At 43.8% G+C, this 576,716-nt stretch overlaps 4 protein-coding genes and 7 long non-coding RNA genes across 36 annotated transcripts in view; 5 read left to right on the top strand and 6 right to left on the bottom strand.

The window, feature by feature from the left end:
• The window catches only part of PDE1A (phosphodiesterase 1A), a 217,129-nt gene extending 575 nt beyond the window's left edge, over positions 1–216,554 (top strand). The window contains exons 1-18 of one of the 8 annotated variants that reach the window (XM_053270037.1): positions 9,555–9,570; positions 10,786–10,925; positions 11,355–11,595; positions 173,473–173,586; positions 181,503–181,685; positions 182,487–182,553; positions 183,710–183,826; positions 186,864–187,004; positions 188,481–188,581; positions 192,737–192,862; positions 194,439–194,540; positions 194,703–194,823; positions 195,800–195,881; positions 199,283–199,406; positions 200,712–200,899; positions 203,525–203,809; positions 209,083–209,202; positions 211,507–216,554. In XM_053270037.1, coding sequence (XP_053126012.1) covers positions 11,492–11,595; positions 173,473–173,586; positions 181,503–181,685; positions 182,487–182,553; positions 183,710–183,826; positions 186,864–187,004; positions 188,481–188,581; positions 192,737–192,862; positions 194,439–194,540; positions 194,703–194,823; positions 195,800–195,881; positions 199,283–199,406; positions 200,712–200,899; positions 203,525–203,809; positions 209,083–209,159 — 1,932 coding nt within the window. In that variant the 5' untranslated portion in view covers positions 9,555–9,570; positions 10,786–10,925; positions 11,355–11,491 and the 3' untranslated portion in view covers positions 209,160–209,202; positions 211,507–216,554. Of the gene's footprint in view, positions 1–9,554; positions 9,571–10,583; positions 10,926–11,354; positions 11,596–160,817; positions 160,952–170,239; positions 170,349–173,472; positions 173,587–181,502; positions 181,686–182,486; positions 182,554–183,709; positions 183,827–186,863; positions 187,005–188,480; positions 188,582–192,736; positions 192,863–194,438; positions 194,541–194,702; positions 194,824–195,799; positions 195,882–199,282; positions 199,407–200,711; positions 200,900–203,524; positions 203,810–209,082; positions 209,203–210,849; positions 210,907–211,506 lie in introns of those variants that run through there. The other 7 variants (XR_008311124.1, XM_053270027.1, XM_053270046.1 and 4 more) reach the window with 7 other exon arrangements.
• LOC128333955 (uncharacterized) lies at positions 32,044–60,943 on the bottom strand. Its single transcript, XR_008311128.1, has 5 exons — positions 60,856–60,943; positions 52,329–52,459; positions 45,502–45,573; positions 35,346–35,472; positions 32,044–32,105 (listed from the first exon to the last, which is right to left on the bottom strand). It is a non-coding gene; the product is annotated as an uncharacterized LOC128333955 (long non-coding RNA).
• Positions 63,106–70,495, bottom strand: LOC128333951 (uncharacterized). The gene is made up of 2 exons (XR_008311127.1): positions 70,445–70,495; positions 63,106–63,545 (listed from the first exon to the last, which is right to left on the bottom strand). It is a non-coding gene; the product is annotated as an uncharacterized LOC128333951 (long non-coding RNA).
• Positions 167,192–168,544, bottom strand: LOC128333958 (uncharacterized). The gene is made up of 3 exons (XR_008311129.1): positions 168,515–168,544; positions 168,316–168,341; positions 167,192–167,284 (listed from the first exon to the last, which is right to left on the bottom strand). It is a non-coding gene; the product is annotated as an uncharacterized LOC128333958 (long non-coding RNA).
• Positions 216,555–247,619: 31,065 nt separating the features above from the next.
• Positions 247,620–323,277, bottom strand: PPP1R1C (protein phosphatase 1 regulatory inhibitor subunit 1C). 9 transcript variants are annotated; one of them, XM_053269958.1, is made up of 6 exons: positions 323,166–323,270; positions 305,383–305,702; positions 303,140–303,197; positions 273,785–273,825; positions 269,320–269,391; positions 247,620–248,094 (listed from the first exon to the last, which is right to left on the bottom strand). In XM_053269958.1, exons 2-6 carry the CDS (start codon positions 305,461–305,463, stop codon positions 248,080–248,082), a joined length of 267 nt encoding a protein of 88 aa, XP_053125933.1. In that variant the 5' UTR covers positions 305,464–305,702; positions 323,166–323,270; the 3' UTR covers positions 247,620–248,079. The 9 variants fall into 9 exon arrangements, 7 of the variants coding, with proteins under 7 accessions (XP_053125933.1, XP_053125900.1, XP_053125914.1 ...); XR_008311112.1 differs by lacking the exons at positions 247,620–248,094; positions 305,383–305,702; positions 323,166–323,270 and adding exons at positions 250,076–252,060; positions 303,290–303,507; positions 303,598–303,849 and having other exon boundaries at positions 269,331–269,391; XM_053269939.1 differs by lacking the exon at positions 247,620–248,094 and adding an exon at positions 250,076–252,033 and having other exon boundaries at positions 323,166–323,277.
• On the top strand, positions 288,288–342,229 carry LOC128333907 (uncharacterized). The gene is made up of 4 exons (XR_008311114.1): positions 288,288–288,346; positions 340,173–340,319; positions 341,485–341,618; positions 341,946–342,229. It is a non-coding gene; the product is annotated as an uncharacterized LOC128333907 (long non-coding RNA).
• On the bottom strand, positions 323,347–504,592 carry ITPRID2 (ITPR interacting domain containing 2). Of its 9 annotated transcripts, none has more exons than XM_053269863.1 (19): positions 504,403–504,592; positions 500,482–500,543; positions 414,380–414,425; positions 386,821–386,870; positions 385,881–385,937; positions 380,605–380,644; positions 379,597–379,695; positions 378,988–379,196; positions 377,039–377,724; positions 358,810–358,882; positions 349,798–349,889; positions 341,476–342,654; positions 337,770–337,847; positions 336,816–336,943; positions 334,591–334,741; positions 333,636–333,701; positions 331,668–332,081; positions 327,374–327,497; positions 323,347–324,560 (listed from the first exon to the last, which is right to left on the bottom strand). In XM_053269863.1, the coding sequence occupies exons 5-18, from the start codon at positions 385,933–385,935 to the stop codon at positions 327,387–327,389; spliced, it is 3,381 nt and encodes a 1,126-aa protein (XP_053125838.1). In that variant the 5' UTR covers positions 385,936–385,937; positions 386,821–386,870; positions 414,380–414,425; positions 500,482–500,543; positions 504,403–504,592; the 3' UTR covers positions 323,347–324,560; positions 327,374–327,386. The 9 variants fall into 9 exon arrangements, with proteins under 9 accessions (XP_053125838.1, XP_053125809.1, XP_053125803.1 ...); XM_053269834.1 differs by lacking the exons at positions 500,482–500,543; positions 504,403–504,592 and adding exons at positions 415,610–415,887; positions 417,025–417,129; XM_053269828.1 differs by lacking the exons at positions 500,482–500,543; positions 504,403–504,592 and adding exons at positions 415,610–415,887; positions 416,879–417,004.
• LOC128333911 (uncharacterized) lies at positions 447,198–456,000 on the top strand. The gene is made up of 2 exons (XR_008311115.1): positions 447,198–447,433; positions 455,769–456,000. It is a non-coding gene; the product is annotated as an uncharacterized LOC128333911 (long non-coding RNA).
• A 617-nt stretch (positions 504,593–505,209) lies between the features above and the next one.
• LOC128333920 (uncharacterized) lies at positions 505,210–519,065 on the top strand. Its single transcript, XR_008311119.1, has 2 exons — positions 505,210–506,441; positions 516,224–519,065. It is a non-coding gene; the product is annotated as an uncharacterized LOC128333920 (long non-coding RNA).
• A 19,019-nt stretch (positions 519,066–538,084) lies between these two features.
• Positions 538,085–542,517, top strand: NEUROD1 (neuronal differentiation 1). 2 transcript variants are annotated; one of them, XM_053269893.1, is made up of 2 exons: positions 538,085–538,241; positions 539,897–542,517. In XM_053269893.1, the coding sequence occupies exon 2, from the start codon at positions 539,907–539,909 to the stop codon at positions 540,999–541,001; it is 1,095 nt and encodes a 364-aa protein (XP_053125868.1). In that variant the 5' UTR covers positions 538,085–538,241; positions 539,897–539,906; the 3' UTR covers positions 541,002–542,517. The 2 variants fall into 2 exon arrangements, with proteins under 2 accessions (XP_053125868.1, XP_053125874.1); XM_053269899.1 differs by lacking the exon at positions 538,085–538,241 and adding an exon at positions 538,619–538,777.
• A 4,932-nt stretch (positions 542,518–547,449) lies between these two features.
• LOC128333915 (uncharacterized) lies at positions 547,450–563,324 on the bottom strand. Of its 2 annotated transcripts, XR_008311118.1 has the most exons (4): positions 563,143–563,324; positions 562,580–562,705; positions 549,551–549,837; positions 547,450–548,252 (listed from the first exon to the last, which is right to left on the bottom strand). It is a non-coding gene; the product is annotated as an uncharacterized LOC128333915 (long non-coding RNA). The 2 variants fall into 2 exon arrangements; XR_008311117.1 differs by having other exon boundaries at positions 562,580–563,324.
• Positions 563,325–576,716: the final 13,392 nt, after the last annotated feature.

Below are 576,716 nucleotides of genomic sequence, written 5' to 3'. Positions count from 1 at the left end.
CCTTTCCCTGCTGGTTGTTTGCCATTTCAAAATCATTCAGCCATGATACTAGCTGGGTGACTCTGGGCCAGTCACTTCTCTCTCAGCCTAACCTACTTCACAGGGTTGTTGTGAGGAGAAACCTAAGTATGTAGTACACCGCTCTGGGCTCCTTGGAGGAAGAGCGGGATATAAAATGTAAAATAATAATAATAATAATAAATTCTCCAAACTGCTTTTTCACTCACAAGGGGAAAAGATACCATGTGACATTTTACCTAAAAGAAGAATAGGATTGGGGGTGGGGGTGGGGGTGGAAAATGAGAGGAAAAACCATCTCTAAGGAAATAATTAAGAAACATCTCCTGCTCGTAGGAGAAAGTTACATAGATCTCTGTCTTGTAGGTAGTTTGGTTCTGATAATCTCATTTTTCACTGACAAAGAGCACAAGTTTATAGCTCTTGTGGCTGTGGACAAGCCTCTGAAAACTGGTGGACAGTTTCAACTGAAGGCTTACTATTCTATCTACTATGTAAATGAAAAATGAAGGAAAATTAAAAGAGCATGATCTATTCCTGGCGATTACCTTTTATTTAATTCATTGGGTTAGTGTCATTTTGAGCTGACAGCCAGTATCAGCTAATAGAATCATTGTCAATCTAAAGAAGGATCTGTCTGTTTTAAATGACTGCCTTTGCTAAACTTGAATCATGCCAGCATGGTTGAGCAGTATGACAGAATTCCAGGATATGGTAACTTGGTTATACCTGCTCTATTTTATTCTCCTCCATTAGTAATTCCCATAGGCCATGACCTCCTCAAGGTAAGACCAATAGCTCTCATCTGAAAATCAACCTTTTCATCCAACTGCAAGAGTGTATGGATGACAATGGAAAATTGTGGCAAAGCCAGAACTTATTATTAGGTTGTATTTAAACAAAAAGAAAGAAAGAAAGAAAGCAGAAAACTCAAAGCACATAAGAACCTAACATGGATGATAACCCAAGATGTCAAAACCTACTGTTTGACGTTTCTCTTAAAGGAACTGTTTCATTTATTTATTGTATTCCTTTATTTGAGGTATATAGCACCTCCCTAAAGTGGCTCATGGTGGTTTACATTAATATAAAGGAAGTTGATTGTTTCCATTAAGGAAGTTGATTGTTGCTCCATATCCACATAGCCTGTACTTGAAGCCTCTGATGGTTCTGCTTTCAGGCTGCGGAGATATATAAAAGTGATAGAGACGCTTTCAAGTTGCTGAAAGCCTTGATAGCACTGCATAGAATTATTGTTATTAGCATCTTCCATGTATATGGCAATTTACAACAGATAAGAGGAGAAATCCTGCCCCAAAAGACAGGGGTGGCATTCACACAACCTACCGGGCAGGTGGGCAGAAGGCTTCACAAACCTTGCCTTTCCCCCAGACAATCCTTTGCTGCTTGGTGGGAGCGTGCTCCATGCCCCCACATGATCAGCTGTGCTCCATGCAGCGCGAAGCAGAGCGGATCACTCTGGGGCTGGGACTTGTCCCGGCCTCCGAGAATCCCACAGTGCAATGTGCGCCAAGTGCAGTGCACTGGGGGATTCCCCCAGGGAACGGGCACTCTAGGCACCCATCTCTGTGTCAGCGTGAGCTGCAAGCAACAGATAAGAGAAAGGAAGATTCCTGGCCTCTGAGAATCCCAAAGTACACTGCATGCCGAGTGAGGTGCGCTGGGGGATTCCCCCAGGCGATGGGCACGCTAGGCACCTGTCTCCGTGTCAGAGACAGGTGCCAGGTTAAGGGCGCATTTGTGCCTTAAGCTTAGCTACAAGCCGGGCTGCAGCACTGCGTTTAGTGCTGTAGCACTGCCGGGACCCACACAGATCCTGGAGGTTCTGATGGGCACCCAAGCCCAGGATTGGCACTTAAGCCTGGGCTTGGCTACTAGTGAGAACAGCCTCAGGGAGAAATAGCTCACTGGTAGAGCACCTGCTTTGCAGGCGGAAAATTCCAAGTGCAACCCCTGACATCTCCAGGTATAGACGGGGAAGTCCCTTGTCTGAAACTCTGGAAAGCTGCTGCCAGTCTGTGTAGGCAATGTAGATCTGGAGGGACCAAGGGTCCACTTTAGTTCATAAGGCAACTTGATATATTCATGAAAAATGCCCATTGGAGTGAGTTTATGTATGTATTTAACATATTTATATATTTGTACTTTTATTATATTGAGCTCTGCATTCATAGAATGTCTTCTGTAACAGGAGGACTAAAGAATAAAGAGAGTTTCCTTTTCATGCAGTCGAAGGGAGAGAAATTTCAAATAAGATCTTGGTTATAATAGTACTTTGCACAGATGCCTAGACTTTGATATATTTCTCTGTAATTTTAGTGGATTAATTGATGCAGCCTTGACGTGATCAATATAGGTTTCATTTCATTGATTAGCTTCATTCTCACCAGTAGGATCCCATTGCTTACCAATCACTCTCCAACTTGCTTCTATCTGCTTTGTAACCTTGTGTTGTAAACACAATGAGCTATTTTATGAGAGGATCAGCTACCCATTTCTCAATGTGACTTGAGGATATATCTGGAGTAGAGAAGGAGCATCATCATCATCATCATCATCATCATCATTTATTCGATTTCTATACTGCCCTTCCAAAAATGGCTCAGGGCAGTTTACACAGAGAAATAATAAATAAGATGGCTGAAATAGTAATAATAATGAAAAGGAGAATCATTGTTTGCGCCATACATCTTAATCTCAGAGGAGGAGGATGTTTCCCCTGCTAACTGATCAAAGAGGCACCTTTTAAAAGTGGCGATTCTCTTTATTGAGTAAGGGGAGAGCAATTGGCCCTATTCAGCTCCAGCACAGCATGCTTCCAGTGGCTGTTGCTGGTATCTACCTTATGTTTCTTTTTAGATTGTGAGCCCTTTGGGGACAGGGATCCATCTTTGTTTTTATTTCTCTATGTAAACCACTTTGGGAACTCTTGTTGAAAAAAGGTATATAAATATTTGTTATCATTAGCAAGGAAGGGGAAGGGTGTGTGTTATTCTGAGGAAGAATGGTTTGGTAGTACAAACTAAAGAAGAGGGGAAAGAGGTGGTGATGCAAGAAAAACAGAAGGGCAGAAATGTTTGGGGGTTCCAATAATTGAGGGGAGATGGTAACCTTTGTTTATTTGCAGAGCTTGCCACACCAGATAAAGGAATTGCTACTAAATTGCTTTGTACTATTAAACAGGCTGGGAGTGACATTGTCTGAATAATGAGGTTCAAAAATGAGATCAGATCGGTCATGCTGCATGCTAATTTCTTGGTGATGCAGGCAACAGGTAACCTTCTCCTTTAGATCATGCTTCTTCAATTGCCTGTGGTTTAGCCTCAATTCTAGGTTTTACCGGGGCACAAAATCCAAATTCATCTGGAATTCCCCTTGTATTTTTAATACTTCCCACTGTGAAGAAGGTTGCAAATGTCAAGGCAGGTTACCATCTCTGTCTGAATTAGAATGCTTCCATTTACAATACCAGTGAAGAGCAGTCTTGGGCCTGGTTTGCATGTGATCTGGAGGCATGTTATGGCAGACTCATGTCAGAATTGTCTTAGGAGAGTGAACTCATTTTTGGAACAAATGGAACTCTCAGCGAATGAGATCAGTTTATTTTGGCTTCCATTTGTATCATACAAACTGGAGACTGGATGGAACAGATGAATATGAATTGGGTCCAGTTTTGGGAACCCATTCATTTATGGGCTTTTAAATTTAAAATATCCTTATGTGGTGCAAGGGGAAAGGGTCAAATGCTCACTTCCCACATGCCACAGTCCTGATTGATCCTTATTGACTCCCACCTGGGACTGATATGTTAATTAAGAACAAAAAATGGAAGCACAAATGATGTTTTTAGCTTCTATCTGGTTGGATAGTTTCATGACTCTGAATGGGTGCAGCCACTTCAAGACTTTCCCATTTTCTAGGCTTCCAGAGTGGTTCAGCATAGAATTGTGAAATTTAGGATTAGGAGGGTGTTTGGATATTGGTATTGAATGTTGTAGGTTATTATGGTGTTCTTTAGTTTATGAAGCCAGAAGGTAATTGTACAGTGTATAAAGTTGTTGTTGTTGTTTATTTATTTGCTATATTTATAGCTTGTTTGATACAGGATACTGTGAGCAAAGTGCCTTACATCGGTTTGCTTTTGAATATCCTGACCCTGAGGCCTGACACACCCCAAACCCAAGCCGCCAAGGCTCTGAGCCAGTGAGTCATGCCACCCCCCCTGAGTGAGGGCCATTCCCAGCCCTCCAGGCCACCTAAACCCTGAAGGGCAGTTCCTTGACCCCCCCTCACCCAAACTGGTCCTCCAGCCAAACATCGATCCTTAATCTACCTACCCAACACCCACACTCTCCTGCCACAGAAGTGGGACAAACCTCTGTTTAGCCCCACTTCCTTCACCCAGCTAGCATTTCCTGAAGACCATGTTGCAAGTACTGGAGGAACACTTCATTCCCCCAGTCAGAGAGATGCACTCCGTCCCCTCTGTCTAGGGCTGCGTCCTGCACCTGTCTGTCAGGATGCTGTATAACTACCCTGCCTAAGGCGGTGATCGCTCTCCCAGCCTCCCTATTTACTTTCTTATGTGCCCTATTGAAGCACAGCCCCCCCCACCCCGGCCCTGCCAACTCATCCTTGGGAACAGGTTGGACTAAACCAACCGCATCTCCAGCCATCGGCCCTGCTTACTGGGCAAAGAGGCACCTTTTTAACGTGGTGATTCTCTTTATTTAGCAGGGGAAGAGTAACTGGCCCTATCCAGCCCCAGCACAGGACCTCCAGTGACTGTTGCTAGTGTCTATCTTGTTTTTGGTTTTTTAGAATGTGAGCCCTTTGGGGACAGGAAGCCATCTTATTTGTTTGTTATTTCTCCGTGTAAACTGCCCTGAACCATTTTTGGAAGGGCGGTATAGAAATCGAATGAATGAATGAATGAATAATAGGCCCAAAAAATTCTTGATTGCCTGCAGAATCAGGGGCTTGCCCTGTAGCAGACCCAGGTCATTGCCTCCGAGGTGAATGACCAAGACATGAGGTGTACCTTTTGTGACCACATATTCATCTAGAAGTGGAAGGAAAAGGTTCCACAGCATCCCTTGGTACCCCATCTAGTTCACTTCCGCCGCTTCCGCCAGGCCCAACTGGATACCTATGCTGGTTTGCTGAGCTCGTTGACTGGCCCAAAATACATAGCTGTGCCCATAGATGAGTATTCGCAAAGGGAAAGGGCGCCGTGGACTGTCTGCAAGATAAAATAGTGTGTTACTTCTGCCAACTCTCACTGCCTGCTCTCACTGCTGCAGCGGGCGTATGTAGCAGCAGCAGGCGGATGAACGCCACCTCCCCAATTCCCGGATACGGCTCTCAGGCAGCCCCCCACCACCACCAAAGATGCCGCCCCAATCCAGAAGGAGTGGGTGCCATACACTCTCAGGTCGAGGACCACCCTCCTCAAAGCCTCCTTTACCAGAGCCCAGAATGGGAAGCGTGTCAGGTGCATAGTGTCTGCATGTCGGAACAGCTGGCTGTCCCCCTCCCAACGCATGGCTAGGTAAGCTTGCATGGCCCGCACTGGGCAAAGGCCCTCGTTATACCCCTCAGCCAGGGTGATGGTGGCGCCCCTGCCCTTCTGGTCGTTCTTAGCCTAACTCAGGCGCAACACCACCCTGCCCCTTTCCAACCGGGCATCCTCGTACTGCAGGACCTGAGCCGACACATCAAACCTGGAAGCGGTGACCAGCTCACTGATTCACAATGCACCGAAGAAGGCCACTAGGCAGGAGGCCTTAAGCAGCTGAACCTCAAAGTTGGAAAAACAAATATCATTAAAATGTGGCAGCATCTGTTGCAGAGTTGTTGGAGCCAGAGGGACCCTTGGATCTGGGAGAGAGGGGTATGCCCATGCCCATCCTTCCAGCATTCTGTGCACCCAGAAGTTGGCAGTGGAGTCCATGTACCCCCCCCCCATTTTGCCTGGAAGGCAAGGGCTGCCAGCTTGCCCCCGATGGGCCCTGAAGCCAAGCCCTGTCCATGTAGGTGGATGCTATAGTGCATTACATGCTCAACTGGGATAGGCCATACGTCCTCCTGACCTGTAGCTGCCTTGAACGCATGGAACTCACGGACCACTGCTGTATAGTGCGCTCTTGTGCTAGGTGCCAAGGATAGGCGAATGGCCACCTCAGCCTCTAGAATCCAAAGCTCCATAGGTGGGTGGGAAATACTTCAGAGAGCTCCCTGGCTGCTGGGGCAAGGGTTCGAAAGTGCTCCTCCTGCATCCGAGACAGCGCGTCCACGATGCTGTTATCCAGCCTGGGCACGTGTTGTGCAGCAAAAAGAATGTTGTGGTGCAGGCATTGCAGTGTGAAGCAATGCACCAGGCGCATCACCCGGGGACTCCTAGAGGTCCCTGAGTTGATCACCTGCACTGTGGCCATGTTATCACACCAGTGGGAAGAACTCAAGGAACATCATATCCCAGGTCACTCACATTGTATCCCAATCCGGAGGCCACCTGGCAGCACACCAGCTCCCCCGGAAGAAGAGACTAAAACCATTCTCACCCACTGCGTTAGACTGAACCTGCAGCTCAGCCTCCAGCAAGAATTTGGAGTGCCATAGGGAATTGCCATTGAAGTCCTTTAGGAATTCCATCCACATCATGGCGTCCTCCCTAAGTTTGTGGGTCACCCACACCTGGTGATGAGGGGCTCTAAGCCCACTAGTGGCATCACAGAGACTCATAAGGAAGGTGCAGCCAGGAGCAATCACCCTGCACGCCAAGTTCAAGTGTCCCACTATGACCTGCAATTCCCTCAAGGTGACTTTCCTGGCATCCAGCAGCTGCCCCAGGTGTTGCTCCAGGCTAAGTACCTTCTATGCTGGAAACCGGCAGCACTGGGCCACTGTACTTATTTCAGTCCCGAGGAAGGCCAGCCAAGTGGTTGGGCCCTCTGTTTTTTCCGGCGCCAATGGCACGCCCAGTTCCTGTGCCAGATCATGGAATGTGCACATAAGGTATTCACAGGTCGATGATGACCCCGGGCTGGGGAAAAGGAAGTCATCTAGTAATGCACCACTGAGGCCAATCCCGACCTATCCCGTACTGCCCATTCTAAAAGGAACTGAAGTACTCAAAGGCAGAACAGGAGATGGATCACACCATGGGTAGGACCCTAGCCTTGTAGTAGCCACCTCCAAAGGCAAAACCCAGGAGGTCAAAATCTTCTGGGTGAACTGGCAGGAGCCTGAAGGCTGACTTGATATCACACTTTCCCATCAATGCGCCCCTCCCCTGCGCCTGGATCATCTCCTCTGCTGTTTCAAAAGTCGTGTACTTCACAGAACACAGCTGGTAGGGTATACCATCATTTACTGATCTGCCCGCAGAGAAGGAGAGGCAATGTATCAAGTAGCATTCCCCTTTTGCCTTCTTAGGCACCACCCCCAGGGGGGAAACCCTAAAACTAGGTAAGGGCAGCTCGGGAAAGGGGCCCAGCACCCGCCCTTCCTGTACTTATTTTTTCAATTTTGGCCCTAAAAATTTGCTCCAACCTCTTCTAGGGATGTACAAACCAGCTCAACGTTGAATAGGTTTGACATTGAGCCAGTTTGATGCAATGGCTCGGTGTCGAACCGAACCACCCCCTGTTTGGACTGAACCCCGGGGGTTTCACAATTTAAAAAAAGGTTTTTTTAAACCTTATTGTTCCTCAAGGCAGCAGGGGGGTTATCCATGGAGGTTCCCCCTCCCCCCATTGGCCTGTTCGGCCTGTTCTTTGGCCCATTTGGGCCTGCAGAGCTCAGTGCGATGGCCATTTTGGATGCCACCATGCATGCACAAATGGCCTCTTTGAGGCCTGGCCATTGAGAGGCCAGAGGCCATATGCGCGTGCATGGCGGTGTCTGAAATGGCTGCCGTGCCAAGCTCTGCAGGCCTGAACGGGCCAAAGAACTGGCCAAACTGGCCAGAGGGGAGTGATTACGGAGGCTGGTGGGAGGAGGGGGAACCTCGGTGGACACCCCCCCCGCTTCCTTGAGGAACAATACGGTAAAAATAAATAAAAAAATGTTTTTTAAAAATTCGCAACCCCCCCCCCGAACGAACCAAACTGAACTGGGGGTGTGTGTTCGAGGGGATGCTGGACCAAAATGGTCTGGTCAGGTTCGAGTCTGGTCTGGACTCAAACTGAATTGGGCCAGCCAGTGTTGTGGACATCCCTAACCCCTTCACCGATTGCAAATTCTCTGCCCAACAACCTACCCTAGGACCCTGATAAGGGATCTGGAAACCCCACTGGAACCCCCCCTCCAGGTAACCCCTGTCTTGCACTACCGGGTAGTGTTGCAGTAGCTGCAGCAGGGGGTCCAACCTTATGGGACTAGGTCCCCTTTGCTGGAGCAGGGCTTCCCCCTTTCCTAGCAGCAGGCCCATCTTTTGGGCCAGTATGGGGCCAGTGTCCTCTCGTACAGGAGTTGAAGGGCTGGGGGCCTCCACAAATGGTGCAGGCATGCCGAAAATGACACGGACAGTGTGAACACGCACCCGAAGATGCAAATTCCCAGCAAAGCTGCCGTAACTGGCTTGCCAATCCGGGGCATCTGGCCCTTAGCGGGTGCAGCAGTAAATTTTACTATTAAGTGTCCGCCGTCCAAGAACTCCCCACTCACAGGCCAGTTGGGGCCCACGGCCCTCAACCAGAGTTGTTGCTAGTGACAATCCCAAGGGAGCTCTGGGTTCATGGCCGAATGCCTTCTAAATGCCTCGTCGTAACGGGCCCAAGCGGGCCTAGTGTACTCCGAGAAGGCATGATACATGATGTCTAGATACTTCACCATCAATGCTCCCCATGCTGGCTGTTCCTGTAATACCACCCCCATGTTCACCATGTACCCAACCAGCGACCAGTTATGGTCAACCATCTTATACCTAAGTGTTTCTGTTTCCTTCAGGTCCCCCTTTCCCCCTTCCCTGGGTTCCGTTTCCTGGAACAACAGTGAGAACATATCAACATATTTGTTCCTCCATATTTTTTCTTTGGTGGCTAGTAGCAAGTGATCACCCAGGGGCATAGACACCTCCCCCTGGCGGGTAGTGCTCAATCTTATCATTCGTAGCTACTGATCCCTTGCCTTCGACCGCCTGCCCTAGGTCTGCGGTAGCTGCCTTATTGCTCCCCCACTTCAGCTCCCAAGGTGTAAGCTGCTGCTGTGCAGCCGGTTCTACCTTCTTATCTGTTGCCCCAGTAGCCCCTATAACGCTGGGGTCCGAGTAACCTGGTCCTGCCGGCCATGCCATTGAAAAATGGTTAATTCATAACATGTCCTAAATCTGTATGCAGGAACAGCTGTAAAGAGGAACTACTTACTACAGGGGTTCCAAACCTTGGCTCCCCAGATGTGGCTGAAATGCTGAGAGTTGTAGTCCGATGGTGACGACTGAAGGGGGAGGAATAAGAAAGAAGACCATTGAGACTGGGAATGCTGGGAGTTGTAGTCAACCACAACTGGAGACACAAGATTGGAAACCTAGTAAGTTCATGGCTAAGGTACGATTGAGAGGGTTAGCTATGAATCAAATTTCATAGCTTCTCACTCACTAGGTAGCCTCTGATCTCATAGTCTCTCTTCTCTCCCAGCCGTAGCATGATGTTGTGAGGATTACTGAAATAATATAAGTAAAGCACTTGAAATGTGTTATATAAATGATTGCCATTGTTGTTAATATTATTCCATCACAAATCCATACTGTTTGTGGAGAAGAAAATATTAAAATATAGTGATTCTCCAGAATAGCCCTACTAAAGGGAGAATTTTCATTTTGGCAAATTGGTTAGCTTTCCAGAATCCACTGCTTAAGATGACATAAGTTCTGTTCAGACATTAGGTTGTACAGATGTCTGTACACATGTTCATGTTTTTGTGCGAATGATTGTACGTGTGTACAATCATTCACACAAAAATTGTACATGTGTACAATCATTCTAAAAATGAACAAGGGTACAGGCCCCTTCAAAATGCAGGATACGAATAAGAAGTGTACTATTGTACGTGCATTGAGCATATTTTGTGAATCTGTGTATGTGCATGAAGATCTGCCTATGTATACACTGTACACAGATTGTTCATGTGTTGAAAAGAATGTCTGCATAAGGCTGTTCTAATGGATTTGGACTGTCTATGAATGTTCTGATCTAACGTAGCATAGTGAAACCAAGCTGGGTATCATATTCATACTGTAGGTTTAGGTCTGAGCATCCAGCATTGCTCAGGATGAGGCAAATCTATAATCTTTCCTCTTCCAGCAAATTCAGCTATGGGGGGGGGGGCGGGGGGAGAGAGAGAGAGAGAGAGAGAGAGTGAGAGCTGGCACTCTGCTAGAGGCCTGGCAGAGCAATTAGTTCTCATTCAGTTTGCTTTTCATTTGCACTTAATATTCCCACCCACCTCTGGCAAGCCTTTAGTGAATGCTGAATATATATATTCAGACTGAATATATATTCAGCATTCACACACACACACACACACACACACACACACACACACACACACACAACACACACAACACATATATAAGCCACACATGCTGCTGTCCCAAAAGAGTCACTGAACAAGCTGCTGCATTAGCGACTGGTTAATTTGACAGTTTATCTATCTGCTGTGCAGAGTTGCTAGGAGAAGGTGAATAGTCGCAATTAGAGCACACTCCTTCAATGGCAACCTGTAGAGCTCTCTCATTTCCTTTAGGCAGGGGGATCTGCACATGCCTGCAATGTTTGCTCCGCTTATTCATCCTGCACGGCGGTTTTATTCATTAAGAAGCAATCCAGGATCAACTTGAAGAGGCAGAAGAGGTGACGTTTAGGCAGCTGATTCCCCTTCATAAGGTGGGTGCACTTGAGACTGGCTTCTCCCCGCTTTCTGATTGCATCCTATCTCCTGAACTGCAGAGAACAGAAATCAGTCTCCCTCCTGGACCACTCTGGTCACTCCCACTGATGCCGGCATGGCCAGGGATGCCTGTACCTTTTGAGACGGCAGCTGTGCTTCAGTGCACATCACTCCAGCAATTGAACTGCTGTACTGGGGAGAAGTGGTGGAGGGTGAGAGGGGAGGGGAGGGGGAAGAGCATCATTGGCCAGTGGCACATTTGCTGGCTCACTTGTATGGATTAATCTTTTCTGAGGTCAGGAGAGCTGTGTGCTTAAGGGGTGGGGGTGGAGGAGGGGGGCAGCGACAGGCAGAGTCTGGATTTGGCCACTCAAGTGAATAAGCAATTGAGGCAGAAGCTTTCCTTTGCTCTGTAATCCTGATAGGGTTGGAGAGAGAGAGATGAGAGCAGCTGCTGTCTAACATGTGTGGATCTTCTGGCATTTGTGGTGGGCTGGAGAAGGCTCCTCTTCCTTGCTGCTGAGCTGGACTTTCATTCGATTGCCATACAGGACCATTAACCATGGGCTCCACAGGTACCGAGGCAACTCAGGGAATGGACAGCGCTCCTTTAAAGTACCCGATAGGAGGACACACTGAGAAAATGTGGCAGCGGCTCAAAGGAATGTAAGTACACACTTCCTTGTGTCGTTCTTCTCTTGGAAAACAGCTGCTGTTTCTGAACAGAACTGACAAATACAGGCAAGCAATTTACTGGCAAGCCATTTGACATTTCAAAGTGCGATTCACATGTCCTTTGCTGTACAGGGTAGGCAGGGGTGAATGCTGCCTAAACGCTTGAATAATTTGCTTTGCAGAAGGCATAGGGTGGCAAGGAAGCTACCAGCAGCATCTTTTCGTACTTGTGCCTCTTGAATAGTCACTTTGGTGTACTATTATTTCCAGGAGCTGCCATGATGATGATGATGATGATGTTGGCTGAATAGCAGCAATGCTACTAGAAACTGAGTTTTCTGTAATGAAGGCTCTCTGTGCATGGTGGAAAGTGTACTCAAAGTACACTGAAACAGGATAACATTTAAAGTAGTGTCATCATATTGAAATATCTACTCAGGGGAAATTATCTCAGAAGTCGGTTCATGAATTATTTTCAAATTGCATTTGCCAAAGTGGAAAACCTGACCCTGGGAGGCTATTCACACGATGGAGGAAAGCCTGGCTAAGGGAGCCCAGCCCGGTATCTCTCCATCGTGAGGAGCCTGGTGGTTTAACGGTGGCTAGCCCACCAAAGTAGCCCTCCCCTTAAATGAGGTTAGCCGAACGAGTGCTCCGCTAACCCCGTTTTTTTACCATGAGTCGCCATGGTGTGGTGACTCATGAGGAGGTTGACTGGGAGGCTACAACAAGTCTCCTGGCATCAGTGGGGGGGCTCCCCAGAACTTCCGGGGGGGGCAGCCCTTGATCCCTGCCACCCCAACCGGCTCTATGATGGAGCTGGAATCATGTGGGCGGCCGATCTGACCACTCAGGGACGGCTCAGTAATCATCTGCGGGGAGGGGAAAGTTAACCCACTCTCCCCACAGACCCACCCGAAGTTCTTCTCACTGATCATAAGAAGAGCTTCTGGGTGGGAGCTGGATGGGGGAAGGGGCCACAGGAAGAATAGGGGCACGGAAACTTTATTTCCTGACCCCCTACTACAGCCCTACAGCTATGGGCAAAATGCATGGAAAGAACAGAATGGATCAACATAGAGATGTGATCGAAGGGACCAAGTTGAACTTTTTGGGTTGAACCATATTTAGTGGTGGAGTAAAAGGGAGAATGGAGGGTTGAATCTCTGAATTGGGAATAACAAATAGGATGTCTCATTTTGCAGGATAACTTTTTGTAAAAGAGATGCACCTATGTCTGTTTTACCTGCCACATGGCAGTCTGTTTACAAATGGAAGACAGAGGGCAGGTTCATAAATGCAAGCTCATAATCTGATAACTGCAACATCAAGTGATAACATGCATTGTGGATATAAACCTGTGGATATTAATAACTCTTTGTGAGAGCTTGAAAATGATGCTTTCCAATGGAGCAAACTCATCTGTCCAGCCACCAAGCTCAGATAAATCAAGTGATGTACCTAAAAACATACTATAAAATGGATTTGTTTCAGGCTTTTGAGTAGTAACAAAAATGTTTTTAAAATGCCCTAGAGCTGACTTTTGTATGATTTAATGGGGAAAGAATGACTAAGTTACAGACAAGACCTGGATATTGTAATTGATACTTGTTCTAATGATGAGACGGAAGTCCTTTTTTCTCTTCCCCCCCCTCCTGTATGTATGTGTGTGTGTGTGTGTGTGTGTGTGTGTGTGTGTCTTACGTTGTGGAAAAATTGAATAAAAAGTTATTGATAAAAAGATAAATCAAGTGATGTGCACTCATGTGAACTGGGCCAGTCACCCTGTAAGTTGTAAGGGACCCTGTAAGTTTAGAGTCCCTAAACTTACAGACTTTAATAGCTCATTAAACTGCATTCTTACAAAGGTTTAAGTCAAGTTAAGTTGCCATCTTGTACATGCTTTGTTTTACATTAACTGCAGCATGGGGAAATTTTTGAATGCTGACTACCAAAGGCTCATATATCACCTATACTTAAAATAGAATTTAGATCCAGTGCTATTGTCCCATTAAAAAGGCAATTATGTCCTCCTTTGTGCCTGTTGTCTTGTCTTTCTAAGGAAAAATACCCCTTTATTTCTTTCACACTGCTCTTCATACATCAGGTCCCAGTGAAGTCCATGGAAGCTGTACTGTTTATCTAAAAAAGGTCTTATCCAATGTTGCAGGATCAAGCAAATCATGATAAACTGGGGAAAGATGATCTGTCCAAGCTAGTGTTTAATGAAAGATTAGAGATCAAAGGACTTGGTAGTCTGAAATGTGATGCTAAAGGCTGGTGAATGGTAAAAGCTGCACTGTGTCAAAATATATTTTACCTAGATTAAAGAGGTTTGTTGCATAGATAGGGATATACCCTATTTTAATTTTAATTTTTTCAGGGAGGATGAGAGACCAGGCTATCATGAGAAATTAACTGCTGGGCACTGGCCTTAAAGGGAAGGTACAGATAAATATTGATCCCTATAACTACAAGTCAGCTTTCTCCAATCTTTGCCCAGGTCCACACACACAGTGGAATGAGGGGGAGGACTTCTGAAGTGATTCAATGGACTGTGCCACTTCATGCTGCCATTTCTGAATGCTGCCCTACATTAAAAGCAAACTCAGTGCAAGTAAAAACTAGCACCACAAGGACTGGGCTGATACCATTGTCCCTGATGTGCTAGTTTTCTACATCAAGGGAGATTTTAAAAAATAAATAAATAAGGGGGATATTCAAAAATGGTGTCTCCCTCTATTCTGCCTCCTCAGGATTCTACCTACCCTACATGTAGCCTAGGTCTTAGTCTCCAACAGATTTCCAGCCCTGCCATGAGCAACAGGGTCATTCTGGCTCCCCCCTGCTCTTTGCCACTGTATCTTCTCACTGGGTTTAAAAAGCAGCAGTTTTTCCAGGCTCCACAGTTTCGCTGGCTTCCTCCTGTTATTTTATAGTATTTTGAGCTTGCATTCTGAAAGAAAGACTTATAAGATCGCTATGTCAGTGTGTGTGGCTGTGTATTCCCCTCTAATAACTTGTGCATCTACAGTCCAATACAAATGAATTTCACAGCACATGGGAGGGGGTCCAAGGAGATCACAAGAGGTCTGTTTTCTTTTTGTTTTGCCAATTTGCCGTATTGCAAGATGGTGGCCACTCCAAGTATAGGTAACACCCTTTGTAACCAGTGTGCTGATAATCTGAAACCAAATTGACAGTACATGGGTGTGCAGCTTAGGGGAGAGTCGCCATGTTCAAAGAAGTAAGAGGTAGGCTCCATTTGTACTACTTAGAAGTACTTCTTGCTACCGGCATACACCTTTACTCATTAGTGTTTGGGTTGCTGGTGGCTCAAAAGTGGCTAGCCCGCCTAATTACCCCTCCCCTTAAACCAAAGGTTAATGGAGCGAGTGTTCCGTTAACCTGGTTTTTTTGGGTCATGAGACACTGTGGTGCATCTCCATGCCATGGCGACTCACAAGGAGACCCCTGACCAGGAGGCTAACACAAGCCTCCCAGCCTTGGAGGCATCCGGAGACTTCCGGGGGCTGGGCGGGTCCCGATCCCCGCTGCCTTTACTGGCTCTGTGACAGAACCAGTAGTTGTGTGGGCAGCTGATATGGCTGCCCAGGGCGAGCTCGCTACTCATTTGCGTCGCTCTCCCCGCAGATGATCAGGGAGCCATCCCTGGACAGCCGGATCGGCCACCCACATGATTACCGGCATTGTGAAGGAGCTGGTAGGGGCAGTGGGGATTGGGGGCCACCTGGCCCTAGAAGTCTCAGGATGCCCCGCACGAGTGAACAGGGCATTCTGCAGAGGCCCCCGAGACCGGGAGGCTTGTTGGAGCCTCCCGGTCAGGGGGTCTCCTCATGAGTCACCGTGGTGCGGAGCTGTGCCTTGGTGACTCATGATCGCCAAAACAGGGTAGCGGAGCACTCACTCCATTAACCTCATTTAAGGGGGAGTATTAAGTGGGCTAACTGCCGGGATCCACGCCGCTCCCGGCAGTTCTCATGACTGCTCGAAAGCGGGCTGGGCTCCCTTAGCCTGCTTTCAAGCGATCACGTGAATAGCCCCTCTGTGTTTCTTGATATATTGTGTTCCACCCCAAACAGCCACTTAAAGTTTGAATTATTTGTACGTCAGAGCTTCCAATGGACTCATTTTGATGCTGTGACTATTAGATGTGAATGTTTTAATGCATTTTTTTTTAAAGTGCAGATTTTCAAAACATGTGAAAGGAATGTTTACTGATGATAGATAAAACCAAGGGACTGTTATAGATGGTTTTATGAGATAGAAGCAAGATGGTCTCCAAACAGGAAAAGGTGATAATTGGGTATATTATGGCACATGAACATTTCCATGTGGCTGGTGTACAATGGGACTGAACAGGACTTCAAAGGATGCATACAGACATTTGTTTGAACAGGACTTGCTGTGTTTTTCTTTCCCATGAAGTAAACCCAGATTTTCCCATCCCAACTCAATCAACACAAGTACTTACCGGTGATTCAAACACTTATCTCAGCCATCTGTTTTTTCTCTTCCACAAAATCTTTATATCATTCATTCATTCATTCAATTTCTATACTGCCCTTCCAAAAATGGCTCAGGGCAGTTTACACAGAGAAATAACAAACAAATAAACAGGGGCGTAACTCCCATTAGGCAAGGGGAGGCGGCTGCCTGGGGGGCCCCACGCCTCGAGGGGCCCCCCAGAGGCAAGTCACATGTGAAGTGAGTGTGTGTCTATCAGCGAGGGGCCCATTTTACAATTTTGTCTCTGGGCCCACTCTGGCCTCCTTACGCCCCTGCAAATAAGATGGAACCCTGTCCCCGAAGGGCTCACAATCTAAAAAGAAATATAAGATAGACACCAGCAACTGTCACTGGAGGTACTGTGCTGGGGGTGGATAGGGCCAGTTACTCTCCCCCTGATAAATAAAGAGAATCACCACTTTAAAAGATGCCTCTTTGCCAAATTAGCAGGGGTAGAATGTGCTGTTCATTAAAAAATAAACAGCTTGAACATTTATTTGCTTAAAAATCTATTTTAAAAGAGCTGCAAAATTGCTCTGGGGTCAGAAGGAGGTGAGTTTGTGACATCACAGTTACTAGCTGATCAATGCTATGCATAACAAGATTTTGCTCCAAAGTGGCAGAATTGGTTTTCCCTGGGCGTTTTTCACACAGCAGCCTTTGCCACGAGTTTACTGCAAGTTTAAAGTTGCCCAAAAAAGCCAATGCAAAAAGGGGATTTTTTTTTAACCCTGTATATAAATCAAGCTACATACTAATGCACAATGAAAAACCCGCATTGTGTGTGAAGTGCTCCTCGATAGCTCGCAGGGACTTCGGGGTAAATCTGGCTGATATGTGAATACACAAACTCCATTGCAGAAGAAATGTGAGCTAAAAGCCCTGTGTGAAAAACACCCTGGTGTTGTTTTGACACTCCAGCTTTAAGCATGTTGCATTTAGGCTTACATTGATTGATTGATTGATCATTAATTACATTGATTGATCATTGATTGATCAAGTCAGTGTCAACTTTTAGTGACCACATAGATAGATTCTCTCCAGGATGATCTGTCTTCAACTTGGCCTTTAAGGTCTCTCAGTGGTGCATTCATTGCTGTTGTAATCAAGTCTATCCACCTTTCTGCTGGTTGTCCTCTTCTTCTCTTTCCTTCAACTTTTCCAAGCATTATGGACTTCTCAAGGGAGCTGGGTGTTCGCATCATGGGTCCAAAGTATGATAGTTTGAGCCTGGTCATTTGTGCCTCGAGTGAAAATTCAGGATTGATTTGTTCTATGATTCCTTTGTTTGTTTTCCTGGCTGTCCATGGTATCCTCAAAAGTCTTCTCCAGCACCAAAAGTGTCAATACTTTTTCTATCTTGTTTCTTCAAAGTCCAGCTTTCACATCCATAGAATGTCACAGGAAAAACCATTGTATGAACGATTCTAATCTTTGTATGTATAGATACGTCACAACATCTAAATATCCTTTCCAAGGACTTCTTTGCAACCGCAACAAGTGCTAGGCTTACATATTATTCCAAAATAGATGGCATGAGGTTCTTTTCCTATGGAAAAACAGGAAACTGCCCTGTCAGCACGGGACATATTCAGGAGAGATGTTTACATACAGCAGATTCACATGACCACTGACACAGTGAAGTAAGCTGGTAGCATCTTGGTAAAATGTTTGGACATGAGAGTGTGCTAACCTGGAAGGTGTGACATCAGAATTCCGTTTCCTGCGCTCACATTTTACTGACTTCAAGCTGACTCCTGTAACCAGGAACTGAAGTAGGCTCAACTAAGTTGGTAAAATATTGGTTACATGGTGCAGAATATGATCTGGTCTTGGGCAGGTTTGGATATCACACCCACTGGGAGCATTCTCTCTCGCATCCTAACATTTTACCAAGATGTTACCAGCTTACGGCTGTGCTGGTGGTCATGTGAACCCACCCACAGTGAAATGAAAAGTCAATTCTTTAACTTCCTACCAGATTAGGCCTTTTCCAGATATATATACAGCTGTTCCTTGGTGGTCATAACAGAATTGTATTGGGGAAATCACATAAATCTTGTGTATTGGGGAAATCACAGCACTCAAACTGTGATATTTAACTCTATTTTTGGTAAAACTGGATTCCCTGTGCCTTGCAACTAGTGCTTTCATTGCAGACTGTGGCTGCATTTACTGTATGCTACAGGCACATATTGGATTCAGTGATGAGTGACAAAACCTCTGCTTATGTGATTCTGTGCACCTTTATATTCATTCTTTTTGTTTTTTAAATACAAGCTTTATAAACTGAGTTCTTCCTCACTATGGCAAAAGTGGCCATCATCTGCAAAAGCTATTACTTCGCTCCTTTCATGTCACTGAATGCTGCCTTTTCCCTTTCCCTTTGTGAGTGTCAAGAAACTTGTCAATTTCACTTTACACTTTAGAAGGCACAACTAAAATCAACAAATCTTCACAGTAACAAGTTCCCCTTCTTCCTTTGTATCATGTCCTGTCTTGCTGTCCTGAGAGAGAGAGCAGAAGGAAAGTGAAAAGGCAAAAGATACACATGGGGCCAATGTGTTTTGCATGGTTATTTAGATAAGACTTAAGCCGGTCTCCAGGTTAGCCAGAGGCACAATGTACGAAATAAATCTTATTCTAAAATCAGTTTATGAGTTGGTTGAAATGAACATGGAAAGTGTGGATGTAAACAACCCCCCCACCCCGATATACACACACATCGTGGAGTTGCTTCTGCATGGTTCAGGCATAAAAGTAATTTGGATCTCTGGGTTTTTGTGCTCTCCTTTTTTCTGTTTGTGATGCTGAGAGAAGTCAGAGAGAACTTCAGGTAGCATATTGTGGGTCAATTCTTGGAGGCACCTCCCACCTCTCATGGATGCCCTGCAATGGAAGAGAAGGGAAGGCAGGCAAAATGACATTGCAATTCTTTTCTCCTTCCCTTCCCAATAGAAAGTGGAAGAGTTCGGAAGGAAGGAAGAAATTGGGGTATGGTTTTAATAAAAAGAAAGAAAAAGGGAAGGGAGGGAGCACCATTTGATGCTCTGCTGCAGGCAGCAAAATCTTATGAGCCAGTACTGTTTGTAAATGCTTGATGAAAGAAAAGTATACACTTGGTTAAATAGCCATGATCATCTGCTTGTGAATACAACCTCCAATTGGCTTTTTAAATCTTGGGGTTATCTTTGCAAGCATACATATAATATGTACAAATATGGCGCTTGTTTAAAAAAGATGGCCCTCTTGGGAAAAAAAGAACCCAACGCCAATACTGAGTTTATATCTTTGAGTATCAAGAGGCTAATTCCATAGCAAATGTCTGTCTAGAATAACTGGGAGTGAGCTGGTGAAGGGGAAATTCCTCTATCCCAAGCACATATTGATGAATCGGAGACTGTCTGTCATGAAGCTTGCAGAGGTCTTGCACTCTCCACTTGACCCCTTCGATGCCTCTTGTTGAGTTTCTGCAGTGAAATTGCAGTCATTTTCCTGCCAAGGAGTGGCTCTCGCTTGCTGTTATAGCTAAATGCTTTAGTGATCTAATTGCTACAGCATTTGGTCACTGCAGTGCACGTCCCAGACATCAGGGCAGTTCTTCAAGACGTGAGCAGCCATCTGCTGGGTCCCTGTGCCTGTACAAGAACTGGTGGCAGCTATCTCAAGAACAGTGCATCAAATGGCAGACTGCCCATAACACTCACTCCTACTGTCCCTTTTCACCAGGGACAGACTTTTCTGAGACTGTAGATTGCTGTCCCAGTTTCTGTCCCTGTTTTCGCCTTCTGGGGATGCCTTCTGAAAATGTTGTTAGTGTGGGTTTCTAGTGTTGCTCAGGGGTCAGGGCTCTAGAACTGAAAACTCTGAGTTGGAGGTGGATATATCTTGTCACTAGTGCCCAAAGACAGAAATGCAGTAAGTAGACGAGGACTGGGACAAACAAGTGCTACATTAAATTTGTGCTCTTTCCAGTCCACCCCCAAATTTCACCATACCTGTGGAAGGGGGTGGGTGGGAATCAGGATTGGGACACAGTGCAAGGAGAGTGATGTTCAACCTTCCCCCCTCATGCTGGGGCCCTGACAACAATGGACCTCTCCAAAGCAGCTGTTAGCAACGGAATATTCCCATTCAACAGAATAGTCCAGTATGTCCTCAGCCTTTTCATCCTCAGCACATTTACTTTTTAAAAAGAAATTGAGGCACCCTGCCCCCACCAACACACATGTCTTGGGGTGTGTGTGTGTGTGTGTGTGCGCGCAAAACTGCCTTCCTCTTCTTTATTCTAATTTTCTATCTATCAATCAATACTTTTTTACAGTCACAGACCAGTACGGTTTACAAACAGAAGCCTAGCAAAATAAACTGACACGGTTATAATACAGTGGTTAAACACATAGAGCAGCTAGAAATGATGATTTTTTATTCTTATTTGTGGCCAATGGGCCTCTGCATGGCCTGAGTCATGACCTAGCCATGCAGAGGTCCATTGGGCATGTGCTGTGGCCTCCAAAATGGCCCCCACGACAGGCGTGAAGCCTGGAATGGGTTGAAGACCACCTGAATGGGGAGATTTGCAGCATAACAGAGGACAGCAGAGGGAGGGGGGAACCTCTGCAGACCCCACCCTGGCCTTGGAGAAGCCCCCTGGAGGGGGTAAGTACTAAAAAAATAATTTTAAAAAATTAGTTTTTGACCCAAACCAGGGGGTGTTCGGTGGGTGCCCGGTTTGGGTTCAGTTCTGACTAAAACTGAACTGGTGCACACCCTTAACTCCCAGTACAAAAGGGAGCAAGCCAGCTCCACAAGTTTGGAGCTTAAATTTGCTGCTTTATGCCCTGGGAAGGACTTACTACACAATGAAGCATTAGGAGGCAAGTTTGTTTCCAAAGCAATGAGTTTAAACTCCCCTCTTTTTGAGCTCACTCTGAGCAAATCAGTCACGGCACACCAGCCTGTGCCCCGAGGCACACTGGCTGGGAAACACTAAGACAGGCCCCATAAAACAAAATGGTCCATTGGTGTTTGAAGTTTTGAACTGGGAACCTTATTAGAGAGGCAAAAGCAACAACAATACAAATGACATGGAATGAAAGCTTTGGTGCTACATATCCCTCCTGTGTGGTGTCTGTCTTTGTCCCCCAAACACCACCACCTTCTACCTATATATAGAAACTGTGATATATCTTAGTCACAGACATCCATCTCCCATGACAGTTTCTGACCTCAAGGCCGCTATATTTAACCACTCCTTAAATGTCTCTTGTTTAAGTGTAAAGCTGCTGAGATGGAGTTCATCAACAGACCAGACACTTGCCTTGCCTTACAGAGACTGGGAGTGGTAAAGTCGCTACAAATGTAGTAATCCCCTCTGCAGTGGTGTTCTACGAAATGAACAGGGTTAAAAGTGTTGGATGTAGTTGAGCCTGCTTACATCTATGGAGTGTATTTATTTCTAGTGACTGAATATTATTAACTGGAATTGCTTGATTCATATACAGTAGCTCTGTTCTCAGAATGAGTTCCTGTATTATAAAATCTCTATTAGTAAAGCAAACTCCACTCTGCACCCTTATGTACATAGTATGTAACTTCTTTACTGTTCACTACATGCATCTGAAGGAAGTAGGCTCTTGTCTATGAACTCTCTTTCTCTTTCTCTTTCTCTCTCACACACATACATTAGATTTTTAAGGTGCCACAGGATTCTTTGTTGTATTTGATCAGAGCATGTCACAAGGTCTAGCCCTGCTGAGTCCCCGGAGCAAAAATGATAAACCATGGAGTCTCATTTCATGGTGGAAGTTGCACTGCCATATCTCCACCGAATGTCACTCAGTTATCTGTTGGTGCTACAGTTTCCCTCTAAGACCAACCATAAATACATTAAGTATCTGTGGACTGGAAGGAACTGCCACCCCCACCCCCCAGCAAAAGAATAGATGCGTGCTTATCCTGAGCCAGGGACTGGAACAGAAAAGTTGCAGATGAGTTAGGGATCTGCAAGGGGCACAGTACAAGGAAAGGAGGTCATCCCCACTGCCAGGCAAAAAACTCCAACACACTACATTTTTGACCTGGCAGTTATGAGCTATAATAAACATTGCCTTATTATTTCACTGCATCCACAAGCAGAGGAGGGAAGATGAACAATGAGCTTCAGGAGCCCCAGGTGTAACAGTCAGGGTGTTATCAATATGCTGCTGACACCCAGATCTACTTCTCCATATTGACTTCACCAGGAAATGGCACATCTTCCCTAAACACCGGCCTGGAATCAGTAATGGGCTGGATGAGGGATAACAAATTGAAGTTGAACCCAAATAAGATGGAGGTGCTGACTGGGGGTCGGGGGGTTAGGACCCGAGAGATGGTTTAGAGCTGCCTGTTCTGCATGGGGTTAGACTCCCCTTGAAAGATCAGATATGTAGCTTGGGAGTACTCCTCTATCCAAAACTCTCCCTTGTTCCTCTGGTTGAGGCGGTGACCAAGTGTGCTTTTTATCAGCTTTGGCTGATACATTGGCTATGTCCATTTCTGGAGGTAAATGACCTTAAAACAGTGGTACATATGCTGGTAACTTCCAGGCGTGTCTGCTGTAATGCACTCTGTGTGAGGCTGCCTTTGTATGTAATCCAGAAACTGCAATTGGTACAGTATGTGGCAGCCAGGTTGGTTCTGTGGGACAACCCGAAGGGACACATAACAGAGATTTTAAAAGGTTGCCAATACATTTCTGGGTGAAATACAAAGTGCTGGTTATTACCTATAAAGCCCTTAACAGCTTGTGCCCAGGTTATCTAAGAGAATGCCACCTTTGTCATGAACCCTGCTGCCTATTATGATCTTCTGGAGAGGTCCGGTTATGGTTGCTGCCAGCCCGTTTGGTGGTGACTTGGCACTGGGCTTTCTCTGCGGCTGCCCCAGGGCTTTTGAATATGCTCCCTGTCGAAATAGGAGCATCTCCATCTCTGTTTTCAGGAAGACTTCAAGGCGCACCTGTTCTCGAAGGCTTTTAACTGGAATTAATTTAAATAATTTGTTTTGTTTTATGAGGCTGTTTTTATTGTGTTTTGTGGAATTTCTATCTGTTTTTAGCCTACTTTTCAGTAGGCTTATGAGATCACTCAGAATTTTGTGTGTGTGTCTGTGTGTCCGTCCATATGTCCCCCGCCCCCATCAACTTTGCAACACCTGGACCAATATGAACCAAACTGGGTACAGTTGTAGGGACACACCTCAACGGCATAGTGTATGATGATGTCATCCACCCTGATCCAAGATTGTGGGTGCTTAAACCTTGGAGGCGCAAGGGGGCTAACTTGTGAACCACCTAACCGATTTGAAAAAAATTTGCTACAGCTGTAGAGACACATAGGGATGCTCAAATGGTGTGGTGTGTGATGATGCCATCCATTCCAATTCAAGATGGCAGCTATGTGAACCTCTGAGATGCAAGCAAGCTCATTTGTGGACTGTCTAACCAATTTAAATCAAATTAGGTACAGCTGCAGTGAGTGACACATAGGGACACCTCAATGATGTAGTTTGTGCTGATGTCATCCACCCCAATCCAAGATGGCAGACGTGTAAACTTTTGAGGCACAAGTGGGCTAACTTGTGAACCGCCTAACCGATATGAACCAAATTTGCTACAGCTGAATGGACACATAGGGATGTCCCAATGGTTTAGTTTGTGATGATGTCACCCACCCCAATCCAAGATGACGGATGCATACACTTTTGAGGCACAAGTGCACTAACTTGAGAATTGTCTAACCAATTTGAACCTAATTTGGAACAGCTGTAGTGAGTGACACAGAGGGACACCATTTGTAATGATGACATCCATCCCAATCCAAGATAGTGGGCACATGAACATTTGAGGCACAAGAAATCTATCTTGTGGACCCCGATTTGCACCAAATTTAGTCCAGATGTAGAGACAGTGAAAGTAAAGTAGGCTGATTAGTTCTTACTAGAACAACTTGTTACTTTTTTATACTGTTAAATTTTGTCTAGAGATGTATATATCAGGTGGTATAAAAACATGATAGATAGATATAGAGTCTTCCCTATTCAAAAGAAGAGACCTGATTACTACACAGTTACCCATAGCATTAATAAAAATGACTCATTGTGCAGTTTCTTCTGCATATGTTATCTCATTAGTTTTTATGGAGGAAATTTTCCTAAAGCCCACCAAGTATTTTCAAAGGAACTCTCTTTAGTAGCATTTAACTATAATATATGGGTAAGGTTAATGATACTATTTGTCAAGCATGACTTATTTAGAATAATTAAGATAGAAAATGTGAGAAATAAAATACTTTGAAATAACATAAATGGATGAGCATGGTGCATATTGATATTGTGGGAGACTAGTGATTTTCATTGAATGATCTGTAAATATGCAGAATCTTGGTTGCCTGATAAGCAAGTCATTTTATATTAGCCTTTCCCTTATTTTATAGGTTTAATAAGCCACATTTCACTTTCAGTGTGTTGTTTATTTCCTTTGCACTTCCCTTCTGTTATGGTCTAACAATCTGCCATTCTGGTGGTAATCGATAAGAAACTGCATCAGAAATGCTAGTGGAAAGAGAGCATTTAAACAATAACCAGCTTTTAGTCTGACATGTTGTGTGTCTACTCAGCAGTCCTACTGAGTTCCGGTTCAGTTGGACATATCCCAATGGTAAGGCTGCACAGAATTGCAACTTTTCTTTCAGCAGGCCTTCTGTGCCTTTAAAAACTGCATTGATGGGCAGAAAATCAGCAGATGAAGCTTTCAACAACCATCACTGTAGTTCCACACTAGGCAAAAGTCCAGCTTTTGAATTTTTTGCTTGTCATGCAATTGGAAAAGGACAGGAATTCTGCCAGGAAAAAGTTGGCCACCTTTGACACAACTGCTCCTCTTCCCACTTTGTCAGTATTTTGTTAGTAGCTCAAATGGGCTATACTACTTGGTGTCATTTTTGAGATTTGTTTTTTTTTTAGTTCTGCACTCCTCCTCTTCCCCATCCCATTTTCCTAACACAATCACAGTTCTTTGTTTTTATTTTGCTCTTAATATTGGGTTGTGTGTCACATTCTTGTGTGTTTTGAGCATTCAAGTGCGTAGCTTGGTATGTGGTCATGTCCATGTTCAAATGTCCCCCAAACCCATTTATTCTCCCCCCCATCCCACTCCCTTGTAACCTTAAACATTTTATACAAGGCTGTGTGCTTGTGATCCAGAGCACTCAGACACACTCCATCTATATTTTTGTACTGTGTATTAAGTGGAAGTATTTAGCTACTAACAAAGTAATGCAGCTAGAATACATAGCATACAGTAACCTTGCTTGCATGATATTAAATAGTGCTGAAGGAGTGCCCCGCCAGGGGAGAAGAGCTGGGTGCGCTCCCGATCAGTGGTCATGTACATGATGGTCAAACATTAAAATAGGAGGAGAAGAGAGTGATCATGTGGGAGCTGGATAGGACGGCTATGCCCAACCCACATTCTGTCCCATCATTTTATTGAGGGTGGTCAGACAGGCTGCCTGCCTCATCCTTCAGTTGTGGTGGTGGTGGGTGGGGGGAGGTTCCTGAATCCAGGGTCATGACAAGTGGTCTGCTGTTATTATAGGCTAGAAAAGCATCAGGTACGTGCATGCCCTGACTCTCCTTAAGCCTTTACCAGCTAACAAGGTCAAAGCCAACAACTGGTTGGAGAGGTGGTGTGATAAGCAGGAAAAGGCCACTGCCACTGAGTAGTGATCAGGAATCGGGGGATCCTCATGATTCCTCATCAGCAAGAGGCACAAGGCAGTAATGGCTGAAGCCAGTGCTACGCAGGCGGAAGGCTGCTGACTAGCTACCAGCACTTGACATGCGGCGCCCCTTGGCAGGCCATGCCTCTCTTAGGTATGCTAGCCTTTTCCTTCCTCTTCCTATCAATCACCACCCACCATGGTCCAAAGCAAATGAACGGGCTCTTTTCTGATGCTTCAGATTGGGATTTAAACATGAACTTTGATGGTTAATCATGGTTGTTTTTCAGTTCCGAAGTCAGGTATGATTAGAATGGAACTGGCAACATAACAAACATTTCACCCATTTTAATAATGGAGATTTGACCGTGAAGCAAATTTGAACACTAACCCTGTCAGAAACCTATCCTTATTTAATCTGCTGGAGGGAGAAAAAGTCGCAGCTAATCATAGTGCCCCCCCTCCCCATAAATTCCTTTAAATATCTTGCAGCAACTAAATTATATAGTAAGCATTTATAATAAGCACTTTTAAAGGAATGTATGGTGTACGTATGTTAGTCTTCCTGCCTACCAGCTTGGCATGCAGATTGCTTCCCACTGTTGGATTTGATTCTCTGCCACCATGAAATACTCAGGACAATGGCATGACAATCTAAAGACAAACTGTGCAATGGAGACCAAATTCTATTATAGACAGGTATAAATAAAACAGCTTTAAGCAGCTTCCTTGTAGCAGACATATTATGAGACCATATCAGATTGGTTTCATATTATCATGGTACAGAAGCAGCATTAAGATGCAGTGAACTTTCGTAGAGTTGCGCCACTCCTTTGCAAACCAGCAGCAAAGTTATGTATATGAAATTCTTATACCAGAAGAACATAACATAAGAACAGACCTGCAGGATCAGGCCCAAGGCCCATCTAATCTAGCATCCTACTTCACACAATGGCCCACCAGAGGCCTCTGGGAAGCCCATAGACAGGAGCTGAGGGAATGCCCTCTCTCTTGCTTTTACTCCCCTGCAACTGGTATTTAGTAGGGATGTGCAAACAGTTCAAAAATGAACCAGTTCGGTTCAAAGGTTCGGGGTTTGAACCCCCAGTTTGGCTCAACCCTGGACTGAACCCACCTACCCCAGCCTGCTTGGGGGGTTAGGACATAAGAACAACCTTTCTGGATCAGGCCCAAGGCCCATCTAGTCCAGCATCCTGTTTCACACAGTGGCTCACCAGATGCTGCTGGAAGCCTACAGGCAGGAGTTGAGGGCATGCCCTCCCTCCTGCTGTTACTCCCCTGCAACTGGTACTCAGGGGCATCCTGCCTTTGAGGCCTATAGCCCTCCGACTAGTACCCATTGATAGACCTCTCTTTCATGAAGTTATCCAAACCCCTCTTAATGCCGTCCAGGTTGTGGGCTGTCACCACATCTCGTGGCAGAGAATTCCACAAGTTGATTATGCGTTGTGTGACAATTTCAGTTTGTAGGTCCTAAATTTCCCAGCAATCAATTTCATGGGATGACCCCTGGTTCTATGTGAGAGGGAGAAGAATTTCTCTTTATCCCCTTTCTCTACACCATGCATGCTTTTATAGACCTCTATCATGTCTCCCTGCAGTCATCTTTTTTTCTAAACTAAATAGCCCCAGGTGTTGTAGTCTTGCCTCATAAGAAAGCTGCTCTAGGTCCCTAATCATCTTGGTTGCCATCTTCTGCACCTTTTCCAGTTCTACAATGTCCTTTTTTAGATGTGGTGACCAGAATTGTACACAGTACTCCAGGTGTGGCCATACCATATTTTTGTATAATGGCATTATAATATTAGCCGTTTCAATTACAATCCCCTTCCTAATGATCCATAATGTGGAATTGACCTTTTTCACAGCTGCCACACATTGAGTTGACACTTTCAATGAGCTGTCCACCATGACCCCAAGATCCCTCTCCTGGTCAGACACCAACAGCTAATATCCCATCAGCATATTCTTGAAGTTGGGGTTTCATCCCAATGTGCATCACTTTACACTTGCCAACATTGAACTGCATTTGCCACTTTGCCGCCCACTCCCCCAGTTTGGAGAGATCCTTTTGGAGATCCTCACAATCCATTTTGGATTTCACTACCCAAAAGAGTTTGGTATCATCTGCAAATCTGGCCACCTTGCTGCTTGCCCCCGCTTCTAGATCATTTATGAATAAATTAAAAAGCACCGGTCCCAGTACAGATCCCTGGGGGACCCCACTTCTTACTTCCCTCCATTGTGAAAACTCTCCATTTATCCCTATCCTCTGTTTCCTGTCTTTCAACCAGTTAGCAATCCACACACGTACTTGTCCCCTTATCCCATGACTGCTACGTTTCCTCAGGAGTCTTCGATGAGGAACTTTGTTGAAAGCTTTTTGGAAGTCCAGGTAGACTATGTCAACTGGATCACCTTTATCCACACATTTGTTGACACTCTCAAAGAACTCCAAAAGGTTTGTGAGGCAGGATTTACCTTTGCAAAAGCCATGTTAGTTCTCTCCCAGCAGGGCCTGTTCTATGTGCTTTACAATTTTATCCTTGAGGATGCTTTCCATCAACTTGCCTGGCTGGAATGGATGTTAAGCTAACCGGCCTGTAATTTCCCGGATCGCTCCTGGATCCCTTTTTGAAAATTGGTGTTACATTGGCTACTTTCCAGTCCTCCGGGACAGATCCTGATTGCAGGGATAAGTTATATATTTTAGCAAGGAGGCCAGCAATTTCACATTTGAGTTCTTTGAGGACTTTTGCTATCCGGACCTGGCGATTTGCTAGTTTTCAGTTTTCGCAGACAGTTTAGAACATCATCTCTTGTCACTTCTATCTGTCTCAGTTGTTTAGCCTCCATCCTCAAAAAGCCTGTTTCAGGAACAGGTATATGCTCAGTATCCTCTGGCATGAAGACGGATGCAAAGAATTCATTTAGCTTCTCTGCAACCTCCATCTCCTCCTTAATAATCCCTTTCACTCCCTCATTGTCTAATGGTCCAGCCGCCTCCCTGTCAGGTTTTTTGCTTCTGATGTGTTTAAAGAAGTTTTTGTTATTCCCTATGATGCTCAAACTCTCTTTTTGCCTCCATTATTATCACCTTGCATTTATTTTGCCAGAGTTTGTGTTCCTTTCTGTTCTCTTCATTTGGACAGGCCTTCCAATTTCAGAAGGAAGTCTTCTTCCCTTTTATGGCTTCATTGACATTACCTGTTAGCCATGCTGGCATCCTCCTGGACTTAGTGGTATACAGTCTAACTGGGGTATACAGTCTAACTGGGGTTCTAGTACTGTGGTTTTGAGTAAACTCCATTCATTCTGGAGCGAAGTGACTCTCCTGATTTTCCCTTTCAGCTTTCTTTTCACCATACTCCTCATTTTGGAGAAGTTTCCCCTTCTGAAATTCAAAATGTCTGTGTTAGACATCCTTCTCCCCACATGTATGTTGACTTTGATCACACTATGGTCACTGTTCCCTAAAAGGTCGATGACACTGACATCAAGCACCAGGTCTTGGGTGCCACTCAGGATTAAGTCCAAAATCATCTTCTCCCTGGTTGGTTCCAAGACTAACTGTTCTAGGGCAGAGTCGTATCTAGAAATTTGACCTCTGTCAGTACCTGACTGTGAATTTCATGAAGGAAAATATTTTTAATTTCCCCCCTTAAACTTATCCCCTCTGGCTGGGGTGGTTCTCTGAGGTGGTAGGGCATGTGTGTGTCCGTGGAGGTTCACCCTTCCCCTGCCGGCCTTCTTGCCTTCAAAAATGGCCCCATTCGGATGTTTTTTGGCCTGTTCAGGCCTTTCCTCAACCGGTGCAGTGGCCATTTTGGAGGCCCCCCACACCTGCTCAATGGGCCTCTGTGTGATTCCAGTTCTGTGCACACCCCTAGTATTTAGAGGCATCTTGCCTCTAAGGCTGGATGTGGCCAATAGCCCTCAGACCAGTAGTCACTGATAGACCTGTCCTCCATGAATTTATCTAAACATCTCTTAAAGTCATCCAGACTGTTGGCTGTCACCATATGGCCTTTCATTGATAAATTTATAAAGAAATGATAATAAATTACTTCTTCCTTCCCAAATCTAAATGGTAAAAAAGAAGAAAAGCAAATTGTGATAATTGCTGTGATTCTTAAGCCTTCTAGTCTATGACAATCCTGTGTTTTCTGTAATCATTTTGCTTCTTTAAAACCACATTTCCTTCTTATAAAACATAGCTTAGCTTTCTTCTTAATGAACACCAGAAATGTTTCAATAGTTTCCAGGCCTTATTATGCCATCATACATAAGGAATTAATTCCAGTAGTTATCTTGCATTCAATATTGCTCATCACAGCAGGCCTTGACAACTTTACTGTGGTTCTACTGCTACTGCTACTAGGAATATTTATATACCACCTTTCAACAAAACCTATCAAAGCTATTTGCCTAGAAAATAAATAAATAAGATGGTTCCCTGTTCCCAAAGAGCTCACCATCTAAAAAAGAAACATAGGGCAGACACCAGCAACAACCACTGGAGGGATGCTGTGCTGGGACTGGATAAGAACAGTTGCTCTCCTCCTGTTAAATATAAAAGAATCTTAGTGGACTTAGTGATGGACATTGTGGTGGTGGACTTTATCCCTTTTACAAATAACTTTCTGAGAACAGAAACAAGGCTGTTTGGAGCAAATAGAGATTTTATTAAATTAATCAACCTATGAATATTCTAGCTGAACAGGTGCCACTGTTCAGTTTCTATGTGCTATGGCTCCCTGGCACCTGGGATTTGTCAAGCCATACATTACAGCATCCTAGAACAGTGGTTACCAACCTGGGGGGCTCCAGATATTGATGAACTACAACTCCCATCAGCCCCAGCTTCAATTTATTGTGGCTAGGGGGTAATGGGAGTTGTAGTTCAGCAACATCTGGAGGCCCCCAGGCTGGGAACCACTGTTCTAGAACAAAACCATCTTGCTAGATGAATAAGCACTGAATGTAAAAGAAAGTTGGCTGCACTTTGGAAATGTTTTAAAATCTTGAAAGACTTGAACTACTACCCATGTTTCAGCATCTAATCGATCACATCACCATGATGCATCTGTTGGGATTTTTTTTTAAAAAAATTAAAAATCCCTGCTTATGCACACATACACAAAAACATTTCTAAAAATCACAGTCATTGAAAGAGCAGGGAGATGAGCTTAGATGGAAAACATCTGATAATTTTCTCCACTGCATTTGAGAACAACGGCCCACTGATGCATCCACTCTTGTCTGCTACATATGCTTGGCACCACAGTATGCTAACTTAAGCAATGCCTTACTCTACAATTCTTTCCCTCTCATGTAAGCAGAACAAGAAGACAATCTGGGCCCACTCCCAGGAGATGAGTCACAAATCGAGAGCAATGGAGGAACATTTTTTTTCCTGCTGCTGCTTTCTGCTTCCACAAAAACATGCTTTCCACTGAAACCTTGTGCACAATAATGTTCTGGAATAATTTCATTTAAAATAAAAAGTGTGCATTTTTTAAAACAAAGAAATGTTTGAAATGAAAAGCCATTTCTCTAGCATAATACGAGAGACTTCCTTTTCTTTGTCTTTTTAGGTATGTTGTTTAGCGAGTTTTATATACTGCAGAATATTGAATCATTTAAAGCTGATGGAAAGAAAATTACTAATGAAAATACCTAGCCTACCCTGTATTTTTCACATTCTGTGATTTCCTTGAAATTAGTTAGAGCCTTCTTGTCATTACCTACTTCTGCCTTCACAACCCATAAGTTGATGTACATTATACTTACACAAGTTGGGAATCTGTGAGGAATGGGGACAGGGAGAAAGATTGATTTTTTAAAAAAAAATCTGCTGTCAATAGTGCCATAGCATGAAATTGTTGCATGCTGGAGTTTTGGAGCTAGGTGAGCAAGAAACTGCTTATCTAGTCCCAAATCTGAACAGTTTGGGTGGTGGAATATTTAATTTTACCTTTCACACCCCATAATGTATGGTAGAGTTTGGGGAGAACTGGAGTCAGGAGATGCATCCTTCATGCTGACATCCCCAATCCTAACCTGTCTCTTCCTTCCAGAATACTTTAAAGGATACTTTTTGAGACCAAAAAACAGTATCAAAGCAGTTTATTGCAGAAAAAGTCTACAAATAAGATGGTTCCCTGTTCCTGAAGGGCTCGCAATCTGAAAAAGAAACACAAGGGAAATACCAGCAACCACCACTGGGAGGGGTGCTCTGATGCAGTTGAATAGGGACAGCTGATCTCCTCCTGCTAAATAGAAAGGTAAAAAGGTAAAGTGTGCCGTCAAGTTGATTTTGACTCTTGGCGCCCACAGAGCTCTGTGGTTGTCTTTGGTAGAATACAGGAGGGATTTACCATTGCCTCCTTCAGCGCAGTATGAGATTATGCCTTTCAGCATCTTCCCATATTGCTGCTGCCCGACATAGTACCAGCAGGGATTTGAACCAGCAACCTTCTGCTTCAACCTTCAAGCATTTCCCTGCTGTACTACCACTTTAAAAAGTGCTTAGCAAGATCTTCTGGGGGACCTCTGCTCTGCATGTTGATGCCTGTTGAGGCACAATCATTGTGCATGTGGGACAGGGCCTTCTAGTTGGTTGTACCCAGATTATGGAACTCTCCCCAATGAGACCTACTATCTCACCTCCCTCATAGCATTTCATAAATGCACGACAGCTGTCTTCATCCAGGCCATGAGGAAATCTTTCTGGAGTTTTAGTTGCTGTAGCCTTCTGCTCTGTGTTTTGTGTGTAATTTAATCTATTGATTTTTGTTGGTTAATCTGTTTTTATATAGAGTTGGTTGACAAATGATGACTATATCTCTATCTCTGTTTCCGTCTCCGTCTCTATCCCTATCCCTATCCCGTATCTCTATCCCGTATCTCTATCTCGGTCTCTGTCTCTGTCTCTCTTTCATTCATTCATAAATAAATGACTTGCTTATCTTCGCCAAGTAAATCCTGTGTCAACGTCCAATTTTCATTCATTCTGCCCCACCCAACCAATTATTATTCACTGCTACCCAGGAGGGACTTTAACAAAATGATGAATTAACAAAGTAAATGCTGGACTGCCATCAAGCTGATATTTATGACTAAGAATAAAACATGTTTACAACTCATCAGGGCAACATTACAGATCTAATTTTGAAACACACAATAAGATTGAAATGTCTCATTTACAGTCTCATATCCCCCCCCCCACCAAATCAGATTTTCTTTGGGCAAATATAGCACAAAACATTTCCAAATTAGACTGTAATGGGCCCAACAATATCACTCCTTAACAGATCAATAAACAGCCTTCTCTCAGCTGGTGTACAAACACAGATGATTTTACTGTTATGAAAACGATAACCCCCCATCTATCAGCTATTTTACAATGCCGTAAAGCAGTGAGGCTGTTCTCACGGGCAGCCAAGCCCAGGCTTAAGCAGCCAAGACTGTGCAGATCCCAGCAGTGCTGTGGTGCTAAACCCAGCCACAAAGTCCGGCTATTAGCTGAAGTTGAGCTTAGCTTAGCTTTGCTTAGCAGATGCCTGCTACTAAGCCACTGGTCCATCTACCCCACTCTTGCCTATTCTAGCTAGCAGCAGCAGCAACTTTCAGACAGAGGATTTCCCCAGCCTCACCTCCTGAGCTGCTGTCAATTGGAAATGCCAGGATTGAACCTTGGACCTTCTGAAGATGCTCTGTCAGTGAACTATTGCTCCTTCTCATGCTTTGCTTACTTCTTTACCAATTTACAGTTCTACAATTCCAGGGCAGATTGAATATTCCTAAACAAGTGCTCCATTTTTGAGACTTTGGCAATCCTTCAGAAGGAATCCATCAGCAAGACTGATACAGAACCTATTTTTGAAGTCCACAAAAGCAGACAAAATGTATTTTTGCTCATCTATATAAGCACAAACTGTTTAGTGCCCCCTGCCCCCATTTCATACAGGCCTACTACCAGAGAGGCAGTGTGGTATCGTGGGTAATATGATTGGACTTGGACCAGACTGGTCTGGGTTTAACTCCTTTCTGGATCATGAAGCTTATCATCCTCATCCAGTTATTCTGGTCCAACCTAACAAATCTGATAGGGCTGTAGTGAAGATAAAATGGGGGAACCCAGTACACCTGAGCTTTTTGAAGGAAAGGTGGGTTATAAATGTGCTAGATAGATATTGCAGAGTGTAGATCTTGGAGGCTGAAGAAGTATCTTCTTTAAAAGTTACTGTTTTGCTTTGATTTTAATGGGCACAGGGCTGCAGTACATGTCAAGGTGCTGCTCTACACAGCTGGCACCTCTGGAAGGGGCAGGGGTCTTGCACAGGTGAATCCAGGGGTGTATCCAGGGGTAGGGCAGGCAGGGCACGTGCCCCGGGCGCCACTTGAAGGGGGGCGCCATTTTGTAAAATTATTATTTTTAAAAAATGGCTGCCAAAAACAAAATGGCCACCGTGCATGCTCAAATGGCCTCTGTGAGGCTCTAGGTCATGCCAGGCTTTGCAGAGGCCATTTGAGCATGCACGGTGGCCATTTTGTTTTCAGTGGCCTTTTTAAAAATATATATTTTTAAAAACGGCCACTGCACATGCACAAATGGTCCCTGCGAGGCCCTAGAGGCCAGCAGGGTGAGGGGGAATCTTTGCAACCCTCCCCAGCCTTTAGGAAGCCCCCCAAAGGGGCTACGGGTAAAAATAATAATAAAAAAATATAATATAAGACACTGTACACATATTCTGATTGGCACTATGTACAGAGAATCAGGGCTTGTGAATACTGAGCTGACGCTTAGGAGCTAGGATTGTATTCATTTGCTCTTACTTTGCTTCTTGTGATAAGTGAGTTAAATGTGATGTCTTGCTAATATGGCTATTAATGGTAAGTTTGTCTTTGAATCAGTGTGAAACCCTTAATATTAGGGCACACTGGGAGTTTCTTGCTCTCTTAATCTCATTTTAACTGTCTTTCTGAAAGTCTAGAATATATTCCAAGCAGTAACACAGTTTACTCTGCATATCCTCTAATTATTTACAGAGTATCTGGGAAAAGTCAAATTCTCCATTGATTTTAAAAACTTATGTAATAGTGATGCTACAATGCATAGTAGAGAATTAGACAGGCACTTCTGTTTAGTTTTCCAAGTACATCTCCACATAGTATTTGGGTATTTCATGAGCCCCCACATACTGAAATTTGTAGTTTTCCAGCATTTTTTGGCCTGGCTAAGTCCACTGCTAAATAGTTTTTGAAATATGAAAAGCTTAATGAGCTTGACTTGTATTTTTCAGCTGATATTATGGTAAAGTTATCTGAAAGATGGGTGTCAGATGCTTGGACAGGGGGCGCAATTTCAGTGCTTGCCCTAGGCGCTATTTTCCCTAGATACGCCTCTGGGTGAATCAGTACCTGCATGTCACACTCTTGTAGATGAATGAATGTCATTAGATTCAGAACAGGAGGGAGATTAGCGTGCTGAGCTGTTCTACTACAACCACCACTTGTCACGAATCACGATAGGCTTGAAGCAACATCTCTAAGTGGGAGATACAAAACAGAAAAGGGCTTCAGGTAATATAATGGGCTTACATAATATCCATATCATCAGGGCTTTGCATAGGAGTGAACCTTTCAATGTCTCAAAATGGCTACATACTTTATCAGAAGACAGCAAAAGTTATACTGCTGGAGTATGCTCTTGTAGTCTACTAGACTGGCTCTGATTTACATAATAATATGATGGCGTAACAATTAGACTCATAATGATGGCACATGAAAAAATAAAAATAAAGAAGAGGTATGCAGATTAAGCTCTGCTTAATGGCCTTGCTTCAATATGCTTTATGAACTAGTGTAATCATATAAATTTACTAACTGTAAAAGGTAGCATCCCATCTTCGGGATGAACAAAAATATCCCCAAAGATTCTAAAAATGCACCAAAGAGAACTCACAGTGTTGACTATAGCTGACCTGGTTAATAGATTTCTTGACAGTGTTAAGAAAAACTCTGTTTCAGGGCCTGATGGTCATATGTGCATAATACCAGGAAATGGTATATCTTCCCTAAATGCCTTCCTGGAGGCAGTGACAGGCTGGATGAAGGATAACAAACTGAAGTTGAATCCAAATAAGATGGAGGTACTGACTGTGGGGGGCTGGGACCTGAGAGATGGTTTAGATCTGCCTGTTCTGGATGGGGTTACACTCCCCCTGAAAGACCAGGTACATAGCTTGGGAGTGCCCCTGGACCCAAAGCTCCACCTGGTTTCTCAGGTTGAGGCAGTGGCCAGGAGCACTTTTTATCAGCTTTGGCTGATACGTCAGTACGTCCATTTCTAGAGGTGAATGACCTTAAAACAGTGATGCATATGCTGGTAACCTCCAGGTTTGTCTTCAGTAATGCGCTCTATGTGGGGCTGCCTTTGTACATAGTCCGGAAACTACAATTGGTACAGAATGCAGCAGCCAGATTGGTCTCTGGGACAACACGAAGGGACCTTATAACACCAGTGTTAAAAGACCTGCACTGGCTGCTGATATGTTTCCAGATGAAATACAAAGTGCTGGTTATTACCTATATAGCCCTTAATGACTTGGGTCCAGGCTATTTAAGATAGCGCCTCCTTAGTCATAAACCCTGCCTCCTGTTACGGTCTTCTGGAGAGGTCCATTTATGGCTGCCACCAGCTCGTTGGGTGGCGATCGAAGACGGGCTTCCTCTGTGGCTGCTCTAGGGCTTTGGAACATGCTCCCTGCTGGAATAAGAGCACCCCCTTCTCTGTTTGTTTTCAGGAAGACTCTCAAGACTCTCCTGTTCTTGCAGGCTTTTAATTAGAATTAATTTGAATAATTTAAATAATTTGTTTTAATAACTGTTTTTTCTATTTTTATTGTGTTATGTATTTTAATCTATGTTGACTGTTGAATGTTTTAATTATTGTACATCGCCTAGAGATGTGCATATCAGGCAGTATAAAAATATGATAAACAAACAAACAAATAAACTGTGGGAAATTCTGGGCTGGTTCATCCAATGTGTTTGCTGGTCCTCCTATATGTGTGGGGAGGAGAGTGGATGGGGCATGCACATCTCTGCCCCTTATATCCAGCCTGCCAACTTACCTAGGGAGGGAGTACAATAAAGAAGGCCTTGACGTTGGGAGACAGCTACTTAACTTCTGAAGGTATATTTAAGGAATTGTGAGGCAGCAAACAGAATGACACCCTGCTGAGAAGCATACTGCTACACTGGCTCAAGTAAGGTAGGCCTAGGGTCTGAGCAAGGCAGTTGGCACAAAACATGGCCATCTCTGTTGCTCCTTTCCTAGCAATACTGCAGAACAGGGGTGTGGACAAAACCGGCTGGTCCGGTTCGATTTGAGACCAAACTTTGTTTTTGCCCCCCTCAAACCCCCCTGGTTCTGTTTGGCTCAGTGTGGTTCATGATTTTTTTTACAAAATATTATTTTATTTTCATTTTTTTACTTACCCCCTCCAGGGGCCTCCTCCGAGGCCATGGGGGGTTCGCTGATGTTCCCCCTCCTCCCGCTGGCCTTCCTTAAGTATAACATCTCCTTGTTTGGGCAATCTTCAGCCCTTTCTGGGCCTTGCCGCCATTGCGGTGGCCATTTTGGAGGCTGCTGTACATGCAATGGGCCCCTGAGTGCCCTGGGTCATGACCCAGCCACACAGGGCCCATTGTACATGCCCAGCGTCCTCCAAAATGGCCACTGCAATGGGAGCAAACTGGGTACTTTTATACATAAGGGAGGCCGGCGGAGGGAGGGGGAACACCCGTGGACACCCCCCCCCGGTGGCCTTGGAGAAGCCCCTTAGAGGGGGTAAGTACAAAAGATAAAATTTATTTTTTAAAAAATATTCATGTACCCCCCAAAACGGCCGGGGTGGTGGTGGTGTTTCAGTCTTATGTCAAGCAAAACTGAGTGGGTGGGTTTGGGCTCAACATCGAGCCATTGAACTGAACCGGTTTGACTTCTAACAGGTTCAGAATCGAACCTGTTCACACATCCCTACTGCAGAACATTGAACAGCTCAGCTGTGTTCAATAATGCTTAAGGAGGCACCGGAGAGAGATGTGATATTCAGGATTTCCTTTTGCATTTCAGTTATTGTGTACTGAATGAATGAAATGAGTACTTTTCATATGAAGAAACCAGTTGCTTTTCATGTTCGCAATGTTAAATTTGCTTTTGTTATTTAATGTTATTCTGTAGTATTATATAACTTAGAATGCAGCAGAGAACACTTGCTTATTCTAATGACCATCAACCAACGACAATCTTAATGAAGAAAGAGACAACTTTGCAAAACTGTGTGTACAATTTGCAATGGAAAAGGCAATCAGAAGCATTTATTTAATTTTTATTTATTTTCTTGATATGTTTATAGGCTACATTCATACCACAGGGTCGTTAAAGCAGCTTACAACTTATAAAATCCATAAAGCCTAATAAAAATATGCTAAAAACAAATTATGAAATACTTACACTAAAGCAGTAATTCTGTGTCATTTATATAATTCCAGATCTTGGAAGAATGTTAACTATAGTAATTGAGAGATCCTGGTGGATATGGTTTTACATTGGTAAAATAAAGTAAAGTGTGCTGTCAAGTCGGTTTCAACTCCTGGGGACCACAGATCCCTGTGGTTGTCTTTGGTAGGAAGGGTTTACCATTGCCATCTCCTGCGCAGTATGAGATGATGCCTTTCAGCATCTTCCTATAATGCTGCTGCCCGATATAGGTGTACCAGTGGAGATTCGAACTGGCAACATTTCCCCATTGAGCCATTAGGTGGCTGGTTTTACACTGGTACATCAGTTCATACGATGGTAGTCAAAGATCCAGAAATACTTGTCTGGCAAACCTGAATGTGAAAGGAAATATTGCCTAGATTATAATAATAAGCTCTTAAAAACAAATATAAATAGTAGCATCTTTGCCAGCCAGCTAAGAGTTTCACTACATGAACAGCAGGATTGTATGGTGGAGCCCTAGCTGGACTGTACCATTTCAGCCTTCTCCCCCACCAATTAAAGAACCCACCCTGGACGTAGAAAACTAGCTTGCCAGGGAGAAGGTTTTTAACCCAGCTTTTTTCTTGACACCACACTTTTTGTGCAGGGATATATTTCTGTAAAAGGGCATTTGACCATGTAACTTCCACATCTGTCAACTGAAGCAGTCCAGTCCAGTAAAAGCTGGGCCACATTAGTCTTCTGATTGGGTAGCTTAGAATGAATTAATTGCCCTTGGCAATTAATTCATTGATATCCTGAGTCACAGTGCTATCCTGACTCAGTGGAAGTCCTATTGAAAATAAGTAGCCCTTTAGAGTAATTCTTGAGTAGTACTATTGAGTGACATAGTCTGGATGTCAGCCAACACTTGAAGAGTATTGTCCTCCTTTGTGCATACGTGAAAGAACCCTGTAGGCTAACCACTGCATTTCAAGCAAGTGCTCTGATTGTGAAGAAATATGAAGATGGTGGGAGGGGAGATGCTATAGTTTATTTCTTTTGGAGTAGATACCATTGGTCAAAGCCACCTAATGGCACAGTGGGGAAATGGCTTGATTATCAAGCCAGAGGTTGCCGGTTCGAATCCCCGCTGGTATGTTTCTCAGACTATGGAAAACACCTATATCGGGCAGAAGCGATATAGGAAGGTGCTGAAAGGTATAATCTCATACTGCATGGGAGGAGGCAATGGTAAACTCCTCCCGTATTCTACCAAAGACAACCACAGGGCTCTGTGGTCATCAGGAGTCAAAACTGACTCGACAGCACACTTTACCTTTACCTTTTTACCATTGATCAGCTAGGACCACACTATCAATTGCAGTGGTTTTTACGGTGTTACACAGAGTCAAAGGGAGTGAAATTTAATTTCCAAACACCAAAGAGTTTAGTGGGGGAAGAGACTGCGATTGGAGGAGTGCTAATTATCCCCTTGGGAAGTGCTGTAGCTGGTTGTGGGAGGCCGTTGAGAAATAATTTTCCTGCAATCAAGATTTTTCTCTGGAGAGGCTAATAAGAGGGATGAGATTATTTTGGGAGCAATCATCCTTTTGAATATGTAATATAGGTTTTGATTCCACCTCATAAAGCCTCCAACTGTTTTGTGGATTCTGTTAACGAGAAGATTATATTTTTACATAGGTCTTGATTGAAATGCATTTTCTTAGGGTAGTTTGAAAAAGAAGGAAGTTGGGATTAAGGTGGGGGAGAGATTGAGGTAAAATGAGAATGTGAAATTTTGAGAAAGTTCACATGAATAGCTAATGACTCATGTCTCAGTGCCGCTTCAAATGTTCCCTAAAGCACAGTCAAATGCATGAATGAATCCCTTGCACTATGCTTTATACACCTCCACTGTTGCTTTCCCAGAAGACCTCACACTGGGAATATATGTCAGTTTCCAAAACATGCCTATAGCTGGTTAATCTTGTTTGTGTGAGTATTCCTTCAGAAATTGGGTGATGTTCGTGTTAACATTCAAAACGGCTAAACTGGCAAACATATTACAGTGTAATTTGATGGTTTGGCTCTATGGATATTTGTGGGGAAAACAAACCAAGATAAAATAAAGAATCTCTGCCCACAGGTTTTGAGTTTAACGGGATTTGATGCGGGTCCAGGGTAGTCCCCATGAAAGCAACTTAGAATGGGAAGTGACTATGCATTAGAGATGCACTGATGGGAAATATAATGGAGATCCAGTGTGGTGGACAAGGTTTTGGACTTGGATGATTACGAATCAAATCCCCCCACAGTCATGACATTCACAAAGTAACCATGGGCCATTCTCAGTTTAGCCTATCTAACAGGGCCATTGCGGGAATAAAATGGCAGAGTCACACATATGCTGCCCTAACCTGAACTCCTCGGTAGAAGGGATTGTTCAAATTCTATTAATTAATTCATTCATTCATTCATCAATCAAACATATTTATATACCACCTGATATGGATATCTCTAGGTGGAGTATACAATTTAAAACACAACAAATATCAGAGAAAAAACAATTAAAACAATTTCACAGAATAAAAAGTTAAAACATTCATGGGATAAAGAACAATTAAACAGTTTAAAATTACATAGAATGTAATGGCATACAGGTGGCCCTCGTTATTCACAGGGGTTCCATTCCAGCCTAAAACTGTAGATAACAAAACTGCGGATAATGAGACGTTGAGTCTATGGGAATTGGGAGGTTAGGTTCAGGAGCGCCAGAAAATGACTGGAAAATCACACAAAGAAAGGGGGGGAGCAGAAATAAGAATGGAGCACAGCACTGTTCCTTGGCCACCTCAGCTCTCCCACTCTCTCACTCTCCTGGTGTTCCAGCGGTGGCCTCCAGCACCTCCAATAATGTGGAATAGTGAGGTTTCCTCACCCCACAGTTGAAGTCCAACGCTTAGCTGCACAAACCCCTGGCAAGACTGTTTGATAGACTGGCCAAAGAGGGAGCACAGAATTGGTTTCAGTCTATGTAAGTGCACATGGGGGAGTTTCTTCACTCCACTGCTCCACTGCGGGAGTTTGCAGTACTCCATCTCTCTCTCTCTCTCTCCAGACTCTGGTCTGCAGCAGCAAAATTGCAGCATTTTGTATGGCAATTCTAAGCAAAGGTCCTGCATGCCAGGCAGGCAACATGCCAAGGTGTGCATTGCGGGTTGCTCAAGAAATCCAATCAAATGGACAGAGACAGACCCCAGATTTGTGGGGCTCTCTTTAATCAACTGGACCACGGGAAGGTTGCCATGGCCAACATTTTCGCAGGTTTATTCCAGAAGTATCATTGATGTGCACTGCTGCGCACGGGGTTGGCATATTGGTATTTCTGACAAGTGCCATGGTATCACTCCCCCAACGGCCTGGCATGTGTGCCTTTTGTGGGGAAACAACTTTGTTGTTCAGTTTCTGGTGTTACTGGGGCTTCATGTGTTTGTGCACATAACTCTGCACATATCCAGAATTGCTGGAGATCTCTCTTGCTGTCCCTGTCTTGTCATCCCATCCTTTTTGAGTAGAGCAGCGGTTGGGTGATAAAACCACAGCTTCACACATTTGGACAACCACAAACTCAAACCTCTGCCACGTTTAACTCTGGTTTCATGTTATGTCCAAAGGTGGCCACACACTTGATACTAGATTAGGTAATTGTGTGTGTGTGTAGGGCTCATTAGCTACCATTCCTTGATAGTCTCTTGATGTCTGTGAACAGGGATGGGCTTATGTGGTAAACTGTCAAGATTTTCCTCTAGAGACTGTTTGAGTAGGAGTAAATGTCTTGAAAATCATGCTGTTTTCATAGATCTTCAGTAAGTTCTCTTAATTACTGGTGGTTCTTATATAACTCAACTTTACTGTTTTAAATTGGAAGACTTTTGTGTTAAACTCTTCATTTCCCTTTGGGCTCAGCTTATGATCTGAATGGGAAAGGCTTCTGATCTGAAGAGTGTTCTCTCCTTCCTGTTTGCTGAAAAAAATGTTTGCTAAATCCAAGAAATCCAACATATCCTACCCCACTTTCACCACAACACAATCAGATGCTTCTGCATTTAACAAAGTTCTTCAGATGAGTCCACTAATCCTTAGGAGAACCATCCTGTCCAGATAGGTGCTTTCATCTTCTAGAAGTTATAACAACTTTCACCATACTTTCATCCATGCAGTGGGCTAGATAATATACAGTTCTGATTTGTGTGTCTGTGTGTGTTTTTCCTTGTCTAGTGTATTTCTCAGAAGGGGAGTACTCGAACTGACCTTGAGATAGGAAGTACAGAATTAATGTGAGCCTATTTCCCTCATGACTGGAAGGGTTTGGCTCTGCCCCCTCCACCTTTCATTCCTTTGGTTCCACTGGTTCCCCCATCTCCAGAGCCTCCACTTCCTTTGCCTTCTCCTCCTCAACTCCTTGCCCTAACCATTGCCTCTTAACTTCCCCTTCTTCATGCCTCCCCTTTCATGCCTGCCTCGTTGGTCCTTGCATCTATGAATTTGGTCTTACATTGCCTCCCTTTCCACACAGCTTCCAACCCTCAGACTCACTGTGGCATCAGTGACCTCACAGCAACTTAATTGCTGCCAGGGAGTAATAGATCAGTGTTTCTCAACGTTTTTGGAGTCATGGACCGGTACATTCTTTGTGCGCAGTTTCCTGGACCAGCTGCTAGTAAAGGGGTTGGCCCCTCACCCCCACCTCCAGGCACCTCCCCCAACTATTTCGAGCCAGTGGGGGCCGCTGCCGGGAGCTCTCCAGAGCTCGGTTCTAGGCAGGCATCCCTCGCTGCTGGGATAAAGCTCATTTGGCTTCCTTGAAATGAATGTTATGAATGTGTGCCTGATGTCACACACAAAAGGGGAGGGGCCCAAGATCCTCAGAGCTCGGGCAAGCTCCCCAGAGCTCATTTCTAGGCAGGCAGCCCTCGCTGCTGGGATTACATACATTGTGAGGAAGCAAAATGAGCATTCTCCCAGCAGCGAGGGATGCCTGCCTAGAAATGAGCTCTGGAGAGCTCCTAGCAGCAGCCCCCACAGGCTTGAAATTGATTTGGGGGGGGGGCTTAATTCCTCATGGACCAGCACTCAAATCCTCACAGACCAGCACCGGTCTGCGGACCAGTGGTTGAGAAACACCATCATAGATAGTTACCATCCAGTGTTTAGCTGTGGTCTCAAGAACTGCATAGAAGAGACCTGCATGCACACTGTAGACATCTTGCAGAGTTTTCCTTAGCATCAGTTCCCAACTGGCTCTTTTGTATGAAGAGATGATATGAGATTATTATAATTTACATTTCTACCCTGCCCCTCCTTCAAGGAGCTCAGGGCAGCAACAGTTTTCGTCTGTATCCCTCCTGGATTCTTACAGATAATTTTTAATATTTTTTTTGCTGACTGTTCGTGCAGTGGGTTTTGTCTGGCATTCTGTGTGTTGATTCGGTGGTTGACCTCCAGATTAATGATATGCATCCAATAAACCAGGGAGGGTGATTTTCATTGCCCATTGCCCTGTGCCTCCCAAAAATATGTCCTGAAAGTTCAGCAACTCTTAGGGACATATACTGGGGTGGCACATTGGCTACAGAGGGGAGATCAGCAAAATTAACTCCTTCCTTGCTGAGCACACAAAATGGTTTTGGGGGGGCACTTCAAACATCAGTCTGGATGCCAGCCTGTGTATATATTTTCAGGGCAGGATGCCTCAGGAGGCTGGAACACCTCTGGGGACTGGACCTCCCCTGTGCAGTTCTCATCAGGCTGCCCCACCTCAGTGGGGGACAACAATGATGGAACTCCTGCCCAGGGAACTCCCAGCTGGCCCCAGCAGGGATTGGGGGAATCGCACCCAGACTGTGTCATAATCTTGTGAGGCTGGGGGCAGCTCTTGCGAGATTAAGGTCCAAGATCTCATGAGACCTTGAGATCTCGCAAGACTTGCCCCGAGTGTCAGGGGCTATATAAGAGAGGACTGGATGATGATGAGGGGCCAGTACAGGAGGAGAGTTAATGCTGGAAGGAGCCCTGGGATTCTGAAGAGGCCTTGGGGTAGCAACTCCAGCTGGAGGCTTGTGAAAGGAACAAGCCCAGAAACTGTTGAAGTTCCAGTGCATCGACCTTTTGCCCAACTGTCCTAATGACCACTAGGGGCAATGGGAGTAGAGATAGTGAATAAGGGTCTCCCTAGATGTTCTACCTGTTCTACTTGTGTCTACTCTATGACCCCCCCTAAATTTAGACGAGCTCTCACTCTAGCATGATTAAATGTTCGTCCGACAGCAGTATTGAAAGGCAGGTACAAGGGAGTTTGCCCACGTGGTAAAGGGGCTATAGAATCCACCTCGCATGTTATCCTTCCTTGTGATTTTGATAGTGAACCCCGTTCAAGACTTATATCTCCTATGTTAGATAATTTGCCTAGCCGGTCTGATGAATTTTACTTAAATTATCTTTTAACTAATGTGGATAATGACATTATCTCTGGTGTGGCCAGGTTTTGTTATATTATTTGTAAAATGCATACTGTTTTATTGTAAATGTTTGCTGGTCAATATCCGAATAAACTTATCTCTCTCTTGCTATGACCCCTGATATGACTCTTCAGGTATTTCCTGTTGAGAGTCAGAATTCCTTCCTTTCCTCTTAGAGAGCAGATGGAAACATCTCTCTCGCTCTCTCCCCCTACCTATTCATTATGTAGTTCTATAGATTAGGGTTAGGTTTTTCCTATCCAAAGTGTACTTCACCAAAAAATACTTAGTAGTTAGTTCTACAAGAATCTCCATGTGTCTTCTCTAAGTAGCTGCAACAACTGAACTCTGCAAACTACTCTGTAACTGGAGTGGGTAGCTTCTTTAGCACTCTGCTAATTAACTGGGGGTAAAAATTACAACCCCCAACAGAAACAAGGAGTAACTCTCCCCAATGGCCATAGATTCTTCAGCTGTCCTGGCGTCACTGATACCAGAGGATAGAAGGGCCTGACAACAGTTCTATGAACAATACAAATAATCTATTAAAAAGGAAAGAACTTACCAATATCCATGCATTCATAATAGTACTGTGACCTGGTTGAGATGTGGAGTGCAGTAACTTCTCTCAAATGGGCTGGGTTGAGACATAAGGTGAAGCTATGCTTTGGTTAGCTAAACCATTCAAGTGTGCTCACAAACACACATGCCCACACAAACACATCTATCTATCTATCTATCTATCTCAGAGTCTTCCCACCAGTCATGGTTTCTGTGGGGCCAATAACTAGGATCTGAAACAACAGTTTGAAGTTGGTTTGTAGATCAGTTTTTGCTCGCTGGTTTGCCATTATGTCTGTATGCAAATACCATTGAGGAACCATACTAAGAGCCACTGCTCCAATTCCAGAGAGTGCTTAAATTTATTTTATTTATTTTATTTTATTTTTGGATGTGTCTGTGCTGCTTTTCACCTTTGGGCCCTGAAGCAGCTACCAACATAATTAAAACAAAACAACCATAAAACCAATGTGCAGTAGCTGTGGAAAAGGCAAATTCTAGGGATGTGTGAGCTGGCGGCTTGACAAAGAGCCGGCCCGATTCAAGTGGTCTGGGATCTAACTGGCCTAGCCCCTGGTTTGGGGAAAAAAGAAAAAAAAACAGCTTGCAGGCCAACTCAGGGTGGGATATACTTGAAGGGGGAATCCAGCCAGGGGCAGCAAGGATGGTGGAGGTGGTTGCGGCAACTGCTTTGAGAACTTTTGTTTAAAAGTGGTTATATAAATATTGTAGTAGGTGGTGGTGCAGTATCATAGATTGCCAGCAGATGTCACTGGTCAACATGAACACTGTGAAAAGGAGCGCAGGCAGTGATGTGAAACAGACAAGTAAAACTGCCTATTTCTTTCCCAAAGACCTGTCCTTCCACTGAAAACAACAACATTTCTTAAGTATAATTAAAGATAATTAAGCTCATGAAATGACTGTTTTCTGTCATGGGAATGAAGTATTCCTCAGGCCTGAATTTCTTTAAATGTCCTGGAAGATGAAGGGAAATATGGCTTTGAAGCATGAGTAACCAACCCACAACACTCACTTGGAAATTCTTTATTAGATTTCATGAAAGCCAGCCAATCTAAAGGAAAGGCCAGAAGATAAGTCTGTGAATGAATGCACGCCCTCACTCCAGCAAAAACTGATAAACAGTTCTGCTGAAAGAAGCCTGGCCAAATCTATCCTGTTTGTGTTAAATTAACTTCATTAATTTATTATTGACTTTATTAACTTTAATGAAGTTACAGTGTTGCTTTATAGCTACAAACAGCTTAACGTTTTCCTCCACTTGAATCATTTTTTCCTTTAAACAACAACAATCTGTTTGGGATATTAGCACTGTTCCAGCCAAAATATGTATTAATACTTCTATTTTGCATTCCCTCCTACAGTTTTCACACCTCTCCAGAATAAATGCAGAGATTCTCTTTTTGTCCAGAGTGCTTCAACACAAGTGCCTTTGTCTGATCTCAAGGAACAGATTTTCCTTCAAGCAGGCAGACAAAAACTGGTTTTGCTTAATTTAATTCAGGAAGAGTAAACACATTTCTTCGGTGGTTTTGAAGAACTTATTGGAACAGGGGAATTGAAGGTTTTAGAACATTAAGGTGGCAATTCTGTGTACGCTTAAATGGAAGTGCATCCCATTTAACACAATATGGCTTAGCTCTGAAAACAAGGTGAACTCCAGGTTTTAGAGGCTCTCAGCAAATTGCCTTCCGTGTCCCCAGATGACTGGGGGGGGCGGGGTAGGAGGGCTGAGAGTGTTGTTCTTTCTAGAGCAGTTCCCATGAGGCCAAACGAGGTGATGGTGTCAGATGGCAAATGTGGGCACCAAGCCCCTTATCTCATGCATCATCTCCACTGCCTGTCACCTCCACCTCAACTCTTCTCTTGCACCCCAACCACTTGCTGGCCCCACCTCCCCACCACTGGCCTCATCTTCCAGACTGTGTGTCAACCGCTGTTTGCATTGCATAGCTCAAGGCAGAATGGAGTGTGACTCTAACAGTGCAGGCTGGCCTCTCCTCATTTTTATTATTATTTATTATTATTATTATTATTATTATTATTATCATCATCATCATCATCATCATCATCATCTCTCCGGCTTACCCCAGAGACCAATCTGGCTGCCGCATTTTGAACTAACTGAAGTTTCCGAACTACGTACAAAGGCAGCCCCATGTAGAGCGCATTGCAGTAGTCGAGCCTGGAGGTTACCAGCTTATGCACCACTGTTTTGAGATCGTTCTCTTCAAGGAATGGACGCAGCTGTCGAATCAGCCGAAGCTGATAAAAAGCCCTCCTGGCCATAGCCTCCACCTGAGATACCATGGTGAGGTCTGGATCCAAGAGCACACCCAAGCTGCGTACCTGTTCCTTCTGGGGGAATGTAACTCCATCCAGCACAGGAAGATCTAACTCATCCTTTAAATTCTGATCCCCCACAATGAGCACCTCCATCTTGCTTGATTTCAGCTTCAATTTGTTATCCCTCATCCAGCCCATTACTGCCCGTAGGCAGGCATTTAGGGAGTGAATGCCATTTCCTGGTGGTGGTGGTGGTGGTGGTGGTGGTGGTGGTGGTGGTGGTGATGATGATGATAAATAGATTTGGGTGTCATCAGCATACTGATAACACCCTGCACCAAATCTCCTGATGACCTCACCCAGCAGTTTCAAGTAAATATTAAAAAGCATTGGTGACAAAATGGAGCCCCGAGGGACTCCATATAATAGCTCCCATTTTAAAGAGGAACTGTCACCAAGCTCCACCATCTGGAATCTGCCTGAGAGATAGGAGCGGAACCACTGCAAAGCAGTGCCTCCTATCCCCAATTCCCCCAGGCGATCCAGAAGGATACCATGGTCGATGGTATCGAACGCCACTGAGAGATCCAAAAGAACCAACAGAGTCACACTCCCTCTGTCGATTCCCCGGTAAAGGTCATCCATCAGGCCGACCAAGGCAGACTCAACCCCATAGCTCATTCTAAAGCCAGTTTGAAATGGGTCTAGATAATCGGTTTTCTCCAAAACTGCCTGGAGCTGGTTAGCCACTACTCTCTCAGTCACCTTACACAACCATGAGAGATTGGAGACCGGCCTATAAGTATCCATCACTGAGGGATCTAGGGAAGGCTTCTTAAGAAGTGATCTAATAATTGCCTCCTTCAAACAAGGAGGCATCCTACCCTTCCTCAGCAATGAGTTAATGATATTAACTAAATCATCCCCAACAATCTCCCTGCTAGATAAAAGCTGCCAAGTCGGGCAAGGATCCAGAGAACAAGTGGTAGGCTGCACCACCCCAAGCACGTCATCAGGCACCACAGATTGAAACTGATCTACTCTAATACTGCAAGAGGGATTGCTGGACACCACCTTAATAGACTCTGCAGAAACAGTCGAGTCCAAGTCGGTCCTAATACAGGAGGTTTTGTCCACAAAGAACCCATTAAAAGCATCACAGCAGAACAAAGTCCCTGGGGATTGGTCTGAATTGGAAGGAGCCCGAATCAAACTCTTCACAACCCAGGACAGCTCTGCCAGACGCAAACCCGCAGAAGCAATGTGCACAGACTAAAATTGTTTTTTTGCCGCACACACCGCCTCTGCATAAACCTTCAAATGGGCTCTATGCTGTGTCCTGTCACATTCAAGCCGAGTTCTCCTCCACTTGCGCTCCAGTCACCTACTTGCTGCTTCAGACCCCATAACTCCTCTTTATACCAAGGGCCCACGTCTAAAGCAGATCGGAAGGGACACTTAAGAGCAATCATGTCTACTGCCCTGGTGAGTTCCCTATTCCAGGTTCCCACCAGGGCCTCGACAGAGTTGCTGGCAGGACCAGCATCAAAACCCTCCAGGGCTTTTTGGAATCCTACTGGATCCAACAACAGCCTTCTCAGGCGGACCATCTTAATCCTGCAGGGAACAGAAGGGAACATTAACTCTGGCAAAAGAAATGCGAGGAGACAATAAGGGATGCAAAAAGAAAGTTTTTGGAGCATATAGCTAGAAGTGTCAAGGGGAATAACAAAAACTTCTTTAAATATATCAGAAGCAGAAAACCTGCCAGGGAGGCAGCTGGAGCCTTAGAAGATGAGGGTGTGAAAGAGATGATTAAGGAGGATAAGGAGATTGCAGAGAAGCTGAATGGGTTCTTTGCACAGCGGAGGATACTGAACATATACCCGCTCCGGAACTGAGCTTCTCAGGCTTGGAGGCTGAAGAACTGGGACAATTTGAGGTGATGAGAGAGGATCTTCTAAGCTGTTTTGAAAAACTAAAAATTAACAAATTGCAAGGGCCAGATGGCATCCACACAAGAGTTCTGAAGGAACTCAGATTTGAAATTGTTGATCTCCTTGCAAAAATTTGTATCTTGTCCCTACAATCAGACTCTTTGCCAGAGGACTGAAAATAGCTATTGTCATTCAGATTTTCAAAAAGGAATCCAGGCGTGATCCGGGAAACTATAGGCCAGCTAGCTTAACTTCTGTGCTGGGTAAATTGATGGAAAGCATACAAAGGCAAAAAAATTTAAATTATAGAAGAACAAGCTTTACTGAAGGAAAACTAGCATGGCTTCTGTAAGGGCAAGTTTTGCCTCACTAACCTTTTGGAGTTCTTTGAGAGTGTCAGCAGGCATGTGGATAAATATAATCTGGTTGATATGGTGTGCTTGGATTTCCAAAACGCTTTTGGCAGAGTTCCCCACCAAAGGCTCTTGTGTAAACTTAGCAGCCATGAGATAAGGAGAGAGGTTCATGTGTGGATCGGTAACTAGTTGAAGGACAGGAAACAAAGGGTAGGAATAAATGGAGAATTTTCACAAAGAGGTAAATAAGAAGTGGGGTCCCCCAAGGATCTATACAGTGACCAATGCTCTTTAACTTGTTCATAAATGATTGAGGAGTTGGGGTAAGCAGAGAAGTGGAAAATTTGCAGTTGACACCAAACTCTTTCAGGTAGTGAAATCCAAAATAGATTGTGAAGAGCTCCCAAAGGAGTTTTCCAAACTGGGTGAGTGGATAACAAAATGGCAAATGTGGTTCAATGTAGGAAAGTATAAAGTGATGCATACTGAGGCAAAACAAAAACAAAAAACACCCCACCCCAGCTTCACATATACACTGATGGGGTCTGAACTGTCAGTGACTGACCAGGAGAGAGTTCTTCGGGTCATGGTGGCTAGTTCATTGAAAGTGTTGACTTATGCTCATCTGTGAAAAAAAGGCAAATTCCATGCTAGGGATCATTAGGAAGGGGATTGAAAATATAAATGCTAATATTATAATGACCTTACACAAAATCTATGGTGCAGCCACATTTGAAGTATTGCGTATAGTTCTGGTCACCGCATCTTAAGTAGGACATTGTAGAACTGTGAAAGGTGCATAAGAAGGAGACCAAGATGATCAGGGGCCTGGAGCACCTTCCTCGTGAGGCAAGGCAAAAGCATCTGGGGCTTTTTAGTTTGGAAAAGAGGTAACTACAGGGAGACATGATAGAGGTGTATAAAATTATGCATGGAGCAGAGAGAGTGTGGATAGAGGTTTTTTTTCTCCCTCTCCCTCTCTCACAACACTAGAAGTAGGGGTTATCCCATGAAACTGAAGGCTGGGAAATTTAGAACCAACAAAAGGAAGTACTTTTTCACACAGCACATAATCTATGGAATGATTTGCCACTGTATGTGTTGATGGCCACCAGCTTGGATGGATTTTAAAGGGCTTAGACAAATTCATGGAGGACACATCTTTTAGTTAGGGATGTGCAAAACAATTTGAGTACAAAATGATCTGTACCTGAATCTGGCCAATTTGGGTGAATTGTAGACAAAACAAATCACCCCTGTCCTCAATTGCCCAGATTCAGGTACAAAACAAATCACCCCAGATTTGGACCAGAAAAATTCAGAGATTCAGACCTCCAGTTTCTGGCCAAAGTGGAGTAGATGGTAGTGCGCAATGGGTGGAAGCTACCACCCAAATGTCAAAGAAATTGGGCAAAGGGGTGAGTTTTAAAGAATTTTTGAAGTTTACGAGTCTTTAAGCTTTCCCCCATAGGGAATATTGGGGATTTCAGCAGCGCCATAACTCCACTTGGGGTGCTCCAGGGTGGCCCAGAGTGGGGTGGGGTGTAGTGCACATAGGGTGACAACCACCCCCCAAATGACAAGTCCATGGGCACTGGGCTTTGTTGTTTTGGAGGTGTTCTGAGAGTAGATTCTCTGGTAGGAAATTATAGTGGATTCAATGGGGGTCGTTGGCACCTTATGTGCACTACACCCTGCTCTGGGCACCACCCTGGTGCCCCCCAAGTGGAATTTCAATTCCTTTGAAATCTGGGTGGTAGCTTCTTTGCACCCACTGGGCACTACCACCCACCACAGTCCACTCTGGGCCATCCTGATGCCCCCCACATGGAGCTACAAGGCTGCTGAAATCCCCACTATTCCATATGGGAAAAAGCTTAAAAACACGCCAACTTAAAATTCTTTAAAACTCACCCCTTTACCCAATTTCTTTGAAATTTGGGTGGTAGCTTCCACCCAATGGGCACTATGCCCACCCCAATCTTTTCCCCCTAGGACCACTTGTTGATTCAGATTAAGAAAATTCAGGTACAAATCAAATCTGAGGTGATTTCACAGGTTTCAAATCAGGATTGATTTGATTTGGGTATTAATAAAAGCAAAAAAAATGATTCGTGCACATCCCTACTTTCAATGGCTACTAGTCTGGTGACTATAGGACATCTCCTGCCTCAGAGACAAGATGCCTCTAAATACCAAATTGCAGGGGAGCAACAAGGGCATGCCCTCACCTCTTGCCTGTGAGCTTCCCAGGGGCATCTGATGGGCCACTGTATGAAACAGGATGCTGGACTGGATGGGCGCTGGGCCTGATCCAGCAGGACTGTTCTTATGTTCTTATGATGAAATATCTTCAAACATTCTGTGAAAACAGATTCCACAACCCTATGTTACAAACTCAAACTAAGCATGGCATACAATATTTAACATAACATAAATGCCCAGAGAAGTGAGTTTTGGGCAGTATAGAAGTGTGTTAAATAAATAAAATAAATAAACATAACGGCAAATTTAAATTAATATATATATCAAGGTCAAGGTATAACATTATTAAAACATGTCATAAAGTATGAGAAAACTTGTGGGTAATAACTCAAACTCCCCATAACTCGCCCCCGATAAGTTCTTATGCTCAGTTTTTATAAGCACATTTCACAGAACCTGTTGAATTAATAGAAATTAAATACAAACAAAAAACCTGTGAAATTCAAACTTCTCAGACGTTACTGTACTGTTTATGGTTATTTAATCAGTTCCTCAACACATTCATATATCCTTTTCACATTAATTCTTACAGTCAAGGATATAGATAGGGCTGCTGCGAGAAAATGTAGATTAGCAAGGGAAAGTCAACATAAAGAAAATCAGACTCCTCAACAGTTACATTCAAGACAACATAGAACAAACATTCTTAACAACAAACGAATTTGTACCAGAAATGTTTTAAGAACTATTACAAAGAGAAACATTAGATTGTAAAAAACCAAGCCAACACATAACATCTTATACCCTAACGATATCGATGCATTTTGAATGTCAAAACTCTATCAACCTGTTGCTGAAAATTGCTTTTTGCCTTTCATTTTTCAAGGTCACTTCAGTTAGTCTTAATGGTTGATAGGATGTGCAATGCTAAGGGTAATGGGAGGGTATTGTGGTGCTGCCGCTGTAGAAACAGTGACATCACAGGGGAGGATGCTGTTTGCACAACCAGTGTTACTGTATTTGTCACAATGGGAGAAACTGCAGCAGCGATTGCACAACCAGACTTCTTCCCAGCAGCACCACTGCTTCCATGTCCACAGCAGGAGCTCTGCAGTACCCTTGTGTCACTCTGAGCATTGTACATCATGTCAGCCAATTTACTTTTGGTTTAACAATGCAACAGAAATATGACCGTAGCATGTTGTGAACAAGTTGGCCACCTTTTGCCGACGCTTGTTTGCTAATGGTTGAAGTGCTTGCTAATGGTTAAGAATAGTTTCCTGAATATTGAGCCTACCAGGGTTCTAACTGTGGCTAGGGATGATAGAAAAAGAAGCCGTTCGGAATTGGTACTGAGATGTAGGGCAGTAGGGGTGTGCACGAATGGTTCTGTGCGGAAACAGTCTGCGATCGAATCGACCCTGGTTCTGACGGACTGGTAGTCAAAATGTCCTCTTACCCCCAGTCGTGCTGCCCATGCTGCCACTCGCCCCCCATCGCAGCCCATAAAGAAAGTGTGCATGCTCCTGCCTCTTTTACTAAGCTGCTTGGTCAACAGTGGAGAGAAAGATAGTTAAAAGGCCCTCTTGCTGCCAAGCTTGCTGCCCGCCCACCACTCCCCCCCCAAAACACAGCCCATAACGAAAGCATGCATGCTCCTGCCTCTTTTACTAAGCTGCCTGCTCAGCGACAACTTGGCTCTGGCCTCAGCGCATGCGCGGACACATTTGCATGGCATCTCCATGCATGCACAGAGGGCAGAAACAAGCAACCGCCAAGTGGGCAGCTTAGTAAAAGAGGCAAGAGTGAGGAGTGTGGATGCTTTTGTTATGGGCTGTGCTGGCAGAGGGAGTGGCAGTGCAAGCAGCAAGTTGGGCAGTAAAAGGACCTTTTAACTAGCTTTCTTGCTGCCTCCCCACCACCACTGCCCCTTCACAGATCCAGGGTCCCTCACCTCTACACTTGTAAAGGGGAATCCTCACTGGATTCCCCTTTACGAGTATTGCCGCCCAAACAGCTGAACTGGTTTGACTGAGCAGACCAGACCAGCTGGTCAGTTCACTTGAACCAGTTTTGCGCAACACGGTTCGGTTAGAATTGGTTCAAATTTGAAATCAACCATGTTTTTTGGTTCATGCGCATGTACACTTCTATAGGGCAGATAGGTTAGCTGGAGACCGTGACAGCAGGGATGCAGTCTTGATTTTCTTTGGGAAATGGTCTTGAGTTAGCAGTTGTTGTGCCTGTTTTGTGTGGGAGTCTGTTTGTTTCCAAAATTATCTACAAATGTTTATATTTGTAGATAAATAAATCTTACCAAGACATTATAAGTCTGTAAGATTATTTCTCTCATCACAGAGAAATTTATCTGGTAAAGATGACATCTTTTGACCTTCCTGTTGCTCAGGGAATTAGTGTGAGAGATCCTCCTTGTAACAATATTCTGGCGTCTTCATTTTTTATAATGCACTCAGTTATACAATACACATCTAGTTTGGGATGTTACTATCTCCTTACATCAGATCCTATAAATTCCTAACTATGGTCATAGTATAGTGTATGTATTGAGATCAGGTGGGCTCACAGGAAGATCCAACATGATATGGACAAGTGTTCGCAAAGGGGATAATCTCTACACAGTAAATGATATGGAATTAAATGAATATGAAAATGCACCTGAAATTGATTTTTATGGAAGATGCACAGTCAAATTAATTGTTTAAGATAAGTAATGTTTATCTCTGAAATACATTTTGATTGTACTTTATAAAGAGAAGGATGCCTTCCAAATATTAAACCTCTTTTGAAGAAGCTTGCATTGGATCCCTTAGAGTTAAGCAACTATAGGCCTGTCTCCAACCTTCCGGGGTTGGGCAAGGTAATTGAGAGGGTGGTGGCCTCCCAACTCCAGGCAGTCTTGGATGAAACTGATTACCTAGATCCATTTCAGACTGGCTTTCAGGCGGGCTATGGGTTGGAGACTGCCTTGGTCAGCCTGATGGATGATCTCCAATTGACAGTTGACAGAGGAAGTGGGACTCTGTTGGTCCTTTTGGATCTCTCAGTGGCTTTCCATACTATCGACCATAGTATCCTTCTGGAACATCTGAGAGTGTTGGGGGTGGGAGGCACTTTTTTCAGGGGTTTTGCTCCTACCTCTTGGACAGATTCCAGATGGTGTTGATTGGAGATTGTTGCTCTTCGAAATCTGAGCTTAAGTATGGTGTCCCTCAAGGCTCCATACTTTCTCCAATGCTTTTTAACATCTACATGAAACCACTGGGAGAGATCATCAGGGGATTTGGAGCTGGATGTTACCAGTATGCTGATGACACCCAGATCTACTTCTCCATGTTGACCACTTCAGGAGCTGGCATATCCTCCCCAAATGCCTGCCTGGAAGCAGTAATGGGCTGGATGAGGGAGAATAAACTGAAGCTGAATCCAGATAAGACGGAGGTACTTATTGTGCGGGGTCAGAACTCTAGAGATGATTTTGATCTACCTGTTCTCAATGGGGTTGCACTTCCCCAAAAGGAACAGGTTCACATTCTGGGAGTACTTCTGGATCCACACCTCTCCCTGATATCTCAGGTTGAGGCGGTGGCCAGGGGCGCTTTCTATCAGCAATGGCTGATACGCCAGCTGTGCCTGTTTCTCAAGATCAATGACCTCAAAACAGTGGTACATTTGTTGGTAACCTCCAGACTTGACTTCTGTAATGTTCTGTACGTGGGGCTGCCTTTGTACGTAGTCCGGAAACTTCAGTTGGTTCAGAATGCAGCAGCCAGGCTGGTCTCTGGGTCATCTCGGAGAGACCACGTTACTCCTCTGTTGATGGAGCTACACTTGCTTCTAATAGGTTTCCGGGCAAAATACAAAATGCTAGTTATAACTTATAAAGCCCTAAATGGCTTAGGCCCTGGGTATTTAAGAGAACATCTTCTTTGCTATGTGCCCCACCGCCCATTGAGGTCACTTGAGGAGGTCCGTCTCCAGCTGCCGCCAACTCGTTTGGTGGCTACACAGAGACGGGTCTTCTCAGCTGCTGCCCCAAGATTGTGGAATGCGCTCCCTACTAAGACACGAGCCTCCACATCTGTGGCAATTTTTAAGAAACTTCTGAAAACACATCTCTTCAACCAGGCTTCCTCAGCCTTTTAAAACTTGTTTTTAAATTGTTTTGGCTATTTAATTGGTGTTTAATGGTGTTTTAATTGTTAATTATTTTATGCAGTTTTATAATTTTTGTTTTAATTGTTAATTGATTTTAATGGTGTTTTAATGTGAACCGCCCTGAGCCTTTTGGAAGGGCGGTATAAATTTTTTAATAATAAATAAATAAATAATAAAATAATAAATAAATATACTACATACGTTCAGGGTTGTGCTGTTAGGCTGCATCCACGCTATAGACTTCTAGTCATTCATCCTCTCTTTGAGACCTATAGTTCCACGAGGGAGCTAGGGATCTCTAACTGAGACGTCTCAGTGCCTGTGCTAAACTACAATTCCCAAGATTCAAGGCCATTACAGTTAAACTGGAATAAAATCAAAATAGGTTTGTAGCACAAATATAGGGTGGCTTCACATGAAATGAGAAATGGCAAACCACCAGTTCTTGGAGTGCAGGTGTGAGCTTGACTTCTGGTGTCAGAACTGCTATGCTGACAGGTGTGTCATTCGAATGCACCAATGTCAGCACATTGTGCCTGACTTGCCGTTCCAAATCCGTCATCTGCAATCAAATTCACATCTTGGTAACAGATGTTGGTTCAGAGCCACAAGTTGGGCAGAATATGCCAACAATGGACCTGTTGTCTGAACCCACCAATGTTGGAATAGCAGTTCTCCTGACACTGGAAATCGGGCTTGCTGCTTTGCTCTGGGAACCAGAGGTTCACTGTTTCTCATGTCTTGAAGCAGCCAATGAACATAATTGGTTCATGATGCTGTGTCAGTTCTATTGAAACTTCCCAGAGTAACATTTGGATATGATGCCTGTTTGAAAATATGGAAGGCAAATACAGGTACTTGCAATAAACTCACATGGGAGCCCACATGATATGAACTATGCTCAAAGTCCGGAGGGGAAAAGTCTTCAACCAGGAAAACCATCCCCATAAGGGAAAAAACCACAGCATACCTGAATTAATTAAGATACAAGTGGGGGATCTGGCAATAAAAAGTGTCCCAGAACATTTCATTTTCTAAATTCATATTTTTCAAAATTAGCTTTCCTGAGGGCAGCAATAAATTAACATAATGAATGGGTGGCAAGAAAGAAGACAATTATTTTTATTGGGAGAGTAGGATGGAGAGAGAAAAATCTCTACTTGGTTGAAATCATTCAGGGAATGATGCACACCCTGTAGCAAAGTTTAGGGTGGATTGAGATGGTTATTTTTCCCCACAGCTTCTCCTTTGCCATTCCTGTATGGTGAAATGTGCTGTAAAGAAATGGCTTTGCTCATTCAAAACTGGCTCTCACTGAGAAGGCAAGAGTCCTCAAAGCTCTTTCCCTGACTTTCTAGATTTCTAAGAAAATAAGTTGGAAACCCTAGCTCTTTTGGCAAGCAAGCCTTTTGAAGTTGGTTGCTATCTGCTAAAGAGAAGCCAGTTGGTTGTCCCTGTCATGATATAGCTACTGAAACTTTAAATGCTATTAAAAGCCAGTCAGTTTGTGAAATTCAGACATGTTCAAGTACAAATGCAGTCAGTTACAATCAGAATAGATTGCTATCTACTAGACTTACCACAAAGAAGAGTTTAATTACAAGAGCTTGGACAGAGGCGTAACTAGGGAAAATGGTGCCCAGGGCAAGCACTGAAATGGTGCCCCCCCACCGTGCCCCCCGCTGCCCCCCCAACATACTACATTATACTTAGGTTTTTCCTCACAAGCGCCCGCCGCCGCCAAGCCAGGACACTGACTGGTTGCCAGGTGCCAGCAAAGCAATGGGGGGGGGGCGCAGGCGGCACGGAAGGGACTGCTCGTGGGGAAGGGGGCACCGACGCGCTCCCTTGACTGCTGCAGCGCTGCTGCACTGAGCAGGAAACATTTGTATTAACAAAAAATTTTTTTGAAATTTTTAAAAAATTGGTCATGGCGGCGCCCCCCACGTGACCAGAAAAGATGGCGCCCGGGGCACGTGCCCCCCCTGCCCCCCCTATAGTTATGCCTCTGAGCTTGGAATAAAAATCCACCCACACAGAGCACCCAAGAAGTACACACGAGCAGCTCTGAAGACAAGCCAATGGAGTGTTTTTAAGGAAGCGATGAATTTGGTATTAACGTGTGTAAGCTTGTGAAATCTTTTTCTTGACTGCAAACTCATACAGAATAGAACTCCTATTTACTGTTTTTATAAGTATTAGACAGAGCAGTCCTTGTGTCTGTGCAAGATACTTCCATGCAAGATCAGGCGGGCGGGGGGAGAAGGATGGAACTGATGATTATTCATTCTGGCAACAGCCCTTCCTTCCTCATGAGGGATCACTCTAGAAGGGCCCACAAGCTTTGGAGGGCTTTTAAAAGTGCACAGGGACTGCTGGATGTGGGAAGCTGGAAAGAGCCCTGTGAGGGTGTGGAAGCAACCTTGCACTTCTCTGAATCTAGGCCAGCATAAGAATGTGTCCACTGTGTCAGGCAAATGGAAGTCCTGGGCTTATTGTTTCTTTCTTTCTGTGTTCAGAAATATGAGGAAAGTTCTTCTGGGAGCAAAAGACAGGGCATATGGCTAATATGCCATATGAGCCAGCATATCATAGTGCCAGCAGAGCATAGTGGTTAGAGTGTTGGACTAGGACTGGGAAGACTTGAATTCGAATCCCCATTCAACCATAAAACTCACTGGGTGACGCTAGGCCAGTCATGTATCTTTCAGCCTAACCTACCTTACAAGGTAGTTGTGAGGATAAAAATAATCATGTGCACTGCTCTGAGCTCCTTGGAGGAAGAGTGGGATATAATTGTAATAAATAAATAAATAAATAAATAAATAAATAAATAAAATAATACAAGTTGGTTTCTGTAACCTAGCATTATTAGCATAGGCAAGGAAGTTCATTAATTCGTGAATTAACTGGGTGTGATATACAAAAAATGAACTGTGCTGACCAGGAATTAGATAACTCCACTTCTCTCTTTTTTTCAAAGCAAAATCCTTTGTAATTGCAGAGAGATGCTTGAAAGAGCAAAGACCAAGAAAATGAAATGATTTCTTAGAGTGCATATTGAATTAGAGTTCACTCGATTAAGGAACACGAAGTTGATTAATCGTACGAGTTTCAATTAACTGATTGATTAAGCAATTAACCTACATTTGAATAAAACAATGGTTTGAAGGTGGGGTTTGTTTTTTTAATGCTTTGATACTAGAGGATGCATACATGTCATAGCAAGGCAGACATCATCTATGAAAAAGTGCGAGAGAAATGGCAGAATGAAATATGAGGGTTCACTGTTACAATAACAGGGTTTACTTTACAGGACTGTTGGCCTACATTAGATATGATGCACAGCTGTGTATATCTTTGTCATGACTTTTTAAAAATAAAAAGCAGTCTCATGAGACTGGAGCTTTATGCAGAGGGTGGTAGAGAGCAGGGATGCTAACCATCTACTACCACTTTCTCACTAAAAATCACCCCCCATGCTGCTTTTCCACCTGCAGAGGGGAAAGTTACATTGTAAGTTATAATTTACTGTGGTGATCAGGGGCGTAGCAAGGTTGGAGTGGGCCCAGAGACAAGATTTTAAAATGGGCCCCCCCCAAAGTCCAGGGCCTCCGCACACCCCAGGCCCCCAAGGATTTAAGTCTGATATTCCAAAATAAGTATGCTGCCTGCAAATACATTTCACTGACTACACACACACACGTCACAATATATAGTGATATACATTGAGTACTATACATTTGTATTACTTTTAATGCCTAGAACACACTAGAAAGATGAATTATTAAAATGGGCCCCTCGCTGCAGATTAGCAAAGGAGACTTTCAACCATGCAGGGTGAGCCTATGTTTGTTTTCTCAGAATTCTGAACAAATTCAGTCAAGTTTGATTGCAGGAGGTTTTTCACAGGAGGCTTTTAAAGCCCTTTAAGACACATCTCCTCTGGAATGGAGGTGCTGCATTCACATGTTGGCCAGATTGACCCTGAAGTCCCTGCAAGTTATTGGGGAGCAGTTCACACACAAGAAAAATAAAATAAAAGCACCACACATGCTTCACAGTTCTCACTCAGACCTTCTGGGTTGCAAAACAACTTGAACATAAGTGCATTTATAAATGAATGAATGAATAAATAAAATTAATAAAATACTGTTCCAGAAGTTTTTGCAATTTTCTGCCATGAAACAAGCCACTTATAGGACTTTTTAGATAGTTTTTTTAAGTCAGCAAATTTTCCAAGCTGTTTCAAAATAAATTTTCAGAGACTTCTCGGTCCCTCCCCCCCCCATATCCAAGCCCTATGGCAAGCAGATCCCTATATATGGGGGGGGGTGGGGCGGGAAAGGTAACCACAAAAAGGAGTTCACACTCTACCTGGAAAATGCTGGTCTGGGTTAAGCAGGGCAGCAAGAGGTCTTCTGCTGCAGAGAACACTCTGGCTGCCTCCTCCTTCCTGGCTGGCTTGGGCCCTACTCGAGTTCAGGCTTCACTGCGGCCTACACGAGGCCTCCGTGGAAGCCCCGCCCACCCGCCGATCAGCTGAGAGGCGGGAGAAAAGGAGCTCTTTGCAGCTTGTCTGCTGCTTCGATTGCGGGCCAGGAGAACAAGCAGGAGAGACGGCGAAGAGGGCAAGTGGCTGAGGGGCCTTGGGGCTGGGCAGGGGGCAATGGGGAGTCACATGAGGTGCCTCTGGGGTGCTCCTCCAGGCAGTGGGGCCCCCAGACAACTGTCTCCCCTTGCCCTATCATTGTTATGCGCCTGGTGGTGATCTATAAGGTTTTGTTAATTTCTGTTGCACTGATTGCAAATAAGGTCAGTCTGACAGTCAGTTAAGGTAGGAAGTCATTTCACTCCAGTTAGAAGTGTCAAATTATTAGTGGAGGAGGACAGAGATTCAGGACCTTTGCTAATTCCTTGTTTCCAATCATTAATTAAGCAGGATGACTCACTTTCCAGAATTCACCTGGTAATGTCTTTGTTTCCAGTTCTTTCTAACAAATCACTGTACAAACTTGCCTTCACTGAAAAACGTCTTAATTTTTCATTGTTGTCAGTTTTTTCATTTCTTTTCCTGCTTGAGAAATTTTCTGTTAAAAAGCAGTGTATAAATATTTAATAAGAAGAGAAAACCGTGTGAGTTAGGTTAGGCTAAGAAAAGGTTCTTAACCTTCCGTAACTGGCCTGGAGTCTTCAGAAACTGGCACCCATCACCAGGTGGCTGTTAAAAGCAATCCTGGAGATGATAATGGCTTGATATTATGAACAATATTGTGGGGGTGGGAATCTCCAGGAGTAGCTTCACTCAGAGTTGGCAATTGTGATTTTACTGCATCACACCATTAGTCTATCTACTCAGTGGCGCTCTTAACCCTGGACTTTGGAGCTGAAGTGAAGTCCAGGGCCTCCGCACCCCCTGGGGGCCCCCAAATCCTCTTTAGTCTGTCCTGGGTAGTGTTGTCTCTGCTGGCCCACATCCCACTGGCCAGCCGAGTGTGATTGTGACCTGTGCAGGGTGCTTTAAAGATGGCGGGGGTTAGGGGAGAAATCAATATGTGAGATGGGAATATGTTAAAGGCCTTGAGGAGGCATTAAAAGGCCTTTAAGTGGTGACACTTAACTGCAGTGGGGATGGAGAGGACTCTAGCCAGAGAACGGGGCTCTATGTCCAGGCTCCAAAATTACCCAGGTGCACCTTTTGCATCTAGTTTAAAACTGGCAAGCTGATAGCAGCTCTTTAGGGCATCAACATGTACAGGTCACTTTTGGGAAGACTCACACGTTGTGTCTTGATGTCCCAGTGAGACATGGGATTTGTCCCAATGAGACATGAGTTCATACATTTATCAGGCACAGACAGGACTCCAGCTCCAGTGAAAGAAGATGAAGGAATGTGATTCAAGTACTCAATGCAGTGGCCTGTATGTATATTAGCCTGATTCATGCAATAATTCTCAACTCTCCCTCTTCTTTGAGGGAGAGGAATCATGCAGATCTAGCCTCCATACTACACATGACATTAGGTGCACAATAAATATGGTGGAGAGGAGAACACACCTGTTCTTTTGCCACAAAAATTGCATATCTGCCCAGTAAACATTTAGATTGGGCTGGACTTCAAGGCACAAACTAAACAAATCCCGACATCCCGATGAATGAAGCATTGGCAAAAGAGTATTTTCTATTGCACAAGGGAAGAGGGGCATTTTTTGGAAATATCCCTTTCCCTGCAGCCATCTATGCCCTCATAAAATATGTCCCCAAGCCCTTAGGGACATATTTTTGGAAAGGGGGATCACCCCAAATTGCCCTTTCCCCCTTCTGTAATGGAAAACACTCCTCCACCGACTGGATGTTGGCCACATTGCTATCTTTTTGATATAAAAGAGTATGAAGCACATACCTTTAGCCTTAAGAATATTTCGGCCTTAATGCTATTATTTTTGGGATAATAGAGTACCTTTTATCATCTTCTATTTTATTCACCTTCATATAAATGACTCTGTTGTAGCAGGTGGAGTCTAGTATTGCACCAGTTAGGTAGTAAGAATTTCCAAAGCATTATGGAAAGTTAAAAACAAAACCCAGCAACCAAAGCAGAAAGAAACCCACCACAAATATAACATGTCATCTTGAATGAGTGAGTGAGATTTTATTATAACCAGCTCTTAATTTGATCTCACTGTAGAAAGCTTTAATTTCCTTGGTGTTCTTGTTTGCTTCATGTAAACATATTCCCCAATTCTAGGCTGCTGGTGGCACATTCATCCCTGCCTTGAGCCAAGGAATGCATGTTCATGTGGGTATACTCTTGCCTCTTGGGCCCCCAGGCTAGCAGATGCTGGATGGAACAAAGCAGTACAATGTTCAAGCCTGTTTCCCCTCATGGAATGTTCTGCAGATGGACTTTCCCAACAAACTGTTGAATCTTTGGCTCTGCATCGGCCCCAGAGCAGTTTCATCACTTTTTATCTAATGAACTCCAGCATTCAGCTGACTCTCTGGTTTTGGTTGCAGGTTGACAGATGCAGTGACAAGCAGAACATTTCCTGTGGATGTAACCAATGCTGTAAACAGAAGCATGGACAAAATGTTGAGCATTTCCACAGATCTGTTTTTTCTTTTTCTCTTTTAACCCTTAGCCTGAGTTATGGGGTAAATTGCTATCCGCAGCTGCATACATGAAAGGCTCACAAATAAAGTGAGCCCTCTGGGGACAGGGTTCCATCTTTTTTGGTTTTTTGTTTTGTTTTGTTTGTTATTTCTCTGTGTAAACCGCCCTGAGCCATTTTTGGAAGGGCGGTATAGAAATTGAATTAATTAAATAATAATAATAATAATAATAATAATAATAATAATAATAATAAGAAGAAGAAGAAGTGCATAAACAGACAAATCGCTGCACTCCCAGCTATTTCCTTGTGGTGTCCCTGCACTTTGGTCCATAATGAGGCTGTTTATATGAACAACCCTACCCAGGCTTGCACAGTCCTACCCAAATAGGGCTGCCTGTGTGGAGAACAAAATAGAGGGAAAAACCAACTCTTAATTTAATTGGTTCCCATGTGGGAGACTGTAGCCAATTACAGAGTTTGGTTTGTGGTCTTACCGTGATGTCATCTATCCTAGCAACCAGGCCCAGACTCTGTTAAACTTTTGCTCACTACAGAAACACACACCAACTACAAGCTGCCTAGCCAAAATATATAACTACCACCACAGGCTATTACCAAGGTAGAAGGGCATGAGTGGGGCGCAAGTGGGGCTCTTCCACCCTGGTCCCCAGCTGAGTGTCCACTTGGGCTGCCTGCAGCCCAAGCAGACACAGAGCCGGGCAGCTAGTGTGCCTGGCTGTTGGGAAATCTCCCAATGCGCTGTGGTGCTCACATGGTGCACTGAGGGATTTCTGGAGGCTGTGCGGCTTGCCACAGCAGTGATTGTGTGTGTGGTGGTGGCACCTTTAATATGAACCATATAAAAACAATTGCTTGAAAATCTAAAATATACAGTACTAATCAGTGAAACTTAGCAAACACAGAGAAGGTCAGCACTAAGATAACTGCTGAAATATAGTCTGCAGCCACAACCTAATAGGTTACAATAACTTACTCCAAGGAGACTTACAGTTCATAGTAAAAGCAATTGCAGAAGATGATCATTCGTCCAAACGTGTTTGGCTTTATTTTAGGATTTATGAAGAAACTCCTTTTTGAAGTTTTGAAACTCCTTTTTGGAAACCTATTTATTTAAGGTTATTTAAGGTTTGATGACAAAGCCACAAGACCAGAGAGAAGAGTGATTGCCTAGCTGGCACTCATTAGAGCTATTTGGACCTTGTTTGTGCAGCTTCTTGATCTGACCTAACAGTTGAGCAGTTAGGTTTTCGAGGGCATTGTCTCTTCTGGCAACACATGATAAAGAAGTCAAAGAAGTACAGTTTGCAAATATGGGGGCAGAAACATCCTACCCGCTGACAGAAGATGTTGACCCTGGGAAGCAAACAGGAGGATTACTGCAAAGACAAGTAGGCCTGCATGTTGTATGTGTATTACCATGGAACAGCAGTCAAGACTGCTTCAGATGAACACAGCCCTGCATACACTATAACATGGGGGCTGTGGCAAGAACGCATCTGCTTGGCTGCCCCCAATGCATGTGCTCATGTGCTCTCTAGAAGTCCTGTAAGCATGTGAGAGAGGTGTTCATCTCAATCCCTCTCTACATACTCTCCAAAACTCTGTCCAGATTCAGGTGAACATCACTCTCAAACGATTAATGGATGTGAAGAGAGTGCTTTGGCACATCCACTGGTGACAGCAGGATGGGCATGTTCTCGCTGCAGCCCCAGTGTTGTCTGTGCAGGCTTGTGCTCATCTGAAGTGTAGGGGTGTGCACGGAACCGCCTTGGTGCAGTTCAACACCGGGGGGGGCGGTCTTCCTTTAAGGGTGGGGGAGGGTACACCTACCCCTCCTGCCACTTTCTCCCCACTGGCGCTCTGTTTTTAGGAAACTTCTTGGAACGGCAGCATACCTCCCTGCCACCCCTTCCCTTTCCCCCGTTTCTGACGGGAAGTGGACGGAAGCAGCATCTGCGCGTGCGCCCGCCACTCACGTCGCACGTACACATGCATGTCATGTGCACTACACGCGCATGTCACGCACGCCACGCGTGCATGTTACACACATAATGCATGCGTGTCACGCACATGTCATGCGCCGCATGCGTGCGTCTGTGCAACATGAGTGGCAGGCGCACGCGCAGTCACTGCTTCTGGCCACTTCTGGCCAGGAATGGGGGGAAAGGGTGGCAGGGAGGTATGCTGCTGCCCCAAGAAGTTTCCTAAAAATGGAGTGCTGGTGGGCGGAAAGCAGCGGGAGGGGTAAGTGCACCCTCCCCCACCCTTAAAGGAAGACACACACACACCCCGACGTCGAACCATCGAGCTGGTGCCTGTGCGAACTGGTTCGGAGGCCTTTTGAATGGCCTTTGAACCGGTTCACGCACACCACTACTGAAGTGGCCCTCAGAGGATTATGGTGGGTGATATTCTTTCCCCCAGGGTAGAGCTGGTAGAGGCTCTGCTGAGCAAGAAGTTGACTTATGTAGGCACTATGAGACACAACAAGCCAGGCTTGTTACCCCAGAGATGTAACCACATTCACAAAGGGAAGCACTGTTGTCTGTGTTTGGCTTGGATGGCCAGATGATGTTGGCATTGTATGTACCCAAGATAACTGACAGGAAACAAACAAACAAACAACCTGTGACAGTTATGGGAGACCAGCCTGCAGGATGCACTTGACCACCAACCAGACCTATGATGACTGCCTTTAGGTCAGTCACAGTGAGTCCTTCCAGCTGAAATGCTGAGAACTGAGATGTTGATGTTTTGATCCTCATTAGCAAAAGACTTGAGGCACTGTTCATTAGGAGAACATTCCTAAGTCGATTCTCAGCTATTAAGTCGATTCCCCGCCGGGGGGGTGACAAGGAGCTGTAAAGCTATTCCATCTGCCTTGCAGAGACTTACCAATTGGTCCCTCTGCCTCCTGTGGAGTTTCTAGCCCAAATGAGGAGCAGCCTGCTTGTCTGCTGCCAAGTTCTAGCTGGCTGGTTGCCAGTCCCCAGACTGTTGAAGAGAACCACCTGTGGCTTGTTCTGGGAGCTACATGTGAGAGGTGTGGCTTTCAGGGCTTGTTGGCTTAAAAGCAGGGAGGCTCACCAAAAGCATAGCTGTAGGCATAGCTGTCAGGCTGCCTGTAGCCAGCAGCCAAAGGGGGATGGCCTTTGGGGCTGGGCCTTTGAAGGTGGGGTTGGGGGGTTGGGCTGTGCCAGGCCCTTTGCAGATATGTGTTTGGGCTCTCTTGAGGGGGATGGTGCTGGGAGTGTGTCCAGCATTTCTGGGGCAGCTATTACTGTTGTGGTGGAGAATAGAAGAATTGGCACAGGCAGAGCAGCTGGCCATTACAGGGACGGGAAATTAGTAATTTAGTAACTGTTTCCACTTCCAACCGCTATGTCAACTCTCAGGCCTCGGCGAGCAGCCCCAATGACCCACAGAGTCTGGCCTTGCTCCTTTGTAATGTGAGGTCAGTTCAGAATCGTGGATGAGGGAACTGGCCTGGCATGTATAACTGAGACCTGGTTGGGGGAGGCGAGTGGTCCTGTGTGGGCTCAGCTTCTCCCACCAGGTTATTCTATCGTGGAGCAGGCTACAGGATGTGGCGGGGGGGGGGGGGTTCCATTAGAATACCATTTCCCTTACCAGGGTCCCTGTGAGACAGCTGACCTATATTGAGTACATATTTTTGTGGCTGGGAACTAGGGATAGCTTGGGGATTCTGGTGGCATACCGTCCACCCCGCTGCCCAACCGACTCCCTAACTGAGCTGGTTGTGGAGTTGGTGTTGGAGTCTCCTAGACTTTTAGTGCTGAGGGACTTCAATATCCGCTTTGGGGCTGGCTTGTCTGGTGCAGCTCAGGAGTTCATAGCAGCCATGACAACTATGGGCCTATCCCAATTCATTTCTGAACCAACTGACGTTGCCAGCCACACACTTGATCTGGTCTTTTGTTCGGATCAGGGGGGGTGTTCCATGGGTGGGGGATCCTGTCGTTTCCCCATTGTCATGGCTGGACCACTACCTTGTTAAGGTTGGTTTCACAGCTGCAATCGACCCCTGCAGGGGTGGTGGACCTATTAGGATGGTCCGTCCAAAAAGGCTGCTGGACCCAGAAGGATTTCAAAAGGCCTTGGAGGATCTTGATGTTGGTGCGGCTGGTGATTCTGTCGATGCCCTGGTGGGAACCTGGAACAAGGAACTCATCAGGGCAGTAGACATGATTGCTCCTAAGCGTCCCTTCCGACCTGCTTCAAAAATGGCCCCTTGGTATACTGAGGAGTTGTGGGGGCTGAAGCGGTTGGGTAGGCGAGAGGAGCGCAAGTGGAGGAGAACTGGGTTCGAATCTGACAGGATACAGCAAATGTGACCCATTTGAAGAGTTATGTGGTCACGGTGTGTGCGGTGAAAAAGAGTTTTTGGTCTGCGAGCATTGCGGCTGCAGGTTCGTGCTCAGCAGAGCTATCCCGGGTTGTGAGGAGTTTGATTTCTGCTTCTTCTACCTCAAATCAGTCCCCGGGGTTGTTCTACTGTGATGCCTTTAATGGTTTTTTTTGCAAACAGGATCTCCTGTATTCGGGCCGACTTGGACTCCACTGTTTTTGCAGGGTCTATGGAGGAGGTGGCCAGTAATCCCTCTTGAAGTATTGGATCAGTTTCAATCTGTGACTCCTGAGGATGTGGACAAGCTACTTGGGGTGGTGTGGCCTACCACCTGTTCTCTGGATCCTTGCCTGACTTGGCTGCTTCTCTCTAGCAGGGAGATTGTTGGAGATGGCCTAGTTAATATCATAAATACATAGCTGAGGGAGGGTAGAGTGCCCCCTTGTTTAAAGGAGACAATGGTTAGACCACTCCTAAAGAAGCCTTCTCTGGATCCCTTAGCGATGGACAGTTACAGGCCAATTGCCAATCTCCCTTGGCTGGGCAAGGTGATTGAGAGGGTGGTGGCCGACCAGCTCGAGGCAGTCTTGGAGGAAACCAAGGAAACCTGGACCCATTTCAAACTGGCTTTAGGGCTGGCTATGGGATTGAGACAGCCTTAGTCAGCCTGATGGATGACCTTTACTGGGGAATTGACAGAGGGAGTGTGACTCTGCTGGTTATTCTGGATCTCTCGGCGGTGTTCGATACCATCGACCATGGTATCTTTCTGGATCGCCTGGGTGAGTTGGGGATGGGGGCACTGCTTTGCAGTGGTTCCACTCCTATCTCTCTGGTAGATTCCAGATGGTGGAGCTTGGTGACAGTTGCTCCTCAAAACAGGAGCTGTTATATGGAGTCCCTCAGGGCTCCATTCTGTCACCAATGCTTTTTAATATCTACATGAAACCGCTGGGTGAGGTCATCAGGAGATTTGGTGCAGGGTGTTATCAGTATGCTCATGACACCCAAATCTACTTCTCCTTTTCATCTTCAGGAAATGGCACTCATTCTCTAAATGCCTGCCTAGAGGCAGTAATGCACTGGATGAGGGATAACAAATTGAAGCTGAATCCAAGCAAGACGGAGGTGCTCATTGTGGGGGCTCAGAATCTGAGGGGTGTGTTAGATCTTCCTGTGCTGGAGGGGTTACACTCCCACAGAAGGAAGTGCGCAGCTTGGGAGTACTCCTGGACCCAGGCCTCACCCTGGTATCTCAGGTGGAGGCCATGGCCAGGAGTGCTTTCTATCAGCTTTGGCTGATTTGACAGCTGCGCCCATTCCTTGAAGAGGATGACCTCAAAACAGTGGTGCATCAGCTGGTAAACTCCCGGCTTGACTATTGCAATGTGCTCTATGTGGGGCTGCCTTTGTACATAGTCCAGAAACTTTAATTAGTCCAGAATGTGGCAGCCAGATTGGTCTCTGGGGTAACCCAGAGAGACCATATTGTGCCTGTTTTGAAACAGTTACACTGGCTGCCGATATGTTTCTGGGTAAAATACATAGTGCTGGTCATTACCTTTAAAGCCCTGAACGGCTTAGGTTCAAGTTATCTAAGAGAGTGCCTTCTTCTACATGATCCCCACCACACGTTAAGGTCATCTGAGGAGGTCTGTCTCCAGTTGCCACTGGTTCATCTGGAGGCGACTCAGGGCCACCACCTGGCAGGCCTTCTCTGTAGCTGCTCCTGGGCTGTGGAATGCACTCCTGGCAGGAATTCATAATTTGAGATCATTGCTTTCCTTCAGGAGAGCTCTTAAAACCTATCTGTTTGTCCTGGCCTTCCAGGGTTTTAAATGATTAACTGTTTTAAATTGTTTTAAATTGTTGCCCTGATTTCCAGGGGTTTTAGCTGTTTAATTGGTTTTATTGTTTTAATAGTTTGATTTTAATTGTTAACTTGTTTTAATTGTTTTTATCATGCTGTAAACCGCCCTGAGCCATTTTGGAAGGGTGGTATACAAGTCAAGTCAATAAATAAGAATGAATGAAAGAATGATCCCATCTAGGTTAATAGTGGCACACCTGTTTAGCTTCAGCAGTAGAACTAAGCTATGTGCCTCTGGACCACATCAGAAGGTTTTTATTTAGGTAGCTATGTTTGTACAATAATGTGAGGAACACAGATAAAGTGAAACATGCCTTTTATTAAATTCACTGTAGTCAGTGGAGTTTTGGACTCTGCCAGGCTGGCATTGTGGGCACCTAAGGGGCTGTAATGTTATGCCTCTAATAGTCAGAAAGATGACTGAAGCCTAAGCTTATTAATATGTCCACTAGATGTAGTGTCCGGGCATTGTACGAATCTACACCTGCCAAATGAAACCAGCTGTGTACAATATATACACAGATAACTGTCATTCCACTGGGAACCAACATAAAGCAAAGAGCAATCCTATATAATAAAACCCTAAGGTACCTGCGTCCGTGTCTCTTGCGGGTGTTCTGCGCATGTGTGGCGTGCTGGAACTCTCATGAGATTCTGCGAGAATTCCAATATGCTGCCCGGTAACAGCCGGAACGAAGGCAACAACTGAAACAGAGGACGAGGGAAGAGGAGGACGGGGCTCCCAAAAATGGCAGGGAGGGAGCTGAGGAGGAGGACTGAGGAGGACGGGCGGTGGGCGAAGCCCCACTGCCCTTGGGAGGGTCAAAGGAAGAGGAGGACGAGGGAAGGGGAGGACGGGGCTCCCGAAAATGGTGGGAAGGGAGCCGAGGAGGAGAACAGAGGCCTGGGACGGAAAAGGGCAGAGGAGGACAGGTGGTGGGCGAAGCCCCGCAGCACAGCGCCTCCGACACCGCCTCGCCTCCGACAACCCGCTCTTGAGAGCCATCATAAAAGCCACACAGAAGCTGAGCTGCAGCCCACAAAGGAGACAGGTTCTGGGGTCGAGGTTCGGGCCTGAAGGTTTGTACTCCAAGGCCGGTGGGGGTCAGAAGGGGAGAAGCAGGGTGGAGCCCCATATGGCAGGTTGAACCTGGTGGAGACGCGCTCATGGCTCTGGAGACACAGCGCGACTCAGCCCACCCAGTCCCACCTTGCCCTTGAAGAAAGACTGTTCTTGCAAACATTTCTACACAACTCTTCTAGCGCCCATTAATGTAACGGGCTTCATGTCTACTAGTTGGATATAAAACAGAAATTCATAAAAACGCTTAGTAAATAAAAACCTGTGAGTTGGCTTGCTACCATAGATTTAGACTGAGACGTAAAAGAAAATCATGTGTCTTACTGTGTTTGACAAATGCACAGCATTTCTCTGATTATCATTCTTAAAGCCTAAGTTTATACATGTTTACTCAGTTGTAAGTTTTTCTGAGTTCAGTGAGAGTTCCTTCCTAGGAGTGTACATTTGTTTGGTAATGAATGCAAAATGTAAATGAATAGAATCAATTTGTTTCACTCACTTTTAGTAAAGAAACAAATGGCGTAGACACAAATAAGTTCAAAATGGTCAGAACCCTCCAATCACAGAGAGAGGAGGAGGAACTTAGAACTCTATAGAAGAATGAGACAAAGATGCTGTTCTCACAAGTAGACAATAGCAATAGCACTTACATTTATATACCGCTCTATAGCTGGAAGCTCTCTAAGCGGTTTACAATGATTTTAGCATATTGCCCCCAACATTCTGGGTACTCATTTTACCAACCTCGGAAGGATGGAAGGCTGAGTCAACCTTGAGCCCCTGGTCAGGATCGAACTTGTAACCTTCTGGTTACAGGACGGCAGTTTTACCACTGCGCCACCAGGGGCTGGGACAAGACCCAGCTAAGGCAACCAAGTCCAGGCTTGGCTGCCCATGAGATCCCGGTGGTGCTACAGTGGGAAACCTGCCTATGGAGCCGCTGGTTAGCTGAGGTTAGGGGCACAAGCGCGCCTCCAACTCAGGCTAACTGCTCGTCTACAAGCGTCGGCTGCTCCCAGCCAGTGCTGGCACAGGAGTGGGCTCCCAGCCATTGCCCTGGGGATCCACACAATGCACCGTGCTGTGCATTATGGGATTTCTGTGGGGCTAGAATGACACATCCCAAATCCTGCAACTCCACACTCTCTGGAGCAGCAACGGACTATCTGGGTGTGCAGTCTGCATGCAGAGCAATGTCTTGGTAATCGTCTGCGGGGAAGGGAAGGTTATGCAGCCTTGCTCCCTGGCCGCCCTCCCGGTCATGTGAATGGGCCCTTAGTGTGCTTCTCTCTCTCTCTCTCTCTCTCTCTCTCTCTCTCTCTCTCTCTCTCTCTCTCTCTCTCTCTCTCTCTCTCTGTGTGTGTGTGTGTGAGAGAGAGAGAGAGAGAGAGAGAGAACCTCCATCTTCCCCTTTCATTTCAGAGTCTGCTGCTGAAGCCTAGTGCTCAGGTAAACCCATCTAGCTGACCCTCTGCTGTACCTATATCATTCAGAAGGAGCATTTAAATAGTCATTGATCTGATTAGAATCACTTAATCACCCCACCTCCTACCCCTATTCTGTACTTCCTGGGCAGGATCAGAAGAGGCTTTACTTTAATTTTACTCCCAGTGGTGAGGGAGCAATGGTGGTGCAGCTTCAGTTCTAAAAAGACTGGAATGCTCCCCCACCCTTATTCCTGCATTCCTGGAAAAGGAGCAGGGTATGGTGGGAAATGTATTTTTTTCAGAGGCTGCTGTAATGGTAGCGTCCTCTGAAAAAATGACATTTCCTAACCTACCCTGAATCTTTCCCAAAATTACAGAGAGAAGGGTGGGCATATTCCAAAAGTCTTTTTAAAACTGAAGCCACACTGCAGTAACTGCTGCTGCATTACCACTGGGAGCAAAAATTAAGCGAAGCATCTCTTGATCCTGCCTAGTAAGTATCTAAGAGGAGTTCAGGGAGTAGCAGAGGCGTAACTATAGGGGGGGCAGGGGGGGCACGTGCCCCGGGCGCCATCTTTTCTGGTCACATGGGGGGCGCCGTCATGACCAAAAATTTCTTAATTTTTTTAAAAAATTTGTTAATACAAATGTTTCCTGCTCAGTGCAGCAGTGCTGCAGCAGTCAAGGGAGCGCGTCGGTGCCCCCTTCCCCATGAGCGGTCCCTTCCGCGCTGCCTGCGCCCCCCCCCCCCCCGCATTGCTTTGCTGGCACCTGGCGGCCAGTCAGTGGCCTGGCTTGGCAGCGGCGGCAGGCGCTTGTGAGGAAAAACCTAAGTATAATTTAGTATGTTGGGGGGGCGGGGGGGCACGGTGGGGGGGGGGGCGACATTTCAGTGCTTGCCCTGGGCGCCGTTTTCCCTAGTTACGCCTCTGGGGAGTAGCGAGGGGAGATGGCCAAACTGGAGTTGAATCTCATGAACCCTAGTTCAACCATAAATGGACATTGGTTTGAATGGGGTTTGAATCAGGACCATTATATTCAGCCTAATTTCAGTCATTGAAACTTCACACAACCCTAGCTTTTACTTTTATTTGCTGTTAGTTTAAATAGTAAATAGGCATTGTGTCTTTAATTGCCTGTAAAACTCTTTCCTATCTGTCAGAAATTTGGAAGGTTTGATAGAAAATTCATGAAAATTCATGCCAGCTGGATAGAAAACAAGTTACTGGCATGAAGGAAATTACAGGCAGCAGAACAGCTGGGGCCTCCCATCGAAAGCAATGGAAAATGAAAATAAATGGGAATAATGGAAAGGAATGAAGTAATAGCAAAACCACATGATTTTAACAAATGATTATCTGAACAAATAGATTTTTAAATAAAGAGAATCCACAGAATAGCGCAACACAAAATTTTCTTACACACTCCTATAACTTCCAAGTACATGTGCATGGCTGATTGATTTAAAAGTATTTTACGCTTCTTTTCTTGCTATACGACAATGCTTACATAAGCATATACAAAATAACACTGCAATAAGATGTGAAAAACAATACTAATCTAACAATAAAACCAATTAAACACCATTAAAGCAACACCACAGCCGTAGAAGCAACAGTGCCCCCAGAAGCAAATCACAGTTAAGCAAGAAGTAAAATAATGCTGACATTTTGTTTACTGATTCCCACATCACGGCAAACCATAGTCAGTGCAAGCCATGGTGTTTCAAGTGTTCTTCAAATCATGGTTTCTGATGCTAGTTCGCAGCTTCAGTTCCATCATGGAAGAAAGGGAAGGTATGCATGTGATCAGCCAACCAACCAAGCAACCAATCAATTTACACCATCTATAAACCTTACCTGAAAGGGGGTTCCTTTATAAAAGGTTCTACAGCTAACTGTATGTAGGTACAGAAGAACCTCTTTAATTGCAGACTCAGTATCTGCAGTTTTGCGTATCCACAGATGGGTAATTGACACCCAACCGCGGTATATGGGGCCAGGGGGTGGTGGTGGTTTAAAAAGTATCCGTGGATTTAAAAAGTATCCTCACGTATCCGTGGGTCGGGGCTACTGTAAATTACCTCAGAAGTCATTTCAGGCTGCCATTTTCAGATCGGGAGCCTCAAAATGGCTCCTTTCTCCCAAAAAATGGGGGAGCACACAGCAATTTCTGGCTGATTTTCAGCTGATTTTTTAACTGTTCAGAGGCACTGCTGGACTGCTGGGGACCCATGAAGCATGGTAGCCCCCCCCCCCATTTAAAGGGCTCTTTTTTGCCATTTTCCCTACTGGTGGGAACCTAACCATTTGCATTGGCCCAATGCTTCCGTATTCAGTTTCCGTATCTGCGGCAGTAGCGAACAGGACCCACGTGAATACGGAGGTTCTCCTGTATATTTGATTGTAGAATCTTATGTTGTAGAAATACATCCAGAATAGTCACTTTTTCTTTTAGAAAAAAGTTCCCTAGCACCATTAGAGACAGGAAACCATATTAGCTTACATTAAAATGGAAAGATAATTCCCATGCCTAGTTTTTTCCAGATGTTACATGCTGGTATGCTAGCTTTCATAGTAAATGATCCCTTGTAGTTGTTGTTTTATCTTACTGCATCTATGGCAGCTAAAGTATGAATGCGCCATGTAATTTTAACTGTGGATAATTATAATGGTCAGTGCATGATGGCAGTCATAAGATTGATGCACTTATAAAATGCATGCAAAAACAATTAGAATGCAATCCAACAAGGAGCTTAAGTTCCATCCACTCTGGCCAATAATAATATTGCACTGGTTCCAAACCAAGGAATCCCATGTTTTGACTCGTGTGTATCCCAGACCAAATTTAGCATCCTGACTCTCAAGGGGATAAATTTCCCCACTCTGTTTTCTCTCTGTCTTTCCAGTCATTCCCCTGCTCATCTTCACTGAAGATATAAAGCATAAAATGCTGGAAAAAAGTCTTTTAAAAGTCTTCCAAAATCATTTTTACATGAAAAAATGCTATAAGAGGAAAGTGATCGTCTGATTGTAGTATTTATTTAGTTATCATTCTTTCAGAAATAGAGTTAAATGGGATTCAGGTAACGTGTATAAGATTGCAGCCTGAGTTGTGCATGTTGGGGACTGCCGACTGCTTGTCTTTTGCCACATCATTGCAACCAGATAAAAAGTTGTCAGTGTTCTGTCTTTTTAAGGGCTGCAGGCCAACATCTTCAGGCTGTAAGTTGCAAACATGCAGCAATCTGAGGGTGCTTCCAGATGTTGACTTGCTGTGATGATCACAGAGATTTTGCAGGTGTGCAGCATGCTGGATAGCCAAAACCCTAATACCAACTGCACCAGTCCTTATGCTGATCTCTGCTAGTCCAAATGCATGAGTAGGATCAGTATGGGGTGGGGATAGGCAACCCATATACAATTCAAATATAGTCTCAATCCTTCCCCATAATAATGAACACCTCATCTTTTACATCTGGCCTCCACAACCAATGGTCTGCCAAGCTATGTACTATGGATTGACAGGTGCTTGATCACCCTCCTGTTTCTGCATCCCCAGACATAGATGGTTGGCAGGCTGAATTTACCATGGTGGTCACAAGTTATGCAGGCCACTCTGATACAGAAAAGTATAAGCATGCATATGTATTCAGTACTTGGTTTGGGCCCCTTTTGCAGCAATTACTGCCTCAATGCGGCGTGGCATGGATGCTATCAGCCTGTGGCACTGATGAGGTATTATGGAAGACCAGGATGCTTCATTAGCGGCCTTCAGCAATTCTGCATTGTTTGGTCTCATGTCTCTCATCCTTCTCTTGGCAATGCCCCATAGATTCTCTATGGGGTCAGGTCAGGTGAGTTTGCTGGCCAATCAAGCACAGTACACTGTATGCTTTTCAGAGGTCCGATATTGTTCTATTCTTCAATCCTTGTCTTCTTGGTTCCATGTAATATTCTAATTTTCTGAGATTGTGGATTTGGGGTTTTCATGAGCTGTACGCCATGATCATCACAATTATAACAAATTAAGGCTTGACTTATCTCGCTTTGCATGTAATGCGTCTGTCTCATATATCAGTTTCACCTTTTAATTTGCATTACTGAAATTAATGGACTTTTGCACAATATTCTAATTTTCCAAGTTTCACCTGTAGTAGGTGAGGCCCTCGTTGACTGGGCAAAATCATTTTGCTAAGATTACACTTATACCACCCTGAGTCATTTTTGAAGGGGTGATAATAAATAAATAAATACTTAAATAAATAAATAAATAAGAAAGTTTAAGAAATTAAATATAGGTAGTAGAATTTTTTTTAATTAATGTGCTTGCAGAAAGGAAGTAAAGGAAGAGTTTGGAATTTGTAGGATTCATTTTATTGCATGATGATCATATATGGTAAATTTAAATCATAGTACATTTGAATCTGATAAAGATCTTCTGCTTTTCTTGGGCATGATGTCATTTTGGAATTATTGAGTATTAAAAACCTGCTGAGAACAATATATTCAGAATTCCTTCAAAAAATTACGAAAAAACCTATTTAAATCTTCACAGATCACATTCCAGTGTAAAAAGCAGTGCGTTCGGTTAATTTTAGCGGCAGGATTGCATATGCAAAATGTGGTATCTGTGGGTAATCGGGAAGCAAGACTTCATTTTGAACAAGCAGACAAACAAAAAATTCTTCAAAATATTTTAAGATATTATTTATATAAACCTAGCACTTTTGTGAGCTTCTCTCTATTGTAATAAATACAGTTGTATTTTATAAAGCCGTGTCCTGGGATGTTGGGGAAGGAAGTGGTAAAGAAGAGTCCTGTGGCAACAATCACAGCTAGAAGATAGTGGCCACCTTCAGACATCACACCAAACCACAGGCAACCATGCCAGAGGCTGTGGTCGTCCAAATGTGGGACCCCTCGGTTCTGTTCAAAATGTTTTCCGGCCACAAACCTGAATTTGCAGCCTCAGTTGCTCTTTGGTTTTGCAGCTGATAACTCCAGTTAGAAAGGGACATTGTGTCATCCGAAGGTCACCGCTGTTACTAACTGGAGTTGAGGATAGGAAGATTCTCCCTCTCTCCATCTTTGGTTGGCTGCCCTGGCTGTCCTTCATGAGAAGGAGGAAGCCTACACCACCAGTTTCTCCCCACTTTCAGGCTCCCAGACTCCGGATCGGGAGTGCAGTGGGCAGTGATGCAGTTGCAAATTCAGAAGTGCAGGCGCTCTCCATGACAGCCCCCATGGCCATGGCCACCCCAACAGTCAGAGAAGCCAAGAAGTACCTGTGCTCTGTTCCTGTGCTACACCCTTGGTGCCAGCGGGAATGGGGGCAAACCACAGGTCAGTTGGCCTCTGGTTACCTGTTATGTCCAAAGGTGACCTCTGTCTCACACTTGAGGGGATTTCAGGAGAAGCTAAATTTGAACCCAGGTCTACTTGGTCCTAGTTATTTTTCCATTGAGGAGGAAACACAGGTGTCTCCTTCATTTATCTAGTGACCAGTGTGCCACAACTTGGTTAAACACTGTGGTTTGACTGGATCTAAGCTTTCATTGAAGAAAAAGAACAGTAATGTTTCGGGGTAGGGCAAATAGAAGGGGCTGCGAAAAGGCACAAACCCAAGAGGCTGTGCTTCAGCCAGCGCACGCAGGAAAGTCTTAGCAATTAATCTCCTGCATCATGATGTCGTCAGCCTCCTGTGCCTGTTGTGTACACAGCGAAAGAGAGGGAGGGAGATTAGATCAGTTTTACAAATATTCATATTTGCAATAAGTGAAAAGGGAATTTGGAGCTTAAAGTCCTTTACAACTGTTTGCTCACCCCTTTTACCACACAAACTCTTGTAGAACTGCTCAGTAGCCTGCTAGGATTTGTTTCCCCTGCCTTCTGCCCTGCACCTGAATGAGTCATCATGCTTATGTTCAGTACTGCCTAGTTTTGCAAACTCGGAGAAGTCATTAGGTTAAGTTTCAGAATGTCTTTTCCCATCTGCTGACGTCAAGAGAAGGAAATAAATGCGGGGAGCCCTACACATGTGTGTTTGCAGTGTCTGGAGTTAAAAATGCACAGTTGCTGGGGGGTTTGGGTATTTTTTTTAGTTAATGGGAATCTGTGATTTGAGGAATTGTGCTGAGGAAAACCAGTATAGAAAAGGTACATTTAAATGGAAGCACAAAGCCGTTCAGGCGCTCAAAGTTCATCAACATGTCTTAGGCTTTGGCACAGGTGTGTGTGCGTGTGTGTATGCATAGAGATGTGTGTTGGCAATGAGGAACTAAGAAATTGTCAGAAAAGTTTCCAGGAAAGGCTCCATTTGACAAGGGCTGTTTTGAGCTCTCTTCTTAATTACATTTTGCAGCACACCTTATCCCGAGGGCTCAAGGCAAGTAATAAGGTTCTCCCATTAGGTGATCTCCATTTCCACACATGGTGAGATTTTCCAGGTAGGGATGTGCATGGAACCGGTTCGGGCCAGTTCGGTCGAGCACCCCTTAGAACACCCGCCCCCTCGGTCCAGTCCGGGGAGGTTCAAAGTTATTTTTATTTTTATTTTTACCTTTAGCCACTTTGGGAGTCTTCCTCTAGGCTGTGGGGTGGGGGGTCCGTGAGGGTTCCCCCTTCCCCCACCGGCCTTGTTTATCACTGCTGCGGCCTGTGTAATCCTCTTTTTTGGCCCATCGGGCCTCCGTAAGTTGACACGGCAGTCATTTCCCCCACTGCTGCACATGCGTAAATGGCCTCTGCAAGGCCTGGCATGGGCCAGGATCTCGCAGAGGCCATTTGCGCATATGCGGCAGCCATTTAAAAAAAAAATTTAAATGGCCGCCACACATGAGCAGATGGCCTCTTTGAGGCCCTGGACCATGCCAGGCCTCACAGAGGCCATTTGCGCATGCGCAGCAGTGGGGGAAATGGCCACCACGCCAACTTACGGAGGCCCAAATGGGCTGAAAAAGAAGGTTATACAGGCCATGGCAGTGATAAATGAGGCCAGCGGGAGGGGAGGGGGAACCTTCGTGGAACCCACCCCCCACCCCAGCAAACTCCCCCAAAGGGGAGAAGGCAATTAAAAATTTTTAATTTTTTGAAATATTGTGAACCCCCAAACCATTGGCAGGGGGTTGGTCAGAGGTCGGACCAAACTTGGGTGGGTGGGTGGGTTGTGTGGTTCAGTTTGACCCCGGACGGTCCAACCGATCTGGTTCGACCTTGAACAGGTTTGGGGTTGAACCTGTTTGCACATCCCTAGTTCCAGGGGCCATGCTATTGGGTTGTGTTTACTTTGAATGAGAGAGCACTAGAAATGGGATGCATTTGGTGATGTACTATCTAAAAACAAAGCATGAGTGGAGGCAAAGAGGCTCTCCTACAAGGCAGCAGATCTGCTGCCCCATACTAGATCCCCAGCAAAAGAAAATCCTGCATCCTCACGGTGCTTTCAGCTATCTCTCAGCCCTCTTTCTCCTCCTCTGGCTTGAGAGCCAAATTACATGTTAATTTAAACCTGCTATTTAATTAAGGCTCACTGGCTTTTTTTAAAAAATAGTAAAACGTAATCATGCCCCACCTCCAATTTCTATCCAGACATTTGCATGGGGAAAGGGGGGGGCTTTAATCCCTTGCCCCTCCCATGGTCCCCATCTTCATTTTCCTCTGCAGTTGTTTGCCCCAGATGTGCCAATGGCAGCTTCCTTCCTGGGACAAATAGCAATTCTATGGGGACAGGAGGAATCAGCCTAATCCTGACCTGGATCCCCCTCCCACAGTTGATATTTACTGAGTAAAATACAAGCCCATTCACTCTAATAACAGGCTTGATGTAATATGTTGTTTGGCCCTATGTTTTCCCGAAATGCCTACTGCTGTTTTTCTTATACACACACACACGCACACGCACGCACACACACCACTCTGCCCCCCCCCTCAAGTGGAGGTGTGTCACCTTCTCTAAGCTCTGATGGTGATTTCGTTAGAATGCTCCAAGAGATTCCCCATCTATTAGGAAGCCGTCTTCTACCAGGGGAGCGTAGCTCAGCGGTACAGCATCTGCTTTGCATGTAGAAAGTCCCAGGTTCAATCCCTGGCATCTCAAGGTAGGACTAGGAGAGACTCCAGCCTGAAACTGTGGAGAGGTGCTGCCACTCAGGGTATAGAGCTAGATGACCAAGGGGCTTCTTATGTGCCTATGTAGCATAAGCTTGGCATAGTAAATTAATTTAGAGAATGCTCCAGTATGAATCTCTCTCCTAGTTACTGGAATGCAGTTGGGATAGCCAGTGGTGGCCCAAGATCTTGCCATATCTGAAGAAGGTTACAAAATGCTGCCTCCCCGCCCCCACTTGCCTCCTTTTAGTCACCACCATCACTTCCCCTGTAGAGCGCATGGAGAAGTATGCAAACACTCATCTCCTCCACCTCCTAGTCTGGTGTGCACCTCCCTCCTGGCCTAGTAAAGAAAAGAAGGAAGTGGAAAATGAAACAATGAAAGGGCAGTAGAATAAAGGAGACCAATCCATAGAGCAGTCTGGTACAGTCACTGAAATGTAGTTGGGATAGCTTCAATTATTTTCATTTGTCAATATCAGTTGGCATCAAACTGTCAGATTCCCTATATGAAAGGAAGTTAGTCTTTGCTGACTTCTTGTCATATTATTATTATTATTATTGTTGTTGTTGTTGTTGTTATTGTTATTGCTATTGCTATTGTTATTATTATTTTATTTTATTTTATTTTTTTACATTTATATCCCGCTCTTCCTCCAAGGAGCCCAGAGCGGTGTACTACATACTTGAGTTTCTCTTTGACAACAACCCTGTGAAGTAGGTTAGGCTGAGAGAGAAGTGACTGGCCCAGAGTCACCCAGCTAGTTTCATGGCTGAATGGGGATTTGAACTCGGGCCTCTCCGGTCCTAGTCCAGCTCTCTAACCACTACACTATGCTGGCATATAGGGAATGAACGTAGGGTTGCCAGGTCCAGATGGTGGCAAAACCTGATATCCATAACCAAAAAAGTGGAAATAGAGGACGCTTTCATCAAACAAGTCTCCAAAAAAAATCTCCATTTTGCATAAAATTTGCATATGTTTATTGGTATTTTATATGCATATTTTGATTAAAATTGGATAATTTGAGAATAAATACAGCTCACCACTGTGAAGCTGATGACCAGGTGAGCTGTATGTCTGCTCACTGCCCTGTCTAGGTGCAGAGTTCTCAAGGCCCCTGCTTCTTAACCGTAAATGTATTTCCTGGTTAGGTTTACTCTGTCCTCCGCCCCCAAGGGTCACCTAGTCTGCTCTCCCCAGCCAGGCCAGCAACTTCACCTCTTGGTTCAAGGCAAGGCAGCCAGTCTCTGCCAAGCCAGCCTCTTTGCATGTTGGCACCATGGTGCATGCATGGTCTCCCACTCACTCAGTGGCAGATTTAAGCAGAGGCAGTATAGGCACTTGGCTATCGTGGCAAATTTTGCCACTCCTCATATTTTGCCACCGCTCTCTGGGGGCAAGGGGAAAGCCCCCCCCTTAAAAACCGCCACTGTGCACCGTGGGATATGGTCAATGAAGACCGCACAGCGGCGGTTGCGGGGAGGGGGACAAGGGCAAAGCCGCCTTTGACCTTTAAAATGCCACACAGGTGACGGGGTGGCAGTGGCTGCAGTGGGGAGGGTGGTAGTGGGCTGAGGGGAAAGTCCCCCCTTGTAGCAATGCTGCTGTGTGGGCAGTGAGGGGCCAGGCAGCGAAGGAGAGCTCCTTCCATCTCTCCCCCACTCCCAAATGACTGCATACCCCATCTGCAGTCCGTCATGGGCCTTGCAGTTAGGTGCTAACTGCTAACTTCTGCTTTTCCTCATACGCTGTAATGTTCCAGCTGCTTCCCAGAACTTAGAACATCACAGCACATGCATAAAAAGTTGTTTGGTCCCCCAAATAGTCTCCATTTGTCCTAATGCAAAAAAGAAAAGGAAAGTCATTTGTTCCCCCAAATAGTTTCATGTCCTCTCTGCCTTAGAACCACAAATTTTGTTTGCAATTCTTGTGGGAGAAAAACATGTGACCACTTAAGAAATTCAAATGAGGAAAGTGCTGTAAACTTGCATTGAATCCAGTATTTTGGAGAATCAAAGGAGGCATCTCTAACATATTATTAGATCAGATTCTTCAAATTCTGGCTGTGGCCAAAATGACTGCAATCCCTTGAGTTTCAGGCTGTTTCTCTCTTCCCATGTGGCTAAAATAATGGGATATATTTCCAGGCAACTAGCCAATTGCAACGAAGATGCATTTACACACACACACACACACACACACACACACACACACACACACTGTCAATGCCTCTTTGCTTAAAGCATTCTCTTTCCAGGTTTCAGCTAGAAGGGTCTTGCATCCCTGTCCATTGGGAAAGGGAGGAGGCAGGATTGTTCATTTGGACATTGGCCACTCCAATGCTTTCCACATCTGTAACTGGCCAAAAGGACAAGTCACACTTTTCCTCAAAATATCACATTTGTAGCCTGAGGATCATCCAAGCCAGGTACTGCTGGATCCAACACCGCTCCTGGAGTCCCAGGTGGCCAAAGTGGCCTGGAGTTGGCTTCAGCTGACATGCCAACTGTGTCCACTGCTGGAAGACAGAGATCTGGTCACTGTCATTTACTCCCTGGTGACTCATAGATTAGAGTAGCTTGACATGTTCTATGTGGGGCTGCCCTGGAAGATGAGCTGGAAACTTCAATTAGTGCAGAGTGCCTGTGGACAGGTGCAGACCAATGTTCTCAAGTGTCACCTCTGCTGAAGCATCCACACTGGTTGCAGTTCATTTCTGGGCCCATTTCTAAGTGCTGACTTTTGCCCAAATGACATGGCTTCTTGTCCACATCATAGGGGTTCTAATTAGCTCATGGAATGTCTCTTCTAGTACAAGCCCTCTGATACTTGAGATTTTTTGGCACAATTTTACTCCAAATTCCACCTTATTAGAGGGGTAGCTGCCCCCCACCCCATGCCAGGGAGAGTTGGTGAAGGAAACAGGGAGTAAGGTCAGCAAGGGGGGCAGAACATCAAGGAGGGGAAACCCCCCCTGCTAATTGAGAAAATAGGTACCTATTCAAAATCTATTTAGCACAGGGAGAGCAACTGTCCCTGTCCAATCACAGCACGGCATCTATCCAGCAGCTGTTGCTGGTGTCTATTTTGTTACTTCTATTGGGACAGAGAACCATCTTATTTTTTCTCTGCAAATCACTCTGAAAACTTTGCTGGAAAGTAGTATATAAGGAGTTGTACCGGTAGTCGTCATCGTAGTTGCAGCAGAGATGAGGCGGGGGGAGGCAGAAGGCAGGTGACGTGATGCAAGCAGCAGGGATGGAATGGTGTGCACAGACCACTCCATGGTACACTTGCTGCCTGAGGCCATTGCCTCACCTGGCCTCATAGCGGAGCTGCTCTTGTGATATCTTCTGATAGCTCAGCTATTTATTGCTCACAACTCACACAAGAAGTCCAGTTCATAAATACTTTGATTGGTGGGAAAGAGAAATGAGCACAGATGTTATCTATAGTTCTAGTCAATCTGAGCCTAAGCTTGTTTAGACCCTTGGGGAAATCATATAGATCCAACCACTCACTGCTGCAAAACTGAAATGTTCCCCTCAGTTGTCTCATATGGCCTTTCTCATCCTCATTTTTCTGAGCTTACCTCTTAAAGAGGCAGTATACAACAATTATATCAACAATCCTCTTAGCAGTTTGATTTACTCAGACTGTAGAATTCATGAATGAACTGTGACATATAAATAGTTTAAAATAAAAGATGGCACAGTTGCTTAATTTAAAAACACACACACAAGACAATTGGCCAAGGGGCTGGAATGCTGAGTCACCCCCATCCTCAGCTCATTAAATGGAATGGAGATGATTGAGTGGCCATGAGTAAGTCAGTCACTCTCAGGCATGGAGCCAGCTGAGCAGCGGCTTGGGTCCGGCCCCGCCTGGCGGCCCATCTGACAACGTCCAGTGTGCATGGAAGTCATGTCATGCACACAGGGTGGATGTCATGCACACAGGGTGGGCCTGGCCCTGAGAGAAATCCCTTCCCCACCCAAGAGTGAGCGCTTCCCTGTCATTTCAAGCAGCGTTTGCTGCCTGAAAGCATCTATTCCCCTTTCTTTCCCTCCAGAGAGGGAGAGATAGGGAGAATACAGGTGAAACTCGGAAAATTAGAATATCGTGCAAAAGTCCATTAATTTCAGTAATGCAAATTAAAAGGTGAAACTGATATATGAGACAGACGCATTACATGCAAAGCGAGATAAGTCAAGCCTTAATTTGTTATAATTGTGATGATCATGGCGTACAGCTCATGAAAACCCCAAATCCACAATCTCAGAAAATTAGAATATTACATGGAACCAAGAAGACAAGGATTGAAGAATAGAACAATATCGGACCTCTGAAAAGTATAAGCATGCATATGTATTCAGTACTTGGTTTGGGCCCCTTTTGCAGCAATTACTGCCTCAATGCGGCGTGGCATGGATGCTATCAGCCTGTGGCACTGATGAGGTATTATGGAAGACCAGGATGCTTCATTAGCGGCCTTCAGCAATTCTGCATTGTTTGGTCTCATGTCTCTCATCCTTCTCTTGGCAATGCCCCATAGATTCTCTATGGGGTCAGGTCAGGCGAGTTTGCTGGCCAATCAAGCACAGTACACTGTATACTTTTCAGAGGTCCAATATTGTTCTATTCTACAATCCTTGTCTTCTTGGTTCCATGTAATATTCTAATTTTCTGAGATTGTGGATTTGGGGTTTTCATGAGCTGTACGCCATGATCATCACAATTATAACAAATTAAGGCTTGACTTATCTCGCTTTGCATGTAATGCGTCTGTCTCATATATCAGTTTCACCTTTTAATCTGCATTACTGAAATTAATGGACTTTTGCACGATATTCTAATTTTTCGAGTTTCACCTGTAGATGCTTTCATGCAGCAAGCGCTGCTTGAAATGACAGGGAAGCGCTCCCTCGGGCTCTTCAGAGCTTGAGGCCATGCCCTCTTTGCATGTGACGTCATAGCAAAGGGGGCTTGGCCTCGAGTTCCGAAGAGCCTGAGCAGGCGCTTCCCTGTCATTTCAGGCAGCGCTTGCTGCCTGAAAGCATCAATTCTCCCTTTCTCTGGAAGGAGAGAAAGGGGAATAGATGCTTCCAGGCAGCAAACGCTGCCTGAAAAGGATGGGCAAGCGCTGGTTCAGGGCTCTTAGTAGCCCAGGTGTGGGTGGGGGGAGTTCGTTCAGGGCTCTTCTGGAGCCTGAGCCACGCCCACCAGGGGGCTTCAGCAGCCTCTACCATTGGTGGCCTGGGTTCTTTGAACCCGTTTGCACAATAGTGGCTATGCCCCCGGTCTCTCTTATGCTCCAGATAAGATATCAGAGCAATTGATGGCCTCCATAAGGATGTTTCTGCCACTTGCTATCCACACAACTGGAGGTGTGAACAATTTTGACATCTAGATGAGGGAAATATTACATTACCATCCAAAATCAAAGTGCAAATTGCTAAGGGGTCAAGTTGTTCAGCTCTTGTTGACTGTATCTCCAAGGTGTTTTTCACACAGGGCTTTTAAAGCCTTTAGCTCGCATCTCCTCTGGAATGAGGGTTTGTGTTCACATATTGGCCAGATTTACCTCAAAGTCCCTGCAAGCTATCAGGGAGCATTTCACACACAATTCAGGTTTTTCACTGTGCATTAGAATGTAGTCTGATTTATATCCAGGGTGAAAAATATCCACTTTTTTGCATTTGTATTTTTGGACAATTTCGAGTTTGCAGTAAAGCCTTGTAATAAACTCACGGTAAAGCCTGCTGTGTGAAGAACTCCCTGGATTTAAAGTGTTTTGCTGTCATTTTGCTGTCATACTTGTCATTTGTCATAAATATCAAATTTCAATAGCAAGACGAACATACCATTCTATAGAACTGCTTAGACCAGGTTTGATCACGCTTACACTCATTTTTACCACAGTTTAACTAAGAGGCTCTTTTCATGTTATGTTAGTACTAAGGGTGCCACTGTAGTGTTACATTTTCCTGTGTTGCAAAGGTACCCATAAGATACACCATGAGGCTTTACAGACAGGGCTTCTACCCTGAATCTTCTTCAGAAGAGATTCAGCTGGCATTCACACACCAGCCAAACTTACCCCTAAGTCCCTTCGAGATCCTTGGACCCACTCCACACACAAATCGGGCTTTGTCTTGTGTATTCTAGCTTATCTTGAGTTATTTCTGGGTTTTTACAATGCTGGATTTAAGCTACTTTTTCTGAAAGTGCTGGAGCAAATAGAGAGAGGCACTGACTTAGAATCAATAGCATGATAAGAGGGATACTGTCTTTGAAATGCAGATATAGCTCTTTAGTAATCTCTCCCCCCTCCCTTTGGCTAGAAGGAAAACATGGAGGCATGCCATGTAAACTTACAAAAACAAAAACCAAGAGCAGAGGGGAGGGAGTGCTTCTCTCAATGCTGCGAGTATAATCCGAAGTGGCTTCACTCAACATTTACTCCGCAGCATGAAGACATGGGGAATAACTCCGAACATGTGGGAGAAGCCCATTTTATGACTTGTGCCCTCCCCAGGAGCTTTTCCAAATGGTGAGTTATTTCTGCTTCACTACACATAGGTGTGGGGGAGTTTGTATGTGGGAGAGATTTATAGCAACTTCAGTACGGTAACAGCAAGTGTCGTTCATACAACCAACAGCTTTTTTCATGTCAATTGGCCCTTAATACGTAATATAAGCATGTTTTAAAAGCTGCACTTTGGGAAAGAGTTGAAAATGGGATTTTGGCTGCACTGTATGGAGAGACCCTTGAGATCAAGTGTGAAGTGGAAGGCTGGCTACCTGTGTGAGAGTGTCGGCTGGCTCCGCCTGCCACCCCTTAATTCCACTCAGACTTGTTGCCTGCGTAACTTTCTCTCACCATGAGTTGTCGGTCCTTGGAGTCGCCCCTCTCCTTCCTGATCATGACTGGTGGCTCTGAGAAGGGCTAGTTTAGGCAAGGCACAAACGATGCAGCAGTTGCAGCAGCAATCCCCTTCTCTGATCAATTTCACAGGTCTCTTTCTTCCACCCTGGGCAGCTTCAGGCTCAATTAATCCTTTCCAGTAATGTGGGGGCATGCTTTGGAACTGCTATTCAGGAGCATCAGAGCCCTTTGTCCCCTCTGGGATTCCTCCCAGGGCCTGCCCCAGTTCCTCTCATTAACTGCACTCTGACTCCCTAAGATTACACCACCTTCCCTTTTTGGAGAACTCTTGCAAGCAGCTGCCCAGTTTGTTTGACTAGGCATTGCTGCACAGAGCTGCGGCAGCAGCAAAAGAAGCTTCTTCAGGTAGTGAAGAGGTGAAAGACATCTTTTTCCACTTGCGTCCCTGCACTTTGCACTTGCACTTTGCACTTGCCTTTTCTGCCCTCTCCAGCTCAGACTGCCAGTACAATGCAGCAGGGGGTGGGAGGGACTTTGCAATGTGGCCAGGTGGGATGGGGGGCAGTAGTAGAGGAGCGGGGAAGAGGAAGAAGGAGAGGGAACAAAAAGGACACCTCTGGGTTGTGAGGAAGATGGGGGGCAAGGGGTTGATGAGCTGTGGCAGAGATGCAAGGAGGGAGGCAGAGGGAAGAGCTTGGCTGCTTAGGAGGCTTGAGGCCTGTGGGGCAGGGGAAAGCCCAGTGGGGCAAGCGGAGGAGGGTGGAGAGACAGAGAAAGGAATGGGAAGCCTCTATTTGCCAGATATGGGTGGGAAGGATAAGGGGAAGCCTGCCAAGTGAATGAATCAAAGTGAGAAAACCCATACTGATAGGTTGTAGAAGGCAGCAATGTGAACAGCCCCGATTTACTCTGATTCATGCTTATTTATGTGAATACTTGCTTATATGTGCTTGATATACTCTCGTCCTAACCCGTCCTCTCTTAGACCGCTTCCTCCTGCAGTAAAGCCCCCAGACTGGAAACCTCCAGGATTTAGCTCAGTATTATGCCTCACGGTGGAGGAGTTGCAACATGGGCCTGGGTTTCTTACATGACACTTGTGGCGTTGTCTGGTAAGGAACTGCACTGCATTAACTCCCACATTGCGAATGTAGCAGGAGAAGGAAGAGGAGATCATAGACTGAGGGCCAAACGCAACATGGCGAGTTGATGTTGGAGATACATGAATACATCTCCAAATGAATGAATGAATGCAGCTATGGGGAAAGCAATTTGGATTGAGGCTTTGGTGAAGAAGGAGGTGGTTTTTTGGTTTTTAAAAAACACTGTTTACTTGCTGTGCTGTAGCCCCAATCCAAATCACCCATCTTGGCTATTAATTAATTAATTAATTAATTACATCTATACCCCGCTCTTCCTCCAAGGAGCCCAGAGTGGTGTACATGGCTATGTTTATTCTCACAACAACCCCATGAGGTAGATTGGACTGAGAGATAAGGGACTGGCCCGGATTCACCCAGTGAGTTCCATGGCTGAATGGGGATTAAAACTCACGACTCCCCGGTCCTAGTCCAGCACTCTAACCACTGTGAAACACTGGCTCCCTATTAGCCATGGAAAGGAAATGAACAGGCACAATATGGATCCCTATGTATTTTAGCTTTTGCGTGTAGTAGCCACTCTAAGGAAGGGGCAATTAGCACCAGGGAATTGGCACAGGGGAAGTGTTAAACCCAGGACCCTGCACTGGGTTTATCTGTCCATATCAAACCCGCCCCCCAACAAGCCATTGATGCTTCTCCAATATCATGTTACATTTGGCCCTGAAGTGGCAGGATTCTAAACTGAATTTCAGGTGGGGAGATAATGGCTGACACCCAGATTAAATTACTCCTATTGAAATTAAGTAGTCTATTAGAGTAATTCCTGAGTAGTTGTACTAGATTGTCATGCACATGGGACAGGGCCTTCTCTGTTGTTGCCCCCAGAATCTGGAGTACTCTCCCAGTAAACATTCGCTCTGTGACAACTGTGGCTCCTTTAAAAAAAAAAAAAAACGAAGCCCTAAGGACTTCTTTATTTACTTAGGCTTTTACTTCCTAGAGGCTCGAGGTTCCTCAGATTTCTTGCATTTGTTTCTTGGCATTTTATTGTTTTAATCTTTGATTGGTTTTAAGGTTTTAAATGTAACTTTTATGGAATTTTATTTTATTTTAACTTTTGTAAACCACCTTGAGATGCATTATGAAAGGCGGTATAAAAATTGGACAATATTAGTACAGAGTAACTTATTCAGGATATATCAGCCAATATGTTTGATTGCTTCCATGTGTAAATAAATACATCTTTGCATAGAGTAGTCTTGCAGTTCAAGGAGTAGAAATAGTACACCTTTTTCTTTAATGTAGCTGTTTACCCCATGTTGGAAGGGGCTTTTTAAAAAAAAAAGGGAGCAAGCACTTAAAAATGCAACCCCTCCTGCATTTTGAAGTGAGTCCTATCAACTCAGTCTAATGTCTCATTCTGTGGAATGTATAGACAATCTCTTAATTAACTCCAATAGAATTAATTCTGTTTCTTGAAGTTGAGTGTTCCAGAATAATTCTGCCTGAACTTTTGTGCTCAAAGGGTTGCCAGAATGAAATATGAGGTTTAATTCTGCAAGTGGAGAAACCCAGTAATTCTTATTTTCCCCCTCACTGAAATATCACTGCTCTCCTCTGTGTAGTTAAGGTCCCACCAGACATAAATATCACATTGTACTTCAGCCAACTGGGGTTATTTGACTATGTGAGTGCCAAAAATTATGAGCAGTGGTTTAATATGCATAGTTATAGCACACATCAGCCAAAGTGAGTAACAACCAGGCTGTAAAATAATTACAACAATGTCTTGAAGAGAAGCCAGGCACAAAGACCAGAACCATCCGTCTCCGCTAATTTGTATACAGTTCCTTACAACAGCACACAAACTTTTGGAAGGCACACTTACTTGGGATTGCTGAAACAGCTGGACAACTTTTATTTTGAAGAAAGGAGGGAAAAGGCAAAGTCTCTGAGCGCAGCAGGACTGGTTTCACAAAGTAAGGGAGTCTCTGCCTGGAAGACTTTGACCAGCATGTATCAGAAGTGTTCTCATGACTGGATTTTTTCTACCTGAGTGAACAGCTGGCAAAGTTTCACTTTTTCCTCATACAACTGCAAGGATTCTTGGGCACTTCCCTGCTTCAATCAACTTGATCCCAGCACTTCTCTGCAGCCTGCATGGTTTGGTGTTGCACCGACGTTATGTGGCCACTATGGCCCCATTTTGTCCAACTGTCAGAGAGAGGGAGGGAGGGAAGTTTCCCCAGCACCAAATTTTTTGTTGTTGTGCTCTCTTTAGCACAGTAGCTAAGAACAAGTTCCCCGAGTGTTCCTAGGTTTTCTTTGGAACTATTCTCAGGAAGAGGCAATCTCCCCTCACTTAAATGGATGATTGTGTTACAATTAGAAAAAAGCATCTCCAAAGACCTATCTTTAGGTAAGTGCTGTCATCATTCCTCTGGATAAAAGTCTTTCTGAACTTTTCCTCTTCCATCTCTCCTTGCTCCCTTGGGTTTCAGAGATGAGTGCAAACCAAGATTGCTTTTGGCAGCTTTGAGTCTAAAGTTTAACGTGCTCCCTGTGTGTGCCAATAATGTTTTGTGGCCGTTTAGCTGTTTGGGGGCGAGCTGGAATAAACTTTGTCAGACTTCTGTGAATGCTGACAAGGACAAAGTATGCCAGCAACTTTCTATCAGGTGTTGTGGGGGATTTTCATGCTTCCAAAAGATGCATGGAAACATGTATAAAGCTTTGCAATCTCTCGTTCTGGAATGGCAGAGCACTCTAAATGCAGTGCATTGTTCATGTTGGATTTAGCTTATTATGTCTGTGTGCCAGAAATGTAATACCTATAATGACACATTGTTGCAACTTCTCATAGTTTTTTACCAGCAACTTGGAGACTTCATGCAACTATACAGCTTTAAAAAAAATAAAAATTACCCAATCAGCATTGTAATGTGTATATTTCATCAGCAAGTCAAAAGTGATTCAGTGGGACTGACTCCCGAGTAACCTACTTAGGATTCCAGCTCATATACACTCTCTTTGCAAAGAAATGCTGGATAAAGCAGTACAGTACTTTAGAATTTATGATGATTCTGCACATGGTTAAAGCCTCTTGAAGTCAATGAGATTTAAGCAGCATATGTGCAGGATTGCAACCTCTGCAGGCATTAGGGACCGTGGGCTTCTAGCAAAAATGAGGATCAGCTGAAGGACATTCATATGTTATCCAGTTCAAATACTAGTATAAATGTTGAGTATATTGTGATCTGTGAAACTTTCAGAAAAAGTATGAACTGGCCGGTTGCATCTAGTCTGAGGGCACATGAGGAAACCACCTTGCTGAAGCTATGCAGATCTAGGTTTGGTCAGTGCTGGGATGAGTGACCATTTGAGAATGCCATGTATGTCACCCTTAACTCCATGATAGAAGAAAGGCAAATAAACATTTATTTTATGGTAAATGTCTTTACAAGCTTGAAGCATTCCAACCTTTGCCCAAGTAAAACTTTATTTTTCATTGAACAGTTTTTTTTGAAGCTGGAAACCTTTTGTTTAAGGGTTCATGCCTTTTACCATGAGCAGGGAATTATGTGGTTATATGATGATAATCTATCAGAACGATGATGATGATTAATTGGATTGGCCTCTTTAAAATACCTCTGGGAAGATTGTAATGACAACAAGGCAATCTCTTTGCCAAAATGAGACTGCAATGGGCCCCAGAAGGGCAAACTGGGCTGCAGTTTGATAAAGCGTACGTATCCACCCAGAAGGTAAATGCTAAAGATAAATTACTCTAAGCAGACTAAGATGGAGAGTTTTTTCTCATTGTTAGGCAAACATCTGATGTGAGAAATAGGGCTGCAAGCAAAGGTTTCAACCAACTTTTGCTGCAATCTGCAGAGTTCACGCTGGCAGGGGGCTTCCAGTGTGCAGAGGATTTCCCACTCGCAGGGACTTTCCCCATCCCCTCCCGCCAAGGGGATGGCACGTGCTCATTCTGTAGAAGGCAGAATGTGCATGCGCTTTCCACTGGTGTGCATGATGGAGCCCCTTGCACACCATTCCGGTGCTATCATTTCTATCCCAGGCGTTCTCCAAGTTGCTTAAGGTAGTAGGCTTCATTTTATACTTATAGCAAACCAGAGAGGTAGGTTAGTGTGTGTGTGTGTGTGTGTGAGAGAGAGAGAGAGAGAGAGAGAGAGAGAGAGAGAGAGAGAGTGCATTCCTGTGTAATGCGGAACTGCAGGTCCAATGGACCCATGGCTGCGACCCCTGCCCCCACTCTCCTGTCCGAATTCAGATGTAACAGAGAGCTCCCTCTGGCTGTGTGGGCTTCCTTCTTGCTTGAAGGACAGCCCACACAGCCAATAACGCATGGATAAAGGGAGCAAAACCTCTGCCCCATGCAACTCCAGTTCCCTGTTACGTGCAAATGCAGCCAGAGAGAGAGAGAGAGAGAGAGAGAGAGAGAGAGAGAGAGAGGCTGGCAGAAGGTGACCCTGTGAAGCTTTTGACTCCCCACTGCTAGTCCGGCATGCTAACTACTACAGCCCACTAGATCTCAGTACACTGTATGCGCAATGAAGCCCTGGATTATGATTATTCAGTTTGACTGCCTTGGGCTTTGTCCATGTTACATTCTACTGATTTATCTCCAAGGATTTCTTTTTTCAAGTTCTGTTTTGGACGTCAAAGAAAAATACATTCAACTTTCATGCTGTTGTAAAAGCTTTACAGCTCTCTGTCCTCTAAGAACATTTATTGGAAGTAAGTCCCCTTGATTTCAGTGGACCTTTCAGTGGACATTTGTTTGGGACGTAAGCACTACTGTACTTCTAGCAATGACAAAAAAATTTTTAGACTCACTCTGATTATTAAATCAGTGGTGACAAAGCCATTGTCTTTAGAACTACAGGCTGATTACCTTGCTGTGAGGAGCGAGTGATGATTTGACCTATGGCAGTTATGACTGATCTCTCCTGGCAATGATGTGGTAGCCACGTGTTGTAGTCTTTGGCTGCTCTCCTATCATGCAGTTAGGCTACTTAAATCCAATTGACTGTAATTGATTTAAACGCCCTTGATGTAATACAGGATTGTTGTCATCTTGGTGGGCTGTACTTCTCTATCTACTTAAATTACTCTCTCATAATATATTGAAAGAAGGACATGGACAACAGAACACCAAAAGAACCATTAAACCTTAGGAAAAGATAAACAGAGCGAAGCTTCATTATCTGTCAGTTCTGGTCAGCAATCCAGCTCAAAAGGAAGGCCCCTTGCAATGCTCTCCAGAATGGCACAGGACATAAGCTCTGCTGGATCAGGCCGAAGGCCAATCAACATTGTTTCTCACAATGCCTAACCAAATACCTCTGGGTAACCCACAAGCATGGCATGAAGATGATGCCCCCTCCTGCTGTTGCCTTCCCCTGAAACTGGTGTTAGAAGGTATACTGCCTCTGAACATGGAGGTTCCACATAGTCATCGTGACTAACAGCCAAATTGGACCATAAGTAGGTCCAATTTGGCCAAGTCACCAAGGAAAGTGACATTGTTCTGGGAGGTAGCTACTGGTGTTCAGATTCTGAAGCTCTTCTCGTGAGCAGCAGAAACTAGACTAAGGGAGCCGAATCTGGTTTCTGCTGCTTGTGTGCAGCAACAGGAGCCATCAGGCTCCTGGTGGCGGCAAGCCTGCTTATGAAGCCTGCCAGGTTTTGGGCTCGAGTGCACTCAGAAAATGGGTTTATGGATTGTGTGTCTGCTGCAGCTGCTTGCAGCTGTGGTGAGCACACTCAGGGAGAGGGGAGGGGGTATCCCAGGAATGCACCACGCACTTGAGTGGTGCATTACTGGGGCTCTGGGGGCGGGACGCTGCATGATGGCGCTTTTCTTCACCCAACCCCCAGAGCTGCCGGGCGAGCCGCGGCCGGGTGCAGGAGCTCCGGAGGTAGAGCCAAGCCACCGCTTGTCTGTGTGGGCAATCTGCCCACCCAAGCGGGGGCGGGGATGAATGATCGTCTTCGGAGAGAGCGGGTCAAGCCTGCTCTCCCCGCAGAACCCCCTTTGGCTCTGCACACTGATCGTTTTAAGAGCCTTTCTGTGTTCTTTCTCACTGGTTTGGTCTACACATGCAGTAGAATTGAGATGGTAGAATCCCGAGGTTGTTATAAAGTAGACTGTACCACTTCAGGCTGTGGAGATGGGATAGCATGGTTGAATGCTCTCCTACTGTATGTGCAAAACACCCTGCAAGAAGACAGTAAATATGGTCAGAATTTGGATTGGGATGAAATGGGGTTAAAGTGGCTTTCTTCCACTTATAACGACATTCCCATGCAGGGTTCAGGAGGGGGAGTCGGGCAGGCCAAACCCTGGCAATCTGGGGCAGAGGGGGCAGCTACAACATATTTGAAGATTGTCAGGGTTGAGGGGGGTGACTTACCAGGGCAACAGTGGAGGTGTTTTCTTTCTTCTATATAAAATTCTGTGCCGCTATGGGCTGTGAGAAGGCACTATAGCATCATTCTCTAGTACATCCTAGGCAAAAGATGGCAAGTGGCAGGAGCTGGCAGCTGAGAAGCCACTGCCCCCCCCCACAAAGGAACAGTATTTCTGTACATGAAAGGAAACACCCCTCAGTTGCTGCCACTGGTAGCTGCCCCCCTCCCCCTGAAGCCTGATAATCTTTGAAAAAATCATGTTCTGATGAAACTGATGAAAGCCCCTTATTTTTGCCTCCAGTGAAAGGGTTAGGAAAAATGTGGGGGGGGGAGGGCATGTTTGAGTCAGCACGACTTAGAGATGGTTATGCAATGCAACCCTATGCATGTTTACTCAGAAATAAATGCCTCTGTATTTATTGAATATTTTTAATTTTTAAAAATTTATTACATTTGTACACCGCCCCAAACTTTCGTCTCTGGGCGGTTAACAAGGAGTAAATATGGGTGGTTAACAAGGAGTAGCTCTGGGCAGTTAACTCTGGGCGCTTAACAAGGAGTAAATATGATTTACTCCCAGCCAGAGGCATCAAGGTCTGCACAACTCAAGTGCCCTGATGGGCTGGAACCATCCGCAGCTGGGTGTGCAGGCGCCAAGGTCAATTTTTAGAACATTATTATATCAAAATTAAAAATATTATTAGTTACTTGTGGATCTATTCTGCCTATTAGTGGACTCATACTTTTAACCAAGGATAGTGGCCAGAAAATAGGTCCTGTCCCTGCTCAATCATTGGGGCCCCTGGAGTGCCTGCCAGCCCCAAATAAATGCCAAGTCCTCTCCTCTCCCTACATAGTCATTGCTTTTAGGCTGCAATCCTAGGCATGCATACATGGGAGTAAGCCTCGCTGGGTACACCATGGAACATATTTCGGAGAAAACATGCATAGGATGGCGCTATAAAGCAGTTTCCAGCTCCTGTGTTGCTAAAGGATACCTGGGGGCTAGTAAAATAGTCCTTGCAGGCCAAATCTGGCCCCTGGGCCTTATGTAGGGCAGACCTGCTATAACTGAACAAGAAGTCTGAGGTGGGGACCCCTCCAACTGGGTGACAGCTAATTTTTTGCTCTTCACAGTTGATGTATGAATAGGATTGTAGTAGGTATATATGTTAAAAGTTGTTTCTGAGCCAGGGGATGCATGTGCACAAGTTTATGTGTAGAAGGTTTATGTGTAGATGGGTCCTAGGGGCCCATCTTCACTTCGTGTCTCAGGGCACACTCGAAAGTCGCTATGACCCTGTTCCCTTTAAACCTTTTCACAGAGGACTGCACTTGCGGCTTTAGTGTCATATTTGAAAACACCAAGGCAGGCTGCTCCTCTTGATTGACTTAAATTGCTCATTCCAAGGATTAGCTTGTGCTATTGCAGCTGAATTGTGATACGCTTCTCAAGGAGAGAGCAAAGCTGGAAAGGATGTGTCACAGAGGAACTGAAGAGAGGTTTTCGCATTCCAGGAGTTTGGGTTGCTGTTCCACGGTGCTGAGCTGATTTTGATTTCTAACATCTGCATAGTTCCATGTACCGAGTGATGCTGTGGACATCTTTCTCAAGCAATGGACCAGAAATGAGAGATTTGCATCAGTCCATGATAGAAATAAGAGGAAAATGTCCCTATGCGCTGTAGAAGACTAATTTCATTTTCAAAAGTGGTCTAGTCCATGTATTTCTAACTTTACAGTTATTTCCCAGGGTTTTTTTATTTCTTAAAAAACCCAAAAAACTCTTAAGGGAAAAATATCACTTCTAACCGCCATACAGCAGCCCAACTTTTACACTGTGTGACAAATCAGTTTGGAAATAAAGGGGACTTTCAAAAGCAGTTTATGATATAGCAAGGGAGGTCCAATACCAGCAATCCCTAAAGTGTACGCAACAGTGGTGAATCTATAACCAAGTGGAGGTGTTCCATGAACATAAGCTACCCAAGAAGAGGGTTTACTGAGCACTTCTCACTTGCCGCCTATGCCTCACCTTGGGCCACTGCCTCCACGGTGGCTCTACTCACAGTGGTTACTGAGCCTGTAGTAACCAAGGCCAGCTTGCTAAAGCCACGGCATGGTATAATGACTTCACAGCCCAGGGACATATTATATCACACGGCGGTTGGCAAACCTTAGCAAGCCAGCCATGCCTACAGCAGGCTCAGTGGGACCGCCATGGAGGTGGGCAGGTGAGTGGGGGGCATGGGGAGAGGGGTGGCAGGTGAGTGGGGTGTGTGTGACTGCAGCAGCAGCAGCTGTGGTAGCCCACCACAACTTTTTAACATGAGCCAACTTCACTATGCCACTTGTGCCCAAAATTTTGGGAGCAGCTCTTTGGATCCTGGTCTGTGTCTCCGAGCATCTGAACTGAAATGAGGTGAAGGCTGGGTTCAGTTTATTGTGAATGAACTGTGGCCAGCCTTGGGCTCCTGCTCTCATTCTCCCCTTTACGCCTCATTGCTTACAAAGGAAGGAGATAGAAAGCTTCCACTTGTGCTTTTGAATAAACTGATGCTTCCCATGATGTCCTAACTGTGGTTAATTCATACAAACCAGGTTCAAACCAAGGTTTCACATCCACATTTGCTCACTAATCACAGTTCAAGCAAAATACAGTTTCCCAAGTTTAGATGACACAGGAAACCACAGATTCAGAAGCTTTCGCTCTTTTGATTCGAAGCTTTCCATCTTCTCTCCTCATGTGTGAAGAAGTAGAAGGGAAGAGAGCACATGAGTAAGGATGTGCATGGAACCGGGAGGGGGTGGTTCGAAGGGGTTGGGGGGGGTCGGGCTTTAAGGGCGGGGGAGGGTGCACTTATCCCTCCCCCTGCTGGCACTCGGTTCCTGTGAAATCCTTCGGGGCGGCCACGTACCTCCCTCTTCGGCCGGAAGTGGCCGGAAGTACCTGGCGCGCACACGTCACAATCATGCGTGAGCATGTCTGATGTGCGTGAGCTTGTGCCTGTTGTATGCATGTGCACCAGGTACTTCCGGAACTCACTCCGCTAACCTCATTTGGGTGGGGGGACTTAAGCAGGCTAACCACTGGAGCTGTGCAGCTCCTGGCGGTTCTCACGGCCTTTCGAAAGCGGTCTGGGCTCCCTTAGCCTGCTTCCGAGCAGTCGTGTGAATAGCCTCATTCTGTTTTTAAAGCAGTATAGTTCCGTAGAAACAAACGACCAAGCAAGCCTTTCAGCCTTCCCTTTCCTGCCCCACACAGCTGTACTGGTTTTCTTACTATATTCCAAAAAACAACAAACTCAAAAGTTTTTGTTTAACCAGGGGCAGCCAGCTGCTGAAAGAGTTGCATCTTCTGCAGTTAGCCTTTTTAAAGGCACAGTAGCCCTATTCTACTTTGTGTCTATCCAGCCTCCCATATATCCTCTACCATAAAAGCCTTGGACGTGCGGCCGTGCTGCCCGTGTCTTTTTCGCCCGTTCTGGGCATGCGCGGAGTGGAGCGCATGCCCAGATCGGGCGAAAAAGATACGGCTGCCCAGAGACGGGCGGCCATGTTGGACACGGCCGCCGGTGGAGTCCTCGGCCAGAGGTGGAGTCCTCGCCGCCACGGGAGACCGGGAGGAGCAGAAGCGGCGGGCGGAGAGTGCGGCCGAGGCGGCGGCGGAGCCGCGGCCTCGGCCAAAGGAGTGCAGGCCAAGGAGGTGGTGGCCGCGGCGGGGCGAGTGGCCCCGATGGCGGCGGCCGCCGCCATGAGAAACGGCAGGCGGAGAGTGCGGCCAAGATGGCGGCAGAGCCGCCGCCTCGGCCAAAGGTGGCGGCCCAAGGAGTGCGCCCAAGGTGGGTGAGGCGGCAGCGGGAAACCCCCCCCCCCACTAGAGCCCGTTATTACAACGGGCTTACACATACTAGTGCTTCATAGAAGCAAGGTCAAGTTCTAATATATGAGTTTTATTTTAATTTTATAAGCTGGGGTACTTAACATCATAGCAAAGGAATATAAACAAACCATGAATTTCTGAACCTGAGACCATTTTGAATTGGTTCTAAAGGTCAGGTTCAGTTTAAAATGGGCTCGTTTCTGAGTCAGCAGCTTTCCTTCCACCAGATATCATGAGGAGAGGGATGGGGCCCAATTTAGACTGGAGCCAAGTTAAAATGATGCATATCAGTCTACAAAATAAATAACTCAGTCTGGGCTAGAGTAAAATTAGTTGTTTTCAAGGCAGTTTAATGGATGTTCAAAAATAACTCAAGTTAACTTGATTCCCATTTGAATTGAGCCCCATCCCTTTCTTGATGATGTGCAGTGGGAGGTGAAGCAGCCCATTTCAAACTGATCCCAACCATCAGGCCGATTCTGAAGGGATAGAAAATCAGGAGTGGGCTTGTTCTTTTTTGCTCTTAGGGAGGAGCAAAATCAAAGGAAGCCCGATTCAAGTTAGTCACCAGGAGAAATCTTTTAATTGTACATAAGGGCTGTCCAACAACAGAACAGTCTGTCTTGCACAGTGGTGAGCTCCCCTTTGTGGGAAGTTTTCAAAGAGAGGCTGAATTGCCATCTGTCAGGGACATGCATTCCTTTTTCTGTGCAAACTGCTTTGACAACTGGTTTTGAAAAGTGGTACATACATATTCTTAATAATAATATCAATACTGAGGCAGATGCCTAGAGTGAGCAGGGGTTGGACCAGAAGCCCTCAAAGAAACCAACTTTCTTCTCACTCTACATTCTGTTATTTAAAGCAATTAATACACTGCATCCCCATTCCCACCATCCTATTATGCCAGTCTGAGTCAGGGCTGGGCATGATTGCTATTTACATTTGAAAGAAATCAAGCACATTATAGGCCCCAATCACATGACATGCATATTATCGAGTTTGACCTGAGGAATTCCTTGTAGTGCTCTGTCTTTACAAAAAACACTGGTCTGATGCTTAGCGCATTCCAGAGTATAATACAAAAAGCCACCATTTGTGTTTATTTCTCTGTATTCTAATAAAATGATGTCTTGTCTGAGGCATACAGATTTCTGTTATTTATTCTATGTTCTAAAACCAAACAAAACACTATTGACTTTTCAAACCAGAAATATTATATCCTTAAATGGGGTTTTCCCTCTTGGTTTGAAAGGTCAGGTTTAAAAACAAGTAGTATAGACAACTACAGGTTTGCAAACCATTGTAACTGCTATTTGTGTGTTAGGATCATATTTCTCGTAGGCACAAAGCAGCTAAATCTAAGCATTAAGCACTAATAACAGCTTCTCTTCTTTTCTGTGGGGGCCCTGAATTTGGATGAGATTCAGTTTGGTCCATGGGGACACAAATGATTAAAGCTTCTCCCCCCGCCTCCCCCTCCCCCATGCCATGGTGCCAAGGCACAGGCAATCCAATCCATCTGCTAAACAAAACAAGCACATCAGGGTTAAGCACATGCTCAATGTAACATGTAGTTTGACCTTTGCCACTCATCAAAGATACCAGCAGTTTGAAACTTGTAAATATGGGGATATGGCATGCCAGTTCAGTCACTGAGTTGATGTGTCAGAGATTATTTATGTGATAGTGGGAAAGTTGGTGACCATCTGAAAAGTAAGGCCTTTAAAAACAAAATACTTCCCCTTTGTCAATTTCCCCTCATTTTAACCAATAAATCCCTCCTTTGTCAAACCTTTGCTACCTTGTTTCCACCTGATGTGTGACATACTTTATGGATGGTCTATCAGTTGCATCATCTGAGAATACCCCCCACACAACTTGTGTGTGTGTGTGTGAGAGAGAGAGAGAGAGAGAGAGAGAATATCTAGGATTTGTATAGTGGTTTTTGAGAGCACAGAGCACTTCATATGTATTAATCGGATGTAATTATTACAATAATGGGGGTGGGGCCATAGATCTTTGGTAGAACAGCTGCTTTTTATGTAGAAAGCACCAGGTTCAGTCCAGAGCTGGAAAAGACTCCTGCCTGAAACCTTGGAGAGTTGCTGCCAGTAGTGTAGACCAGGGTTTCTTAACCTTGGGCCCCCCAGATGTTGTTTGACTACAACTCCCAGAATCCTCAGCTGCAGTGGCTTTTGCTTTTTGCTTGCGCGCGCGCGCACACACACACAGACAGAAGGGTAAGAAGAATATATGAATAGAGGAGGTGAGAAGCAGCATAAGAACTTGAATGAGACTATGTGCGTTATATTTTGTATATAAGGAGGTTTCGGTGTACACCCGCACTGTAAACATATTGATAAAATATAAGAACAGTTGAGAGCAAAGTGGAAGGGAATTTCCTACATTTGTTTTGGCATCTTAACACTATTCACCTGTCTTTATACAGCTGCCCAGACTTTGCATTCAGTTTCCTAATTGTTCTACTGTAAGGTGAAGGGCAGGATGTTCCCCACAGATATGTTGACGGAAAACAAGTTTGAAATAAACTAGGATTTAAAATGGATTTGCAAGATGGTAAAGCACAACACACTTTCTATACCCCCCCCCTGCATATATTATGAAGGGGTGATATTAATAGCTGTGAAGCAGAAGAATTGCTTTGTGTGGCATTGTGTATGGTTAGGGATTAAACTGTTTGAAAGTGGTAAGTAATATCAAAAAAAATGGTAGTGTACCAATATGATTGATCCATTTTTAGATGGACCCTTATCGCTTGCTAGAGAACCAAATTCAGTCACTTGACTCGAGTAGTGGTTAATCACTGATCAGAGCCAGTAACTGAACTTGGACTAATGTTCTAAGTATAATATTGCCTAAGAATTGGGATACATTGTATTAATTTCTTGAGTTTAAAAAGGTTGACTGTTATCATATATAAGTTCAGCATCAGGAATAGAGCTTGCCAACTCTATAGGTTATATCCCAATAACTTCTGTGAATAGGAGAAGTTCTGCTAATACAAGGCCCCCGTGATTTTTGCCAATACCGCCTCCCGTCCTTCTTATCCCCTTGTGCCCCTGAAAATCTGAACTGATTTTGGGATGATGCAGGGGGCCCAGAGGGGCCCCTTTTAAAGTGCTGATTCTCTTATATTTAGTAGGAGGAGAGCTATTGGCCCCATCCAACCGCAGCACAGCATCCCTCCAGCGGCTGTTGCTGGTATCTGCCTTATGTTTCTTTTTAGATTGTGAGCCCTTTGGGGTCAGGGGCTATCTTATTTATTTATTTATTCTAAGTAAACTGCTTTGAGAACTTTGGTTGAAGAGCAGTATATACATATTCATAGCAGTAGTATAAATGGGGAAAATCACTCCAGACCCTTCCACAAACAGAATTTTGCTTCTTGGAAGAAGTTCTTAGAATACAAGTAGCTTTGGACATGAATAATAGAAATGAATATAGCTCATTTGCATTCCTTGTATCCAAGATGAGACCAAGAGGTTAACAATTCCAACATCAGCAGTGCATCTCGGTGAGGGATGGAGCGTCTGATCTTCTAACATACAAGCGCTTGTAATGTGTGAGTATAGGAAATATGTTTCTCTCCTGTATTCTCTTCCTTAAATTGACCTTCCATTAATACCCAAAGTAATTCTAAATTATAGGTAACTAAAGTCCAACAGACAACCTCTAGCCTTTATATGTGGAGCAAACTTTATATGTGGGCTCCCTGTCCCCAAAGGGCTCACATTCTTAAAAAAAAACATAAGATGGACACCAGCAACAGTCACTGGAGGTACTGTGCTGGGGGTGGATAGGGCCAGTTACTCTCCCCCTGCTAAATAAAGAGAATCACCACGGTAAAAGGTGCCTCTTTGCCAAGTCAGCAGGGGAGCTGCTAGGGAATATACTCTGCATTCCAGGCCAAAGTCTCACAGTGGCTTCCTCAACTCGTCTGCTTTGAATCTCAGAACCCACAGGCAGAACACAACAAATATGTGGTGCCTTTGTAATTCATGAAGTGAAGAAAGAGGCTGAAATCCATCAGGTGTTACCCAACAGAGCCTGTCCTCAGCATCCAGAAAATAGGTTATCCAAGAAAGCAAGACCCCAAAATACATATATATTGAGAGATACGGTCTGTGCAAGCCTCTTCTAGGAACTGTTTTATAGGACGTTATCTCCAAGTGCAGGACAGAATTAAAGTGGATTAAAAGGCAAAGGTAAGAGACGAGCAACATGTGCTCCACTGCAAAATACATCTTAGGAAAGGAAAAGCACACCCTGCAGACCGAGGGGTTTGTTTACACTGAACCCCAAGCAGTGTTCTGTAGAAACCCTTGAGAAATTTATCAGTCTTATCAACATTCATTCTCCTTCATTTAATTTTTTTTGGAAGTTTTAACGAAGCAGGAACCCCCAAATTCACCTTGAAGTTAGGGACATAGGACACAGGAAGTTGCCATATATTGAAGCTCTTTTCACAATTGGTGAGAAGAGCTTCTTCCAGGTCTGTAGAGGCAGCCCTGGGCAGCAGGATCTGCCACCCACATGACTGCCGGCTCCGTCATGGAGCCAGTGGGGGCTGCAGGGATCGGGGGCGCGCAGCCCCCGGAAGTCCCAGGATACTGTGTGTGAGTGTGCGGGGCATCCTGGAGAGACCCCCGGGCCCGGGAGGCTGTTTTCAGCCTCTCAGTCGGAGGTCTACTCATGTGTTGCTGTGCGCCATGGTGACACACACACACACATGAGGTTACTCCATTAATCTCATTTAAGGGGAGGGAGAATTAGACAGGCTAGCTGGTCTGGGAGCACCTGTAAGCCCGGTGGTTCCCACTATCCCTGGAAAGTGAGCTAAGCTCATTTAGCCCGCTTTCCAGTGATCATGGAAATAGCCTCACTGAGTCAGACCGTTGGTCTATCTAGCTCAGTATTGTCTTCACAGACTGGCAGCAGCTTCTCCAAGGTTTCAGGCAGGAATCTCTCTCATTCCTATCTTGGAGAAGCCAGGGAGGGAACTTGAAACCTTCTGCTCTTCCCAGAGCGGCTCCATCCCCTATGGGGGATATCTTACAGTGCTCACACTTCTAGTCTCCCATTCATATGCCACCAAGGCAGACCCTGCTTAGCTAAGGGGACAAGTCATGCTTGCTACCACAAGACCAGCTCAACTTTCCATTGTGCTTTAGTACTTTTCCTATTGCAAAAATAGTTGGTGCCCATAGTTGCCAGTCAGTAAGGAAGTTACAATTCCTTGCCAGTGATCTACACCTCCTAGGAAGAACCCCCTGAGAACGTAACTGGGCCAAGCCCCACCTATTGATCTCCAGTGTTTTGTTCTACATGTCATCCCTTTGACTAAAATTCCATCTCACTGTTTTCTGTCACATTACTGTAATGCACTTTGCACCTGTTGTTGCCCTGATCTAGATGAGCTTTCTCGTGCAGACGCAGACCTCCTCCATTAACAAAGAGTGCATGTGAACTTCATCATAGTTATTATCCATAATGGTTGTGTGGTAGCTACATGTTCAGAAGCCATAGGCTACTGAGTACCACTTGCTGGGAGGTGGCCATGAGGGAGGGTTATTGATGTCCTGCTTCTGAACTTCTGAACCTTCATGACCTGCTTCGGAATTCCCCAGAAGCATCTGATTGGCTCTTGTGGGAAATGGGATGCTCGACTAGAAGGACCTTTGGTCTGATCCTGCAGGGTTCCTCTTATGCCCATCTGAAGGGACAAAGAGCTGTGCATAAGGATCTTACTCTTATAACGAAGCTCTTGTAGGTGGGACATCTCAAGACAAGACTTCCCATCGCATCCTGAATCCTTTGAAGAGAGTGCTGCTAGATGCACCTTTAAAGATACATTAGCCAACCCATGTGGTTTTAGATTAGTCAAGTAGAGGAGCACATCCTTGGTTGTGGCTTGTCTTGGTCCCACCTGCAAGAACTTCTCAAGTCTTGCATTAGAGTACCGCTTGCCCACAAATAATGACTGTTAAAATAATGTTCTGTTGATCCATGTCCTATTCAGGCCATCTGTCATTAAACAGAGTACACAAGAAAACCACACGAGAGCAATAAAAGGAGGCTCCAGGCAGTACTAAATGCAAGGGAGCACATAATAGTGTTTCTAAAATGTTGTATAGTTTTTCCATTAAACTAGCTTGTACTCCAGCATACTTTATTTAATTCTTGAAAGTTTTCTCCTTTTATGTACATTCTAAAAAGTTAATAATGGAAAAAATGACACAAGCTGTCTAGTCACCTAAGAATGATTATGTTAAATTTACTATTTTGAAAGCAAGGAAACCTATAAATAGCATGGGGGCATGAAAAGGAACTGGAAGACTACTAAATTGATGCCTATTGGGGATCTCAACAAGCACAACAACAAAAGTTTTGCAACCAGAAAAGAACCCAGAAAACTCTTTGTAGAGAGAGCGCATATTGTCACAACAGGAACAGAAATGTGTTCCATTTTGGCTCTTCCACAGAATTCCTCTGTGAGCTCTAAATTTAAGTCACATGGCCTGGATAGGATGTTGCATATGCTAAGGCTGACATTTAATAGCAGAGCCCACTGGTATGACCTTTGGAATGCCAGGCTTAATACATATTAAACATGCCTGCTTTATTGTGATTGGAAAGAGATGTGGGACTCTGAATTGGCTGACTTGGTCGACTTGCATTGCTAGTATGCAAAACAGAATTAGCGTATCTTTTAAGTGCTCTAGAAACAATTGAAATAATAACCTTTCCTTTCATTTGTAATGGTGAAAACCTTTTTTATTGAGCATGAGGAAGAAAGGAGAGGTATTAAAACTACTTTGATTGCAATGTATTTTAGAAGAACTGTGGAATTTTTAAGCAAATTGAGGATATGAAATACTTTCCATTAACATAGCTAATTGTGTTGAAATCCTTGGTACAGAATGTGTTGAAAGGAAGAGAAGGAGAAATAATAAGAGAATAATTGAACATCATAGAGAATGGCATAACTCTCACCTTAGGGTTGCCAACATTTCATTGCCAGAATAAGGGACACAAGTTCCAGAAGGAGGGACACAGGTTTGTGGGGGGGGGGGGCTGGGAGGTGTATGCAGTACTAATCAAGAGACTGAGTATCATTGATGTATATGTAATTGAATTATATGCTATTGAATAAATGAGGGACAAATGCCATCCCTATAGGGACCAACATTTCATCCCTGAAATGAGGGACATCCTGAGTAATGAGGGACAGTTGGCAACCCTACCTTGCACCCTTCCCCACCAGTAGTCTTAGATAAGTACATTGAAACGCCATCCAATGAAGTTGAGGTTCTAGGAAAGTGGCAGGGCTGATGGTAAAGAGAATGAGCTGAATAACGGGTCCTTTTTTTAAATCCCTGTTGGGGTTGCACACATTTTGGCAGAATTTGATGATATTTGCACATGGATGATGCTTGATTATGTAGAATTTTCATGGAGAGAGAATGGGATACATGTGGTGAAAACTGGTGTGACTAGATTATTCCAAACGTTGGGACATGCTGCCGTTGGATATTTTCTGTATCTTTTCATAGCAAATCAAAGAGGGTAGCACCACAAACCAAATACTGTAGCAGAATCCAGTGGATGCAGAAGACAAACTTCTTCTGAAGAATTAAATAGTAGTTCCAACACATCTCAATCATATGCCTTCATTAGGGGACAGAAAATATGGACATATGCATTCATAGTTTCTTACAAAGCTAGCTCAAAAAAGATCCGCAACCTCCCAGAAGAATGACTATTGTCTCCTGCATCCACTGGATTGTTAACTTTACACACACACACACACACACACACACACACACACACACACACACACACTCTTAGAAAATTGTGCAGGAGAAAGAAGAAGAGAGAGTAAATCAGGCCTGAGCTATGTGATTGGCTATATAAAACTTCTGGTATTCTGATGAGAATAGAAAGAACCTTGAACATCCTGAAGAACTTTAGAGGCCAGGGACTTCAAAGTATGAATGTGAATTTCAGAAGATTGCTAGCAATAAAATAAGTAACATTCAGTGGTCAGCTTTTGATTTGGTGGAGATTTCTGAATAAATTTGAACTCCTCAGCATTGCAATGAGGATAAGGAAATTCAGCATTGGCTCCTTTTCAGCAGATATTCGCTGAAGTGCCAACAATGTGAAAGATGAATGGTTACACCAGAGCTGTAAAATGCATTAATGAAAAACCCTAGCTTGGTGAGTGTTTTGGTTTTTTAACAGTTTGAAAATGCAGATTTTTCAGTACACACACACCTCCTATCTGCACATATATGAAGCATTTCACCTCTCTTTTATAAAATATTTCTTCCAGACAGTAGCATTCTAGAATTTCACTGTTTCAATATACAATTTCACACTGTTAATGTAGGTATTTACACATATCTGGACCTCTGATACTAAAGATCCACACAACTGCTCTTGTTTTTGCAGCTACAGCAGTAACTTATCAACCGGCAATGGGGCAAACCCATTTGGCTCTACTGCCTGCCACAGAAGAAGTTAGACCCAGGTAGTATCTGTGGCTGCTGGACTGTATAGCCTTTCTAGCAGTTTCATTATTGGAAGCAAACATTTTGGAAACAAACAATATATAAGGTAACATAGCAAGAGCAAGAGGAATAAGGCAAGGAAGTCAATTACCAAGTAGCTATCAGCAGGATCCCCTGCTCAGTTAAATTAGAAAATTTGCTTGTAGAAAATGTGTTAATTGCCACATATTGATATGTTGTCTTAGAGTGTTTTGATAAACAAAGCAAGCATCATACTTCTCCCCTGCAATTTATAGCAAGGGTGTACCATTATTGTGATGTGACAAGACAGTGTGATGAATTCAATGAAGCAAGGGTGATCCACTCCTAGTCTTGGTCTCCTTTCCACTGACCTTTACAGAGCTAGTAAATTATCATATCATATATGAGATTATAACTCTCTTTATTTTACTCTCAAAAATCATACTATTGAGGAAATCTACAGTAGAGAACAACTGTGATTTCCATCAGCCACCAAACACAAACAGCAAAACATCTCCCTTGCTCCACTGAGATTTTATTTCCTAGAATTCATTAGCAACGTAATAAGATTTTTTTTAAAAAAATAAAAATACGTATTTGGTATTTTAAAATATGTGACAAGACAGTGTTCTTGCATTTTCAGTTTTCATAGCTTATTTACAGCCTTTCCCAAAGGAATGCATGTTCTACTGAGCAAGTATATATGTGAGTTAACATCCCCCCCAGCCCCAATTGTGATTCAGGTCTCGCAGTGCCAAAGGTGAACATTGTTGTACTGAGCACTTGCTCATTTCATTATTAATGTCTGTGGATTGCAAAACCTTGCCCAAAGCTCTAAACAGTCAGGAATTACTTGACCTACTAACCTCGCTGCTTTAATGAATCCTGTGTTCTGCCCAGCTTTTGCATGTAAAACTGGTTGTTGCCGCCATCTGTGTAAAGCATAACTAATGGATGCATTAGCTGTAGGGCAGCAAATTCCAGTTACCTCTGCCATAAAAACATAGATCAATAGGCACACTCTGTGAAATATAGTTTGGATTCCGCAAGCATTGACACTTCCTGAGAGCCAAGGGAAATCCTCCTCAGTCCCGTTCAAGTAGCCTACCCAGCGTAGGTCTACAGTATCTGCAGGATTATTTCCTCCTCTGTGTTCACCATATGCTCCATAATTTTTTGCATTTGTTATATATTGCATGTTTATCCCATCCTTCCTCCAAGAAACTCTGGTGGGCATGCAAGTTTTGTCCTCACAGAACCTTGTGAGATAGGTAAGGCTGAGAGATGGCGACTTTCCCAAGGTCACCTAGTGAGTTTCATGACAGGATGCAGGCTGGGATCTGGATCTCTCAAGTCCTAGTCCAACACTCTAACTGTTATGCTGCATTGGCTGTGAGGAGGCCCTGCTCTGAGTGCCCCCAGAGATACAGGAAAAAGGTCCTTCTCAGTGGCCGCCCTTCATTCTGCAACTTCCTCCCCAAGGAGCCCACCAAGTTCATTTTTAATTGAGTGTTAGAGTGTAACTAGATGTTCCCAGATAAACACATATTCCAAACCCACCATAATGTCAGGTGACATTTGAGACAGTAGGGAGGGGCCCTTCACCCTTCCTCTGAATTTCCCCCTGAAAATCTCTCCCCACCACTAGCTATTTTTCACTGATCTGAACTTACTCCTGGTTTTAGAGCCTGGCCATAGGGAAGGGGAATTCAGTTGTAGGGAGGGCAGTATATATAGGGCAGACGGTGGACCAGGGAAGAGTTAAGAATCCCCTACCTGCAAGGGCCGCCTAATCTCAGCATTAAGGTGTTAAGGAAAGCACAGGGCCAAGAAGCTTGTGTTTCCCCCTTCCATCTAGTTCCTTTGGAAGATGGTTAGAGCTGGCCTTTTGGGAACGCATTTGCCGCCTACTTGTGTTGCTGAGGATGTTACGAACTTGTTTTAATGAATTGCTCTTCTATTGGGTAGTTGACAGTCATTCGTTTTATTGTATTATTTGTGGTTTTTACTGCATTGCACAACTGAAGTGTAGCTGCTTTGACAGTGTATTAGCTTTAAAACAGGGTAGGATTTTTTTTTTTAAAATGAATACATGAAGTGTGTGAAGCTTCCCCATTACTGGGTTGCTGTGTTGGTTGCCATTGTGAAGCGGATTCCATGACTCATGTTTAGAGAGATGTGTTATATATTTCCGACTCTTTTTAGAAATAAGAGTGTGTTGGACTATACGCATCTCAAACTGAATGTTCATTTTTATACCCCTTTTATATTTGTGTTTATATGCTGACATTCATTCATATGAATGCCAGTGTGGTGTAGTCATGAGAGTTTTGGCCGAGGCCTGGGGAGATCCAAGTTCAAATCTCCACTCGGTCTCTCGTGGGTTTGGTGTGAAGAGAAGGACGGACCATGGACACCATTTCGAGCCCATTGGAGAAAAGACAAGATTAAAAATGTCAGTAATAATTTATGTACTTTAGATAGATATGCAAGTAGAATCCTGGACCAAAGCTGGGACAATGGATTGACTGGAATGACCATAAAATCCTATATCTTTCTTTATCATTCTGTGGTGTGGAAACTGCCCCATGCTGTCATATAACTCATTGTGGACCCTGGGGGGGGGGGATTCCAGAGAATAGCCTGCAAATTAGTGATGAAAAATTGAAATAGCTTGCGCACACACTAGATCACTCACTCAAAAATGTTCTCCTGTGATAATGGCAATATAATAATCCACACACCTGGAACTTCTCCTGTAAAATAAGATGCCTAATTAGTACCATGTCAACTGCAGAAAGTGCTGGACTGTTTCCAAAAAGATTTTTTTTGTGGGGGGGGGGGAATAATTAAAATGTATCCGAATCTACCAATTAAATAAATGTCTCTCTGCAGACTTCAAAATGAGACTTGAACATTATTCTTTCTCAGATTGTACCTAGATTATATAATTGTATGACTTGGTGAAGAAGCTGATGGGTCCTCTGAATTGAATCCTGGTATTCAACAGTTTTAGGTTGGTAGTGGGGCAAGCAGCACTAGGGAAAATGGACAAAGCAAAAGCAGCTGAGGAAATGAAGCCAAATGGAGGCAGAGATGAGCTAATATGCATCATATTTGAATCCTGGTTCTTTTGTCCACGGAACTCAGCATGGTGTACATGGGGTTAACCTTTTTAAATTTCACAATACCTTTGTGAAGTGAGTTAGACAGGGAGGTAGCAATCAGCTCCAGGTCACCCAGATTCCCTAATCCAAATCCAAATGCTACCACTGTTTCATTCAAGACAACACACTGGACGGGCTTACATGTAACCTACTTGCAATGTCAGTAACGGACTTATCTGTAACTCGCTGAACCCACGCCCAGGCAGGAACCTGAGTTTCACTTGAGGTCTTAAGCCTCAATGTGTAACCAAGATATGCAGTTGACTTGAAAAACCAAGTGCGGTTCAGTATACATTTGCATGCCAGTCAACACTTTTGTCACATCTTCAAATATCATACTTTATATCACCCATTCTGAATTTCTGCAGTACTCCAGTGTGTTCTATGTTATACACCTAGCTCTCTGACCTCCGCTACAGCAGACCCTTCTAGATCCCCAGGTCTGGAGTCTTTGTTTACTATGGCTGACTGTGTGACAAATATTGAAATGCAATTAAAATTCATGAATCATGCTTACTTAGAAGCAAGTTCCAAGGAACACAAAATACCTGGCTTTTAAGGAAGCACTGGGTTAATCTCTCATTTCCTGATGGGAGGAGTTTCTTCCTGGCACAGGCATTAATGTAGGAGATACTGGAAAATCAGGGTGGGAAGTAAATGCCATCTGCAGGCCCCTGTTTGGCCATTTATGTCGTCAGTCTGCTTATCACAGTTGGATTCACCTTCTGTGGATTATGAACATAAGAATAGCCCCACTGGATCAGCTCCAAGAGTTCAGCATCTTGTTTCACATAGTGGCCCACCGGATGCCTCTGAGAAGCCCACAAGGCAGAAGTGAGGGCATGCCCACTCTCTTGCTGTTGCTCCCCTACAACTCAAATCAAATCTTTATTGTTACAGTTATTCGACCAGCAAAACACAAAGTACAAAAGCTTTACATAAAAGTGAACTTGGTCAAATTAAGTAATAAACTGTTAAAACATAAAACAGAACCATAACATCCAAATTCATCCATCATATAAGCCCTACAACTGGTATTTAGTGAGGTGAATTTCACAATCAGGACTTGGCACGGGCTGTGGGGATCGGGGGCCATGTGGCCCCCAGAAGTTTCAGGATGCCCCGTGCAAGTGGGCGAGGCATCCTGGAAAGAACCCCAAGTGGGGGCGGCTGCTTATAGCCTCCTGGTCAGAGGTCTCCTCATGTGTTGCCGCGGCACAATACACGATCAAAACGCCAAGGTTAATGGAACGTTCGCTCCATTAACCTCGGCTAAGGGGAGGGGGAATTACCAAGGTTTGCTGCCTGGAGCTGTGTGGCTCCCATTGGAGCACATGATCGGCAAAAAGCAGGCTAAGCTCCCTTAGCCTGCTTTTTGCCGATCATGAGAATGGCCTCAGTCTCTTGCCTCTGAGGCTGGAGTTGCTTTATAGCCAGCGGACTAGTAGACATTGATAGACTTGTTCTCCGTGAATTTGTTTAAGACCCTTTTAGAACCATCCAAGTTAGTGGCCATTACCACATCTTATGGCAGAGAATTCCATACATTAATTATGCACTGTGTGAAAAAGTACTTCCTCTTGTCAGTCCCAAATGTCATGGCATTCAGTTTCATTGGATGACCGCTGGTTCTAGTTTCTGAGAAAAGGAGAAATCTGTACACTCTGTTTACTCCTTGCATCATTTTAATCACCAATATCATATCTCCCCATAGTCACCTCTTTTCCAAATTAAAAAGCCCCAGATGCTGTAGCCTTGACTCATAAGAAAGGTGCTCCAGGCTCCTAATCATCTTGGTTGCCCTCTTCTGCACCTTCTCCCATTTTACAGTGTCCTCCTTAAGATACAGTGACCAGAACTGTACACACTACTGCAAATGTGGCCACACCATAGATTTGCATAAGGGCATTATAATATTAGCATTTTTATTTTCAATCCCCTTTGATCCCTAGCACAGAATTCACCTTTTTCACTGCTGCCGCACACTGTCGACACTTTCAAGGAGCTGTCCACAATGACCTCATGATCTCGTCAGTCACTGACAGCTCAGTGTTTATGTGAAGTTGGGGTGGGGTTTTTTGCCCCAATATGCATCACTTTACACTTGATTACACTGAACCATATTTGCCATTTTGTCACCCACTCAACCAGTTTGGAGAGATAATTTTGGAGCTCCTTACAATCTGTTTTGGATTTCACTAACCTAAATAGTTTAGTGTCATCTGCAAATTTGACCACTTTTCTGGTTGTCCCAACTTCTAGATCATTTATGAACAAATAATTATTTATAAACATACAATTATTTATGTTCCAGTACTGGGGGACCCCACTCCTTAATTCCCTCCATTGTGAAAAATGCCAATTTATTCCTACCCTCTGTTTCCTGTCCTTCAACCAGTTGCCAATCCACAATTGAACCTCTCCTCTTATCCCATGACTGCTAAGTTTATTCAACAGCCTTTGGTGGGGAACTTTTTCAAAAGTTTTTTGGAAATCCAAGAGCCCTGAGGATACGCAGGGAGGAAGGCTGCTAAAGCTTATCTCCCCTGCAGTCTATCGTTGGGTCTGTGCTGGGTGCACAGACCACCCGCCCAGATGGTCAGAGGCTGCCCCAGGCAGTGTGGAGGGTTCAGTGCCGGCAGGGCCGGATTAAGCTAGTGCGGGGCCTGTAGCATATGTTATGAAGGGGCCCCAAATTTTAAAAAATGAACATAAATATTAAAACAAATTATTTACTTACATAGTAAAGTAATTCATTTTTTTCATTTGCTATACAGCCAGATAATACAGCAAATGTCTTACACTTCAGTAGATAGATAGCTAGATAGATAGATAGATAGATAGATAAATCTTTATTGTCATTGTCCTGTGCAGAACAACGAGATTGAAAAGAATCTACAACCACTACTACAGGACCTAACAAGAATAATCTAAACATATACCCAAACGCCCCCCTCCCATCAACCCACTAAAAACCCACTAAAAAAACTCTAAAAACTAAATACAAAAAACCCCTCAGAAGCTGTGTTTTGCTGCGTTCAAAGCTGAGACCGCTTTTGGGTAGAAACTACTTCTCAAGCGGCTGGTCCTGGTCTTTAAGACCCTATACCTCCTTCTCAAAGGCAGAAGCTGAAAGAGATCATTCCAGGGTGCGTGGGATCCTGCGCTATCTCTACAGCTTTATTATAACACCTAGTGGCATAGATAATAGTAATACTATTATTTACATTTACATGTTGTAGGTATCAATTTCAAATGTGAAAAGTAAGAAAACTACAATTTAGAAGTTACATTTTCTAGATTTAGCATGAGCAAATTTCTTGATATCTGAAATGTCTATTTCATGCAGAAGTTCATGTTCAATGTTCATTAGAGTGAGATTGTTCAATCTGTTTTTACCCAACATTTGGGAATCCCTGTTAGAGGGAACACTGGGGGTGGCTATGTAGTTATAGGTTGTTAATTACAGTATTAGGCCAAGTTTACTGTTTATTGGCAGGCATTTAACCAATTAAGCAATCACAACAACAATTTACAGCAAAAGTTTTTATCCTAACCCACGTCACAGGACTATAGTAAGAATACAAGTAGGAAGAAAGAATCATGCACACTGAGCCTCTTAAAGGAAGGGCAGGATGCAAGTGTCATGACAAAACACATATATGCATGATGTGCATACAACATATTCATATTTATGCTGACGTTTTAGCCACATGTCTCCAATAAATGCATCCCATTCAATGCCATTTATGCCAAACAGAAAGAGAAGTTGCCTACTAGCCTTAGCCAATATATATGCAACCACTAAAGCCATTTCAAACTAGACAACAGGATGGTATATATGGAGTCACCCCAACATCTTACTAGGATTTAATAATATAAACAAAGCAAACATCAGTCACAGCCACCAGCAGAATCACAGACACACAGAGTGATTTTATGCCAGATATCTCCCTATTTCACAAAACATCCCCCATATGCATCCCCCTCCATTTTTGCTCACTTTTTGAAATATGAATGAATGATTGGGAAATGATGCTTAGTTCGCTTTGAAATGAGACTGTTTGCTCAGCAGACTGAGCAGAACAGCAGCATCCACAGCAGACAGAGAGCAGGGAGAAGGGAAGAAACTTGAAAGGGAAGGGAGCCTCCTGCATAAACTCACTGATTTTCAGCTTCTGCAACTGTAGCATTGTTTCAATGCCTGCTCAGGAAGCCCCGCGTCCCCGCCCCCTCCGCTAATGATTAGCTCGATCTATTAGCTCTTGCAGAGCCAGATAACTGAGATAAGATAACAAGCTGTGGGGGGCCCTAGAAAATGCAGGCCTGTAGCATTTGCTACTTTTGCTACTACGTTAATCCGGCCCTGGGTGCCGGGATGCATCATCCCAGCCCCTGGAAATTTACCTGGCACAGAAGTTAAGTAGTTTCCAGCCTGCAGTTTCCCAGATCCCCCTGGATCCCTTTCTGAAAACCAGAGGTACATTAGCGACTTTCCAGTGCTCTGGTACAGAACCTGATTGTAGGGACAAGCTACATATTTTGGGTAGGATATAAGCAATTTCACATTTGAGTTCCTTCTGAACTCTGGGGTGGATGCCATTTAGCCCTGGTGATTTGTTAATCTTTAGTTTCTCAAGACAGTTTAGAACATCCTCTCTTATCACCTCAAATTGGCCGAGTTCTTCAGCCTCCAAGCCTGATAAGCTCAATTCCGGAGAGGGTATATGGTCAATATCCTCCACCGTGAAGACAGATGCAAATAACTTATTCAGCTTCTCTGCAATCTTCTTATCCTCCTTAATAATACCTTTCACACCCTCATCATCTAAGGGGCCAACCGCCACCCTGGTAGGTTTTCTGCTTCTGATATATTTAAAGTCTTTTTTTTTGTTGTTATTCCCCTTGACACTTCTAGCTATATGCTCCTCAGACTCTCTTTTTGCATCCCTTATTGTCACCTTAAGCCACCTAATGGCACAGCAGGGAAATGCTTGACCAACAAGCAGAAGGTTGCTGGTTTGAATCCCCGCTGGTACTATATCGGGCAGCAGCAACATAGGAAGATGCTGAAAGGCATCATCTCATACTGCACGGGAGGAGGCAATGGTAACCCCCTCCTGTATTCTAAAATGAAAACCACAGGGCTCTGTGAGTGCCAGTAGTCGAAATCGACTTGACAGCACACTTTACCTTTACCATTATTGTCACCTTGCATTTCATTTGCCAGAGTTTGTTCATTACTGTTCTCTTCATGTGGGCAGGACTTCAGTTTTCTGAAGGAAGTATTATTCCCTTATATAGCTTCCCTAACTCTATTTTTTTAGCCACGCTGGCAACATCCTTAACTTGGTGCTACCTTTCCTCCTTCTTGGTATACATTCCAACTGAGCTTCTAATATTGTGGTTTTAAATAAGTTTTATGCTTTCTGGAGTGATTTGACTCTCCTGGTACATCGTACATAGACCTTTGCTTTTTAAAAAAACACCAACAAACCCTGTGAGCTTGGTTAGGCAGAGAGGTTTATGCCTTAACCGAGCTGAACAGAACAGGGATTTGAACCCAGACCACCCTGCCCTAAATCCAGTGGGCTCTCCACTGCACCACACTCGCTTTCCTTGCTGAACTCCCTGCAGCAGCATCGGTTAAGTCCTGCTGAGGGTCATGCTATAATTGGATGAGAAAGGGACCTTCAGCTGGGCAACTGGGTTGTTATGTTAAGGGTAGGGCTGATGTGCTATTATACAGAACTGCAAAGTCAGAGCTCCAACCCTCTACCCTTTAAAAATAAGTTACAATATTTGTACTTTTCCTCTTGAAGAAGTCAGATTTAATCTGTCTTTCAATCCAGAATTTTCCAACACAATGTATGTTTGTATTATTCAAAGAACTCAAATCTGCACCCATGATTCAGTATTGTAGCCAAATGAACGCTAATGAATAACGTTTGGTAGTTCAAACAAATGTCATATGTAGATTTTTAGGCTTCATGTGGCTTTCAGATTGAAGTTTTGTTTATGTTATTAGATTTGAAGGCTTTATTGCTTAATTTGGCTGAAGTGTTTCTTCTCTGTGTTGCAAAAACAGATTAGATTGGAATTTCTCAATATTACTATTTTTAAAGGTAAGTAACTAAAGAATAGCATCTGTACATTGCATGAACCTTGTGGTCTGAATTTTGTACATGTGGTACCATTTCTAATCCACCAGATGAAATACTTGGTGAAAATGGAAGATGTTATGAATGCTCCCAGATATTCTAGGAATGACAAGTAATTATGTCATTGAATGCATTCCAAAACATATCAAAACATGTCAGAAAATATTTTTTAAAAACCGGGAGCGGCTTTGCCTTTTATGTGGCTTCTGAACTTTCCATTCTTTAAATGTATTTCTCAAAATCTGGAGGCTCCTGCTGTGCATTGGAGTTCCATTACACAAACCAAGCTTCATCTCCTGCAAGAGTTTCTCCATTCTCCTCATTGTCAGGTGCCATTGTATATGTACTTCCCCAGTGGGTGTGCAGTTGGAATGTAGATGCAGCATTCACATATTATTGCCTTCAGTCACTCCTCTTGCCATTTAGGAAAGGCAAAGTGTATTTCAAGTCATATGTGATTACTCCTCAGGTACATGGATATTTCTGGCCAGTTCACTCGTTCTGACTGCTGCATAATTATCGTTATAAACCACGGGGGTTCCCAATCTTGGATGCCCAGATATCATTGGACTACAACTCCCATCAGTCCCAACCACTGGGTGTTGGGCTCTTGGGAGTTGTAGTCCATCAACATCTGGGCACCCAAGATTGGGTTCCTTGTTATAAACAACTAAATGGGCCTTTGCTCAACGTATACTTTGCAAATACACCAATCCCTTTCGGTTAAAAACCATGTGGTTATTTGACTGGGTTGCTAACATTAATATTGTTATTATGGCCAATGTATGGGTTAGTGTATTAGGCTTAGACCAGGGAGACTGGGCTCACATCTTTGATTGGCTTGAAGCTCACCGTGTTACCTTGGGCCAGTCACTATCTCTCCGCTAATCTCACATCACAGGGTTGTTGTAAGCATAAAATTAAGGCAGATCATGTGGACCATTCTGGGTTCCCTGGAGGAAGGGTGGCACATATAAATGTGAGAAATAAATATTATGAGGTTTACAAAAATAAGCCCAACAAATACCCTTAACATACCCTTAAAATACTTTACTCTTGAATAGATATGCACAGCACATTTTTAAGCCTTGTTATCAATGGCTCACCACACAACCCCACTGAACTTCCTTTGGATGTCCTGCAGTGACATTTGAAGTGGCATGAAGCTGGGAAGCAGTGTCCTATACAACTTGACTAATCCAGAGCAGTACAAATTAAAAAGCAAAATGTGTTTTTCTTCTCTTAAAACTATTCCAGTGCAATAAAAAGAATACTGGAAGCATTTGGCTTCCAGACTATGCCCATTATAACCCTCAAAGGGAGATAAACTAACATTTCATATGGGCAGAGAAGCTGCATTTCTGGTATGTGCACAGTAGACAATCTGTCTCATTATTTATTGCATTGCCAGTTTTGTTCCTACTATTTTTTTATTTGACATGTTAGCCGGAACAACATTTCAGGATAGCTAAAATATGCTTTTTAGATAACTATCAAAGCAAGTACATCACACTTAAAGTGTTTCACAGATAGAAAAAGGAGAAATAATTTATCTTGCGTTTCTTTTTAGATTGTGATCCCTCTGGGGACAGGGAGCCATCTTATTTATTTATTTATACCCTGAGCCATTTTTGGAAGGGTGGTATAGAAATTGAATAAATACATAAATAAAATAAATAAATAAATCTTTTTATTAGTTTCTCCTCTCCTGCCCCTCATTTCTGTTTCAAAAATCCAATGTGTGAGAGACAATTTGCCCACCCAAAAACACACTTTGCCCCACCCAAAAATAAACTTTGCCCCTTCTGTGACCCCCCTCAATTTTTTTTTCTGGTGGTGCCACTATTCTGGGGTTGGCATCATTACCATCATCCAGCTCCTGAGTACATCTGCAGCTCCCTTTGCCACTTCTGGGGAAAGCATCAAACCTTGCCAATTTCAGCAACTAGCAGGCACAGGAGTCTGTGTAAATCTGTTTAGGGGCTGCTTCTATGGATTGGAATCTTCTATATATAAAAAAACACTTTAAGGTTTTTTGGTGACCATTTTATCTATATAACACTTTACCTTTTGTATGAGATGTAATTTAGAACAACATTATACCACTTAACAAATAAAAACAAAGTAAAGGATTTGGAATAATCTGGAATAGGACAAGAAGGTCTGGTAGGAACTAATCCACCTACTTGCTTTTCACTATAATTTTAATTGATAATTACCATGTTCAGTAAATACGCTGTAAGTTTATTAATGTGTACAGGTATCATTGCCCACACTATCTTTGAACTTTAGGTCAGCCTCCCAACTATGAATATATTAGCATATTTTGCCACATGTTTTTTCTAGCAGCGTTTTGTGAATTGTTTGTTCATAAACGAAAGTCTGTGGGTATCAGATGCAATCTTGGTATCAATTTAAATGTGAACTCCTTAATATTCAAGGAGATCGATTTGAAAACTTGAGGAGTCCAAGCGGCAGATTTGACTTCTCTGGCAGCATTTCAGGGGGGCTTTAAAACACATCTTTTCAACCAGATATTTTATGTTCAATTGTTCTTCCCCCTGCCTTTTCTTTTTCATATTTCGTTTTGAATTAAGAATTAATTATTTTATTTTATTTTTGTTTCAATTTTTTAACACCCCCTAGAGGTGGCTATTTGAGGTGGTACAGAAATGTAATTATAAATAAATATTCTATCCCCTACCTCTTGCTCTAATGTCAAGAGGGAGATGGCATTTTTTCCAGCATCAAGCAGCCTGTATATGTGGTTGCTTCTTTCTAGAAGGAAAAGTGATACCTGGATGGTATCACCAATTGTCATACACCAGATTAAGATACAAACTGTGAAATACAAATGTTAATTTTCCACAAGCTGATAATCAAAAAGCCTGTCTCATTAGGGAGAACTCAAGTTCAGAGAGTCTCCATAGCAGCCAATTGCATTAAGCTTCACAAATTATTTCTCCTTTTTCTATCTGTATTTTCACTGGAGGTATGTGCTGCCTGTGGGTGGATAGGGCCAGTTACGCTCCCTCTCCTAAATAAAGAGAATAATCACGTTAAAAGGTGCCTCTTTGCCAAGTTAACAAATACAATACAATATATATTGTATTATAGCAAACTCTGTCAGTGTATGTTGGGGTGGGAGTTTACATGAATCCAAGCAACAGACTCCTTTCTATCTTCTAACTTCCAACAGCCAAACTAGTTGCACTTTAAAATGCTGCCCTCCCCCTAGTTGGCCCACAATACCCTAGGGAGGAAAGCAACATTGCAACAGCAGCTCCTTTCCTTGGTGCATTACTGAGGGAAAAGTTTTGTTCCCTGAACTACAGTTAAAGGGGCACAGGAATGCCCCTTTACTTAAGGTGAGTAGCGCAAAAGGGTGGGGGGAAGGTTCCATGATTATAAGCATTAAAATGTTATTGCTAATAAATAGAACAGCTCGAAACTTCGAATGTGTGATCTAGAAGATGATGAGGTCTACCAATGTGCCAAATTTCAAGGAGATCTGAGTTTTAAAAATGTCACCACTACAGCACGTTAAAAAGTGCTGGAAATTGACACTTCGATCCTTTCCCCACAGACTTTAGGACAGCATATCATAAAATTCTTGCAAATTTTGGGGGGAAAGACTGATGTACTCTGACAGGCTTGTCTAGGAAGGATATCCTTTGTTGTCTGGTAAAGTTTTGACCAGTGATTCAAAAGTTATTAAGGTTTTTCTTCCCCATTAAAGCCTATGAGAAATAAGTGCTGGCAAAGTCGTGCAGAGCACGACTATTTTGATGATTAAGCCAAAGTTTGCCAGTAGTGTGACATCCGCAAATGAAAAAATCGTGTAAAATGAAGAAAAATGCAGTGAAAAACTAATAAAACATATTAAACATGCTCAATTTTTTTTATAGATTCTGAGTCATAATTCATATATACAGTATAGAATATCAATGCAATCAATATAAATATAAGAAAGATAATCATAAACAAAAATATATGAAAATATAAGCAATTATAATACAAAAACTATACTAAAGCTATACATAATTACTGATGAATATTCCCGTGTCCAAAGAGTAAAAGTCCATAATTAGGTAGAAAAATCCATCCAATACTGGAGGAGAGTAGTGTGACATCAACATGGGGAGCTAGCCATTGGATTCTATTGGAAGTGCCATGCAAATTCTGTTAGTAATGGAAAATGAACTTTTGGGGAAGAGGGGGAGGAGAGACATGAAATAGACTGTTGGGAAAAGCCAGAGCAAAGTGGGGGAGCAGAATGGGGGTTTACTTGTGAGTAAGCCTGTCCAGGATTGCCGCATCCTTTTCTTTCCCCTCCCCCTTTCTCTCTTATCTGTCGGCAGAGACTGACTCCCTCATGCCTCAATTACCTCTCAACCCAAATTTACTTCTCCATGTCAGCCTCATCAAGAAATGGCATATCTTCCCTAAATGCCTGCTAGGAGGCCATAATGGGCTAAATGAGGGATAACAAACTGAAGCGGAATCCAAATAAGATGGAGGTACTGACTGTGGGGGGTTGGGAACCGAGAGATGGTTTAGATCTGTTCTGGATGGGGTTACACTCCCCCTAAAAGATCAGGTACGTAGCTTAGGAGTGCTCCTGGACCCAAAACTCTCCCTGGTTTCTCAGGTTGAGGCAGTGGCCAGGAGTGCTTTTTATCAGCTTCAGCTGATCCGTCAGCTACGTCAATTTCTAGAGGTGAATGACCTTAAAACAGTGGTACATATGCTGGTAACCTCCAGACTTAACTACTGTAATGCGCTCTACGTGGGGCTGCCTTTGTACGGGACAGCACAAAGGAACCATATAACACTGGTTTGGAAAGAACTGCACTGGCTGCCCATATGTTTCCAGGTGAAATACAAAGTGCTAGCTATTAGCTATAAAGCCCTTAATGGCTTGTGACCAGGTTATTTAAGAGAGCGCCTCCTTTGTCATGAACCCTCCCGCCTTTTACGATCTTCTGGAGAGGTCCGGTTACGGTTGCCACCAGCTCGTCTGGTGGCTACTCGGGACCGGGCTTTCTCTGTGGCTGCCACGGGGCTTTGGAATATGCTCTCTGCTGAAATAAGAGCATCTCCTTCTCTGTTTGTTTTCAGGAAGACTCTCAAAACTTTCCTGTTCTCTCAAGCTTTTAATTAGAATTTTAATAATTTTAATAACTTGTTTTATATTATTTTTATTGTGTTTTATGTATTTTAACCTGTGATTTTAATGTTGGTATCTGTACACCGCCTAGAGACTGACATATCAGACGGTATAAAAATATGATAGATAGATAAATCGATAGATAAATCGATCGATCGATCGATAGATAGATAGATAGATAGAACAAACTGTGGCAGTCTTCTGCTCCCCCCCGCCCGCCCTGTCAGAATTCTGACAGGAAAACTTCACTAGACCTCTGCAATACGAAGGTCCCTTTGACATCAATTGAGTGAGCCAATTTAATTATACCTATTTAACCCAAAACACTGTGGTAGTCTCGGCGAAATTAGGCCTGCTTACGGCCTATTTATCCCACAGTTTGCAAGTCACTAATGTTGCTAACCCCACATGGTAGCAGTAGTGCTGTATCTGCACTGGAAATCTCCACAAAGTGTGAGTAGACTGTTGGTTGGTTATTATAGGTCCAGAGGCCTTGCCCAGGACTAGGCCAGAGAAGGCCTTTTGCAGACAGGGTACTTCAGCCAGCTTGCTAGATCCTACAGGCAGAGCAGCCACATAAGTCCCCTAGAGGCTTGACACAAGCATACACAACAGCTAATTTCTCTCTCCTATCTCCTAGATCTTGGAGAGGCGGAGAGCTATTTCTCACCTCCATGCAATGCTGTGCGTTTCCCAGCGCTAGGGGAAATGCACGGCACTGAAAAGGAAACGATAGATTACCTTTTCATAAACCATGACAATTAGATAGTAAAAATAAAACCTACTGGTTTAAGACCAGAGTTTTGGCTCAAGCTTCACAAAGCTGGGGAATTGGAACCTAAGGTTGATGCCTTAACAGATGTGCCATGTGATCAGTAATGACGTTGTGCAATGTCAGAAATTCTGCTCGCTTACAACTTGCCTTTGGTTCACCCACATGGACACCATGGGGCATCTTTACTGGTGTCAGGTACTACATTCTCCCCATCTTCAGCTGGGCCTCAAGACCAAGGAAAACTGTGGGTGCCTAAAGGGCAAGTGGTCAGCGAGCAGAATTTGTGACACTGCACAACATCATTACTAATCAAATGGCATATCTGTTAAGGCATCAGCCTCAGGTTCCAATTTCCCAGCTCCGTGGAGTTAGAGCCAAAATCTGATCTTAAGCCAGTAGGTTTTTGACTGTCTATCTGCTAACTGGGCAAAGAGGCACCTTTTACTGTGGTGCTGCTCTTTATTTAGCAGGGGGAGAGTAACTGGCCCTATCCACCCCCAGCACAGGACCTCCAGTGACTGTTGCTAGTGTCTATCTTGTTTTTGGTTTTTTAGAATGTGAGCCCTTTGGGGACAGGAAGCCATCTTCTTTATTTATTATTTCTCTATGTAAGCCGCCCTGAGCCATTTTTGGAAGGGCGTTATAGAAATCGAATTATTATTATCACTAACAACAACAACAACAACAACAACAACAATAATAATAATAATAAATAATATCTAATTTCCGTGGTCGGTGAAAAGGAAATTTATCATTATAGTGCAGGTAACCCAATACCCTCCCCAATGTGACATTTAGCGTTGATTCTCATGAACACTATACAGTACAGTGCAGTGAACTGCCTGGACCAAACTGCCGAAAGGCCTTGTCAGATCTGAAAACCTGGAGAATTGGTGGTGTCCTTTAGATTCTTTTAGTTTTTTAAAAAAGTTTTTTTTACATTTTATATCTCGCTCTTCCTCCAAGGAGCCCAGAGCAGTGTACTACATACTTGAGTTTCTCCTCACAACAACCCTGTGAAGTAGGTTAGGCTGAGAGAGAAGTGACTGGCCCAGAGTCACCCAGCTAGTTTCATGGCTGAATGGGGATTTGAACTCGGGTCTCCCCAGTCCTAGTCCAGCACTCTAACCACTACACCATGCTGGCTGCTCCACCTCCTTATGTTTCTGGCTGCCTGATTTGTGTCCACAGCCACTTCCAAACGTGTTTGAGTGTGTGTGTGATATCTATTTATCTATCTTCAGAGTTGCGGGGGGGGGGGACGACTCTTCAGACATTACAAGAAAAAGAAGGGACACCTTACTCATGTGCCGTATCCCAAGAGCATGCCCACAAGCCCTGCCCCCGTGCTGACATGCTTAGAAGCCTCACCTTGATGCTGAAGAAGCTTACAATATTTGTCCCTGCAGACAAATACTGGTAGCATGTCCAGCAGTGGGGTTGAGGCTTCTGAGCGCAGCAGCCCTGGGGCAGAGCTTGCAGGGACATTCTCAGAATGTTGTATTCAAATGCAGCACTCCCACTTTTAATTAATGTTTGGAGAGGGAGAGGAGCAATGTCCTTTCCAGGCACTAACCCTAGCCCTCTTTCTTTCTTTCTTTCTTTCTTTCTTTCTTTCTTTCTTTCTTTCTTTTATCTATCTATCTATCTATCTATCCGATTTCTATACTGCCCTTCCAAAAATGGCTCAGGGCGGTTTACACAGAGAAATAACAAATAAATAAGATGGATCCCTGTCCCCAAAGGGCTCACAATCTAAAAAGAAACATAAGATTGACACCAGCAACAGTCACTGGAGGGATACTGTGCTGGGGGTGGATAGGGCCAGTTACTCTCCCCCGGCTAAATAATGAGAATCAACACATTAAAAGGTGCCTCTTTGCCAAGTTAGCAGGGGTAACAGGGGTTTTAGTTGTGTAGACCACCAGGCCTAACTGATTATTCACCTTTGAGCTTGTCACTCTGTCCAGCAGAAATGTGCCTTCCACTATTCCTGAGTCAATGTGGTTACATGGTGCTTTATCCCACCCCATTACATCTACAGGCAAAGGATTCTGGACTTGTAGTCCTTGGGAGAGCATGTCACATAGGAAGGCATAAATCCCGCCCCCTTCTCAAACTAAATGTCCTAGAATTAATCCTCACGCTCTCCCTCCCCACCCCCCACCCCCGCACTTCAGAAGGGCCCTGAACTGACCAGCAGCTCACTGTTCAAGATGTTGCTTGTTCTGCTTCTGACTGCTTCCAGCAATTTGCACTGTGGAGATACCATAGCTAGTAAATTACTTGACCTGCATCTCCTCAGGCATGATCTACAAATTGTAGTCCACTCAGCCTGAATTGTATAGATGAGTGCAATTGAGCCTTAGCTCCCCCACCCCTTATGAGAATAGGGCTGAAGCCTGGGCCAGACCTCTGGGCTCCAGTAGAGTTTACCACCACCACCATGCTTGGGCCCTCGCTATACATTTACTTCCTGCTTGGCTTGTTTTAGTCTGAGCTGAGTCGAGCTCTAATAAGTTTTGATTTTCTTGTTAAAATGTGCATTTTTTACTAGGGAGGATCATTAATCAAATAGATACACCACCTGAAAGCCTTTGGGGGTTTTCTACATCTCTTCCTGAGCAGTGCTTAGTGTCCAGGACATGGACAAAAAAAAAAGAGAGAACATTTTGAGGATGCTGGTGGGAACAAATTGACAAAAACAGAGGTGTTTTTTGCAATAGCAAAATGGAAACAGAATAAATTGTTTTAGCTGAGCACTAGTTAAGCTATGAGGTTTCAACACATAAAAACTGATTGATTGAAACATCCAATGTAGCCCAAGATGTTGAAGGAAGCATCAACCTTGTGTGATTCCACAACTTATCCTGAACATACAATAAATAAATTGTAGCAATGAGCATTTTTTTAATGGGGAGGCAGGAAAACTCTCCAACTATAGAAACAAGCTTGTAAGAGAGAATCAGGAATCATTTGTGCTTCTTGGGATACTTCTTTCTGCATATATTTTCTCTCATATAAATCTTTGTTTTCATTCCATTCTCAGCACCCCTATTGAGAACCGGAGAAATCTGTACTCTGTGCCACCATGAGGGGAAATGGCCCATATATAAACAAATGTCATTGCTTGCTCCTCATTACACAAATTGACCTTACCCCCATTTCCTGGTGTACGTTTTGGGAAGTAATGACCCATCTGAGTTTTCTCAGATGAGAAGAAGGTTTATAGAATGCAGGGAACAAGAAGCTCATGGGAAAGTGCCTTCAGTAACCTTTCCCCTGTTCCTTGTCTAACTGCGTAAAACGTGTCTGCCTCAGCCTACAATTATTAATTATTCAGTTACTATCTTGACATGGACATATAGCAGAGTTGCTTCGCAAAGTGACATTAGTCAAGTTTCCAATAAAAATGACAAGAACTTTAAAACAAACATCCCAATAATAGAAGAGGGAGCAAAACATAGCCACTTCTGTCCTGCAATCTGGGAACTTGTTGCAAGCAGACCCGTACCATTTTACACGCTTCACCGATGATCAGCTTAAGGTTTATTTAAGGCCCTGTTGTTAGCACTCATAAAATATTTCTTCCAGCAAAGTAGTCACATGTTAAGCTGTTTCCTGAAAGGTTCAGATACTATAATTTTTAGTGTAACCAGAAACTTGTTTTTGAATAGTTTTAGGACACCATCCAGCAGACTCATGGCCATCTATGTTTCTATGGAACAGCTTGTGAATCTTTGCTTTCTACAACTGACAGTGGGATATAGGACCAGCTACACTGAACCAAGATCACTTCTTCAAGCAGATTACAAGTTCTGTAATTCAGAAACCTTTGATTTAAGATGAGAATTGAGACTTTAAATTTTCACTTGTGCTAAAAAGCATGAAAATTGCAATTTAAGGTGCCTATCTTCATTTCCATGCCATATAAGTTGGGAGCCAGCATTGTGTAGTGGTTGGAGTGCTGAACTAAGAATGGGAAGACCTGAGTTCAGATGCCCGTTTAGCCATAAAGCTCACTGAGTGACTCTGGGCCAGTTATATATATCTCAGCCTAACTTACTGCATAGGGTTGCTGTAAGGATAAACATAACTATGAGGCTCTTCTCACGCTTGGTGAGAAGAGCCTCTAGGGGGTTTGTGAGGAGAGCGGGCTAAGACGAGCAGACAGTCTGCTCTGGGTGGCCGCAGTGGCTGACCACACGACTGCCGGCTCCATGACGGAGCTGGCGGGGGCTGGGAGGATCGGGGCCCGTGTGGCCCCCGGAAGTTCCAGTATGCCCTGCGAAAGCACACAGGGCATACTGGAGAGACCCCCGAGCCGGGAGGCTGCTTTTAAGCCGCACCACAGCTACTCACGATTTTGAAAACTGGGTTTGCGGAGCACTTGCTCTGCAAACCCAGTTTAAGGGGAGGGGTAGTTAGGCAGGTTAACTCGGTGGCTCACATGGTCAGGCGGAATCGGGCTAGGGTCTCCTAGCCCGATTTCACCTGATTGTCAGAGTAGCCTCTATGAATACCACTCTGGGATCATCGGAGGAAGCAGGATAGAAATGTAAAAATAAATTAAATTAGCTGGGGTGGGCACAGAGCACCTGCGCCTCTGGCCAGCCCATCCGTCTGACGCTGCCTCCCCCCTGTGGTTTTCTAGCTGGCTGGCTAGCTGGCTGGCTGCTTCTCTCCCCCCCCCACTACTTTCTGGCTTTTTCTTCCCCCCCCCACTAACTGCCCCCCTGCTTTCCATCCAGCCTGCTTCTTTCCCCCACCCGCTCCTCCCGTGCTTTCTGGTTGGCGGGCCAGCTGGCCCACCCGCTTCTTCTCCCCCACCCCACCCCACCCGGCTAACTGGGCTTTCTGCTTTCCCGCCAGCCTCCCTCCCACTGGCCGCCCTCCCTCCCCTGCCTTCTTCACCTACCAGTGCTGTCGTTTTCCCGGCCGGCCATTGGCCAGCCACCACCATTAACTCCTAGGCCCGTCAGCTACCATCGTTTTCTCCCCCCCCCATCCCCATTGCTACCCAGCAGTTCTCTGAACTCTCGCGAGAGCTGCCACACATGGGATTAGTGACAGGTACGTGTAAGAGAATTAAATATATAGATAAGTTGTAAAGACTTTGTACAGTCTTCTATATTATTCTGACTTCGCAAATGAGGCAAATAGGTGGCATTTTGGGGAAGCTTTTAGAGCTGCACCAGACAGAAATTGATCAGGGTCATTTCTAGCAAGTGATAAGGAAGCTGCACCTGTTGAATTGCTGCCTGGCTGTATCCCTCTCCAGCCCAATCTTGAGCTGAAAGACAAGGCAAAGTCTTGGTACATGCAGCCTCATTTATAAAGCCGGAAAATTCTTATATCTACCATTTATCTACCTCATCATCACACAGATATTAGAAGCAGGGTTGTCCTTTCAGTACCAGCATTTGCAAAACCCGACACTATCTGACAAGATAAAAACATTTTAATAGCATCCAGATTAATAATGAGCTGTTGTCAGCATTCCTGAATAGCTGTGATCCTGCTGAAGAATTAAAAGCCTTTGCTGTCAAACAATTGCAGCACCAGATTGCTGGGGGCTCTGGGACAAAATCCTGCAGTGTCCCATAACACTCTGACCCCCCTACCTCTGAATGAGGGGGAGGAGGAGGATGTGCTGGCAGACAGTTGTGTGGTGACAACCATGTCTTCCCTCCACTTTTGAGGGGAGACATGATAGAGGTCTATAAAATCATGCATGGTGTGGAGAACGCTGATAGAAATTTTTTCTCCCTCTTGAATACTACAGTAGAACCAGGGGTCATCCCATGAAACTGACTGCCAAGAAATTTAGGACCAACAAAAGGAAGTACTTTTCTACACACTGCACAATCAACTTGTTGAATTCTATACCACAAGATGTGCTGTTAGCCAACAACCTGGATGGCTTTAAGAGGGGCTTAGATAAATTCATGGAGGACAGATCTATTAATGGCTACTAGTCAGAGGGCTATAGGCCACCTCCAGCCTCAGAGGCAGGATGCCTCTGAATACCAGTTGCTGGGGAGTAACAGCAGAAGCGCGGGCATGCTTTCAGCTCCTGCCTGTGGGCTCTTCAGACACATCTGGTGGGCCATTGTGTGAAACAGGACGATTGACTAGATGGGCCTTGGGCCTGATCCAGCAGGACTGTTCTTATGTGGGTGAGTGGCAGTGATGGGCTAGTGGGCAGCAGCTCCTTCCCACCCTAACTCTTGGTGCAGGAGGTGGTGGGCAGCTCTTCTCCCTCCTCACTCTCTGTTGCATTCCCCCTGCTGCATCCATGAAGGTCCTGAATCTCCCTTTTGACAAATGGGAGAAGCTGCCACAAAACCTCTTGGCGGTGGCCCAGCTCCTCCTCTTTCCCCATTGATGAATGCGCATTCCTCCCAGTCTTGCAGCACCACTGCCTCCTCCCACCACCTCCCACCACATATAGGCCCTAGGACCTTGGGGATCCATTGTGGGTTCTTGGCCAGGCCTGACCCTTGGCAGCAGTCCTGCTCCCAAACATCTCTAGGGGAATATTACAGGCATAATTCTCTCAGAGAAATGAATGCAATTGTTGGGCGCAGCTTGAAGAAGATCACATGACAGAGAATAACCATTCCAATCCACACAACTATTTAAATTCAAGATTTTCATCACATGTGGTAGTCTTTAGCAGCAAAAATCTGTTTAGCACTGTAGTGGCTAAGGCTGCTTCAGCAGATGCACATGGACTCTGAAAGTGGTAGTAGGTATAGATACACACTGATCCAAATCTCCCTTTGTTACTTTGCATTTCTGATTTAACCAGTACATTCCCACCAGCTCATCAGTTGGCTTGTTCACAAATGTTCATGCTGCAGTTAGCTATTGTTGTGCTGATGTAGCAAGCAGGTGTCCATATGTGTATTCCTTTACGGATTGATCCATGCATGAACAACAGGGAATTGTGCTGGCTCGGACAGCCAACATCCAGGATTACATCTGCAGTAATCCAGTACTAGATTGAGACCATGTAAGCAGAGACAAAACCAGAAGAGATTTTTAAGAGATGATAATACTTTCATGCAATTGTGCTCGCGGAGCTTAAGTGCAGTTTTGTATTCTTACAGTTTATGGAGAAATTGTGGAGAAAAGGAGATAAATGCTTGAGGACCACAGTAATGTCAGCACCTGGACTAAGAAATGCTTGGCATGATGGGAAGCAACAGTCAGTGCCTCATCACAAACAAGGCTCCTGCATTCAAAAAGTGTTTGCCACAATGGAATATCAAGCAAAAACTTCCCATTGCACTGAATATAACTATCAATGCAATTTATCGCACTACTTGTTTAGGCAAAGGATAAAATGGTAGAACAGAATGGAAAGCTCATAATCCAGTGACATTTAGATGTATCCTGGTCTCTTTCATTGCCAATGGTCAGATGCATCTCCATCTAAAATGCCCATTGTGGTGTAGGTTTTGTGATTTATAATAATATTCAGCATTTGTATAGCTTTTACAGGTATTCAAAGTGCTCCATGTGCATTTTCTTCTTATAATCCTTACAAAAACCATACAAGGTAGATTTTGTTATCCCCCGACAAATCTGGGTTGCTGCTGAAGCTTTTTTACATTATCAGAAGACATTATGGCTGTCTTCACAATCAGCATTCGGGTAGGAGAAGCCTCCTACCTTAATTTGGGAGCCATGCACACTCCTGATTGGCCATTGTGAGAATTCTACAAGCAAGGTAAAAGGAGGGGGAATGATTGTCTGAGAGCTGGGTATGGAGGCAGGTGAAAGCAGCGAACCCAGAACTTGTATCGGCTCCAAAGTGAGGATGGGGGGAAGCACTGCCTGCACCTCCCACCTCTGTACCCAGCTTAGAGTAGGAGCTCCTACCCTAATGCTGATTGTGAGAACAGCCCCTTTGCTTGGATTCTTGGAGACCAAGTACTCCAAACCAAGTACTCCAAACAACAATGTGGCTACTAGTCAATTTGGTCTAAAAGTTAAAGGGTAGGATACGGGAGACCCAGTGTATAGCCTTGGGAGAGTTGCAGTGTTACACCCTAAATTCTCACATGTTTTTTTTTTAAAAAGGCGATCTTTGTTAAACAGTTTCACCTAAAGCCCAACCATATTCTCTAACCACCACTTTATTAACTTTGAGATGACAGTGACATTTGCTTTTAAAAGATGGTGTTTACTTTGAAACGAGAGGGTCATGGCACAGTCTAAATAACCTTGTCAAACTGCTTATGGCTGCATCCAGCCTTCCTTAAACAAAACCCTGAGAAAGATTCATGGTATGATCACTGGTGCATGCACGCATGAAATCCAGTCAGGTGAAAAACCTATAAAAGGGAAGTGCCCCCCCGCCCCCCGGCCTCCATTACAGGCTGTCAGCAAAACCTGCCTGAAATAGATCAGCTAGATACATACATTATGGGGAAAACATGTGGGCTCACGCAGAGCATGAGGGATAGGAATGTAGTCCTCAGACTGTTTGCTATTGAATCTTAGGATCTCTGTTTGATAAAGGTGGATTGTATTTTAACCACATGGCACTGAGTTCAATAAAATGAAGTACTTACATTTGGGGGGGGAAAGTTAAGCACATTTTAGCCCCATTGATTTTAATGGGAGAGATGTAAGCATGTGTTTAACTTTCCCATCAACTTCAATGGGACGATGTGGTATTATGGGAAAGTACTGTGCCTTGTATAAATGTGTCAGGCAGAAATTCATCAGGTGCATTCTAGCAAATGATTGGGGAAGTGGCACCTGCTGAATTTCTGCCTGGACACATTCCTCCCCAGCCCAAAAGCTGAAAGACCAAGGAAAAGTATGGGTGCATGTAGACTTATTTGTATACCTAGCATAGTATACGAAACTGTACAAGGCCTTTACTACTTACATGGTATAGAAGGTTACCACCTTAACTTGCAGTTTTCATGTGTTTAGAAACTGTAAGCACCTTAATGCTCATCTTAAATAATCTTAAATCAAATCTTTTAATCAATATTAAAAATTTTAATATGTTTTTCACTGGTTTTCTGAATTGTGTTGGGAGTTAGAAAACTACATTTCTTCCAAAGCTAAGCTCAGACAAAGGCAGCTGCTGGCCAATACAAACCCAAGATGGATCTGAATCAGTCATATTCAAGCAATGCCCAAGCTGATTGCAGAATGATCTCTCAAGATCTCTAGCCTGGCCACTCAGCAACTCTCAACAAAGAAAGAGTGGAGAGAATAATTACTTCCACCCCCCTGATGTGGGAGTAGCTGATTCCACTTCTAAAACAACGAAACATCCAAAGTTTAATTTGTGATACACCAGTCATCAGCTACAAGTAGTTCTTAGATTTCTTAATTAACGAGTATTATCAGTTGATACAGTGGCTTGTTTTGCTATTTCCCCCACTGTCTATAGTGATTTTTGGATCTCAAGTTATTGGGATTCTACAAAAATGTTAACACCTCTGTCTGTTGGGCGTGTGTACTGAGCAAGCAAGTATTTCTTTCAGCTCTTGGGCTAGGTGGGTTGATGGCTCTGTTCCATCCTCCCACTAGGCTAGCAGCCAGGCTGTTGGTCTGCTTGGGAGCGCTGGGGAAAGGGGGAAGAACAAAGTTAATGGGCTATATGTTGATTGCATTTCAGACAATAAAAGTTCATCCATCCCCTGAAATCAGTGGCCCAGTAAATGGAGCATAGGGCATCCCCAAAGCACTGCAATTATCCTGGGTTCTGGGCTTACATGCCCACTGATCAGCACAGCCATGTGCAGGTGTTTGTGGGTCCAAGCACAGTGTGTCCATGGCTCCTTACCAGCATGGACCCCTCCCACCAATTGCTGTTCCCTTAGAAGTCTTCTAACGTGGCTTTGCTTCACATGCATGCAAGATGGGTCCCTGGAGGGAGGGAAGGAGTGAAGCATGGATGAGTCATTGCTTTGCTCCCTCCAAGCATTCCTCCCCATGGGAAATCAGAGCTCGCCTTAGAGGCCCCATGATGAAGTAGGAGTCTCTAGAGCAGGGCTGCTCAACTTCGGCCCTCCTGCAGATGTTGGCCTACAACTCCCATAATCCTTGGCTATTGGCCACTGTGGCTGGGAATTATGGGAGTTGTAGTCCAAAAACAGCTGGGGGCCTAAGTTGAGCAGGCCTGCTCTAGAGCAATCTCCCATTTCCTGAAGGAGCATGAAACAATAGCATGTTATGTCCTGCTGAAGGTGTTCACAAAAATGGGGGGGGGTGCTTGGGAGGAGCAGATCAGCAGCTCTATGGGGCCTCTTAGAGCATGAGAGAATTGCCATTCTGTTTCTCCAGCTGCCTCCCCAGTGCAAAATGGACAGTCACTTCTGAGGCGCCTTTGATGTTTAAGGGTTTCTGGGGCAGCCTCTCATTTCCTGGTAAAGGAGGAATGGAGTGGAGTGTGACTCCCTTAGGCTCCATTTATGCTGCTGCAGGCAGGAATCAAGGCATTTCTCCCACTGAGAAATGCAGGATTGGTCCAGTTTCTTGGGTCGGTGTGTCCTGTGCCAGACGTGGGTCCCAGCATGTGGCCAAGTACGCAGCCCTCCCTGCTGACCAGTGTTCTTGGAAAAGGAAATGATCATTTCAAAATGAAACATAATAGTACTTGCCAATGTTGATGCAGCCCTTTCTATTCATGAGGGCTGGACAATTGCCTGCAGTGCCCCTCCCCAACAGCACTGAATGCAGCCTAATAGCCATGTATTGTGGTTTTCTAGGTACTGGCCTCTGAGGCCTCACACAGTCATTAAAGCCTAGTTTAATGTGGGTTACCAACATTAACGTGATTGAGCTAACTCACGCCAAGGCAGGAATCTCAGATTCATCTTGGGCTACAAACCACCTTGGCATGGGTTCACACAATCATGCTAATGTTGGTAACTCACATTAAACCAAGATTCAAATGACTGTGTGAACCAGGCTGGTTATTGCTGCCTGCCTGGGTTTTGCTCTTTGTGAGGTTCCAGTTCTTGGTATTTATCAGAGAACCCTGGAAGAAGAGAGTTCTGTTAGGAGTGGTGAAAGTCTTTCACTTTCTTAAGAGTAACAGACACCTCAATTGTGCCAGACAAAACCCCGGAAGGAGATCAATCGGAGGATTCTAAACTCGATCAAGCCTCAGTTTTTTTAGGAGGTGTTATAAGACGAAGTGATTTTCTAAGAAATCGGAATCATGGATCAATTAAAATTTTTCAATGTCAATGGACTAAATAACCAATTTAAGAGGATTTTTTTTAAAAAAACTGAAGAAAGAAAAAGCAGATATTATTTGTCTTCAAGAAACCTATATTAAGTTGAGTAACATTAACTTGTTGGAGTGTAAATTTTTGGGTCAAAGCTATGTGGCCTCTGGAGATACAAAACAACAACAACACGGAGTGGTGTTTTATATAAAGAATTTGGCTTGGACTCTAGAAAAGCAAATACAGAACACAGCTGGTAGATACATAATACTGCGATTTCAAACTCAGCAACAATTTAAAATTACAGTAGCTTCAATATATGCCCCAAATGATAACAAGACGCAATTCTACGAGCAGTTTTTTCAATTTCTGCTAGAAATAGTGGAAGGAGAACTGTATGTGCTGGGAGATTGGAACGCAGTTCTCTCTCCAGTTCTTGACAAGTCTGGACAATACAAGAGGAATTCTGGTAAATTGCCAAGAAATGCTTTGGATTATATGACACTTTTATCTCTTGAAGATGTGTGGCGATATAAACATCCTCTGGAGCAGGGCTATACCTTTTTCTTCCAGCCTCATCAATCATATTCCAGAATAGACATGTGTATGATTTCAAAGTCCGCATTATTGAGACTGATTGAGATAGAAGTGGCTTATGCTGATCACAATCTGTTAGTAATCACACTTAATACTGGATACACAGGCTCAAAAAGGTGGAGATTGAATAATCTTCTGTTTTACAAGAGCAAATCAAGTTGAAATGTCAGGATGAATTGAAGAGCTTTTTCCAGAGAAATTTGACACAAGAAGTTTCATTATATCTGTATGGGAATCTATCAAAGCTTTTATGAGAGGAATGTTTATCTCAGAGGCCTCGAAGAAGAAGGACTCACAAAAACAGAAGCCCTTGCTGACAAATGAGCTGAATCATTTAGAAAACACCCATAAGATGAATCCCCAAAAATATATATGACAAAGTATAAAGTATATTTCACATACATATGGACCTTATAGAATCAAAAGAGACGTACAAGAATATGATTTACTCAAAACAAAAATATTTTGAGAAGGACAATAAACCTGATAAGTTACTAGTGTACCAACTGAGAAAAGAGCAAGAGAAGAGAGCTATTACCTCCATATGGAATGGAGTTACAAACACGGATAAAATGACTGACCAGTTCATAGAATATTACACTAAATTATACTGAAAAGAAAGGAGACATCCAGAGGAGATAGTGCAGTTTTTACAGGATTCACAGTTCTCACCGTTTATGGACAAACAGAAAGAATTGCTGAATAAACCAATCTCGGAGGGCGAGACAAAAGAAGCAATAAGGCATTTAAAAAATCACTCCCCTGGCCCAGATGGATTTTCACCGGTTTATTATAAACAATTTCAGGAAATACTGATTAATCCATTAACTCTGGTAATGAATGAAATATTACACTGTCATTCTTTGTCTTCCTCCTGGCAAGAGGCATTCATTTCTCTTATTCACAAAGAAGGGAAGGACCCAACCCAACCCGAATCGTATAGACCAATCTCTTTGTTGAATGTGGACTAAAGATCTTTGCAGCAATTTTGGCAGGAAGGTTGAAGGGCTTTTTGGCTGATATAATTCATCCGGACCAAACAGGATTCATTTTGAAAAAATACATGAAGGATAATTTGAGATTTGCATTAAACGCAATAGATGACATTACAAGGAAGAAGAGTAAAGCTGCAATGATTTTCTTAGAAGCAGAAAAAGCTTTTGATAATTTGGATTGGTCCTTTCTGTTCAGTGTTTTGGAAAGAATGAACTGTGGACCAAACTTTCTCTCCTGGATTCAAAGTATTTATCACGAGCAGTTGGCTAAGATAATAGTAAATGGGTTTTTCTCCCCCCCCCAAAAAAAGTGTTATTAATAGGGGTACTAGACAAGGGTGCCCCCTTTCCCCTTTGTTGTTCATTTTGGCTTTAGAACCTCTGGCAAAGAAGATTTGACAGGAGCAAAGAATCCATGGAATTAAGATGGCAGTTCAAGAACATAAAATAAAATTATACGCTGACGATGTGGTCCTCACTATTACTCGGCCAGAAGGCTCTTTGGACGCAATAATGGAGCAAATCGACCAATACAGCAAGGTTTCAGGACACAAGATTAATAAAAACAAAACACAGATTATTACATGAAATTTGTCAGCTATGGAATCACGTTATTTGCAAGATAAAACCGGGTTTCAGATAACAACAAAACCTATCAAATATCTGGGGATTAACCTAACAGGAAATAATAAATATTTGTTTAAGAACAACTATTTGCCAGCGTGGAAATCTGTTTTAACAGACCTAGACAGGTGGAAAAAAAATAAATCTTTCTTGGTTAGGAAAGATAGCATCAGTTAGAATGAATATTCTACCAAAAATAAACTTTCTATTCCAAATGATTCTGGTTAGGATCGAAGAAAAAATGCTGAATCTATGGCAGAGGAACCTAAACTCTTTTATCTGGGCTTACAAGAAACCAAGAGTTAAGTTCAAGATTACGCAAGATGTTAAGGAACAAGGAGGATTGGCTGTTTCTAACCTGAAATCATACTACTATGCCAGTTGCCTGACATGGATCTTGGATAGGATTACAGTACCATATGGCTCGTTTATGGATGTGGAGGGATCAGATCTATCAGAAGGGTTACATAAATTTTTATGGATAAATACATTAAGGAACAATCCAGAGATAAAATCCCACACAATTAGAAACAGCTTGCTGAATGTTTGGGATAAATACAAGAAAAGGAATAGTCCGGATATATCGCCTCTGGCATCTATTCTGAATATTTTTTTTCATGAAGAAGAAAAATCCAACAAGTATGATCCTTGGAGAGAGAAAGCATATAGCTTGCGAAACTTAACCATTGGAAAACTAAAACCTAAATCATTCCAAATTATTATGCAAGAATGGTCTGAGGAATCTCCATGGTTCCAATATTTACAAATTAGCTCAATCGTGCAGATAGAGATACAAAAACAAGGAGGGAAGCTTAGAGATTTAACAGAATTTGAATAATTAATAACTAAAAGTGTTGACCACTTACTGGGGTTATTGTTGAAATGTGACACGGAAACAGAACAGGTTAAAGACTGTATGATTAAATGGATGCGAAACTTGAATAAAACAATTGATATGCAAAATTGGGAATACCAGTGGAAAGTGAATATTGAATTCACAGCAAACAGTCTTTTAAGAGAAAACTGGTATAAGATATATTTCCGTTGGTATATTACTCCTATGACTATCAGTAAAATGGATAGTAATTATCCAGGGAACTGTTGGAAATGTAAGCAGCATCCGGGGACATTTTATCACGTGGTTGACCTGCACTAAAGCACAACAATTCTTGAAAAAAATCCACCTTAAGATGCAGCAAATTCTAAACATAAATTTCCCCTATTCACCTGAACTCTTTTTGTTAAACATGACTAAGTCCAGTATACCTACTAAATATATGGAGCTATCATTATATATGATTACTGCTGCCAGGATTCTTTATGCTGCTAATTGGCGATTACAGGAAATTCCGACTCTGGATGATTGGGAATATGCTTCGATGGCTAAGGTGACAGCTTATTTGCGGAATAACTCAGAAGAATCATTTACATTAGCTTGGGAACCTTTTATAAACTTTAACATAGCACAAGGTTTGCATCCACACCCAATGTTTGGCTTTTCTTAGCAATGAGGGTCAGCCTATCCATTACTTATATTGGTTTGTAATTTTTGTCACAGGGCGAGGACAAAAGAAGGGTAGGAGTGGGAATTTTGGATTGTTATTTGTAATAAGTCATATAGAATCATTGAACTGGGAAGCTCAAGAGACGATTATGTAATCATTTTGTCTTTTCTTTCTTTTATGTTAAATAAAACTGAATAAACAAAAAAGAAAAAAAGAAAAAATTTCTGTATGTCTTCACTTTTCAAAATGGAAGTAGGCTTCTGTTGATAGTTTCCTATCCCCAGGTGAAAATAGGCACACTCTTCAACCACCCTAATTCTAATACCAAACATCATTGCACACACACCCCACCCTTCCCCACTATTACATATTGCTTTACCTTCTGTACATTCTCTGTTCATTTATCCTTGCAATTGCCTTTCTTCTATCAGTTCAAAGGACAGGAGGGTGTTTGTTCATGTGATGAAACATATACTGGAACAATATAATTGTCCTGCAATAGGTTAGCAACAGTTTGAAGAACACAGTAGCAACTGTAATGTGTGACCTGGTTGGCTGTGTACATTGTGGTGCCTTAGTGTAATTGTGGATGCATGTGCTGACACTAGAGATGATGCATCTGCTCCCCTCTCAGAGACCAAAGAAAGAGAACCTAGGCCTGAAGAATTACAACTCTAGCAATTTACACCAAACTTTTTAAAATGCACCCCCTAAATACAAATTAGGGGAAAACAGATTTAGTGATTTAACAGAGACAAACGCTAGGAAAGAACGGCCCTAAATAGGGACAATTGGAGCATATGGAGATTAATCAGTAGATTTGGGTCTGCATGCAAATCATATGGATCAGATCTGTGTGTGAATCTCCTAAGAAATGATTGGTATAGTGAGAGTTGACAGCATTAAAGTAGATTCATGAATAGTGACTGAAATGTTATAAGAAATCAACACACACACTAGGCAACTGATATGCTCCTGCCAACTCACCCCCTCCAGCTTAAATAATATTCAGTTATTTATGGTGATCCTGTCCCCACCTGCAGCAAGTAACAGAATGTTTTACTGATTAAACCAGAATCTGAAATTTAAACAAGTCACATTTCCATTTTTGAACAATTAGCTAGTAAGTAATACTAACTGTGTCTTCCTGAAGTAAGTACCAGTTACAACTGTGCCCCAGGCAATGTGAATGTGGGTTTTTAAAAACAGCACTTTAACGTTTATTTCCTTGCAAATGAGCCCATGAATAAGTAGGAATCTAATTCTTTAAGAGGGACCTATTGAGCAATTGAATGCTTGTATAATCAGCTGGAACCAGAGTGGTGAAATTAATGTTAGTAATAAAATAATACACATCAGAAATGTATGGTTCATGATTTTTCATTTATGTTTTCCAAAACTACCTTCTTAGCAATCTGAATGCTGACCCTTACTTGCACCTGTAGACTTTCGGTTAAGTTAATGGCATCTGCATGCGTTTTAGCCAAGGGCAGAATTTAGCATTAAACATGCAGTGCACTGTTTGCAGGGTAAACAATATTTGCAAAAAGTAATGCCTACCAAAATGCCCATCAAAGTTTCATATATCCTTTATGCTAAAAACACATTTTCCATATCTGCTCTGCTCCTTAAACAACTTGTTTAAAATTGTGTGTGTGTGTGTGTGTGTGTATTCTCAATCAATCAGTAAGGAATATTTATTTATTTTTATTTAACATACTTCTATACTGCCCAAAACTTGCATCTCTGGGTGGTTTACAATTAAAATCATGTAAACATTAAAATCATTAACATTAAAATCATTTAAAACACAATACAAAAAGTATTAAAACTACAAATCTAATTAAAAGCCTGGGTGAACAAATATGTCTTCAGTGCCTTTTTAAAAGTTGACAGAGATGGCTTATCTCAACAGGGAACACTTCCCAAAGCCATAGGCCAGCAATGGAGAAGGCCCATTCCCGAGTAGCCACCAGACGAGCTGGTGGCAACAGTAGGCGAACTTCTCAAGAAGATCTCAGCGGGCGATGGGGCTCATGGTGAAGAAGATATTCTCTTAAAAACCTATATCTGACATGATGGCAATTACTTAATTGTATATCAGCTTGGAAGGTGCAAGTATGAAATTATGGGTATTTAAGAGAGTGCCTCCTTTGTCATGAACCCTCCCACCTATCAACATCATCTGGGGAGGTGTGGATATGGCTACCGCTGGCTTATTTGGTGACTACTTGGGACCTAGCCTTTCAAGAAGCTCAGAGGGTGAAATATGTGCCCCCCACCCCCGATGCAAATAACACCTCTGTCAGGGCCAGCATTTTTGGCAGCTGCAGAGCCCCCAGAGCCTTTAGTAGTTCTCACTGCTGAACCTATGTATCTACAGCCTTTGCATGGTGTTGGTGATGCTACAACTCTCTTGGAGCCCACCCAAGTAGGAGCGAGCCCATGGAGGTTTGCCAAGGGCCCCTGGCACCTGGAGGTGTTCTTGATCCTGTGAGGTAGGTTTCAGTTATCCTTAGAGAGAGTTACTGGCCCAACGTCAACCAGCAACCTTTGTGAATGATGAGGGATTTGAACTGGAGCCTGCATGGGCCTACTTTAACCACTACATCACACTGGCGCTCTCTCTCTTTCTCTCTCTCTCAATCTCTCTCAGTAGTTTATATTCTCACATTATGTTCTGCAGTAAAGTGCCCCATCTTTGAACTATTCACATGCACACACCAGTAAGGAGTAAATTATTATTTTCCTCCTTTGTGTTACCTCCATACTAAAGTGCCTGGGAATTAATGCCTGATAGAGCATTGTTGGGGTGGTACCTCCCCAACCCTACTACCTTTTGTCCTTTAATGGTGCCCCAGCATTTGCTGCCTCCAGTAAACTGCCTCATGTTGCCCAAAGGTGGTGCCCACCACAGGTCATTCTTTCATGAGGTGAGTGAGGCGGCCTCCTCAGGCAGCAGATTATTGGGATACCAGCAGGGCAGCAAGATCCCCCACCCACCCATCGCTGCCACTGAAGCAGCTCCTCAGGACCAACCTGACTCTTGCAGTCTTTACCAGGAGTGTGGGGGCTTGGGAAGAGGAGAGAAGGCTGCTCTCCTCTCACACTCTCTGCAAAGATTGCAAGAAGCCCAATGAGAGAAGGCTGCTAGCAACTCTTGTTCCTCTCTGCCTTTATGCCACTCTCAGAGATTGCAAGGGTCAGTTCTGAAATGGGGGTGGCCCCTACTAGGCAGCATTTGACATCTTACTTCAGGCATGATAATACCTTGGGCCACCTCTGGTCACTACCCTGCTCAGGTTGGATATCTGATGCAACCTGAAAATGCTTGTTCCTTTAAAAAAAGGTGTGTGTGTGTGTGTGTGTGTGTGTGTGTGTAAATCAAAAGTTAACATGCTGAGAGAAGGAAGCTGGAGAGAGTGTTTCTTGCAATGAAGGTGGAGTTGCTGCCAGCACTTTGCATGTACAGTTTTTAGTACTTACTGAAACATTCAAAAGTAAATTGGCCATCCATTGCTGTCCATTCTGAACCACTCCAGTTTAGTTGAGCATTCTAATTCACTGGAGACTAATCCAAAATGCTTGTAAGAGTACTTCTTATTCTTTCATAATGGCCCTGTGACAGAAGTGCCGGCTGGGTGTTGACTGGTATTTGCACACCACTTCTGGGTCTGCTCATTTGAGAAGCCGGCTGAAAAATTTCAGTCTCAAGACTGTCCTTCAGTTCTGTTTAAATTAAGCCCAGTTAATCATTTATTCAGTCTTTGCTAGAATAACCTAAAACCTCTGTTTGGAAAAGAGTTCTAGAAAATGTTAAGTGCTTGTAATAAACTGAGCAGCACTGTTAGCAAATTGTCTTGGCAACACAATCACATTCAGGAACATATTCTTGCCTCATTCCCATGTAACGTAGAACCGAGGGTCCAGTGGACCTATGGTTCTGCCCTCCACCACTCACCCCAGTGCAGTTACCTGTCCACATTTGGACAAAACTGGCAGGACCCTACTTGCAGTCAGGGAGACTGCAGAGAGGAGGACAAACTGGCAGCGTGGGTTTCCTTCTGGAATGAAGGACAGCTCCAGCAGCCAATTGCAGCTGGAACAAGGGAGGAGCTTCCCCTTCTACTCCAGTTACTCCAGTGTACAACATTCGGATGTAATAATCCTGGAATGGAACCTTAGGTAGGAGTGGCAAAATTCACTACAAACCTAAGGTTCAAATTGGAGTTTGGGGAGGAAAACTTCAGATAGCTTTTGTTCCAAACTGCGGTTGCATGCATCCAGACATTCAGGAAATTCAACCTCAGGCCTCTCCAACTCTTTTTCCCCATTACATGCAAATGGGGCCTTTGTTTTGTGGGGAATGAGGGCTGCTTCCATTTCATTAAGGCTGCCCATTGAGGTCTGTTAGAATTTGGCCATAACCCTAGCATTGCTGAGGAGGCACTCTTTGGGTCCCCTTTTCCAAAAACAGCCATCAAAAAAGTTATTAATAGGGTGAGGACAGACTCACTAACTAACTAACAAAAGAGAATGTGCATTTTCTATAATTTCATGTATGTTGACCAACAAGCAGGGCCGGATTAAGCTAGTGTGGGGCCTGTAGCATATGTTATGAAGGGGCCCCAAATTAAAAAAAAATGCACATAAATATTGAAACATAAGTTATTTACTTGCATAGTAAAGTAATTAATCATTTCATTTGCCTAGTGCGCCCCCACCAACCATCCCATGCCTCCACTCAGCTGAGCCAGCCAGTCAACAAACTTTGCAAAACACACACACACACACACACTTACTTTTGTGACTCCTGACCATGGGTTCTCCTTTGGAGTTATTTTCACAAAGAGAAAGGGGGTGGGGAACAAAACTCTGAATGTTTAAATTAAAAGGTTCTCAGGAATTCTGTACTTTGAGAAATCTGAACCTATTAGCAATTTTGGCACACAACAGTGGATGTTTGATTCCAGTGTGTGCAAAACATATTGGATCCCAGCAGCCATCACATTAAAAGGGCCATTTGACAATATTAAGAATATATGTTTAACCTCTTGTGCAAGCCTGACAGGAAAGCAGATGTATATTTAAAATAGTTGATGCATTGCAAATGACTGTGATTATGATAAGGTGCATTAGCAACTTCCATGAAAACAGAAGTATCCAAAAGACAATCTTTTGGCAGGAGGCACAGCCTCTTTCAATCTAAATTACACTAACATGCTTAATATTAAAAGGAGGAAATGCACAAATCATTCAGTGCAACCCTAAGCATGTTTACTCAGAAGTAAGTCTCACTGAACTCAATGAGCCTTACTCTCTAGTAAGCGTGCTTGGGTTTGCAGCCTCCATGTATCTTTGGACAATTTCAACGGGCATCCCAATGTAAAGCTAATGAAGTTGGCAACGCAGCAGTAGTTATTTCAGTTCTAGAGGAGAGGAAAGGAGCTCACCTTAAATTTGGCAGCCAGTTCCTTGAGAAGCAATGATCACAAATTCCCTCCCAACAGCACTAGATACTAAAGGAGGATATAAGTGACCCTACCCAACGAGACCGTGATATAAGCTCCCCTCAACTGATCCACTAAACTTTGAGACTCTTCTTGCCGCGCATCTGAGTTACTTCCGGCTTTCTTTTTCCTCTTAAAGGTACACATTCTCATTGTTTATCTTTACCCTCTCCCAGTCAGTTGGAAAACGCTGGCAACATTCAACTAGCATTATCTTTAGCTTCCTTTCTTCCGCCCGGCATAAGTTAGTTGTTTTTTAATCTAAACTGCTTTTATTTCTTTTACTCTCTCTGTGTGTATGTTTTTAAAAAACTTTTACAGTTTAAACAAATAAAGACCAACTCCCTGGCAATTAAATTATCTTTGAGACCCCTTTGCAAGCTATCTGTTCCTATTGTTGTTCTTACTGCTCCCTCCACTTAACATAATAGATAACCCAATCAACACCATGGTGCCAGGAAGACCTTGCTTAAATGCCCTCAAGCAAGGCAAGAGAATGGGCAGCAGCATGCAATGAGGAGAGTCAGAGAGCACCAATTAGAGATCAAAAGAAGGGGCAGACGTTCAAGCCAGGCATGCGGGGCCTGAGAAAATGCGGGGCCTGTAGCAAATGCTACATTTGCTACTATGTTAATCCGCCCCTGCCAACAAGTGATCCTATCCATATCTGGTCAGAATAAAGTTCAACTACAGCCCTATTCAGGCATGCCTGCAAAATCCACTGTCCATGCTGATCCTAAAGGGTGGTGCTATAGGGCCTTTAAAGTAAGCCCTCAGGCCCATGCTCCACCTGATTGACACAATCCCTGAAAGTTCCCTTGTGGGGTGGCCACCTTGGATTGTATCCAATAAATGTTTGCACCTTAAAAAAATTAGGGGGTATGCCAAAATGCGATTCAGCTCTCCAGTTTTCAGGCATCTCCTTTTAAATTCGAGGGCTTACATAGCTCCTTTAAAGTGAAGGAGAACAGGTCCGTACCTGCTCCTCCTCCACTTGCTGCCATTGCCGCCATCCTGGTGCTATGTCCGTGTGCCGGTGGGGCGTCTCTCAGCTGCCCCTGCATGGTGCCAGGACACACACGTCCTCTGCGCATGCCTTAGAAAACTTTTAGATAACTTGGGGAGCTACCCTGAATCGTTTTGTCTACATGTCAAGCTGCAAAAGTGGCTAAAACAGTGGAGGGATGTGTAGGAAGTTGGAGCAGAACACAAGGGCACTTTTTGAAAGCAAATGAACCTGAAAGCAGTTGCAGGATAGACACAGAAATGTGCTTCTTCATATATTGCATAGCTTATGGAATTTGCTACCATCTGATAGGGTGATAGCCCCTGCCTTCGATAACTTCAAAAGGGAATTAGACAGATATATGGAAGAAGATAGCTCTGTCCTCCTCAACTAGCCATTATAATTAATCAAAACCTTCATGCCCAGAGTTAACAGACCTCTGCATAATGCCAGTTGCTTAGAGACAAACAGCAGGGCAGGTCAATTGCCTTCATTCCCTGCTTTTTTACTTTCCCAAGAGTATCTGAAATTGCTGGACAAGATGGACCCTTCCTTTATCCATCAGGGCTCATCTCACATAGTTAATGTGCTATCTAGTCCACCTGACAAATGACACAAAGAATTGCCAGTCATTCAAGATGAATGGCTGCCCAGCCGCCTGGAAACATCTGCCCAGGTTCAGTAGACTGTAGAGACATCTGCTGTGCACATTCAACTGCTGTGCACATGACATCTAAGTTAAGAAGTCTCTCTGCAAGTCACTTCTTTTACACTGTCATTACCTCCAAGCAGGACTGCCCAACTTCGGCCCTTCTCCAGACACTGGACTCCCGCTCCAACAAAAACTGCTGACAATATGACAAAGTATTTATGAGCTTAAAAGGAAATAAGGATAGCATCAGAATTAGACATAATTGTATTTGTTGGAGATTGTTGGAACCTATATTGGCGACTTGGTCTCCAGTCAACACACATTGAATTGCATGAAAATGGTGGTCACGGTGAATGGAACTAGAAGAAAATCCGTAAGGCTTTGATTAGAAATTGTGTTTCACTTTCTACTAGCAGAAAGCTGCTTATAGACTGTTTGTGGCTTAGCAGAAGAGTGTTGCGTGAGAAAAGGGACCCCAAATCCAGATACATTCCTCTCTTTGGGAAATCTCTTGCATAAGACTTCATGCAAGTTCTTTTCAAAATACGTTAATGGCCCACTGAAGTTTATACTGCTTATTATAGCCAGTGGGCAGCATCCAGACTAAGTTAATCAAGCCCCATTTAAGTTAATGACTAACTTGTCTCATTGATTTCAATGGTGCTTTAGTCATGACTAACTGCTCTGTATGCTGGCCTGTATCTTCATTTTCCACCATGTTTCTGGTACTGTAATGCACCCCCTTATAAATTATTCTTCTGTGCTATGAGATGTCTTCCATTAGTGCTTGCTCAAGAGTTTATGAATCAGCATTAAGGCATTCCTTTCTTCTTTCTTCTCTGTTCAAGCCTCTGTGTTCATTAGGATCTTTCTCACGGACACTGAGGCTCTTCACAGGATCAGTGTGAAGAGCCTGAACGGGGTTTGCGGGGAGAGCGGACTTAGCCCGCTCTCCCCGCAGACGATCATTCCTGCAGCCCTGGGCTGCTGGATCGGCTGTCCACACGACTGCCAGCCCCATCACGGAGATGGTGGGGGCTGTGGGGATTGGGGGCTGTGTGGCCCGTAGAAGTTCCAGGATGCCCTGCACAAGTGTGCGGGGCATCCTGGAGAGACCCCCGAGCCTGGGGGGCTGCTTGCAGCCTCCCGGTTGGGGGTCTCCTCATGTGTTGCCATGGCACAGAGCCACACCACAGCAATACACAGTCACATAAATTGCTCCCCTAACCTTGTTTAACGGGAGGAGTACTTTAGTGGGTTACCCGCTTTGGAATCACTGGGCTCGCCTGCAAGCCCGGTGGTTCCCACGATGACTGGAAAGTGGGCTAAGCTCCCTTAGCCCCCTTTCCAGTGATTGTGAGAATACTCTCACTGCCTTTCTAAACTGTACTACTCAGGAGTTACTCCTAAAGGACAACTTATTTTCAGTAGGACTACTCAGGAGTAATTTAGACTGGATGTCAGTCTCTGTTATAAATAGACACTATTAATCCACATGCCAGGCCCACAAATGATGGGCATGATGATGGGATCATCTCAGGGAACAAGTTTTCATAGTGATATTTTGACAACATTTCCTCCCCTAGAGATGGAAAATAGGTGATCGTATTGTTGCACTTACAGCTTCTCTGTGTTGTCCCTCCTTCTTTATAACTATCCCCAAATGATTAGGGTAAAATTGCAGTCATTTTTGCACAGAGGAATAGTTCAGGGTCAGGGTTAGGTTAACAATGAACAAATGTTGTAATCTATCCATGGAGTAATCTTTACAGGACATTCCTGCCCATTTTCATTTTCATTCTTCTGACAACATTGATAAAGTTTTCTAGTCATTTTTGTGTTTAGCTTTTAAAACACCATTGCAAATTTGGCTTTGTAGGCCCAATGGTCAGCGTGGTAAATAAAAGCATGATAACATACAGAATGCTGAATGTATTGCAATGCTATCACCTAGTTTCCATCTATAGGTGTGTAGACCTTGTCAAAAATCACCATAAGCATTCATCCTCCCGCCCCTCAATGGAACCAACCACCCCAGCTGGCTCATGTACTAATAGTGGAAGACAATAAGGCTATTCTCACAACCTGCTATACCCAGGTAGGGCTGCCCTACCTAACAGGGTATGAGTAGTCCTGTTAGTAGTGCCTAACAGGATATGGGTAGTACTGTCCTGAGTAGTACTATTCAGAAAGGTGTCTGAGTGTGAGCCAGAAAGATCCTAACGAATGAATAGGCTTGGACAGAGACAATGGAATGAATGCTTTAATGCTTTTCTTCTTCTTTTTCTTTTCCATATAAACTCAATTTTTTACTAGATTGCAAAACAACCTCATTTACCAATCTTTCCAGAAACTAATATAATCAAAAGATGGAGAATGGGCAAAGTTGTCTTGAAACAAAATAAAACCAGACCATGTGGTTAAAAAAAGCATTGAGATTGACTTAACCCAGTCGAGGACGAATAATATGGGTCAGTTTTTTCTGATATAGCCATATGCCACTTGTGCTAGTACCAAGTATCAAGGGTCATAGTTTTATTTCTCCAGTGTTGAGCAATAGACAAGCTAGCGGCTGTTAACATAAATACTATCAAATCCTTAGATAATAGCTCTGAGTTAAACCCCGAAAATATATTTAGTAGTGCTGCTAACTTAGCCTCTGCTCACCTCTGAGAAAACCTCTGTCCAAAGAGAAAGAACACTAGGGCAAGACTGCCATAGATGAAAATATGTTCCCTTTGACCCACAACTATTCTAGCAGAGAGGGGAACTGCTCTTGTTAATATAGGCTAATCTTGAAGGATGAATGCCTTAGTGCTGTTTCATAAACGCCGCAACAGTATAGCTTGGCCCCCCCCCCGGCTAATAGTGGGATAGAAGGGCACAAGCATGCCCTTCTACCCAACTCCCCATCATGTGAACACTTGGGCTGCCTGCATCCCGAGCATTTACAAAGCTGGGTGGCAAGAGTGGCTGGCAGTGGGGGAATCCTCCACTCCAACCCTCCGGCAGTGGGGGGATCCTCCAGTCCTCCAATCACTCCTGGCACAGTGCATTGTGGGGTGCTAGTGGACTTCTTCCAGCTCCCAGCTCTGCTACTTGCCATGGTGCTGCCCATGTGTTGGGTAAGCAACAGAGCTGCTAGGTAAAAGAAAACATCCCCCCCCACACCAGTGAGGTCTTGAGAACAACCTCAGGGTTTGCTTGCAAGCATGTGATGTTTCTTATTTTATTTTATTGCTTTTTATTTATTATTTATTAAAACATTTTTATACCGCCCAAAACTTACGTCTCTGGGCGGTTTACAACAGAATAAAAACAAAGTAAAACATTCGTTAAGACAAAAATGGGGGGGGGGACACACACATTACAACAATTTAAAAATTTTAAAATAATATTTTAAAACAGCATTAAGGGTCTTTTCAAGACCCAATCAAAAATCAGATTGTTTTTTCCTGGATAGATTCATGTTCTTTGTCTTTCCCCATATTAGCTGCAGAACTGTACACCTGAGGAAATTGCAGAGTATGATAAAAGCACTGAAGATCTCCAATGCTCTCTCTTCCAAAGAAAGAGAACGGAAGTCCAGAATTTTCTGTCACCTGGGCCAGCAGGAGCATGAAACAATATAGTTTCTGAGTTTTATTTTAAGACTATAATAATTAGTGCCATATATATAAACATCTATTGTATAGATACCATTATGGTTCTTTACAATTCCCCGTTAATAGAAATAGAAACAATTTTGTAGATAACGATTGTAGGCATGAATGATTCTAGGATAATCTGCAAATGATTTGTTCTCAGACACTTGCAAAGACTCTTTTAGCCAGGTCTTTGAATAAAATGAAGAGCAATAGATTAGGGAAATGTAGATAAACACTGCTATATCCTGTCTATATGCCTGAGTAATTCACAAACCTTTTACCATTGCCAAATGAAGAAAAGGGCATCGTGATTTACAGTGAACTGAGAGTTCACAGTGACTTTAAAAAGAAGCAATAAAGGAAGATATATCTCATCTTTTTCTCTGGCCTAAGATTGATTCTTGGTGTGCTAGAATGACAGTAAGCAAATCCAGTTCTTCCTGCTGAAGTAGCTTTCCGCTTTCAAGCTTTCTGTCTCTAAATGACAAACACTGCTTGGAGGGAAATTTCCATGCACCTGCAGCTTGACCCCAAACCACAAATAACAGGACAGGAAATTATAGTCCCAATGCTTTTGTATATACATTTTATCTATGGTACATGATTTGTATGACTGCATTACTTGTGTGTGCTAACTTCTCAAGAAGCTCATATTTTTTTATTTTTTTAAAAAATCTGGCAGATGTGGAAAATGAATATTTCATTGAACCATTCAACTTCTATCCATTTTAAAATATTCTGATTGGGCTTTCCCAGAAGTCAATAAAGTTCCCAGACCTTTACAGATGCCATAGAGTTTTAGTCTTTGGGCTGGTTTTCATACTCTAAAGCTCTTGAATGTGATGGGAGTTCAAGCCATCTTCAGCCGCACACATGCTCACAATCATTACATTCTGCTGGCTTTATGAAGTATTGAGGTAGGTTGGTATCATAAACAATGCCTAAAGTGATCATCTGCCCAATGGGGTAGCTCACATCTGCATAAACTGCTATTTGAGTGAGGAATCATGCTTCCTCTTCCCATGTTTCTGGATCTCATCCAAAGGGTGGTATCATGAGGGGCTCAGAGGACATGTTTCAGTCTGATGGACACCAGCTTTATTGCCCTGCTGAAACAGAAATGGAACAGCAACAGGGAACTCCTAGCTCTACCTTTGATACAATCAACTCTAGGGCCACCTAGTGACTGAACCATATAATAACATTACCCATACCTACAGAAAGGGAGATCTAAAGGGAGATGCACATTTGCCTCAATGCAAGGACAAACTGGTCCAGTTTGGATGAATCTTCCTCCCCTCCCCAAACTGGCTAACATGGTTAAGAAGTTTTAAAACTATCACTTAGGTCATGTGTAGAGTGGTGGTTTGGATGAACTGCCCCACTCACACACAATGAAGGAAGACACCTGGAGGATGTCATGACATCTGGGAAAGACATCGAGATGGGTGTGCTCATGATGTGTTTTCCATGTTAACTGTGTGGGATAGTTCAAGGGAGAGGAGAATAGAATCTGAATTACTTCCTCTTTCACCACTTCCTGTGTGGTGTTGATTTGCAAACCTTACCGAACCTGTTCTCATGACCGCAGATTCCTGGGTGGGATGGGGTTAACCCAGGAATCCATTGTTGTACGGAGAGCTGGGAGGCCTCCCAACCCAGCTACTCCAAACCTGGGTAGCCCAGATTTGCTACTCAGCTTAAAAATGAGGTAGGAGACAAAGAGAACCATCCTACCTTTCTATTTAGATCATCTACAGTACTAGCATGATTCAAACTGTTAATGGGCTGCCAGCGGCCATGTTTACCATAGAGTTCTGTGGAAAGCAAGGTCAGGCAGAAAGGAAGTGCTGCAATACTGAGAGGAGGCATGAGGTAGGAGTGAAGAGTCCCTTGAGCCCATCCATTCCCGATATAGTTGTGAGAACAAGTCCACTGTTTATTCCTCTCTTTGTTCCACCTCCACAATTGACTAAAATAAACCTAGAACTTTGTAGTAAGAATGAAGCATGAAAACTGTCAGCATGAAAGAACGCTCCTGCCTTCTAAGATTTTCACCATCTATGAAAGCATCATTCCAAAAGAACAAATGAACATGACAAAGGGACTCTAATTTGCGCTTTGCAAGTTCTATCAGTTTTCACCTCCCAGCCCTTCCCAGTATTCATCATCCTACTCTGTTGTATGTTGAAGGCATTGAAGAAATGTAATGGAGTAGATATACTGCTGGGATAAACTGGGCTAGCTCTGTGAACCTGAAACAAATCTGTAGCTAGCTTTTGAAGCATCTAGGGATACAACTCAATATTTTCAATTTTATGTTTTTCTTTAGTGAAACCATACATGAAGGTTGAACCTTTTTTGCTTCTAGGGCAAAGCTAACAATGTACTGCAACCCCTTTCTACGTGAAAAGCTGAATGCTTTCATGGCAAAGTGTATTGAACACTTTTCATTGTAAAGAGAGTTCTTTAGAACGAAATGTGTAACTTTTGCACTCAACACAAGGTTAGGTATTCATCTGAAGTTCACTGGAACAATCCACTCTGATATCCTTAAAGTGGAGTTATTACATAGTTCTGTTTAAAAATGGTTGCATTGCTCTCGCAGGCTAGAGAAAGGAAAAATATATATCAAATATATATGACTGCATATATAGACTGCAGCTGTAATTGGTTAATTAGATTCTTTTTCATTGATGGAAAAGGCATCCTTGATTAATTGGGCAACACATCTTAAAAATGTGATTTATTTTTAATATCAAAAGTGCCGGATGGAAGGCACTACGTTAGAATCTTAGATGGGGCATCTCCATCCTCATTCAAGAAGAAATGGCACCTGTTGTGACACCAACTGTGCACCAACTAAGAACAGCAAAATCATGTCTCTATTGATTAATCAACTCAATTGATTAGATGACTAAGATTTCTTTAATCAAATGACACTTTACTAATTAGAAGGAAAGTAATATGCCAATAGAAGATCCTTTTCTTCATGTTTGGAAGGCAAGATTTTTCCTTGCTGGTTTGATACTAGAGATGTGCACAGAACCGCTGCTGGGCGGTTTGAAGGTGGTGGGGGTGTCTCTTTAAGGGCATGGGAGGGTGCACTTACCCCTCCCGCCGCTTTTTCCCTGCGCTCGTTACTGTTAAAAGTCTTTGGGGCGGAAGGGTACCTCCCTGCCGCCTCATTGCCCTCCTCGGCCAGAAGTAGCTAGAAGTACCAGGCGTGTGTGTGCCTGTTGCGTTACGTGGGCATGCATGCACAATGGCCACTTCCGGCCAAGGAGGGCAACGGGGCGGCAGGGAGGTATGCTGCAGCCCCAAAGACTTTTAACAGTAACGAGTATTAGCGGGGGGAAAGCGGCGGGAGGGGTAAGTGCACCCTCCCCCACCCTTAATGAGGCACCCCCGCCACGTTTGAACTTCGAACCAGGCCCCGTGTTCGAACCTGTTTGGAGGCCTCCAAACAGGTTTGTGCACATCCCTTCTTGATACAGCCCTATTCACATACTGAAGTTGTTCGCAAAACTGGGGGTGGTTGGGTGGAAGGCTGTGCTTCACTCACCTCCCCACCCCCACATGATTGCAGGAATGTTTCTGGGAGTGCAGAATGCACTCCCAGGTGAGTGACCACTGGAAAACCAGGATGACACGACCCAACCTCCATGTATCCCACAATGTACCAAGCACAGTGAGTTGGGGGATTCTGCCAGGAGAAGTGCCCATCTCTGTGACTGTGAAGCCTGCTCACATCCTTAACCCAGGCTAAAAGCTGGGCTACAAAGCTGGGCTAGGTGGCGCTGCCCTGCTGGGATTGCCCCCAATCCCGGAGGTTCTCACGCACAGCCTGTTCTCTTTCCAAGCCTGGGTTAGGCTGCATATGAGAACAGCCTCATTGTGTTCAGTCTGTATGCATGTACAGATTTATACACATGTAGTTATTCGCATGTTATGTTCAACGTGTGAACTTCCTCATTGTACCTTGCATTTAAGAGGGTCTTACCCAGGTTCACTTTTAAAATGAACACAGGTAAAATCATTCACATAAAAACATGTACATATGTACATACAATGTGAAGTCTGACTAGGGCTCTTGTCTCTCTGTCCCTTTCCTATGCCCTTGGCAAAACTGTGCTCCCTATGTACCCTACTTAAGGATGTATGCTCAACTTCTGTTACGTATTGAAGACAACTGAACTGTATTTCTTTTGACCTTATGAATAGTTCAATAGACACATCACAGTTGAAATGCTGCTCCATCCTCTCTTCAAAGAGGTTTTTTTCAGCACACATTGAGTTGTGTGATCTGGATGTACAATGACTTTTTCATACAGCTACCCCCCCTGCTGCCAGGGTATTTCATTTGCAGGTCTTTGTTCACTTGGACATCGGTTACATTTGCCCAAGTTTGTCACCTTGGCTAGGTTAAAAAACAGAAGGTTAAAATAATGAATCCTTGGTAGTGTGCTATAGAAATCTGCCTTGTGAGATACAAACAGGTAGGTTTTTTTGGATCTTTTAACAAGCTCCTTTGAGGTCTGCAGCCACAGCCCTGGCCAGTAGCTCAACCATATAACCCAAATTTAACGAGTCTCTCTCCACTTGGTTGCCTATTGCCCAGAGAATAAAACACAGACTAAAATTTGTAACATTTATTACATCATATTTAGTTTAAAGCAGCAGAATGCAGAAATAGAACAGATTACAGAATAATAATGACAGACAGCATACTTAAAAGCATAGGTCAACCAGGATGGTAGACCCTTATGTCAGATAGCATGATAAAGGAGCACGGAACAACCAACATGGCAGACCTTAATTCTTCATCAAGGTATACTTTTTATAACCCCAACTTGCAGGAATCAAATGCCATATTCAGTAATGCATTTTGTTCTCCGTTATTATTGGCTAATCCCAACCAAGTATTTCTTCCCCATATTCACTCTCCTTCATGTGTTGGTCCACCTCATCCTTGTTGCCTCCTCCCTCATGCCCCTTACTCTGTTTTTCCATGGGGCTCATGTCTGGCTTCCTGTGGTTTTTAGCCAGTGCAGAGCTCACCACCACTACCTCTTTTTCAGGGGAACCCTAACCCTAAATGGGTTAGGCGTTTATTAACTTCTACTTCTGTTGGACACCTCCGCCCAGCCAAGTGGAACCTCCACCCTGTTATGTGGAAAGTGTTCTTCACCAGGTCTAGCACAGTTGAAAGAAGGCCTAGGCGCCTTTGCGCGTTGATTCTTTTCAACCCATCATACTATAGTAACATGCATTGATTAAGCTATGTGCAGATCTCATCCGATTTTCCTGTGGGCATCAACCATAATCATGCACCTTCGTCTGAAAGTGGTTCTCCCTACTTAGCAGTTCTCCCCAAGCAATAGCAACATATTTAAAGCCATTTCTCAGTTCTGATTACACCACCGCTTAATTTCTAAATGTGCCACAAGTCTTACACAAGCATCATCAATATGCTATGGCACATTTTAAAAGTAAAGAATACATCTATTTCAGAGTAGCATCCCATTAGTCAATATAATATTTAAAGCATTTGGTTTCAGCATGTGGCTTTCTTAATGGAAACTGAATATTGTAATAATAATATTATTATTTTCTGTGCCCCACTTTTGTAACTGTAATGAGGTTCCATCTAGTCCTTTTTTTCAGTAAAGCAGGAACCAGCCTACTGGTCAATATTGGAAAAGTCACCCAAGGCTTACAGATCTCTTGCCACCTTGTTGGGCTTGTGTACTGTATAGGTGGACGCACCTTTAATATTGCTGTTGTCTCCTGCCTATGGTTTCTGTCTCATTGAAACAGCATGGCCATATTTAGTAGAGCAGTTCTTTTCTTGCACAATTTCAGCATCTTTCATGTAAACTCAGCCCCCAGGAAATTTATTGCAAGCAAAAAGAAAACTTACAAAGCTTATCTGAGCCTTGTATCATCAAACCCAACATATCCTGGCACAGTTTCCCCTGCTCCCGCCACAACAGAAAAAGGATTCCCACAAGATTTATGTGTCCTGTGTTTACCATGTGCTTTATAATCTGTACAAATAATAATTTTGAGTTCAATTTATTTTATTATGATCCGGGATGCTGCTGTATATCAGGATGATGCCATATTTTTTCTTTCACAATCAATTGTAGAAAAATCTCAATATTTCTCTCTCATTGAAAGCCCAGTGCTTCTCTCATCTGGGTACATTATATTCAGAATGTTTGTTTTATGAGAGTGTCTCATCTCGAATGCTTATCTAGACAAGACAGAAATAACTGGTTTGGCAAATACAATAAATCATAAAGCAAGCAACGTTATCACTTTCCCGAAACCACAGTCATTCTTTTATTTGTATAAACTCAAATTTAAGAGGCAGAAATTTAGCATCTAATTAGACTGTGAGAAAATATTAAGCTTTCAAAAACAAAAGCCCATTTCACCTTCCCCATAGACTTTCTACCCACTCACCCTTCTCAATCTGCTTCTGTCATAGCCACTAATGCAACCACTCCCCTTTTCCCAAGGAAAGTGTGCCACCAAAGATGTTTTAGATCTGAGAGCAAACTGTCATTGACATCACAGTTTGTGTTAATCAGAATTTCTAAAACTCATTATGGATGGTTTGCTGTCGTAAAGCCGCCACAAACAGAAATTTGTGCAAATGTATTTAAAAACTGTCAGATTTTTAAAAAACATTCATTCACAAAGTGTGAGCCAGATTAAATATCACTAAATATCACAGTGTTACCTCTAAGGCATGCACACATGCGCATGCTCATAATTTTTTAATGTCCATTTGGTTAATTTTAGATTCCGCTCAGGTTGAAGGCCCCCACTCTGAAGCACACGTGCTTGATATCACGCCTTGATATTTCCAACCAGAACAAAACTCATTCCATACACAGATTTGAAAAGATTAGAGCGAGGACTGCTTGGTGGTCTTGTGGAACAATGTGTAATCTCACCTATAGATATTGGTGGTTGTTTAACGCAGACCATTCCCCTATTAACACAGCAGATGACATTTGCTTGTTTTCGTTGTTGTCCCCCTCCCCTTCTTTTCCTATTGTGGTAAAGTGACATTTCATCACAGGCAGGTTTTAGTTTGAATATTGGTTCAGAAATGTTGGCAGCACACAAACACTCTTTGGGCCCTTCTGTTTGTTCTGAAAATGTCCATTTACCGCTTCATAGAAAAGCTGTAGAACAGACAGAAAATTCTTCTTCCCCCCACCCCACCCCCCGTCTCAGATTAAAAGAAGATATATTCAGCTTAAAGAGCACAGCTATTACAGAAAGAGAATTTTCAGAAAAGAAAGAGGAAGTGGCTTTTACTTTTCAACACAGATAAGACTTTGAGAAGAGTAAGAGGCATTGTCATTTCATTAAAAACCAGAGAAGAATTTACAAGATATTGATGAAGAGCAAGAAGAAGAAGAAAATACAGCAGCCCATCTAACCAGTTCAGACAAGTGGCAGCAAATGGTCAGGTGCCCTTTAAAGTTAGACTCAGTTCAGCCCTCTATGCTCACCAAGTAACTGGGAGGTAGATAGAACCAAGGACCCACCCTTCTGAGCCCTCCAAGCAACCAGGAGGCAGATAAAATCCCTCTGTGCTCCACCAAATAACCAGGGAGGCAAGCAAAACCCAGAACCAGAGGTGCACCTAGGTAATTTTGGAGCCTGGACCTAAAGGCCTTTGGAAGTCCCCCCCCCCCCCCCGCAGTATTTTAAACATGTTTTTGATGCGACCACACCACCCAGGACCGACTAAAAAGGATTTGGAAGCCCCTAGGGGGTGTGGAGGGTGTCTGGACTTCGGCCCCGAAATCCAGGGGTAAGAACGCCTCTGCTGAGAACCCATCCTCTGCACTCTCCAAGTCATCAGGAAGCTTTACAGACAGGGGTTCTACCCCGAATCTCCTTCAGAAGAGAGTGTGTGTGTTCACACACCAGCCAAACTTACCCCGAAGTCCCTTCGAGATTCTTGGACCCACTCCACACACAAATAGGGCTTTGTGATGTGAATTCTGGCTTATCTCAACGTATTCCCGGATTTTGAAAATGCTGGTTTTAAGCTACTTTTTTCTGAGAGCGCTGGAGCAAATTATTATTATTATTATTATTATTATTATTATTATTATTATTATTAATTTGATTTCTATACCGCCCTTCCAAAAATGGCTCAGGGCGGTTTACAAAGAGAGATAACAAAAAAATAAGATGGCTCCCTGTCCCCAAAGGGCTCACAATCTAAAAAGAAACATGAGATAGACACCAGCAACAGTCACTGGAGCTACTGTGCTGGGGGTGGATAGGGCCAGTTACTCTCCCCCTGCTAAATAAAGAGAATCACCAGGTAAAAGGTGCCTCTTTGCCCAGTTAGCAGGTTCTAGCTTATCTCAACGTATTCCCGGATTTTGAAAATGCTGGTTTTAAGCTATTTTTTTCTGAAAGCGCCGGAGCAAATAGCATGATAAGAGGGATGCTCTCTTTAGAAATGCAGATATCGCTCTTTAGGAAGCTCCCCCCACCATTGGCTAGAAGGAAAACACGGACGCATGCCATGTGAACTTGTTTCAAAACAAAACCCAATAGCAGAGGTGAAGGGCTGCTTCTCTCAGTGCTGTGAGTGTAGTTTGAAGTGACTTCACTCAACATTTACCCCAGAGCATGAAGCCATGTGTGAATAATTCCCAGGAGGCAGATGAATCCCCTCTGCTAACATGCACTTAGTAACATGCATACACCTACACACAGCCAAGCCACTTGATATCAACGCTCAGCCTTTCCACGCTATTCCAAATACTCATCACTCACCCAAGAACCAGATCACACACCATGCAGTACACTCTTTCTCCAAAACAGTCATACTGGGTTGTTCATCACAGCTATGTTCCCAAGTCTGACTCCCAAGGCAAAGCATATCCAAATGGAGAAATATCTTGGTGAAACCTTCAATTGGTTTTTAATAGAATGTTAACTTTTGGGGGAGAAATCATGAGGCGCTCATAAAGGCATATCTCACATATGTGAATTATCATGCAGCGCTATGGTGATACCAGAAGGAAAAGGGAAAGTGAATAAAACAAAAACAGAAAGTGTACACCATCATCACCTTCAGCAAAAGCAATTTCATAATAAGGCTTTTATTTCTCTTTTGCAGACTTGTAATGTCAGAGCTCACTCTAGGGGTTTCAAGTGGAACTTGCCAGTTCAGCCAAGGATAGATTCTGGACAAACATCATTGGTAGCCATATGAAGAAGGTCTCTCTGTACCTTCTATCAACTCCTTACTCCAATATGATATTATTTTACCCTGGTCTAAATAGTGGGGAGTAGACTGCTGATGAATAGGAAGTAAAATCAATCAGATTAGGGCCTGTGATTTGGAGAAACCACTCCTCCCCCTCCATCGCTATTGACATTGATCAAATTATTGATTTTCATTCTCACTTAAGCATTCGGACATTCAAACCAGTCTTTATGGGACAGGATTCTCGCAGAGGAGACAACACTGGAAACTTTGTTGTATAAGAGCACAATAGTATGTGTCCAGATAATATTGGCCTTACAAAATCACCAGTCCACAGAGGCTGCACCACAGAGGAGCAAGGCCCACATGTTGCCCCCCTGAAGGTCTATACAACTGGGACAGATCTATAACAAAATGTAATTCCCAACCTGGCTGCTGGCTAGAACTCAAAGGGGGGGAAAGGTACAAAAGAGGCTATGAGCAATGATAAACTGCCTGACATGTTCTACCAGCCAGTCAAGATGGCTTCCTCCAGACCGTGCCAGGATTCAGGCAGAAGGCCCTAAGTGGTATATCAGCAAAGGGGCCAAGCTGCTTCCTTATAAACCATTTCATACATTCTGCCTGAAGAGAGAGTGTTTAGGTCTGAGCCAGCAACTAAGTAGATGAAATCATCTCAGCTGCTGCCAAGGTAATATCTAAAACTGAGATTTCTGAAACGGTCTCCCTTTTGCAGCAACAGTTCAGAATTACCTCCTTTTGCTTCAGCTTCCTGCCCTAGGAGCCTGTCCGCTAGGCTAGGGGGTTCCCTAACTCTCCAAGACTCTGGAGCCCCTAGCTATCCAGGATGTGGGAGAAGAACATATGCGTTCATGGTACCTGTTTACTCTTATTGCATATGGTTGGTCAGCAAAGTATCATCCGAACTGGCCACTGTCTTGTTTGCTCATGCTCTCTCTGAATATCTTGTGCCAAGGTTTCCATATGTCCTTACTTGTGCTGCTCTGAGGTAATGACTGGCTCACTTACCTGAGCCACCCAGATTGTTTTACCGAACCACTTCTCAAGATATTTCTGATATAACATGGTACCTATTGTTACCTGTTCTGTTATGCAGAAATTCAAGAGGCAAAGATTTCTCACCTGGGAAAGGCTTCTCCTGTTAAATCTCTGCAAAGCAGCTTTTAGGGTATACTGTTTCACCTTCACAAGACCTACTCTACAAGATAGATCAAGACTCAGGGAAAAGAAAGGGCCGCATATTTAGCAGCACCTAAATACTTCAAAGTAATTAAAAATGCAATCTTAGAATTTTAATTAAAAGTGAAATCCTAAACATAATTACTTAGAGTAGCTAACTGAAACTGGTGTTACTTCTGATAGAATACATTTAGTCATAGAGGGTTTTGTGAAATATAGGGAATGTTTCTTCTTGGGAAGCTTATGTGAACCAGGGTTTGCCCCTCATAATCTACTTTGCCCACAAATATTTGTATGTGATGCTGCCACTTCAGCCCCGTTCAGATCCAATCAACTTCCTAAGAAAAAGAAACTAAATAGTTCTTGCAAGGCACTGATACCACCCCAGTGCATGGACCAACATATTACTTCCTATGTGGGGGTAAAAATCTTGGGAAGTTCTATGACTTCTGGGCAGATCCCAGTTGGCTGGATTTTTTTTTTTTTTTTTTTTTTTGCTGAGAAAAAAATTGGCCTACAATGAGTGACAGTCACTGCCATTAACAGGAGAATGACACCCTAGCTAAAGTCTAAGAAGAAGTCACCAGAGCTCTAAATTCCTCCATTAAAATCACTTAGCGAAAATATTATTTTCAACTGAGATCTCATCTCTAACATTACTCTATTAGGTGGCTTAGGAGTGTAGCTGTCATAGAGCAAGGGAGTGCAATTGTCCTGGGACTGCTGATAAAGATGGGGCTATCTCCCACTAGCAATGGGCCCGGACCGGTCCGGAGGCCATTGTAAAGGCCTCCGGACCGGTCCGGACCTGGGTGTTTCGGTTCGGGGGTGGGGGGTAGCTTTAAGAGCAGCGGGAGGGTTTACTTACCCCTCCCGCCGCTTTCCCTCTCTGGCGCCGTAATGTTACAAGTAATTGGGGCGGCAGGATACCTCCCTGCCGCCCCTCCCCCGATGTTGCTCTAAAAAACCTCCCAGTAGTTCTTTGCGCGCGTGCATGTCAGAGATGTGAAGCGCGTGCACAATGTGTGCGCGCGCAAAGGACTACTGTGAGTTTTTTTAGAGCAACATCGGGGGAGTGGCGGCAGGGAGGTATCCTGCCACCCCAATTACTTGTAACATTATGGCGCCAGAGCGGGAAAACGGTGGGAGGGGTAAGTAAACCCCCCCCCCGCCGCTCTTAAAGCTACCCCCCACCCCAGTGCCGGACCGCAGTATGGCGGTTCCGTGCACACCCCTATCTCCCACTTCCCTCATCTCTCTAAATGTGGAGGTTCCTGCACGGCTTCACCAGGGGGTCCTCTTTCACAATTCCTATCTGTTGTCCCAGCAGCCCTTAGCATTCTTCTCATATTGGTTCTGTGCTGGCCCTATTTAGTGGGGGAGAGCAACTGGCCCCTATCCATTCCCATCACAACATCCCTCCAGTGGCTGTTACTGGTGTCTACCTTATGTTTCCCTTTTAGATTGTGAGCCCTTTGGGGACAGGGAGCCATTTTTATTTATTTGTATATATTTAGGTAAACCACTTTGGGTACTTTGGTTGAAAAGCAGTTATATAAATATTAGTTATTATATTCATGTATGTGACTGTACATGCCTGCTTCCACTGCCTGCACCCTCTCCCAGGCTCCCATTCAGTCACCCCATCACTGTTGGGTTGTGTGCTGGCCCTGTTTGTGCATGTGTGTGCCTGCTTGGCTTTCTCTGACCACTCTCTTTGCACAGTCAGCAGAGGGAATAAAAAGGTGCCTCTTTGCATAGTCAGTTGGGGCAGGGCGGAATCAAAAGGCATCTTTCTTATGGAAAAGCTCTGCGACATATGGGCATGGAGACAGCTCTTTCTCTCTCTCTCCGACAACAGCTGTGGGAGAGTACATTGGCCACTATCTCCTAGACTGGCAACAGCATAAAGTCACAGTTATGAGTATGAAGTCATAATGGCCAGTCTTTCTTCTTCAGACAGGCAGCATCAGCATGGGGTCACAATGGCCCGTCTCTCCCATACGGAAGCAGACAGCAGCAGCAACATGTGAGCAACATGTCTCTCCCTCCCAGATACTGGGGCAGGCAGAAGCAGGAGCGTTCAGGCAAAGTCTCCTTCTCATTGAGGTGGGCATGTGCAGGAACATGTGAGCACCATCTCTCTTTTTCTTACAGAGCTGGGCACTGTGAGCATAGTGGCTTGCTGAAAGTGGCAGGAGCAGATGGACAGAGAAGCACAGACAGGAGGAGGGCAAACACCCTCATTATTACAGGGCTTCTGCTTACAGTGATGCCCCCAGGGTGGCCTGGCTCCAAAAGAGGTAGAGATGATGGAGTCGGGCCCAGGGATGCTGGTAGCACTCCAGATGTAGCACGGGGACAATAGATAGAGTCAACCAAAACTGGGCATCGTTTGAGAGAAGAAATAGCCGGCTGAAAGAGTGCAGAAGGTTAGCAAGCACCGACACCCCAATACAGCAGGGTTTCAGCTTTCCATGCATGCCCCGCCATCTGGAACAGATTATGTGACAGGCCAACAGACAGACTGGATGGCAGGCGAAAGCAGCAACAATGGGCAGAAGCAACTATTGTCTGGTATCCCCACTGCAGTAGGGCTTCTTTAGCTTGCAATATGTGCCCAAGGGGAGCAGATAAGAGCACAGCGGATGGCAAGCACCAGCCCTCTGCCACCATAGCCGCCACTACACAGGCCTTCCTGCTGACTGCCACCACCCTTCCTCCCCCTGCTAGAGCGGTTCAGTTCCCCCTCGTCACCCTCGTGGGGTATGCCTCCTCTCCTGCCACCACCACGGCTTTTGGGCGTAATCTGTGTGCTCATGTGCACTACATCGGAAGCTTGGTCTCAGCACCTGCCTTCAGATTGGTGTGTGGGGTGTGTGTGTGTGATACACACACACACACACACACACACACACACACACACACACACACACACGTCCTGGAGTGCCCATTTTCAGTGCCAGTAGGCCAGCAGGGATGCCAGTTGTCATAATCCTTGTTTCCCCGTGGTCTCTTTCTTTCCCTCTCTTCTGGCTTAAACTGTCACATCATTTTGCATTTGAGCCTCATGGCAGGCAGCTGTGAGGCAATACTGGATCTAAAATTAAATGTCATTTGCTTTTGAGTTACCTTAGTTAACACAATAACAAAAATGAAATTGACCAATTTAATTTTAGCTATAGTTTTAATTAAAACTAATGGTATATCCTTAATATGATGCATTTTGAATTTTCTGCAGATTGTTGTTGCCATCTTTTCTGAGCATGTTATCGAGAAAAGAGTTATATAACCTCTGCAAAAGTGTCAGGGGGCTTTAGCAATCAAAGCTGCAAGATAAAAACAAATTCTCTCTAGAACAGGGCTGCTCAACTTTGTCCCTCCTGCAGATGTTGGCTTACAACTCCCATAATCCCTGGCTGTTGGCCACTATGGCTGGGGAATACGGGAGTTCTAGTCCAAAAACAGCTGGGGGGGGGGCCTAGGTTGAGCAGGCCTGCTCTAGAATATCTTAGAAATCCTTTTTATTTGAAGAGACACCATTTATTTTCAAGTAACATCCCTTGTCCCAGAATATTGCAGACATGGGCGTTTGCAGGACTTACATAGAAACATATGGAACATAGGAAGCTGCCATATACTGAATCAGACCATAAATCCATCTAGCTCAGTATTGTCTATCCAGACTGGCAGCAGCTTCTCCAAGGTTGCAGGTAGGAATATCTCTCAGCCCTGTCTTGGAGTTGCTGGGGAGGGAACTTGGAACCTAGAGATGCTCTTCCAAGAGTGGCTCCACCCTCTAGGGGGAATATCTTACAGTGCTCAAGTCTCCCATTCATATGGAACCAGGGCGGACCCTGCTTAGTTAAGGGGACAAGTCATGCTTGCTACCACAAGACCAGCTCTCCTCTCCTTCTTTCAAGGAGAGCACCCAGCATTCTTGGACAGGTGTGTCTTAATCAGGCGGCCGGGCGGGGGGGGGGGGCGGGCCTTGCCATCTCCTAAATGCCCATGATCACAGAATTGATATTTTGTGATATTCTGGAACAAGAAATTGATATCTGTGGTATGTAATAGTTGTCCCTTCAAAACAGAACAGAATACAGCTGCTTTGTTCTTAAATTCTAGTCCCTGAACCCCCATGGATATATACAGATTTCAGCAGATTAAGCAGTTGTTTTTTCCAGCCTGTTTCTTGACATTCTCTTTTAGGAAGAAATTCACACAATAATTTTGAATCACAAGCACACAAGCAGCCCACTGAGAAAAATATGCTTGTAAATTCTGGAAAGAAAGGATGCCAAAGAGATTTTTGACACCCCAAAGAGATTTTCTAGATAGCCATTACACTTAAGATATACATTATTATATGGCCTTAAAAATCTAATCCTGTACCAGAGTGCTGGAATGCAAAGTATAACTCTAATCATAAATTGGATAAACACAACAAACATAAAAAGCGCCTGCATGCATATGTTTTAGCTCTATCATAACACTGCGGATAAATTAAGAGTATCCTGGGTCAATGCAGCAAATATGGGAGGCAAAGGCTCACAGCGACATGCTTGCTTACTGGGTACTCTCCAGTTTTGCATTTCCCTTCCTGCAAATCATGTCTGCCAAAGTCAGATCCTGGATGTCTTCCAGAAACAATACAAGACTTTTTAGAAACGTAAACAGGCATCTAGTTGTTGGAAATAATTATGGAACCATTTTAATAAAGCACTTTCAGGCCGAGGGGCCAATTTAGGCCCCCCCGCCCCCCGGGTTAACAATGCTCAGTGTGTTCACAGAGTTCAGATTGTTCTGTCTTGCTGACAGAACATTTTGCCATGAGTTTAGTGGAACACCATGGAAATCATTTGTCTTTACTGTATGTGGGAACATGCCTTAGGGATAAAAATATCATTTTCTTAGGAAGCTAGTTCTTTTCCTGATTCCCTTCAGATGCTTTAATTTATATAGTTTATTGTATTATGCTTGTGGTCGTGGTGAAGCCTCTGACACTGGTCAGTGGAATGTTCATAAATATCCCAACTGCTTGGAGCACAAAGATGTCTGAATAGTTTCATCCAGTTTCCATGAGAGAAAGAAAAGCTATCAGTTTGACTGTGAAATGTCACACAGGCCCTAAGAACAAAAGTAGCTTTATAGGCGAGACTAAAGACTGGGTGTAGGTGGTAAGGAAGCTAAGGGACATGAAGCCCAGAGATAAGGGGCCTGAAGAAAGGGCAGTAACAACAGTAGGAAAAAATTGAGTTGGGGCACAGAAGGGGCAAAGTGCATTTGTGGGTGGGCAAACTGTGTCCCACATTTTAGATTTCAGAAATTTTCACCCTGAGAAAGTGTGCAGAGTAAACAATGAACTGAGAAACAGCGCAGAAGGGCAGATTGTACTGGCTTAATGGATCTTCCCATGCGGTGCATGGCACATTTAGCTGGGAAGGAGGCCTACAGGTGGAGAAGAACAGCCCACTCAGTCCATTGTAGCTGTAATTCAGGTTACTATATGTAGGTGCTATATGCTGAAAGGGTCATGAACACAGACTCTTATTTAGGGATGTGCAAATCGATTTGTGGCCGAATCAATTCAAATCAAATCTGGGCAATTCAAGTGATTTGACCTTGAATCTAATCACCCTTGAGGATGCTTACCAGATTTGAGGTAAAATTGAATCACTCTCGATTCGAACTTGAATCAATTTGGTGATTTGAATCTCCCTTTTGTCCCCAGCAATCTCCATTTTGTCCCCTCTGAGCTTCTGGCATCACTGCCAGAAGCTCAATATATTTTTAGGAATTTTTATTTGTGGGTTCTCAGTTGTGAAATGACTTCCTTATAGGGAAACCTATGGAGGATCTCTATGAAGAAGTTATTTCATAATTGAAAATCCACAACACATAAAAATTCCTTAAAATCCACCCCTTTGCCCAATTCCTTTGGCAGTTGAATGACAGTTGGTCCCCATGGAGCCCTGCCACCCAACAAATTTTGGTGACCTCTAACCCTTAAACATTCAGCTGAATCTATTTGAATTTGAATCAAATGAAATTCAAATCAGGTCAACCCAGATTTGAGGGCAGCAGATTTTGAGCTCAAATCTAATCAGGATGATTCAATTTTGATTGAACTCAAATCAAAATCACAAAAATACATTCATGCACATGCCTGCTTTTATTCCTTCTGCTAGTTATGTGTTTACTGGAACTGCTGTTATATATCATTTCTTGATTCCATAGTTCATAAGAGGAAAAGCTACAAAGGTCCAAACAAGTGTAAACACTGCAGTCCAAAGAAAGACCAATATTCTTATATTTGCATTTTATAGTATCCTAAAATGTTTGACTTTTCCATCTATCAGTTCTTCCATTTGTATTCTCTCTCTCTCTCTCTCTCTCTCTCTCTCTCTCCTTTCAACAGTGAGTTACTAACTTCTTGAATGCAAGTGGCATTTCTGCCCATTTAATTAGCTTTGCTGATAAGGGGAATCATTATGAAGCCTTAAAAGATGTTCTCGGTGATTCTCAGCAAACATATGCTCCCCATGGACTGGCCTTAACTAGCTCCGTGTGCTGTTCTCACTTATATGTCAGCTAGGTTTATTAACACAGGAAATGAAAAGCACCAGCAATGCCCACTGACTTAACCATACGTTCCTTGCCCTTTTGCATTTTATTGACCTATTCTTAATTACTCAGGGTTCTTTCTCCCCCAGTGTGATACTGTGCATTTAGATTGTATCCAGCTCTACGTTATTATGCCTCATTGGATAAATATGTATTATGGTCATTTGTGCACAAAGAACAGTAATATCACTACACTACAGCATTGCCTCAGAAGTGATCTATACATCCTAGGACTCTACAACTTCATGGAGGAGGAGAATTGCATGATTGAATGTTGTTACATAACTGACTGCTCCCACACATACATCAAAAACACCTTGCCAATCAAAAGCTAGCACTTTCTTCCTATCGCCCCTCTTCCTACTTTCCTCTTTTTTCTTCATGCTCTTGTCTTATTTCTTATCTATACAGGAGAACCTCCATATTCACGGACTTACCATCTGCGGTTTTGCGCACCTGTGGTTGAGTGATTGACACCCAACCTCAGCATAGGTGGAAAAAACTCAGCCCACAAGGGGTTAATTTTGCATATCTGTGGGTCAGAGGCAGCCAGAAATGACAGTGGAGGTCATTTCCAGCCGCCATTTTGTGAAACAGAGCCGTTTTGTGGCTCCTTTACTTTAAAAACTCTGTGAAAAATTGCAAAACATACCAAAGAACGGTTTTCTTTTACTTCTGAGGGGCATTGGTGTACTCAAAGACATCAGCTAAATGACTGTTTGTTTCCAACAGCTTTGTTTTTTAATATCAGCTCTGAACAGCTTACTTAGGAATAAATGCCAAGCTTGAACCCAGCTCATTCAATTGATTGACTGAACACCCTGGGTCTGTTGAAAACATTGGGCTACATCCAAAGGACATTAGTTATGACTAAACCACATTGAAATTAATGGTGTTTAAGTGAGTCATTACTAACTTGTCTGATTTATTGCCATGGTCCTTAGTCATGACTAACTTTCTTTGAAAACAACCCATTGTACAGACTCTCTAAAGGATAACTCAAGAATCAAGATGACATGAACCCGATTCCTCCTCAGGCTCCAACAAATTTTGAACTTTACCTACATTATATTTACATAATAGGAGAAAGGAACATAGGAAGCTGCCTTATACCGAGTCAGATTACTGGTGCATCTAGCTCAGTATTGTCTACACAGATGGCAGCAGCTTCTTCAAGGTTACAGGCAGAGTCTCTCTCAGCCCTATCTGGAGATGCCAGGGAGGGATGGAATTGGAACCTTCTGCATGCAAGCATGCAGATGCTCTTCCCAGAGAGGTCCCATCCCATAAGGGGAATATCTCATGGAGTAAACATATACTTTCCCATTCAAATGTAAACAAGGGCAGACCCTGCTTGGCAAAGGGGAGAATTAATGCTTGCTACCACAAGACCAGCTCTCCTCCCATATAAAATATGAGAGGATCAGTCTTTCACACACACACACACACACACACACACACACACACACACACACACACACACACACACTTGATTGATTGTATATTTTTATGCTGCCCAAATCTTATGTCTCTGGGTGATTGTAATCATCATTAGCAATGGTCTGTTCAGAAAAAAGGTAAAGAAAAAAGGTGTTTTTGTTTTGGATGTGTGGATGAATCTGAACTAAAAAAAGTGAATCTTGAAAATATGACAAAACCCTAAAATCATTAGGTTTACTGCTTAGACCAGGGTTAGTACACAGGTAAAACAGTACTGGAGTGAAGACAGATGTAATACTTGTTTTAGCCTGATGTGATTGGTAGTATTTTAACTTTACCTTTTAAAATTTGCTGTTGGTTTTATTTTCTTCTTCTTTGTTAGTTGCCTTGGAAACCTTTTGGATGAAAGGCATGATAAAAATATTTTTCAATAAAATAACACTTAGAATAAAAGATGGCTCTCAACATGTTCTTCAGCCATACTTTGCTGAAGTATGGCTCAACAGAACCTGCAAATCAAGAATCCTAGTTGAAGATCATCTGCTATGCACCTCCCTACCCTCTCATTCACTACCATGCCTCCTCCCACCTCTGCCACTGGCTGGATGGTGGATTCACTGGTGGATGCTGGATTCAGTCAGTTCAGCTGCTGATTAAAGAAGACTGAAATTGGTGAATGTGTTTCTTGATTACTAATTTTATTGTCAGGGACGCAGACAGAGAGAGAAAGCTTGAGGAGCAACTCCTCAAATTCTCTGGTGGGGAAAGGAAAGACACTTTGGGGGAAGAAAATATGTTTTGGATCTGAAGATATGGGGTATTAGGTTTGGTGAAAATGAGGGGAGAACTCATCAAATGCCTAGGGGGAAATCTGCACCCTGCTTATGATATACATAACAATCATTCAAATTTGAAGTCATACTGCAGATGGGGAGGGCTAAGACTGAGAGATAGTTGCCTGCTTAAGACCCAATAGGTCTTTGATGGCAGAGGATGAACTTCCGGGTTCACAGTTCATTGTCTACAAGGGCCTCCAATAAGGAATCAACATTTATTACAGCTACATACAGGTTTTCAAGATTTAATAGATTTTGTAAGAGATCTTTGCTCAAGAAGTGTCTTTCCCTTTTTATATCTATAGTTCTTAAAATTAAAAAAAATCCGCTCACTCAAACTAATGAAAATGAATGTCAAACAAAAGACATTTTTCCTCTTCTAGCCAGATGTAAGTAAAATGTACAATTTCTTCTAGAACAATGGATTCAGAAATAACTAGCACACAGCTCTTAAAGAACTTAAACTTATCAGGACATCAATTGCATGCAATATTTCTAAAGCTAAAATGATCCTGAAATCTCCCAGAAATCAAAGAAACACTTTTTGGCTTTGTAGATACTTGATCATAAACAGTATTAGCAAAACTTACCTGGATTTTCTGAACAGAAGTTTTAACTAAAAGGAAACAAAACAAAACAAAACAAAATAAGGTGACTTCCCAGGATAAACATTAATAATTGACTGGTTTGACATAGATCTCTAAAGTTACTATCTGATAAAGAGGACATCATTTTAAAAGCTTTCCAAAACATGGCTTTGTCCAGTCTAAAAACAATGGCCAAGTTTACCTGAAGCTAGAAATGGGAGGTGAACCACCTCCCTCCACTACAGCCTTGGAGGTGACACAATAATGGAGTTTAGTATTACATGAGGAGAGGAGAGCTGGTCTTGTGGTAGCAAGCATGACTTGTCCCCATAGCTAAGCAGGGTCCACCCTGGTTGCATATGAATGGGAGACTTGATGTGTGAGCACTGCAAGATATTCCCCTCAGGGGATGAAGCCGCTCTGGGAAGAGCAGAAGGTTTCAAGTTCCCTCCCTGGCTTTTCCAAGATAGGGCTGAGAGAGATTCCTGCCTGCAACCTTGGAGAAGCCACTGCCAGTCTGTGAAGACAATACTGAGCTAGATAGACCAATGGTCTGACTCAGTATATGGCAGTTTCCTATGTTCCTATGTTGTTGTATCTTTCAGGGCATTTTCCTTATAGGTTTGAGGAAGGTTCAAGCAGCAAGCCCTCAGTAAGCACAGGCAGTAGCAGAGAGAGAATAACTCTGTGATTAGCTCCTAATAAAGTCCATCATAGCCAAGACTTCTTGATGCCTCTATCCTGGGGCAAACATGCCCCCCCCACTCCATTCATCTCTGGGGGCAGAAAAGAGTCTGAATTGCAAGGTGCTACATTTCTGCTCACCATTCTCACCACAATGAGTGCTCCATCATCCTCTGGCCAGTATCCTCACCTTCCTTTCCAGCTTGGAGCTGGGGAGGAAATGTAGGTAGTTCTCATGTAGTTCAGCTATGGGGATCTTCCCATCTCCAACGCCAAGCCGGAGAGGAAAGCCAATGCTGGCTGTTTTGGCAGTGGGCCTCTTTGCCACCATGATCAAAATGTGCCCTAGCTTTGCTCACCAGGTCTGGAGGAGAGGCTAGCCATTTTGGTGAGAGGCAGCAGTGATTCCTGAAGCCTCTTTGTCACCACCTCCCCTAAAGGGGACCCAGACATTCCCATTGGCTCAAGAGGTAAAGGTTGGGACTGGCTGTTTTGGTGAGAGGCAGCGGGGGTATTTGGAGTGCCTTCACCACTTGCTGCCAAAACAAGTCTCAGCCTTTCCCTGTAGCTCCAGGTTTGTTGCTGGGAGTATATTCTCTGTAGTTGTCTGGACCAGGGAATTCTCAGTGTTGGGTCCCCAGATGTTCTTGGACTTCAGCTCCCATAATCCCCAACCAAAGGCCTCTGGGGCTGGGGATTATGGGAGTTGAAGTCCAAGAATATCTAGGGACCCAACGTTGAGAATCCCTGGTCTGGACCACAGACCTGACCAGCCCAACTGCTGGAATGATTGCCTGCCCTCCCATCCTAACGAGAAGAACACGAAATGATTGACTAAGGCTGAAATACAATGCACGCTTACTGGGGAGTAAGCCCCATTAAACACAGTGGCTGACATGAAGAAAATTACTCAAAGTAGTCCTATGGAAATTAAAAGTGTCTTTTTAATTTCACTGGAACTACTTTGAGTAATTTTCCTCATCATGTCAGCCAGTGAGACTAACATCCAAGTAAATATGCTTAGAATTGCACAAAAGTAGTAGGCCAAGGTCATGGCAGCCACAAACCTTGACTAGATGCTGACCTTTTTTGGTAGCCGGCTGAACTTTAAAAGCTGCCATTTTCATAAAGAAAATTATAGTAAAATTAATATGATAACAACAGAAGAATAAAGCTAGACTTTTCATCCATTATAGAGTTTACCTCAGGCCCTTGGAACTGGGTTGATGGTACAGTTAACTGGAGATGTGAGACTGCTTCAAATGTGCATGATCATCACTTGGTGAGGAGGATGGCAGTGCCCCGTAGTGATTTGCCTGCATGAATAATGGGCCATCACAGAATAAACACCAGTGAGTCATCAAATGCTGATTAATCAGATGATGAGAAATGAAGCGTGCATGGATGTGTGAACCACTGCAAGGCATCTCTTAAAAATAGGAGCTCTTTGATGCATTCCTGGAGCTTCTCCAAGGACTGCTCAATTGATTTAAATGGAGGGCATGGTTTGTGTGCCACATCCCTTTGCTGCACCCTCCATTGGAATAAACTGAGAGAACTACTTAGTGACAGCTCAAGATTTCTGTGTGCCAAAGGCAGGCTGCCAAATGCTACCCCCTTTGTGTGTACCCTTCTCCCCCACCTTTAAAAGCAAGGGGCAGAAAGAGCATCTTGCCACCATCCTGGTGTCCCAGTAGTTTGCTGCTTGAGGCAACCACCTCACCTTGCCTCATGGAAGGACCGCCCCTGGCACTACTCCTATATAGCAGAATGTTGTTTTGCTGAGATGCTTTCTGAAGGCCTTTCATCTCAAAAACTTCAGTCTTGTACCTTTGTGTTAAAAAGCAAGTAAAAAAACAGCACTAGGTTAGTTCAGTGCTGCAGAGCTTCAGCACTGTACGAGTGCTAAGAGAGTTTTAGGTTTTTAATATTGTGTCTATAAAATTTAATCAAGCTTTATCAAATATTGAACACAGATCTAAAGAAACCCAAGGGGGTGGACCTTGGGGTCTCATTATCTTAAATTAATTAACATTTTATATATGGGTACTGAATTATGCCTAAGGCAGTATGCCAGTGTAGCTTCATTTTTCACACAAGAGGCAGAAATGTAAGACTAATTTTCTGAAAGGAAATTAAATGGCCACTAAAGCTAGATTTTGTTTTAAATGCAGCTCTTTATACCAAAGCATGTATAGTATTAGCATATGCAGATGAACAGAGATATAATCATGCCAGTGTTAACAAGATCATAATAAAAGGGTACTGGCCTCCAAAAAATCATTTTTTCTGATGTGATTTAAAGCAGAAATCCTGGACCACCTTTCTGTGCCAAGAGGATGGGAAATCTAGAGAAATAATCAGAATAGCGCTCTCTCTCTCTCTCTCTCTCTCTCTCTCTCTCTCTCTCTCTCTCTCTCTCTCTCTGAAACATTTTGGGGTAGGGAATCATGTAAGTCTCAGAGGCACATTTAAAGTAAGGGTACATTAATATGACTATTGGGGGGGGGCTTCCCCCCACGCTCTGTGACTTATTATTACAGCAATGTCAATGTCTCCATATAGCCACAAGTGTTTCCTCTAAGGGAACACAATTTTTTTAATGTCTGCTCAATAAATTTTAGGTCCCACTCAGGTTGAATCAGGAAGCCCCCACTCTGAATTCATGTGCGCGCACACTGCCTTGATATTGTCGCCCAGAACAAAACTCATTCCAGACACAGATGAAAAAAAAATTAGAGAGAACACAGGCCATCACATTCTTACCTGTGTTGTTTATATTCCAATATATTTGTGTTTCATTGTCCCCACTGTTTCCCTTCCTTTATTGCTCTTTTAATTCTGCCCTGGACAGAATGGGGTAGTGGGTACAAAATGGGGGTATGTGACTTTGCATGGGGGAATTTAGAGTGAACACAGGGCCAAAGAGGATATCTCGGCCATTCCCTGGAGAAGGGAGTTGTGTGGGGGAAAAGAAGGGTGCTTGCAAACTCCTTTCCTTTGGTCCAAAGCCATGGAATTGTACCAGGTACCACAAATTAAAATTATTTGTTTGTTTGTTTGATTTCTATACCGCCCTTCCAAAAATGGCTCAGGGCAATTTACACAGAGAAATAACAAATAAGATGGATCCCTGTCCCCAAAGGGCTCACAATCTAAAAGAAACATAAGATAGACACCAGCAACAGTCACTGGAGGTACTGTGCTGGGGGTGAATAGGGCCAGTTACTCTCCCCCTGCTAAATAATGAGAATCACTACATTAAAAGGGGCCTCTTTGCCAAGTTAGCAGGTTCTTTTAGGTGGCATGTTTGATCTGGAAATGAGCTTGTGCCTGAGCAGACCCATTTCCAGATCAAACATGCCATCTAAAATAACTAGACAACTGTTTTTGCTGCCTCAGTTTTCTACCACTAAATTTTCCACCACTGTGGTGACTAAAATTGTCACCACAGATGAGACAGAAATCTCCCAAAGTAGTTTTGTGAATATCTTTAGTTTGCTCAAAGGTGTTATGACCCTCAGTGACAACAGGTGAAACTTCAAGGTCAAAAGGCTTAGCAACCCTGCAAATGGCTTACCCAAGAGGAATAATCAGATATATTTCTTCCATACTTTAAAACATTCACAAGGGGAAACTTTGGCTTGCACCTGACCAAAATAAACAAATAGAAGCAGGAGAAATCAGACTATTTATATCGATAACAAAAAATAAATGCTGAAGCAACAGCATGTGTTGTAGCTTTAAATGAATGTCAACACCAAATAATGGAAACACCTGTAAGTGTGGGAAAACCTTCCGCTTTATAGGCAAATAATTTCAGAGGGCAAACAGTGCTGACGTACTGACACCTTGCCAGCAGCCTGGCAATGCAGGTGCTACAGAGTGTGCTGGGATGAGGCCTTGGTGGACCAGGGGGAGGGAGGGGCACCTGTGCCCTGAAACTGGAGGTTGCCCGGTCTGGGTTGGAAGATTATCTGTGGGACGATTCCTGGTTTCAAGACTTAACCTCAGATTTCGTCAACCTGCAGTTTGGCGTTGTGTGCAAAGGTGGCCTATATATCAGTCCTTAATATGAGTTCGCTCCCATTTGGGGGATTTGCAATAATGTACAAAGGTGATACGTACCCAACAATCCCTTCCAGATCAGAGATGGAGCTCTCTCCTGTCGCAAGAGATTTCCTACTCCAATAGAGGGGCCGTCTGTGTGTTCTTCCATTGAAATGGATGGGGATGTCTGCATGCATGTGCTGGAGCTCCACAAGTATCCTGGAGGATACTCATATTTTGCAATGAAGGTTAATATAGCAAAGATCACAAATCACCTTCCATAGAAGTCAATGGCAAATCTCCCAAGTTTTATTTTTTATTTATTTATTATAATGGATTATTTATTATAATGGATTTAATCCTCAAAATATCCTCCAGTTCATTTTCTCTTTATTAATAATCTCTCTTTCTCCCCCTCTCTTATAGATTAAGATGTTTAGTGAAGCAGCTGGAAAAAGGTGATGTTAATGTGGTCGATCTGAAGAAGAATATTGAATATGCAGCATCTGTATTGGAGGCGGTATACATTGATGAAACAAGGTACGTCTTCAGAATAAAAGTCATAGATTGATTTGTCTGGAAAGATCTGTCTATCCATCCATTCATCTTTCTATCAATTCAGACAGATGTTCCTAAACCGCACCAGGCCTGCCCAAGGAGAAATGACACAAACAGTCTAATTGTTGTTTGAACACAACCTAAATATACCTTCATATTCAGAGTCATATTATGCTAATTTATATTAACCTCAAGGGGCAGACATGTGGTAAAATCGGAATTTTTAAGCAGAATTTTTAGGGCAATACTTGTGAGTGACAGCCAGTGTGGTGCAGTGCAGCAGTGTTCAAAACTGGGTCCCCAGATTTTGCTGGACTACAACTCCCATCATCCCCACCCTTATGTAGTACCTCTTCATGCTCCTCATTTTCAGTTCAGGAGAACAGGGTCTTTGTAGGAAGATAATAGCTTTATTTATTTTTTTCATTTATTGAATTTATATACTGCCTAGTATAAAAATCTCTAGGCATTGTACAGAATTGCTTTTCTCTGTATTGTTCACTTACTCTGACTGTTATAAACTGTCTTAGTATATCAATGATGAATTCGCTTTTTGTATTGCTATAGATGCAGAAGTTCATTTTTTATAACCAAACCTAGTACATATTTGAATTTTATTGAAGTGATTTCACAGCTAATTCTATGTTTTTCATTTTTTTACTACTTGTAATAATTTTTTAGGATTGCCAAGTAAATGTGAAACCCTATCTAGTGTAAGACCAATTTTCTGTATGCTTAACCTAAGTTTTAAATTCCGCTGCCTGGAGCTTTTAACATTTTCTCCAGAACTGAATGTGCTCCGAGGTATGAATGCCAAAATGCCTTCAGTATCACTTGATTATGGAGTGTGTGTGCCTAGTTCTATTTCCTTATTCAATTTAAGGTCTAGGCTTTTCATAATTCCAAGAAACCAGCTTTGTTCTACTAGATGTAGATGTGACATATGTACTTGTTGTTTATATTCACATACTGATCATAACACTAGGGAACAAAGGCATAGCTTATCTGTAATTTCCTGTTACCTCTTCTGATAAGTGGAAATAATTTTTTAAATTAGAATATTATCTTTTTAAAAACCAAATTTTTTTATTTTCAAAAGAATTTTTTTTAAAGAACAAGCATTTTCAAATTACTTCAGATATACAGGAACAAAACCCTGAGTATTCTCAAGCATTTCACTTTGCAATCCACTGTCAACTGCACTTACAAGTTAATATGCACATTTTAAAAAAATGAGGATATAATGCTCTAATAATAATGCATTTTGCCCATTGTCTAATTTTAACATGCAACAATTCTGCACAAAATTTTGAATTGTTGAAGTTGTAGCTGCTAGCCAGTACATATACATTTTTAATACCAATAACAACCAGCAGTAGTACTCATAAAGTATGGTATCCCAACATTTTGAGTAAAACATGCATGCTTTTATAGGGTGCGCCATAGCTCACATTGCAAGAGGACTATTAAGTAAGCTCCCTTGCCGCTCAAAAAGATTAACAAAAGGAAGTTAACACGCTCTGGTAAATGACCCTGTCAGCATCCACATCTCAATCAAAAGACCACTAAAGCAACTCACAAAGCCCTAATTTAGTCTTGAAGCAAATGGTGGCTGCCATTCACTAAGTGGCTATGGACACTGAAGCCCTCTTCTCAGGTTCATCTCCACACATTCAGTCAGTCCATGGAGGGAACCAGAATTGTGTTGGGTAGCCCAATCCCCAGCCAGTGCATGGCCACCAATCCTGCCCACCTACATCCACATCTGGGGCAATTCTTATGCTCTATATAGCCCATGTGCGCAATGGAGATGTCTCCTACATCTCATATAGCATTTTTAGTAGTATTAATCCATGAAGCAGCTCACCATCAGGTAGTGTTGCAACTCATCCTGCCACCCTCCCATAAAGTAGCTTGCTTTAAAAACCTGGTTAAAAATTCACATTTCCCTGGCAAAGCAAAAACGCTCTCCCATTGATGGAAGTGTTTATGACATCAGTGCTGCTCAACTTCCTCTTTCCCTATGACTGGAAAGGGTTTATAAAAGGAAATTCGGGAAATCTGCCATTTGTAGATTCCTGCAAGTTTATTTGCTGGCAGTGAAGATTACAATGGAGTGGAGATGAGGGGAGTGAAGACCACATGATTAGTATTAGAGCTGGTCCTATAACTAGAAAAAAATCTCCCCTCCAAAAACATTGCCCACTTGCAAGGAATGTCAGTATACGGGAAATATTTTTGATTTTTCTCCCCCTTTAAAAAAAAGGAAGAGCAACTGCGCTAACTAGGCAAAGAGGCACCTTTTTACCGTGGCGATTCTCTTTATTTAGCAGGGGGAGAGTAACTGGCCCTGTCCACCCCCAGCACAGTACCTCCAGTGACTGTTGCTGGTGTCTATCTTATGTTTCTTTTTAGATTATGAACCCTTTGGGGATAGGGATCCATCTTATTTATTTACTTATTTATTTACTTATTAACTTATTAACTTATTTATTTATTATTTCTCTGTATAAACTGCTTTGGAAATGTTTGTTGAAAAGCAGTATATAAATATTTGTTGATGATTTCAGTTGTATATGAGCAGATTTCAGTGCACATATGCGCGCGCGCACACACACACACACACACACGGTGACCAATAATAACTTTTTGGTGAAAACAAAATAATTTTTCCTTAGGAGACATTGCTATTGAGAAACTTGATACAACTATGTTTCCCAGTTTAGCATTACTGTACATTTTGCACAGTGCACAGACAACAGGACGTGGTAATAAATAACAATACAGATATTCAAATAAATCGCTCTTTTGGAGGAGGGGGGGTAATTTTACCTAAGAGCATGCCTTTAAGCTTTGCTGTGAATCTTGACTTCCCTTCTCTGAAATCTCTTTACCTCCTCTTCGACAGACTTAAATTACTTTTCTGCTTCTTCTGTGGCATGATAGAGATAATCCCTATATGAATGTCTTCTCCTCAATAATAAAAGTGCCCTCCATAGCTATATTGTTCTATGCAGTACATATATTTATAAGAATGTGTGAGCATGGAAGAATGACCAATTCTTCAGCTCATGATAACATTTCCCTTTAATAAATAATTTTGCAAACTCACACTTATGGCTCAGGACACCTTTTCTGGTTGGAACAGGTGCACGGCACTTAGCAGGAGCAGATCCTTTAGGCTGTACTCCTGAGCATTTTACTGGAAATAAATGCCACTGACTTCATTGGGACAATTCATTCCAAATAATTTTATTTAAGCTCAGAATGTACATGCCATCTTCTGTCTTTTTAATATAACCCAAGATCACCATGTATCATTTCCCACTGACTTGGAAAGTTCCCCGTGTCCCTGGATTGTTTTTCTAAAGAGACTAGTTTTATTACCACATACTGGAACTATTAAAATATTTTCAAGAATGCGGGGAAAACATTTGAATGAAAAATTTCTCCCAGTTCTCCCAGCCGATTCTAGGCTGATCAAAATTTATTTTGTTGTGATCTGGCACTTACTGTACATACATGAAAAGAACATTGAAAAGTCTTCCTATGGATTATGTGGTGGTAAGTAGCCGAAGTTTAAATGTTGCTGTTTACTGATAATTCGGCAGATTGTAAGGGGCCCAGGAGGAAATGTTGGGAAATTCTGACGTTACCAATAAATCACAAAGCTAAATGAGTTCTCTCATCCTCATTCCCATCACTGACGGACAGAAGGCATTTATCACACGTGTAAATGTCAAAAATAATCTTGTAACACCAACATTGTTTAATTTCCTTCTGGGCCTAAAGACTACCAGTAAATACCAAAATTTACTAATTTTCTGGCATTTATTGTAACATGTATATGTGAATGATCTTCTAAAATAACAAATGTGGTCACAGCAGAAATGGCAGGAAAATCAGTGATATATAAACACTGAGCAGGTCCATTGTTCCAATATGCTATTTGAAGAGATTGTTAAATTATTATAATCCCCAAAGGACTGCAGTTAAATTTAAGAAAACACCTTGTAATAAAACCAAACCAAACAGTTCCATCTAGCTCAAGATTCAGGTCAATCCAACTGTAGGCTTGCTACGTATTAAAATTCTTCCAAGAACAGCCACTATTTCTGAACTGTCCCTACACCCAAGCCAATGGACAAAACCATCAAATAGAAATGGTAGTATGAATCAGCCTTAGCATTCCTTCTCAGCAGAGAGACTAGAATGCCCCTTTAAAATGTGGGGGGCAGCAACAGTGACCATAGTATAGTTGTCCCATTGCAGAAAGGCTTTCTTGCATGCATTCTGTGTGGACTGCTAGAACATTTTACCTTTGAACTGGGATTTAAAGGACTATCCTCAAAAGGCTAAGAGATACAGTAGGGGAACCCTTTGGACTAAATTGACAGGATAAGTCTGCTCTGTGTCACAAGGGTTAAATGTGCAGGAGTCCCCAGCTAGCAGAGTACAATTAAGTTCCTTGACTAGTCCAGACTCTACGTGTTTAATAAATGAGTTTCCCACTTGTCTAGAGAGTAATAGTTTTTAGGGGGGAAATCAATATGCCCTGATGTATTTTTTCCCCTTCCTGCTGCTGAAGTTTGTAAGGAAATTGAGATATCAAAGTGCATTCAAGTTACACGAGTTCCAAACTGCATTTCCAGTTTCTTTGACAAGGGACTTTAAATTAAGAGTTTGAAACAGCTGTAACCATACTTGTATCTCATTGCTGTGCAAAGAAGAAGGGCTTCTCTCACTACAGTTCCAGCCCTACACAGATTGAGCCCCGTTATGAACCGTGGCCTGGCCTGGCCCTGATTCTCTTGGATATTCCCAGGTCTCCAAGTGTGGGGTTTTAAAACCTCCATCTTAGAAATAGAAAGAGCCTCTTTAAAAACAACCAAAGACTGCTGACAAATAGCCAGACGTGATCATCTTTCGATTTTAATCAACTGCAAGTCTATATGGATTTTCTTTTCATTTTTTTAATTGTAACCCCAATTATATCCTACCCTGTCTCTAAGGTTCACAGAAACTGAGAATTCCAAATTGCAATCATGTACGTTAAAGTGGAGTGGGAAGAGATAATCAGCACACCCTTAGCCTTGTGCTGGGAAAGGCAGCTTTGACCCACCTGGTTAGAGGAGCACAAGGAATGGGTGGGTTAGGGCTAATCCTTGGTGAGGGGAACATGCTGTAGCAGAAGCCTCTTGCACACCTCCCTGCCTAGCACCTTATTCATTGTGATGTGATGATTGCCATCCCTACCATGGGGCAGAATGGGCTTTGGTTGCTTGCCCATTTGGGGCTGGGCAGGAATTGTATGCTTCCCTATAGATTGACCTCTGTCGAAAGGAGTTTTTTCCTGCCCCATGTTGCCTCCTCTTTAGTTAGTTGTTCACAGCTGGCAGGGAACAGCAGTAGGGATGGTATTTAGTGAGCCCTCTCGGGCTTTGCATACTGGAAGTTGGCATTCCCGCTAAAGTTGAGGCAAGTAGTTAAAGTAGTTTCCGTTAAAGTTGAGGCAAGTAGTTAAAGGGCAAGCCAGATTTGTTGCTGTAAGCCAATCTCCATTTCCCAAATTATGAAGGGTATGCACAGATGTCCCAAAACATTGGTGCCTAAGGCAGAAACCCCAAATTGTGCCCTTCATCATATATACTAATATGTACTAACATAAATGGTTGACAATTGGCTGTCCTTTAATTGTACTCCCAAATCTTCTGGGCCACCCTGCCTGACTGTAAGGCTAGCCCTTAGGAGGGATGTGCGAGCTGGCTCAAAATGGAGCCAGCTTGACTTCAAACCAGCTCAACTCAAAGACTCGACCTCGAGCTGAAATACCATCCCTAGGGCTGTTCCCTGCCAACTGTGAGCAACTAAAGAGGAGCACACTCCTGTCAGCATAGCATAGTGGTTAGAGTGTTGGACTAGGACCGGGAAGACCTGAGTTCTAGTCCCCATTCAACCATGAAACTCACTGGGTGACTCTGGGCCAGTCATGTATCTCTCAGCCTAACCTACCTCACAGGGTTGTTGTGAGGATAAAAATAAGCATGTACTCCACTCTGAGGTCCTTGGCGGAAGAGCGGGATATAAATGCAATTAAATATATATATATATATATATAAATAAATAATACCTTGCTTCCACACAACCAAAAACTGGGAGCACACACAGCTCCCAAACCTGGGTAGAGCACCATTGTTGATTGTGTGAATGACCTCTTCAGCTACCAAATGGGGGTGAGATTTGAAGCATTTTAGAAGGATTTCAGTGTTATGATGAAAGGACTTCTGTTTTATGATAATTGAGTGATTTGTTAAAATAGGAAAGATGGTGCAGAGGGTATAATCTTAGGCCTTGGTTAGAAAGAATTCTTAGGAGTGTGAGTGGAAAGAAGCTCGCACAGGCAAACTTACCCATCTCCTCTTCAGTAGAGCAGCTAAGGTTACCAACCCTCCAGAAATTGGCAGCAATTTCCAAGTGGCTTTTGAAAGAGTCACTGGAGATTTTAATGATGATATTGTGAAAAATAATAGTTATTGATTGGATGGTGTGAGTCATGGAGGACTGCAGGGAAAATAGAAGTGCCTTCTGTTTGTGCAAGAGCCTAGAATTTAGTGCAGCTATTATGGATAACCCTGACAAGGCCTTCTCCTCAGGGCTTCGTCTCCAGAATCTAGTATCTCCTAAGCAACCCTCCTTCCGATTTTCTCAGAAATTCCTCTACAGCAACTCCTCAGGCCCTGAGGAGACTCATGACTAACGAAGGGTTGCCATAGGCATCTGATAGGGCTACATTTATGTAAAAGTTCAACGTATTCCCATTTTGAGTAATACTGCTCTTACAGTTAAGAAGTTTCTTCTAATGCTGAACTGATATTTAAATCTCTTTACATGCCCTGCTCTTCAGGGCAAAAGATAACAAGTCTTTGCCTTCTGTGTGACAGCCCTTCAGATATTTGAAGAGTGCTATCAATTACTTCTCTCTGTGACACTAGAGATCATCTTTTTACTAATGTGTAAAAGGCAGAAATGACATCCTTCACAGAAGTATATGAAAGACATTGACAGGAAAATGGGAAAAAAAGTTGTTTTCATTGCATAGAAGACAGTTTTTTGATGTATATAACTGCCAAACTTACTAAAGGATTTCTTTTCCTTCTGAAGAAGAGCAATATGACTTGAAACATGCAGATGACAGACTATTATACAAATAATAAAGCTGAGGAGTTTCTTCAGGGACTTGCCCCTCCTTCGTTCTTGCATTATGATGTGGAATGGCTCTCTTTTTCATCCTGGTATGATTTAGCTAGGAGACCAATTTAAAAAAAATGAATGTGCTAGCTAGGCCAATATTCATCTTCATCATAATCACATGGTGTGGTATGCTATAGCTCCTGAAGTTCTTATTACATAAGGAGCATTTGGTAAGAACATAAGAACAGCCCTGCTGGATCAGGCCCAAGGCCCATCTAGTCCAGCATCCCATTTCGCATAGTGGCCCACCAGATGCCGCTGGAAGCCACAGACAGGAGTTACAGGCATGCCCTCTCTCCTGCTGTTACTCCCCCGCAACTGGTACCCAGAGGCACCCCGCCCCCGAGGCTGGAGGTGGCCTACAGCCCTCTGACTAGTAGCCGTCAATAGACCTCTCCTCCATGAAGTTATCCAAACCCCTCTTAAAGCCATCCAGGGTGTTGGCTGTCACCACATCTTGTGGCAGAGAATTCCACAAGTTGATTATGTGTTGTGTGAAAAAGTACTTCAGTTTGCTGGTCCTAGATTTCCTGGCAATCAATTTCATGGGATGACCCTTGGTTCTAGTGTTATGGTACTTATTGTCCCATTCATACTGCAAAGAGTGCGGTTCTTAATTCATTATTGTGTACTACATGTATTTACAGGAGGCTCTTGGATACAGAGGATGAACTGTCGGATATCCAGTCGGATTCAGTACCACTGGAAGTACGGGATTGGTTGGCTTCTACCTTCACGAGGAAAATTGGGATGACAAAAAGGAGGCCAGAGGAAAAGCCCAAGTTTCGAAGCATCGTGCATGCTGTTCAAGCTGGGATTTTTGTAGAAAGGTGAGTGCTGGCTTCAGAAATATGACAGAGAATGAGGACAGTGTCCACCTCAATGTCCCTAACCAGGTGACCAAAAGAAGTCAATAACTTTGTTGTACTGAATTTCTAATCTCTGACTTGTAATTCAGAAGGTAGTAAACTGCTGACCCACTTGCTAGATTCCATTGGCCTGGGACTTTGAGAATGTCTAGATACAGAATTCAAGACTTATGCTCATTTATATCAAAATATATCTATTCTTTTTAACAACCCATTAATTCTCTTATATACCTCCTTTCATGAATGAAGGCAATGGTATGACAGCCTTTGAAACCAGATAGGAAATGGTATGACAGCCTTTGAAACCAGATAGGAAACTGGTTTTTGATATTTACCTAGACTGGTATTCAAAAGGAATCTAGGTGCTAAGCAAAATGAAAATTATGTGAAGGGGGAAAAAAAGATATATTCAGTGGTAATGACAAACCATGGTAAGATAAAATGATTTGTCAATATGTCTGAATGCAGCCAATGTTAACCTAGACTTCTGGGTTTTTTTCTTGGTTTTTTCTAATGTGTGTTCCTTGGGGTTGTGGTGTGTGTGTGTCACAAATTGTAAATGTCACAAATGCTTATTTGAAAACAGAGTTGAAATGTGTGACATGTGCTGAGAAACCTGAACATTTTGTGTACATTACCATTAGGATCACAAAATGTTGAGTTAATGATTTTGAGTATTTGAAAAGTTTTATTTTCCTTTGGCCAAAAATGTCTCCCTGCTAGTTTTCAGGAGTAATTTCATTTAATGTTCTTCTGTTCTAGAATGTATCGAAGGACCTCTAACATGGTTGGTTTAGCTTATCCAGCAGAAGTCATAACAACCTTTAAGGTGAGATCAGTTCAAGAACTGTATAATGTACAATTCTCTTTCCATCCATCCATTCACATAGAGACAGATACACAGATTTCTTTCAGTGTAGACTTAAGGAGGTGTTGCAGAATCATGAAAGGCTTAGTTCACACAAACCATTGGAGCTCATTTTCTTCACCCAGTTGTGTATGCAGTTAAAGAACCACATGGTGGATTGTTTGTGTGAACCATCCATGCACATGTGACACCCACAACCATTTCTTTGATCACAGTTGCTTTAAAGCTGCCATGACGGAGCATACCAGCTCTGCCAACTTGTACTAACAGCATATGACTAAAGCATTCCCGAAAGGCAGATTTTGAGTCAAAATAGGGACTAGTTTACCAGGGACAGGGACCAGAAAAGAGAGAGTGGCTGACATGATGCCCAGCATTACAGAGACAAAACACTGCATCCTCGGGCTGCTGCCAAGGCCTAAGTTTGCCTTAGGGATCCACAGGAGCTTCGGGGTGCAGTGTTTCATCTTCATAATGCTATTATGTTAAGAATGGGCAGTCGCACTAGCAACATTCTGCATTTCCCCCCATTGTTGCAAATGTGGGAAACTTCGAAAGCACTTCTTGCACAACCGCCCATTCTTAACAGTGTTGGGCCTCCTTAGGACTTTGCAGCAGCCAGGGGGCACAGCATTATGGCTCCGTAATGCTGCACATCACATCAGCTACTTTCCCTGGTAAGTGGGTGCAGGTGGAGCATATGACAACGATAAGTCCAGTACAGTGGGGGAAATGAGGTCCTCAGTGTGAAGCAAACTAAGCAGATAATTAGGTGGATAATATTGGAAATGATCCAGCTGTAGTTCAGTGCTTTTAAATCCTGTTGATTTTGAGGATTGGCTATTTAAAGCACAGGCTGTGAAGCCTTCTTTTGAAATCAATGGAAACCAAATGTGCTTAGTATTGCCTGGATCATCTCTATATTTCTAAAAATATATAATTTAACGAATCCATGATATTAACATTAAATTGGTCGTGTACAATTGCTGAAAAACGCTGTTTTGATTTTTGAACCAAATGTTTACCCATTGTTCAGAAATATCTGAATCCTATTGGTGGCAAAGTCTGAAGTATCTTAATGATCTCCTTCTCCCCCCCACCCCTGCTTTGCCTACAGGATGTTGATAAGTGGTCATTTGATGTGTTTTCCCTAAATGAAGCAAGCGGAGGGCACAGCCTAAAATTTATGATCTATGAATTGTTTACTAGATATGATCTATTGAGCCGTTTCAAGGTAAGAAACATATCATAAAAGTACAAAGACAATGGAACATTCTGTGTCACCCTCTTCCCAAATACTCTCTGTACACACATATTTTAAGGAGTGAAGTTTGCCCAAGTTTCTTTTCTGACTTGAGAATGTAGAATGGGCAGCTGACAGACGTAATATACGAAGAGGTGGTATGAATATAGTGCATTAGGAACCTGTTAAATAACAAATGTTTAAAGGCATCGCAAGTAGAACCTCCTGCCTGGGTCTCAGAGTGGATGAATAACCTGGAGAGGAGGCAGGCAGGCTGAGGGCAGAAGGCTGGAAGCTGAAATTAGGCAGGATCATAGTCTGGTGGCCCAGAGGAAGGACTTCTAGCTTCTCTGCCAACCCTCAGGTCTGGTGTCACATGAAGCGGCCCTGAGTGAAGCTCTGAGAGTTGTATCTCAGCTAATGGCACTGGATTTGCCCTGACTTCTTCGTCCAGGGAGGTCATGGTCTGTTGTCTGAATGTCCTACCTAGAATCACCAACAGAAGCACAGTGGCATAATGGTTAGTGTTGGACTAGGGGCAGGAATACCTGGGTTGAAATATCTACCTGACCATGAGGCTCACTGAGTTACCTTGGCTCGATAACTATCTCTCAGGTTAGCCTCTATCTTACAGGGTTGGAATGCAAGGGAGCAGGGGAGAAGATTTATGCTGCCCTGAAGTCCTTGGAGGAAGAAACAGATTAAAGCCATAACAAATAATTTCAACCCCTGAACAGCTCCTGTGCCACAACGGCCAAGCTGTGAAGAACCTGATACCTCTTCATACATGTATTTGCATTAGGATATTAATAACAGTGGGATCTGTTCACTACCAGAACCTGTGAGAAAATCCCTGCACAGAGATTGCATAGAAGCCCAAATGAATGGAGGCTGCATTACATGGTAGCTCAGGGCTGTGTGAATGCTGTACTTCCGTGGGAGCACAGAAAAAATTGATACTGAATTCACCTTCCTGGGATTCTCAGCTTCCACTTTTAAAAAAAGAGCAAATTTCTAGCCCTCCTGGATGTGAAGATGTGCTTGCAAGTGTATAGGCAATGAGGCTGTTGTCACGAGCAGCCAAGACCGGGCTAAAGCAGCCAAGCCTGGGCTTGGCTGCCTGACAGAACCACCGGGAGCTGACCAGCTCTTGGCAGCAAACCTGCCAAAGAAGCGCACCAGTTAGCCAAGGTTAAGGGTGCGTTTGTGCCCTTAACGCTGTCTAACGGTTTGCATGTCAGTGCCAGCTACTTGCAGCCAGTGCCGAGACACTGTGGGTCTCCTGGCTGGCAGCAGGGGGATCCTCACAATGCACCATGCACTCACTGACAATGCACCATGCACTCACGTGGTGCATGGTAGGATTTCCAGGGGCTGGACCCTGCACCTGCACACAGCCTGGGGCAGCCACGTGTCATCTAGGTGCATGATCCATTCACCCAGGCTCTTCACGTCGCTTGTCTCTGGAGAAGACAAGTGGGCCCACTCCTTCCTAGGGGGCCCTGAGAGAGCCACACCACCACATAAAGGCTATAGCTACAGAATTGGTCTTGGAGATCAATATTGGGCCCATCAATCAATCATCTTTATTACGGTCCAAGACCAGCATAAGATAGAACAGTAAAGCATGATTCAAAACAATAAAAACATATTACAGAACCATTATATTACTTTAAAATTAGTACTCTAATAGTATAAAACTATACAACAGTGGGCCCTTCGGAGCACGCTGGATTCTCGGCAGCTGCCAAAGTATCCTGACCTTGATACTGGCTGTGAGTAGAATACATTGTAAGAAAGAAAGAGAGAGAGAAAGGTACTCAATTTGCTAATTGATACAGGTATCAAAAGTTAGCTTTTGTGGACTCCCTCCCACCACCACTACCACAACAGTGTCAATTGCACACAGTTCCCATTATGCTCCAAATAAATATTGATTTAACCATGGAGCGGGAAAATTATGAACATGTTTTGTGCCTTTGAGTTTCCCCCCTTGTAGCTAGTGGTCTCTCCCCCCCCCCGCCCGCCGCCACAGGGGGTGAGGTCAGGACTGCTGTGAGAAGGGAAAGGCTATGACTGCCCGCCCCCTGTGCTGTGGCCATGGTACAAATAAGGGGGTGCTGCAGCTGCTTTTCTGGTGATCTAATCATTGGACTCCCAGTCACACATCACATCTAGTTGGGTCCTCTGGAACCTCATGATCAGGCTAGTCAGGAATAATTCTCCTCCCCTTGCCATGGAATTTTACACACAGCAGGCTTTACTATGGGTTTATTGGGAGGTTTTATGGCGAACTCGTTGTCCCAAAAAACCAACTCAGGTTGTGAATTTTTTTACCCCAGATTTAAATCGGGCTACACTCTAATGCACAGTGAAAACCCTGAATTGTATGTGAACCTCTCCCCGATAACTTGCAGGGACTTCGGGGTAAATCTGGCCAATATGTGGATGTACCCCCCTCCATTCTGGAGGAGATGCGAGTTAAAGGGCTTTAAAAGCCCTGTGTGAAAACCTTCCATGGGAATGTGTGCTGCATAGAAAGCATTGTATACTGTTTTGACTGAGCATGCCCCACTTTTGGTTGGAGATAAGGAAAATAGGAAGAGTACATGGCAGAAGGTGTGTGTGGAAGGAGGATGGCTAGGCTGCTCCTGCTTGTCCATCCCCTGCAGTGTGCCCACAAAAGCCATTCCATCTTTGCTGGTTTCCCACCTGTCCCTGCCCACCCAGGCCACTGAGCACAAAACAAAGGCAAGCTGTGCATTGCACACCGCAAAAGGCGCTCTGACTGACAAAGCATTGAATTGTTAGTGCTGGAGGTTACTGCCTGAAAGAGCGCTGAAATGATGGCTTCCTTTATCTCTGCAGGTGCAGAAGACAGGTTTCTTTGAATGTCTGTACTGCTTTTCCTTATTCTGTTTTTCTGGTGGCATTTGGAAACTGGAACGGCAGAATCAACAGTGCATATTTTCTTATAGACTGTAGCCCTGAAATCTCCTGTTGCTGTTGTTGTCGCCGTCTCATGCAGATCCCTGTTCCCAGTCTTCTTTCATTTGGGGAAGCTTTGGAAACCGGCTACAGCAAATACAAAAACCCTTACCACAACTTGATCCATGCAGCTGACGTTACCCACACTGTGCACTGCATCATGCTCCTTACTGGTATCATGGTAAGAAATGCTGAGTCAGACTGAGCCAATATGAACTTGAGGTGGTGGCTTAAGACCTGCCCAACACTCATTGCTAAAGACTGATGAGAGAAATACAGTAAATGTGTTTTTGTTTTAGGAAGCCAGAGGCCACGACCCAAAACACAGCTACAGGCATACCCCAAGCAGCTTTGCTTTCAAGCCATCATTACTGGCCCCATCATTCAGTCATGCTTTTGTAACTGCTGAAATAAACTTTTCGGTGCAGCCAACAAACAGGTTGGCTGAAGCATCTCCCTTCCCAAAGACAATCAGAATGACATTATGGAACTTTTTGCCTCAGTCACTTGGGATTATCCTGGAGGCAACAAGTGAAGAAGAAAGAGGAGAAAGAAGCTTCCACTTTCATCCCTTTTTGCCCTTGATCAGCCTGCCAGGAAGTGGATGATGGATTTCGGTTTAAGAAGCTACTATTAGCTTCTGTTAGCTACTGTTATGGGGAGGAGAGCTGGTCTTGTGGGAGCGAGTGTCCTCTTTGCTAAGCAGGGTCCACCTTGGTTTTCATATGGATGGGTGACTACATGGGAGCGCTGTAAGATATTCCCCTTAGCAGATGGTGCCATAGCTCAGTGAAAGAACATCTGGATACTTGCATGCAGCGGATTCCAGGTTTACTCCCTGGCATTTCCAGGCAGGATTGAGAGAGACTCCCACCTGACACCTTGGAGAGTCATTTGTTGCCCAGTTTGGTGCGAATCCAGACCGGATTTGAACTGGACTGGGTCTGTTTTGGCACCCCCCCAAATACCCCCACCCCCATTTCGGTTCGATTCAGGAGAGGTCATATATTTGAAAGGAAGCTTATATAATATATATAAGAAGGGTTCAGTTTGAGTCTGGACTGGACTCGAACCGGATCGAGCCAGTTCAGTCCGGCACTCCCTCGAACCCACTCGGTTCGGTTCAGTCCAGGGGGGATCACGCACACTTCATAAATAAATAAATAAATTTATTTTTGCTTATTCCCTTAGGGGGAATTGTTGGAGGTGGCAGCGGGGGGCGGGGTCTGCAGAGATTCGACATTGAACCTGTTTGCACATGCCTAGTTTCTACTGAGTCAGACTATTGGTCCATCCAGCCCAGTATTCTCCTCTGATAAGCAGCAGCTCTTCAGGGTCTAAGCAGAAGTCTTTCCCATCACCTGCTACCTGATCTTTTAAAAGGAGATGCCGGGGATTGAGCCTAGGACCAAACATACAGCTGTATTACTGAGCTGTACTACTGAGCTGTGGCCCTTTCCATCACTTCCTGAGCCTCTTCCAGAAGTACGATGACCCTGTCAATTATTAGTGCAAGTTCAGACTAAGGGGTACTCCATGATCCACATTAAAGAATTGTGTAAGACATGTTGTCTCTTTTATTGGCCTAAAGTTTAGTCAGAGATGAACTATTTGTACTCCATGAGATTTTTTTTCTTCTTTTTTTCTTTTGTTTCAGCACTGGCTCACAGAACTGGAAATACTAGCAATGATCTTTGCAGCTGCAGTCCATGACTATGAGCATACTGGGACTACAAACAACTTCCACATTCAGACCAGGTCAGCCTGTTGCATAGAAAGTGTGGGTCACAGCCCAGTGCAAGGATATGCAAGCCTAGAAGAACTTCTGTGATGTTTAGGAGTGGATGTCTTGCTTTTCCACAGTATCTCGGGACAGACTCCCATGCCAGTAATGCCAACCACAGAGCATAGAAGTTTCCAAGATCTGTGCCATTGTGTAGGAAAATATTTTAGTGTGCAAATGTTTCTGTGTATGGCTGTGAGTTCTTGGAGCTTCTACCTATGTTTTTCAATGGTTACTTATTTCTCACATTTATATCCCACTCTTCTTCCAAGGATCTCAGGCCACCCTGATTTAATGCTCACAACAATCCTGTGAGGTTGGTTAGGTGGAGGAACTGTGACTAGTCCAAGATCACTCAATGACTTGCTGGATGAGTAATTATTTATATTAGCGATGTGCACAAAATCAGTTTTCCTGGCTGATTTTGAATCCAAACCAGATTAGAATCAGGCTGGACCGGTTCGGTTTTGCCCCCGTCCGATTCAAATGTGACCCAAGCCACACAAATGGCCAGTGTGCACGCAAGGAGTTCAAAGAAATGGCCTCCACACATGAACAGAGGCCTGAAATGGGCCTGAATCAGGCCCAAGTTGGCCCTGGACACTGAGCGGGAGGCTGACAGGAGTTGGGAGAGTTGCCACTGTGTGGCTGCCACCGCTGCTAATGTGCTTAGTGAGTAATTTCTAGTAATTTTTACTGCTCTTTAGAACACTTTTAGAAACTTCTCACTCCCGCTGTCCCTTTACCGGTAATTGGGAATCCTCACTGGATTCCCTTTGCCAGTAGGGCTCCAAACTGGGCCTGAACCAGCCTGAACGGTTAGGACCTGGTTTGGTTTGAGGCTAAGCCACTCAAACCAAACCAGTTCAAGTGCAAACTGGCTCAAATTTGAGCCAGTTCACACATCCCTAATATAAACCCAAACTCTCCCTGATCAAAGGCTTACCCCGACATCACCCTGGCTGTAGTCAACTACTGAGTTGTAGCTCTGGGCTCTTTTCATGGGCATTGCTGGGAAAGCCTGAAAACAGTGTTGTACCATTAGGTTTCAGTCCTGCTCAAGACATGCCACTTGGCAACACTGATAAACCAACCATTGGGAGAGCATTTCTTGCTCTCAGGGCACTATTTATCCTAGGGCAAGCCCTGGGCACGCTGTACCTTCCAGCACAGTGGGACAGGATTCAGCCACTGTGCCTCCCTGTCTGCACCTCTGGAGCATGGCCACCTTCCAACAACCACCTGTAAGTACTTACCAAGTCAAAATGAGAGGAACCAGAGGCTGGGAGGAGCCCACACTCCCATTGGGCATATCACTTGAAACAACAAAATCCAGTTACCAAGATTCTCAGCCTGACATTTTACCAGCTTCCATCCCCACAATCAGGAAGTCAGATGGAGAATCTCAGTAAAATGACGGGTGGAGAATTTCAGGAACTGTATTTGGTGGGTTCAGGTGACACACTTGATGGGAGCATGTGCTCAGTATGCCCTCTGGTTCCTCCTGTTCTGACTTTGTAAGTACTTACAGGCAGTCACTGAAATCCGCTCAGTGCCTTTTATCAACATTTTATCTGTATTCCAGGAAATCAGTCTGGTTTACATTAGCAAAGCTGCTGCTGTGCAATTCCAGTGAAGATCTATTAGCCTCATCATGGGATGTGATCCCTGTACTGCAACATTTATTGAAACAAGGGGGTCTCCCCCCGCCCCGCCGCACCGCCTCTTGCTGTACTTTATTTGTTCAAAAGTGGACTCCACTTTTGTTACTCACCATTCTGCACGCACAGTGTCCCCTTCAGGGCTATGCTCCTACCACTTAGTGTTACTCAAAGAATAAACTTTTAAGTTCTCAGAATGTGTCTGTTAGTTTATTTATCCAATGTTGTATCTGCTCCTATGGTGACTGCATCAGGTCTTTTCCCAAACAAGCATTTGCAGGCTATCGCTAAAAATATCTTTTACCACTTAATCCAGTCGTTCCAAATTTAGACCCCCTTTTCTATTTTGATCTTAAATAGCGTGGCTTTGAGTGCCATTCACGTGGAGGAAAAACCCTGCTCTTCCCATTCAGTGTAATAGCAAAAATGAAACTGAGGAGGTTGTTGTTCTAGAGGTATTTTCTACTCTTCTTATGTACCCTAAAAAGCAACTGACTTAGAGGCATTTCTGCTGCTGTATCTGCCAGCCATCTAGCAACATCCCTGCAGACTTGGCATAACCGCATATCAAAATGAGGGTCTTTGGTCTCTCTCCCTGCTCTGGACTGCATCTCAATTTATAAATACATGGACGGAAATGGAAGCTAGAACAAGAATTCCCCCCTTTGAAATTTGTTGCTTACAGTTCTTGTTTCATGGTAAGGCTGGTCCCAGTTTATGTGGCCTGCCACCATTATCCCCAGGGATAATGCAGCACTCCTAGCTGCTGAAATTCACATGGCACACAGAATGTAAATGTTTCTTCTCTTGTAAATGACCTCAGACAGATATAAATCTTCTTACTGTATTTACCCAAATCTAAGATGACTCTGAATTTAAGATGACTTCAGGTATAAAGAAGGTTATACCTGGATTTATCCAAAAGGAAGAGGATCCTGAATTTTGAGACAACCCTGCCTAAAAAATGAAAATCTTATATTGGACAAAAGGTTTTTTAAAATTACATATATTAACTGTAATCAATATACACAATGAAGATATAAGTCTGCACATAAAGAAATGCCCCCTCTGGATGATTGCCAGTGCTTCTAGAAACACCAGCACTTCTCATGCTGCATTGCACTGTTCTCCTGTCTGAACTGGGTGTGTGCTCCCTAATACTGAGAAGGAGGAAGGGTTTGTTTGCATATTTATTTATTTGTTTATTTTATTCATTCAATCAATCAATATACCGCCTTTCAGAAAGCATCCCAAGGCAGTTTACAAAAGTTAAATACAATAAACTTGCTTGTTGTTGCTAGTGACTGAGCTTTACTTTTGAGTAAGCAGCTGCAGAGCTTGGTGAAAGCATAGGGCAGGGCAAGAGCCCTACATGGGGTTTCCTTTTGAGGCAGCGCAGCCTGTAGATATTGGTGAAGGTGTTTTTTCTCCAAGCTCTGTAGGTGCTTACTCAGAAGTAAAACCCACTTGGAACTTCTTTTCAGTGAAGTGTATCTGTGACTGTAACTTTAAAGATCGGTTTAACCTTTTCTCTGTGGAAATCAATCAATTTGGTTGGATAGCTATTCAGTTTTGATCTGACTAGGGATGTGTGAGCTGGCTCAACCGCAAATGGCCCGCGTGCATATGCGGCAGCCTCAAAAATTGCCACTATTCACTCACAGAGGGCCAAAATGGCCCCAGAATGGCCCAAAATGGCCTGTAGGAGACTGGGGGAGGCCAGCAGTGGAAGGGGGCTGCCAGACCCCCCCCCCCCCCGCTGTGGCCACAGCAGCACCCCCCCAGGCCACCGAAGCTTTCAGCGATGGTAAGTCTGCCTTTAAAAAAATGAATTTTGATGTGGATGGCACCCCCAAATTGGGCCCAAACAGGTTCAACTTCAAACCAAGCTGGGCCCCTCATTTGGGAGTGTCAAAACCGAACATGCCTGGCCATTTTGAGTCCAGTTTGGACTCAAACCAAACCAGGCAAAGCGTTTTTGTGCACATCCCTAGATCTGACCCTTCAAATCCAAGTCCCTCCACATGGCAACCCGATCTTCTCTTTGTTTACAGAGCAGTAAGTCCCACAGAGTGCAATACTTACTCCTAAGTAAGTGTGCCCATGAGCCTCTCCCAATTTCCTCCTCTACCACAGGAGGATAAGGAGGCATAGTCCTTCTCCCGCTGAGGCAGTTAGCAGCGCCTGAGAAGAGCACATGCCCAGACAAGAGGAAGAGGCTTTCAGGCATGCTTGCACACTCTCCAGGACTTGGGGGTGTGGCAGGGAGGAGTGCTGGTTTTGGGAGGCTGCAGCTGCTGCCTCTCAGAGCAACTCATGTCAGGCTCCTATTCTCTTGATCACAGCCAGCTTCCCCAGCACGGATTCTTGATATACCTCATCCTGGATTTGAGTAAATAGGGTACTGCCATTATGGTGCGGCTAACTTTACTCTTTCTACTCTTGACTCTTTCTGCTCTTGACATCTAGGTCAGATGTTGCAACTTTGTATAATGATCGCTCTGTTCTTGAAAACCATCATGTGAGTGCTGCTTATAGGATTATGCAAGAAGAAGAAATGAACATCCTGGTAAACCTAAACAAAGAAGAATGGAGGTAAGATTGATAGGCTTATTAAGAATGGCAATAATGTAATATATCATGTTAATATCTTGGCACCTGCAGAACCATTGACTGGCTACTGTGTCACCAAGGTAATGTGTGGAAACTTCCTTAAGTGTGGGTGGTCTACATCCTGTGAGTCTTCCCCATGACAGTCTTGCCCCCTGGGAGATGTACCACTTGGTTGATGTGGGAGCCTGTCAGTAGGAAGCACTTTTCTCACCAGATTGTGATGGCTGTAGTTGTTCCTTTTCTAGTTTTTTTGGGAGAAGAGAAATATGTGGAAAGCCAATTTGTCTGGGAGAAGGGACTTTAAGTAAGCAAAAGATGGCTGACATACCACAGAATCCTATGTGCATATTCTGAGTTGCCTGGCACAAAATTCATTTACACAAGAGTAATCTTATTATGTCCAATTGGGTTATGTTTGTGTAATTGCATTTTTGCCATGTTCATTGTTGCACAACAGCATTCAGGCATGCTTGCAACCTGCACATAGCATTGTGCAGTATGTCAGCCACTCTAAGTTGGTGACACCCTGTCCTAATAACTGAAACGGTATTGAATTATCCTCCTAGCATGGCAGGTTATTGTAGTGCATAATAAAGAAGGAGAAGGAGAGAGAAATGCATTTTCTGCCCTCTGGCTCTGCATGCTAAGTCCGTTTACACAGCTAGATTTGGTTATGATGTTGTATCTTTTTCCTTCAGCACTTGTGGTAAAATGGTCTCTGAAAGCATCACCACATTCAGAACTGAAGTAACCACATTCTGAGAAATGCTTCTTTTTCAAGATGTGGTAAAATGTCATGTTGTCAAGTGAAGGTGCTTTTGGGCAGTGTGCAGATTGAGACATCAAGTGATGACTTGTGATGACGTCAGGTGATGTCTGGTGATTCCTCTATCATAAAAATGGTTACTTCCAACTACTGCCCACATCCCCTTAGATCAGGCCTGCTCAACTTAGGCCCCCTCAGCTGTTTTTGGACTACAACTCCCATAATCCCCAGCCACAGTGGCTAATAGCAGGGATTATGGGAGTTGTAGGCCAACATCTGCAGAAGGGCCAAAGCTGAACAGCCCTGCCTTAGATTCTCTTTAAAAATCATTTCCTTAAGGGTGCTCTTTGGCAGGAAACTAACTTCCCTTTCTCTAAGAGAATTCTTTAATCTCTTAGGTTCTTCTCTCCCATAGCCAGGAAGGTAGTTTGATGCTAGTAATAGAGTCATAACCTCACATAGTTCTGCCGACTGCCATTGTGGGGAAATAAAGCAAAGCATCCCACCCTATGTGTCAGAAGTGCACATAATTACAGTTTATGATTCAGAAAAAATGGAATAACAAACAGCGGGACTGAAACAATAATGGTAGGGTTGGCTTTTTAAAAGTACACATCTGCCATCGACTTCCATGAGAGATGGAGGTTTGCTGTTGATAACAATTTTAAGTGCTTTTTAATTTTTTAAAATGTTCACTTTTGTGCCAAGAGATAAATTAATCGGTGCTTTGGAATCAAACGGCTTATTACAGAATCAATGCAATTGTAAATTGGTAACTTTGATTGCCTGCAGGGAGCTGCGCAACCTAGTAATTGAGATGGTCTTATCAACCGATATGTCGGGTCATTTCCAGCAAATCAAAACCATGAGGCACACTATTCAGCAGACCGAGGGGTGAGTTGTTTCTTCCCATTCTTGTCTTTACTGGACCAACTCATGTATTGTGAACATTGCTATTAACAATAATATCAATGTGATATAGGGCTGTATAGTGTCCTGTTCTAAAGGCGCTTGCTGTTGCTGTAAGATAATGAGACGATGTCTTTGAATTGACAGGATAGACAAAGCCAGAGCCATGTCTTTGATTCTACATGCAGCGGACATAAGCCATCCAGCAAAGTCCTGGGAACTGCACTACCGGTGGACAATGGCACTGATGGAAGAATTTTTTCGACAGGTGCCATTAAAAGAAAATATGATTTCTCAAACTGTACTAGTGCCATCATTGTAGAACCCTCTGTTCGTATGATTTTATAGCAACTGCAGAAGAATATTGAACATCTATAAAGATGTTCTCATTGAAAAACAGGCAGACTTTGGGAACTGACAGACACTTGGGGTGTTTGGTTTGTCCTAAAGCATCCTGTTTGCTTTGCCCAGAGCAAGGAGGGCAGACAAAAGGGAAAATTGACCAAAATTCCATGCAAATGTTCTCAGACTGACTCATCCAGAGCACAGAGCTTATATATTTACGCCTGAATGTGTGTAGGCTCCTGATGCATGCAGTCTGAGAACTTCCACTCAGATGCACATACAGGAGCCCATGTGCATGATGTGTGAACATTTGAGGCGCAAGTGAACCGCCTAACTGATTTGAACAGTTTTTTCAAACCAATTTGAACAAATTCAGAATACATAGGGACACTTCCACAGCATAGTTTGTGATGATGTCATCCACTCCAATTCAAGATGGAGGATATGTGAACATGTCAAAACAGAGCACCCTCCCACTCCTTAAAGTTATCCACCCCCCGCCTTCGGACCAGCAGGCACCGGTTCCGTGCACATCCCTAGCAGCCACATATGAATTAGCTTTTCAGTGCTGGGGTAACTCATATGTTTTGCAGCCAATAATACATATATAATTAAAGCCAACATTTCAGAGTCTAATGTCTATGATCCAGCACCACCTATGCTAATGGGTTTCTCATTCCCAGCTATGGAGATTCATCTCATAAGTGTGTGTGAATATTTCCCCCTTCAGTTACAAGCAGAGACCACTTGCATAATGCACATGGTGTGTTTTTCCTTTCTTGCTCTGGAATGATATTTACCTGCTGCTTGGCTTAGTTAAACAGATGCATTCAGATGCATCCTGTGAATTCTCATTTGTATCTGTAGACTTATAAAGTTCAATGTTTCTTTTCCCCCAGGGAGACAAAGAGGCAGAATTGGGACTACCATTTTCTCCCCTCTGTGACCGCAAATCCACCATGGTGGCGCAGTCCCAAATAGGTAATGCTTAGCATTTGTTTTTTTAAACATCTTTAATGGAAGGAATCAGTACTGTGATCATTATAAAGAAGGGATACTTTTTAAGGCTGGTGCCAGGACTGCCTTCAGCATCCAGCTGCTTGGGAACTGGTCCATTCACACACTTGGCAATGGAGGACTGGGGTCATTTCCTCTAAGAGGCTGGGACTGGAGAGGTGGAGGGGTAGGCACACTGGCTTGGTGTAAACCCTAGGTGGAAGATAGGTGGGAGATGATTTATTTGTGTTATTATTATTTTTATTTGATTTCTATACCGCCCTTCCAAAAATTGCTCAGGGCGGTTTACACAGAGAAATAATACATAAATAAGATGGATCCCTGTCCCCAAAGGGCTCACAATCTAGAAAGAAACATAGGATAGATACCAGCAACAGTCACTGGAGGTACTGTGCTAGGGGTGGACAGGGCCAGTTACTCTCCCCCTGCTAAATAAAGAGAATCACCATGTTTAAAAAGTGTCTCTTTGCCAAGTTAGCAGGAGCAAATGAAGGCAAAAGCCCAGGTCTAAAACAAGAAGTTCTAAGTAGAACCAATGCAGCCTACATTCTGCTTCTTTCATCATGGTGGTTCTTATAACACAGCATGGAGCTTTGGGCTGTAGTATACACACATGAGTTTTGAAAGAGAAAGTGATATAATTGGAGTGGAATAGAAAGAGCCCCATCCGGATTCCCTAGGACCCTCTTGCATAGACTGTAATTTTAGTCTGTATCACACTGCAAGAATTTGAGTTGTAAAGGGGTGGTGCTAATAATCTGAATGGCTGTCATCTTGTTGTAAGATGGCAGATCAATTAAAAAAAACCAAAACAAAACCCTGTCAGGATCCCCTAGGACCTCCTGCCATGGATGCAAAGTTGGTCTCTGACCAAATTATTGAGGGGATCAATTTGGATCAATTTTCTTTTCTTGTTGGCTAAAGATTGGGGCAGATTGAGGAGGAGGTGCATCTTGCAGCATATAAGACCTATGGTATGTTCTGTAGGCACATGATGCAGCAACCTTGCTGAAGCAAAGCAAGTCTGGGTCTGGTTGGAACCCTTGAGCTCTGTGGGAGTAAGGCAGATAATACATTTGAGTTACTTCTATACCTTTTTTCAGGCTGACACATCTCAATTGGCTTAAAATCCAAAGAAGAAAAATAATCATGTACTTTGACTGCTACTGCTGGTGTTTAAAGCTATGCAAGACCTGAGATCAATAGCCGAAGCACTCTAAACCAGGACAAAAATTATATAATATATTACAGCATTTATTCAAGTGATAAAATAAAATGGAGTAAGATCTCAACAAGTTAACAAGGACAAGAGAACTGGGTGTTGTTGTTTTTTTAAAAATGAAATATCCAATATATAATATACAAAATATGTAAACAAGAGACCTTGACTAATAAATATAAAAGAAAGAAAAAAGTTCTAATCCAAGTGGACAGTTTGTCAGTGGTAAATAACTGGCCATGTGCATTTTGACTTATCCTGGTCGTCATCAGCAGTCCAATCACTGAGTTGAACTGGAGTCTCCAGACTTGCACACCTCCTCTGTTTTGGGGCAGCATCATTTGTCACTCCTTGCCATGAAGATCAAAGTAGCAAAACAGGGCAACTGGTAATAGAATATAAATGGTATTAACCCCACCCAGTATAATATAAACTGCATTAACCCCACAGAACAGCTAAGCTTAATATATAAAAACTAAAAAAAACAAAAAAGATGATCACCAAGTTCTCTCTGCTGTAGTCACTAATTGCTATCTGCAGTGGATATAAAAATGGCGCACTAGGGATTTCCCAGCACTGCTCAGCTGCTGTGTGGCTGCCAGTGGGGGAGTCCCAACAAAGCTCCTCCCTGGCCTCGATGCAATGGTGCCTTGTGTTTAATGAAAGAGGGTACTTAATTTTACAATGTTCCTGCTCCTTGAAGAGGAGCAACATTCTCATTATTGTTCATTTTTTCGGCATGACATTGCTCATATGAGTAGTCCTCTGCCCACGGCAACAGGTCTTTGTAGACTTGGCTGCAGTATCACTGGACAACTACGTGGTGATTCAGCAGGGAGAGAAGCACTCTGCACATGCCCAGATAGATACTTCTCTTGTCAGTTTTCATATCAACCAACATTTTGAGCTAACGCATGATATGAGAGACACAAGTTCTTAGATTTCATACTGCCACATCCCAGCTCAAATGAGGCTCCCGTTCTGAGAATCCCTGTGTTCAATAAGGTAATGGGCGAATGCTTGTCTTTCTTCTGGTGCATTTATTAACATGTGAAAACTTTTGCATTTCTATGTACTATTGAATTTTTGCCTGCAGTTCTCAGCAGGGATAATGCTTTGTTCGCAGTGTAATTTCTTGCCTTGACAAGCATTTTAAAAAGACATTGTTCGGTCTTGACATCTCAGAGCCGTGGGTTTTATTCTGTCTCCCAGGGATATTGCTTGTTCCATTCACTGCTTTGACAGAACACTGTTCACGCACTGTGAAAAAATACTTGCACAGAATAATAAACAGTAATGGGAAATATCAACTCATTCATATGGACACCTTGATCCAGACATCCCTCCAGGCAATAGTGTGCTGCATGCATGCTACTGCATGCAAGGATCTCTCCTGTTGAAAAGGTGGAAGCTCTTAAGCATTGTTTTGTGCACACCAGGTTGCACAAGGGTGCAGGAACCTATTGCCATAAGAACATAAGAATAGCCCTGCTGGATCAGGCCCAAGGCCCATCTAGTCCAGCATCCTGTTTCGCACAGTGGACCACCAATGCTGCTGGAAGCCACAGGCAGGAGTTGAGGGCATGCCCTCTCTCCTGCTGTTGCTCCCATGCAACTGGTACTCAGAGGCATCTTACCTTTGAGGCTGGAGGTGGCCTTTAGCCCTCCGACTAGTAGCCATTGATAGACCTCTCCTCCATGAAGTTATCCAAACCCTTCCTAAAGCCATCCAGGTTGTTGGCTGTCACCACATCTTGTATAACCCGTGCCATGCATGGGTTTCCCCTGTTAAAACAAGGGTGCCATGAAGAGACTGAGTTTGGTGATCTGGATCTGGACAAGGACATTTTGAGGCTTCAATCTACCCAGAAAAGTTACTCTGGCTTTGAGCAAGACACTAACTTTCAGGCAAACCAACCTCATGGGTATTTGTGAGTCTTAAAAACCAGTCTGAGGACCAAACTAAATGCTCAGAGCAGCTTAAATGGGACTGCCAGTGGTCTTCTCTCCAAGCACTACTCAGCCCCACAGTCACCCACAGTTTCAACAGAGTCCTGGACCTTCCAAGTTGAGAATGGGTTCTGCTATTACCTATGGACAATGGGGAAAACTCCACTCTGATCTTCTTCCCCCGCTTGCTCTACAGGTTTCATTGATTTCATAGTAAAGCCAACGTTTTCTCTTCTTACTGACTCCATGGAGAAAATAGTTTTTCCTCTTATAGAGGAAGCTTCAAAATCGGAAAGTCCTACCTTTGTGACATCACCAAGGTTTGAGCATTTTGCTACACTGCTGTTGTTGTTGTTAATCCACAATTGTTGTTAATCCACAATGTTTCTTTCCATCTAAAATTTTAATTACTGAAAATAGAAATTACCCTAGTATAACAGTGCCACCTAGTGGCAATATTTACAAATGTGATGCAGAGACTATTCCTACACAGGGTAAAAATAAGTATGTATAGGGACGGCAAAGATAGGGTAGGAAACATGTTACTCAATTCAGAGTAAGTTAAGTTGAATTACTGGTGTGGATAGAAGTTGCTTGGAGATGCTTACATAAAATGTCAAGGCTAACATGCCAAAGCAAATTCTGATTGTTCTATATAATGGCTGACATTCCGTGGCGTGGTCTGCTGGCAGCAGGGAACTGTCGGGGCTCCTGTACAACGTGAAAAGCAGCCCCAATAGGGCTGCACAACAGGGAAGTTGTTCAACAACTTAAGACAGCATAAGGGCAGTTCTACAGCGCTACTTCCATTGTTTCCAATGGGGCTAGTGCTATACAACTGCCTGGATACTGTTTTATGTAATTCAGCTTCCTTGTCCTGCAACACCATTGGGGCTGAACTGAAGGCTTTAATAAAGGTAAAGTGCGCCATCGAATCGGTGTCGATTCCTGGCGACCACAGAGCCCTGTGGTCATCTTTGGTAGAATACAGGAGGGGTTTACCATTGCCTCCTCCCGTGCAGTATGAGATGATGCCTTTCAGCATCTTCCTCTATCGCTGCTGCCCAATATAGGTGTTTCCATAGTCTGGGAAACATACCAGCAGGGATTTGAACTGGCAACCTCTGGCTTGCTAGTCAAGTCATTTCCCCGCTGCGCCATTAGGTGGCTCGAAGGATTTAATACTGTATGGTATGTAGACATGAATTACAGCTCGGAGACAGACTTCAAAAGTCAATGGGACTCTTAATTCTTTTAATCTAACTGGTGTTCTGTTCTTTATCTGATGTCATGGTAAAATAAAAGGCACAGTCTAGATAACCTTTGCATCCTATCCACCCCCTTCTGTACGTGGGCGTTTCCTGCATCAGTAACTATATATGATTTATTTTACTTAAAAATATCCCACTGCTTATACAATATAGTTTGTTTTGTTTTCGGTACTTCTGTCCCACTCTTTTGGTCCAGAAGGGCCCCCAAACTGATAAAGTTACAAAAGAAACAAAACGATCAAAGCCATGTGAAAACCTAAATATGTTTCTGGGCATGTATCTGTGACTACTGAGCAACGGAGCCTTCTTGCACTGTTTCCAACTGAGTTCCTTATTTACTTTTCCCCTTCCCAGTGAGAATAGCATTGGCGGGAGCGCTGCTGATGTGCACAAAAGGATAGGCATTAAAAGCAGCGCTTCGAGTCTTAGTGGGAGTTGCTCAGAAAACTCATTAGCATCTGTGGACTTGAGAAGTTTCAAGGACAGCTTGGTTCAGATCATACAGCAGAACAAAGACAGGTGGAAAGATTTAGCAGAAAAAGGTACGTTTTCTCTTGGGTTATCTCTCTCACCTCATTATTCAATTCACCTTTGCCTACATTTGTTATGTTAGCTTGAACACGTTAGTTGTGCAGCTCTTACATATGAAGAAGGACATGTAACTGAGGGAAAGACAGTTGCATTAATCCAGCCTGTCTGCACACCAGGAACTTGCCGGATACTGGTGGGCCCTTGCAAGATCCCTCAGACCAGGTGAGAATGGGCAGAAGAACCAAAGACTTGCTCTCCAGTGCCCACTGGCCAATTCTAGGCATTACTGTGCATGCAACTGACCTGGCAGATGGGAAATCAGACCCCCTGAACTGTATGTGTGGCCTTCTGGCCCTGCACATGCGGATGTGGCCAGTGTGCATGCAGCACTGGATACACAAAGTTGCACATTCACCTCCATCTCTCAGTACAGATGAAGATGTGTACCTGCATGTGTGTGTGTGTGTGTGTGTGTGTTTTCTCCATATGTGGCCATGGGGCAAACTCATCCAGTGGTCCCCTGCCCCTGTGGTAATGTGTCCACATGTTAGCGCGCACCAGCCACACCCCTGAGTTTGACATCATACGCAAGGGGGCATGGCCACCGGCAGAAATATGAGAGCGGTGCCCATCTGCCTGCTGTGCTGCACTCGGTGCCTCATTTGTGCTATATTGTGGCCAGGGTGGATGTGCTCTTTCTCTGCCTGGCTGAACTCCAATGGAGCACGAACAAAGCCCAGTGCTGCACACCCAGTGCGGGAGGCAGACAAGCGGGGAGGGATGAGGAACCCTGAAGGTGTGGAGGAAAGTGGGGGTGAGCCTTTGGTGGCCCCTAGAAGTGTTTGGGGGGCTGCAGTGGCCGGGGGACACGTGTCCTCCCATGCTTAATGGTGGCCATGTGTTTGTTACAGCAAATTGTCTTATGGTAAGGAAAGACGGTGAGGTGCTGCCCATTCCGCTTGGCATTTGTGTCCCTAAGAGAAGGTGACATATCTGTGGTGTGTACAATATAGACATCTAGATAAACAGATAACTGAGAAATGCCAGACAGAAAAAACCCCTCATAGAAATGAGATTACTGTTCAGTCCTAATAAAAACAGGCCTTAAGCTACTATTAGGTCCCATAATAAGAGGCGCATCACTCATCAGGTAGGCGGAGTGGCTGAGTTTGAGACTGCCTCGGATCCGAGCCGCCCACCCCCACCCCCCACTTAGCTGAACTTGTTTCCAACTAAACAAAGTTAGGCTCGAGCTGTAAATAAAGAGGTTTTAAGATCCTTATTGAAATATCTCAATTTCGCAGTGTTTTCTACACGACTGGATTAGGAATATTTTAGTGCAGAGTCAGAGACAATCTGTTGTTCTCTTGAAGGATGCCCCTGCTATGCAGGCACATTGGCTCCACTAGATGGTGGAAGAGTGCAGCCTGTGTCTTTCAGAGCACTGCTGGGACCTATACTTTCAGTGCATCATTACACTGAAGAGAAGCTGGATCGGTCCAAAGGTCCATCTAGTCCTGCATCCTGCTTCCAGACAGCCCACCAGCAAAAGCCCTCCTCAGCAATGGGCAAAGAGAGTCAGCTTGAAGCTGGGGCTCCATAGTTGTCATTGCAAATAGTCATTGATAAATTTGTCCTCCATGGATATTGCTAATCTCACTTTAAAGCCATCTAAGCCTGTTGGCTAGTTTGGACTAGGGGTGTCTGAGCTGGCCAATTGGCTGGCTCAGTTTTAATCCAGACTGGGCTCGGGGGATATACTTGTAAAGGGGAATTCCCTAGACTAAGTGGGGAGGGAGGCAGTGAAAGGATAATATTTACCTTTAGTTTCCTGCCAGTGTGGATGGCCGCAGCAGTGGCTGTGGTCACGGCAACATCGGAGGTGGGGTGGGGGCTACAATGTTGCTGCCCCCATGTCCACTGGTCCCACAGTTCCACATTACATGCAAATATGGCCTTATTCTGACTAGAGTTCTGAAATGAACCAGGATATGAACCCTGCTCAGAGGTGTTGCACAAAGCTGGGATTTAATCCTGGCTCTGCATTATATCCAAACTGGCCCTGTGGCCATTATCACATCTTGTGGCAGGGAATTCCATAACTTAATTGTGCCTTGTGTGAAGGAACTATTTATTTTGTCTGTTCTGAATTGATTGTCAGCCGATTTCATTGGGGGATTCTAAATTCTAGCATTACAGGACGTGAAGAAATATTTCTCTCTCTACCCACACTGCACCACTAACTCTAGGACAACTTGTGACCCAAACACAGCCCACCAGCCATGGACTGAGGCCTGCCAAATACTTGAGAACCCCCTCTTTTGCATTCCAGGAGCAGGAAGAAAGAGCAGGAAGCTTAATAGGCCTCTGGTAGGCTGCCACAGACAGCTCTTTGGCTACATTTGGCTTGATGGGTCACAGGCAGTCTTCCCTGTAACAGAAATTCCCAGGTGTTATTGACTACAATCCCCATCATCCACAGCTGTATTGACCTTTGACTGGGAATGATGGGAATTGTAGTCAACAATATCTGTGAATCCCTGCTGCAGGGAACACTGATCGTAAATTGTACATCTTTGCCCAAAGGAAATAAGTAACTAAAAACTCAGTATGTGTGTTTTGTTTCCTTTCTGCAGAAGAACTTGTGCGGAATGTTGGCGGGCAGAAAAAAGAGCAGCATAAAGACCAAAGCAGACATGCCACAGGCACGCAGTTAGAGGAAGGGGCAAGAAAGACACCAAATGAAAAGAATCAGGGAACAGATGGGACATCTTTATCAATAGACTCACCCCGCACTTCTGTGAACTCTCTCAATAACGTTTCTAATGCGCCTGGCTCTGTGACCATGTCTAAGCTTGCTTTGAATGCAAAAGGAATTGTGGATGTGCAGCAAGAAACACAACCGGATGCCCCACTAAATGGTAATACCAGATCACCAAGCATTTGTCAGATAGATTTTTGAAGAGAGATATGTTGCCATATTTGTCCTTTCCCTATTAAGCCACAATGACTACAAATAAGTTGTTCAGACTTGCAGGAAAATCCCATATACAGGCACGCGTAAAGACAATTTTGTCCCTATGTAAAGCAACCTAGTTTAAATTTAGCATCTTCTTATAAGAGCTCTGATGGACAAACAGCTCCTCTGCCTGCAAAACAGCATTCATTTTAGTGGCGGAAACTGATCTTCATAATCGTTATTTGCATACAGATCTGCTTCCTTTTTGAAAAGAATGGACCAGCCCCAAGGATACAAGAGCTGATGTACGTGTGTACATCAGAACATAGACAGGCAGTAGCGGCCGGTGTGGGCACCACTGGGGCTGCAGCGAGAGGCACCTTGAAAAGTAAATCAATTGGTGCTTACCTCCACTCTCCCTGTACCTGAACACTGCTCAGAGCAGCAGCACACTGCTTGGCACCCCCTGCGGCAGGGCTTCGCCTCCGCCGCTCACTTGGCCGCCCGCAGGGGATCACCCGCCGGCAGTGCCCACACCAGCCACTACTGTATATAGGGCTTTGAGTGAAGGTGATATGCTTTTGGCATGCAATCCTATAAAGTCTTACTGCTGACATAATACACAGTGATATGGCGAGCAGTCGCTGGATCAGCACTACTCCCGCTAGCATGAATGGGAGTAACGGCAGTAGAAGTGCTTGCATAACTGCTTGCTCTGTGCAACACCTAGGCTCCCTTATGAGTCTGCAACAGCTGTGACATGGCGCACAGCGCGCTGTGTGTCATGTCTGCTACTGATTTCAGTCAGAGTAAGACAGATGTGCATTCCAGTCTGGGGCCACCAGTTCGTACTGATTGCCAGTGAACAGTACCGAACTGGGACCTTGACTTTTCAATATGTGATTATTTTGATTTAAATAATGTGTTATACCATGCTGAAAATAAATGGGAAGTTCCATTAGTGATAAGCACAGAAGCCATTGTTAGTGAAACGGCTAGGGTTGCAGAAAAGTCATGTTAACTTTTTCTATTAGAAAATTATGATGACTGATTTCTTTCTTTTTTTGATTGTGTAATTCACTTCCAGCGATTACAGTGCCTCCCACTAATTGTAGGCACTTAATATCATCAGAGCCCCATGGGCCAAGTCATTTGTACTAAGAATAAAGCTCAGGTTCCACTGCTAATTTTACATTATTATAAAGAGAGGCATTATGGTATGAGAAGTAGCTGCCAACAATTTCATTTCATTAATATACCATAAGGTTGCATTGCTGGTTAGGGAATGGGAAGGGAATAGCCAAAAGACCCTTAATAATGCACTGTGATCATTAACATCGATTAAAACTAATTAAGCCAATTGGAGCATGCAATTTGGTGAGATATAAACCATGTATATTGTCCATGGGAAAGAGTAAACTCAGTAAAAGAGGTTTGTAACAGGAAATCAGTTCTTTTATAACTGTGTTATGTTAGAGTACATTATAATACATTTATATAAGCTTGGGATTTGAAACTGAAATTGAATTGAGGGGAGCTGTGGGCATAATCTAGGCAGCTTTAAACATATCTAAGTCCCAATGAAATTGGAGGGGGAATCGAGAACACATTATTTATTTATTTGCTTGCCTGATTCCTTGCTTGCTTATATTTGACTTGTATACCAAGTTTCTAAAAGTTTTACACAAAAAAGTGTACAATATTAAAAACCTAAAAGAAGACATCCATCTAAAAGAAAAAGATCACAAACCAAGTAACAGAACAAAACTAGAATAAAAGTACAGTGACATCGACTTGTTATAAAACCAACCAAGTTATTAACTAAAAACCAGCTAAAATTTTAAAGTGGGGAGGGGGGGCATTTAAAAATAGCAAGTGTGGGAGCCTGTCAGAACACTTCAGGTAGGAATTCTACAAAGGCGGCATCACCACAGAGATGGTCCTGTCCCTGACTGCCACAAACTGAAGCTGAGTTCACAACACACCAGAGAGAAGTGTCTGCAAAAATGATATTTTGGTCTGGGCATGCTCATACGTGAGTAGAGAGGCCTTAAGGTAACTTGGTCCTAAGCTGCTCCTCCTTGGCCCGGCGCCGGCCACTCCCCCTCAACCCACTGGTTCTCCTCGGGCCGCCAGCCAACCTGGCAACCCAGGCCCGCTGCTGCCTCCTCTCTCCTGAGGCTAGTGGGGCTTCTCCCCCCCTCCCCGCCAGGCTGCTTCTCTCCCCACCACCACCGCGCTTCCTCCTAAGCCTGCCAGCGGCCTCCTCTGGGCGGCATGGCTTTGCCCACCACCCAGCTCCCTCCTTCCCTGCCTGCCTGCCAGCCAGGCAGCCATTTTTGGGCAGCTGTGCCGCCGCATCACCTCCTAAGCCCGTTGTCTGTCCCGGCGCTGAGCAGCAGCTCCGCCCTCACCTTTTCATTGGTCATGGCTGGGGCAGGGCTTGCCAAACTTCCCCACGCATCCCCACACAGTTCTCTCCTCAGTCGGCTGTAAGAGAGCTTGCCAAACATCCCCACACATCCCCACATCCCCATGCAGTTCTCTCCTCATTGGTTGTGGCTGCAGCAGGGGCGGGGCTTGCCAAACATCCCCACATCCCCACGCAGTTCTCTCCTTAGCCGGCCGTAAGAGAATTAAATATATAGATAGATAAGAAGGTTGGGAGAGGTAATCCAATTTGTATGGACCATTCACTGAAAATGGTGATGACATCCAGTCAAAAATGCTAGACTTTCTGGATTTTGTCATTCTTTGCTACAGAATCTAAATCTAAATTTTGTAATGCTGCTGAATGTCAAATTCTGAAACATGTTATTTGAATCTCACTCCGTCTTTGACTATATACAGATTCATCTATAGAATTAGATGTAATTTCTCTGAAACACGCCTTACCACAACTTCTTTTCCTTCTGAAAGATTCTAGACATGAGTATCTAGCAAGCTCAGATCTGAAACCCTGCATGGGAGGAAAGTGGCTGAGGGCGTGAGGTTCAGGGAAAAGGCAACCCACATGGAGAAGGGTAAAGCACCCACTCCCCACTCAGAACTTCTCCATTGCAAACTACCCCCTCCTGAGGGCACATTGTAAGAGAGAAGAAGCCATAATGCAGACACTGCACTTGGCTGCAGTCAGGGGCATATGTAGGGAAAATAGCGCCTAGGGCAAGCACTGAAATTGCGCCCCTGTCCAAACAGGGATGATGAGACTTGTAGTCAACAATATCTGGAAATCCCTGTTAAAAGGAACACTGTACCATCTAGATTAGAACATGGTGCCATCTAGACATGGTTGTTGATCAAAACCTGAAAACATGAGCCATCTCTGTTAAAGGCTTAGAACAGTCAGGCATTATGTGAGGATTCCAAGAGTCATTTTCTGTCTCATCTCATGCTTTTTAAAAAGCATGACTTTGTCCTAGAGGATCACCTGCCCAAATAGCCACTAGCAAAATAGGGGAAGAAGAAGGTGGGGGGGGGGGAGGGAGCCTATAAACCAGTGAATGATTCCTGCCAGCCTTTGTCTTGTGATGATTGTTGGCTCATGATGGGGTATATGTGCATTCACCACACTAGTGCTTACTTTGGCACCAGGAGGGAGGAGGATACAATAGTTTGCCACACTAGACAGAGGCATTTGCAACAGGAGCAGACAGCCAAGTTCTGCCAGGGCCAAAACCAGCCCCTGCCAGACTAAGAAATCGTTGTAATGTGCCCCTTCCTGTCACAAGCAGTGTGCTGTTCTTTTATTATTGACTGTAACTCTCAGATATCCCAGTCATGGATGGAAAATTCAGGGTCAATTTACAAGAGACACATTTTCTACATGGAAGTTTCTTCTGTGCAGATGTTGTGCAGAAACCCATGTGTAGTGACCGCCAGGGGCATAGCAAGGTTGGAATGGGCCAAGATGAGATTTTAAAATGGGCCCCCAGCCCCTCAAAGTCCAGGGACTCCACACATCCCAGGCCCCCAAGGATTTAAGTCTGATATTTCAAAATAAGTATACTGCCTGGAAATACATTTCACTGAATACACATACGCACACTTCACAATATATAGTGATATACATTGAGTACTATACATTTGTGCTACTTTTAATGCCTAGAACACACTAGAAACACTAATTATTAAAATGGGCCCCTCGCTGCAGATTAGCAAAGGAGACTTTCAACCATGCAGGGTGAGCCTATGTTTGTTTTCTCAGAATTCTGAACAAATTCAGTAAAGTTTGATTTCAGGAGGTTTTTCACAGGAGGCTTCTAAAGCCCTTTAACACACATCTCCTCTGGAATGGAGGTGCTGCATTCACATGTTGGCCAGATTTACCCTGAAGTCCTTGAGAGTTATTGGGGAGCAGTCCACACACAAGAAAAATAAAATAAAAGCACAACACATGCTTCACAGTTCTCACTCAGACCTTCTGGGCTGCAAAACATAAGTGCATTTATAAATGAATGAACTAATATAATATAATATAATATAATATAATATAATATAATATAATATAATATAATATAATATAGTGTTTGTTCCAGAAGTTTTTGTAATTTTCTGCCATGAAACAAGCCACTTTTTAGATTGTTTTTGTTTTTAAAGCCAGCAAATCTTCCAATGTGTTTTAAATTAAATATTCAGAGACTTCTCAGTCTCCACCACCCCCCCGTATCAAAGCCCTATGGCAAGCAGATCTCTATATATGGGGGGGGGGAGGGTAACCACAAAAAGGAATTCACATTCTACCTGGCAAAGGCTGGGCTGGCTGACCTGGGCAAAGGATCTGCAGAGAACTCTGCCTTCCTCCTTCCTTGCTTGTTTGGGGCCTGCCAGCCTACTCAAGTTAAGGCTTCAGGGAGGCCTGCATGGAGGCCTCTCTGGAAGCCTCACCCACCCTCCAATCAGCTGAGAGGCGGGGAGAGAAGGAGCTGTGTCACAGTTTGCAGGCTGCTCTGATTGTAGGCTGGAGGGCAACACAAGCAGGAGGGCAAGTGGCTAAGGGGCCTTGGGGCTGGGCCGGTGGGCAATGGGGTGGGGGTGGCAGGCACTGGCGTGGCGCCTGCCCCTCATTGGTGCCCAGGGCATGTGCCCTGGCTGCTTTCCCCCAGTTACGCCCATGGCTGCAGTGTAATCTGACCCTTCAACTGCTAATGTAAAAAATGACCAGCTAATAAAACCTATGCATAGATTTTTTTAAAACAACAATCTTTTCCAGCTGTTTGTGTTTCTTCTTTCTAGGTGAGCCTAACCTCCATAAAAACTCAGAAGAGTCTCTTAAAACAACAGAAGAAAAACCAGCTGTGCTGCACAATTAGAGGAACCACATCTTAATTCTTTCTGCTGTCTTGACAACGAGAGGTAAAATTTCCTTGCTCTTCTCCAGTGTACCAGTGCTCTGCAAACGGCTTTCTAAAAATGCTGTTTACTCTTGGCTTGTTTCAAGATTTAGCAGTCCAGTCTTTATACAAATGCATGATGTACACGTGGCTCTCACTACCTGCGGCTTCAGGTATCCTCGGATGGGTCTTAGGGACCCAGTTTCTTTATCGATGGCATGAAATATAGCCAACTTCCACCTATATTTCACCTGTTTTCACTCCTGAGTGACCGGTAATGACTTCTGATGTCATTTCCAACCACCACTTTGAAGTGTCTCTTTTTTTGTTAAAAAAAAATTAAAACCAAAAATAGGAGGGATTTGGGGATTTGGGGGGGCACTCCTGGATAAGGTACTATGCTTTTCTACCCTTATTTCTGCTCCCTCCCTGCTTTTTAAAGCATTTTTAAGCTCATGGAACCTAAACACACATACCCCCAATCCCCATAGGGTTAAGGTGTCTTTATTCACAGTTTCATTATGCATGGAAATTGGTGGGAACAGAACCCCCATGAATAACAAGGGCCACCTTTAGTTCCAACCACTGCTTGTGTTGATGAAGCTGGCAAGTCGTTTATCTTGAAATGTCTTAAAGTTATGCTAATTTTTCTTTTCTTCTCAAGGTGTTTATATTATGTCATTCTTAAACACATTCACTACCTATATGAATTTTTTATTAGAATAATTAAAGGACAAGCATCATATGGAAACTCTTTTGAGTGAGAGAGAAATCCACCGTTTCTCTTTTAGAGGAATCCTGAAATTCTCTTCGAATTTCTCTTTGGAGAAATTTCAGTTCCAACCCTAGATATGATGTGGTCATTTACAAGTCATTTGGAAGAAGAAGAAGAGATAACTAGGAAGCTACATATGGCCTTGATATAATTGAAAGACTTGTGTAGAACTTTTACTTTTTCTGTGAATGGCTTTTTTTTTTTTTAATTTATTAGTGGAAAGCCACGTTCTGCACTTGGGGACAAAACTAGGATGAGACTAGAACTTGGCCACTATCTTGTGACAAAGAGTGGCTCAAAGGGGAGCCACTCTTGAAGGCAGCGTAGAAGATGCAATGGGCAACAATAGCTTTCCAGGGCTTCATACCTCACCATCCCCAAAACAGGAATGGAGTTTGGGAGGGAAGAGGTGAAGAAGGAAGCCATTTCTCCACTCTTTTTCTTCAGCCTCCCTCAAGTAGTATGGGATGAGAAAGTATTCCTTAGCTTCTCCTCAAGAGGAATGGGTTTGAGGGAATGGAAAGCAGGGGACAAGTTTGGAAAAGTAGGCCTGGCCCGCCATTGCCTCTGCCTCTGCTCTCAGTGATGCACATGAGGATGGGGAATGGGGGTGGAGAAGCAATGATTTAGGACTGGGGAAAGGATTGAGACTTTCAATTTCTCTTTTTCTTCCTGTTCAGAGTCTGATGGACTTCAATTAGATCATAATGAAATAAATTGATCAAGATGTCAAAGTGATCTTGGCACTGGTTGCCTATTTTACATCCATTGGTAGCACTTTCATATTTGTAAATCTTACTTTGAGCCAAGGATTCTTACTTTGAGCCAAGGATTCTTTTTCCTGAGGTAAACAGGAAATAGACTATTTTGTTTTCCTGTCGTTATTTTCCATAGTATTTGGAAAATCCACATGTAGGACAAGCAGATTCTACTTGGAGATTCCAGGAAAAGGTATACTGACATTTTTTTTCATTAGTATGTATTTTATTCTCCTTTGCATCTTTCTAAAAGCTCACTGTTAATATCCCGTAGTAAGGGTGTGCATAAAACTGGTTTTCCCAGTTCAGCAGTGTCCTCCCTGTCTCAGTTTGAATTTGAACCAATTCAGGTCCGGTTCGAATCCCCTACTGTGCTATAAAATTGCTGAAACATTCGTACTCACAGCGGCCGCAGAGGCTCCCTTGACCCCCGCTGGCCTCCCCACGAGTACCAAGGGCTGGTCCAGGGCTAGTCTGGGCCAAAGAAGGCCCAGACTGGCCCTAGACCGGCCCTCGGTACTCATGGGGAGGCCGGCAGGGGTTGGGGGAGCCACTGCGGCCGCTGTGAGTACAAATTCTAAAGCAATTTTACTGCGGAATAGGGACTGCGAACCAGGCCTGAACCGGCTTGGCCAGCTAGGCTCAACCTAGAACTGAACTGGGTCTGCTTCAGTTCTAGGTCAAGCCTTCGAATTGAGCCAGTTTGCACATCCCTATCCTGTAGTTAAATGCCTGAAGTTTTGTACTACAGAGAATCTCTGTCATATTTTTAATTTCTTTAATTCTATTCCAGGATGAACTGAACAGCGCTAAAGCATCTTCATTTCCCACAATGCTGTTATCCTCTCTTTCGAATCAACCTTGGATCCTCTTATCTATATGCACAACTGCTGGATACAAATATTGACATTAAAAACTATAAAGCCCTGAGCTGGTAACTCATGGCACTTCTAGCAGCACTCAAGATTAGGAGTTAGATTATTCTTTCTTCAGTTCTGCAATCCTTAACTTAGCTGGAACACATTTCCAGCCATTTTTTTTAATTTCAGTCAATGAAACCAGCCACTACTGTATCACTATTTGCAATGTGTGCTACAGAAGACTGATTTGCAGAGACTTCATGTAAGCTACTCTGAGTGAACAGTTTCAGCCCCACTTGTAATGATGGGGAGTCGGGAGGGAGCCACCAAAATGAAGATAATACAGACCATTTCAACCTTTTACTTTGGAGCCATGTTGCTTAATGACATTCAGACATAGAGGCTTTTTGAAAGGTGGGTGGGATCCAAAAGAGCTGTACTGAAAATTCAGGAGTCACCAGAAGCCTCTTGAATAAGCAATGTACGTGTGTCGATACCATGTGTGAAACTTGCATGAAGACAATCTGGCATTTTATTTAACCATTCATTTTTTTAAAAGCGGGGGGGAAACCCATCTTTTTAAAAGCTAGTGAAATAATGGTAAGGCAGAGTGGGCGACAAGGTTAAAATCTTTTCTTTGTGGGGTTGTAGGAGAGGTGCTGTAGCTGTGTGGTAGACCATATATTCTGCATGTGGAAGGTCTCTGCTTCAGTCCCTAGCAGCATCTGCAGCTAAAAAGAGTAGCAAGGCTATGAGAACCCTTAGCTTGCGAAGTTGGAGAGCCGCTTCCAGTCGAAGCAGATACTGCTGGGCTCAGTAGACTCTGTAACAGGCTGCTTCATACGTTCAATACTATCTGAGTAGGTTTGCCCTGGAAATTCAGCATTATTTCCGATAGAGAAAAGCACCACTGCTTATTTGGGCACGTGGGCTTAACTTTCTCAAACCTGTGCCAGTGTTCTGTGGGCAATGCTGAGTAAGCAATCAACCCCTTCACCAGGGCCTCTTTACCACACTGAGGACACTCCTGGGACGGCCATGGTGCCATCGGAACCACAGTGGCTCTCCATAGCTCTGTGGGCTCCTCTGCTTCTTCTAGCCTCCCCCTTTTTGAGCTGGCTATGGTTCACATTATCAGGGATGGTATAAGAGAATACCAAGATATTATGTCCGTTGCCATGAAAGCCATATATGAGCTGTGCATATTATGAATTATTTAAGGTTGGGGTGGGGGTGGGGGGTTGAGTGTGCACAGAGAATGGGAAAAAATACATTTTAAAATATTTGTGTGAATCAAGGCCAGAGCTTGCATTTAGCATGGACTTTGTGTACCGTGCAGTAAACAAATCATTTTAATGAATAAAACTGTATGATATATTGTATAATGCAACGTATAGTTTTGAAAAGATCTCTCTCTCTCTCTCTCTGTATGTATATATAAGTAAATAAGATATATGCATGTGTGTATCTATACACACACACACACACACACACACACACACTGCTACCACCCAGGAAATCTGACCCATTCACTGCGTCGTCATGTTCTCTTACAGAATTGCTTTGCCATTATAAGAAATATTATACTGAATGGTTTGCTTCAGCAGTAATTGCAACAGTAGATGAGACATCCACGTGTTTGTATATTCTGGGGCTAGTCCTAAGAATTACTCAGGAAAACACCCCGGTACAGAGCCCTGTGTGCAAACGTATGTTCCCATTAATCTGCTACCTATGCTGACGTGAATGAAGAAGCCTTTGTGGGTGGGAGAGTTATTCATGCAAAGATTCCCTAGGTGCCCACAGCAAATCCTTAGTTTGGGGTGTTGACCTTAGTGGCAGCTTTGTTTCTGGTATCCTCATTCCATTTTCCCCTAAATATATGGGATGATTCCCTTATATGTTTTAGGAGTGTGCACAGAAACGGCTGGCCCAGTTTGGTTCGAGTCCGGACTGGACTCGAACCAGACCGGCCAAGTTTGGTCTAGCCCCCACCGAACCCTCGCAACTGTTTTGGTCCAGGGGGTGGGTTCACTTTTTTTAAAAAAAATTAAAATTAAAAAAATTACCTCCAGCCCCTTCGGGGGGCTTCCTGTAGGCTGTGGGATGTGTGTGTGTGTGTGTGTGTGTGTACACAAAGGTTTCCCCTCCCCCCGCTGGCCTCTTAAATCACCACTGCGGCCGAGTAAAATGACTCTTTTCAGCCCATTTGGGCTTCTGTAAGTGCACATGGAGGCCATTTTGGCTGCCGCCGTGCATGCATAAATGCGCGGCCTCACAGAGGTGGGAGGGAGAACCTTCACAGACACCCACCCACCCACCCACCCCCCGTGGCCTACAGGAAGCCCCCAAAGGGGCTGGAGGTAATTTTAAAACTATTTTTAAATTCTTTTTTTTAAAAATCCAAAAAAAATTGCGGACTTGGTTCAATTGGACAGGTGAGGTTTGGTTCAATCCCGAACCTCCAGACCAGTCCGCACATCCCTCATATGTTTCAGCAAAGGTATGGCAACTTCATACCTGCAACTGGCTCCCCGATGGAATCGTAATACAGTACAGAGCTTATGGATGAAGCTCTGCAACTTGTGAATCGAATAGGGAGCCAGGAGATTAATCTGAGCCAGGATCTGTGAGGCTTCAGCCCTAGTACCTGCTTTCAGTGCCAGCTCTATGCTCTGGTATATGGAAGGGAGGATAATGCATTTGCATTAGTATTAAGAAGCAGCTTTAGCAGACTGCATGCATCGGAATAGGCCATTGGAAAAGAATGCAGAGCATTGCTTTAAAGAGAACTAAGCATCCATAACAGTTACCCAAGTTGGAAATGACATGAACAGGACCAGTAAGTACACACAGTACTTGTGCTGCTGCAGATGAAAACGGAAACTGGTTGTGATCTTTCAGAGACAGTCGGAGGCGTCGCTATAACTGGACAAGCGGCGGCGGGGACCGCAAATGTTCCAGGGGCCTGACAGCTGAGTGACAGACGGCTCTTCTTTCCCCCCCTCTTGCCTCTCTGAAGAAGAGAGGTGGCAGGGCAGAGGCCGAGCTTCACTTTTTGTCTTCCAGCCTTGCTACAGCCCCGGAGACAGCAATGGCTAAACCAGTTGCTCTGGTACAGTTCTTGTTTATCTTCAGAGGGTCCCAGATGGAAAGAATGTGTTCTCCCAACTCTCCAGCTTAAGTCCAGCTCATAACAGAAAAATGAGTTCATTCTGCCATGGGGTTCTTTTGAGCGTCAGCTTCAGACCCAGTTTGCTGTCTTCTCAAAAACACCTTCTCCAACCCAAGCTGAATTTCACTTTGTAAAAAAGAATTTGTTTTGAAACATGCAAAGCGTGGGTGGTAAAAAGCATCAAAATAAACACATCTCCACACAAGATCTGGCAGTGCCATCCTACGTGTACTTCTTGGAAGTTCAATGGGACTTGCACCCAAGTATGTGAGCTTAGGATCGCAGCTCCTAAGTTGCATTTCCCTGTGGACAGAATTGCCATTCCTGGGGCAGGGAAGACTCATTGGTCTTCAGGACTGGCTGAATGTAAACATGTATTTAATGTAAATGCCTTCCATGTAAACCATGTTCTGACTGGGCTGTTTATGCTGCCATTCTAAGCACTGTGAAAGGCTTCAGTAAACTTGTGTAGACTCTTTTCCCACACATATTCTTCACCTCTGTTGTATGATCTGGGCTTGGGTACACATCAATTGTTTGGGTTTGCATTGCTTACAGGGCATTTATCTTACTTCACCTGGCCTTTCCTGTGCCCCCACATTAAGTCACATGGCCCTGAATGGTAACTAGATTGTCCATTGGGATATGTGTCAGAGTTGCTTCTCTGTCACCACCATAAACTGACTTTTCTTTAGAAGCTTCACAAAACAATGTTTTCTAAGACTTTTTTTAAATGATCAAGGCAACAGGGGCCTACAAGTAATATTTCTGATGTCAGATTCAAGGGACATTTATTTCACAGTAAACGGAAGTAAATGTTCATGCCCATGTTTTGTTTCACAGTAAATGGAAGCAGGAAGGTGTGGCCTCTTTCTAATTGGTACTCTTTTCAATGCAGTGTCGCGGCAACATCAGTGACAAAGAGAGGTCAGTATTGTCCATGCTAAATCAGCACAACTGAAACCTGTAACCCAGATTGGGATCATGTCCACCTCCATGCTGATCATTGCTTGGGAAGTACAGAAAGGGGAATGCAAAAATAATTTTGCTGGCCTCGGCTTTAACCACTGTGCCAGTAGGTGCCTCATCACCGGGCAGAAAAGTCCTGCTCTGCTCTTAGTTGGGTACTGCTGCCATCTAGAACACCAAGCTGTTTTCAGTGGAGATGATGCAGACCAGACATGCATTGCAAAGGCCTCAAATTGGCAGCACTTGCACCACAAAAATGTACAGACAAGTCCTAGGTTAATACTCCTAGCTGATACGTCAACTGCAAAAGAAAAAATGTTAATGCTAAATGACAGAGCAGTGAACTCTGCCCTTACCCATGGGCCAAATCCATATTGCAGCTTTGAACTACCTTCCCAGGGAACCCTGGGAAAAGTAATCATATTGGGGAATCAAGAAACCTTGTAAATACCCTTCTCAAATTACAAGTCCCAGAATTCTTCGGGGAAGCAATGACAGTTTAAAAGGCATAAAACCAATATAACTTTGTAATCTAGATCCAGATCATGGAGGTATTTGTCACTAAAGACCCCACAGAGGCCTTAGGGGAAATATATTCCATATTGTAACAAGGAACTGTTGATGAGGTATAGTTTTCAACATTTATTTTGTATATTTATCTTGAGATATCTGGTGTACTCTGTAATATAATCATGGATCATAATTTTGACATATAAACATTTTAGTTTTCATTGTGGCAGCCATCGTGGGATGTATAAGGTGTTTTCTCTCTCTCTCTGCTGTACCTGTCTGTACTTCCTATGATAAGATGGCTAAATAAATTATATTGGAAGACAATGTCTGTAAAATATTGACATGTTGCTCTCTTGCCTATGGCAACAATAATGCACCATAAACAAAAATTGCCATTGGTTTCTGCAACTTGTGATTGACTGCTTACCCCTTTCCCCCCACTCTTTCCTTCTCCTCCCACTGTGGAAGGTACATCTATTTGTGCTCCCTCTGTGGTTCTTGTTCCTTCCCTTCATCGTAAGACTCTTAACTCAGAAGACAACGGAACTGGTAGTGCAGGCAGCCTTAACCTACCTGTCTATGGTCAGTGAGTCTGAGTGTTTACATTGCTGCACTACCTCCTTGTTGATAACTTGCCTGTTGGGTCTCAGTAAGATCCAGAACTGATTGCATGCCAAACTGAGGACAACCAAAACAAACCTTCATCAGTGGGCTAAAAGACTTTCTCACAGAGTCCCTTGATTCCCTCTAATGTGTGCTCTGGCCCTCCTCTCTTCCTTCAAAACTTGTTTTTCAGCTGCAGACACAAATATCTCTTTTCTGATAGTGATCCAGCTCCAGATGGCATCAACCTTTTGTACCAATAACCCTAATGACCACTAGAGGCATTGGGAATAGAGATAGTCAATTAGGGTCTCCTTCTCTTTCCTGCTTTATCTCTTCCATAACCCTCCTTGATATAATGTACTCAGGAATTTCCTGGGAGTGACTTCCTTCTCCCCAAGACACAAACACACAGACACACTCTGACCACCATGTAGCTATCAGCTAGGTTATAGGTCTTTCCTAACACCATGTACTTCTAAATAAAGTAGATTAGTTTAATCTTAAATCAATCTCCATGCTTATCATTTAAAAGCTGCTGCCCCTAAGAATCCTGTTAGCTTCTTCTGTAATGGGAGTGAGTGAGCTAGCCCCTGAAATATTCTGTGTGTGTGTGTGTGTGTGTGTGTGCGTGTTTGTGTGTGTGTGTGTCCTAACAGATTTGGACACCCCAGGCTCAAATTTTAGATATTTTATTTCTTGTCTAACACTTTCAAGGATTGCATGTGCCAACCATGTATTAATTAGATGATGCAAATGGAGACCTGATCCATTGGATGCGTGCAGACTCGAATCCACAGATCAGTCTACATATGCTCAGTCCCTACTTTCTGCCAGCTGTTCCTGGAAAATGGGTGTCCCTCTTTTTGTCTTTTGGGGATGCCTTACTTCAGTGTTGTCAGTGTGAGTTGCTAGAGTTCTCTTTCTTCCGATGTTGGCCTCCTCCTCTAGGTGGCTGAGATTGGGAGGTGGCGACATCTTGTCATTACTGTACATGACCGTAAAGGCACATGACGAAGCACTAAAGCCCAGTGTCGCTTAGTCTGGCTACAGAGTGTATGCCAATGATGTTTTTCTAGCCTATCTTTAACCCCAAGACTGTAACCCTCTTGGTTTTAGACTAGAGGATGACAGGCTACTGCAGTTGACTTCCAGGCGAGTAGCCATTTTAGTCTGGTGCAGCAAAAACAATAGAGGTTTGTGGCACCTTAAAGACTAACACATTTATTGTGGGATAAGATTTCAGGGGCTACAGCCCATACATCTGATCAGATGAAGTGATCCAATGTTTGTGAAGTAATGGCAGCAAATACAAGAATACATTGAACTTTTGCAGCTGAATCTTGAATATACCCAGGAGCGGGTCTTTGAACTTAATTTATGTATTACATTTACACCCCATCTTTCTCCCCATCATAGAACTCAAGGCAGCTTGTATAGTTCCTCTAGACTCTGACCAGACATGGATCTTCTTAGCTACAGGAGAGGGGCTGGATGATGTGCCCCCAGACCATGCCTTGGGATTCACTTGACTGATTCTCCCCCACATCCATCCCACTTACTGAAACCTGAACTGGCACCCTTGTCGATTCCTAGATCTATAGCAGTTTGTGGCAGATCTCTGGGATCAGCTTAATCTGTAGGGAATCTTTAAAGACTGGATACCAGCTAGAGGCAGGCAGCTGAAAAGAGCTGAAGAGAGCTGAAATGCATTTCCCATCACCTACATCGCACATGTATTCTTTTGCCACACTGTCGTTTCTGCTCAAATGGTTTTTTAAAGCTCTACAAAATGATGCATAAACTATGAACAGAGGTGACTGTGGGGTGTACCTACACATCATGAGCAATGATGATGGCTCTGGCATACTACTTGCTGCTCTCTGAAAAGAAAATTGACTGCCTACCTCCTGTCTCCCTTTGGCTGCATGCAGCGTTGTGTGTGTGTGTGTGTGTGTGTGTGTGTGTGTGTGTGTGTGTGTGTGTGTGTGTATATATATATATATATATATATATATATATATATATATATATATATATTCTTTATTTTTTAAAAAAATTGTTGTGGGCAATCTGTTCTCCCCAGGCTGGTTTAAAAACCTCTTATAGGATGGTACAAAATGTATTCATTTGCAGGGAGGGAACATTTTGTTTCTGACTTGCACAAGAACTTGCATTTATCCTCTGCAAGCTGATGAGGAACTTTTACACCTCCTGACTGCATAGACATTTTGAGAGATGCTACAAAATTAACAACGTTCCCTTTGATGTAATTGGATGACTAAGAAACCACAATTAGATTATTCTGGGGTTCATTTGACTAACAAAACAGTCTGACAAATGATGGCTTTAAAGTCAGATAGATAAGTATAGTCCTTCTTAAGGGGATGTAACTCTAAGTAGGGGTCTTAGATTCTTTCTATAGTAAAGTATAGTAGAGCCAGTGTGGTGTAGTGGTTAGAGTGCTGGACTAGGACCTGGGAAAGTAGAGTAGATTCTTTCTATAGTAAAGTATAGTAGAGCCAGTGTGGTGTAGTGGTTAGAGTGCTGGACTAGGACCTGGGAAAGTAGAGTAGATTCTTTCTATAGTAAAGTATAGTAGAGCCAGTGTGGTGTAGTGGTTAGAGTGCTGGACTAGGACCTGGGAAAGTAGAGTAGATTCTTTCTATAGTAAAGTATAGTAGAGCCAGTGTGGTGTAGTGGTTAGAGTGCTGGACTAGGACCTGGGAAAGTAGAGTAGATTCTTTCTATAGTAAAGTATAGTAGAGCCAGTGTGGTATAGTGGTTAGAGTGCTGGACTAGGACCTGGGAAAGTAGAGTAGATTCTTTCTATAGTAAAGTATAATAGAGCCAGTGTGGTGTAGTGGTTAGTGCGCCGGATTAGGACCTGGGAGACCCGAGTTCAAATCCACATTCAGCCATGAAACTAGCTGGGTGACTCTGGGCCAATCACTTCTCTCTCAGCCTAACCTACTTCACAGGGTTGTTGTGAAAGAGAAACTCAGGTATGTAGTACACCGCTCCGGGCTCCTTGAAGGAAGAGCGGGATATAAATGTAATAATAATAATAATAATAATAATAATAATAATAATAATAATAATAAAGTATAGTTGCATTTGGCTGCCCTAAAGTATAGTTGCATTTGGCAGGTCTGTTCCACTTGCCCAAAGCAAATCTTTCTGTCTGCCTGTCTGTGTCCTCAAATTCCTCCACACTTCCTTTGTCATCTAGTCAGACACTGCTTGGGGACTCCATCGCCATGTGAAGTGACAGTAGTTTCAGCCGGAGTCTGGTCCACCAGGCACCATTTCTGTGGGTTTGGATTTGGATTCCTGGGGTTGCTTGCTGCTCAGTTCATCCTTGTCATTGTGGTGTGCATCCTGTACTTGGGCAGCTGGTGGTGTTGATGGGGGATAGACTCTTCACCCTTGGCATTTGAGCCCACTGTTACTCAAGACTGGGGCCATTACACATGTGCCCTGTTTGCAAACTTCCTGGGGCAGAGTTCTGGATTGGATGGATCCTTGGTCTGATCTAGCGAAGCAGTTCTTCATGTGGTTATGCTTAAGTGGCAGTGGCTGACACTGTGCAACAAGCAGCACATCCAAGAGAGAGGCAGCATGCCTGCAGCTTCCGTAACACTCACCAGCCCATCAGTACTCCTAGCAACGATGGAGGAGGTTCTGCCCAAACAGTGCTGTGTGTCATTACGGCTGCAGCCTAGTCTATTGGGAACATTGAGAATAGATCATAGCAGCAATGCAGCACTGTAGAACTATGCGCACCAGGAAAAGTATGATTTTCCACATCGGAAATACTGTCCCCCACCACCAGGAGTCATCAGATCATGGGAAAAGTGCATTGGTGGTGGGAGCCCTTTAATTGCCTGCCTAGCATCAGCATGGGGGTGGCTGGGTGGTGCAGTGATGTTTGGGAGCTTGGCGGGCAGGGAGTGGTGCTGGGCAGCCTGGGAAGCCCATGCAGCTTCTAGGAGGATGCATGGGCTTCTGGAGATCGTAGTCCCACTCAAAACTTCTCAAATGGGAAACGTTCTGAGCAGGACTACAATTCCCAGAAGCCCACATATCCTGCCAGCAACTGTGCAGACTTCCCAGACTGCTCAGCGGCACTCTGCACCGGGGTCCCAAACATCGCTGCGCTGCCCAACCACTCCCGTGCCAGTGCTGGGCAGGCAGTTAAAGGCCCACCATTACCAGTGTACTACCTGGGGCACTTGCCCCATGATCTGATGCCTCCTGGTGGTGAGGGATGGGATTTCCAATGTCGGAAATCTACTTTTCCTTACGTGCACCATCCTACTGAGCATCATCATATGCGCAGAACCATATCTGCTTTTGCTACAAGTGCCAATGGGCTGATGAGTACCACGGAAGCAGTGAGCACACATCCCTCTTGGATGCACAACTGGCTGCGCAAACTGTGGGCCAAGTTTTTCTAGTTATTACAGTGCAGAATAATTAGGGTTGGCACTGGATTTGGTTTTTTTGGGGGGGGAGGGGGGAGAAACATAAAATGAATTTTCTCAAGGGATTTCTGCACACCCTTTATAATAATTTAATGGCTATTTTATCTGCTGTTTTTAGTCTGCCTTCATGTTGTCTGTGTATGCTTCTTTGGCTTTAAAGCCAGAATGAGGAGGAACAAGCATTGCTCCTCGACATGTAGGTTAAAAAGTGAAGAAAAATCATTGGTAATATAGCAAGTGATGCCAGCTGCAAAGAACACTTACAAACCAAAAACCCGACCTGTACTTTTACAAACAGCAAAGACAGATACCAGCTGTCCCCTTAATCTAGCGTAATTATTTATCTTGTTATGTTTTGTAGCTTCCAAGGAGCATTAGTCACCCATTAGATTGCTACAGAGGTCAAATCAATGCGTGGCTCGGGACATTACCTCATTAGCTAATCTGGCCATCTGCCATGATGGAGGAGCCCACCTTGCTTCTTAAAGTCTTACTGTTGGTTTTAAATGAGAAGCTTTGGAACTGCATCGACTGTCGGATTTAGCTAGTGTGCTAATGAAGTGTGATGATTATGACATCTAGCCTGTGGACAGATGTTGGTATCCCTCACTGGAGATGGCAGTAATAATGGTAAAGGCATGTGGAAAGGGATCAATTACCCAAATATGCATAGTGCTCAATGAGGTCAAAAGCACTGTTTGAGACATCAGGGGATGAGACATAGTCTCACTGGAACAAGGAACAATACTTCTAGCCAAGAGAGTGTTACATTTCTAGGATAGGATTCTAGGAAGAATGTATCACCGAGAACAAAAGAATGTGTTTGTCAAATTGTGTTTCCTCTTTCAGTGTTAAAAATAAGGTCTGAAATGAGACATGGGTAAGGTTTTGGTATTGTGAATGAATTGCTGACACTTACAAAAATGAAAAAGATATGGCTGACATCTAGACCAACAAAGCACCAGTGCAGTTGGGGAAGCACTGGTGTAGCACTGGTGCTTGTGCAGGGGGTACAAATTTTAACTATCTCCCCTTCTCTCAGAAGTGCTCTGTGCTGCCCAGAAATATGTCCCTGAGGAGTGCAAAGCCTTTAGGGACATATTTTTTGAGTGGCACAGAGTGCTTCTAGAAGGGGAGGTTGTCAAAATCCTGCCCGCCTACTGCATGAGTGGTGGAGCTGAGTTTGCTGAGCTCATCTTCTCCCATAGCACTGGTGCTTCATTAGTTTAGATGTCAGCCTATAACAATAAATTGACTATGCATGCATACCTAAGAGTGGAAGTTGTCCTTACCCCGGACACAGGGGTACTACTCTGAAAATGGCATGCTTGGGGCACGTTATCCCCCATCTCCCCATAATATTTAGGCATGCACATATTAAGACATCATCCCATCATGTGTTTTTTTCTGACTTAGTCTACAGCATAGCTGTAGGACAGGGTATATTGACAAAAAAAGGTGGTGGTGGTGGATATCTCAGAATGATAGAGGGGGAGAGGCTGCTGGGTTTTGTGATGTCCCTCCAGCATTTGATCTAGCATCACACTAAAAGATTGCCCCCGACACAACGCAGAGACCTTAAAAACTGATGAGTAATGCCCTCTTATGTTTATCATGTATGCATAAGGGCCCATAGAGAGATGTTCTTAATGGCTGCCATTCATATCAGGAATTTCCTTTCTCTAGAGGTGACAGTTAACTTTGCTGCTGTCCACCAGAGAAATAATGTGGGGAGTTAAACTGTATAATGCCATCCATGTGTTGTTATTTAGTCAAGTGGTGTGAAGCAGATCTACTAGTGGATCTCTGGGTAATTTGCAGGAAATCAGCAAGTGTACCAATTGTTTAGCAATAGCAACAACAAAATGTCCCCCCTCCCTAAATTGTGTGTGTTGTGTTGGTGGTGGGAAACAGGAGTGGAATTTTGTGTGCATGAACTGTGAGCACAAGTCTGGCACTAAAAACAAATTCCTGAGCTCAGCATATGTTCAGAGGTGCCCTGTTTCTTAATTCTGTCCACATACACACCCCTCCCGCTGCCACAAAAGTTGCTGTTTTGTTCCTGGTTCTGGTTGGTGGACTCCAGTTGGTGGACACTAGGGTTATTATTATTGTTGTTGTTATTTTTACATTTTATATCCCGCTCTTCCTCCAAGGAGCCCAGAGCGATGTACTACATACTTAAGTTTCTCCTCACAACAACCCTGTGAAGTAGGTTAGGCTGAGAGAGAAGTGACTGGCCCAGAGTCACCCAGCTAGTATCATGGCTGAATGGGGATTTGAACTCTGGTCTCCCCGGTCCTGGTCCAGCACTCTAACCACTACACCACGCTGGCTCTCATTGTGGTCAGGGGTGTAGCAAGGTTGGAGGAGGCTCTGGGACAAGCTTTGAGGATGCCTCCCCCCACCACAACTTTGCCAGCCAATAGTGGTAGGGAGAGCTTATAGTGTCCTTGGGGCATGACCTCTTCGGGCTCTTCATGAGCTCTTGATGGCCCTGCTCAGCCCCAGCTCTGCACCAGCTGCTCTTTAGTCAAGCTGATAAAGCCTGATAATGTCACGTAGGAGGTAAGGCTGCTGCTACCGCTGCAGCTCAGTGAGGCAGAGTTGCCTCAATTCCAGTGAGAACAGGCCTGACTCAAAGGGATTGTCTGTTATTCTGGGACTGAGGCAGCTGCACCAGCTTGGCAACATCATCAGGCCATGTCAGCTCAACCAGAGAGAAGCTGGCACAGCCATTGAGGTGGCCAGAAGCACTCACATCCTGAAAAGAAGCATTCTGAAAGGGAACATCACCCAGTGCAGGAGTGATCCCTTTCAGACATCTTTGGAGGCAGGTGAGGCAGCAGGCTCCCCGCAACACTCGGGAGTCCCCAGATATTCATTCCCTGCCTCAATTGTGGCTACATCCCTGCTTCTGGTAAAAAGTTCTTGTGACAACCCTGAGATATCCCAAACAGGTGTCAAAGGATGTTTTTTAAACTCTCTCATGAATTTATAACTGGGCTGCATAACATATGACCTGAGGGCCAGATCCAGGCCATGGAGGTATTTTCACTGGCCCATGGTGGAAGCAGACTGCGGCTGCCGCCACCCACCTCTCATGGGTGGGCAGGGGGCTGGAATGGTGAGGAGGCAGCACACTGCTGCAGGTGCAGTGCTGCTTGCCTCCTGCCATCACTCGAGGACTCCACAGCTGTTGGGAGTGCTGCCGTGCTGCCTTGGGACTGGGGCACTGCTCGCCTCCCCCCGGCTCACCTCCACCAAGCTCCTGAGCTATGGTGGGAGAAGCGAGCCGTGCTCCTGCTCACCACCATTCCTGCCACTTGCCCGCCGGGGCTCCCGAACCTCTCTGCTTTGGTCTGAAGCAGGCTGAGAACGAGGGCGCGGATGCACGCTGTGTCTCCATCAGGGCACATGCATGCCCTCATTCTCAGTTCCCGGCCCCAACGGAGGCAGAGGGGCTCTGGAGCTGAGGGGAGGTGAGCGGGGTGGGTGGGGAGGGTGAGCAGCACCCCTCACAACAGTTCAAGAGCCTCTGAGCAGTGGCAGGAGGCAAACAGCACCACATACACAGCAGCTTGTCATCTGGGGGGGGGGCTGTTAAATTACTACGACTGCTACTATGGCTATGACTACGATGGCAGCCCCTGGTGGCGCAGTGGTAAAACTGCCGCCCTGTAACCAGAAGGTTACAAGTTCGATCCTGACCAGGGGCTCAAGGTTGACTCAGCCTTCCATCCTTCCGAGGTCGGTAAAATGAGTACCCAGAATGTTGGGGGGCAATATGCTAAAATCATTGTAAACTGCTTAGAGAGCTTCGGCTATAGAGCGGTATATAAATGTAAGTGCTACGAATATTTATATACCGCTCTTCAACCAACGTTCAAAAAATGGTTTACATAGAAAAATACATAATTAAGGTGGTCCCCTGTTGCCAAAGGGCTCACAACCGAAAAATAAACATAAAGCAGATACCAGCAACAGCCACTGGAGGGATGCTGTGCTGGGATTGGATAGGGCCAGTTGCTCCCCCCCCCTGCTAAATATAAGAGAATCACCACTTGAAAAGGTGTCTCTTTGCTCAGTTAGCACTACCAATGTTCTCAAAGCGGTTTACATAGAGAAATAATAAATAAAATAAGATGGCTCCCTGTCCCCAAAGGGCTCACAATCTAAAAAGAAACACAAGGTAGACACCAGCAACCATCACTTGAGGTACTGTGCTGGGGGTGGGTAGGGCCAGTTACTCTCCCCCTGTTAAATAAAGAGAATCACCACGTTTAAAAGGTGCCTACTTTTAATTAGTTTTGTGCCATAAATTCAAGCATTTTTAATGTGAGCATTGCTTTGCAATTTTGGCCTCTTCATTTATACATTCCACTTTGAATAGGCCACTCTCTTGCAAAGTCCCTTTCATTAGCAGCTCACCTTTATCTGTGATAAAACATTGTTTTCCTTTGTATTTGACATCATAACCATTCTCTGTACTTTATTTAACTGATATCAGGATGGACTCAAGTGTGGGCACAAACAATGAATCCTCAACAATCAGTTTCACAGGCTCTCCTTTTTGCTGTTTGTAGTGTAGCCTTGAGCCACCTAATGACTCAGTGGGGAAATGCTTGACTATCAAGCAAATGGTTGCCTGTTCGAATTCTTGCTGCCTGGTACACCTCTATCAGGCAGCAGCGATATAGGAAGGTGCTGAAAGGCATCATCTCACACTGCACGGGAGATAGCAATGGTAAACCCCTCCTGTAGTCTACCAAAGACAACCACAGGGCTCTGTGGGCACCAGGAGTCTAAACCAACTCGATGGCACACTTTACTTTACTTTAGTGTAGCCTTGCAGAACCTCTACCTTCAGCAAACACCTGCTTCCCATCCACTAGAAAAATGAGAACTTTATAATTTGTGTTCAACTTAGTAAATCCTTTTCTTTCTCTAATCAAATTGCTAGTTGCACCGGAATCGATACAGATCCCAGCATTACAATTTGTAGAACTAGCTCTTAAATTCTCCTCTGTATTAGCAATACATGTTTTATGTTGTCAGACTTATTATTTTCTTGCTTCCATGTATTTTTCCTTGTTTGCTTACGAGACCCACTCCTCTTGAAATGTGGTTTCACCTCCTTTTTAGTAGCAAATTCTTTGTTTTAAGGACATCGAGCCTTCACACTTTTGGAAGGGCAGTATAGAAATCAAATGAACAAATGAATGAATCTTGGACTCCCACAGACAAAATACTTTTTCTTCTTTTGATAAATTTTTGAAGCATTTTCTTCATTTGACTTTAGTCGTTGCCCATTGAGAGGAGAAACATTAAAATCTTCACACAGCAGAGTATGCTCTGGTGGTAAAGACGTTTAGCTCAAGAGATTATCTGGAGACATTAGATTGAGTTCAAAATAAAATAAAGATTTATTAAGAAATTTAACCTCACATACTGACAGAGACATAGAACAAAATACCCAAGCAGGCACTAGCCTTTAGCAACAATTGGACAGCTCTGACTCTTAACTGATGTAGGCTGCGTACAGACATACCACAGAACCACAGGTCCAGTGGACCCACAGTTCTGCACCCCTCCCCCCACTCTCCCATCTGTGTTCGGACACTGGGGAGAGTGGCATCTCAGCTGTCAGTAAGACTGCAGAGAGGTGGGGGAGCTAGCTGTGCAGGCTTCTTTCTTGACAGGACAGCCTGCACAGCCAATTAGGCCAGAGTGAGGGACGAGCTTCCTCCCTCAACTCTGGTCTTGTTGGACCCAAACTGCAGTGCCAGAGTTTGAATGTTGCACTGGCACTTCAGAAAATGAATTTGTTATAGTGAAACTCCACTCTGACTGAAGGTTTGGTGTTTGGTGTGGAAAACCATGAGTCACTTTCCCCCGCAAACTCCATTTCCCCGAATTTGGATATTTGGGTTAGGAAACCGGAGGTGAAGGAACCTCCGGCTTCCTATTTTGTCTGAACTCTGCCCAAGAGAGACCTATTAACATAATTACTTATGCCTCTAGTGGCAAGAAGAGGTTACTATGGTGCTAAGAGCAATGCTTTAGAAGTTTCACTTCTTTCTTTATATTATTTTATTAAGCTACAAGGACAAGGAATTGAGGGTAAAGGCAAGCAGGCAGGTACTAGAAATAAAATGAAACAGTTCTCCAACTCCTAACACTTGTTCTAAGAGCCTAGTAAAGCAACAACAACAACAACAACTTTATTACAGCCAACGGCCTCTCATTGCAACAGAACCACACAGAGAACTATACATCTCGTCACATCAGTAGTATCAAAAGAAACTACAATAGGGACAATACAATAAAAGCTACAGTATCATACATAGGAAAGTTTCAGACAGGAAAAATCTGTTCACCCTCCTAATGTGCTATGCCCACGTCTACCCTCTCAACACATCTTATGCAAAGTTTACTTGCAATGCAAAGAAACTTGGCAACTCTTGCCGAGATGGAATCATCCGAGTCTGCGAGTAAAAGCTCCACTTTCTCCTGGCCTGAGGTCAATCTATGATCTCTTAAAAGGGGATAAATTAATTCTTCTCTTAGATCCTTGTAAAAACAACAATTCAGCAAAATGTCTTCAGTAGATTCAACCTCTCCCGCTTGACACAGGCACAATCTCTGGAGATAGGGGATTTTCCGGAATTGCCCTTCCAGGACGGCAGAATGAAGGGCATTGAGTCTGGCCTCAGTCATTGCTCTACGATGTTCAACCAAAGATAGCTTTATCAGGTATCTAGCCAGAAGCCGTCTATCAATTTGGGCTCCCATAAAAACCCCAGATCTTATTTTGCTAACATCCTCCTGTTTGGCAATGTCCATTATATGTTGGTTTATGGCGTCTGAGGCCTTCTCAAGGCCCATCTGTCTTATTGCCGGAAATGAAAAACCCAACCTGCTTAATTTATTGTCGATATCCCGTTTCCAATGGGTCTTAAAAGAATCTTCCAAGACTAGCGGGGCAAGCCCATCAGGGCAAAAAACCAACTTGAGCCAAAAGCTGAACATGGCCTTCCAAATTCTGGCCTCGTCTGTAGGCCAGCCCACTTCCAGTCTGAGGCATCCATTGGGGACAGACTGGGCGACCCTCAGTATACCCCTGAGGAATTTAGTTTGAACAGTTTGCAACCTCTGGAAGTTAGTATAGGCGCCCATCTGTGCACCCACCATAAGCAGGGCCAAAGCTTTGGCCTTGAAAAGTTCAAGGACTACCTGAACTGATTGTGCATGTTAACTAGTATACAAGGAATGGATCGCCAAGGCAACAATTGGATGTTGAGGCTTATGTAATCCTCCTCCTCCTCCTCCTCCTCCTCCTCCTTCTTCTTCTTCTTATTATTATTATTTCAATTTCTATACCGCCCTTCCAAAAATAGCTCAGGGCGGTTTACAAAGAGAAACAACAAATAAATAAGATGGCTCCGTCCCCAAAGGGCTCACATTCTAAAACAAATCATAAGATAGACACCAGCAACAGTCACTGGAAGTACTGTGCTGGGGGTGGATAGGGCCAGTTACTCTCCCCCTGCTAAAATAAAGAGAATCACCATGGTAAAAGGTGCCTCTTTGCCCAGTTAGCAGGGGTAGTGAAACTCTTATTTGCTTGCAAGACCCATCCTAAATATTTAAATTGCCTCACTTGCTCCAGTTTATGACCATTTAAGGACCAAATACAGTTTCTAGGTCTATTTGAGAAAACCATAATTTTGGTTTTGTCATAATTTATGGATAACTCCAGGATGGTACAATAATCTGCCAGCACCCATAACGCTCTTTTGAGGCCAATTTGAGTTCTTGAGACTAGTGCTGCATCATCCGCATCAAGTAAAACGTTAACATGTCTGTCAGCTAATTTAGGCGGATGGAACTCCAGTTTCTTCATGTATGCGACTAGAGAGTTAATGTAAAAGTTAAAAAGCATAGGAGCCAAAATGCACCCTAGAGCCTAGTAAAGGTACTTACAGGTAAAATTTACTTGCTGCATCTGGTACAGCCTACAGTGGTAAAGTAGCTGACTCATAGGTAAAGGCCTGCAGACTTATATGCATCCCTGGCAGGGGAGAGGGAGAACAGTCTCTCCCTTCAATCATAGCTGAGACATGTGGGTCAGTCTGACAGTGGCTGGTCCAATGAAAAGGTGAGTCCCTGGAGGAGGACAGAGCTTCTGAGTTTACTGCACATGCTGGGTTCAAGGACATTTAAAGTAACACTCCACACATGAAGGAGAATATTATCAATCCAGGTGAGATTCTCCTTTCTCTTGTATCAGCCAGGCATAGATGATTGGAGAAGTGTGATATCCTGAGGAGGATGTGAATTGCTCGCTTCAGCTTCATGGGAGACTCCCATAATACACTCTCTCTTTCTCTACAATATCTATTGGAATTTTGTTTACTAATATGATGCTACCATCATACATGTTTTCGTTTCCTACTACTACTATGACAACGACGACGATGACTACTACAACAACAAATATTTATATACCGCTCTTCAACCAAAGTTCAAAAAGTGGTTTACATAGAAAAATACATAATTAAGGTGGTCCCCTGTTCCCAAAGGGCTCACAACCGAAAAATAAACATAAAGCAGATACCAGCAACAGCCACTGGAGGGATGCTGTGCTGGGATTGGATAGGGCCAGTTGCTCCCCCCCCCGCCCGCTAAATATAAGAGAATCACTACATGAAAAGGTATCTCTGCTCAGTTAGCAGGGGCAACCATTTCTTCCAGGAACATCCTATTTGCTCTGTTCTGAAAAGTGGAATGCATAAATGCTACATTGACCCTTGACTCTACTGTGGAATACAGCAGCCCTTTTCAGAGGTATGAAAGGATAAATTGCATGGGATATTTATTTATTTTATTTATTTTTACATTTATATTCTGCTCTTTCTCTGAGGAGCTCACAACAACCCTGTGAGGTAGGTTAGGCTGAGAGATACGTGACTGGCCCAGAGTCAACCAGTGAGTTTCATGGTTGAATGGGGATGCAAACTTGGCTCTTCCCAGTCCTAGTCCAACACTCTAACCACTATGCTATACTGGCTCTTCCCTATTATTCTTCCCTGCATGGATCCTTGGATGCATGGATTCTTCCCTGCATGGATGCAGTGCCTGCAGCAAGCTGGATTCCCATTGGGCTCAACAGAGTCCTGTTTCTCCCTCATATTAGATATTAAGCGACCTTATATGGGACCAGTCCATCGATCCATGTATCTCAGTACTGGTTTCAGACAGGAGTCTTTCCTAGCCCTACCTGGAGATGCCACAATTACCCTGAGATCCTCTACTTGCAAATCAGGTGCTCTAATACTGAGCTATGCCCCTCCCCTTTGTGGGAGTGTCACAAAACTTGATCCAGCAGAGGATGAAGACCAGACGGAACTATGTGGGAGGTATGCACAGACCAGCTGTGTCAGGGGTGGAGCCAACCTTGGGCAAATGGGTTCAAAGGACCCAGGCCGCACTCAATCAGGGGCCGTGAGCATGGCCCCAGACACGGGCCCCGCATCTGACATCAGATGCAGGGGCATTATTTCAGTCCCAAATGGGGCCAAGTGGCCCCACTTGGAGCTGAAATCGGCCCGCGCTGTGTTGGCAGCACAGCTGGAGCGACTTTCCCTGCCCTAAAGGCAGCATGGCCAGAACAGCGTTCCATCCCGCCGATCTCCTTTCCATCGGGGCCATGCAGCCTGACATCAGACGCGGGGAGTGGGGCAGGGGGCCACGGCGGCAACCACACACAGCCCGCCGCCAGCCTGGCTCCACTCCTGAGCTATGTCCTTGAGCGCATACGCCAAAGGCAGGCATCTACAAATCCACTTCCAACTCATCAGTGACAAGTGCCCCCCCCCCCCGGTGAGCAGGATAACCAGCGCCACACAGATTTCTCCCCAGAGCCCTCATTTCCACTGCCGTTTCTGAGAAGGTAAGAAGAAGCAGGAATCCTTTCTGAGCAGTCGGAGAGGACTCCCACTGTTTCTTGCCATTGCTATATCCCAGTGCAAATGACAGAAGACTCATTTCTCTGCTAAGCCCTCTGTCTGTGTGCCAGAAAATGAGCTGAGGGAAGAGAGGGAACTGGTGGCAACCACTGGCTAGGGAGCAAAGCCTAAATTTGTAGATTCCTGGCCAAAGGGGTGTGTGTGAGAAACAGGGCTTTGCTGAGGATCCTGGAATTCCTCTATGTGCAATCTTTGCATTCAGGGAAGAATTGTACCCATGGTATTTGCCAGCATGCTCTTATCACATAAAATCTTCTCTGCAACTTTTCCAATATAATCCAGATTATAAAGTTGGAAATGAGGGGCTGTGCAGGGGATAGGTTTACACTGCCGTGTGCGACTCCCTTTCCTTGTACCAGTTAAGCCCAAGGACATGAACTGAAGCTGATTTGGTCCTATTAACTGCAATAAGACCAAACTGACTTTCATTCCAAGCATTGCAGCTCGCTGAGATAGTGAGTAGGGCAGCTTCCTCCATCATTATTCCATGTTTTACCTAAATGTTGCCTGTTAAGACTCTCACCAGAAGCTAATGATACTCTCAGTGTCATTTCTCACTTTGATGAGCCCTTTAAAATGTAAAAGACATTGTTCATTACTGACATCTCCAAGCTGTGGGATGAATTCTGTCTCCCAGGGATATTACTTGTTCTGTTCATTGATTTGACAGAACACTCCTACACAATATGAAATAATACTTTGCTTCCACAGAATAATAAACAGTCATTTGGAATATCAGTGCAATGGCGCATATCTCACAAAGCAATAGCACTTCGCCCATTGGCCCAGTAATGGCTTTTCCTTTTATTCAGTAATTAAGTGCAGCATGGAAGTGAACACTTAGTACAGATGATGTTTGGTGTTATATGATAATAAAAAGAATAGTGATGATTTATCACAAATGTACTTGTTGCATGCATTCCAGTGGAAATTGCAATCACACACAAACACTTCTGCTCTGGGCTTGCAGAAAGAAAAGTGGGATATACATGTAATAAATAAACAAATCTAACACAATCCAGTTCCAATTTGGGCATGGTGCCTATATATGGAGAGAGTTAGTGGGATGTAGTGGTTAGAGTGTTGGACTAGGATTGCAGGGACCTGAGTTCAAATCCCCATTTAGCCATGAAAGCTCACTGGTTGACTCTGGGCCAGTCACTTCTCTCTCAGCCTAACCTATCTCAAAGGGTTGTAGTAAGGATAAACATAACCATGCACACTGCTCTGGGCTCCTCGGAGAAAGTGCTGTTCTCCTCTCTTTATATTATTCAAAGGTAGTATAAATATAAGTGATCCATTAGGGTTGATGGCGGATCTGTGCCTGGTGCAACGTAATCCACCATTGTTGTTCACTATCTTATTTACCCATCTGTTTAATGATGTTTGGTGAATTTTACCAGTGTCAAAAAGAATGGAAGACTTTCTTTGGCACCCTACTGATCCCAGATTTCTCTGGGATTTGAGATGACCTACTTTGTGACTGAAATCAGGCAAATGTTTCCGATGCTGAGATGTACTGTGGCAATTTTATGAACTTTTAAAAGCATCGATCCATCTTTCAGTGGAAGCTAACAATATTTTACTTTATCAGAAGCTCAAAATACACTTTAAAGTGGTCACTACTTTTTAGTACATTGGAGTATAGAGAGAGTTAATAAATTGAAATCTAAGGATAACAGAGCCACAAATCATACATTGGCCTCAAAAATAAAGACAGGCGAGCCTTCAAGAAATAGAAGGGCCACAATATGTCCAGCAATTGGCAGAAAACAGCAGGAGCCGCCACTGAGAGACAGGATGTGTTTAAACCCCATCGAATTCCTAACTGTTCCTTGGGGCTGTTCTTACAACCATCCATTTCAAGGTAGAAGGCAGGAAGGCCTTAATGATTTCACTGATTTGGAAGGATTACTTCAAACCAGTTACTGTGCTTCCAAGCAAATGGTTAGCTCCTTTAGAACATTCCATAGCTTTTCCTACAGGAGTGGCAGGTGGTGTTGGCATTACATGCTGGTTGGTAGTGTGCAACAAAGTTGTGGCAATTATGCTTCACCCATTCCTGTGTGGAGCCACGGGAATCCTGCCAACCCAACTTTTCCAATGACCTGTAATCCAGATCCTCTACAATGTTCTAAACCAAGGAAGGAGGACAACAGAGCCCTCTTACATTGATCCTTTGGTCATCTGGGTGCACACAGCATTTTAAGTTGGTCCTAGGACCCAGCAACCATTAAAACAATAGAACACTATTGAACCCAGCTCTACCTATCTTCTAAGTCAGCAGACACCAGGGAGGCAGTGGATGCTCTGAACTGGGGCTTGGAGGCTGTTCTGGACTGGATGAGGGTAAAAAAGCTGAAACTTAATCCAGATAAGACTGAAGTGCTCTGGGTTGGTAGAACTGATCATGAGTAATGCAGTAAATCTGGTCTTGGATGGGGTCACGTTCCCTCTGAAAGACAAAGTCTGCAGCTTGGGGGTGCTTCTGGACCCAATGCTGTCCTTGGTGGTACAGGTGGCAGTGGTGTGCAGAAGCGCGTTTTACCAACTATGGCTGGTATGCCAGGTGCGACCCTACTTGGAGAAGTCCAACCTGACCTCAGTCACTCATGCGTTGGTAACATCCAGCTTGGACTACTGCAATGTGCTCTATGTGGCACTGCCCTTGAAGACTGTTCAGAAGCTTCAGCTTGTTCAAAATGCTGCTGCAAGATTGCTCGTGGGTATGAATTGCTTCATGAGTATTAACACCCATCCTGCGTCAGCTTGATTGGCTACCAGTCTACTTTTGGGCTAGATTCAAGGTGCTGGTATTGGCCTTTAAAGCCCTACACAGCTTGGGGCTGTGGTACCTGTTGGACTGCATTCACTCATATGAATCTGCCAGGGCCCTCCACCCATCATCATCTCAGGCCCTGCTCATGGCCCCGCCACTAACAGAGATCCTGTTGGCGTGGACTAGAGACAGTGCCTTTTTGGTTGTGGCTCCTCAGCTTTGGAACATCCTCCCTGAAGAGCTTCACCATGTTCCCTCCCTCAGTGTTTTTAAAAAACATCTTAAAATACACCTTTTTAAGGAGGCTTTTTAATGCTTCATTTTTTGTTATATCTAGTAGGTTCTTTAGCTTTTTATAATTTTCAGTTTTTAGCTTTTAAATAACCTGCTCTTGCAAGATAAAATTGGCAAACAGGAGGTTGAGGCTCAACCTTCTCTGGCACACTGATTTTTGCCTGCAAATCCCACATAGCCAGGCTTCTTTTATTGGCTCCTTTTATCCCCGCCCCTCCAGATAGTCTTCAAAAGTGAAAGTGAGACTGTCTAAGAGAAAAATGCCCAGGAGGGAGTGAATTCCCTGGAGAAAATCAGCAGGCATAGCAGAGATTTCACCTCTCTTGTTCCCTTTTTTCTTGCTGTCTTTGCTTTCTCACCCAAACGTACCTGAAGATTCACAGTAGGGCCTTCATGAGGCCACTCCATGCTGCTGTGTAGCATCCCCAGGCATTAAAACGACCGATTCCTGCTCAAGCCAGGGGGACGCTCTCATGATTACTTTCCTATTGCATCTTCTACATTTTTTTTCTGGCTTCCACTGACTGTTACTTGGGCAGCTTGATTCTATGCCCTGTGAAGAAGGTGCCTCGGACATGCTGCTGCTGTACCAGAGCTACATTGACATTCTTGCACAATTCAGCTGCAGAAGGGATGCAGGGACCCCATGTCTCTCTGGCGGCCACAAAATGCTGCCTCTTTAATACTGCCACGTTGCTTTCACAAGGCAGGGGCGTAGCTATAATTGAGCGAAAGGGTTCAAAGAACACGGGCTCCCAGCTCCTGGGGGCCCTCTAGCTCCATCCCTCCCTATTTTCTTCATTATCTCCCTCACTCTGGGGGGCCGCCAGAGAGAGGCATGAACATGGGCCCCCTCTCCCCTAGCTATGCCCCTGTCACAAGGGTTAGAGTCAGGGAGCAGCATCCAGACTAAGTTACTCAACAGACCTGTTTAATTTCATGAGGACTACTTAGGAGTAGTGATCTAGTCTGAACACTACCCAGGGTTTTTAAAAGCAAGTGGAACATGGCCTGTCTTCTTTGCCTAATGTAGGATAATCTGACTCATGGGTGCAGATCCACACTAATGCATTTGAGGTGTTCCCCACCTCATTTTACTGAATTCCGCCTGCCATATATCATAACCCATATCGTCAATCCTCAAAACATATTTTTTTCCCCCAGAAGTACCTTTCCTCTCCCTCACAAAATTGAGGAGTTGCTCTTCAAGCTTTCCCTGCTGTGAAGATTTGTGTCACTGCTGCTAAAACAGCAACTGAGGGTCCAGCTACTCAGCAAATGCTTTTTGTGACCACTTGGGAAACAATGATGTTATCTGTTACATGAATAGTGTTGATCAGGAGGAACAGTAATACAGTATTACCACCTAATGGTAAAATGTCCAAATTACAGTGTGATCTCTTTTTCAGACAGAGATCTACCGACATTCACCTGGTATGCCCAACTGTTCAACTGTTGCCTCTGATCAACAGAAAAGTTCTGTTGATCTATTTGTTTAATTTATGAAAGGATTTCTACCCTGCAGCTTCAGGACCAACAAAAGGAAGTACTTATCTGCCACGGGATGTGGTGATGGCCACTAGCTTGAATGGCTTTAAAAGGGGTTTGGACAAATTCATGGAGGATGTGAATTGAAATTCATGGGCTACCCGTCTGTGGCTATAGGCCACCTCCAATACAGAGGCAAGATGCTTCTAAATACCTGTTCAGTGGAGCAATAGTGAGGGCAAACCCTCAGCTTGCCTGTGAGTGGGTTTCTCAGAGGCATATGGTGGGCCACTGCACAAAACAGGGTGCTGGACTAGATAGACCTTCGGACTGATCCTACAGGTTTGTTCTTATAGCAATAGCACTTAGCACTTACATTTATATACCGCTCTATAGCCGAAGCTCTCTAAGCGGTTTACAATGATTTTTAGCATATTGCCCCCCAACATTCTGGGTACTCATTTTACCGACCTCAGAAGGATGGAAGGCTGAGTCAACCTTGAGCCCCTGGTCAGGATCAAACTTGTCCCCTTCTAGTTACAGGGCGGCAGTTTTACCACTGCGCCACCAGGGGCTGTTCATTATAGTCTTATATCCTGATCCCAAACCATTTAGAGCTTTAAACCAGCTCCTTGAATTAGGTCTAAAAACAGATTGGGAGCCAATGGAGTTGGTGTCGTATTGGTGCTGTAGGAGTGAACAACTGGGTTTCTGTCAGCAACCTCACTGTTACATTTTGCACCAATGGAAATTTCCAGGCGTTTTTCAAGGGCACCCCGGGAGGTGTACGCTGCTTTATCTCCCCACTCCCCCAGTGGTACATGAAGTTCACTGCTCTTCCCACCATCACCATGGAACATGGAGAGCACCAATAGCTCCTTTCCCCTCCCACTTTCCCTTATCTATTAATGCCACCTTTGCCTTTTCCTTTTCCTTTTCCTCTTCCTCTTCCTCCTCCTCCTTTCAAAAGGCAGAGAATGGAAGGAAGTACAAAGCAGTAGAGCAGTGAACTAGAGCAGAGTCACTCTAGCCCACCACTCCACACTTCTTTCCATTTTCTGTCCTCTGACTTAAAGTCAGGGAGTGGGAGGAGGGATTGGCATAATATCCATGAGGCTCCTCCTGCTGCCTCTGCAAGTTTGCCACCTAAGCCAGCTGCCTCACCACATCTCATCAGCAGGCTGGCATGATAACTGCTGAAGAGTAGAGATTGCTCCAATAGCACCTGAAACAGAACAACATTATACTGATGCTCACAGAGGTGCACCTAGGTAATTTTGGAGCCTGGGCCTAAAGGCCTTTGGAGGCTCCCCCTCCCCTGCAAATTAAGCATCATCATGCTCAGCTGGGTGATCACACCACCACACACAGTCTAAAGAGGATTTGGCCCCCAGGGGCTGTGGAGGCCCTGGACTTTGGCTCAGAAGTCCAGGGGTAAGAGCGCCTCTGGATGCTAAAGAACAGAAAGCTCTTAAGGCAACTTATGGGGAGACTTAGTGATGCTAAAATGGCTCATAAACAGCTTTTTTATTGATACTCACCTGGGAAATGTCATCTCTATATAGAGCTTAGTGGTCCATTGATAAGTGTAGCAGCAATTCACTATAGATTTTCTGAGAAACGTTAAGGGTCCAAAGGCTTAACTAACATGAAATTTATGTTTTGAAGCTGCTAGGCACACACACACACACACACAGAGATAAAAATATATGCAGTGTGGTGAACGGTGCTGTTCAGCAACGTGTAATCCACTAAACCCCATTATGGGTCAAGCCCCATTATAATACAGAAAGGTTTAGCTCAAGCAATATATGTCTCACTGTGCCTCAAGTCAGGAAATGTGTCCCAGAGGTAGCTTTTACACTGTGCTCCATAAATCTCTGTAGAACCCAAGGAATGTAATGAATGTTGGGCATGTGAAATAATGTAATCATTCTATCATGCACTTAAACAGATTCTCCCCCCTGAATGTTAAAATGCTGTGAACTAAAGCACTACAGACTAGGGATGCACTGGAAATGGATGCTTAAGTGAAGCAAGGAATGGGAGTTCCTGAAAGAATAAACCATTGGGATAGGGAGGAAAGTGCTCATGTCCATGGGCACTTTCTGAATTCCAGTGTAACTCTTTATGTGTATAGCCTCCTGTTGGATGGGGAGTGTGTTTTATTTTTTGACCCTGAGGGGTTGCCATAGGAGTGAGGCTCAGAGGTGGGGAAATTCTGAGGAGAGCCTCTAGCCCTATCTGGACATTCTGAAAAAAGGTGATGACCAAAATAACAACATTGAAAGTAGGTCCAGAAGTCCCACCCTAGAGCATCACTCCCCCCGCCCCACTCCTTCATAGCACTAAAAGCCAAGGGACGGTTATCTTATTAGCTGCTCTGACAGGGTCAAAGAAATAGCTGTGGCTGATGCTGAATTTCTGGACATTTTATGTTCTGATTTCTCAGTAACAACTTTAAAACAGGGCCTTCCAAAAACTGTTGATTCAGACTAAACAAAGTGGTTCATTTTGCAAAGGAGTATAATGTGAGAAAGGAAAGTGTTGACAAAAAGTACATAGCGCGCTGCTCCCCTACTTCTTTTACAGGCGTCTTGCTCAATGACACCGTCGCATGCTGCTAAAAAGGCCATGTCTGATATAACTGATAGGGATGTGCGAACCAGTTCGAATTCGAACCAGTTTGAATTTGAACCAGGGTGGTTCGAAGGTTCAAATTCAAACTGAACCAGCCATCAGGTTCGAGCTGCAGGTTCGAATTCGAACCGAACAAGGGGGTGGTTCGATTCAAACTGGTTTGAACTGGTTCAGACATACAATAATTTGGTAGTATGGAAGCTGGCACCCAGGGGTACCTGCCACCCAAACCCCAAGGCAATTGGACACTCGTACGATTTTTTATGAATTTCTGAAAAATATTTTTATTTTTTTCTCATAGGGTATAATGGGATGCAAACCAGGCCATTATACCTTATTGTGGAGCACCCATGGGTACCAACAACCACCCAAACCCTGAAGCAATTGGACACTCCTACGATTTTTTATGAATATTTGAAATATTTTCAATTATTTTTCTCATAGAGTATAATGGGACGAGAACCAGCCCATATCCCCTATTGTGGAGCACCTAGGGGGACAAACACAGGGTGGGTGGTAGACATACAGGAGTGCCTACCACCCACAAAACCCCAAGGCAATTGGACACTCCTCTAATTATTGGTGAATTTTTATAGTATTTTTGAATTCCTCATAGGGAATAATTAGGATTGCAGGAAATGTATAGCTGCATGCTGGGGGGAAAGGGGTGTCCTAGAGCGGAGTGTGATGGGTGGTAGTTCCTAGGGTGGTCAAGGAAGCTATCAGAATTATTTGAAAGGAATTGGGCAAAGGGATGATTTTTAAGTGATTTTTGAAGTTTATGCGTCTTTAAGGTTTTTCTCCATAAAGAAGCATGGGGGTGTCAGCAAATGTATAGCTTCACGTCGGGGGCAAAGGGGTGGACTAGAGCAGAGTGTGGTGGGTGGTAGTGCCCAAGGTGGGCCAGGAAGCTATCAGAATTATTTGAAAAGAATTGAGCAAAGGGCTGATTTTTAAATGATTTTTGAAGTTTATGTGTCTTTAAGGTTAGCAGATGAGAGTGGATTCATGGTTTGTCATTGAAAATCTTATATGCTACCAAAAAATCTACACTCAGAACACTTCAGAAACAACAAAACCCAGTACCCCATGGGTTAGCAACCCATGGGGGTGGTTGGCACCCTCTTTGCACTAGACCACCACTCACTCTGGGCCACCCCAGCACCCCACAAGTGGCTTTAAGGTTTTTCTCCATAGGGAAGAATGGAGGTTTCAGCAGCCCCATAACTGCACTTGGGGGGTGCTGGGGTGGCCCAAAGCGAGCAAGTCAACCACCTCTATGGGTTGCTAACCCATGGGGTACTGGGTTTTGTTGTTTCTGAAGTGAGCTGAGTGTAGATTCTTTGGTAGCATGTAAGATTTTCAATGACATAGTTATTGTCCGCATAATTCCCAGCCACAGTGGCCAATAGCGAGGGATTATGGGAGCTGTAGGTCAACATCTGCAAGAGGGCCAAAGTCGAACAGCCCTGCTTCTACAGCTTCTACAGCTTGTTATCCACAAAACAGGTTTCCCAACAGGAAATACTCAGAGCCTTCTTGCCTCCCCATGCTGCAGCCACGCTATTTGTTCCCAATCTGAGGATCACTGACTTGAAGCCGACACGTCCTCAGTAATGTATACACTGCAGAAAGGGGTGTGTGTTTGTGGGGGGTGTCCTTGGCCTCTGATTGACTGGTTACATGCTGAAGCTCGGCACACCCCACACCCCTCAGCTTGACTGACAAGCTTTAGAAAATTAGCACTTCTACCAAAGACAACCATAGGGCTCTCTGGTCGCCAGAAGTCAACGCTGACTCGATGGCACACTTTACCTTTACTCTCATTGAAATTAATGGGATAACTTGTCCCATTAATTTCAATAAGACTGCTTATGAGTAACTTAGTGTGGATGTGAACCAGCAGTGACAGTAGTAGTCTGTCTGACTCTTAGGAGTTAACTGTAACATTTAAATTTGTGTTTTTATATATGTGCACACACACACACACACACACACACGTTACAGTTATGAGATGGGCTATTCTAGTCATAAGAACCTAAGAACAGCCCTGCTGGCTCAGGCTCAAGGCACATCTACTCCAGCATCCTGTTTCACACAGTGGCCCACCAGGTGGTGCTGGGAAGCCCACAGGCATGCCCTACCTCTTGTTGTTTCTCCCCTGTACCTGGTTTTGAGAGGCATTTGAGGCTGGAGGTGGCCTCTAGCTCTCAGACTAGTAGGTGTTGATAGACCTCTCTTCCATGAATGTATCCAAACCCCTCTTAGAGCCATCCAGGTTGCTGGCTGTCATCACATCTTGTGGCGGATAATTCCACAAGTTGATTACATGTTGGATGCAGGGGCGCTCCTAGGTAATTTCGGTGCCCGAACCTGAAGGGCTTCGGAGCCCCCACCCCTGTAAGGTAAGATTAAAAGTTATTTCCAGGGGGGCCTCCAAGGTCCAGGGGGCCTCCTGCCTACCCACCCCACTGCTGCCCTACTTCCCCATGAAAATATCAAAAATTAAAGCTGTGCCATGTGTGCAGCTGAGGTGTGGGGGCGAGCCAAGCAGGCCTCGCCCACCCACTTAGACCTAGTGGTGTGGTGTTGGCGGGCGGGCGAGAGAAGCGTGAGGACGCCGTTCTCACAGTTCTCACCAGCAACGGTGTCCTCGTGAGACCTGCGAGGAAGCTCCTTGCAGTTCTCAAGGGTTGCTGGGCCAAGAGGTAGAACCCAGCTGCCGCTCCACGGATACCTGTGGTCCAGTCCTAAGAGCACCTCTGGCAATCAGTTTCATGGGATGACCCCTGGTTCTAGTGCTATGCAAGCGGGAGAAAAATTTCTCTCTCTTCACTTTCTCCACATTATGCATGATTTTATAGACCTCTATCATGTCTTCCCTCAGTCACTGGCTTAAGTTACTCACAAGTAGCCTGGAGGGGAGTAAGAGTGCCCTGTCCCCTCTCCTCCCCTCCCCCCACAATAACTAATTAGTGCCCATTGGTGCTACCAAGGCTGAATATGCCAGCCATATGCTTGATGCTGTGCTCATAATCTGGCAACAGGAACCACACATGTCAGATGTGGGAATCCAGCAAGAGAACTTGCAAGTGCATCACAAATGGGACATGATCCAGCAAGCAGAAGTGCCTGTGGAAAAGCTGTTGCCATCTACAAATTCCCCTTCTTGTCTCAAGGTGCTGGTGGATGCATCCCCATGTGAGTAAGGACTCCAGAGTATAATAAACTTGATATTACCTGCAAATTAGAAGTTTAGTCAAAAACCACCTCCAACCCAAATGTTATTTATATTTATTATTTATTATTGACATCTATGTCAGGTTTTAATAGTCATTCTGCTTAGTGTTTCAAAAAGCAATTAAAAGTCCCATATAATGTTAAAACCCTTGATGAATGTAATAAACAAATGACATATTCAAAGGAGGCAATCAGTGTCCCATTAGAACAGGAAAAGAAATATGAGAATGACATATGGCAGTATAATTAGCATGATTAGAGAGGCACAGGAGAACAGAGTTTATGCTTTAGGGAATGTGTAATAAGAAACCAACATATCTTATTCCCTACTAAGAAAACTACAACATCACATTAGTCTTTTTTCCTTTTTTACGAAAGTGCAGAAAAAGAAAGACAAAAGAGATGATCCAGCCACAGTTAAGCATTTTTAAGTTTGATTGATGTCAATACAAGAGATTAAGGAAATGTATATCCCTCAGGTTTTTTTTATCGCAGCCCTTGCCCGACCCTTGATATGTAGTAAGCCCCACAGTTTCCTTCAAGGGCTCTGTAAGAACTCATGCCTGACTGCTTCAAAGGAATTGGGATTGGCTCAGCTTGGCCCAACAGCTATTTGGCTCTTTCCCTCCCAGAACTGTCTCCCTCAGTGGCTGTTCCATCTAGTCAGTATAACTGAGGCTGGCCTGAAATGTCCTCCAGTTGTGTTGCTCAGTTTCTGGGAAATGAAATGGAAAGGCAGGATGGTGGTTTTTCTGGGGGAGGCCAAATGGGGGCCATAGGAAGGCCTCACTGATGGTGGCATCAGCAGCTGTGTTTCCAGCAGTCACCAACTGAAAGCTGCCATGTGTGTTTTTCCCCAGAAGCCCACTGGTGGGGCAAGGGGGGGCATCTGCCAGTGGGAGTGCTGTCACTGCCACAAAGCAGGCACTGCTAGTAAAGAAATGTGAAAGTGGTGAGGTTGGGTATCACAATTAAGTATCATTCTGTGAGAACTGGTACCTGCGTTTTCTTCTTTCCCTCCTCCCGCCCCATCTTTTCCCCCTTTTGTGTTGTTAATAATGATATTATAAGCCATTACAACTCTCTGATCCACTCTTTGTACTCTGCTTATGTGTATTGTAACCATGGAAGGAAGGAAGGAAGGAAGGCTCTGTCCACTGCACTTGGAGACCGAGGTTCTGGATCATGAATAATATCAGTTTGGAACGAACAGTAACACATACCCACTTGTTAGACATCTTCTTGTCTCTTGTCAGGTATCATTCACTTACCTTTAGTTAGGTTTCTTTCCACAAAATCATAGTACCGCTGAGCTGACGGCTCTTACGATGATTCTTAAAGGGACTTCCTCTAAGTTTTTGTGGACCCCCGACCAAGAAACCTGCAGTGGGTTCCCTCTGTCTTGAGCAATACAGTTGTCCCTCACCCAATGAGCATGCAATGCTCATGCTATTTCCACAACTCTTAGCCCACCCAAATTAACCCTTCCCAAATTCCATAACATCAGAGAAAAACAGAGGTTAGGGACCAAACTGGGCAGATGTTGTCTTAGTGGCTCTTCTAACATCTATGGCCTCAGTCTCTGTGGTGGTCACACTCTCCATTACTTCCTCATTTGTGCTAGCATCAAACATGTGTCTTGTGAGCACAATGGGGTTCTAGAGGACAGAGGTGTGCTAACTGATGCTCCTAATTGAAGCCATGTGTTGGATCGAGTTGTAGAGTTATTGTCAAATCCATTTACAGGGATGTCAATTCCAGATGTATATAGTTCTATTGAAATCACTAGGGCTTAAAGCCCATTCACAGTACTATACTAGCCCTCTTTGGATATCATTGTTTCCAGGGTTCTCCATCACAGTGTTCAGAGGTTGCCTCTGAGAACAAGCCTTGGTTGACCATACTGCACAACCTTAAATGAGTGTTGCAACTTAATATTCACACAGCTGAGCAAGAGTTGTTATGCTACATACAAGAATTGTGCAAATGCAATTGTGCAGTTGATGGCCATGATTCCAATGGCCGTCAACCTGCAGAATTGCATTTGTGCAGTTCTTGTGTGTGGTGCAACAGCAGTCTTATACAACTGTGCTAATGTTATGTTGCAATACACACTTAACATCTAGGCCCATTTTAAACTGGCTTTCAAGCGGGCTATGGGGCTGAGATTTCCTTGGGTGACCTGATGGATGATCTCCAATTAGGTATAGACAGAGGGAGTGTGACTCTGATGATTCTTTTGGATCTCTTGGCAGCTTTCGATACCATCGACCATGGTATCCTTCTGGGTCGCCTGAAGGAGGTGGGATTAGGAGTTCCATAAGGCTTCTGTATGGCGTTCCATAAGGCTCCATACTGTCTCTGATGCTCGTTAACATCTACATGAAACCACTGGGAGAGATTATCAGGAGATTTGGTGCTTGGTGTTATCAATATGCTGATGACACCCAAATCTATTTCTTCTTATCAACTTCATCAGGAAATGGCATAACTTCCCTAATGCCTGCCTGAAGGCAGTAATGGGCTGAATGAGGGATAACAAACTGAGGTTGAAGCAAAATAAGACGGAGGTACTGATTGTGGGGGATCAAGACCCAAGAGATGGTTTAGATCTGTCTGTTCTCAATGGGGTTACACTGCCTCTAAAGTGTAGCCCACTTGAGTGTACCCCATTCTTCACTTGATGGAGTTACACTCCTTGTGAAGTGTACCCCAGGTACATAGCTTGGGGTTGCTCCTGGATCCAAAACTCTCTTTTATTTCCCAAGTTGAGGCAGTGGCCAGGAATGCTTTTTATCAGCTTTGGCCGATAGCTATGCCAATTTCTGGAGGTAAATGACCTTAAAAAAGTAGTACATGTTCTGGAAACCTCCAGGCATGACTACTGTAATGCACTCTACTTAGGGCTGCCTTTGTACGTAGTCCAGAAACTACAACTGGTACAGAATGCAGCAACCAGGTTGGTCTCTGGAACATCCTGGAGAGACCATATAATATTTATTTTTAAAGAATTGCACTGGTGCCAATACATTTCCAAGCGAAATACAAAGTGCTGGTCTTAGGTCCAAGATATTTCAGAAAGCACTTCCTTTGTCATGAACCCTGCTGCCTATTATGATCATCTGGGGAGGTCCAGTTACAGTTGCCGCTAGCTCAATAGCACTCCCTGTTGAAATAAGAGTTTCTCCCTCTCTGTTTGCTTTTAAAAAGACACTTAAGATACACCTGTTTTCTCTCAGGCTTTTAATTAAAACTAATTTAAAACTGTTTAATTGCTTTAATCTCTGAAATTGTTTTGTCTTATTCTGTGTATTGTTGTTAATTGTTTTTATTCTGTGAAAGTGTTTTAATTGTTTTAACTTGGATTATGTACACTGTATATGTGTGTATACACACACATTGCACAGTATGTCAGCCACTGAATGAGGTGCTGTTTGGCCATGTGAGCACAGAGTGCATCGGGGTGTGTGTGAGGAAAGCTAGCTGGTGTGCTCCTGCTCCCTGTCGCCCCATGTTCAGAGAATAAGGGGATGATAAGGTCTGAAGAAGGCTTATGGCATGCACAAATGTGGATTATTACACCTGAAAGCTGAAGTCACAGGGCATAGGCGTAACTATAGGGGGGGCAGGGGGGCACGTGCCCCAGGCGCCACTTAGCAGGGGGTGCCAAAAAGTGCCCCCGCCGATTTGCCGGGGGAAAAAATTATTTATTTATTTATTTATTTATTTATTTATTTATTTATTTGCAGAGCAGTCCCCCTCCCCCGGTCCTGGCGCGCCCCCCCCCCCCATTGGCATTGCTCATCCAGCACTGGGTGCCACGGCGTCTTCGTAGTCCAAGTCTCTGACTCTCACTCCCCGGCGCGCCCCGCCGCCCCGCCACCAGTCGCGCATGCGTCGAGAGGAGGACACGCACCAGAGCAAACTTCCTGAACAACTCCCTCTTCTGAACAACTTCCTGAACGCCCAAACCAGTTCCCCTTTTTGCTCATTCAAGTCCTTCCTCCCCTATAATCTAACCACGTTTTAACTGAAAAGGTTCAGGGAGGGGGAGATGGGGGGATGTGGAACCTTGGGTTCCACATCCCCCCATCTCTCCCTTCCTGGACTTTTTCACTATGTAATGCAAGCTAATTTAATTATATGTCATCATCAAAATGGATTAGCTGTTTCAGCCCATCAGGAAAGTCTAAACCTCCACCGATTTAATTAACCAGACTGAAAATCAGATGAACAGAGAATGTTTTAATGAAAGGTGGTATATAAACTTAACAATAAGTAAAACTATCATTAGGAGCAATTAGCGATTACTTAAACATTGGTGCTGCCAAGCAATTTGTAAATAAAACTTGAAGCCCTTTGAAAATAAGCTGGAATTAATTGTAGGTTGGGCAGGGGGTGAAAGTATATACTTCTAAACATTTATTGTTAAATTTATATACCACCTTTCATTAAAAACAACCTCAAAGTGGTTTGGTTTTAGTCATGGATTTTCATTTTAATTGCACTTTTTGTCAATGTGATGAAGATTAGTTAAATCTGAGTGGTCTTAGGCAACCAATGTTGCATCTGAAATGCCATTTCATTTTTTATTGTCATAAATACTCTCCAACCAATTTAAATAGCAAAGGTGTATATTATCACTTTATTCAATTGCAGGGAATCTCAAAAAAGCAGGATTTGCAACTAAGGCAGTGCATATCTTCTCTAAAATGGCCCTTTTATAGTTTTTCTAACTTTGAAATCGTAACATAAAACAAAGCATAAATGCATAAATGCTTCCCCCTCCATTTGAAACCTTTTCTGGTGTAAATAGCGCTCAGTTTTGGAAAAGGGGAGTCTTTCTTTAACAGCGGGAGAATAAGGAGTCTTTAGCACTATCACCCTAGTCCCTCGAATTACTTTGGAGTCCTTGGTTTTCATTTTGTTAAAATACAGTCACTCACAAGGAAAAGTCAGGAACAGAACCAGGGCGTGAGGGAGGGGCATCATAATCATAATAATCATCATTGCATCATAATCATCATCATAATCATCCCCCCTCAGCAGAATTGCTGAAAGTGGACCTTGTAGTGGCATTTTTTGAGCTGAAATCTAAGTCAGTGTCAGTTTACGGGGGACTGGAGGGACTCTTTCCCCATTAGCTTTTGTAATGACCCTCTTAGCTTCTGTTTTTTGAAGGCTACAAGGGGGCAATAATTTGGCAGAAACTAGGGTGAGTCAGCTTGGGGCTTTTAGATTTCACACACCACCACCCCCAATTCTAACACTGAATGTGATTAAGCAATTGAGTTCTCCACAAATTCATGGTTTATCATAAACCTCATAATCTACATCCTGCTGCACGAAACTCAGTTTAGTATTGAAGGAGCAGAGAGGTTAATCTTTTAAACATGGCCAAGCACAGTGTAACCTTACAAAACTTTAGCTTTGAACTGGTGCTACGTTACAATAGTAATATATCCTCAAAGCAATTTTGAAGAGATGTTTTGGGAGTAACCTACAAGGACATTAAATCAAAAGCTTATCAAGTAAGGGAATAATAAAAGTTGCAATCTACAATATCAGATACTGTACAGGCAAGACTTGGCCATCCTAATATGCTTTAGCGGGACATCTGGCTGGGAAGCATCCTACGAACTCAGCTGTGTGTCCACATTGCTGTTTTCTTGTGCAGACTACAGTGCTGGTAAATTGGTGGAGAATCAGGGCAGATAATGTGTACAACTTGTTGACAGCAGGTCGCAAATAATGCAGAATCGCCATGCTGAAGAAACTTTATTTAAAGGTTCCCTTGCCGGTTAGAAGGACTATCTGAAACATAATCTTGTCTAAATGTATGTTGTCTTTATTTTTGTAGCATTTACATCTATACTATTTACAATTGATCTTAAACTGCAGCTCACATTCAGAATTTAAGCTGTAGCATCAGTAAAGAGAGGACTTAACGTGTTTGCAACTTATGTATTTGAAGTGAAAGAAAGAAAAGAAGGAAGGAAAATGACTATAAAAGAAATGGTTATCTTCAGTTATAGAGCTCAGTTCAGCAAGTTGCTGCAAATTCCACCATGAAATCCTCCTGCTGTTGGGCACGGACAGGCAAAGACTGCTTTGGGTCAGAAACACAAGCAAGAGAGTCCCACTGTAAGTAACAGAGAGTTTAGCAGTTCAGTTATTGACCATAACGATTCTCCCACAAATGCTCAGTTCCAGTTATGGGCTCCATTCCTCATCTCTTTCATTGACTCCTTCGTCCTCCTCTGGGAATGCTGAGTCATTCTGGTTTTTTAGGTGCTTAACCCCTGCAAATATAAAGACCACCTTTAATACCACAGAAACTCAAACCAGAAACTTATCTGCTGCCATGAAGGAAAAAAATGAATCATGGGCAAAGTTCTATCTATCTATCTATCTAGCTAGCTAGCTAGCTAGCTATCATTTTAAAGGATCTCTATGGTGATCTTATGAAAACAACTGATTTACTGACCATTAAAAGTTCTGTTTCCATTACATGGCTATAATAAGATTGCCAAATAGTCAGGGTCAGGGCAAAAAAATCCCCTCTCCAGGCTACCTCTGTGCTTTTAACGGCAGCTCAACTTGCAGAAATCAGCAAGTGAATGGAGATAAGCATTATCTCCCATGAATGTCTGCAAACTAAGTGGCTGTGAAAGGCATGGAAAGAGGAGTCATTAAAAAAACACAGAAGTGGTAACATGAGATTCAGGCCACATCCACACTTAATGTGAAACCAGAGGGTTGGCCTAACCTGCAGCTAATTTTTCAAGCCATGAATTGCATCACAGATGTTAATCCAACCACAGTCCAGCAACCTCTGGTTTCAGGTTAGGGGAGCCCCTCCCTCTACCTGGTGTGCTGCATCCCAGCAAGCTCCATAGTGCTTGCATCACCAGACTGTGGGCAAGGCACCTGAATGTCAGCAGGGCAGCAGCCATTGGCCATGATCTGCACGGGGCATGCCAAGAAGGGAGCCCTAGTTATCTGAGTCCCTAATAGAGTGGGGTCGCCATTCTGGACAAACAAAGATTTACATGTTCAAATGTGCAGACAGGCTTGCAGAGGATATGCTTTGACTGCTTCTCCATGGCAGTCGCCAAGATAGGGAGAGTTGATACCAGATGGCATCTGCTGTCTCCATGGCCTGACATTCTCATGAAAGAGTAGTCCATGGGAGAAGGAATGTTATCACACATTATTAGTGATGCTGCCCAACACCCCTGTCCCCACAGACAGTTCTTCTCGTGAGCTGTGAAGGGGTATCCACATGATCCACACGGCCTAACACTCTCACAAATGAACGGTCCACTCAGGAACAGCATCCATCCTCATCACATGTGAGGAATTGCTCCTTTCAATGGAGACAATGCTGATCCTGCTGCCTGGACTTTCTCATGAGTAAGCCTAGGGGCTGCACACATTCCCCCAAGGAGAAGAGTCGGGAACCCCCTTCCACAACATCACTGTGCCAAAAAATAAATTAAAAAGAGAGAGAGCAGAGCCATTCAAGAATTCCTGTTCAGGGCTGCCCTTTAAACCCCACCTCAGGTGTTGCCTCCCTGCCATATGTTGCTGCCCGAGTGGTCATATTTTAGAATGTGGTCACATTTTAGAATGTGAGCCCTTTGGGGACAGGGAGCCATCTTATTTGTTTTATTTCTCTTTGTAAACCGCCCTGAGCCATTTTTGGAAGGGTGGTATAGAAACTGAATTAATAATAATAATAATAATAATAATAATAATAATAATAATAATATGGGGTTGCCCTGTTTATGTTGCCACCATGACTGCATTTGCTTATGGACATACATCTTGATCACTCCATTTTCTGAGAGCTAAGCACACAGTGCCCGTCTGGCCATCCCATCCCCTTTCTCTCCTGACTGTGAGGAGGGGGTAACAAGGGACAGAGTGGGACGAGGGCATGCCCCCATGTGGCTTTCCTGTTTGACAGGCTTTGAAGCTTGGGGTGGGATGTGGTGGTGTCCCTGTTGCTGGGATACCACTTTACTGGATTGGAGACAGGAGGCAAAGCATGTGCTTGGAGAGGTGGCCAGCGAGAAGCGCTGCAGGCATGGAGCAGGCACAATCCCCGGAGGGACTTGGCCACCCTTTCTATTATTACGGTTCCAGAAACTTCACGAAACTGTGGTTATAGCAGCATCCATGTTCGGATGTAATGATGCTGCTGAAAAACCTCAGGTTGCAGCGGCGAAACTCACTACAAACCAAAGATTCGAATTAGGAGTGAACAGAAAAGAAAAGAAAAGAAAAGAATTTTTTTATTGATTAGTCAAATGACCATATCAAACAACTACAAATTTTAAAACAGAGCAAACATAAAACAATGTAAAACCTTAAAAGAAGCATAGCAAACCACCACAGGTCTAAAAACAGGGTAGAAATACAGCAGATTGAAACTTATTTGAACCATATCAAGAGACAACAGAGCTAAAAATAAGGCAAATGTACAACAGGAAATTTAAACAAAAAAGTAACAATTTCTGAAGATCATGCGTTTAAAACAAGGCAATAAGACAAGAATATTTAAAACAAAGCAAGAATATTTAAAACTAGAAACAAACACAGGTTTAAAGCAAGGAGAAAAGCCAAAGATATCTGAGACAAAACAAGAATATTTAAAAACCAAAAACAATTAAAATGTGATATTAACCGGGAACAGTGGGCAGGAGTGTGTCTATGCATGCATGAGTATAGAAATTCAACTAAACTAGGAGACTTTTGTTATCACGAATTACTGCTGTTGTGATGTGTCATTGTGTTTATCATATGTACAGTTACACTTTTCATAGAGCTGTCACAGGCATTATGCCATTTGGCCCACTATTGAATTTTTCCCTTGTTCTATACTAATGCTAACACTTTATGTAATCAAACATGAAAGTTTATGCTACAATAAATGTGATAATTTTGAAGGTACCACAAGACGATGGAAAGGTTATCAGGCAATGATTGTTGAAGTCAGCTTCATACCTGGTAGAAAACTACTAATATAGCCCAGTGGCTGTTTTTTGTTTTTTTAAAGGTTACTTGGGTTACGTGTTGTCGTCCTGCTCCTAAGTTGCTTCTACGCCCTGCCGTAGATTCCTCTGCTACAAGACCATCTGATCCTCAGGCTGCTTGCTCAGAGGATGTTTGGTTCTGTTTATACTCCTGGCCTGCCTTCAAGTCACTCTGTTCATGCTCTACTACATCTTTTGTACTCTGCTAAACTTGCGTTCCTCATTATTAAGGCAAGGTCTCTGTGCTCTGGCTGCAACCCTGCTCTGAATTTCAGCTTTTGTTTGGTGGGGTTTCACCTCTCTTGCCATCTGTCCTACAGCATTGCTCTTCCGTTCTCCTCACAACGTAGCACTGATTTCCCTAGGTCTGTATTTCCTTTCTACCCCACAACAATCAATTTGTACCCTCAGGTACACCTCCCTCAGAATCACCCCGCTCAACATCCCTGATGCCACAATACAAGAAATAATGCATATTTGAGAGTTATTTGGTCTCACTTCTTAAGTTTGCTGTTTTCTTCTTTCCTTTCCCTCAAAGGTTCAGATTTCACTGCAGGTAATTTAATCCAATTAATGTTGATGAAGAAAGCCTGAATGCCAAGCCATTTTCAGTAAGCATGCACTAATACGCTTTGAACTGGTAATGCATTTTAGATTAAATCACTGCCTCAGAGCTTATTTGCAGATTCAGGATAAATTATCTGTGCAAATGAGGCAACTTTCTGACATTTCCACAGTCACATCATGAAGTCTCCAATGGGCAAATGAAAACTTGACATCTGGTTTAATCCATCCAAACAAAGTACAAGACATTTGAAAGCAAGTAAGTATTCAGCAACATGCCACAAGCTTCTTTAATGCTTTTGGGACTTAACAGAAGCTCAAAACTTTGATACAAATCCAAGTCACAAGATTCAGTGTAACAATTAAAGTTTTGAAGTTGGCTATTTAACATTTAAATAGCATACTTGTTGACATGCTTGTTCACACAACCATTTTGTGATGAGTAGGAGCCCAGCTGAGATGTTACCCTATATGCAACACATGAGTAGCCTTGCCACGTCCTCTCCTGGAATTTTGGGTAGCCCCTGGATTTTGGCTCCTCCACCAGGCTGCTAAATTCCAGCCAGATTTACAAGGATTTCAAATGCGCTGCCCGGATTGCCTGGATTTTACTCTGGATCCGATCACATGGGAGGGCTGAGAAGGAGGGGAAAGGAAACTAATCTGTCAAATAAATAAATAAATAAATAAATAAATTCAAATTAGTTGCTGCATAATTTGCATTACATGCAAATTAGGCTGCCCGGATTTGGAAAACTTGAATATTGCAACTCTACACATGAGTATCACCTCATCTTGGCTCTGCAAACCCAGCAAACACACAAGCATGGCTGCCAAGGGCGCTGTAGCCAATAGCAGCAGCTGCAAACCCTGCCTGTCCATGGCAGATCCTCCAAGAGGGTGCATGCCTCCCCAGCATGCTTTCTGCTGCCTGCAGGCTGGAAACGCTTCATGACATCAGCAGCTGCCCTTCCATTGGCAGGAAGGAGCAGGAGGAGAATGCGGCCTTGCCAAAGCTGCTCCAGCTTCGGGATCATAGAGTGTGCTATGCAGGCTGGCGTGTCCATTGATGGCAGCCACTGTATGCACAGATTTCTATGATTTCTGTGCAGGGGAGGGTTTGCTGGGTGCTGGTGGCTGGCTAGAAGAGGCATGAGGGTTCACACGACCAAGGAGTCAGGGTAGGAGGGCTCTCGGCAGAAATCTGGGGAGCCTTGCCAGGAGCAACCTGAGCTGTAGGGAAATGTGTGAGTTCTGACAATCATGCAAATCTGCATAGCCAACCTCCCACCCTCATTTTAACCGTCATGTGAACCAGCCTAACGTGTTTTTGTTACATATAGATGAACTGAACCAAAAGGTGTTAGAGCACTGAAGGACATATGGTGCAGCCCCAGTTACTGGGGCTTTGGCATTCATTTCAGTGAAGGAAACAGTCTTCCTTGCGTCTTACAACACGACATGTGAATGCCAGAGAAGTACGTCAAACTAGATTTGTGCCCTATAAATGTTTCTTTCTGTGGGTATTCTGGTGGGATGCATTCTTCCTCTGATGCACAAGAGTCTTCTGTCCTTTTGTGCTTGTTTATGGGAACAGTGTACCTAGGTTTCTGCACACAATGGAAAAACATAGCCTAAGCCTCTGGCCCTGATTAATCAAACTGCCTTAGATAGAGCATTTTAACTTGCAAGCTTGCTATACTGAGTTTTGCCATGGAAGAGTTTAAAGGGTCAGGCTGCACTGGGTTAGTAAGTCCGGCAAGAGAGAGGGAAACTCTGAGCTCCCAAGAATCTATTTTTGTCCTTTTACTGGTCCGTTTTTTAAAATAGCCACCCTTGTGTCTCTAGCAAAGGCTTGTGGCGGGGGGGGGGGGGTTACTGAGCTCCGGTAGCTTTATATCCTGCAAGTTTCTACAGCAGGCCAGGTGGTGAATGAGAGATGCTCTCCAAAGAAGAGCCAGAGTGTGTGAGGCCCGTTATAGCTCAGCCACAGGCATGGCAGTCCTGAAAGGTCTGGGGGGCATACTGTGCTATAGTAAAGGCCCCTTTATGACCCCTTCTCAGGTGCAGAAACCAGAGCGCGTTCAGAAGTGCTGTGTAATGGGCAATGCTGTAGACACTCCCAAGTTTTTACTGCTCAGATAGACTGCCCTTGATGGAAGCTCTTGTGCAAAATCTTTGCTCGCTATCATGTCCAGAGTTACAAGCCTCTGATTTTCTTCTCCCCGCACTTTCAGCCATTCAGTGGCTGAAAGTGTTATTGGGTGAGGCTGCTAGTACAGGGCCAATCAGAAGCTGCAATTGTGCCATTCTGCTTACTTTAGTGCCCTCAGTGTGCCTCTGAGAAACTGGCATCCATCTTTCCCTCTCCCGTCTTTAAAACATGCTTAATTATTCCATGCTGAAAATGAAGCATGGTGTAATTTAACATTATTTTTATTGCGTCAATATAGTATCAGATCTTTGTTGCCATTTGTGCCTCTTTCCAATTTGTCCCCATGGAACTAAGCCCCACGGCATGGTCTGAAGACACACAAGGCTGCAACCTTGCTGAAGCTAAGCAGGTCCAGGTCTGGTCTGGGACTGGATGGGAGACTACCCAAGAGCCCTTCAAATGTTGCCTTAGGCTTCAAGGAGGAAAGCCAAGATGTAAATGAAATAAATACACAACAATAAAGCTAGCAATCTGACCATTGCCCTCAGTTCTCCTCCTCCCTTTCCAACGTAGAGCTATAGAGTTACAACCCTGGCCCAGCAAAGTCAATGGGGCTATTGTCTTCACTGCCCCAACTCTTCAAGCAAGGACAATCAAAGGCTGTTTCTCGCTGTATTCATTTGGCATGCACTGCATCAATTCCCTTTCCTTTCTTCACATTTAAAAGTTGCTAACAGCAGCATTGGCTCCTCATGATTAGCACAGAGAGAGGTTTCCTCGACACAATGGTGCTGCTGTCACAAAGCCTTCCCCGACTGAACAAAGCGTGTATTTGAGTCAGAGGCTGGCTTCGCCTGTGGCTGAGCAGTACAAGTCTTTTGTTGACAGTGCCCCAAAGCAGAAGCAGTTAAGGGTTTCATTGCTCCAGGCAAGTCTTGCCAGTATGTAAACACTGGAGATTTGCTGATTCCTTCATTCCCTCACTAGTCCTCAACTGGAATTCATCAGCCAGTCAGAAGACTTCAGATAAAAGAGCAGAAGCCCCACAGGTCAACTCAAGGCCTGCTGTTCTATTTGCTAACAATCTCAGCTAGTCCTTTAATGTTTCATATGCTGAAAGTAAGACAGCAATTCTGAACTGGTGGTTTAAGCCCTATGGCTCTTAGTGGAATAACAATAGCCTTAGGACAAAGGATGAGATTGGGAAAGGGTAGAGAAACCCTGGGATATATGCAATAAAGTTTTCCATGGCTATCACACAGTAACTGTTTGCACACTGGATCCCACCCCCCACCCCCACCACCCCCGTCAGGCTGGTACAGCATAGACAAAGATCAGGCTGCCCAAACAGAAACCAGAGCATATCTACACTGAAAAACTACATTGTTTCCAACCATTCTGGAATCTTAGAAATGGTAATTTTGTGGGTAGTGATCTCCACAGAGGCGTAACTATAATAGAGCAAGGGGAGACAGTTGTCTGGGGGCCCACTGCCTGGGGGGGGCAGAGGCAAGTCACTCTGAAACTGATGTGAGTGTTAAGACCTGGAGCTACCAGAACAGCATGTCTTTCTCTAGTACCATTAAATGACTTGCATCGTCCACAATTTACAAAACCTTTTTAAAAATAATTTGGGATGCTGTTCTATTGTGGCACACACACACACACACACACACACACACACACACACACACACACACATATGCTTTTTGTTACCACTATTCAGCCTCATTTAGTGAGAGGAGGGGCCCATTTTAAAATCTTGTCTCTGGGCCCACTCCAACCTTGCTACGCCCCTGGATCTCTAACTAAATTTTTGGAACCCCCACTGTAGAATCCAAGGGAAAGAGTTGTGGTATGCAAGGACAAGGCATGTGAGTGGAATCAGGAATATTAATAGTTTAACGAAATAGATACGATGTACAGAGAGGCAAGGGCAGACTGCTTTTCCGTGCTCTTGCTGCTGGCTGTTTGTTAGCTCCGCTTCTACTCCAGGACTGGAATACAGTTCGCTAAACCCCATGCAAAAGTTGGCCTGGATCAAGGAATGGATTAACCAAAAATACCACACCCACCAAACTGCAACTTCCAAGATTCTTTAGGGAAAGCCATTAAAGCCATGTAAACACTGCTTTGTATCATGCTATTTCACTGATGTGATTTAGCAGGATCTTATTTGTTATTTCTCTTTGTAAACCACCCTGAGCCACTTTTGGAAGGGCGGTATAGAAATTGAATTATTATTATTATTATTATTATTATTATTATTATTATTATTAAACAAATGAATACAAACTAGTTTGTTATTTTCTGCATATCTCTCTTTCCCAATTAACTCACAGATGACATTTAGTTCTTCCTTACCACCTATATTTTTTCCAGATCTCAGCCAGTTTCTCATACCTTTCTTTGCTGGCCCAGGGCTTGGCCCATTTCCCATGGTATAAAACCACTTTCCATAGTATCAAACCAATGCCCATTGCCATGATATGAAACCAATATACGTTTGTAGCTCAGATTTTCCACTAGAGCAGCTTTGGATGTGAACATTGCACAGAATATGTGGCCAGTTCTGCATTTGGTTGGTAGTGCAGAAGGGAAAATCACAGAGGGAAGTTATACAGGTCCTGGATAGGAACAGCCTGCTCATCTGCCCATCACAACTTTTCTTTGGGCAGCTTCACACAACACAGGAAACAGCAAGCTGCCAGTTCAGGGAGCTCAGCAGCAATCCTGACTTCCAATGCGGGGGTGACATGCCGACACTGATTGTGTTGTCTGAACCTGCCAATGTCAGCATGTTCTGCCCTGTTTGTGGTTCCAAACCTGACATCTGTAGCCAAAATTCGAAGTGGGTTATAGATGTCAGGTTTGGAACCACAAACAGGGCAGAATATACTGACATTGGTGGGTTCAGATGACACAACCAATGTTGGCATATTTCACCCAAGCCCCAGAAATAGGCAGTTCACCATTTCCCCAGTCATGTGAAGCCGCCCTTTGGAAAGTGGCAACTTTGTGCCTCCAACCAAGCAATACAGAAGTAGTTGCACATTCAGTTGGCTACTTCAGATTGCCACATCTGAATCTGCCCTTGACATGGCTGCATTTCAAGATATAGAGAGCATTTGCTTATTTCAGACTGAGTTGCATAAAGGATAGTTTAAGTACTATATCTCATAGAAATGGGCATTATGCCAAGCCCAACGAAGAAAGGTATCAGCAACAGGCTGAGATCTAGAAAAATGTAATGAGTAAAGAAGAACCTAATGAAGTTTGTGTATAGGAAAGCAGAGACATGAAGAAAATAGCAACGTAGTTTTTATGCATTTGTTTAAGATGTACCATTGAAATAACATGAAATAAAGCAATGTTGATAGATCACAGAAATCATCCCATGAGTGTATTAAAACAGCCGTCTGCTTTTGTTACCCGGCTGCCAAAAATAACTTCTACCATTGTTCTCTTTTATTTCTCCCTATAAAGAATCCTTCTAGGAGATATATCTGCAGAGCCACTTGCAATAAACAGCAATGTCAAAAATAAACGTACAGCGTGAACATAAATAAAGTAAGAATAATTCCATTCCCTTGGTGGAAACCCATATTTATCTCATCACATGCTTGTATCTGCCTGGATTTTGGATGAGAATTGTTGGAAACACACACAACCCATGTACATTTATGGAAGATTATTTATTTTATATATAGAACTGGACCCTTGCAAGCAGTAAATTGCACTTAATACAATAAAACAACTGATCATGCCTAGATTAATTCCCTTGAGACCCAGAGGAGAAAATATCATGGAAACATTACCCCAGTGCACTGTGGAATAAGTCAGAGCCTGAATATTTGAATAGGCCTAGACAGCTGCACACTGTACCATTTAGGAAAGCGTAGGCAAGATGCTAGATACTGCACTGACTTGTCTCTTGTAAAGGTAAAGTGTGCCGTCAAGTCGATTCTGACTCCTGGTGTCCACAGAGTCCTGTGGTTTTCTTTGGTAGAATACAGGAGGGGTTTACCATTGCCTCCTCTAGCACAATATTTTATTTATTTATTATTATTAAAACTTTTATACCACCCTTCTAAAAGGCTCAGGGCGGTTTACATTAAAACACCATTAAAATTAGTTAATAATTAAAACAAAAATTATAAAAGCATAGAACAATGATTAACAATTAAAAACATCATAAAACAACAGTTAAATAGTCAGAACAATTTAAAAACAAGTTTTAAAAAGCTGAGAAATCCTGGTGGAAGAGATGTGTTTTCAGAAGTTCTTTAAAAATTGCCAGAGATGGGGAGGCTCGTATCCCAGCAGGGAGCGCATTCCACAATCTCAGGGCAGCAGCTGAGAAGGCCCATCTCTGTGTAGCCACCAAACGAGTTGGCGGCAACTGGAGACAGACCTCCTCAGATGACCTCAGTGGGCGGTGGGGCTTGTAATGAAGAAGACGCTTTCTTAAATATCCAGGGCCTAAGCTGTTTAGGGCTTTGTAAGTTATAACTAGCACTTTGTATTTTGCCTGGAAACCTATTGGCAGCCAGTGTAGCTCCATCAACAGAGGAGTAATGTGGTCTCTCTGAGATGACCCAGAGACCAGCCTGGCTGCTGCATTCTGAACCAACTGAAGTTTCTGGACTATGTACAAAGGCAGCCCCACGTAGAGCGCATTACAGAAGTCAAGTCTGGAGGTTACCTACAGATGTACCACTGTTTTGAGATGATGCCTTTCAGCATTTTCCTATATCGCTGCTGCCTGATATAATAGCAGCAGGGATTCAAACCGGCAACCTTCTGCTTGTAAGTCAAGCATTTTCCCGCTGCACCACTCCATTAGTTGCTGAGATGCCAAGCACATGGCAAAGTGGAGTTCCAAAGTGTATCTTAAGTTCAGTATGAGTTCAGTTGTCAAATATTTATGACCCAAACACAGTCATGTGTCACTTTCAAAGTGGGTCTGAAGAAAGATTCATCTTGCAACCAAAAATTGGGTCCAAGTATTTGGGGGCAAATTGTATTTACTGTGTAATCCTCAGATCAGGAGATAAAACAACTGACATACTGCACAACTTCCCATCTGCCTTGTAATGGAATGTGTGCGCAGTTACACAAGAGTGCTCTTCTGCAAAATGCAAGCATTGCACAAATGCAGTTGCACAATGGACGGTCATTGGAAATAATGGCTGCCCATTGCACAACTGTGTTTGTGCATTTCACATATTTTGTGAAAGCACTCTCTCGGGCAACTGCATACACATTCCGTTGCAAGGCAGACAGAACATTGCACAGTGTCCTTGGAACATTGGAATCTGATATCTGGTAGGTTCTTTACTTTTCATAGTCCTCAATTTTTAGCTATGTAATAATAATAATAACAATAATTTGAATGTTTAAAAATGGCTAAAACTAATTTTTAATTTGAAACTTCTTTTTTAAAAAATAAAATAAAATGCAGTTTTAAATGTGGTTTTAGCCTGGTCTTTTAACTTGCTTAACTTTATTATTTTCTAATTTTACATTGTAGCTATTTTACTAATGTTGTGAGTCGCCCTGAGCAATAGTGTTCTGGAGGGGTGGGGTATCAATATTTTAAATAAATAAATAAATAAATAAAACAAACCAATGTTGGTGGCAGGAAAGGGTGCTTGTCCTTTATTATCACTGGCAGGATTCCCAGATGCACCTGCTTGGCCACTGTGTGGACCAGGATGCTGGGCTAGATGGGCCTTTGGCCTGATCCAGCAGGGCTCTTTCTTATCTCATGTTCTTATGGCCTACACTCTGCACAAGTTCAGCCACTGCTTCCATGTCACTTCCACTTGGGCACACTGCTGCTGTGCTGAGCACACTCCGTGAGGCCGCCATTTCTGTTTACATGAGCCCTCCCTGCATACCTCACATCCCAGCATCCATCAGCCTGCTGTTGCCCAGAATCCCATGTGCAGTTCTGTTTCTGCTTAGGCTGAGTTTAGCCAAGCACTGGTGGCCTTGGGGGTGTATGGACTATTAGAAGACGCTTTGCACTCTGCTCTTTGTCCATGCAGACTGAGTGCAAGATTTTGGCTTTGATGTCAAAGCCATTCAGAGCTGGCATCAGGAGTCAGCCTTGTTGGGCAGCTGCCAACACGGCTGATCCCTCTGTGCCCATACCTTTGCATGTTGGTGTCAGAGTGACTTGGCCCTCCAAGTAGGGGGCCCAGAGGGGGCAGTTCACCAAGGGCCTTGTAAAACCTGGAGCCTGCCCTGGTCCCATTCAAATGAATTAACTGAATCATTAATTTAAAATTTAAATTTGATCTATATCTATCATTTCCAGTCATTCGCACACTGTGCAGAGAAATGCTGATGGGTGAGAGAGGCACCCACACTGCTGTGAGGCTCTCCAAAGAACCTCAGTGCTGCTGCAGAGGCAGGATGCTCTGGGACTACTCAGCATTGTCCAATTGCAGTTAGGAACATAAGAACAGCCCTGCTGGATCAGGACCAAGGCCCATCTAGTCCAGCATCCTGTTTCACACAGTGGCCCACCAGATGCCTCTGGAAGCCCACAGGCAGGGGTTGAGGGCATGTCCTCTCTCCTGCTGTTACTCCCCTGCAACTGGTACTCAGAGGCATCCTGCCTTTGAGGCTAGAGGTGGCCTTTAGCCCTCCAACTAGTAGCTGTTGATAGACCTCTCTTCCCTGAAACCCTTCTTAAAGCCATCCAGGTTGTTGGCTGTCACCACATCTTGTGGCAGAGAATTCCACAAGTTGATTATGCATTGTGTGAAAAGGTACTTCCCTTTATGGATCCTAAATTTCTTGGCAATCAATTTCATGGGATGACCCCTGGTTCTAGGGTTACATGAGAGGGAGAGGGAGAGAAAATATCTCTATCAACTTTCTCCACACCATGCATGATTTTATAGACCTTTATCATGTCCCCCCTGCCATTTTCTTTTTTCTAAATTAAAAAGCCCCAGGTGCTGTAGCTGTTAAGCTAACTGGCCTGTAATTTCTTGGATCGTCCCTGGATTCCTTTTTGAAAATCAGTGTTACATTGGCTAGTAATGTTACAGTGTTACATTTCCAGTCCTCTGGTACAGAGCCTGATAGCAAGGATAAGTTATATATTTTTGCATGTAGGTTCACAATTTCACATTTGCTTTGCAGTGCCTAGGTGCATGTATTACTCTGTTCTGTGTTTGGAATCTGGATTTGTCTCTATAGCCTGTAAAGCCTGGGAATTTACTTTTGCTAGATGGAGTAAACTTTGTTCAGAGATTCAGTAATTTTCTTTATTCAAATATTTATGGGTGGATTCTTATCCTAACCTTTGGGTAACATATGTAAACAACAAAATTATGTAACTGGGCCTTTCTTCTTCAAAACTTCTTACTTGGGTATTCCAATAATAAGTAATAAGTAATAAGGTGAAGGAAACATTATTTCCAGTAATAAGGTGAAGGAAACATTATTTCTCCGGTTGCATTATACTGAACGGCAGGAACTGATGTCTTCGGCCAATAGGACTTGCTCCCCTTTACATTTTGGGATTCTGCCACCTTGGGGAGATAAAGGTGCTAACTATTTAACAACATGGCATTTTTCTAAATTTTGGGTTTCATTTGCTCGGGCCCAGTTAAATGTGTTGCCCTCTTCTCTTTTGGAACAGAGATTTGCTAAAGATCATCCTGTAACGGGTTTTTGCCCTTGTGGCGCTGGCCTCTTGGAAACTGTCACCCATGTTTTGCTATATTGTTCTCTGTATCAGGACGCCAGAGAAGAACTTATTTTCCCACTGTTACTTAAATTTCCTGGAAGGTGTGAGCCTTTTTACACATATTTATTGCCTTGCGGATTTAAGCTCTGAGACTACAAAAATTGTAGCTAAATTTTTTTATATAGCCATTAGGTTAAGGTCTCAATTAAGCACTTAATTGCGGGAGCTGCTTATTGTTTTTAAGTAACTTATTATGAATGATTGTATTTTGTTTTATTTTGTTTTAGCATTGATTATTGATCGTTGTATTGGATGTATTTGCTACCTCTATTCTTGCTGGCCAATGGCTGTAATAAAATTGATGATGATGATGATGATGATGATGATGATGATGATTTCACATTTGAGTTTTTTTAAGGATTCTTGGATGGATCCATCTGGCCCTGATGATTTGCTAGTTTTTAATTTTTCCAGACAGTTTAGAAAGTCATATCTTGTCACCTCTCTCTGACTCCGTTCTTTAGCCTCTGTGTCTGACAAGCCTAGTTCAGGAACAGGTATACTCTCAGTATCCTCTGCCATGAAGACAGATGCAAAGAACACATTTAGCTTCTCTGCAGCCTCCATATCCTCCTTAATAATCCCTTTCACTCCCTCATTGTCTAATGGTCCAACCGCCTCCTTGGCAAGTTTCCTGCTTCTGATGTATTTAAAGAAGTTTTTGTTATTTTCCTTGATGCTTTTTGCTAAATGTTTCACAAACTCTCTTTTTGCCTCCCTTATTGTCACCTTGCATTCCTTTTGCCAGAGTTTGTGTTCTTTTCTGTTCTCCTCATTTGGGCAGGCCTTCCAATTTCGGAAGGCAGTCTTCTTCTCTTTCATGGCTTCCTTGACTTTACCTGTTAGCCATGCTGGCATCCTCCCAGTTTTGGTGATACCTTTCCTCCCTTTTGATATACATTCTAACTGGTCTTCTAGTATTCTGGTTTTAAGTAAACTGCAGGCATTGTGGAGCAAAGTGACTCTCCTGATTTTCCCTTTCAGTTTTCTTTTCACCAAAATCCTCATTTTATAGAAGTTTCCTCTTCTGAAATTCAAAGTGTCTGTGAAGACTTCCTTGGTGATTCTCTCCCTGCAGGTATGCAGAATGTGATCGCACTATGGTCGCTGTTCCCTAAAGGGTCCAAGACATTGACATCACACACCAGGTCGTGTGTGCCACTCTGGATTAACTTCAAGGTCACCCTCTCTCTGGTTGGTTCCAAAACCAACTGTTCTAGGGCACAGTCATTTAGTGTATCTATAAATTTGACCTCTTTGTCATGACCTGACTGTGAATTTAGCCAGTCTATGTGTGGGTAATTGAAGTCACCCATTATTGCTGCCCTGCCTCTCCTTGATGCCTCTCTGATTTCCTTCTGCAACTCCCAGTCACTGTCAGCATTTTGATCTGGAGGGCGACAACATGTCTCTAGTAGCACATTTCCTTTCAGGCCTTGTATTATTACCCACAGTGTTTCTGTGGAGGATGACTCTGGTCTTCCTAGGTTTTCTAGCTTGCAAGATTCTATCCCTTCTTTAACACACAGTGCTACTCCACCTCCAAGGCGCCTCTCCCTGTCCTTTCTATAGAGTTTATACCCAGGGATAACAGTGTCCCACTGGTTCTCACTGTTCCACCATGTTTTTGTTATGCCCACTATATCTATTTCTTCATTAACAACCAAGCACTCCAGCTCACCCATTCTGGCTTGGAGGCTTCTGGCATTGGCATATAAGAACCTATACCTCTCTTACCTGGTATGTACTATCTTTCTTTTGTCTCTTTGATCTCCTTGACCAGCTAGCACAGCCTTCTGTCTGTTCTTTATGTGAAACATAGGAACATAGAAAGCTGCCTTATACTGAGTCAGACAATTGGTTCACCAAGCTCAGTATTATCTACACAGACTGGCAGCGGCTTTTCCGAGGTCTCAGGCAGGAATGTCTCCTAGACCTATCTGGAGATGCCAGGGAGGGAACTTAGAACCTTCTGCATGCAAGAATGCAGGCGCTCTTCCCAGAGTGGCCCCATCTCCTAAGGGGAATATCTTATAGTACTCACAGATGTAGTCTCCCATTCAAATGCAAACCAGGGTGGATCTGTTTAGCAAAGGGGACAACTCATGCTTGCTACCACAAGAACAGACACTACTTCTATTATAACCCCATCCATAATGTACACACCATGAGAAGTGATGCCTCTTTCCAGTCTCTTTCAAATAGTTGTGAACTATGGTTTGCTTCCAACCTGGGTGGCAGACTGGATTATAACACCTTGTTCCTACACACAATTAGGCCAGGGCAATCTAGGGTTGCCATATTTTGGCTCTCCAAATCCGGGTACCCTAATTTGCATATTATGTAAATTGGCCTGCAAATAATTTGCATATTAGGCAAGCTAGTAGTTGCACTTTTCAGTTGACTTGTATTTGTTCTTGATATCTACCAACAATAGTTAGGGAAGATATCTTTGCCTGACCATTTTCCTTGACATATCAACAGCAGCAATAGAACAAAAAAATGCACAGCTTTTCAGTTAAGGCTGCAATTCTGTACACACTTACTTGAGAAAAGATCTCATTGAAACCAATGTGCTTACTTATAAGTAGGCATGTATAGAATGTAAAGCTGATGCTCTTAAACAACAATACACAGCCTGGTAGGCACGCAGTGATTTACATAAAAAGCAAGCTATCCTCTCAAGTGCCTGATAAAGATCCCCTGCTGATAAAAAACAAAGTTAACATTCCTCAGAGGATTACTGTACTTGTGAACCCCTCCCAGCTAGTCTCCTGTGCTTTACCTGCCTTAATCCAAATACAGCATTGAGCAGAATAGTGATCACATGTTTTGCGCCATAATGCCACTTCAACAAGGGCTAGAGCTTAGTCTTAAAAAAAATTAAGAAATCTGAAATCTGGGGGAATCCAGGTGGGCTAAGCAATCTGGGTGACATGCTTAAAATCTGGGTACTACCCGGAAAATCGGAGGAGATGGCAATGCTAGGGCAACCTCACATAATATGTTGTCTATAGGAAACCTCAGTCTTTCTGCAGTGTTTTCCAGAGCAAAGGGGCAAAGCACAGAAGCAAACCTTGCATCCACATATATCATTATGACTACAAAAGTCTTTATATACTGCTTTTCAAAGTGCACAAAGCAGTTTACATAGAAAAATAAATAAATAAGATGGCTCTCTATCCCCAAAGGGCTCATACTCTAAAAAGAAGCATAATAAGCAGACACCAGCAACAGCCACTGGAGGGATGCTGTGCTGGGGATGGATAGGGACAGTTGCTCTCCTCTAAATGCTAAATGTAAGAAAGTCACCACTAAGTCACCATTCAGTTAGGTAACAAATACTAAGTTATTTAGAAGGTGATTCACCCAAATGGACTGGAGTAACAGATTTTGCCCATTTGGAATGTTTTCATCCATATGCATTGCACAAATTAAGATCCCATTTGGATTTCATCTCAAACCTACATACCTGTTCTTTTCAAAGAAAAATAAGTAGCACATTTAACACGGTTTGGCTTACCCTTTCCCTTGCCATATTATTCAGGAAGGCAATTAAAGTTTGGTTTCCAGCAAACATTGGTGCAATTGTCTTTTGTTGCTTTAGACAGAGAATGTATGCTTCCCATGTATGGAGAACATATGCTTTAGACGCTGATGTTAGAAAAATGGTTCATTTTGATGGTCCAGCATTGTAGTGCCCTTGGCAATTGTCTGTTCAAACTATACTGGGATTTCATGCATCCTATCCAGTTCAGATTCTTTCAAGCTAAGGTATTTATATGGATTAGCTGTCAGATGGCATTTTATGAACAGCATCATCTTAAGTGTATAATTTTAGCAAAGGGGGGGAAATAATCCAAACAGCAAGCATGCAGTTATGTTTATGCAGTGAATGATGGATCCATCTGGTATAGATTAAGATGTGCATCCTCATCTGGGATCATTTGTTGCAAAGTGCAGCTAGAACTGGGTTGTGTCCTCCTAGGGCCTTTGAAAACTGAAATCTGAACAATGCAGTTTGCAGTTGCATTTGAACACTGTAGTCCTCATTCGTATCCCACAATGGAATTAACCAAGGACCACATTCGCATGTAATGTGGAACTGTTCTGCTCCCCACACCCATTCTCCTGTCCGCATTTGTGTGTAATGACAGGAGACGAACTGAAGTCAGGGAGACTGCAGAGGAGGGGGAATTGGCTATGTGGGCTTCCTTCTTGACTGAATGACAGCCCCGGCAGCCAATTGCAGCCAGAGAGAGGGAGTAGCTTCCTCCTTCAACTCCAGTTCTAGCAGAGTAGGACTGTGGTACAGTGTTCGGATGTAACGCTGGCACCACCAAACTGGAGGTAGAGGTGGCGAAACCCACTACAAACCTAAGGTACAAATCGGAGTCGCAGAAGAGAAACTGCAGGTACATTTTTGGTCCAAATTGCATTTGCACACATTTAGACATACAAAAATTTCAACCAAAGGCCCTTTCAACTCCAGTTTTGTGTTATAGGTTTGGAATACTGCATATTCTAAGAAAAAAAGCATAGGAAATCACTGCAGACTCTATTTAAGCCCATGTGGTCTTAATTAGAGTCTTCAGAGTCTGTGGATACAATGTTGGATTCACATCTAGTAAACCTGGATTTCAGCCCAATCTCAGCTATGGACTCACTGATTGTTTCTTTGGCAAGTTTAAATTCAAGACTTTTAAGTATGGCCCTATCTCACTGGGCTGCTGCAAACTGAAAGACAGGAATTGGAAATGTAAAAATTCTTCAGAACCACTAGAGGGAGCTTTGTCACTAAATAACAAGTTACTCTGAAACCAAGAATAAGAAGGAATCCATTTCAAGAGTGTTTGGCTGTTGTCATATTGATGACAGTGATGAAAATGAAAGTAATCTTGAAATATTCTGCCTCAACTGCTATATTTATCAAATAAACTGAGCTGAGCAGCATGGGTTCTCTTGCTCAGGGTGCAACCATATAGAGGGTAAAATTGTTTTTAGCAGTTATCTGTATATATATTTAGTACTATAGCTGAGTCTGCTAGATTATTAAATCTCATAAGGGATAATTGGTGGAAGCATTACTTAATAGTGTTGACACATCATGAATCTGACTCTCTGATGCTCATTTTGCACATAATGTATTAGCTCATTACTCATCAGTAAATTCACAGCACACATTCTCAGCATAATCCAGCAAAAGTTAAGCACAAACCAATGCATATTTAGTCAGAAGTGGGTTCCATTAAGTTTGATGAGACTTAGTAAGTGGGTTTAGTTCTATTGCTTTCAATAAGGGATAGTCATGACTAATTCTTGCTGGATTTCTCCCAGTATCAATGGAATGCTGCAAATCAACTGGATCATTTTGGGCACAATTTAGTGAACAACCCTGACTGACACTATGAGGTTCTCCCAAAAATTGCTGGAAACACCCAAGGATCAGCCCATTCAAACTGCCTGAACAACCCTCCCAAAGGAAACATGGTCAGATTGTGTTGGTTGTAGTCTAGTAGAGTCACAAATATTTCTTGTTCCTAATTCTGATATAGGCTAATAGAATAATAATGAAATAATAACGATGATGTAGTGGGATAAAATTGCACTTATTTCCTGCAGCAGGATGTCGTGAGGCTGCACGCATTAATGAGCCCGAGTTATGAAGGATGATCAATAGCAAGCTGAAGAGTGAGTATGTCTCTACCAGCCCCAAAGAGACTCCTATACAAAGCATTTGTTTGTAACTGCACATGATCAGGCATATAGCTATAATTGAGCAGATGGGTTCAAATAACCGGAGGGTGGGGCAGCTCCTGTGGGCCCCCAGATTCCACCCCTCCCTATTTTCTTCATTCTCCCTCACTCCAAGGGGCCACCGGGGAGAGGAGCAAACATGGCCCCCCTCTCCTACTACGCCCCGACACATGATGTTATGGTCCTGTTCTAATGCTTCGACCAAGGTTGAGATCTTGTCTATGCATGAGAGGCTTTGCTAGCTTGTGTACAAAGCCAGTGATCAAAGTGGAGGCTGCTATAATGGCAAATTGTTCATATGAAGCAGCTTGACATGCTGACCAAATACTTTTCTACCAAAAAGGGACTTTCCTGCAGGGGTGTAACTATAATAGGGCAACGGGAGACAGTTGTCTGGGGGCCCACTGCCTTGGGGGCCCTCCCAGAGGCGAATCAAATGACTGACTCCCCCAACCGCGCACCCGCCCGGGCTTCCTTCCGTTGTATTCATCCTCCGAAACTGATGTGAGTGTTAAGACCTGGAGCTACCAGAACAGCATGTCTTTCTCCAGTACCATTAAATGACTTGCATCGGCCACAATTTACAAAACCGTATGAAAAATAATTTAGGATGATGTTCTATTGTGGCACGTTGGTTTTACACACACACACACACACACACACACACACACACACACACACACACTTTACTTCAGTGGGGGGGGGCATTTAAAAATCTTGTCTCTGGGCCCACTCCACTCTTGCTACACCCCTGCTTCCCTGCATTTGTGAAAGTGACCAGATCTGCATGGCAAGCTGCTTCACGTTCATCCATTCAGCTGCATTTCAAATGCCTGGCATGGCACTGGAAAATACAGCTCTGATGGACCTTAGTGAGCATACCCAGACCATCTGAATGTGCTTTAGGAACAAGCTGCAGTTTCTGGTTCTGCAGTAGCACATCTACTGTTTGCTGATGTGAACCAGGCCTGTGTGCGGGGTGTGTGTGTCTGTGTAATGGAGGAGGATGTTTGATAAGTTGCTGAACACAGGAAAAATGATCCCGTGAATCAACAAAAATTAGAATCCTTAATCTGTGACTTGGCTAAGCACACATAGAACGTAAGCATCTAATCCATGCCATCAGAAAGAGAGAGGTTTTGAAGAGCAAAATGGAGAGAGTGTCTCCCAGCATCCATTAAGCACAGAAATACAATCCTCACAAGGATCCTGTACTGAACAGTTATCTAGGCTGCTTGGCTCTAGAGATATCTCTGCAATCAATAGCACTCACATTGATTTTTCCAGCACGCTGCATTCCAGTAAAACGCACACATGCATAGATGAGGAGGCCATTTCCTGCTTAAAGGGCTAATAGATGATGTCTTGCAAAAAGTGCAAAGGAAGCCACAATACACAGGAAGGGAAAAAAAACAGGGGGAAAGACTTGTATGAGAGCATGATACTGGGATCATGAATAAATTGCCTTGTGGTAAATGACATTCCAGATTGATTACAGAGAGAACAAACAGCATACACAGGATGGCTTCACATGACAGTCTAAAAGACAATCCACTGGTTCTCGGAGTTTGGCAGCAAGCCCAACTTCTGGTGGTGGGGTTTGATAAGCCAACATGGGTGGTTTTGTGCGAATCTGCCAATATTGGCATATTCCACCCAACTTCAGCCAGCCCCACACTTTTCCGGAACTGATATCTGTAACTGATTTAAATTCTTGGTTACCGATGTTGGTTCCAAAACCGAAAATTGGGTGGAGCATGCCAACATTGGCAGATCTGCACAACATGACCAATACTGGCATATCCCCCCGCCACCAGAACACTGAACTCTCCACTGAACACTGAACCAGAGGATTGGTTAGCATGTTCTGTGAAGCCACACATAGCATGGGGTGGTTGTAGATCAGTAATAAGGCACATATTTTGCATGGAGAGCCCCAGGTTCAATCCCTGGCATCGCCAGTTAAAAGGGTCTGGGGAAAATGTGGGGCTGACCTTGATTTGAGAATTCAGACCTCTGCATACTTTCCGCTTGCAGCTGTCTTCTCTCAGGGGGATCAGGGAAGCTGCATGATGTGTGGCTGGCAGTGTTTCTTTTTGCACTCCAGTGACACAATGACAACCCAGTGACACAAGAGTCAAAGCCAAGATGGGAGCTGTTATTTCATCATGGGTCTTGGGAGGTCCCATGCACACTGGTCATGAACAAAACAGACATCCAGCATAGTAAGAAACAGTACCTGGACAGTACCTTTCATGGCAGGAGGGGTGTAGACGCTCTGCTTCCTTTGTTTGGGAGTGGCATTCTGTGACTAAGAGTAAAAAGAAAGTTGTTTTAAGAAATCATTTCTGACAATAAACCAGGAAGATTTTTTTTTCATTCTTTTCTCAATGTGTGTGTGTGTGTTTTATTCTTGCTGCTATGTTATTAATATTGTTTTACTGATGCCACATATTAATAGCAGCTGACATACCGTGCAAGTGTATGTCAGTGAGTAACGTGTGCACATAAACGGCACAAATGAAGCTATGCAAGAGTGATCCCACTGGCAATAATGGGCTTTCTCTTGTGTAATATTATTTGCAAACTTTGTGTGTTTGCGCAGCTTGTGTGCATGCAATGTTACTGGGCGGATCCACCCTTGCACGGTATGTATTAGGACTAAGCTGAAATGTGCGGTGGGGGCACTTTTTGCGAAACCATTCAATACTTGCAAAAAGGATCCTTCTTACAGTGATTTTTGGGAGGACTGTTCAGAAATGGGCTGAAAGTGTTTAACTTATCAAAATGAGGGTAATGCTGATCGAAGAAGTATTGCTCTCACTCCTGACTGGTTTTGTGCCAATATAAAATAATCAAGTCTGATTGGTTGCTTAGTGTTGTGATGTCATAATGTTTACTATGTGATCCCTAACTGTCTGGGATCAGTGGCTGACATACTCTGCATTCTTAGGAGGGTGGAGCAAGAGCACTGCCCTGGCAACGAGCAGGTAAACTAGCTGCCCTGAAGGCTTGTCTTGCAAGGAGGGGATGGGGACACAATTTTCACTTCTCTCCCCTCCCTGTAAAAGCCCTGCTTGCTTGTAGAAATATGTCCCCGAGAGCTGCACAGTGGCCCTCCTGAGATCCCCATGCCCTTGACAGATGCCAGACACACAGGCCCAGCTTCTCCTTGTTGTTTTGTATGTCTCTTTGTTTTGTTTTTGCTTTTTCTACTCCTCTGAACCCTGTGTTAGACTAACCTTTATTTATAACACATCCTGCATCTTAAGCAGTAACTACCCTGGAGATCCATTTGGCACCTTCTCTGCAGGGGGTTCTGTTACCAGTTGAGAATGTGGGGGTTTTTTGGCAGGTGTTTGGCCTGACCATTGTTTAAATTTGTTATACCTGCTCTCTCATTATTGTTGATTTCAATTACTGCTTCTGTCTGTGTTTTATTTTAACTTAAAAAAATTTTTTTTGATGTGAGCTGCTTTAGGACACACACACACACACACACACACACACACACACACACACACACACACACTCCCTCTGGAATATATATGCTTTTGATAAGAAATAAATGCACCTTAAAAATCTATCCTGCAGCAGAATGACACTGATAACTTAAGAGATACAAAATAGTTAAATGATGTCAATCTTGCCGCATCTAAAAAGGTCTGTAAGTTCACCTAATTACATTTTTACAATGTAAAATAAGAGAAGTTCATACTATTTTTAGGTCTCCACTTAAAGAGCTTTACTCCATTCCCCTGGAGGCTTAGGTCTGGTACATAAGAAGTATATTTTTAACATACCTGGTCTAATCAATGAAAATCCAGCGGATATATAAGCTGGCCTATGATGCTTAAGTGGTTCATAATATTTTATGGTAATGGATGGAAATTTACTATTTATGAATAAAAGATGGGGTACATTCAGAGAGTGCTAATTATATTTTATTGCATGATGGGATCTGGAGCCTCAACACTGAATGTTTTTAAATGTTTAGAACTAAAAGTGTATCTAAAATCTGTCAAAAGAACTAAAAATGGACACAAAAAATCAATAGGGTACATTGCTATGTGAAATAACACTGGTCTGTCTGAATATTTGATGAAAACGAAAGGGATCTGGAACACTGAAAAAGAGCATATAAAGGTCAGAGAGAAACAAACTAACACTGTTTCGCATATTTAAGATCTCAGGCAATGGTGAGTATATATGAGCCAAATTCGTACATAAAATGAAACCAGAGTTGAAGAGGCCAAAGGCTGCCTAACCTGTACATCCGAATGCAGGACACCCCAGTGAAACTCCTGTCCCACATGGAGAGCGACCTGAAGTTTCGCTCTCCAAACTCTAATCTGAACCCTCAGGTTGTAGTGAGTTTTGCTGCTCCAACCCGAGGTTAACAGCTGCCTATGCAGGGGTATAGCCACCATTGTGCAAATGGGTTCAAAGGACCTGGGCCATCAATTAAAAGGGCCATCAAAGCCCCGTGGCTTGGGCTCCAGAGGAGCCCAGAGAGAACTCCCCCATCCCATGCCTGGGCTGCCGAGAGCCTGGGCAAACTCTCTATTGGTTATTTCAGGCGGCGCTGGCTGCCCAATAGGATGTTTTGCCCTTTCTCTCCCTGGAAAACGTCCAATCAGGCAGCCAGCACTGCCTGGAATGACAAGCTGAGAGCTTGCTCAGGCTCTCGGCAGCCCAGGCCACACCCCTGGGAAAGAGAGCTGGTCTTGTGGTAGCAAGCATGACTTGTCCCCTTAAGCTAAGCAGGATCCACCCTGGTTGCATACGAAAGGGAGACTAGAACTGTGAGCACTGTAAGATATTCCCCTTAGAGGATGGAGCTGCTCTGGGAAAAGCAGAAGGTTTCAAGTTCCCTCTCTGGCTTCTCCAAGATAGGGCTGAGAGAGATTCCTGCCTGCAACCTTGGAGAAGCTGCTGCCAGTATGGATAGACAATACTGAGCTAGATAGACCAATGGTCTGACTTGGTATAAGGCAGCTTCCTATGTTCCCGTTTGCGTGTGACATCATGTGCAAAGTGGGCATGGCCTGGGCTGCCGAGAGCCTGAGAGCGCTCTCAGCTTGTCATTCCAGGCAGTGTTGGCTGCCTGATTGGACGTTTCCCTCTTTCTCTCTCTCTCTCTCTCTGGAGGGAGAGAAAAGGAAAAATGTCCTATTGGGCAGCCAGTGCTGCCTGAAATAAAAAAGAGAGAGTTCACCCGGGCTCTTGACAGCGGTGTGTGTGTGGGGGGAGTTCACTCTGGGCTCCTCTGGAGCCCGAGCCATGTCCCTATGCATGTGACATCACACGCACAGGCGTAACTGGAGGGGGGCACCGAGCGGGGCTGGACCCACGCCATTCAGCTAGCTCCACAGCTGTGCCTATGTTACATGTGAATGCTGAATTGTGGGCTCGGCTGTCTGAAACCAGAGTTGAGGGAGGAAGCTCCTCCCTCTCTCCAGCTGTGATTAGCTGTGCAGGCTGTCCTTCACGGAAGAAGGAAGGCAGCACAGTCAGGCTTCCCTCCTCTCTGCATTCTCCCTGACTGAAGAAAATCTCCTCTCCATTACGACCGGAAGTGGACATGAGAGCAGGGGTGGTAGTGGGGTGTGGAACCATGGGTCCATTGGATCCGCAGTTCTGCATTATGAGCGAATGTGGCCAGTTCAAACTGGAGCCAAGCTGATAGAGCTTGTTGAGACTTTTTTTAAAATTGTAACTTTTTTGTCTTGTCTTGTCTTCTCTCTCTTTTTGCCAGTATGTACAATTAGAATTTCAGCCTTACATGCATAAGTCAGTATTTCTCAAATATCAGATTGCCAGGGCACACATTCTTTCTAATTAAAATGGGAGGCATGTTATATCCAGAAAGGAGTGTAGGAGTAAGAATTGCCTGCTATCAGAAGAGCTGTTCAGAGAGTGCCGCCTGATTAGAAGGAAGCAAGTCCAGAGTCATTACTCCTGCAGAATTACAATGGCCAGTCTCTTGTAAGGGTAGGTAATTCTGCTTTATTTTTGTATCAGAAACTAAGGAATAGATCGATCACATCCAACGGAGAGGCAAGGCCAAATTACCCACCCTCAGAGCAATCTGATTTGGAAAGAGGCAAGGCCAGATCAGTCAATCATGAAGGGGCCCAGTGGACAGTAGCTTCTTTGGGTGGGTGTTTTGACGGCTCCTTTTGCACTGCTTCCATTTATCAGTGGGGCTGACAGGGGAGCCCCAGGTGACCCAGTTCCTGGTCAGCTGTTCTCTGTTATTTCTTTATTTTGAAATAATGAACTCTTATTTGGAATTATTTCATTAATTTATGGGGTGTCCCATCAGCAGTTGTCTCACTACAGATTAATGTACCCTGAGACACAGTCCACAGATTACTCATCTGCTGTATTGCAAAACAAAAAGGGATGAATTAGCATATATCTAAATCATTGTTAGGCGACACTGTAGCATTTTCTTTCAAACATAAAAGCATAATTTTAATCTTTTCATATTAATCCGTTGCAACCAAAGTTTATCTTCCTCCGATGCAAGGCCCTTCCTCCAGGGCAAGGACTTCTTTCTCCAGAGAAGACTCCTTCTGTTGCAGGGAAGGAAGATTTGGATGCAGCCCCTTATCTGTTGTGAGCTGCTTTGGATCTACAGAGAAAAGCATGATAGAAGCTTTTGAAAGTGAAATAAAATAAAAGCATAATTCACTTACTTCCTCTTGGGAGTTGTTGTTCATTCTCTTCTCATCTATTTCTATGGGGTGGAAAAATACAATTAGAGGAAGGGCCACATGACAACAGATCAAATAATGTAGCTAAAGTAAATAATATTCTGATCTAAACTACCATCCAGAAACTGATGACAAAGGAGGAGAGCTGGCCTTGTGGTAGCAAGCATGAATTGTCCCCTTTGCTAAGCAGGATCCACCCTGGTTGTATTTGAAGGGGAGACTACATATTTGAGCACTGTAAGATATTCCCCTCAGGGGGGATGGCAGGGGCGTAATGATAGGGGGGGCAGGCAGGGCATGTGCCCTGGGCGCCCCTTGCTAGGGGGCGCCAAAAAGTACCCCCGCCAATCCCCTGCCTTTTTCGGGGGGGGGAAATTTCTTGTGATTTTTTTTTTTGAGTGTGCACTGACTGCAGCAGTCCGCATTAAGAGCAGTCTCCCTCCCCTCCCCCTCCCCCGTCCTGGCGCCGGTGCCCCCCCTCGATTGCTCAGCTCCTCCGGCGCCACACTGGGTGCCGCGTTTGCTGTTTGCAGTGCCTGCTTTCTTTGCAGCTTCACGGACTTCTTAGTCAATTTACTCGACACTCCGAGAGAGTCCACTGACGTCACGCACGCTCAGTTGCCGCCCCGCCCCCAGTCGCGCATGCGTGTCTGGCCTAGAGCTCGCCGCTTGCACGTGCTGTCTGGACAAGGAGGAGCGGACGGGGAGGACGGTCGGAGGAAGGATTCGGCCAGCCAGCATCAAGGACGGAGGAGGGAGGAGAGTTAACAATAGGTGTGTGTTGTGTGTGATCTGATCTTGTCCTCTAGTCTCTGCCCAGCCTCGCTAAAGGCTGAAGGGGAAAGGGCGGCGGGGGGACGGACCGCGGACGACGAAAAAAAAGCAATTATTTTATAAGCAATCTTTTATTCAATTAATGTACATATATCTAAGATCTTTGTGTTGCTGCAACTTTTACTTGATCCGATCAAGTAAAATCCGCAAACCATCCATGCCCCCCCCTCGCTTTTCCTTTTTCTAGAGAGCCCGCTTCCCTCAGAACTGGAGCTGGCGGGGCGGGGAAGAGCAGGGAGGAAGAAGGGAGAGCGTGTGTGTATATATACACACACACGCTGCTCTCCCTCTCGGCCAAGTTAGTTAGGGTTCCTCTCCAAATGCCTCCCTTCCTCCCTGCTCTTCCCCGCCTCGCGCCAGCCCCAGTTCTGAGGGAAGATGAGGGCTCTCTAAAAAAGGAAAAGGCTGCCCCGCACCTCCTCTTCGGTCTCCAGAGCCTTCGAAGTGACTCTAGCTGGTTTCAAGGGGCGCAGAGTGCACGTGAAGCGCCCCCTCTTTTTTGTGCCCCAGAGTTGAAAACAGGCAGGAGAAAAGTAAAGAAAAACCAATGGGTTGGAATAGGCTGCCAGGAATTAACCCCTTTGAGGGACCCCAGTTCTGTCAGTTGCTGCGGCAGGAGGAGGCAGAGGCCAGAATTCCTTTCGTCCTGGAAAAAAGAATAGAGGAATAAAACAAGGACTCCTAGGCTAATGAGGAAGAGGGCATTAAAAAGACTAAATATGGTGGAATGGAATTTGGGGGCCGTGGTCCTTTGCTTTGCTACCTTAATATGTGTGTGCATGTGTATTATGTGTGTTGGGAGAATTTCGATAAGAACATCAAAGATATGTTCTGTCTGGTGGTGTTTGGTTGCCAGACAGGTGCTTCTTGGACGCTCACAGGCAGGGCATGAAAACCACAGCTCTACTACTATACCTGGTGTTCAGATATACTACCTTTCTACATGGAGGTTCCCCTAAACTACTGTGGTTAAGAACTGCTGTCGCTAGGCCTCTCTGTCTCCCTGAATTCTCCTAACCTCATTTTAAACCCATCTAAAACCAAGTGTCAAATCTTGTGGCAGTGAATTTTGTAAGATAATTGCAGGTTGTAAGAAGCATTACTTTTATACTGGCGGCGTAGAAATATCAACCCCCTTAAGGACTGATTGATCCGGGTGTTTTTAGCATGCAGGGTTTAAAAATCTGTTTGGGCTGGAATCCATCTGCAAAACAGATGTAAAACCTCCATTGCCCAAAATGTACACTCAGTGTATCTTTTGCACTAAGCATATTCATACATGACACACAACGTTCATGAGAGAGGCTCAGCACATTACAGGTGTAAACAGAAGGAGTTGCAGATGTCTTCCAGTCTCACCAATTGCATGCTCTGATCTAGTGCTATTTGCATGGAAAATGTGTATTGCGTGTTTTTACAGCTTTATGTGATTGCTATTGTACTGATGGGGGGGGGCGCAATTTCAGTGCTTGCCCTGGGCGCCGTTTTCCCTAGTTACGCCTCTGGGGGATGGGGCTGCTCTGGGAAGAGCACCTGCCTGCTTGCATGAAGAAGGTTCCAAGTTCCCTCTCTGCATATCCAAGATGGGGCTGCGAAAGACTCCTGCCTACAACCTTGGAGAAACTGCTGGGTAGACAATACTGAGCTAGATGGACCAGTGGTCTGACTTGGTATAAGGCAGCTTCCTATGTTCCTATGAGCTTAAGTGTATATCAAACATTACGATCTTAATATCTACAGCTGGAGTTGGACTGACATCAGGATTCAAGTGAGGAAAAAGTCTTGAATTTTAAACCCCACATTATGAAGAACAGCAAATTCTTGATGTTTAACCTTCCAACACACCTGTGCTGGAGACCTGAGTGTGCTTCAGGGTATACACAGATGCAATGCACGGCATGCAATGTTGATTTCAAATGAAATGAATGTAGTAGCCTTTCCAGGCAGGGAAACTCTTTGCTCTGGCCTTGACAAAAGTTTTCTTTGGATCTAGGAGTAAGCCCAAACATCTAGGAGTCAGACAATGGACACTTGACAAAATCACCAGACTTAGTGACAGACATTTGTGAAGGGAAAGTGCAAGGACTTCTCTTCATTCCCTTTACAAGCAACATTCTTAGAACAGAAACAATGTTCAGTTTCAGTTTCTAGGTGCCATGGCTCCCTGGCACCTGGATTTGTCAAGCCCTGTCCTTGCTTACATAGGAACATCCACACCCAATAAGAAAATGCTGGGCTAGAGGGCTGGCTTTTTATCATTCTTTTAAGCAGTCAAAATCAGCACATGCAGGGGCGTAACTAGAATAGTGCAAGGGGAGACAGTTGTCTGGGGGCCCACTGCCTTGGGGGCCCCCCAGAGGCAAGTCACATGACTGACTCCCCCAGCCACTCACCCGCCTGGGCTTCCTTCAGTTGTATGCATCTTCCCAAATTGATGTGAGTCTTAAGACCTGGAGCTACCAGAACAGCATGTCTTTTCTCTAATACCATTAAATGACTTGTATTGTCCACAATTTATAAAACCTTTAAAAAAATAATTTAGGATGATGTTCTATTGTGGCGCACGCGCACACACACACACACACACACACACACACACACACACCTATGCTTTTTGTTACCACTGTTCAGCCTCATTTAAGATTTCTTTAATTCATGAGCTGGGCTTCAATGAGGTGGGGGGGATTTTAAAATCTTGTCTCTGGGCCCAAGCTTGCTAAGTCCCTGAGCCCATGATTGACAAAACAGTTATTGGCCAATCTAGGGGATCATGGCATTCTGTTTCTCTACCACTGGACAAGTGACTTTTCACTCATGTATCCCATGTTTCTGGACCTCTTCAGGAATGAGGCCTCTTCATGTGGCTTGAAGTTCAAACTCTTTTTCATTTAGTTTCTGTGAAAGCATCTTCCTATATTTCTATCATCTGGCAAAAGTTTTAGTTTTCCACTCAACACATGAGGCATTTCCAGTGCAACCCATTTGTTGGCTTCCCTGATTCACTGGCAAGAATCAAGTCTATTTTAATCCATTGTCTGCAAATACAGCTCTTGACTGTGTACAAGAAGAAGTCAATTCAGAATTAGGAGTTATATTTGCATGTGTCCATAGTCTTTCAAATGCTTTGCATAGAAGAGCTTAATGTTTTGTTTTCTGAAGAACAAACAATAGATTCTGTTGACTCTTGCAGAAATGCTTCACTTTGATTTCAAAATGACCCTTAGACTAGAGTAGTCCTCTGTTTCTGAATAAATTTCTCTGGCAGAAATTTCTTAGTCAATACTGCTGTTTGCACAATAACAGTGCAAATTGACTAGGACTGAATATCTGTCATTAGCAAAACTATTTTTTTTTAAGCAAACAGGGTTTTAAAAGTAAAATGTAGGACTGTCAACAGATAAAAAAGCTTTTAGTTAATCATTCACTTTTTAACCAATGCATCAATCACTTTTAATTAAAACATTTAAAAATGATATAGGGCATACGCACAATTGATTATGTATCTGCAACGGCTTTTGCTCAGGGATTATCGGAGTTGTTATCAACATCTGGGAATCCCTGTTAGAGGAAACACTGGTAGCAAAAGTGTGAGGACATTCCATGCTATGCACAGAGCCTGCCTGCCTTTGCAAGCCACATCAGAGGGGTATAAAGTGCTGCGGAAGCAGTGAGCAAGTCTGTGGCTTAATCAGGCAGTTCCCTGCACAGTGGATGAGCCACTTTGTCCTCCCATTTGCCCGTACTTGGAGCCTTTTCTAGCTTCCAATATCTATCTACCTACCTACCTACCTACCTACCTACCTACCTACCTACCACAATTATATAGGGCCCATCCAAACAGCTCTGGGCAGTATTTAGCGAATACAATTCTAGCAGTTCCTTCTAAAATGCAAGGGCACACATGTTTCTCCCCAACCCAGCATGCCACCTCCCTGCTGCCTAATTATGTAATCTGATCCACCTTCTAAATACACACTTTAAATGCTACTTTCATGTACACACACAAACTGAAAAACTGTAAGGAGCAATAAATAAAAGTCCATGGGCGGAGAAGAATTCCAGCCCATAATAAAAGTTCCCAATGCAGCTTTTACTATGGACTGGAATTAATCTCTCCACCCATGGACTTTTATTTCTTGCTCCTTTCCATTTCTAAATTAGTTAACAGTCATGTTACTACAACAATTACTCTGTCTCTTAACTAAAAGGATATAAGCATATCAATTGCCATACACTTCTACATAGGCAGTAGGGGGGAAATTATAATATAACAATGAGTATTATTTTAATGGGGCTGGGCAGAATGTAGACTGGGATCCAAAGCAATTGTAGACTCTGGCACTGAGGCTAACAGCAGGACTCCAGGGGCAGGCAGAGGGCAGAGTTCATAACTGTGCATTCTGCTCCTCCCAAGCATCCCACAGTTCATTTTAGCCAGAGTATCCTGGCCTTCTGCACATTGCCACCTCTTTCTCAGCCACAGGGATCTAAGAAGTGCCTTCTAGCAGCCACGTTGACCAAATACAGAGTTTACTTGGCTATCTTGTCTCCACATATGCATTCCAACACAACTTTGAATGTCACCTATACCAGTTCCAAGAGGTTTCACTATAGGTCGGGGTGGGCAGATGTGGCCCTCAAGGTGTTACTGAACTACAACTCCCATCATCCCCAGCCATGTGGCTGGAGATAATGGGAGTTGTAGTTCAACAACAGCTGGAGGGCAATTTTTGCCCACTCCTGCAATAGATGCTGAAGGCCATCTATTGAGTAGACAAACTATGGCACTATGCAGATGTTCATCTGGGTACTATGCAGATGTTCATCTAGGGTGAGTGGGGTTACACCCACTCGCAGCTGCTGGTCCTGTCCCTACACCAGATATATGTTCAGCTGAAGGTCTGAAATAACTTATGCTCTATCTGCATGATTGCAGACTGTTGAATAGGGTTCTTCGCATGCGGGGTGGGGGTGGACCCTACTCACATATGTTTTAATGTGCGTCAGCTTTCAGATTTAAGGCGGAATGTATGCATTGAAGGGGGTGGGGTGTTTTTGGTTAATCCATTCCTTGATCCAGGCCAGCTTTTGAATGAAGCTTTAGTTACTTGTATTCCAGTCTGGGAGTAGAGGCGGGGCTAACAAACAGCCAGCAGCAAGAGCACTGAAAAGCAGTCTGCACTACATAATATCTATTTCATTAAACTGTTAATATTCCTGATAATTCCAGTCCACTTGCATAGCACAACTCTTTCCCTTGGATTCTACATGGAGGTGGGACTAGTGGCTGCAAGTAAGTGCAATCCTGCTATTTAAAAAAAAACACCTCCTAAAATATTCTGCAAATATAAGGAAATATGTGGATGCACACTCAGATAAACATCTGAACAGTGCCTAGGACTTTGGCACTGACACAATCAGTTCTCTGCAGTTCATCTGAGCCAAAGACCATGGAAGCAGGTTTCTGTGGATGTGTGTGTTATTCTTAGCTAGACTGGGCTGTTATATATGCATATTTTCCCTAGTCTGATTAGGAACATAGGACGCTGCCATATACTGAGTCAGACCATTGGTCTATCTAGCTCAGTATTGTCTTCACAGACTGGCAGTGGCTTCTCCAAGGTCCCAGGCAGGAATCTCTCTCAGCCCTATCTTGGAGATGCCAGGGAGGGAACTTGGAACCTAGATGCTCTTCCCAGAGCGGTTCCATCCCCTAAGGGGAATATCTTACAGTGCTCACACTTCTGGTCTCCCATTCACATGCAACCAGGGCAGACCCTGCTTAGCTAAGGGGGCAGGTCATGCTTGCTACCACAAGACCAGCTCTCCTGTCAGATTCACCAGTCAGGGGACCATGAGCTTAGCCCGGGACAGAGATTTGGAATACTATTGATTGACTGTTCTGAGGTGAAGAACTGGATTCACATCTACCTTCCCTTTCCTCCCTGTCAAATAGCTGATTGTCAGTATTCAGAATCTCTAATGGGGGCTCTGTGCAAGCAAGTTGCTACAGCATAAAGGCAGCTTGAAGACTGCATTCTTGCCTTGAGCAAAAAAACATCCTAAAATATTCTGCAACTATAAGGAAATGTGTGGATTTAAGCAAACTAATCCCTCTCCTCTTGACAGCATTTCATATTTGTGCAACTCCTGCTGTCATTCTATAGATTTATTGCTCTACCTCTTGATAAGAAGCACTCAGATGACAATAGAAACAGTCTCGGAGCTTATCAGTCCCTGACATGGAGTAATAAAGCAGGGGGACTATTGTAATAGGAAACCATCTGTATTGAAAATGATGTGTAAATAATTCCCTGGAATTGAGGAAGGTTGTTTCTATGGTGCTGCTTTGTAAAGAGTGATGCAATCCAAGAAAGGAGACAAGGTTCAGTTATAAAATTATTGAGTGGATTTCCAGATCGCTCCATTTACAAGTGCACTCTGACACACCCAGAGCCCATTGAAAGCAATCTGTTGGTAAGAAAATACAATACCACAGCCCATATTAGAGACTGATGCCGGAGCTGGAAACATTTGAGATGCAAATATCATCTGCTTGAACTGAGGCAGTCATTTAGCCTGATACAATGGTCTACTTCAAGCCTATGAGGCAACAGGGCAGGAGAGTTGGTCTTGCAGTAGTGAGTATGAATTAGCTCCTTTGCTAAGTGTGGTCTGCCCTGGTTTGCATTTGGGTGCATTTGGGCTACATTAGAGCACTCTCTGTTGTAAGATATTCCCCTTAGACAGGCCTGCTCAAATTTGGCCCCCCAGATTTGGCCCCCCTTTTGGACTACAACTCCCATAATCCGCAGCCACAGTGGCCGATAGCCAGGGAATATGGGGATTGTAGGCCAACATCTGTGGGAGGGCCGAAGCTGAGCAGCCCTGCCTTAGGGGATGGAATTGTAGCTCTGTCATAGAGCATCTGCTTGCATGCAGAAGCAAGGACGGCTCCAGAGGGGATGCAAGGGCCTCCTCAGACAAGAAGTTCACTCCCCGCCCCGCCCCGTCCTTTGCTCCTCATTTCTGCTTAATCTAATTTGTAGGACACAGCTTTCCCACCCTAAATTTACTTTGCCCCTTCTGTGCCCCCCTCAATTTTTTTTCTGGTGCTAAAGTAAAGTGTGCCGTCAAGTCAATGTTAACTCCTGGCGCCCACAGAGCCCTGTGGTTTTCTTTGGTAGAATACAGGAGGGGTTTACCATTGCCTCCTCCCACGCAGTATGAGATGATGCCTTTCAGCATCTTCCGATATTGCTGCTGCCCAATATAGGTGTTTGCCATAGTCTGCCATAGTTTTGCCATAGTTTGCCATAGTTTACCAACCAGTGGGGATTCAAACCGGTAACCTCTGGCTTGCTAATCAAGTCATTTCCCCGCTGCGCCATTAAATAAACAGGAAATGAAGTGACCATCATTTGACCAGATATGTATGAAATAGGTACTTTACGTAGCTTCAAGATTCAGAGCCAAAGGTGGCTTGATAGGAGGCACCATTCCCTGTAGTATTCACACACACTTGTTTGTTTAGAACTTTAGTACCATACACATTTGTCATAACACAATGGTACCTGGAGCTGTTTAAAAGATGCATGCTGTCCGGAGCTGTCCTCAGTTGTAAGGGTGATTCATGTTTTAGAATTAATAAATAATACTTTGTTTTGCATAGATCTACAGAAGTTGTCAATTTGCCCCAATCCTAGGTTGCAAGGTGGGACCATTAAAATGTCCCATTATAATATGGCCCCATGTACGGTAAAGCAAAGTATGCTGTCAAGTCGATTTCAACTCCTGGTGCCCACAGAGCTGTGGTTTTCTTTGGCAGAATACAGGAGGGGTTTACCATTGCCTCCTCCCACACAGTAGGAGATGATGCCTTTCAGCATCTTCTTATATCGCTGCTGCCATCGATATAGTACCAGAGGGGATTCGAACCAGCAGCCTTCTGCTTGTTAGTCAAGCATTTCCCTGCTGTGCCACTTAAGGTGATTGTACTCAGTGTTCATTGTTCAAAAAGAAAATGGTGTAAAATCATCCACATCACCAAATTTGGACTTATTTCTCTCCCCCCTTTCTTTGCCCCTGAGTTACCTGGACAAGCAGAGGTACTGTTAGTTAGAACAAATTCTCCAACATGCCTTGGCAAGAAGCAGGAAACAGGAGGTTTCTTATCTGCAGGATTAGGAACTGCTTCCACTTATTTCCTACATTCCATGGTACAATAAGATGGGGAGGCAGGCAGATCACCCACTGGAATAATTTGAGCTCATTGGCTTGGGGAGAGGAGAGGCAGGAGTCAGAGTCAAAGAAGATGCCTCAGCTTGGTGGGAAGGGGTGAGGAGTAAAGAAAGGAGTGGCTCTGTGAAGCAGGTATTACTTGTCAAGGTTTTTCCTACAACGTATATCTCCATGTATTATCCATATTATGGACAGGTTGGAATTAAAGGGGGGAATCATAATATAATTAGAAAATTATAGTATATATGTATTTGAACTATTTCTACCCCACTTTTTATCAATCCAATGACTATCCAGACATTGTCTCCCCTCCTCCCAATCAATGCATGTCCAGATCATCAGGTGTCACAAACAGAAAGCTGGCATATTACAGTGTGCCTGCAGATCAAGAGTGACACAACCAAGTATGCAAAAGCCACATGTTGACATCATTCATACAATCAAAAACGCTGTTCTACCCAGGTTTGGGAGCTGTATGTGCTCCTGATTTTCATTTGTGTGGAAGCAAGGTAGGAGGAAAACCTGGGTAGAAGTGAATGTGTGGAAGCAAGGAAGGAGGAAAACCTGGATTGCTTTTCCGCCTATTTTGCATCCACACAATCACTTCTACCCAGGTTTTCCTTTTACCTGGAAACATGTTAACTAGTGACTGAAAACTCATGCCATTTCCATGGGGTTTTTTTCAGGTTGGTGGCATCATGGAATAACATGCACAACAGCTGATCTTATCTTCTGTAAAAACTAGTAAAGATGAGGAAATTATATGGTGCATACATTCCAGCTAATGTGCACATTACTTCTGTTTCCACAATCAATAAACTAGCCACTGCCTAATTAAACTGAACAAAAATGAATCAGCTAGGAGAGGAAAGGGAAGAACAAAAAACAAAGAATGAATACTGAGGTGAAGCTTTGACAGGATGTGTGAGAAACAAACCCCACCTTACTCTAAATCAACATTTCCGAACTTCTAGCTACTGTCTGTTTCCAAATTGAAGGCTCCAACACAATACTCTTGACCAATTAACTCTATTCTTACTACAACTTTAAGGAAAATGTTTAAATATTCTTCACTGGTACAGTATCTAATCTAATCCAGTCCAGTCCAATCCATGCTGATACCCCTTCCTGCTGCTCTTGGTAGTTGCAAAAATCTCATGCCAGATTTCCTGTTTTTTCATTCACATGGGGAAGGACAGGGAAAGTTGAGCTGCGCAACCATTTTACTGATTAATGTGGGATGGGCAGCTGTTTGCACTGGGCCAACACTAGTAGTAATGGACCACAGATGTTTATATAAGAAGGTTCCTTTGATTCTCAACAAAGTGTGGTGGGGAGGGCGAAGTCCAATGGGTGGCTTGTGAATTCTGGAGTTTCTAGGGCTGTAGTTGGGGTGCATGTGTGCTATTTTGCACTATGTGTTGTATATTCTTTGCACACATTGCTCACGCTGCTTAAACACATCTGTGCATGTGTTTGTACCTCTGCATGCTTTGGGACGCACCAGTGAATAGGTAGTGCCATCCCCACCTCATTTCATATCTACCAAATTGCTAACGGTATTAGTACTACCTAGTACTCTGCAGGCAAGAAAATGCTTCTGCATATAAGCAGACTGAATTTCTGACTAAACAAGACAAAGACTCACCCATCTCTCTGCAGAGATTGTATCTACCAACATACAGAGTAGCATCCCTAGACTGCTGCTCTAAATGAGTAGAATAATCCCTCCTTTTACCATGCTTTAAAGCAAACCACAGCTCAACTACAAGTTGAAAAGTTGTGAGGTCTTCATGCCAATGGTACTGTGTGTCAGAGCAACTGCTTCTGACTTCCAGCATCCTTCCAGAATAGGAGAGAGGCCTACTCCAATGGTGGTGCCAGCGTGGTGTAGTGGTTAGAGTGCTGGACTAGGACCGGGGAGACCCAAGTTCAAATCCCCATTCAGCCATGTTACTTGCTGGGTGACTCTGGGCCAGTCACTTCTCTCTCACCCTAACCTACTTCACAGGGTGGTTGTGAGGATGAACTTAAATATGTAGTACACTGCTCTAGGCTCCTTGGAGGAAGAGCAGGATATAAATGTTAATAAATAAATATATTTTTTAAAAAAACTCCAAGCCTGGCAGCCAGAGCCTGCTACTATTCACACCCTAGCCCATGTGGAGTACTACACTTCCCTCACGGGGAGGTGGTAAATTCAGAATTCCAAGCACCCCATTGGCTCACCGCACCCCACCCCCACAGAAACCAAGGGTTGCAATCAGATGTAACTGCTAATGGCTAGGGCATACGTGTAGATCACTTCAGCTCGAATCACTTGATATGTAAAAGTATGCAGTGTACACGGTGACAAATTCTACCAGGAAGCTCCACATGTGTGATTTGAAGCCCCGCCCCTGCACTCTGCATGAGGACAGTGTTTGATTTGGAGAGAAATTCTCCTCATGATTCAGAAAGCTGAGGCTTCAGAGTGCCGAATCACAGGGAGAATCTGTGTCCAAGTAAGGTTTGTCTTATCAGAGTGGAGGAAAGGAGCTTCCAAACTGCATCAACATGGGGTGAGGCTTCCCAGTAGCAGCTGACATACCATGCATACTGGTATAGCACAGTAACACTGCCTGCATTGCACAAAAACAAAAAGTGCACAAACGACATAAAAGAGTAAGCCCATTGGAGATCATGGGCTTACCCTTGTGTAACACTGTTCATGCAATGTGTATCACGCACGCAACTTGTGGGCATGCAATGTTACTGGGTTGACATACCCACTTTTTGCAACCATCTGCTTTATGCAGTCCCATAATGTCTGAGTTGGGATTTCATGTTCCATCATTCATTGCTTAATGATTTGTAACTGAGTGTGTTGATCAAATTGATTCAGTTGAAGCGTTGTGTTTGAGATGATGTGGAGTGTTGCAATTGTTCTGTCTGTGGTATTTGATCTGTGGTGGCTCATTTGCACATGCAAGTGAACATTTGATCCTGCTTTCATCAAGTGATGTACATGCACATGTGAGCAACCCTTAGGTCAAAGCTTATTTTATTTATTTATTTAACGTATTTTAATACCACCCAAAACTTATGTCTCTGGGGAGTTTATGATTATTATTTACATTTTATATCCCGCTCTTCCTCCAAGGAGCCCAGAGCAGTATACTACATACTTAAGTTTCTCCTCACAACAACCTTGTGAAGTAGGTTAGGCTGAGAGAGAAGTGACTGGCCCAGAGTCACCCAGCAAGTTTCATGGCTGAATGGGGATTTGAACTCGGGTTTCCCCGGTCCTAGTCCAGCTCTCTAACCACTACACCACGCTGGCTCTCAACAATGATGTCATCCATCTCTCATAAGCCCTATCTCTACAGTCGCTATGCACGTGCAAACTGTGTGTGTGGTCGGGGGGGCTGCAAAACTAGCTTGTCCACATGTTGAGATGGTACCAAGGTCAGGTGAGTGCACATAAATCAGGGCAGGGCTTGCTGCCACGATGCTGCTTCTCCCTTACACGTCTTCATTTCATGTGTGATATTCACATGAACAGGGTGAAAGTGAATCAGAAGAACAAGTCTGCATTTTCAGACACATGCTTTGCTTCAGTGTAAGATCCAGCATCATGTAATGTAATCAAATAGTTTAGCGTTGCTATGATCAATGATAAGCCTTTGGTTTAGCTTCCCTAACTAATTAATAGGATAATACGTATATGTCGTTCATATTATATCTGTGTAACAGAGAAAAGCCAGCTGCATAGTCTTATTTAAAACTATGTACAATCAGTAGTTGTTAATGACTGTTTTTACTGATTTATGGCTTTGTCAGAAGATTTTATAACTAAATCAAAAGCACAACTTTAAACAGAAAGCAGCTGTTCTTGGTTTTGCTAGCTACCAGCGCTCTGAGCCAAGAGAATGATGTAGCATGCCTTACACCAAGCAAGAACTCCCACTGTTGATGTGTCATATAGAAAAGAGAGCGAGGCTACATTTTAATCGGCGCCTGACTGCGGTGTAAAGGATCATTTAGAAAGAGCTATCCTAGTGCATTGTACCAATGTTCTCTATGGCTGTGGCTGACCGTGGTCCATACTGGGACAGGATTTCTTCCTGGATTACTCTAAATTCACCCAGATTATCCACTGTACTCTGGCTTGATGCGACTTCAGTTCCACATACTGTTCCTACAAAGGATCTCAGAAAGTTACATTTACATCTATAATTCCTATATCCTACCATCCATATCTCTCTCTCTCTCTCTCTCTCTCTCTCTCTCTCTCTCACACACACACACACACACACACACACACACCTATCTTAAAACTTCTTGCAGGAAAATCTTCTGAAGCTTGTTTTTAAGATTGCCATATTGTGAGTTGGTTTACTTTAAAAATGTCAGCATGCACAGATTAGTCATAACCCCCTCGTGCCGAATGTGGCAATGCTTCTCCAGCATCTGTTATTGATATAACTTGGTTCAGCCAAGAAACATTCCTATCAATGGAAAGAGCACTGCAGGGAAAACCAAGGGAATATCCAGAAACCACCTGCTGTAATTCAGAAAGTTTAACTGAGGAGTTTCTTGGAATCACCTCAGGTGCTATGATTCCTCTCTATTCCTTTGTGGCCTTTTGACTACTAAGAAATATTTCCTGGTCCTGATGGAGTGGGGGAGGAGGCGCTGCGGCTGCTATTTACAACCAACCAACAAGAGATAACCAACAACAATTGCAAAGCACATATTTAATATCTTCACTAGTTTGGCCCTGATTTTCATTTATTCAAAGGATCATCAAAGCTCTCTTCCAAAGCATGGATAGTGTGTTTGCATTCCAATCTAGAATTGGGCATAACCTACCAAAATGCATGTATTATACTGGCACAGTAGTGCCAATATAGTTAAGATGGAGAGTAGTTTCAACATCTCACCATTATGAGCCCTGAACATTTTATTGCTTATAAAATCAAAACCATTTGTCTAGAGGCGTAACCAGGGTGGGGCAGGCAGGGCACGTGCCCTAGGCACCAGTTGCAGAGGGGCGCCAAATGCCTGCCATGCCCCACCCCAACCCCACCACCACAGTTGATTAAAAAAAAATGTTTTTAATCAGCCTGTCCTCTCTGAGTCCGGGAGGGGGCACCCCCCCCCAGGAGCCTCCAGGGGCACTGACTTTCCCATTAATTTCAGGGAGCGTTTGCTGCCTGAAAACGTCTATTCCTCTTTCTCTCCCTCCCAGAGAGGGCGAGAAAGAGAAAATAGATGCTTCCAGGCAGCAAGCCTGCCCTGAAATGAGACTGAAGAGCTCGCTCTGGCAATTTATAGCTTGAGGCCACACCCCCTTTGCATGTGATGTCATAATGTGACACATGACATGCAAAGGGTGTGTGGCTTAGAGCCCTAAAGAGCCAGAGTGAGCTCTTCAGTTCAGTCTCATTTGGGGGCAGCTGTGTGAAAGCAGCTCTTCAATCCAAGGTGTGTTCTTTAAGTTATTTGGTGAATGGATCATGTTGGCTCACTGTAGCTATTTGATTCTAGTTAGGATAGGTGTGAGTGGGCTGGGAATGTCTTCTGTAAGGAACAGCTCCTTTTGTGAGGATCTAAGATCTCATGCATGATCATAAAACTGCTCAGGATTACCCAGTTAAATTTCAGGCCTTACCTATGGAAATTGGAAATTGCATTAAATTCTATTTAACTTGGTTCTAAGTCAGATTCATTATAAGGAAGGTGTTATGGCACATAACTATTTGATATTCATGCAGTAATGAAGAGTGAAAATAATTGGCTGTATAAGTATGAGTAGCATTTGTCAGGTGCACAACTGACTTGTCCTAAGTCATGAGAATGCAGACTAAGCAGTCCCCTGGCCTGAGATTTTCCAGCATGTGATGGCTACTAGTGAGGGATCATTTTAGATTTAAAGACAGCACCTGTTATGTATTTTTCTGTTCTTCTCATTCTCTTCAACATTTATTCTCAATCCAAGGGAATTAGGCAAAGACCAAACAAAGCCCATAGTAGAAATGTGTTTATTATTAATAAAGTTGCCATCTCTGGCAATTTTTAAAAAACACCTGAAAACCCATCTTTTCACCTAAGCTTTCCCAGCTTTTAAAAATTGTCTGTCTTTAATTTTATGGCTGTTTTTAAATTGTTGCATTGTTTTAACTTTTATATGTGTTTTAATTGTTTTTATGTTAACTGCCCAGATGAAAGTTTGGGCGGTATAGAAGTTAAACAAACAAACAAACAAACAAACAAACCCCTTTCCCCATCCCGCTCAAATCCAATCTTCCTTTCTTGGGTGGGCTTTGCTCTGTGCTCTGTTGTTGGAGGGGGTTAGAGGGGAGGGGAGCAGGCACTTAGCTGTGCTGGCTTGCCCTTCCAACAGCTCATGGGCACATGGATTTGACTGTTGCAGAAGGATAAATGAAATCTCTCTTCCTCTGCTGTTTGCTCTGATTTATTGGAAGGGGAAAGGAGGGGACAGTTTGAATAACATTCCAGAATTGTTCATAAGTGTACCCCTTATGGATTAATTTATTAGTTTCTCTCTCTTCCATGCCCTAACCTTGAGATTCCTCAGCAATAGCCTTGCCTGCTCATTTTGTGTATCTTACTCTTAAGATGGAGTGGGGGTTTTGTTTGTTTTATTGCATGTTGTAGCTGTATGTGCATGTAGGCTGACTTGTGTTTTGGAGGAGGCGCTGAGGCTGTAAGGCCCCACTCTGAATGCAGGTGTGCACACACTGCCTTAATAGTGGTTAGAGTGCTGGACTAGGACCAGGGAGACCCGAGTTCAAATCCCCATTCAGCCATGAGACTTGCTGGGTGACGCTGGGGCAGTGACTTCTCTCTTAGCCTAACCTACTCCACAGGGTAGTTGTGAGGAGAAACTTAAGTATGTACACTGCTCTGGGCTCCTTGGAGGAAGAACGGGATATAAAAAATGTAAATGTTACTGCTTGCTGGCAGATAGCAGCTGGGAGGGGGCAGGGGGTTGCTAATACACAATGCTGGATTTGGAATGCAATGAACATGCTGATCAGCGAGTGTAAGGACTACATCCAGTCTCCAGTACCTCTCTGAATAGCTGATAGGTGTGATTCCTGCTTTCTGATGAAGGCTGTATCTGTGCTGCCTCAGCAATTTGCATCAGTGAAAGCAAGTAAGGTGCAGTTATAATTTTCAGGTAGTGCCATAATTTGTTAATTAAAAGATTAATAAGCTTGACTTTTAGTTTTTGAGCTGATATTATGGTGAAGTTATCTGAAATATGGGTGTCAGATATGGGGGGGGGACAATTTAAGTGCTTACCCTAGGCGCTGTTTTCCCTAGATACGCCTCTGCATTTGTCCAATCTGCCTGACCATTAGCACATATTCACTAGGTAATAATAGACATCTCCCCTGCAAATTTGGTGAAGATCCATTTAAAAGTAGCTTAGATAGAGCAGTTTAAAGTTCTTCTCTTTTGAACAGGGATTTAAAGGGTTGGTGACATTCTTTTGAACTGAAAAAGTGGTATTTAAATGATTTTGTAGTCCATTTGCATAGTTTAAGCCTTTAGACTGCAACCCAGAAAAGTGCCTTTTGTATATCCTTCTGGGACCCAATCGATGGTTATTTCACAATTGGTCCTCAAAGTTGCGTTTTAGGAAGCTGAAAAATGTATCTACTGTTAAAAGAGTCTGTGCAGTAGAACTTTTGAAGCTGCAGTGCCCACAGCATTGCCCACAACCAGTATGGCGGTCAGCTCCCTCCCTATCTGAGCCTTGGGAGCACAGCCCTTGGTTTCCTTCCCTGCCCTCTTCTTTCCTTCCCCCACTGCAACTATCTTTATATATAAAAGCCTTAGGACGCATGTAGCAAATCCCGTGGTACATGGCACATCTTGAGAGAGCTGAGAGAGAATGTTGTCCAGAGGAGAGAGAAAGCATAGAGTAGGGCTGAGCGGCAGACGGAGGAGCAGCTGCTGCCGAGGAAGAGGAGAAGGAGAGTATGCAGTGTGCATCATTTGGCCTTTCTTTCAGGCCAAAGAAAGAAAAAAAGACATTGAGCAGCTGCATCAATCACCCTGCTGAGTCTTCTCGTGAGGAGGGCAGCCTAGCCGGGGCAGAAGAGCACACCAAGGGTCATCCATGCAGGCCAGAAGGGAAGCCCCGGCTCTTCCCATCTCCTTGGAAGGAGACTCGGTGGGCCAATGGAGGCCGGCCTGAGGTGCACTTTCCTGCCCCAGTCCTCATGAGGAGACTGGGCAGGCTGATGCGATGGAGGCTGGTGGTAGTTGCTGACCTAGGCCACAATGCCACTCTGGCTGGGGTGGGGACAACTGACTGGAGGGAGAACTGACTGAGTGTGTGTGTGGGGGGTCTGGCTGAGTGGGGGGAGTGGGGGCGTTTTCGCCGCCTCCGCTGCCATCCCGGATGGCAGGGGGCAGCTTAAAGTGGGGGGGGGGAGGCAGGGCAGGGCACTGGATTTTCTGGGGAGGGGTGAGAGACGGAGAACTAGGGTGCAGATGTTCTGCGCAGGGGCAGCCCGTACCTTTTAATATTGCTCCTTTGACCTAGAAAAGGCGCTGTTCAACTCTGCTCGCCGGTTCCTCCACAGTCGTTGGTTCTTCAAAACCACATGCTTTGTAAGCGGAAGGTGGTGTTGGGGGAGATGCACTCCATTTAGCTAGGCTGCGAAGGGCTCCTCTAGGCTGCAGTGTATATATGTGTGTCGGGGGGGGGGGGGTTACCATCCATTAGGCAATGGGAGACAGTTGTCTCCTGGCCCGCTGCCTCAAAGGGCCCCCCAGAGGCCAGTTACACACACCTATCCCCTGCTACAATGGCACCCGCCCAATTGCAGCCGGCTGCACAATGGCTGGCAGCCTCCTCGGTGCGGTGAGGATGCCGATCGGGGCAGCGGGGGGGGGGGGCTTTCCCTTGCTTTTAAGGCAAGAGCTGAGCTGCTGCACCTGTGTGTCCTCTCTCTTCTGGTTGGGGCAGGTCAGCAGCCACATGCCTGCCTTGTGTGCCTGTAACTGAGCAACAAGGAGGCCCGAGGGAAGCTAGGCAGCAGCAAGGTCAGCCAGCCCAGCCCGGTGGCATTGCAATTCACCCAACAAACAAACAAACTTGAACAAAGGACCTGAGGAGGAGACGAGGAGGAGAGAAGCTCCAGAGCAAGCAGGGTAGGGACTGCTGCTTCAGTGGGCCATTACATCCCCATCTCCACACTCACCGCTTGAGCCGCTCTCCTGCATAGGTCGTTAGTAGCTCTTAGCAAGCAGCTCCAAATTTGCAAGACTCCTCTCCAGAAATGCAGCAGCCTTGGGTGGCAGGAGTGCAGGTTGGGGCCAGGGGTGGAATATGAAGAACCAGAGTGTGGGCTTGCACAGTTCAAGCCTTTGAAATCAGGTTTCCCTCTCCAATTTCTTGCCCCCAGCCGCAGGTGGGCATAATAAGCCGTAATTGACACACACACCCTCAAATTCTCCTTTACACCTCAGCCCTGACCAATCTATTTTCACAGTGCTTCTTCTTGGCTGAAAACAAATGCCTTCTGGATCATGTTACAGCCTTCCACTCAGGCCGCAGAAGAATGCATTAGCTTTTGCATGCTTATTGTTTGTCAGTTAGAGACACAGGAGGCCAGACTGGCAGGGAAGTTCCTTGTTGTCCCAAAGTGAAGACAAGACAACTCTTTCTGTTTGTTTTAAAATCTTATTTAAATTTTGTAGCCATTACTTTTCAGCTCTTTCCAGTATGAAACATACTTTTTTGCTTTAAAAATCCATTCATTGATTGTTCATTGGTGCAGAACGCTGCATGCTTTCGTTATTGAGAAAATGGGAACTTTTTTGGTTGGTGAGTGCCAACATCTGTTGTCCTGTTGTGCATTTGAAAGGTGGGGAAATGCCTTACAAATGCAAAATGGGACAATACATGCTCTGCCTTGAGTGGAAATTCAAGGCAGAGCTGAAAGATTCCTGCAAAAAGGAGTCTTGCCAATTGAAAGCCCAATCCTGCACAGTGTGCGTGCACACAGAAGTAAATCATATTGAATGGGCATAGTTGCAACCAAAGAAGCTTCATATACTGTACTTAAAAGCAGAACCAGTTTTAAGTTCAGCTGTGTTAGCTGTTGTATTAGTAACTTGTACCTGTAGTTGGGCTGGTTAGCAGAGACATGGGGCCAGGAGAAGGAGAGGAAGGCAGTGAGGGGCCCATTTTAAAATCTAGTGTCCGGGCCCATTCCAACCTTGGTATGCCCCTCTGTGTGTTTGTGATTGGCTACTGTGTGTGTGTGTGTGTGTGTGAGAGAGAGAGAGAGAATGACTACAGTGTGTGTGTCTGCATGCGCACGCATGCATGCTAATTCACCAAACCAGATCTTCCTTTTAAGAAAATTTAGTAATAAAAAAACTTCTGATTTAAGATGAGTTGAGATGGGCTTCCATTTTCACTCATGCTCTAAAAACCATGGAAATAACAGGTTAACATTCCCATTTTAACTTCTGCACCATAGAAGCTGTAAACACTTTGTACAGTTTTGTATATCATGCTGGCTTTAGAAATGAGGCTCCATGCACCCATACCTTGCTAGTATTTTGCCTGGTATCAGCCAGGACAAGATTCCAGGACTGAAACAGCCTATTGAACCTATCACAGTTTATTTTAGGACTGCAGGTAAATAGGAGGCCTTTTGGGATAGTACTGTGCCTTGTACAGATACATCAGGCAGAAATTCATCAGGGGCATCTCAAAGGAGTGATTAGGGAAACTGCTCCTGTTAAATGTCTGCCTGGATGCATCCTTCCCCAGCCCAGTGTCTAACTAAAAGACCAAAACAAAGTGTGGGTGCATGGAGCCTCATTTCTAAAGCCATCATCATATTCCAGACTGTACAAAGTCTTTACAGCTTGCTTATTTATTTATTTGATTTCTATACCACCCTTCCAAAAATGGCTCAGGGCAGTTTACACAGAGAAATAATAAATAAATAAGATGGATCGGAATATATGGTGTGGAAGTTAAGATGGGCACCTTAACTTGCAATTTCCATTCTGTTTAGAGCACGAGTGAAAATGTAAAGCATCTTAACTCTCATCTTAAACCAAAGGTTTTTGGATTTAATCTGTTTATATTTAGTGCAAGCTCTGTGATCAAATCTCTGTCTGTCTTAATTGGCTCCAGTAGTTCCAAATCTCTTCTGGGTTATTGTGGCTGAGGTATTTACATGAGCTTGGGGAGCGATCAAGTACAAACATTGTATGAGGAGGGTCCCAGGTTTGATCTTTCCTATCCCCACTTAAAAGGAAATCTCAGGTTGCTGGGCTGAGAAAAACTGTGCCTGACACTTTGGATTTCTGTTCCCAGTCTGAGTAGTTTACACAGGGTTAGATGGAAGACAAGTGCCTTGGTTTTCTGTACGGCAGCTCTATAATGAGCAGGATTCAGTTATAACCAAATTGAGGAAGTCGTCCGGGCAAAGGCATCATTTACAACAGCGTTCCTTGTTGCAAGACTTGGGAGCTATCACCTCCCATCAGCCCTCAGTGCAGCCCCTGACTAATTGCTTATGAGGCCTGTGTGAAGCTTGGGTTGAATACGCCACACATACCTCCTGGCGCTGCATGGAGACAACCATTCCCACAGGGCTGCACTTTGCCCAGTGGCAATGGGGCTCCTTTAAGGGAAAGAAGGCCTTCTCAAGCTCCTGCACCATCTTGGAAGATGCACACTTGCCAGTGCTTTTCCCATAGAGCTCTATGGGAAAGCACTGAGAAGGACTACACTTCCCAGAGCTCTGTGTGTGCCTTCCAAGATGGCAGTGACAGGGCTCCATTCATCTTAATGTTCCACCCTCCAGGGCTCCTCCAGGGAAGAGTCCAGCACTGAGCAGAAGTCTCTCACACTGTGTTATTGTTATTATTTATATACTGCTTTTCAACAACAACAAAAGGTCTCAGGGCATTGGAGGTGGTGGCGGTTCCCTGGCGCCAAAGGGCTTGCAATCTAAAAACAATGTGGCTTTTTTGGAGCCAAAAAGGCCCCTGCTTGGAAAAATAGTGAACATACAAGATCTGATGAGGCAGTGTTACTACCTCAGTCCCTTCTTTAACCCTTCTTCCCCGACAGTCCCTTCTTTAATTCTTCATCTAAGTTTAGAGAATATTTCAGCTAGACAGTGCTGAAACGCCTGAGAACTGAGCGTATATTCCACAGCAAGCTAGTGGCCTCTTCCTGCATTGCTATTTAACCATTTTGAGCATGTGGAGGCAAATCTCCCAGTCAGTGCTTCTCATGCCCACCGAGCATATCTCTCGAAGCCAAATCCACTGCCTGTCTGTTTAATGTGGTCTGATGTTTAATGTCTCCTTGGAAGCAACGGCTGAGAAAGTCAAGCACATTACTCTGATCATTTCTGGGAAACTGCCATTAGATCAACATGATTTAGCTGGGGCAACTGTTCCCTTTTCAATGCAGCCTCAAAAGAGAATGGCTCCTCTTTGCGTCAATAGCAATACATTCTTGTGCTTGCTATTTGGAATTTGCAGTGGCAACAGGAGTCATTCAGAATGAAAGAAATAGCCCTGAACAAATCTCAGAAAAGGAAAAAATTTCAACATATCCCCAGGGATTTATTCTTTCTTACTTACTTAAACCACAGAGCTTATTTATTTATTTATTTATTTATTTATTTATATGACATATCTCGCTTCACTCGAAAAGGATTCGGAGTGACTAAGGATAACATCAACAAAACTAATAAGCGCTCTGGAGGGATGGCAGCATTGGATGTTGCTGTGGAGAGAGGAGAGCGCCAAAGGCAGTATGGCGCCTGGGCACATGTACCCCTGGCCTCCTTTCCAAGGAAGCAGGAGGCAAATTCTCATTCTTGCACCCCTCCTGGGAGAACACCTCCTTTAGACAGCTTTAGACAGTTGTATGGCTTCCCAGCAACTTTCTACATTTCAGAAAGACCATCTGCCACCAAGGGCTCTTGGAAGGCACATGGCAAATGACTGGGAGGTGAGATTGTCTTCTCCCTCTGAGATGTTATAGGGTGGGGTGAGAATTAAGTAGCTCAGGATCTACTGAAGTAGCTGTCCAGGCATTGGGGCTTGCTTCTCCCTGCCTTCCTTTCCAGCCAATACTGGAAATCTGATTGCCTAGCTGAGAGGGGGCATGACCACTCCATACTCTCCCACACACACACCAGGGTTGCCTTTACTTTCTCATCCATTTCTCTTCCATCTCTTCCCCTACAAAGCAGTGCCTCTTGCTCTGTTTTGTTTTTCACCATGTCCTTACCATTCTTCTGCAGCAAGGACCTGGGGGCAGGGTAGAAGATGAGAGGGAATAGAGGGGCCAGGAGACAGGGACACATCTTCACTTCTTGCCCCAGGGTCCACACCGACCTTGTAAACCCCTTCTCTGACTTCATATAAGGCAGCTTCATGTATTATTGTTAAGAATATTTATGTATAGCTTTTCATTAAAAAGGTTTACAAATTGATTTATATAAGATGTACATGTTCAAGTGCTTTTGGAAAGCCCATAAGCAGAGCCTTGATGCACCAGCTCTTTGCTGTGGTTTGTCCACCCAAGAAGTGGTATCAGAGCCTTTGAACACCGCTAGCTCATGGTATGACACTAATCCCAGGGTGCAAAACAGTCTTATTCTTGGGCCATCATTAGCTCCTAGGTTTGATGAGAATCTAGAGCCCTATTTGGGCCACCTAATGGTACAGTGGGGAAATGACTTGACTAGCGAGCAAGAGGTTGCTGGTTCAAATCCCCACTGGCACACCTATATTGGGCAGCAGCGATACAGGAAGGTACTACTGAAAGGCATCATCTCACACTGTGCGGAGGAGGCAATGGTAAACCCCTCCTATGCTACCAAAGAAAACCACATGGCTCTGAGGTCGCCAGGAGTTGGCACTGACTCAACGGCACAACTTTACATTTAGAGCCCTATTTACACATTATTTTCAATGCACACACAATCTGTATACAGTGTCCACACATACAGATCTGTATGCGTAGACAGTTATCCACACATTATGTTCAACGCACGTACACAGTACACATCCTGTCTGTACCCTGCATTGAGAGGGTCTGCATCCAGGTTCACTTTTTAAAGAACCTGCATTCAGGTTCATTTTTAATGCAAAAACATGTACACATGCACACACACACACCTATACGCATGTACAATGTAAGGTCTGAATCCGTTTTATGAAACACATATAAATCCTAATTGCTATGTAGGTGGGAAGAGGGAGTGAGGTCCTGGCCAGATAACCTCTAGAACGGCACCCTCAAGGAAAACTATCAACAACCCTGCAGATGCAGACAGGTTTCAAGAATCTCCAGAGCCCTATTCATAAGCTGTGTTCACTCATGTACAATCTGTGTACAGCTAAAATAACAATCTTAGAAGCACTGAATGACAGAAGTAACAGGTAGTTGACTGACAACCACACTTCCTGTGCTCCACAGAGGGATTTTGGAATTCTCTGTTTGGTTTTGATTTAGTGCTGCTCCAGGAATATATCGGAGGAAAACAAAAGGACTAAGGAGTCACAGAATGCATCCTGTTGCTACTAATGGTTTCTTAATTGCCTAACAGGAAATCTTTGTAGGGTATCATGGATCCCTCAAAGAAAAGACAGATTAGTAATATCAGATAAGATTCCCTGACCTACAAGATGCCAATTGTCCATTGCAATGCTCAGCTTCAGGAGAGTGTTGGGTATGTGCTTGTGCACACACACAGTCCACAAAAGGAAACAATGAAATTCAGTAGGTCTGGACAGCACTGCAGATGAAATGGCCAGAGTTGTGTCCCAGAACCTTTTACAGCACACAGGGTTTCCATAGCAGATGTGGAAGGGTATGTTAGTGGACAGGTCAGTGTGGAAGGGGTTCCCTGGAGACAGAAAGGCTGAAGAAACCTGAAAGTCCCAATGAGTTATGGGCTGGTTTGGATGATATGGCCCTGGGAAGTTGTTCATTCACAAATTATCACCCTCACATGGTCGCATGAGGATATAATGTTCAAATGGTTCCCAATCAATCATGTGGTTGATATAGGGCTGGTTTGGACATTCAATCACTACATGATCATGCAACAACAGAAATGGTGAGTCTGGAGAGGTGGGGAGAAGTGAAACACCCTCACTCCTCTTCCTGTCACAGTTCATATTGACTGAACTGGCTGACAGAGAAGAAAGGTCAAAGAGTTAATAACAGAACAACTGGTGCAGTTCAGTGTCTTGGAGATTATGGAGATCATCCTAGCTTTCGTGCCTATCTTCATTTGAGAAGAAGGAAACTTTTTTCATTCATATGGTTGCCCAAAAGGTTTGGGTTCAGGAGTGGGAGTGGGAGCAATTTTGACTTTCCCCTCCCTCCAGAAGTTCTTTCCACTTGTATAAATAGCCTGGGGGCTGGTCCTAATATTAGGCAGAGTGAGATGACCAGCCTCGGTTTTAATAGGGTACCATCAAAGGACATCAAAGTGTCAGTACATCATTCTGTTTTTACTACCATGAAGGGCATCATGATTTTCTACCTCAGACAGGAAAATTACCTTGGCTGTCTCTGCTTGGCACCCACAAGAGTGCCACCAGGGCGAGGATCTTCCTATAATGACTTACATACAGATATTTGTTCACATTTGAGTAGCAAATACCCCTCAGCTGCCCTGATGGTTCTATGAAACCATGTGGGAGGTAGACATTGAAAATTAAATAATCATCCTCTTTAGAGCCCTAGAGTTTTGTGGCACCTTTTCATTATTATATAGACAATATCCAAGTATCCATTTCACCCATGACTGCTATTGTAGCAGGTTGCTTCAAGAAGAAGAGGAAGAGGATTTTCAAAATCATAAATTCGCCTCATAGAACAGTAACTGAAGTGCCCTGAAGTCAATTTTGAAAAATGGCAATTTGGACAACTAATAGTTCATTGGAAGCAAAGCTTCACTTATGGGTCAAAAGTTATTTTACTTCATCATCAGGCATAATGAAACGTCTCCAATGCTATTACCAGAAATTCAGGACTTGGATGACTGGGTCTCAGAATGGATAATCTAGGCACACTGTGTTCAGTGCACATTACACCTGGCTGCATGGCAAAGCAGTCATCCAATTACTCTGGTACTTGGCCAGGTAAATTTTCAGCCTGAAATGAGGCATGTGTTAAAGGTTTCTCATTCCATCATGTAATGAAAAATTATCCAGCATGGAGAAAGACTCTGCAGTTACCATTTTGCCATATACTGTAGATTCAGTGTGCCACGAGGCCAAGGGAGATGTTTGAATGCCTCTGTCCCTAAAGAAGAATTCTGTAAAGTGAATTAGGCCTCTTGGTTGTTTTCCTGGGAGAGTATGGTGTTGTGAAATATGGAATTCTGCATTCAGATTCATTTGTTGGTGTGTGTGTGTGGCGGGGGGGGGGGGGGAGACTGAGAATTTACCTCATGGGGAAAAAGAGAACAAGTGTCGGGTGGGAAAAGTTAGTTGTCTAGTGGAGAATTGGAAACCCCATTAATATTCATAATAGGTTCTGTGTAGCCAAAGTAGCCATCAAGGTTTTTGTCTTTTTCTTTTTCTGTGCAGATCTGATAGTGCCCCAGCCCACTCGCCCCCACCACCTTAAAAAGGATTCATTGGTGTTCATGGGCGTCCAGGGAGGCATGGGGGAAGTTGCCCCCACCCCTGGACTGAATTCAGTGCGACTTACTCCCAGAAAAGTGGGTATAGAATTGCAGCTTTTGCCCTCAGCCCCAGAAAAGTCCTGCCCATGTTAGTGTTCATGTAGAGACCATAGCTGATTTGCCCAGGCATGACTGACGTTTAAGAGGAAGACACTGCTTTGCATACCATTTGGTCCATCTAGCCTAGTTCCGACTGCCAGCAGCTTTCCCATTTTGAAACCAGAGATGCCGGCTAATGAACTTTCCTGGGCCATCTGCATGCAGAATGTGTGTTCTGCTGTTGCGCTATGATGCCTCCCTTGCAAGTCTCCCTTGCAGCCTCACTTGCCTGATACTGGCAACTGGGGCTGAGAAAATGCTAGAAACTCACTGTCAGTCAGAGTTGGCCCTGATTGGATACCTCAGTCATTGTTCTGACCATGACTTCCTTCTGTTGATACAGTGGTAGCTGATATCTGTGGGGCAGGGTGGGGGGGGGGTCTGCTCAAACAAGAACTAGGAAACTGTGTGTGGTAATTTTTCACTTCACGGAAGAAGACAAGGTTACACTGTTCGTGACTGCACACACAGGGCCAGCTCCAAGGCTTTTAGGGTCCTTGGCAAACTGTCCACCACAGGACTCCTCCTCCCTGGGTGACCCATTCTTACGGTTGGGGTGAGTTCACTTTGGTGGATGGGATGAGAGAGAGGAGGCAACAACAGAGCAGCTCTTTTGGTAGAGAGTGTTATTCCACCATCACCACATGGACAACTATGGGCACAGTGGTGGCTTCTGGGATCAGCAGCAGGCTTTTCTGAAGGCCCTGGACCCTCAGCTGCTGACCCCTGACTCCAGCCCTAAACACACCTCTCTCTCTCCCTCTCCCCCCACCCCCTTTGCAATTAACATATGTGTTCTCCAACTTGGCCTTTGGCCCCTGTGGCTGGGATGATGGAAGATGCAGTCCAACAACTTCTGGGGATCAAAGTTGAAGAAACTCTGATTTTAAGATCATCATCATCATGCCTCTTAAAGCAAAGCATCAGCTTCATTTGTCGAGAAAGTATTTCTTTTAGAACAAAAGCCATTAGTTTGTCCTATTGTTTTATTTCCCCACCTTAAAAAAATCAAAAGCCTTGCTGCTTACTGCCTAAGCAAAAACGTTTTTGAAAGACACAGTCCAACATTGCTTAATGGATATGCTATGCTGTAAGGCTTTTATAGAAAGTGGGAAAGCAACGCCAGTAAGAGAGAAGAGACAGGGCTTTTCAAATGGCTTTTAAATGGACCGTGGTGAAAATTGATTGGGAAACCTGTCCATGGCATTACTTTGAGGGCACATGAACAGAACATAGGACTAAATTTGGATTGTTCATGAGTTGCTGCATGCCAGAGAAGGGAAGTATCATGTTATAGCACATTAAAAACCACTCTGCATTTCAGCCTCAGGCGAAGCTGTTGGGAATTGCAGAAAGAAAGACCAGCTTCCCTTTCATGAGCCTGCCCAAACATTAAAATCATCATCAGAAGCCCTTCTCTGGCTTCCACTTCAGATTCCTTCTCTGGAATCAGATGTCCTTCTGGCACCAGACCTTCGGACGTGTGACCTGAGCTGGAATTCACTGCCACAAGATTGTGATGAGAGTCACTAAGGGGATTAGACACATTACTGGGGGGATTAGATAAATTAATGGAGGACATGTTATTAATGACGTCTAATCTTGATGGGTGTATGCCACCTCCAGGTTCAGAGGCAGCATGACTTTGATCTTGACAAGATCATCAGAGGAGGCTCTGCTCCACATGCCAACAGTGAGAGAGGCTCGGCTGCAGAGCATGCGGGACAGGGCCTTCTCAGTCATTGCCCCTAGGCTTTGGAATGCTCTCCCAGCTGGCATCCACACCTCAGCCTCCAGCACAGTTTTTAGAAAACAAGTAAAAACATGGCTCTTTACCCAGGCTTTTGTATGAGAGTATAGTTTTTACTGCTGCTGCTTTGTGTTTTTTGAGTATTAAACAGAGATATATTATTTCTATATCTATATTTAATATCTGTATTTTTGCATTTAATTGTGCATTGTTTAAATTATATTGTAAAACACTTTGGATAATTTTAATGAAGAGTGGTATAGAAATTCAACAATCAATCAGTCAGTCAATAAATACTTTGTTATTCGGTTTCTGGAAAGCAATAACAGGAGCAGGGTATTTTCTTAATCTCCTTGGAAATACTGAACTAGATAGGCCTTTGGTTGGTCTGAACCAGCAGGGCTTTTCTTATGGGTTTGCTGTTCACTGTGTTTTGTTTATTATAGTTCTGCTGTTTTTTTGTTTTGTTTTAATTTTGATCATTTTATTGTTTTTTATAGTCATTGGTTTTTTTTGTTTGTTTTTTTTGTATTTTTAATTGGTAGACTGTCCTGGAAATTCATTTATTGAAGGGTGGCATCTAAATTGATTCGCTGATTAAAACAAAGAATAACTATCAAACTTTCAAACATCAAGAGCCAGAATTTGCCAAGCTTTGCAAATAATGTTTGTATAATTTTACTCATCCTTACATATTTGATGCCATATGTATATAGCCACTTTAAATGCATCATTTGTATTCCACACCTTAAGAACATAAAAAAATGCAAACAATATTTGTATTCCATACTGTAAGAACATAACTGGTCCCAGTGGAAATTTTTAGACAGATAAACACTGTATAGCAAGGTTATTCTGCCCCAAACTTCTCCATATTATTAGCTACAGCTAAGTTCCATGTACAACTGATTTATAACTAGGGGTTTGCAGATCAGGCTTGTGATCAGGCTTCTCTCCCCCTCTCCCCTGCCCCCCCCCCACCTCTGCTCACTCTCTCCTTCTCTCCCCCACCTCCCACACACAAAGCCTCTGTCCATTTTGTAGGAGCAATAATGCATCCACACTAGCTTGACAAGGTTGCATCCATGTTCCTTCGAGAGATGACTTTAGAAATCATGTGTATGCCATCAGGGTGGATTTGATTTAAATCAAACTGATTTAAATCACGATTTAAATCACGATTTAAATCACTAGCAGGGTGGATAAAAATCAATGATTTTTAAAAAAAAATCAAAAAAATTGGATTTTTAAAAATTTAAATCAGATTTTTTTGATTTTTTTTTAAAAAAATCATTGATTTTTATCCACCCTGCTAGTGATTTAAATCGTGATTTAAATCGTTATTTAAATCAGTTTGATTTAAATCAAATCCACCCTGTATGCCATCCATTCTTTCTCAGACAAACTACTTATATTGTATGCTTCTTGTCACAAAAATGTTCACAGGATCCAAGATTAAATAATTTCCCTCTCATTTCTACAAGCAATGTGGAATGAAAAGCACAAAAGAGGTGCTGACCTCCATGAAACCCTTCTATTTTATGACTTGATCCAGAACCCACAGTAAAGCATAGTGCTAAGACTTACTTCTAATTCTGGTTTTATTTCCCCTGTTCATTTGATATAACTTAATATCATCATTCACTGTTGATACACATGGTTTGTCACTTAAAAGCTACAGAATTGACTTACCAGGAGGTGAATCAGTCATAATTACTAGTGATGCTGGTGTGGGCCTTCTTTTCCTGATCTGTGGAAAATATAGGCCCAAACAGTTTATTAAACAATAGCCACAACCTTAACTCCACAGTAAATGACACTGATAAACTGTCCTTTTAATACCTAATCTGGAGATCCCCAAAGCACCTGCTAACAGCATTCAGACTATTGGATTGCTTTAAAGATGATCAAAAATAGAACACTTCCAAAGTCTAGACATTCCATTTCTACAAAATAATATGCCCAGTTTTGTTAGTATGGACTTAAACTCATGTGGTTTCCGGCAAATTACTTTTTTCTTTATGCCTTTTCAGATTGCTTCATTGCGCTGGATTCAAAATCTGTAAAAAGTACAGAAGAACAAGTTTGGATAATTAGGTCTGCCTCAACTGGTCAGAGCTGTCATGTTAAGGGCACTGAAAGTATCGTACAAGTCTGGACAGTCATGTTGCTTTGGGCACTGCCAGCTGCCTGTACAAACTAACAGTATGTCCCAGAATCCTCAGTAATATCTCAGGAGATTCTGAGGTGCACTTTCAGTTTCCACAGAAACATCTTAAGATGGCAATCATTCTTTAGTCACTCTTCTCCAATACTCCATTGTATCTCAGCCTAGTAATGTCCTCTCCACCAATCTTGATGGTGATACAATAGAAAAGTTCTTTTAGGGCCAAGACTGTTTGAAAGCATTTTACTTCCTGATTGGCCTACTAGCTGTCAAACAACAGGATGTCTTCAGGGCTTATCTCTTAAGACAAATGACAAAAAAGTTCACTTTGGTCATCAGGGGTTTGTGTAACTATTTGGGGGGGGGAGTCTGTAGAGACAGGATGTTGCTAGGGTCAGATTAGCTCCAAAGGTAGCAGCAAACGTGGAAAATGGAGGGAAACATCAGCCAATTGATGGGATGATTCTCTGTCTTTCCCAACAAATTCATTTGGATCTAGGGCATTTTTCATCCATCCATCCTTTAATTACTATGTAATCAATCTTCCATGGAATTTATGGCAATAAGTCCCACTGAATGCAGTGGTAAACATGCATAGGATTGTTCTGCACAATAGGAATATTGCTTGAATGACTGTACTTCCACTCCCACCCACCACCTCACTTAAAGCAATATAGTACTCCATACCATGACATTAGTCTGCATGTCTCTGCCTCACCCTTAAGAAGATATTTGTCTATTTCCTCCTGCACCTTATCTCATCCTTCAGCTGCCATCAACAGCCCATGTCTTTCTGGCAAAAACTGCCTCCTCATAGAGGAAGTTGGAGCTAGAACACTAACACTGCATCATCCTGTGCACTCTTACCTAAGCATAAGTTATACTAAACACAGTGGTTGACATCCAGACTAAGTTACTCAATAATACTACTCAGGAGTTACTCAAAATGGCTTTTAAATTTCAACAGGAACACTCAGGAGTAATTTAGTCTAGATGTCACCCACTGAGACTTGAGTATACATGCATAGGTTTACACTGTAAGTATTTAAAATAACTGATTGTTCCGTTTTGATCATACATTGTTAGTGATGTGGACAGATGATTCCACATCCCCAGACAGATGGACTTCATACAGTCAAATATATCTCTAGTTCTATGTTCTATTTTCATAATTCTTATAGCGAATCAAACAGGGCTGTGAGTTTGCTAAGCAATTGGCTTGTAATAATTTATTTCCCAATATGTTCTGAAATATGGTTAAACCTTGCACATTCATTATTCACTACACATACATACACACAAAGATATTTTAAAAGCTTATAAAATAGTACATTATTCTATTATCTGGTTTGAGAGCACTTGAGTGCTTTTTTTTAAAAGGCTGTTTATCAAATGATAATTACCTTAATATCTATCTACATGACATTTTACCTACCACATTCCACTTTTTATTTTTCCATCGACTAAGGTCCGTTTTTGTACTGAATTGTCTTTAAAAAATTATCCAGGACCGCATTGATAAAAAGCACAGCTATCACAACTGGAAACCATGTTTTCTTAAAACAACAACAAATGCTTAATCATGAAGTTCATTTGGAGCATCCAGAGGACAAATCTCACTTGCCCTCTCAGTAGCAGCAACGTATTATGAGGAATTCCATTGCTTTTGCCTAGTTACACACAATTTTTCAGATCTGGAAACATGACACTATTAGCCCACTTTCTTCTCTCCTGCAGGGGCAGGCAGTGAAGAGAAAAGCCAGCTTACCTGTTCAGCTGCTTCAGGATCTATTTGACTTTGAAATAATGGTACAGCAAACTGTATCTTCTTGGGGCTATTAGGCTCCATGGCGAGAATTAGGACTCACAAAAGAGCCCAGAATGGCCAGAAAGGAGAGACAGAGAGTTGTTTCTGTGATTATCTCCTGGCACACTCCCTGAAGCCACGCCAAGCGCTCCTTATTAACAGCTGTAATTCCTGAGTTGGTGAGCGAAGCCACCTGGACTGAGAAAGTCCCTTATTCCACATCCACAGCTATGCCGCTGGTTGGAGCCCCTATGATTGCTTCTGTGGTCCTTCAGTCCTCTCTGAAAAAGAGGAAGGAACAATAAGCTAATTGTGCACCAGTTCCCTTCTGCATATGCCAAGCGTTCACTCAGAGGCTAATTGAAAATGCAATACTAGCCTGGCTTGGCCTGGTGCCCTGGGATTTGAAATAGAGGATCTCTTCGCTGTACATTACTAGCTGGCTGCTCCAAAGTGCAGGGTAAGCGCCCTTCGGAGTATTGCTGATGGACCATGCATTATTGATAGACTGAGATCAAGATGTTTTCAGATATGAGGTGCGGAGGTGGCACTCGGAGCAGGTGGGAGATAAGTAGTTGCTCCTCTGAGAAAGTATCTGCAGAAGTCCCCTTCTGTATTTGTTATGTGCTAAGTCAAGGCAATAATGACGCTGATCATTCTCCACCTGGTCCAGATCTTGATTGTACTCTTCCAGTGGGCTCCATGCCCATATATAAGGCAGGAACTTGCAAAAAACTCCAGATGGTGAACACCATCTTAAAAGAGGCATTTCCTCTTTCAGATGGGGAGAAATGTCCTTTCAAGCAAATGTTATCAATTCATTCATAAATCTGATAAATCATAAAACTGATAGAATGGCCTGACTAAGGATTCTTTAAGCCAGTGACAGCCTTCCTTGAAAGTGATACTTTAAAAGTATGAGGCAACAGATACCCAATTTTTTTGAACCTGATTTGTCTGTTTGAATAGAGCTTGATGACAACCACCCAGGACCGTGTGTGTGTGTGAGACATTATTGTTCATTCCAAAAACAAGTACAAAGGAGTTTTGCCTTTTGAACCTTCCAATATTCAGATGTAGAGAGGTGAAGGTCTGGTGTGTGGCGGGGGGGGGGGAATCTCTCCCCCCACCCCAGTTTCCCCCTTGTTTTGCCAAAGTTGGAAAAACTGGATTTCCCTGCCCTTCACCCTGGCCTTGGTGGTGGTGGGGTGGTGTTGCTCCCTTCAGGTTTTTTTCAGGGTTTCCCTCCTTGGGTCTTCACATTTCTATTCAGATGCACGCACCAAACACAGATCTTCCAGCTAGCTTTGAAGAATGTATTGACAAGACTGTGGGAAGTGGCTCTTAGAAAAATTCCTTTTTAAAAGGTACATTGGAAAAGGGCGACTAAGAGAGAAAGAGATGTTGTAGATATCACAATACATATACATCCTAGGTTTGAGAGCAAGAGGGAGAGGGATGTTGACTGGTACTTCAAGTTGCCAAATAAGAAGTGGGAGTCATGTGAGTGAAACCTATGCAGTCAATTGCCCATGACACCCTGCCATCAGCTAGGAGGAAGAGAGAAGCAGATGCCAGTGAAAGAGAGCTAGAGAGATGCACAGCACCATGTCAAATGTACTAAGAGCTGGTTCAGACATTACAGCAGCCAGCTAACAGCTGTAAATAACCACTAACGTGAGCAATGTAATTGCATGAGCAGCATAATGCCTGGAATGAGGGCACACGGTATTGTAAGATACACTTTTTCTAATCACAGATGTCATTCCCACAATCATTTGTGTACCCTCACTTAAGCTACTGGTATATAAGGGGGAAAGTGGAAAATGTTTGAAAATGTAACATCTTCACCAGATCTTAGATACCTTTTAAACATTACAGCAGCACAGTGGGAACCGTTTCTCCGTGTTTTTTCTGTTTTATCCCATGGTATGGCTGTGATGTTTCAAGGCCTACAATGGAGCCAATTTTATGGGTCCTTAACATGAAAGGTGAAATCATTTCTCACCTGGATTACTCTATGGAAAACTAACTCACATGGCACAACCATTATCCATAAAGGGTGCCTGTATGCAACCTGGAACTGAATATGCGAGGAAGGTGAAACCATGATATTAAAATATGACATTTGCAATTCACTTTGTTGTGATAAGAAATCAAAGTTGTGTGTCCATTGACCACATTCAGATGTAACGGCTAACCACGGCTTCAGGTTGGCCGAGGTTTGAATTCCAAATTGCACCACAGACATTCAGAAAACTGTGGCCCACCAAATTACAGTTGTAGGAGAGGGGAGTTCTCCCTGCTGTTCAGTCTCCGAGGCTGATCCCAGTCAGCTCTACGGCCAGACTGTGAGCGAACTGTCACTGCGTCAGTGGGTCGGCCGTGATTGGTCACGATTCCGAAGGGGACTTGCTGAGCATGCTCATGCATTTTCAGAGCACTCAGCCCTCCCACAGCACGGAAAGGGCATTTTGAGCCCTTTAAATGCTCTGCAATGTCAGCACTTCTTCTTCTGCCAGTGATGGCACCGCCACCACCCCCAAGCAGCCCCGCACTCTGAGTGCCCCACACAAACATGAATTCTCAGGCAGTTTTGGGACCTGCCCCCGGGGGGGAGGGGATTCTGGGAGGGAGGACTGGGGGGAGGGGTAAATTCACATTTGCTAGTATGGGACATAGAGATGGGTGAGGGCAAAGGATGCTGGGGGATCTGTCCCACCATAACTAGGGAGGATGTTGCGAGGGGTAAGCCCGGCAAAGCAGTCTATACAGAACCATCCAAAATCTGCTATTTGGCAGCTTGCTGCCAAGGGGATGAGCCCTCTCACGAAAGGCCCAGATTACTGGGAATATGGCTGAACTGAGCTGTGCCTACTGAAGGGCAATTCCCACCCCGTGGACTGTGAGCTTACGAGTTGAGCCAGCCCACTGAACCACCAATTTACCAAAGGTGCCCTCGCTTTAATGGGGCCCCCAACTTCTATGGTAAAAATTAGAACTGGTTCTCCACTACCCCCCTTTCCCCAAATCCCTTTGAAGGCTTGCACTTACCCCAGAGGTGATGCTGGCACCCCATGTGCCTGACTGGTCAGGTGTGCACATATGGGACGTACGTATACGCAAATTCAAAGTTCCCAGTTCCACTCTGTCTGTGTACTACTGTATGAAGTCAAACGGCCATGGGAAATAACAGGAGAGGGCACTTTCCTCTTCTTCCCCAACCCCGGGGCAGCAGAGTAGACTGAAAGGTCTGCAGTCAAGGATGCACCTGTGCACAGGTGCAGACAGCCAGGCAGGGGGCTTGTTTCTGCGGCAACCTGGCCATTCTCCCTGGGATCAGGAAAGCAGTCTCTGGGATACCCCTGCCCACCACTTCCCAACACACAGCAGCACAGCACAGCTCTACTTAGAGCACCGGTGTCCTGACACTCTCATGAGCGGGCGTAGTCCACATGGGCTTTGACACCCCTCAGTGCGACATAGGAAGAATTGTTCCAAAAAACTGTATTGATCCTGATCCTGCTTGCCCTGCTTATGAGTAAGCCTGGATTGTAAACACCCCATCTCCCAGGGGAAGTGGCTGGGGCCCTCTTACCCACCCTTTCTTTGTAAAAAAAATAGAACAGACCCCACTAAGCCTCCCCACCTTCTTCCCCTGTGCAGATTTTCATGCACCCAAGGGACATCCAGAAGCTCCATCTGTCATTGCCCAGACACAAGTGCAGAGGGGAGGGGGAGACACTGGGATGGACCTTTCAACCCATTCAGAATCCCCGTGATCCTTGTCCACCGCTGCGCCATATGCAGATCTCCCTGTTTGCATGCGTGCCCATGGCTGACTGTACACACACACCCCTTGTAAAATGTTCCCACCCAGCACTGTGATGTTGTGCCCTGTTTCTGTTGACACCTGTAGTGCTTGTGAACATACATGGCTGTAGCTCTCTTCTCAGGGAGCAAAGAACTTAGTGCCCATCATGTCATTCCGTGAGCTCTCCCAATCGCTTGTAAGGTGGGGGGAGCAAGGGACAGAGTGGAATCAGGGATGCTGCAGCACAACCGTGCTGCTTGACAGGCTGACAAGTCTGGGATGGGGCATGGTGGCATCCCTGTAGCCTGGCAACTCCATAGCTGCATAGCTGACAGGAGGACTGGTTATTCTGAGAGGCTGCCAGTGAGAAGTGCCAAAAACATGGAGCAGCCACTTCCTTGGGTGGGTTTGTGCCGCCACCTCTATGACTGGGACTTGAAAATGGGCACAACACTGTGGCTATAGCTGTGCCAGCGGTTGGACATAATGCTTCAGTGGCAAAACTGCAGTTGGCGGTGAACTTTAGAGATAATGGAAGATTCAAATTGGAGTTTGGCGAGGCAGACCAGAGGTCACTTTTGGCCTGTAACCACAGTTTCACACATTTGGGCGTAATGGAGTTACAACTTTGGCCAACTTTGCTGTTACATCTGAACATGGCCATTGAGTCCTTTCAACATGGCCACTGAGTCCATTCAGCTAATTGCTGTTTGCAAACATTTACAAATCCAAAGCAGAGGCGGCTTACTAATGAGGCAAGGTGAGGTGACAGCCTCAGGGGGTGCCTGCCTACACCTTGGCCAGATGACTCTGGGAATCTCACCTCATCTCAACCACCCGTGGCTATCACCTCATCCACCTGCTGCTCCTTGTGCTGCCCACCATCCAGAACACTGCTGCCTGCCACCACCCACAGCCTCCCCCTTCTCCTGTGACTTACCTTTTGAGTCAATGGGGATGGGTTTTTTAAAGCTCCATCCGCACATGCTCAGAAAGTAAGCTGCAGGAGAAGGGAAAGGCGGTGCTTCATGTGCTGCACACCTTCTGAGTGGAAATTTAAAATCCATTCCCATGTGTTTAGAAGGTAAGCAGTAGGAGGAAGGAGAAGGGGAAAGCAGCACACTAGGAAGGGGCCCAGCCCCTTGACACTGGCATCTGCATTAGGGGGCATGGCTAGCATGGTGTGGTGCTACCTCAGGCAACACCAAAGCTTAATCCAGAATCAAAGACAGATTTTTTACATTTTGCTTTCTGTGAAAATGGCGAGAAGAGCAAAGAGGTTTGTGGGGTGGGTGTATCCTGTCTCATCCCTTGGACTGTCAATCTGTGCTCATGTGCTTGGGAGTAAACCCCATGAGGCTTCTGAATAAAGATTTGGATAGAAACCATCTGTGGTTGGTTACTTGGTGGTATTGGGAAACGTCCAGGGCACAAAAAATGGTGCTAGTCAACTTGAAACATCACAAAGAATGACAGGAGGGCTTTGTGGTCTGGAACTAGGTCCATTATGGAACCAGCCTGATCCTTTCCCCAAAATAATTAAATAAATCTGTCATTACATTGGCTTTGGTAAGTTGTATCTCCTCCTCAAGGGCTAGGACATGTGCCAGAATCTGGGCCACATTTCAGTGGGGTTTTGCTTTTGGTGGGGGACAAGAGTCACACCAGCAGTCATCTTGGATAGATTTAATATTAAATTGCTAAGCCCACCTACTCCATCAAACCAAACTATTTTTTAAAAGCCAAGTGAGGATTTGCTGTGGTTATTTCATATGCAGTCTTCAACCCCAGCAATATTATCAACACAGCTGAAACTGCCAAGCCAGTGGATTTATGGCTTTGGCTTGTGTAATTAGTACACAGACGCACTTATAACAATATCACGAGTCACTCAGTGTGCAGAAGCAGTCAGTAGATCAGAGACAGAGATCATAGGTGCCAATGATCCCTAATTTACCAGGAGCAGAATCTGTCCCTGATAAATCACTGTCCCTATTTTTGCATCTTCAGGATGCCTTATTCAATTTTTTTTCATGTGAGTTGCTAGAGCTGTCATTCTTCAGGATTCAGCTTCCTCCTCAGAGTCTCTAGTAATTAAACCTCCAAGTGGATGCATTGTCTCTCTAGTAGACCTGCATGTACATAGATGCACAGCATTATAGCAAGTGGAATGCAGTCTTCATCTATATGCAAAAGTGGGTGGGAGGCTTGAGCAGTAATCCTGGGAATTACAGATAGTTGATGCCAGTGTTTTCCTAAGTTCATCTGCAAAATGGCTGAGCTCCTCTGTTTTGGTGACCTTGAATCATGTGGTCTACATGCACTTCGTGACCTGCTTTTCATTTGTGGCATGCTTGTAGACAGAATTGTACACCAGACCTCCTGGGCTGCTTGGCCACGCCCACATCACATTCTAGTTAAGCAGTTTTAAAATTGTTTTAAAATGTTCCCATTGCCTTTAATTGTTTTGCTTGTTTTAATTTTTGTCCCTCAAATTTTGTATTGTGTCAACTGCCGAGTGACCAAGGTTTTTGATTATATATAAATATTTTAAATCAATCAAACAATAAAATTCTACACCACGCTTTTCTGGTTGCTTGGTTATACCCTCTACACATTCACATTTTCATCAGCATAATCTGGAGAGTATGAGAGATGTGTCTAAAGAATATTCACATGTGGCCTGAAACATGGGGGAATGGAAGACAACCACCCCTCATCATCCTTGCCCTCTTTAAATGGGACTTGTAGTCAGGGCTCCATGTGGTGTTCCTCAGGGTTCCATTTTGTCTCTAATGCTTTTTAACACCTACATGAAACAGTTGGGAGAGATCATCAGGGGATTTGGTGCAGGGTGCTGTCAGTAAGCTGATGACACCCAGATCTATTTCTCCATGTCAGCTTCATCAGCTTCATCATTTTTTAAGGCATAAATTCCCTAAGCGCCTATCAGGAGGCGGTAATGGGCTAGATGAGGGATAACAAACTGAGGCTGAATCCAAACAAGATGGAGGTGCTCACTGTAGTGAGCTGCAATTCAGGAGATATGATAGATCTGCCAGTTCTAGATGGGTTTACACTCTCCCCGAAGGAACAGGTTCACAGTTTGGGAGTATTTCTGGACTCAACTCTATCTCAGGTGAAGGGAGTGGTCAGGAGTGCTTTTTATCAGCTTCAGCTGATATGCCAGCTACGTCCTTTCCTGGAAGAGTGTGACCTTAAGGCAGTGGTACACAAGGTGGTCACTTTCAGGCTAGATTAATGCAACGCACTCTTATGTGGGGCTGCATTTGTACGTAGTCTGGAAACTGCAGTTGGTGCAGAATGCTGCTACCAGGTTGGTCTCTGGGTTGTCCCAGAGAAACCATATCACTCCTGTTTTGAAAGAGCTACACTGGCTATCAGTAAGTTTCTGGGCAAAATACAAAGTGCTGGTTATTACCTATAAAGCCCTTAACAGCTTACGTCCAAGGTATTTAAGAGAACTTCTTCGTTATGAACCCTGCCGCCTAGTAAGATCATAAGGGGAGGTTCTGCTGAGGGTGTCACCGGTGCCAACTTCTCTGTAGTTGCTCCAAGGCTGTGGAATGCACTTCCTGCTGAGCTTAGAACTGTTAAATTAAATTGTGTTAATCTGTTTTGTTTTGTTGTAAACCACTTAGAGACCTTGGTAGTGGGTGGTATATAAATATGTAAAATAAAATAAAATAAAAATAGGGCTGCACTGTCCCCTTAAGTCTAGCTCTGCCTGCAGCATCCCAAGATGAGGAGGGCCCGTGTGTTTGAAGTCGTGCAAACACCTATCAGGAGCCTGACTCAATGGTGTGGATTCAACAGGCAACACAGAACTGCAGTTCCCTGATCCAACCACAGTTACAACTTTGCCCCCAAACCTAGAAATGAACCCTTGGTGGTTAGCGAGTTACACTCACCCAACCGAGGGTCCGTTCCCTCCAGTGTGTCATCTGGTTTGTGCAGCTTTCACAAACAGGAGTTAAGGAGAGTAAGCTCCTCCCCCTCTCAAACACAATTGGCTGTCGTGGCTGCCCCTTTTGCATTGAAGAAAGCCAGGGCAGCCAGTTACTCTCCCTTTACAGTCTCCCAGACTGCAAAGGACGATCATGTGGGAGCGCCTCAAGGGAATGCAGGCAAACTGCAGATCCGTTGGACTCGTGGTTTGCCATTAAGTCTGAAGGCCACCTATGTTAATGATGTCGTTTGGCCTTGCTTGTTTAGCAGATAAACAGCATATGGAGGTGGGGGCTGACTAGGGTTGGGACCTCAGGAGTGAGTCAGAGGTATGCATAAAGACATATGTAACAATGTATTGACTACTGTTACGGAATTGAGAACTATACTGCTTAGAGGGGGGAAATCTGTAATCATTTAATCAATGCTCCCTATTCTGCAGAGTGATCCTATGCAGGTTTGCCACTGTCTTCAGTGAGGTCAGTGGAAACTCTTTTTCTATGGCTAATAGTGGTGGTGGTGGTGAGAGAGAGAGAGAGAGAGAGAGAGACTAAAATGCACCAAGTTAAACATCCCTCGCCATGCGCCACAGTCTCATTCCACACTGGGCCCCTTGCAGCTGCTATGTAATTTTTTAAAAATCCAATAGGTGGGGCCAAATTATGCATTTAACATAATATATAGTTTGATCCTGAATCCTAGAATTGGTGAAGTAATAATAAAGTATGCTGAGTGCCTTTCCTTCACCAAGAAGTAACCATAGCCTGTTCCTAAACAGGATTTAAAAGCAGACTTTCAGGGCAGGCTTCCCAGAAGGCTGGGGCTCTGGCACCTATCACCAGTTGAACTGTTACAGTCTGCAGTCAACATCTTGAAATTTTGAATTAAAACATTTTACTGAATGAGTTTCTCGATAATAATAACCTTTCTTTATTGGTCACACTATAAAAACTCTTCTCTGGTAGGGATGTGCACAAACTGGTTCGGTGGTCTATTCACAGACCGCCGAACCGGTTCAATATACTGGCGTTTGAGCCAGTTCGGAGGCAGGGAGAGGGTTGCTTTAAGGTGCAGGGAGGGTGTCCTTATCTCCCCTGCCGGAACTGTTGTCAAAATCGCTGGCGTGGGGTGGCTGTATACCCTCTTGCCGCCCCGGTCAGTGTAAAAGCGGAAGTGGCCGCATGTGTCCTTACCTTCCCCGCCAGTGGAGGAAATGTGGTGGGGGAGCTAAGGACACTCTCCCTGCACCTTAAACAAGCCCCTCACCCTCCCGGGACTACTCGGCCGGAACCAGTTCCGTACACATCCCTATTCTCTGGGTGGCTCACAAAGTAAAACAAAAAACCACAGTAGAATAAAAACATATACAATTCTCTTGATACTCCTGAGAAAGTGAAGGGGGTAAAATATATACATTCAGCTTACCGTTAAATGCTTCTTCTTGCAGTTTGTAGAAACTGCAAGGCCAACTTACAGGAAATGAGACCGATTAAAGAGACATAACCTTATTATAAATTGAAGACATTGCCGGCTTCTGTAGGCTATAGTTCAACATCATAGAGATAAATGTTTTGCTAACACCCAGTTTCTAAAGAAATTTATGTGGAAGGAAGCTGGATCGATTTCACTGAACTGAGATGTGGACTGTATTATAGTGTATTTAATCAGGAAATCATCAAGCATTTAGGCCTGTTGCAATGATGATTGGAAATCAATTGAATTTCCAGCAGTCAGCACCCAAGATAAAGACTTAACAGCATTAAAAAGAATAATATTGTGGCTTATAATGGCTTTTTTTGTCCATTTTGTCATCTGTGCTATTAAAAAAATAACTATGCTTGCTATAATGAAGATAGAAAATGGGTCTTCACATTATATTATTGTATAAGGATATTTAAATATGGTATACAATGGAACGAGAAAATAAACTTTCATATTTAGAACTCTCCACTTGGGTGCCTATTTAACAACATTGAGCTAGAAAACTGCCCAAACATGCAAATGTTTGAAAGGTGGTATAAACTGCAGTGCTGTTTTTTTGGTTTTTTGTTTGTTTGTTTTTAAAAAAAACTAACTATGAAGAATATAAGGCTACTTCAGGGTATAATGTGACCCTGAATAATTAGAAGTTTGAGATTATTTCACTCTAGCGAATAAAGTTTATCAGTCCAAAGAGAGAGATTTAACTGAATTAAAAAGTCACAAATATTAAAATAGTAGATAATTCTTCCAAAGATATATGCTGCTTTATTTTTTTGTTTTTATTCTCTCAGATCTGGAGTCATGCATTTCAGGGCTGGGTGCACTGCATGTGAAAAAGAATGGTCAAGATCCAAAGGGCTATTGTATGATTATTAGGAATATTTACAGTGGGTATAGGAAAGAATCACCCCCTTTGATAGACCTTAAATTCTGGTTCCCTTACATCCTGAAATGAAAACACAAAGAAAATTCCCTTCACCAGCTGTACTTATCCAACGCAACCTATAACATCCAACTGAAAAACATCACAATTACAGTCCAGAAAAAGTGTCAGAAATAAAAAACAAGAATTACTGAGATTGAAAAAGGATCACCCCCCCAATGTCAATATTTTGTTGAACCACCTTTTGCTTTAATAACAGCCTTGAGTCTGTTGGGATACTTCTCTATCAACCTTGCACATCTAGATGGAGCAATATTTGCCCACTCCTCCATACAGAACTGTTCAGAAACGATACCATTGCACAAGCACTGTAGCTTCCACGTGAGAGTAATTTCCTATTGTGTTGACCTCCACAGTGCTGGGAGATTAAGAGATGGAGTCCTCTCTTAAGAGCTTTGGCAAGAAAGCACTGGGAAGTGCTAAATTTCCCAGCAGCCTGTGCTTGCCTTACAAGACTGTGCAGGGGCTCAAAAGGGCTCAGTTTCCCTTAAAGGAGCCCCCCACAGACACTGGGGAAAGCTCAGCACTGCACAATGAGAAAGGAACACAGGTACTCACCATGAAGGTTTCTTCTTGCTGGTATAGAAGAGGTCACCCAATGTGGGTTACGTTCCCCCACATGCTCCAGGAGACAGGATGTAGAATTAATTGAAGATATTTTAACCCAACCCCTGTGGGCAGATCCTCTCAGTTACTTGAACAACTCTAAATCCAGAAGATCTTAACACAAAATGCCAAGAACAAAGGCTGCCCTGGCCCAATATAGCATTTATCCAGACAAAATGTATATCGAGAGAAAAAGCAGAGAAATGAAGGAGAACACTTGCCCCCTCCCTAGGGCAACAGATCCAGCCTAAGAAACAACCCCGGGTGGGCCTTGGGTAGCCTCTTCTACACCAGCAAGAAGAAACCTTCACGGTGAGTACCAATGTTCCTTTCTCAGCTGGTGTAGGAGGTCACCCAACATGGAACATACCACAACACACAACCATGGGTGGGAACTAAGCCCAGGCTGGATCTATTGACCAGGAAGGACCCATTTCAGAACCCTCTGGCTGAATGCCACCCTAGATGAAGCATGTTCATCCAGTTTGTAGTGTTTGGAAAACATAAAAGTATACTTCCAAGTGGCTGCCTTACAGATCCCCTCCAATGAAGCCAGAGTTGATAATGCCACAGAATTGGCTGCAGACCTTGTGGAGTGGGCAGTGACATGTCCTGGAACCGGAAGGTGCTGGGAGTAATATGCCAAAGAGATACTAGCCCAAACCCAACCAGCTATCATGGCCGCTGATGTCTTCATCCCCATCTTGGACGATCAAAACATGACGGACAATGCATCGGACTTGTGAAAACTCTCTGTCCTGTCCAAGTAAATCCTAAGCATCCTCCACACATCCAATCTGTGTAACTGCTTTTCAGCAAGCCTGCACAGTTCAGGGCAAAAAGAAGGTAAGTAAATGTCAGCTGACTGATGGAATGGCAAAATGGCTTTGGGCATGAAGGAAGGATCTGGGATGAAGCTCACTGAATCTTTGGAGAAAATACAAGTTTATCTCTCACGGAAAGAGCCTGCAACTCGGACACCCTTCTGGCCAATGTTATTGCTACTAGAAAAGCCACCTTCCAGGTCAGCAGCTTGAGCAAAACAGATCGTAGGGGCTCGAATGGTGGAAAATGCAATCCCTGAAGAACAACATGCATATCTCAAGATGGAAGCCGATAACACAGTGGCGGTGAGAGCTGAGTGGCCCCCCTCAGGAATTTTCGCAGTAGCGGGTGTTTAGCTTGATAAGACTGTCTTTGTGGAAACAACATTTGTTTTTCTTTTTTTCTTTTTCCCCCAAATTCAATTTTTATTGATTTTAACAATGGTAATATAATCATTAACAAATAAACAAAAGTGGACTTCCCGCACACATCTCTTCGTGAATCATCAGCTATAAAATTTATCCTTGCTATAATAATAATTCAAAAACATAAATTTAAACCCTTACAAACACAGTTGTCTACCCAACCTGCAATTTTTACTAAATTTCAAACCCTGCTGTAAAGTCCATGGTAGGAAAATAGTTCTTTAAATACAACAAAAATGGTTTCCTATCTTCTTTGAAACATTCTAAGTTTTGGTCTCTCATCAATGTTGTAAGTTTTGCCATCTCCGCATTGTGGAAACAACATTTGCACTAGGCAAGCCACCTTACATTTAAGAGTGTTAGCTTTCAATCCCAGAGAGAGGCCTTCCTGCAGAAAATCAAGCAGGTGGCACAGCTTGCACTGATCTGGCTGCAGAGAATGTCTAGCTGCCCAGCGTAAGAAATTACACCAGGTAGATTGGCAAATCCGATTCACCGATGCCTTCCTAGAAGCTAAAATGGTATCTATGACCTCCGAAGACAGACACTCCTTTCTCAGGAGGAACCTCTCAGCCTCCACGCAGTCAACTGCAACCAGGCTGGATCTGGATGGAAGACCGGGTCTTGTGAAAGCAGATCTGCCCAACTTGGCAGCCGAATCGGATCTCCTTCTGCCAATGCCACGATCTCCGAGAACCACGGTCTCCTGGGACAGAATGGTGCTACTAGTATCATCAATGCCCGACACATTCAGAGTTTCCGTAGACAGTGAGAAAGCAGCGGTGTGGGTGGAAACGATGGCCACGGAGTCGATAGAGCATCTGTCGCTTCTGCCCCGTGTGTAGGGAACTGTGAGAAGAATCTAGGTAGCTTGGTGTTCTGTGAGGAGGCGAATAGATCTATCAGAGCTTCATCAGCCGCTTCCCCACGTGCTTCATCAGCCACTCAAAAACTTGTGGGTGCAGACTCCACTCAGCTGGATGAATCTCTTGGCGGCTCAGCCAGTCCACCTGTACATTGGATACCCCACTCACGTGATGGGCTAAAATTGATTGCAGATGAATCTCTGCCCACTTCAACAACTCCACTGCCTCTAGATGAGGTGACCTGGACCCCCTTGTTGACTTATGTGTGCCTTTGTGGATGTATTGTCCGTGTGCACAAGGACGTTCTTGCCCTGTATGAGCAGGTGAAGGCACCTCAGGGCCAAGTACACTGCCCAGAGCTCCAGCCAGTTGATGCTGTGACGGAGTTCCACCTCCACCCAACGACCCTGTGCAGTCCAATTCTGGCAGTGGGCCCCCCAAGCTAGCAGGCTGGCATCTGAGGTCAACATAGTCTTTTGTGGTGCCGGCTCGAACCTCTCCCTCCATGTTTGCCCTGATGAGCAAGTTGTCCAGGTAACAATAAAGATGAACCCCCTGCAGCCTTAAGTGAGCTACTTGGGGGTTCCAGGACTTTTGTGAAGACCCGGGGTGCTGAAGAGAGGCCAAATGGCAATGCTTGGTACTGATAGTGTTTTCCTATATAACAGAAGTGAAGTAGTGGATGGCTGTGAATGGGTACATGGAGGTAGACATCCTGAAGGTCTATTGATGCCAGATAATCCCCTGCCTGCAGCACTTCTGTGATAGACCGAAGGGTCTCCATCCTGAACTTTTTCCTGACTTCATACTTGTTGATCGGCTTCAGATTTAAAACGGTCCTTGCCGATATGTCTTTCTTTGGTACTGTGAAAATTATTGAGTAGACTCCCCTGCCCTTTTGGAGATGGGGGACCTTCTCTATAGCTCCTATGTCCACTAATTGTCGGATAGCTAGCAACAGCCCATTGTGTTTTCTTAGGTTTTTTAACAGTGGTGTGAGCAAAAACCTGTCCCTTGGTTGACTGGTAAGTTCTATCCTGTACCCCTGGTGTACAATGGAAAAAAACCATCTGTCTGAAATGGATTCCTTCCAGATGGACCAGAAGTCCAACAGGCTACCCCCACACCTTGTTGCTTTGACTGTCAGAACTGCTGCTTAGGGCCCCTAGCCTTGGTACCAAAAGACTGTTGGTTCTGGGAATTGAACCCCTGTCTGCCCTGGCCTCTGGGCCTGCTCCAATGTGGTCTAAATGATCTCAAAGGTTCCTTCTGGGGTTTTAAGGTCCTGAATGGCTGTGTGGGCTTGTGAGAAGGTCCTGAATGGCTGTGTGGGCTTTGTCTGCTGGGTCTTTGTGTAGAGTCCCCATCCCTTGGGACCACCACTCCACTGAGGAGTGCCCCAAACGGGGAGTCTGTAAGGGGTACTTTAAGCAAATCTAAAGTCTTGTCCTCAAAATTATATAGCCTATTAGCCAGCGCAGAGCCCCGTTTATATGTGGATATAGAGGACCACTCCTCCTTAATTGTGTTAGTGAATCCCTCCAGCACCACTGATTTAGTCTGTGGAGCCTTGAGTTTAGGCAGAACCAAAGATCTCTTAGATGCTGCGGTACACTGTATCAGCTGGAACACATTTTGGACCCAGAGCAACTATAGATTGATTGATAAGAGGCTGGAAGTCCATCAAGGAGAGCCTCTGGTTATACGTATTAGTTTTAGGATCATCTGGTAGCTCCCCTTCCCCTGATGACAACTCTGGGTCCGGGTCACCCTGTTTTGAACAGTCGCTGTCCCCACGAGGGTTATACCGATCCGGGGAGTCCTCTCCCGAATATTCAAAGGATCTGACCTCTCTACTCTTTGAGGGCTGCACATGACTCCTGTCCTTTTATGCTTCTTGTGACAAGAGGGGCAGGCAGCTTGTGCACCTGAGGAAGAGGAGGCATTCCCAGTTTTCTTGAGAGATTGAGATGCATCCTCTGCCTTTAAGGCAGCAGCCAGGGATTATTGTACAGCCTCCTGTCTCCAGCCCTTCCAGACCGCAGAATCAGGCAGGCCCCACCCCCCCAGACCGCCCATGACAAAGTCACCCTGTGGAGGGGTACTATGCTTTTGAGGAACTTGAGTTACAGCTGACTCCTTGTCCCCACCCCCCCAGAAAGGTCATGTCTCACCACTTTTTGCTGTGGTGTACTCCCAACACTCTCTGCCACTGTTTGTTGATGTTGCTGCTCCTGCGTTGCCTCCACGTTGTCCCCCACGAGTGAAACATTGGGGTTATATCCCCATTTCCTGTAGCTCCCTGCCCTCTGAGTCTGTTTGATGATGAGGGACCCAGCCAGCTTGCTGCGCCAGAATCAACAGCCTACCCGCTGGGGACAAAGGTTCCACCAGAGCGTGTTGCGAGGCTGGAGAGAAAAGGGGTGGAGGAGGAGAGAATGCCTCTGCCAGCACCCTCTCGTCAGCCTGGTCTGGCAATTTCTTAGCAGCAACTGGGGAGGCTGGCAAGCACCCCTGATCAAGGAGCCGGTGCTTCTTTTGCTTTTGCCCCAGTGCCGGGGAGGTCTAGTGGTGATGTTCGCACCCGGGATCCCCACGCTGCTCTCTGGGCTGACTTTCAGGGGCTGAGGTGATTCACTGTGGCCCATTGGCGCCATCAGGGCTCCCTCCTTCTGCTGCCATTGGCGCAGAGCATTTTTGGCTCTCCCGTAGTTTCAGTGGGAAGAGCTGTTCATGGGCATGTCACTCCCTAAACGCCAAAATGCCAAGGCTTTTCTTCTTGGACATTGGCCAAGAGGGATAGAAATGGAGAGCAATGGGAGAGGGGCAGGGCCACCGAGGAGAGGTAGAAGCAATAGAGTAAAGATGGAGACGGAACAGGATAACGAAGCAGAGGTGCGGTTTTGCGGGGGTGGTGGTGGTTTAAAAAGGACTGGAGGGAAACGGCAGCAGGGGCAAAGCAGAGGATAAAGAGGTGGAAACACAAGGAAGGAGACTGGAGCAGAGGATCAGAAAGATGAAGAAAGTGAAACCAGACTAGAAGAGCGAGCTGTAGTGAGTGCGACTCTCTGGAGCAGAGGCAGGAAATAAACAGAGGATCTGCCCACAGGGGTTGGGTTAAAGGATCTTCAATTAATTCTACTTCCTGCCTCCTGGAGCATGTGGGGGGACGTAGCCCACGTTGGGTGACCTCCTACACCAGCTGAGAACTGTCATCTCCTCTGTCGTCTGTAGTGGCAATGACAATATAGAATAAGCCATGCCAAACAGTGTAAATGCATTAACCCTACCCAGATATTATGTTGTACAAGTGTAGAAATGCCTGTGCGTGCACACACACACACTCTTTTTTGTGTGAATAACTGTAGCTATGGTCATTTTAAAATGCACCTGGGTGCAGGCCCTCAACTGCATGGTGCAGATAGTAAGTGCACTGCTGTACCTGTGTTCAACATAATGTGTTAATGACTGTACCTGTGTATGGATCTATACTTGTGTACACTCATTGGACAAGTGTTGAACATGATGTGTGAGCAGGGCGATTGTCTTGCTGGTTTTCTGAAATAAATGAAAAAATCTAGGTAAGGAAGATATAAGCCCTGTGATGGTAGTGGTGCTATTGGTTTAGATTTTGCACTGTGGGATCCAAACTGGTACAAATTGCTGTTTTTCTCATGAATGGGGGATTTAAAACTACCCCCTTCAAATTTCAAGCAACTCTGACCCAAGGTTGGGGGCCCTCAAGAGCGACACTTCATAAGCCTCAAGGGACTGCCCTTGGAAAGAGTTGCTGAGGATTTGGATTGTTATGCTTTAGGTTTGCTGATATGTCACAGTTTTATAGGGTGGGTGAGCTGCTGCAACCATGTGTGCTGTATACAGTAAGTCAGTTTATTTATTGTTCAGGTTTCAGCTGGTAAAAGTCACAGGACAGGCCTTTCAAATACTGAGGTTGGCTTTACAAAATGGAGAACAAATAGCTCACATGAAGTAGAGTAATAGTACTGTTGAGTACGAAGTTCGCTTGATACTCAGGGTTTGTTTGTTTTTAAACAAAATAAACCCATAATGATAATCAATTATCTTCATGACTTTATTTTGGACTGCATACGCTCTGAATTTTTTAATATACATCTTGGCCAAAGGGTAGTGGAAGTTGCAGAGTGAAAAAACAGTGTACAGAGCTGGTGTGGGCCAAGGGGGACACTGGCCAAAGGCAAAGGGACATCCAAGAGCCCACGACAAATCCCCGAGGTCTGTCTTGGGCTCCAGATAGCAGGTCGGCCCGATAACTGGGCAAAGAGGCAACATGGTGATTCTCTTTATTGAGCAGGGGGAGAATAACTGGCCTTATACACCCCCAGTACAGTACCTCCGGTGACTGTTGCTGGTGTCTGTCTTATGTCTCTTTTTAGACTGTGAGCCCTCTGGGGACAGGGAGCCATTTTATTTAATTATTATTTCTCTATGTAAACCGCTTTGGAAACTTTTGTTGAAAAGCGGTATGTAAATATTTGTTGTTGTTGAGGTCCTCATGAAAATAACAATGGTGGCCAACAGTGCAGCCACTGAAAAGCATTCTGAGGTACTACTACTACCATTTCCAGCCAGGTAAGCTTCCAAAGCTCTCTGGTGCCGAGCCTGTGCACTCCTCCTCCCCTCTCAAGCAGAAAACTAGCATAGCAAAGAAGAAAATGAGCTAATGTTTTTGTTCCTGATGTGCTAATTTCTACTTGCAGGGAATTGTTTTTTTTAAAAAAACAAAACAACAACAACAAAACATATGGGGACCATTCAAAAATAGCATTCTCTACCTGCTTCTTTAAATGGTACAGTCCTTTCTACACCTCAGGAGTTTGCCATACGTGTAGTCCAGGCAGGCCTCACTTGTGAGTTTGGTACTCCTCACAAATGCCCAATTTGCTTGATTCCTCCCCTCAAGTCTTTTGTCTAATAAGACAAAGCCAGAAAAAATAAAGAACTCAAACAGTTGACTTGTAGGCAAAATAAATATTTTATTGGCATACCAGCCCTTTTTTAAAAGAAATCAGCCCTTGCGTTTATTCCAAACACACTTATAAAAGCTTTGACAGAGACTTCCCCCATACAATATTGTAGTTTTACTAGTAATTGATTATGCCTTCAACACAATCTTAAAATTTGTATTAGCTGAAAGAAAAAAGAAAAAAGGAATCCCAGTGGCATTCAGCCATCATTAAACTTCAACCAACAATCCAGCATCCCCTAGACAAAAAAGCCCCACACATTAAGAACTCCAGCTGTCTCATCAGCTGTGATCAATGCCATTTTTCCTGGGCTACAGTTAAGATTTCAGAGAACAGGGGAAACTGGATTCCCTTTCAATTTCTCTATAATAAAAAAAAGTGATCAATCCACCTCAAGTTATACACCACTTTTTTCAAAAACTAGTGTTTTATAGACTTGTTTTAACAAAAGGAGAAAGAGGCCATCTCCTGATATAACTGTGAAGTAGTCGTTATTACATATATATATTAAGGCATTTTTTTAAATACAAGGCATATACAAGGAAAAAGGAACTATTAAAGAAGCAAGCCATTGTTAAGGAAAGGCACCTACTGCACAAAGATAAGGCTTTCAGTGTAAGCATCTGTAGTAGTTTTAGGTAAGTTCATGTAATTCTCTAAACATACTGCAAACCACAGCTTCTTCCAAGATTTAACAGCAAGTTTTTACAACAGGATATTCTGTTATTTTGAAGTGGCGCTAAGTAACAGCAGTGGAAATTGTTATTGCTTGTTTCAAGCTCTTAGAGTGGATCAGTTATTGCACAGTTCAGTACCTCACAGAGGTCAGTAGGTTTAAAAAATAAAATAAAATAGACTGGCATTCCTAGACGATTTAAAATTAGGATAGGTCCAGAAATCTTCAAGTCTTATGAGGAATACTTCTACAGAGAAATAAAAACTCGGCACAAACCAACAGTAGGAACATACAAATAAATATTAAGGCTTGCAAGATAGCCATCATTCTCTTGATAAGTCATGGGCAGTAGTAAAATGAAGAGTGTCTCGATAATAACAAAGGGACCCAAAGTGGGAAGTTATGCAGCATACAACAAAGGATTGTATACAGTAGCCTTCACTTCTGTCCTCTGTACCAACAGCCCAACACTTCCATCTACACGTTCCAAAGGAGGACTCCACAGTATCCCTGGACCATGTGCCAACCTTGAGAAAGAGAGAGAGAGAAAGAAAGGAAAAGGATCTGACATTATAATCATTTGAATTCAGAAGTAAATTGTGCTTCAGTTATTTAAGCAGCAATGTATATATGTTGGCACTCCAAAAATAATGGATTGGGACCTGCCCATAGACTGGGGAAGACTCCAGGCCAACAGCTGCTAAGCAGAGTTGCTGGACTCCGCTTTCAGAAGTAGCACTAAGGAGTTATGTAATAATAAGAGGCTTCCATTATGCACCATGGCAATGATTTTCAAAATTGTGCTATGGGGAACCCTGGCATTCCTAGCAAGCTTATCAGTGAATTCCCCAGTGGCAAGATAAAACACGGACAAGCCTCCCTGGAAGGGAAAACCAATCTTCTTATGTAATGTGCAGCATCTGAGAGAGTTTTGGGTGTCTTCTAGGATTCACTCTCAGTTTTCATGGGGGGGGGATAGTAAATGCCAGGCCTGGCTGGCACCCCATGAAGCAGAGTGGACATCTTAGAACATGTCCCAGGATCCTCTGCAAGGTGCTAGAATTCTTTGCCTCTCATGCTAGGCTACAGTGCACACACAAGCAAGCACAGGCTCATTGCTGTGCCATTGCTGTTGACAGACTTCTCCCTTTCCTTTCTGCCATGAGGTCATGGAGAAAACAGCCCAACAGAGCCATGCTAGATAAGATAAAAACATGGCTTACACAAGTCAGACCATTAGTCCATCAAGGTGAGTATATTTACTCTGTCTGGCAGTGGCTCTTCAGACCTACATGGAGATGCCAGGGATGGAACATCTTTGAACTTTGGCATGCAACTCATATGCTTTTAATGAATGATGGCCCCTCTCTGCTTTCAGAACAAGCCAGAATCTTTTAGAGCCTCTTCAGGTGCTACGCTCAACCATCAAAAATGTATGAAAAATTTTAAGTGAAGGAGGCTGGTCCACAATGGCTCAATTCTATAATGCTCCCAGTATACAAACAGAAAGTATCTGGGATATGCAGGATCACACTACAGCGTGTAAATTCTTCTCACAGGATCCCACCCCTCCTATAATGCAAGGAAAGGCTTTCAAAGCAACCATCATAGGACGGTGGCAGAGTCAGGATCCAGCTCTCTTCTGATGCACCTGGGAAACAACTAGTTGCACCTTATTTGGCTTGATATCAGCTTCCCCACAGCCCTAGTTAAGTAGCAGCTGGTCAAAAGCTGTCTGAAACACCAGCCTGCTCTGCCAGAGTCAATCTCCTGGCCTGCCTAGACCAGGGATTCTCAAGGTTGGGTCCCCAGATGTTATTGGACTTCAACTCCCATAATCCCAAGCCCCTGTGACCTTTGGTTGGGGATTATGGGAGTTGAAGTCCAGTAACATCTGGGGACCCAACCTTGAGAATCCCTGGCCTAGACCATGACTATCGTAGATAGATAGATAGATCTTTATTGTCATTGTCCTGTGCAGAACAACGAGATTGAAAAGAATCTACAACCACTACTACAGGACCTAACAAGAATAATCTAAACATACCCATACGCCCCCCTCCCACCAACCCACTAAAAACCCACTAAAAAACTCTAAAAACTAAATACAAAAAACCCCTCAGAAGCTGTGTTTTGCTGCGTTCAAAGCTGAGACCGCTTTTGGGTAGAAGCTACTTCTCAAGCGGCTGGTCCTGGTCTTTAAGACCCTATACCTCCTTCTCAAAGGCAGAAGCTGAAAGAGATCATTTCCAGGGTGCGTGGGATCCTGCGCTATCTCTACAGCTTTATTATAACACCTAATGGCATAGATTTGATCTAAGGTAGGAAGAGTACACCCAATTATTTTCTCCGCAGTCTTAACAACCTTGGACAGCAGTGTTCTTTCTCTGGCTGTACAACTCCCAAACCACACACAGATCCCATAAGTCAACACACTCTCTATAGCACAGCGATAAAACACCAACAATAGATTACTTGAGAGATTAGTCCTCCGGAGAACTCTCAAGAAGTATAATCTCTGCTGTGCTCTCTTCACCAGATCTTTGGTGTTTGCTCCCCATTGTCAGGTCATCTCTCAGCTCTATTCCCAGAAATCTAAACACCGAAACCCGTTCCACACAAATCCCTTAAATAATGAGTGGCTGGAAATCCAATTTGCATTTCCTGAAATCCACAATGATCGCCTTTGTTTTCTTTAAATTGAGGAATAAGTTATTCTCCCTACACCACTCTGTCAGCCTCTCCACCTCCTTCCTATAGGCCGACTCCAATGAGTCGCCGATGAGAAATTACAGGAGAACCTTGTTAATCATGGGTCCAGAATCTGCAGTTTCACACATCCACGTCTGGGTAATAGACACCTAAGCTCGGTATATGTGGTGGGGCAGGCAGTGAAAAAAGGGTAACACCCATGTATTCATGGGTTGGGGGTGGCTGCATGTCGGGGGTGGCCACCATTTTATCTTTGGGAGAGATCAGGAGTCATTTTATGCCTCATTTTTAAAAATATGCCCCCCAAAACCATGATTGCTGGCTGATTTTTAATTCTTTCATTGTTAGACTGCTGGGGATCTGCGGAGTGCAGTAGGCCATTTCTCCCCACATTTTAGGGCCATTTAACCCATTTTCTATACATTTTAATGAGCTCTGAGAACCCAACCCCCAGATTTACATTGCCCCAATTACTCAGTGTTTGTGGTCGCAAAAGATTTTTCAAAGTGAGAGAGCAAAGACATCTTAAAAATTATCAACATTTAAAAAACACATTAATTATGGAAGGACCTTTTCTTCAGATAATACAGAGTATAAGTAATGGACACAACAACACTGGAGAAGTTACCTGTAGTAGAAATTCATGGCTGCGTTTCTTGCTTAGCATTAGCCGATCTGCTTGGGGCAGAGACAGCTGCTAACAGTCCACTTACAATTTCCCGTCTGATTTCACCAACTATAGATTCTTTTATCTAAAACAAGAGCACATTTCAGTTTTGATAGACAGAGCAGCACTTCCCAGATATTTATGGAGATAGATGCATAGTCCGCACCACCCTGAAGGCTCTGGGTGGGTAGAAAAGACAAGAAAAGCCAAATCATCAAAATAGAGTAAGGTGTCATTAAAATAATTGAGTGCCCATGCTTTCTCCTTCCCTAGCTTAATCCTGAGCCTCAACTGCACAGTATACCCACAGCACTCATATAATGTGCAGGGCAAGAAGCCTTGCGTGTGGCTATGTGAATTTTAGAGTTTTACTTTACCAGTGCACAGTAAAATATCATTTTCTCTCCAGAACACATACTTCTGAATTTGCTCCATGTCAAGTATGTGATACACACACTGTCACAGGGTTTCATATGTTAAGCAGTCTTGTCTGTTATAGTCTTGGTTATAACCCTCCACCCCCAATATACTCTAAAAAAATAATTCAGGCTCAGAAAATGATTCTTTAAGATAGAAAACCAATGGTGTGCCTTAAAGGACCAATTACCCTTAAGTCAGAAGGGAGGCAGAGAGCTACATATACAGCCAGGCCTGGAAGCCACTGGTCCTGGTTCCTCTCAGTCACTCAGGCTGCTGGCTTAGTGTCCCCCAAGGGTACCATCTACACACATAGCTCGGCTTCTCCCTCCTGTTGCAAGAAGAGCCAGAATGTGCCACACATGGCGTCGTCATGGTCCTGCATTTGGATGCTCATTCAGGGCCCACTGCTGCCCACCCAAGCAAGTTTGGAGGCCTTACAAAGCTGCCAATATACTGGATGGAAATAAATAGCAATAGCAATAGCAATAGCACTTACATTTATATACCGCTCTATAGCCGGAGCTCTCTAAGCGGTTTACAATGATTTAGCATATTGCCCCCAACATTCTGGGTACTCATTTTACCGACCTAGGAAGGATGGAAGGCTGAGTCAACCTTGAGCCCCTGGTCAGGATCGAACTTGTAACCTTCTGGTTACAGGGCGGCAGTTTTACCACTGCGCCACCAGGGGCTCTTATTGTGCTGATTTGGGAAGGCTTCATCCATGTATTTCAGAAGGCAGCTAATGGATGAGCAAACACGAGGAAGGACTCATCGCTGTGGGAAGGGACAAGTCAAGGAACAGTCAACTTGTGTTCTATTTCTGGCTTTACTACAGCCAGACTTCCTGCATGACCTTGGCAGGATGTTGCAAACCCTCTGCATCCAAGCTCCTGGTTGCTGTAATGAGGAAAACTTGTGCACACTTTCCAGAGAGGTGTTGAGAGGAACTGTTAAATACTGTTTGCTGAGGTACACACACTGCGCCCCTCCCGCACTGGTCTCCCAGCTGATCTGCTGTTTTCTGAACATCTTTATATTCCTAAAAGGCCTCTTTAAAAAATAGCAAAGCCAAAAAAAAGACATGTGACTGGGTTCACATATACCAAGACAAAAACACAAAAAGAACCCAAATGTATATATCTAATGTATAAAAATAGATCATTTATTTATATACATTTCTATCCTGCTCTTCCTCCAAGGAGCCCAGAGTTACATGGTTATGTTTATCCTTACAACAACCCTGTGAGGTAGGTTAGGCTGAGAGATAAGTGGCTGGTCCAGAGTCACCCAAGTGAGCTTCATGGCTGAATGGGGATTTGAATTCAGGTCTCCCCAGTCCTAATCCAGCACTCTAACCAGTACACCATGCTGGCTCTCTGCATCTGCATATGTATATATTTATAATTCATAGAATTTCAATACCTATAACATACTCATAATACAATACAGTAAAATTCTTATGCTCTGTGGAATAGCTTTTTAGATGAGCTACTCCACAGAGAATAAGAATTTTACTTCTGCTACAAGGAACTGGTTTATTTGATCAGGTGGGCACAATGAACTTAGTACCAACATAGCCTGTATTTTGAAGCAACACTACTAAAGACGGCTGCATTTTGGCTGAAATGCATCTGACAGTTCATAAAGACAGCAATTACTTTACCATTTGGACTTCTTCAACTCCAGAATGTACAACAGGAAGGCACCGTTGGATTGTTTATGGAATGGACTGATACCAGGATACCTGATTATGCCCTAGGCATGGACTAGCTATTGGCAGAACTGTGGAGTATACATATTTCCACTTGTTACTTTGTGGTGATACTGGTTTTATTTTTGAATTAACATTTTCTTACACACTTTATTATATTACGAGGATGTTATAGGTATTGTAATTCTAAATAATATATTTTTATGCATTAGATATATAAATTTGGATTCTTTTATGTTTTGTCTCAATTTATTTTTGCCCCCTCAAAGGTGGGAAGTATCTTGAAAACGCAACACAGAAACCATTCATAAATATTATCCATATTATTGAAATCATGTAATAGGTTTGCATTATTGTTTTCAATAAACCATCTGGTCAATTTATTCAAGCAAAGAACGTCATTACAATTTTGTTTTTGTATTGTTGTATCCCAAGATAAGATACACTGGAATACTGGCTAGACTGTATGTTCCTCAGACCAAAAGAGTTAAGTATCTTGACATTTCTGCAGTGCCCTTTTGTGGGAGTGTACTCATTTATCTGAAGGGATAGTGGGCCCTTTTTCATTCCAGTAAATAGTTACAGGTCAAAAGCTCAAACACAGTACTGAGTACTGTCTACTCAGGCACGCTCTGAAACACTGCATACTTTTTTTTGCTTTTACAAACAAGATAATTCAAGCATAGAGGAGGAGGGGAATTATTCAAAAAGCCACATTTAGCATTTGTGAAGAAATATTAAGAATGCACACCAATGGATTTCTCTGCAATGAATACATTGTTTTGGAAGTAAACAATGCCAGGCTGGTGCTGTCGGTATTTTACGAGACGCAAAGATGCATATTAAATGATGTGTCTGTAGGCATTAAAACACACTCTGCCTGCAATACACACCAAACAAGTGATTTGGTCAATGTATTCTTGCCAGAGTCTATTCAAGCAAATACTTTAAGCATGACCAAAAACTTGAGTAGTGCGTCTCCCACCTGTCCCTCTTCCAGCCACAGCAAAAGGCCTCCCTCCCCAAGTTATCCGAGCATTACCAAGGACAGAAGAGGTCCCTCATGCCAAGCATAAGAGACTAGTCCTCATCTCTCCAAGTGCTCTGGCATGGACAACATAGTCAGGGGAAGGAGTGGATCTTTCTGTCACTCTGCACTGGGCATCCATACCAGATGCTAAGAGAGGGGCTGTAAGCAGTGTCAGACTCCTGCTGCTGCTGACTTTCTGCAAGGATCCTTCATTGTTCTGCTCAGATTAAATTTAAATACATAATATGCATGTGCGCGCACACACACACACACACTCAAAAATGGGGATGCCCATAACAGAGGGATTTTCAGATGTCAACGGGCAACATTCAGACCAAGTTACTCATGACTACGTCCCATTGAGATGAAATAAATGGTTCTGGTGGTTTTAAAATGAGTTCTACGTTAATATTTGTAAATGGTTTTATTTTAGGTGATGATTCTATTTTTGATTGTGAACCGCCCTGAGCCATTTCTGGATGGGCAGTACAGAAATGGAATGGAATAAAAATGAAAGAGAGAAAGATAGTTAAGTTAGTCACAGCCAACGTATTGGTTTTAAAGGTGCTTAGCCATGACTAACTAGTCTGGATGTTCAATATTTTAATGAAACCGTGTTGCCACAGTCCTCTCTCAGTCCATGTCCAGTCCTTTTGCTCTGTTTTCAGGGCTGAGTTACTGAAAAAACGCTCTTGATCATCTTGCTCCTCTCGAGCCTCCAACAAGGACTGACCAGTGCTGCCTTGCTGCTCATAATGGGGAATGAAACTATGTGAGGCTGTTTGACTACTATAAGAATATGAAATATTCCCCTGTAATGAGCAGCCTTGATGGAGCCTGGATAAGAGCAAGATCTATTGCTCCTGCCAGAGAAGATCTATCCTTTTCTCTGAGGTTTCTCTGTCTCTTTTCACAGAGTTTGTACATTTTCTAGGAGGTATATTTGTACTGCTTAATTTCCTCTTGTCTTCTCTAAATTAGCACCTTTTGTCTCAGGCAAGCTCATTTGATTTAAAGCTTCAGCTAACAGGAGGTTTATATGAAAAGGCAAAATCTTTCTGAGGGAAAATTTACAGGCAGGCTGTTCTCACCTCTCGGATGACTTGCTGCAGTTCATCGTCCTCCACACTTCTGTGCGTTTCCTCAGCTGCAGGTGCAGGTGCAGGTGCAGTCTTTTCAGGCTTTACCTCTGCCTCCAGCTTTTCACACTCTTCAGTGTAATCAGGGGCTTGCCCCATCCCTGCTCTTGTTGGTGGGGAAGGCATCAAGGCAACACACGCCCGGTATATTTTTGTGCTTTGGGGCTTGGACTTCCCTGTCATCTCCGAAGAATGAGCCCCTGTTTTTCTACTGGCCTGACTGGAACACACTGAAGAAGAATCTGAATTTCCATGCTCAAAAGCTGCTTCTGAGCCCTCTGCAGGGCGAGTCTCTATTCCAAGTTCTCCCAGCCCCAGCCCCAACTCTGACTTGAGAAATGACTGCTCTCGAATGAGTTCGGAGACCTGTGGATTCAGAGAGAGGAGGGGAAAGTCAACCATTTTACCCATTACCTTGTGGTAAGTGACAAAAACCAAGCCTACATTTTAACAGGAGCACAAAATGTGTCTCACTCATGGCCTACGACCCATATTTTAATTGCACTGGGGCATGCTGCATCTCCAGAGTAGCTCAGGGCTTAGAACACCCTCTTGCATCCACAGAGATACTGTTGCCTCCATTTCCAACCTCCAGCGACACCAGAAGGAAGTCAAGCTAGCTACAAACAATGGTCGTGCCTTATCATACATAAGAGCCCCTGGTGGCGCAGTGGTAAAACTGCCACCCTGTAACCAGAAGGTTACAAGTTCGATCCTGACCAGGGGCTCAAGGTTGACTCAGCCTTCCATCCTTCCGAGTTCGGTAAAATGAGTACCCAGAATGTTGGGGGGCAATATGCTAAATCATTGTAAACCGCTTAGAGAGCTTCGGCTATAGAGCGGTATATAAATGTAAGTGCTATTGCTATTGCTATATAAGGCATTAGCAAGTTTTTCTGGTATGATCCGCTTGCCCTATATGGTGTGCCCTGCTGCATACGCAACTGAAGAGCAGAGTGGGGAAACAGAGTTCTTTATGGAGCTTTAGGGTTGTCTTTTGTGGCTTTCAAAAATCATTGTGCACTGTTTTGAGTTCCTTATATGTATATATTGAGAAAAGCAAAATCATTATGTTTTATAAGTATTATATATTCACCCATCTAGCCACAACTATGTTGACAATAGTAGAAGACAGGATCAGGGAAGACAGGATCAGGGAAAAGCTCAATATTGCCGGTATATACAGGCAAATGTGTAGGCAGAGCCTGATGAAGCAGAAGGTTCTAGGACAGAACGCATATGACAGGGTGATCAGTTCCTTGCCCCAAACCCTCTGATGTACATCTTCCTCAATGTTCATACTCTACTGAATTCAGGGAGTTGAATTCTGGGCCTAATACCATGCTCTAGACTTTTTCCTGCACTCCCATGTAATTGTGACATATACACTGCCTTGCTTAAAGCAAAGGCTACCAGACTCTTTCAGCTCCACACAGTTTTCTCCCTAAAATATATCAAGGACATCATAAGAGCCCTGGATCAGACAAAGGGTCCATCTCTGCCCAGCAACCTGCACCTATTTCCAGCAGTGGTCAATGGGATGCTTCTAGGAAACCTCTCTGGACATGAAGGCAATAGTGCTCCCCAGTGGTGGCTCGAGACCTCTGTGTGCCCAAGGCAGAGCACCAGATTCTGTCCCCTTCCTCCCCCCCTTTTAAAGCAGGGTGCTGGAGGGCAATTTGCTACCTTGCTTGTGCCCCTGTAATCTGCTGCCTGAGGTGACTGCCTCACCTTGACTCATGGAAAGGCCTCCTTGGTACTCAACTGGTATTCAGGATTCACTAATTCCAGAGAAGAATTAACCTCCTCACCTTGAATGTCCATCTTATTGAAAGCAACAGGACTCCTTGTCTAGGCACCTGCAAAGCTAGCAAATAGCAGCTTTGCACATTCCTGCCGTAGCGATTTAGGGCTGCTTACCGGCTCCATCACATTCAGGGGAGAAGGGCACGACAAGTTATCGGTACTTCTGCTTCCATACATGCTCTGAAACAAACAAAAAGCAGCAAACATTCAGAGCTCTGACATTTTTAGAAGCTGTCAAAGCCTTTTTAATTGCCTGTACTACACAGCACCCTTCTGAGTAAGAGACAATACACAGAGCCAGAAAGCAGCTGGTGGAGTAACACATTTTATTCTACTCTGGCATTTTTCCATGACCACAGTAAAGAAGAAAAATATTTGAAGAGCTAAAAGGCTTTTGTTCCCGATCCTTGTTTTTCCTCTTTACGCTTGGCCGTTCCTCACCAAAAGAGGAAGATGCTGACTCTGCAGAGGGCAATGTTGGATGGCCAGTAGCACCAGCCCTAATGCAACAGACTTTACAATATGCCAAGTATATCTAATATTGAATTATACTAGCCTGTGGGACACAGATCCACATGAAAGAAAATGTAATGCTTAACGCAGCCACTCTCTGTGGTAGCATAACAAAAAGTAGGGATGAAAAATGTATTCTCAATCAGTGTTCAAATTGCAGGGGGCCAGATGCCTGCCAACTTAACCTTTAGTTCCAAGCCTACTTAGTTGCTGTTGTTAGAAGGCTACCAGGGGGTGGAAAACAACTGAAATTGGGGGAGGAAGATTATGAAAATGAATTTCACTCTTCCCCCATAATCCAGTCCCTGTCTCTAATCTAGGCAATGCTCTTACTTGTCTTGCTTAGAAAAGCATCTGTGAAATTACTGTTTGATTAAAAACTAGTTGCATCAACTTTCTGACCAATTTGCACAGGGCTTTCCCTTGAGGTAGCAGACATTCAGTTCCTTGTTCCTGTCGTCGTATTGTGGGAAAGAGATGGGGCCATTAAGATTTTCCTGCTTAGTATTTTCACATCTCTCAACACTTGCGTCAACTGGCAAAACACAGAACCCACCATGAATGTTTGTGGCCTGAAAGGTGAAGATACATGCAAAGTCCTCAGCTGCTCTTCCAGAGTGAGGAGACGTTCCTCTAACTGCATTTCTAATTCCTGAAGCTCCATACGGACAGATTTTCTCAGAGTCTGAAGCTGATCAGCTTCATATCTAAATCAGAAGGAAGTTCAATAGAGAACAGCATTTACAATTGTGCAGAAATAACAATACACAATATGCACATTATCCAAAGCAACTGAGGGACAGTCCAATGTATGTACACATGACATCTATAGCAACAAAAGCCCCATCGACTAGTAATCAGAACCAGAAGACTATTCTGCATCCCAGGAACAGAAAGAGTACAAGTGGCTTTATTTTGTTTTTCAAGGCTGATTGGAACCTCTGTTTTCAGGAGCTGAAATTAGAGAGGAAACTAATCTCTTAGGAACAAGAACCTGACTTCAAGACAGGGGTGTTGCTAGATACTTAAGAGATCCGGGGTCCAGACCCACAGTCCCACCCCCACACCTTCTGATAACTGAACTAAGTCATACTAATCCCCAAGAATAATATGCCTTTATATCAAGAATAATTACATACTAACCCCCAAGAATTAATTACAAATGCAGTTTTCAAAGTCTCTAATATTATAATACAGCACCTATAAATGTGGAGGCAGCAGAGAGCTGGGCGAGGCAAGGAGCTCTCTCCCATGCTCCATGCAGGTGTCTCCACGGCTGCACTTCCTTTCTGGAAGAAGTCATGGAGGTAGCCGATGAGATTCAGGGCTCTGAGCAATTCATTGGGGACCCGTAACTCAAAGGGCACCCCTTAATGATGCCCCTGCTTCCAGAACTTAGCGGGTGTTTAGGAAGTCAGCAAGTTACATGCTAGACAGAGTTGAGTATAAGCTAAATATGAGGAGCAGTATGATAGAAGCAGGAAAAACACGCGTCACACAAGACGGAGCAAGCAGGAAGGGCAGAATGCAAGGAATGGAATCAGTATAGCGATAGATATAGTTTTGGATAATCCTAACAATCACTTTTCCTGTACAAGGGTTATGGTTCAAGCATTATGGTAACCATGTACGCAGTTACAAAGCCATCTGGTAAATCCCGTACCAATGCATTACATAATCCCATGCTCCACCAACCACAAGCACACAATTTATCTGAAGGGGCAAATGTTGATCTTGGGGAAAGATTCTCCCCATGATTTTATGAATGCTGTAGTGTTCCTGATCACAAGGAGGATCTCTCCAAGAGTACAACTTTGTATATGGTCAAAACACCTCAGTAGGACTAGAGTGACTTCTGCAATGAAAAATAAATGGGATTTCAGTGGAACTGGATTGCCTGAATGGTCCCAAGACACAGTAATAAATTGCCTTTATACCAAGTGAGACCAGTGGTCCATCTGGTTCACTATACTGATGGGCAGCAACAGTCCAGGCTTTCAAATGGGTCTTTTCTAGTCCTACTTTGAGATACTTGGGACCTTCTGTATGCAAGTAGTTAAAAGTGTTGGACTAGGTATGGGGAGACCTGGGTTCAAAACCCCACTCAACCATAAAGGTCATGGGATGATCCTGGGTCAGTTATAAACACCTGAGTTATTCCTTTGAGTCACTGCCTCACCTCGCCTCATGAAATGACCACCCCTACACAAAGTGGCTTCAAAAATCAACCATAGGATTTGCAGCGGGGGAAGAAGTCTGAGCATAAGCTTTACCATGTTGGATATGCAGAAGGCCCTAAGGAAAAGGAATGTAGAGTTAATGTGAAAAGTGAAAGGAACTTACCAAGCAAAGGATCATAGCAAAGTGACGAAAAACTGATCTTGACAGAAGAATCCTGAACCAAGTGAAGAGGAGAGAGATGGCAGGATGGAAAGCCAGCATGGAGAAAGTTGCAGTCCTCTATGTGAGTGATGATCGGGAAAAAAGGGGTTTAGTGGCAGAGCGCAAAGGGTCAGTTCTAGCTGTGCAAAAGAGGGGAGGAGGAGAAGGACTTGTTTGGGGATCAGATAAGGAAAATGTTCATGGTTAGTTGAAAGCTGTACACTGAGGAGGAGAGCACACTATCATTTGATAGTAAAAGAAAATGTTGGTGTGGGGAGGGAGAGAAGGTTTCACTGGCATCATAGGGAATTCAACATATGCACAAATATAACTGCAAGTTACTTTTAGTGAGAACATCACCTAGTTTAAATTTTCACAAATTGTCACAAATGCTTTTACCTCTCTTCTTCTGTCATGTGCTGGTAAACGGTTGTCTGCTGGCGCAACATGGCCAATTCCAAATCCATCATTTGTGTTCTAAAGAGATTTAGATTCCTTCTCACTACTTGAAGATCTTGGAAGGTGTTCTAGACAAGTAGAAACAAAAAGGAGAAGAACTTACATTCCAAGTAAAGTTCTGCTACCACTTTATTACTCTCTCTCTCTCTCTCTCTCTCTCTCTCTCTCTCAATCTCTCTTCCTTCCTTTCTTCTTATATACCACCCAGACATTCGTCTCTGGGCGGTTAACAATGACATAAAAACAATTAAAACAAATATAAAAGGTTAAAAGATTTTAAAAATTAAAAACAGCAAATTAAAACTTACAAATTTAAAAATCTGAAAAAGCTTGGGTGAAGAGATGGGTCTTCAGATTTTTTTAAAAAATAGTCAGAGCTTTTCTCATGGCCATAGTCTAGGCCAGGGATTCTCAGACTTGGGTCCTCAGGTGTTATTGGACTTCAACTCCCATAATCCCCAGCCTCAGTGGCCTTTGGTTGGGGATTATGGGAGTTGAAGTCCAATAACACCTGAGGACCCAAGTTTGAGAATCACTGGTCTAGGCTCTTCACTGGGGGTCAGCAACAGGCAGCTTATGGGCTTAATCCATCTTTCCAAGGGAGACTTTCTAGAATCTCAACTACATGGCCCTCTCAGTCTCCCTCTCCTTTGCCCTTCACAAAACAGAGGAAGAGAGCTGAGCATGCAGAAGAAGAAGAGGAAAAACCCTCATCCCTCTGCTCTATGCTAGCCTGTCTTATCTTGCCTTCCCTCTCAAAACAGGAAGAAACCCAAAAGAGATTTTATCTCTAGTAGAGTTATCCTACATATCTATATGCTTGGAATCACCAATAGTCAGTTACAAAAATAGTACTATCAACAAAAGAGAGATGAAGGAGAAAATGTCATTTACTTCATATAGAGGTAAAATGGATGATCTCTGAGAACTATACGAGGCTGGAGTAATTTCATGACCTCTCATCACAGCATTCTAGGAAAGAAAGGAAAAAAAAACATACATTTTAACAAGCTGGTGAATTTTTAAAATACACACACACACACACACACCTGTGTGTGTGTGTATGTATGTATGTATGTATGAAAAAGAGAGAGAGAGAGAGAGAGAGAGAGAGAGAGAGAGAGAGAGAGAGGAGTAAACCACTATACAACATCAGTAACATAGCTCTGAATATTTAAAAATGTAGGCCATTTGTTCTTACACAGGTTGCTCTTCAACAACGTAATGGACAATTAGCTGGCATTTCAAGTGAAGCAAATGAAAATTTTAATCCTCATGCTCTAGTTTGAGCTCATTCTCTTAACTCCAAATGACAAGAACATGCATGCACTATTTCAGGAATGGTACACCTATATCGGGCAGCAGTGATATAGAAAGATGCTGAAAGGCATCATCTGATACTGAGGCAATGGTAGGAGGAGGCAATGGTAAACCCCTCCTGTATTCTACCAAAGAAAACCACAGGGCTCTGTGGTCATCAGAAGTTGACGCCAACTCGATGGCACGTTTTACCTTTACAGTACATATTACTGTTCCCCATTACTCCTAGTGTTACTCCACATCATAGATATGGTAACATCACAGTTCCAACAGCATCTAAAATTGAAGACAAGTCTGATTTGCTCTGCCTCTTTAATGCTGCTACTGAACAAGCTTAAGCGTGCTGCAGAAATGCAAACTTCTGAACCTCTACACATGCTGTACGATTTTGGCATCTGGGCAGCGAGGGATTAAAGCACCCAACCCTTGCAAGCCTTCTGAGGTAGTACAGTCACACAAAGAAATGTATCTTATGCACCAGTGGAATAAACTCTAAGTAGTCCAGTGTGAAGAGTGTGTGCATTCCACTGAGCACACAGATGGATTTGGATTCAAAACCCTCTGGGCTGTGGAGTCTGAGTAGCAAGTAAAAGGTAGGCAAAGTGCAGTTTCCCACCTGCAAAATGGGATTTTAAAAAACAATGTGTGCTTCACCTTTCACTGAGGGAGCTAAAGCTAGCACATTGACAGGGAGGCAACGTGTTAGGGGCCCCAACCGTAAATACAAAATCAATCAACTAAGTGTAAGTGAACATTCAATAAGAATAGCATTATCTGGTTATATTTTGCAATACAAAATGGATTGTGTACAGACACACAGCCCAAGTGACTGAACTATAAAACAAGTTAAACTTGTTTCCACAAACTGGCATATTTTCATCATGCTCAAAACACAAGTACTATGGTGATTTAATGCTCTTTGGGCAGGGAGCAAAAGCCTTCATTGAAGTGGGACCTCCCCACCCCTCTATTTACTATGTTAATCCCCATTCAACCATGAACCTTACTGGGTGACTCTGGGCCAGTCATGTATCTCTCAGCCTAACCTACCTCAAAGGATTGTTGTGAGGATAAAAATAAACATGTACTTCGCTCTGAGCTCCGTGAAGGAAGAGCAGGATAGCAGTGTAGAAATAAAATAAAATAAAACAAAAGTTTACTAGCTGGCCTTGAACAAGTTGCTTTCTCTCAGCTTCACAGGGTTGGTGTGAAGTGTCCAATCACAAACCTTTCTTAAAGTGTCTTTGCTTATAGCATCTAAAAGTTTAGTGTGCAGGTAGACATTCTGGATGGCATTACATTTTCAAATATGCTTGAGTAGACACACACAGAGTGGTGATATCTTTGGCTGGGTAAAGCATGGAAAAATGTGGCAAGTCCGGTACATAAAACTCTAAGAGTTTTATGAACCATGAACACCATGGAAAAGTTTAAAGTTTTGCAAACAGGATGAGTAAAGCTGTATCACATTTATGACCATTGGGATTTCACAATTTCTGGTCAAGTACACTCAGTGTTAGGCTGCATGACAGGCTCCTGGGAAACCCAACCCCCATTGTTTGAGGAACAATCAGGTTAATTCAATTTTTGGGATTTCTATTTGTAAAAATGTTTTCAAAAATGACCCCCACCCAAGAACACAGAGTTCATTGCAGTTTGGAAAGCAGACTGGAATATGAAAGAGCTATTAAGTAGAAGTGGAGAAAAATCTCAGAATAGGCAATTTGGAATGAGGTTGTGAAAAGGAACTTTGGAGGGCAGTGGAGGTAGCTTAGTGAGATTGTATCTATTTTAAAGATAAGCAGTGGTGTAATCCGAGCTTTAAAATTAAAATCAGCTGCTTTTAACCATGAAAGATATAGCCCTAATTCTAGAACTGCCCACTCCACCTTTTTTCCTCTCACATCTCACATTTTATGAACACACTGTAGAAAGGTGCATGGCATTCATATCTAGTACTGTGTTTCTTTCCTCTAGGCAGCAGCAACTACAGAAGCCTCTCCGTCACAGCAAGAACCACTGTGTAAGAAGCCACTCAATCCCATGCACACCACTTATTCTGGAGGCAGTGGTACTCAAGAGGGAGAAAGGTCCTAGATAGTCCTTTTGCTGTGTGAACCTCAGGTAGACATGCATTTCAATGGATATCTCATAGAGCAGTATTTCACAACTGCATCTCCACTCCTGCCCATTTCCAACTTACTACATTACCAGTAACCACTTCCATTATTTACAAATCAATTCTGACCTCTGTGGAATTTCATCTCCTGGTTACAAACAGCCTTGTGGGACACAAAGTTATTGTAGCATAGGATTTTTTGTTTTTAATCAAAAGCATATTTCAGGGGTCTTGAGAATTATTGCTTTCAGGGAATCCTTTCCATATGAATGGTCTCTACTGAAGAATACTGACCATAGAAACTTCCTACTGAGAACTTCATACTGAGAATACTGGCCATAGAAACTTCCTATGCTGCAGAAAATGTGAAGGCATGTTCTAGAGTGCGCTGTTAAGGCCTCATCATCATCTTGTATGAAGTTATTTTGTACAACACACAGCACTTTCTGACAGCTGTATCTTGTATGGAATAATATATAGTGGTGGACAAGCTCTCTTTCTGGGAATTTGATCCACCATTATTGGTGGTCTTCTTAGAGAATTCTATTAAGCTCCTGGAGAACCCCAGCACTCTACAAAACACAGCTAGAAAAGCAAAGCCTACATGTTAAGATGCATTATATACCGGCATAAAATACTGAATTTATTTTACATTGCAAAGCCAAAATTAACACAAAAACCTTCAGAAGTTTCAAATATTTGCATATAAAACTCCTATACAGGATGAATCAAATTTGTGCTTTGCCATTTGTCAGCTTTCCTATTTCAACTTTGTCGTTTTCATTGGTGGGAAAAGCAATGGCCTACGTGATGAGGAAAATTTCTCAGTTAAGTTAGGCATTGCTTAACCCATCCTTTTAATTTCAATGGGACTATTTTCAGTAATTTCCCTCATATCAGCCAACATAATCTAGTGGACAGAGTATCTAACTTGGATATGGAGATTCAAACCCCAATATAGCACTGGACTTATTGCATGGTTTAGAGCAAACTGGTTCAGAATAAATGAAATGTGAACATGTTGCTGAGTATCTTCAATCTTTGGGAATATCTAATTTTAATAAGTAACCATCTTGTTTTTGTACCACTTTTCTTTTGGGTGACAGGCTTAAGCCTTTGAAACACACATTAATCACAGCAATTAACTCAATTCTCTCTTACCCGTGAAAGGTTTTGTAACGAGTTTCTGATATCATGCAAGACTCTACGCAGCTGCATTTCAACAGTGGAGGGTGAACTGATTGAGTGAGGCTGGTGGGTGTGTCCAATGTTCCTCGGTGAGAAAGAACAGCCAAAAGGAGAAGGTAAACCACTGCAAGAGGACCCAGGGGTGCTTGGGATGCTGTGTGTGCTAAATGTTCTCATGTGTGTGCATAAGGGCCGATCTAGACAATCAGAATGGAGAGAATGCAGAGAACACGACGACTGAGACAAATGCGCGGGAAGGTGCAGAGGGCAACTCTGTATTCTGTTCCGATATGGTTCATCCACCACCTTGTTCACTGCAGACTGGGAAGCTTCTTTTCTAACTGATGAAGGAGCAATGAAAAGTGTGGATTTACACCTGGGAGGGCTGCCATTGACCTCGCTGATGGATTTCTCCTCGTTTTCCTTTTTCCCATCCTCTTCAGGTGTGTCGTATTTGTAAGTAAAAGAAGGAGGGCTACACAAAGTCTGCTTGCCTGGACCTAGCTGGACATTCACAGAGGAGACAACTCTCACGGGGTTTAGTAGTGTGGTTGGGAGGGACTGGGAACGTCTCAGGGGGTAACCCAGCTCAGCAATTCGATGTCTCTGCCTGAAAAGAAGGTCTTTGGATTTGAGAAGAGTGCGCCCAGCTCTGGAATCTGATGATCCACTGATCCTCCTCTGGGCCCTTTGCAAGGCGATGTTAACTCGCTCTGCTGAGGAAGGGGATGAATTCCTTTCTATAGATGACATGGATTTAAGGATGTGATGAGTGTTATACTGAGGAAATTCACACTCACTGCTTTTATCCAAATCACTCTCTTCACTGTCTTCCTCTAATACTTCAGACTCTTCCTGCTGTGAGGAAAGTTCATTTTTTCTAATAAAGTCTTCTTGGACAAACTGTTTAGCACCATGAGTTTGCCTGGTTTTCCATTCTAGAATTTTCAGGCCTTCTCCAGTGTTAGCCTCAGAAATCATTTCCCTCTTCTGCTGCTCCGCTTCTGAGAGGAGAAATTTCTCCTCATCAAGCTCATTAAAATAGGACTGTTCAGCTACTGGTGTTTTCTGTTCTTCACTGTAGGATGTCACTGTTGTCTCACTGTCACAGCTATCAGCACTGCTTCCCATGGCCTGTAATGATTCGTGTGCCTGTGAAAAAATAAATTGGGGCCAGGAAAAAGAAAACAAGATGACAATGAATGTCCATAGATTTGACATCTTCACAAATAAAAACTAACAATGAGGATTCATAAGGCTATGTGAAGTTTACTGGAAGAAGCAGGAAAAGTTAGTCATGAAGAACAGGTTAAACTGCAGAGCAGACACAACTGGCAGTTGATGTGCTGGATCCTACTCCTGAAACATTTTTATCTGGCCCTTGGAGTTCTACCAAATGTAAATTCAAGGAATACTGAAATGTTTTCCCACTCTTTAGTTCATGAGGAGAATGGCAATATTTTCAAGCTGCAAGCAACAGGAATATTCCACACTATACTGTTACACCTCACTTCCCCAGGGAAGACCTTATCCCTCCAGAGCATATAAAAAATAATATAGTGTGCTCCAGTCTTGGCTTTACTTACATGGACTCTTATGGCTGTATTCCCAAGGACTCTGGGCTGGTGATTATTGTGCCCATATTCAAAAAGGGAAGAAAGGATGACCTCGCCAAGTATAGGCTCGTCAGTTTGCTCAATACCATCAGCAAGCTCTATGCTAGACATCTAAATGGGAAACTTAAGGATTGGCTAGACCAAGAATATCTGCTTGCAGAGGAGCAAGCTGGCTTTAGGGAGGGTAGATCTACAACCGATCAATGCCTGGTACTTCAGCACCTCATTGAAAAATATGCTTCCAGCAACTTAGCCTCCCTATACACTGCCTTCATTGATCTTAAGGCTGCTTTTGATTCCATCTCCTGAGACAAGCTATGAGAGAAGATGGAAGCCTCCTCGATCAACCAACACCTGCTCTATCTGATCCGCATTCTTCATGCAGACTTGACCCTCAAGGTAAGGCGCAAGCTACAAGGACATCTCACGAACCCTGTCCCGACACAGAAGGCAGTCAAACAAGGTTGCATCCTGGCCCCAGACCTTTTTAACTTTTAAATTAATGACATGGTGAGACATCTTAGTAGCCCAGACTTTCATCCTCCGAAGCTGGTGGATAGAAGCATTTCCTCCCTGCTCTATGCCAACGATGCTGCAATCCTCTCTAGGACCCCTATAGGTCTCAGAAGAGCGCTGACCACTCTAGCCCAGAACTACAACTAGTAATCAACTATAAAAAACCCTAAAAGTTATGCCTTTCACCAGAAGACCCGACATCTCTGGAGTATAAATGGCTTTAAGGTTGAACAGGTCGCTAGTTTCAAATATCTGGGAGTGGTCCTACATGCCTCTGGCTCAAGAAAGGCCCACTGTGAAGATGTCACCCTCACCACTCAGAGAAGTTCCACCGCCATTCTAAAATTCCTATGGTCTAGAGGGGACCAATAGAGGGGAACACCTGCAGTAATAAAATTATTTGAGGCCAAGACGCTGGTGCAACTCCTGTATGATGCCCAATCAGGGGTCCCTACCAATGTTGCCCCTTGGAGTGGGTGCAGTCCGAATTTCTAAAAGCCACCCTCCAAGTGTCTCACTGTGACTCAAATGCCACCCTATGCTTGGAAATGGGCATGATAAAGGTTGAGGCCAGAATGTCGTTATCCATTCTTAACCTCTGGCTTAAATTATCCCTCAACCCTTGGGGCCTGGCCCCTCTGACCCTACAGGACAATTTTCAATCTTCCTGGAAAAGGGCAGCGTGGATTAAATTGTCACTCCTGGGCTCCCCCACCCCCACTTGCTATGGACCGTGACCAAGCAAAACCAGTAATCAAACAGAGGATAATAGACATTGAGCACCAGGCTGACCTAGGCAGGGTTCCAACCTTCCTGTCCTTGGAAAGGCAACAGATACTCTGTCTCCCCTGCCATGTACCTGTCACAGTTAGAAACCCCAAGCCACAGAAGGGCTCTTACCCTCGCCCATTGTCATGTCCTTCCTTCTACTGTATTGGAAAGCAAATACAGAAAGATCCCAATTGCAGAGAAACTTTGTCCCTGTGACATGGGGGAGGTAGAAACTACAGAACATGTACTCCTTTTTTGCCCCTTTTACAGAGACATTTGGGTCAAGCTAATCTTTCTGCTACTTCGCAAGTACCCTGGCCTGGCCGCTCAATCCATGTCTACACCTGGTTGCTGCTCTCAGATGAAGACCCGGCATTCATGTTTAACACTGCCAAGTTCTGTGTGGCAGCATGTCAGATTCGCCAGGTCGTGACTACCAGAACATTCCCTTGTATCAGTTCTGCATAGTTTTAAACTGCTGACTTTTTTAGTGTTCCTATTTAGATGCCTTATTTTATATACAGGTTGAGTATCCCTTATCCGGACATCCAAAATCCGGAATGCTCCAAAATCCAGACACCACGCTGTAACAAAACCAAAAAGCCTCAGCTCACTCACTCGCAGATTCCTAATTTTGCTGCTTTTAAACATGCAGTCAAAACTTACTTATTTCAGAAGGCTGTTAGTGACAGGGGTTTTGTCAATAATTCTCTCTAGTTGCGGCTCTGTTTTTATTGTGAAGCTTTTTAATGTTTTTAATGCAAATATTCCAAAATCTGGAAAAATCCGAAATCTGGAACACTTCTGGTCCTAAGTAGTCTGGATAAGGGATACTCAACTTGTAACCTGTCTTAGCCACTGCTTTTTGCATTTTATATATTTCACATTTTAATATGTTCATAATTTTCTAAATACAGCTGTTTAATAATAGTTATCCTCTTTTCTAAGGATAGTAGCTTTATATTATTAAAATATAGCTTTATAGTATTAGGGTAGTAACTTTAAAGTAATATTTTATGGTTCCATAATTTGTTTTTATTATTTTTAATCATGCTCTACTGTTCTATCTTATGCTGGTCTTGGACTGTGATGAAGATGATTGATTGATATTACACTTCTCCTTTCAATTTTGTACACAACAGGTACATACGGTAATATATATACTTGTATGCAACACTACACCTGAGAAAATGTACTCCATAATATTTAAGGCTATACTGTTAGATAGGACCAACATTATTACAAATCTTGACCACTTGTGAGAGATTCAAGGTGTGGGACAATACGGATTTTTCAGTCCCCACAGAACTGAATATGAGTGCTCCTCTGAGAAGGAGACTAGCTAGTTCTGCTGTAGAGCCCTCTTCATGCCCCAGGACACACACCGTCCCCCCCATCAAGACTACCATTCTTTTAGTCAAAGGGCATCATAGCTCCACCTGCTGACAGTTAAATAAAGGAACACACAATGCACTTGTAACAGTTAGTTTTTAAGATATGGTAGATGAAAACACAACGATCTGGCAGCAGTTCCTATTGCAGTAGCCCTGGAAGACTGCTTCGCTTACATAATCAACCTACCACAACAGAACAGGTACACTGCACAAGCAGACCTCACTTCCATACAAATGTATGCATGATTAAGCTGTGTTATGCTTCAGAGTGCGTATGCATGTGTGTGCTTGCGCGCACACTCGCTTCATATCTCCCTCTAACACAAAGAAAAGAAACTGTACATACAGTGCAGATGACACTGTGAGGCCCAAGAAAAACCATTTCCGCATTCCACAGATTCATGTGGCAGCAGGCACACTCGGTGATTCTCAAGGAGAACAGGAAAAAATGTCATATGTATCTATGACCACACCGTCAGTTCTCCCACACTACTGATATTTACATGAGAGGGAAACATGTTTCCATGGTCTGCTGGGGGTGGTGGTGGTGAAGAGATGCTCTGCAGAACTCATGGCAGATAAGGAAACTCATGAGATCATCATTATCAGTGAAACATTACCAGTCTGACTCCCTTTCACTATCTAAATAGTTCACACACACACACACACACACACTCCATAGCACAAGATAAGCAGAAAGTAGGGAAAGGATCAGATAACTGAGAGCAGTGCTTGGATGATAACCAAATGGACTTTCATCATCCCCTCCCCAATACAGCAGGCAGAGGACCTAGTGGAAGAAGTTAATTCAAAGAGCCATCCATGAATTTTGTACCTTACAAAAATGGTTCTCTTTATTATTAAAAGTTTTGAAATGATTAAATTGATTAAGAGCTAGAAGTTTGGTGTTAGTGTCTGAACCAGAATTGAACTAGTGAAAAAGTACTGATGAACTTGAACTGGACTGAATCCACATTTTTAATGGTTCAGCTTCCTGATACAAACTTTAATTTTTCCCTGTCATGTTTTTTAAAAATGAACAAGTTGTTCTAGTGAGAACTAATCAGCCTACTTTCCTTTCACTGTCTCTACAACTGGGCTATATTTGGTTCAAATCGAGGTCTATAAGTTAGATCTCTTGCACCTCAAATGTCCACGTGTCCACCATCTTGGATTGGGATGGATGACATCATCACAAACTACGCCGTTGAGGTGTCCCTACAACTGTACCAAATTTGGTTCATATTGGTCCAGGTGTTGCAAAGTTGATGGCGGGGGGAACGCACACTGATGGATGGACACACACACACACACACACACACACACACACACACACAGCCGAGTGATCTCATAAGCCTACTGGAAAGTAGGCTAAAAATACTAAACAGTATTCAGCTGTTAAAGAAAAAAAAATCTTTTCCTTTCTTTTTTTGAGGATATGCAAGTTTTTTTAGTGATCTTCAGCCCTTAAAATCAGATGCCTTTTCCCCCCTTCCACCAGACGGGGAACAACTTCTTGTTCAGGCTAGCGGGGTAACTATAATCACACAGGAAAGATCTGGACAAGTAGTCCTTTAAAAACTGGATGGCACAAGCCAAGCCTGCCCTGCTCAAGCCAACATTACATGTTTGCTGGCCTTCAATGAATCCATTCAGACAAGCATAATGTTACCCATAACACCCACAAATGACTGCATTTCTTTTCCCTGATTAACACTGACAACTTGCAGTATACAGGGAGTAAATGTGTCATCAAGGATGGGAAAAAATGAACTTGTTTTTCATTGTGATTTTTATGTTGAAAAGCAGAAGAGCCTTAAAACCTGTAGTCAAGCTAAAACCCAGCACTGACTTCAGCTTATCTTGGGACTGATTTTGCTTCTCAGTACATGCAAAACAAACAAAATACAGATTTACAAGTGATTCTTACAAAGTTCTATGCTCAAGTATTTGATTTCCATGGACAAAACCCAAAAATTATATTAACAATTGGCCTGAAGTCTATGATCCTGTTCTGTAGAGCAATACAGAATAAAAGAAGAAACAAGCCACTGCATATGAATTCTCTATGTTACTTACAAAGAACATTAATAGTAACAGCCTTGCAAAACTAGAACCACCTCATAGCTATTACTCGGACTGGTAGTCTGTCACCAAACCCAGGAAAGGGACTTTAACATACTCAGAGGTTGATATCCTTAACAGGAGGACAAAAAGTGGTTAACAGGTGGCCTTGCTTATCTAATGCTCTCTCTCTGTTGCCTATTGTCTTTTCAGTGCCAGGTAAAGACCTTTTTTAATTTTTCCAGGCTAAATGTTCTTTAGCCACTGATCTTTGAGCCTACTGTTGATTTTAGACTTTATTTTCTAAGTCACCCTCAATTCTTATACCAAAAGGTATGATATGCATGGAAAAAATGAATAAAAATCTCCACAGTGCCAACAACTGGACTCATAGTGAGGCTGTTCTCACAACCATCAAACACAGTGCTAGCACTTTCATTTGAACCAGCATCAAGCCCTCGAGCTGTGCTCTCTCAAAGTAGGGTCACCCAATTCCCAGCCTCAGCTCATAAATGAGGTTTAGCAGTCAGAGGAGCTCGTCTACCATCTCCCAGTGTGTGTGTGTGGAGCCGTGGGGCTGCTGCTTGAGCTCTGACACCAGCACTCCCCTCCTCCTTACAGGGCTTCCACAGAGTGTGGATACCAGAATGCAAAGCCAGCTCCATGCAACTAAGGCGGAAATACACTCGGCAGAAGTCTGCCCAACAACAGATGACAGCACCAGCACTGAGCACGTGCTCCAGCATTCTTAAAGGGGCAGGCACCATGCAAATGGGTTCAAGAGGAAAGGGGAACATAAGAACATAGCAGATGTGGAGGCAAGAACCAGGGTGCATTTGCCTTCTCCCTCCTGGTTCTGGTGTGTGTGTTGGCTCTTACTTAAGGACTAGCTGGCAGCTGCCGATGCTCCCTTCTCCCCTGCCATCCCTTGCAGGGATGGCAGCAGACAACATTCAATGTCTTTGGCAGTGCTGGGGTTGCCAGGAAGGGGTTAACTGCCTGCTTGCTCCTGGGACCCACCAAACAGGAAGCTGCAAAGCAGGGCTGCAGCTTCAGGGGAAACACAGAGCCAGGGATGGTCTGCCCTTTGGGCTCCCTGTTGAGGAGCCCAGGCCTCTGCTCATATGTTTGCTGTAAAGGTGGGTGAGAGGGTTACAGCAGAGCAGCTGGGGTTACTCTGTCTGCTCATGTGAACACCCTCAGTATGTAAGATTAGGACAAAGCCATGGAAGTCAAGTATGACACACAGTAAAAGGAGTGAAATTTAACATGCTGTCTAAAGATCTCTCACCACAACAGTTAAAAATAAAAGCTCTGATTTAAACTCCAAACTTGCCATCATCTCCCTAGAAATTATAAAAAGGAAGCTAAAGCAGTCGTGATTAACAAACAATTAGCAACTCCACACAAAAGAATAACAGCCCTCAGGAAACCAGGAGGCTCTTCGGTGCTTAGATCACATCATTTAGTCACAAAAGGAGTTCATTGTCAGGTCCTAGTTAGTGCCTGGAAGTATGCCACTTCTGCAGACATGCCAGATCTCTCTGTCAGGGATTTCTCACACACATTACAAAATGGAAGTTTTCTATAGCCATTGCGATTAACAGCAACTGAGAGATCTATCCTGGCTATTAGTCATGATAGCCATATGGAACCTGAGTTCGGCATACCACTAGAATACCAGTTGCTGGAGGCCAACAGCAACGGGTGGCTATTACATCCAAGCTCTACTTGTGGGCTTACCAGAGGCATCTGGTTGGCTGGTGTGGGAAACAGGAAGCTGGACCTTGTGTCCAATCCCGCAGGGCTTTAATGTCCTTCAAGTGGTAAGTATCCCTTTCCATAAGCAGATGGACAAGGTTGGGCGATTTGGGGATGGAGAAACACCATTGCAGGAATTGGACAGTGACTCAGCCATTGTGCGAGAAACGTACCTGAAGCTGACTTAGCATAAAGCAGTCTGTGGAAGAATCCTCTGCAAAGCCACTGCTGTCAGAATGCTGACTCGCAGATCGCAACAGCTGGTCTATGGGAGGGAGGAGAAAAAGAAGGGGAAATAAATCCACATGTGTAAAGCAGGTCTTCTGAAACACAAACTCAAACCTATAGTATCAAGGCGATATCTGCATTTATTTAGAGACTTTCAATGTCTAGCCTGTTCCATTCCAAAAGCTTTAGAATTTGAAATGACTACCAAAGGACGGCGGGGGGGGGGGGGGGATAAAAGGTCTGACACCATTCCATCCCTCCACACAACACTGTGTGCACCATAAGTGTGAGACAAAATGGTTTCCTTTTTGCACTGAATCGTGAGACCTAATGCAAAAGAGCACACACCCAAACATATCATACTTGTGAAATGTGCAGTGGTAATGTGGTAGCAGCCATCTTTCATGTATTTCTTTACTGTTTTTATGGGGCAGAGAGACACAGTTTTATGAGAATTCTAAGAGGACATTATGCAATCTAGGCACGCACTACAACTCCCCTGAGTTTTCCTGTAAAGCAGTGGTTCTTAAAAAGGAGTCTATAAGGAGATGCACATGTCACAAAGCCAGCCTAGCTCAGGTCTGTACTGCTTATGATCCATGGAGCGAAACAAAGCCCACCAGTCATGTATTGCAACCCATCAGGAACTTGACAAACCTGGTTTTGCCCATCTGAATTCAGAAACAGGGGTTGTTAGGTTTCATATCCAGTTAAGGATCTGTTTAAATTGGACCAGATCCTTGCCATATACAGAATCCAAGTAAATAAATAAATAAATAAATAAATAAATAAATAAATAAATTCTGGGGCATGTTTATTGACCAAGTCCTACTGTCATGTATAACATGTCTTCTAATTCCAAAATTTTAATTTCAGAGCTAGTTCTTACATTATGGCATGGAAGAACAACAAAAATCATTTATTTCTGCAATGACTCCCACTCTCTCTTTCCTCTCTGCAACCAGTATGCTGCATTCTATTAACCAAGTTCATGGAGGAGTATGGTCAAGGACACTTGACTACCATCTCAAATGCTGGGAACTAGAATTTCATTGGGTGCAGATTCCCAAACTAGATTAGCCTGCCTGAGTTCCAACCCTTTCAGCATACACCGAGATGGATGAATGATTGATGATGGATGGATTTGTAGAGTGGATTGGTTTGTAGCAACACCACCACAAATATGCAGTTACATCTTCTTGTGATGACATGCTACAAGCCAGTCTATGTTGAGCTCAGTGCACTGGCAGAAATCACATGACTTCCTCAGCCCACAGTGGTGGAGCGAAACACCGCAGCGCTGAGTGGTTTTGATGGCAGCCCACACCCAATGTGTGGGTAGGGGAAGGCTGTGAGTTGTAATCTATATAAAATAGATCTCGAAGAGGCATTTTACAACACAAGACTCATATTTTATGGAAATGTAAAAACTGTATGGCTTGAGTCAACACTTTAGGCAGACCCAACTATAAGCCCTCTTCCCCCTCCCCAGTTAAATCATGTCAAGAAACTGTATAATTTATAAGGAATGCCCAAAAATGAATATGTGGAACTTTCTAGAGACTGGTGAATGGCTTTTACTCCATCCACCACACAGATTGAACAATAAGCACAATTCTATAACCTTGCACCTGAAAAAATAATAATGAGAGTCTAAAGTACACAAGAGCAGAGGAAGTGAATTAAATCAGGCTTCAAGCACTCTCATTTGCTACCAGGGTATTTGTTGCCCATGAGATGTACTCATACAATATTGTTTGGAGATTAGCAGCAGCTACTTTTGACAGGAGGCTTTCAAATTCTCTCTCTACAAGGTGAATGTTGTTTCTAAACACATGCTGATATAGACAGTAATTGCACCGTTGGTGTCAGAATAGATACAAACACAGCAAGGTGGCATCTTGTTTTTCACTGAAGGAGGATGCCTGAATACATGAAGTTGCAGAGTAGGGCAATGTCACAGCCACAGCTCTGCAGATTCACAACTACTCCTCTGCTTAAAACTGTTCTTTGACAGCTGCCTCCAAAGACCTTCAGGAACTGCAGTAAATCCTTCCTCACAGTGAGAGTGATAACATAATTTAAGATATTAGAACTTGGCATTTCCTGCCAAACATCCTACTGTTTCCAAGAGTTCATGCTACAATATCTAATTATAAGTATAAAATAAATAATCTGATCCATTCTTAACTTGTCATTCCATTCTTTTGGATAGAATGCATTCAACAAAATGGTTCAGCACTGTGTGTCATGCTCTTCTGTAAGTGGAGGACTGCTACCAATTGAGCACATATCTCATATGCTTACATATATCTAAAATGGTCTACTCTGGCAGTTGGTCTCTCTAAGCATTGCTTCTCAAGAACCTTCTTAAATGGAGATAATCAGGGATTGATGTGAGACCTTGTGTGTGCAAAACATACACTCTACCACTGAACTCAGCCTGGTTCCTCGCCTTTTAGACAACTTCAACCAATATAGTTGGAACTGATACTTTTTCATGCACCTGGTCTTGGTCAACTTTAACTTGCCTGTTCTATGTCTGAAGATTCAGGGAGAATTATGCTTAAAAAACAAATAGCCAAATCATTTAGATGAAAACACAGTTCATGCCCTTACTGGATAATCTAAAGGACAGAAAATTCAAACACACTTGAATTAAACTCTGGACGTTCACATCACCTTTATTCCAATACTTATCATACATTCTTATCCACTAAACAAACTTGTTTGCACCCGCTACTCAATTTTACATTCTGCTGACAACTCCAGCCCCTGAAACCAGAAAAACAGGAGTGAGTCAACAGTATGGTCTCATACAAATTGCTCTAAATGAATTGTTGAAAGTGGTGGTGGTGCGTAGGAGGTCTTTGTTTGCTATTCATGTTATCATCTGCTCTTATTCTAAGACATCTGATAAGTTTTGAGGCATACATTCCTAACTCCGCCCCTCTCCCCCGCAGTGGTCAACTGAAGAGTGCCCCATGAAGTACTTTGAAATGCTTCATTGTACTCGTGTGTTCTGGCCTCTGTATCCTATATTTATCTATATTCCCTAGAAACAAAACATCAAGCAGCCTTTCCTAACAAAGCTCTTAATCAGAGGTCAAACACTACTATTATAGACTGAAAATCATGCAGTTCCATATCAGAGAATCTCAAGGCACAATTTTTAAGACTGTAAATAAACTCACTATGTGGTATTGGCCATCCTTGTGCCCTCCAACCATATCTATTTAAATCAAGAATCTCTCTCTTCTGATCATGTGTACAGGAGAACCTTGTTATCTGCAGATTTGTGTATCCGCAGTAGGGTAAAAGCCACCTGGCCTCAGCATATGCAGGGTGGTGGGGGGAGGGAGAAGGGGGGGGGGAAATCACATTGATCTCACGTATCCACGAGTTGTGGGTGGCCAGAAATGACGGCAGAGATCATTTCCAGCCACCATTTTGTTTGCTGGAGCCACAAAATGGCTCAATTTAAGTAAAAAAAAGAAAGAAATTGGTGATTTTCAGCCAATTTGGGGGCATTCTGGGGGAGCAGCAAAGCATGGTAAGGAGCTCCCCCACAAAACTGGACGATTTCTGGCCAACCAGGAACCTAACCCCCATGATCCCATAGCCACAATATCCACGGTTTCCATATCTGCAGCTGCAGCCAGGAACAGAACCACCACAAATATCGAGGTCCTCCTGTATATTTAACATGGTCCATAATACCGGAGCTTATCTGTCTCAACTCCTATGTAGCTTAGAGATAGCAACTGGCCTTCTAACTTCCATGCTATAGACAGTTTCTCTCTACTTAACATACAGCAGATGTCAGAAGTTGGAGTGCGTGGATCACTGACACACATTCATTTAGCCAGGATCAGTGATGCAGGGTAGCAGACAGAGTGTTGGATTAGGACTGGGTCAATCTAGGATCAAATCCCTGCTTACACATGAAGCTCGTGGGTTGATCTTTAGGAAGCCAATCAACCTCACAGGGTTTCTGCAAGGATGAAATGGTGGGGGGGGGGGTCCCAAATACACTGCTCTTTGGAGGAAAGGTATGCAGAATTTAAATAAATAAAGAACACAACGTGCTATTTCAGTTCAGAAAACTGTGAGGTTGAATTCCACCCTTGCTCAGACCCTGGACTGAGGTTTAAGGAGATGGCCCATGGTTCAGTGGCTGAGCACATGCTTTGCATTTAGAAAGGTCCCACCTTCCATTCTTAGCATCCCCAGTGGCAAGGTGAGGAAAGACTACTCAGCTCGGGACCTTAGAAAGCTGCTGCCCAGTCAGAGCAGACAATACTAGGTGCTTAATGGTCCAAGCCAAGACATAGGGGTCATTGTTTTCACTTAAGTTAGGGTTAGGATTGTTGGGATTATATAGTGGGGACCAGTGGACTAGGCTTCATGGTTGTATAAAATCCACCTTTATGGTGCTTTCCCAAGTCATTAAATGAAGTTACTTTCCTGAAACAGGTTTCTCCCAACTAGCTAGCGTTGTGCATAGTGGACAGTTCAGTAATGCTTCATTTTGTGCAGACTGGACAGTTCAGTAATGCTTCATGTTTACAGCTGATAGCAAGTGAAGTCCCAGTCCTGTCCCTTCAGAATGGGAAACATTGTGAGCCAAACAATCTCCACTGCCGTTATGCAATACCAAATGCCAGGACTGAGCGCACCAGATAAACTTGCTTGGTGGCAGTGAAAATTCATTACCTAAAAAGCACATAACATCATCTGTACTGGAGGATTATGTTCTCTCGGTGTGTTTCAAAAAAACACGAAGGTTATGACAACTGATTTTGAGACAAAAAAATAAACACATACAAAAGCACAATTCTTAAACAAAGAACATAACGAACATTATAAAGCCTGCATTAATGCATGGCACCAGTAGCTGTAAAATCCATCATATATAAAACACACTAAGGCTGTTTTAATGGTCTCTAGCTTTTAAGCAAGGGGGCAAACCAATCAGTGCTGACTTTAAGAACCTGTACTGTTTATTGCAAGCCTATTAAATATCTCTTAGACGGTAATAAAAGTTGCAGAGAGCAACCATGGGCTCTTCTTTTGAGGCACAATGCCCTTGTAAATATATTGCAAGTTCCTAATATTTCATGCTGGATATCTTAACTCTAGTATGAGCAGCGGAACAACCTTGCAAAGTCACAGGCCTACCGACATCCAGAGTGCATCTGAACCAAGCTTTGTCATTAACTGATTCTGGAAACAGGCAGTGGAAAATAGATTGATGAAACTAAGATAATAGGCTGCAATGTAAGACTAGGGCTTTCAGTGTGGGACTGAACCAAGGTTAAAGGATAAGGGCTCGGATGGTAAACAAAACCCAGGTCCGATAAGCTTATTAATTACAATATAGTAGCACAGGCTTGCAAAGGAACAAAATGCACACACGCACCCGTGAATCAATGTTTCCGAAACATACAATTCATGTGACACATTGTTTTTCTAAAGCTGGAGAAACATTTCACTCTATATTCAAAATATCAAGTTTCTATATAATATTAGATGTATGCATTTTCTTGACCAGTTTCCAGAACAATGGGCAGCCTTCACAGTAGTGATAGCCTAGTTAATATCTTTTTAAAGCAGCATCGGCCAGCATGTGAGATGTGCTCAGAATGCCACTGCCGAAACACGCAACTTACTGACAGTAAAACTCCAAGCCTCCCAACACCTATGTGCTAGGGGTGTGCAATTCGGGTTTTCGGTGATTCGGTTTGGGACCTGAACCGAATCACCCCCGTTCTGTTCTGTGCCCGAATATGGGCTTCCCGAATCACCCCTGATTCGGTTCGGATTCGGATTCAATCCAAATCCGAATCAATTCGGGTAAGAAAAATGGGTCCCAGGGGCAAAATAGTGGGGTAGGGTGGTAGTGCCCAATGGGTGGAGGCTACCACCCAAATTTCAGGGGAATTGGGCAAAGGGCTGATTTGGGGGGAATTTTTGAAGTTTTAGTGTCTTTGGGGCAGATCAGGGGCATAGCATGGGATCTGGGCAAAAAGAGTGGGGTGGGGTGGTAGTGCCTAATGGGTGGAGGCTACCACCCCAATTTCAGAGTGATTGGGCAGAGGGCTGATTTTTGGGGAATTGTTGAAGTTTACGCGTCTTTAAGGTTTTTCTCCATAAAGAAGCATTGAGGTGTCAGCAAATGTATAGCTTCACAGGGGGGGGGGGCAAAGGGGTGGCCTAGAGCAGTGTGGAGTTGGTGGTAGTTCCAGGTAGGGGCAAGGAAGCTACCTGAATTTTTTCAAAGGATTTGGGCAGAGGGCTGATTTTTGGTAAATTGTTGAAGATTACGCGTCTTTAAACTTTTTCCTCATAGGGTATACATGGAGCTTTCAGCAGCCCCATAAGTGCACTTGGGGGGTGCTGGGGTGGCCCAGAGTGAGTGGTAGTGTAGTGCACATAGTGTGCCAACCACCCCCATGGGTTTCTAACCCATGGGGTACAGGGTTCTGTTGTTTCTGAGGTATTCTGAGTGTGGATTCTATGATAGCAAATGAGATTTTCAATGAAACACCATGAATCCACTAATTTGCTATCATAGAGTCCACACTCAGAATACCTCAGAAACAACAGAACCCTGTACCCCATGGGTTAGAAACCCATGGGGGTGGTTGGCACCCTATGTGCACTACACTACCACTCGCTCTGGGCCACCCCAGCACCCCCCAAGTGCACTTATGGGGCTGCTGAAAGCTCCATGTACACCCTATGAGGAAAAGACGCGTAATCTTCAACAATTTACCAAAAATCAGCCCTCTGCCCAAATCCTTTGAAAAAATTCAGGTAGCTTCCTTGCCCCTACCTGGCACTACCACCAACTCCACACTGCTCTAGGCCACCCCTTTGCCCCCCCCCACCGTGAAGCTATACATTTGCTGACACCTCAATGGAGTGTCTTCTTTATGGAGAAAAACCTTAAAGACGTGTAAACTTCAACAATTCCCCCAAAATCAGCCCTCTGCCCAATCACTCTGAAATTGGGGTGGTAGCCTCCACCCATTAGGCACTACCACCCCACTCCACTTTTTTTGCCCAGATCCCATGCTATGCCCCTGATCTGCCCTAAAGACACTAAAACTTCAAAAATTCCCCAAAAATCAGCCCTTTGCCCAATTCCCCTGAAATTTGGGTGGTAGCCTCTACCCATTAGGCACTACCACCCCACCCCACTATTTTGCCCCTGGGACCCAAAATTCGAGCAGACATCACACCAGACCTTTTTGCACTGAAATCAATGGAGGCAAAAAGGCGGGAAATTCAAAGAGACGTCATCCCGAATCACCCGAATTTTTCGGGCACGAATCAGGGGTGATTCAGCTCGGGCCCGAAAAATATCGGGGGGCATCAGGGGTGATTTGGTTCGGCCCCGAATCACCCGAAATTGCTCGTTTCGGGCACAGATCGATCTGTGCCTGAAACGTTTTGCACATCCCTACTATGTGCTACTTTCCAGCAGTAGAGTTCAGATGAAATCCCAAACCATGCTTTAGTACTACAGAAGCAAATCCAACAGAGTCATGGGCTTGTTGTGCACTTTTCCCTCTCCTTTCTCGTGCACCAGAGAATGACTGCAAGGGCAAACCACAGCTCTGGTTACATTTGAACTCAGGGAACGTTGTTAACTCCTTAGAGTTAGAACAAACTAGCATATCAAACCATGACCACAGTTTGATCCTGCTTTCACATCCTGACTTGTTTCAACTCTAGTTAGTTAACAAACCACAGCTCCCTGTGCTCATATGCAATGGAGAGCTGGGATTTGTTCTTAAAGTAAAACCAATAGCTTTTACTCTTCTCTCGTGCTCAGGAAAGGAAGGGGCAAGACACCAGGCTCCATTCAGGTAGTGCAAAACCACAGTCACATCTAAATGAGGCCTCTAAGTGGCAGTTGGACATAGGGAATATCCACACCATACTCCCACCGAAAACTGCCAAAATGCCATTGTAGCAAATGGCATTTTAATGGTTAAATAACTGTTACGGAGGGGGATTTTTGGCAGGAAAATGGTGCCGTTAAAGGAGTAAAATACCCCTACCTCCATGTCACTATCCTGACTCAGACTCTGGCCCCAAATGAGTGATACTTGTGAATAAAGACAAGTCTCAGATTACATGGTGATGCACTGAATGTAATATCATGTGTTGTTTAGCTCTGAGATGAAGAACCCGATGCCAACATTTCGCTCTTCCTAAAGTATGGTGCTTGGTTCTTGCAACATTATTTCTGCATCCCTTAGAACAGGCTTGAGTGCCACACGGTCCTTACGCACAGCTAGTCAGACCAGCTAGCATGACCTACCAAGTGCTAAGTAAGCCACGGGATGTGTTTTGTAGGGTCCCGTGTGTTATGCGGCCCAACACTGAATTATTTTGTAGGCTGGCCTTTGAGACCAGATGCCACTGCCTGTGCATTTACCTCTATCATTCCTGAACATAAAGAAAAAAGCAGTTAAACCAGATGTGTCTCATCCTAATCAAATTACAAAACATTCCTGTCTGGAAACTAAGTTTATCTGTGTTACCGATGCACTGGACCTCTCTGCAGTCAACATTCCAAAGAGCCATGAAATGCTATGCACCCACACACAATTCAAGACTCTGTAATTTAAATGTTTAAAATGGTCATTTTAAATGACAGGGCTCCATTATAACACACATGCAGCCTTTCAATTTCTCTGACCAGTTGTCAGAACTCAAGCCATTAATTGAGGTTGCAAGCCTGATTCATCCCGTCATTTGAGAGATGCCACTTCACAAGAAACACACTGCGATCTGAAGCCTAATTGAGAAGCAGACTAAGATCATTTGGGTGGGCCGCTACTTTAAACGCTTCAAGTACTTGAATCAACATGTCAATGGACGCTCTTAGAAACAAATGGACTGTGCCAGAGCTGTCTCCAAGGAGGCAAACATCTACTCACCTTTTTTGGATTTGATTAAGGCCAGCTGACATATATTAGAGGCATGTGGAATCTCTCCTTCTGTGCTTTGAATCTGGAACAGAAGAAAATAAAAGTTATGCCTGGCAGACTGTATGCCTACCAGTCACTTTATGGGAAACTATAAACCCTGCATAACTGGTTGTTTAACTGATTAACAATTCCAGTGCAATCAAATTTGGCAAGCTGAAGTAATTGCTCATTGATGTTTACAATTGCCATATCCCTTTCAGACTTTCGGCACTACCAAATAACTACTAGGAAGAACATACAGCACACTGAAATGCAAGACCATGATGTCATGTCAATAATTCAGGAGTAAAAGCAGAGCATGTTTAAAAGCAATGGTGCGGAGCAGTGATATTTTTCATCATTAAAACCACCCGATCAGAATCTTTTTTCTTTTGTATGTAGGCAGTTATGTTGGACTAATTAGGCGAAAAAATGGCTGACATTCTCTGCAGCATTAGGAGGGCTCGAGATCTTTACACACAAGGAGTGGGTAAACTAGCTGTGCTCAAGGCTTGCCTTATAGTGCATGAGGAGGCAGACATGATTTTGTGCAGTCTTCAGGGACATATTCCTACAAGTCAATGGGTCTTTTGTGGGGAGTGGAAAGATGTTGAATCATACCCCTCCCCATGTGCTGTGCTGTGGGGAGGGCTAGTCTAGCATAGCTAGTCTACCTGCCCCACCCTCCTAAGGCTGTGGAGGATATTCCTTCATTACTTTAACCAATTTAAAACTACAAAGGAATGAGAGCTAAAACTTTCACAAAATTCTTATTTAACATTATCAATGTTAAACAAAAAAGTAGTTCTAAACAGAACTAATAGAGCTTCCACATCTTTATTATTAATTATTATTAATTATTAATTGCTTATTATTATTATTATTATTATTATTATTATTATTAAAAATAATTTATACCACCCTTCCAAAAGGCTCAGAGCGGTTTACATTAAAACACCATTAAAATCAATTAACAAAACAGAAATTGTAAAACTGCATAAAATAATTAACAATTAAATCATCATAAAACACCAATTAAATAGCCAAACAATTTAAAAACTATTTATTCTTAAAAATTTTAAAGGAATGAAATATATCTGATAGTATTTGATCACAGTTCTTGCAAACTGGGCTTGGTTTAACCACAAGTGTTTTCAATACAATGTTAAAAGGGAGGTGTTTATAACGTGCGGGACCATCACCTGTTTTCAAAATGATAGACTAACAAAAAGGCACCCATCAGGATGTGAATTTGGGTTTTTTTTTTTGTATTGTCAACACATGAGTACCACATGCTATAAATTTGGTGTGTACCAGATTGTAAACAGAAGAGTCATTAGTGGGACACATGGACATGGCAATTTCATAAGCTTTCTTCTCTTTGAAAAGTAGGCTAAGGTGGTTGAGAGAGGAAAAGATGTCTATTATAGAAACCCCAACTGCAGTGCAAAGACTAGAGCTTACTGTCTGGAACAAATACTACACCCTCTACAAGAAACACCCTTTCCTTCTCCCTCCTCCAAAAAGAATCACTTTCTTGTTTAACATCATTCCCAAAGAAGTGTTCCGTGAAACTCAAAAGCCGGCTGCCATGGCTTTATGATTTTTACTGATAAAGGTCTTGCAATACTATTCCAGTTTCCATTTCCATTTTTACTGCTTCACAGAGTGAAAATGGGGGGTGAAGGTCCATCATAGAGCAGCTAGAACCCACCACAAATAGGAAGCTCTGATTTTGCATCATCATCTCAAACACAAGGCATTTCAATGGTCAGTTCAACAGGGTTCATCGTCTGCATGCCCTTCTACAGAGTTCTATTTACTTTGGGAGACTATACAGCAGTGTAAGGTAGCCAACTTATGGGGTAGGAGACTGCAGTACAATGTGACCCCTTTGTTTAAACAGCAAATGTGTGTTCTGCGGTCATTGTTCAGTATGCCGTTCTTGTGCAATGCTTTCAAATAATGAAGGGAAACTAGACAGGAAGGCTTTTGTTTGAGAAGACAAACTACTGTACGTTTTCTTGTTGAATGCAACAAAAGTGCTACTTGACAGATGCCAGTCTAGACAATTAAAAGTACGATCACCCCATATGCAGGAACTACATCATGAGCTACAATCAAATTAAGCAAGAATCTGAATACTATTCATTATCCTAAACATGCAATAGGTATTTGCAGCATTTACTCCAAGGTAAAATTAGTTTTGCCCCGAGGCCCTTGTTATTTGTTCCTTCGATATGCGGGAAGAAGGCTACAGTCATCTTTGGGTAGATTCATTTATCTCTACCAAGTGACTTCTAGCCACTGCTTGATGGCCTTGTAACCGGCAACAAGTTACATCACACCTCTTGGTGCAACAATCAAGGGACAGAACAATCAAGGGGCATTGCCTTAGCCTTACCCTGCTCCTGCACCCAGATATTTAATGAGATAGGAAGAAAAGCTCCCACACAATCACTTATCCCTCCTCTACCCGAGGTTTTTACTCGCACTTGATTAAAAACCAGGGGAATGCACAGCTCCTGAAGCTGGGTAGGATGCTTGTCCTACCCAGTTTATGGCCGTATGAACTGCCTTACTGTACATGCATTGAACACAGGAAAGGGGTTCTTGTTAGCATATGAACATAGGAAGCTGCTGCACTGGGTTTAGCCACAGGTTTATCTTGGTCAGCATCTCTACATTGGCTGGTAATGGCACTCCAGGATTTCAGATTGGGGTTTCTCTCAACAGGAAATGCCAGGGATTGAACCTGCAACCTTCAGCATGCAAAGCATGGCTTCCACCACTAAGCTATGGCCCCTCCCCTGATAACATAGCTGTTGTTTAGTTCCAATATGAACAGGATATTTAGAATGTGATTAGAATCTATAGCTGGAGTGTTGACAAGAGCAGTCGGCATGCAAGGCAACTTTAAAAGGACTAGGCACAGGCTTTCTACAGTGCAAGACGCCTTGGTCCATATTTTATATATTTTTTCAAAAGTCATAATTTATGTATTTATTATAGAAATTTTATTTCACCTGTTGTCAGAAGTCATACTGCAAGATGTCATGAAGACCAAACAGCTGGTGTCAAAATATGGTCACTAAGGGGATTGATTCAAGCAACAGGTCTCCATGCAAGAATTCCTACTATTGCCTGGCTTGTAATCATACAGTTAAATACAAGTAAAACAACCATCACAGATGTGGCCAGCAGCAGCTGCCTCTGAACTATTCAATCTGTGCAGCAAGCCTTTATGCAGAGGGCATAAAGAGAGAGGCTTTTCTAAGGCTGATTTATAATTATGAAACTCCCTTTCTCTAGAAATCTGCTGGATTCCTGCCACGTGTCAGAAAAGACTATATACATGTCTTGTGCAGGCTGGCTTTGATGACAAATGCTAACTAAGAATGTTAAGAGCCTCCCTGCTGAATCAGACCAAAGATCCAGCATGATTGACCCCGCTCCCTCCTGTGGCCCACCAGATGCCTCGGGGAAGCCCACAAGCAGGAGTGGAAAGTATGCCCCCTCTTCTGATGTTGTTCCCCTGCAGCTGGGATTCAAATAGTTGTTCCCCTGAACCTGGATGGACATAGGATATAGCCATCAAGATTAGTAGGAACTGACAGATTTCTTCTTCGTGATTCTATCCAATTCCCTTTTAAAGCCAATTAAGCTAGTGGCAAGGAAGGCTTTGTCAATAATAATAATAATAATAATAATAATAATAATACATTAAGTAAATAATAATACATCAATAAAACATCAAGTAAAATGAACCATCTGCTGTACATGGATGATCTGAAGTTGTAAAAGTCCCAGTCAGAAATCAAATCACTGCTAAACACTGTCTGTATATTCAGTAGCGATATAGCAATGGAGTTTGGACTAGACAAGTATGCTGCATTAATAATGAACAGAGGAAAAATAACAAAAACAGAAGGAATAGAAATGTCCAATGGAAGCAAGATCAAGAACCTGGAAGAGAAAGAACATTACAAATACTTGGGCATACTCCAGGCTGATAACATTGCAAGTTAAAAGAAAAATGGGAAGTGAATACATCAAGAGAACACCATATAAGCCATAAACACCTGGGCTATACCTGTTATCAGATACAGTGCAGGAATAATAGATTGGATCCATGCAGAGCTAGAGACGCTAGATCGTAAGACCAGGAAAATCATGAACATCAATCATGCTTTGCACTCCCGCAGTAATGTAGATAGGCTATACCTCCCTCGCAGCTCAGGTGGAAGAGGAATGCTGCAAGTCCATCAAACAGTAGAGGAGGAGAAAAGAGGCCTTGAAGAATATATCAAGGACAGTGAAGAAGATGCACTTCAAATGGTCAAGAACGCGAAACTATTCAACACCAATGAAACAAAGCAGGCCTACAAGAAAGAACAAGTCAAGAACCAAGCAGAAAAATTGAAGAATAAGCCACTGCATGGCCAATATTTGCACAATATAAGTGGAAAATCAAACATCACCAAGACCTGGCAATGGCTTAAGAATGGCAACTTGAAGAAAGAAACAGAGGTTTTAATACTGGCTGCACAAGAACAGGCACTAAGAACAAATGCAATAAGAGCAAAAGTCGAGAAATCAACAACAAACAGCAAGTGCCGCCTTTGTAAAGAAGCAGAAGAAAAAGTGGACCACCTAATCAGCTGTTGTAAAAAGATCGCACAGACTGACTACAAACAAAAGGCATGACAAGGTAGCAGGGATGGTACCCTGGAACATTTGCAAAAAATACCAAAAATTGGTGGGACAATAGAATTGAAAAAGTTGTCGAAAATGAAGACGCAAAAATATTATGGGACTTCCGACTACAAACAGACAAACATCTGCCACACAATACACCAGATATAACTGTAGTTTATAAGAAAGAAAAGAAGTCAAAATAATCGACATAGCAATACCAGGGGATAGCAGAATAGAAGAAAAAGAAATAGAAAAAATCACCAAATACAAAGATCTACAAATTGAAATTGAAAGGCTGTGGCAGAAAAAGACCCAAATAATCCCAGTGGTAATTGGCACCCTAGGTGCAATTCCAAAAGACCTTGAAGAGCACCTCAACACCATAGGGGCCACAGAAATCACCATCAGCCAATTACAAAAAGCAACTTTACTGGGAACAGCCTATATTCTGCAATGATATTCTATATAATAAGATCCCTGGCGTGCGTCCGTGTCTTGGACGAAGGATGGTGCCTGCGTCTGTGTCTCCCTCGGCTGTTCTGGGCATGCGTGGTGCGCATGCGCAGAAGAGCCGAGGGAGAAAAAGACGCAGGTGCCGGCTGCCATGTTGGCCGGTTGTTCGGCCCGGCCGCGGGGAGGCCAGAGGCGGTGGCGGCGGGTCCGGCCCGGCTGCAGGGAGGGCAGAGGCAGTAGCGGCGGGTCCGGCCGATGTCTGGATAAAACAAACCACTCAATAACACCTCTCTGACTGTGTAAACAACAACAATAATCCTCTATAATAAAAGCATTGGGTGTGCGCCCGTGTCTCTGCGCCCGTGTCTTCCTCGGCGCATGCCCAGAACGTCCGAGAAAGATATGGCCGCAGGCACCAGGCGGCCATGTTGGCTCCCGGTCCGGGAGAAGGAGAAGCGGGAACCAGGGAGGGCAGAGGCGGCCGCGGAGAGAGGAGAGGCGGCGGCGGCGGGTCTGGCCCGCCCCCCGAAAAGAGCAGGGAAGGGAAAGACAGCGGGGGCAGGCTGCAGGAAGGCCGGAGGAGGCGGGCACGTGACCAAACAGACTGCAGGCAGAGGCAACAGCGGCGGGACCGGCCCTGCCGCGGGGAAAAATGAGGAAGCAGCGGCGGGACCGGCCCGCCCGCAGGGAGGGGGGAAACGGCGGCAGCGGGGGGTTAGGAACGGTGGTGGCAGCGGTTTAGGATCGGCGGCAGCAGCGGAACCGGCCTGGAAGAGGGAAGGGAATGGCACCAGACCTGACGCGGGGACAGAAGCGGGCCGGCAAGGGACTACGGCGGCAGGACCAGCCTGCCCATGGGGAGGGAAGAGAGAACAAGGGCGGGACCGGAACAGACAAAGGATATTCTAGACAAGTTAGGATGACTAGACTTTCCAGAGTTACATTTCATTTACCAGTAGCAATTTAAGATAGAAACCTGAAAGGCAGTGGGATATTTCACTCTGAAGAAGCGAAATCTCTCTAATTTCAGAATATGGTTTTTACAAATCTTCATTAAAGAGCATTCAACCTCAGTAAATATTTTTATACTTCTATGTGGCCGAATGCTAACAAAAACTAAAGGGAACTTACTGAATATTTGAACAATATAAAACTGATTCACACACATCAGAACAAAATGAAAATACCATTTCATAAACCAGATCTTGACCAATTTTCTTTGACTAGGAGCCAGCCCAAAAGTTGAGTAGCCAGATTGTTCCTTCTCCATGGGGATGGCAAATTCACCACTCCCCACAACAGCAATGCTCTTGGCGGGGGGGAGGCGCAGATGGCCCACCTTGCTTGCTAATTCCTCTTTTAACATTATTTTAATGTTGCACCTGTTTGTCCCAGGCAGGCAATGGACCAATGCAACCAGGAGGAGGGAGCAGCCTTCTGCCAATTTGCTTGCTTACTCACTCCTCCTTCCGGTTGTGTCCATCCGTCATCTGGCCTAGGTGCCACAGTGAGCTGGCACATGGGAATCACTGAGATTTGCTATAAGCAAGCCCGGAATGGCACAAATCATCATAAGCAGGTTTTCCTCTCATTCTTCAAAGACACACCTGAATAAATCATCTTCAGTTGCTTAAAAAAGGTCAGGAGGGAACTAAGGGATCTCCTCACAGAGGGAAATCCCATGGTTTGCGGGCAACCATGAAGAAGACCCCGCATGACAATTGGGCTTATAAATGTGTTGGCACACAGAGCAGAGCCCACTTGGAAGACGGTGCACAGGTAGAATCATTTGAGAACAGAGAGCCTTTAAAATAACTGGGTACAAAGCCATTTAGGCTGTAAAGGTAATGACCAACACCTTGAACTGGACCCAGAAGCCAAATGGCTGCCAGTACAGTTCTTTGATTTTAAAGGAGCAATACAATAACCCAGGTGGCCCCAGAAAGCAGTCTACCCACTGTATCTGCACAACTCTGAACTTCAATACTCGTCAAGATCAGGCACATGTGGAGTGTACTGCAATAGTCCAACACTGACACGAGCAAGGCATGGGCGAAGGTAGCCAAATCTGCTTTCTCAGTTAAAGACTGCAGCTGGCAGAAAAGCCAAAGCTGTGCAAAGGCACTCTTGGGCACTGCTATCACCTGACTATTTAGGAGAACCTCCAGACTGAAGCCTCAGTCTGATGGCTTATCTGGATTAAGCCAAGACAACCCTAACCCTACTGCATATTGAGTGTGTATACCCTGGCCTTGGGACTAGAGAGAGATTGGGGATTCTGTTGGTGTACTGTGCACCCTGCTGCCCAATGGAGTCCCTAACTGAACTTATGGAGCCGTTTGTGGAGTTGGTGCTGGAATCGCCCAGGCTTTTGTTGTTGGGTGACTTCAATGTTCACTTTGGGAATCGATTGTCTGGTGCAACTCAGGAGTTCATAGCAACTATTACAACTATGGGCCTATCCAAATTGGTCATAGGACTAACACTTACAGCTGGTAACAGTCTCAACTTGGTCTCAGGGTGGTGTTCCATTGGTGGGGACTCTTAGAGGCTATTCTCACAATCGCCCAAAAGCGGGCTAAGGGAGCCTAGCCTGCTTTTGGCCAATCGTGTGCTGCAACGGGAGCTGTGCGGATCCTGGTAGCTAGCCGCCATAAATACCCCTTGCTCCGTTAACCTCATCTTTTTGGTCGTGTGTTGCTGTGGCGTGTAGCAACACATGAGCAGACCCCAGACCGGGAGGCTGCAAGCAGCCTCCCGGGCTCGTAGGGCATCCTGGAACTGCCAGGGGCCACATGGCCTCCAATTCCCACAGCCCCCGCCAGCGTCACGATGGAGCCGGCAGCCATGTGGGTGGCCAATCCGCTTGCCCAGGGCTGCCTTTGGATCATGCGGGCTAAGCCCGCTCTCCCCGCAGACCACCTTTCAGCACCTCACACTGCTCATGTGACTCGCCTCCTAGAGTGTCTCCATTGTCATGGACAGACCACACCTAGGGTGTCTCCACTGTCATGGTTAAAGTTGGTTTCATGGCCTCAATCTACCTCTGCAGGGGTGCAGGACCCATTAAGATGATCTGCCTGAGAAAGCTACTGGGTCACATCGGATTCCAAGAGGACTTGAAAGGTTTTCAAGTTAGTTCTGCTGGTGATTCTGTTGATGCCCTGATAGAGAACTGGAATAGGGCACTCACCAGGGCAGTAGACACAATCAACCCTAAGCATCCTCTACATTTGGCTTCAGAATCAGCTCCATTGTACACAGAACAGCTATGGGAGCTGAAGCCTCAAGCGAGAAGACTGGAGCATAAGTGCAGGAGAACTCAACTTGAACCTGACAAGACACAACATAAAGTCCATTTGAAGGCTTACACTGTGGCAATGTTGTGCAAAAAAGAAGCAACTCTATTCTGCATATGTTGTTCTCATCCAGTGGAGTTGTTCAGAGCTGTGAGGGGACTGACTCAGGTTCTTTCCTCTCTGAAGTTGAATTTGGAATCTTCATCATTCCACTCTGATGCTTTAAATAACTTTTTGTGGCTAAAATCTCTCACATTGGGGCTGATTTGTACTCTACAATTACTGCAGGTCAATTGCAGCAGTGTCTGGTAACTCCTCTGGTTTTATTACAATGGATCAGTTTCAATTTGTAACTCCTGAGACTGTGGACAAGCTTCCTGTGGACAAGCTCCAGCTCACCACCTGCCCTCTGGATCTGTGCCCAACATGGCTTATATCATCTAGTAGGGAGGCTGATAGAGATGGCCTCGTTGACATCATGAATGTCTCACTGAGGCAGCACAGAATGCCTCCAAGTTTGAATAAGGCAATTGTGAGGCCCTTACTTAAGAAGCCTGCCCTCAAGCCTTCAGTGATGGATAACTGTAGGCTGGTCTCCAACCTCCCTTGATTGGGCAAGGTGATCGAGAGGTTAGTGGCTGATCCACTTCAAAAAGTATTAGAGGACACTGATTATCTAGTTACATTTCAAACTGGCTTTAGAGTGGGCTATAGGGTTGAAACAGTCTTGGTCAACCTGATGGATACTCTTTACCAAGGGATCGAAAGAGTGAGTATGTCTCTGTTGGTTCTTTGGGGTCTCTCTGCAGCTTTCATTACTATCAAACATGATATCCTTTTGGATCATCTGAGGGATTTGGGAATAGGTGGTACTGCCTTGCAGTGGTTCCGTTCCTGTCTCTCAGGTAGATTACAGAGGGTGTCACTCGGAGATAGTTGCTCTGTGCAATAAAAGCTATTGTATGGTATTTCTCAGGGCTCCATTCTAGCTCAGATGCTTTTAACATCTACACGAAACCTCTGGATGAGATCTTCTGGGGATTTGGAGCAGGGTGTTATCAATATTATGACACCTAAATCTATTTCTCCATGACACTATCATCAGGAAATGGTGTAGTCCCCCTAAATGGCTGCCCACAAGCAGTAAAGGGATGGATGAGGGATAATAAATTGAAGCTGAATCCGAACAAGATGGAGGTACTAATGGTCATAATTTGAGGGACATGATAGACCTTCCTGTTCAGGATGGGATTGCACTCCAAATGTGGAGACATTTGTTCACCCAGGCTTTTAATTAGATATTGTTTTAATTGTGTTTTTAATCATTTTAACATTTTAATTGTTGTAACATTTTAATCTTTTTATCTGTTTTTATTATTTTGTTGTAAACCGCCTAGAGACTTGCATTTTGGGCGGTATATAAATGTTTTCAATAAATAAAAATAAATGGAACTGCAGTGCTGGCAACACCACCCAAAGCAACAGGTATGTAGTTTGGGAGCGCTTCTGGATTCAGGCTTCACTTTGGTGTCTCAGGTTGAGGCTGCAGCCAGGAGTGCTTTCTATCAACTTGGGATGATAATGACAGCTGTGTCTGATACTTGAAGATAATGATCTCAAAACTATGGTGAACTCACTGTTAACTTCTAGGCTTGACTACTACAATGTGCCCTACATGGGGCTGCCTTTGTATGCAGTTTGGAAACTTTAGCTAGTTAAAATTCTAACAACCAGATTTGTTTCCGAGGCTACCTTGAGTGACCATATTATGCCCATTTTAAAACAGTTGCACTGGCTGCTACTGTGTTTCCGGGCAAAATACAAAGTGCTGGTAATTACCTTTAAAACCCTGAACAGTTTCTTCAGGATGATCCCCACCAGACATTAAGGTCATCCAGAGACCTCTGTCTCCAGCTGCCAACAACTTATCTAGCAGCAACTCAGAATCGGGCCTTCTCTAGTTGCTCCTGGGCGGTAGAATGTATTCCCTATATGTATCCGAAGCTTAAGATCTTTCCCAGCACACTGTTTCCCACAGTGGCCCACCAGATGCCTCTGGGAGGCCAACAACCAGGAGATGAAAGCATGCCCCCTATTCGCTGTTGTTCCCCTGCAACTGATATATGAAAGCATCCTGCCCTTAAATCTGGAGGTATTCTGTAGTCATCAAGATATAAGAGAACCAATCAAGCTCACAGAACCAGTAGGAGCCTATCCCCCCATCTATATTAAATCAGATATTAAATCATATAGATGTATTAAATCTATATTAAATCATATAGAGAACCAATCAAGCCCACAGAACCAGTAGGATCCTATCCCCCCATCTATATTAAATCCAGCAAAAGGATTTTGGACTTTTTCCAAAAGAGGTGGCATTCACAACTCTCCCCAAATTTGAAATACAATTTGGCTATTCCGACATTTTAGGGAGAAAGCGTTCATTCATATATATATATATATATATATATATATATATATATATATATATACACACACACACACACACACACACACTATTATATTATTATTATTATTTACATTTATATCCCGCTTTTCCTCCAAGGAGCCCCGAGCGGTGTACTGCATACTTGAGTTTCTCTTTCACAACAACCCTGCGAAGTAGGTTAGGCTGAGAGAGAAGTGACTGGCCCAGAGTCACCCAGCTAGTTTCATGGCTGAATGGGGATTTGAACTCGGGTCTCCCCGGTCCTAGTCCAGCACTCTAAGCACTACACCATACTGGCCCACACAACAGCAATATCCACTGGGAGGGCAGGATCTGCCACTGGAAGATGCCACAAAATAGATTCCCACTGAGCAGCAGAAGGGTGAGCCTTCCTTTATCATGGTCTGGCAGAAGGCAATATTCATGTTCAGATTAAATTGTGAACCAGCTGGTTAAAAAAGCACTGCTATACTGGGCTCTGCAAGAGGAATCCTGTTATGCACAATTTCTCAAACTATTTTTTCCCCCTATTGGCAGAATGACGTTACTGGAATCCTCCAATTCATATAGCCTTGAGCATACAAACCATATATTATTTATTATTATTTATTTATTTATTAGATTTATATACCACCCTTCCAAAATGGCTCAGGGCGGTTCACAGCATGATAAAAACAATTAAAACAAATTAACAATTAAAAACTATTAAAACACAATAAAACCAATAAAACAGCAAAAAGCCCTGAAAATCAGGGCAACAATTTAAAATAATTTAGAACAGTTAATCATTTAAAAACCTGGAAGGCCAGGCCAAATAGGTAGGTTTTAAGGGCTCTCCTGAAGGACGGCAATGATCTCGAATTATGAATTTCTGCCGGGAGTGCATTCCACAGCCCAGGAGGAGCAGCTACAGAGAAGGCCCGCCTCTGCGTCGCCACCAGACAACCCAGTGGCAACTGGAGACGGACCTCCTCAGATGATCTTAAGGTGCGGTGGGGATCATGTAAAAGAATATAATGAAAATCTTTAAAAATATACAGAACCTGTAACTGTACATTTCATCTATATTGCAAAAATCACAAATTTAGTGGGCTGACCCCCTCAAATACTAGATATTAGGACTGTGCAGATGCTGTTCTGAACAGAGAGGGATAGCATCTGCTGGCCCTATTCCTACATGCATTCAGTGCAATGTCTGAAAGAGCCTAAGCATATGTAATCTGTGTGCATGACTGGGGACCCTGCCTATTACATGCAGCTGAGGATCTGTGAATAGGTGGGGTCTCCAGTCAGGTATAGGCTGCACATTCTTAGGCTCTTTCAGACATTGTGCTGAGTGTGTGTCAGGGGCAGGAGCAGGGCTAGCAGATACCAGCTTGCCTCTTTAAGCACCTCCATATATGAACGACGCTATGCTTGTTCAAACACACTAGCCTAAAATTTTGAGGAGGAAACAAAACCAACATGAAATGTGAAGAAAAAAATTGGGGGGGAAATACTGTTAAAACAAACTGCTATCTTTCCTTCCAGCTTCACAATGGAACTGTACATTATCAAGAGCTGCAAATATTCAAACCAATTAGGTTATATAGTCGGCCAAAATGCAGACAACCATTTACATAAGCACTTGCCCTCCATGTCTCATGACTTTTCAGCTTTCAGACATTTCCTCAATTCCAAGATGTTCTTTGTTGATAAAATTGTTTGGCTTCTCTTTTCTCACACAACAAACCACAACTTAATACCAGTTTATTAAAACAGAAACAGCCAGTATCAAAGGACTTCCCCTTCAAAAACCAGTATATTTTTGAAATATCAAACTAAAGCATTGTGTCCCTGTTATGGCTTTTTAAAAAATTATTGAAAGTTATTGAAAGAAAATGATTTGAGCTTTGGCCAAAAAACCAAAATGGAGATATTTTTATAAGCATTTTACTGTAGTATTATTGTTCTCTGGGTAGGGAGAGGAAGACACCCCCCTGCAATCTGGTCACATCTTGAGCATGTGCTCAAGAGAAGGGCTGACAGAACGTTGGACCTAATATGCCAGGTCTAATTCAAAGTGGAATATGAGGCAAATGTTTCAAGATAACCTGAAAGAAACCATTTGTTCAAGAGAAATTTATCAAACTAATCTGGACTGAAAGACAGACAGACTGTCACCAGGTGGGCCTCTGCTTTCCCACACAGGCGGAATCACTCCATGGAACATTTTAAACCACAGCCACACCATTTGACTGTCTGTTTTCACCCCCACGACAAGCAAGGATCAGATTGCCTCCACAGCAGGGCCTGATTCACACAGGGTTTGACATGATAAAGTCACCCTGTGGTGGATTTACCTTATCAGCTTTGCACTATGCTAACTTGTAAACCTAGAGTTTACAATGGCAGAGAAAACACCAGTATCAGTAGGATATATTTAGTTTTCCAACAGAGATGAGTCCAGATACTGATTTCAGTTGGGGGAGGGGTGGAAGGAGATATTCCTGCCTTTCTACCAATGGTGGCTTACATACACAGTTAACACAATACAAGAACAAAACACAAAATAAGATACATGCCGATGAAATATTTGAATCTTGTCTGCAACCCTTTGGGTGGGCTAAAATTGACATGTTAACAATTCTCTGCCTCTTCATCTTGTCCCTTAAAGTTTAACCAAATGTAAGTACATGCTAGTGAGCAGACACATCTTAAAATATGTAAAAATATTCTAAGTATACACTACTGTAAAAACAACATGCCTACTTTTTTTTAAGTTGCTGCTTACTGAATGTAAGTCAAATCCCAACTGATGTAGGGCATCAGAAGATTTTAAATAGAGTTTTCTGATTTAGATGTTTTTCAGAAGGCCCACACCACTGTCTTCACCTTTTAAAGCTCAATTCTGCAATCATGATGAATGCTGAAAAGCTTCTTTCATTTTTTAATTTTAAACTACTTTCAAATCTAAGGGAAATCACCTCAAGAAGCCAAACCTCCAGGGTTTGCCAGCATTCATTAAAAGTGCTCCTTTGCCTATATTTGCATACCTGCCAACATGTTCCTATTTCCCCATTCAGGTGGGTTGGGAAGTATGTATTTGCACTTCAAACTTAAGATACCTCAAGGGTCATGGCCCGAACAGGAATAGCACAATATCATCTCTCTCTCTCTCTCTCTCTCACACACACACACACCCTTTCACATTAGACAATTCAAACAACAGAGAGCATAAAAGGTTAACCGCTCCCCTATAAAGAGCTTAAACCCTCTATCTTAAAGAAAATATATTTTTCCACATACAAACAAACAAAAAGCTCATCTTACAAGCCATTTTCTAGGTCAGGATTTTCAGAGGAGTTGCCTTGTTCATTTTGCTCCCCGTGCCTATGCTTCTTGTTCATTTTTTGGAGGGAAGAGGGGCTAATTGCGTCCCATCACCCGCCCCTGCCTGGACCACAGCATCAGAACCATGCCCGCATTTGTGGACTTTAACTTCCAATCTTTGCCTGCCCCAACTCTCCCCATCTCCTTAGCCAATATCAACACTGGACGCAGACTTGGGAGAATCTGACTGGCCAGGAGAAAACAGAGGCCAGAGCTCCTGAGGAAACCTTGCTCTGACTCACTCCCATACTGGCTATCTCAACAGCAACAGACTTCCTAAAGGAGCACAAACTTCAAAGGCTCCAGGACACAAAGGAAAAACCTGAATTAACATATTTACCGAACTATGTATAAAAAGGGGAAAAAAACATTCCAAAGCAAAGCTTGGGAACAGGCAGCAAGAGGGCCTCTAATCACCCCAGCACCTTCTTACTGTTTAGTACATTTCTTAAAAATGGAAACCAGAAAATAAAAATAGGCAATGTGCTATTTGGCATGTGCAAAGCTGAGTTTCTCATGTCCAGAGATTAAAAGCTTGAAAATGTTATTTAGAACAATAGAATTTTAGAGTCAGAAGACACCTGGGAGCTAGTCCAATCTGCTGCTCACTGCATGGATCTGCTACAGCATCCCCAACAGGTGGCCATCCAGCCTCTGTCTGAAAACTTCCAGCAAAGGAGAGCCCACCACTGCACAAGGCAGACTAATTGAACAGCTCTTACAGTTAGGGTTTTGCTTATTTTCACTGTGTGACCCCATTCACACAAATGCCCGTGGTGGGGGGAAAAAACCCCAGGAGTTATGTCACAAGGTAAAGTTGTGCTGTCGGGTCGGTGTTGACTCCTGGCCACCACAGAGCCCTGTGGCTTTCTTTGGTAGAATACAGGAGGGGTTTACTGTTGCCACCTCCCGCGCAGTATGAGATGATGCCTTTCAGCATCTTCCTATATCGCTGCTGCCTGATGTAGGTGTTTCCCATAGTCTGGGAAAACATAGTCTGGGAAAACATACCAGCAGGGATTCGAACCTGCAACCTCTTGCCTGCTAGGCAAGTTACTGTTGCCAGAACCTAAGGGGTATACTCGTGGGTCAAATGGGCTGACCATTTCACAGCAAAACTAACTGCCTAGTACATAGGGGCACCATTAAGAGAAGGGGGGTGTTCTTGTTGCTCTTGTTATTCAGATTATTTCTCAAAAGCACTCCTGTCCCAGGCTATGTTCCTAGTTCTATGCACCAGTCATTATTATGAACACTTTGATCCATTAAAGTATTACACATACACATAACAAGCCTTTTCTCATGAGCAGTGAGAAGGGCCTGAGGGCGGGCTGGAGGGAAGGCGGATTAAACCTACCTTCCCTGCAGACAATCAATCTGCCACTGATGGGTGCACTCCCTGCCTGTCCAAACGATTTCCCCGCTGACCCAGGCAGCAGGGAGGGTCAGGGGCTGGGATGCGTTGTCCTGGCCCCCAGAGTGCCCATAATGCACCGTGTGAGTGCCTGGTGCATCATAGGGATCCCCCCTCCCCTCCCCGAGCTCTCTGCAGTCTGTTAGCCGCAGTTGCAAGCAGCCACGGCTGACACACAATCAGAAAAATGAGGTTGGGAGACTACTCGCTCTTCTAACCTCATTTTAAAGGGAGGCTTGGTAAGCAGGTGTGCTGCCCGATATGGCCTGATTCTGGCAGTTCACATGTGCGTGCAAATAGCCCCCAAAAGTCACAAATCCCTAAAACACAAATTTTCTTTTCTGTTTTAAGGTGGTATTTGATGATACCACTCAGGGGCGTAGCAAGGTTGGAGTGGGCCCAGAGACAAGATTTAAAAATGGGCCCCTAAATTATTTTTCAAAGGGTTTTGTAAATTGTGGACAATGCAAGTCATTTAACGGCACTAGAGAAAAACATGCTGTTCTGGTCTCACATCAATTTCAGAGGATGAATACAACTGAAGGAAGCCCAGGTGGGTGCACGGCTGGGGGAGTCAATCATATGACTTGCCTCTGGGGGGGGCCAAGGCAGTGGGCCCCCAGACAACTGTCTTCCCTTGCCCTATTATAGTTACACCCAATACCACTATAGTTATTTTGAAGCATACAACTAGAGATCACAACAGAAGCTCTTAGAATACATTTTTTGCAGGGGATGGGTAACTGTTCCTGTAACCAAGAGCAGGATTTTGATTCTTGTAGCGATTCAGGACAATGCTGATCCTATCAACTGAATATGTGACGCTGCTCATTTTGCAGTTGAGATCTACAGCCCCTGACCAGCAAGCACATGCTAAGCTTAAAAGGAGAGAGTGACCAGATTTACCAGATTAATATTCTAAAAGCAGGTGTATAGTGCAACCAATCTTATGCTTGTCAATCTTATGCTTGTCAACTATGTTATTTAGATGCTTGGCCCACTCCATCCTGCCCCTAGCTTTCAGAGAAGGTTACAGCATAAAATACACACTATAAAACCTAGCTGCATTAAAAATTCAGATTAACCAAAGCACCTATTAAACTGCATTTCCGATTTAAAGCTCATCCTGGCCACCAAAAACCCCCACAAAAAGAGAGGGTCCATAAGAATCAGGCTTATGATTGGAAAAGGAGTACCACAACAATAAGCTAGACACAAAGAATGCCTCTTTAAGCTATCAAAACAAGCGATATGGTTGGAACAACTAACAAAGATAATTAACAGGATATGGAGCAAAAGTGGCCCAAAACATTAAAAAGGCTCAAGCAGTTTGGGGCTTTACAAATGAAAGAAGAAGAAGAAGATATACAGAGCTGCTGCCTTATGTTTAATTAAATCCACTGGGCCATCTAGTCCAGTATTATGCAAGGTTTCAAGCATCATTTGCAAGATTTCAAACACAAGTAGTTTCTAGCCCTGCCCACTGCTCAAAATCCAAGGCAGGAACCTTGAACAACATGTATGCAAAGCACACACACTACCACTGCATACTACCTTCCTACTATAAAGCTTCAGGTCCCAACTCACCTTCTGCTTGGGAAATGAAGGAAATTAGTGAAATGTTGAATCAAATGGAGTAATGCATTTCTGGTGCACCACAACTTCAAGCAATGGGCTTCTGCTCTGTATTCCTTGTCTGGCACAATGTAAAAAGTTACTGCTCTTCACAGCAACTACCAACATTACACATAAGAGGTGCAATATACTATCTGAGGAAGGAGGCATGACATTCCTTAAAATCCAGAGGGCAGGCAATGGTCAGAGAGCTATGTAAATGACAGCCAATCCTAGAGGATATCCAACACAATGAAGGGAGCGTCGCTCCACATCTGAGGAAGCTGTAGAAATGAACATAATTCCCACTTGGGTATGGAATACTACAAAGAAAAACACTGCCTGTGATGCAAGCAACTCTTAAGAGTTCTACAAGTGAAATTCCACATATAAAAACATCTGAAGCAAAGCGTTTCTGACAGAATCATCATGTGGAAATTCACAGAAAACATCATATATTTGATCACCAATAATTATTGCATGGAACACCAACAACATGAATCCACATTTAGTTGCATGCCCAGTTACTACCTGTGGGGTTGTTTTTTTAAAAAAATCATCCGTTAAATAGTTTGAGCCATTGGTATACTTATACTTTACTCTTTAACGTGTTGCTTTAAACTTCAATTTGCTATGTTTGTATCTTTAACCAGTGAAGAAAGACAATGTGCTATATTACTGGTTAAGAAAGTGGAGGAGGGAATAACCAGTTATCTCAAAATTGTCTCTACTTCAATTAACAAGATTCGGGGGTGGGGGGAATCTGGACATAAATGCCACCCCCCTGCCCATGTCCAAAGAAAATTTGCCAAGGCCTGGTGCACAAAGTTAGTTTCTGAAGTTAGTATACAAATACCAAAGATAATTTGTGCAGCTCAAAAGAGATTTCTTTCCACTTACCTCTTCCATCTCAAACGAGTCCTTCTGTGGCAACATGAGATTCACGATGGATGGGTTTGCTATTGGAAAGCAAGGTTCTCTATCTGGTGTTGATGATGTAGGAGGAGTTTGCATCTCAGTGCTACCTTCAAGCTCACAACTAGCTGATACTAGCCTATGAGCCTCGAGACTAGAAGAGTCCATCATGGAAGCTTTCTCGTGTAGTCCATCTAAACTACCAAGAGAGTCATTATTTTGTTCATCTTTAGGAGGCATGTCTGCTTGCATCCCTGCAGAACATTCTGAAGCATTTAGAACATCCACAATACTGGGCTGATGGCTAGATGCCTCCTCTTTTACTGTAGCCAGCAAAGATGCCTTAAAATGTTTGGGGGCTTTCGATTCATTTTTCACCTCAGCTTCTTCAACCCCATTTTCAGTTCTCCCCTTTTCCGCTGATGAGGGCGACATACAGCTGCCACCTTCACCTGCTTGAGGGTTACCACAAAGATTGAGTTTAGATAAGGTCTTCATTAAACGACTCGCAGTGTTGCTTCGGGTTAGAGGAGGAGGGCTAGATGCCTCTTTGCTGGAAGCTGTTGAATTCATGCTTCCAATTTTCTGCAAGGGAGTGCCAGAAACTTGGGAATACAAGGAAGAGAATGCATTGGCCACAGTAGTAAGCACTTCAATTTGACGAAAGCGACCTGGCAGAAGGACAAAATAGAGATGACAAGGAGAACAATGGGTGGCATTGTAAGACTCAGTAATGAAGCGACAAATGACTTGGAACTTGCATAGGTAAAAGACAAACAAAACACAACAGTATTAGAGCCAAGGCCATGGCAGATTCCTGACTCAAATATCTCATTTGAGTAGTAGTCAAAATTTTGGTTTCTGAAACCTGGTTAATAAGAATTCTCAGCTATTAAAAGCACTATCTTTTAAAGTACAGTCACTGATGCTCTGATAATTGATTGATCAAGCCAGTATTCTCATACCCTTGCACATTTTTTATACATACAAAACCTAACACTATATTTTGCTGCCAAGTCTTGAAACAACTTCTGCCTTTTGATTTATTTTCCAAAGGAAGCAATAGGTACACATGAAATATCATGGGGGTGGCAGAAACATTTGGGGAGGGAGCAGAGAAAAAGTGGGTCCTTTCCATCACTTTTGCCCAAGTCAGTCCCTATCTCCTTTCATTTCTCACACCCCCACACACCCTGGATCATTCTCCTCTTCCCCACTGCTCTTGAACCATCTCCATCCCTTCTTTGCTGGACCTTCCCTGTATTCCACCAGCACCTCCTCCTGGCTCTTTTACTGGTGAGGAAATGTCCTCACACTGGCAAACAGTGGCTGGAGCAGGGCTGCACAGCTTCGGCTCTCCAGCTGTTGTTACACTACAACGCCCATCATTCCCAGCCAGTGGCCAATAGTCAGGGCTAGAGCATCCCGTTTTGTTTCTTTAGGGCAGTGTCATCTACACTCAACCATCATCTTAAAAAGTTGACCTTGCCACCTGCAGAGGAGGAGCAGAGAGTGTGGAAGGGAGAGTGTGGAAGGGAAGGGAAGCAGCTGGCCCGATTCCCTTTCTCCAGCTGACCTGGCTCAGAATATTCAAAACTGGAGGGATTGTACAACAAATGGGATTACATTTGTTTAGCACTTTTATAAATTATGTTTCAACGTTTTACAAAGTGAGAGATGAATTGGGCAACCTCATATCCTTTGCTGCCCTCTGAAACTGAAATTAATAAAATATTTTGAAAGTTACAAATTGTTCCTTGCTAGAGTCCCATTTATTTCTGCAGTCTGCTGACACTATGCTGGTGTTTGTCATTCTCTATGAGTTAAAACGCGGCCACAAGATGTTGCAATTTTCCAAAGTATGTGAGCGAATTTCTGAGGCAGTTTTTACAATGTAGCACTTTTTTCATCATGCTTTAATTTACTATACATACTTGTCAAAGCAAAATTTGGATTTTCCACTTCCATGCGCTGCAACTGAGCATTCAGAAAGACTTTGATATCTATCCCCCTGGCAAAGGATGATGAATTGAAAAACCTTGACGGAATTTTAGAAGCAATATCTGGTTCATCCCGGCCAAATCCAAGGTTGTAGAGGACCTCTTCAGGATCCTCCTCATAAAGTTCCAGTAGTTCAGACACACTAGACAGAAACAAAAATATGAGAGTTGGCACTCCAACCTTTCTTATTCTCTAGGATATAATTTCTTCTGTTTGTTAAGAACAAAGAAGATCTACAACCTAGTTAAGCTGAAAGTACTTCAGTTTAAGCACATCTAGGCTGCAATTCCAAGCATTTAAGGGGGATAAAAAGATTCCTTCAATTCTAGAATGCTTATTTCTAAAATGTATTTAGAAAGTTGTGGTTTGTCATATTTAAGTATGAGATTGTGATCCTAAACTTGCTGACTTGTGATGAAGTTCAATCACAACGAGGCTGATGCTTTCTTCAGGCATCCCCCCCCCCCAATATATTCAGGCACTTGAAAAAATGTAGTTGCTCTGGTCACACTTAGATTGGCCTTCATCCATTCTTTCCTTACCTTGAAACAGTTGCACTGCTTTTCCCCGAGCCAGTGGAATTCATGCTTCGCCCCTTCTGATGAAACTGAAGTCTCTTGTCCTTCGCCAACATACCGTTACTGAAAATACAAACAAAAGCACCAGAGGAAGAGGACAATAAGTGTTTGTCCTCTCTGAGGACAGCCCAAGTGTCTTTTCGGTTTCTCTTTTCTTAAGAACACTTCACTTTCACCACAGATACAGATACAGATACACACACACAAAGAAAAATCAAGTTTGACTTAAAATAGGCATCTGGATCCAGTGGAATATGATACTTCCAAAGCCTACCCTTCTCTCTGGGCTTCTGCCATCAGCTCTGCTAAAAATCCGCTGATTACCATTTACCTGCATGAAACTTCTTTATATTCCAGTTCAATGTGGATGCCGTATATTTTGGGCAGTGTCCCCATTCACCTGCTAATTCCATGAAGAGAGTCCTTTCAACCACCTCTAGTAGTAAGCAATATGCAGGTGGCATGGAGGGTCCCATCATGACCTGTGGGTAGCTACAGGATCCCCCCCACCAGATCCTAGGGCCCCAATTGGCATCACAGCAGAAGGAAGAGCGGATGCAGAACTCTAGCTGCCATATCTGGCAGTAGGTGTCTATGCAGGCCTGGGTCAGGTTTTTGTGCCAAGTCTGTTGCACTTAACAAATGTTCTGTTTAATTGGATAGTTTTTATTTATACTTGTTAATTTGGGTCAAAAGTGATAGGATAAATGCTTTTCACAGTAATCCCATCTAAAATTATCTCTCTGACGACAATCCATTAGGGAAAGTAATGTCTATACAATGGTGCTATAGCTTAACTTTTTAAACTTTATTAATTTTTTATTCTATATTGTATCTATTTTATTAACGTTGTAAGCTGCCCTGTGCAGTAGGGCACTTAAAGGGCAGGATATGAATATTGCTATTAAATACATAAAAATAGCTTAACCCCATGTCAGGCATGATTGTCTAACTAGAAGGCTGAAAATTTACCAGATTTCCATTTGTTCACCACTTTGATGTAGTTGATTCGCTGAAGGGGGAAAAAAGGGTAGAGTGAGAGAGAAAGATAAATATAAGTTGGTGACATTGTACATAATTGCTGACTTCACACAATAAAAACCCAGCACCATTCCTTTTACTCGACATATGGTGCTATGAACTCATACATGCAGCACACCATACTACAGTTTCTCAATGTGTGGTCCCTACCCACACTAGATCGGACATCTGTCATATCATGGTCCCACACACACAGCCCTTCTTCCAACATATGGCACACATTACCATAAACATAAAATCCATTGGAAAACTGAAGTGGTACTTAAATTTTCCAGAAGTTAGAGGAGACTTGCTACTTAAAATACTTAGAAACACTGCAGTATATGTCAGGTTAGCATTAGGAACATGTGTTTATGGTGTAAGGCTCTTCCAATATATTGCTGAGAAGTAATCCAATATGATGTTATGGAAAGAAACAAAGGCAGGGTGCAAATAAATGAGATGCTTCTCCCACAATTCCCTGTACAATAAAATTAAGCACAAGGACCATCAACTGAGGTGGTTACTTTCGGTGTGAGAACAGCAGAGAGCGTATGAAAGGTACCTTGAACACAATAATCAATTCCTGCACAATACTGGTCAATTCTGGGCATTTTATCACCTCTATTCCATTCCTTTAAAAAACAACAACAACCCAAAACCTTCCATGTCTAAGGCCTGCAGAGACAATGGAAGCTGGCTAAAGAAAATTAGCTTCTCAAAAACTTGAAGGCTACATCATCATGATGATGATGATTATGATGCCATGGCTAGGATACAGACACTCTTTCTTTCCTTCCATTATTGGTTCTGCTCAAATAGGACTATGTAGTGCTTCAGGAAATCAACCCACTCAACACACCACACACAAATCAATGCGCACACACCCCGCTGCCTACCTAGGCTTGTCCAGTGTCAATAATGGAATAATGGACAGAATGGACAGAAAAGTGAGTATCCATCACACCATCTACAAGAATCTGAAAAGCTCATTACTTGTAGCCAGCACTCTCAACACCCACATGTGCCTCCAAGACATATATTGAATATTCCAGAACTGTAGAACAGGAAGTAGCTCTGAGGCAAAGCACTGGCTGAGCACAAAGTGAACCATGCACTTCCCTCTACATCCCGGCATCTAATTCTTCACTGCCTGCCTCTTAAATATCTTTATGAATGCCACTTCAGTCAGATTATTTTATAAACAAACGGATGTGGTTAGAAATCAAGTCAGTCAGACAAAACACAGTAAAAATGGCTTTAAGTAAATATAGGAGCCTTAAGCTGTAAGTCTATTAGAGGGAAATCTCTTAATCCAATTTACTCTTTCAGTAAAATTATGAAAAAAGGGGAAGCAATCCTTTCTCAGATACAAGCAGATGGTGCATAAACTGGTTTTTTTGCTCCACCATTGCAGAACCTTTTAACAATGGGGTGTTCTGAGAAAGCACTCCTACAGCAGAGAGTACTTTCCCAGCCTCCTTTCTCCCTGTCGGGCCCTGGAAAGCCATCCTCATGAACTGGGCAGAGGCATGCAGAAGGTGCCTCTGCTTGATTTGGGGTGTGTGTGTGTGTGTGTGTGTGTGTGTGTGTAGATTTCCTCCTCCCCCTGCAGCTGTCTGCACTACATTCAGTGCTAGTGCTGAGATTCTCTCAATACTCAGGAATGCTTTTCAGTGTTGGAGGGGGTGGAGCTCAGGCATTACAAGGAGGGCTTGCACTTGCGCAACTCTCATCAGTATTCTTTCCAAGGGACTGGTCCTACTCCTTTGAAGGCATTGCTAAAATAGATATTATTAACAGGACCTGACAAACACAGAAGAGATAGTATCATGGAGGCCACTGATGGATCAAATAAAAAGCTGTCTAGCCTAGCATCCGGTTTCCCACAACAGCCAACTGGATCCATCTGGGGAGCCCAGGAAAAGGGCATGAAGGTAAGAGCCTCCTCACTCCCACACACTGCACTTCAGCAACTGATATTCAGAGGTAAACTGCCATTTTATAGACTTATCCTCCATTCATCTGTCTAATTCCCTTTGAAAGCCATCTAAATTAGTGGTCATCACCCTATCCCATGGCAACTAATTCCAATGAGTCAATCAATCAATCATGCACTGTGTGAAGAAATACTTCCTTTTATCTGCTGCCACTCAGTTTCATTGGTTAACCATGGGTTCTAGTGCTCTGGGAGAAGAACTTTTCTCCATGCACTTTCTCTGTACTGCATATAGTTTTGTAAAACCTCTATCACACTTGCCCGTAGCTAACCACCCCCACACACTGGCAATCCACTAGACAAGGAAGGTTCCTGACCATTTTGGTTGCCCATTTCTGCACTTTCCCCAGATCTACAATATTATTTTTAATCCATCTATCTATATTTATACACTGCCTGATAAAGATATCTCTAGATGGTTTTGAGATGTGGCAACCGGATCGGACAAGAGATTTTCCAACATACTTTAGGATTTCATGAAGGTCTGGGATCAGCTTCAATATGCAACATTCTAGACACTAATACAAACCAGACAGTTGGCCCAGACCTTCCAGGTCTCTCCTGCCCTCTCTTCCCACCACCATCCTACCCTAAACCACCATCTATGCTGCTTGCCACACAGCTGCCAGCCTTCACCACCAATGCCACAAATACCTTTATTTGCCAGCTAAAATAAAAAGAGTAGCCCTGTGTTGGCATGAAGTATATTCCGGGGGGGTGGGGGGAGAAACAAACAATACATTGAGGAAAAATGCATGGCGGTTGCCTAGCAATTGTCCAAATGCTATCTCATGTCTGCTTCCATTTGCCTGTACAGTTCCGGCGTGGGAACCTGCGAACAGTGTACCATAAATTACTGCCACAGAGTGCTATTGCGGCACCATGGTTAAGACTGCAAATTGCGAAGTCCCTGGCTGAAATCTCAGCTCAGTCGTGAACACACTCAGGGAAGCCACTGCTCCTCAGTGTCACCTCTTCCTTCTGTAACATGAAGCACAGATACTAGCCTGCCCTACAGGGCTGTTGTAGAGATTATTGAAATAATGTGAACATTGATACTATTCTTTATTACAATTATATCCCATATTTTCCTCAGGCAGTGCAAAACAGCATGCACTGGAGTCCCAAGTGGTCTCTCATCTAGGCACCTACTAATTGCAGAGCTATGCAGCATCAGCTAGGTGGCTACATCATGTACCTTCACACCATACCCTGGATCCTTCATCAGTTTCAATTACTGATCAAATCAGTTGACTGTCCAAAAAAAGTGCTGCTTGACAAGCAGGCCATACTAGAGCAGGTGTGTGTAAACATGTGCCATTCTGTGCCATCACTTGGCTAGGCATCATGCCTCAGGTTATTACCCTACAGGTGTCAAAACAGCTACTAGTTGGCTACTAGTATCAACAGCTACTAGTCGGAGGACTATAGGCCACCTGAAGCCTCAAAAGCAGGATGCCTCTGAGTACCAGACGCAGGGGAGAAACAGCAGGAAAGAGGGCATGCCCTCAACTCCTGCCTGTGGGAATCCCAGCGGCATGTGGTGGGCCACTGTGCGAAACAGGATGCTGGACTAGATGGGCCTTGGGCCTGATCCAGCAGGGCTGTTCTTATGTTCTTAAAAACTGCAGAAGAGTCATCCTTTTCAGTAAATCCTGCAGCTTACTTCTAGACTACAGTATTAAAGATAATAAAATCATATTACCATCATAAGATTGGCCCAAGGCCCATCTAGTCCAGCATCCTGTTTCCCACAGCGGCCTACCAGATGCCTCTGGAAAGCCCAAAACCAGAAGATAAAGGCATGCCCCTTCTGTATGCTTCCCTGCAACTGGTATTCAGAGGAAATCCAGCCACAGAGCCTAGAGGTAAACTACCACTCCTACAAATATTTAGATTACTGCAACACATTGTACATGGGGCTGCCTTTGAAAACGGTCTGGAAACTGCAGCAGGTACAAAATTGGGCTGCAAGGTTAACTGGGACTGGACATTTTGAGCATATTATGCCAGTGCTTCATCAGCTGCACTGCAATTTTTAAATTTTTTGATGTGGTTGTAATTGATAACTTTTTAAAAATTGTTTTTGTATTGTATTTTGTATTTTCTCCCCGCTCCTTTTTTGTTTGTTCTGTTATGATTTAAAGTGTGTTTTTATCTCATGTTTTAACACTGTGTTGTAAGCTGCCCAGAGAACAAATTGTTATTGGGTGGCCAACAAATAAAGTTATCATTTATTATTATTTGGCACTTTTCATCAAAAGTTTCCAAAATGGTTTACATAGATAGATAGATAGATAGATAGATAGATAGATAAGATAGTAACCTGTAACCATTGATAGACCTGTCCTCTGTGAATTTGTCTAAGCCCTCTTTTCAAGCCATCCAAGCTGGTGGCCAGCACCACATCTTGTGGCAGAGAATTCCATAGATTAATTATACATCGTGCAAAAAAGTGCTTCCTTGGTTGGTCCTAAATTTCTTGGTAATTTCATGGGATGATCCCTGGTTCTAGTGTTGTGAGAGAGGTTAATAAATGAATGAAAGAGGTTAATAAATGAAGGTTTTGTGAAAGAGGGTTAACCAACAGAAAATGTGTGTTGGTATTTTTAGAAGCTTTTAGAATATCCTTATATGTGAGGTCCACCAAGAACAGTACTTCATTTTAGAACAAGGGGCACCAGGCTGCCAGGAGAGATCACATCACCTGCTCTGCAGTCCAAGGCACACAGAAGCTAGTAACCAAGGGGAGGTTCTCTGTACCTGCTCAGAGGCACCCTCTTACCTCATACATTACAGAACTAATCCCTAACTAATGAAGACTGACCCCAGAGCTCTGCCTCCACCTCTCTCTTAATAAGATGTAGTCAGGATTATAATAATATAACTGACCTCTAACTAAAACAATAACTTTTTATGTTCAAACATGACTCCAGAAACTGGAGGCTTAAAACATTGCTTTAAAAAGGAAAAAGGAAGAACATTGCTCAATCCGAATACCATACTGAATGCACAGTGATTCATTTTGCTCTCTGAGCCCACACATACACCAAGTTAATGCATTTTGCGGGTGTGGGGGGGGGAATGCTTTGCATATTCTTCTCCCTCTTCTGCATTTGTCAACCAACATAGCCCATACGGGTACACCAGAATAAAAACAATGCCTTGGTTTTTAACAAGGCTCAGATTGTTCTTCAAACCAAATCTAGGCTATGAATGCTATACCTACCTTCAGCTCCCAGGAATAAGTCATCTTCAAAACTTCCTCCATTTCTCACCAGCATGCCTAAAGATATGGGAGTTGGCAAGATCAAAATCTAGCGACACAGCTGCATTCGGCAATCAGGGTTATTCACTTAAAACAAATACATGACTTTTTAAAATGCTTTGAGAGAGGTGGGCTGATAATATAAGAGACCAGTCCAGAAGGCTGCAAAGTCCCCCAAAAGGTCTCAAGCTGGAAGATTTTTGACTATTCTGAACATAGTCAGCAGGTCTCAAAATATATAGAAAGAAGAATGCAGGTTACTTCCAAAGAGCTCTACTCCCAAGCTAAGGAAACTGGCCATTTCACTGCAAGAGCCATGCAGCAGTGCCACAGGTGTGACGCATCTATCCCAGAGACTGCATTTTCAGCTAGACTTCAGAAGTCTTACCAGGAGCAGGAGTTTCATCTCTAAGAAACATATTAGATCAAACATCCTCTTGCTTCTCTGGGCATCAAAAGAAGGGAGCTCCAGCTACTGCAAGGGCTTCTTATGAGCCTTGTCACTACCTGCAGATTCTTGTTGTACTTTGAACTTTTGTAGTCTGGTTTGCGCAGGTGGTAACTTTTCAGGTGTGGCAAGTTCAGTCGAAGCCAGCCAAGAGAGATTGTACCAAAACTCTGACCTACTTCTCAGCATATGTACTTAATAATTCACTTTCACTCTCACACATGCTTGTCAAGGTTCCACCCTCGGCCCCTTATTCATTCCTAACAGTAAGTATTGATTAACTCTTAAAACCCCAGAAATTGTTTTCCTCTTTATCAAAAACAGTCAGAAACACTGCAAAGGAAACAGCCATCAATCAGAAGCTTTGACACACAGCTCAATTTCATTTGAATTGTGCTATTTTCAGATTAATAGGCAAGAAAGCATCAAAGCACTTATATGTCCGACCCTTACCCTTTAAAGTCTGGTTACTCTGCTCATCCAGGGAGGCTCCCAAAGGCGTTCTGAAACCACAGAAGAGATTAAAACATGTGTGACTGTCTTTGAAAAGTGCTTCTTCACGTCCTTCCTTAAAGGCACAGTTCTTTCACATCCGCCAGCTCATCTTCTTGAAAGCGCGCGCGCGCGCACACACACACACACACACACACACACACACACACACGGAAGGAACAAACTCACAAAACAAGCTCAGAGAAAGCCAAGCCCCTGCCCAAACACTAGCTGCAAAAATGCAATCAAATCATCATGCTACAACTACCAAATTAACAGACTGGTTCTATTCAAGAAATCAGTTTTGTAGGGCTTGATCCCTAAGTAAGTGTGCATAAGGTCTTCAGTGCCCATGCATAAGAACATGAATGTTATGTCTTTCAAATGAAAAGAGGGGGTGGAATCCCAGCTTAACTTTAGTCTTTGTCTTTACTATTAGCTGGTGAATGAAGAGGCTACAGCAGTATATTTAACTGAAATTTTTTTTACTCTTACACATCTATCTACAACCGATCCATAAAGCACTGGAATGATAATCCTCCCAATACTAAAGGAAACCAGAAGAGTTTGTATTATTGATAGATAGATAGATAGATAGATAGATAGATAGATAGATAGATAGATAGATAGATAGGACACACATTATATCACACACACACACCAGTGTTTCCTCTAAGACGTGCACATGTATGCGCGCTCACATGTTCTTTGATGTCCGCTCAGTTAATTTTAGATCCTGCTCAGGTTGAATCAGGAAGGCCCCACTCTGAAGGCACATGCACACACTGCCTTGATATTGCAACCCTGAACAAAATTCATTCCACATAGACACACACCAATGTCTGGCTAGAATCAGACAATGCAGTAGAACCTGGTAGAGTCAGACATGTTTTAGATACACTCATTTGAATTCCAATTTCCCCTTTTATTCCCCCTCACTCCAACTTAGACGCTGGGGTGGCTTCACACAACATGCAAGTACAGCGGCTGAGAACAATCAGTTCCCAGAGAATACACACTCCTGGTGTGAGCCACAAATCCCAGTCCTGCTGCATCATGCAGGCCCGCCAGTTGCAGGTTACCAAGCTACACTTCCTTCCGCCATCTGACCTCTGTAATTAAGATTGGGTGGCAGATGTTGTGCGGCTCAACAACCTGAGATTGGTAGGTTTGCACAACACACTGGGACCAGCTCTTGCAGCTCATTCTAAGAACACACACTCTCCGGGAACTGGAAGTTCATGGCAGCCATATTTGCCAGGGTGGATTTGATTTAAATCAAACTGATTTAAATCACTAGCAGGGTGGATAAAAATAAAAAAAAATCCGATTTAAATCAAAAAAATCCGATTTTTTTGATTTAAATCGGATTTTTGATTTAAATTGGATTTTTTTTATTTTTATCCACCCTGCTAGTGATTTAAATCGTGATTTAAATCAGTTTGATTTAAATCGTGATTTAAATCAGTTTGATTTAAATCGTGATTTAAATCAGTTTGATTTAAATCATGATTTAAATCAGTTTGATTTAAATCAAATCCACCCTGATATTTGCTGTGTCTCATGTGAAGCTGTACTCTGGGCCCTTCAAAGAGCTGCCAGCTGTCGACCTAGAGCAGGCATCCCCAAACTGCGGCCCTCCAGATGTTGCTGAACTACAATTCCCATCACCCCCAGCTACAATGTATTGTGGCTGGGATGATGGGAATTGTAGTTCAGCAACATCTGGAGGGCCGCAGTTTGGGGATGCCTGACCTAGAGAATAGGCCTGCTCCCTTTTAAAACTCCAAAGCAATGAGATGGGAAGAAACTGCTGGGCCTCCAATCCTGCTGTTCCACCAGCCGCCCCACTGTCATAGCAAAGCAGGAATGGGAGTGAAAGGAGTATAACAGCTCAATATTCTCTCCCTGCTTTGGAGCTTTTCAAGAGACAGGTAAGACCTCCAGGTCAAGAGCCAACATCCCTAGGCACTCCTTGTATAGGGGTTGCCAGCTGACCAAGAAGAAAACCATTCTGGTCAGCTCCTCAGTCTACCAGCAGCTTGTGTTTGGATATTAGCAGATGATCAAGAGATGTTATACTTTACCCAAGCAGCATGGGAGCCATGCCCATGTTTACGTCTTATGTCAGTGCTATACTGCCAAGCAATCATAGCAGACAGGCAACTGATGTGATTACTTTCCATGTTATTAGACCCCTAGAGTCAGGGCAACTTGGCATGAGAAGTAAACACATCATCTCTCTGCCCATACAGGGTGTCTGATTCCCTACAGACATTACATGGAAGAAGACCACACCCAACTGGCTCCCACGCCATGCAGGTAAGCAGCAGAGCTTACCTATGAATAGGCCTTTATATAGGCTGAACTCATGTTCTTGTTTTAACTGGTTGTTGAAGCACAGGAATTAGTGCTAAATCAAAACAAGCAATAAAATTGTCACCGATAACAGCCAATTCTGTTTGTTGTTCCCTATTTTAAACTGTTTCTTATCCTAAAACAGTCCAATATAATACAATGGATGGTTCTTTCACCAGGATACAATTCCATGTGACGACTCCATGGCATCTCTTATTTCTGAAATTTTGATCTGGCTACCAGAGGAGAACTCAAGCTAATTTTCTCTAGGAACACCATGTATTAGTGATAATTAACAAAGTCACAGTAAACAAGAACCTGCTGTACCAGGCAAAACAAGACTAAATATGCACAGGACATATTTTAAAATCTGAACACTAGCAGCTGACATTAAACAAATTCAAATATACAAAGTCCACTAGGAAAAATGGAGAGAGAGAGAGAGAGAGAGAGAGAGAGAGAGAGAGAGAGAGAGAGAATGAATTATTGGCACCAATCTCTGACCTTGCACCTAGAGACATTCATGGCTTTTACTGCCAGCTTTCAAGGCCCAGGGAGCTTTCAAAAATATTTTAACTTGCATTCACATGTAACCATTTTTAATATGGATTTCATGTAAATAAGCCCAACAGTTTGTTAAGCAGGTACCATTAGGGGTAAAAGGATATTTGCAAAATAAAAACCTAGCTAGAATCGAAAAGAGCAAAAAAGACTTTAGCATCAAGTAATCAACTTCTGTGTCATATCCACCTACATATCTTGCTTTGTGATACTGTTCTAATACCAGAGTTGGCACACCCCACTGTACATACTTACTAGCTGATACAGCAAGTCCTATGAACAGGTGCTTAGTGCATAATGATAAACCTTCTTGATAGACTTGAGTATTTCATCGATTTTTCAGATATATGTATATAGAAGCATCCAGCTGCTTATCTACAGAGCCTGGGCAAGGTACAATCTCTAAATATGCATTTCCCATCTGTGAAATGAGAGCAGCAGCAAGACACCACTTGGGATTGCTGTGAGGTGAACAGAGATCACAGATATGCTGCGAGGTGAACAGAGACCACACAGATAATTTATCTGTGTGAACCACCCTTAGCCATTTTTGGAAGGGCGGTACAGAAATCGAATAAATAAATATATGGAGAGAGTAGGAATGAACCTGTTAAGTATCAGAATAGCTAAACAAAGTATTATGTTTTGAAATTACTCCATGAAAAAACAAATCTACCAAAGTTGTGCAACAACAAAAAAGAATCCAGTCAGGCCAGTTTAACTATGATGGTGACAACCCTCTTCCCTCCCTGTGTACCTCCATTACCACGGGCAATCTTGCAAAAACGTTCACAAAAATTACTAGCCCACAAACCAGTGCAGATTAATGAAAGTCATTTGTGATACATCAATAGTGTGAAAAGGGAGAGAGAGAGCTCATTCCCCTCCTGTTTCTAAAGAACTTGCCTGGGGCGCTAATGGGACCTCTTTTTCCTTTGGCAAATAGCAGTCACAAGGCAAGGGACCAAGATCAGCACTGTGGTAGGAGGAGAGGATTAAAACACCCCACAGTGTGGTCCTGTTCCACCTGCTATTTCGTTTATAGGAAACAAGGAGCTCAGCATTAAGCACATTCTTATCTTTACATGTAGTTTGATCTATCATCTCTACTCATTGCAGGTGAGCCACTACTTACACTGAGTAGGGTGGTTAGACTTAAGACTGCGGTTTTGTGTCTTTGACAGCTACAAGGTGGTTGGAGATGATCAGGTGCTGCTTTTGCCTTCACTGCACGTCTATGTCATGAAAAGCTACACTGAAGATCTCTGGTTAGCACACTACTCTCAAGAGGAGCAGAGACACTAATCCCTTAAAGCACCTGAAGCTATCAGTATGCTTAAACAATAGCTCCATTCAGACACTGAAATGGGTCTCATGATCAGTGAGACCCACCTCGAGAAGGTGAGCGGGGAGAGCAGGCTGCAGCCTTGGGCGCACCATAAAGATCCATGACTGCCAGCTCCCGTCACGGAGCCGGCGAGGACTGCGGGGATTGGGGGCCACGTGCCCCCCCCCGGAAATTCCAGCATGCTCTGCATGAGGGCACAGAGCATGCTGGAGAGACCCCGGAGACAGGAGGCTGCTTTTTAGCCTCCTGGTCGGGGGTGTCCTCGTGAGTTGCCACAGCGCGGCAACACACGATCGCAGAGCCCAGGTTAGCAGAGCACTCGCTCTGCTACCCTGAGCTTAGGGGAGGGCTTTGCAAGCGGGTTACCCGCTTTGCAGCAACCAGACTCACCTGTGAGCCCGGTGCTTCTCACGGTCCGCTAAAATCGGTCTCGGCTCCCCTAGCCCGATTTTCACCGATCGTGAGAATAGCCTCATTATGTCGAATACTCGTACAACAGAGGTACAGTGATTCACAGTTTATGATGAACACAGGCACAGTAGTACACTTCCTATCTGTAGCATGCATTTGAAGGGGGTCTGTCCTGAGGTTCACTTTTAGAACGAACACACATACTAAGGCCGTTCACATGACTGAAATTCCTGGTGGTTAGGAAGGGCTGGGGGGTGGGGGAGGAGGCAGGAGTTACCTACTTTCCTCCACACAATCTCCTGGATCTTCACGGTGCGCCTCTCTGCTACACATGACTGCCACCACAGCAAGCAGTGTGGCATTCTAGAGGCCGGGGAAATGCTGCCTAGAAATCCAGAAATCCCACAATGAAATCCCACAATGCACCACACAAGGAGCAAAATGCATTGGGAGATTCCCCCTCAGGCTAAGTGCTCTAGCCCTCCAGCAATGTGTTTGCTTGGGCTATAGGCAGCCTGAGCAGAGACATGACCAGGATCCCCAGCAGAAGGGCAACTGGTGGCCTTCTGCCTGGGTAATAGCCCAAGGAAAACTCCTGGGCTACCTGGCGGGACAGTGCCGGGATTGGCCATGATCCTGGTGCTTCACACAAGCAGCCCTACCCCAGGTAGGTAGGGCTGCTCATGTAAACAGCCTCACTGTCATCCACACAAACACACATGTACAAGTTGACAGACATTTGTGCACTCATAAAACGTAAGAATAGGGCTGATGATAGCATTTGTATGGTGCCTTCAAGTGTTCAAAGCACTTCACGTGTACTTGGATGTAACCCTTACCACAGCCCTGTAAGAGAAGTACTATCCTCAATTACAGCCAGGGAGCTGAAGCTGTGAGGGAGTGGTATTACTAATGCCACATAGTGAGTTCCTGGTAGAGGAAGTCCTCATTCACAGTTTCTTAGTCACAATGCTACATATGCCCTTTACAACACATGATAGACATCAATGAGGAGTCAACTTCAGCACTTCCTACATTTTAGACCACATTGGAAATCAGGGAGCCTGCCTGTTAGCTGCTACCATATAAAATCATCAGCAAGTAGATGAGGGCCTTCAGCTGTGCTTTGAAAGGCACCAAAGTTGCAACTGCACTGTTTATTTTTTTTAAAGCAAAACACCAGCACCATATTAACTTGGCTACCAGAAATCAAAACTGTTCTCTCAGGCATTTTACTAACTCCTCTTTTCCTGAAAGACCTACAAGTTTCCTGTGTACTCTCCAATTAAAATATGCTATGTGTTTTTCTACTATGGCAATGAATGCCTTCCCCAAAAAGCTCCCAAGATCAGACAATAAAAGTCAGCCTAGACTTTGGCTGGATAATTTCCTTCTTTACATCTCTGTGCACAAAATCCACACATCCCAGTGTTTGCTTTTCCAGGGTGTACTGTCACCTTTAGCTGTGCACAAGAATAATGAAAGATAAAACTAAGCAAAGCTTCCATGCAGCAAAAAAAGAAAAAGAAAGAAAGAAAGAAAGAAAGAAAGAAAGAAAGATAGATTATTTTACCTCACCACTCCAATATGTGGCTCGAGCTCTTTCCTTCCTTTCTTTTCCTTTGAATCTGCCTTCAACAAGAAACCTGGAAAACAGCCGCTGAAGCTGTTGCTGGCACAGAAATAAGTGGTGGATGAAAGCTTTACCTGCTAAATTTCCATGTGGTAGGCTGCTTGCTAAAAGGTACAGAAGCAGGAACAAAAATCCAGCAACCGTATTTGCATCATCTACCACCACTTATTTTACTTTGGTTCTAGTTGGTTTCTTCATGTTCGACACAGCATTTGTGACTTTAAGGTATTACACTTTAAGAAGCCAATAATACCCGATGCTCAGGACATCATGGGAGGGACAGTGTCTACCTAGCTGAACAATGACCCCTTGCTTTCCCTATGGCACATGGTGATAGTGATGAACTGTATATATAGGAGGAATAAGGCTGACAGCTGGAGGATGACGAGAAAGAGAGCACTAGGGGCAGAAAAGCACTGAGGCAAAGTGTCTGTCTTATGATGGGGTGACACATACAAGTCAGCAAGAGAAAGGAGGTGGCGAGTTGTCAGAACATCAGACTTTCAGTACATAGAATGGGCCTTTCCAATAGGATGGCTCTGTTTTAAGATGAATTAATATTTAGAATGCACAAGCAGAGGAAATTTAATAATGCTTGGTTAATAACTTTCCTGGATTTACTTTGAGTCAAGGATGCATAAGATTGGGCTCAGATACACTCCACAAAAGTCTGGTTGTCACAGTTCAAAGTAGTTGTAAATTCAAAACAGTAGGCAATGGGACTTTTAGTTAAAAATGCATAGGACTGCAATGTAAGATAAGCTGTCTGAATGGTTGGTTATTTAGAATTAGAAGTATGTGCTGTATTATTAAAATTGATAACTTTGTTGCCCAAACAGCTCTCTTTTGAGGTGATACTGAAAGCACCCCTCTATGCTATTGGAACTGTGGGCTCACAGTTTTCATTTTGGACCTCGGTTCATGGACTTTTCACCTGCCCATATCTGGCAAAGAGTCACAGCTAATTGCTTGGCATGAGCACAGCAAGGGGCAAGGTGCCCCGAGGTAAGACTGCAGGGGGCCATTCCCAGCCTCTCTCGTTATCTCAAGAGAGGGAAACCAGCCAGCAATTAGGCCTAATTCAAAGGTACACCTCAAGGGAAGAAAATATTCCCTTTTTCAAGAGAATTAGCATGACTGGCGCTCTCTACAACAACTCAGATAAGAGCAAGCATTTCCAAACCCATCATCAATAGACTAATAGGCTGTCAATGATCAGAGTGGAGGCAGCCCATCAAAATCTAAAATATTTATCTTTACACCTGGAGCGTCATCTCCACCTCAAGATAAGCCTTAAGTCTAGCTATTCTCATTTCTATGTGCATTTCCACAAGCTACTTCTGCAAAGTCACACCCAAGACTGACCAGTTCATGTAACCATTAAATTCATTGTTCTACCTGAGTTTCTGCCCTTCCAGGGAGGGAGAATGGCTTGGGAATTGCCTCCAAGCATGTCTTGGAGTATAAATACTCATGGTCAAGCCACATGCCTCAGAATCAAAATCTACACAGACCTTTACCCCGCTGGTTCTCAAGGGTGTGAGTGCTAGTTTTTTAATCCCTCACCCTTCCTTCTTCCTGCCATTTTCCCATGAGGGGAACTGCCAGGGCACTAATCTGCAAGTGCACCAAATGCACCACCGGATGAGGGATAGGTCAACTAACCTACTGCCTCTTTGGCTCTCCTCATGCCCTTCTATTCTCTCTACCCCAACTCTAAGCACTCTCCATGGCAAACGTTAAGCCAGGCTCTGGTCTAAGCACCTTAGCCAAGCCAATCAATTTATAATTTGGACACTAAGCGAAATTACCTTCAACAACATTCTTGTTAAGATTTTATTGACTTGCCTAACCAACTTTTGCCTTCCTGGATTCCCTTGTATTCTAAATAAACCTGTTGTAAGTCTGCCTCTTCTTCATTTCCAAAATACAAAAGTGTAACAGGTCTGCTGCCTCCAGCCAAGCTAATTCCACACGTTAAGCTAGAAGTATAGCTGAAGTATCTTAGACAAGCACTCCAGAGCAGTTCCACCAAAAGATCAAAATATAATAAACTGAGATTAAATATAGGCAAGACGGAGATGCTATTAGTCAGTAGGAGAGCCAACAGGAATGAGGTGATTCAAATGGTTCTAGATGGGGATGGAATCCCCTTGAAAGAGCAAGTGTGTAGCTTGGGGGTATTGCTGGCCCCAGATCTGCTTTTGGATGCTGAAGTGGAGATGGTGGCCACTGGCCAGGGATGCCTTTGCACAGCTTCGGCTAGTGCCCCAGCTAGTCCTCCATCACAGTTTTTAGAAAGCAAGTGATTTCATGGCTTTTTACGCAGGATTTTATGTGAATGTTCTTTGTGTTATTGCTGCTGCGGTGTTGTGCTCCATGGTTTTATTGTGTATGTTTTTTAAACTTTTAATTAGATTTGTATTTTTATATTCCAGTTTAATATATATGTATGGTTTTAACTGTTTAATAGGTTTGTATTGTTTTTTAAATGTTCTGTAAACTGCCTGGAGATTGTTTTAATGAGAGGCGGCACATAAACCTAACAATAAAATAAAATTGTGGTGAACCAAGCTTCAGTGTGATACCCAACCTGCAAAGGAAGACCAGGCCTAAAAAGACCAAGAGAAAATGTAGCACCAGAAGCTACATTGTAAGTGAGCACATTATTACAGGAGACTATAGAATGTGATCATGGCTGACACGATGCACAAGCTGACCGTTAGCAACCCATATGGGTAAGGTAACAGCTGCAGTAGCACAGTGGGGAAGCAGCTTGCCTAGGGAGCAAGAGGCTGTTTGTTTGAATCCCCACCGGTGTGCTTCCCAGACTGTGCCTAGTAAATATATATTTGTAATCACCTATACTGGGCACTAGCGATATAGGAAGGTGCTGGAGGTGGATGCACAACAGCAAAGGCATCACCTCATACTGCGTGAGAGGAAGGCAATGGTAAACCACTCCTGTATTCTACCAAGAGAACCACATGGCTCTGTGGTCACCAGGAGTTGACACCGAATCAACTGCACAATCTTTCCTTTTTCTTTATGGGTGTAGTGGGGGCAGAAAACAAGACGCAGGTGCAGCCTGTTCCTACACTCCTCACCCTGCACCAGCTGCCTTGCTCTTCCTTGCCTCTCCTGCCATAATGTTAAGCCCAGGCACGTAGGCTGGTCATTCACCCAGTTCCCTTGAAGTCGCACAGGGTAGCATCCAAACATTTGGGGCTATCATTAAATCTGCTGCCATCAAGAAAAAGAGGAGTGTGTTCACACAAGGGATTATTCTGCAAGTGGAAGGGGTGTCAGCACAGTTCAATAGAGAAGTGAACACCGACCAGCCATTTCTAAGTTTCAGGGAAGAAGATGAATCAACTTATATAAAAATACTTATTTTCTACAACTCTGTCAACTTAGAAAACAAGGAGGAAAGGGGAACAGCTGCACAGCCCCGATAACACTGTAAGGAAGTGCATTACAAATTCAAAATACAAGATCAATGACAAAGTTTATCTTTTCCGGTTAAGCACTGTTGATGCTGTTTTTGGAATGGAATACACAAATCTCACAAGGGGTTCTCCTTACAGAATCACTCTAATTGCCTAACCTACTTCACAGGCTTGTTGTGAGGAGAAACTTAAGTATGTAGTACACCGTTCTGGGCTTCTTGGAGGAAGAGCGGGATATAAAATGTAAAATAAAATTCATAAATGCTTATTTGAAAAATAACCCACATATGCTGCAAAACAAAACTTATATTTTGGGAAAGAGGCCTGTGTGAACTGAAGAACAATTATTTAGATATTTTTGTTAAATTAACTGCAGAGATATTGTTTCTTTTAACAAACAAATATTTCCTCACAACAGTTTTACATACAAGATCAAATGAATCCAACTGATTAGGTAACAAATAATATAGGAACGTAGGAAGCTGCCATATACTGAGTCTGACCATTGGTCTATCTAGCTCAGTATTGTCTTCACAGACTGGCAGCGACTTCTCCAAGGTTGCAGGTAGGAATCTTTCTCAGCCCTATCTTGGAGAAGCCAGGGAGGGAACTTGAAACCTTCTGCCCTTCCCAGAGTGGCTCCATCCCCTGAGGGGAATATCTTGCAGTGCTCACACATCAAATCAAGTCTCCCTTTCATATGCAACCAGGGCAGACTCTGCTTAGCTAAGGGGACAAGTCATGCTTGCTACCACAAGACCAGCTCTCCTCTTCTTGTGATCCACTGTTGCAACGTAAACATGAAGAGATGCACCTGTTCTAAAGCAATAAGAAGGGGTGACTCCCCCATGAGGCAAGATGAGATGATGGCCTCAGGAGGCAACTACAGGCACTGCCACATCCTTGCCTCCCCAGCTGTGAATTTTTCCCTGTGCATTTGCCTGATGTCCCTGCCCCCAGCATTGACACTAGTCACGTGTCCCTTGCTAGCACCACCCTTCTTCCCCCTTGCTGGGCTGGCTGTATTTTCTGGGCGTGCCCATCTTGAGGTTGTAGGTCAGCAGCAGAGTTTGTTGGTGAAAGCAAGAGAGAAAGAGATCAAGCTGCTGGAACCAGCACAGTGGCAGCCTCTCCTAGAAACTGTTGCCACACTAGTTCCAGCAGCTTGATCACTCACTCTGTCCTGCCTGCCTTCCACCAAATGTCTCCACTTTGCTCCATTTCAAGAGAAGTCAAGTTTGTTGTTTGCTGGAAGGGAAAGCAAGAAAGGGAGAACACACACATACACACCAGTGCCCTAAAGATTTTACAGAACAATGTGAGAGTTAGGGTTCTGTGCCCCAGATTTTCTGAATCAAACACAGGTTTAACTTCAATTGTACTAATGCACAATTAGCACTTTTTTTTTTTAGAATGAAGGTCTGAAGTTAAACCAATAGTTCATTAAAAGTGAAATTCTTTCTGTCATGATCAGTAATGTATCTCAGCGAGAAAGATTTAGACTAGGAATTTTCAAACTCATTCACAAGGAGACTTAAAATAAATGTTTACAAATGGCAAACATTAGAACATGTTTAAGCTACCCTCTGGCAGGGTGCTTGCTCCTGCTATTAAACTGCATGATGAGCCAAAAAGCTAAACTCCCCCGCTCCTCCATACACAATAGGAACACTTTTTCCATTGTGGAATCTTCTTGTCGAGAAAAGCTAAACACGCTGAACTTCTCTGCCTGCCACATAGCTAGTAAAGCATGAATGCACAACTTGTAACCCACTAAGCCACAAAGCTCTATGAGGACAGTGCTGGAAAGGACTACATTTCCCAGCATGTCCCACATCCCTTCCGAGAGGTCATCGGGGCTTCCTGTGACTCCACTTCCCCTTAAGGGCCCTCCCTAGTGCTGTGTGCAGAACTGCTGTGTGTGTGGAAGAAAGCAGTGGGAGCCGCCAGCTCTGTGCGTGGCAAGGGGCGTGCCCCTTAGAAGAGCTCATCTTGCGGTAGCAGGCATGACTTGTCCCCTTAGCTAAGCAGGGCCCACCCTGGTTGCATATGAATGAGAGACTAGAAGTGTGAGCACTCTAAGATATTCCCCTTATGGGGTGGGGCCACTCTGGGAAGAGCATCTAGGTTCCAAGTTCCTTCCCTGGCAGCTCCAAGATAGAGCGTAGAGAGACTCCTGCCTGTAACCTTGGAGATACCGCTGCCAGTCTGTGCAGACAGTACTGAGCTAGATGGACCAATGGTCTGACTCAGTATATGGCAGCTGGGGCAATGAAACTGCTTCAGCCTTTCAAGGCCAAGTCTTTACACAGCAGTAACATATAAACAATGTATGCAAAATGCTCCAAATGCGCACAGGTGCTATAGAAATAATGCCAATTTGACCAAAAGGTGGACTATAACCAGAAAGTAGACTATCTTATTTAAATAAATGCTAAATAATATTACTTTTAAATGAAGTGGAATAAGTTTAAAAAGGGGGAGTGTAGGAAACTTACAAACCATCCATTTTGTAATGATTGCAGGCCAACTTTGGCCCCCAGCTGTCTTTGGACTACAACTCCCATATTCCCCAAGCACAGTGGCCAATAACCAGGGATTATGGGAGTTGCAGGCCAACATTTGCAGGAGAGCTGGAGTTGAGCAGCCCTGCTTTAGAGCCAAAGAGATGCACCTGAGCAAAGAACACCTCCCCCCCACCCGCCTCACAGATGAGTTGCCTCACTACACAGTTCCCTTCATGGGTGAAGCACAACTGTGCCAAGTGGGAGAGTACCTCTTTTTCCTGACAAATGCCTATGGTGATCTTCATCTATCAATCAGGAGGAGTTTAAATTTAGGCACCTCCTCTGGAGATAATTCCTAAGGGAAGGGCTTTGAAATGGAGTGAACAGGTGGCTATAAAATTCAGTTGAAGTTAACCGACAGATGGAGATAAGGATGGTTAGGGCTAGAGATAGGATTTCTGGATAAGGTCTCTAGGGCAGGACAGAGGGTGGAATTGAGAGGCTAGTGGGTAGATTTTACACTCCAGACACGACTTCTCTTGTGCAAGCTTGACTATCAAATGTAAATGCTGGGTGTGTTTGGTTGATTACTGAGATACAGCCTCCCTGGATATATAGCCTGTGTAAAGGTGTTGAAAGTCTAAAGAAACTTATTGTTTCTAAAAGGTCACTTCGATAACTTGCAAGTAAAGCCTTTGTTGATGTACTGACACAATCCTATATAAGTACCTGAATTTGAATACATATATTGAAATATTTGAAATATAAAAGATGGAGTAGTCACCATCTGACTGGTGTACAGTGAACTGATGGTGCACAGTTCTAAAGTTGTTAATTTGTCTCAGAAACCATTATGCGTTTGACCCTACATTGTAGTGAATAAGAAACCACTGAAGCTATTGCACAAGAATAAAGTTATTTTCTTTAGAATTTTAAAAAAACTGCTTCAACTGTGTCTATTTACTTCTCCCCATGTTTCCACTTGGGCGCAATAACAAAGTTAGTGTTAGAAACCCAAATTAGGAATTAATTTGGTGGTGGGAGAGTAATAAATAAAGCATTTTAAACAAACCAGAAGGGTCACAAACACATTGTTTATTTTAAGATCAAAACACTAATCTCCCAGTCCCAACCTCAGGTCCTGAGACTGCCTGCCGCTCCAGGAAAAGCAAGGGTAGTGGCACACTTTAAGATTGGTGGATTCAACACATACAGTAACTTGCACTGATACTCTAAAAAAAGGCAACAACTTGAAATCTAGGTTGCTAAGATTCTCCCAAATTACCACACTATTGCTTGAATCTCTCTGTCATGTTTTCCTCAGTGAAAGAAAAACTGTTTGGCAATATTTTTTAAATCTGTTGCATATAAAAATCCTAAAGTCAACCTTGCATAGAAGAGGAAGTAGACTCCATCACTATTATAAAGGAAAGGGTGGCTCAAACTGCAAATTGCTGACGAACAAGTTGAATAAAAACAGACAGCCTATTCCTATGTGTAGTAAAGCCCACTGAAACATACAGATTCTGCTGTATCTAAACTCTGCACAGTATCAGTCTCTAAGAGAGAAAGAATTTCCCCCATTCAGCTGTTTTTCACTGTAGTATGGAGGCTGAAAATATTCCATGTTCCTTAGAGTGATGTTCCCTTTTGCTAACAATGCAAAAAAAAAAGGCAGAAGAATACTCCATACACTGATAAGATTTCACTTTTTTATTTATTACATTTATTCACTATTTATTTATTTATTATATTTATATACTGCCCCATCCAAACAGCTCTGGGCAGTGCACAGCAGCAAAAATAAAACCTGTGGATAAGTCCTTTAAAAACAATCATTACAAAACAATTTAAAAGCAGTTTGAAACCATTAACTATTAGCACATTTAAAACACTTCACCACCAACTGACCTGATTCAGCCAAGACGGGCATGATTTTCAGAGCCCTGTGCTAGGGGGAAACCACACACTCCAGTCCTAATGATTGATGCCCCCCCCGCCCCCCTACTATTCTATTTATGCCTCTGGTCATTAAAGGCAAAGACCAGGAAGTAGGAATCATCAAGGGCCTGCCTATAAAAGCTTGTATATACACCTCTGTATTAGTTATTACTTTTATCATTTATATCTAGCTTTCCAACAAAAGCACTCTCAAAGTTGTTTTTCTAGGCTTCTTGCTTTTCTACAAAAAGAGTAAGACTGAATATAGACAGTTGCTCTCCCTCTGCAAAACGTACAGAGAATCACTACTTTGAAAGGTGTCTTTGTCCAGTTAGCAGGAGTGAATTCATGACAAGCTCCAAAAGTCTGCTAATGACATGATACATGCTTTTAGAAAAAATTCAAATATTAAGTGCACTTTCCAATGCTAAATATCTCTTCCAAAAGCTTTAGTGCAAAACACAATGTACATGCTTTTACTATTGGTTAGTTCTTTCTTCTCCCAGATGACTGAAATCAAGGACAAGCCAAGTAGAGCTGCAAAGAGGGAAATGACACAAGAGGGTCATTCATACAACACGGGCTGCTTGGAACATAGGAAACTGCCATATACTGAGTCAGACCATTGGTCTATCTAGCTCAGTATTGTCTACACAGACTGGCAGCCACTTCTCCAAGGTTGCAGGCAGGAATCTCTCTCAGCCCTATCTTGGAGAAGCCAGGGAGGGAACTTGGGTACACTCTGTCCTAACTAATCAACCTGTGTCGTCTGAGAGATCAGGTCGTCTCCCAACCCAGCAGCTACAGCCCCAAGTAGCCCAGACCTGCTACTTGGCAAAAAGGTGACGTAGAATGGAAAAGGAGCCCATCCTACCTCACTTTTGATCGTATGCAGCACTGGGAGTCTGAATGGCAGCAGTGACCATAGAGCCCTGACTGCAGTGTGGCCCGGAAGAGGAGCCCTGATGCATTACAGCAGACTGCCTCTCCGCTGCCCACACAGGGCATTGTGGTATGTGGGAGGACTTCCTTCTCCCAATTCCACCTCAGATGATTGCTGCAGCACCACTTATTTGGGTGGTGCCCGGAAGAAACAACAAAGAAAGCCTTGTGGGTTGTGTGAATGACTTTAAGGAGATGGGGAAACGCTTAGTCACCCATTCCCTTAATTTAATCCTCCCTTAAATTAATTCCTTAATTTATGGAAAGCTATATCAAAGATAAACCCTTAAAAAAACCTTTTTCTACTTCATATTCTTTTTTTTTTTAAAGTAAGGTGAGGCATTTAGCCAGTATTGGAGTTTCTGTAGAGGGGAAATGAATGTGGGTGGTCAGCCCTTACTTTGAAAACCTTGGCCTAAACATCTTGTAATCTAACCAGCTTCAGAATTATAAGTGTGTGCGGAGGGAGAGACGGAGACGGTTTAGTGAGCACGTGCTCGGACATACTAGCCGCATTCACACGTGATTCAAAGGGATGGTGTACTCGAGTACCTCGTCCCAAGTAGGAAGAGAAGTCCCAACCCACTGCCACATCTGTCACTCCCCTTACTCCCTGCAACACTCAGGCTTACGCAGGAGACTCGGGCAGACTTCCATTCCTGCTTGGGATGTTATACTTGAGTAAAGGTAAAGTGTGCCGTCAAGTCAATTTCTACTCCTGGCACCCACAGAGCCCTGTGGTTTTCTTGAGTACACCCTCTTTTTGAATAATGTGTTAATGAGGCTACTGTCTTCCCATATTCCAGGACTCAGCCTAGTACAGAAAACATATTCCCAGTCTGAGCTCAGTCTGGCATATGAGGACCCTGCTGGAACAGAGTGGAGAACCAGTTTACCTTTATATGAGAAGGACCAATAACTGCTTCTGGACTGCACTCCCTTGATATGGGCAGGAAAGTTGCATGGGAAATCCTACATTCCTGGAGGAAGGATTGCTAAGCTGAAGAGAGGTATAGACCTGAGGGGGGGAAACAAGTGAAAGAAGCCAAAGAGTTGATGAGGGAGGAGAGAGAGAAAGTTCAAGAGAAGATAAGAGCTGGAGAAAAGATCCCTATGGATAGACTAGTGGAACAGAGGCAACAGAACTTAGTAGGCAGAGCTGCCGAAGCCAGGGAAGCCAGGCCCAGAACAGGACGGTGAAAGAAAAAGAGACAGGGAGCTATAAAGCAAAAACCTGAGACTATGGCCTGGTTCACACAATTGTTTGAACCTAGATTTAATGTGAGTAACCAATTGTGGGGCATTAGGACTCAAGAGATGGTTTAGATCCAACTGTTCAGGATGGGGTTACACTCCCCCTGAAAGATCAGGTATGTAGCTTGGGAGTGCTCCTGGACCGAAAGCTACCCCTGGTTTCTCAGGTTGAGGCAGTGGCCAGGAGCGCTTGTTATCAGCTTCGGCTGATATGTCAGCTATGTCCATTTCTAGAGGTAAATGACCTTAAAACAATGGTACTGGTAATCTCCAGGCTTGACTACTGTAATGCACTCTGCATGGGTCTGCCTTTGTATGTAGTCCGGAAACTACAATTGGTACAGAATGTGGCAGCCAGATTGGTCTCTGGGACAACACAAAGGGACCACATAACACCGGTTTTGAAAGAATTGCACTGGCTGTCAAGATGTTTCTGGGTGAAATACAAAGTGCTGGTTATTACCTACATAGCCTTTAATGGCCTGGGTCCAGGCTATTTAAGAGAGTGCCTCCTTTGTCATAAACCCTGCCACCTCTTACAATCTTCTGGAGAGGTCCAGTTATGATTGCCACCAGCTCATTTGGTGGCGACCCAGGACCGGGCTTTCTCTGTGGCTGCCCCAGGGCTTTGTAATATGCTCCCTGATGAAATGGGAACATTGGTCTTATGGTGAAGGGTTCTTTTTCCCTGTGACTGAAGCTCATTAGACTGGGTTGTGGACTGCATATGCTTGAGGCAGGACTGGATCACATAGTGCTAATTTCCTGTGGCAGGAACCTGTAGTCCCACTTCCGGGACTGTAGAATGAATGTGGCATGAAAGACAGAAAAGGAGAAAAGGTAGCCTAGCAGGCAAGTGGTTAGGAGTATACTGGAATGTAACTGTACATACAAGACAAGACAACATGAGGGAAAGCAACATCTAAAGAATCCTGGAAGCTGCCCCCTCTCAAAAAGGGGCAACCCTCAAACAATATACATCTGCTGTAGGGTCCAGTCACAGGGGAAAAGAACCATTCATGGAAAGACCAATGTTCCCTTCCCCCCTGTGCAGGAGCTCATCAGTCTGGGACATGCCCAAGTGGTCTGAAACTGGGTGGGAAGGATGTAGAATTAAACAACCAGCGGTAGAACCCTGCGGTTAAAGGTCGCTTGAGAATTGTGGAAGGACAAGATTTTATAATGGCGGATGAAAGGCGCGATGGAAGACCAAGTCGCTGCTCAGCAGATGTCAGCTAGCGGGGCGTGCAAAGAGAAGGCGGCCGAGGTAGCCGCATTACGGGTGGAGTGCACCATGATACCAGGAGGCACAGGAAGATTAAGGGCCTTGGAGGCGAGTACAATGCACACCTTGATCCAGCGGGACAAGGTGGATTTGGAAACCTTGGTACCCAGGGAACTGGAATGGAAGGACATGAATAGAGAATTGGAGTGGCGGAAATCCCTGGTCTGTTGAATGCAGAGGTGGAGCACCCTACAAACATCTAGGGTGTGCCAGGCTTTTTCCTTAGGGTGGGAAGGAGCTGGGCAGAAGGAAGGTAGGACCATATCCTGTGAACGATGGAAGGTTGAATTGATTTTAGGGACAAAGGCAGGGTCCAGCTTGAGGACTATTGAATCCAGTTGTTTCAGTTTTAATACAATTAGATATTCATATATCTAATTGGTTCTTTGTTCTTTGGTTACATTATTGAATCTACTTTGTCTTATGTACTACTAGCTTAACCTGTGCATAGCATCTGTGCACTAGTACTTGATTGCTCCCCTCACCATCGCCACAGCCCCCCTCACCTCAGAGATCTATCCGCCCTCACTCTTAATCCTCCTCCTCCATCTGGTTGCTTCCATCTCCTTCACCCCTCTTGGTCATTCCTCCATCCCTTTACTCCACCCTGCTCACCCCTCTCGTTCATGGCTGCAGTGTTGCTAGTGCCTATTGGCCAAGTTGCAGCCCTCTATCCCCAGAGATCTCCCCACCCTCACCCAAGCCCCACTTCTGCTCCTCCCCACAGGAGCAGCAGCAGATGACCGGGCCCTTCCTTGCTGCTGCCATGGCTACTCGTTCCCCTCAGGCCACTGACAGGCTTGGGCCTGTCCCTCGCCTTTCCTCCTTTTTCTCTTCCCCTCCCTCCTTTTTCTCTTTCTCTCTCCTCCACTCACTCTTCCCTTATGTCTCTGTCTCTTTCTCTCCCAAATTATCAGATCTTGTTCATCTTATTTCCTCATCTAATTCACACAACAGCAGCCTCCATCTCCTGAAGGGGCTCTTTCCTCCCTCATGACCCCTCTCTTTGCAGACCCCTGCCCACTATTCTTTTATATAGACAGACAGAGATTCGTCTCATCTACAATCAAGAACATCTGCCAACCAGTAACAGTTGCATTCCAACTGACCTTAAGTATCACAGGCTCCTCCTTGCTATCTGCAAATGGAATGCCCACTGCCCAATCACCACAGTGCTTCGACTTGTGAACTCTCGCAAGAGCTGCCACACACAGGATTAGCCACGGGCACACTTTAGAGAATTATATAGATAGAAGATAGATCAGATTTTTTACATGGTTGTTTTGGTGCTGGTTTTGGTTTATAGCCAGAGATGGAGATTCCTATCTTGGCATGGGTTCACAGAATCACACTAATGCTAACTGATTGTGTGCTACTATCAGGAAAAGAAAACATTTAATTAAATGAATTAAATTTCACTAACCTAGATTTAAATTTCTTTCTTAAATGAAAGAAAACACAAGCAACAGAGCTTGGTGTCTAAGAACAAATGAGGCAGTAAAGTTTGGGGGTGGGGGGTAGGGAAGGAAGATGGAGGACTGGCAATTCACATGTGACACACCAGACATGACATTTTATAGTATGACAAAAGGCAACAACCCCCACATAGGCTACTTATGCTGCTCTGAACTCTTTGGAAGAAGGGCAGAACACAACCACAATAAATTGTTTTATACACATATATATGACTAATCAACCACATTTTTGGCTGCAGCATTCAGTGGTTTTGGTCTCTGACTATATCTACATTTCCTGCCTATACACACCCATACATGCTAATATAATTGGGCACTACACATGTATTTGTCAAGAGCATAGTCCTGTAAGCGACTAACCACATTGTCCAAGCACTGCCTAAACAGACGTTTTTGGGTGGGGAAGTTTATGATCACACTGAAATCATGATAAATCATACCAAACAGACCCACCACCACCACCCCCGCCTCCAAACACACACCCTGATACAAGTAGCCTAATTACAAAAACCAAATAATCTTGTGGCACCTTAAAAATCAACTGTGCCATAAGCTTTCACAAACTTACTAAAGCTTGTTTCATCAAATGCAGCATTTCCCTTTAGTCTACAAAAGCATATAATAAGTTGTATGCTTTTTTTAAACACCACAATAAAATCAGACTTTATGATGCCACAAGATTGTGTTTTACAGTAAAAGGCTAATAGCACAATACTGTGCATGCTTGCTTCAAAGAAAGTACCATGCAGTTCAATGGCATATACTTCTAAAGAAGTGTGATAGACTTGCAGCCTATAATGAAGATCCAGCTGGAATCTGTCTGTAATAACTCTGAATGTTTTAATGAAATAAAGTTATAAGCAAATGCTAAGTGTGTAGGTACTCATCAATAATCCAGTAACCTTGCACTGGTCAAGGCAACAGAAGGTAGGTGCTTCTCACTGAGCTGTATAGAATAGTGCCTGCTTGGGACTTTGATTACTGTGGAGATTAGCCACCTAATGGCGCAGTGGGGAAATGACTTGACTAGCAAGCTAGAGGTTGCCAGTTTGAATCCTTGCTGGTATGTTTTCCAGACTATGGGAAACACCTATATTGGGCACCAGTGATATAGGAAGATGCTGAAAGGCATCTCATTCTGCATGGGAGATGGCAATGATAAACCCCTCCTGTATTCTACCAAAGAAAACCACATGGCTCTGTGGTCGCCAGGAGTCGACACCAATTTGATGGCACACTTTATTTTCTCCACTACAACTTTGGATGCCAAAACTGTGACAACTGAAACCTTGTGCCTATGGGAATGATGGGGTTAGGTTCCTCAGTATATGAAAAAAAAATGGAGGGAGGGTAAACAGAGGGAATAAGAGTATAGTACTGTATCTTAGCCACTCCAGCTCATCCTGTAATGGCCCCCAAAGCTTCCCAATACCAAGAGAAAAGTCTCAACATGGCTCCATGCTTTCTCCAGAAGTGTCTCCAAGCTAAAAATGCCACTGGAAGTGTGAAATGCACACACAGGAACCACAAATGGCTGAAATTCAGCCCCACAATAATGGAAAGCGGGTATATTTTTACACTGTCTGGATATATACATCTTTAGGTGGTGTACAAAATGTAACACACAACATAAAAGAATAAACACAGTTAAAATTCCAGAACACGCAATAAAAACAATCTCATAAAATAAAACAAGTTATTAAAATATATAGCCCAACCGCAAATTGCCAAAACCACAAATGGAAAATGTGCAATAATTGAGGATGTCCTGTATCTGTAAACAAAAGGACTAGAAACTCATTTAAAGAATGAAAGCTCAGAAGTCAAAGAAGGGGCTTGGAACTTCCCTAAAGAGAGCATACCCCCTTAGCATTTCCCTGGTGAAGTCCTGTATCCAAGAATAAGAATATGGTGCAGCTACCTTGCAATCTTTATACTGGAATAATGGCACTGAATCAATGTGATTACTACTTAAGCCAGGGGTTCTCAAACTTGGGTCCTCAGCAGTCTTCCCTGTAAGAGGGAACTAGATGTTCTTGACTACAGCTCCCAGAATCCCTAGCTGCAGTGAGCTTTGGCTGAGGATGCTGGGAGTTGTAGTCAACATCTGGGATTTTCTGTTTTAGAGGGAACACTGGTCCGCAGATATTGTTTGTTTATACACTGCCTGATATATATCTAGGCAGTATACATATCCTTTGGCAATTGTTGGCTGGGGATGATGGGAACTGTAGTCCAACAACATCTGGAGACCCTAGTTTGAGAACCCCTGGCTTAAACCAATGGCCTTCACTATTTCCCCAGGAGGATGTGTGAGCCATTTCCCACCATACTGACCTCTGCACAGTGCTAAGCTTTTCAGTGTGCTGGTGGGAGACCTTAAGGGAGGGATCACAGCTCGGTTATCAAGCATCTGCCGTGCCTGCAGAAGGTCCCAGGTCCAATCGCTGGCATCTCCAGGTATGGCTGGGGAAAAGATTCCTGCCTGAAACTTTGGAGAGCCACTGCCAATCAGTGTAAACAATACTGAGCTAGAAGGACCAATAGTGTGACTTGGTATAAGGCAGCTTCCTATGGACCACCATCTGGAAGATGCACTCAGAGCACTGGGAAGCATAGTCCTTCTTAGCACTCTTCCAGGGGAAAGCACTGGGAAGGACTACACTTCCTAGTGTTCTGTGTGCACCTTGGAAGGATGGTGCTGGGGCTTGAGAAGGCCCCCACTTAAGGCCTACCCCCTAGTACTGGGAAATGGTCTCCTGCACGTGGGGTCATAGGGGCTGTGTGGAGTATTTGGCTTTGGTCAAAAACTTCACATGGGCCCAATAAATCATCTTAGGCAATCTGTTTTAGAAACACAGAAAGAAAGCGTTCTGCAACCTACTTATTCAAGATTGGGTCCACTGACTAATATAGCTACCAACGAGTGCATAGAAAATCTGTTACCCCTCAAGATTCTCTCTCTCTCTCTCTCTCTCTCTCTCACACACACACACACACACACACACACACACACACACACACACACTTTAAGGTTCTGGACTATGTATTCTTCCTTGCCACTAAGCCCCACTGAACTCAGTGTGATTTACTTTTGAGTGAGTGTGTGAAAGATTGGGTTGTATAACTGCTGTTTCCACCTCAGAAAGGTGAAAGGTGTTCAGGACTTAAGCTCTACAATAACCTCAAAAGCAAGGAACAGCTTACTGATGCCTCCTTAGCCTCAGAGTACGATGGATTCCAAGGGTACATCAAGTGTTGTACATGAGTACATTAAAACATTATATAGCATCAAAGCAGAATTTATGGCCAAGGAAAAATTATACAATTAGCACTGCCATAAAAATTAAACAGAAAACACTCACTTTGGGAAGTACTTTCATGTCCAACATGCATTTTGCAGTCATTCATCTGGAGAACGCGAACACTTTGTACATCAAACAGTTTTAGTCTTTGATAACCAAACAGCATACAGAAGTGGGGGAAGGAGGGGGGAGTTACGCACTGAACTCAGTAGCGGTAAAATGCAAGTGGTGGGGCACCCTGCCACCTAACAAGTAGGCAGATCTGCTTCTGAAGAGGGTCTCTGCAAGCGTGCCTCTTGCTAGATTCATACTGATTCTTTAAAGAGACACCACAAATTTCCTAAGGGCTTTTAGAGCGAGTAAACTCTGAGCAGATAAGCAATATTAATGGCTCCTAGAAGAACACTGTCACTTTTTAGCAGAGAAGACAAACCTGCTCACCCACGTTACTTCATGTCTTGTTTTGTTTTGTTAAACAAAGCTCTGCTGAAAAGTTAATTCTCTCAAACAACCCTGCAAATCATAGGAAAGCTAGATGGCATTTTTCCTCTTTCATTTTTGCATTCTAAATGGGTAGTTATATGAAATAAGTCTGTGAGATCTAAACTGCAACATTTTGGTACATAGCAAACATTTTTCCTTTCCTTTCTTGCTTCCATACCCTGCTATTCTACACAACGGTCTGATTCATGCATCAGTGTTACAAACAAACAGAATCCTAATGTGAAAGTATGCAAGCTGTATGTTCCAACACATTTTGGAATTGGTAAGTTCACTATGTGTTTGTGTATGTGTGTGTTTTAAAGGTTAATTTGAAATGTATTTCCTGCATGTAAATGGGAATCCTATGCTCTCTCCCATATCCGGTTCACATCCTCCTAGCTTCAGCAATGCTACAAGTGTGCTCCCAAAGTATTAATAGGGCCCAATAAGAAAACAAGCTGAGTGAGCACTATTAATTTTACTGTAATCCCTCAGCTAAAGTGGCTCTGCTTAGTCACAAATCTGAAACCTTCCCATTTGGATTTTGGCACACTAATGTTTGTGTTCATCTTTTGGATTTGATTATATGTTTTGTATGAGGTTCTGCTTTTGACAAAGTGGCATGTACAGCAAAATTTACATTTTGCAGCTATAGAAAGGGAGATGTAAGACATAATTGTTAGGGGAAACTTGCTTTTATGAATTTGTAATCTTTAATTTTGGACACCATATATATGGTGTCCAAGATTAAAGATTACAAATTCATATATGAGCGTTACATAAGAACAAAGTTGTTTTGGTGCATTCACAATCACATACCTCCAACACGTAAACGTTTTATAACAGAACCAATACTCAATTTGAAGAAAAATTATTAACACCCCCCCCCATTAGTAGAATTCCAAGTTTTTTGAAATTTCTAGTTAGTTCTACCTTACTCCTCAAAGAAGTTAGAATTCCCACTTCAAACCTGAGAGCTAAGCTACAGTTCCTTTATCCCATTATTTAAGAGAAATGGTTCTGTCCAAGGAACACAAAAAAAATGCTGAACTCTTTTCAATGGCTATCACCCAAAACCAGAATCGCTTCTCCAGCCAAGACTGACATGAACAAAAATCTCTTTCATTTGTTCTCAGCCTAGCTATTCTGTGACAAGGGCATTCAGTGAGCACGTGTGTGGAGGGACACATTCTGCTCTGCAGCCTACGTGCGTTTAATAAAACTGAACATCTGAACAAAGCCTCTGCATGTACAACTGTGACTGTGCAGTGTTGGGGCAGAGACATCATGACAGCAGCATCTTCCCCATCCCGGCCACACACAAGTTCACTGAATATATGAATACGACAAGTATTTATATACTGCTTTTCAACAAAAGTTCCCAAAGCAGCTTACACAGATACAAAATGCCTCCTTGTCCCTAAAGGGCTCACAATCTAAAAAGGAAACACAAGATAGACACCCAGAACAGCCACTGGAGGAATAGGGCCGGTTGCTCTCCCCCTGCTAAATAAAGAGAATCACTGCTTTTAAAAGGTGCCTCTTTGTTCAGTTAACAGGGGTTTAGAAGATCTCAAAATCTCATGCTTTAGAAGATCTCAAAAAGGCTATCAAATCCATGATACATCAGAGAATTGCACTGACAGACCCACCTGCTGATACAGCTGGGTTTTTTACATGTAGAATAATGCCCACATTTATCAAGATCAGTGCACCAGAAAGAATCATAGACTAGAATCCAATGAATTACTCCAGGTGTACTTAAGGGTTTGACACACCAAGCATGATTTCTTTTTAAGACACACACACACACACACACACACACCCCACCTACCAAACATTTGAAAATCTCCTCAGTGGTTTGCTACCTTTGCATGGAAGGCTAAAGTTGAAGACATTTCTCAACCAGTGTGCTGTCGGACACTGGCCCGTGTGCTGTGCTGCCTCACCCTGGGTTAACTCCAGAAGCAGGGAGTTTAAACTCCCTACTTCTGGAACTGACTCGCCCCATAAGGCACTGGGAAGAACTTGTCCTTCCTAGTGCACAAGGGAGTCATCCATCTCTTAAAGCAAGGAGTTTAAACTCACTGCTTTTGGAGCTGACTTGCTTTCTTAAGGCTATTTGTGCCCAGCTGCTGAGCTGAAGGAAGATGTGAAAATAAATTCATTCATACATACATGCAGTAGTGGCTTTGCCACTCCGCCTGCCCCCCCCAAAAAAGGTTGTGTGAGTGGCGAGGGGGCATGAAAAACTTTGGGAAACCCTGGTTTAAGCAACTCTAGACCAAAATCTCTTTGGGAATGTGAAACTAGTTGCACTGATCTTTGAAGCCTGCCTAACCAGTTAGCATAGAGGTTCTCATACTTGGGTCGCCAAAGGTTGTTCAACTACAACTCCTATAATCTTCATCGACATTGGCTGTAGCTAGGGATGATGTAGGGATGATGTTGAAAGCTCATCATCATCTGGGGACCCAAGTTTGAGAACCACCATGCTAGTAGATAATTTTTGTTATCTCTTTTAAAATGTTTATGTAGGGAAAATGTGTCATGCTGCTTCAAATCAGGTATACAGGACCTTTATGGGGTGGCTTGCCAACACACACTCTTAAACAGGCTTTTAATTGTCTAGATCCCATCACATTGTACATGCTGCTCTGAAAGTGGGAGGGAAGAGCTATTCAGCAGCTCTGTTTTGAATCTTATCTCAGCAAGCCATGCAGAATGGGAACAGGGAAAGCTCAAAATAGACTGTGTGTCACTAAGAACACAGAGCTATCAAGACTGTTTAAGAGTTATAAATTAAAGTTCACCACCACCACCACCCTCCACACACACACAATATGACTTTTCTCTTTAATTACTGGCTCCTTTCTTGAGTACTTTCCTGAGCAGCTATGGTGGTGTTTCAACAATCATCCCTTCAACAAGGAAGATAAAAGCTTTACTTTAAGTAGTAACTAAAATAATAATCATGAGCCCCTGAAGTTCTGTAAAACCGATAGCAGGTAGCCCTAGGACAATATGTCACATATGTTCAACCCACCATTCCTCTAAGGAATTCGGGAAGCTCCTCACTACAAAAGCTGCTGCCAATCTGAGGAGACAATACTGAGCTAGATGGACCAATAGTCTGACTTGGAATAAGGTTACTTTAAGAGAATTTACTATAAGTTTTACACATGCACACACTCTAAAAGGAGAGAGAGAGAGCGAGAGCGTGCACACACACACACACACACACACACACTTAGTGATCAATAATAGTATTAATAAGTAGTAAGTAAGCATTCACAGTCCTTCCCCACTTATCCTCACAACCATCATGTGAGGTAGGTTAGGCCAAGAGAGAATGATTAGCCCAAGGTCAACACACACTAAGGCTACCATCATAAACATGTTTACTAGGGAATTAGACTGAATTCTGAGTTCAAAATGTTGAGGACTGGGGTGCATACACCACACAGGTTTGCAGTGACAGTTTTCCTTATGAGCTAATGTGCTCCAAATTCAGTGAGAGTACACCCATGCCAAGTGACTTTCCCATGTCATTCTAGTGAGGTTCATTTATTAGGAAGACACATATGAGATTACTAGAGGATGTTGAATGATCTAAATGCATTGACCTGGAAGGTTGGTTCATTTCCACAGAAATAGTTTCCAAAAACAACCATGAGGTTAAAGTGGGTTCCCACTATAACAGCCAGATTTTAAACATGTTTATATGGAAGGAAATCCAGCTAGTTTGCAAGGCGATTGGTTTCCTGGTACGAGGATTCTAAATATATTTAAGATCGCAACTGAAGTCACAAAGTACAGTGGAGAGGGGGGAAAGAGTGCACACAAACAAACACACAAGCATGCAGCATATCCTTTGTTTCCAGACAACACATCACTACAAATGTGGGGCAGTGCCTTTCTTTATGACACACAATCTGCAGTCTCAAAGAACAGCTGCTGTTTCCTGAACAATATCATAAACTCTAAACCAAGAAGTACTGACCAAGTTGTTTTTCCTTCACTCACTGAATTCCAGGAGTCTTCACCTTACACACAAGGAAACAAAGCAGCTATCCAAGCTGGATGCAATTCAACACCAAGTTAGGTGTCCTTAAACCATTGAAATCAATCAGCTTAACCATGCCTAACTGTCAGCCTGATCCTACACATGCTTACTCAGAAATAGGTTCCTTTGTGTTCAGTAGGGCCTATTCCCTAATAAGGACAGGGGATTACAATATATATTGGATCGTGGCCAATGATCAACACATGTATTTGGAAAGATGTTTCATTCCTGTTTGGGATTCAGGTTGAGGAAGAGGCTGTAACTGGTGCAACTTCTTAAACAAGCCTTAGTGGCCAGGATGCTCTAGGTGCTACATGCAAGTCAAGCCAGGATGGCTCCAGAAGGGGGCAAGCACACACTCAGACGAGTAGTCTGCCATGCCACCTGCCCACCCCCAATTTCTGTTCCAGAACTCTAACATGTGGGGCACACCTTGCCCACCCAAACATGCACTTTGCCCCTTCTGTGCCCCCCTCAAAGATTCTTCACAAGAAGTACTTACCTGCAGTCTTTAAGCCATATCGCAATCTTTTCATTTGGAATGTTTCCTGGAGATGAAAAGAAATGGGAGAGAGGCAGAGGAAAAAATAAATCCAAGAGTCTTACTGGCTTTCAAAAGCCCCATTAAATTAATTGACATGTAAACAAGTCCGTGCACAATAACTGTGGCAGTTTCAGGCAAGAAACAAACCACACAACGTTTCTTTGCTTTTTCAATAAAAATGAGACATTTAAGAAAAAGCAAAGCACACAACTGGAAGTCTTGCAGCTCAATCCAAGCTAAATTGTATTCATACATATGACCCACTGAGGGGCATACATATGAACAAAACTTGTTTAGGGTTTTATTCACATGTATGTTGTACTAACTCAAGTGAGTTTTATTCTTGCCTATTATTTATTTATCTCATTTACATGTTACATATGACTCCCTATACATGTTTATTGTTGTGAGCCGTCCCCAGCAGTAGTGTACTGGAGGGGCAGGGTATAAACATTTTAAATAAATTAAAAATGAACTCAGTGCATAGGATTGTGCTGCAGATTCAACAACATTTCCTCCCTAAAGATAAAGTGTGCCATTGTGACCACAGAACTCTGTGGTTGTCTTTAGTAGAATAGAGAAGGGGTTTACCATTGCCATCTCCTGTGCAATATGAGATGATGCCTTTCAGCATCTTCCTACAGCACTGCTGCCCAATATAAGTACCAGTGGGGATTCGAACCAACAACCTCTGGCTTGCTAGTCCAGTCATTTCCCCCCGCTGCGCCATGAGTGTTTAATATTGCAGCCCATTCCTATGCATGCTGACTGGGAAGGCTGAATCCCTCTGGGATGAACGGAGTTCGCTTTCCAGGAAGTGTCTGCCAGGGCAGCTTTAAAGAGGGAAACAATTCTCATCCAGTGCGGAGTCCTCCTTGTCAGCCTGCTACAGCAAGAAATAGTATCTCGCGGCTCAAGCTGGCACCTTCAAGGCTAACTAAATTTCTGAGCTTTCTTTGTGCTCCTCAGTTCACTCATCTGATATAGCAGACCCAAGTCCGATGGAACTACATAAAACGCATGCTACTGCAACAAACATACGCTTTAAAGTTGTCTCAAGACTCTTTGTGGTTAGCCTTGTTTTCCGTTATTGGGTGGCCCGTGGTCACCCCTACCAGATGGATCGTGCGCGTGGGGAGCCGCGGGGGGGGGAGTACGGTGGGGAGGACAAACGCAGATAGGACAGACCTCCTTCCGCAGCCGGGGGCAACTTTTCAGCGGCATTCTCTTGCTCCGGGGCCAGTTCAGCTGCTTCTGGCGAGAGCCGCTCAGCCTCCGACGCTTGCCAGGAGTCTCTGCTTTTGGCCCAGGCCTTCCTCTTCTGCACAGCCCCTTGCCACTCGCCGCTAACTGCAGCCACCTCCTCTTCCATCGGGAGCCCCAGATCGCGGTAGCTGGCGCTTTTGCAGCCGTGGTAGGGTCACCCGCACCTCACAGCGACCGACCGGCTGCCGACGCACGCCAACCTGCAAAGGCAAATTCGGAGGCGGTCCGTTTGCGCGCAAAGCGATCGGACTGCGGGAAGCTGCAACGCCGCAGTGCCGCGCCAAATTGGTGGCGAGCGAGCGCTGCAAAGTTTCAGAGGAGACGAAAAAAGCAGGCGGAAGAATGTGGGACGCGCGACCTAGGGCAGCAGTCCCGCTGGGACGGATCAGCAGCAGCGGGGGCCACCCAACATCTGCCCAACGCACCAGCAGCCCCACAGCTGGCGGAAAGCATCCAGCAAGCCCCGCTTCCCTAGGACACACTCAGCACCCAGCATCAGCCCGCTTCCTTCCCCTGACCCCTGGCTCCCGGGACTACAGAACAAGGCTTGAAAGCTCTCTCCAGTTGCAACATAGTAGCAGCAGCAAGCAAATCCACTCGAATAGTGGGGCGGGGGTGATGGGAGAGGAGAAAAACCAAATTCTGCGTTTGATAGCTCCCGGCCGCACGGAGATTCTCCGAGTTAACCTGGCCCGCAACCTCGTGGTTAGTCCACTCTCCACACAATACCTCCTCCCACGCAGGCAGAGGAAATAAGCTTCGATCAGCGGAGGGGACAAAAATAAAAACGAAAAACGAAAGCATCTTAAGGATTACCGGCAAATCGAATTAAACCCGCCCGAGTAGGCAGTGGCAGAGTGCACGGAAACCCGAGAGTTTAATCAATCAGGGTGTTCCTCTTCCCTCTTTTCCTGAGAAGGGGTCTGCAGTGTTTGGGGGCAGGATCCGGATCCTCCTCCGGAGTGAGGGATGGTTCTTGGAGAGGGGAGGGACTCCGGAGTTGAAGCAGTGTCTTCACGCTGGGGATTGGACGCTACTGCTGCAAACGACGAGTCCCTTTCTCTCTCACCCCTCCCCCAGCTGCCTGCTGGTGCAATCTAGAAGGCGGCAGATCCTGCCAAACCCATCCCTGGCACAGTCACTGGGGAAGAGAGCCCAGATCCGCTTTCCTCGGGACAGCTCTGTACTCACGTACGAAGATTCTCCACCCTTGCTGCTCTCCGGATCAGAAGAGCAACAGCAAGGCCCCCGACTTCCTCATACCGCAGCTGCTGGGAGACAGCTTTCTTGCTACTGCTGCCCACGTGATGGGACCCAAGACAAACAGTGCTACTCACTCGCCGCACTCCTCCTCCTCCTGGTGTTGTAAGCTCACTTCAAACGGCCCGGGCTTGGGGAAGTGAAGTAGACCGTCTCTTACGTCAGCCTCAGCCCTAGTGACTACTTTCCACTGCGTGAGCGGCAAGTGAGGGCAAGAGGGCATCTTCAGCAACGGAGAAACTCCTTTTGGTCCTGCCGCGTTAAACCTCATTCGCTTTCTCCTGGCTCTTTCAGGAGAACGCGAATTAGGGATGTCACTCGATTCAAGAATAAAGCTGATTATGGGTGCAGTTCTGTGGAAGTCCCTTTGAACACAGTCTGTCCATGCCACTGATTCCCAAGTGGGCAAGAATAGGGCAGCTTGAAGTTTAGTATAGGAACTGTAAGTTAGATAAAGCCGATTGTGTAAACACCCATCCACGGGCCTAGTTTGAGGTTTGTTTTGAAGGCACCTTGCTGAAGCTAAGCAGGTCTGCGTCTGGTCAATGGCTGGATGCGAGACTTGATGAAAACCTGCCTGTACCTGCTGGCTTGAGTTCCCTTCCACCATGGAAGAAAGTCAGGAAAGAAGCAAAAGAGATGCATCCTTTACTAAATCTACCCAAACAAGAAAATCTTCAATGTCAGCTTGTCAAGCCTCTAAGGACACCTCCTTTTCGCAATGGAAAAGAGAAGGTGTCCTACTCCACCCAAGATGGATACAATATAAAATAGGTTCTTGATTTATCTTCCAGATCAAGATAGAAACATAAAGGAAGAGATGGTATCTAGGGTATAGGGCCCCAATAATCAAGGTCCTAGAGAAAATCGGAACACCACACTGAATTATGCCTGGAGGATCATGGAAACCGAAGCCTGTAGATGTATCGGGCTCTCTCTTCATGTGCCTTCTCCGATGGGGGGGGGGGGTTTGGCATCATTGGTCGTCATTCCCTCCTTCACATTCTACACCAGCTGAAGCTTCTGAACAACCCCCTCCACACCACCACACATTGCCTCTCTTGCCCTGTCCACCTTAATCCACCTCCCCTTTGGGAGGTCTCATGTAGCTTTTGCTGAGAGGTTGTGACGGACTCAGCGGAGTGAGGATTTGAACCTGGATCAATCTGCTTCAGCACAGTGGCTCATTCCTTGCATGACCTAAATCAGGGATGCCCCTTACCAAATTTACCCCACAAATATATTGCTAAGGGGGTCAATGCAGTCTTTCCCCACTCACTACAAGTGTAAGACCTTTCAAGTCATGTTTTATTGATCATCCCTTGCCAACTGTGGTTTTCCCAGTCACAGTTTTGAGTATCCACGACTGGGAAATAGGAACCAGTCTCGCCAACCGTGACCCGAGTATCTGCAGTGTGGCGAGATTTTTTAAGTGATGGGGGTGTGTGTCTGCATTGGGGGGGTTTACAGAGGTTCAATCTGCTCATTCCTCTTGCTGACCCTTCCAATTCCTCATGATTTAAATTGAGTTTTAGTGGCTTTGGGGGGTTCAAAGTGCCTTTTAGTGATTTTTGTGGGTTCAGAATTTTCCAGAGGTTCACTTTGCTCACTCCTCTTGCTTATTCTTGGTGATTTTAAGGGATTCCGGGTGATTTTTGGCAATTTTTTGTATTTTTTCTTTGGGGTTTTTTGGTCTTTTCATGACTGCAGTTCCCCTAACCACCTGTTCCCCATTTATTTCAATTGCTCGCCAACCACAAATTTGCCAACAGTGAGGTTTTGCCAGAATGGAACCCTTGCAGTTGGCGAGTAATGACTCTATTTTGTTTGTTAGTTTGTTTCAACGCATTTGTTACATGAAGCCCTTGCTTTATCCTGAGTCATTGGTCCATCTAAACTTAGTACTGTCTTTCAGCTCACTTTCCAGGAAGAAATCTTTCTCAGTTTTGATTAGACACCCTTCTGCCATACAAAGCATGCTCCTCCCTGTTTTAAACAAGTATTATAAGGACATATTAAACTGCCTTATACTGAGTCAATCTAGCTCAGTATTGTCTATACCAACCAGCAGTGGCTTCTCCAAGGTTGCAGGCAGGAGTCTTTTCCAGCCCTACCTGGTGCCAGGGATTGGACAAAGCAGATGTTCTCCCACTGAGCCATAGCCCCATACCTGACTTCCTTTTCCTCTTACAAGTTAACTGGGAAAGACCAAATCAGAAGCATACAATACAAAAAGCAGCAGCTCCACATTTCTTTAAGCTATTAATTTTCAAAGGGTGAATAAGTGTAGCCAATTTACATGAGTCAGTCTGGCTTCTGCTGTGTGTTCATTGCTAAGGGCTAAAGTCTGATAATCCTCTTCTGATTTTTGTCTGCCCTCCATAAAATTGCTGGCGATCGGAACCTTTTAAAATCTTATTTGAATTCATTTGAAGCCTTTAAAACCCCTAAAACTTGCAGTTAAGCAGATTAAAGTAGCCAGTGCTTTCTGGAAATCCAAATCTGGACAGAACAGAGGCTGGAAGCAAATAGTTGTATGCAAAAATCCTATTTGGTGGTGTCCTGTAGCGCACTGGGGTTTTTCCTGGGTCCCAAGATAGACACTGTGTCCCACTGCCTAGCTCATGAATGCTCCTTTTGTGGACTGAGCTGAGCTCTGCTGAAGTTGCCAGCTGTGGGGGTGGGGAGCGGGGAGTCTATTATGCATGCAAATATAAAAGTGCAGATTAGCACTGAGCTACATAAAAAGGGGGACAGCATCAACCACTATATTGTTAGTTTAGAACTGGAGTGGCAGGCAGCGCCATGGCGCAATCATAATCAAAGCTGAGAAAGGACTCTATTTCCCACCTCCATTTCCCACCTGCAATTTCCCACCTGCAAGGGCTTCCTGCTGCGGAAATTCTAGAGGAGGAAGCCAAGTCAGTGCATGGACAGTTACAGCTGGGGAAACTGAGTAATACAGAAGCATCTCCCTGGGTACCTACTTGAGTTCCTCACTATTGGGAGAGATCCTGAGATCACTAAGGGGATGGCAGGTGGGTCTAGGAACAGGCACAGAATGTTGCAAACTGAAATAGGGGATCCTGGGTTCTGATTCCTGTTCAGCCATGAAGCTCACTATGTGGCTCTGGGCTTGTTGCTGTCTCACAATCTAACCTACCTTACAAGGTTGCTGTGAGACTAAAAGCCCCACATATATCTTGCCCTGAGGTCCTTGCAGGAAGTGCGAGATACAAATGTAACAAATATGTATGTATGCATGTATTTTATCAAATTTATGTATGTATGTATTTTATCACATTTAGATCGTCTAACCTATACATCTCTAGGTGGTGTACATAGTTTAAAAATACGCCAAACATAAAAAAGAGAAAAATAAAATAAAAATCTGAAACTGTTTTTCAGGATTAAAAAAACCCAATTAAAACATTTAAAAACTTTTTTTTTAAACAAACTAAAAGCCTGAGAGAACAAGGTGTGTCTTATGGGTCTTTTAAACAGCAGCCAGAAATGGGGAGAAACTCTTATTTTGACAGGGAGTGCATTCCAAAGCCCCGGGGCAGCCCTGAAAAAGGTCCCGTCCTGAGTTGCCACCAAATGAACCAGTTGCAACTGTAACCAGACCTCCCCCCCCCATGGTCTTAATAGATGGCAGGGTTCATGACAAAGGATGCATTCTCTTAAATACCTTGGATCTAAGCCATTAAGGGTTTTATAGATAATAACCAGCACTTCGTATTCTGCTGGGAAACATACCCACAGCCAATGCTGTTCTTTTAAGATCAGTGTAATAAGGTCTCTTCGGGTTGTCCCAGAGAGCAGTCTGGCTGCTGCATTCTGTATGCTTTGTAATTTCCAGACTATGTACAAAGGCATTATGGTAGTCAAGCCTAAACATAAAACTGTTTTAAGGTCATTTGCATCTGGAAATGGTCATAGCTGACATATCAACTATGCTGATATGTCATAGGAGATGAGAGCTGGTCTTGTGGTAGCAAACATGACTTGTCCTCTTAGCTAAGCAGAGTCCACCCTGGTTGCACATGAATGGGAGACTAGAAGTGTGAGCAGAGTAAGATATTCCCCTCAGGGGATGGAGCCGCTCTGGGAAGAGCATCTAGGTTCCAAGTTCCCTCCCTGGCACCCCCAAGCTGTGTACTTGTTCTTTCTGGGGCAGTGTAACCGCCATCCAGAACAGGCAGGTCTGAACAATCTCTTGAGTCCTGACTCCACAGAATTAGTACCTCTGTCTTATTTGGATTCAACATTAGTTTGTTATCCCCCATCCAGTCCATTACTGCCACCAGACAGGCATTGAGGAAAGTTATGCCATTTCCCGATGAGGCTGATACGGAGAAATACATTCGGGTGTCATCAGCATATGGATAACACCCTGCACCAAATCTCCTGATGATCTCTCCCAGTGGTTTCATGTAGATGTTAAAAAGCATTGGAGACAGTATGGAGTTTTGTGGAAGGCTCTTGCTTAGAAGAACAACAGTCTCCAAGCAACACCAACTGGAATCTACCCGAGAGGAAGGAACAGATCCACTGCAAAACTGTGCCACCCAATCCCAGCTCCCTCAGGTGACCTAGAACATAGGATACCATGGTCAATGGTATTGAAAGCCGCTGAGAGACCCAAAAGGATCAGGAAAATCACACTTCCTCTGTCAATACCTCCCTGGAGATCATCTATCAGGCTGATTAAGGCAGTCTCAACCCGCTCGAAAGCCAGTTTGAAATGGAATATGTGAACAATCTTCTGTAGTGCACACTTAGATTTCTGTGGCAATTATTTCCTCGTGGACTTAAGCTGTGTATGATTTATATTCAATCATACTCAGCTGTGCTTATGACTCAAATGTCAGGCTAATTTGATGGGGGACTGCCCCTTTCTGAAGTCTATTACATTTTTATCCCATCCTTCTTCCAGGGAGCTCAAGGCAGTATACATAATAGTCAGGCTGAAATCCACAGAGTGAGTGGTCTTCAGCTGCTTGGGGCAAAGAGCTGGCCTTGCACAATAAAGGGTGTGAATTGTCACCTTTGCTAAGCAGGTGGCCAATTGTCACCTTGGTTTGCATTTGCATGGGTGACTACATGTGAACAATGTCTGCTGTAAAATAATCCCCTTAGGGGATCAGGCCTTAGCTCAGTTGTAGAGCAAGTGCTTGCATGCAGAAGGCCCCAGATTGGACCCCTGGCATCTCCAGGGAGGGCTAAGAGATATCCAGGTCGTCTGAGCCAATTCTACAGCTCCTTGTGCACTCTGACTCTAAGTCTGCCATCTCATATAGCTTCTCCAGGTCCTGAGGAGATTCTCACCATCAGCAAAAAGCAGGCTAAGGGAGCCTAGCCCGCTTTTTGCCGATTGTCTGCTGCCACGGGAGCCATGCGGTTCCCGGTAGCAAACCTCTCAAAGTACTCCTACCCTTAGCCGAAGTTAACAGAGCGAGCACACTGTTAACTTCGTTGTTCTGATCATGTATTGCTGTGGTAAGGCTCTGCGCTGCGGCAGCACACAAGGAGACCCCCACCGGGAGGCTGAAACAAGCCGTGGAGGATGAAACAAGCAGTCGTGTGAGCGGCCGATCCTCATTGTTCTGATCATGTATTACTGTGGTAAGGCTCCGCACCGCGGCAGCACACAAGGAGACCCCCACCGGGAAGCTGAAACAAGCCGTGGAGGCTGAAACAATCAGTCGTGTGAGCGGCCGGTCCTCATTGTTCTGATCATGTATTACTGTGGTAAGGCTCCACACCGCGGCAGCACACAAGGAGACCCCCACCGGGAGGCTGAAACAAGCCGTGGAGGCTGAAACAAGCAGTCGTGTGAGCGGCCAATCCTCATTGTTCTGATCGTGTATTGCTGTGGTAAGGCTCCGCGCCACGGCAGCACACAAGGAGACCCCCACCGGGAGGCTGAAACCAGCCGTGGAGGCTGAAACAAGCAGTCGTGTGAGCGGCCGATCCTCATTGTTCTGATCGTGTATTGCTGTGGTAAGGCTCCGCGCTGCGGCAGCACACAAGGAGACCGCCACCGGGAGGCTGAAACAAGCCGTGACGGAGCCGGCAGTCGTGTGAGCGGCCGATCTGGGCGCCCAGGGCTGCAGGAATGATCGTCTGTGGGGAGAGCGGGCTAAGCCCGCTCTCCTTGCAAACACCATTCAGGCGAGTCTCACCGATCGTGAGACTCTCCTCACTGTGCAGCTGCGATCAGCATTCATCTGCAGATGACAGGCAGTGAGTGCTATCAGCCTTAATCTGACTCTTGGTGACTCTGGTCAGGCCCTGCAATTGCTCACGCGCCTCCCTTTTTACTGTTCTTTATAACCTTTAATCTGGCTGTTTTCCTGTTTTATTACTCAGGCTTTTATATATTTCTGTCTTATGTCTTTTAAATTTATTACATCCATTTTTATGCCCCTCCTCCTTTATGCCTTTCATGCATTTTTATGATTTACTATTTCTCGGGCTTTTAGGCCCTCATGCTTTTGGTGTATTTACTATTTTTTAGTATTTTTAGTCCCTTTAGTAATTAATATGTACCATTTTATATGTAATCACTTTTTATCTACAGGTGAAACTCGGAAAATTAGAATATCGTGCAAAAGTCCATTAATTTCAGTAATGCAAATTAAAAGGTGAAACTGATATATGAGACAGACGCATTACATGCAAAGCGAGATAAGTCAAGCCTTAATTTGTTATAATTGTGATGATCATGGCGTACAGCTCATGAAAACCCCAAATCCACAATCTCAGAAAATAAGAATATTACATGGAACCAAGAAGACAAGGATTGGAAAAAAGAACAATATCGGACCTCTGAAAAGTATACAGTATACTGTGCTTGATTGGCCAGCAAACTCGCCTGACCTGACCCCATAGAGAATCTATGGGGCATTGCCAAGAGAAGGATAAGACATGAGACCAAACAATGCAGAATTGCTGAAGGCCGCTAATGAAGCATCCTGGTCTTCCATAATACCTCATCAGTGCCACAGGCTGATAGCATCCATGCCACGCCGCATTGAGGCAGTAATTGCTGCAAAAGGGGCCCAAACCAAGTACTGAATACATATGCATGCTTATACTTTTCAGAGGTCTGATATTGTTCTATTCTACAATCCTTGTCTTCTTGGTTCCATGTAATATTCTAATTTTCTGAGATTGTGGATTTGGGGTTTTCATGAGCTGTACGCCATGATCATCACAATTATAACAAATTAAGGCTTGACTTATCTCGCTTTGCATGTAATACGTCTGTCTCATATATCAGTTTCACCTTTTAATTTGCATTACTGAACTTAATGGACTTTTGCACGATATTCTAATTTTCCGAGTTTCACCTGTACTCTCACTTTTAACATGTAATCACCCTTATACTTTATGCTTGTCTGTGACCGTAATAAAGATTGATTGATTGAGGGCTAAGAGATACTCCTGCCTGAAACCTTGGATAAGCTGCTGCCTAGATGGACCAATGGTCTGACTGGGTATAAGCCAGCTTCCTGTGTTTCTATGAGTGGGTCAAAGCCACCCAATTATGGCTGAGTGGGGATTTGAATTCAGGTATCCCTAGTCCAAGTATGTCATGCTAATCACAGCACCACACTGGCTCTCTGCCTGGATGCACTGTATATACATTGTACGTAGACTGGCCCCTTCAATCTTCTCCAAGAGCACAGTTTGCACTTTGGCTAGGCACTATTCAATCCCATGTTAGAAAGATGGCATAAGGAGAGCACTTACATGAGCATGCAGGAACATAGGAAGCTGCAGTATGCTGAGTCAGACCATTGGTCTATCTAGCTCAGTATTGTCTACACAGACTGGTAGTGGCTTCTCCAAGGTTGCAGGCAGGAATCTCTCTCAGCCCTATCTTGGAGAAGCCAGAGAGGGAACTTGAAACCTTCTGCTCTTCCCAGAGCAGCCCCATCCCCTGAGGGGAATAACTTACAGTGCTCACACTTCTAGTCTCCCATTCATATGCAATTAGGGTGGACCCTGCTTAGCTAAGGGGATAAGTCATGCTTGCTACCACAAGACCGGCTCGCCTACCAAAACTGGCAGCCGTGAAAATGAATAAATAAATTTACTAGCTCACAAAAACTTTTACCAGCTTGCCTGTCCAAACATGGCATTATTAGTCACTGACAACGAGAGAAGGAAAAGAAAAGAAAAGAACCAGCTAGCTACCTTCCCATTCACAAATGTAGCTGCCTCGTTGTTATTTATTATTATTTATTCGATTTCTATACCGCCCTTCCAAAAATGACTCAGGGCGGTTTACACACAGAAATAATAAATAAATAAATAAGATGGCTCCCTGTCCCCAAAGGACTCACAATCTAAAAAGAAACATAAGATAGATACCAGCAACAGCCACTGGAGGGATACTGTGCTGGGGGTGGATAGGGCCAGTTACTCTCCCCCTGCGAAATAAAGAGAATCACCACATTAAAAGGTGCCTCTTTGCCAAGTTAGTGGGGGCAGTTCCTTATTACTTGGAAGCAATTTCTTACTTTTCCCAGGTCACCAGGTGAGTGGCTATCTGCAAGCCTGGTTCAGCTTCATTCAGCAGCCCAGATCCAGCTGATCTACTAATTATCCAGGATCCATTTGTGGAGAACACAAAGCATCAGCTCATTGCTTCTAATGATAGACTACAGGGTGGGGTGGAACTCCTCAAAAGCAGGAGCGAAGGTGTTCACATATACAGTGGGGACTTTAACAACAAAAAGAGAATGTGGGAGGGGAATACTGAACCTTCCCTCATCCCACCTTCCCACAATTGGCTGCTCCAACCACTTTACTCCTTTCTTGGCTCCAATACCAGAAGTGAGCTGGGAATAAAGAAAAGTGCCTGGAGCCATGTATTGAGAGGTGATAATTCATGGAAAGAAGGAGGGCTCAGCACTCCTCTCCTGCATGTTCTTTTAACTGTACAAGTGAGACCACTCCAGCTTTATGGGTGGTCACATAAAAAAGAAACATCTCATGATACCTGGTTTGGCCCTAAGCATCTCTAGAGGCTGCACAGACACCATGTTTATCAGTGGAGTCTCTTCTCTGAGTTCTTCCACCATCAAAAATTAGGTGGATTGTGACCAGGAACAGGGCCTTCTGAAGGGCAGCTGTGAAATACCTTCAATACAATTAAAATAAATGAATATACATTCAAAAGATTTTCAGCGGTGGGATCTCATTTTCCATACTTCTTCCATAGTAACACAATGACCCATGTGATGGTATCTATTTCCTTACTTTTCAGAGATAAAGAGCACCCTTCAAAGATCCTCAGCTGCTCTGTTGACAAGGAAAGTATGAAAAACTTTTAGGGTAAAACAACTATTGTTTCACTTCTGTCAGAAAGACAATGAGCCGGGTCTCACGATTGGTGAGACCCGGTTTCTTCGAGTAAGTGGGGAGAGCAGGCTAAGCCCACTCTCCCCGCTCACGATCGGGGAGGGAGCCCTGGGCGGCTGGATCGGCCACCCACACGATTGCCGGCTCCGTGACAGAGCCAGTGGGGGCTGGGGGGAGTGGGGGCCAATTGGCCCCCGCAAGTTGCAGCATGCCTTGTGCGAGCGCGCAGAGCATGCTGGCGAGACCCCCAGAGCCGGGAGCCGGCTTTTCGCCTCACCTCCAGGGGTCTCCTCATGGGTAGCCGCGGCACGGAGCCACACCATGGCTCCTCACAATCAAATAGCCTGGGTTTGCGGAGCGCTTGCTCCGCAAACCCAGGCTAAGGGGAGGGGTACTTGAGTGGGTTAACCACTCAAGAACCACCGGGCTCACAGCCAAGCCTGGTGGTTCTTACGATCCGCAAAAATCAGGCTAGGCTCCAATAGCCCCAATAGCTGTCATTCAGAGGTTTACAAGTACTTTAGAACAACTGATAAACTGATTTGATAAGTCAACAGCCAATATGGAGCTCTATGGAAGAGCTAATCCACACAAATAATTGGTGTAATTTGCAATTGCTTATATCTTGGCATGGCACATGCACAATCACCTTTTTGTTTCAGCCTGCACATGCTCAGTCATTTTTAAAGGAGAGAGATTGTTGTCAAAATCAAGGAATGCACGGAAAATGCTCTTTTGACTGACATCCCCTGTATCCCCTTTCCACCTGAGTTTGAGGTGGGAAATCAGATCCCAGTGTGGCAAGAAGAATTCTTAAGTTTGAGATTTAATCACAGACATACACTAGCAGATTTCTTAAGAGAACCTAGTCATTGGTTAAATATTCTAAAATGGTGGACTAGCTGTCCTACCATAGAGGCCAGGAGAAGGAGTGTCCTGGCCTCTAGAATGGCCACAACGCACTGTGCTGCAGCTGCGGTGCCAGTGGCATAGCTAGGGGAGAGGGGGCCCCTTGTTCACCCCTCTCCCCGGCAGCCCCTTGGAGTGAGGGAGATAATGAAGAAAATAGGGAGGGGGAGGGGTGGCATTGGGAGGCCCTCAGGAGCTGGTGGGGGGGGCATCCCTCTAAGGCATGTGCATGAGCTTGCACTGACACAATTTTTGATGTCCTCTCAGTTAATTTTAGATCCCACTCAGGTTGAATCAGGAAGGCCCCTTTCTGAATGCACATGTGCATACACTGGCTTGATATTGCTGCCCCAAACAAAACTCATTCCACACAGAGATGAAAAAATTTAGGCAGAATGCTGCTGGTGGGCCCATCTGCCCAATTATAGCTATACCCCTGTGTGGTGCATTGTGTTATTCCTGGAGGCCAGGTGGCCACCCCCCAGCCTCTGTCTCACCACAGCGCTCACAGTAGCAGCGAATGTGTGGCCATGTGGTGCGGTGAGAGGGGAATCGACCACCAGTCATGTGGGGCAAGGTAGGAATGCTCTTGCCTTCCCCCCACCCCTCCCTGGCCCCAGGACTATTGGTCTTATGAACGACCCTAAACTTGCTGTGCTTCTTGGTAAAACACGTAATAAATACAATGCCTCTTCTAACATAATGCTTGCTGAAAATGTGACTCATCTAAAAACAGAAAATATGCTCTCCCAACTTTCAGAACTACTGCTGTATTCCAATTACTTGTGTGGCACTAATGAATGAAGACTAATGAAGATAGGTTTTCATGGACTAGAGCCTACAGTGTCATGCTGTTTTTTGTTTTATTCAAGGAAGCATTCAAAAAATGAAATTCCTCACCTACAGTCTTGAATGTGGTACACGCCTTCTACCTCCAAAGAACTCAACAAGTCTTTATTCTCACTTCATTCTGCTGCTCCTGCAGACCAGGCCATAATCCCCCCCTCCATAGGTAACAAATGGTGATGAGACCATATCTCAGTGGTAGATCATCCATTTTGCATGCAGAAGGTCCCAGGTTCACTCCTCAACATCTCTAAGTGGGGCTGGGAAAGACTCCTAACCACTGCCAGTTAGTGTAGACAATACTGTACTGAGCTAGATGGTTTGACCTGGTATAAGGCAGCTTCCTATATTCCTAATTTTTTTCATGCCCATGTTCTAACTGCTACAAAACTAAAATGAAAATTATCTACTGTCATTTTCTACTTAGGAACTCTTGTTGGAAGAGGAAGTTTCTAAAGAAAGGACCGGATATCTGCATTCAAGTGGATTACAGCTGCATCTCTAGATCAAGCGGGCAAAATATTTTGGTTAAAAAAACCCAAACAAAAACTGTTGAGTGAGAGAAAGACATAATGTAAGTCGGTCTAAATATAAATGGCAACGGCTGCTGGAATTTCAGAGCAATTTTTGCAGGAAAGCTAGTTCAGATGGGTGGTGGAAGTTTGCTGACAACATTGTGATTATTCTGGAAAGTAGCCAAATCTTAAGCAAAATCACTATAAAGGTATTTTATTTGCAACATATCTAATTATGCAGTATTTTGACTTGACATGTAAGGTTTCATGATGCACTTTTACAAATAAGTCAGTCAGTTTGAATACATAATAAAGAACTACTTTTAGTTTTAAAAGGTGGCATGCAATATGGGGAGATGTAAGGGCTTGCTGTGGTTAAGAGGGAATATCATAGTGGAACACTGAAGAGGGTTTCTTTGGAGTGTGGCCAGGGTTTTTGATGTTTGTAGTACAATAAATTACTTTTCAGAAAATGAACAGTAAGCTCTCTTTGGTCAAGCAATGGGTTTGGAACAACTATTTGCATAACCCAAATATGAACAACTAAAGAATCACAAAAACACTTCAATATGTCTGGTATATAAATATTAACCTGCCCAACAAGTATGGTGCCAAACAGAGATAATGCAATCAGTCAGGTCAGGTCACTGAAGTGGCATGCATCTACACATGTAGAAGTGCTTCATACGAGCAGTGCGAAGTGCTAAGATGGTGTCTGCTTGACCCACTCTCCCTGTAGATGAGCAGGGAGCCCCTTATTGGACAGCCAGATCGGCCGCCCAGACATTACTGGCTCCGTCATGGAGCCGTTTAGGGTGACGGGGTTCGGGGGCCTCCCAGCCCCCAGAAGTCCCAGAATGACCTGCGAAAGTGCATGGGGCATTCTGGGGAACCCCCCCGACTCTGGAAGGCTTGTTGTAGCCTCCCGGTTGGGGGTCTACTCATGAGTTGCTGTGGCACGGAGCTGTAGTGACACATGAGCAGTTAACCTGCTTTTGGGGCGCTCCTGTGCCCAAAACCTGGGTTAAGCAGTGGGCTACCCAAGAGAGTTTGACACTGCGCTGCTGGCGGGAGCTGTGCAGCTCCCAGCCATTCTCATGCACAGTGGGAACTGGGCTGGGCTCCTTTAGCCTGGTTCCCTCTGCGCGTGAGAACAGCCTCAATGTTTGACTCTGCAGGTTGCCATTTGCAGTACAAGTCTTGGTACATCTACTCAGGAGTAGAAGTAATTTCCATTGGGTTCAGTGGGACTTCCTAAGAGTTAGAATATTTTCTTGTGGTGGTGTTGTTGTTTTCTTTTATTATTTTCATCATTATTATTTTCATAGTTATTTAAACATACTTTTCAGCAAAAAGTCCTCAAAGTTTTTTACATAGCAGAAGAAAAGAGAAGATGGTCCCCTGTCCCAAAGGAGCCTGCAGTCTAAAGAGAAGCACAGAGGAGACACCAGCAACACAGCCACAAGGAAGGACCCTCTGCTGGGAAGAACAGGGACAGTTTTTCTCCCCCTGCTAAATATAAGAGACTCTGACTCACCACTTTAAAAGGTATCTCTTTGTCCATTTAGCATATCTTTGCTCAGCAGGGAGGGATGCTTTGCCCAGTTAGCAGAGGTATTTAAGCTCTTCTTACGATTAGGCTCATTAGCTTTCCCCTGCTAAGATGTCTTTAGAGTTTATTAAGAACAAGGCACAACATATACATGTTAGCTTTTTAAAAGAATGTATTTCTCCTCTTAGGCTACTTCCAGTAAAGATTCCCCAGATGAGATTCTCATCCACTCTATAAAATCAGGGCAGGGCTGGCTCCAAGGAGAAGCAAAGTTTTAGTTAGAGCCAGAAGGAAACAAGAGGAGATCTTAAATCTGATCCTAAAAGAAGGCTAGTAACTATAAGCAAGGTACTGAAAAGACATCAAAAAATCACCTATTGAATAAGAACAACATACTGGGGAATTATAATTGCATCTAAATCCCAGAGGAAAGACAATGCTAATTTGCATTGTACTTAAGAGATTATATGACATACTGAGCATATTCAGTTTCGAATATTATTATTATTTATTTACACAGTCAGACAGGTGTTATTGACTGGTTTGTTTTATCCAGACATCGAGTCTTTCCCAAGGACCTGGGATGGCTGAATTTTATTATCAATGTTGTTGCTGTTATTATAGATATTGTTGCAAAATATAGGCTGTTCCCAGTAAAGTTGCTTTTTGTAATTGGCTGATGGTGATTTCTGTGGCCCCTAAGGTGTTGAGGTGCTCTTCAAGTTGTTTTGGAATTGCACCTAGGGCACCAATTACCACTGGGATTATTTTGATCTTTTTCTGCCACAGCCTTTCAATTTCAATTTGTAGATCTTGGTATTTTGTGATTTTTTTCTATTTCTTTTTCTTCTATTCTGCTATCGCCTGGTATTGCTATGTCGAATATTTTGACTTGTTTTTCTTTCTTATCAACTACAGTTATATCTGGTGTATTGTGTGGCAGATGTTTGTCTGTTTGTAGTCGGAAGTCCCATAATATTTTTGCATCTTCATTTTCTTCAACTCTTTCAATTTTATGGTCCCACCAATTTCTGGCTACAGGTAGCTTGTATTTTTTTGCAGATGTTCCAGTGTATCATCCCTGCTACCTTGTCATGCCTTTGTTTGTAGTCAGTCTGTGCGATCCTTTTACAACAGCTGATTAGGTGGTCCACGGTTTCATCTGCTTCTTTACAAAGGCGGCACTTGCTGTTTGTGGTGGATTTTTCAACTTTTGCTCTTATTGCATTTGTTCTTAGTGCCTGTTCTTGTGCAGCCAGTATTAAAACCTCTGTTTCTTTCTTCAAGTTGCCATTCTTAAGCCATTGCCAGGTCTTGGTGATGTTTGATTTTCCACTTATATTGTGCAAATATTGACAATGCAGTGGCTTATTTTTCTCCTCGGTTCTTGACTTGTTCTTTCTTGTAGGCCTGCTTTGTTTCATTGGTGTTGAATAGTTTTGCGTTCTTGACCATTTGAAGTGCATTTTCTTCACTGTCCTTGATATATTATTCAAAGCTTCTTTTCTCCTCCTCTACTATTTGATGGACTTGCAGCATTCCTTTTCCACCTGAGCTGCGAGGGAGGTATAGCCTATCTACATCACTGCAGGGGTGCGGAGCATGATTGATGGTCATTATTTTCCCGGTCTTACGATCTAGTGTATCTAGCTCTGCCTGGGTCCAGTCTATTATTCCTGCAGTGTATCTGATAACAGGTATAGCCCAGGTGTTTATGGCTTGTATGGTGTTCCCGCCATTGAGTTTGGACTTTAGGATATTTCTAACTCTCCTGATGTATTCACTTCCAATTATTCTTTTAACTTCAGTGTGTGCGATGTTATCAGCCTGGAGTATGCCCAAGTATTTGTAATGTTCTTTCTCTTCCAGGTTCTTGATCTTGCTTCCATTGGGCAGTTCTATTCCTTCTGTTTTTGTTATTTTTCCTCTGTTCATTATTAATGCAGCACACTTGTCTAGTCCAAACTCCATTGCTATATCGCTACTGAATATACGGACAATGTTTAGCAGTGATTCGATTTCTGACTGGGACTTTCCGTACAACTTCAGATTGTCCATGTACAGCAGATGGTTTATTTTACTTGATGTTTTAGATGTTTGGTATCTGAGGCCTGTTTTGTTTAGTATTTGTGAAAGTGGAGTCATGGCGATTACAAACAACAGAGGGGATAGTGAATCCCCTTGGAAAATACCTCTTCTAATGCTAACCTGTCCAAGTGTCCCGCCGTTGATTGTTAACTGTGCACTCCACATGCTCATTGCTTTTTAAATAAATATCGGAATGTTTTTGCTGACACCAGTTGTTTCTAAACATTTTAGTATCCATGTGTGAGGCAATAAGTCGAAGGCTTTCTTGTAGTCAATCCATGCAACACTTAGATTGGTTTTTCTTCTCTTGCAATTTTCTAAAATCATTTTGTCAATCAGCAGCCGGTCTTTTGTGCCTCTGGTGTTCGGGCAATTTCCTTTCTGTTCAAATGGAACCTGTTTGTTAGTTAATAAGTGTTGCATTATTTCATCTGCTATTATTCCAGTTAATAATTTGAACATGGTTGGCAGCAGGTTATTGGTCTATAATTACTTGGAACTGCACCTTTTGCTGGGTCTTTCATGATGAGATGAGTTTTCCCAGTTGTTAGCCATTGTTCAAAACCTCCTTGCAAAATAATAATAATAATAATAATCACCATAGGGGCCATAGAAATCACCATCAGCCAATTACAAAAAGCAACTTTACTGGGAGCAGCCTATATTCTGCGACGATATCTATAACAACAGCAACAACATTGACAATAAAATTCAGCCATCCCAGGTCCTTGGGAAGGACTTGATGTCTGGATAAAACAAGCCAGTCAATAACACCTGTCTGACTGTGTAAATAAATAATAATACAGCAATAATAATAATAATAATAATTATTATTATTATTATTATTATTATTATTTAGATTTCTATACTGCCCTTCCAAAAATGGCTCAGGGTGGTTTACACAGAGAAATAACAAACAAATAAGATGGATCCCTGTCCCCAAAGGGCTCACATTCTAAAAAGAAACAAAAGAAAGACACCAGCAACAGTCAATGGAAGTATTTTGCTGGGGGTGGATAGGGCCAGTTACTCTCCCCCTGCTAAATAAAGAGAATCACCATGTTAAAAGGTGCCTCTTTGCCCAGTTAGCAGGGGATATGTTTGCATGTTTATAATTCATCATATAGTTAGTTATGGTTATAGCTATATTTGGATTTTTATTTTATTTTTTAAATCCCAATTGCATTTTTGTATGCAGTTTTTTGATATATTCAAATGCTGAAAGCTAGAACTCTCCAGCCTCTGACAAAATCCCTCACATACCTGAAAAAAGAAAATCTAAGTATCCTGAAAGACAAAACCCAATCGCCAACTATTATTACTGTTTCTTCCAGACTAAAGTTTGTGACTTTTCATGCAATTAAAAAATAAGCCACCACTTGACATCTGCTTTTTCCTCAAAAGTCTTTCATTGCCAGCATCAGACACAGTTCTGACATTCTGTGAATGAGAAAAGATCTTCCTTCAACTGACTTTCTCATACATGCTGAGGCTGTGAACCTTTGTCTTGTTCATGAGATAATCATCAGTTCCTGTGGGAACTGTCCTTGCAACTAGAAAATTATAAACTGGAGCTCCATGAAGGCAGGATGAGCTGATTTATGAGTTCCTGGCACTGAGGACAAATTGGTTTCATTAGAGCAAACGCTGTGGCACTATCCTGTACCTGGAAAAGGAACGACATGCTTCTTCCACAGGCATCATGCTTCATGCCTTTGAATCATTCTTAAGTGATGAAAGTGTCACTGTTGACTTCCTACACTTGCTGTTGAATTGCAGCTTCATATCCCTATGATGCAAGCAGTTTTTCTCCATCAAAATTATGCCTGTAATATTTTTACTACTATTATCCAGAAGAATATGGGAGGGAATCCTTCTATTTTATGCATGGGAGAAGACAGGAAAAGCTGCCCTTTCCTGGAAACAGGAAAAGCATGGGAGAAGACAGAAAAACCCTTCTCCCTCTGGCTTCTCCCTCACAGGAGACAGCAGGTACTGGAGGTGAGAAGGCCCCCATCCTTCCAGTACCTTGAAGTGTGGATCTCAGCCTCTGTCTAAGTGTCTGTTCCTGCAGCATAGATAGGATGAGCTCAGGGGGAAGCAGAATGGTGACACATCTTAATGGCAGCAACCTGCATTGGATTGGCTCTTATTTCATCTTTCCAAGTCTCACCCCTGCTTGGATATGGCTTGGAGTGCACCAACAACTGGAACATTATAGAATCAGAACAATTACAGAAGCTGTGAGTGCTTCTGTTTGGAAGCACAGAAATCTGACTTCATGTGGAACTCTGTTTTGAATAATTTCTACTGAAACTTTACATAGGTTTATTTAATCCTCCATTTATGGTCTGAAATAGTATAGCCTGGCTCCAGATACATCATAGAGAGCTGCTGAAAATGTGTTTCAACTATGAGTGACTATTGTTCCCATATTTCAGATGGGAATAACAACCGAAGCTGAGAATGAACAAAAGAACAGCTTTGCTGAATCAGGCCCAAGGCCATCTAGTCCAGCATTCTGTTTCACACAGTAGCCCACCAGATGCCTCTGGGAAGCCCACAGGCAAGAGATGAAGGCATGCCCTCTCTCCTGCTGTTGCTGCCCTAGAACTGGTATTCAGAGGCATCCTCTGAGCCTGGAGGTGGCCTATACTAGTCATCAGGACTAGTAGTCACTGGACCGGGTCTCACGATCTGTGAAATCTGGTTTGTTGCAGTGAGTGGGAAGAGCAACGGAGCCAGCAGGGTCTGGGGAGAGTGGGAGACGATTGGCCCCCGAAAGCTCCAGCATGCCCTATGCGAGCGTGCAGGGCATGCTGGTGAGACCCCCAGAGCCGGGAGGCGGCTTTTTGCCTCCCCTCAGGGGATCTCCTCATGAGTAGGTGCAGCGCGAAGCCGCGCTGCGGCTACTTATGATAATTAAAACCAGGTTTGTGGAGTGCTCACTCCACAAACCCAGTTTCAGGCAGGGGTTCTTGAGCGGGTTACCTGCTCAAGAACCACCAGGCTCGCAGCTGAGCCCAGGGGTTCTGATGATCAGGAAAAATTGGGCTAGGCTTTCCTAGCCTGATTTTTCCGGATCGTCAGAATAGCCCCACTGATAGACTTGTCTTCAATGAATTTATCTAAGCCTCTTTGAAAGCCATCCCCCACATCTTGTGGCAAAGAATTCTGTCAATTAATTATCCATGGTGTGAAAAAGTACTTCCTGTTGTCTGTCTCAATTTCATGGCAATCAGTTTCATGGGAAGACACCTGGTTCTAATGTTGTGAGAGAGGGGAGAAAAATTTCTATGACTTGTGACTTGAGTAATATGGCAATGGGAGTTTCTTTTCCAGGGAAAATTGCAGCTTTGGTGGTGGATAATCCGGCTGGTATTGTGGGATTGTGATAAACTGGGATAATCTGGACTGGGATTATGGTGGAAGGACAGTTTTAAAAGCTCCTCTCCCAGTGCTGCAGATTGATATAGATCACTGTCCCCATGACAGCTATTTTGGTTACAAAAATAACAATACAAGGGTCCAAATACATATTTTAGCATACCATGTTGTTTGGCCCCACTAAATTCACCACAGAGGAAGACTTTCAGTCAAGTCTCTTTGGACTGGTTCAGATGATACCATTCACTGACCCTGCTGAGTCATACAATGGTGGGTGTGAGTATGCACATTCCACACACAATCATCATATCAGAGAGCAGAATGTCCATATCATGACATTATTTAAATATTACTTTAAAGTAGTATTTAAGGAGTGATGAGTAGTGGTTTGGATGTCCCCTCCAACAATATATGGAATAGAACCGTGCACTGGAAGAGGGGCAGGACGTGATGCTCGTCCCCCCTCACTGCATGATGGGCAGGGCTGGCAGACATTATTGTCCAAACTGGCCTATAATGAAAATGCCCAGCATCCTAACTACTGGGCCCTTCTTCTTTGTCAACTTCCAAACTATTCACCTTCTCCTCATCACATCTCTAATCTTCTTTTTTATCACCTTCAAAGGATGTAATAAAACCTGCATGCTCTTGCCCACCCATAAACCCAGGGACTGCCACTATTGAGTGGGTCAAACATTCCTCGTTCCTGTTTGAGAATAGAGTAGCCCTTCTTCTCTGCAAAATAAGCCTTATTCAGAGTGTGCTTCTGTTACAACTGTTCCGATTTAAGATGCCTGCTGTGGAGCAGTGTTCCCTCTAAGGCATGTGCACATGTGCACGCTCGTAAGTTTTTTTTGATGTCTGCTCAATTAATTTTAGATCCCGCTTAGGTTGGATCAGGAAGGCCCCACTCTGAATGCATGTGCACCAACACTGCCTTGATACTACCTCCCAGAACAAAACACATTCCCCACACAGATGAAAAAAATAGAGAGAACGCTGCTGTGGAGGGATCCTAGTGGAGTACGAACTGTGTCCCGGACTGACATCTATCTACCTTTATAAAAAAACAAACAAACCCACAACTCAGCAGAATACCTGCATGTAGACAATAATCAGCTTGGCATTATTAGGCCAAAATGCTGCTGGCCTAAAGTCTTTTTGTCACTTGCCAGTTATTGTTTATAGAATAAGGCCCAAAGACAAATGACGCAAGTGTCTCCTTTGTTGTTGTTGTTTGCTTTAGCTGAAGCTGGCTCTGCTCCATCTGTACCTTCCCCAGTCTCCTGTTGATTGAGGCTGTGTATATCAGCTTCTGAAAGAAGCCCACTGAGAATGTTCTGTGAAGAACATACTGAAACTTATGCTGATTCTATCTTTTGAATGGGGGAATTATCCAGTCCGAAAAGTTGCTCAAAGCATTACAACTCAGAGGTTTCTCCTAGCTCTGGGATTATGGAATTCAGGGTGTTCCATCTACAAGACCTTGTTGACAATCTTGGGATATTCATACACAGACAGGGCCAGCCCTAGGATGCATAATGTCCTGGATGAGGAGTGCATTTGGTCCCCCTCCCCCCGCACACATGCCATGGTTAGCTTATCAGTGTTGCCACGTTGTGTGATATGTGCAGGAAATCTAGTAGCTCAGCTTAGCACCAGGGGTGCAGATGGAGGGAAATCTTGAGGGGCAACTTCTCACTTAAATCTTTTTGTGGGAGGGAGGAAGAAATATACTTTTTGTGGAGGAGTTATGGATTATTAGATTATGGGTTATGGGTTATTAGGTTAGTTATGGATTGATGTAGGTGCCCTGGGAGACTGGTGGGCTTGAGCACACCAAAGGTTGACCTGGGTGCTTTCCGGACCATGAGCTTGAGCATGGGAGGAAGTAGTGTAAAATCTGATGACTCACCCTAACCGGCTTCAAAACATGAATAAAGGGAATAAACTGAGTGTTGCATGTTTCATAGCAAAGCTGTGGCCGTTCATATTTCCATCCCTAATGCAGTTTGACAACGTTATTTCCAAGAAGGGGCTGTTCATAGGACATGCTCGTTGTGCCCTCCTCCTGCCCCATTTTGGGCCAATGAAGTTACATTGCTGTTACACTCATTCCCATTCATGCACTCACCTTTGGGTAGGTAGCAAAGGATGGCATGACAGTTTCCTCTCCCTCCCTTTTTTATTTTTTATTTTAATTTGCTGTGAATTTGCAAAGAGCCCCAGGCTCTTGCCAAAAAAAAAAAAAAGGTCAATTGCAGAGCACTTCCACCCCCTTCTTTAGGCTCGCTTTAGGCCTGGGGGTGGGGGTGGAGAAGTAGAGACTTTAATTTTTTTAACAAGAAAATTGGGCATTTTGCAAGAAAATGGGGTGACCTGGTGGGACACCCCCTGGATTTAGTTTATGGGTGGTACTGTTGCACCAGGGATTATTTTTTTAAAGCTGATTGCTTTGCACAATCACCCTTTTAAAAGGCTGATTTCAAAAGCTGAGAGGCAGAGATTAAGATATATCCACTAATATAAATCACTGTCTCAGTGGGGCCCCTCTACAGGACACCTCAGGGAAAATGGAGCAAGCCTTCAAACTGTTCTCAAAACGAGGAAAATCAGCTACTATTTTCTCATGCACATACAACACTTTAAACCTGAAACATCAAGATAAGATCCAAATACAGGCTGTGGCTGTGTGAACCTCACCTTGCTGTTCCCGTATGCAAGATGGTGTCAAATCGCAGAAATGCACCCCAAGCCTAAATGTAGCAGAGCAAATTTAAGTTGCCATCTGGAAAGCACCCTGACAACAAAGCATACTGTTGTATGGTATAGAATTTTGACTCTAGGTTGCCAGGGCAATAACTCTGTTATTTATATACATGATCATGTATCAGGATGGGAAAAGGTGAGTCAAGAGTTTCTGATCTCACCAGGAGTTGCTGACTTTCTTAGAAATCTCTTCAACCTCTAATTCACATCTTGGATGAGTTAGCTAATCAGAGGCACATCTGAATTCAGGGGTCGTTATCCCAGGACAAAAGTTTGAGTAATTAGAAGTGGGCCTACCATGAGGCAAGGTGAGTGGCTTGCCTCAGGTGGCATATTCTGAGTGCCAGTGGGAGGCAGAGAGGAAGACTGGTCTTGTGGTAGCAAGCATGACTTGTCCCCTTAGCTTAGCAGGGTCCACCCTGGCTGCATTTGAATGGGAGACTAGAAGTGTGAGCACTTTAAGATATTCCCTTCAGGGGATGGAGCTGCTCTGGGAAGAGCAAAAGGTTTCAAGTTCCCTCCCTGACTTCTCCAAGATAAGCCACTTTCTTACACGATGCGCAGCATACCACAGATGGTTCTGCACTGTCCACGCTGTTGTGGACAACTAAAACAGCACTGGCATTGTTATACAAGAGTGCTCTTGCACTAACATGAAAAACTGTGCAAGTGTGCTGGCGCAATGCTATGTCCATTATTTCCAATGACTGTAGTGTTAATGGAACTGCCCTGGGGTGATGGGTCAGCACTCCAATGTTAGGGCTTTGTGAGGGAATTCGTTCTTAAGGGGGCAGCTCCACGTCACTTTTAATTTGTGCAAATACTTGGACTCAAGAAATGACTGGACTGAGACAAGATTTAAGTTTCAAAATAAGAAGATTTTTATTATAGGAGGTGGTACAGATACAAAAAAGAGAATTATGTGGTTAAGTCAATATTACTATCAAACACACATTTAACTGCAATGAGGCGTTTTAGCTTAGAGTACTAATTGTGTAAGTTCCCAGGTGGGCAAGAGAAAGAGGCTTCTTAGAGAAGGAGGGGGTTGGATCTAAAAAAGGGGAATAGAGATTGATTTGGGGCCCAAGGAGGGGCAAAAGCTCATATCACCTGGCTTGGATGGGGAACTCTGGGGACCACTGATGGACTTTGCTCCTCAGGTCTGGCCAACGTGTGTGCAGAAAGGTTGGAGATGTTAATCAATAGTGATGATTCCAGGAGGGGGCTTCCTCCTTGGACCCAGCTTCCCGGGTTAGTGAGGAAGACTGGGCAGATCAGGCTGGGCAAGAGAGCCAATCTGGAAAATGGCATGAAATACTGAGTGCAGCCTGGTGTGGCCTGTGAACAGTGAATCGCCCTAAAAGCTGGTGGAGTAGGCAATGGAGTCTCAAGTGAAAGGCATAAGGGAGCACGAAGATCACAAGGAGCACTCAATGGAGTCCCAAGTAGAGCATACAAGGGAGCAAACTGAATCATGTAATTGGGGATCTTTATATCCCAAAACATGTCCTGGAGGCAAATTCCAACATCGTTTGGGAGGGACTGGTAAGGATCCCATTGTTATTGATTTTTCTTCCTGAGTGTAGAATATGGGAATTGCCAAGGAATGCCAAGACTTTTGTCATCAAAACAGAATGTATAGATGCAAGAAGGGGGATCTGCATAAACGGAAAAGTCCAGTAATCTAATCAGTGTTTTTGATGGGTGCATATCTTAGGCTCATATAGCTTGCTCAGCCTGCTTTGTGAGGGGGGAAATTTACCTACCATACAAATGCTTATCTATTTCTTCCTGCTGAGCCAATTAGCACATTGGCTTACTGCTCTCTTTTTGCGGGAGGAGGGAAAAGACAAGGCTATTCACCCTGAGTGCAGAATGGCCTTGACGGAGAATTAACTCACTTTTAGTTAACTTCTGGGATCTACTTAGGGGGTTCCCACATAGGGAAGGTGTGCATCTGCTCACTGTTCCAATTTACTCAGTTGTAGCCAGATCTAGGGGCGACTAGCCCATTGCCACTAAGTGACCTGTACCCATGTGTACCAATGGAGGGTTCACGATTGCTGTGAGGCTCCCAAGCATATACAGAGTGAGATCTCCAAGGTTGGAGACTCAAACATAAACAAGGGGGCTTCTGGGAGCCAACAGGAAAGCTGTGCTAGTAACAGTAGCATCAAGCAAGTGCAAAGATGCAATTTCACACAGTGCAAGAGCGCTCTTGCACAACAGTGCTGGTGTTATTTAAGCACTTGCAGAAACATGGGCAGTGGAGAACCACCCATTATACAATGGACATCACGTCAACCACCTTCTCCCAGGGACAATATTTTACTATCTGTAAAAGGCAGGTAATAGGCCAATTCACACGTTATGTTCAACACTTGTACAATGAGAGTACAGTGTACACAGGTACAGATCATTCACAAATTGTGTTGAATGCAGGTACAGAAATACACTTCCAATCTGTACCATGCATTTTAAAGGCCTGTATCCAGGTGCACTTTTAATATGAACTCAGGTACAGTCATTCACACCAACACACACACAAGTGTATAGACATCTGTACACTTGTACAGCATAATGTTTAAACCAGGCCAGTGTGATATGCTTTCTGTGCTAACAGAAAGACAAATGCGATAAATTTGGAAAACATTATCCTTAAGGAGAAGATGAGCTAATTAAAACACCCCTTTCTCACATGAAGGCTGGATAAATTTTTAAAAGCCTATGTTAAAAAAGGATTGCATAAATGAATGTTAACCATTTTGTGGGGGAAACCTCTGTGTATCAGCTAGAAAGAGTGTTGTGTATCCTTGTTTGAGATGGGAGTGGGACAGATGAAGTTGCTTGGGTTTCATTTTGATCATATCAGTGCAACAAAGAGAAAGAGAATGTAACTAGGCAGCAGGCTTGCTGGAATCCCAACATGAGGCCTACACCTTCCCACTGTTTGCAGAAGACAAGCCTCCATGCACAAGAACCACATGCTATGTTTGAATTAAACCACAGGCAAGGCGCGGTGGCTGCCGATATGAAGTTATCACTGTTTCGGGTTTTCTAACGGGCTGCGTCCTTTGGCATTGCTTCCACCAACGCCCTTCATATTCCACGTTCCATACTACAAATGTGCTTCTGCACAAGGCTATCTTTGTATGTGAAGTTTTAAAGGAGCCTTTCTGACTCATTGCCTGCTTTATGAGTCAGCTGTTTAACTGTCTGCTATGACTTTGAACATGGTACACCAGGAAATATACTGCGGTGGGTGTGAAGCTGTTCCCTCGCTTTTAGAATTTTTGCAAATGGGTTTAACAAGATTGGACTTCACAGCCTGGTGTTCAGCTATTCCCCCTACCTTCAGAACGAATTCAGTAGGTCATACAGTCTTTTCTTCAAAACTTCAGTGAGAGAGATTCTAGAAGCTTCCTTAGTTTGGGGGTAGTTATGTTAATAGTTATTAAGCGGTGCTCTTCTTCTCTTCTGCTATTTAAACCCATTTAAAAAAAACTTATTTACCTTATTTACACCATACCTATTCACTTACGTTACCATACCTATTCATACTGGATAGGGGAGGATTGTGGTGGTCACCTTTCTCCTACCATAGGATTAGGGGTGATTTTTTGTTAGCAACATTTGTTGGCTGCCCTGAGAACCCTTTTGCCAAAGGGTGAGATAAAACTGTCAGAAACAAATAAACTGTAAAATACATATACCCTGCCTTTTAGTCAAGGTTCCTGAGGAAGCACTTTTATTCTTGTTAGCACAGAATAAAAACAAGAAGCAGACAACCAAGATGAACATCAAACAAAAACACAACTGCCAAAAATACAAAGAAAAATAGCAGCAAAATCAGTCAAGCAGACAGCTTACAATTTAGACAGCACTACATGTCTGAACGAACTACTATGTTTTCACTTGGTGCTTAAACATAGTTATGATAGGTATTAGCTGAATGGAGATGGGGAGGGAGTTCCCTGTAAGGGGAGCCATCACCATCAGAAAGACACTATCCCTGGGAGAACTACCCACCTTAATCAAAAGGCACCCCAAACTGGGCTCCTAGTGAAGATCTTCTAGTCAGGCAGGTTCAAATGGGAGCAGGTGCTTAAGATAGTACCTACATTTCTGTCATCCAGTAGCAGGCCAACCAGTCCACTCCAAGGACTGTAGAATTAAGGAACTGCATCTGAGGAATTCGGTTGTTGCCTATCAAACATTTCTACCATATTAATCCAGTAAAGGCAGAAGTATTGACTGCATTTGAAAAGAGGCCCATGTGAGAAGGTTTTGAAACACTCATTTCCCCCTGATCTAGATGCTGAATATCTGAAGTCAGTCAATAAGTTACTTTGACTGACTTATTGTCAGTCAATAAGGGGAAGAGCGCTGATGTTGTGGTAGCAAGCTTCCCTGGCATCTCCAAGATAGGGCTGAGAGAGATTCCTGCCTGCAACTTTGGAGAAGCTGCTGCCAGTCAGTGTAGACAATACTGAGCAAGAAGGACCTATGGTCTGACTCAGTACATGGCAGCTTCCTATGTTCCTATGTACAGTTTAGGGACACTAGAAGCAAGTAACATGGAAAGAATCCAAGCATGTATAAGCTTTCAGAGAGACTAGCAATGTTGCGATGTGCAACGTTCTCACACTGACAAACAATGGCCGCCTTCAGACGTAACACAGAACCGCGGCTCCAATGGACCTGCTCCCCTTGCTCTCCTGTTCTTTCGAATATTCGGAAGAGCTGCCTCTCTGCAGTCAGTGAGACTGCAGAGAGGCAGGGGAGCTGACAGTGTGGGCTTCCTTCTTGACAGAAGGACAGCCCACACTGCTAATTAGGCTGGAGTGAGAGAGGAAGTTCATAGAACTGGACTTTCAAAAGACAAAGTTGAGGGAGGAAGCTCCTCCCTCAACTCCAGTTCTGTGGAACCCAAACTGCAGTGCTAGCATTCCGATGCAATGCTGGCACCACAGAACCAGAGGTAAGGGGTGGCGAAACTCCACCCTGACCAAAGGTTCAGAGTAGAGTTTGGGAAGGGAAACTGCAGGTCTCTTCTCGCCCTTTACTCCGGTTTTGTCAATATGGACATGCAGCTTGGGAAACCAGAGGTGAAGGGACCTCCAGCTGCCTAGTATGTCCAAATTTGGCATATGTTAAAAGAAAGAATTTCACTATGGTATGAAACTGACTGTTAGCAGCACTTCACCTTAGACCCTTAACGACAGTTGTGCTGCTCTGCTGTTGATTTTGTCCCAGCTAGCAAGCTCCAAGTTGCTCTCATTCTCTCTCGTTTTTAAATACGCATCTAAAGGCAGTCATGTTTTCCTTAGATGAAAAGGATGCAGATTTTTGCCTTAAGGCAGGTCCCATACGTTTCAGGGCAAAAGTAAGCAAAGAAAATGTCATTTTAACTCTACAAATGGTTCACTGACTAAACGGCAGCAATTTTTTTTTTAAGGTTTTAAGGTGAGATTTAGTATTTGGGTGTATGAAAGCAGAGACCGCTTGACTCAACATGTCTCAGCTAATCACTGCACTAACACAGTTATAAAATCTGATTAATAATGGCACACAGCTCCACCTTTCTGACTTGGCAGAGCTATGTTTCAGTGGAGGTGTTAATTAAGTGCTTACACTGTCTTTTGAAAGCCAGTGAAAGTACACTGAAAACATTTATTTTCTGTTAAATTGGAGATGTATCAGGAAAATACAGCTTGTCAAATGTGGAGCAGGATGTACTGAAGCAGCTTGGGTTGGCTTATCTCCATTCCTAATTGACCTCAGTAGAGCCTTTTCTATATGTTCTAGTGTGACACTATTAAGTTGGGTGAATGCTGACATTTTAAAAAACCTCACCCAAAAAGGTAGCCCCAAAGTGATAACATCTCTGATGCTCATTCTTTGACATGAAAAATTGTTTTAAATTCATGAAGTAGGCCTGCCTTCTTAAAAAAAGATGAAAGTTACCACCTAACAATCCTCTTTTTAGTACAGCTAATAAATACATTGATGGATGTTCAAACAATGCGCTTGCAAAATGAACGAAGTTGGGCGGATTACCACAGAGGCAATGGAGGCGATTACCTATGGCGGCGAATCCAGGAATAGCAGCAGATCTTGGGACGGGAAAGGTTTTGTGTTTTTTTACTTTTAAGACTGCCACTGTTGGCGGTGGTGGCGAGAGCTTAAGCCTCTTGCCACCCCACTGCAGCAGCAAGAAGGGTAGGGGTGGCGAGGATGAACCCCCCCTTTAAAATTCTAAATGCTGCCTCAACAACTGCAGGGAACAAGGGATGAGAGACAAGTCCCCCCTTCTACATTAAAATGCTGGTGGGTGGAATGGGGTGGCTGGCTACAGTGGGGAATGGGAGGCTTGTGTGGAGGAGAGAAAGTTCCCCCATTTTACCTTAAAGCAGCTTCCACTGCTGTGTGTAGCCTCCATGGTGGAGGAACGAGCAAGCAACAGTTAACTGGAGGAATGAGGGAGAGCTCCATCCAGCTCCCCTCCTCCCTCTCAAATGAGTGCAAGCCCCACCCCTGAAGCAGCCCGTCCAAAAATGGGCTGCTTCCAGGCATGCACTCATTTGAGAAGTGTGCATGTATCTCCTACTGTACTTTTTTTCCAGGATAAACCTGCAGAGAGGCGGGGGAGACTGTAGAGAGGCGGGGGAGCTGGCTGTGTGGGCTTCCTTCTTTCCTGAGGGACAGCCTGCACAGCCAATAACAGCCGGAGCGAGGGAGAAGCTTCCTCCCTCAACTCCGGTTTGGGACAGAGTTCTACCAGTGTTCGAATGTAATGCTGGCCCTGCCAAACTGGAGGTTGGATCAATGGAACTTGGAGAGAACCTAAAGTAACAAATGGAGTGTGGGGAGGGAAACCACAAGTCCTCCCCCCCCCCTTAACTGCAGTTTGCTGAGTTCAGATATTTGGTTCACAAATCCAGAGGCGAAGGGAACTCCATTTTTGTGTTATGTCTGAACCTGGCCTAGGGGTCTCAGACTCGGTCCAGGCAAGTTCCTGGCATCAATGTGCATTCTTTCTTTCAAAAATCCTGGCAACCAACAAGGGCTAGGTGGTCCCCTGGAAAGTGGCTGGTGTTCCTCCTTCTGCCCACCTCTGACACAGATGATTTGTTTTTATTAGAACATTAACATTTATATTACAAAGACAGTTGCTGTTTTATGTAAGGACTCTCATGCTTGAAAATTCACTTAAGTATATAAATAGCAGATCACCTGTGTTATGGTTTGAAATGCTGTCTACTTCCTGCACTCAGCAGGTTAGCCGTCAGAGTTCAAGGTCATTGCAGACTCTGATGTAGTAGAGTTTATTACTAAAGGTTCAACATATGCAGGTTCTAAAATCTGATTAGTCCATGCCATCCTGAGGGCATATTACTAGATATAGATATAGCTGTAGATGTAGATGTAGATGTAGATGTAGATGTAGATATAGATAGATTTGATCTGGCTGAGTGTACGTCTGATGAAATTTCTTTTTCATTCTTATTAGAGAGGCATAGAAAGAAAAGCCCAGAATTTTGTCTTGTTATGGTAGGGATGATTTGCAATTACATTCTATTGAACTTAATGGATTTACTGCTGAATAAAGCTAAAGAGGATAGGGCTGCAAGTCTGGATTCCTAAACTGATGTAAATCCCTTTGAAATCAGTGGGACTTCCTTACAAATAAACACGTTTAGGATTATGATGCTAAATGTAGAAATTTCTGCATTTCGCACAGGGGGAAGCTCATGAGGGAAATACAAACTTTCAAGTTCATAATAGCAAAGGCTATTTCGTTCATGTCTTGCAGCATGTAATAAATGAGAGTGTGTTCAAATAAAGTGATTTTATTTACCATTGGGGCAAAGGCAACTCAATACAGCAGGAGAGTATGCTGCTCAGTTTTCTACACCTCAAAAACACCCTGAAAAATATTGTAGCAGTCAACAAAATATGGCTACATTCTTTATTTCAAAAGACTCTTTTCCTTTGCCTGGCAGGCTGCTATTTAAGAGTAAACACCTAATTATTTCTTCTGAAAGTTATCACACCACGTTTGCACTGCATCATTGGACAATTTGCTGTATTTTATTACTTATGTGTGATTGTTGAGACACTGAGCTCCAGAGAGTCAAGGCAAGGACTGGTGGCAGTGCAGACACAAGTGAGGCAGAACCCTATTTGCCAAGGTGGGTCTGCATCACATAGACATACAGAACCAGTAGGATACGAAGCCCAGTGGTGGAAACTAGCCCATCATTTACCATTCTGGCTTGATTGTTTTGTATATAATTTTGTATATATTTTAACTTGTTTGATGCTATTGTTAACCACCCAGAGACGAAAGTTTGGGGTGGTATACAAATGTAATAAATAAATAAAATAAAAAATAAATTGTTACAATGACCTGTGGATTATATATCATATGATTTCAGGAACTGCTGGGTCTAGAAATGGGAGGCCTCGGCTCAGTGTACAGCTGCTCCATGTAGTGAACCACCAGGGCTACAGGTTGGAGCATCTCCTTAGACCAGGCCTGCTCAACTTCGGCCCTCCTGCAGATGTTGGCCTACAATTCCCATCATCCCTGGCTATTGGCTACTGTGGTTGGGGATTATGGGAGTTATAGTCCAAAAACAGCTGGGGGGCCTAAGTTGAGCAGGCCTGCCTTAGACTGTAAGGAGTCCCCCGGTCCTGGAGTTACTCCATCCATCCAGGCTGGACATTGGCCTGTCTCAACAGGAAGGTCTATAAAGGCTTCCTGTTCAGGCTGGGATGTTGCTTAGGCAACAAGAGACTTTCCTAGCTTGAAGCTTGTTCTCTAGCTTGACTCCTGGTTTGATTTTCTAGCCCCTACTTGATGACTCTAGCTCCTACTGCCTATGACTCAACTCAGACAGGGAATGTTGTGATCATTCCAGCCGGTTTACAATTTACTTGTGGTTGTATTGCAGATTTGTTGAGAGATGGTGCATGCCAGCAACACAGAGGCCAGCCGAAACAGTTTTCATGTGGAAGCGTGCCCTAGCTGTGGAGGTAACGTGAATAGTGGCTTGACATAGTGACTAGGACCAACAAACTGAAGTACTTTTTCACACAGCGCATAATCAACTTGTGGAATTCTCTGCCACAAGATGTGGTGACAGCCAACAACCTGGATGGCTTTAGGAAGGGTTTGGATAACTTCATGGAGGAGAGGTCTATCATCAGCTACTAGTCAGAGGGCTATAGGCCACCTCCAGCCTTAAAGGCAGGATGCCTCTGAGTACCAGTTGTGGGGGAGTTATAGCAGGAGAGAGGGCATGCCTTCAACTCCTGCCTGTGGCTTCCAGCAGCATCTGGTGGGCCACTGTGCGAAACAGGATGCTGAACTAGATGGGCTCCTTTGGGCCTGATCCAGCAGGGCTTTTTTAATGTTATGTTCTTATGACATCCCCTGCATTACACAGAGGGTAGGGGTGTGCATGAACTGTTCACTGCTAAACTGGTTTGCCTCAAACTGGGCTTGTTCGGTGGATCAATCCTGCACCAAACCGGGGGCGGTTTGTTCCGTGATTGAACCAAACCAAGCCTGGTTTGGGTGAACCTGTTCAGCAGTGAAGAAGTGACCAGGTAGGGATGGTGAGAGAGATAGGTTCTTATCTGGCCAGTGCAATGGCCAGTGCTGCCTCCCCCGCCCCCGTTGTACCACCAGTGCAGCCCCAAGCACGTGTGATGCTTTGTTTACAGCACAGTTCTGGCCTCAACGGATGCATGGAGAACATTTGTGTGGCTACACAAAGGTGTACGTGCATGTGCAGATGCCACACAAATGGTCTCCACACATCCACGGAGGCCGAACGTGCACCACCACTGCATGGGCAGCTTCATGAACAAGGCATCGCACGTGCTTGGGACGACACCGGGGGAGGGGGCAGCAGCACTGGCAGCCGCACCGAACCAGTTCACTTTGAACCAGGCCAGTTTGGCAGCTCGGTCCACGATTGAACAGAACCAAGCCCAGCTGGGATGCTGGTTCGGCAGCGAACGGGCACCCAGGTGAGGGCAGCGAGAGAGGCAGTAAGGTTCTTACCTGGGCGGCTCAGCTGCCAGCACCACCGCTTGCCCCCCTGCCACAGCCCCCAGGCACATGTGATGTTTTGTTTACAAAACTGCCTGCGTGGCTGTGGCGCAGGTCCAGCCTCCGCGGATGCACGGAGGCCAATTGTGTGGCTGCTCACATGGCCTCCGTGCATCTGTGGAGGCTGGAACTGTGCTGCTGCTGCTGTGCAGGCAGATTCATAAGCATTAAGAAACAACACGATCCCCACCAAACTATACACTAACCATGTATAAATATAAATATATAAATTAAATATATAAATATATGGTTATATTTATATATTTATATTTATAGTGTAAATAAATAAATATAACCATGTATACAAATAACCATGTACACCGCTCTGAGCTCCTCAGAGGAAAAGCGGGACATGAGTGTAAGTAAGTAAATAAATAAATATAATATAATATAATATAATGACAAGTAAGCAACAACTTAATCCAGTGTAGTTCTATAACTGAAAGTATATACAATCTCAGAGAAGACCAAACAAAAATGATTGAAAATCATATCAATAAAACCAAATATATAGCACTGGAGGGTTGATGTCCATAGTGTGGAGAGTGATGCAATACAAAACAACTGAGTCGATACATTCACGACCGTCACCCAGTGACCTCCGTTTCGACTTCGGTCTTTCTCAAGGGGAAGATGGCCTTCAAAAAGTAATACGAATCCACATGCACCAAAAGTCCAATCTTTTTGTTTGCAGCCACCTCTACTACTTCTGGAGAATTCACTCTGTAGCAGATTTAACCCAGCCTTTGTCTCAGAGCAAGCCCACGTGAAGGGATGAAAAATGCTCAATCTTCCCCATGCTTTCTGAACAAAGGCTAGGCTACTCCCCAAAACTTTCCTGTACTTAGTAGATTATTTGATGACAACAACACCCAGTTATTAACATAGTTTAACACACACACACCCAGACTTGGGTGGGATTCGAGGGAAAACTCTCCCTCCCTTTCTATTAGAAAAGTACAAAAACCTTCCATGTGTAAGCTTACACATGGTGAGAAAACTTGGTAGCTGATGAACGGTCAAATTGAGACATGTTCTGCACCAGAGACAAAATAGCCTTTCCAGCCCCACTTTCCTGAGTTAAAAATCCATTCAAGGGGCTTATTGAAACAAAAAAAGAAAAATAAACTTTATCCCAAATACTACAGACAGTTTCCGTCTGAGGCTCTCTAAGCTTTAAAATATAGGTAGAATAAGACACACCTAGTAACTGCAAGAATACTTCAAAAAGCACTCCAGCTGATATCGGAGTGGCACTCTTTAAAAATTGTGGTTACCCAGTTGCAAAGAATATGGATGTAAGAAAATACAAAAGCACCCTTAAAAGTTTACAGAGACTTTTGCAGTGCCCTGGATGGATGGACACAGGCTATTGCTTCTTAGCTTAGTTACGTTACAGGCACACAGTCCTAGACCAGTTGCAAGGATATACAGAGCACACGAAAGGAAAATAAAAGTCTATCACAAACTGACTGACAAACTGTTCCCTAGACTAAACTTCCAGAAGCCAAAAGCCCTGGCCTCCTCCCCGCTTGAACTCAACTCAAATTCCAGGAGAGAATTAAAGCCCTTGCAGTCTTATTTTCCAAGAACTGCAGTCCTTCTTTCTACAGCCATTTCTCTGGCCACATATCCGGCTGCAAGCCCAGCCTAGCTTCAATTGAACAAAGAAAACCCTCTCTTCCTGCCTCATGGCCCTCTAGGTTCCACCCAGCTGGTGCTGATAGGCTGATCCCTGGAGGTCACCAGCCTGTCAGTCAGGACAGGGTTCACTTCTAGTTCACTCTTTAGGGAAGGGTAGGGGCTGATCAGAGGCTGATCATTACATACTCAAAGAGAGACCCAAGTTTTTGTAAGGGACAAAAACCCCATGCTGGCCGGGTAAGAACTTACTACCTCTCTCGCTGCTGGGCTGCCCCTTAGCATTTACAGGAACCCACCCCTTGACTTGTAAAGAGGAATCCTCACTGTATTCCCCTGTACAAGTATTAGCTGCTCAAACCACTGAACTGGTTTGGTCAAATGGATGGGATCAGCCAATTGGTTCAGCTGAATTGGTTCAGCAGCACATGGTTGGGCTTAAACTTGATTCAAATTTGAGCCGAACCACAATTTTTGGTTTGTATATACCCCTAACAGAAGGTCTCTGAACCACCAGAAGTAGCTGCCAGGGACATCCACTGGTGATGTGGAAACCCTCCACGTGATGTAGGTATGCTGAACTGTACTTAAGTGACACTTGAGTGGCAAAGAGTGAAGCAGCCATAACAGAATAGGGTTCAGCTTTGGGAAGGAAATCCTCCTAAATAAACATATCATTTGAGCAACCAAGCTACCTCTAAGATCAAGGGCAGAGACTTAACCTTCTGGATTAAATACTTGGTCTTCTGTCCAGGGGTGGAGCCACCGTTGGGCAAACTGGTTCAAAGAACCTAGGCCACCACCAATCAGGGGCTACGAGCACATCCCCAGACAACCTCCCACATCTGACGTCAGACGCGAGGCATTATTTTGGTCCCAAGCAGTGTTGCATGGCCCCATTTGCAGTTGAAATAGGCCCACGCTGCATTGGGCAGTGTGGCCAGAGTAACTCTCCCTGCCTTAAAGGCAGGGAGAGCCACTTCTGCTCTTGCTGCCAATGCAGCAGGGCCACTCAATCTCCCTCACAAACAGGGCCACACAGCCCCGTTTAGGAGAGAAATTGGCCCACACTGCATTGGCAGTGTGGCCGGAATGGCTCACCCTGCCTTTAAGGCCCAACGCAGTGTGGGCTGATCTGCCTTCCAAACAGGGCTGCACGGCCCCGTTTGGGAAGGAGATCACGTCCCCCGCACCTGACGTCAGATGCGGCCATGGCTAGCAGGCCCCATGCGTCTGATGTCAGATGCGGGGGCGGGGCCAGGGGGACGCTATGACGGCCGCACATGGGCCGCCGCCAGCCTCCTTATGCTCCTGCTTATGTCCATTTGTGCTGGTTGAAACATGCACTGGTACTGCAAAGAATAATGAACATGATGCTACAGATTTTTTTCTTTTCAACTTCTCATTTTCCTCAACCTGGTATCACTCTCCTCTAGCTGTATCGATGGTTTACCACTATTCCTCCCATTGTGTCATACCAGCATGCCCTTAACTGTAAAAAGCCTTGGGTGCTGCTGATGAGTAATTCAGCAGCAATATGTTGCTTTTTGACTGTTTTGATCATAGGCTACTTTCCTTCAAAGTCAATGTGATGATGAAACCAATTTATTTTCCAGATGGGGAAGGAAAGACAGAAAGGTTAAGTGACTTTCCCTAGGGCCATATGGTATGTCTGTGTCAAAACCAAGCCTGGAATCCATTAACTTACTGTATTTATCCTCCAGGCTATGCTGACTCCACATATTACAGTATCAGCCTCTAAAAGTCATCCTGACAGTGACTAATACTGAAATAGCTCAAACAGCTTGTAATAGTGGCTCACAATGCTGTACTCAAGGGCAAACATTCTGTTTCTTGGTTACCTAAACAAAAGTCCGGCTTCCTTCCTTTTCCCTGGTAGGATTACGGTACAATTTAATCATATGTCTGATGTCCCAATTTCTTGAGTTAATGGTACTCAAGGGAATAATTTCACTAGCACCCTTGTCCAACTGCCTTTGAAGCTCAAACTCCTAGGAACAAATTCTTGGTCAAAACAGAGTGGACTTTAACTGCCCTGTGTGACAATAGGATCAAATTCTACAACTGATGAAGAGCTGGAAATATATTATCCTGTCATGACAGGTGCCTCAATACCCTCTTTCAAAGGGATGTAAAAACAGCACATAACATTCGGTTTGCCTGCCACCTTTATTACCAACAATTCATATTCATCCAAATGAAGAGAGTAAGGGAGAGGAAGAATTCTAGCCCAAACAAAAGATTAGACAGTAGGAGCAACCAAACAAGGGCATGCAAATAGAAAGCCATTTTCATAAAACAGAAAAGAGTAGTCCATAGAAACAATATTCTTGTGTGTGTTTTCCCCTGGAGTGATGCAAATTCATTTTAATCATTAACTAACTGTAACTCACCCAGTACCTGTGAAGCTGCCACCTGGGGAAACATTCCAAGATGTGTCCCTACTATTAATGGACTGTAGCCTTCTAAAAAATGAATTATTATACCTGAACTGATATCGAGGTGGCCTTGATTTTCCTTCCCCTGAAGCTACAAAATACATCAATTGTACACGAAGCCATTGCCAAACAGTTAATCCATCTAGTAAAAGCCAGAGAAAAACCTGCTGCAGTCACTTGGAACAAAGAAGGGGCTTGAAGAAGAGGGAGATTCAAGGATGGGGTCATAGCTCAGTGGTACCTGTTTTACATGCAGAAGGCTGCAGGCTCAATTCCCAGGATCTCCAGGGCAGTTTTCACACAACAGGCTTCACCATGAGTTTACTGAGAGGGTTTACTGCAAGTTCAAAGTTGCCCAAAAAATCCGACACAAGAAGTGGATGTTTTACCCTGGATATAAATTGGGCTACTCTCTAACGTATAATGAAAAACCCGAATTGTGTGTGAAATGCTCCCCAATTGCTCGCAGGCACTTTGGGGTAAATCTGGCTGATATGTGAACATACACACACACCAATTCTGGAGGAGATGTAAGCTAAGAGCCCTGTGTGAGAAACGCCCAGGTAGAGCTGGGAAAGATTCCTGCCTAAAAAGCTGGGGAGCTGCTGTCAGTCAGTGTAGAGCATACTGACCTAGGCAGACCAATGATGTGATTCAGCATAAGACAGGGGTTCCCAAGATTGGGTCTCCCCATATGTTGTTAGACTACAACTCCCATCATCCCCAGCCACAGGCAATTGCTTATGTTCAATATTCAAATATCATGCTGGCTTCTGAATGTTATATCTCTTTGGATGTATTTCCAATAACTTCTACAGCATAAGCAAGCCCATTTAAAGGATTAAGAATACTATTTTATTATTTTAAAATACTAAGTATTAAATATCCATAATTTTTTTGAAAGCATTAATATAGTGCTATGAGTGTTCAAAGTACTAGGGATGTGCAGAATATTTTGAGCACAAAACATTCCAAGTCAAACCAGGCCATTCTGAGGGTCTCGAGCTTGAAATCGAACACTCTTCAAATGAATGGCCTGTTTTGAGCTCAGAGCGGAACAAGCCCATTCTGATTTGGAAGGTTTGGAGTGTTCTGAGCGCCATGTTGGAAGCGTGTTTCCCCCTTGCTGAGTGGTTTTGGCACTGGCTTCTGATTGGCTTGCAATCAGGGGTGTAGCTATAATTGAGTGTATGGGTACAAAGAACCCTCCCCCCAGCCCCACCCCTCCATATTTTCTTCATTATCTCCCTCACTCTGAGGAGCTGCTGGGGAGGGGGTGAACACGCGTTCCCTCTCCCCTAGCTGTGTCCCTGTTTGCAATCTCCTTGCTTCTTGGTTGTCTTGTTACAATACAAATCAACTTGCTTTGTAAGATAACAAGCCAATCAAGAAGCAAGGAGACCACAAACCGATCGGAAGCCAGTGCCAAAACCAGTCAGCAAGGGAAAAGCACGCTTCCAAAATGGAACGGCTCGGCTCGGAACACTCGAAATATTCTGAGCTCGTTCCATCGGAACAACAGGCATGACTGGTTGTTCTGACAGAATGTTTCAGGCATTTGTGTTTTGTTCTGAGCTCGGAACGGAATGTGAATCCCATTCCGTGCACATGTTCCCTGGCCTCCCAGCTCAACTTGAGGACACTCTTTTATCCTCCTCCTCCTCCATTTGGAGGCTCAAATTGCAACCACATCAGCCCAATCACTGGTTGCTGAGTTATACAACAGCCAATGACTGCATAACCAAGTGTGGGACCTTTAAAGCCCTCCAGCACTCTAGGGCAAGGGTGGGGTCAGGGTACATGGGTCAACTTCCCCTTCAAGAGGGCTCAGTGTGCAACAGACCACTGCTGAAGTCGCACTGTGGTGAAAATGCCTGGCCTGGTTTTGCCTTGTCCCTGTATAGGCCTGACTCTTTGGCTTAGACCTTGGCTTGCTTACCCTGGCTAATGTTTATCCTCAGTATGTAGACCTGACTCCTTGTCTCTGGATCCTGGTTTGATAACTTCAGTTTACACTCTCTTCTCTGACCCTTCAGCTGTGACCTCTGCTTGTAGACTTAGCCTTGCTCCCTCGGCTGAATGCTTGCCCTGGAGCTGGCACACCTCATCCTTGTGGGACACACACGGTAGTCTGGATGTCAGCCAGTGTTCCTATCTCCATATTGCACACAGGGATGGGGGCGTGGGGAGAGCGAAAACTGGCAGTGGTTTGCCTAAGGCAAGATTCAAAGGAGGGACTTTCTGATCTAAAACTACATCAGAATGAGAGCTGTGTAAGAGCAGTGCATGGAAGTTGGAATTTGCTCTTCACAGTGCTGTTGTGCTCCTCCCTTCCCTTTCGCAGCAGGGGTTGTTCTGGTAAGAGCTTGATGGATTGTCCGGACAAAAGGTCACAGAAGTATTGCAAGACTGCAAGGGGCACACAGTGGTAACAAGATTTGCCTTTAGGTTCTACTATAGCCAATTGTTTGTCCCATACTTTTGGAAGGATTCAGAACAAGGAAAAGAGCAACTGTCCATATCCAACTCCAGCACAGCATTTCTCCAGTGATAGTTGCTGGTATGCATCTTGTGTTTTTCTTTATAGATTGTGCCCCACTTGGGACAGGGAACTATCTTATTCCATGTAAAAAGGCTTTGAGACTCTTTTTTTTTTTTTTTGGTTGAGTAGTGGTATACAAATATTCTTAATATTTATTTATTATATTTGTACACCGCCCCAAACTTCCATCTCTGGGTAGTTTACAGCAACACAAACTAATTAAAACAGAAATTAAAACCTTAAAAAAATTAAAAACTACAGGTCTAATTTAAAAGTTATCTTTCTGGAAACTCCAAAGAGCCAGCGTGGTGTAGTGGTTAGAGTGCTGGACTAGGACCGGGGTGACCCGAGTTCAAATCCCCATTCAGCCATTATACTAGCTGGGTGACTCTGGGCCAGTCACTTCTCTCTCAGTCTAATCTACTTCACAGGGTTGTTGTGATGAGAAACTTAACTATGTACACTGCTCAGGGCTCCTTGAAGAGTGGAATATAAATGTTTAAAAACAAACAAAACAAAAAAAACCTGATTCTCACCTGCTAATGTTATGAAAGTAGCTATCTAACTTAAACTATAACAGAGATGTTATTTATTTCTACAATTTTCAAGGTGGAGGGTGACTTGCACAGCGGTGAGAACAGAGGAATTTCAATTCTACCCTTGTCCTGCCCAAGGGCATACCTTGATTGAGCAAGAAGCCAACCTCTTTCCCCAGTCAGTGTCATGCATGCAACTAATGGGATGGCATGCTCCTCTGCCCCAGCCTGTTCCACCCCAGGTTGATGGAAAATGCAATATCCAATGGGACATACCATTTATTAAAATGTCATGTGGTCACATGGATCTTTGTCTTTGCCTTTTCTTTGGATGGATGGATGGATGGATGGATGGATGGATGGATTAATCAGTTTCATACATGCCATTTACAGGGTTTTTGAGCATCTCTCCCACTGTTGATGGTCACATAAAAAGGCAGAAAGCAGTTTCATATGTGCACACTGTATCTTTAATTTAATCTGATACACCCATTTTGAAATAGCTGCACTGGCTACCAGTTTGTTTCCGGGTCCAATTCAAGGTGCTGGTTTTGACCTTTAAAGCCTTTAACGGTTTGGGCCCAGGATACCTAAGGGACCACTTGCTCCCAAGGGTTGCTGCCCGCTCAACAAGGTCATCTGAGGGGGCTCTGTTCCGGGTGCCAACAATGAGGGAGGCTCGGTTGTCGTGCCTTCTCTGTTGCTGCCCCCAGACTCTGGAATGCTCTCCCAGTGGCTATTCACTCCTCAGTCTCCATCGCAGCTTTTAGAAAAAGTGTAAAATCTTGGCTTTTTGCCCAGGCATTTATTTGATTCTCTGCTGCTGCTCTTTATAGTCTGTATTGCCTTTATGCTTTTGTTTTAAATTTTTAATCAGATTTGTTTAATATTTTTCCCCACTTAATATTTTAATTGTGTCTTTTTTACCATCTTGTGTTTAAATTTTTGCTGTAAACCGCCTTGGGATTGCTTTAATGAAAGGTGGTATATAAATTTAACAATAAATAAACATGCAAAACTGAGTTTTGAGGAAGTATAAAGCTAGATCTAAACTGAAAAGGGTCACAGTGTACACTTAGCTAGAGGAAAGTCAGTTTATCACCTCCAATTCAAAATTGTTTTGGACTAAAGTGTCATTAGCTAAACCGGTAACAATCACAGACCAGGTTAAAAATTCAGTTTAAAGACCACTTCAGGCAAGTTAATGCCATAGGGATCTCCTTGTCTCTGCAAAGGTCACCACACTATGATACACAATCTGCCCATGTGAATCTACCTTGGACTCTTCTAGGTGGTGATATATTCCAACTTCAGCACAAATCACTATGATAAATAAAACAACAAAATCCAGATGATGTAGAGGGATGCGGTGTAATATTCTTAGCACCATCTGCTGGCAATCTGTGGCAATCCATTATTCTTTTCCAAACTCCCTTTAGTCTAATTGAGGGAGAGGTGGGCAGGGGTGTGGGGGTGGGGTGGGGGTTGGCACCCAGACTTCCTCAATACTACTCCTTAGGAGTTGCTCTGAAGGACTACTTAATTTCTATAGGACATCATTTAGTAACTTAGCATATCAGCCACTGTTTATTCACCAATTACCACCAATGGTACTGAGAACATTATGCTATGGTCTGGTACATCATGTGGATTTCTCATTTTATTTCTCATCACAATTTGCACTGAAGTTAGAATATATCACTCTTTGGAAGAGCTTCTTGAATGATCTGTAAAGCCACCAAAGCAAATGCCTTCAACAAAACACCACTATGTGCTCTGTGGTCATAAGAACGTAACAAAGGCCCTGCTGAATCAGGCCCAAGAAGGCCTATCTTGTCCACCATCCTGTTTCACACAGTGGCCCACCAGATGCCTCTGGGAAGCCCACAGGCAAGAGCTGAGGACTTCTAGTTCAGTACTATGCAGGTGTGTGTGTACATTTTGAACCCTAAATTGTTTTGGCAGTTGGGGTGGGGTGAGAGTGGAAGAGGGATTCACTAGATCACAAGCTGAATATCATACTCGGGGCCGGTTCACACTATCATCAAAAGCTTGTTAAAAGCTAGGCTACTCACATATTGAGGTCATTCACACAAACAAAAACTGTCTTCTACCCAGGTTTGGGAGCTGTGTGTGCTCCCAATATTGTGTCAACTCACAAAAATCTCTCCAGCCCAGGTTTCCTAGATTCTCTACTCTTCTCTTAACCAAGAGAGGACAAAAAGAGAGCCCTCCTACCTTGCTCTTCTGGTTGTGTGAATCCACTCACCTTTTATACCCTGGAAACAATAGAGAGTTGTGGCTACAGAGACTACTGAACAGGGATGTGCCACTCTGCAAAGGAAACTCTGTGATCCTTTTGCCTGAGCGGCTTCAGCAGGGCTGATTCTACCTCCTGCTCCTCATGGTCAGTCAGAGGGCAGCTGATGATGCCATGAGGCTTGCCAGTCTACTGGCAGTGCAAAGCATGCTCGGAAGGCCTAGAGGACTTCCTACACTTGCAGCTCCAGATTTTAACAATGTCTGGCTTGACTGTTTCTGCTTGTGTGCTGCAACCAAGGTAGGATCTCCTCTGCCCTCCAGACCAGCCCCAAGCGATTCTGTGAACAGGCCTTCACTTTCTGTGTTACCAGATGAGAGAGAATCAATGCTTATATACAAAATTTATATACATAAAATGCTCTGAATGATCATGGAGGCCTTTTGCATTTTTATACACAAATATGTGACCATGCAGGGTCACTCAATGTTGCTTAAACTTTGGCTTTAACTCTTCATTAGGAGGTCAGCTTGGTAGCAGTTCCTGGTCTGGCCAGGAAGTCCCAAGCAAGAAAGGGGAAAGATCTGGTCTTGTGGTAGCAAGCATGAATTGTCCCCTTTGCTAAGCAGGGTCTGCCCTGGTTTGCATTTGAATTGAAAACATGTGTGAGCACTGTAAGATATGCCCCTTAGGAAATGGGGCCACTCTGGGAAGCGCATCTGCATGCAGACGGTTCCAAGTTCCCTCCCTGGCACTCCAGACAGGGCTGAGAGAAACTCCTGCCTGCAGCCTTGGAGAAGCTACCCTCAGTCTGTGTAGCCAATACTGAGCTAGATGGACCAATGGTCTGACTCAATATAAGGCAGCTTCCTATGTTCCTAAAGAGAGAGAGTAGCTGGTGAGGGAGGGTTTCTGCTCAACTGCTGTTGTTTCCTTAGCCACAAGTGACTGCTGTGTAGACTGAGAGCTCCTGAGGGAGGGGAGAGGGGTTGCAAGAGGGAGAGAAGAGAGTATAGGAGGAAAATGCTGCAGCCCTTCAAAATACTTTATGGGTGAGCACTGTGGATATCCATGGGCTCCACTGCTGCCTAAGGGGAGAAGGAACATAGCAGCCATGTTCCTCCAAGACAAGACACTATTCTGAGTGGCTTATGATGCTGCTTTGAGAAAGAATAGAATATAATGTGCAGGAGGTAGGTGCAGTGTGACTTTTCCTCCATATGAGAATTCTGGCAAAAACTTGAAGGTTGGGATGAAGGTTCTATGTTCATCATATGGCAACAGTTTGCTCAGTGTGCTGATAACATCAAGGGAAGAGAGCTGGTCTTGTGGTAGCAAGCATGACTTGTCCCCATAGCTAAGCAGGGTCTGCCCTGGTTGCATATGAAAGGGAGACTTGATGTGTGAGCAATGCAAGATATTCCCCTCAGGGGATGAAGCCGCTCTGGGAAGAGCAGAAGGTTTCAAGTTCCCTCCCTGGCTTCTCCAAGATAGGGCTGAGAGAGATTCCTGCCTGCAACCTTGGAGAAGCCACTGCCAGTCTGTGAAGACAATAGTGAGCTAGATAGACCAATGGTCTGACTCAGTATATGGCAGTTTCCTATGTTCCTAGATATGCAAGGCATACTAATCACACTCAACGATCTCAGCACCTTAAAGTGTTGCTGTGAAGAAATAACCATCCACCTACTTGAGTCTATATATATATATATATATATATATATATATATATATATATATATAAATTTAACATATTTTTATACACAGAAGAGTTACCATCTTCTGCTGACTTCAAAATATTAACATATGCAAAGTCAGGCATATTTAAAATTATCCAGTAGTTACAGTTCGTCTAAAAAATGCCTCCAAAGAGAAAAAAACACCACAAACCGCTTTTAAGACCACCCAGCTGGCGACCATAAGATAATATGAAGGCCTTGCATGATGTGAGCGTTTAACCCTGAACAAGGATTTGAGGACAGGGTGATATGAATTAGCAGCCCCAAATATTTGCCAGCTGTAGTGGTATAGCCAAAAGAAAGACATTGGACCAAAAATTATCACACAGAGAAAATCCACTAACAACCAGTGGCTTATTGCTTTGTACTAATTGTCAAAACAGTATTCCTTTCAGGCCTGTGCACTTTTGGATATTGAATTTTGGAAATGGTCCAATATCAAGCATTTCAGAGGATATTGGTGATAATTCCAATTCAAAATAGGGAAGTCTATTTTGGATTAGAATTATCCAAATCTATTTTGGGGATTTAGGGGGAAATGTCAGAATTTTGGAGCACAAAGTGGTAGTGGAAATACAAATGTGGAGTCCTCCCTCCCCAATTGTGACTGGGGGGAAAAATTACCATCTTGTGGCATCTATATGCTTGCCTGCCTGCCCATCCATTTAGCTAATTATTTAATTGATTATTTGATTACCAATATACAAATCAAATGGTAGGTTCTTGGATGTTACATCACTTCCCCTGTGATCCTCAGTTGTGACATCATTTCCCCTGTAATTCGGGTATGTTACATAACCATCCCTGTGATTCTTAGATGTTGCATCACTTTTTTCTGTGAGTACAATTTCTGGGTTACTTTAAGAAATCCACTAAAATCAACAGGTCAACAGACTTAATTAAAATTAAGTAACCCTAACCCTGCCATCCTTACCTACTTGTGTGCCAAATTCCATAGCTCCCTACCCAGCCTCCCCACCCCCCACTCCCGATTACACACACACACATCTACCTCTATGGGGATTTTAACAAAAAACAAATGGAAATTTGATACTGAAAATGATAGCAAAATTCAGAAATCCATGTCTTAGGATCAGATCAGATTTATATCTGATATAATCCAAAATTTGTGATTGTGCACAGTTCTAATTCCTTTCTGTTTGCAAAGAATGCTCTCTATAGGTTTGAAACAAAAGTACAAATAAATGAATGCTTAGGTTTGAACAAGAAAGCAGTATAAATGTCCAACTCAGAAAAGCAAAAATCCCATCTTTTCCCCTCATCCACTGAAGAGAATACTTGTGGCACACCAAATCTCCAGTATTTTTTAATGATACTTGACCTTAATATCATGCTCCTGAGCACACTTCACAAAAGAACTTCCATCCAAATGTGTGAGTGCCATCCACATGGTGAGTGCTATTGGGTAAGAGCTTGAGGGGTACAGTGGTTCAGGCAGCAGATCTGAGCACGATAGAAGGACCATACACTGTCAATTAAATCTCTATTATTATGAACAACTATGGGTTTGGTTTAGTACTGAGATGATTTAGCAGGGAAGCACAGACGTTATTTCCTTCATAATTCTTAATGGGGGAAGGAATGTAAGAAATTGAAGCGGCATTTTATGGGAGGCTGGAAAATCAGGAGGATGAATCTAGCTTTCTTCTTGTGGCCTTGTCAGCTTTTCATGACTGTGTAGTGTGTACTCTCCCTTATGCCTGCTACGAGCTAAAAACAGAGTCAAGATTGCAGCAGGTGTTTCCTTTCAGAAACGTATACATTTTTAAAAGTCTGCTTGAGGAGAGGACATCTATTTGTTTGGCTTATAAAACCAAAGGTAATTGGATCCCTTTAACTTCAGCATTTTGTTAAGGTGGGGGGAGGGGGAGGGAAGAGGAACCATATAGTTCACTTTTCCTGTTTATAATATAAACTTCCATATTTTAAACAGAAATGATCTTGCAGCCAAATGTGAGAAAATATTAAAGTATGCTTATGTCCCTGACTGTCCATTGGAGTCTAACTTACTTCCGTAGCTCTTTTTCTAAATAACCCCCATAGGCAGGCTGAGACAATTTGCTATGTGGGGTGAAAAATCAAATGGCGCTTTTAACATATCTTTGTCTCTTATCATTTACATAAAGAAATAGGAATAATAAGTTCATTGACAACTTTGTCATTGTATTTTCATTGCCCCCAGCATCTTCTTCCTGAGGCACTTAACACACTCTGACTGTACCTCATAACAGGATGAGGTCTTGAGCCAATGAGATCCTCAGCCAGTGCATTTCTTCCTACTTGTACGGTGGCTTGCCCTTTTCATTTCGTTTTGATGGCTGCATTGTGGGGGGCGGGTTTGGTGTTTTTTTAAAATGATGCTTTCTTTGGTGTAAGCCATGGATTTGTGTGGAACTTATTTCATGTTTCATGCTCAGATCATTCTATTGATGCCAAACAAGCTTGTATATGTGTGTGTTGCAATACTAACACTCTCCCCATTCATATACGGAAATGTGTTGTTCATCATCATCATCATCATCATCATCGACATAGCAATGCCAGGGGATAGCAGAATAGAAGAAAATGAAATAGAAAAAATAACAAAATACAAAGATCTACAAATTGAAATTGAAAGGCTGTGGCAGAAAAAAACCAAAATAATCCTAGTGGTAATTGGTGCCCCAGGTGCAATTCCAAAACAACTTGAAGAGCACCTCAACACCATAGGGGCCACAGAAATCACCACCAGCCAATTACAAAAAGCAGCTTTACTAGGAACAGCCTATATTCTGCGACGATATCAATAACAACAGCAACAAAATTGACAATAAAATTCAGCCATCCCAGGTCCTTGGGAAGGACTTGATGTCTGGATAAAACAAACCAGTCAATAACACCTGTCTGACTGTGTAAACAAGAAATAATAATAATAATATGTACAAGTATGGACCCACAAAAAATGGTTCAGTATATCCCTGGTGCACAAGACCTGACCCTATGGCTGACCATGCTGAACAAACAAAAATTAGCAACAAAGACAGGAGTCCCTGCTCTAACCACACAAGTGCACTCTCACAAGTGCAAATTTTATTTCTTCTGTTTTCTGGGTCTTTTTGTGAGGAGGGGTGCTGGCGCTCATGTTTTTCATGCAGCCCTAAAGCTTCAAGAGTGAATGTTAAGAGGTAGGGCTCTTCCTTCCTTCCTTCCTTCATTTATTTATTTAATTGTTAAATTTGTATTCCACCTTTCATTAAAACAATCCCAAGGCAGTTCACACAAAAATTAAAAACAAGACTATAAAAATGACACAATTAAAATATTAAGCTAAAATATAAAACAAATCTGACTAAAAAAAAAAATTAAAATACAAGCATAAGAACTGTACCAAATACAATTTTGTGTAACTGCTACAGAGTGGGCTAAGGCACACTTCTTCTGTTAAGTGTTACTATAGTGATCTGACCTTCCGGACTGTTCCCATAACAACAACAAATATTTATATACCGCTTTTCAACAAAAGTTTCCAAAGCAGTTCACATAGAGAAATTGTAATGTAATGTAATGTAATGTAATGTAATGGCTCCCTGTGCCCAAAGGGCTCACAATCTAAAAAGAAACATAATATAGACACCAGGAACAGTCACTGGAGGTACTGTGCTAGGAGTGGATAGGGCCAGTTACTCTCCCACTGCTGCTAAATAAAGAGAATCACCACGTTAAAAGGGTGCCTCTTTGCCCAGTTAGCAGTGAAATAAAAATGAAATTCCCCCAGATCTTGCCCATCAGCACCTGGGAGGCCAGTAGTTCATAACACCAAGAGATTTACTGTGCCAAACTCCTTCAGAAACAGAGTAGGGCTACCTGAGTGTAAGGGCGCCACAGAGTTTCAGCATATTCTTCTGTGGAGACTATTAGACAGCTTTCCCCCTCAGAAGCAGAACTGCTTAGGACTGTCTTGAGGGAGAATTATTCTGGCTGAAAAATTGTTAGTTATCTTTACCTTCTGAAAGATGCAACACAAAGTCAAGCTCTGAAAACATATTATTGATTCTACAGAAAAAGTCTAAAGGTGTCTGTGCATGAATTATCCCTCAAACTATGGAGTCCTGTGTAATCCTTCCTGCTATTAAGCTGTTGCCTAATGAACCTCCACTCCATCCCAATTATCTGCTATCATTGGGCTGCTATCATTTCATAAGGTTAAAATTAGTAACATATTTTAAAGTCAACATCTTTCTTTGTAACCATTATTATCACCCTCATCTGGCAACGGGGCCAATTTCCAATTTATTCAGGGTGTAAGCCCTGCAAGAAAGCAGTGTGCTCCAACCTGCTTCCATCCGAGTCTGCCCCAGACAAGTTGCAATGTTGGGACATGGAGAAATAATCTGGTTGTGATTGCTAGGCAACCACAACACACAATCCTCATCCATATCCAGTTCAACACAAATCTCTGTTTGGGCAAGATACTAGATCAAATATCTCTGTTTTTGCGACAAGTGCTGTGGGGTTATTCAGTCTCAAATGGAGCTGTACATGTACATCTTAGATCAAATACGGGACTCAACCTTCACTGTGTTCCATTTATTTGTTCAATATTTACTGAGAAACGAGTGAATAGTCCTTAATATTTTCTGGAATACTTAAGTGCTTAAGGACACAGACAAGTATTATTGGTTTAACTGCTTCCAAGCACAAATATTTTTCTTTTGTAATATTAAAGAGGATCTCAGTAAAATGTCAAATGCCTAAAGACTGACTCCCTCTCCCTCTCCCCAATTTTCTTTAAAGTGGTTTTCCTCTAAAAGATTAAAACATAAACTTGCTTTATTCTACTAACCCTGATTGAAGAGAAAATCATTCCAAACACACAAAAGCCCTGTTCACACAACCATCAATATCAGGAGGCCTTTTACCCTGGTTTGCACAGTTGTGTGAACGCATGAAAATCCTGCAACCCAGGTTGCTCAAAGCAGGGTATTCCAGCTTATGTAACCTGCACAGAAGGAGGAGGAGAGAACTCGTCTACCTTGCCTTTCTTATTGTGTGGATCCATTTACCTGTTCTAGCAACTACTGGAAACTAGTAGGCTTGGACACAATAGAGAGCTGTGGCTACAGGGGCTGCCATCCATGGATGTGCCACTCTGCAAAGCACACTATGATCCTATACTTGTAGCCACTTCAGCAAGGCTGGGCCCACTTCCTGCTCCTTCGTGCCCAATCAGAGGGCAGGTGCTGATGTAATGAGGTTTTTCCAATCTACTGGCAGTGCAAAGCATGCTGGGAAGACCTAAAAGGCCTTAGAGGACAGCTTCTTCCAGCTCCTGATTTCAGCAACGGACACTGACAGAGATGTGGTAGATCTTCCAGTTACTCTAGTGTACTGGTGTATTTGCAGAAGAACACCTCTGATTTCAGCAGAGGGAGGGAGCATGGCGAAGCTCTTCAGGGAGGGCTTTCCAAAGCTGAGCGGCCACAACCAAAAAGGCCCTGTCTCTAGTCCCCGCCAACTGGATCTCGTTAGTGGCAGGGCCATGAGCAGGGCCTGAGATTATGAATGGAGGACCCTGGCAGGTTCATATGGGTGAATGCAATCCGACAGGTATCCCAGCCCCAAGCCATGTAGCACTTTAAAGGTTTTGACCAGCACCTTGAATCTAGCCTGGAAGCAAACCAATAACCAAATGAAGCTGCCACAGGATGGGTGTGACACTCGTGAAGTGACTTGCACCCATGAGCATCCTTGCAGCAACATGCAATGGCACTTTGCTTTAGGTCAAACCAGGTCCAATATTCACTTCAGGGTTGACGAGACCTCTGAAGCTTCACATACTCCTAATACACAGGGCCAGGTAACGGGGTGGGGGGATGAGATTAATTTTGAGTTCACTAGGTTCTTTTCTAGTTCTCTGATAAGATGAAAAAATCCACAGTAATGCCAAACAGAGTCACGACCGCTCGTCATGTTTGCTAACCTGGAGAGATAGACATCTGTGTGAATAAGCTGTCATGCACCAGCTGCACAGGCCATTAGGATGCAGTCAGCCTGCATACACAAACAAACCATGTCAAAAGACAAATGCCATGTCAGAGCCATTGAACCATTTCGAATTAAATCTCTATTGTTTTTAGTGGGGGGGGGTTGCTTTTGGAAATGAAGATCAATGCTGGCACTAAAAATACATCACTCAGATACATTGTTGGAGTCTAAAGGCTCCCTTGCCTTGCCCCCTTCCTCTTGTTCAGTGTGGTGTGCGCTTGAATTCCATTAGTGACAAACAAGAATATCAAAGAAATGAAACACTGAAGCCAGCAGGATCTTTAGGAACAATATTTGTTTTAAAGCCTGCCAGACTCTGGAAGTTATGACAGTATGTGTTAAGTAATAAAATGTTGTAACCCAAACAGATAAGATTCTGGATAATGTCACTAGAAAGGCGTAGCTTGCCTCAAACTGCTGTAATAAGAAAACCCACTTCAGTGTGGTATTTTAAAAGGTGGGGGAGGTTTTTGTGCTCTCATCAAGCTAGAGGAAGGAAGGAAGCCTGTCTCTTCCCCATCCTTTTCTATGAAGAAATGTTACTACCATCATATGCAGTTGTCAAATGGTTTATTTAAAAATTTCTATTAAGAAATGCTTTTTAAAACATGCCAGACTTTCTGCATTCAGCTGGAAGGATCTTGGAGGCTCTTAAGCACACCTTTCCTAGCATACTGGAGACGGGCAAACAGTGCATCACTGATGAGCTTCTCACTTTGATCCTCACAAGCAATTCACAGAACACATACAGAAAGCTATGGGTAAAGAATGAAATTCTAATTAAGAGTAATATGGGTAGAGCTTTGATACCCGGCTCTCTCAACTCCCAAAACAAGATCTGGACTCCATGCAAAATGTTTGATTAGCCCTGGACAAGGCGACTGTGAAGACTATTAAAAAGTAAAGGTGAAACATAGATCTTGACATCAAGATACTTATTTCTTTATACTCTGGGTAGACACTAGTAGATGCAGTTCTATCTATTCAGATTTAACCCTCAAAATATTCCTTCTGGAATCTGGCCACCAAGTTGTGCTCTTCCCTTTTACTGCGTCCAGATGAGGAAAGTACAGGCTTCTTACCACAAAAGGCATTTTATCTACAGCCTGCATTCCATTCCTATAAGTTCTGAAATCAGAAATATGGATGTGAATAAAAATTCCTATATTGTGTAATCATGACATTTTATGTTTATGCTAACATTACATCTTTTATTGTAATTGAATATCTAACTGACTGCATGTTCATTTTGTGTGAACATTGGAGTAAAAGGCACTTTTGAGGATTAGAGTAAAATACATTTTTTGCAAATATTTTGAACACTTTAAATATTTTGTTTTAAGATAAAATAAGATTTAATCCCAAAGGTTAACTTAAATCGAAGATTGTTTCATTTTAGTAGGATTTGATTAATCCTTGTGCTGAGAATCCCAGCTGCAGATTTCAAGGAATGTTTGCTTTATTGTTCAACTATTTGAAGAATAATCAGTTAGTTATACCTTAACCGTAATATTAAAAAAAGAACAAGAATTCATGATCATGAGTCTCAATATGGAGCAACTCAGAAGGACTTGAGAAGCTAAAGACAGCAAATACAGTGACCTTTTAAAGAAATACATCCCCCAGAAATAAAAATGATGATGTTCACTCATACTCATTCAGGCCACATGTTATTACTTGCTCCATGAATATCATGATCTGCCACAGAGTGAAAAGTACTTAAGCCCTTTGGAATGTGCTGTGGGGATGTTGATCCCTATGGTGTTACATCCTAGGCACCACTCAGAACAAGATGCAACAAAATGGAATCCAGTTTCCAAAACAAAAATATCAGCTACAGAATGCAAGACTGAGAACATAACAACCATAAAATCCAATGGTAATACACCTTGTCTGACTTGCAAATCTGGAGTGAGAGGGAGCAGAGGTTACAGATGAGACACTTCCTAGAGCTATTTTTAGTTTTATATAAGACCAATTTGAAAAAAACCAAAACAACCTAAAGCATTCCGTCTAGTTCCAAGACTATGAGAAAACTGATAATTACATGTTATCCCAAAACTATAGTTCACAATTCATTCAAACCAAAACAAACTGAAGTTAATCATTGCTTTCCACTCCCACCCTCCTCTAATGCTACTGCATGCCCACTGGGTGTGTCCTGTATGGAATAAGGTATGTCTCAACTGTTAAGAATGGAGGATTTCCTTCCTTAATACTACTTCAATAGTGTAGCGTTCCAAAAGGCAGATAGGCTTTTATGATCTTAAAAATACAATTATATCATGTCTCATTTCCCCACCATAAAACAGCAGATTGATCCTTTGCTCTGTATGAATTACATTAACATTATAGGCATGGTTTGAAAACAAACCTATAAGAAGGCCTTAGAACAAGGCTTCCTAGAACATGTAAATGTATTTCAGAACTGTTTTACGAGTCTTAACCAAGACTTTTAGACTGCTGTACATCACTCTGAATCTTGGAATGAAGGGCGGTTTAGAAATATAACTATAAAACAAAAAACACCACTGAACCAGTTAAATTTATTTAACTAAGGAGATAATTCTCTTCCAAGGCATTCTACATATATAAAAAAGCCACCTAAGGGTGCAGTGAGAAAATGACTTGATTAGCAAGCCAGAGGTTGCTGGTTCGAATCTCCGCTGGTACCTAAATCGGGCAGCAGCAGTATAGGAAGATGCTGAAAGGCATCATCTCATGCTGTGCGGGAGGAGGCAAACCCCTCCTGTAGTCTACCAAAGTCAACCACAGGGCTCTGTGGTCGCCAGGAGTTGACACAACCTTGACGGCACACTTTACCTTTACCTACTTATGTAGGCTGGGGGACTCCCAGGGACATATTGTTCTTGCGGGGGGCAGGGATGGCCAGAAATCATGGCCTCCCTTGTGTGATAGAAATACTGTTGCACCAGCGCAGCATTAGTCTGGATGTTGGCAACTGTCTTTTCTAGCCTAGAGTCTACATTCAGTATATCAATAATGTCACTTTTAAAAATTTGTTTGTTGTACAATTTGATACAATTAGATTTGGGGGTTTTGCAGACTATTTTGGCTGTGATGATGGTGGTGATGAATGGAAGTCTTTCTGACATATCAAAATGGTTTCCTTCAGCTTACCAAAGTGGAGGTAAATGCATTTATATACTGAAAGAGGATTTATATACTAAAAGTAGAATCTAGGCTAGAAAAGACGGTTGTCATCATCCAGACTGTCAATGACATCAACTAAGGAAGTACAAACATACATATGATCAGCTAGAATCTATGTTAGAATGCAATAGGCATATTCGTAAGGAATGAGAATCTGCTAAGACAGCATCTCTCTTTCTGCCTGGCCTGTAGTCATCGGCTGTGGAGCCAAACACTTTAAATGTTGTGCAAGAGTTTAATGATTATAAGCCAGTTTTGCTCAATTGCCTTCAAATGCATTCTCCACATTCTTTTGCTTTATGGTTTTTTAAAATTGCAATTAGAACTCACATTACCGGATGGACTAGGAAATTATTAAAACTCTCATTTTACCCTCTGTCACTTAACTATTTTTGTGAGCAATTCCAAGCATATTTGCTTGGCAGTAAATCCAATTTAAGTCGCACTCAAAGCTTGCTCAAGCATTTAACAATATGGAACAGGTGGTTTTCTTTCATACTTCCCACAGCCAAGGTATCTTCACACTGATCTGGATAAAAATTATCTACACTGCAAACTCACTGTATTGTATCTAGTCAGACATTTCAAAATGAAATCATATACTGTCGTGAAATCTATCGAGAATGACCAAATAAGTCTAGAGCAGGGGATTTCAGCTGCTGGAGGTTGTAATTTCTTTCACTGAAAAGCCTCCTCTACACGGTTTGTAAACATCTTGCATCAGGTTACCCAATTTCCATCAAGTATGTAAATAGTGAAACAACAATTTTGATTGGTCTGGCTTCACAAAGCATGTAGACCAGCAAATGACTTACATGGATGAACAGTGAAATGGCAGATCACCCAAGAGGAATGGATTGTGAGCTCTAATGGAGCCTCCAAGCAAGTAAAGATACATTATGGCTAAAAATAAAATCGGAATACAACACCATGCATGCTTTAGCAAAATAAATTGGTAAAAAGATAAAACAAGTCAGGGCAATTAATCTACACTTACCTCATACAATTAAACAAGAAAAGGGGCAAATTCCTCCCTGTAAGCTAGTCAGTTCTCTTTGATTCAAGCCTGTTCTTGTTCAAACCTTTCACTGTGGTGATATTTCCAAGTTGTTCCAAGTTTAAACATGACATCTCCAAATCCAGTTTCAAGCAGGAAGTCGGATTGCCAGACAAATTGGATCTGTTCTTCATCATTTTAACTCACAACTTTCAGGACGCACCTTTAAAAAAATCAAGCAAGAGCAGAATCCTTGCCAACATAGTTGACAATAGTTCCTCACCCACTCCTCCACCGCAATGAGAAATGGCAGTTGGTAGTGCAATTAGTGAATCAGGTTAGATCCAAACATTCCTTCTGTTTCCAAATAATGATAAGGGTTTCAAATGCTTTGCCAAAATATGTATGTATGTATGTATGTATTTAATACATTTCTATACCGCCCCAAATGGAAGTTCTCTGGGTGGTTTACAAAATCTTTCTGGGCTTATAAAAGGACTGCTGCACTGTGATCTGTGCCTCAGTTTCCAGAAGCCTTATAGGGAGGAGGAGGCGGCTGTAACATCTGCTTCCCAGAGACAGTGGCTGCCCAGTGGTGAGAGCCTGTGGTTGCTGGTCTGCTGTTGTCAACTTGCCAGCCTGAGTGCCCCCTAGCTTGTGGGGTTGTGGCTGCCCTGCAGGTAAGTCTCTGCAGGATCGGGGCCAGAAAGGGTGAGTCAGCAGTTCCTGAGGGTCAGCTGCTCAGACTAGCCATCTTTCTGGGCTTATAAAAGGATTGTTGCACTGGGGTGGCAGGCCTGCCACTGAAGGGGCAACACCAAAGGGGGTGTTGACTGATATAAACTTTTTAAAAGGCCATCGAGACACATATGTTCACCCAGGCTTTTAATTAGATATTGTTTTTATTGTGTTTTTAATAGTGTTAATGATTTAAATTTTAATTATTGTAATGCATTAATCTTTTTATCTGTTGTTGTTTTCCTTTTCTTATAAACCACCCAGACTTGCATTTTGGGCAGTATACAAATGTGTTAAATAAATAAAATTCAGATATGGGCAGTCAACTCATGGTTTAATACTATATTTTTAAAAAAAACTGGGATATAGTTCCTTTTGTTTTACTGAAGGTGTGAGAGAAATGTAGAGGGAATTTGAATCCAACTGTATCACTAATCATGTTGTTAAAGGAACATAGGATGCTGCCTTATGAGTCAGACCATTGGTCCATCTAGCTCATTAATGTCTAAACTGACTGGCTGTAGGGATGTGCACTAAGCATTTCGTGCAGCTGCAGGGGTGGATGGATGGTGGAGAGCAGTCACTTTAAAAGGAGGCACATAGGTCTTACCTGCTCCTCTACTGCCCCACCATGGCGCTGTCGGTTCTAAAAGGCTGCACTGTGAGGCTGTTGTTCAGTTCCCAGCAGTCTGTGCATGGCATTGGCATGCACATCGCTGCTGTGCATGCATGCACCCACCACGCCCTGGTGAGTTGGAGTGATGGGGGGATGGAGGCAAAGGCAGATTACCGCAAAGGCAATAAGAGGCAATTGCCTACGGCAGCAAATCTTGGAGGAGCAGTAAATCTTGGGGAGGGGGGAATTATTAAATATATTTTAAAAAACTTTTAAAACTGCCACTGAGCAGTGGCGGCAAGAGCAGAGCTCCTAGTGGGCCCACCCACCTCCCAAATCCTGTTGGGCGCAGGCAGGGGCGTATCTAGGGTAGGGCAGGCAGGGCACGTGCCCTGGGCACCACTTGAAAGGGGGGTGCCATTTTTGAAAATTTTTTTTTTTAAAAAAAGAAATGGCCACCAAAACCAAAATGGCCACCGTGCATGCTCAAATGGCCTCTGTGAGGCCCTAGGCCATGCCAGGACTTGCAGAGGCCATTTGAGCATGTGTGGTGGCCATCTTGTTTTCAGTGGCCATTTTTTTTTTTAAATGTTATTTTAAAAAATGGCCACCACACATTCTCGAATGGTCCCTGTGAGGCCCTAGAGGCCAGCGGGGGGAGCGGGAACTTTTTCAGACCCCCTCACGGCCTTTAGGAAGCCCCCCAAAGGGGCTACAGGTTAAAAAAATTAATTTTAAAAAATATAATATAAGTCACTGTACACATATTCAGATTGGCACTATGTACAGAGAATCAGGGCTTGTGAATACTGAGCTGAAGCTTATCAGCTAGGATTGTATTCATTTGCTCTTATTTTGCTTCTTGTGATAAATGAGTTAAATGTGATGTCTTAATAATATGGCTATTAATGGTGAGTTTGTCTTTGAATCAGTGTAAAATCCTCAGTATTAAGCCCCACTGGGAGTTTCTTTCTCTCTTTCTCTCATTTTAACTGTCTTTCTGAAAGTCTAGAATATATTCCAAGCAGTGAAACAGTTTACTCTGCATATCCTTTAATTATTTACAGAGTATCTGGGAAAAGTCAAATTCTCCATTTATTTTTAAAACTTATGTAATAGTGATGCTACAATGCATAGTAGAGAATTAGACAGGCACTTCTGTTTAGTTTTCCAAGTACACCTCCACATAGTATTTGGATATTTCATGAGCCCCAGCATACTGAAATTTGTAGTTTTCCAGCATTTTTTGGTCTGGCTACATCCACTGCTAAATAGTTTTTGAAAGATTAAAAGATTAACGAGCTTGACTTGTATTTTTGAGCTGATATTATGGTAAAGTTATCTGAAAGGTGGGTGTCAGATGTTTGGACACGGGGCACAATTTCAGTGCTTGCCCTAGGCGCTATTTTCCCTAGATACGCCTCTGGGCGCAGGGCATTTTCTGCCTGGACAGCGGCGAGAGACTTCCTCACACGGGCCCGCCTTCCTCCCAAATGACAGAGGTTGGACCGATTTCGGTCCTCTGCGCACGAGCATGCATGCACATTCTGTGCATGTGGATGTCTTAGATGGCACCGCCTCGCAACTCACCATACTCTCTAGCAAGGAAGCTTTGGTAATCTTCCAAGCTGCACGAAGGGAAGGAGAAACCAGAAAGTGCTGGGCAGAGGCTGACCTTATTTCAGAGACAGGCTCTCTTCAATAGAGCTGGGGGTGCGGGGAGGATGGGGGTGGGACGCCTGCTCATCTGAGAGCAGTATCCGGAGGATTTAATCCTCTAAGAACTCTCACACTGGCTGACAACAGGACTGGCCTTTCATTCTTTCCCAAGGAACAACTTCTTTCCATTCAAGGGGGAAGGGTCACCGCTAGGACTGGTGGAGCTGGTTTGGGACTTTTTTTGCTGACTTTTAAAACTGTCCTGGGGGCACTGGTGGGCCCTTTATCTTCAGTGTCAGAAAGAGGAAAGAAGCATTTAAAGAAGGAGAAAACTCTATCCGAGTCTGGCTCCTACTCAGCATTCCCAAGTTTGCTCTCCCCCTTCTTTGAATTTTTGTTTCGAAAAGTCGGAAGATAGAAAAAGCATTGACACTTTTGAACTTTGGTGCTGGAGAAGACTTTTGACCATGGACAGCCAGGAAAACAAACAAATGGATCATAGAACAAATCGATCCAGAATTTTCACTTGAGGCACAAATAACCAGACTCAAACTATCATACTTCGGATACATTATGCAAAAACCCAGCTCCCTTGAGAAGTCCATAATGCTGGGAAAAATTGAAGGAAAGAGAAGAAGAGGATGACTAGCAGCAAGGTGGATGGACTGGATTACAACAGAAATGAATGCACCACTGAGAGACCTTAAAGACCAAGCTGAAGACAGATCGTCCTGGAGAGAATCTATCTATGTGGTCGCTAAGAGTCGACACCGACTTGATGGCACTTAATCAATCAATCAATCAAGTTTTTTTCTATATGAAACCTTTCAAGCAAAGTATATGCTTGTAGAAATCGGCCCTCCCTTATCCTAAAGAGTGAACTGGAAGTGAACCCTGTCCTGACTGACAAGCTAGGGAAGAGCCACTCAGCACATGGTGGGTGGGAGCCAGAGGGCCTTGCAGCAGGAAGAGAAGTGTGTCTTTGTTCTCAGAAGGAGCTAGGAGGGGGATGAAAGAGGATGGGTGGAAGGCTTAGTGGGGAATGGCAATGGAGCTTTTGCTGCCTCATGGTCAATAGCTAGCCTGAAAAATTTTCTCATGGAAGGACATCTGCAGATCCTTGAGAGACAGGATTGCAGGAAGCTTGAAATCTCTCCTGGAGTTTGGGGTGAGTTTCAAGGGGGAAGGAAGTCAGGGCTTGTGGGCTTCTGAAGGGTTTAGCGAGGGAACAGTTTGTTAGTTAGAGCATGTTAGATTTGGAGAATTGGATGGTAGATGGAGATTTGGATTTTAGATGGAGATTTGGAGATGGCATTTTAGATGGGAGCCAGTGTGGTGTAGTGGTTAGAGTGCTGGACTAGGACCGGGGAGACCCGAGTTCAAATCCCCATTCAACCATAATACTAGCTGGGTCACTCTGGGCCAGTCACTTCTCTCTCAGCCTAGCCTACTTCACAGGGTTGTTGTGAAAGAGAAATTTAAGTATGTAGTACACTGCTCTGGGCTCCTTGGAGGAAGAGCGGGATATAAATGTAATAATAATAATAATAATATCTTTCTTTTTGTGCTTTGCAAATCCTTACAGCTGGTTTATTGTATTTTCTGTGTTAACATAACAAACTAAGAAAAACTGAGCCTATGCCATTTCTTTCCAACTAGGGCGTTGCAAAAGTTTCTGTAGACTCCCAAAGGCGCTTTTTGGTATTTTCTTACATTTATATTCTTTGCAACTGGGTAACCAACATTTTTTTTAAAGTGTGCCACCCCAATATCATCTGAGGGTGCTTTTTGAAGTATTCTTGCAAGTACTGAGTGTTTCTGTTACCTGTAACTAAAAGCCAAGAGAACCTCAGACTGAAGCAGTATGTAGTATTTTGAATAAAGTGTTCTCTTTTTGTTCTTTGTATTTTACCTGCCTCTGAGTGGATTTTTAACTCAGGAAAAGGAGTTTTACTCTGGTGCAAACATGCCTCAATGTTAATTGCTCAGCGACTCACTCTACCAAGTGCACTCATCACGTGTAGATTGCATGTGGAAGGGTTTGGGGACTTTTCCCTTAGAAAAGGGAAGGAGGGTCTCCTTGGACATTCACCCAAATCCAGTGGGGGGGGGAGAATCTGTAATAATTAGGGTGTGGTGGCAGTGAAACATCTGGGTTCTACATGGGTGTTGGAGCAGGAGTTTCTCCATAATGGCTCCGAACCTCCTGCCCAAACTGGCTTGCTCTGCTTGACAATAGAAATATCCAGAAAGCATGTGAAGACCTTGCTTTTTAAAAGAGCTTTTGGCTTATACTTTTATCTGTATTTTAATTATGATGTTGAGCTGTTTAGGTTGTTTTAATACTCTGGCTTATAAGTGTTCTGTTACTTTTTTAAAAATTTCTTGTGATGAGCTATTGTTTCATTATAAAATAAAATGGCATATTGATCTTTTGAAAAATAAATGCATAAAATGAATTCATAGGGTATCATGGAAGGGACTACAGCATTGGCTATAATTTTGGTACCATGGCTACCAGGTTTGCCTTTTCAGCCCAACAGATGAATTTGAGGTGAAGGATTTTAAAATATATATATATATTATATTTATATTCTGGAAATACTAAAATGTTTGATTTTGAAATAATAAACCAGATAGTACTATAATTTTTTCAGGTAGACTATTTTAGTAATTATTATCTGTATCTCATTTGAATGCATTTTGTTTCTGATAGTAATATAAATCTTCCTCTGAAGGAAATATATTAACTCTCCATATTGGAGAGTTCAACAAAGAGAGGGATATCCTGGGGTGAGAGAATAATTAAAATGCTAATGAAATTGGCTGAAACAAAGGCGTTTAGCCAAACATCATTCTGAAGACACAATAAGGAGGTCAAGTCAACATATCCATAGTTATAGGAGAAAAATGAACAATTCTTTGAAACAAGTATCAGCACAATCAAGAATGTTGTGTTGTAACACCAATTTTTGTTTCAAAGAAATGTGGATTCATTTGTAAAGTACATAACAACATAAGAACAGCTCTGCTGGATCAGGCCCATCTAGTCCAGCATCCTATTTCACACAGTGGCCCTCCAGATGCTGCTGGCCTACAGGCAAGAGTTGAGGGCATGCCCTCTCTCCTGATGTTACTCCCCTGCAACTGGTACTAAGAGGCATCCTGCCTCTGAAGCTGGAGGTGGCCTATAGCCCTCTGACTAGTAGCCATTGATAGACCACAAAGTTATCCAAGCCCCTCTTACAGTATACAGTAAGAACTGTATACTGCTTGGAGAAGCCTCTCTGCTTATGTTTGGGATTTCAGGCTTGTAGCTTCCACTCTTAAAATGCTCAGGAGCCTCATGGGATCACCAATTGTTGGCATATGGGGACAGGTCACTTAGCAGGCAGTGGGATGATTGTCCCCAGGTTCACCAGCTACCAAGCAGATTGAAAGGGGATTAGCCTTGCACCTTTCCTTCTATTGGGAATGTCTAAGCAGACCTGGAATTAGCTTTCAGGTTAACACCACGTCAAGGTCTCTCTGTCCACAGATTGACCCTTTTACTTCCCCCTCCTCTGTGGTTGCCTCAAACAAGCTAACACTAATCACCTCAGCAGGAAAGCAGATAATGCACTGTGAACGCTACTCTCTTCCCCATCACAAAAGTGGGCAATAGGAACTCAGGAGATGTGCTTATTAAAAAATACTAATTGGTTTACTGGGTCCTTTCAACCTGACAGATACCATCATTGCATGTCCGTTCAGTCCATTTACATACAGGTTGTTCTTGACCATTCATGCCATTGCATTCATGCCACACCATTCATGCTGTGCTTCATACCCAAGCACATCAAAGAAAGACAATGGATCCTTTTGAAATCTACCAGAATTTCCCTCCTCAGGAAGAAGTGGTGGTATGTTGGGCTATAACTGGCCCTGATTTCATGACCCAGTGTGCTTCATCTGTTCTCTATACCTTGGACACACTGTTTGGGCAATTGACCTGACACCAGCCATAACACCAGGCCGTGTCTTGTTCTTTGCACCATTCCCACTCTCAGCCTCCAGATCAGCCTTCCTTGTTGGCCCAATCTGCCCAGCAAGCCTTGCTGCCACGAGAAGCTGGCTACACAAGAACAGACATCTTTTGGATTTACCCTGCTGCCTAATCCCAAAACTGCGTTTGGTTCTCCACTACTGCTTTCTGACTCCGTCCCCGAGGAAAGAGGTCCTTCAGTTGCACCTGAGCCACGAGGGTCCATTCGCCACTAAATGGAAGGACAAGGTTGTGTGATAATCACTGTGCCCCTCTGGGCTTTGCCTATCCCTGCTCTTTCTTAGATTCAAAAACCTGTTTCTTTAAAGCCTTCTTTTCTCTAGTCAGCTTGGAAGTCACTTAATTTGGACACCAAGCTAAATGGACTCTTTGCAAGTTATCTGGATAATCTCTGCAACGTATTTTGCTAACAATATTGCTCTTATTGACTCTTTCTTTGCTGTACCCCTAAATCCCCAAATAAACCTTACTTTATTTGAATCTTAACATACTCTCTGTCAGTTCATTTCCCCAGGACCAGAACTTTGCAGAAATTTATTCTGATTTGGGACTGCTCCACTCTAGCTCACTAATTCCCCCACACAAGCCCAAACGCATTTAGGAGTGTTCGCCAATCACCCTGGAGTAGTTCCATTAACAGTGCCAAGAGGAAGCACAAGCCAACCATTGGAAGGCCCAGGAGTGCCAATGCTAGTATTATGACCAGAAAGTTTGGGAATGAAATTTTCTGGTAGGGTCACAAGTACTGGTCAGCTGCAAGGTAACGGCAGCCACAGGGCCAGAGCAGTGAGAGGGGCTATTCAAGATAACCAGGAAACTGGGGCCAGTTAATTATGAAATAGCATTCAGAACTGGAGCCTGACAACATAAATGATTCCACATGAACTACCTGAAACAGTGGATACAGCGAGGCCCTATGGAACCTGAACAGTGTTAGCTAACAGAGTCCATCCTGGGTGAGTCCCAACCTGCACCCTGACATAACCACTGAATAGGCAGACCAAGTGTGAGCCCTCTTGAGTGAGTTCCCCCAGCTTTTCACCAAAACACCAGGATGAGCAAAGTATATGGAACATGTGATCAATATACCCCCCAGTATAGTAATCTGCATGCCTTCGAGACCCCCGCCCGCCCGCCCTGCAAATGGTGGGAAACAGTGCACCACTAAGTGCAGGAGATATTGTCTTTGGGAGTGGTAGAACCATCAAGGACCCCTTGGTGGTGTCCAATTGTATTGGTATCAAAACTGGATGGTTCTACTTGCTTCTGTATTGATTTTCAAGTATTGAATAAGGTAGCAGCCTTTGACGCATATCCATGCCTAGGGCTGACTTTATGACCGAGTGATTGGAAAAGGCTCAATACCTTTCCATGGTTGACCTTACAAAGGGCTATTGGCAAATACTACTCCACCCACAAGACCGAAAAACCCCCAGCTTTCGCAGCACCTCAGAGCCTCTTTCATTTTATAATGGTGCCCTTTGGCTTACATGGAGCTGCAGTGACCTTCCAGAGGCTGGTGGATCAAATGTTAGTACGTTGCCAGGATTATGCCATGGTGTTCCTGAGCAACATAGTGGTCTTTAGTATGTCATGGGAGGATCATGTAAATCACCTGCAAACAACTTTCTGACCTTTACAATAAGCTGGCCTGACAGCAAACCCAAAGAAAACACATAGGGCCCCTGGAGTTGAAATACCTACGGTACATCATAGGGTAGGGGCAGATCAAACCGTAACCTGCTAAGATAGAAGCACTATGCCTCATATGACAGCCCTCAACCAAATGGCAATTACCACAACAAATATTTATATATTGCTTTTCAACAAAAGTTTCCAAAGTGGTTTCTAGAGAGAAATAATAAATAAATAAAATAAAATAAAATAAAATAAATTTTTATTTATTATTTAACACATTTGTATACTGCCCCAAACGCAAGTTAAATAAATTAAATTAAATAAATAAATTGGATACAAGAAACAATTACAGTGTTTCTTGGGCCTTATCAGGTACCATATCAAATTCATAGCAGTGTTTGCCAATAAAGCCTCTCCTCGAACGGATTTGCTTTGAAAAAAGGAGCCCAATAAATTGTGTTGGGCACCCAAACTACAACAAGCCTTTATTGAATTGAATTTTCAAGTTCACCCATTCTTTGTAGCCCTAATTTTGACTGCCCGTTTCTCTTCCAGACAGACCACTGGACTCGGCACTGTCTTGTCCCAGGAGATCAATGGTGAAGAATATCCTACCATGTTCCTCAGCCAAAAACTCAAATCTTTTGGAACAATGGTATTCTATGGTAGAAAGAGAGGTGTTAGCCATAAAATGGGCTGTCTTGGCACTGTGCTACAACCCATTTGTACTCATTACAAACCATGCACCCTTTCAGTGGCTCCATCACACAAAGGATAACAATTCATGCATATTTAGGTGGTGTTTTGCCCTCATGCCCTTTAAATTTACTATACAGCATCAGAAGAGAGTACATAACATCAGTGCAGATTGTTTCTCCTGGCTCTTTGAGCCTGAAGATGTACACCCTGCCAGGCCCTTAGGCAGGGAGGTGTGTCAGGACACAATAAGTGGGGGCAGGGCAAATCAGGAGGCATTTACCCCCAAGACTGGACAAGCCCAGCTAAAAGCATGTGGGTCTTGTCCGTTGGCCCATTTTGACAATGGCAATGGGGAAGCAGCGCCCCAGCTGGGTGCGTAATGGCCACAGTGGTCTGATCAAGCTGGAGGCCAGGGACTGCAAGAGTCTTGGAGGCTCTTGAGAGAATGCCACAATGTCTCATGCAACTTTGGGGTGGGATTTCGGGCCGATCCCACAACTTGCAAGACTTCCCAAGCATGTGGGTGACTATTTAAAGGTGAGATGCCAATGATGAGGGGCCACATACTGTGGAGGGCACAGAGTGAACAAGCCCAGGGATTCAGGAGCCTGCAGGTCAGAGAAGGGGACAAAGGTGGCAGAACGTCCTCTCTCTGGCCAGGACTTTGAGGCCAACACCCATCCTTTGGGTGGAAGTGCCCTGCAAAAAAGCCAAGTCAGAACATGAGAGTCACAATTAGGAAAAGGATAAAAAATAGAAATAAATACTTTTTCCTTTCAATTTCATAAACTTATATTAATAGTATATTAAGACACTAATTTCTTGATTAGTCAAAGGCATTTGTTGAATCATACTGAACTTGACTTAAATAGTCTACATAGGTATAAAATCATACATAGTACAAAACACACAGAGAGAAGAACATTTTCTTCTGACTCTTCTGTTACAAAAAGTACAAGGACAGGAGGTGGGTGGTGTGCTGGCAGCTGCTTGTGCAATAGGGAAAAAGTGTGACCTGGGGTGTTGCCTTCCTTCTCAAGGTGGGTGGAGGATTTATATTGACTGACAGTTGCTTCCTTCTTCTGGCAATATGGCTGGTGAAGTGGACTAGGAAAGACTGAGGAAATGACGTTGAGGTTTCCATGGAGTGTTGCAAGAGAGCATTTTGGGGGGGGGGGAGAACAGACAAGACAGAATGTTGCATCACTTTTGTGATCGCTTGCAAAAAGAGGACTGCAAATAACATGATTTATTCTACAAGCACACTACACAAAAGATGAAGAGAGCTGACTCAGTGTAAGGTAGTCCTCTTCTAAACAAAGTAGGGAAGCCCTGACCAAACAAAACTAACAATAAGAATATGGAACAATGCCTCTAAAGGCCATTCAGCTTATGACACTTTTAAACAGTTTAAGGGTGAGGGCTGCAGGGGCTGCTTTAAGTGATAATGGGAAATGAGGCTTGTGGTAGCTATGTTCTTGCAGTTTCTTGTGGTGAAGTGGCTTACTGGGTTGAAAAAGAGCAAGCTGTTCTAGTAAGAACTAATCAGCCTACTTTCACTGTCTCTACAACTGGACTAAATTTTGTTCAAATCGAGGTTCAAAAGTTAGATCTCTTGCACCTCAAATGTTCATGCAACCATCATCTTGGATCAGGGTGGATGACATCATTACAAACTATACCATTAAGGTATCCCTGTGTGTCACTCACTACAACTGTATCAAATTTGGTTCAAATGAGTGACAGTCCTCAAATTATTGCACTTGCGCCTCAAAAGTTCACATGTCCACCATCTTGGATCAAGGTGGATGACATCATCAAAAATGACCCCATTGGGACATCTCTATGTGTCCATACAGCTGTAGCAAATTTGGTTCAAGTGGTTCACAAGTTAGCCCACTTGTACCTCCAAAGTGTACGCTTCTGCCATCTTGGATTGGGGTGGATGACATCATCAAAAACTATGCTGTTGACATGTCCCTATGTGTCCCTACAACTGTACCCAATTTGGTTCATATTGGTCCAAGCGTTGCGAAGTTTATATGGGGGGGGGGCACACGGACACACAGACACACAGAGAGAATTCGGGTGATCTCATAAGCCTACTGGAAAGTAGGCTAAAAAGGAGGGCATGTCAGAGTAAGGTTCCTCCACTTCTCCAGTATAATGTTTTGAGCAAAACCAGATTGCACATTTGGAGGCTCTGGGGCGTGGATTCCAAATCAGTAATCTGGCAACAATGTGGTTCCTATGGTGCTGGAGTTGGCTGCATACTGTCTAACCCAAGGAGGTGAAAAAGCATGCTCTAGTCTCATGGTGAGGAAAAAGAAGAAGACAGATGGGGCTAATCAGCCAGGGTGTAATTAGATCCAAGGTCATGAAATGATCTTCTCCAAGGGCAGTGAGTTCTGGCTGGAGTGGTGGCAGACGGAGGCGTATGTTGTTGCAGTCTGAATCTTGAGACCTCAGCATCAGCTGGTGTGGAGTCGGATATCCTTTTTGCAATTTAGCTACAAGCATGAAGTATTTCTCTCCTGCTCCCACCTTACTTCCCCATGGCCTTTCTAAGCAGTCAACACTTGAGCAAGTTAATAACAGCCTGCCTTTCCAGCCTGTTCTTTTCAACAGCGGATCGGAGAACCCAAACGAGATGTATGACACTGTCTCACCCTCGAAGCAAGAAGAACGGAATTTAGCCCAAACCAAGTACACTTTCTGAAGTCTTCCAAGTTCCCTACAGCACAAAGGCTGACTGACTCACAGTTCTGACTCACTGTTCTGAGGAAAGAACAAGGGTTTGCCTCTCTCTATCGCTTGTCATATCTAGGGTGTGGGAAGGAATGTTGAAGCCAGATGGAATTCTGGATGTTGCGGCTGTTGGGAAAAGCAGAGAGAGGGGGCTAGAGCAGGTTACTATGACAAATACATAAGAAGAGGGCCTAAATTACCCTGCTCTTTGGCCCTGATGACAAGAGAGCCTGTCTGCCATGTAAGAGCAACTAAACCCTGCAAATTGGCCACCAGGGCACTAGAACTAGATCTACTCCCTCCCTTCCCCTTGTTTCTGTTTAAATTATATTACTCTTTTGAATTATAAAATATCTTTTAAAAACCCAATAAATGTGTTTTAAAAACACCAAGTAATTTTTTAGGACTTCAGCCTCAGAGAAAACAGAGACTTAAAAATAACGTCTATGTCATATGTAATACTTTGGCTGTTGTTTGCATGGCTGTACAAAAGGCTATTACATTCAGACTGTTGCCATGTTTTCTTTCCTACATAAAACTTGGACCCAGTGTTATCTTCAATGTCTGGCTTTGCTGGCTGTGTTATCATGTGGCCCAGCCCTCCTGTCTCCAGTTAGCACCATAGATGCATTTGAGACATGATGCAAATTCTACTCCTTACTTCCCTATCCCTCCTCAAAAAGCAAACACAAAAGAAGCAGAGTCCCCTGATGACAAGGCCCTATGTCCTGTCAGGTTAGCAAATGTGTCTCCCCATCATGGGAGTGTTCCGTACAAGCGCAGGGCACCACCTTTGCCAGCTTCCCGGAATGCTAACAAATCTTCACGGCAATCAACAGCAGACAAACAATAGGAGCCCTTATCACAGATTGCTGACTGCAGCCATTCCCTGCTGGTTTGAAGGGAATGGTTTTCTGCTATGCTGCGCTGAAGTCCCACGGAGAAGCTTGTGCCTTTGAATGAGCTGAGCTGGAAGTGTTTTTGGTTAATCCATTCCTTGATCCAAGCCAGCTTTTGAATGAGGCTTTAGTTAGAACATAAAAACAGTCCTGCTGGATCAGGCCCAAGGCCCATCTAGTCCAGCATCCTGTTTCACACAGTGGCCCACCACATGCCGCTGGGATTCCCACAGGCAGGAGCTGAGAGCATGCCCTCTCTCCTGATGTTACTCCCCTAGTATAGACAGGAGGTGGCCTATAGCCCTCCGACTTGTAGCTGTTGATAGACCTCTCCTCCATGAAGTTATCCAACCCCCCCTTAAAGCCGTCCAGGTTATTGGCTGGTTATTTGTATTCCAGTCCTGGAGTAGAGGCAGGACTAACAAATACCCAGGGTTGGGTTGCAAGGTTGCAACCCAGAGATACTGTATATGCTGTGCCTTTACACTCCCCTGTTCAATTGGAGAAGAAGCCCCCCACAGCCAGGGCTGCAGAGAGGTAACACAATCTTGGGGCCCTCCTCCTGCACCCCCTCAAATGCAGTCCATATGGACCAATATACCACTTCAAAAGGTGCCTCTTGCTCGGTAGGCTAGGGTCACTGGGCCATTTAATTGGCCCTGTTCATTGGCTGCTGTTAAGAGCAGCCTGATACACTCTCAGCATAGCAAGCGATGCTTTTCCTGTCACTTACTTACACGCCAGGAAAAGGTTCACTTGCTAAATGTCTATTCTGTCAGGAATGTGTAATAACATGGGAACAGGCCCAGAAAGCAAGGAAGTAACAATGGTGAAGGAGGTACAATAACAATATATTCATGTCTGCCAATGTGTGTTTGTGTCACACAGTCATTTTAGCTGGGTGGTTATACTGATAATGACATGAAAAGTTTTCTTTTCTTTTTTTTAAAAAAGAGCAACTCCCTAGATTTTAAAAAAAGATTGCATTGTAAATGCCAAAGAAATAGAAAGAATAGCATGACAAAGAATATAAATCCTTCACTATTCAAAGGTGTCATAATGTGCCTGTGTGTTTAAAAACAGAACAGAACGTTTGAACTGTAAATGAGATAGGCCACTCCCATTCAGAACTTCCCCTCTGTTATGCACTTAAGCCTTGGCATTGTTAATAAACAATAGATATGTTTACAAAAAATACTCTGACTGGGATATTTTTATCCACAAAGGCCTAGCATAAAAACAATCTCCTTCCCTTCATTTATTCTTGTGGGGTGACACAATAATAACGATGTCATTCCTTATACTGTAAATCACTCTTTTGGTCTCAGGCAGCTGCTTCTTTACCCCAGAAAGCAGGGCCATGGGAAGGTTGGAAGTGGCCCCCTCCTGCTCTTCCCCTCGTGGCCCCACTGCTGCCTACCTTTTAGGGCTGAGTGCCATGTTTGGTCCCAATGCCACACCTGTGTCAAAAGCATGTCTATGCAAGGGGCATGGTGGGTATCAGGGCACAGATGTGCTGCCCGCCGCCCATTTCCCTGCCTGTGAACAAAGCGCTTGCCAGACGGCCCCCTGTGCTGTTTTTGCTTCTGATGCTGGCACAGGGGCCCTGGCCAGTATCAGAACATGGACCCATCACCCTCTTCCCAGCTGGCAAGCACTGGCTGGGTGCCCGGGGGGGGGGGGCAAGGGAGTCCCTGGGCCCAGGTGTGCCCCAGTTGCCGAGGAACATTTGTTTTCCCCAGTTCATTAAATAAATAATTAAATTAAATTAAATTAAATTAAATTGAGTTCCAGAAACTTTAGGTTCAGTAATGAATACTTAGACTTCTCATACTGTACAAAGTATGGTGTAACAGAAGAAGATTGATCAAGCAATCCCGCTAGGAAATCCATTCCAGGTTATACACTGATAAACTGTACATTTTTTACTGTGCAAATGCTCATACAAGAAAAGTGAGTGTTCAGCTTATAATTAAATCATTACCTGCCTGTTATTTCTGATAAAAGTCCAGGAAATAGGGAGGGCTCAAAGAGGGAAGTGGATCAGAATGGACAGGTATGGCTTCACTTCTAGGATATGTACTAATCCTGCAAGGGCAGTTCCATGATGGTACTTCAGCTTTCATCAAGGTTATTGTGCTGTGATGCACATATCTGAACTTCTGGATTCATTAGCTACAGTACATGGACGCTTGGACTGACCAGAACTACTAGCCTTATTTTGTATCTTCTTTTCTTTAAGATGAATAACATTTTATACTGACCTCCTTGATCCTGCAAATAAATACATAAAAATCTAAACTAACCAAGGGGTTTATGGACATATTTTACTATGGGTCTTTTTTCACAATCAAGATTATGTGAGTTAAAGCAGGGATCTGGGGTCCCCAAGCTCTGCACACTCTCACAGTGCATGTCGCGAGAACTCAGAGTTTTATAGGGAATCTGAATCTGCTACTGCAGGAACCTAGATTGAGCCCAGATTGGTGAGCTCAGCTCAGATCCTAGATTATCAACCTGGATTAAATCCAGGCTTGCCATGGTGGTGGATACAGATTCCCAGGAAAACTCTGGGTTCTCCCAACATGTGCCACAAGAACATGTGCAGCTCGGTGATCCCAGAGCTCTGCTTCAGCTCACACTGTCCTGACTGTGAGAACTGGTCCTCTAAACTCTTAGCATAAGGGTCCTCAGAGCTCAAGATATCTTTTATATCTGTTTTATGTGGTAGAGGGAGAACAACTCCCAACACAGCATCCCAACATAGTATCCCTTCCAGTGTCTGTTGCTGGTTTCTTTTTAGATTGTGAACCCTTCGAGAAGAGGAAGCCATTTTACCATTCCTTTTGTTGTATAAACCACTATGACAGCACTTTGATGAAAAGCAGTATTTAAATATTCTAAATATTAATTCCTGAGTTGCCTCTCTATCCATTACAGAAACACACTTAGTAATCAACAGTGAATTAAGGAGGAAAATATGATTTTATTAAAAAGAACTGCAAGATATGTGTGCTAGATGATGATGATGATGATAGTAATAATAATAATAATTAATAATGTGCCTGTTAGGGGCATGTAAAATAGACTGCATTCCACCATTGTAAACAAGACACAGGGTGTTACCTTCTTTAGCTTATATTTTTCAAAGAAAGGATTATATTTTCTTGAAATTTCCCATTAGGGCAGGTCTACTTGAAGATTATCCATATGAAATGTCCTTCATACTGAAACTGAAGTGTGTGTGTCTGTGTGTTTTAAATCTATTGAATTATGATGGTGTTAGAAGCACTTAGTTTGTAAAGTCTGAAAAAGGAGCTCCTGGCCCTTCTTCCACAATTTTTAAGTACTTTCACTTCAAACAAATGTGGCTCATCATGAAAGTGCCTGGCTCTAATTTCATGGTGTCTTAATCCAAACCCATAGCAAACTAGTGATTAGGGAATGGAGTGAATGCTTCCATCTGCTCTGGCTCTTCACAGCAAAATTAAGCACCTGATTCCCCCTTGCCTCTTGGTTTACTGAACTCAGTCAGTTCATTTACTCTTCAAATACCTGAAGCACATATAGCTACATCACATGTCTTTGTCAGGACGAGTGACTAAATAGGAAAGGTACAAGAAACGGCAAGTGTTAAGGCACCGTCCATTGCCAGTTCTAGATGCCATTGTTTTTGAAATGAAAATATTTATCAAAGTTTTCCATGAGTCACCTCTGTTTATAGTTTGTCTGGTTTTTTAAAAAATATAAATATGGACTATAAAGACTTCCAATTTATTTGCTGGCATGATTGTTAAAAGAGTGGCATTCCTCCTTAACTTTGTAGCACTATTCAAGCAGTGCTGAAGAACCAGGATGCCATGTTGTTCTGCTAGTGACACAGAAGCATGAAGAAACCCTATGCTATTTTTTCCCCAGTCAAGAGAGCTGAAGAGTTATGATGAGCTTTGAGGGGAGGAATCATGGAGGATAACACAAATATTTAAACCAACTTTTCCCCAAATCCCCACACCATACGTTACAGAATGGTTTTCATGTTTAAAATTCCTTCTTCATGAGGATTGCAATGAATTCTGGCTTACTTGGCTAACTTTAACTGGGTAGGATATTACTAGAATGATATCCAAGTCCATGTGCAAAGTGTAGTCCAGGATAACAAGAAACAGGAATTACTGACTGAATAAGAGACCTTATTTCAGAAATAATCTTCAGAAAATCTTAATGATTAAGCTTCCTTCAAATCAAAGCAATGAGGATGTCCATGCATGAAATTCAGTCCAAACAAACTTGGTCTAACAAAGGAAGTTTCTAGCCAATCTGACAATTCCTCTGGAAGACAGAATTAAAACTGAAGTAAATAATGCTCCTTACATCCTTTTTATAATGATAGAATGCAACCTGTGTCACATGCCCTTAACAATGGAGTGCCACTCCATAATAAACATATGGAAGCTAGTTCCCCTGCTCTTAAAAAAACAAAAAAACAAACAGGAAGGAGTAAAGCAAGTTAACATTTGGCTGACTTTGTTGGTTTATATTTCTTTTCCTCTTTGCCCTGTTTCAGATTGCAGTACCCTAAAATAGCATGGCTTATTAACCACAGATCAGAAGGTTAATAAGAACATCAACAAAACAAATGCACTAAATTAGAACAATGCATTAACATTCATTAGCAGTTCACTGTGGATCCTTCCAGCATGCTGATTTTGCTATTGCATTAGCATCCGACAATAATTGTTATGTTAAAAGACAGGACCCATGCAGCTCAAGGAGAACCCTTTGGGAGACGTCCTCATATGAAAGTCAATCAGAAATGGGATTCTGTAAGGAAACACCAGGGAGCAGATGTCACTGCCACCATACTCATCTTAAAGGCTCTGCAGCTTCTTTAAAAAAAATGCCTTTATTCCACACCCACCCACAAGGCAGCATTAAAAAATGGTAAATAAATAGGGTCTCCGTTCTAGCTCTAACCCACATATATTAAGCTTTGCATATTGTGATTATGGATCCTCGTTGATCTTCAACAAAATGTATGACTTCCATTTTCTTGTTAGTGCTAACCAGCTTGTAAGAAAGCTTTAACGTGGTGATCCTCTTTATTTAGCAGGGGAGAGTAAATGGCCCTATCCACCCCCAGCACAGTACCTCCAGTGACTGACTGTTGCTGGTGTCTATCTTATGTTTCTTTTTAGATTGTGAGCCCTCTGAGGACAGGGATCCATCTTTCTTTCTTTCTTTCTTTCTTTCTTTCTTTCTTTCTTTCTTTCTTTCTTTCTCTCTCTCTCTCTCTCTCTTTCTTTCTTTCTTATTATTTCTCTATGTAAACTGCTTTAGAAACATTTGTTGAAAAGTGGTATATAAATATTTGCTGCTGTTGTTTAAGAAGAGAGGTGCCAGGATTCAGGCCTTTGTGGGTGCCCTGCCCATGAAGAAATCCTGCTCCTTTCCTTAATCCTATTGGTGGGTTCAGACACTTCATGGAACTTCAGTTGAGTCGAGCTCCGTGAAACATCCCACCGCCTTGAGAGTGCGCTCTCTCCCCTCCCATCCCTGCACAAGTGTCTACTTCTTTTCTAGGTTAGGATAAGCAGGGACTGGTTGCAATGTCTGAACCCACCAATTTCAGTTTATTCTAAACTACTTGCTTTAGAGAAGCAGAATCTGAACCCGAAGCTTGAAATGAGTTTCAAATCTCAGGTTCTATAAAGCAAGTAAGTTAAAATAAGTCAAGATTGGTGGGTTTGGACGTCACAACCATGGCCACTGTGGATGGGGATTATGGGAGTTGTAGTCCAAAAACAGCTGGGGGGGGGCAAGGTTGAGCAGGCCTGCTCTAGTGTGAATGCTGTTGCTTGATGGACAGCCAATAGTTCCAGTGGCCATTCATTGCATAACTGCATTTGCACAATTTTGTGTGCTTGTGCAAGAGCACTCTTGTACAATTGTGCTCAAGCTTCATTACAGGGCAAACAGAAGCTTGAGTAGTATGTCAGCCAGGTGCACACTTTTGGCTCCTAGCCCCCAATGGTCTACAGGATGGATATTGCCCTATTGACACTGGAATGGGGGGAGTTAAGTTAACCATTTAATGGTGCAGCAGAGGAGTAACTTGCCTCGGGAGCAAGAGGTTGCTGGTTCAAATCCCCACTGGTATGTTTCCCAGACTATGGGAGACACCTATATTGGGCAGTAGGAAGATGCTGAAAGGCATCATCTCATACTTTGCGGGAGATGGCAATGGTAAACCCCTCTTGAATTCTACCAAAGAAAACCACAGGGCTCTGTGGTCGCCAGGAGTCGACACCGACCCGATGGCACAACTTTACAATTTTAACATGAATGTGTTGCTAAGTAGAAAATATGGGGCGTTACCATCTGGAAAGGATCTTTGTTATGCTGCTGGAAGTTCAAAGTAAAATGAGATGAATATTACAACTCCACAATTATTTTCCAGCATACATTTCAAGCTACCCACCTACCAATCTCCCAAACCCCTCCACCCTTCCCGTCAAGCCTATTTACTAGGTGGGCTACTACCACTCCTCCAGTAGTGACAGTGAAGCATTGGGAGAAGGAAGTGATGGAGGTCTCTCCGCTTCCTGCTTTGATGCCTGATCATAGGGCTGCAAGTAGCATGGTATGCTGCTACACATCTTGCGCAATGCTGGAGAAGGGAAGAGTAGAAGACACTTCTCTCCTCCTTTCCTCTCCCTAGGGCTTGTATTGCAGCTGCCAGAGACATCTGGACTATCACTGCTGCCCAGTCAGTGGGATGGGAGAGGAGGGGGCTCAAGCAAGTTTGACTTGGAAAGAAGCTAAACTAATTCCTGATTTTCCAGGAAAGTCACAAGGCCTATTTCTGAACTAAACTGATTTGAGTTCAGCAGGCAGGAACATCTTTGAATGTTTTTCTAAATAACCAAAAGTTTGGCTTCCAGCATGCCCAAAAGTAGTACTGTTACCAAAACTGCCTCAGAATGCTAACTAGAAGCTCCAATTGTCCTTTTGGCTTAGCATGGGGAATGAGATTGGCTTGAGGGAGCAGTTCTGTTACAGTATCAATTTAAGCAAGCTTTGTGTGTTGGAAAATGATAAGGAGGCAGAAATGCAATACAACAGATTTATTTAGGGATAAAGGGGTACACGAAGGCAAAAGTTCGTTTAAAAGTAAAGTGTGCCGTCAAGTTGATTTCGACTTCTGGCACCCACAGAGCCCTGTGGTTTTCTTTTGGTAGAATACAGAAGGGTTTACCATTGCCTCCTCCCACACAGTATGAGATGATGCCTTTCAGCATCTTCCTATATAACCTTCTGCTTGTTAGTCAAGCATTTCCCCACTGTGCCATTAGGTGGCTATAAAAGTTCATTTAGACAAAGCAATAAAATCTTAACTGATAGTCTTAACAAGAATTTCACTAAGAGGAATTTAGCATGAGGTCCAAATTGTGGGTGAACAGCTTAAGGCTTACTGCAGAGAAAGAGCTTGAAGGCAGGGATAAAGAGAAGAGAAAAGGAGCGAGGAGATTCAAAGAGGTAGAAGGTTAGCTTTACCTACCCTTGGTCTGTTGGTGCATTTAGTGCACTTGTAGATAGGTTGATGGGCAGATCTCACAGAAAAAGAGGCAGAAAAGAGGGGGAACGAAAGGGCAAGTAGTGTAGGGCTACCACTCACATGCTTGAGAACCAGTAGGGTACAAATCCATACAGACTCCGGTTCTGAGACCATGTGGCTTGACCAGGAGTACTTATACTCCAAAATATGGCTGGGGGCAATGCATAGGTCAGGCTCCCTCCCTGGAGGGGCAGAAACTCAGGTAAAACAATGAAGTTCATGGTTGCATAATCAGTCTTGGGTGTAAGTTGCCAACCAAAAGGGAATAATGGCATGTAAAAGTGTGTGTGTAGCTATGAATAGCTGATGGACTTAAGGCCTATCAGGAAACGGAGATGCTCCTCCACGTGCAAAGATATATGTTTTTAGATTTTAAAGAACTGCCTCCACTCTTGTCACTTGTCAACTAATGGAGCTGTTAATGGTGGGTTGGGAAAAGTAGCTTCTTATCTGAGTTGCCGCAGATAGTGCTTGCCAGCTATGTCTCTTGTGAAACAGGAGTGTTCTCTTCCCTTAAGAAGTGCCTTTTGAATTAGATCTACTTGCTCGCTGTTAGCCTTCTCTTGAGATAAAGTGGGGGGTGGGTGGGTTGAGGATGATCCTTTGCAATTTTAACTATTGTGCATTTGGGGTATATTAGCCCATGCTTTGCTCATGCCAAGCGAACAACTGTGAGCTTTTGCCAAATACGGGCAGGTGAAAAGTTCATACTCCCATGAACTGACATATCCAAAATGGAGACTGTGTAGCCACAGTTCCAGCTGCATAGAGGGGTGCACTCTGTGCTCCCCAAAATCAGGCTTTTTAGCAACAATACTCAGAAAGAAAGGTTTTAGGCTAGCCTGCTCCCTGCCATGCTAGCTTTCTACTTGCAGGGATTTATTTTTTAAACACAGGGGGGCATTAAAAAATGTCCGAATTGCTGCATTCCACTTTATCACTCCAGTACTCTGCCATACCATTCTGCTACAGCTTGAGTCTTGCCCTTACCCAGAAGTTCATCCACTCACCAGCTCTACACACACACACACACACACACACACACACACACACACACACACGAAACCAGCCTATGCAATCAAGATATTTCCCAGGCAGTGAACAGTGTGATGTCAGCAGAGCAGCAGCTCCGGATGATTCAAGAAAATGAGCCAACCCACATACAGGAGAGGATAGATGGAATAATGAGAGTCAACAGAAGTTGTTCTTTTCCATCTTCTGAGACAGACTTTTACTGTCTGTGGCTATGCCAGGTAGGAGCTTGCTTGGAGTGTTCACTGATTCCATAAACTGCTGGATGCTTTCCTCTCTCTGACTCATAAATATCTGCCAAAAAGCATGAATTTGCAGTCATGCTTTTAAAATGTGTACTTATTTTCTAGCAGAGGCTAGATTCTGTTTGGGCTTTTGCATTTCTAGGAGATACCTCTGTATGTTTATGTGCATATCTCTGGAGTCATTTGCAGATGATCCCAAACTATTTTGGAAGTGAAATCCAAAAGAGATTGCACTGAGCTCCAAAAAGATCTCGCCAAATTGGGGGAGTGGGCAACAAAATGGCAGATGCGGTTCAATGTTAGCAAATATAAAGTGAGTTATATTGGGGCAACCCCCCCCCCCAACTTCACATATACATTGATGGTGTCTGAGCTGTCGGTGACTGACAAGGAGAGAGATCTTGGGTTATGGTAGACAGCTTGTTAAAACTGTCAGTACAGCATGCAGCAGATATGAAAAAGGCAAATTCCATTCTAGGAATCATTAGGAAGGGGATTGAAAAATGCTAGTATTATTTTTTAAAATGCTAGTATTATAATGCCCTTCTACTAATCTATGGTGCGGCCATATTTGGAGCACTGTGTACAGTGTTGGCCACTGTATCTTAAGAAGCCCATTGTAGAACTGGAAAAGGTGCAGAAGAGGGCAACCAAGATGACCAGAGGCCTGGAGCAGCTTCCTTATGAGGCAAGGCTACAGCATCTGGGGCATTTTAGTTTGGAAAAGAAGTGACTATGGGGAGACATGACAGAGGTGTAGACAATTATACATGGTATAGAGACAGTGGACAGAGATAACTTTTTCTCCCTCTTGCATAACACTAGCACCAGGGGTCATCCCATGAAACCGATTGCCAAGAAATTTAGGATCAACAAAAGGAAGTATGTTTTCACACAACGCAAAATTAACATATAGATTCCCTTCCACAAGATGTGGTGATAGCTACCAGCCTTAGAAGGGCTTAGATAAATTCATGGAGGACAGGTCTATCAATGGCTACGAGTCGGAGGGCTATAGGCCATCTCCAGCCTCAGAGGCAAGATGCCTCTAAATACCAGTTGCAGGGGAGCAACATCAGGAGAGAGGGCATGCACATACCTCTTGCCTGTGGGCTTCCCAGTAGCATCTGGTGGGCCACTGTGTGAAACAGGATGCTGGACTAGATTGGCCTTGGGCCTGATCCAGCAGGGCTGTTCTTGTGTTCTTATTCCAAAATCACCTCCTGCTTGTTCATGTTTCACTGTACAAATTGTTTTGACAAGCACCCTGTTTTATCTGGAGACTTACACTTAATGGGCTTTAAGAAGTTTGCACAATCCCGTTTCTATGAAATGCTCTTATTCAACATTTCCTTGACTGAAAATCTATATTATGCTAGTTAATTAACAGATGGAGACCTGGAGTCTCACTGTGTATTTCTTCCAAGATCGAGACCCAGAAAGGCCATAAAGATTCCAAGCTGTTCCTGGATGCTTTGGTTAGAAGTTTTTCTAGTCTAGGAGGTGGCTCATATCCACTCTCTGAGGACTTATTACAGCACAGCATTCATTTGCCCAAAAAGGGCACAAAAAGGACAGGGTGATTTGCCACTTTCCTTACCCCAAGTGGCACTGTTTATAGCCTAAGGGCATGCTGGTTCACAGCTCAGCCACTTAGCCAATATGCTCCTCTAACAGTAGTGTAGTGGTAGTAGAAATGTTACACTTGATCATCAGAAATGGCAGATGATGTGCTCAAGAACTTTTCTAGAAACACCACAACTATGTCAGATGGATATTTTTGGAATATTCTTGCTGGAGAAAAAGGATACACAGCTGTGCCAGAGAGGGAAAAGGTCATCTCTCCTGAGATAACAGATTAGCAGCTTGAAAATCAGAGCGGGAAAGAAATGCAGGCCTAAAACCCAACGGATGTTCACAATGCTGCAGATGCTATAACATATCCTTCTATTTTGTTACAACAGAAAGAGAGAGAGAGATCTGCTTCAGTTACCAAATTACAAGATGCACAGCAGGAGAGTCAAACTTATAAACGGCAGCAGGCACTGTCACCATGCAGACTGGCAAAGCTTTTGCAGATATTGGAACAGGATGTTTCTGGTACACCACCCTTTCCTCCCATTCATTCGTGAGACTGAATGGCCATCCACTGGCACCCTTTTGGCTTGTGGCGTTACATTTTTTGCAGCACAACAAGCAACTTAGTACCCTGGTCTGTCTTACACAGAAAAAGTATAGCTATTCAAAGTATGGCTCTTCAACTGCCCAGGCACACAGATTTGGGGCGGTATATAAATATGTCAAATAAATAAATAAATAAATAAATAAATTCAAAGACAGAAGTGGTTCTATTTATATATATATGATACATGAAAGACTATGTTCTGTAACAAATGTGTGGTTGCCTAGAGATTTCCCCCTGGGGAAACGTGAGCCAGAACTGCCAAGAGGCACAGATATGATTATCTCATTAAAAGCAGGTGGATCTCAAGGGGGATATTACAAGTGGAATTCCCAGAACAGCTCTGCCTTATTGATGATAATGGGGGCTTGCCAAGTTAATGGAGTAATGAACAGACCAGCCAGTTTGTCAGACAGCCATAGGATTGATGGACCCATTATAAAAGATTAGGGTGGCAAGCTTTAATTGGTAGATTAATCAACTAAACTTTTAGCTGATTAATCTGTGTAGGAACCCATTCAAACTGGTAGAGATGAAGCTGGAGGGCACACTTGTTTGGGTTGTTTTTTGTTTGTTTTTAAACTATTATCTTTCTGATGGATCACACTTCCTTCAATATCTCACAGAGGGGCCACCACTGACTTTTTATAGTTAACACTTTTAAATTTAATTGATTAATCACATAAAAGCCATAATGTATGATTAATAAAAATGCTTTTATCAATTTGATTCTTTAACAAGAACTTATGTCTTCACTAGCCAATGAGTATAAACATAGAGGACAGTTTCTGGGAAAAATCATATGCTGTAACTAAAGCAATGACAATGGGTACAGTAACCAGACTCAGAATTGATAATGAAGACACTGAAGTGGTGGATAGCTTCTGCCTTTTAGGATCAACCTTCCACAGTAAAGGATCCAGCAGTCCAGATATACGCCGCAGACTAGCACTTGGTAGGATTACAATGAAGGCCTTGGAACGGATATTTAGATGCTGTGATGTGTCTATAGCTACAAAGATTAGGATAGTTCAGACAATGGTTTCCCCCATGACACTCTATGGATGTGAAAGCTGGACTTCGAAGAAGCAAGATAGAAAAAGTATTGATGCTTTTGAACTTTGGTGCTGGAGAAGACTGTTGAGGATACAGCCAAAAAAACAAACAAATGGATCATAGAACAAATTGATCCAGAATTTTCACTTGAGGCACAAATGACCAGGCTCACACTTTCATACTTTGGACACATTATGTGAAAACCTAGCTCCCTTGAGAAGTCCATAATGCTGGGGAAAGTTGAAGGAAAGAGGACAACCAGCAGCAAGATGGATGGAGTCGATTACAACAGCGATGAATGCAACACTGAGAGACCTTAAAGGCCAAGTTGAAGTCAGATCATCCTGGAGAGAATCTATCTATGTGGTCGCTAAGACCCAACACCGACTTGATGACACTTAATCAATCAATCAATCCAACAATCCATCAATCAAGTCCACAAAATTAGCAATATTAGCTTATATTTATTGCGTCCATTGTTAGATAATAGTTATCTGGTTATAAAAAAGAAAAAGAATTTAGTTACCAGAGGAGATAGTCAAGAGGATATATCCTTTACTTATGTTCAGGTAAACTTTTACAAAACATACAGGAACAAATCAACCTCTTCTTACGAGATATGAGTCTCTCTCTCTTGAGTTTACAGATAACAGAATAGAATACAGTATTTCAACATACATTTAATGCAGGTTGCTGTTCTTTTCATTTCTCTTGATTTACTACCTTCTTTCAAGCAATTCTATGGCACAAGCACATAAATATCTGTAAGGCAATGTTACCATCATATAGAATGAAACCATGAAATGATGCGAGACAGCAAAATCATTAAAATTCATTTTGATCTTTAGTACAATAATATTCCTTTCATAACTAAGTTTAGGCATAAAGATACACTCTATGATTCCACAATGCTGTGTGGAAGGATGCCAGATGTTCCACATTAGTTTTGAGTGTAAATGCACTTTTGAAAATAAATCTCCTAATGGTTTCATTAACAACATCCTCAACATTTGGAATGACGGCAGTGAATGGGCTTTGTTTTTCCTCAACGATATCATTCTTTAGCTGAATCTAACTGACTGTGTGATGATGTTGACCATATGATCCTGAGATCATGTAGTGAGCAAGAAGAAGTGCACTTGCTTTAATTTAAGTGCTCAAGTTGCTACTGAATGGTTCAGTGCAAAAACTGAAAACAGGAACAGATAATGTAAGGGGGTTAGTGAACATCCCCCCCCCCCCGCAAGTGCCCTTTTTGTTACAAAAATTGCATTATTGAAGATTTAGTGCAGCATGAATCTATATCAGACTATTTTAAAGCTGCTACCACATCTTCCTCTGCAAAGGCTTCTCACTTCCTCTCAGCAACATCAGTATTATCTATTTTTATCAGACAGGTGTTGGAAAGTCTGAAGAGACTTGTATTTGACCCAGTGACGCATGTTTTGGGCGGTATAGAAATATGTCTAAATAACAACAACAACAACAACAACAACATATTTTAACTCATGGGGTACTTTCAGCTGAGAATTAAACACTTCTTGGAAAGTAAGCCTCTCTCAGCTTGAACTCATACACTGTTGTCCAACTCTATAGAGATGCCTCTCAGGTAGGAATTCAATGGTGAAGATTTCTCAGTCACTCCCTAGAGATAGGGCAGGGCTGCTTCGCCGACACCTAGTAGGACCACTCTACCAGGATTACTACAAACCTGCAATGCTTTTCATGAAAGAATCAACGTAGTTTCTGCTTCAATCAGACTGAAATCTTACTTCAGATATTCCTCCCCCAAAAGAAAAATAGTTTAGCAATTCAAAATTGTAATTTAATTGTAAACCGCCCTGAGCTTTTAATTGTAAACCGCCCTGAGCCATTTTAGAAGGGCGGTCTACAAATCAAATAAATAAATAAAAATAAAATAAAAGATTCAGAATTCAAAAGATGGGTTCAGAGGATTAGGGGCAGGTGCACTGCAGATAGCTATCAATGGCAACATGCATAACAACAACTGATTATAAGTAGCCCATCCAGACTGCTATGCTTTTAATATTTATTTGTTAAATTTATGTACCCCCTTTCTGCCAAGGCAGTTTAAAATTGTTTAAATACTAAAACAAAATACTAGGGCATGAATAAACTTTTGTGATTCAATTTGAGGTTGAATCAAATTAGCCAGATTCAATTTGAACTCGAATCTGAAAACTCGTATCTGATCACATTCTATTCAAATTGGATTAGATTAGATTAGATTAGATTAGGATTTGAATCAATTTGACTTTTAAAGGCTTAGGGGGCACCAAAGTGGCCATATTTCAAGGCAGTGGGGCACTCGGTTGATTTTTAATGATTTTTTGTTTTTGTTTTTAGGGATTTTTATATTTCCCCCATAGGGACTAATGGGGATTTGAAGAAGCCCTAATCCTAACCTAGATCCCCAGATTTCATTTAAAAGAAAAAGCTAAACTCTAGCTCTTGTAGAAGTGGGGTTATGGAGCAAAATGTGCAGTCACTAGTTTTGAAGTGTTTAGATGCTGTGGTGTGTAATTACCTTTCTTCATAATGAATCCCTATGAGGATTCATTACACACCAAAGAGTCTAAACAATTCAAAAATTCATTTAAAAATGAACTGAGTACCTCACTGCTTTGTGGGTGGGGTGGAATTAGTGGCACCCCATGTGCCAACAACCCCCCAACCTGCAAGCCAGTAGGGTACTCAGTTTATTGGGGGGGGGTTTTCAACTGTTTAGACTCCTTGGTGTGTAATGAACCCTCATAGGGATTCATTATGAGGAAAGGTCATTACACACCAAAGAGTCTAAACACTTCAATACTAGTGACTTCTCATTTTGCTCCATAACTCTGCTTCTATAAGGGCTAGAACTTAATTTAAAAAAAATTAAGAAAGCTGGGAATCAGGGGGAATTAATAAGTGAAACTTTGATCTCAAATCAATTTGAATCAAACCTGGGGAAATTCAATTCGAGCTAGAATTTGGCCAGGGGTGACTAGGCAGATTTGTTCTGAGGTTGAACCACTCATATTGACCAGATTTGAGTTGAATCAATTTGACCTCAAAACGATTCACACATCTCTACAAAATACAGATCGTAAAGGATTAACAAACATGTTGCCATGTGTCAGACCGGAGCAGGTCCCTTCAGGAGCTAATAGAATGAGCTGCTTTGGCTTGAGTGCAAGCCTTACAACTAAAATGAAGGCACATGTTTTTTCAGGAATACACAATTGGGTAAAATTGGTGGATTCAGTTGTAGTGGCAGTATTGTGATGCTCAGCAATTCTCAGCCATGAATGAGGAAGCAACAACAAGTAGGCAATGTGTTCACTTCAGATTTAGTACTACTTTTTTGTTGCTTTCTTTAAAAATAGAAATATAGCTATGTTTAAGAAAAGAGGAGAGGATGTGTTATTGGCATTTGTTTTTCAATATACTAACAGACTCTATGCCCCGTTGGATAAATATTAGAGTTATATGAGCACAGTGTGTGCTGGATAGGGTGGCGGCAATGGATTTATTAAAAACAACAACAACCCATTTTTAACAGAGGGAAATCATTGTTCCATTGCTTCCTCCTCCAGTGTTTAAAAAAGAACTTTTCTTGTTTCCCACCCACATTTAAACCCCCCCCCCATTATTCTCTGTCAGGCCATTTTTCAGATATTGTTCGATTGTTACCCTCTATATTTTGAAGTAATCCCCACTGAGCTCAATGGGGATTACTGTACTCCTTAGTGAGAATGCATATAGAATTGCAGATTGAGTCATTCAAATGCTGCTTGAAACAGGGATTTGCTGGGCAGCTAGCCCAACAGCCCCTTTCCCCAAATGCTCAGCCATATACTTAGGAAACTCCAACCTTGTTATGGTAAAGAATATGTCAGACTTCATATAGAGACTTCAGAATTTAACAAACAGAAGACATGCATGTTGTAACCAGAATGTATGGTGTGTGTTTTTGGTTTTGTGGGTTTTTTTTTACATTAAGGAAAATGTATTGGCAATAATGCTGATAATAAGCATTAAGAGTACATGCTACACACCAGAGGAAAAGAAGCAGCACAAAAATGTGTTCCATTTTCTCTTGTGGGCAATTTGGCAAACCTTCTGTTACTGCTGCTGCTATTAGTCTCAATTCACTTAAGGTGAAAATCCTGTCCCAAACCAACACATGCAAAAATCAAGCTTGGTATAATTGCGGAATGTTACAAGATGTTCTCTTGCATCCACTGAGGCTAATGAAATGTGAAGACCAAACATTCAAAAGCATTAAAAGCACCCATCTCCAAACAAAATTTATCTTGCCATATGTTTGAAGCTTTCACCACATGGCCCCACCAAGTAAGCAAGATTTGTCTCTGTGAATGGGAGGAGATAAATCTCCTGTATCAATTTAGATCTTTCAGCATTACTGCGTGAACAGCTGGCAACATGCATCTCTCCCTTACACTGCAGTCTCTAATGCACCTTCACCTACATATTTTACTACCCACATGTTAACACAATTGGCAGACATAAAAATCATGTCGTTGACTTTAGGTCTTTGACAGCAACCTTGTTTGACATCCTATTTACTGTTATCTTTTTATGATTCTCTAAATTTAAGGACAAAATGAAATCCTATTAAAATATCAGCGGAAGAAAGAAAGGGCTCAATTCAAATATAGCTCCCACACGAATGTATGTGTAAGAATGTTTTGTGCATGAGCGGCGAGGGGGCGTGTCGTGATTTTCACCAATCCCTCTTCTCTCTGCTGCCTTCAATACCTCTGAAAATATATACATGAGGTTTGAGGGACCAAGTTAAGGGACATATTTTGGGGCAAAATAATGGGCAGAAAAATGATGGGGATTTCTGTGAAAATTAACCCCCTCTCATGTACTAACCATTCATCCACAGAAGTGAAGTTAGTCATGATATGAGCCATACTTATAAACTAATTTATTTTGTGTGCTTTCTTTACAAAGGATTTAATCATTAAAGTGACTCCTAATAATGAAGGTTGTGCATAAAAGCAACATTCATGCCCATATCCAATTATATCATTTGTATTGTCTTAAATCTATGTGTTTATGATGTGCTGATGAGGACTCCAACAAATCAGAGCACAAATGCCAAAATCTCTCTGCTGGTCTTGATAGTTGTTGCACTGCCATGTTGTGGCTTTTTTGCTGATGCCATTATACTTCCTGGCTGCTGGTTTGACATCCCACCATTGCCCAGAAGGTGATGGCATGGTGGCAGAAGAATTGGAAGATATAATGAATGTTATCAAATGCTCTGAATATACCCAGTTTGAGGGTCTTTCTTGAACTTTCATGCACAATGAGAGTTGTGCATGAAAACATCCAGGTTTTGTTGTTGAGAGGACCCACATTACCTTTTCCAGCGTGCAGGAAGGATTGTCCCCTCTGATAGAATCAGTTTCTCCATAGAGCTTGGCTGTGAAGAGAGACAAGGCAAAAAGAGGTATACTTCCTGTTAGTGTTACTACTTTGTCCATGCACGTGCAAAGCATTCACATCCAATATGAAGGAAAAATAAGGAGGAGTTCCAGCTTTCCTATGCTAGCAATTTATCAGCTTCTATCTTATGGTAAATTGATGGTAATTAGGAAGGCAACAGAATCTAAGCCAGTTATTTTCAACCTTCTCAGGCCCAGGACGTACGTTTAACTTCAACCTGCAACATGACACCCACTTTCCTAACTACATATATCTGCCTTTCTTCTTCCTTCTGCTTTTGTTCCTCTCTCTCTTCCTCATCACAAGGCCTACACAACTTATCACCCACCAAGTCACACACCACCTATTATTTGGTAGCCCACCATGGTATGGAAAGCCTCCCATTTAAGATGCTTGTCTGGAACTGTAAACATAAAGATGACCAGAGGATTGTGTCCAGCTTCATGCATCAGAAGTTGTGCAGGCCTGTCCTACTCACTCCTGTTCTTGCACATGCTTTCCCTTTACCTGTCTTTCTTCTACTTTAAAAAACCGAAACAACAAAAAATGGAGACTGATGAACGTGCCACTTTCCTGATCTTCCACACAGAGGAGCCAGCCAGCAGTGTCAGCAAGGTTAATGCAAGTCAAAGTAGTGCCGAGCAGCAGGGGAGCTGTCCCGTAGGGATGTGCAAACCAGTTTGCACTCGAACCAAACTGGATCGGTTTGATCCAAGGTCAGACTGAACCTCTCAGGTTGGTTCTAATTTGAACCCAATCGAGCCCTGTTCGAGGGGTGCCAAAACCAAACATTCCCAGTCTGGCTTGAATCTGATTTGGATTCAAACCAAACCAGGCCAACTGTGTACATCTCTACTGTCAGGTTTGAGCTTAACCAGTATTTACTGGAGTGGGGAGGAACACATTGTGGTTATTAGGCAATCACTCTATGGTTATTCCTCCTCCTGGAGTTGGGTGAATTGGTTGGCAGTGGTACAGCAGGTCAGAGGAGCTGAGGTCCAGGGAATTGGTTGGCAGTGGTACAGCAGGTCAGATGAGCTGAGGTCCAGGGTATACTTATACTAAATAAACACTTGGGCTGGCCTTACCTATCTGCCAACATTTTAAATGGCAAAAGAAGGATAGAAGCTCTGCTCAAAGATCCTCAGAAGCACCAGACCATCCAATGATCATCAGAGTTCCCAAGGCTGACAGTGCAGGAAGTCCAAAGGGAACCACTCCACTATGGTTAACCATAGAGGGATCTAAACACTGAGAACACTGATGTCAGGCAGTGATGGGCCCCACCTCCAGCCTAGGCAGTTCTGTGCATTCTCCACTCTTCTTGTTTATTTAGCTCAGCAAGTAGACCATGCTGCTAGGTCAGAGCGACACCAAGCAACAAAATTTCGCATTGGTGACAGGCACTGTGCCAATATACAGTTGCACCTAGTTCCAACTTCTACTCTTGTCTTGGCAAAGAGGCACCTTTTTAATGTGGTGATTCTCTTTATTTAGCAGGAGGAGAGTAACTAGCCCTATCCCGCCCCGCCCCCGCCCCCAGCACAGTACCTCCAATGACTGTATCCATCTTATTTATTTATTATTTCTCTGTGTAAACCACTTTGGAAACTTTGGAATATCAATATTTTTTGTTGTGTTGTTGTTGTTCTTGGTCCACATGATGTGCAGCACTGTGTCTCATAAAGCTCTGCCCCAGGAGTGCTGTGGACTTGTAAGCAGCTCTGGTGCTGTTCAGGAGCAGAGGTTGTGCAAGGTTGTTCCTCATTTGCCACAATGAAGGAAACGGCAGTGGCATTGCCTGTGTAACAGCTGCTTCTAAACAGTGTTGGGGCACATGAGGAGCCCACAGTAGTAGGCCTGGGGCAGAGTGTCATGGAGATGTGATGCTGCACATCATATGGGCCAGTGTGTCTAGCTAGGGTGAGAAAGGACTTCACAGTGAAGGAGGGCCATTCCTTCTCTGAATGGTACTGTTGGGAGGGGTGTCAGAAAGCCTTGGATGGGGTGGGGAAGATGGGGAGGAACAAGAGCAATCTTTTTGCATTGCTTTGCCTGTGCTCTAAATCAAGGTTATAGCAGGAACGTTATCGTCTCCCCACTCCCAGCATCTGTGGCATTATGTCAAAGTCCACCAGAAACTCTTCTTGTTTACAAATAGGTAGAACAACCCAACAGAGGTTGAATAGTTGAAAATGTTGGAATGCAAACTGTGGGCTATATGTCACATTAAAAAAAACCCCCTATGTTATTAAATATAAAATAAAAAGCTCAGGGGCGTAACAAGGCTGGAGTGGGCCCAGAGACAAAATTTTAAAATGGGCCCCTCACACACACACACACACACACACACACACACACACACACACGTCATGTGACTTGCCTCTGGGGGGCCCCTTGACGTGTGGGGGCCCCCAGGCAGCCACCTCCCCTTGCCTAATGGTAGTTACGCCCCTGAAATAGCTGTGGTCAGCACCCCAAAATACAAAAAAGTCCAGTAAATTACAATCCTGATAAAGCTGGATGAAGCTTAAATACAAACAACAAATTAAATACATGGCTAACCTTCCAACCAATGGGCAATTTTTCAAACTTATAAAACCTTATTCACTGAGAACTTGGATATAGCCAACTTTGTGGCTATCTAGAGGTTTCCAGACCATTCTTGAGATCAAATCAAGACAGAATTCTTCTAAACAACTGACACATGGACAAAATGCCACAGTTATGATTCTTTTGAAGGAAGTTCATTGAAAAGCGGCTGAGATTTCTTAAGAAAACCCCAAACCAATTCATCTTGCCTCTTATTTGAGTGTGGAACAAAGTGACATTGAACTGAACTTTTGGACCAAGAGGTTTGCAATAAATCAAGAAGGCAAATGCAAAAGTGTAAAGGGGAAAAAAAGGGTAAGGTCAAAGAGAAACATACTAACCATAGCACCACCCAGTGACCACATTTAAAACACCACATGAAGATGCTGCTAAAGGGGAGCAGGCCCAAGCTGAACTGGCTGCTGTGTTTAAAGGAAATCATGACTCAGGGGGTATCATTAAGAAGGCTAACATTAAGTATTTATTCAACCAATGTTGTGTACTGACAATAATAATGAAACATATGAACATAAGAAAAACCTTGCTTTGTCATATGGGGTCTGTCTAATCCAGCATTCTGTTTTCAACAGTGGCCAACCAGAAGCTTCCATGAATCCCAAAAGAAGGACATGCTGGCCATAGACATCCCCATGATTTTTCTCCCAGCAACTGGTATCCCAAGGCATATTGCATATGAACATGGAGGCTCCATTCAGACAAGGCAAGCAGCTACACATTTCACTAAACCCCTGTTTGGCCCGGCATGGTTTTGTTTGTCTGTCTGTTTTTGCAGCAGTCATGGGGGGGGGGGGGGGGGCATTGATCATGACTGGAGATGGAGAGCATGGGGAAGCCCATTCCCCTTGTGCTATGATCCCATGAACTTTGCTGTGCTACTGTTTGCTCCAGCAAGGAAGTGGCCATAGGTGCTAATAGGTGCTAATAGCAGCTTCCTTTCCCAGACGAAAAGAAGTGCCAGCGGGATTTTTTTGTTAGGATCCTGGTGCCAGGGGAAAAGTTAAATTCCTCACCCCCATGCTCGATGGTCCTAATTGTGAACACCCCCTTGGCTGCTCTATATGCTAAAAAGCAATAAACATGCAGCCCCTAAAGTTAATACAGTAGGTTAGCTGTTATACTAAAAGGCTGTTTTCTCCTTGATCCTGAGGGATGGCCTCACTTGGGACACCCGCCAAGTCAAAATGGAGGGTGACGCCTGTGCTGTCGAACTCTCTCTGTCTCACCTCTTGTGAGTTGTAAAAAGCTGGTAAAATGTTTCCTGTTTAGAAGAGATTTGTGGAGTGCTCCTGGCTCTTTCTCTGGGTGTGGGTTTTATTGCACTGAGCCGCTCTGTAGGTGTTCTTTTGGCCATAGGTCAGGATATAAGTTCAATCCATGCAATGATGTGTGTGTGTGTGTGTGTGTGTGTGTGTATGTATGTATGTATGTATGTATGTGTGTGTGTGTGTGTGTGTATATATATATATATATATATATATATATATATATATATATATATACCAAATGTAAACTTGTGCCATGTAAACAATAGTTTCAAATATTTTTCTAGCACAGATAATTTCATTTACACCACACATGCTTTCAGTGTACAATGTGGAACAGCATTTTAAACTTATCATCTATGTGCCAAGGTGGGGGCACAGACTGGAAGGGGACCCAGAGAATCTTTACTCAGATCTGCCCTGCACACGCGGTGGAATGAGGCAGCAATGAACTGTTAGAGTCTTAAAATGGTAGAACGGGCTGCATCATTTCAGAATTTGGAGGGTTCAGATCTTTGAATGCTCCCCTATGCTTTAAAAAAAAAAATACAACTCCCGGCAAGTAGAAAACTAGAAGTACATGAGCTGGCTTGGCTAGAACCTTTATCCCTGATGCCTGGTTTTTTGTTTGTTTGTTTTAAAAAATAAACTTACAGGGGAAACAATAAAAAATGTGATTACCCCCACCTGCAGCCAGAAGTGGAATATTCCACTCAACTACCTCAGGTTTCGACTACTAGCTCATTCTGCCGCATGTACGGATGAAACCTCTGTAGCTGCCTCTCAACTCTAGACTTTCCAAAGTTTAAATCAAGATGTCTTTTGGAAGGGACCGGGGGCATAATTATAACGGAACAGGGGGGAAATAGGCCTCCGAGGAAGTGAGGTCCACCAGCAGAGTGACAGCTCTTTTGTTCTCCCCCTTGCCCCTCTCTGAAGAGGGAGCAGAGGCCCATCTTTACTTTCTCTCCCAGGGCCTTGCTATACCCCTAGAAAGCATGCAGTTTCTTTTTCTTCAAACTGACTGGGGGTGGGGCATTGTGGATAAAACAAGGTAGAGCAAGATAGATAGTAATCTACATCAATGGGGAATTGTGTATAGGACATATCTGTAGACTTTCTAAGCTCTGGGAAGGAGTTGGACTAAGATTTGTCCACCTCTGGTTCACTGCTATATAAAGAGTAAAATTGTATATCAATGATTGGTATGGAGCTTTAATCACCACAGAAAGAGTTGTTTGAGAGGCAGTGGAACCAACAGATCTTAAAAAACAGGGGAAGAGAAATGGGAGATACAACAATTTTGTTGCTTTAATATTTATCCAAGACAGGAGAATTCTCAGTGTGTGTGTGGTGCATATGACAACTATTTGTCCTGCTCTCCATGCAACAACCAAGCCTCATATTTTCCTAGAGAAGACTATTCTGATATGCTTTGAGAGCCAAGAAGCATGTTTTTGTTTTTTTGTTTTTTAAAATCACTCAGATAAAAGCCCTCTTCAGATAATATGTTGTATGTGCATTCAGGTATCTGCACACATGTGCATGCTTCTGTGTGAATGATTGCACATGCATTCATTTTAAACTAGCTGACCCGGCACAGAGCATCTGCACCTCTAGTTCTCCCTGCCCCACCTCCCGCTGCAACTGATCCAGCTCCCTGCCCCGTCTTCATTTCATCTCCATTCCTTCAGTCAGTTTGTTCTCCCCCATCCCCCCATCTCTTCAGCCAGTTTGTTCGTTCTCTCCCTCCCCATCCCTTCAGCCAGTTCTGCCGCTGCTTTCTCTTGGCCAGCCAGCCACTGCTTTCCTGCATTCCTCCCACCCCTCCCCTTGCTCGTGAACTCTCGCAAGAGCTGCCACACATGGGATTAGCGATGGGTGCATCTAAGAGAACTATAGATAGATAGATGTGAAGCTGGGTAGAGGCCCACTGAAATGCACAATACAAATAAGAAGCATATTGTTGTGCATGCGTTCAGCATGATATGTGAATAACTGTAAGTGCATACAGATCTGTACATGCATATATACTGTATACAGATTTTGTGTGTGTTGAATATAACATGAATATCGCTAAAATCTCTCATGCAATGTTCTGAAACAAGTTTAGATACTCTCATAAGTAGCAGTGCTGGAATTATGGATAAGGATATGTACCATGACAAAATAAGACTAATTCCTCTTAAAATGTGACGCTGATATTGGTCCATTGATCTAGCCCAGTATTGCCTATCATGGCTGGCAGGAGGACTCTAAGTCATTGGACAGAATCCTTTCTCTGTCCTGCTACCCATGACCTTTGCAATTCCTGGACCAATATGAACCATATTGGGTACAGTTGTAGGGCCACATAGGGACACCTCAATAGTGTAGTCTGTGATGATGTCATCCACCCCAATTCAAGATGGCAAATACATACATGTTTGAGGCACAACTGGGCTAACTTGTGAAGCACATAGCCGATTTGAACCACAGCTATAGGGACATATAGGGACACCTCAATGGCATAATTTGTAATGATGTCATCCACCTTGACTCAAGATGGCAGACACATGAATGTTTGAGGAATAAGTAGGCCCAACTTGAACCAAATTTGCTATAGCTATAGGAACATATAGAGACACCTCAATGGCATTGTTTGTGATGATGTCATCCACCTCAGTTCAAGATGGCAGATGTGTGAATGTTTGAGGTACAAGTGAACTAACTTGTGAACCAACTAACTGATTCAAACCAAATATGTTACAGTTGTAGGGACACATAGGGACACCTCGACAGCATAGTGTGTAGTAATGTCATCCACCCCGATTCAAGACGGCAGACACGTGAATGTCTGAGGTGCAAGTGGCTAACTTGTAGACAGTTTAATCCATTTGAACCAAATTTGGTACAGTTGTAGTAAGTGACACATAGGGGCAACTCATTGGCGTAGTTTGTAATGATGTCGTTCAAGATGGTGGATGCATGAATGTTTGAGGTGCAGGTGGGCTAACTTGTGAACCACCTGATTTGAACCAAATATGGAACAGTTGTAGGGACACATAGGGACACCTTAACAGCATAGTTTGTGATGATGTCAACCAACCCAATTCAAGCTGGCAGACGAATGAATGTTTGAGGTGCAAGTGGGCTAACTTGTGAACCACATGATTTGAACCAAATTTGCTACACATGTAGGGACAGCTCACAGGTGTCATTTGTAATGATCTTATTCTGATGTATTCTTAATACTAAGGGTACCTGGGCAAAATTATGCTTATTGGAGCAAGAAGATCATATGAAGAAGTGGAAATGTAAATGAACAACATTTCATTAACATTTAGTTATCTGTGTGCTATCTATTTTGGGACAGAGCTGAGAGGTGATTTAAAAGCATATTTTTATCTAGGTCCTTTTTTGTTTGGAAAGCAATACAATTTATTTAAGGCATGTTTTGTAAGTATTTCTTTTGCTTAGCTCAATCTTTGCATATTTTGTATTTATGAGCATTCAGTTCTCTGCCCAGCTGCTGACATATATGGTGAGCATCTGCTCTAAGGAATGTATCCTGCTTGGAGGCTGGGCAACATTTCACTGTCCCCTCAGGGCTATGGATCATAGGAAGAGAGGCTTCATAATCAGCCATTACAGCTGTTCCTAGGGAGTCAGCTACATGCTGCTCCCTTGTCAACATCTGTCACAAACTACACATCAGTAGTCCCTCCATCTTTTCTCAGGTGAAGAAAAGTAAGATTGACAGACACGATGGGCCTTTCAACAAAATTCTGAAAAGGGCACTTTTCTCTTAAAGCTGCATTGGTGCTAGTACTAAACCAGTCTCGGTGGCATGATAACCTGTCCCCACGTAATGGATGGGGACAGCTTTGTTGCAGGGCAGATAACCTTGCTAGGGAGGTGAAATAACATTACTGCTGTTCACCACATTTTTAAAAATGGGGAAAGATGCATAACAACCACCAGTGAGGTGCAGTGTTCCCTCTAACAGGGATTCCCAGATGTTGTTGACTACAATTCCCAGCATCCCCAGCTGCAATAGCCTTTGCTTGGGGATTATGGGAGTTGTAGTCAACAACATCTGGCAATCTCTGTTAGAGGCAACACTGGAGAGGTGTAGTGATTAGAGAGCTGAAATAGGACTGAAGAGACATGGATTCAAATCTCCACACGGCCTTGAAGCGAGCTGGCTGACCTTGGGCCAGTCAGTATCTCTTGACCTAACCTAACTCACAAGATTCAATTCAGTTCAATTTATTACAATCAAAGGTCAGCACACAGATCAAATCCAGATACAAGGGTCCCCGAAAGTGAACATTGATACCAGTGTGTGTGTGTGTGTGTGTATACACACACACAAAAATACAATTAAGAACTATTACATAAAATGTAAAATGGAATAAGATAACAAAATAAAAACAAAATGAATTAAGAGCCTGTATTAACCATCTCTGACACACTGTATGTGGGTTTTAATTGCAGCTGTTCAGAATTTGGCCACCAGATGTGAGACATCGGTATACGTATCAGAGAGAAATAAGTTTATATAAAACTCATCAGAATTATTTCGATATCTAAAAACAAGAGGAGCAATAAGTCTAAGATGCAGATCACAATAAAATAAGCAATGCAAGAGCACATGACCTACTGTTTCAACATCGCCATTCCCACAAGGACACAATCTCTCTAAAAAAGGAGCCCTCCTAAATCTACCCTCTAATACCACAGAGGGTAACACATCCATCCGGGCTAGCGTCAGGTCTCTTCTGTGGATTGGATGGATAAGTCAGATTATACAGACAGCTGGCTGGTTTTTACAAGCGCTTAACTGCTCCAAACCACCTATAGCTTGATGCCCGACCTAAATCTATCTGGTGTCCCATATCGATAATATGCTGTTTAAGGATCACTCTGGCATTATCATAGCCCAGGGGGAGTAGAAATTCTATTGACAGTCCATATACTTTTAATTTTTCAGTGATTAAGAGGATCCAATCAGAGGGGTGTTCATCCTTAAAAATTAAGAGAGCTAAGCCAGAAGGGGGGGAAATCAGTTTCAGCCAGAAGTTGAAAATATAGCTCACAGGATTTTTGTGAGGGTAAACTGGGAGGAATCATATTAACTTAGCTCCTTACAGAATGGACAGGATAGAAATGTAATATGCAGAGTGATCGTTTGGTAGCAAGCATGACTTGTCCCCTTAGCTAAGCAGGGTCCACCCTGGTTGCATATGAAAGGGAGACTAGAAGTGTGAGCACTGTAAGATATTCTCCTCAGGGGATGGAGCCACTCTGGGAAGAGCAGAAGGTTCCAAATTCCTTCCCTGGCATCTCCAATATAGGGCTGAGAGAGATTCCTTCTCCAATATCTTGGAGAAGCCGCTCCCAGTCTTTGTAGACAAATACTGAGCTAGATGGACCAATGGTCTGACTCAGTATATGGCAGTGTCCTATATTCTTATATAAGACATTCCTGAGGTGGCTCAGTTTGAAGGCAGCTCTTGAGAAGATAAGGCTCAGACCAGGGGAGGCAGCAAATTTTTGTTTTCTTTCCTAAAGAAGAGAACAAGCAAGCAAATAAATCAACAAGAAAACAAGGGAGAAATGACAAGGTAAGTTTGTTAGGGTTAGTATTTTCTAGAATTTGATTTTTGGCTGGCTAGGGTTGTTTTTGACAGGGCAGTTTCATTTTGAGTTTCAGTTATTCCTAAAGAGACAGTGAGTGGGGATTAGCTACAGCTGAGTCACACAGCTTGTAGGAGGGCCACATTCATGAGGTGGCTCAGTTTGGTGGGCCACATTCATCAGGTGGCTCAGCCACATTATCACAAAGGAGACACCCATCTTGAGGAGAAGGTGAGGACTACTCCACATCTGTAATTTTCTTGGAGGGCAGAGCTTAAAACCTTTAACTAGCTGACAACTGCCACTAAGATCTAGCTTTCAAGTAAATGAGCACTATATATTCTAAATAGCCAATAAAACCAGTTATGAAAGCAGAATGGCAGCAGGGGAGGGGGTGCTTCCCAGTGTATTGCACAGAGTATTGCATGTATGACTCAGGGGCATAGCCACTATTGGGCAACCGGGTTCAAAGAACCCAGGCCCCAAGACACACACCCCGCCACATCTGACATCAGATGTGGGGAGTATGGTTTAGCTCCCTCATGGGGCCATGTGGCCCCATTGGGGAATTAAATGGCCAGTGCTGCATTCGCAGCACAGTTAAGGCTGCTCCTGGCCATGCCACGAACACAGTGCTGGACTCCATCTAACTCCCAAACAGGGTTGTGCAGATCCATACAGGAGCTAGACCATTCCCCCACATCTGACATCAGACATGGGGTGTGTAAAGAAAAGAAAAAAACCTTATACACAAAATTATGTATATAAACTGTGTATAATAATCTGTAGAAAAATTACACACTATAAATCAATATTGTATTATCAAAAAACCATTGTATCCAAAATATGCCATACAAACAAATTCCTAACACATCTGTGATGATTCACAAAATGGACAATTGTATAAACATGTTAACAATAAAGAAGCATACAATGGCAATGAAAGAATCCCAAGGTTGTAGCTGAAGGGTCAAAGATGGTCAAAAGGTCCTTTTTAGATGTACAATAAATCAAGAGCTTCCTGTAGGGTGTCACAGGGTCAGTTCTTACATTTGCTCAGTCTTGCTACTGCTCCAAAAGATCAGTTCTTGCTGTTATTTGCTGTTACTCTCAACAGGTATCCTAGGTAAGCAGGTATCTAGGTAATTTGTAGCCTGTTTCCTCCTGCTCTAAGCAGGGCTTCATCGTGAGAAGTTTTAAGCAATTTTCATTAGTGGCTCATTCTAAAAAGAATTTTAAAAACCATAGTAATGCAGTGATCCCTTCACTATTAAAATACTTTCAACAGAATTATTATATAAACTCAAACAAAGAGAAGGTTTACTTACTTAGTTGCTCCTTACTTAAGGCAATTTTCATAAATGGTTATTTTTTAGTAGTTTCACATTGAACTCTACTGATTCAGGGTCATTCAAAAAAACAGCTCCTGCAATGCTGCTTAATAGACCCTTCAAACTCCCTCAGCCTTATACACTCCCATTAATTAACAACAGTATGCTCATTATCCAATCAATTATATAAATACCTAAGATTACAGACACTAACACATATGTGCAGAAAACGCCAACATCAAAGCATCACAAAGAAGGGTAAAGTTGTTAGACCTTTTTATAAAGATAAAGGTTCAAAAGTCTATAAAGGATCTACACAATATTTGAATGTTCCATTGATACAAACTTTGATAACACCAAACACAGCAGTTTATCTCCACTTACATGGTCTCTATAGGTAACAGGCCAGGTCATTGGCCTGATTCAAGCCCAATGGTTTTAAAGTTTGAAGTTGGTGTGTAAAGAAAGCTTCCCTTTGTAAAAGAACAGTTTTAATATCTGAATAAGAAAATTTTTTAGGTTTGAATTTATAGATGACAAAAAACTCAAAATCATTGGGGGAACGTCCCCCCTGTATAAAATGACTAACCATGGGGCATTCCAAATTTTGATTCCTTATTCGGGTACAGTGTTCCAGAATGCGAGCCCTAACTGTTCTAGTTGACATCCCAATGTACCTAAGAGAACATGGGCATTGTATTATGTGTGGGCTAACCGCCCACATATGATGTCAGACATAGGGTGTGGGGGGCCATTGCCATGGCTGGACATGGGTGGCCGCTGGCCTCCCTCCACTAGTGGTATGACTAGCTGCCTGAGGGGCAGAAGTGGGTGTGTGATCAGTGCCAAGAGTTCCTGGCTTTCAGGGAGCAAGTTCATTCCCTTGAAGCCAAGGTGGCTGACCTGGAGAAGCTCAGGGAGGCAGAGAGGTATGTAGATGAGATCCTCAAGGATGTGATAGAGGCATCCCACTCCCAGGCTGACGGCTCCTCTTCTGTCATGGAAAACAAAGGTCTCAGGCAAGGAAGACATCAGTCTGAGGAAGAGGGGAATGATTCCTTAGAAGGGACCCCTAAGGAAGCTGAAAGGGAAAGTCAGGAGACACAAAGCATGGAACTTCTTTGAAACTTCAATAAGAGAAGCTCAGTTGGATTGTATACCAAGAAGGAGGGAAGGTACTACCAAGTTCAGGAGGACGCCAGCGTGGCTAACAAGTAGAGTCAGGGAAGCTATAAAAGGGAAGAAGACTTCCTTCAGTTTCTTTCAAGATGTCATAGTATACTTGGACTTCCAAAAAGCTTTTGACAAAGTTCCCCACCAAAGGCTCTTGAGTAAACTTAGCAGTCATGGGATAAGGAGGTTCATGTGTGGACTGGTAACTGGTTGAAGGACAGGAAACAGAGGGTAAGAATAAAGGGACAGTTTTGACAATGGAGGGAAGTAAGAAGCGGTGTCTCCCAGGGATCTGTGATGGGACCAGTACTCTTTAACCTCTTAATAAATAATCTAGAAGTTGTGGTACCAGCAAAATGGTCAAATTTGCAGATGACACCAAATTATTTAGGGTAGGGAAATCCATAACGTATTGTGAGGAGCTCCAAAAGGATTTCTTCAAACTGGGGGAGTGGGTAACAAAATGGCAAATGCAGTCCAATGTAAGCAAGGGTAAAGTGATGCATATTGGGGAAAAACAAACCAAAACCCCAACATCACATATACACTGATGAGGTTTGAGTTGTCGGTGAATGACGAGGAGAGAAATCTTGGGGTCATGGTGGACAGCTCCTTGAAAGAGTCAATTCAGAGCTGTGGAAAAGGCCAATTCCATGCTAGGGATCATTAGAAGGGGATTGAAAATAAAAATGCTATTATTATAATAATGTCCTTATACAAATCTATGGTGTGACCACATTTGGAGTAGTGCATACAGTTCTGGTCACTGTATCTTAAGAAGGCCATTGTAGAACTTGAAAAGTGCAGAAGAGGGCAACCAAGATGATCAGGGGCCCAGAGCACCTTCCTTATGAGACAAGGTGACAGTATCGGGGATTTTGTAGTTTGGAAAAGAGGTGTCTATGGGGAGACATGATAGAAGTATATAAAATAATGCATGGAGTAGAGAGTGTGGATAGAGAGAAATTTTTCTCCTTCTCTCACAACACTAGAACCAGGGATCATCCCATGAAACTGAAGGCCAGCGAATTTAGGATCAACAAAAGGAAGTGTTTTTTCACACAGCGCATAATTAATCTATGGAATTCTTTGCCATGGGATGTGGGGATGGCCACTAGCTTGGATGGCTTTAAAAGGGGCTTGGACAAAGTCATGTCCAAGGTCTATCAGTCTCTACTAGTCTGGTGGCTTTAGGCCACCTCCAGCCTCAGAGGCAAGGTGCCTCTAAATACCAGTTGCAGGGGAGCAACAGCAAGAAAAAGGGCATGCTCTCACCTCTTGCCTGTGGGCTTTTCAGAGGCAACTGGCAGGCCACTGTGTGCTGGACTAGATTGGCCTTGGGCCTGATCTAGCAGAGTTGTTCTTATGTACAGTGGGGCCTCCTTATTTGTATAACATCCAATCAGCAAAGGAATACATTACCTAGGAGGTGGGCTATAAAGTCTTCTTTGTTCTTCAAAGTTTCCTCTAGAGAAAATTTGTCAATCATGTTTTAGTTAAAGAGCATCCATTCTTAGTTCAAGGTGTTGGACTAGTTGGTCTATCAGATGTCTACTAATTCCTCTAATCATTAGCTGAATGTGGTGGAGAGATAGATGTGGGCTAACAAGCTGTAATTAAATCCAGGTAATATGAAAGCAATCCTGCTCAGATAAACTGCTTTGGCAATGATCTAGATGTGTTCTTGATGAAATGGCACACTCCTTGAAGGAGTGAGTTTGTAGCTTGGGAATTCTCCTAGATCTAATACTTCACCTGAGCACCCAGGTATGAGACAATGGACTGAACAGAGATTTGGGATTCCCTTGGATTATAACAATTGTTTGCAACTCCCTACTGATTAACATTGACATGATTTGAAGACTACACAGATTGGTTGGATGAAGCAGCTTTCCTTTTTTGCTTCTGAAATGTTAGTCCATAGAATCAAAAGGAAAAGTGTGGTGTTCAATGAATATGTGTAAGTTCTTGGTCATGACAGAGGATGTTAATTCTCTAATTTATGACAACGCCTGATTAATTTGCTTAACCTCCAAGTGGGAACCATGCATTTTGACAGGGTGATGCTTGAAATACATTCTCTATGTGCAACTTCTCCATGCTTTGGTGTGAATGCATGTGATTCCATATCCATACCGTATTTTATGGACTATAAGACTCACTTTTTTCCTCGAAAAATATCCGCCAAAATTCAGGTGCGTCTTATATGTTTTAACAGTTTAATATGTTAAAACTCTGAAAAACTGGATTAAAATTAAGGTGCGTCTTATAGTCCGTAGCGTCTTATAGTCCGTAAAATACGGTAATTCAACCCTCATTAACCACAACCAGGCCTGGTTTAAACTTTGGAATTGATGCCTGATGTATAAAAACCCAACCCTTTCCCATGCTGGTCATGTCTAAATTAGATTACCCATGCCTACCACACACACTCTATCTATCTATCTATCTATCTATCTATCTATCTATCTATCTATCTATCTATCTGTCTGTCTTTGGACCAGGCTATTTAAAAGAACGCCTCCTCTGTCATGAACCCACCTGCCTTTTATGATCTTCTGGAGAGGTCCGGTTGCGGTTGTCACTGGCTCATCTAGTGGTGACTCAGGATTGGGCTTTCTCTGTGGCTGCCCCAGGGCTTTGGAATATGCTCCCTGCTGAACCAAGAGCATCTCCTTCTCTGTTTGTTTTCAGGAAGACCCTCAAGACTTTCCTGTTCTCACAAGCTTTTAATTAGAATTTTAATAATTTTAATAATTTGTTTTATGTTTTTTTAATTGTGTTTTATGTATTTTAACCTCTGATTTTAATGTTGGGATTTGTACCCTGCCTAGAGCTTTACATATCAGGTGGTATTAAAAATATGATTGATAAATAAATAAATAAATTGTGTGTGTGTGTGTGTGTGTGTGTGTGTGTGTGACCATCTATATCGATAGACACTTGGTTGACATACACTGAGGGATAATTGACTAATATGTTTTTGAAGTAATTTTGTCATTAGTTATTTGCAGAAACTAAAAAAATTGTAACTGTGACTGGCTTTATTCTGAATACAGCTGAAAATTGCTCCTTCTCCTGATGGATTAATAGCTAGTCTACTTAGTTTGAAAGTTGGCCTGTAGGGACACCACAAGACTTGTTTTCTAACCTGAGCTTAAGGCACTTGTGCTACTGTTGACTGGCCAGATGCTGAGCATGCCAAGGAGTGGGCAAGGAACAGCCTCCATGACCATGCCTCTGAACCCCACAGAATACTGTTGGTTTAGTCCCATTCAGCCAACCCTTCTTCCTCACTGTTGGATTAAAGGGGATGGAGCCAACAGACGAGGCCCCAGAGGAAAGACAGGGCTCCCAACCTTTAAAAAATGCTTACTTCTCCCTCTTTTTGTCAAACTGGGAGGAAAAACAAACTGCAGAGACTGGGAGGGAGGAAATGAATCATGTGCTAAAGATTTCAGGCATCAGAGAACAGTGCGAAGGCACACTGGTGTAAGTCAGTCCCACTCTCAAATCTAGAACCAGTTCCTGAAAGCTCCCTGGGACCTCCTCAGAGAGATGCTGGAGAGAATAATCTAATCTGTCTGCGGCAAGGAGAGTAACAGCACTTCAGGGCACTGTCCTTGGTAGCAATTTATCCTTTTTGTTCTCTGCAGATGCTCCACGCTCTAGCTCAGTCTGGAATATGACTTCTACCTGCATCCTGAAAACTTGGACGGGATGAGCCCTGAACTGATTAGCTACTGCAAAGAAATACAGAGTCTTCCTTTGAGGCCCTGACTCTGAGTCATGGCTGCCCTGTTACACTGCCATTCCCCCAATGACATGTTTGTTCTTTAAGAAATATCACCTCCTTTATTTTGTAACTCTTAAATCTCTGGAAGCAATGGGGCAAACCATCTCTACACAAACAGATAGGAAATTTTATTAAGTACCACTGAAAATCAATATGGACAGAGGAGCTAATAAATTAAGTGAGATTCTTAAAGCCACCCTGTAGGTGGAGCTACTCACTTGGCTATCTCACAGCATCTTTCTGCACTGTTGAGACTAATGAGGTTCACCGAAGATTTGCAGTAACTATTGGCTGAGAGTCAAACCTGAAAACTCTGTTGTATAGTTAAAATGTCAATCTGAATACTAATCGAACTGAACAGTTTCATAAATGCTGGGTGAGTTTCTGGTATTTTTAATTATCAATTTTAGGGCTCAAGGTGGTCTGTAAATTGCATTTCTGTTTTACTGCAGGGAGTAGGTATCTCTTCCAAGCACAAGTAAGGCAGCAGTTATATCACTATTAGAATCCTAGTGAAATGCCTGTCATAATGGTGGTGTGCATATGTGTGGAAGAAGAGTCTGTGCAATGAGGCCCCTGTGTTAGAGGTCAGAGTCAAGAGTGTAGCAAGGTTGGGGTGGGCCCAGAGACAAGATTTTAAAATGCCCCCCCTCACTGAAGCTCAGCTCATGAAATAAAGAAATTTTAAATGAGGCTGAATAGTGGTAACAAAAAGCATAGTAAAATGTATATGTGCCACAATAGAACATTATCCTAAATTATTTTTTTAAAGGTTTTGTAAATTGTGGACGATGAAAGTCATTTAATGGTACTAGAGAAAGACATGCTGTTCTGGTAGCTCCGGGTCTTAACACTCACATCAGTTTTGGAGGATGAATACAACCGAAGGAAGCCCAGGCGGGTGCACGGCTGGGGGAGTCAGTCATGTGACTCGCCTCAGGCGGGGCAAGGCAGTGGGCCCCCAGACAACTGTCTCCCCTTGCCCTATTATAGTTACGCCCCTGGTCAGAGTACAGGCTTTCAGGGGTAGCTGGTGAGTGGCAATGTAGTCCCTTCATACTGTGTTTTATTTTTCCTGTGTGGGAGAAAGTAAAAGAGTGCATTTAGGCACACCCTTCGCTGTGTGTGAAGAGTTAATCCTGCCCCTTTCCCAGGTAATCCTAGTGTCTGGAGGGATGGTCAGGTTTTCCTCCCTTCCCCCAACACTGCCTGATGCTGCAGACACCTTACTTTGAGTCACAGAACTTAAAATGAAACCACTGGGAATTGGGTCATTCCCTCTATGAATGGAAACTCCCGTTCACCCATAGATTCCTTCCTGGGTTCCCTTCCTTCCTTCCTTCCTTCCTTCCTTCCTTCCTTCCTTCCTTCCTTCCTTTCTAATATTATTTTATTGTTTTAAGAAAGATAAACCAAGAGAAATAAGAAACAGAAAAGAAAAAAAGAAACAAGAAACAGGATAATCAAACCCAGAAATTACAAAGATTCTCAATAAAGTCTATATACGTCAACCTAAATTCCTTCAGCCAACATGTCTTCCCCACACCCACAACTCTACACATTATTAAGTACAGAACTGAAACAACAATGATATTTTTACTGTCTGCATTAGTTTCCTCTACAAAGAAAAGCCATATCTCGGATGATGTAGCAATCCCTGCAATATATTATATTGAATAAATGGTTCCCACACATGAAAGAAAAAATCCTCAGATTTGTTTTTAATATATGCAGTTATTTTGGCCATTGATGCGTATTCCCAAAGTTTGAGATGCCAATCATCTAAAGTTGGAATCAAATTTGTTTTCCAACAGGAAGCATAAAGGATTCTTTCTGCCATTATCATACATAAAGAAAGTTCAGTATGTTTTGCAAGAATATGCAGTTTAGTAAAATTTAACATGAAGATTTCTGGGAGAAGAGGGAAGTTTGTATGCAAAATTTGCTACATCTTGGAATATATTGATCTCCAAAATTTTTGAGCTTTTTTACATGTCCACCACATACGATAGAAAGTACCTGTCTGCTCCATACATTTCCAGCAATCTCCAGGATAGTTATTGTTCATCTCTGAAATCATTGCTGGAGCAATATACCAAAGCAGGTACATTTTATACCAATTTTCTCTTAGAGTATTATTCACAGTAAATTTTATATTCACCTTCCATTGAAATTCCCACGGTTGCATCTCTGTTGTTCTGTTTAAGATCTGCATCCATTTTACCATACAGTCCTTTACCTGTTCAGATTCAGAGTCATACTTCAATAGAAGTTCATATATAAGGCCTAGCATGTGTTCTGAGTTCTTTGTTCAAATTTCAAATTCTGTCAAATCTCTTAATTTCCCACCTTGCTTCCATACTTCTTGCTGAATTATGCTTTTAATCCATAAGTATAGTAACCAGGAAGGAGTTTCTTTCCACTCTTGACTTAAGCATTGAAAGGATTTCATTTTTGATCTTCCCTCCATAAGACTCTGCAAATCGTATACTCTCCATTGATCAAATTGTTTTGTATGTTCTTCTCTGTGAAAATATATATTTAATATTGAAGCTACCGGCGACAATGTTGGGCTTATCCTTTTTTTGTACTTATTCCATACCTTCATTAAGAGCTGTTCCTAATGGGGTGATTTTTAATTTCTACATTCATTTTCTTTATATTCCATTTCTTATATGTGACAATAAAGTATGATGCTGAAATGATAGTTTTCCATCTGTATTATTCTATGGAACGGTACGGGGCAGGGGGGAGTCATTATGTTAGTGACTTCTCTGGAGTTCCTCAGAAAGGAGATCAATAATAGCAGAAAAGCTTTCCTGGAAGGCAACTTGCCTACCAATACCAATCTTTCTCTCCCATGCACAGACACAGGGACATGTTGGATTTGTCTAGGGTGCATTATCAATTAATGCAGGACAATGGTGAAGCACAACTGGTTGGACCACCACACCATGTGAACAAAATGTACACCTTAGAAGCAGGGGCGTAGCAAGGTTGGAGGGGGCCCAGAGACAAGATTTTGAAATGGGCCCCTCACTGATACACACACACACAAACACACTTCACAATATATCATGCACTCACACTCACATCCCCATTAGGAATACAGTGAATATCTGAATCTAGTTGTTTACTCTCTGCTCCTGCCGATCTCCAAGAGACTCAACATAATTCATAGGGGTTGCAACATGGGTGGGTGGGGAGTCATGTGATGTGCCTCTGGGGGGCCCCTTGAGGCAGTGGGGCCCCAAGACGACTGCCTCCCCTTGCCTAATGGTAGTTACGCCCCTGCTTAGAAGGTATCAAAGAAGGTACCAAAGAAGCCTCTGTAGCATACATGGAGCCCACAGCCGAGGTTGTTTTCATCAGCAGATAAGTCAGTGTGGGTAGGGTTCCTGAAGGTGGAAACTTTGAAAAACCTCTGTGCTAGAGTATTGCAGAATTCTGGTAAGTGGGTTTTATATTTATTGATGGTCAGCTGAAGAGAATCAGATCAAACTCTACAGTTCCACAAATACAAAGAGGCTATTCATGCGTGCGTGCAAAACCAGGCTAAGGGAGCCCAGCCCAGTTTTGCATGCATGTGTGAACTGCCGGGATTGGGACCAATTCTGGTGGCACCATGGTGGCAAACCCACCTATGGAACCTCCCTTCTAAATGAATTAGGAGAGCAAGTGCTCTCCTAACCCCATTGATTTGATCGTGTGTCAGCTGTGGCTGGCAGTCTCAGGGAGGGGAGGGTGGATCCCTCTAATGCACTGTGCACTGCAGGACTGGGTGGTTTGTTCTAGCTACCCAACCCTTGGTGCTTTCGGCAGGAGCTGCTGCTCATTTGAGCGGGTGATATGTCTCCCCAGAGATGGCAAAATGATCGTCTGCAGGGAGGTAAGCGCTTTCGGGCTTCCTCTCCACAAAATGGGTAGCCCTTTCTCACTGCATGTGAGAAAGGGCTCAAAGTCACTGGCGGAGCTACCATAGTGCGAACGAGTCCTAATAACATGGGGCGCTGCACTTCAGGGGCCACGCCTCACAACCCAGCCATGCCCTCAGCATCAGACATGGAGCTACAGGAAGGACTGTAGCACAGCGGAAGAGCATCTGCTTTGCATGCAAAGGGCCCCAGGTTCAATTCCTGGCATCTCCAGGTAGGTCTGGGAAATACCTGTCTGAAACCTTGGTCAACTACTGCTGGTCAGTGTAGACAATACTGAGCTAGATGGACTGAATCAGTATAAGGTGGCTACCTACGTATCCTGTCTCAGACTCAGAACCGGAAACTGCAGATTCCCTTTCATCTTCTCGTAGCCACACCCCAAAATGAAGTGCTGAATAAACCAGTGAAGCTGTTCACTGAACCCTGAGTTGCCTCGGGACTTTCAGCAGTCAGCCTCAGCCCCCAAATACTGCACCATTCCACATGGAGTGCATGGAAGCATTACAATGGGAATGTGATTCTTGTCAATTGAATCCTGTCCTTTCAGCCAAGTTCACACTATCTCCAAGATGTGACAACCTTTCTTGACCAGTCAGAGCAAAGATAGTATCAGTCTTGCTTCTCTCAAAGTGTCTTGCCTCTCTCAGCTCCTGTCAGAAAACCAACACTGCCCTGTTGGTTTCTGTGAAGAAGGATCTGGAAAGCAGACACACAAAAACCCAACCCTGATGCCTCCACAACCACCATTGTTGTTGTTGTTGTTTATTGTTTACACAGTCAGACAGGTGTTATTGACTGGCTTGTTTTATCCAGACATCGAGTCCTTCCCAAGGGCCTGGGATGGCTGAATTTTATTATCAATGTTGTTGCTGTTATTATTATAGACATCATCACAGAATATAGTCTGTTCCCAGTAATGTTGCTTTTTGTAATTGACTGAAGGTGATTTCTGTGGCCCCTATGGTGTTGAGGTGCTCTTCAAGTTGTTTTGGAATTGCACCTAGGGCGCCAGTTACTACTGGGATGATGATGATGATGGATGATGATGATGATGATGATGGTGATGATGATGATGATAATTCTATTTACACGCAGTCTACCAGATGTTATTGACTAGATTTGGTACTTTAATTATCGGGCCAAGGGTCAAGGATAACTAAAGAAACATTAAAGATAGTGTCATAGTATTCATGCTGTTCCAAGTAGTGTGGCCATCTGTAGTTGAAGTGTTGTAATTTTATCAATGCCCAAGGTGTCAAGATGGTGTTCATGTTCTTTTGGTACTGCACCAAGGGCACCAACAACTATTGGCACCACTAGTGTTTTCTTTTTCCAGAGCCATTCAATTTCAATCTGAAGTTCCTTGTATTTCGTTATTTTCTCCAATTATTTTTCGTTGACTCGTCTATCCCCTGGGATTGCAATAGCAATTATCAGAACCCGATTCTTCTCAATGACTGTCAGATCCGGCGTATTTTGCACTAAATGCCTATCAGTTTGTATTCAAAAATCCCAGAGGACTTTTGTCTCCTTATTTTCTGTGACCTTCTCAATTGGAAGATTCCACCAATTCTTGCTTGGTGGCAATTTGTAATTCTTGCAAAAGTTCCAGTGGATCATTGCAGCAACTTTATTGTGTCTTTCCTTATAATCAGTCTGCGCGATTTTCTTACAGTAACATACAAGGTGCTCAACAGTCTCATCCACTTCCTTGCATAACCGACACTTACTGTCTTTCTGGGTGTTATCAATTTTTGCTTTTATAATGTTTGTTTGATTGTTCCTGGGCTGCAAAAATGAGACCTTCCGTTTCTTTCTTCACTGTCCCCGTCTTTAACTACTGCCAGGTTGTGCTATTGTTGACTTTCAATTGTATGTCATTAAAGAACTGACCGTGATGATGATGATGATGATGATGATGATGATGATGAATATAAATTTGTATACTGCCCACTACTGAAGTCTCTAGGCAGTTTACAGCATAAAACAAACCAAGAATAAATCAAACCAAGAATTTAACATTTAAAACATATACAAACCAGATTAAAATATCTATTAAAAAAACACCAACTAAAAAGCTTGGCTGAAGAGATGTGTCTTCAGTTGTTTCCTAAATGCCAGCAGGGATGGAGCAGCTCTAATCTCAGCAGGAAGTGCATCCCACAGCCCTGGGGCAACTACAGAGAAGACTCTCCTTTGAGTCACCTCCAGAAGAGCTGGCGGCACCCTCAGACCTCCCCTGAAGATCTTAATAGGTGGTGGGGTTCATAATGAAGAAGGTGTTCTCTTAAATACCCTGGGCCCAAGCCATTAAGGGCTTTATAGGTAATAACCAGCACTTTGTATTTTGTCCAGAAACCTATTGGTAGCCAGTGTAGATCTTTTAGAATCAGAGTAATATGGTCTCTACAGGACATCCCGGAGACCAATCTAGAAGCAGCATTCTGCACCAATTGCAGTTTCCGGACTATGTAGAAAGGCAGACCCAGTTTGCTAGTTCTTTTGTCACCCAGTAACTCTGCTGAACACTCAGGTATTGGAAGGAAGTTTAGCACTCACATTCAAGGCACTATCTGACTTTAAGTTCTATTATCAGCTTGCTGCTGTCTTGAAAGCTGGCATGGCAGTTCTATACTCAGGGTCAAAAACAGCATGAGCCCTGCACCCACTTTCAAAGAAAAATATCTAAGACAAAGTAATGCAATCTCTCCCATGAAGACAGAGATACAGAATGAAAATTGGTGGGCGCATTTAGAGCAGCATTCTATGATTCAATGACAAACTTCCATTTCAACGCTGTATCTGTTTTTAAGATATAAATGTGATATCTCCCTTGAAGACTGAGGTGTCAGAATGATATGCACATTCAAGAGACCATGAAGACCAAACTGGCCACTGTGTCTATTTTCAAAGGGGCCTGGGAAAGGTACAGACTAGATTCTTCTGATGTGACATCTGATGTGAGACCTCTCAAACAATGGCAGACATCCAGACATGTTGTTCATGCAGAAAAAAGGTTCAAGTCTGCAATAGGGGAGGAGTGGTTTTTGTTACTATGTGTCCCTTGGGGAACCAAGATCTTCAGGAATATATTTGGGGGGGCACAGTGGGCTGTAGAGGGAAGGGGTGAGGAGAGCAGCAAAAAATTGCACTTCCCCCCTTGAGTATATGAAGTGGTTTTCTGTGTGTGCAACATTAGGAGGCAGGAAAAGTTTCATTATTCAATAGTGTCTATCTATTTTGACTGCTGAGTCCACAGGGGAGAACAGAACCTCTTCAACAGTGGCTCCAGGGAGTCTGCTGTCACAGGAGATATGGTGCTATACCGGCTTATCATCGTTTAGGAAGCTATGTAGGACTTCATTTGTTCGGCAAATTATGGTGGTTGAAGACCACCATAATTAGTTTCTTGGATTTTTAATTGATCTCATTTGCTGATGTTGTTTTCATGATCATTGTAATACTGTGTAATTTTAAAGGCCTGTAGTCATGCTTTTGTTAGGATTTTAAAATTATATTGTAAGATGCTTCGAGGTGGTGGGGTTAGGGATAGAAAGATTTTAAATCTCTCTGCCTGCAATTTTCCATTCTACTGAGATATTTCTTAAGCTGTCTGAACGCTTCCCTACATATGCCAAATTCCTAACCTCAAGTAGCACAGACTGGTTGAATGAACCATCACTAGTGACAGAAGCATTGGACAAGCCCTGAGCTTCACATCCAGGAGCCCCTGGAACCTGAAGCAACGGAACCTGGAACCCCAGAAACAGCCTACCCTGAGCCAGAGACCACCAAGGAACTGGACTCCTCTACACCAGGAACATTCTGTTCCCAATTCACATTCAGTTCTTTTCCCAGTCCTGTTCCCAGTTCACACAGTTTGCAGAAAATACATTAGGCAGGAACAGACAGACAGGTGATGGTTTGCTTCACTGCAGGCCTGATGTCTGCCCCTTTAAAGCTCTCTGTTCTTCAGTGTGGTGTGTGGGCTCCTGGGTGTGTAGTCAGGACCCAGCAGGATGTAAGACTACTTTTGGAGATGAGACGCTTATCCTCTTCAGATGTTAATCTTCCACAGAGGCTCAACATGTGAAGGGGGAAATGGAGCCAACCAAGCCCCCTTGCTGACACTCTTATGACCCTCAGTTCAGGACCCTCCAACTGGGGGAGGAGGCATACAGTTCTGGGTGGGAGAACGAGTGGGGGACCCAGCCCCAATGTGTCTCTGGGCCACTGGATGCCCCCACACCAGGAGAACCAGGTGAACCCCAGCCAGCATCTGGCTGTGTCCTCCTCAGGTCATAATGGAGGTGCTGGAGGTGAGATGGTCCCACAGTCCTTGCATCATCAAGACAACACATAAGAAATTGAGCAAGCTGCATTTTAGATACAGAGCCTCCCCTAGGCAAGGGGTGGAGCCAATTCCCTCTGTTTGGGCAGCAGCCATAAAAACCAATGGCCTGCTTACATAGGAACCTGGGAACATTAAAAAACAGAACAAAAACCCTTAGAAGATATTCAGCTACTGAATATCCAAACATAAAAAGACAACAGTGTAGACATATAGAGCACAATTTTCAACAATTATTTGCTAAGGAGAGGGAACAAATGCAGTTCCTTTAAAGCCAACCATAAGAAGATTTCGGTTTAGAGTATATGCAATAACTCGTATTGAAGCAACAATTTAATCTCAACAAAGCTTTAGATAATCTGCAAACACCTGTGTTTGCTGATTCTCTACACACACACACCCCATCTTGTGACTGTCCTTAGCTAAGGGGTAAAAAAAGAAAAGAAAAAAATCTTCTGCATTTGCCTTGTGAGTCTTCTGCATCTGGAACAAGAACAACCAGCACTAGATGGCAATGGATGTAGTTGGGCCCATTGTCCATCTCGAGCCTTTAGGTCTCAGCATGCTCTTATGTGGGGTGGGCAAACTTGGCCCTCCAACTGATGTTGAACTACCACCCCCATCATCCCCAGCCACAATAAATTGTGGTTGTGAATGATGGGAGTTGTAGTTCAACAACAGCTGGAGGGCCAGCCTGCTCTAAGGCCTGTTTGCCCTTTCAGCAAATGCGATGCATACAGTTGTGAAATTCACAATTTCTCTCCCAGTAAGGGGGGAAAAACTGCTGGTGGGAAGCTAGCACATCAGAAAGAAGTATGTCAGTCTTGTCTTCTGATACGCTGGTGTTGGTTACAGAAGGCATTTCTTCCATGAGAGAACATTTAAACATAAGAGGCCCAACCTGCCTTTGGAAATCAGGCAGTACACTTTCAGGAGAGGTGTGCCATGAGATTTTTCTGGACATGTTTATTTTTTATTTTATTTTATTAAAACATTTTTATACCGCCCAAAACTTAATGTCTCTGTGCAGTTTACAACAGAATAAAAACAAAGTAAAACATTCATTAAGACAAAAATGAGGGGGGAACACACACATTGTTGAATGGCTCTAAGAGATGTGGGGTGAGAAGAAAATTTCACAGACACTTCAACATGGGCGATGTATCTGCTTTTTAAACCCAGCTGACTTCAACTGTACATTTATGAAAAGTGCTGGTCTATACTGATCCATGTCAGTGGATCATTGTGTTGGTTATGCAGTTTGTATGATGGATTCTTGCTTACAGGGCAGGGGTCACCAAGTGAAAATGGAGCTACCTTTCCTGCTGTCAACATTTGCTGATAGGGCTGTAGCTCAGTTGGCAGAGCATCTTTTTCCATGCAGAAGGTCCCAGATGCTCCCTGGCATCTCCAGGCAGGGCTGGGAAAGTCTCTTGCCTGAAGCCTCGAAGAGCCATTGCCAGGCATAGACCAGGGGTAGGCAAGCATGGTCCTCCCATTGTTGCTGAACTACAACTCTCATCATCCCCAGCCAAAATAAATTGTGGCAGGGGGTGATGGGGCTTGTGGTTCAGCAGCAGCTGGAGAGCCAACTTTGCCTACTCCTGGTGTAAACAAGATAAAGCTACATAAAACAAGGTATAAAGCAGCTTCCTATGCCCCTGTGTTCCTAACAACACCTGCTAACTGAGGCACCTCTTAAAGTGGTGGTTCTCTTATATTTAGCAGGTGACCTTATCCAGCCCCCAGCACAGCATCCCTCCCCGTGGCTGTTGCTGGCATCTCTTTTTCGATTGTGAAGCCTTTGGCAACAGGGAAGCATCTTATTTAATTTATTTATTTATTTATTTATTCTTCTATGTAAACTGCTTTGAGAACTTTTGTTTTAAAGCAGTATATAAATATTCATGGTAATAGTGGCAGTAGTAATAGGATCAACCTGTGCTTGGATGGAGACTCTGCATAATAAGTCTTTAATCTTAGGTCAGGTGTTCTCAAGCTGTGGGCCAGGGGCCCCTGGGGGTTTGCAAACAACTGCAAAGAGGGGTGGGAGTCAAGAGGCAGGTGCCTTATCCAATTTCACCAAGGCATAGGGATGATCAGGAGCAACAAGCTCATCTCCCAACAAGGAACTCTCTTCTGACCCCTGAGGGCACTCATTGGCTCTCTGCAACAGTCAGAGAAGCTTCCTGCTTGAGTTAGGCCTTGCCACAGTTTCAAGGTCTTCTTGATTCTGGAATGTTGTATCTGCTTCAGTTAGCTTAACTTCTTGGCTTCTTAGACCCTTGGCTTGTTCCTGACTTCTAGCCTGTGCCTTAATTCCTGGCTCTTGGTCTGTCTGCTTGGTGTGACCCTTGGTTTGTTCCTTACCATGAGCTTGCTGATTCTCCCTGCCCCAGTGTCATAAATCTGTTAGCTTGGCTCACCCAACAGGATTTACAACCCCCTTCAGCACTCCCCCTGTGAGTTAACAGAAAGCAGCAGCGAAGCTACACGAAGAAAAATAAAAGGCTCACAAAGAAAATAGTCAATGAATTAAGTCCCTCTGAACTGAACCAGGTACCCCACCTCTAACAATAACTGAGTAATAACTGAAAACACAGAGCGAAGAATGAAAGAGTGAAGGACACCAGAAACAAGGAATTAATGGAACAAAGCAGGAAAACATAAACAAGGGCAAACTGGAATTCAGAAAAGTCAGGAATTCAGAATAGCACACAGACTGCGGTCAGCGACATTGCTAACAGCATCTGAGCAATTCACAGACTGCTAAATATATATGGTTCAAGAGAACCAGCAGCCAATCAGGCTTCCCTGAGTCAGCACTTCTGCTTCCTCTCTTGTTATCTCCTGCACCTGTGTGACTCCCACTGAGCCTGCCTCTTGAGATGTCTTCTCAAGACAGGTGAAATCCCAGGCTCCTCCTCATCAGAAATCATGTCTGGCAGCTGTTCCAAATCCACAGCTCCAGAGTCTGATCTCCCTGCCAAATCCTGTTGCTGTGCCTCTGAGCCCTCACTAGCAGGCGAATCCTCCTGCTCTGACTCTTCTGAGTCAGAAGTCTGAGCCATGACACCCAGCCGTGAACCCTGTACCACCTTCAGGTGGCTGCCCATGTCTCACCTGTGGTCCTGATTACAAATGACAATGCCAGTCAAAATGCAGAAAGCTGCCTCAAATTGTGGAAATTTCCATATTAGAGGAGCATTTGATGGCTCAAAATGCAGGAATGCCAATATGGGAGGACCATTTGAGTGGGCTTCATGGAAAGTGAATAAGCCATGCTGATTAAGGCACATTGGCCTCTGCACTGGGCAGGGCTTTGGCCCTTTCTTATCTTATTCATGTTGTCAGGCAAGGCATTTCAGGTGTTTTTGGTGGGGGAAGAAACAACACTCAGCTTATAGAACCAGCACAGGCAAGAGCTTTGGTATTCCTGAAGCCTGATTACATAACATCTGAAATACTGGGAGAGGGGCAAGCCTCTTCCCATTGCCCTGCTTTAGTAGTACCCCTTACTCTCCCCCTCTTCCTCTCCCTTCTCCCCTTCTGTATCCACATGCAGGGGCAAGCAATCTTCCCTTGTCCTGCCCATGACATTGTGCTTAACCAGAAAGAAGACAGTTATTCTACCTTTTTGTTCAGGCAGTGCTGTTAGTGTTTTATGCTTATCCTTACAAGTGAGGCATTGTTGTCTGTGACCGGTCCTGTGAATTGCTTCCATGCTTTGATCTAGAAGGAAATGTATAGGGAGCCCAGCAGCGCAGGGAATCATATCGGTCCAATCTCTCAGGAAGCACATTTTGATTGTTAGACTTCAGCAGTTTTAACACTACCACGGTAGGGCCCTTTTCTCAAGTGCAGTCGTCTAATGGCTAAATCTCATTTTGCCAAGAGAGGAAAGTTTTAAAGGGTGGGGAAATCAAATGCAGAGAGGAGAGCTAGTCTTGTGGTAGCAAGCATGACTTGTTCCCCTAAGCTAAGCAGGGTCCACCTTGGATGCATATGAATGGGAGACTTGATGTGTGAACACTGGAAGATGTTCATCCCTTAGGGGATGGAGCCACTCTGGGAAGAGCAGAAGGTTCCAAGTTCCTTCCCTGGCATCTCCAAGATAGGCCTGAGAGAGAGTCCTGCCTGCAACCTTGGAGAAGCCACTGCCAGTCTGTGTAGACAATACTGAGCTAGATGGACCTATGGTCTGACTCAGTATATGGCAGCTTCCTATGTTCCTATGTTCCTGACTTCCTTTACACACCTTTCCTCTTCGCTTCCACCCATATAGTTTTAAAAAACAAACCCTCATGTTTCCTTTGTTCACCATGCTTTTCTTTATAGTCACCACAAATCAATCCCATGTGTCAAACTTGCAGCCCACTTCAACACCCACCTACACAGTCTATTTCTTTCCCCAGCTTCAGCTTTCTCTGGGCTCCCACTTCATATGGGATCCTCATCTGTAGCAGCTACAATCAAAGATGCAACAAGAATCTGGATATGGGATGCTCCTGCCCCAGCTCATATCAGCAGTTTAGACACCAGTGGGATTCATCAAGCGAGTATATGGATCTGAAAGCCTGGAGCTGTTCTATTGACTTAATTAAGGTTTCATTTAAACCTCTGTGAATTGAGTATAGTACCTATAATTTCCCATTTACTTTTTTAAAAAGAAGAAGCTTCTAGCCCTTATGATTACAGATAAGTAGTTTAAATTATGATAGTATGCTTAAATGCACAGAACTTGGAAGGTACGTTAATAATGGAGCACAACTGGTAATTAGAGTCTTTGGAGAAGATTTTAGCCAATACAAAAATGCAGGGGTTATATCAGGATTATAGATTTATTATAATTTAGGTTAAAAATTAAAAGTAAGGTTGATTTTTTAAAAATCACACCAGTTCTGCTTTTCACAGAAACTCTGCAATGTTTTCCAGTTCAAACTTGTTTTTAAAACAGCTTCCACTCTGCATGTTTGTACATTTGCCCCAGCTCACTCATTTTTTGTTCACCACTCCCATGAAATCTACTATACCAGGTCTACAAGGAGACTGGTTTCTATGCTCACAGGACCATACATCAAAAAACATGCATGGTGATGTGAATGATGCATATGCTATATCTATAATTGTGTAAGAAATACATCACAGGCTGTACAATCCATCCTAGGAGAGGAATATTCATATTTCAAACATTAATGAAACAACTGCTCAGTCATGTGCAGAGAACATATTCAGGTGTAGCTGGGCATACAATCATCATATGCAATACAGCATCTTTATTGTTTCTCATAACATGTCATTGTTTTCTGTCTCTTACACGCTCACATTCATGTCTCCAACTCAAAAATCTAAGCAATATAACTTTTAAAAGGGCAAATGACATCAGCTTGCAATCTGACCCTTTGCTTCTCTGTGCCCTTAAAGTGCACAACATTCTCAGCATGAATCACTCATGCTGAGAGTGCTGTGCACTTTAAGGGCAGGAAAGGAGGCCTGCCAGGACAGAAAGCAATTTCCCGTGGCAGGTGCGGAGAGCAGGTGGTACACAGTGTTACCTGCAACAAAAAGGTAGCTTCAGCCTATGATTTTTATTATTCAACATGGAAATCTTATTGCATCCTGAGCCACTCCTGGTGAGGTGCCAAAACCCCTGTGTCTGCAGCATGATTTATTATGTGGAAATACCACTGAACTAATCAGTAGAGTTACTAATTAATACGGATCTGCATTTTTGCATAAGCAATTAGTGCAAAGAGAGGGTGCAGTGGAAAAAAAAGGGAGTTGGGCTTGTTTAATCTCAGTGCCTATTCAAGCGGAAAGGCCCACCAGGGCAAGGCTAGGGCCTATCCACATTTGGAATTTCTTTCTTTTGATTAGTAAAAGGAACATAAAGGTCAGATTATCAATATTTAATTCAAATGGAAATTAGTTTATTAAAGAGGAAGTTTTTAAAAAGCCCCCACACATGACACTTTATTTAAAGAAGGTGAGATTCTTGAGTAAATGCCTGGATCAAAAATAATGAGATTGTCCAGCTATAAATCCTGTCTGAGAAGAGTCCTAGTTCCTAATAATAGAGGGGGTTGACACCAGTGAGAGAGGCTGTTGAGAGAGGGTTTCTCCAACAAAGTAGTTGTCCAGCAGACCACCTCTGTATAGATGGTTGGGCACCTGGTTATGTGATTTGTCTTATTTCTTTTTTTAATCAAGTCAAATGCTTCAAAAAAAAATCTATTGTGATTTCATAATTGTGTGTCAATGACCAAAAAGGCTCACTTAGTAAGCAGATAATTAAAACCTGGGTCTGGATGTCATTCCATTAACAAAATAGAAGTTGTCATTTATAAAATTAAACAACATCATTTAGCAAGGGAGGGGAGAAAATGAAATAGGCCATTAAAACAAAGATATTGTGGGGTAAAAATGTGTCCCAGAAAGGTTTTTTGCTATTGCAGTCTAAAGCAAGATGGAATGCATTTCTGAAGCAGGTCGTTTCAGTTTTGAGTAGATTCATTGGAGTGTGTGTGATTACTCCAGAGATATATATAAAATTATTATTGATGAATATACCTGTACACACACATACACAATTGACTCTTGATGTATAACTGTTTCCTGAGGTGTGTGGAGTGTGTGTGTGCGCATGTATAATTAATCTATGTGCAATTCAAACTTAAAACTCATTTTAATTTGATGATGTTGAAACTGCTACGTTGAAATGTGAATCTAGGTTTAAAAACATAAGAACAGTCCTGTTGGATTAGGCCCAAGGCCCTTCTAGTCCTGCATCCTGTTTCAGGTTTAATTCTGTACTGAAAATCTGAAACTCAAAGGTAAGATTTTTGAATCCTTAATTTAGCTAATTTAGTTGTTTGAATAGCTTCCATTGTGGACTCTTGAGGGAAATACTTGTTCGTTTTAACGATCTCACTGTCCGTCCTAAAAGAAATTCAAGGAAAGTTTGCAACGAGAATGGCTGAGAGAGAGAATCTGATGTAGATCTTCTTTGCACATTGACCGTTTCCGGGTGTGTGTGTTTTTAGCAACGGCCAGCCTTTTGAAAGAAATATTCCAGGGGCGGACATTGACCTCGGATGAGCAATACAAAAAGATTCCTTTTAGCAGTTCATTACGGACACTGCAGGTCATTTGGGACTAGCTAGCAGTACTAGCAGCAAGCAAAGGGCGCCAGGAAAGTCCTTTGCCGCAGGACAATCTGAGTCTGTGAGCTGTCCAGAGTACTGATTTCCTACTTTCTCTTCCTTTAAATTGCTAATTGGCTGGCCGGCCGCAACTGTTGTTCCCAAAGTTGGCTTAGCCCGGGGTGTTTCCAGTTGAGAGAGAGAGGGAGGGAGATTGTGCTGGTTAAATCCAACAAAATCGATAAATCACCTTTGTGCGTAGTCAGGCTCTCATCTGTTACCTGGCTCCGGCTTTTCTCAATCTGTTTCTATGGAAAACAGGTGTGAGACTTTTTCCCCCTTTTTTAATCAAACCCACTGCAAACACGGGCACGCCTCTCCATGTCCTTCTCTGGCATACGAAGCCCAAATCTGACTCCTTAAAAAAAAAAAAATGAGCTGAGCACTTCAATCGACAAAATCCACCGGCCTTTTATATATATGTATATTACATGTGATTGAAACTTTTTAACGGGAATGTTCTGTACTCGTTGGATCCGTCATACTCTCTGAAAGAGTTAGGAAATGCAGATAAACAGAACATAGCCCTGGCTATCCCTGTCTGCTACAGTCGTAAATCACTCCATTTAAGCTATGCTTCCTGTTTCCAATAGCTTTAAGCTACGATTGTGTAGGGGAGAGAGGGAAGCGGTCGAGAATCCCTTTCCCCCCTTCATTCTCGCAGGTGCAATATGAATCAATTATCTTAATTAAGATAATGCCGCAAGCCCCAGAGATTTCCTTGGGATGGATTTTGCACTCTGGACAGCTATAAGGCATTTTAATAGCATTTCCAAAGCCTCCCACGCCGCCTTCCCCAGATCTGCAGAAAGGAGTACTTTTGTTGTTCTTGTTTGCATTTTAGGCCATCCATTGCTTTGATGTCCCTCCGTTAATTTATTTATTTTTTAAAATCCAGAATTTCCCAAAAGGACGTGTAAATATTTAATTGTCTACTGTGCGTTGGCTTTCGCTCTTCAATTGGGATTTTTGATGGGAAAGATCGGAAACGGTTTTTACTCCACAGAAGACTGAGCTGTCAGTCTGCTGTTTGGGTTTCAAAATTGTAGTAGTAGGAGGAGGAGGAGGGAGCAGCGGGAGAGAGGGGCACTAAAAAACCAGAAGACACATATTTTCTGCTTGGGACACTCAAGGGAGTAGGAAAGCCAAGGTGAGGATTCCAGCCTTGTCCACCTGCATCTTTCGATCCGTGGTGGCTGCCTCGGCTCCTAAGCGCTGTTTTTGCCGCCTCCTCCTCCTCCGCTACCTGCTGCTGCTGTTATATGGTGGGGCCAGGAACTGGAGCCGGCGGCAGATGAGCTGCAAGCGGGCGCCAGAGGGGAGAGCAGATTTGGGACGCTGCAAAGGGGCAGTGAGCCGTGAAAGAGGCTTTTGTTGACGCCGCGTGCCGCTCGCGTGCCGCTCTGCAGACAAGAGTCCTCTAGGGGGGGCAAGGGCTGGATTGGGGGCGGGAGGGAGCGAGGGTGTCTGTGCGAAATGGGAGGGGAAGGGGAGAAAAGAAAGCAAGAAAGAATCGCAGGGAAGAGGCAACAGTGCAGGCTGGGGTGAGTTCATAAGCTGCACATACAAATAAAAAGACTAACAGGCCCATCCTCTGCAGGTTTACTAAGGAGTTAGTCCCACTGTATCCCGTGGATCTCATCCCTAGCGAGGAGGATTACAGCCCCAGGCTGCAGTTCTGGGCATATTTACTGAAGAATGAATCCTACAGGATTCATTCTTCAGTAAGTATGCCCAGAGCTGCAGCCTTGGTGAGTTCTACAGCTGGCGCCAGTGAGTTCTACAGCTGGCGCTTACGTGAGAGTAAACCTGCCTAGGCGCAGGCTGCAATGAAGCCAGATGGAGAGGAGGAGAAGGGGACATTAGTGGGTGGGGATTAAAGTGAAGGAGGTGGGGACACGCACAATATACTGGAAAACCTATAGCCCAGTCTACAATTCTGCGGCATAGTTTTCTAAAGCTCTTGCTTTTGCTTGGGATGTCTGCTACAACCCTTAGGAGACCAGCTTCCCATCAAAAAACGATCCTCCTGATGTAGGTCCTTACACTGCCCTTTGACTGACAGGAAATTGGAGCCCAGATATAGCTTTTTGCCCAGGTCCATCCAGGTTCGTTGGTATGGATACACAGCGTCTCCAAATCGATCCCAGGGGCTGTGTCATTGAGCCCACCTACACTCAGTTTAAAGGTACGTTAATCAGTCCCTTAGGAATCTTTAGAGGATTTTAATTTTATTTATCTTATTGTTGTGAACCGCCCTGAGACCTTGGGTTAGGGCGGTATAAAAATGTGCTAAATAAATAAATAAATATTCCATGGTGAGGTGTATGTTTGGGGTTATCTCACACACACACACACACACACACACACACACACACACACACACACACACACTCTTGAGGCAGCCAAGATACACTCACAAGGGTTGAGCGGGGAGAAGCTGTGTGTGGGGGGGGGGGGGAGTCCCCACCACAGGAAGGAACAGCCCTTTTAGCTTGCCCTGCTGTCCGCCAAGCCCTCGCAGATAGAGGGCTTCCAGCCACAACTGTCCAGATTCTGTTCTTCTGCAGCCCCCAAGGTGGCCTCCCAGTTGGAAGGTTCTTACAGAGCCACCGTCCTCCCCCCGCTCACACAACTGCCTGCTATTTTCCTCCTCTTGTCAAACAAGTTTCTGAGAAGAGGGGAGCATATTAAGTGGAAGATAATGGAGGCGACATTATAGATAATCTAGGACACTTTTAATTGCATTCTACATTCTGGCCCCCTTTCCCTTCAGTTGGGAGTTCCTTCTGTGTGTCAGCTGCCTTCCTTCCAATGATCTGAAAATGAACGCAGTACTAAAGAGAAGGGCGATTTAGACTTGGTTTTGTAAAGCAAGCCACCGAAACAAACATTTATCGACATTTTCTTGGCAGAAGACTCAAGTATGTTGCCCAGTACATGGAGGCCATTTCGCATGATACGATTTGCATTTTAATCCCACCTTTTGGTGTCTACCTTGCTTTTATTATGGCGAACCCGACAGCCCTCTGAGGTTGGTAGGCAAGCTGAGAAATGGCGAGTTCCTCAAGACCACCCAATGAATTTATGGCTAAGGCCACTCACCCGGAATTGGACACACTTATATGCCACTTCGCTTTAGAAGAAGGAATCATTCATCATTCCGCGCTCACCATCACCCGCGTTTATGAAAAACCTTCGCGTGGCTCCTAAAAGCAGCGTCTTCTTAGGACGTCCCCTATGAGGCTGACACGGGTTAAAGGGGTAGGGGGCAATGATTCGATTAAGGTAGGCCCGCGCTCTCTGCCCCTCAATTTTGGGTCAAATCATGTCCTCCCTTAATTTTTCTAAAAGCAGCAGCTAGGGGGGTACAGTCAGAAAAGAAAAGAGGGGTGGGCCCCTCCTGGGCCCCCTGGCACCAGAGCATTGGAAAGGTCATCCAATCCTGAGTAAGCCCTTTCGAGGAATGAGAGCATCCGAAGTTCCCCGCTCGAAGAGAATACGAGAAAAGGAAGAATGGGGGGGGGGGTTGCAGTAGACAGAGGGAAAGATTGAGGAGCAACTCCGAATTGGGGGGGGCAGAGACACTTTGGGAGTGGAACATGTTTTAGGAATTGAAGGTATTAGGTTTGGCGGGGGAGGGGAGATTAGTAGGATCTGCACTCCTAAGAAAGATGTGTCCATTCGTCCAATTTCTTTGGTTAATCTCCAAATTAGTTCCATCTCTTTGGTGAGTCTCTAGAAATACTCATTAGGCGAGACATGCCCAATCCTAGACTAATTCTGTTTCTAGTCGGATATTTCTCCGGCGGCTGGGAGGGATAGTGGTGTGGAATCACCGCTCTCAAAATACGGTGTCAGGCACCCTACAACAAGCCCGAAAGACTAGAAGAGGCTCTAATTGCAGTTCAAAGTCAGAATAATACTCCTCAAGATTAAACACACAAGTGAATCGACATTTCGACCCCTGGGTATTTGCATCACGCAGATGAAAAAACAAAACGTATTTGGTTTCTGAAATGTCTGAAATTCAAACATCAGAAAGTGTTCGTTTCTGAGTTCGTTATGTTCTTTACGTCTCAAACTGACGATCCATAGAATGGCCGCTACCCCAAGCCGTGGACATGTTTTCGAAATGCCACGAGGGAGGCGGGGGCCTGCGGGGACCTTTCTGGGCTGCAGTTGAAAGACAGGCTGGGATCATCGGTTCCCTATTGAAAGCCCGCAGGACGCCCAAACAAACGGTTCCATTTCCTTTCCTTTGAACCCTTGGTGCACGTGGTGCCCGCGCCGTCCTCAGTCCCCTGGGGCTAGTTCTTTTCGTGTAGAGCCAGAGGCTACCCTTGTCAAAGAATAAAAAATAAAAATTCAGCCCGATCTCCCTCCAACTTTTGCAAACGCGAGGACATCCCCCCCTCCTTATTATGTAAATAAATCAGCGGACTGGGTGAGAAGGACGGGGTGAGAAATAATCCCGCATTTTCAACGACGGGGTGAACTAATTTGGGATTACAGTGATACAGCTCCAGTGCTAGAAAGAGGATTTACACACACGCACATGCATGCACGCGCCCAGTCTTTGAATTGTTCACGGGCTTGGCTTGCCTGTCAATAACCCAAGAAGGATACACAGAAAGCGGGGGGAAAGGATACAAAGAAAAAACACACCGCCCAGTTCGCTTCCACTACTGACATAAGCAGGTCCGACTCTATAAGGTTCTGGGCTGGGAACGGACTCGGAAGCCAGGTGAACTCCGGGGAGGAAGGAGGATTACTGAAATGCCTAAATAAAACCTCTCTGGGACATGATTCTTCTGTTTCACCCCTGTCTTCTGTGAGCTGAACAAGTGACATTAAGAAAGTGATAGCATATGCAAATGTTCTCCCCCTCACAACAATTATACATATACGGTAGGTAGGTAGGTACGTAGGTGAATCAGATGTAACCCTAAGGCTATTTATTTATTTATTTTATTCACATTTTATATGGCTAGTATATTGTGAACCGCCCAGGGACTTTTTTTTTTTTAATGGGGAGGTATATAAATGTACTGAATAAATAAATAACAAATAGTAACAAAATCAATCCTTTCTCTCGTCCTCGGCTAAGGAGGGTAAACAGAAAAGAAACTCTCGATGCTGTTTGTTTTGCCCCCACTAGAATTTCAGAGGAGAATCCAGTGTTTTCACAGATTCTTGTAAGAATCATCACCCAAGCATCTGTTGATCTCTGCTCTTGGTCTGAGTGCAACAGACCGGCGGCTGCCCTGTCGGAATCTACCTGAGCCGCGCGGCCTTGCTCCTGCGAGCCGAAAGGAAAACCTTGCGGTCCAATATTTTGCTCGCGAGAAAGTGTGTCCTTCAGGCACAGGCGCAATAAGGTGAGGAAGGGCAGCAGTGCTTCTACCCATCCTGAAAGAAAGGTCGCTGGTGTGTGTGTGTGTGTGTGTGTGTCCGTCCACAGGAGCGAGGAGCGATCTGTGAACGTACTTGCAAATCCCGGGGTAGCTGAGTGCGAAGTGGAAACACAACACAGATGAGGAATCACCCCGTCCGTCCCCTGGTCTTTTAGGAAATCGGGCTTTCTGGAGTGCCCTCCGCTGCGATCATGCGTGCTAGAGGGAGAACTGAGAAAGGTCTCGGGAGAGCTGCTTTTTTCCTCCTCTACTGTACAGTCTGAAAAAGGTCCCTCCACTGGGAAACGCGGGGACAAATTGCCAACTCCCTCCCTTGGGACAAACCGAAGGAGTTGCTGGATGGCGATCGTTGCTGGTGCTGACAACTCGGCGGGGAAGGATGGTGGCGATCTGGCGACAAATCTCGTCCTCCTCTCCCTGCTGACAAGCCACACAATCAAAATATTAAGGGGGCACGTCCACCCCCTCCTTCCCCGCCTCTCCTCCCTCCTCTTTCAGCTGCCACAAGCCATGTGTATCGGGGAAAGGGTTAATCTCTCCTACGGGTACAAACAGGTCCGCAGAGTCTCTGACTGGCGACAGATGGCCACGTTCTTTGGGCCACAAAGGGATGGAATGGAGAGCTTGGCGGCATACAAATGGGTAGCTCACGTGACCCTTCTCGCTTGACGTGGGTGACCATATGGCGCGTGCCGGGGAAGGCTGACGAAGGATCTAGGGCGAGGGAGGGGTGGGAGAGTGAGGGGGCGGAGCTTGCCAGCCAGCCCGCATCAGGGGCGCCTCCATTCCCCGCCCCCACTCCTTCCCCAGCCGATCAGCCCGGGCTATATAACCTGAGCTTCCTGCACACAGCCTCGGGGAAAAAAATAAAATAAATAAAAGGCAACACACACCTTCATTCAAGGAAAGCTTTCCAGGAGCAACAGGGTTATGAGACCGTCACTGCAAAGGACACACTGAAAAAGGAAAGGTAATTCTAATCCTCGATTCCCTGCTTAAGCAATAGCATCCTTACACTTGCTCTTACATTATTTTCTAACAGAATCGGTGTTTTAGATGAAAGGTGTCCTTTGAAAAAAATATAGCATCCCAATCGCACGGCTAGTTTTATTTGTACAAGAGGCTATTGATTTGATGCTAATTTAATAAGAAAAAGCATCGAAATGGCTCTCTCCTTTTAAGAGAGAGAGAGAGAGAGAGAGAGAGAGAGAGAGATGCTTTATGGCAGACCTTTAGAGATTATTGGGAGGGACTTCCACAGCGATGTGAAGTATGTTTATTAAGAAGTAAGTCCCATTGAGTTCAATGGTGCTTCCTCCCTAGAACGTGTGCGTAGGATTGCAGCCCTCCTCTCTTCGTTTTCTATTGAGCTTGCAAGGCAAAGGGAAAAAATGTTCTAGAAACTATCAAGAATATATATAGCAAAAATATCTTGTGAATGAATGACTGGCACTGATTTGGGGAAGGAAAACGAATTTAAGGAGCCTGTCGGTCAGACTGAAGAAGGTTAGACTGTTTTCTAGAATCTATGCACATGTTTTGTGGGAGATGAAAGGGGAATAAGAAGGAAGATCTGGACTCATTTGTCATTTCAATCAAAATTGGAATTTGGACAGTTGCTTACCTAAAAAAAAACAAGTCCACGGCAAAGAGCAGAGAATAATGGCAAGAACTGCAACCTATTAGTTACGGTGGAAGAGCGAGGGAGATGTTTTGAAAGGATGGATGGAGAAGCAAAGGTTTTCAGAAGCCACCGACTGAACTGTGGGCTCAACTGTTGCATTTTGTTTGTCGTATTTCCTGGAAAGGAGCTTAACTAGCATTGGAAGCCTGAAGGCAGGTTTCGCTCGAATCCCCTCGTTAGCTGACGTTTTCCCAGAAGTTTGAGGATCCTCATATCAAACCAAAAGAAAAGAAAGGGGGGAGAGAGAGAAGAAAGGGGAAAGCGAACTGTTTATTAGAGAGGCGGTGACTGCACCTGATCCCCGTCTCGAAGGCAGAGTTCTGCTTGACTCTGAACAGTTGGGAAGTCTACACAGCTATTGTACGGGATGGAATCCTCGGCAGCTATTGTGGATAGGCGATGGGAATGAAAGGAGACCAAATTAAGGAATCAATCTTGCCCTGGCTGAATAATTTTGGCAACCTGCTCCGGCGAATCTGCAGAGTTGTTTTTTAAAATGCATTTTCTCCTCTTCGATTGTGTCAATCAAATGTCCTTCTGCTTATAATCTCCTTAGAGTCACCAACACTGATATATAAACAAGTTACATAATGCTATTTGAGACGGTAGATCTTCCTGTAATGGACAAGTGCAGAGAAAACTAGAAGTTTGTTGCTGGGAGACGGTGTGGAAGGGAAGAGCCCGAGCGTTCATGTCTGGGTCATGTCTATAAGTGAGTGCAACAAACGAGTGGTATAGAGCAGATCTACAGACTCGCATAGAAACGTGGAAAGTTTAAATTAGGTAGGCGTTTGGGATAAAGTCCATTGCCCCTTGTAGTCAGCTATCAAATTTCAATTGATCTCCATTCAAATTGAATTGCAGTGTCCTTTTGAGAATGGAACGTGCTGCTGGTGCCTCTCTGTTGAATGTGTTCCTCTTCTGGTCTCTTCTCTGTGCAGGATATACAGAATGACCAAATCGTACAGTGAGACCGGGCTGATGGGGGAGCCCCAGCCGCAAGGTCCCCCTAGCTGGACTGACGACTGCCTCAGCTCCCAAGACGAGGAGCACGAGGCCGACAAGAAAGAGGAAGATCTGGAAGCTATGCATGCCGAGGCTGAGGTGGACTCGCTGAGAAACGGCGAGGAAGAGGAGGAAGACGATGACCTAGAGGAAGAGGAGGAGGAGGAGGAAGAAGAGGAGGAGGAAGAGGAGGAAGACGACGATCAAAAGCCCAAGAGGCGAGGTCCGAAGAAGAAGAAGATGACCAAAGCACGGCTGGAGAGGTTCAAGCTGAGGCGCATGAAGGCGAACGCCCGAGAGCGGAACCGCATGCACGGGCTCAACGCGGCCCTGGACAACCTGCGCAAGGTGGTGCCCTGCTACTCGAAGACGCAGAAGCTGTCCAAGATCGAGACGCTGCGCCTGGCCAAGAACTACATTTGGGCCCTCTCCGAGATCCTGCGCTCGGGCAAGAGCCCGGATCTGGTCTCCTTCGTGCAGACCCTCTGCAAAGGCTTGTCGCAGCCCACCACCAACCTGGTGGCCGGCTGCCTGCAGCTCAACCCGCGGACTTTCCTGCCGGAGCAGAGCCAGGACATGCCGCCCCACATGCAGCCCGCCAGTGCTTCCTTCCCGGGGCATCCCATTCCCTACCCCTACCAGTCGCCTGGGCTTCCCAGTCCGCCGTACGGCACCATGGACAGCTCCCACCTCTTCCACGTCAAGGCGCCGCACTCCTACGGGGCTGCCCTGGAGCCTTTCTTCGAGAGCGCCCTGGCCGACTGCACCAGCCCTTCCTTCGACGGGCCCCTGAGCCCGCCGCTCAGCATCAACGGGAACTTCTCTTTCAAACACGAACCTTCCAACGAGTTTGAGAAAAACTATGCCTTTACCATGCACTATCCCGCGGCTAGCCTGGCGGGGCCCGCCGGCCATGCCTCCATCTTCTCGTGCACCGCCTCGCGCTGCGAGATCCCCATCGACAACCTCATGCCCTACGAGAGTCATTCCCATCACGAGCGTGTCATGAGTGCCCAACTCAATGCCATATTTCACGATTAAGCCCTTCGAGATGCATCAGCGTCAAAGTGCAGAGGATGGAAATGAATCGACCGGGCGTCCAAGGCACTCCCTCGCCCCCACCTTTCTGGGCGCCAGGGATGCCAAGCGCGAGAGAAAGACACACCCCCCCCCCAGACACCAACTTCCAGACGTCAGATTCATCTGTGTGTATGATCGTTAACTGCCTTCAGGAGCAATGGGGATACTATACTTTCCTATGTTCCCCCTCCTGTAACTCCCCTCCCCACAGTCTAAATCTACACCGGCAGCAATTTGGTGTAGAAGGGATTCAGCTGTCTGTCCATTGATCTGATCGGGATAACAGAATCACAAGCAATAATTAGGAACTATGCAATTTTTCTTTCTTTTTGAAACTAGTCCTGGGCCAGTTACAAATAAATAAATAAATAAAAATTAAAAGTATATTTAAAATGTCTATTTTTCAATCAACATTTTTCCTACTTGTTACCTTTCCCATGCTGAATTATTTTGTTGTGATTTTGTACAGAATTTTTAATAACTTTTGATAAACTATTTTAACCATGCAGCTTCATCAATTTTTATACGTATTGGAAGCAAAGTAGAATTATATCTAATTTATACAAAAATAATTTAAGTCGTTTAAACCAGCAGAAAAGTGCTTAGAAGAAGAAGTTATTCTGTTGCCTTAGCACCTCCCTCTCCCAATTTCCTTTCAAATCCTTCACACACAAAATGCATAGAGCCAATGGTAATACATTTCCCATGAAACTTGCCTACAGCAAGAACCAGATCCTTACTTTTTTTGTTGAAAAGATGGAAGAAAGAATAGAATAATTTTCTGTTGAAACATATCATTTTTATAGACATCTTGCAAAACTTTATGTATATATTTATTCATACATGCTCTATATACATCCAAATGCCAACTCCCCCTTTTTTCAAATTAAAAGCTGCTTGACTATCACATACAATTTGCACTGTTTCTTTTTAGTATTTGGATCCCCTTCACATGGCTTTGAAGAGAACAGAGATAATGTGAAGACATCTATGTTTCCTGACAATGTTAAATGCATGATTTTTTATAATAGTCATATGAATTGGTGGTTTGTCATATTTCCGTCCAGGAGCAGAAAATGAATCAGGTTCATGATGGTCGGATTATATAATATACCGATTGTAGTCAGTAGTTTAAAACCGATTTCAAACCATTTTGACTTCGTAATTAGAACAATATAGTTATGCATGTACAATGCAATCCAGAATAAGTGCTGTCTGAAATGTAATGCTGGTTCAACTGAAATCAATCTGTACTGTAATTTTGTTCGTAATCCTGTACATGACGATGTAATGCACATTTGGGATTTTAGCAAGCACACATTTTGCAACAAGATAGTAAAGAGCCATTGGTCAAATGTTGCATTACTCCTTAATGTGTGTTCCCCCCCCTCCTTTAGTTGTAAGCAATTCCTATGGGATTATTGTAATAGTTCCTAAAAGGTGCAACTTTTACTATTTGTACAATAAATTGAAATTAAAAAACAAACAAACTGACGTGTGATTCAGGACAAGCGGGGGTGGCACTGAAACATGACGTTAGCAAACAGGTGTTCTTAGCAATCTGATCTGTAGGTCACAGCGAGTTTGCTTTCAGCACCAATCATGTACAACACAACAGCACTGTCCATGTGGGCATAAGAAAAGATATATCCTTTAAACAGGCAAAGGCCCTACATAACTGTCCAGTTCCACAGTGCTAGCACACAACAGTGAGCCAGCAATACTTACATAAGAACTGATCAGCTGATCCAACTTCCTGTGTTTGGTGCTCAATCTCCAGAGTGCTGCTGTCAAAGCAGAAGTCATGCCCTTTGACCTGGAAGTACTTCTCTTCAGCCATGGTAGATAGGGGTGTGCATGGATCCAGTTTGGCCAGTTCGGTTCGAATCCAGATCGGATTCAAACTGACTCAGCCTGGTCTGGTTCCAAGTCTGGCTGAACCAGGTCCGGTCCAGCTACCGAACCTGTCTGAACCGGTTCGTGGGCCGATTTGGGGATATACTTGTAAAAGGGAATTTGGCAAGGATTCCCCTTTAAAGTAAAGAGGGGCATTCCCTATAGTAACGTGGGGGGAGAGAAAAGGTACTTGGAAACTTATCTGTGGTGGCGGAGGCATAGGAAGTGGCGAGTGGCAGCAGCAGATGCTCCTCCAAATCCCCACCAGACTCCTAAAGGACAGCCCAGGACAGCTGTGGCCAAGTTCAGGTCTCCGCACATGCACAGTCGTCCGCACATACCACAGTCGGCCCGGGCTATCCTTTGGGAGGCTGGCAGGGGTATGGAGGAGCCCCCACCACCTGCCAACACCTCCAATGTCTCTGCTGCCTCAGATAAGGTACCAAGTACCGTTTCTCTCCCCTCCCACCTTACTATAGGGAATGCTCCTCTTTACTTGTAATGGAGAATCCTTGCTGGATTTCCCCTTTACAAGTATATCCCTTAATTGGTTCAGAACAGTACTTTTCAAACTCAGTTCGAACTCCATTGTGTTCGAACTGAGTTCGAACCCCTTTGGGAGGCTGGTTTGGTTTGAACTTGGACTGGGTTCGAATTGAGCTGGCTCACACACCCTTAATGGTAGAAGGACAGGGGAACTGGTTGCAAATATTAAGTGGTGAAAGAAAAACACCCTGCAGATGCCCAAAGGCACTTTGTTGTTAATGAACATGTGTCGTGTCTTAACTGTGGTGCTCAGAACAAGTTCTGATGTTACCAACACTTAAATGTATAACTGCATATGTAAGAAAACCACACACAGTTTTTCTCACTTCTTTCTGGGGCTGCCATTTGGGTTAGGTAGAGGAGGACAGTTTATTTTTTATTTTATTTATTTATTTTATTTTTGCATTTATATACCGCCTTTCGTTAAAAAGATAACCCCAAGGCGATTTACAAAAGTTAAAAACATACAATAAAAAGACAATAAAAACAGAATGTTAAAAGTATAAAAACATATAAAAACAGACATAAAAACAATACAACAAATACAACAAATAAAAACACAGAGAAGCCGCAGTAGAAAACGATCATGTAAAAGCCTGGGTAAAAAGCCAAGTCTTTAAAAGCTTTCTAAAAGCCGTGATGGAGTCCGAGGAACGAATGGCCACTGGGAGAGCATTCCAGAGTCTGGGGGCAGCAACAGAGAAGGCTCTGTCCCGAGTGCACGACAGCCGGGCCTCCCTCATTGTCGGCACCTGGAGCAGGGCCCCCTCAGATGTCCTTGTCAGGCGGGCAGCAGCTCTTGGGAGCAGGCGGTCCCTCAAATACCCCGGGCCCAAACCGTTTAGGGCTTTAAAGGTCAAAACCAGCACCTTGAATTGGACCCGGAAATGAACCGGCAGCCAGTGCAGCTCTTTCAAAATGGGGGTGATATGTTCCCAACGGGCAGCTCCGGATAAAACCCTCGCTGCCGCGTTTTGCACTAGCTGCAGTTTCCGGATATTCTTCAAGGGCAGCCCCACGTAGAGCGCGTTACAGTAATCCAGCCGCGACGTGACTAAGGCGTGGGTAACCGTGGCCAGATCTGCCTTCTCAAGAAAGGGACGCAGCTGGCGCACCAGCCAAAGCCGTGCAAAGGCACCCCTGGCCACCGCCTCCACCTGAGCTTCCAAAAGCAGAGCCGGGTCCAGTAGTACCCCCAAGCTGCGTACTTGCTCCTTCAAGGGGAGTGCAACCCCATCCAGAACTGGTAGAATCTCCTCATCCCGATTGGCTCTCCTACTGACCAACAGTACCTCCGTCTTATCCGGATTCAATTTCAGTTTGTTAGCCCACATCCAACCCATCACGGCCTCCAGCCCCCGATTCAGGACATCCACCGCCTCCCTAGGATCAGATGACAAGGAGAGATAGAGCTGAGTGTCATCCGCATATTGCTGACAACTCAGTCCAAATCTCCGGATGACCTCTCCCAGCGGCTTCTTGTAGATGTTAAACAGCATGGGGGACAAGACCGATCCCTGCGGGACCCCACAGGCCAACGGCCACGGGGCCGAGCAGTAGTCCCCCAGCACCACCTTCTGAACCCTCCCCTCAAGAAAGGACTGAAACCACTGCAACACAGTGCCTCTGATTCCCATACTCGAGAGGCGGCCCAGAAGGATACCATGGTCGATGGTATCGAACGCCGCCGAAAGGTCCAGCAGGACCAACAGGGACGCACTCCCCCTGTCTAGTTCCCGGCGTAGGTCATCCACTAGAGCAACCAAGGCAGTCTCAGTCCCATACCCGGGGCGGAAGCCAGATTGAAAAGGGTCCAGATAATCCATATCATCCAAGACCCTCTGCAGCTGGGACGCCACCACACGCTCCATCACCTTGCCCAAAAAGGGAAGGTTAGACACAGGTCTATAGTTGTCCAGGTTAACCTCACTTTGGGTTCAGACCATTTGTGATCAGTGTTCAGCTCTCTTGAAGAGAGCTGGTCTTGTGGCAGCAAGTGTGACTTGTCCCCTTAGCTAAGCAGGGTCTGCCCTGGTTGCATATGAAAGGGAGACTAGAAGTGTGAACATTGTAAGATATTCCTCTTAGGGGATGGAGCTGCTCTGGGAAGACCATCTAGGTTCCAAGTTCCTTCCCTGGCATCTCCAAGATAGGGCTGAGAGAGATTCCTGCCTGAAATCTTGGAGAAGCTGCTGCCAGTCTGTGTAGACAATACTGAGCAAGATGGACCTATGGTCTGACTCAGTATATGGCAGCTTCCTATGTCCCTATGTGGTATGATATCTCACACACCAGTCTAGCCAGTATTCAAGTGTATCTGTGTTATCAGCCATCCCCCCAAGACTGAATGTTATTCAGGAGGGTTCTAGGGATGGGATACTGACCCTTCTTGGGAATCTTCTCCTCCCAACAAAGTATCTTTGGTAGATCTACTGAAACCGGAAATGACATCTTTTCCTGCTATCCCTTTGCTTATTTAATTTTATTTATTTATTTTATTTATTTATGACATTTATATACTGTTCTTCAAGCAAATCTCCCACGGAGGTTTACATAAAAACATCAGAATGATAAGCATCAATAAAATCCTACACGCAAGAAGCAACAAAATGACTCTAAGAACTTGCTTGATCTTTATATGTCATGCGCTTAAATCAGGTCTTCTGCTGCACTGTGTCGTCTGCCTTTCTTCCCCTCAGGGGGAAGAAGCAGTTCTGTGGCGGAAGCTGGGCTGGGCAGGGTTAGGGACCACTTCAGCTGGGAATGGGGGGAGCTGGGTGGGGGGAGCTTCCCTGGGACTTTTACGCACAGCAGGTTCTACCTCGAGTTAAACACGGAGCCTTTACTGCACACTCGAAGTTGTCCCCCCAAACCGCCACAAATAGTGGATTTTTAAACCCTGGATTTAAACCGGGCTACACTGTGACGCACAGTGAAAAACCTGAATTGTGTGTGAACTGCTCCCCAATACTCGCAGGGACTTCAGGGTAAATCTTGCCGATATGTGAACACACCACCTCCATTCCAGAGGAAATGCAAATTAAAGGGCATCAAAAGCTCAGTGTGAAAAGCTTCCAGGCTCTGTCTCTTTCCTCCTCAGAGCAAAATGGTTCCAATTATTAGTAGCTTTGTGTTGGTCCTTACAGTACTGTTAGTGAGATATGAGTTCTTACAAGTGAGGGTGTTGATCATGGAGACACCAGCACTTTATGCAAAAGTGCAGAGGAGATGTTTACTTCTTTCCAGGCAGCACAGAGGTCCTAGAATTCCAGACATTTATTTCTTGGGCTGTTTATTTGCTGACTGCTTTTCTTGCCCAACTTTAGTTCTAGGTACCCAGTGTGTCCCTCTGCTCTTTCTACTATTATTAGAAACTAGCAAGTTGCTGGTGATTCCTGGTTCTTTGCCTTATAGGTTTATTTATTTTTTATTTATTTCATTTATATACCACCCACTCCAGAATGGATCAGGGCAATTCACATAAAACAACAACAACAACAACAACAAAAACCATAAAACATTGTGTGTATATACTTTAAGGCTCTGATTGAGAGAAAGCTAGTCACCTTGGCCCCCACACACCAGGTCATCATTGGTTCCGGCCCACTGAGGCATTTGAGTTGTGCACCCCTGCTTTATGGACATCAAGACATTCTGGGATCAGGTCCTGCTCTACATGCCTGTTTGAGCACCAATCCTCTTTCCTCCCAAATCATTAATTAAATTAATTAATTCAGGATTTTCATTCAGAATGTATATCACAAAAAGCATACATATTTGCAAAGCTACCTTTGTGTCTTATAGCACCCCCAATCTTGATTTAAACAAAGTGGAAAGCAAACATCTAGATCCTCAGAAGTAGAGTGGACACAGACGAAATAGACAATCACAATATTTATTTATTTATTTATTTATTATTATTTATTCAGTTTCTATACCGCCTTTCCAAAAATGGCTCAGGGCAGTTTACACAGAGAAATAATAAATATATAAGATGGATCCCTTTCCCCAAAGGGCTCACAGTCTAAAAAGAAACATAATATAGACACCAGGAACAGTCACTGGAGGTACTGTGCTGGATAGGGCCAGTTACTCTCCCCCTGCTGCTAAATAAAGAGAATCACCACATTAAAAGGTGCCTCTTTGCCAAGTTAGCAGGGGATCTATAATTTCAGCCTCACTGACTTCCATGAGAGAGTGCTGAATAATATTTATATGCTTTGACCAAAATGTGTTGTGGACAACCTGAGGAAAGAGGAAACACCGTAATATTGCTTCCACAACCTGTTGAAGGAGAAAGGAGCTGGGTGTGCTTTAAATGTGAATGGGCACGTTTGCGGGTGGTGGTGGGGAGTTAGTGTAATCTATGTCCACTGTAAGTTGCTTAAGACTATCTGAATGGCATACTTGCAGTGGGTGGTATGTATGAGAATGATTTGGGTGTCTATGGGTAGGTGCATGTGTATTCCTGTGTACTGGAGTCCACAGTACCTAGGTTTTACCTTGTATAAATTGCCACTGCCAGCTCACTGTTTTTTTGTGAGTGTATCTGGCTGACCTACAGCACCCACAACTGATGGAGTCAGTTCAATCAAGCCAGCATCACCTGCTGGGCTCACTCAAGGTCATTGTCATGGGAGGTGAAAAAGAAGCAAGGACAGTCGTGTATCCCAAGCCTCAGGTTGCAGGAATCAAGGTTGCTTGAAGGTCCCCAACAAGCCATGGATTTTGCAGCTGCACATATCTAGTCAGCAAAGATCTAAGAAGAAACTTGTAAAAAAATAACAACTTTCTGTAAGCTAGACTGGTAATAGTATTTCCATATTACAAATAGGGAGCAGGGGAGTCAAACCAGGCAAGACGTTAAACACGTAATCATCTCTCCCATCCTTTTTAAAATTTAGAGGTAGCCATGGCATGGGGGCCCTGATCTGTATGAGAACTACACCATCCCCTGCATCATTGTTTTCCCATTGAAAACCACTCCCCTAAGGTTGAAATTCACCTGCAAAAATGCAATTTTCTGCAAGGGCAAAATTAGGAACAAGCAGCAGGTTTAGCAGAAAAAAGAAGAAAGGCAAAAAACAAACAAAAACCCAGCATGAGAGGGAGAGGGTCAGACCTCCACTCCTCCTGTGCAGCACTTATGGGTGCTTCATTGGCAAGGTTGTGCAGACAAGATGCAGACACTTGCCCCTGACTGACCAGCCCTATTTTTAAAACATTGTTTGAAGTATGAATGCCCCTATAATAGGCACAGTGTAAAAGAACATGTAAGACAGACTCAATGTCAACTGAACCACATGGACATAACCGGTTCCTTAGCAGTATCCTCTTGAATCTGCCATCCAAAATGACAGAAGGCAAGGCATTAAACTGCACCTGGGAAAGGCTCTCCTCTGGTTTAAGGTGGTCAAGTGGATGAGGTATGCAGCTGGCTGGGAGCAGTTTGAAAAACCACCTAAAGTGCTACTGGTGATAACCAATGTAAATCCAATTGCTTCTCCATATCTGCCACACGTTGTTTAATAATTTCTTTGGCCCCAAAGCCAATAAATATTGTGGTGAGAAGCTGTATCTTCCCAAATAGTCATAGAGGCTCTTGCACCAGGATGAATGAAACCCATCTTTCAGAACCAAGGGGGCAAGGCCCTGGGGGCAGGCATATAATTCAAGCCAGTAGTTAAATGTACGAAGCCACGCCTGTGCCTCAACTCTGGTCAACCCTGTTTCTAAACACATGATAGCATCCAATACACATCTGGGGACTTGAAAAATGGCACAAAGAGATCCAGATTGCACCACTTCTAAGGGCTTAAAATTACAGGTGGGACAGATCTGAACCCCGTAGAACATTTGTGCCAGTATTTTAGCCTGATACACCCGAACCGCTGCTGAAATGTAATGTTCTCCATTAGTGTGAAAGAATTCGAGTACAGCAGATGTACTCCTCTGTGCACTTGCTGCCGTGTATTCACACTGTGGGCCCCACAAACCGTTTGCATAGAAAACTAGACCCAGGTCTAGAGCAAAAGCTATGATCTCAGGTCTACCAGTTGGGGCTGTACCTCAATAGTAGAGCATCTGTGTTGCATACAGAAGGTCCCAGGTTCAATCTTTAGCATCTCCAAGTAGGGCTGGGGAAGACTCCTGCTTGAAACCTTGGAGCTGCTGCCAGTCAGTGCAGAATATATTGAGCTAGATCAACCAAGGATCTGATAAAGCAGCTTCCTATGTTCTACTTTATGATACAAATTTCTTGAAGATGTAGCACACAATTCTTTCATTTTGTGTTCTTAATTTTTCAGGATTATTGGTAGAGGTCAAATAAAAACCAATCTGCATGATCTAATAACTGACAAGAACAAAGTAGTTATAAGCATTGTATCCTGTTAGAACTTGTTACTACAACTATTTTTTATTTTTTCATTATTGTATTTTATTTATTATATTTGTACACCACCCCAAATTCCTGTCTCTGGGCAGTTTACAACAACATAAGACAAATTAAAACAGACATAAAGACCTTTAAACAATTTAAAGCCACAAGTCTAGTAAAAAAGCTTGGCTGAAAAAATGTGTCTTTAATGACTTGACTTCTTTAAAGTTGTCAGAGATGTGGAGTCTCTTATTTTAGCAAGGAACACATTCCAGAGTCTCAGACCAGCAACAGAGAAGGCCTGTCCCTGTGTAGACACCAGAGAAGTTGGTGGCAACTGCAGACAAACCTCTCCGGTGGATCTCAATGGGCAATGGGGCTCATGGTGAAGAAAATGATCTTTTAAATACCCAGGGCTTAAGCTGTTTAAGGCTTTATAGGTTATAACCAGCACCTTGTATTTTGCTCAGAAACGTATTGCCAGCCAGTGTAGCTCTTCAGTAGTATCTATCTATCTATCTATCTATCTATCTATCTATCTATCTATCTATCACATTTTAATACCGCCCAAAACACAAGTTCTCTGGGCGGTTCCAATATGGTCTCTCCAAGATGACTCAAAGACCAACCTGGCTGCCACATTCTGTACCAACTGCAGCTTTTGGACTACATACAAAGGCAGCCCACATAGAGTGCATTGCAATAGTCAGGCCTGGAGGTTAGCAGCACATGTACTACTGTTTTGAGGTGGTTTATTTCAAGAAACAGATACAGCTGGCATATCAGCCAAAGCTGATAGAAAGCACCTCTGGCCACCACTAGGGATGTGCACGGAACCATCTGGTCCAGTTTGGTTCGAGGCCGGACCGGCCTTGAACAGAACTGGGCCAGTTCGGTCCGGCCCCCATCGAACCCACCCACCCCCCGGTCCGGTCCCGGACCAGTCTGTGAACTTTAAAAAAAAATATCTAAACGTGAAGCAAGTACCTGCAGCCCCTTTGTGGGGGGGGGGGGGCTTGATGTAGCCACGGGGGGGGGGGGCGGTCTGTGTGGGTTCCCTCTCCCGCCGCCGGCCTTCCTCATCACCGCCACGGCCAGGTAAGTGAAGCCTTTTTGGCCCTTTCAGGCCTCCATAAGAGTGAGCGGCCGCCAGAGGTAATTTGCACATGCGCGGCAGCCACGCACTCTTACCGACACCCAAAAGGGCCAAAAAGGCTTCACTTACCCGGCCGCAGTGGTGATAAGGAAGGCCCGCAGGGGGAGAGGGAACTCACATGGACACACACACACAGACACACCCCCACGGCTATAGCAAGCCCCCTGAAGGGGCTACAGATACTTGCTTCAGATTTAGATTTTTTTTAAAAAAAGTTCACGGACTAGCTGGACCGGACCCAGCGATCCAGTTCTGGTCCAACGGAATCAGGGTGTGTGTGTGTGGTATGGTTCACGAACCCACGAACCCTTGGACTGAACTGCCGGACCAGTTCCGCACATCCCTAGCCACCCCCTCAACCTGGGAGAGGTTTGGATCCAGAAGCACTTCCATACTGTGTACCTGGTCCTTCTGGGGAAGTGTGACCCTGTCTAGAACTGGCAGATCAAAATTGCCTTCCAAGTTTCAACTCTGCACAATAAGTACCTCCATCTTATTTAGATTCAGTCTCAGTTTATCCCTTATCCAGCCCATCACTGCTTTCAGGCAGGCATTTAGGGAGGTTATGCCTTCTCCTGATGATGTTGACATGGAGAACTAGATTGGATGTCATCAACATACTGATAACACCATGCACCAAATCTCCTGATGATCTCTCCTAGTGTTTTCATGTAGATGTTAAAGAGCATTGGAGATAGTATGGAGCCCTGAGGGACAACATATAAGAGTTCACATTTTGAAGAGCAACAGTCTCCAAGTGACATTATCTGGAATCTGCCAAAGAGGTAGGAACAGAACCACTGTAAAGCAGTGCTTCCCACTCTCAGCTCCCTCAGACATTCCAGAAGGATACAATGGTTGATAGTATCAAAAGCTGCCAACTGCCAAGAGAGCCAAAAGGACCAACAGACTCACACTTCCTCTATCAATTCCCCATTGGAGATCATCCGTCAGGCCGACCAAGACAGTCTCTACCTCATAGCCCACCTGGAAACCAGTTTGAAATGGGTTTAGATAATCAGTTTCCTCCAAGACTGTCTGCCACTGCCCTCTCAATTACCTTGCCCAACCATGGAAAGTTGGCCTATATTTGCTTAACTGATGGATCCAAAGCAGGTTTCTTCAGAAGTGGTCTAATAATTGACTCCTTAATAATTGCCTTCATGAAGGTATCCTGCCCTAACTCAGAGAAGCGTTTATAATCTCTACCAGGCCTTCTACAACAATCGCCATGCTGCCGGATAGTACAAGCCATGCCAGACAATGGTCAAGAGAACAGATGGTAAGCCACTCCATTCCGAGCAGTTTATCCATATAATAAAGAGTCACAAAATGAAACTGATCCCGCCTAACCACATACCGTTGTTGGACACTTTCGCATTAAAGGTAAACGTAAAGTGTGCCGTCAAGTCGATTTTGACTCCTGGTGGCCACAGCTTTTCTTTGGTAGAATACAGGAGGAGTTTACCATTGCCTCCTCCTGAGTTCAGTTCAATTTATTGCAATCTTTGATCAAATATAGATCAAATAAATCTACCCCGAGGGTTGATATCAATATAAACACATACATGCAGATACATATAAAAAATTAGTTACATGGAAGATTGAGATAAAAATATATAGGATAAAACAAAATTAAAAGAAAAAGGAGGGACAATTAAAATTGACCGTTTCAGACACACCATGAACAAATTTTAATTGCAGCTGTACAGAACTTGGCTACTGAATGTGAGACATAAGTGTGTTTATCCGAAAGAAATAAGTTTATAAAATTCTTCCGAATTGTCAAGGTATCTAAGAATAAGAGGAGCAATATATTTGGAATGCAGCTCGCAGAAGAAAGAACAATACAGAAGCACATAGACCCACTTCCACAAGGGCACAGTCTCTCCAAAGAGGGAACTCTCCTGTACCTACCCTCTAGTACTGCAGAGGGCAGCACATCCAGTCGAGCCAATGTCTGAACTCTCCTGTGTGCTGCTGGATATATCAGATCATACAGGTATTTAGCTGGTTTTTGTGAGGGCTTGGTGGCTCCAAGTCTTACGAGGCTTGGTGCCTGGCTTAAACCTGACAGGCGTTCTTTATCAATAATACACCTCTTAGGGATCACCATAGCGTTATCATAGCCCAGAGGGAGAAGATATTCCATTGACAGAACATATGATTTTAGCTTTTCAGTAATTAGATCCCTGCTAACTGGGCAAAGAGGCACCTTTTACCGTGGTGATTCTCTTTATTTAGCAGGGGGAGAGTAAGTGGCCCCATCCACCCCCAGCACAGTACTTCCAGTGACTGTTGCTGGTGTGTGTCTTATGTTTCTTTTTAGAATGTGAGCCCTTTGGGGACAGGGAGACATCTTATTTGTTTGTTATTTCTCTTTGTAAACCGCCCTGAGCCATTTTTGGAAGGGCGGTATAGAAATCAAATTATTATTATTATTATTATTATTATTATTATTATTATTAGATGCATCCAATCAGAGGGGTGTTCATCCTTAAAGGGGATTGGAACCAGCAACCTTCTGCTTGTTAGTCAATCATTTCCCCGCTGCGCCACCTAAGGCAAATCTGCTATAATTGTGGGGTCTGTAGCTAAGTCAGCCTGAAAACAAGAGATTTTATCCACCAAAAACTCATTTAAAACATCACAGTGTGTAATCGATGGTTCTGATTCAAGGGAAGAAGGGCATGTACTAGTCCCTCACAATCCTAAACAACTCCACTGTGCATGAGCTTGTGGATGCAATATGGGCAGAAAAGAATTACTTCTTTGCCACATGCATTGCCTGAGCATAGGTCTTCAAATGCGCTCTATGTTGTAATCTTTCAGATTTGAATCTTTCTCCACGTGAGCTCCAGTTATCTAACATGCTTCTTCAGCTCCCGTAGTTCTTCTGTATATCAAGGAGACAGTTTTGAAGCAAGTCGGAGAGGACGCTTAGGAGTGATCATGTACTGCCCTGGTTAGTTTGCTGTACCAGTTCTTCATCAGGGCATCAACAGAACCACCGGCACAGTCAACACTAAATCCTTCCAAGGGTTCTTGGAATCCTATTAGATCAAATAACTTTCTTGGGCAGACCATCCTAATAGGTTTTTCACTACATGAAAATTATTCTAAAAACTAGCTTCACCCACGCAGAGCATCTGCATGCTAGTACTTGATTGCTCCCCTCACCCCCTGCAACAGCCCCCCCATCACCTCAGAGATCTCTCCACCCTCACCTGAGCCACACACCTGCTCCTCTTCCTCCATCTGGTTGCTTCCATCCCCCTCACCCCTCTTGGTTGTGGCTGCAGCATTGCTGGCACCTATTGGCAAAGTTTCAGCCCCCTATTCCCAGAGATCTCCTCACCTGAGCCCTGCCCCACAGGAGAAGCAGCAGTGGTGGTTGACCGGGCCCTTCGTTGCTGCTGCCACCGCCATGACTGCTTGTTCCCCATAGGCCGCTGACAGGCCTGGGCCCATCCCTTGCCTGCCTGCCTCCTTCTGCCAATGGTCTCGGTAGCCCCAAACAGCAGCAGTGGTTGACTGGGCCTTTCCTTGCAGCTGCTGCTGCCATGGCCACTTGTTCCTCTCCGGCCACTGACAGGCTTGGGCCTTTCCCTTTCCCTTCCTTCTTTCTCTCTTCCTCTCCCTTCTTTTTCTCTCTTTCTCTCTCCTCCACTCACTCATCCCTTCTGTCTTTCTTCCCCTACCTCCCTCCCTCCCTCCCTCCCTCCTTTCTTTCTTTCTTTCTTTCTTTCTTTCTTTCTTTCTTTCTTTCTTTCTTTCTTTCTCTCTCTCTCTCTCTTTCTCTCTCTCTCCATTCCTGAGTTAACAGACCTTGTTCATCTTGTTTCCACATCTAATATACACAACAGCAGCCTCCTTCTCCTGAAGGGGCTCCTCAGTCCCTCACAACCCCTCTCTTCGCAGACTCCTGCCCACTATCCTTTTATATATATAGATTCCTCTCCTCTACAATCAAGAACATCTTCTGATCAGTATCAGTTGCATTCCAACTGACCTTAACCATTACAGGCTCCTCCCCCCTATCTGCATATGGAATCCCCACTGCCCAATCAGGTGCTTCTGCTTGTGCACTCTTGTGAGAGTTCCTACACATGGGATTAGCCATGGGTTCTAGGGATGTCATGGAACTGCGGCAGGGAAGCACAAAACAGGTGGGGGTACTGCTTTAAGAGCCCAGGAGGGTGCACTTACCCCTCCTGCTGCTTTCCCCCCACTGGCGTCTGTTTTTTTTAAAAGCCCATCTGGGCGGCAGCATACCTCCCTGCTGCCCCATTGCCCCCATTTTCCGGATATGACCAGAAGTCTCTGACATGAGACATGCATGTGCCCATGCCGGCGTGTGCAGGCGCATCAGAGACTTCCAGTCATATCTGGAAAATGGGGGCAATAGGGCGGCAGGGACGTACATTGCCACCCCAATGGGCTTTTTAAAAAATGGATGCTGGCAGGGGGAAAGTGGTGGGAGAGGTAAGTGCACCCTCCCCCACTCTTAAAGCTAGACATCCCCTGAGCTAGACATCCCCTGCTGTCCAATCAGCGGAATTGCCAGTTCTTTGAACTGGTTCCATGCACATCCCTAATGGGTATGCCTTAGAGAATTATATATGTAGATGAATGAGTGAAATTCATCTTTTAGCATTTTGAAACCTTTTAGCATTTTGATTAGAAGTCATCCGTCAGATTTCAGTGTAGGGGAAATTATACCAGACCAGAAATATTAAAATAAATTTTGGGGGAATCTGTATTGAAGTATTTCTGCCAAAGGTGAAATTATTTACTATATGGAAGTTAAAAATTGTATTGTCTATTTTGTTTTCATGTTTTGTGTTATGTTCAAAAGTATCCAATAAAAAGCTCAGCGGAGGGTGGGGGGGAGACCTCACTTCAACCAAGTTCACTTTTTCACTGAGCTGGTTCACACAATCAGTATAATGTTACATCAGTATAATCCTGAGCCACGTGTGGACCCATGGCAAATGACATGTGAACTCAGACATTTTCACTGATGCCAGATCTATGCCACAACTGGCTGACATTTAACCAGGGTCAACCGGCCAAATTCACTAAGATTAAAAATCGTGATTAAATATCGGTCAGTCACAGCATGGATCTGGGACTGATAAAAAAATTTCTGAGTTCACATGACATGCACCGTGGGAGCACATGCACCTCATGTACCTCAAATTTACCAATAATCTAACATTATTACTGATCATGTGAACCAGCACATTGTCTGTTAGTCAAGTCTGTATCTGGATTCCAAAGAACCACAAACTAATCTCACGTGCCAAAGAGATCTCTAGCAACTGAGACACTAGTCAAACTCTCTGTCCATCTTCCATTTGGAATGGCAAGCCATTTTTGAAACTATGGATACTTTCAAAAGCAGTTTGTGATGCCACATGAGGGTTTGTTCTTCTAGAAAATGATAAAAATTGCACAGGCCAGATCCAAGCTCTTGGGTGCAATCAAAATAGTTCTTTAATAGCAGCCTACCTGTCTATTATTAATACCTGCTACCTGAAAAAAGAGCTATTTACTTTTTAAGGTGGTGATTCTCTATATTAATCAGGGAGAGAGCAACTGTCCCTATTCAACCCTAGCACATCATCTCTCCACTAGCTGTTGCTGGTGTCTACCTTTGTGTTTCTTTTTAGATTATGACCACTTGGGGACAGGCAGCCCTGGATTAACCATAAGGCAAAACAAGCATGTGCTTAGGGCATCAAGGGAAGGGGGGCACCACAGAGTTTTCCCTCTAGCTATCATGCCATTAACTCTTTCACTGAACATAAGAACATAAGAAGAGCCCTGCTGGATCAGGCCCAAGGCCCATCTAGTCCAGCATCCTGTTACACACAGTGGCCCACCAGATGCCACTGGAAGCCTACAGGCAGGAGTTGAGGGCATGCCCCCTCTCCTGCTGTTACTCCCCTGCAACTGGTACTCAGAGGCATCCTGCCTTTGAGGCTGGAGGTGGCCTTTAGCCCTCCAACTAGTAGCCGTTGCTAGACCTCTCCTCCATGAAGTTATCCAAGCCCCTCTTAAAGCCATCCAGGTTGTTGGCTGTCACCACATCTTGTGGAAAAGAATTCCAAAAGTTGATTATGCGTTGTGTGAAAAAGTACTTCCTTTTGTTGGTCCTAGATTTCCTGGCAATCAATTTCATGGGACGACCCCTGGTTCTAGTGTTGTGTGAGAGGGAAAAGACTTTCTCTCTATCCACTTTGTCCACACCATGCATGATTTTATAGACCTCTTTCATGTCTCCCCGTAGTCGCCTTTTTTCTAAACTAAAAAGCCCCAAGTGTTGTAGTCTTGCCTCATAAGAAAGGTGCTCTGGGCCCCTGATCATCTTGGTTGCCCTCTTCTGTACCTTTTCCAGTTCTATAATGTCCTTTTTTAGATGTGGTGACCAGAATTGTACGCAGTACTCCAAGTGTGGTCGCACCATCGTTTTGTATAAGGGCATTATAATATTAGCAGTTTTTTTCCCAATCCCCTTCCTAATGATCCCTAGCATGGAATTGGCCTTTTTTTACAGCTGCCGCACATTGGAGGGGGCCAAGGGGGGCACCATTGTTGGGCTGTGCTTAGGGCATCAATTGCCCTTAATCCGGCCCTGGGGACAGGGAACCATCTTCTTGTTTTTTCTGTGTAAAGCACTCTGATAATGTTTTTGTTGAAAAGCAGTATATCAAGAATAGTAGCAGAAATAGTAATACATTATATGTAAAACTTAATTGTTCATTTATTATACAAATGTTGTTAGAAGACCTGCCCCCTCATTTAAAACTTGGATGAAAAGCAACAGTAAACATCAAAGTTTGTACTCTTTGCTATCTTGTTCCAGAGAGTTAGTTCAGAATGGGGAAAAGTGAAGTGACAATTTCTGAAAGAAATGTGAACAATCTGCCCCCATCTTTCATTTTTGGTTAAATGCTTTCATTCCAAATATAAGTATTTTTTTTACATTCTTATAGTCAGTCAAGGGGCAACTCAGATGCCACCATCTTTTATTCAAAGGCAGGCACAGATGTTCCTTCTGCAGGGGAGGTTTTAATTTATGAAAATGATATTGTTTATGCATGAATGCACGCCACATAACTTACAGCACTTCCATCTGATGAGAGAAAAACTGCAGAACCAGTGCCAATGTCAGGAACATATTCTGCAAATTTAGTTGCTTAAATGTTTAATGAATATTTGGAAGGCATTTGCAAACGACAAGTAAGCCTTTCAATTATCTTCTCTTTTTTCACAGTTAATAATATTTTTCACCTCCTCTAGCCAATGCAATTGACTTTGGAAGGCTGACAAATATTTGTTGATGTCAAAAGAAATAACAATTACGAGATCAAACAAACTAAATTGGATCTTGGCAAAATATTTGGGTGAAATTTTTACAAATTTTCTGAAAGATTTAATGTATTTCAGCCTGTATTTTCCTTCATGGAGAATAATGTATTGAGAACTGCCTTTTAAACTAGTTTGATTGATAAGAAATTGTATTATGAGGTAGTACTGCTAGGGATATCAACAGAAGAATTTATTGCACACAACTCTGATAGTAACAATGCATGTAAAAGAATACTCTGATCAGCAAGTTGGTAGATGGTGTCCCTTGAGAGTAATCCCTTGATTTACCAACCTAAACTTCATGCTTACAAGTCTCTGCTGTTATATGGGCCCAGTTTGAATCACATTTGTACAACAACACAAGCATGCAGGCATGCTCAACACTGTCTGCAGAAACCCCTCCCACTTTCTCAAACCAAGGGTGGATGAAGCTAGGGTGGATGAAACTTGAGATCCCCTAAGTCTTATCCAGACATTACGTTGAACACTTAGATGAGTGTTCAGTATACACAGGTACAAATCTGTACACAGACACAGTTATTCACACACAGGGGCACACCTAGGTTATTCTGGAGCCTGGACGACCCCTGCCATGACACCCCCGAAACCTATTTTTGGGGGCTTCTGTCCATATTTTATAAAGCCAAAGGACCTGAATACGACACACAAAGTGATTACCTGAGAGAAAAGTATTGTGGTGCTAAAAAGTCATGGAAATAGTCCTTAGATTTCAAATGTTAAAGCTTTCTCTGCAACCACACGTTCCTTTGATGTTTGGGTTATTGAAGACAAATTCACTGGACAGTTTGCCTTCCATATAGTACATTTCAGTTCCTAGCAGCATGAGCTGTGTTTTCTCCATCCCCACCCCTGCCCTGAACCCCTGGGTTTTTAAAATTTCAGCTGCCACATGGCCAAGGGGTGGCTGTCAGGGGGTGAGCCGAGCAGTCTCCTCCCCCCCACTCCCTCAGTGGTGGCCAAAGCGAGCGCTGGGCCTGACCATTTGGCCCAGTGGCATTTGCTAACTGCAAGGTGTGCCTGCACAGTTAGGAACATAGGAACATAGGAAGCTGCCATATACTGAATCAGACCATAGGTCCATCTAGCTCAGTAATGTCGACACAGACTGGCAGCAGCTTCTCCAAGGTTGCAGGCAGGAATCTCTCTCAGCCCTATCTTGGAGATGCCAGGGAGGGAACTTGAAACCTAGATGCTCTTCCCTGAGCAGCTCCATTCCTTAAGGGGAATATCTTACAGTGCTCGCGCATCAAGTCTCCCATTCATATCCAACCAGGGCAGACCCTGCTTAGCTAAGGGGACAAGTCATGCTTGCTACCACAAGACCAGCTCTCCTCTCCAGGAGAGGAGGCACACCCCATGACATCATGTGCTTGCAACGGCCTCTCTCAACTGCGCAGGCACGCCTCGCAGTTAGCAAGAGCCTCTGGGCTGAATGGACAGGCCCAGCACTTGCTCCAGCCACTGCCGGCAGGGGGAACTTCTCGGCTGAACTCCCCCCACCTGCAGCCACCCCTTGGCCACGGAGCTGCTGAAATAAAACAACAACAACGCCGGAGGTTCTGTGCAACAGGGCAACAGTGGGGTGGGTGTGGGGTGGCTGCAGGAGGCCCCCCAGACATTTGGAGGCCCCCTGGACCTTGGAGGCCAGGGACCAGGGCCCCAAGGTCTGGAGGTTAGAGCGCCTCTGTTCACACATTGTTATGCTGAACATAGGTACAGCAGTATACTTCCTATCTGTACCATGCATGCATTTGAAGAGCCTGTACCCAGGTTCACTTTTAAAATGAATGCCAAGAACAGTTATTCATACAAAAACATGTACAAGCATACAGACATCTATACACATGAACAACATAATGAGGCTCTTATCACAATCCGTGAGAAGATCCTCTAGAGGGTTTGTGGGGAGAGCAGGCTAAGCCCGCTCTCTGCTCAGACGATCAAGGCGGTAGCCCTGGGCGGCTGGATCAGCCACCCACACGACTGCTGGCTCCGTTATGGAGCCGGTGGGGGCTGGGAGGATTGGGGGCCATGTGACCCCCGGAAGCTCCAGTATTCCCTGTGCGAGCGCACAGGGCATACTGGAGAGACCCCCAAGCTGGGAGGCTGCTTTTAAGTCTCCTGGTTGGGGAGTCTACTCCTGAGTTGCTGCGGTGCGGAGCCGCGCTGCAACTCATGATTAGAAAAAACGGGTTTGCGGAGTGCTCGCTTCACAAACTTGGTTTAAGGGGAGGGGTAGTTTGGCGGGTTAACCGCCTGGAAGCCACCGGGCTCGCCTGCGAGCCCGGTGGCTCCCACGGTCAGGCGAAATCGGGCTAGGCTCCTTTTCTGATATCTGATTTCGCCTGATCATGGGAATAGCCCCACTGTCTGGGTAGGGCTTCAGGTTAAAGCTTTTGGCAACCTTCTTCCATTCTAAACTGTTATCTTCTCAGGTAACCTCATTATTCCCCAATCTTTCTCAGATTTATATATCTCTATCTCTATCTCTCTATCTATAAAATTGTGTTATAGTGACTGGATTTAATATGCCTATTACCATGGCCTAAATATGCCATTTAGCTGCAAGAGCACTATTGCAATTGCTTTTCCCCCACATTCATCAACATAAAATATATTAATGCATAGTAGAGTGATGAGCTGAAAAACTGTAAATGAGCTGTTGCTTAAATTTGTATGTATTATAAGTGTTTTTCCTTACAAATATTGAAATATGTATTTAACAGGTTGTTTCAAGGAAAGCAAACCAAAATCATGCCTGGTGTTGCTTTTAATGAATTCACTTATAGTGTCAACTTCCCTACAGGGCATGTTGTTAAGCACTGAATAGTTGCCTTTGATTTTCAGTTTCTGGGTTTGTGACACTTCAGAGCAGACTGATATTTCCCTTCCCCTTCCAGCAGGCCTACCACCTCTTTGATTTTGGAGAGCAGTGCCAACAACCCACAGAATCTCATCTTATTACTTTGTAATGCCAGATCAGTCCAAAATACAGTAAGCCTGAGATCTCATCCAAGACTTGATTATGGATGAAGGAGCTGACCTGGTGTGCATTACAGAGACCTGGTCAGGAGAGGCTAGTGGTCCGCTTTGGTCACAGCTTCTCCCAGAGCTTTCCCAGACAGGGCTTTCAGCTTTTGGAGTATCCGATGAACAAAGCCACTTTGAATTAGACTTGTGGCATTAAGGAAGCAGCCCCTCCCCTCCCCTCCCCTCTGCTCTTGGGTTTTCTTTTTGTGCAGGTACCCACTGCTAGCTTCCATGCTTTCCTTCTAGCCAATGGCACTGGCTTCTGAGAGAAGGCGGACGCCATGCCTCCCTTTTTTCCAACACATGCATGGTGTGCGTTATAACAGTTTGTGTGTGAAACCTCTTTTTTAACTAGCGAAAACAAGCAGACTAATATCATTCCAAAAAGTTAACTGGAGTATACACAGAGGTTTTGTAACTATGACTTTCAAAGACCTTGCTGCCTGAAAACTGGTTTTTCCACTCTTTGCATCTGGGTTAGAACTTGGCATGGCAGCTTCCTAGTTGCATTTCTAAAGCTCTAGCCGACTCCGCACAGAGCATCTGTGCGCTCTTTGGGGCCGGCGGTTACCTCTCTCCCCACGTTCTGCCCCAGTCTCTGCTTCCGGGCCCAGCCACCTCTCCCCCCGTTTCTTTCCCCTCTCCTGGGCCTTGCTTCCACGGCAGGGCCGGGCCCGCCACCTCTGGCCTCCACGGCCAGGCCACGGTGGTGGCAATCAATCCTCCTGGGTGCGCCTCAGCCAATCAGGCATGTCCGCCGCCCAGCCAATCAGATGGGCTCTGGGATGCACATTCCAAGGCACACCCAGGAGAATTAATTTAATAGATGCTTTGCTCTTATCATGTTAATGATTATGTGAAGAAAGCAAGTGAAATCTTGGCTTTTAACCCAGGCTTTTATATGTGTGTTGTTTTGTTGTCACTGCTCTCTATTTTATGGTCATATTTTGTATGTTCTGAAAACTTTTAATTAGATTTGTATTTTTGTATTCTAATTTAATATTTTTACTGTGTAACTCTTATAGACTTATATTGTTTTAAATGTTTTGTAAACCACCTTTGGGTTGTTTTAATGAAAGGCAGTATAAAAATTTAATGATTGATACATATATACATGCATACATCCATACTTACAGGGATATCTTCTCCTTGCTCCAAGGAGCCATGTGTATGAGTTTATCCCATTTTATTCTCACAACACTGTGGGATAGATTAGGTTGAAAGAGTTGTTGGCCCAAGGTCACCAAGTGAGCTTCATGGCTGAAAAGGAAATTACCATTCATCATCCAGTTCCAACAATCTGTCCACTACACAATTCTGGCTCTTTATAAAGTGCCCCTGTACACTGAAGGTGCTGTATGCATCAAGAAGCATACAGACAAAAATTCTTCCTTAGTTATGAGAATATTCCAGTATCTCTTATGAGCTTAAAACAAAAATGTCTGTCTGTCTGTCTGTATTTCCTGCCTTCTTTCTTCTTCCAGATAATATCTATCTATCTATCTATCTATCTATCTATCTATCTATCTATCTATCTATCTATCATGTTCCTTCAGACCACACCATAGCACCTAAGAAGTTACATTTGCAAAAAAGAAGGAAAAGTGAGAAAGAAATTATTTTAGTTAGAGGCTATACCATGCCCAATCAATTAACAGTGGGAGAGGAATCTATATATTTAATTCTCTAAGGCATACCCATGGCCAGTGGCCCGTGGCTAATCCCATGTGTGGCAGCTCTCACGAGAGTTTGTGAACAGATGCGCCGTGGTGATTGGGCAGTGGGGATTCCATATGCAGATAGGGAGGAAGAGCCTGTGGTACCATGGTGATTGGGCAGTGGGGATTCCATATGCAGATAGTGAGGAGGAGCCTGTGAGAGCAGAAGCACCATGGTGATTGGGCAGTGGGGATTCCATATGTAGACAGGAAGGAGGAGCCTGTGGCACCCTGGTGATTGGGCAGTGGGGATTCCATATGCAGATAGGGAGGATGAACCTGTGATGGTTAAGGTCAGTTGGAATGCAACTGTTACTGATCAGAAGATGTTCTTGATTGTAAAGGAGAGGAATCTCTCTCTCTCTCTCATATAGTGGGCCGGGGTCTGCGAAGAGAGGGGTTCTGAGGGAGGAAAGAGCCCCTTCAGGAGAAAGAGGCTGCTGCTGTGTCAATTAAATAAGATGAACAAGATCTGTTAACTCAGGAAGGGGGGGGAGAAAGGGAGGGATAGAGAGAGAGAAGGAAGGAGAAGAGAGAAAGAAGGAAGGGCAAGGGGCAGGCTTGAGCATGTCCGCAGCCTGAGGGAAATGAGCGGCCATGGTGGTGGCAGCAAGGAAGGGTCCAATCAACCACTGCTGCTGTTTGGGGCTACCGAGGCCATTGGCAGAGGGAGGCAGGCAGGCAAGGGACAGGCCTGGGCCTGTCAGCAGCCTGAGGGGAATGAGCGACCATGCCGGTGGCAGCAGTGAGAAAGGGCCCGGTCAACTGTTGCTGCTCCTGTGGGGAGGAGCAGGAACGGGGCTCAGGTGGGGGTGGAGGGTGTCTCTGGGGATGGGGGCTGCAGCTTTGCTAATAGGCGCCACAATGCTGCAGCCACAACCAAGAGGGGTGAGGGGGATGGAAGCAATGGGATTGAGCATGAGGAGCAGGAGTGCAGCTCGGTTGAGGGTGGAGAGATCTCTGAGGTGAGGGGGGCTTTTGCAGGGGGTGAGGGGAGCAATCAAGTACTAGCGCACAGATGCTCTGCGTGGGTTAAGCTAATATGTTTATAAAACCCAAGTTGTATGGTTTAATACTGTGGTTCCCTTTATAGGGAGTCAAATGTTATACGCAATGAATGCTACATTCATCATAGTACTTGCGGATGGAAAACTGTCAGGTAGATGTGACTCTTTAAAACACTGGATATTGACTTGGGGTGAAACTGTTGGAGATGAACTTCCAGTGCATCGACCTTTTGCACCAACTGTCCTAATGACCACTAGGGGCATTGGGAGTAGAGACAGTCAGTCAGGGTCTCCCTATCTGTCCCTACTCTATGACCCCTGAACTGACTCTGCAGCACTTCCTGTGCTGAGTCACAATCCTTCCTTTCCTCCTAGAGAGCAGATGGAAACATCTCTCTCTCTCCTTACCTATCCATTATGTAGTCCTTTAGATTAGAGATAGGTCTTTCCTATCTAAGTGTATCTAACCAATAAATATTTAGTGTTTAGTCATACAAGGATCTCCATGTGTTTTCTCTGCAATATCCAAACCATCCTCTGCTACCTACTCTGTAACTGGAGTGTGTGCTCATTCCTTAGTGCTCTGCTGTTTGTACCTATTGTGGGTAAAAATCAACAACCTCTAACAGAAATCAGTAGTCCATTAATGTCACTGGCAAGTGTCCTACTGACTTTTATGGAAACAGAATTCCCCCTACTGTGTGTTTAAATGTCATTATTAATCCTCCTTATTTAAAGAGGGACTAGCTACCTCCTTAGGTTTTTAATATGAAAGGTTTGTTGTGCCTTGGAATAACATAGCAGCTTTCACCAGGAAGTTACAGACTGACATCTTATGAAAACGTACCAATTAATCTCAGTGTTGACAACTTGCATATTTTAAACATGAGTCTCAGACAAGAATGCCAGCACTTAGCATTCAGTAAAGCATTTAACTGCAATGGTATGTCCCAGTTCAGTTGTCGTTTACTGGCACTGCTTCAGGAGTACCAGTGCCCAAGGGAAAGTATATTGACATGCTTATACTGGAGGATTGGTATTATTTGAAGTCACAGGAATGTTAGGCCACACACAGCCCAATCCAGTTGGTCTCCTGCTCATACGATTAAGTGCCTGTAGCTGTCCCATGAATTCAGCTTTCTGCTCATGGGACTGTTGCCAACAGGGAGAGGAGGGTCAGTGGCAGGAAACCCCTATGTATAGGAGGGTGTGGGGAGGGTAAAATGAGGTGTAGGTTGTGTCTCTGATTGTATTTTAATGTAATGTTTAAACTGCCAATGGCCAGCATGAATATACATATTTGCCAAAAAATAATTTGCGTTAACAGTTGTGAACAATTCTTGTAAAAAATGCTATAACAGTAACCATCCTGCAATGTATGTTCCAACAGTTCTACAGCAGAGATAAACTACAGGATTGTAGCACAGGAAAGTGTCATTCATATTATACTGGCACAATCATGCCAGTATACTGTACAGTTAAGATAAGGAATGTTTTCAACAAATCAAAAGTATCCATCCATGACATTTTGCACACATCAACTAGAGGATTTAAAAATAGTCACAGTTGTAGGTTTGGCATAGTATTTACTGGGGTCATAAAAATTTCATGGGTTTTTTTGCAGAATGAGGAAAATTTATTATTAATATCTACTTTGTTGCTTTTGTTAATTGAATGATTAGGTGCCGCCAACTTCAAGTCAGTGTCGACTCTTAGTCACCACATAGATAGATTCTCTCCAGGATGATCTGTCTTCAACTTGGCCTTTAAGGTCTCTCAGTGGTGCATTCATTGCTGTCATAATCGAGTCCATTCACCTTGCTGCTGGTCATCCTCTTCTTCTCTTTCCTTCTCCAGCATTATGGACTTCTCAAGGGAACTTGGTCTTTGCATAATGTGTCCAAAGTATGAAAGTTTGAGCCTGGTCATTTGTGTCTCAAGTGAAAATTCTGGATCAATTTGTTCTATGATCCATTTGTTTGTTTTCCTGGCTGTCCATGGTATCCTCAAAAGTCTTCTCCAGCACCAAAGTTCAAAAGTGTCAATCAATACTTTTTCTATCTTGCTTCTTCAAAGTCCAACTTTCACATCTATAGAGTGTCACGGGGAAAACCATTGTCTGAACTATTCTAATCTTTGTAGGTATAGACATGTCACGGCATCTAAATATCCTTTCAAAGGCCTTCATTGCAACCCTACCAAGTACTAGTCTGCAGCATATTTCTTGACTGCTGGATCCTTTACTGTTGATGGTCGATCCAAAAGGCAGAAGCTATCCACCACTTCATTGTCTTCATTATCAATTCTGAGGTTGGTTTCTGTACCCATTGTCATTAGTTTAGTCTTCTTTACATACATTTGTTTTATTACAAAGCAGAGAGTAATGGATTACACAGATAAATCTTAAGATGATGAATTCTAAGACTGGGAAGCAACATGAAGCACAGCCTGCTAAGCACCGCTGGGAACATATTGTTCAGAGAAACCTCAGGGGGAAAGGGCAAGGATTAAGCCCAATACTGGATTTTATGGTTCTAGCAAAACTGTATTCTCTTAAAAACTGGCAAGGACATAGGAAGAAACAGAGGTGAATAAGAGTGCTGTCCTTTAGTGCTGCATCTCTGATTATTGTTTTTTGTGTTTTTTTTAAATCATTGGTATATAAACCAAACCAGTGCTTCTTATACCTTACACTGAGGATAGTGGGCCAGTTTGGACAATAGTGCCCAACTAAATGATGTGATGAGGTACATGTGCATGCATGTCCTGCCTCCAACACAGTCCTGCTGACACATAATCACAGGGGATGGGAATATCCAATTCAACCCTTACAGTGCAGTTTAAATACCATTCTAAGCAGCATTTAAACCACATAGTGAGGGGCAGTTCAGATGTTCCCCCCTCTCCATGATTATGCAGATCTTGGGGTCATGTTGGATAGCTCAATGAAATTGTCAATCAAGTGTACAGGAAACTATGAAAAAGGCAAATTCCATGCTCAGGATCATTAGGAAAGAGACTAAAAATAAAACTGCTAATATTATAATACTCTTATACGAATCTATCTTGCAGCCACGTGTGTAGAGTTCTGGCTGCTGCATCTCAAAAAGGATATTACAGGGCTGGAAAAGATGTAGTGGAGAGCAACCAAAATGATCAGGGAAATGAAGTACCTTTCTTAGGAAAGACTACAGCATCTGGGGCTTTTTAAAGCTTAGAAAAAAAGCAACTGTGTTGGGACAGGACTGAAGCTTATGAAATGACAGTGTGGAGATAGTGGACAGAAAGAAGTTTTTCTTTCTCTCAACACTAGAACTAGGGGTCATTCAATGAAAAAGACTGGCAGGAAGTTTAGGATAGACAAAAGGAAACATTTTTTAATGTAGTGCATAATGCATCTATAGAATTTGGTGCCAAAAGATGTGATGATGGCCAGTAGCTCAGATGGCTATTAATGTAGGGCAGATAGTCAAATTAATGTAGGGCACTTTTATCAATGGCTACTAGTTAAGCTGAGTTTGGAAGCAGCTTTTGAGAAGACAAGGCTCAGACCAGGGGAGGCAGCAAGCTTTTGTTTTATTTCTTAAAGAAGCAAGCAAGCAAACATACAAGAAAACAAGGTAGAAAGAACAAGTACGTTTCTTAGGTCTAGTCTTTTCTGGGGTTTGATTTCTGGTGGGCTAGGGGTTTCTTTTGACAAGGCAGTTTCAGTTTCAGTTGTGCCTAGAGTGACAGTGGGTGGGATAAGTCACACAGCTTATGGGAGGGGACAAATTCTTGAGGTGGCTCAGTTTGGAAGCAGCTCTTGAAAAGACAAGGCTCAGACCAGGGGAGGTTTGCTACCCGGAGCTTTGTGAACAGGAGTTTGCTAACAGATATAAAAGGAGTTTCACATGGAATTTAGCAGGGAAGCACAGAAGTGGCCCCCTTTTATCACAAAGGAGATGCCTAGCATGAGGATAAGGTGAATACTACCCCAATTTTTGTTATTTTCTTGGAGGACAGAGCTAAAACCTTCAATTAGCTGACAACTGCAACTAAGACTTAACTTTCAAGTAAACAAGTGCTATATATTGTAAATAACCAATAAAACCAGTTATGAAGGCAGAATGGCAGCAGGGTAGGGGGTGCTTCCCAGTGTGTTGCAGTGAATATTGCATGTATGACTATCTCCCCTAGGGGAAGAAACTGTGGGTGTGTGCTTGGTGCAAAGAGCTACTGGCTCTCAGGGAACAAATTTGTTCTCTTGAAGCCAAAGTGGCTGCCTGGAGAAGCTCAGGGAGGCAGAGAGGTGTGTAAATGAGACCCTCAGGGATGTGATAGAGGCATCCCACTCCCAATTTGACAGCTACTCTGCTGTCATGGAGAATGAATGTCTCAGGGAAAGAGGAAAGACAGACTGAGGAAGAGCGGAATGCTCCCTTAGAAGGGACCCCTTCGTTGGGTGATGCGCTCATATCCTCTCACACAGAGGATATTCCTCTGGGGGGTTGAGGCATCCAACAGGCCTCCAGTGGGTGATTTGATCATCAGAGACATAGAGAAATGGGTTTGTGACCTACATGTAGACCGCACAGTGACCTGCCTGCCTTGTTCAAAGGCTGCAGACATCACAGAGCATCTAGATAGGCTGTTAGGCAGTCCTGGGGAGGAGTCAGCTGTCGTGGTGCACATTGGCACCAACAATGTTGGGAAATGCATTTGGGAGGTCCTGGAAGCCAAATTTAAGCTTCAAGGAAGCATACTGAAATCCAGGACCCCTAGGGTAGTATTCTCTGAAGATGTTCCACATGAAGAGCCAATGAGACAGCAGAGCTGAGGGGTCTCAATGAGTGGATGAGATGATGTTGCCGGGAAGAGGGATTTTGATTTGTTAGGTAGTGGGATACATTTTAGGGCAAGCAAAGCCTGTACAAAAGGGGCAGGATTCACTTGAACCAACATGGAACCACACCGTTGTCACTTAAAATAAAAAAGGTCTCAGAATAGCTTTTAAAACTATGCCTGAGGAGTTACCAACCAGAACAGGTTTCTGATTTGGCAAGCAAATACACCTAAGATGCAAGGGTGGAAACCTTTTATATAAACAAGGAAGGGGACAAAGTAGAACCAGGAGTAAAGCAGATGGAAACACATGGCAGCTGGTCAAAAAAATCAAACAACAGTAAGGGAGATAGCAAACTCCAACACACTCAACAGAAAGGACAGGAACAAGTGGATTGGGGGTAGTGTCACACTGTATATTAAAGATGGGATAGAATCTAACAGACTAGAAAACCTAGGAGGACTGGTTTGCTCCACAGAATCATGGGTCATTGAAAGGAAACGTGTTACTAGGGACATGCAATTGCCCTCTGGATCAAAATGCTGACAGTGACCTGGAGAAGCAGATTAGTGAGGCATCAAAGAGAGACAGAGATATAATAATGGGTGACTTCAACTACCCTCATGTAGACTGGGCAAATTAACGTGAGGGTATTGACAGAGAGGCACATTTCTAGACATGCTAAATGATTGTGCCTTAGAACAGTTGGTTGCAGGATCAATCAGAGAGAAGGCAACCTTGGACTTAATCCTGAGTGGTGCCCAGGACCTGGTGTGAGATGTCAGAGTTGTAGAGCCATTGGGGAATAGTGACCATAGTGTGAGCCAATTCCACATATATTATGTATTGGACTTCAAAATAGGAAACTTCTCAAAAATGAGTGGATTGGTAAAAAGGAAGCTGAAAGGGGAAGTTAGGAGGGTCAAATCACTCTAGAAAACATGGAACTTATTTAAAGCCACAGTAAGAGAAGCTCAGTTGGAATGTATACAAAGGAGGAGGAAAGGTACCACCAAGTTCAAGAGGATGCAAGCATAGCTAACAAGTAGAGTCAGCAAAGCTACAAAAGGGAAGAAGACTTCCTTCAGAAAATGGAAGTCCTGCCCAAATGAAGAGAACAGGAAGGAACATAAACTCTGGCAAAAGAAATGCAAGGAGACAATAAGGGATGCAAAAATAGAGTTTAAGGAGCATATCACTAGAGAAGTGTCAAGGGGGATAAAATCTTCTTTAAATGTATCAGAAGCAGAAAACCTGCCAGGGAGGCAGTTGGCCCCTTAGCTGATAAGGGTGTGAAAAGGCTTATTAAGGAGGATATGGAGATTGCAGAGAAGCTGAACGAGTTCTTTGCATCTGTCTTCATGGTGGAGGATACTGACCATATACTTACTCTGGAACTGAGCTTCTCAGCTTGAAGGCTGAAGAACTGGTCCAATTTGAGGTGATGAGAGAGGATGTTCTAAACCAGGGATTCTCAACGTCGGGTCTCCAGTTGTTATTGGACTTCAGCTCCCATAATCCCAACCAAAGGCCACTGGGGCTGGGGATTATGGGAGTTGAAGTCCAATAACATCTAGGGACCCAATGTTGAGAATCCCTGTTCTAAACTGTCTTGAAAAACTAAAAATTAACAAATCACCAGGGCCAGATGGCATCCACCCAAGAGTTCTGAAAGAAATCAAATTGCTGATCTTATAGCAAAAATATGTAACTTGTCCCTACAATCAGGCTCTTTACCAGAGGACTGGAAAGTAGCTAATGTAATTCCAATTTTCAAAAGGTATCTAGGGGGGATATGGGAAACTGCAGACTGGTTAGCTTAACTTCTGTGCTGGGTAGATTGATGGAAAGCATACTTAAGGACATAATTGTTAAAAATATAGAAGAACAGGCCTTACTGCAGAAGAGCCAGCATGGCTTCTGCAAGGGCAAGTCTTGCCTCATTAACCTTTTGGAGTTACTAACCTCTTTGAGAGTGTCAACAGGCATGCAGATAAAGGTGATCTGGTTGACATAGTACACTTGGACTTCCAAAAAGCTTTTGACAAAGTTCCATACGAAAGGCTCTTGAGTAAATTTAGCAGTCATGGGATAAGGGGACAGATAAGGGGACAATCATGTGTGGATTGGTAACTGGTTGAAGGAGAGGAAACAGAGAGTAGGAATAAATGGGCAGTTTTCACAATGGAAGGAAATAAGAACTGGAGTTCCCCAGGGATCTGTACTGGGGCACCAGTGCTCTAACTTGTTCATAAATGATCTAAAAGTTTGGGTAAGCAGCAAAGTGGCCCAATTTGCAGATGACACTATATGATATATGGTAGTGAAATCCAAAATATATTGTGAAGAACTCCAAAGGGATCTCTGCAAACTGAGTGGGTGACAAAATGGCAAATGTGGTCCAATGTAAGCAAGTATAAAGTGCATATTGAGGCAAAAAACCCCAACTTTACATATACACTGATGTGGTCTTCTGTCAGTTACTGACCAGGAGAGATGTCTTAGGGTCATGGTGGACAAGTCATTGAATGTTCTGACTCAATGTGCGGCAGCTGTGGAAGAGGCCAATTCCATGGTAGGAAACATTAGGTAGGGAATTGAATATAAAAAATGCTGATATTATAATGCCCTTCTACAAATCTATGGTGTGGCCACATTTGAGTATGGTGTGGCCACATTGGAGTAATGTGGTCTCTTTATCTTAAGAAGGACATTGTAGAACTGGAAAAGGTGCAGAAGAGGGCAACCAAGATGATCAGATGCCTGGAGTACCTTTCTTACGAGCACCTTCCTTAAGACTACAGCATGTGAGGCTCTTTAGATTAGAAAAGAGGTATCTATGGGGAGACATGATAGAGGTGCATAAAACTATGCATGGAATAGATAGAATGGACAGAGAGAAATTTTTCTCCCTCTCTCCAAACACTAGAACCAGGGGGCATCCCATGAAACTGATGTCCAGGGAATTTGGGACCAATAAAAGGAAATACTTTTTTACACAGCACATGATTAATCTATGGCATTCTCTGCCATGGGATGTGGTGATGGCCACCAGCTTGGATGACTTTAAAAGGGGCTTAGACAAATTCATGGAGGGCAGGTCTATCAGTGGTTCCTAGTCTGATGGCTATAGGCCATCTCCAGCCTCAGAGGCAAGATGCCTCTAAATACCAGTTGCAGGGGAGCAACAGCAGGGGAGAGGGCATGCCATCACCTCTTGCTTGTGGGATTCTCAGAGGCATCTGGTAGGCCACTGTGTGAAACAGGATGCTCGGCTAGATAGGCCTTGGGCCTGATCCAGCAGGGCTGTTCTAATATTAGTCTTGATGGCTGTTTACTAGCTCCAAGTGCATAGGTAGTGCACTGCTGAATACCAACTGAAGGGCAGCCCTGAAAGTGAGTGTGCTTTCTTCTCCTGCTTGTGGACTTCCAGATACAACTGGTTGGCTATTGTGGGAAACAGGATTCTGGGCTAAATAGGCCTTGGTGTAATCCAGAAGGGCTATGTTCTTGTGCAGATTAATGGCACCTTGTAAATAATAACAATATAATTATATTAATATAAATTATTAATAATGATAATGATGGGTGGATACAGAAGAGTAGCATTTTATCACAATGTAACCACTCATGACCTTACTATAAAGCACACACAATCATGTGGGGAGGTCGTTTATATAGCTACTAGCTTAACCCACGCAGAGCATCTGTACTGCACTCCTGCTCCTCGTCCTCAATCCCATTGCTTCCATTCCCCTCACACCTCTTGGTCGTGGCTGCAGCGTTGTGGCGCCTATTAGCCAAGCTGCAGCCCCCTATCTCCAGAGATGCCCCCACAGGAGCAGCGACAGTTGACCGGGCCCTTCCTCACTGCTGCCACCGGCATGGTCGCTCATTCCCCTCAGGCCGCTGGCAGGCCTGGGCCTGTTCCTTGCCTGCATGCCTCCCTCTGCCAATGGCCTCGGTAGCCCCAAATAGCAGCACTGGTTGGTTGGGCCCTTCCTTGCTGCCGCCACCATGGCCGCTTATTCACCTCAGGCTGCTGACAGGCTTGGGCCTGTCCCTTGCCCTTCCTTCTTTCTCTCTTCCCCTCCCTTCTCTCTCTCTCTCCCTTTCTGAGTTAACAGATCTTGTTCATCTTATTTCTTCATCTAATTCACACAACGGCAGCCTCCTTCTCCTGAAGGGGCTCTTTCCTCCCTCAGAACCCCTCTCCTCGCAGACCCTGCCCTGCCCACTATATGAGAGAGAGAGTCCTCTCCTCTACAATCAAGAACATCTTCTGATCAGTAACAGTTGCATTCCAACTGACCTTAACCATCACAGGCTCCTCCTCCCTATCTGCATATGGAATCCCCACTGTCCAATGTTTATGGATTGCCATCTCACCTTCTGCAGGGCTCTTGGGCCTTTTCCACCAGCATGGCAAACAGAAATGCAACCATTTGCTGTGAGATGATAATGGCTTGAAAAAGCAAGCAGTCAATCAATATCTTTATTTCAGTCTTTGACCAGCTTAAGGTAAAAACTTAGAGAGGCGGGTCCCATGATTGGTGAGACTCGCCATAACAGGGTTAGCGGGGAGAGCGGGCTTAGCCTGCTCTCCCCGCAAATGATTCCTGCTGCAGGCCTGGACGGCTGGATTGGCCATCCACACAACTGCTGGCTCCATCACGGAGCTGGTAGGAGCTTGGGAGTTTGGGGTCTGCACAGCCCCTGGAAGTTCTGGCATGCTCTGCGTGAGTGCTCAGAGCATGCTGGAGAGACCCCCAGGCCAGGAGGCTACTTTTTAGCCTCCTGGTTGGGGGTCTCCTCATGAGTTGCTGTGGCGCAGAGCTGTGCTGCAGCAACAAACGATCTGGCACCCCGGTTAGCAGACCACTCGCTTCGCTAACCTGAGCTAAGTGGAGGGCTTCACAAGCGTGTTACCGACTTGTAAACCACCAGGCTTGCCTGTGAGCCTGGTGGTTTACATGACCAGCAAAAATGGGGCTAGGCTCTCGATTTTTGCTGGCCCTGAAGTGAGAATAGCCTCAGAGACACTGAAATTAACAGTAGTAGCATTAAAAATAGTCTATGCCTAAAACTACAAGCTTAAAAGATGGAGATGTAATTAAAATTGAAATTTAGCTAAAAGAGAAGAACTTGTGTTCTGACTGAGGGAGGCAGATTTTATGTTTACATTTTTGATCAGTTGTGGATATGTAATAAAATCAATATCATGGCTAATCCCATGTGTGGCAGCTCTCGCGAGAGTTTACGAACAGAAGCACCGTGGTGATTGGACGTCCAGGCCTGCAGCAGGACGTTCAGGCCTGCAGCAGGACGTGGTGATTGGACGTCCAATCCAGCCGTCCAGGCCTGCAGCAGGGAGCATCTGCGGGGAGAGCAGGCTAAGCCCGCTCTCCCCGCTAACCCTGTTATGGCGAGTCTCACCAATCATGAGACCCGCCTCTCTAAGTTTTTACCGTAAGCTGGTCAAAGACTGAAATAAAGATATTGATTGACTGCTTGCTTTTTCAAGCCATTATCATCTCACAGCAAATGGTTGCATTTCTGTTTGCCATGCTGGTGGAAAAGGCCCAAGAGCCCTGCAGAAGGTGAGATGGCAATCCATAAACATTGCCCAAATGACAGTGTTAATGGTTTGTCACAATCATTCTTTTACTTATAGGGGTTCTGAGAGTACACAGGGTGTGGGGAAGCACTGCAGAGCTGCAAGACTTAAATATACATGTCCTAATAGGTGCAAGCTTAATCAATTTATTAAATATTAATAAAATAACTGTATACATGTTAAAAATAGGTGTGCAGTGCTTGTCATCCCTGTGCTCTTGCACCCATTGGGCAGAAGAAGACGCGAAAGTGGGAACAGGTTTATTCCTTTAGTGAGTAATTTAGGTAGAAATGCTACCTTGCAGGTCCTTTTTCTGTCATATCTCAAGTTAAAAGGGCTAGAGACTTGGAACTTTTCAATTATGAAAATGGAGAATTCAAGGAAAGGCCCTTGAACATCCCTGAAGCAGCGCCAGCCCTAAGGTTTTTGGTGCCCTAGGTGAAGTATGACTTCAAGGGGGCTCCCTCGCAATCCCATTAAAACTTTTAACTGAAGTGGGGGGCGCCAAAGTCATACTTGGCAGCTGGTGCTAGTTGGGTGGTGATGAGGAAGCAGATCACAGCTTTAAAAATATGTAAAATGTCCCACTGCTGACAGTGCAGAATCTGCTGCCCATGTGCCCCGCCCATGCCACTCAGCTGGCTGGTGCGCATGTGCAGAGGCTATTTGAGGGATCAGTCCAGCAAAGTTATTTTACCAGGCTGGCCCCTGAAATGGCTGCTGCACACGTGCACCAGCCAGTTGAGCAGCAGGAGCAAGGCATGCATGCAGCAAGGGTGGACCCTACACGGAGTGAGGCACCAGCAGTGGGACATTCGATGAATTTTGAAAGGTATAATCTGCTTCCTCATCAAACTGCACCCCTCCCCCCAAGCCATAGCAGCTATTCACTACAGTCAGGGCATGGGAATGGGTTCGTGGCAACCTCCCCCCACCCCATTATCTGTGCTCCAGGCAACTGCCTAGGTCAGCCTAGTGCAGGGGCCAGCCCTGCCATGAAGGAATACACCTGACAATTTGTGCTTATTCACCATGATGGCCCTGCTTATACTAGCCCCCTCCTCTAAACCATGGTCTTCATTTGCTATGTTTATGTATGCACTAGTAATTTTAAGCCCATTATAATAACGGGCGCTAGGTGTTGTTTTTTTAATTTATTCCTTCTTCCTTTCTCTTGCCCTTTTTTGGGGGGGATGCTTTCAATTTGCCAACAGCCATTTTTAGAACATAGAGATTAAGCCGTGCCATATTTCACACTAAAATCCATTTTGATAAAATACTGCTTACCTATCGCAGTTTTCTTGTCAGATCAAGATTGGCAGACAGAACACCAAACCTAATCATATCATTTAAGCCAACCCCAACTGTTGCATATTAAGAAATATTTATTAAGCAGAAAGATAGATTCATAATACTGGGGCAGCGATGTTCTGTGAAAAGCAACAGTACTTTCCTCCGAGTAAACTTGCACAAACTGCAAACTTAAAAAGAGGAAGTGCTACACTTGGTTGGAGAACGTACCTGCATTATTAAAGTGCTGCAAATAAAATCCGCTTATTAACATGCCACATTCTGCGGTGATTGTTGTTTTAAACGATCAATATTGAGACGGCAACTTCTGTGTTCAGCAACCACCCGCCCTCCCAGCTGCCGAGACCTCTTCTGCCCGGGACCACGTAGAGAAGGAGAGAGGAGCTCACATGCAGAGCTCCTCACTCCTTAAAGCCTCTTCACGTACTGCCGCTTTGGCCGAAAAGGACGCCTATAGCGTTCTTTTCGGCCAAAGCGCAAGTACAGGAAGATACTTTAAGGAGTGAGGAGCTCTGAGTGAGCTCCTCTCCAGTCCTCTCGGCCGCCGCCAGCGGGGCCAGGCTTCTCGGCCTCCGCCAGCGGGGCCAGTGTTCTCGGCAGCAGCCGCCGCCAGCGGGGCCAGTGTTCTCGGCAGCGGCTCGGCCTCAGCCAGCGGGGCCAGGCTTCTCAGCGGCGGCTCGGCCGTCACCAGCGGGGCCAGGCTTCTCGGCCTCCGCCAGTGGGGCCAGGCTTCTCGGCGGCGGCTCAGCTGTCGCCAGCGGGGCCAGGCTTCTCAGCCACCGCCAGCGGGGCC

Source organism: Hemicordylus capensis, chromosome 1 (genome assembly GCF_027244095.1).
Source record: "Hemicordylus capensis ecotype Gifberg chromosome 1, rHemCap1.1.pri, whole genome shotgun sequence".
In the NCBI taxonomy this organism is placed as follows: Eukaryota; Metazoa; Chordata; class Lepidosauria; order Squamata; family Cordylidae; genus Hemicordylus; species Hemicordylus capensis.
Note: the sequence above shows the minus strand (reverse complement) of the source record. Positions and strands in the feature narration are given on the sequence as shown.

Bases quoted from the DNA above. Each gene is read 5' to 3' on its own strand.
- ITPRID2 (XM_053269834.1), bottom strand. From the start codon at position 415,793: ATGGAAGAGGAGGTGGCTGCAGTTAGCGGCGAGTGGCAAGGGGCTGTG. The intron at 379,197-379,596 runs GTAAGGAAAGAA...GTTTCTGTCTAG, and splicing joins AGCAGTGCAACTGTTTCAAG to TGTGTCTGAACTACTGGAAC. The intron at 342,655-349,797 runs GTACGTTTCTCG...ATTTTTTCACAG, and splicing joins TTATGCTAAGTCAGCTTCAG to GCACACGAATCATTACAGGC.
- PPP1R1C (XM_053269911.1), bottom strand. From the start codon at position 305,463: ATGGAGCCTAATAGCCCCAAGAAGATACAGTTTGCTGTACCATTATTT. The intron at 273,826-303,139 runs GTAAGTCAATTC...TCCACCCCATAG, and splicing joins TATGACTGATTCACCTCCTG to AAATAGATGAGAAGAGAATG. The intron at 269,392-273,784 runs GTAAGTGAATTA...TTTTACTCTTAG, and splicing joins ACAACAACTCCCAAGAGGAA to TCACAGAATGCCACTCCCAA.
- NEUROD1 (XM_053269893.1), top strand. From the start codon at position 539,907: ATGACCAAATCGTACAGTGAGACCGGGCTGATGGGGGAGCCCCAGCCG.